The sequence below is a fragment of the Lactuca virosa genome, chromosome 9 (assembly GCF_052849685.1).
Source record: "Lactuca virosa cultivar CGN04683 chromosome 9, Lactuca_virosa_CGN04683_v6, whole genome shotgun sequence".
NCBI classification, from domain to species: domain Eukaryota; kingdom Viridiplantae; phylum Streptophyta; class Magnoliopsida; order Asterales; family Asteraceae; genus Lactuca; species Lactuca virosa.
In genome coordinates, this window is record NC_136434.1 from 236,724,640 (window position 1) to 237,301,355 (window position 576,716).

The window sequence follows — 576,716 nt, forward strand, 5'->3', positions numbered from 1 at the left end:
CGGATAATTTTGACTTTATTATTAAAGTTATATTTTTACAGGCTTAGACTTTAAAGTCCGTGTAAAAATCATAACTCTCTCATACGATATCCGTTCTCGGCTGTCTTTATATTGATAGATAGGTATGGACGAGATCTTCAACTCTCGTTTAGATATTTTTTCCTAATAATCGACCGAATTCAATTTCATTTTCTAAGTTGTATACTGCTACGCTGAAACTTTGAAAAATCATAACTTCCTCTCACAAAGTCAGATTTGGACGTTCTCTATATTCTTGTTCTCGGTTTAATGAATACTATGACTTTCATTTAGATTTCTTAGGCTAATAAGCAACCTATCTCTAATTCATTATTTACGACATACTGATTGGACGCGAAGCTTCGGAAGATCATAACTTCTTCACTCGAAGTCGGATTTTAGAGTTCCTTATATGTATGGAATCCTTGTCATATACAGTATAACTTTGGTTAAGGTTATTTATCCTAAATAACCTTCTATCAAAAAGTCGTTTTTAACACTTAATATGTCTTGATTGACTAGTCCGAATATGCGGGTGTTACATCTACTACGTTTCACACCTACTAATACTTGTCCTAAGAATTGTCTTGTAGTTTCCAAGTCACTTCCAATGCTACACACGATGACCGTTATGTGTCCCAACGAGCACATACAATAGATTTTCATAGGCTCCACTAGGGCTTTGCATCTTTACTGATGCCATACCTTAACATATTTTCGAGTAGTATAGGCCTATACTACCTTTCACACCTACTCATACTTGTCCCAAGAATTGTATTGCAGTTTCCAAGTCACTTCCAATACTACACACAATGACCGCTATGTGTCCCAATGAGCACATACAACAGATTTTCCTAGACTCCACTAGGGCTTTGCATCTTTACCGATGCCCTACCTTATGAATATATTTCCTATCAAGCGTATATTAAACTTTATAGACTCCCCTTCTTAGATTCCTTTCCACTTTACCCTACTATTAGTTGAGGAAGAACTTCTACCAATATTAACTAATGATCAGACGAATACAATTGCATGCCGCTAAAATCAAACAACTTGTCGACTAAAAGATCTAACACTACCACAATTAGACTCAAACGAGAGTTGCGTAATAGCGCAAGTCAGGCAATATAAAAGTATTTAATTCTAGGAGCACGCAACCTAACATACTTGTCAAGTAATTAATTAATATCAATATAGGTTCTAAGCAGCAAATAACAAGTAATTCCCTAGGCTATAAAATATCTGAAGTATCTGGAAATACTAACTGGCAATATTTGAAAAGATCCCTAGCCTATGTACTAGCATGCATTTCTAACACTTCACATATCAACAATCATAACAAATATGGATATTTTGGGAATCACTTTCCTTTATGAGCTTTGGTTGACTGTACGCATCACATTCTTTCCTTTTTGTATTATTCTTTTTATGAAAAGATTCACTAATTACTCAGATCCTTAGTTTGAGTTTGTAATCACACGAGTGTTCATCAAGTTCTCTCAACTTAGGGCTTTGATACCAACTTGTAACGTCCTAATTTTCAACATAAATTTTTCATTTTTATTTATTAAAATATATCATAGTATGATTACATTATGCAGAAACATGTTGGAAATGCGCGCGTGTACAGTCAGACCTTTCATTTTCTCACGAATCAATGAAGTACCTGAAACACATTTAAAATCAACTGGGTAAGCACGAAGCTTAGCGAGTTCCCTAAAATCCCATATACCACAACACATATACAATGCATACATAATATTAATGGGTATATTTCAACCTCGCAGGTCTATTTCAACCGATAGGCCTATTTTAGCCGAAAGGAGTATGTTTCAACCCAATAGGTCTATTTCAACCGACATGCCTAACATAACAAGCAACTAACTAAACCTAGTTCATCTACCTAGTATCATTCTACATAGTAACTACATCCTAACATATAGAGCATACATACTATAATACATAGTATAGTGAGATAACTCACCTGGGCATTTACTCAGACAGTTGACAGCTATTTGGATGATCCTACTGGCGATCCAACTGGCGGGTAACGCGCCTAACAAGTATTAAATTTTAATACTATAACTTATTAAATCTGGTATTGAAAGCTAGATCTTTCACTAATCCCAATGAATATCGAGAGTTCTATCAAATAAGGATCAACCAGGCAGGACAATTGGGAGGCAGGACCATTTCGACATGTAGCCTTTCTAAAATCCAACAACCAAGCTAATGTGACCATTCTAGACACCTCTCATGTAAGTAGATCAATTAGTATTATGCCTAGAATTACTGATAAATCTTAGTTTTACATTCATAACAACAACTATGAATATAATTTCAAGTTACACTTAAAGCGTAGTAAGCGCAACTTTAACTTACATGAGTTTTTAGCGAAAACCAAGAAATTATGGGGACAGAACTCCGACCTGAGAGCTTCTATTTGTCGGATCCTTCGACGAATTTGGGCTCCTCTAACCATTTCAAAAACCTAGGGGACAATCGAACTCGAGAGGAGAATCGATTTAGAGAGAGTTTAGAGAATTATGTGAGGAAGAATGAGGCATGTGCTGCTATTTATGGGCGGATTTTGGGACGCGCTCCGCGCCTTTCAAGGAGCACATTGCGTACTCATGCTATGTCGTTTCTCCAGAATTGTGCCACGTGTCAAGCTTCCCGTGGTCCACGCTCCCTGCTTCTAGAAGCGCGCCACGCCTACCTGCGTGTGGTGCTTTTCGAAAAACTTTATAAAATCATATATTTATCATATGAGCTCCATTTTTTACGTTCTTTATATCCACGCGTAGCTATCGAAGAGTACTACAACTTTCACTTAGACTCCGTAGGCTAATTCTCAATTTATTTTTAAAGTTATATTTTTAACAGAGTTAGAATGTTAAGTCTGTATAAAAATCATAACTCTTTCACACGACTTCCGTTCTCGAAAGTCTTTATATCGACAGACTCCTACTTACGAGATCTTCAACTCTTGTTTAGATTGTTTTACCTAACAATCAACCGATTTTAATTTCGATTTATGTGTCGCACGCTGCTGTGCTACATTTCATATGACATCTGTTCTCAACTGTCTTTATATCGACATAATCCTACTTAGGAGATCTTCAACTCTCGTTTACACGATAAATAAAAAAATAAGATAAATAGAATGATACTTTTGTTTAGATTTTCAGTCACCTAATGGTTATGATGTTCATCATGAAGTGAAATAGATAATATCAGATGTTCTACGAATCCTAAATTAATTAATTCAATGGTCATATCCTTAACCATATGTTTCTACATTATCTACTAGAAGGGATAACTTTCCTAGATACATTCTATTAGTTCGTATTATGAAACACTTAATTGGTATAATCGATCCCATTGGTTGTGGAAACCTTTAAAAAAATTTAAGTCAATAGTACAATCACAAAAATTAAATCAATATTCATGTGTCTAACCTAGGGATATAACCTTCCATTAGTTGCCACTGCCAGTACACTTGAATCAATTTTCCAGCTTTGACAAGTTATTAAACAATGTGATTCAAGAAACATAATCCTTACTCAATCATAAAAATATGCAACTCAGTAACATAGACATAATAATATCAATATTAACACCTATTGATATTTAACTAAACAACCATAATATATTAAAGCACTTCAAATATTCATTTAATGATGCTTAGCTTAGTTGAAGAAATGATGCTTTCCACGAAACCACCTCACCAAAAGCTTCATTCTCCTTCTAAAATCACCAAAATGCACTAAGAATGAGCTCACAACTTCAATGGAGGCTAGAGTTAGGGTTTATGAGGTTAGAAGGAAGATGGAGGCTGAAACCCTAGCCTTTATGTTCATTAAATAGGGTCCAAGATCCGAAAATTAGGGTTTTCACTAAAAAGCACCTGCCATGTCGTGGTGATGCTCCACCACGTCGTGTCCACTCCTTTTAAAATAGATACAAGAAAGATGATTCATACCTGGACAGGATGTTGCAAATCTTCACCACTTGAATTAGACTTCGTCCTTGAAGTCCCCATCTACAAATAACTCATGGTAGTATTCTCGCATTTCTGCCTCAGGCTCCCAAGTCCATTCGGAACCTTTCGGATGTTGCCATTAGGACCTTGACTAAAGATTCCACCTTGTTGCGCAAGGCCTTCGTCTTCCTATCCAAGATTGTAACTGGTCTCTCCACATAGTTCATGTGATTATCTACCTGAATGTCATCCAAGGGAACAATCACGGACTCGTCGGCCACACACTTCCGAAGCTGAGAAACACGGAAGGTGTTGTGGATGTGACTGAGCTCGTCAGGCAAATCCAGTCGGTACGCAACCTTCCCCACTCGGACGGAAATCCTGAAGGGACCAATAAACTTGGGGCCCAACTTGTCCCGCTTCCGAAATTAGATGACACCTTTCCAAGGTGACACCTTCAGAAGCACCAAGTCTCATATCTGAAACTCGAGGTCCAAACGGCGCCAGTCTGCATAATTCTTCTGACGGCTTTGTGCGACTCACAACCTGTCCCACACCTGCTGAATCAACTCCGTAGTCTTGAGTACTACCTCAGGTACTCCCCATGAACCGATGGCCGCCCTTGCCCCAGCAAACCAGGGTCCTGAACCTCCTCCCATGCAACATCTCAAATGGTGGTCGATCAATATTAGCATGATAACTTTTATTGTATGAAAACTCGGCCAGTGGGAGATAAGTATCCCAACTTCCTCCAAAATCTAAAACACATGCCCGAAGCATATCTGCGAGTGTCTGAACCATCCACTCATTTTAACCGTCAGTCTGGAGGTGATATGATGTACTAAAATGCAACTGAGTACCCATCTCCTCATGAAACTCCTCCTAAAACCTGGAAGTAAAACGAACATCCCGATCTGAAACCACTGAAACTGGAACTCCATGCCAAACTACCACCCCACGAATATAGATGTCGGCTAGCTTCTCAGCAGATATACTCTCAGCAATCGGTATGACATGAGCACTCTTGGTCAACCTATCCACAATGACCCATACATAATCAACTCCACGTGTCATCCTTTGCAGTTTTGTGATGAAATCCATGGTAATCTCTTCCCATTTTCACATAGGAATGGGTAACGACTGCATCTTGTCGTGGGGTCTCTGATGTTCGGCCTTATCTTTCCTACAAGTCAGGCACCGCTCGACAAACCATGCTATCTCCCTTTTCATACAAGGCCACCAATAACTCAAATTCAGATCTCGATACATCTTTGTGGCCCCCAGATGGATTGAGAACTTTGACTTATGTGTCTCCTCCAAAACTATCTGTCTCACCCCACCAGTAGTCGGAACCCAGACTCTACCACACTGAGTTAACAACCCCCGACTATCTTTGACAAATAAAGGAATCTGACCCATGATTTGCTCGACTTTCCAATTCTCCTTTTTAAATCCCTCCACCCGAGCCTTTCTAATCAAATCCAACAAAGGCGAAGTAATAACCATCGTCAAACAAATATCCTTGATAAGAGCACCCACCGCCTCATGGATCAGAGCATCAGCCACCACATTGTCCTTCTCAGGGTGGTACAGAATCTCACAATCATAGTCCTTAACCACATCCAACCATCTCCGTCGCCGCATATTCAAATTCGGCTGATCCATCAAGTATCTCAAACTCTTGTGGTCAGTGTAAATAGTACACTTAACCCCATACAGATAGTGCCTCCAAATCTTGAGGAAAAGACCACAACTCCCAACTCCAAATCATGTGTAAGATAATTCACCTCATGAGGCTTCAACTGCCTCGAAGCGTAAGCAATCACATGACCCCTCTACATAAGGACAACTCCCAAACCTGAATTAGAGGCATAACCACAAAATCATCCAATATTTTGGGAAGCGTGAGAATTGGGGCCTCGCACAATCTCTGCCTCAGAGTCTCAAAAGCCAACTGCTGATTAGGCCCCCACTGAAAAGTCTCATTCTTCTTCGTCAAGTGGGTCAAAGGCACTTCAATCTTGTAGAAATCCTGGATAAATCCCTGATAATACCACATAAGACCTAGGAAACTCCGAATCTCAGATGGGGTCATGAGAACCTCCCATCGCATCACGACCTCGATCTTGGACGGGTCGACCAATATACCCTTCTAGTTGACGATGTGCCCCAAGAACTGCACCTCACGCAACCACAACTCACATTTAAAGAATTTGGCGTAAAGCCTCTCCCTCCTCAGGGTCTCCAACACCTCTCGCAAGTGTTCCTCATGTTGTTCCTTGGTCTTGGAGTAGAACAGAATATCATCTATGAATACTATCACTAACCGATCCAACATCAGCGTACAAATCCGGTTCATGAGATCTATGAATGTTGTTGGTGCATTGGTGAGCCCGAAAGGCATCACCACAAACTCGTAATGACCATATCGAGTCCTGAAGGCTGTCTTCTACACATCACCATCCCTGACCCTTATCTGATGGTACCCCGATCACAAATCAATCTTGGAAAACCAAGATGCACCCTGGAGATGGTCAAATAAATCGTCAATCCTCGGGAGTGGGTAAGGTTCTTCACCGTTAGCTTATTTAACTCCTGGTAGTCAATGTACATCCTGTGTGAACTATCCTTCTTTTTCACGAACAGGATCGGTGCTCCCCATGGATAAGTGCTCGGTCGAATAAATCCCTTGTCTAGCAGCTCCTGAAGTTGCGTAGACAACTCATGCATCTCTGGTGGAGCCAAGCAATATGGTTCCTTAACTATTGGAGCCATGCCAGGAATCAGATTAATCCAAAACTCAACCTGCCTCTCGGGAGGCACGCCTGGAAAATCCTCAGAAAATACATCACGAAAATCCCAAAGGATCGAACCCCACTGAACTCTGTCGTTCCCTCAACTCGAGTGTCTGCAACATCAACTAGGAACCCATAATAATCTTGCTGAAGATATCTCCTAAACCTTGCATCTGAACAGAGAGTCGACCCATGCGGAGCTCTCACACCAGGAATAACCTGTTCTTACCTACTTGGGGTTCTAAATCTCACTAGATGATGCTCACAATCAATCATGGCCATGTTGGGGCCCAACCAATCCATCCCGATGATAACCTTCGATCCTCGCAAAGGAATCGACACCAAATCAATAGAGTATCTCTCACTAAACAGATTCAGGACACGCCAACGATGAACCCTCGACGCACTCACAATACGGTCATCCGCAATATCAATATCTAATGGAAATTCCAGAGTCCTGGGAGCATCACAAAACTTCTTGCTAAGTGCAAGAGATACAAAGAATTGGGTAGCACCCGAATCAAACAGAACATGATCAGTCATACCATCGACCAAAAAGGTCCCTATTCAAGATCACATATAATCATCAACATAAATAAAGAAAATAATAAACGATAAGGATAAATCACATACCAGTAACCATAACCGGTGATGTACGAGCCTCATCGGTGGTCAGCTGAAATTCTGTACCCTTCACCACAGGAGCCTCCGCCTTGCCCTGGAGGCCATTATTAATCCTCAAAGTGGCTGCCGCAGGCGCCGCCACTACTCTCTCTGACAATCTCGGATAATCGGCCTTTTATGGCCGGTCTGATTGCAATGAAAACAAATTAGAGCACCCCTGGGGCAGTCCCTACTCGTGTGGCCCGACTGACCACAACCGAAACATACTGAACCCATGAATCAAAATGCCCCACCGTGCGGCTTTCTGTACTTTCCGCAGTGGCTCCGGCCCTGCAAACCTTTGGTGCGCGAATCGGAAGTCTTGGGCCTCTTAGCCTGGCCCACCTCTGTCTGTACCTCCTCCGACTTCCGCTTCGTCTGAAGCTCCAACTCAATCTCCCACTCACGAGCCTTCTCGATCATATCATTTAGGGTCTTTCACCTCGAGAAGCTCATAAACTCCATGATATCCTCTCTCAACATATCATGTTATCTTGTCTTCCTCATCTCCTCATTCTCAGCATACTACGGAACCAACAAAGCCCTCTCCCTGAATTTGGCGGTAATCTCCACCACAGCCTCAGTAGTGCTGTACGAGCCTCATCGGTGGTTAGTTGAAATGCCCTACTCTTCACCACAGGAGCCTCTTCCTTGCCCTGGCGGCCATCAGTAATCCTCGAAGTGGCTGGCGCAGGCGCCGCCACTGCTCCCCGTGATAATCTCGAACAATCAGCCTTTTATGGCCGGTCTGATTGCAATGAAAACAAATCAGAGCACCTCTGGGGCAGTACCTACTCATGTGGCCCGACTGAACACAACCGAAACATACTGAACCCATGAATCGACACACCCCACCGTGTGGCTTTCTGCACTTTCCGCAGTGGCTCCGGCCCTGCGAACCTTTGGTGCGTGAATAAGAAGTCTTGGGCCTCTTAGCCTTGCCCACAGCTGTCTGTACCTCCTCCGACTTACACTTTGTTCGAAGCTCCAAGTCAATCTTCTGCTCACGATCCTTGTCGATCATATCATTTAGGGTCTTTCACCTCGAGAAACTCACAAAATCCATGATATCCTCTCTCAACATATCATGTTATCTCGTCTTCCTCATCTCCTCATTCTCAGCGTACTGCAGAACCAACAAAGCCCTCTCCCTGAATTTGGCGGTAATCTCCGCCACAATCTCAGTAGTGCTGTACGAGCCTCATCGGTGGTTAGTTGAAATGCTCAACTCTTCAACACAGGAGCCTATGCCTTGCCTTGGCGGCCATCAGTAATCCTCAAAGTGGCTGGCACAGGCACCGCCACTGCTCCCCCTAACAATCTCGGACAATCGGCCTTTTATAGACGGTCTGATTGTAATGAAAACAAATCAGAGAACCCCTGGGGCAGTCCCTACTCATGTGGCTTGATTGATCGCAACCGAAACATACTGAGCCCATGAATCAACACGCCCCACTGTGCGACTTTCCGTACTTGCTGCAGTGGCTCCGGCCCTGCGAACCTTTGGTGCGTGAATCGGAAGTCTTGGGCCTCTTAGCCTGGCCCACCGCTGTCTGTACCTCCTCCGACTTCTGCTTCATCCAAAGCTCCAACTCAATCTCCCGCTCACGAGCCTTCTTGATCATATCATTCAGGGTCTTTCACATCGACAAGCTCACAAACTTCATGATATCCTCTCTAAACATATCATGTTATCTCTTCTTCCTTATCTCCTTATTCTCAGCATACTGCAGAACCAACAAAGCCCTCTCCCTGAATTTGGCGGTAATCTCTACCACAGTCTCAGTAGTCTAGAGAAGATCCTGGAACTCCCTCACCAGCTGGTGCAAACTCCCTCTAAAACCTCGAAACAAAATCCTCCCAGGTCATGACTGCCACTGCCGCTGACCCTTCAGCTTGGCTAACCTCTTCCCACCAGTCTCGTGCTCGGTCCCTCAGCAGGCAGGATGTAAATCCTACCTTTTCCCCCTCAGGGAAAAAACTCGTCCACTGAGCGTTTTCCATGTCAGCGATCCAACGTCGTCTAGCAATGGGGTCCTTAGCCCCAAAGAACTCAGGAGCTCCACATGCCTTTAACTCTCGGAATGAGGGAGTTCGAGATCCTATCTGACCCGCATCAATCTCAGGTCGAAAAGACCTGAGCCTTTCATCCATCATCTCCATAATCCCCTCCTTGACGGTACCGAAAATCACAGGAGTAGCATCCAAGATACCACGAGTAACCTCAGCCGCAATGTGTAAGGGTGCAAAGTCACTCGTGCATGTCATGAGGGCTTACTCCTTTGATTGTGCATAATGAGTTGTGTTTCCTTTATAAGGAAGTGAGTGACACTCATTTTATCTAATGAAGATTTTGAGAGATTAGTTTAGAGAGAGTATTTGCAAAACCCATTTGTACTCTTTATATGAAACTAATGAGAGCTTAAAAGAATTATTTAGATCTTGTGTTCGTGTTCTTGAGTTTACATGATAAATCACTAGATCTTTTCTAATTCCGCCAAAGCCATCATAATCAACACCACTACAATTGGTATCAGAGCGGGTGTTATTGATTGGATCAAGAATTGATCCATGGTGGCTTTCTTGATTTGGTGATTCATTTTTTGATCTTTGATCTTCATGATTTAGAGAGTTTTGGAATTCTAGAAATCGAATTCATCTTTGATTCTATTAATAATTCGATTTTCTTCACTAGAATTCAAGTGATTTTTACTTTCTCTATCTACAAAACCCATTCAAAATCACTTTCTCTCTCTAGAAATCTTCAAGTTTTTGTGATCATGATGCGTTTGGAGTATGATTCTTGGGTTGTGATTGTTAAGGATTTGAAATACGAAGTCAACGAATATCAATTCTATGGATTGGTGTTAAGTGGGTTGATTTCGCAAGAAACTTTGATTTCTTATGGAGGTTTGAAGGATGATCATGGAAGATTGATATTTCAACCACTTTTGAAGATTGAATGTTTGTATGATCTTTTCATTATGAAGTTAGTTGCAAGCGATAACCGAAAAAAAGGAGAAGAAAGAGATTTGTATAACAAAAGATACATTTGTCTTGTTGAAAACCCAAGTGATCTTCAAGATCTTATGTTTGTTGAAGATGTTCTTGATGATCATCATGTTCTTGATGTTCTTGATGTTCAAGAAAAAGGAGTTCAAGTTGATTCTCATGATGAAAAGGTTTTTTGCTCGATTGGAGTTCAAACCGATGATATTTTGTGTTCTTGTGATTCGTTTGAAGGAATGATTCCTTATCGGAAGCCGGTGATCCAAGAAATTCACAAGTATCAAACTCCAAAAGATTTGATTCAAACTCAAGAAGTTGTGGAAAGTGGGTTTGTTCATGAAATCAAGTCTTCAAGATGCAAAAAGATGAGAAAGAAAAAGAAGAATAAGATTAAACGAAAGAACAAGCGTTTATTCACAAAAATCGTCGAATGTTGTTGTGAATCCTAAATCCGTGAAGCAAATTTGGGTTCCAAAGAAACAATCTCCAAAGGTTGCATTGAATTTGAAGTGAAAACCCAAAAGTGTTGGTGGCTCTTTTGAAGATGTTCTTGGATCGTTGAAGAACACGAAGAACACGAAGAACGAGTTTTACATCAAGCATAATGGGTGGTACAATGTTCAAATTGGAGATTTTCTCGTTCCAACAAAAGAACCAAGATCTTCTAAATTTGATTCGTTCGTTGAAAATGGATCTCGATTCGTCAAGAAGGTAACTCAAATTCTCAAATGGATTCCAAAACGTCCATGATTTCGATTCATATTTTGCGTTTTTCAATTTTGATCGATTTATCTCATTGGATCAAATCCGTTTCAAACCTCATCGATTGATCCAATTATTTTTGTTAAGATCAAAATTCCAAAAATCAAAATCCCATTTCTAATTTTTTTTTCTCGAAATTACTGTTCATCCAATGTGTTCATCATGCTTGATTCAGCCCAAATGTCTTTTTACGATCTATATTTCAAAATCAACTATTCACAAATCAGTTTAAGACCATATCATTGATTTGTTTTTAATCCAATATCTTTGATGGAGTCCAATTCAATAAAATTGATCCATTATTATTCATCGGTCCATATTCACCGACAGACAGATCTCGATTTAGTGTTCATCGTGATCAACGAAAACATAAAAGTCAAAATTTCTACGGGACTGATGAATCGAAATCAAAAAGGAAAGCGAACTTCGAGTCAAACTCGATTTCAAAGGCGATTATTGATTTTGAGTTCAATTTCGATTGGAATTTGTGCTTAATTGGAGTTGAATTCGATTTTGACTGGTCTTACTTGGTGTTGATTGAAACGAATGAGTGTGTTTGATTGGAGTCATCTGATAATCGAATGCACGTTTGCTCAATCGAAATTGATAGTCGAAATCCATTTCGACTGGTGTTGATTGTTTGGAGTCAAAGTCTATGGGGTTGAACAATCGAATGTGAAAGTTCGATTAGTGTTGAATCGTTCGTTTCAAGCATTAAGAGTTGAAAGCGATTTGAGTTGTTAGTCGATTTGAGTTGTTTCAAGTTCGACCGATGTTCTTCTTTTGATTGGTTTGATTGAGTACTGTGAATGGATTCCGAATCGATATTGGAAATCAAGTTGGTGTTCATCGATTACAGTTTATCAGGGTCAAACTAAGGAAAGTCAAAATTGGGATTTTGATGAACTGGAAACGAATTGGAGTTTGTGGTTACAGTCGAAATCAAAGAGTTCATCGGTGGTGTAGTTGGAGTCGAATTCATAGTCAACTGATGTATCGTTTTGAGGGTATCGATTTTGACTATTATGGTATTTGACTGTGGATGGACAGAAAACGAAGGGGTATTTGAGACTGATTTTCGCTAATGAAGAGCTGGAATTGAAAGATGTTGGAGTCTATATATCAAAGTCGATTTTGGTTGATTTCGAAGGCATGGAATCGATTGTATTTGGAATCGATGGTTTTTAAAGTCGATGTGGGTTTGTTGAATGAAATCGAGGGTTCTTGATAATGAAGAACTGAAATCGAAAAGTGATGTGGATTTTGGAGTTATGATGTTTTCGAAAGTTTTGGATTATGATATCAAGGCTTGAATCAAAAATGAAGATTTTGATGCTTCGTTAAATCGACGAGGATTTTGGTTTCAATCAAACAGACGAAGCCTTGAAGTTTTTGATGACTGAGTTGTTTGTATTTGGAAAGTCGACAATTGAACGAAATGTTGATATAGATGATTTTGGAAGAACTCAACTAACGAAGAGTTTGGAGTCAGAGTATTAAGGTTCGAATGGTTGATTTGCCTCACTGAACTAACGAAGTGAAGAAGATGCAAAAATTTCGTTAATCAGTGTGAAAAATTTTTCGTTAGATCGGTGCTCTAATTGAATCTAACGAAGAGGAGAGAGAAAATTTTGGTGCTGTGAATTCGTACGAAGGGTGATCTGATTGAACGAAGAGGAGAGAGAAAATGGGCTGTGGATTTGGGATTAAAACTAACGAAGGGGAAGGAAAAATCTTTCGTTAATATGGTATCTGTATTTTCGTTAGATTTAGGTAAGAAGAAAACATGAAGTTTCGAAAATGGTCCCTGGTGTTTCGATAGTTTTGCATATGGTCAAAGTTTCGTTAGTTTTGAAGAAAAATGAAGAATTTTCGAAAACAACCCCTGAAATTTCGACAGTTTAGCAACAAGTACCCAACTTCGAAATTGGGCTAACTTTTTGTGAAAATGAAGATTTTACAGTTCTGGTCCCTGCAGTTTGTGCGAATTAACATTTTCTACCCAGTTTCGCAAATGGGGGAGAATTTTGCATATTAGGCTGGTTTTGGTGCAATGGGTCCCTGCAAGTTTCAGGAAGTGACAATTTCTACCCGGTTTTTTGAAAAATCTTGCAACTTTCACTCAAAAAGTCAAAAATTTTCATAAATTGGAAATTTTTTGTGGCTTTTTCGTGATTGTTTTTCCGTGCAAGATTTTTGGTGTTTCATTTTTGGCACACATCAAGGGGGAGTTTTGTAAAGTTCATTCCTTGAGCGCTTCTCACCCTTAATGGGTTTTATAATCATTTTTTTATTATAAAAGGGGGAGATTGATAGGTATTTGAAGCGGATCTTTCATTTGCGGATTTGAAGACCGGTGTTTACTTCGAGGGGGAGTTTGGTCTTGATCGCGCATGCTCGTTGGAGATTGAAGCCGGACATCCAATCCTAACTTTGAGGGGGAGAATGTAAGGGTGCAAAGTCACTCTTGGATGTAATGAGGGCTTACTCCTTTGATTGTGCATAATGAGTTGTCTTTCCTTTATAAGGAAGTGAGTGACACTCATTTTATCTAATGAACATTTTGAGAGATTAGTTTAGAGAGAGTATTTGCAAAACCTATTTTGTACTCTTTCTATGAAACTAATGAGAGCTTAAAAGAATTATTTAGATCTTGTGTTCATGTTCTTGATTTTACTTGATGATTCACTAAATCATTCTTAATTCCGCACATGCCATCATAATCAACACCACTACATAATGAACTTGCGTAGCCTTTCATCATTCAGTTCTTTTCCTGAGTCAGAACCTCCTCGAGTAATCATCACCATGCTCGAACATAAACATATAAACAATCATCATAAGATTCGAGGGGGAATCTCCCTACAGAGGTCTCCTTAGAGTCTACAGGTCTGCTTTCGTATCAGGTATAGATCTTGTGCTTCCAATAACATGGGCCCAATACTACCTTTCACACCTATCTGTACCCTCCTCAAGAGTCATCCTGATTACTCAAAGTCACCACACTAGAACTATACACCATTCCTATGCTAAAATTCATACATATCCTAGACTTTCCTAGGAATCCACAACTCCCACCGCTTGCAGTACCGAGAACTTCAATCAACACCATTAGTTGCCTTATGCATGCAAGTTATACAGAAATGGAATCACATAGACTGTCAAATGATGATTCCGACTTAAGTCCACAACCAAACAAGGAACAGGAAATGAGGCCAAATCAATCATTCTAGGGCTACATGATCCTAGTCGTATACAACTTTAGAAGCATACACTTACCAATTAACTGAGCCGACATCAATTCAAGGTAATACATAGCATCAAATTCCCCTAGGCTATAAGGCATCACACAAATCAGACAATTCTATCATATGATTCCTGAAAGTATCCCTAACCCTACTCTAGCATGCATTTCACATATCAAGCATACTGATCATAACACATAAGTATGGGTAATTTGGGAACCACTTACTTGAGCTCGGCTGATTGCACACATCGCACCCATCTTTACTTAGTAAAAATCTTTTTAGAAATTCAATTTCATTTTTCTTTTGAAAAAGATTATCATTTCCTCAGTTTGAGTTCTGACACACCTGAAAGTGTGCCCGAATCCCTCAAACCAAGGCTCTGATACCAACTTATAACAGCCCAAAAATAGTGATAACGTTTTTCATTCAAAGAATGTCAATTTCATTCATTAATTGCTCTAAAAACTACCATCAATGTAATATTAAAAACATCAGAGTACAATTATTCAAAATGCGGAAATCATGAGGGGAGGATGTTGTGCCATTACGCCGGGCCCTTCTCTCTCGAACCAGGAGTACCTGAAACCATAAACATAAACTATAAGCACAAAGCTTAGTGAGTTCCCCAAAGTACCACATACCAAAACATACAGCTGGGATTAACCCTAGGGTATAAACCAACCCGATATACACATATGGGCCCCGCCCTGGGGTGTATTTCAACTCGATCAACAAACATGGGCCACGCCCTGAGGCCTCGCCCTGAGGTATCTTTCAAACATACAATAGTGGGCCCCACCCTGGGGTTTATCACAATCCATCATACAAACTCATATAAGCCACATAACAACTATCACCCTAGATAACACAATAATGTGCCGACATTGGTTCCTTCGACCCATGGATACAGTGAGCAGACTCACCTTACAGACATATGAGAAACTGAAACAACATGCTGCTCCGGAATCGACTCAACCGGTCACCTTTATAAATACAGTGACCAAAACTAAGAATATAAATCAAAATACCCAAAATACCCCTAGGTCAAACTTTGGTCAAAATCCAGGTCAAAATCAAAAATCAAAAGTTAACCCAACTTGTAACACCCCAATTTTCAAAGCCAAAAATTTCATTTTAAATAAGTAACTCATAAATTAGTTTACCAAAAACATTGCCAATATCATATCAATTTATAAAACTATAACATTGTGTCTCAAAACCATATCATCAATAGTAATAAAAATCAGAGTATAATCCCAGAAAACTCAATGCGGAACTCATGTGTCTGTGATGCGCTGCTATACCGCCGGTTCCTTCCCCTTGGATGAAGAGGTACCTGAAACCAAAACTAAAACTGTAAGCACAAAGCTTAGTGAGTTCCCCCATCATACCACATACCATACAACACAGGACATACATACCGCCAGGCATATCTGGGTGCCGACCTACCCCTTCGGTCCTCTCGACCGGTGACCTTGCCTAGCATATCTGGGTGCTGGCCTACCCCTTCGGTCCTCTCGACTGGTGAACTTGCCTAGCATATATGGGTGCTGGCCTACCCCTTCGGTCCCCTCGACTGGTCTATCACATACTATCACATAATCATAATCTGTCTAGCATAGCTGGGTACTAAACTACCCCTTCGGCCCTATCAGCCGGTAACTTACGGACTATCTCCCCTTACTACTACCACTATCACATAACATCATATCAGGCTAGCACATAAACATAACAGGTAGCAGCAAACCTAGATGAATATCACAAAGACAATCACCTAACATACATCTCCTACTAGTGGGCCGGCATTGTGGCCGTAGACCCACCGCTACTGGAAGGTAACTCACCTCACTGTCGCGTAGTGTCTGCACTGATCTAGGTGTAGAAATCGACTCTCCCTGACTCCTCAATCCCTACACGACAACTCTTCTAAGTTATCAACTCGTACTCGTAACCCTTACAAGGGTCACTCAACCCCAGTCAATGTCAAAGTCAAATCCATGGTCATAGTCAACTTTTGGTCCAAGTCACCATCTAGTTGACTCGACTCGCCGAGTTGGCCTGCCAACTCGTCGAGTCCCCATAACCACAACATGCCATAATCCCGTCCCTACTCGTCGAGTCTAGCAAGAGCTCGACGAGTTCGCCTTCAACACTACATCGGACAATCTTCAACCGACTCGCCGAGTTTGTTCTTGAACTCGCCGAGGTCATCTTCATCCATAAGAATATGTTCAGTCTATGACTCGCCGAGTTCCCATTGAACTCGCCGAGTCCGTCTTCATAAGTTGGGAGATTGCCTTGGACTCGTCGAGTCTGTTCATACACCCGCCGAGTCCTATAACTTCCAGGTCCATAGTCACGTCCATCTTTGTTGCGTCTTGTCTAAACTCAACCAGGTTCCTCAATGACAGCAAAGGTCGGGGAACCATTACCCGACTCGCCGAGTCCCAAGAACAACTCGCCCAGTCCACTATGTCCATGTTCCATAAACTCGATTTCTGTTGAGCTCATTTCATCCAAATGGTAGATCTGACCTCTTATGGTCGATATAACATGTAAAGTCACGAACTTTACGTCCATGCATGGGCCTTTAAGCTCAAAAGGACCAAAAATGAGATCTACAAGATGCATGGGGGTCTCATGGCCATAAAGTTGGCACCTTTACGCCATGAGAACCCTCCAAAGTCCAATATATGAAGCCATAACCCCACATTACACCCCTCAACCCGAAAATGGCTTAGAAATGCCCTAAATATACCAAAATCCAAGCCCTAAGTTGATTAAGCACAAGGAAAGTCAAGATTGAAGCTTTTTACCTTAAATAAGCTGGAAATGGAACACAATCTCTGGATCTTCTAGCTTCAACTTAAACTCCCAAGCTCCTTTCTTCTTCTCAAGCTTGACCACCACCAAAAATGCACAAAAATGGCTTAAGAGCACTCAAACAAGGGTTTAGGGTTTCAATATTGGGTTTCTGGAAATGAGAGGGACGATGGAGGATGGTTTGGGACGAGTTAAGTTGTTTAAATAGGGTGCAAACCCTAAATATTAGGGTTTTGTCCAAACAGCTCCTACTCGTCGAGTCGGTCTTCCTACTCGTCGAGTAGGTCACTTAAACCCCCGATCAAAAGTCGAGTCTACTCGACGAGTTGGGCCTCTAACTCGCTGAGTCCCAGAGTAATTTGCAACATTTCTTGAATTTAAATACGTACCAGGAATCGGGTGCTACAAATCTCCCCCACTTATTTTAGACTTCGTCCTCGAAGTCTGCTGCCGAATCTGGAAAAAGCTTGGGGTAGTGCTCCCTCATCTCTTCCTCCGGCTCACAAGTCCATTCCGACTCCTTGCGGTGCTACCATTGCACCTTCACCAGCTCCACCCTCTTCTTCCTCAGGTCCTTCGACTTCCTGTCGAGGATCGCCACTGGCCGCTCGATGTAATTCAGGCTGTCATCCACCTGAATATCCTCGAAGGGCACCACTGTCGAGTCGTCCGCCAGGCACTTCCGTAACTGGGAGACGTGAAACGTACTGTGAATTTGACTGCGTTCGGCTGGCAGGTCCAACCTATACGCCACCTTGCCCACCCGGGCGACAACCCTGAAAGGTCCAATATACCTGGGGCCCAACTTTCCCCGCTTCCTGAATCAAATGACGCCTTTCCATGGCGACACCTTTAGGAGGACCATATCCCCGACCTGGAACTCCAGGTCCGATCGGCGCTTGTCGGCGTAACGTTTCTGCCGACTCTGCGCAGTCTGAAGCCTACTCCTAACCTGCTGAATCCTTTCTGTCATCTTAAGCACCACTTAGGTGCTCCCCATAACCCTCTGTCCGACTTCACCCCAACATATCGGGGTCCTGCACTTCCTCCCGTACAACATCTCGAAGGGAGGACGATCGATACTCGCGTGATAGTTGTTGTTGTAGGAGAACTCAGCTAATGGAAGATAGGTATCCCAGCTACCACCGAAGTCTAGAACGCATGCCCGCATCATATACTCCAAAGTTTGGATGGTCCTCTCGCTCTGACCATCCGTCTACGGGTGAAAAGAGGTGCTAAAGTGCAGACGAGTACCCAACTCATCATGAAATTTCTTCCAAAATCTGGAAGTGAACCTTACATCTCTGTCTGAAATCACGGAGACTGGCACTCCGTGTCGAGCTACTGCCTCCCGGATGTAGATATCGGCAACTTCTCGGCCGAGATGCTCTCCTGGATCGGTATGAAGTGGGCACTCTTGGTCAACCGATCCACGATGACCCAAATCGAATCCACTCCCCGTGCAGTCCTGGGAAGCTTGGTGATGAAATCCATAGTAATATATTCCCATTTCCAGATGGGGATGTCTAGCGGCTGCATCTTTCCGTGTGGCCTCTGGTGCTCGGCCTTGACCTTCCTGCAGGTCAACCACCGATCTACGTACCAGGCGACGTCCCGCTTCATGCAGGGCCACAAGTAATCGGGTTGAAGATCCCTGTACATCTTCGTCACCCCGGGATGAATCGAGAATCGTGATTTGTGCGCCTCCTCCATCAGAACCTGGCGCACACCCCCATGATAGGGAACCCATACCCTACGATGTAGTGTCAATAACCCTCGGTTTTCGTAATCGAAGGAGGAAACCTGACCCACAATACACTCGCTCTTCCGATGTTCCTCCTTCATGGCCTCCAGCTGGGCTTCTCGGATCTGCTCCAAAAGTGGAGTCACCACGGTCATCCTCATGCAGATGTCCCTGATCGGCGCCGCCTTGCGGCTAAGCGCTTCGGCCACGACATTGGCTTTCCCCGGGTGGTAAAGGATCTCACAATCGTAATCCTTCATCACATCTAACCACCGACGCTGCCTCATGTTCAGATTCAGATGATCCATGAGGTACCTAAAACTCTTGTGGTCCGTGTAGATGGTGTTGGATTAGTGTCTAAGCCCATAACTATTTTGGTATGTACTTGACCCGATTGCGAGCATGTTCCTTTTGGGTTGCCTTCACCAAATCAACTTGATAGGATGATTTGTGGAGAAAGAGATTAATTATGATTTATTAATATATTATATGAATTATATATTAAAAGAGAAATCATATTGTTTAATTAATATTAGTCAAGAATTAATAATAATTAATTTTGTGGCTAAAAGACATTAATTAAACTTAGGGGACTGGAATTGTAATTATAAGATAATTGCATTTGGGCTATGGATCACCTTGGAACATAGGTTGGACGAATTATATGGGTAGCCCATAAGGAATTCGTCCAAGGGGTGTTCTAAAGGGAGTCCATGGGCTACTTAGGGCCTAAGCAGTCAGATTAGGGTTTCCTAGTTTAAAACCCTAATAGCCTCACATATATAATGACCCCTAGAGCACCAAAAACGTGTGGAACTGATTCCTTAGGGTTTCTAGACGTTTTTGGTGTCCTCTCTCTCTCCTCCTTCTTCATCCTTATTGCTCATGGTGTTTGTGACTCCATTAGAGGTGTGACACTTGTGACATTAAGCTTTCAGAATTCAATTACAAGAAGGAATTGAGATTGTTATTGCTACATAACAATCAAGGTAAGATCTAAACCCTAATTCATATGTTATTTGATTATTACATGCTAGATCTAGGGTTTATGGTTTTGGATGATTATTGCATGTTCATTAGATAAACTAGATCCAAAGCTTTAGGGTTTGCATGTACACCATAAGAATGTTGTAGTGCTCAAAACCCATCAGTGGTATCAGAGACTAGCGTTGTTTGTTGATGAATTGATGCATATTTGATCGTTTATTGCTTGAAAATCGAATTTTTTTGGGTTCTGACTGGCAAACTCGCCGAGTCATATGGTGAACTCGCCGAGTCGACTGAACTCGACGAGTCCAGGCCAAACTCGACGAGTCAAATGGTCTGGTAGCATATTTTCGCGATTTTCTTGCTGTTTTGGCTTGGAATACTTACCATAAACGTTTTTAATTAGTAAAATCCGATTTTTATTGATTTTGGGTGAATATCCTTGCCAAAATAGTTGATAATTGTCATTTAATCAAATAATTGTTGCCTTATAAGATAATGTTTAATTATTTAAGTTATTTGGTGAATTATATTGCAAATAATTGGACTAGGTCAAAATTAGATAACCACAAATTAATTGTTAATTGCCTTATTTGAATTGTTGATCTAGAATGTTCTTGATAAAGTTTGGAAAAGTTTCAATTTTCACCCCTTAGGTTTTATAGTTTAAATTTGAACTTTAAAAGTTTTGATTTTGAAATTTAAATTGTTAAACCCTAATATTTTTGAAAGGTTTCAAAATTTGACCTCAAGTTTTGGAATTTAAATTTTGATTAAAAGGTTAATTTGGAAATATTTAAATTCTAAAACCCTAGTTTTGAAAAGTTCAAATTACACCCTTATGGTTTTATTAATTTAATTAAAAGATAGTTAATAAATTCATAATGACATGATTTATGTTTAATTAAATTAAAAGGTATAATTTATTAAATTAACCCATATAGTATTTTAAAAGTGTAAAATACACCCTATACTATATATAACATTAAAAGTCTAATATTATATATGTATAACTTAAACTGCTAGTCTTACCGTTAGTAGGCCTCATTCACGAAGTCGATCTATAAGGGGGGTATAAGGTTATGTCCTATAAAATGGCCGTTTAGGAAAAAGTGAAATCGATGCAATTCCATGGAATTACACTTTGTACCCTTGTCGAGACAATTAGTGGAGCGTGTGTGGTTAACCGGCATACTAAGTTGGGTTTGGCATTGGTAGCGAAGGGTGACTCGATGTTTGTCATAGATCGATGGAGCGTGTGTGGTTAACCGGCACGTCGATTAGGTGACTGTAACATTGAGGGCACCACGTACATTCGCATGGTTATTCACACCTTATTTGTGATCCTCGGCATCCCAGTCACAAATGAAGGGCATAATCAAGATTAAACATGACATTGAAAAGTTCAATGAATCTCAAAGGATCTAGGAGTTTCAATTCATTTAAAACTTAACCTTCTTTTCGTTTTCATGGTGGAAATTGGTAAATCGTCATTTACCTACCTTCAAATGTTCTGCGAGTTGGATTACGGCATCCCTCTTCCAATTTGTAGGATATTGTGTTGGGTCATAGCCTTAATATCTCACGTGGGTGTTTTATTAAGGACTCAATCAACTAACTTTAATTTTCTCCCGTTTTATAGATGTCAAAGTCTGACAACTATGGTCTTCCTAAATCCGTTGGAAAAAGTTTTCCACGTGAAGATGATGTTCCACGATTGTATTGTGGAAATGGAAATCATGCTTCATTTCCTCCACCTCCTCCAATAATTCTCCCTGACCCACGTGTTCGAAGACTTGAAAAGTTCAAGGTCACTCAAGCCCTATTGGCAATAAGACACATAGATGGAAAGTCTGTGTGTGCACACGTCTTAAAGATGAAGTCACACATGGACAAGTTAAGGATTGTTAGGTGTCGATGTTTTAAAGGAAGTTGGCTGTTGACTTGGTTCTTCAGTCACTTCCCGAATCATATGGTAAGTTCGTCAGAGAGTACTATATGATGGACCACGACATGACCCTTATTGATTTGACTTATTTGCTTATTGCTGCTGAATCATAAATGATTTGGCGCACTGGTCAGCAAATTTGTCTGGTAAATCAATATCCCAACCTTCTATGGGCAATGGCAACATTGGAAGTCCAGAAAAGTTTTCTCTACGCAAGAGAAAGGCTGAGTCTGAGATAGTCCCGTGTACCATTCCATAAGAATCCATGTGTTTCTACTGCCAAAAGAAGGGGCATTGGTTACGAAGTTGCCCTGACTACCTGAGAGATCTAAGAGATGGGAGAGTCAAGATGTATGACTCTGCTTCAGGTAAAATCCACTATCTAACTCTATTAAGTTCCTATTTGGAGATTCTTAATACATGATGTGATAAGATTACATTTCGATGTTTTGAAGGATCGAAGAAAGGAAAGAAAGCTTAAAGGAAGGAGCAAGCTGAGTCTGATCGCGAAGAAATGGATTTCGATCGCATGATTCAAGGATCAGATATTTAAGCTACTACTTTAGAGTTAGGATAGATTGCTAAGTAATATTTACATAGTTTTCATTTGTAATCGCATTGTAAGGACAATATTTTTCCGCAATAAAATAAATTTTGATTTATCTTATTAATGTTTCCTTGCGATGGATTTTATGAAAATTGGTGTTTGAATGGTTCTATTATTAGCAAATTTGTGAATGGATTTGATTCTTAGTTATGTTATTTATGGTAATGACAGAAATTTACCAAATGAGGAAAGATTCTCATCACCCAAGTTCAATTGGACAGAAACTTGGAATCATGCAACTGGTATTGTGTGACGAATGAGAACCTTCGTATTTGGAAAATTGAGACTAATTCCTTATTCACATAAGAATGTGAGTCAAGTGAAGGATAATGAGATCTGGTACACAATGTTGTGCACTAGTCAAGTCCACCACAAAGAACGATAAAATGTTCGTCATGATTTGCTAAAAGATTAGTAAACATGATTATACATAAAAGATTAAGTATGATTCTGAATCATTGAAAGATTTCAATAAATTGCAGATGGAATAAGAAAAATAAATTAGGCAAGAAAGATAAAATTTTTCTCTAATATAAGAAGAAGGGAGAGTACTTTTGTATCATGTTTTATGACCGTCTTAAGAACCATATTACAATTCATCCTCTAATGACATCTTACTGCACCAGTATGGCTAAGAAGAAGAGTCGGGAATTGTCAAAATGGGTTAAGTAAATACGATGAATCGTACTTCGTTCCAAAATCAAGTTTTAGAGTCATACTCCAAAATTGTGATTTGAGTGACATCATCTTAAGAAATTTAACACACTCATCAAATGTGAAGTATGAAAATGTTTTCTTGCTCTTGCACATTTGAAATTGGTAAGTTGTGATGTCTTGGATAAGACAAAGAACAAATAATACAAAATTGTGTGTAGGTTTGTCTTGATAAAGACACTCACTAACTCTTGAGTATTTGTTTGTCAAGAAATGTTTCTTGACAAGAGAATCTTATATGTTAAGAGGTCAGTAGGATTCTAAAGATCTTGAAAAGTTTCAAGAACAAATCAAGAAGTAAACCTATTAAACACTAGCACACGACTTGAGGATTGTAACCTAACGTGTTGACAAAATTTTATTTTTGTGCCAATCCAATTGAGTGATTATGCATATGAGTTCTACGAGTTCTCAATTGAATACATAAGGGCAAACACCTTAATCAATGAAAGTACATTGACTGGCATAGGTGAGTTGCTAAATAACTTGGAAGCAATGGTGGGACCCTTGATGGCAAGAAATTAAGAATGAACAAGTTCTGTCCATAAGAGGTTGAATTTGTCACAAACATTATCTTACGATTATGCTTATGACAAATTTGCATGGATAAGAACACATGCACCATAAAATCTAAGTGTCATAAGGTTTCTCTCCTTCATGAAAATGATTGTGAGGAAACGCTTTCACTAAGAGAGATTTTAAGAAGATGGGGATTATGTAAATTGCATTCTCAAATTCGATTATGATTACGACATCCCTCTTCATAGTTCGAATTGTGAGATTTGGCAGTTAGTCTGAACATTTAGGACTTAGTAATATAAGTTATGAAATAGTTTAGACACACATGTGAGATATCTAAAGGAAAGGTGTTTGAATTTGAGAAGCTTAGATAAAGGCTTATCGAAGCATATCGTATTAGAAATATGAACTTTGGAAGTCAACAAGTATTGATTTCTAGAAAGTCCAACTGTTTTCTAAATATGTGTCAAAGCTAGTGGGAGCATAAATGTTATGCTGGTATGGCTATAATCATCATGTTAGTGGGAGCATGATTATTATTGCAAGTTAGCAATATTAATTATAGAAAACAAAAGTTTCACTTTGCAAAGTTGCATAGGTTGAAAAGTTGTTTTGCTATAATTAAGGGAGAGAATATTATACTTCGTTTCAAATCTAAAGGTTTAGATCGAGAAATTTTAATCAAATTTAGTCAAAAAGATATATGAATGTTATGTTGAAAGGATTCAACGTAAGAGAATTCTATATATGGAAATATTTGTTGCGTTCTCACACTCGAATATGATTACGACATCCCTCTTCATAGTTCGAATTGTGAGAAAATGGCAAATAGAAATAGAAATATTATAGCAAAAGACTGGTAAAGTATCATGTCGTTGTAATATTCAGACACTTGTGGACTAGAATCAGATTTGACTGAATTAGTTAAACAACTGTCAAGGATAATCTAAGGTTCGCCAAAGATCAGTCACTTGTGGACAGTTAGAAGTATAGTCATAAATGGACCATATTGACATTATTATGAATAGATAAGATTCTATTTAAAATGAGTTGTCATATGGAAAATATGGAAATTTTTCCATATTGGGAGTTGGACGTTAAGAGTTTATGTCTAGATTAGAAACTTTTATGCAAGAAGGTTGTTCAAAGGAATGTACTTTGAATGTGAGACTTCACATCTATGGAATTTTCTTGTAACAATCTCCAATAGAGCATTTTGTAATCTCATTGGCCGAGTCTTGGTGACTTTTGTGCCGTGACATTACAAAAAGGACCGTTGCATAAAGTGTTAGAACTAACATATTCTATAAGTGGCAAGAATTTGGTATTCTTACACTTGTGGTAAGGATTGGGAATTGTGAAATGAGTGTGATTGAAAATGTTATTCAATTATATTATTTCACAAAGTAAGGACCATAAGTAAACATAGTGTGCATGCTAAGAGCATGAGACAATTGTCGTTATAATTCAAGTAAGAAGTTGATCACCCGAAACAACAAATAATGAGTAATCAATATGGTGATTAAATAAAAGTGTTTTATTTATACTCAAAAGTTTGGGGCCATATAAGATTAGTATTATTCTTGTGTTTCAATTTGCATGTTTTGACTTCCTGAATAATAAGATTATTCGAACGTTCCATAGTCGCTCATACTTTGGAAGTAGGTATGAAAGAAGATTGTCATGAATTGGTTTGTAGATTGTCTAAAGTGTATTAGACATAGCAAAGGTTTGCTACAATGTTCATGAGTGCTTATGAATATGATTTGAGCATTGGATTAAACCCACGCTCACTTGGATTGCTTCATGGATTTTATCACGAGTGATTGGTGAGACGATAATATCTTATATTTTTGAAACCGAGATGTGTGAGTTGTATCTTGCGAGTCGGTTATACATTGATAATATGTAAACGCACCAGTAACTTGGTGTTACAAAACGTATTGTTGTGTGTAATTCGGTGAGTGAGTACAAGGGAGCATTGAGTCAAATTTTATCTGTTCCTTTTACCCAATGTGGGATAAAAGCGATATCTGTGGGCCCCTCGATGATTTAGTGATGACAAACATAAAGTGCTCGGACGGGCCAGGACTGATTTGATTTGTTCAATTAGTCAGTCGGCATAAATCGGAAATCGGGAAACAACACATAGACTGGGAGAATGATTTCAATCCATGTCTCACGTCTATACGATATCTAGAATGGAGGAATATATGATCCCTTATCTAAAGGACGCGTATCTGATAAGATCAGAGTTGACAGCGGCCTTTGAAAGCTACGATTGCTGATCAGGATCTGAAGTCATACGCAGAATAGTTATTAGACTTATCCAAGTGGGAGACTGTTGGATTAGTGTCTAAGCCCATAACTATTTTGTTATGTACTTGACCCGATTGCGAGCATGGTCCTTTTGGGTTGCCTTCACCAAAGCAACTTGATAGGATGATTTGTGGAGAAAGAGATTAATTATGAATTATTAATATATTATATGAAATATATATTAAAAGAGAAATCATATTATTTAATTAATATTAGTCAAGAATTAATAATAATTAATTTTGTGGCTAAAAGACATTAATTAAACTTAGGGGACTGGAATTGTAATTATAAGATAATTGCATTTGGGCTATGGATCACCTTGGAACATAGGTTGGACGAATTATATGGGTAGCCCATAAGGAATTCGTCCAAAGGGTGTTCTAAAGGGAGTCCATGGGCTGCTTAGGGCCTAAGCAGTCAGATTAGGGTTTCCTAGTTCAAAACCCTAATAGCCTCACATATAATGACCCCTAGAGCACCAAAAACGTGTGGAACTGATTCCTTAGGGTTTCTAGACGTTTTTGGTGTCCTCTCTCTCCTCATTCTTCATCCTTATTGCTCATGGTGTTTGTGACTCCATTAGAGGTGTGACACTTGTGACAATAAGCTTTCAGAATCCAACTACAAGAAGGAATTGAGATTGTTATTGCTACATAACAATCAAGGTAAGATCTAAAACCTAATTCATATGTTATTTGATTATTACATGCTAGATCGAGGGTTTATGGCTTTGGATGATTATTGCATGTTCATTAGATAAATTGGATCCAAAGCTTTAGGCTTTGCATGTACACCATAAGAATGTTGTAGTGCTCAAAACCCATCAGATGGTACAACGGACCCCATAGAGGTATTGTCGCCAAATCTTGAGGGCAAAGACGACCGCCCCCAACTCCAAATCATGTGTCGAGTAGTTCGCCTCGTGAGGCTTCAGCTGCCTCGAGGCGTAGGCAATGACATGCCCTCGCTGCATCAGTACCGCGCCCAAACCTGAAATTGACGCATCACAGTATACTACAAAATCCTCCACGCCCTCTGGCAGGGCGAGGATCGGCACCTCGCATAGTCTCCGTCTCAATGTCTCAAACGTTGCCTGCTTCTCAGGCCCCCAACGAAAAAACAACGACTTTCTTCGTCAGTCGGGTCAGAGGTACGACTATCTTGGAGAAGTCCTGAATGAATCTCCGGTAATAACCCGCCAATCCGAGGAAACTCCGAATCCCAGATGGAGACTTCGGAACCTCCCATCTCATCACAGCCTCCACTTTGGCCAGGTCAACCAATATCCCGTTCTGGTTGACAAGGTGCCCTAGAAACTGCACCTCGCGCAACCAGAACTCACACTTGGAGAACTTGGCATACAAGCTCTCCCTCCTCAGGGTGTCCAAAACCTCTCGCAGGTGCTCCTCATGCTGCTCCTGCGTCTTGGAGTAAACCAAGATGTCATCAATGAAAACTATCACAGACCGATCCAGTATCGGTCTGCACACGCGGTTCATGAGGTCCATGAATGCGGCAGGAGCATTGGTGAGCCCGAAGGGCATCACCACGAACTCGTAGTGGCCATAGCGAGTCCGGAAAGCAGTCTTCTGTATATCCTCGTCCCTGACCCTCATCTGATGGTAGCCTGACCGCAAGTCTATCTTGGAAAACCAAGATGCTGCCTGAAGCTGGTCGAACAAGTCATCTATCCTCGGGAGTGGGTAACGGTTCTTCACCGTTACCCTGTTCAGCTCTCGGTAATCTATGCACATGCGATGTGACCTGTCCTTCTTCTTGACAAACAGGATCGGGGCTCCCCAAGGCGAACTGCTCGGCCTGATAAATCCCTTGTCTAACAGCTCCTGCAACTGCATAGACAACTCCTGCATTTCGGGATGAGCCAACCGATATGGTGCCTTGGCTATCGGAGCCGCACCAGGGACTAGGTCGATCCTGAACTCCACCTGTCGCTCCGGAGGTATCCCAGGCAGCTCCTCCCGGAATACATCAGCATAATCTCGCACCACGGGTACATCACCCACCGATGCCTTGCCCGCCTCCTGGGTATCCATAACATAGGCGACATACCCAACGCAGCCCTATTGAAGGTAGCGCCTAGCCCTTGCTGCCGAACATAGCGCTGGTCCACGCTGCGGCCTCTCGCCCTGAATCACCAACTCTCCCCCACTCGGGGTCCTGATCTGAACCAACTGTTGCGCGCAGTCGATCACTGCTCCATTGGGGCTCAACCAATCCATGCCTATAATCACCTTGTTCCCACGCAACGGAATGGGAACCAAGTCTAACAGGTAGTGCTCCTCGAATAGCCTCAGAACACAATCTCTAAAAACCGCTGACGCTCGCACTGATCGGTCATCGGCAATCTCAACCTCTAGAGGGAAATCCAACATGCCCGAAGACTTAGGGAACCTCTTGCTAAGCGCAAGAGAGAGAAATGATCGGGTAGCACCCGAATCAAACAACACCTGAACTGGGATACCGTTCACATGGAACGATCCTAAACAAGACATATCACATGGCACATCAATATCATAAGCAATATAAAATAAAAGCTAGGGAGAAGAAATCATACCCGTCACCACATCGGATGCGGCGCGTGCCTCCTCGGTAGTCAACCAGAAGGCCCAACTCCTGACCACTGGAGCCTCTGTCTTGCCCTGCCGACCATCAGTGATCCGCAGGGTCGCTGGAGCTGGCGCCTTCACCGGCGCTGCTGCTGTCAACTGAGGGCAATTGGCCTTTTTATGGCCTCGCTGGTTGCAGTGGAAACACAGCAACTCTGATGTCTAGAAAGTGGGCGCAGGGGCGCTACAATCCCTGCTGAAGTGTCCCGACTTGCCGCACTTGTAGCAGCTCGATGATCCCAACCGACAAACCCCCTCATGAGTCTTGCCGCACTTTCCGCAGCGGCCCCGGCCCTGCTGGTCCTTCGAACTAGAGTCGGATCCCTTGGGCTTCTTCCCCGAAGCCCCAGTCACATGCCCTTCCTCCGTCTTCCTCTTCCTGATGTGCTCTAAGTCAATTTCCCTCTCCCTCACCCTGGCAATCATGGAATCCAGGGTCGGGATGCCAAGTAGCTGACGTGCTCTCGGATGTCTGCCCTCAACATATCATGATAGCGGGTTTTCCGCATCTCTTCGTCTCCCGCATACTGGGGCACCAACAATGCCCTCTCCCGGAACTTGGCGGTAATCTCCGCCACTGACTCCGTCATCTGCCTCATATCAAGAAACTCCCTGGCCAGCTGCTGAAGCTCTATAGCTGGCGCAAACTCAGACCTGGACCTGGTCACAAAGTCTGACCAAGTCATCACCTCAATCTCCGAGGCTCCCAACGATTCACCAATCGACTCCCACCAAACCCTGGCCCGGTCTCTCAAACAACCTACGGTATACCGCACCTTCGACCCCTCAGGGCAGAAGCTCATCAACTGTGCAGACTCAATGTCTGCAATCCATCTCCGGGCTGCGATGGGGTCCTTAGCCCCATGGAAATCTGGCGCACCACTGCCCCTGAAGTCCTTGAAGGACAATGTGCGTGATCCTGACTGACTGAATGCCATATCGCTCCTGAATGCCCTGAGGCGATCCTCCATCAGCTCAATAATCCCTTCCTTGATCGACCCGAAAATCATTGGGGTCGACTCAAGGATGCCTCTAGTGATCTCAGAAGCAATGAAATCTCGTAGTCCCTCATCAACTGGCTCGACACCTGATCCCGAACCGGATCCTGATCCTGAACCTCCCCCTCCATGACGTGTGATCATCACCATTCTGAAACATAACACATAATCGTCAGAATCATACATAAACCTCGGGAGGTCTCATACACTCTACAAGTTTCTTGGTTCTATCTCGGCCCTCCCTGATTCAAGTACGGATCCTCTTCTTTCAGTAGTACGGGCCCATACTACCTTCCACATCTATCCGTACTTTCCTCAAGGATTGCTTCGACTTCACCAAGTCCCTTCTACTAGTGTTGCACTCTTTGCTAATCTCATCCTAGGCTTACCCTAGGGTAACTCTCCGGTCTACTCTCCGCCATCAGCTGCATAAGGAACCCCTGCTACCTTTACCTAAATAGCTTGCGAATACCATTACATATTACTAAGACCAGATAATTCTTCGAATGAAAGGTCCTACCCTACAACGGTTGGACTCAAACAAGAGCTGCGCAGTAGGGATAGACCTAACCTTATTAAATTATTTCGTCCTTGCAATATGTAACTTAACGTATTCGTTTACTAGTTAGCTAAAGATAACTAGGACTCCCGAAGCACAAAGCAACAACATTCAGGCATTGAGTAACCCAATCCAATCATACTCTATCCAAGTTATCATATAACTGACTAATCAGTATTAGCTCAATAAACACATATAGCAGGCATATCAGGCATCTTCCTAGATCCTTATCCCTAATCTAGCATGCAGTTCTCATAATCATATCATATCATAACATAACATGTATGGGTATCTTGGGGAAAACTTACTTGAGCTCGGCCGGTTGCGCGCATCACACATCTTGTGCTTTTTCAAAGTTCTTTTCTCTTTTCAAACTTCTTTTCATAAAAATGATTTTCCTTTTTGAAAATTTTCATACCAAGTCCTCAGTTTGAGTTCAGACACACCCGAGAGTGTACCCGAATCCCTCAAACTAAGGCTCTGATACCAACTTGTAACACCCCAATTTTCAAAGCCAAAAATTTCATTTTGATTAAGTAACTCATAAATTAGTTTACCAAAAACATTGCCAATATCATATCAATTTATAAAACTGTAACATCGTGTCTGAAAACCATATCATCAATAGTAATAAAAATCAGAGTACAATCCCAGAAAACTCAATGCGGAACTCATGTGTGTGTGATGCGCTGCTACTACGCCGACTCCTTCCCCTTGGATTAAGAGGTACCTGAAACCAAAACTAAAAGTGTAAGCACAAAGCTTAGTGAGTTCCCCCATCATACCACATACCATACAACACAGGACATACATACCGCCAGGCATATCTGGGTGCCCGACCTACCCCTTCATTCCTCTCAACCGGTGAGCTTGCCTAGCATATCTGGGTGCTGGCCTACCCATTCGGTCCTCTCGACCGGTGACCTTGCCTAGCATATCTGGGTGCTGGCCTACCCATTCGGTCCTCTCGACCGGTCTATCACATACTATCACATAATCATAATCTGTCTAGCATAGCTGGGTACTAAACTACCCCTTCGGCCCTATCGGCCGGTAACTTGGGGACTATCTCCCCTTACTACTACCACTATCATATAACATCATATCATGCTAGCACATAAACATAACAGGTAGCAGCAAGCCTAGATGAATATCACAAAGACAATTACCTAGCATACATCTCCTACTAGTGGGCCGACATTGTGGCCTTAGACCCACCGCTACTGGAAGGTAACTCACCTCACTGTCGCGTAGTGTATGCACTGATCTCGGTGTGGAATTCAACTCTCCCCGACTCCTCAATCCCTACACGACAACTCTTCTAAGTTATCAACTCGTACTCGTAACCCTTACAAGGGTCACTCAATCCCAGTCAATGTCAAAGTCAAATCCATGGTCAAAGCCAACTTTTGGTCCAAGTCACCATCTGGTTGACTCGACTCGCCGAGTTCATCTTCATCCATAAGAAGATGTTCAGTCTATGACTCGCCGAGTTCCCATTGAACTCGCCGAGTCCGTCTTCATAAGTTGGGAGATTGCCTTGGACTCGCCGAGTCTGTTCATACACCCGCTGAGTCCTATGACTTCCATGTCCATAATTGTCACACCCCCAAACCAGAATGGCGGAAACATTCGGGGGCGGATGACTTCACGTAGTATCATAACAGTTGAATATTTGTAAAGAAAGTAAACCCAACCATCATAAAGATAATAAAAAGTTACATTGTTGCATGTAATACATGTTTCAAAAGGATATTACAAATATGATGATTTAAAATGTTTTGGTAACAGACGCCTTAGCGTTCCTTCTCCAAAAGCTGACGGTTACCTGTATTACTGATTCCCTGAGAAGTACAAGTAGTTTTGAAAAAGTGTCAACAATTAAGTTGGTGAGTTCATAAGCGTTTTTGTACTGAAATTTGTATGTCTTTCGGTAAAAATAACTGAACGTGTTTTCCAGAAAATCCAATATTTTCTATGTATGTGTGGTAGTTGAAAAAGTTCCAAAGGCTGGAATGCAATAGTATCTTTCATGCTAAAATGGTGAAAGTGGATTTATACATATATAATGTGATTACTGAATGCATTTAAGAGTCTCGTAAATCAAAAATATTTCGATACTCCATGTGAGTTTTATAACCATGCTATTGACCCAGACTGCCTGTAACAACGTTCTTCAGGCGTTGCAGTGTTATGACGTTTGTCACCCCAGACCTGCCGGTCTAACTGTAGCTAACAGTTTAGGTGCGAGATTGTCAATCCCGTATAGATCTATACACAAGTATCACGCTCTCCCTACAAGAGATTATGGTTTATAATACAGGACTTGAAATGCGTACTTGAGAGTACGGTGAAGCCGAATGTCTCACAAAACTTTGTATCAATAGATTTACGAAATGAAAAGTCCACATTTCTTGTAAACGAAGGTGTTTCCTTTTTTCAGTGTTTATGTAAAGATGTTATGAATAACTCGTAAACTATACCCATTATAGTTTTTCAAAAGCGTGTTCCATTTGGTGATAAAAACTCGATGTAATACCAACTTTGCATGTAAAGTGTAACGTTGGTATTAATGTTGTTTAACATTTATAGACAAAATGTAGGTAAAGTATTTGAAACCACATATAACGATGCACATTTTAACATAAGTTTTTCTCGTGCTTCACTTGTATTTTCCCCCTTAAAACATGAAAAAGACGTGAAAATGTAGGGGTATGAACTCACCTGGGAAGTGTGGTGATTTGAAGAAAACAAGATTTTCTCGGGCGGCACTTCGACCGGAAAGTGGTGAATTTTTCAGGAATCTCGGAGCTTCGGACCTTCGTCGGGACTTGGATACGGAACCGGGGCATCGGGGTAGTCTCGGGATAGTAGAAGTATGAAATTAAGGAGAGAAATTAAGGAATGAGCAAGTAAAAGTCGGAAGTCTCGCATGCTATTTATAGGAGGACTGCCAGGCTTCGTACGCTGGGCGTACTCCGAAGTACGCGGGGCGTACCTCGTACGCTGGGCGTACCCTCGTACGCAGGGCGTACGTCAGCGATGACGTCTCCGGTCGCCGGTCTTCAGATGGGACGATAGTAGAGGCATAGGGGCGACGTGGCCGATCCGAGGCCTTGCATTGGGTACGCTGGGCATACTCCGAAGTACGTTGGGCGTAACCCTTCGGATAAGCCTCGAAGTGTGTGCCCAAAATTTCAAAAATGCATAAGTTTCGCATACGATCTTCGTTTTTGACGTTCTTTATATCCACGCGTAGGTGAGAATATACTCTAGAACTTTCGTTTAGACTCTGTCGGCTAATTTTGACTTAAATTTTTAATATTATATATTTAATAGGCCGGGACAGGATAAATCCGTTAAAAATTCATAACTTCTTCATCCACTGTCCGTTTTCGTCTGTGTTTTTACCGTTGTACTACTATTGTTGAGATCTTCCATTCTCGTTTAGGTTGCATCGACTAAAAATCGCTCGGTCTCTATTTCGAGTTTTTAGCTGTCTACTACTATATCCGAAACTTAGAAAAATCATAACTTCCTCATACGAAGTCAGATTTGGGCGTTCTTTTTATGTACGCTCACGGTTTGTTATTATCTACGACTTTCTTTTAGATACTTAAGGCTAAAAAGTATTTTATTAAAATTTACTTTTTACGCTTAACAGTGTTTTACTGGTTGCGTCGCGGATTTTCAATTGGTCATAACTTCTTCGTTATAACTCGGATTTGAGTGTTCTTTATATTTCTGAAAACCTTGACACAATATCTAACATTTTAGTATCCCAATTGAGACTTTAGAACACTTCATTATTGACGCTATTTTATTACATCAACAATAGGTTACAATGCTTGACTTTTAGAACATTACATTGACTTGGAATATCGGGTTGTCACAATAATCACGTCCATCTTTGTTGAGTCCTGTCTAAACTCAACCAGGTTCCTCAAAGACAGCAAAGGTCGGGGAACCATTACCCGACTCGCCGAGTTCCAAGAACAACTCGCCGAGTCCACTAAGTCCATGTTCCATAAACTCAATTTCTGTTGAGCTCATTTCATCCAAATGGTATATCTGACCTCTTAGGGTCGATATAACACGTAAAGTCACGAACTTTACGTCCATGCATGGGCCTTTAAACTCAAAAGGACCAAAAATGAGATCTACAAGATGCATGGGGCCCTCATGGCCATAAAGTTGGCACCTTTATGCCATGAGAACCCTCCAAAGTCCAAGATCTGAAGCCATAACCCCACATTACACCCTCAACCTGAAAATGGCTTAGAAATGCCCTAAAGATACCAAAATCCAAGCCCTAAGTTGATTAAACACATGGAAAGTCAAGATTGAAGCTTTTTACCTTAAATAAGCTGGAAATGGAACACAATCTCTGGATCTTCTAGCTTCAACTTGAACTCCTAAGCTCCTTTCTTCTTCTCAAGCTTCACCACCACCAAAAATGCACAAAAATGGCTTAAGAGCACTCAAACAAGGGTTTAGGGTTTCAATCTAGGGTTTCTGGAAATGAGAGGGACGATGGAGGCTGGTTTAGGACGAGTTAAGTTTTTTAAATAGGGTGCAAACCTTAAATATTAGGGTTTTGTCCAAACAGCTCCTACTCGTCGAGTCGGTCTTCCGACTCGTCGAGTAGGTCACTTAAACCTCCGATCAAAAGTCGAGTCTACTCGACGAGTTGGGCCTCCAACTCGCCGAGTCCCAGAGTAAATTGCAACATTTCATGAATTTAAATACGTACCAGGAATCAGGTGCTACACAACTAGCCACCACGTTGTGGTCGCAAACCGCCAAAAAAGACGGGTCTGGACCAAGTCACCATGGTGTGGCGACCTTAACCACGTCGTGGTGATGCGTCTGGATAAATTAAACCATTAAGTCCTTTTTCCTTCTACTACAAAAACTCTAAGGCTCAGATCTGTTCCTTCCCATGGTCTTGATGGGTAAAGTTTCCAACTTTATCCCTCAAACTCTTCCTTAAGCCAAACTCCCAAACCCAACCACTAATGGTGAATTAATGCATCAAGATTCTCATTAAGCACCAATTCCTTAGAGTTGCACCTTTAAAGTTCCTAGAATGGTTTCAGACTCCAAAGTGACCTTAAAAATCGTGGCTGTAACGCCCGTGTTTCTAGGCTAGGCATTAATATTTATGTAATAGTCTAGGTTAACCTTTGTAACTCGTTTTGAAATAATAAGAAGGTATTATTTGAGTATTATGTGTTTTATTCTTAATTGTGTGGCTTAATTGAATTAAGAATAAAAATAAGTGTAAAAATGAAATATTAGATAGAACCGATATCGATACATGAAGACGAAGTGGTCGTGACAAGGTTTCCGAATATATAAAGAATGCCGAAATCCGAGTTATAGCGAAGAAGTTATGACCTGTCGAAGTTTCGCGACAGAGCCGGCACGATGCTGAATGACGTAAAATATGAATTTAAGATAGAGTGATATTTAGCCTTAGTGATCTAAACGAAAGACATAGAATACGTTAAACCAAGAGCGTGCATAAAAAGAACGTCTAAATCTGACTTCGTATGAGGAAGTTATGATTTTTCTAAGTTTCAACTTAGTAGTGTGCAGCCCGAAGTTTGAATATGAGATCGAGTGATTTCTAGCCGAAACAATCTAAACGAGAATCGAAGATCTCATCAATAGTAGTGCAATGGTAAAAAGACAGACGAAAACGGACGTCGGATGAAGAAGTTATGGATTTATAACGGAGTTTTCCTGTCCCGGCCTACTAAAAATAATATAATAAATATAAAGTCAAAATTAGCCAACGGACTCTAAATGAAAGTTGTAGAGCATAATCTCACCTACGCGTGGATATAAATAACATCAAAAACGGAGATCGTATGCGAAAGTTATGAATTTTTGAAGTTCGAGGCACGCATCCCAAAGTGGGAACGCACCGCTTTCAATTGAGGAACGCACCGCGTTCAGTGCTTGGCTCCGGATTGGCCACGTCGATGCTGACTCAATGGATAAGGGATAGGATCGGAACCCCGCTCCTACGCACCACGTTCGAAGGGAACGACCTGCGTTCGGGGAACGCCCTGCATTCGCGGCTGACTCCAACCCTATAAATAGAATGCAAGGCCTCTGGGATTTGTTGCTCATTTCTTCTCTCTCACTCCGTATTGCCTCGATTTGCATGCAAATTATACCCCTGAAACCCCGGTATCATCCCGAGACCCGAAGCGAGTCCCGAAGCCCCGAAAATCCCGAGAAGTAAAGTTTTCGAGCCGAAACTCTACCCGCGAGAAGCCCGGTGTGTGAAGATCTCCCGGTTTCACCGAAGAATACTACTTTTAGAGCCGTAGTGCTGACCGATCATCTTCTGATCAAGTGAGTGTACATTCGTCTTCTTCTAACACATAGATATGAAGTATTCTTTATAAAATATGTGCTAGGTGTTTATATATTATTTGTATATTTGAACTAGTTGTTGAACGGATGTTTTGTACAGGTTGTAAGCTGTATGTAAATGTATATACTTTATCTACTAATATGTTGGGTAGAACATGGGTAGACAGTTGTTGTGTGATGAAATAAAATGATGAGAGGCCTCGTTGTTGTTGCTGATTCAGTCATCTAGCGGAGTTTAGATGACGACCACAGACCTTTCTAGACAGTCCAGTGGAACGCTAGCAGGCTCATTACCTGTAGGTGTTAATGAACTTGGTTGTTCATTTGTTGTACTCCATTCCCCTCATGGTTGCCTTTAGGACATCTATTGTTAAGGAAACCCATTTGCAGTAATGTCCGTCCCGATGAAAATCCTAGATTAGGTCCCTTGTAATAGTTGTTGTTTTAGGGACATAAAGTGAGGATAACGGGAATGGGTAATCGGGTCATTGTTGGTTGATGAACTAAATATATTTATTTATTGTGGGTTGAAAACCCTATATGCTCACCAGGCTCCCAAGCCTGACCCACTCAGTTTCTTTGTATTACAGGTAGTGGCGCGAGAGCATAAGTTGGATGACATTGTCAAGATATTTTTGGATTATAGACCAGTAGTTATATGTAACCGTTGTAAGGTCTATATTGTATTGTTTATGCTTTTGGTATGTATCGGAACATGACATCCCGAGTTTTGATATATAATGAAAATACATTTCTTTAAGAAATGCTTTGATAAACTTTATTTTATCATGTTTTGTTTTGGGGACAAATTTCCGCAACTCTTTTAAATCAATGGATTTACTCTGAAATTATTTTAAAAGCATAAATGAAACCGGTCTTTTCTGGCCGTGATTTTGGGGATGTCACAGTTGGTATCAGAGCATTAGTTTAAGCGAACTAGGAATTTGTAGGATTTCTAGACTTAAACTTAGAATGCTAAGTGAAGATTTTGAGATAGTGTCTGTTATACTTTAGACACGAGCACTAGTTTATTTTAGGAAAGTTGCCTAAAATGTTTTTATGTGCTAAATGTTATATATTTTCCATATATAATATTATTTGTTCGGATCTATGGTTTGTTGCCAACCAGATCTGGAAACCTTATGTGTTTAGGATTCTAAGCGTATGATTACGGTATTAGAACTAGCATGTAATCGTTTCGGAGTGATAAGGATGATTTGATTTCTATCGTAATTGAGGATCTAAATTCACCTTATTCGGTGTATAGATCAAGAATGGCAAGAACAAGAAGCGGAGTTGGAAACGCGAACGAAAACAGGAATTAACCACCTGTAATCGAGCAAATACATGTTGTAGCTGCTGCACCTGAGCCGGTGACAATGGCTGGTGTACAATTGATGATTCAGATGATGTTGGATCGTCAGATGGAAGAAACTAGACGTCTGCTTCAACAAAATCGTGAAGAACTTTCAATTCAAGTTGAAGAGCCCGAAGTGAATGGAGGGCCGTGGGAAGGAGGTAACTTCAGTGGGACTATTGGTCAAGCCAACCCACCAATTGTTAGGCAGAATAACCACGATGGAGGGAATGATGGCATTGAATGCAAGTAAAAAGATTTTCTGACTTGCAAACCATCGACCTTCACTGGAAAGGAGGATCCGATCGGAGTCATGGATTGGATCTCAGAAATGGAGCTAGCCTTCATGACGTGTGGTTGCAGAGGCAAGTTGCAGACCACTTTCGCAGTACGTCAGTTCAGGGGTGGAGCTGTTTGATGGTGGAACACTCTGGGGAAGACCCTAAGCCCTAATGAGCCACTGCAACTGACTTGGACAGAGTTCTTGGTGCAGTTCAAGCGCAAGTTCTGCTCGGCCCAAAATCTACTGGAGTTGGAGAACAAGTTTCTGACATTGACAAAAGGCAGCATGTCAGTTGATGAATACACTAACGCCTTTACAGACAAAATGGAGTTTGATTTGCGCATCGTTCCAGATGAGCTGACAAAAGTTGACCGGTACGCAAAGGAACTTCCGTGGGAGTACGCAGTGCCAATACGTCAGGCACCTACTCTAGAGGCAGCCATCTGGGCTGCCAAGTCTGTTGAGGACATGATCAAGGGAAGAACCGCCAGCAAAGTTGAAGTTGGTGATAAGAGAAAGTTTGAGGGAACTTCAGGTTCCAGCAAGAAGAACAAATCTTCGAAGCCTAATTCGAAGAAGTTTGGAGGCGAATCGAAATGGTGTGAAAAGTGCAAGAAAAAGCATTCTGGGAAATGTAGCGAGGATGTGACCTGCTACAAGTGTGGAAAGACGGGGCATTATGCCAATGAGTGTCCGTCCAACAAAAGAGTGTGCTTTGGATGTAACGAAGAGGGGCACATTTTGAAAGACTGTCCTAAAAAGAGGGAGGCAGCAAAGCCCAACATTCCACCAAAGCCGAAGGCGAGAGCCTTCCAGATGACACTCGAAGCTGCTAAAGAAGAAGCTTATGTCGCTTCAGGTACCTTTCTCGTAAACGAATTGCCTTCCAAAATTTTATTTGATTCAGGAGCCAACTACTCCTTTATATCGCATGAATTTGGTAGAAAACTAGCTTTGCCTGTTGATAGATTAGATAATGCTTTATTAGTCGAAGTTGCTAGTGGCAAGTTTATACCTGTTAGCCATCGTATAAAAAACATCTTAATCGACCTGAATGGGAATAAGTTCCACGAGGAATTATTGCCTATCAAACTTTACGGTTTCGACATCGTGTTGGGAATGGATTGGCTTAGCGCCAATGATGCCGAAATACTGTGCAAGAAGAAGATTGTAAAAGTAAACCCGCCAGGGAAAGAGTCATTTATGGTGTATGGGGACAAACGCAGAGTAAATTCTGGAATCATTTCTCTAATGAAAGCCAGAAGGTGTTTGGCCAAAGGATGTACATCATATTTGGCATTCGTGATCGATGCTAAGAAGGAGAAAAAGGAAATGCAGAGCATTCCTGTCGTGTGTGATTATCCGGAAGTATTTCCAGAAGATCTTCCCGGATTACCGCCTGATCGACAAGTACAATTCCGTATTGACTTGTTACCAGGAACCACGCCAATAGCAAAAGCACCTTACCAACTAGCACCGACGGAGATGAAGGAGCTAATGATGCAACTTCAGGAGTTATTAGACAAAGGTTTCATTAGACCTAGTTCATCACCCTGGGGAGCTCCGGTGTTATTCGTGAAAAAGAAAGACGGGAGTATGAGAATGTGCATTGACTACAGAGAGCTGAATAAGGCAACGATAAAGAATAGATATCCATTGCCGAGGATTGATGACCTGTTCGATCAACTACAAGGTTCAAGTTATTTTTCAAAGATCGACCTAAGGTCAGGATATCATCAGCTGAAAGTAAGAGAGCATGATATCGAGAAGACTGCATTCAGAACACGATATGGACACTACGAGTTTTTGGTTATGTCGTTTGGACTAACCAATGCTCCCGCAACATTCATGGATTTAATGAACAGGGTTTGTAATCCGTTCCTTGATAAATCAGTGATAGTGTTCATAGACGACAGTTTCTGGTTTACTCGAAAAGCCAAGAGGAGCATGACAGACACTTGCGAGAAGTGTTAGAAGTCTTGAAGAAGGAGAAGTTGTATGCGAAGTTCTCCAAATGTGATTTTTCGATTCGAGAAGTCCGATTCTTGGGTCACGTGGTCAACCAAGAAGGAATAATGGTTGATCCAGCAAAGATTGAAGCTGTGATGAAGTGGGAACAACCAAAAAGTCCCACGGAGATCCAAAGCTTTTTAGGATTAGCCGGATATTACCGAAGGTTTATCCAAGGCTTTTCTTCGATCGCTACTCCATTAACAGCTTTGACTCATAAAGGAGATATTTATGCTTGGAGTGATAAGCACAAAGAAGCATTCGAGTTGCTAAAGAAGAAGCTATATGAAGCACCAATTCTTTCTCTACCTGATGGAGTTGAAGACTTCGCTGTCTATAGCGATGCGTCTGGTGTTGGGTTGGGTTGTGTTTTGACCCAAAGAGAAAAGGTGATAGCATATGCTTCTCGGCAGCTGAAAGAACATGAAAAGAACTACCCCACTCATGATTTGGAGCTGGCAGCGGTAGTTTTCGCTCTAAAGATATGGATGCATTACCTCTATGGCTCGAACTGCAAACTTTTCACTGATCATAAGAGTCTCCAATATCTCTTTAATCAGAAAGAATTGAATATGAGGAAACGACGCTGGCTAGAATTACTTAAGGACTACGACTGTGAGATACTTTACCATCCCGGTAAAGCAAATGTTGTCGCTGATGCTCTCAGTCGGAAAGTCAATCTTGAGAGAAAAAGGCCAAGAGCGTTGAGAATAGAAGTTGTTTCGACCATTGTGGAAAGTATAAAGAAAGCTCAAGAGGAAGCTTCTAAAAAGAATGACCGGAAGGAGGAACGTTCGGGCAAACCGTTGGTGTTCGGTACAAACGGTCATGGACTGAAGGTATTCCAAGATCGTATTTGGGTACTTAAGTCAGGAGGAATAAGAGATCTTCTGATGGAAGAAGCTCACAAAACCATGTACTCGATTCATCCTGGTAGCACTAAAATGTATAGGGACCTAAAACCCTATTACTGGTGGCCGACGATGAAGCTCGATATTGCAAAGTATGTGGCTGAGTGTGTGACATGTGCAAGAGTGAAGGCACAACATCAGAAACCATACGGGAGTTTAGAACCTTTACCTGTGCCGATGGGTAAATGGGAAGACATTGCTATGGATTTTGTCACTAAACTGCCCAGAACAAAGAATGGTCACGACATGATTTGGGTGGTCGTTGATCGATTCACTAAGAGTGCGCATTTCATAGCAGCCAATGAGAAATGGTCTAAGGATAAGCTTGCGAATTCTTACATGAAGGAAATTGTGAGGCTTCACGATGTTCCGTTAACGATTGTGTCAGATCGTGACAGTCGTTTCACCTCGCGATTTTGGAGAAGTCTACAAGAGGAATTGGGTACCAAGTTGTGTTTAAGTACAGCTTACCATCCACAGACTGATGGTCAGAGCGGAAGGACGATACAAACGCTTGAAGATATGCTGAGAGCATGTGCCCTGGAATTCCAAGGTAACTGGGATGAGCATTTACCTTTGGCAGAATTTTCCTACAATAATAGTTTCCATTCGAGCATCAAGATGGCACCTTATCAAGCTTTGTACGGACAGAAGTGTCGTACGCCGTCTTGTTGGCTTGAGGCTGGAGAGAAGCAGTTTATGGGACCGGAGATAGTCCATCAGACTGCTGAAAAATTGAAAATAATCAGGGAGATAATGTTAGCAGCTCAGGATCGTCAAAAGAGCTATGCTGACAAAAAGCAAAGACCGATGACTTTTGAAGTTGGAGATTCGGTTTTACTTAAAGTCTCGCCATGGAAGGGACTTATAAGGTTTGGCAAAAGGGGAAAGTTAAGTCCCAGGTTTATTGGACCGTTTAAAGTTCTTCAGAGGATTGGGAACCAAGCTTACAAGCTGGAATTACCCAAAGAACTGAATGGAATTCATAACACTTTCCATGTGTGTTATTTGAGGAAGTTCACGGGAGAATTTCCCGATATAATTCCAATTTCTGAGTTAAGAATTGATGAGAACAAAAGGTTAATTGAAGAACCAGAGGCAATCGTTGACCGAAAGACTAAGAAGTTGCGACGCAAGATGGTCGAATTAGTGCTTGTCCGATGGAAACATACGAATGGGCCAAATCTCACCTGGGAGACGGAGTGTGACATGATGAGTCGCTATCCGCATTTGTTTGTTGATGTGTGATTCCGGGGACGGAATCATCCTAAGGTGGAGAGAATTGTAACGCGCTCGTTTCTAGGCTAGGCATTAATATTGATGTAATAGTCTAGGTTAACCTTTGTAACTCGTTTTGAAATAATAAGAAGGTATTATTTGAGTATTATGTGTTTTATGCTTAATTGCGTGGCTTAATTGAATTAAGAATAAAAATAAGCGTAAAAATGAAATATTAGATAGAACCGATATCGATACATGAAGACGAAGTAGTCGTGACAAGGTTTCCGAATATATAAAGAATGCCGAAATCCGAGTTATAACGAAGAAGTTATGACCTGTCGAAGTTTCGCGACAGAACCGGCACGACGCTGAATGACGTAAAATATGAATTTAAGATAGAGCGATATTTAGCCTTAGTGATCTAAACGAAAGACGTAGAATACGTTAAACCAAGAGCGTGCTTAAAAAGAACATCTAAATCTGACTTCGTATGAGGAAGTTATGATTTTTCTAAGTTTCAGCTTAGCAGTATGCAACCCGAAGTTCGAATATGAGATCGAGTAATTTCTAGCCGAAACAATCTAAATGAGAATCGAAGATCTCGTTAATAGTAGTGCAACGGTAAAAAGACAGACGAAAACGGACGTCGGATGAAGAAGTTATAGATTTATAACGGAGTTTCCTGTCCCGGCCTACTAAAAATAATATAATAAAAATAAATTCAAAATTAGCCGACGGACTCTAAACGAAAGTTGTAGAGCATAATCTCACCTACGTGTGGATATAAAGAACGTCAAAAACGGAGATCGTATGCGAAAGTTATGAATTTCTGAAATTCAAGGCACGCATCCTAAAGTGGGAACGCCCCGCGTTAAATTGGGGAACGCACCGCGTTCAGTGCTTGGCTCCGGATTGGCCACGTCGATGCTGACTCAACGGATAAGGGATAGGATCGGAACCCCGCTCCTACGCACCGCGTTCGAAGGGAACGACCTGCGTTCGGGGAACGCCCTGCGTTCCTTTGGGGAACGCCCTGCGTTCGTGGCTGACTCCAACCCTATAAATAGAATGCAAGGCCTCCGAGATTTGTTGCTCATTTCTTCTCTCTCACTCCTTATTGCCTCGATGTACGTGCAAATTATACCCCCGAAGCCCCGGTATCATCCCGAGACCCGAAGCGAGTCCCGAAGTCCCGAAAATCCCGAGAAGTAAAGTTTTCGAGCCGAAACTCTACCCGCGAGAAGCCCGGTGTGTGAAGATCTCCCGGTTTCACCGAAGAATACTACTTTTAGAGCCGTAGTGATGTCCGATCATCTTCTGATCAAGTGAGTGTATATTCGTTTTCTTCTAACACATAGATTTGAAGTATTCTTTATAAAATATGTGCTAGGTGTTTATATATTATTTGTATATTTGAACCAGTTGTTGAACAGATGTTTTGTACAGGTTTTAAGCTGTATGTAAATGTATATACTTTATCTACTAATATGTTGGGTAGAACATGGGTAGACAGTTGTTGTCTGATGAAATAAAATGATGAGAGGCCTCGTTGTTGTTGCTGATTCAGTCATCTAGTGGAGTTTAGATGACGACCACGGACTTTTCTAGACAGTCCAGTGGAACGCTAGCAGGCTTATTACCTGTAGGTGTTAATGAACTTGGGTGTTCATTTGTTGTACTCCATCCCCCTCATGGTTGCCTTTAGGACATCTATTGTTAAGGAAACCCATTTGCAGTAATGTCCGTCCCGATGAAAATCCTAGATTAGGTCCCTTGTAATAGTTGTTGTTTTAGGGACATAAAGTGAGGATAACGGGAATGGGTAATCGGGTCATTGTTGGTTGATGAACTAAATATATTTATTTATTGTGGGTTGAAAACCCTATATGCTCACCAGGCTCCCAAGCCTGACCCACTCAGTTTCTTTGTATTACAGGTAGTGGCGCGAGAGCATAAGTTGGATGACATTGTCAATATATTTTTGGATTATAGACCAGTAGTTATATGTAACCGTTGTAAGGTCTATATTGTATTGTTTATGCTTTTGGTCTGTATCGGAACATGACATCCCGAGTTTTGATATATAATGAAAATACATTTCTTTAAGAAATGCTTTGATAAACTTTATTTTATCATGTTTTGTTTTGGGGACAAATTTCCGCAACTCTTTTAAATCAATGGATTTACTCTGAAATTATTTTAAAATCATAAATGAAACCGGTCTTTTCTGGCCGTGATTTTGGGGATGTCACAGTGGCTTTATGGTCTTGCATGTCCAAAACATCCATTTTCCACTTTAGGGCAAAAATAGGGTTTAACGACTAAAGTCCCATGCATGACATCAAAACTTGATTATAATCCAGATCCAAGAAATTACTTGCTCACTTTGACTTTGAGATTCATAAAGTTGCAAACTTTATGAGATCCCATCACATAAGTCCATCAAAATTATGGAAAATGGGGACAAAAACTAGAGATCTAGCAACATGGCAAGAAAAGGTTGAGTCTTGGGCACTCACCAAGGTCCAAGAGATGAGCTTAGCTGAAGAAATGATGCTTTCCATGAAACCACCTCACCAAAAGCCTCATTCTCCTTCTAAAATCACCAAAATGCACCAAGAATGAGCTCACAACTTCAATGGAGGCTAGGGTTAGGGTTTCTGAGGCTGGAAGGAAAATGGAGGCTGAAACCCTAGCCTTAATGTTCCTTAAATAGGGTCCAAGACCCGAAAATTAGGGTTTTTACTAAAAGCACCTGCCATGTTGTGGTGCCTCAAGCCCACGCCGTGGTGGGTCATTAAAATCCCATGATCCAAACTGATACGCCATGTCGTGGTGATGCTCCACCACGTTGTGGCTACTCCTTTTAAAATAAATACAAGAAAGATGATTCTACTTGGACCAGATTTTACACTTGGATAGGCATTTTTCTTCTTAAAGAACAGATTGAGTTGTATTCGACACTTGGAATCGATAATTTGTTCTTGAAAGTCATGTGTTCCATCAACAGTAGTGAATCACAACTTAATTCTGTCAGACGCGATGCAATTTTGCGTCAAAGTACTTCCATTGTCGTTATGACTGAATTTCTCGGCGAGATTAAGGTGATCTTGGCCCGACTTTTATACAATGCCTACTATTTTCTTCAAAATAAATCTTCTTTGGATAGTCTGGTGCTGATCAAGCACTTGACTGTCATTGTCTTTAACTTTAATTCTTCTTCTTTTAATGAGGTGACCCATCTCTTAATCTTTTTGCCTTTTCCTTATTGCATTTAACCAAATTGACTTCTTTTCCCTCTCATAGATGTTTGATTTAACATATAAAGTTCATCCTATAATCATAAAAAAAAAAAAAAAAAAAAAACTAGAGGAAAGCGGTACAAGGAAAGTTGGTTCTCATTTAAACTTCAAAATTAAACACGCTAAAATAACTTAGAAAGAAAAGATAAATAAAAACTCCTAAACATTATCCATGCCTCCTAATTTTCTAGTGCTCATCATCAATTATCTCATAAATTTCCATTGGGTCTTCTACAAGACATTCTGATGGTTCCCCATCAGATATCTCCTCTTCGAATTTCTCCGAACTCCAATGGTCATATTTGTCTTTTACGTCGTCACTCTCATACTCTTCTAGCTCATAGTCACTAGCCATTTTTTTACTTTCTTCCTCCTCATTATCACTTTTTTTCCTTATCATTAGTGTCATCCTCACTATCCGACCTAGGTAGAGATCTTTCATCTCTATATTTTAATTTCAAATTTCTTCTACTTCCTAATTCATCATCTTTCCTATTTCATCTTATTTTATCAGTCATGGTCTCCATTTCTTTCATTATCCTTTTGATAATCTCTTCATTACTTTTAGGTGTAATATTTGTTTTTTTCCCTATCCTCTTCTATCTTTGCTTCTTTTATCTCAGTCTCACTTTAATGTACTTCTTTTCTCTTCATCTTTTGTTTGCTAGCATCCTTTTCATTTTTACTTTCCATCTTAATATTTTTCAACTTCAATATGCCTTCTATTTCTTCAAATGCACCAATGGTTTTTAGAAAATCCATACCCATAATTGTTGGCATTATTCCTTTCATTCCTTTAATGAATTTGATGGACAAGATTTCATAAGAAATTGCAAGCCTAGTAATAAATGTCCTCCGATAATCACTTCACTATGTGGTGGTCCTCCAACATCAATTCCAAGATAGTAGGCTAAAATGTATCGTAGATTTACATCTCCTTTATAATCGATCAAGTGATGTGTGATACCTGTTTTCATGACATGTACTATTATGAGACATGTAATGACCCACAAATCTCATGTTGTGTGTTTCAGTATGTATTTGGTATAAATATGATTAACGGTGAACTCAAGTAGTGAAATGATGATACTTGATGACGTAATACATATGTTCTTATACTTGTTGCATTTTATCGGAAAATAAGTAATGTTTAGCCAAGGATTTGTGAAAGAAAATGGTAGTTTAGTCTGAGATGATTTCATAGATATAAAGTTCATCAAAATCAAAGTTCGTATGAAAAAGTTATTGTCTTTCAAAGTTGAGATAAAAGTACATTGCTATTTCGAGAAAGTCAACGAAGTCAAAAACGACGGTAGTGGCTCTTCGCGCGCGGCTTAGTCCCTAACGAGATGCAGAGATTAAGTGAGTCACGAGGACACATGTCAGTTAGAGAGCGAAACGTGGTGAGCGGTGGACACATGTCACGACATGAACACTCCCTTGTCACCACAACGTGACATCACTCTTGCGGCAGCGCGCCGACCAGATTTATAAATAGATTTCATTTGTGTCATTTTGAGAGTTTTGGAACACGCAATCGGGAGAAAGTCTCGAGAGGTGTTCCTAGAGGTTTTTAACCGAAGAGTTATACTGGTGTACGAGAATACGAGGGTAGAGTTATGGGATAAGCCGATGTATCTTCTATCCCGTTATTAAATAATTACATTTATGTGATATTTCGTAGAGGGTTGTTAGACCCGAGTATGTGTTACGAGATTTGTGATATGGTGCTATTATGAACCCGATGATTTTTTAAATGTTAATCTCGTCATCATGGGTTAAATACCCTAATTTACCGAGATTTGTCGATTGTGTTAACGACTTAATATTGAGGTTTATCAAGTTATCATTTCAGCTTTGATGCTAAAGTTTGTACTGATTTTGATCTTGAGGTTTATGAATGTATGATTTCATAATATACCTACAATGTATGATTTTAATTTTCTAGTTTGATTCTGAGAATGGTTTTGATCTTAAGGTTTATCAATGTATGATTTTGTTTTCTAGGTTTAATTACGAGAATGATTTTGATTTTTTTAGTGGTTGTTGGCAGAAGTGAGCGGGGATGCCAGGGAGGTTGCTGTAAGTGAACTGGAATGCTGGTGGCGGCGGTTGCCGGTTCTTTGACCAAGAAACATGGGGGAGGGTGGGGTAGGGATTGGTGGGACCTGATTTTTAAATAAACAATAAAAGCATTTATTTTAAATAAAAAAAAAATATAAGGGTAAAATGGTATTTTTATCTGTCAGGGACAAAACACAGAACAAAATAAAGTTTAATGTACCTTCCGAATTTAAAGAAATATTATAGATCAAGTACGCAAATTATCACCACAACGACCAGGGATGCCAGGGAGGTTGCCAGAGGTGAACCGGAGTACTGGGGGTAATCGGCGGTTGCCAATTCTTTGACCAAGAAACATGGGGGAGGATGGGGTAGGGATTGTTGGGACCTGACTTTTTAAACAAACAATAAAAACATTTATTTTAAATCAAACAAATCATAAAAAAAATAAGATAAGGGTAAAATGATATATGTATATCTGGAATGAAACTCACAACAAAATAAAGTTTAATGTACCTTCTGAATTCATGTTATTTTCTAAAAAAAAAAAGAAAGAAAGCTAGTGAGTAGGCCATGAAGTAAGATGTTGACGTCAGGTCGGGAGAGTCAGAACTGACCCACGTAAAATTTATAAAGGAAAGGTACTAAAAGAACTTCAAAGTTAAATCCATTTGATATTATACACAAGGGTGCTATTATATATATATATATATATATATATATATATATATATATATATATATATAGGCTTAGGTTATTCTATTTACACTAATTATTGTGTTATTGTATGCATAAATGTGGGTCAATCATTTTACTTAATTTAAGAAAGTGATTAATATATATTATTAAATTAAAGATAATTGAAAAATACCATCTAATTTCATTCTAAGGGTATTTTAGACAATTGAGATAAATTTAAAAAAGGAAAATTCCATATTTTTAGGGATAATTAACTCTCTTAATTTTAAAATTCTAATTTTTATAATTACTTTAATTTTAATTATAATGTAATTTTTATAATTAAACCCGATTTTATTCTGTTAGAATCAGATTCTCTACAAATTTCAAGATACATGTTTCTATTAGAATGATATTCTATGCGAATGCCAACACCGACTAATAAACACATTTTTGGATACAACTTCAAATTTTTCATTACATTCTTAAAAAAGTAAAAACTTTATATAATAGTCTATGACAATGAAATACTCACTAATAACAAATAAAATTATGTATATTATTCGACCTTAATATTCTAGCAGAATATATTATTACATATACTCATATCATTCTATTGTAGATTATTCTATCAGAAGAATAGCTCTTTCCTTGATCATCCATGAAATTATACATTTAACGAAAATAACTGTCATGAATCAAATCATGTAAGAATAATATTCTCTGAGAATGCTTAGAATCACTTTCAAATTTGCGGTCCGTTCTTCAAGCATCAACTTCTGTCAAAACAAAACCAAATTGTGGTTTAGATTCCAACAGAATTGGAATTCATGATTCCATTCCAACAGAATTGGAATTCATGATTCCATTTCAGAAACATTGACCAGCTCTTGAGAAAACAAAGCAAAAATCTTTGCAACTCTTTTCATTTGTAGAAGAAAAATTGACACAACATTAACATACAACTTACAAAAAAATTATGAGTTTATTACCATCCATACTTGGCTTGTGTTTCTGCTTTTGTGAGAAAGCCTTTTGAGCGCCTTTCTGCCAATTCCATCTCTTTAGATATCATATCAAAGTATAAAGATCCAATCTGATGTTTCCTCTTGTGCAGCTTCGTTGGCTTCCCCTTCGCTGGCTAACCTCAATTATCTCATGCGGAATCTCATTCCTACCTCTCTTGCCAGGAACCCTCGTCATATTTTGTATAGCGGCTGCTTCTGAAATTTCTGGCTTCATATTTCTGTCAATCCAAATTTCTGAAAACCCTAATTCCCAAAATTCAATTGAATCCCCACCTGTCGTCGGACCCTCTTCTGGTCTCACCCCTCGCTGTTAGAATCAGCAGAGCGTAAGCGGAGATTTGCTAATCAACCCTTGCTGCCCTCGCTTCACCCTCCTCTCCATCCGATTCAGTCGATTAAACCACCTAAAACACCCCCTTGGAGATCAGCGATCTTCTTTGCCTTCCCCATTCGTGTGGCTGCTGATCGGGCCAGAAAGAAAAGAAAGAAAACGCCGGTGATAGTCGGTTTTGTAGTCCATGATTTAAATTGGAGAGATTAGGTCAATACCATGATTATAGGGATTAATTTTGGAAGTAACTAAACAAATTACTAAATTACCCTTATTTATTTATTTAATTATTTAATTTTGATTGGCCCACATTAATGCATACGATAACACAATACTTAGTTTAAACAAATTAACCTAGCTATATATATATATATATATATATATATATATATATATATATATATATATATATATTCCCTCACTTATATAAATCGTCATATCATGAGGATAACACAAACATTATTACACTCACATAGGGGTATACAAAACAATTGGAGAGTACGTATAGAATATTGATATACACAAACCACAAACACATTAAAATATTAAATCCTTGGCATTTGGCCTTGTAAAATTTTTATTTCAGAAATACTACATGCCTATAATAAACCTTAATAAAGTTACTGTTCATTATAACTTGTAAGGATTTACAATGACACTTGTGTAAACCAACTATTGAAAATAATCAAAATATTACTCAAAAGTCAAAATGTTATCGATATTCACTGCTTTCAATTGAAAATATAAGACGTCTTAAATACGATAGAGATTATTATTTATAAATAAAATAATATAAAAATAATCAATATCATCACATTATCATATGCGATCTTCCTATATATCGCTGTAATCATTTAAAAATAAAAAATCTTGCACTTGTAAAGAGGAAATGGACAAGACAAAAAAGAAATAGAATCCTTTCCATTTAAGATCCTCGAAACTATTGAGTTGGCATTAGACTCGATGATACCTCAACCATTAGGCGACAAAATATTAAGCTCAACAAGTTATCTAATTATATTATTTGATTTTTTTTTATACAAGTTTGTTACGGGTGCTTTTAAGTTGTGTTTTTGTTGCTTAAAATCATAGAAAAAATAGTAAAATTGATGCTTGGATGCTTGATCGATTTTAATATTTATAAAAGAGCTGAAATACTCGAAAATATATTCTTGTAGGAGAAAAGAAAGAATTCTTGTAAAATCTTAGTAAAGGTCTCGTAAATCATCTCACGATAAAATTACATAAATTATATCTTCTAATTAATTTTGTTATAGTATGAAATTAATTAAAGTATTTCTACATCACAAAATAATTAGAAACAGAACTAGTGTATATAAATATTAAAACATTAGTTATGATATTAACACATAATTATTACATTACGAGTGGTATGACCCTGTGTATTGCTTCGTATTAATTATTTTTATATTTCCAATTTAATAAATTAATACAAAAAGGTCGGTATATAATACTATTTGCATAATTTAGATATTAAGATAAATACATATAAAGACATATAAAGACATTCAAAATAATTAAAACAAAGACAAAGACATGACTTATTTATTAAGACAAATCATATATATATATATATATATATATATATATATATATATATATATATATATATATATATATATAGGGTGAGGTTCAATAGAGAACCATAATTAACCAAGGAACCAATCTTTTTTTTAGTTTTTAGAACTTATTTTTTATCAAAAAAAAAACTAAAAATACAGAAATTCATAACTTTTTATCATTTTTCCAATGATATCAAATTCGAAATTTTTTTTTACGTCAAATTTACAATGTGAATCTTTGAAAATTCACAATGTGAATCCGGATTCACACGGTGAATCCGAAAAATATTTTTCACATTCACAATGTTAATATATGAATTTAGATATTTTTAGATTTTTTTTTCAATAAATAATAAGTTCTACAAATTGAAAAAAAAAATTTTGTTTCTTGAAGAACCAATAATTATGGTTCTCTATTGAACTTTTATATATATATATATATATATATATATATATATATATATATATATATATATATATATATATATATATATACACACACACGGAATACTATGTCCTAAAAAGCTTAATTAATGAATAAAAATTATAACGAATTTTGACAAGTTGTTCAAATCATTTCAAATTTTGATGCAATTCTTTTTTTTTTAATTAAACCCTTTTACCTATGTTTGACTTGCATTGTGCTTTACTATCGTTGAGAATCAATAAACCTAAATAAATTAAAAAGAAAAACATCGTAGTTCCTCTTATGACTTTGAGACCCCATCTTCATTATGAGTTTGTTTTATGTACTAGAATCGCTCGTTATGACTTTGAGACCCTATCCGGCTATCCCCATTCTTTTAAACAAGTGACGTCAAGTATGCTATTTTTAATCAATGTATCACATATTTATTACAATATTATTTTGGATGAATTATAAATTTTTTGATCTATGATTTTTAATAACGTTAGACATGGCTGGACGACAATATCAACCATCAAGTTTTTACGAGCCTTGGCAACTCATATCGTTTGTAGGACGTGAGTTAAGGCAGCTATTTTGTATATAATTAATAATTTTATATATTTTCTACAATTATTCATTTTTATATACATATATGATTTAAGGTGACATTTTTTAAAGCGTGACGTCCGGTACAAGCTTTGAAGTCATGACGTGCTATAACAAAGTCATGACGACCTTTTTAGAAACTTGCTTTTGATATATATATATATATATATATATATATATATATATATATATATATATATATATATATATATATATATATATATATATATATATATATATATATATATATATATATATATATACTAGCCGTTACCCGTGCCAAGCGATGAGTGCAAATATTTTTTTTAGAAATTAATTTCTAGAGGCTTCACTATTACCTTTGTATTGGCAGATGATATCCTTCTGGATAAGTGGATAATGCCACATAAAGTTGGTATTTTGAATAATTAGTTTCGAAAATTATTTTCATTTGGAAACATGTTATATTTTAAGATACACAAGTTACTTTTCGACGAATCGTTTTCTTTATGTGTTTATTTCTCATTCAGAAATGTCCATTTATATTTGTTGTTTTGGATTAAAGTAAAAAGTATGTTGATTTTTTTTTGTTTTAAAAAAAATAAATAAATGTACATTGTTATTTTTATATAAACATACATTTTTTCTTACAAACCGATTAAATCTTTATTTTTTCAGTATATTTATGATTTATGTTGTTTTGTTATCACAACAGACCGGTAACGAATAAATCGACACCTAGGTGGAGACCCTTAATTGGTCTAGGCGGTGGACCGAGGTCAAGTGACTAATCGATGCCTAGACGGAGACCATTAATTTTATTAGAATTATTTTTTATTAAATTAAATATTACCTATCTGCTAACAAAATTGATAAATATGACAGTTTTTATTGTTATTTACTTATTTTGTTAGAATATAGGTAACTTATTAAAAAAATTACTCAAATATTTATATATCCTAAGAAATAAATATTTTGAAAATTTAAAAATAAAATTTGAAAATTTTGGCGAAATATTTGAAATTTTGAAATTTAAAAAAAATTAAAAATATAGACCACCTAGACCTATGTGAACGTCTCTCATGCTTGTTTAAAATTTAAATTTATGTTTATTTGGAAATTTATGTAGAATGATTACTTATTATATATATTTATTTAAAAAGGGATAATTTAATAAATTTCTACCAAAAAAATACTTATTTTTGAACATCCATTTTCTATTAATAATCTAAATCATATGCTAAAAATACAACCTTTAAACAATAAAACAAAAAAAAATCATTTTTTTCATAAAAACATATCAAGCCCCGATCAAAATGCCATATCTACAGAACTGTATCAGATTTTTACATAGACACCAACACATAGAGGCGCATCATATAGCGTCAGTGTCTTCTTTTTTGTCCTTTTAAAATGGCTAAATGCAAGAAATAGAAATATACTTTGACTTATTTGTTTATAATAGCATCTTACTCTCATCTTCTTTCTGTTACGTCATTGTACTCTAAAACCTATATAAACACTTTGTACTTTGGAAAATATACACAATTATAGCATTATACTTCCATTTTTACAGTAAAAATAAGATGTTGAATTGCATAAAGCACCATTCACTTCCTCTTTGCACCTCTTTGTACTTGCGACAACCTGCCATCTCAGATTAACACACTTATCATCCCATTAGTCTAATAATAGCAACAACCTTAAAAGTAAACTATCATTAAGCATCAGATATTAAAAAAAAGTACATTGTAATTTAACTACCATTAAGCATCAAATTGATTTTCTTCTATAGAGCATTAGGAAACTTGATTGTACAATGCAACCGAAAAACCTCAAATTATACAAAGAAAGAAGCAAATGAGGCTTAAAGAAGAAAAGAACGTATGGACTTGAAGACTTCCATTTACCTGAAAAAAGAGTGAAATTTCCTGAACTTAATCGTATGAACAAAACCCATGTCTGGAAGCCACCAACACGTATTCTTACCCATTTGGTCAAAACATCTAAAAATAGACAAGTGATCTTTATGATTTTTTAACATGGGTATTAGGGTAGAAATTGATATAGAAACTGGAGAAATCTTTTTGTCAACTATCCACAATTTTGAAACATGGAATCAAATCACAAACAGAAACACAAAAGACTGTATTTTTATGACTATTTTATGCATATAACATTTCAAGGAATTGATATGCCCGTATTAGTTTTGCTTCAATTGGTCATTTCAAATTTTAAGTTCGACAAATGTTAATGCTTTAAATTCTGATTAGTTTTGAATATAATCTCAAGTGTGTATTAGCTCTTAAAATATGGCATTTTATCGAAAGATTGGCAAGCAAAAATATTTTTAAAGCTAAAAGTATACAATGACTTCTAATTTGAATATTATTTTAATAAGTTTTCCTAACTAATATGATGGTCCTTATACTAAAGTAACAAATTATAAAACTGATATTTAATTATTGTTTTTATGGTACATGATGGAAGTGACTTTTTGCACCATGGTTGTACTTAAAGAAAATAAATTCACTAAACTGAAACTAACTATTCAAATCATAAATAGACATATCTTTCTATTGAAACCCCAAGGTAATGAAGGTGAGAAAGTTACCTTCACAAGGAAAAAACATGCTCTTGCATCCCATAAAATCTGCAGAACCTCTATTTACTTCACTAAAGACAAAAGAACTTCATATTAGCTATTTATATCTATCATATTTGTTCAATAAAAAGAATTTTAACAACAATGGTCAGGTCAGCTACTTTAGTAATAATAACTAAGATGTAAAAATCGGGTGCTCAAGTAGCTAAACAAATGAAAGGAACATTAAGTTCAACAAACACAGCTTCTTGGTCCGTTATAGTCATTGTTTTTAAGGTTTTTCATAGTTGAGCCCAAATATAAACATAAACAAAAGCTTTCCAGTAACAAATGGTCTAAATGCAGCTTCCTATACTTGGCACAATAAACACCAGAAACCACAACCTGGAAAGTAGTAACTATAGTTCAAATTAAATATCCACGGTAGAAGAAAGCTACACACACAAAAAGAAACATCATATTATGTAATTATCTTGATTAAGAAAGGAAACTAATCATAAACGATAACCAACACCATCAGTTAGCTACCATAGAAATGCCGAAAAATAATATAGGAATTTTTGGAGTATTGTCTGCAACATCATAGAAAATTAGAAATATGAATTGTTGTGAGTAGATATGGTCCAGTGTTCAAGTGAAACAAATTCACAATAGGTGACATAGATGAAAGAATGGTGGAAAACAGATACGTAAATCATGAAAGCTTTTTTGTTCTTTCTTTTTCATGAGCTCCCAAGTACACACATATAATACACACATCCGATAAACACACACACAATAGGAGGCGAAAATATCATTTTGCGATGCCATATACATCCAAGTTTTCATTTGGGCAAATCATCGAACAATTGACATGCATTATCAAATAATTGTAACTTATAAACAAGATAGATGCTCTTACCCTGAAAATCGCACTTAGATGAAAAACCAGATCAAATATGAAATCAGAAAGTCGATGGTGGGCGGGGGGGGGGGGTGTTCACGGAGGTGTTGGTGTGAGGATTGTCGGAAGTTGGAGAGGGGTGTTTGGTGGTTGTGTTCGTCGATGGAAGCTGAAGGTCGATGGTGGCGGTGGTTGTTTTTGGCTGATGGTGTTGTTTGACGTGGAATTAATGGTGGTAGATAAAGAAAGAAGAGTCGGAGAAGAGACACATGCCTTGGACCTTTTGCTGCTCCTTCGTTGTTAGCTGCAACAAAAAAAAATTAATAGCAATACACATCAAGCTTCAAAAAGAATGAAATCGATTTTATTTTTAGGGATTTCAGGTTTTAATCTAAAGAATAAGACATGGGGAGAGAAAGAAAGCTTTTCATTAGCATGTAGGTGTGCACTAATTCTATATAAATAAAGTGTATCTCCTCATTGACCGATTCTATTGGCCAAAGAACATGAGGAATTCGGGTTTAACCGATTCATGGAGCAGAAATAAAGGGATAAGATATAGGAATTTTGAATTTCAAAATAAGATATATGTTGACCTTTGTCGTTCTTATATTTGACTTTTCAGATGTTGATCAAACTAAGATTCATGATTTGGTAATGCATAAAATGATTGTAAATAGCACAATAACGTTTGTACAACTTAAAATTCAGCATTTGACCAAATATGTTTTATAACGTATAATATATATATATATATATCTATATATATATATATATATATATATATATATATATATATATATATATATATATATATACACACATGACGCGAAGAGAGGGTTATAATAATGAAATATTATGAAGCGCAGTCGTTCCCTTTTCCTACGCCACCTTCCCTACCACCACCACCACCACTACCTCTGCAACCAACCGACCCCACCACTGCCACCTCCGTCACCTGTACACCACCGCCTTTGCCACCACTATCACTTCTGTCACCAACCATCATAATCACATATGATTAATCACTTTGTGCAGAAACATATGTGTAATCATTTATAATTAGGCATATATGTATGAACATGCATAATCATATATGCTTATACCTTTCCGCCGTATAATCATCTATGGTTAGGCATTAGCCCGTCGTGCCGATATCCTAGAGTGTTTGAGCGGTAATGAGAAATTTATGAGTGAGGTTGAATCTCAAGATCTATATTTTTTTTTTCAGAATCTCAATGGAATATATATATATATATATATATATATATATATATATATATATATATATATATATATATATATATATATATATATATATATATATATATATGCAAGATCCATAGAAAACGAAATTGTGGGAGTGAACCAACAAACTTTTTATCCAAAATGAATTTATGTATCAAATTTCACATTAGCATGTGTATTAGTATATCTAAGAGAATTGTAAAAAGAAAAATTAAAAAAAATTTGAAAAAAAGTAAAAATAATAATAATATACATGTATATATGGAAATGCTTTTTAAAAATATTATACACAAAAAATATTAATATGCGTCAAAAGTATATTTTCTTGAAAAATTATTTTTTAAAATATTAATTTTGAAATATAAGGAATATATTCTCTGATTTGAATGTATATATATATATATATATATATATATATATATATATATATATATATATATATATATATATATATATATATATATATATATATATATATATATATATATATATATATAATATTTAAAGTAATAAATTAAAACATTTTTTTTAAATCACCGAATTATTCTTTGTATTTCGAAATTAATATTTAAAAAAATTTTAAAAAAAAGTACACTTTTAATGCATATTCATATTTTTTTTTTGTATATGAACATTTTTTAAAAAACATGTACATACGTAGATGCATATTTAAAAAAAAAAGATTTTTAATGCCTCTATATAAATAAAAATAAGCATAAGCATATGCATATGAATAAATATATGCATATGTATATGAATAAACATATGCATATGCATATGCATACAAATAAATATATACAGAAGGAAATTTAATACATATGATTATACTTATGTATATGTATATGCATGTGCACAAAAATAAGTATATGACGTAAGCATATGAATAATACGACAAACATATAAGAATAAGTAGATGCATATTCATAAGTATAGGCGTATCCATATGAAAAAGTATATGCATATGCATAAGAATAAGTATATGCATTTCCATATGAATGCGTATATGCATATGAATAAGAATAAGTATATGCATAAGGCAAATAAACGCATATGATTATGAAAAAAAACCTTCGTCCCAGGTCATATGAGGAAGTTATGTATGTTCAAAGTTGAGTAAGAAAATATAAAATGCTGAAACAAAAACCAAAAAACCCAACAGTCCATGTTTAGAGTTGTATAAGTCGGTAAATTCTTAAAAGATTAAGATCTTTTTTGAGCTTAAAATAAAGCCCACACAAAGTACTACAATCTAGAAAAAATTACTTTGTTTTGAGGTCATATGAGGAAATTACGTATGTTCAAAGTTGAGTAAAAAAGTTTGTAAATACGGAAACAAAAACGAAAAACCCAAAAACCCCTTGTTTAGAGATGTATAAGTATGTGAATTCTTACCAGATAAAAATGTTTTTTGAGCTTAAAACGAAGCCAATACAGAGTACTAAAATCTAGAAAAAAAGACCTTGTTCCGAGGTCATATAAGGAAGTTATGTATGTTTAAATTTGAGTAAAAAAATTATAAAATGCTGAAATAATAACCAAGAAACTCAACAACCCATGTTTATAGGAATATAAGTTGGTGAATTCTTAACAGATTAAGATGTTTTCCAAGCTTAAAATGAAGCCCATACAGAACACTACAATCTAGAAAAAAATGACTTTGTTCCGAGATCATATGAGGAAGTTATGTATGCTCAAATTTGAGTAAAAAATTTATAAAATACTGAAACAAAAATCAAAAAACCCAACAACCCATTTTTAGAGTTGTATAAGTCGATGAATTCTTAACAAATTAAGATGTTTTTGAAAGATCTTTATGGCCAAGATTCATTATAGGATGATATCTGCTAATGATATATAATCCTATATGGTCACATCTTATAGCAAGTTACTATTAATTGATTATTTATTAGAGTAATTTTGATTATTCATAAATATCAACACTTGTATATATTTAGAATAACATTATTTTATGGAAATAATATTTTACTAACATATCTGGGAGTTCTTGATTCTAGGAAATAATAAGAAAGAGAACAAAAACCAGTGAATATCATATGGTATGAATATTAATGTTGTGTACAAACTTATTGGGCACTTTGAGTAATCACTTAGTTTGATTCCAACTATCTAATTATAAGATTGTGGAAGTGTCACTCCATGTTCTTGACTTCGTAGTCAAGAACCGTAGGTACAGTAGTGACCCGATTATGATGAAGAATGTGAAAACGTAATGATAAAGTGAATCAAAACAATATTCAAGAACACACAATGTAAATAATGTCGGTTTTTGCTCTCATTAGTCTAGAAAGTAATTACAAAGAGGTACATGCAATCTTTCTCTCACTAAACTAATCTCTCACATGGGTTCTTACATAAATGTGAGCTACTCACTTCCTATTTATAGGAAAAGCTCAGACCGTTACACAATCTAAGAGGGTAAGCCTACATCACATCCAATGAGAACTTTTCACCCTAACATTCTCCCCCTCAAAGTTAGGGTTCGATGTCCCGGCTTAAATATCCAAACGAGCACCAAGCGATCAAGACCATCCCCCTCTAAGTAACATCGGTCTTTAAATCCGCTTTGAAAAAGAATATCCAAAAAGCTTCGAATACCCATTTCAATTTTCTCCCCCTTTTTATAATCAACAAATGATTATAAAACGCCAAAACGGTATGAGAAACACTCGAGGAATAAACCATACGAAACTCCCCCTCGATGTGTGACAAAAATGAAACATTTCAATCCGAGAAAATCCAAAAAATACGCCGATGTCTTGAAATCTTTGACTTCCCGGACTTGAAAATGAACACACATTGTTCAAAAACCGAGAAAAATATTGAACCAAAAACAATCACGAAAAGCCGAGAGAAAAATCGTCATATGTTGTGAAGATTTCGAATTTTGGGTGAGAGTAGCAAGAATTTAGAAAATTGGGTACAAACAGCCATTTTTGCAAGTACTTTAGGGACCAATTACGAAAAATCAGCTTCAAATTCATTCCAGATGCGAAACTTTACCCCATTTGCGAAAGTGGGTATTAATGCATTTTTGCATACACTTCAGGGACCAATAACGAAAAAACTTCTCACTTCACAGAAATATACCCCTGATTCGAAACTGGGTATAAACTATCAAAACACTGAAAGTTGAGGTACCATATGCAAAAAAGGTTCATATTCTTCCTTATTCGTTCCAAACGTAAAAGAATGAGCAGCATAGTCTAAAGTACCAACAATACTCTCGATTCGAAACCAATCTTTCGACTCCAATCCATTCACTTTCGACTCCAAGCAAAGTGGCTTTCGACTATTGACCTCAAAACACTTTCGAATACAAGCCAACACTTTCGACTGTTTATCATCCACTTTCGATTCCCAACTTGGTTTGACTATAACACAATCACTTTCGACACCAAGCTCTTTGCAAACATCAATGGAAAGATAAATTTCGACTATCACAACGGATTTTCGACCTTGGTTCGACTATCAAACTAAACTCTCATTATCGATTATACTCTCGATTGTTTATCATCTATATTCGATTCCCTGGTGAAATCCCAACTTTCGATCCTTGAACTCCAAATCAATTTTTTCGATCTGTAAACCCAATTAACCATTCGTTAATCAATCATAAATCAAATCGATTGAAAATTCCAGATGCGAAAACCCACTTGATACGAACATAGTAAACTTCACTTTCGATCCCTTCCTTCTCAATCGAAATTCTAGAATCGATAATCAATCCTAAAAACAATATCGACCCCATTCATTACAAACAAAATCAATTACTTCAACCAATTTTGAGTCGAATTTACTGAAACAAAATCAAAAATCTGATTTTGACTTTTTTCTGTTGACTCTTCGTTATCATCAAGAGAAATTATCAACTTCTGTATCGACTTTCACTTCAATTAGATAAGTGGAACATCGATTTCTACTTTCAAGTCGATTCTCATATTATTATGTATCTAAGCAAATCACCGATTTTTTCATCTTCGAATCAGATGAAGTGAACTACGATGCAAGAACGAATTGAAATGAAACTTGTATTGTAGTGAACAATTCGATGATTGGGCTCAAATATCTGATTACCCGATTTATTAGAATGAATAGTAGTAGATCGAGATTTTGGGCTAATTTTTCGTCATCATCTTCATTACATCATCAGTTCTTCAATAAACGAGGTATCGATATCAACAATAATTTTTCGGAATCCTTTTGAGAATTTGAGAAGCCTCCTTGAAAATTCTTTTTCCATTTGCAATACGCGAATTGATCATGGAAGATCCAACATCAAATCCTTGAGAATCATATGAACATCTAGGTTCTTTGGTTGGAACTAAGAAATTTCCAAATTGCACACTGTACCACCCATGAAGCTTCTTCTCTTTTCTCCAAGATCTAACTTCATCATCATGTTGAATTTGAGAATCTTCAACAATTTTGGCTTTGGAATTCGATACCATAGCAACATTTGATGATTTTTGCTTAGGAACCCAAATTTTCTTCATAGATTTCGACATCAAACCAACATTTGATGAATTTTTCTTGGGTAACCAAATTTTCTTGGTTTTACTTTTCTTCTTCTTCCTCTTCTTTTTCCACTTCTTAGATCTAGTATTTTTGAATCCAAAAACAACATTATTCCTGACAACTTCAACTTTGAAATTTTGAATTATATCCTTTAGAGTTTGATACATTTGAACATCTTGGATTGAAGGCTTTCTATAAGGCACCATTTCTCCAAATGAATCACAAGAACACAAACGATCCTCAGTTTGAACTCCAATTGAACAAAAAACTTTCACAACTTCTTGAATCTTCTTGTCATGAACCTTAAGAACATCATGAACATGATGAACTTCTTCAAGAACATCTTTATGAACTTTTGGAACATCTTTAACAAATTCAAGAGCATGAAGATCACTTGGATCTTCAATCAGAGAAACATATTGCTTTCTGAACAATTCTTTTTCTCTTCCATCTTTTTTTATTTCGATCCCAAACTAACATATTCATCGTTATTTCAATCGGAATTTTGATTTTACAAAGAGGTTGGAAGATCAATTTTCCATAATCATCTTTCTTGTTCCCATAAGAAATTAAAGTGTTCCATGTAATCAATCCACCTTTCAACAATAATCCATAATATTGTTCTTCATTGACTTTGTACTTGACATCTTCAATCATCACGATCCAAGAATCATAATCCAAAGACACCATATTTGATCAATTAACAAAAAGATCACAAGAAGTTTGATATTTCTAGAGAAAGTGAATTTGAAAGAAATCTCTAGAGAAAGAAAGTGAATTTGAATGAACTTCGAGAGAGAGAAAGAAAAATTGATCAAAATTCTAGAGAGAGAAAGATAAAATTGACATGAATTCTAGAGAGGGAAAATTGAATTTGAATCAAGATCAAAGAATTAAATCGATTTCTAGAAACAAAAACTCTCTCAAAGAAAGAAAACTTACAACATGAAGTTTGATTAATGATTCACCAAATCAAAAATGTCATCATGGATCAATTTCTTGAAATAGTTGTGAAACCTTCAAGAACCTTTTTGCAGTATTACAATAAATGTTTCGTTGTTTTACAAGCATAATATTGTCCATTCGAATAGTATCTCTATCTATCAAAAGATTATTAATCCTTAAGTCTAGAGATTCTACTAAACCCTTCTTTTCTTCTAGTTTATTCTTAGCTTCATAATAGAGGGTTTTGTACTTTTCTGCTTCACTACTCATACATATTAACATGTCATTAAGATAAGAACACGTATTATCAAAGTCAGATAAACAATCATTAAAAGAAGATAAAGAAATTTAAATTAGGTTAGAAGATTACATACCTATGCAACCATTGGTGATTTGATCTCGTCCTTTGACACAAAGCATCTCGCTACAATTCTTTCTTCATCATCATCCTCACTCTTATCTTCAATCTCCTTTAGTTTCGCATACAATGAACCATGTGTGGGATGGCACATTTCCTCATCATCTGATCTAGAAGATCATATTTGATATGTGCCCTCTTCTTCATCATCTCCTCTAGAAATCAGTGAAACATTATTTGTTCGAGAGCGAATTTCCTCAAGCTTCTCAACGTACTAAGCCCCGTCCTTAACTCTCTCCTTCTTCTCTTCTTTCTTTCTTAGCATACAATCTTTCGCTAAGTGATTGTAACCATTGAAGTAGTTACAATTATAGCCAAAATCACCCTTCGACTTAAATTTCTTCTTATTCTCATTCGAACTCTCCACCTCTTTCTTTTCTACCTTTATTGCTTCCTTCACAGATTTCCCAGTCGATGATACACCATTTCCCTCATAATTATTCTTGAACTTTCCATTGAATGGCTTCTTAATGAATTTATTGACCTTATTGTTTGAGAAATATGTAACTGTTTCATCATCGGAGTCGAATAAGAATCCTTCTTCTCTATCCTTATCTTCTTCTTCGGATTCAGATTCCTTTGTAACAACTTTTGACACCAATTCCAATGGTCCACCCAGACTTGATTTACTTTCTTCAGCAATATCATTAATCTCACGTTCATGTGCTTTCAAGATATTGTATACATTTGCAAGAGAGTAACCATCAAAACTTTCTTGTGTCTTGATCATCAAACTTATATTTCTCCATTCCTTTCTTAAACCCATGATAAAGGTGAGACTGAACTCTAGTGATGAACATGTCACTCCATAGAGAGAACACTTGAAGATCAATTCATTCAATCGATCATAGTATAATTCGATTGATTTTGTTTCCTTCTACTTAAATTCTCCCAACTCTAGCAAGCATTGTTTGACTGAACTCTTCTTTTCTTCTCATTACCTTGATATTTCTTCTTCAGAGTATCCCAAATTTGCGTTGCAGTTTCACACCATCGAACATAATTGCAAACTACTGGTGGAAGATCACCACGTAATTCACGCATACATTTCTTATCGTTTCCCTTCATCCTGTTTCCTCTTGTGATCATGTCCTCAGAAGTTGCAGATGTACCAACAATGACTAACATCTCCTGATTAAACTGTCCACTTTTTATGGATCTCACCAGATCTTCATCAATACCATTTAGACAATTCTCCATCCTGCCAGCCCATTGCTCATAATACTCTGGAATCAACATCGGAATCATTGTTGATGATCCGTGCAAGTGAGAGAAATTAGTCATCGTGTTCACACTGAAATTCGCCATTGTTGTATGGATTTTGAAGAAAGAGATTTTTGAATCAAATAGAAATCTAAGAAAGAAATCAATAAGAGATTAATTAGAAATCAATTGATCTAACACAAAACATGCAAAATCAATTCAGTCAAATCGATTGACACCAATTTCCTAATTCAATTTTCGGAAAATTTTGAATCGAAAAGAGCGATTAAAAAAATGAAAAATACAAGAAAACTTCAATTGATTGAGTGAATCCTGCTATGATACCAATTGTAGTGACCCGATTATTATGACGAATGCAGAAATGTAATGATAAAGTGAATCAAAAAAATATTCAAGAACACACAATGTCAATAATGTCGGTTTTAGCTCTCATTAGTCTAGCAAGTAATTACAAAGAGGTACATGCAATCTTTCTCTCACTAGATTAATCTCTCATATGGGTTCTTACATAAATGGGAGCTAATCACTTCCTATTTATAGGAAAAGCTCAACCCATTATACAATCTAAGAGGGTAAGCCTACATCACATGCAAGGAGAACTTTACACCCTAACATGTACCCTATGGGGGGTTACCTTTGCTTGTGGTGTTAGTTTCTTACATCCCTTTCTTATCAAATGAAGACCATACTTTTTCACTTACTTGCCTTGACTTCTGTACACAACTGGTGGTGTATAAAGAAGGGTTTGCTAATGAATTATGTTGATCTTTTCTTTACTCATTCCTCTCTATGGAGGCTGCCAAAACAAAGAGCGCATAATTCCTCCCCTCTCCTCTTTGTCTTGCAATTTGGTGCAAGATTTAAGCCTTCATATGTTGCTTCTCTTTAAGTTTCATTTCGTATGAATTCTTACAGCTTAAGAACAACATATATACAAGTGAATATTAGCATCTAGTTGTGGTATATCCTTTCTTGGTGGACACTTGTACATAACTTCTCTTAATGAATCACTTCTTCAGCTTTCAACTCCCATGAGAATAGAAGACCACAAAGGTTTCAATATTTTCCTTTCTATGTTCGTTTTAATCATTACTTGATTGCAAAATGATCCTTGGTGGGTTAAAATGGGTCTTAAGATTATTTAATTTTAAAGCTTCCGTTGCCATTTTTACCGTTTTAGAAACTAATTTATGAATAAAACCCAATAGTTTTTTGAGCTTAAAATGAAGCCCGCTCATAGTACTACAATCAAGAAAAAAATGACTTTGTTCTGAGGTCATATGAGGAAGTTATGTATGTTCAAAGTTGAGTAAAAAAATTATAAAATGTTGACACAAAACCAAAAAACCGAACAACCCCTATTTCGAGCTGTATAAGTCGGCAAATTCTTAACAAATTAAGATTTTTTTAGCCTAAAATGAAGCACTGTAACGACCAAAAATTTCAACCAATTTAAAACATTTTATTTCATTCAAAAACCATTAAGTTCATACATCTTGTTTTCAAAATAGTTTAGACATCAGAGTATCCCCCAAAACCATATCACATAAATCATAAAACATGAGGAGCGGTACGATCACGCCTTCGCCTTGCCACGATCTCCTGAAGTACCTGAAACAATAAACCACAACTGTAAGCCCGAAAGCTTAGTGAGTTCCCCCCCAAAGTACCCATACACACATAAACATACGCATACAACAAAGAACAACATACTATGGGTCCAATCAACCTTCCGGTTGGAATACCCCTGGCCCTCAACCATCGGGTTGGAATGCCTACATACTACGAGCCCAATGATCCTGCCGGGATGGAATACTCTCGGCCCACAACCATCGGGTTGGAATGCCCATACACCTATACGTACAACAATAACTACTATGGGTCCAATCATCTCGCAAGATGGAATACCCCAGGCCCCTCAACCATCGGGTTGGAATGCCAACATACTATGAGTCCAATCATCCTACCGGGATGGAATACTCCTGGCCCACAACCATCGGGTTGGAATGCCCCACTTCCTATACATACAATAACTACTACTATGGGTCCAATCATCCCTCGGGATGGAATACCCCATGCCCTCAACCATCGGGTTGGAATGCCAACCTACTACGAGTCCAATCATCCCACCTGGATGGAATACTCCTGGCCCACAACCATCGGGTTGGAATGCCCCTACACTAGCAAACATGCACACATAACATGCAACCACATAACACTCTACAGAACCAACATACTAGGTCAAAGTCAAAGTCCAGGCCAAAGTCAAACTTCATGACTGACTTTACTCGCCGAGTCAACCCGTTGACTCGTCGAGTCCTTATACTCTGAAAACTCTTAGAACACGACTCAACTCGCCGAGTCACCCCAAGACTCGTCGAGTCCAACGATCTCCGAGTCCCATCCCGCTCAACTCACCGAGTCACCTCCCGACTCACTGCTTCGAGGTTTAACCAGAAGAGATTGGGGTTCTGCGACCAGACTCGCCGAGTCCAAGAACAGACTCGCCGAGTCCAAGGTAATCTTCAACAGACTCGCCGAGTTGTTCTTCCAACTCGCCGAGTCCATGCACATGTTCATACAGTGGCTTTTCGAACCATGCAGGGGCTCTAATCGATAGATCCACTCTTCTACAGTCTAACCCTCACATAAAGTGGCAAACTTTACGTGAAACCAAGGAGATATAAGCCCAAAACACTCTAGGGCTAGGGTTAAGGACTAGGGGGCTTCACCAACAACTCTTAGACAGGAGCTTTATGACATTTTGGACCATCACAAGCCTAGATCTGAGGTAGCAACCTCAGATCAAAGCCTCTAACTCGAAATAGCTCTCAATCATACCAAAAATGCCCCAAATCTTAAATGATAAAAGATCTAGATGCAAAAGAGCCCAAGCAACAAATTATTACCTCCAATATAAGCTCCAACTGAAGTAGATCCCGGATCTACACCACTCCTTTGTAGCAAGCCTCTTGATCTTCAAGCCCCTTTCCAAGATTTCCTCCTCCAAAGCTCTATTCTCTCTATTAATGGAGGCTCACTCGATTTTAGGGTTTCTGGATCTCAAAAGGGTAGTAAAGAGGCTAAGGGTGGGTTATAATGTTCTTTATATAGGGCACAACCCCCGGGATTAGGGTTTTCTCTCTACAGCGTCAACTCGTCGAGTCCAAGCCACCGACTCGGCGAGTTGGCCACTTAAAACGCGACAAAATCCCGCTCCGACTCGGCGAGTAAGCAGACCTACTCGTCGAGTCCCTTTTTTTATTTACACTTTTGGCCCTTCATTGAACTTCTGAAATTTCGGGATGTTACAACTCTCCCCCACTTAAATTAGGCTTCGTCCTCGAAGCCTACTGCAGCATACGCTTCAGAACAAACCCCTTGCACTGCAGACTCCGATTTCTCAATCAACTGAGGTTCTTACAAACCCTACTTCTGCATCTCTCTTAAAATGGCTTATTCTTGCGTGGCATCCTTGCCACTACTCCAAGCCGACCATTCACCTTTCAACTCAAAAGCACCACCTATCAATCGCGAATCACCCGATAATACTAACCCTTCATATCAGGGGCACACTTCCGCGCCCTGCAAACGCTAGATTCTACAAACACCCACTGAGCTCTGCTAAGACACTAATCCATCTTCCTTCGCCCAATATTGGCGGTAACCCTGATAACTTGCAACCTGGAACGAACCCTGTTCCCCTTTCTGATTCTATCCCTTACGCGCTGACAGGATACTGTATCCTTCAACTCCCATAACCCATCAACCAACCATATCGCGTAACCACTCGTACCTGGCCTAATCAGCCTCGGGCTGGAATACCAGGCACGCCTATAACGGGTCCAGTCATCGCCAGGATGGTATACCCACGCATCCTCATGTATGTTTGGCCCAATCAACCCTCGGGTTGGAATACCAAACACACCAGGTCCAATCAATTATAGGGTCCGGTCATCCTCATGATGGAATACCCTAGATTGGAATACCTCCACATACATGACCCAAACCTACAACTATGCTCGGGACCCAAGGACCTTGTCCTTGCGTCACCCTCGAACCCTTCGGTTCAACACAACTGAGTGTAACCCACTCACACCTCCTTATCACGATCTCTAGGTCCTCGCCCTCCGACTGCAATATCCTTATACAATCCTCATCACCGGTCCAGACTACTCCCGAGTCTGTCAACCTGCCATCTCACTTTCCTCTGTCCAAATCTCCAATATGGAATTACTATCCTTCTCCTCTTCCAAGCAGACTGAAATCATGTCTACATATCATCCAATCATTGTCACAACGACAGCACCTCACTATACATCACCCCTTAGCGGCGCACACCGCTATCTCATAACATGCATACATACCTAGAGACTGATCGCATAACCAGCAATCTATACATAGCCTGCCGCATTTCCTCAGCATTTCCACCATTCGGGGACAACCCCACCACCCGCTATCACATAGCAGCATCCTCCCTACTTGCTCAAAGATCCATGATACATGCCAAGCCCTTACTACAACTGAACCGCCTCATTGCACCACTCCAATGATCAACATTCAAACCGCGACAGGTAACACTCTACACCCAACAACTCATCCGAGAATTTCCAATTCTCCCCCACTTAGAGCACTAGCTATTATACACAGGCGGCGAGGCTGACATGCTGCTCAATCGAACCCCACTAATACACCGAACTTCAAGGAACCTAAGTTCCTGCTGAAAGTTTCCAATTCCCCGAATCATGACCTTCCTTTCTCACGAATTCCACACCGGATACTATCTCTCTAAAAACTCTCAATACTAACTCTTCTCTAACACATACAACACTTTATATCTCATGCAAGAAGCAACAACACATAATCATAACATAAACGAGATAAAGCAGAAAAACATACCGGCTGATACCTCTGGCGCTGACCTGATCTCCTCGGTCACAAGCTGATAAGCACGCCCTGGAGCCTTCGGAGGCTCTGCTCGACCCTGACTCCCGTCAGTGAGTCTCAAAGTGGCTGGCGCTGGGGCCTGCACTGACCTGGCAGCCAGTAGAGGACACTGGGCCTTCATATGGCCCACCTGATCACAATAATAACAAAGTCGGACTCCTGCAGCTGGAGTCGACTGCCTGCAATCTCTGGCTATGTGGCCCTCCTTGCCATGCTTGTGGCACCCCGAAGAAGAACGACAACTTCCCTCGTGCACCTTGCCGCACTTCCCGCAAGTGCGACTCCTCTGATCTCCCTGTCGATAATCAGCGGGCCTCATCCGCTTTGGTGCAGGCTGCGACTGCACCGGGGCCTGCCTCTGCTCTCTTAACTAGAGATCAATCTCTAACTCGCGCCGCCTAGCGGCCTCCTGCAACTCCAACAAGGTACTACACCTCTGCGTGGATACGAACTGCCTGATGTTCGTCTTGAGCATGCTCAGATATCGGGTCATCTGAGCCTGCTCCGAAGCAAACTTAGGGCAAAACATCGCCCTCTCCGTGAACATCTTGGTGATCTCCGTCACCGACTCAGAATCCTGCTTCAGCTCCAAAAACTCTTGAGCTAATCTCTCCCGCTCCACCCGCGGAACATAACGAGTACTGAACATGTCTCGGAACTGGTCCCAAGTGACCGCAGCTCTCTGCGCATCAGAATACGATCCCGTGGTCAACCTCCACCACTCCTTCGCCCCAAGCCTCAACAGGTTCATAGCACACCTCACCTTCTGATCAGCAGGGCATGCACATGTGAAGAAACATCCCTCCACATCTGACAACCATCTCATAGCTACAATCGGATCCTGAACTCCATCAAAAGTAAGGGGCTTCGTATTATCGAAATCCTGATACTGAAAGCCCCGACTGGTTCCTCCCCCTGCCGCTGCCACAGCCGTTGCGGCTGCCGCGGCCGCTGTCTCTGCCAGAGCTGCATAGCGCTCATCAAAATACTCAATCACGGCGGTCTTGATCGACCCAAACAGTTCCGGTAACTCGGCCCGGAACATAGCAACAACCTCCTCATGCAGGATCTCCCGAATCCTAGCATCCAACTCATCCGTCCTCATCTGACCAATAACCTCGGGTGGTGCTGATCCATCCTGACCACCCTCTCCCGATCCCGAACCGGATCCTGACTCGAAACGTCTCGCATCCGCCATACTGCAATAAACCACAAGAACCTCGGATACCTCGCACAACCGCCGCGAACTAACCTCTAACCAACAACCTAGGGGTTGTGACTTCCTTGACACGCGTATGGGTCCTGTGCTTTCAGTAGTACGGGCCCATACTACCTTCCACACCTACCCATATTTGTCTCAAGTATCACCACAATGCCCTAAGCACAAACATACATAGCAAGCACTCAATCCTCACCCCTAGAGGAATACCGAATATCTCATATCAAGAAAACCCTAGGCTAGCAGGCATCACAAATCAGGCAATTCTATCATGCAATTCCTGAAGATCCCTAGCCTAGTACTAACATGCTGTTCTAACATATCACATAAACAAATAACTTGTATGGTATTTTGGGGTAACTTACTGGCTCCGGCTGATCGTACCCTCTCCGTCCTCCCTTACTTATTTTGAAAACCATTTGAAAACTATTTTTGAAAATCTCTCCTTGATTTGAGACTGGATTCACACGAATGTTCCTCCAATTCACTCAAACCTGGCTCTGATACCAACTTGTAACGACCAAAAATTTCAACCAATTTAAAACATTTTATTTCATTCAAAAACCATTAAGTTCATACATCTTGTTTTCAAAATAGTTTACACATCAGAGTATCCCCCAGAACCATATCACATAAATCATTAAACATGAGGAGCGGTACGATCACGCCTTCGCCTTGCCACGATCTCCTGAAGTACCTGAAACAATAAACCACAACTATAAGCACGAAAGCTTAGTGAGTTCCCCCCAAAGTACCCATACACACATAAACATACTCATACAACAAAGAACAACATACTATGGGTCCAATCAACCTTCCGGTTGGAATACCCCTGGCCCTCAACCATCGGGTTGGAATGCCTACATACTACGAGCCCAATCATCCTGTCGGGATGGAATACTTTCGGCCCACAACCATCGGGTTGGAATGCCCATACACCTATACGTACAACAATAACTACTATGGGTCCAATAATCTCGCAAGATGGAATACCCCAGGCCCCTCAACCATCAGGTTGGAATGCCAACATACTATGAGTCCAATCATCCTACCGGGATGGAATACTCCTGGCCCACAACCATTGGGTTGGAATGCCCCACTTCCTATACATACAATAACTAATACTATGGGTCCAATCATCCCTCAGGATGGAATACCCCAGGCCCTCAACCATCGGGTTGGAATGCCAACCTACTACGAGTCCAATCATCCCACCTGGATGGAATACTTATGGCCCACAACCATCGGGTTGGAATGCCCCTACACTAGCAAACATGCACACATAACAGGCAACCACATAACACTCTACAGAACCAACATACAAGGGACCTATCATCCTACCGGGATGGAATACCTTCTGCTACTGCTCAACATACATATCCCACAGGTAACCTCCTACCAGCGTACATAAGGCAAGACCAACTACTGGTCTATAAATATAACCACTACCCAACTACCAGGGTGCTGATTCAACAAAACTTACCATCACTTAACTACCTTATCCTCCAGGATACTAAGCTAACAGAGCATAACATCATATCATTATCCTATCTACCAGGATACTAGCAAGCATATCATCACATAAGCATAACAAGCTCTAAACAACAATTCAAAGGGCCGGCCTTGGTGCCTTAGACCCTTGAGTACAGTGAGGATAACTCACCTGAAGAACCGAACCACGAAAGCACACTCCCGAAGCACTGCTCCAAACCCCAACACCTATTACCATCAATGGACCATTGACATAAATAACCAATTACCATAACACCCATGAAGGTCAAAGTCAAAGTCCATGCCAAAGTCAAACTTCATGACTGACTCTACTTGCTGAGTCAACCCGTTGACTCGTCGAGTCCTTATACTCTGAAAACTCTTAGAACACGACTCAACTCGCCGAGTCACCCCAAGACTCGTCGAGTCCAACGATCTCCGAGTCCCATCCCGCTCAACTCACCGAGTCACCTCCCGACTCACTGCTTCGAGGTTTAACCAGAAGAGATTGGGGTTCTGCGACCAGACTCGCCGAGTCCAAGAACAGACTCGCCGAGTCCAAGGTAATCTTCAACAGACTCGCCGAGTTGTTCTTCCAACTCGCCGAGTCCATGCACATGTTCATACAACTCGTGGAGTACACCCATGTGACTCGCCGAGTCTCTCTAGTTCTCAATCCATACAGTGGCTTTTCGAACCATGCAGGGGCTCTAATCCATAGATCCACTCTTCTACAGTCTAACCCTCACATAAAGTGGCAAACTTTACGTGAAACCAAGGAGATATAAGCCCAAAACACTCTAGGGCTAGGGTTAAGGACTAGGGGGCTTCACCAACAACTCTTAGACAGGAGCTTTATGACATTTTGGACCATCACAAGCCTAGATCTGAGGTAGCAACCTCAGATCAAATCCTCTAACTCGAAATAGCTCTCAATCATACCAAAAATGCCCCAAATCTCAAATGATAAAATATCTAGATGCAAAAGAGCCCAAGCAACAGATTATTACCTCCAATATAAGCTCCAACTGAAGTAGATCCCGGATCTACACCACTCCTTTGCAGCAAGCCTCTTGATCTTCAAGCCCCTTTCCAAGATTTCCTCCTCCAAAGCTCTATTCTCTCTATTAATGGAGGCTCACTCGATTTTAGGGTTTATGGATCTCAAAAGGGTAGTAAAGAGGCTAAGGTTGGGTTATAATGTTCTTTATATAGGGCACAACCCCCGGGATTAGGGTTTTCTCTCTACAGCACCAACTCGTCGAGTCCAAGCCGCCGACTCGGCGAGTTGGCCACTTAAAACGCGACAGAATCTCGCTCCGACTCGGCGAGTAAGCAGACCTACTCGTCGAGTCCCTTCTTTTATTTACACTTTTGGCCCTTCATTGAACTTCTGAAATTTCGGGATGTTACAAGCACACACATATCACTACAATATAGAAAAAAATTTACCTTGTTCCGAGGTTATATGAGGAAGTTATGTATGTTCAAAGTTGAGTAAAAAAATTTATAAAATGTTGAAACAAAAACCAAAAAACCTAACAACCCTTGTTTAGGGCTGTATATGCAACGCCTTCCAATTCGGGTTAGACGTTTAAGGTATAATAATAATAATTATATATTTTATCGAACAATTAAAATTATTGAATCGAGTAATTGTTCTTTATACGTGTTACGAGCTAATAAAAACTTACCGTATACACGTTATCTGGACAAATATTAGGAGTATATAATATTTGTAGAAAATGTTAATATAAAAATTATCGTGAAGCGCTAAAATAAAATTAAAATAAAAGATTATTTAGGAAAAATAATCTTAACGAAATTTGTGGTAATCGTGATCACGAGCCCGTGGATATAAAGAACACTTAAATTTGAATTCGTATGAGCATATTATGATTTCTCTAAGTTTCGCGTTCAACCCGATACGACAATGTGTGTTATAAAAAGTAAAACGGGGATAGGTTGCTTTTTAGCCAAAGTAATGTAAAGGAGATTCGAATCCAAGTAAAAATGAGATCGTGCATAAAAAGAATGCCTACATCTGACTTCATATGAGGATGTTATAATTTTTCGTAACGACACAGTACAATAGTATGTGTCTCACAGAGTACAAAATAAAGACCGATCACTCATTTGACAAAACTGTCTAAATGAAAGTTGATGTCTATGAAAATAGGAATCCCTCGATATAGAGAACGTCAAGAACGGATCTTGTACGCGAAAGATAGGAGTAAAATTTGATCCCTAAGCCTGAGGCGCGATGAAATTTGTACATAATTGTAGATTTAAAATAGAATGTGAATTAGTCGACCGAGTCTAAATAAAAGTTGTACTACTCGTCAACAAGAAAGTGGGGATATAAAGAATGTTGAAAACGAAGCTTGAATGCAAAAGATACGAGAGAAACTTGGCGCCTACTCTTGGGGGGCGGTACGCTCTATAGAAGGCGCGACACGCCCTGTGTTCATCAGCCTATAATTACCTTGTTCGAATTTGGTTCATTCTTGCTCAACGTTTCTCTAAATTCTCTCTAGAATTTTCCCTTCTTTCATGTTTGATTTTTCTTAGTTACTAGAGTAATGTAACGAGGTTTTGCGAAGTTAGAGAGATCCCGATGAAAAGAAGTTTTCAGAGTCGAAGTTTTGCTAGCGATTTTCCGAGTTTTTCGGTAAACAACATGTAAGTTGAGTTATGCTTACCATACTTTAAGTACAACTTATATTTATGTTCGTAAATGTTATTATGAACTTATAAATAAGAGTTACCACTAATACTAGTAGTTATACTAATCGATCTACTTACGGAAGTGATATCTAGGCTAGATCTGTGATGTGTTTAAAGTGGATTTTCCAAACAGTGTATCTCTATATACCAAACAAATCCTACATTCGATACGATTTTACCTGGTTGTTCCTTATTAACTATATGTCAGTATTCTTTCGGGATTATTGATAAATCTAATAACAACATTATGACATTCTTGCGAGCCTTCCACTTAAATCATGTGAGTGCATAGTTACTTTCATGAACATGATTTAATAAAAGTTGTTAATAAAAATTATTAAATATTTTTTGAAAGTTTATATGTGAATTGAATGTTTATTATCTGGAATTTTTGTTAAATGTATATTTGACAATATATATTGTGTGAACTAGATATGGTTATTTATGTGCTAAGGTGTTTATATGATACTATTACATGATAATATTAAAAATAAGTATTATAACTTAAGAGATTATTGTATATTAAAATACCTGATAATCTGTGTTAAATATATACACTAAATTATGATAATGTTGTCTAAACAAAGTTAGTATTAAAAGTTGATTTCATGGATTTTAATCTTGTCTAAGTTTAAACTAAGACGTATAAAGGATGATTAGTTACAGTTAAGTTGGATAAAAGTATAGTTGTATACAGTATTACGATAATATGGTATAAACAGGAAAAGTGTTTGGAAATTGATTATAAGTATTATAGTCCTACCTAGTAATGAAATAAGACTTATAAATGATGTTTAGTTCGAGTTAAACCGAAAGAATGCTTAGTTATACCCTATAACGTAAAAATATTACATAGACTGGAAATTGTGTTGATTATAAACATTATAATCTTGTTTAGTTATACACTAGGACTTAAAAGAGATGCTTAATTCAATTAAGTTTGGATATTGGGCAGTACTATATTAAAGGTGCGTATGATAGGACCGGAGAGTAGAACTCGATTCAGTGACACTATCAGGTGTCGATCAACGTATTAAGTACCCAATTACAATATCGTATTCCTTTGGATAGCCAAATATGATGGGTCCAAGCATCCAAATGAAACGGTATGTCTGGTCATCTTCCTGAGTAAGATGACAACACTTGGTTATTCTAGATGGTCTTCTGAATTACATAGCTAGTATGGACTTATAACCCATAAGCATAGATGAAATAGGATACCATATTCATCAAATACTATGATGGATTAAATTGCCTTTATGACTTACACTGGACAAGGAAGCCCCTGGTTGTGTAGTTAAAAAATTGCTCTAAACGATTCATCGGGTGAGTTGAATCTTCCTGATAATTGTGAACTAGGATGTGTGAGAATAAGTTGGGATGGGTATGTAGGTGTAATGTTTTTTTTAGATATCTAGATTATGGTATATATCTATATTTTTTGGAAACAATTGGTTTTTGTAGGTTTGATAAGTATAAATTATTATCATAATGATATTGTGGGATTGAAAACCCTATGTGTCTCACCAGGTTTCACAACCTTACCCACTCCAATTATATGCATCATATGTAATAGATTTAAAGCCGCTGGAACATGATTAAGATGTCGAGTGATTAAGAGACAAACTATAGTAGTGTTCAGGACCATTAGGTCTTTACAATATAACATATGTTGTGTATTGATTATGACATCTATATGGTTTTTGTATTTTGAAATGTCTTTAATAGAGATATTTAATAAAGCATGATAGTTTCCGCAAAATGTTTTATTGTACTGAGATTTTTGGTAAACAAAGATATCATGATTTTTATAGCGTAAAGATAAGTTTTTTTGGTTCTAAAAAATACATGATGTTACAGTTTCTGTTAAAGCATTAGTTTAAGCGAACTAGGAATAGTGATTATTTCTAGACTTAAACTTAGTGATTAAGTGATGATAGTTTGAGGTGTGTCTAGTATATTTAGGTTGTATACTAAATTAATATTATATAGACACAATCGCTAGAATATTTTAGGTTATATGCCTTAATTAATATTAGGTGCTAATAAAGTTATTTTATAGCATGCCTTAGGTTGTAAACCTTACTTGCTATTAAGTGCACTATCATACTTTAGGAAATATTCCTTATATGTTAATATGTGCTAAGTGATATGTATTGTAGCATATCTTAGGTTGCCTACATAGATTGCTATCATTTGAATAGATTAAAGGTCTAATGCCAACCTTGGTTTGGAGGATAAATTTCTATGTGTACATAATTCTAAACGTTTAATTACTATATTAGAACTCGCAAGTAACTTTTTGAGGATATAAGGAGAATTACATTAGTTAACAGCGTTAACTTCGTAAATAGTGTATTAATACCTATAGAATGGTATCATACCTTTAGAGTATGTTTAGTAAAATAATAGTAACTTTGGAGGAGTACTGTACAAGTAAACTACATTTTTAATTGGCGGGATGATAGAACTTTGGCGTGATCCATGAAGTCGTCCTACCACCTGGCGATTCCGCCGCCGACCAGATTGAAGCAATGATTGCTTTTTTATTTATAAGTACCGAAGATGTTGACAAAAATAAACTTCAACATTATCGAAGTTGAAGCTATAAAAGTTGCTAAGCAGAATTCATAGAATTCGAAAAGATGAAAGGAAAGGCCGACAAAGTTTTCAGACTCATTAGGCCAAGACATTGTCTCTCTTTTTGATGTAGTATGTAGTTTGAGTGGTATGTTAAGAGATGATTTGTATCATATACAAGATGCTTAGACTTAGTATTTAATAATATTGATTAATAATTGACTTCTATCACATACTTACAAGAATTCCATAGTGTTAAGCCAATTTGAACATACAAGACTAGGATGGCGAAATTAGTCAATGGTTTGTGCAGTGCTAATGAATATAATTGTTGAAGAAAAGTTAAAACATTTAGCTAACGTGGTGATACATCTATAAGTATTACACAAGAAGATATTACTTATATCAAGAATGAGAGAGAACCAAGTTGGAGCTAGTGGAACATGCTCAGGTGCAGTTGCAATGCAAACTTCCGATGATTAATTCCTATGAAGTAGACGTGACAAATATGCAACTAAGAGGCAGAATTTTAGGATTGACTCCTTTAAAGTAGAAGATGATGAAGTGAAGAGATACAATTATATGAATGGTAATTTTCATGTTTTAAAAGGTGGTACAAATAGTTGAAGAGTGTTTGTATCCATACCACCAGTGTAAATTTGATGTATTATGCCCTACAGAGTGGGCACTATACTAGAAGGTATTTATATGAAGAGTTCAGAAGTAGAGTTCTTAGTGACCTAGGAAAAGTGCTAGGATATGCTAGATCCAGCATATACACGAAAAGAATGCTTGAAGAGGATTCTAGGTAATTTTAGTACGTGTTTGGTAAAACACATGGTTGTTGTTAGAGTGCTTAAAAGAGAGGCGAAAATCATAGTGGAGTCTACGTAAAATTGTTGTAAGTTCCCATTTGGACACGAACTTATATATTAAATTGCTTTGTGGTTATCATGTGTAGTGACTTGGGAACCGCGAGGCCATTCTTAGGCCGAGTGTGAATATGTGTGAAAGGTAGTATAGGCTTGTACTACCAGAAGCACAAGATTCGTACTTGGATCAGGAAGAGTCGCTAGGTTACTAAGGCACTAGTAATTGAGTTTGTTTAGTATGTTTTCATTATTATCCATTTTATATGGTAATTACTAGGAAAGTAGTTTTGGTTCAGAACCAAGTGGCCATAAAGGATCGAGTCCAACTAATATAAATCTGCGAAGTGAGGTAATTGGTTTAGAGAACCATGTCCTGTGTAGTGACCAAATTTAGTCGGGAGATTGAAGAAGGAGATGATCAAAGCGATCGACAGAAGTATTGCAACCTTCGTTAGAGCTAAGAAACCGGTAGCTAGAGATTCTACCTACTAAGATGTAGTTGTACGTCGTCCTCCCATGTTCAAAGGAGGAAATATTCGATTGTTAACACAATATGGAAGGTGTATTCCATGTTAATGTCTGTCTCGGAGAGGTAAGAGTGTAGTTTGCTTTGTATTCGTTTCCTTGTGCAATGGAAGGTCATTAGAGTATGACCATTCTGTATATAGTTGTAGCTGAAGTAAAGACCATATATTGGGACGAATTTACAACCCAATTTAGAAAGGAACAGTAGTCTCTAATGAAAGTCAAGTTTGTTTTAAGAGTTAGGACTGAAGGCCCATCGGTGGACGCAAGAACAAGTGTAGGTTCAAGCACCACCATCAGCAGAAAGTTTCAAACCTATTAATTTTCGTTCAGGAAGCCACGAGAGCTGTAGTCATTATAGCTAGTACATGAGGCGCATGAAAGTGTCTTCTGTGCATTTTACCCAAATGCTTTAGAGATGATCGAAATGATGATTACAAAAGGATAAATTAGGACGCAAAAAGAATAATGGTCTCATAGAAGAGGTAGGAATGATATTGAGTTTAGAAACCATCGTTGATACTAGTAAATTTCCATAACATTAGTAAATTCCTCTTAGGCCATTTTGCATACGTGTGCATTAGTTGATGACTTTGTGCATGTGGTGATCTTGATCAGACTGTGGTCGTGTTATGCGAGAATAATCACTAATTATAGACACAAGCAGTGATACTATAGTCATTAATATGACAATCATGAGTTTCTTCCAAGAAGGAAGAAGGCCACAATTCACAAAGACAGAGCCAACTTGAACTTTTGTTCGGTTATGAGTAGCAACATATAAGAGTTCGGACCCAAGTGGGAGAGAACCAACCCTTAAGGAAAAAGTATGAAAAGCAACTCGAGTTTGGATTCGAAATCAAGATCTAGGAGAGTTGTAGCACAAAAACCTAGGAGAAGAATTATTAGCTTCATTTGTTGTTATGTAGATAATAGAATGGATGTTTTGGTTAGAAAGTGAGAAAACGACATCAAATATCATGAGGGAAATTGAGACCTTTACATATGCCTATGGGTAAATGGAACGATCTTACCTTAGATCTTATCATCAAGTTTCCCGAGATTGTGTAGAATCAAGATATGTTATGGGTCTAATTTGACTAAACGATAAACGTATACCTTCCTAGGCATCACATATGTAATGAATTGGTCTATAAAGAATGTTTTCATATACTCGTTATTAGGAATAAGTAAAGATTTTGATATGAGAACATTCTATGATCTTCTTAAAAATAATTATGTTGGTGATAATGTGAAAACTGTTGTAGTCCGACAAAGTCGAAAACCAAAAGGGGCACGAAACAGTTAAGTTTGTGAACTTTGTCATTTTTAGATAAGGAAAAATGATTGTGTGAGAAATTCGACCTAACAAGGTCGCTTAAATGAGACTTTAAATCAATAAAGTTAATGTTACGGAATTAGGTCGACATGCTGTTAAGTTGTCATAAAGGAACCTAATAACATTATTTCGTATATAACACGATGGGATCAGTTAAGATAGTATTGTGTGAAAACAAGTACTGAGGAAACTCTTTACTTAGGGATCAAAAGGAGATTTAGAAATCGCTATTCAGAGTTGTTTTCTGCTACATGATTCTGGGACATAATCATCCTAAATGGAAGGTAATTGTAACGCCCAAAAATTCGGGCAAGACGTTTAAATAATAATAATAATAATAATAATAATAATAATAATAATAATAATAATAATACAGTTTATCAAAAAGTTAAAATCGTTGAATAGAGTAATTGTTCTTCATATGTCACACTTGCGGATAGAGTAATTGTTCTTCACCTGTTAACATATTAAGATGTTTTTTCAGCTTAAAATGAATCCTACATGGAGTACCACAATCTTGAAAAAAAACAACCTAGTTTCAAGGTCATATGAGGAATTTATGTATGTTTAATCATTGATTAAAAATTCTTCAAAATGTTGTATTATTAAAAATTACTTATATACTTTGTAACAAATCAACGCAGCCTTTTACCTTATGTTAAAAACCCATGACAACGCAACAAATACCAACAATTCTTTTGACAATTGACCAACAAAAAAATAATTATATAATTCAAATAACAAGAATCACATATGCATTCAAAAAACAAGAATCACTAACAATTGTCTGTGATTCAAAAAATTGATTGCATCATTCAAACAAAAAAGAATCATAACAAGAACCATGTGAAAAAACATATGCATCAATCCAATGCATATGTAGAGTGAAACAACGACATCGACGATAAGCTTAGCGTTCCAACTGAACTATGGTGCTATATTAATCTCGTATTATAACTATAAATACATATAACAAATTCTGATTAAGAATCCATCCCAACAAGAATTACATATAACAAGCTCTATTATTTGTTTTTTTTTCAAGTAAACTATTTAAAAAAATCTTATGCATTTGATTGATGCACTGTTTTTTTTCGTATTTGTTTTACAGAAACGTGATTGAACCTTTGAAACTCTACTGTTTCATTAGTTGATGTTGAGTACTCGGATTATCTATCAATTGATTGAGAGAGGTGACTTACGAAGAATGCGAGAAGAGACAGAACGAGAGAAGGAACTGTTAATCGGAGCAACGAGGTGGGAGATGGTGCTAACAGCTACAAATTTGGAGGATGAAGCTACAAATTTCCAAATCAATCGAGAGGTGGTAGTCGGATCGTCGATTTTGGCACTAATGTAAGAAATAGGGGACCTTGTTGAATCAATCCAATGTAATCGGAAGATAAATTCAATTTTAGGGTTGTTATCGAGTTTGTTAGTTCGTTCTCATAATTTGAGTTCGCTGTTGAAATTGATTATATATATATATATATATATATATATATATATATATATATATATATATATATATATATATATATATATATAGAGAGAGAGAGAGAGAGAGAGAGAGTTAGGTTCAAATGTGGATTGATATCTATTGTGCGGACGTGTGGACAATGTTATTCTGTTATAATAAGAAAATATGTTGTTTGATAATATGAATACATTCAATTTTACATAACTATTGTGATTATCACGCATTCTCACCAATTAAATCGTCTATAATGTTATTATAGATTTTTTTTAATGATTATTCACATTCTGTCAGAATGTTGTTAGGATGTTTATTTAGTCATATTCTGTAGGAATAAAAATGAATGAAAAACAATGCGCGAGAACAAAAATGAATAAGAATTAGTGAGAAGGAATGGAAATGACAATAATTGTGTGAGGTTGAACGTATTCATATTACTAAACAACTTATTCTTTAGTAATTCTCATAAAATAGCACTGTCCACACGTCCGCACAATAGTTGTTCATCCACATTATAACTTAGCCATATATATATATATATATATATATATATATATATATATATATATGATCGATTCTCGGTTAAATCGGTTCGACTTTCGGTTCAACCAATTAAATTTTTTGGTCTATATTTGGTGGTGGTGTGCATCGCCCTTCGAATTGTGTATATTTCATATAACCTGATCGATCGAGCTATTCAATTTTCTTTGAAGGTTGTCTGTTTTTTTTAATGGGCTAATATATATATATATATATATATATATATATATATATATATATATATATATATATATATATATATATATATATATAATGGTGTTATGATGAAATGACAATCTAATGGACTAATGGTGGTTTGAACATTAATCTAGTCTTAATGTCGGACCATACCAAGTAGTGAATGTGGTCTGGATAATATAAGGTCATGTTTTTTTTTGCCCAACCATGTATTTCTCTCAATGTTATAGAGATTGGGTTTTTAGTTGAAACGGTTAAATGATCGATTCTCGGTTAAATCGGTTCGACTTTCGATTCAACCAATTAAATTTTTTGGTCTATATTTGGTGGTGGTGTGCATCGCCCTTCGAATTGTATATATTTCATATAACCTGATCGATCGAGCTATTCAATTTTCTTTGAAGGTTGTCTGTTTTTTTTAATGGGCTAAGTGAAATCCAACTATTCAAATCCATCATACCGATTCAAATGGTTTTTTTACAGGTTCTATCACACCGTTTCAGCCTAGTTTTTGAAGAATTTGTCCAGCTCAATCTGGTCTAGAACTTAGCATAAAATCGATCGTTGTTGAACAACATTTGTCCCCGATTTCCGGCCCAAGTGGCAGGTTCAAATGGTTTTTAAAGCACTGATTTCTACCTCTATCTCTTTCTTAATATTTAATTAATTAAAAAATGTTTATTATTAAATAATTAAAATTTAATAAGTATATAAGTATGTAGAATAATGAGTATTTTATAGTTATGTGAAAAAATATTGGTATTGTGAGTATACGGATAGCTTAGCAGATAACAACATAATTTAATTTTATTTATAGATAAATAATTTTTTATAAATTTACTAATAATAATAATATAGTTATATTTTATACAACTAGACAATACACTCATAACTTATTTAATAATAAGAATATGTAATATATATATATATATATATATATATATATATATATATATATATATATATATTAATTCTTGACTAACCTTTTGACCAGTAATAGTTTTGATTAGGCAGAATCAGTCCAACAGTTTGTTGAGGTTGCTGCTTTTGGTCCCTGCCTGATTCCACCGCTGTATAGGCCAATAAGAATGGGTTTAATAGGTTTTATAGGTTACAAGAACTATGTGCTTGCGGAATTTCACTTAACAATTAAGGGCACTTGCAAACTAAAGGATCTATGTCATACACTTTGAATGTAACATAGTATGAACAAAGGTTCTAAAAGGCGTGAGGTGTGACATGGCGGCAAGGCCAAGCCTCAAGCTTAACGAGCCATGATGTTTTTAAAGGCGTGATGTAAGGCGGCGATTTTGTATATATTATAATTATATTGCCGCATAAATATTGATTTATATCAAATATAACTAGTTTTTAGAAGTGCTATATCAACAACTAATACCAAAAAGTTAACAAAAAACACAATACTTGTATGTGCGATTAGAAAATGCATATAAAGCGAAAAAAACATGTCTCAAACGAAAAAACACGTGCCATGGCACACCATATCACGCCTTGCCACGCGCCACGCCTAACAGCAACGTTATGAGGCTTTTCGTAACGGTGAAGTCGTGCCTCATGCCATGGCGCGCCTTTTAGAACACTGGTATGAACAAAAACTAACATGAACCCTAACTGAAAAACTAGTATAGTAAAAAACACAAGAATTGGGGTTACATACCTTTGATTTGTTGTAGTAAACAAATCACTTCAATCCTTCCTTTGAAGAGCTTGGAAAGCTAGCACCAAAAGTATGATGCCTGTAATGGCTCACACCCAAACCCTAGAACTAGAAGACAATTGAGTAGAGAGGAGGAGAGGAAAAATGTGTTCCTACGACTTATGGGAAGTGCATCAACGAAATTAAGGTCATAAGGGGTCCTATTTATAGTTTAGGTGACTCATAGACCAAGCATGTAACATCCCAAGATTTGTCATTTATAGTCCTTAGGGTTGGAAGTGTAGAGCCAAGATAAGTATAAGGGCCAAGGTTGCAAACTTGGGTCAAGAAGGAGTACGCTGAGCGTACATAAGAGTATGCTAAGCGTACTATGGTCCGCCTTAGTACGCTGGGCGTACACTTGTGTACGCTGGGCGTACTTATATCAGGATGAAACCCTAATATTTAGGGTTTGGGGACTATATAAGCAACATTATGAGCACCAAACCCTCCCTTACCTCAGCCTCTACTGCTTAGAGTCATTTTCCCCAAACCATAGCCATTTTCTTGAGTGTGTGAGCTTATTGAGTGTTTCTTGAGTGTTTTAAGAAGAAGGTGTTGCATCAAGGAGTTGGAGAAGAAGATCAAGCTTGTAGATCTGAAGTTGGTTTGTGCCCTAGAAGCTCCAGAAGGTAAAAAGCTTCAAACTTTATGCATATATGTATAAATCTTACCATTTTGCTTTGAAGAACCATTTCTTGTCCCAAAAAGTCCCAAGATGGTGCATGATGTGATTTGGACGAAATGAGCTGTCCTTCTAGACTCTTGAAGGAGTTTTGAGTGATAAAAATGAGGTCCCAATGGCTTAACATGTCCCATGCATGGAGTAGGAAGCTCTTAATGGATTAAGACCAAGTATTAAGAGCTTTCTGGACGTCCAAAGTGATAAAGTTCGTGACTTTATGAGACCTAGACACATTTGGTCTCTGGATCTGAAGTTTGGGTTTAAGTGCTTAAGCCATTAAGCACTTATTAGGATTTTGGCAAAACGCTACGTACGCCCATCGTATTGGGTCAACCACCCCGATGGTGGTCAACATCAGAACGAGTACGCCCAGCGTACCAGAGGAGTACGACCCGCGTACCAGAGGAGTACGACCCGCGTACGTCCTCTGTTGGGCTTTTGACATTTGGGCTTCGGGTTTTGGGCTGTTTATAGACTAGTTGGATTTGGGCCTTTGCTGGACTTGATAAATGTGATGTTTTGGGCCAAGCTTTGGATAATGGATCTTGGACTTAGGCCCAATTAGGGAGTTGGGCCTAATTTGGCAAAAAGGGCCAATAATGGGCTTTGCATAAGCACTTTCAAAGTTATGGACTTGGCATTGGGCTTTGGCCCAATAAAGAGAATGGACATGATGGATTGTATGGACCTTAGTGAAGACTGTTATGTGGTGTATTGACGTGGTATTTATTATGTAATAGTTCGGGATTTCCGGTGAGACAACAATTAGAGATTTTCGGTACTTCAGAACTACTTGCGAGGTGAGTTACCTCACTATACTAAGGGGTCTAAGGCACCAAGGCCGACGCATTGGATATGATATCCTAACAGTTAATAGTTTGTTGAGTATGAGTTAGTGTTGCATGCTAGTTGCTATGCCAGTTAGGTAGATCTGTAGGACTACCTGTATTATTATGTGATTACTTGTATGCGCATTAGTTGTGTTATATGTCGACATATTATGTGGGGTGGGTTGAGGTGATGGTGCTCCATGTAGTAACCAACAAACCCGGAAGCATTCCAGATACGAGTTGAGGGCCAGGTGGGGCATGCCAGACTCGTACTGTGGGCTCGGGAGCATTGCAGATACGAGCTAAGGGCCAAGTGGGGCATACCAGACTTGTATTGTGGGCTCGATGGCAATCCAGATGTGAGCTGTGGGTCCGGAAGGCAATCTAGACTCACACTGTGGGCCCAGGGGTAATCCAGTATGTAAAGCTGTGGACCCAGTACATGTGTTATTTGTATATTTGTTATGTGCAGTGTATCGGTATTTTGGGGAACTCACAAAGCCTCAGACTTACAGTTTCAGTTTATTGTTTCAGGTACATCAGGTGATCGCGGGAAGGCAAAGGCGTGATCATACAACTCCTCATATTTATGTTTATGTTTCTGGGATACTCGGATATTATACATTTTGAAAACAAGTTTTGTAATGACTAATGGTTTGAAATGTTTTTAAAAGTTTAAATTTGGCTTGTTTTTATGGGTGTTACAAAGCAAGATTTGAATAGATTTAATCCTAGTCGAAATCATTTCCTTATATGCATCCAAGAGGCTTTTGGAAACCCCAAGGAGGCTCCAAACCCATCCACCCCTTGGATGGTTCTATAGTTGCTTCTTTTGTTCAACTATTGAACAATTGCCATTCACCCCTTGCACCTTTAATTAATTTTAATTAATCTCAAATTAATTCAAGATTAATTATGATTAATAATTAATTCATTCTTATTGATTTCTTATTAATTTATTAACCTTATAAAATAACAAATCAATTGTTTAACTATTTATCTCATATTAATTTATTAATTATATAATAAATTAATAAATCAATTATCTATTTCCAATTAATACATTAATCATATAATATACTAACAAATCATTTCCTCATAATTTCCAATTATATTATTAACCATATAATAATCTAATAATCATCCTCTATTTATAAATGTCATTCTAATCAAGTTCTAGTTATGAGGGCAACACAAAATTTTTTTTGCTTCTAATTACAAGAATATACCAATTTAGTTACTGGCTTAGACACCTTAATCCAACAGTCTCCCGCTTGGATAAGTTTATAACTACAATTGCAAGTATACATCTTGAAGTAAACATCAAAGAGTGCTTTCCAAAGCCACTGTCAGACTCTGATTTAAATCAAATTGTTGCCCTAATATAAGTGATCAGCTATTCCTTCGTTCTACAAGATATCATAGTAATTGAGTCATGGATTAAATGATCAGCCTCATGTTTATTTATTTGTTTCCCGATTTCCCCATTTGTGTTCAATTTAGACTACAAATTCGAACGCATCAATTTAGTCCGGACCAGGCGCCTGGTTTTCATAGATCTACTCAAATCACCGAGGGACCCACATATATCGCTTTTCCTTATTCGGGAAAATGGAACGGATTACATTGACTATATAGTCATACAATTTACATATCAAATCACATATGGAATAATCCTTTATAACATCCAGTTACGAGATGTGTTTGAACAAACCAATGGACAACTGATTTGTAAACTATGAACTATACATCTCTGGTTTAATAATAGAAGATATTATCGTCTTAGAATTACTTGTGATTAAAATTAATGAAGTAATTTCTAAGCGTAGGTTTATACAATACTTAAATTCTCTATTTTCAAAGTACTCATGAATATTGTAGCAATTCCAATTGCAATGTATTAATCTCAATCGACAATCTGTAATCAATTCATGTCAGTTTTAATTTATTACTTACTTCCAAAAGTATGAATGATTGTGGAATTTTGAATAATATTAAAATTACTCAAGAAAGTAATACATGCAAATTGAAACACAATAATAACTTAATTGACTATGGTACCATACCAATTGATCATAAATAAGTTCCTATTATTTAATCACTATAACAATTACAAATTTATTCTTCGTATAATGTTTCGGGTAATCAACTAACCACTTGAATTAGATAAAATCAATCATGCCATGTTATAAAATGATGAGTTTTGGGCATAACAAACAATTCCTATGTGTGCATGCAACCCTAAATTCTTGGATCTATGTTTTCTCTAATTGAACATTCAACTATTAAACATAAAATGGAAAACCCTACGAGATCTATAATATTTTTGAAAATCATATAACTAGGGTTAGAATAGATACCTCAATTGTTATGTAGCAATAACAATGAAACTCCAAGTCTTCTTAAACCTTGAGAGCAAGCGTCACAAGTGTCACGCCTCTAGTGGTTCACACCCAACACTAGCAAGAGGATGAGAGAAGAGAGAGGAGGTGGATGCTTGAGATTTTCTGCTATTCCTCTGAGGAATCAACTGGTCGAAAATGTGAAGGGGTAATGCCCTTTATATAGTGAGGTAGCTTAGAGCCAAAGTTAGGATTTTAGGAGGAAACCCTAATTCCCTTAACTTAGGGACTAAACAGCCCAAGAATCCCCATCCAAGAGCCCTTGGACGAAAATTCTAGGGCCTTCCTAGATATTTTCGTCCAACCTCTTCTAAGGAGGTTCTAGAGCCCAATTCCCCAACTATCAATAAATTTCCAAACAACCCCTGTACTTTTAATTAATATAATTAATCCCAATATTAATTCCAATTAACTTCTGATTAACTATTAATTAAATAATATGATTTCTAATTAATATATTATTTTCATAATACATTAGTAAATCAATTATCTTAATTTATTATTCAAATAATAAATTCAACCCCTCTCTTCAAAAGTCATCCTGTCTAGTTGCTAGTTTTGAGGGCAAACCAAAAGGACTGTGCTATTATCAATTCAAGTATAGAACAATTATAGTTATGGGCTTAGACACCTAATCCAGTAGTCTCCCACTTGGATAAGTCTAATAACTATAGTTGCCAGTATAACTTCAAAATTGATTAGCAAATTGTAGCTCTCAAAGCCGCTGTCGAACTCTGACACAGTCAGTTACTTGTCCTAAGATAAGTGATCAAATACTCATCCGTTCTACAAGATATCGTATGGACATGAGACATGGATTATAATCAATCTCATTGTCCACGTTTTATTTCCCGATTTCCGACTTATGACGAATGAAATCAGACTACCAATTGAACAAATCAATTCAGTCCAGGCTTGGCCAAGCGCTTTAGATGTCGACATCAAATCATCGAGGAGCCCACAAATATCGCTTTTCCCGTTAGGGGAAAAGGAACAAATTAACTTCGACTCATATGCTTGCACTATTCACTCATCAAATCACACACAACAATACGTTTTATATCATCAAGTTACTGATGCGTTTATGTATTATCAATGGACAACTGACTTATAAACAACAACTCATATATCTCCGTTTTAAGAATATAAGATATTATCGTCTCAAAATTACTCATGATAAAATCCATGAAGTAATTCTCTGAGTGTGGTTTTATCCAATACTCAAAATCCCCATTTCCAAGTACTCATGAATATTGTAGCAAAACCATTGCTATGTCTAAAACTCTCCAGACAATCTACAATCCAGTTGACGACAGTCTTAATTCGCTACTTACTTCCAAAAGTACGAACGACTATGGATGTTTGAATAATCCAATTATTCGGGAAGTAAAACATGCGAAGTGAAACACAATAATAACCTAACTACATATGGTCTCAAACAAATGAATATAAATAAAACTCTTATTATTTAATCACCATATTAATTAGAATTTATTCATTGTATAATGTTTTGAGTAATCAACTAAACACTTGAATTTAAAATCAATCATGACATGTTATAAACATCCATATTATGTCTCTCTATGGTTCTTCCTGTGTGAACAGATCAATTGGGCACTATTCCAGTGATGCTAATTTCACAATTTCAACTTCTTGTTACTACTAAATATATTAGAGTTCTACCTTTCATGCAATTATCTTTTGCAATGTTAAGGCTTCAAATTCACAAAGAATTTGCCTACTATATTAAAAAAAATTCCATTGAAACTTTATTACTCAAAACAATTCCATGGTAACGAAGTCTCAAATTCAAGATACACTCCTTAAACATCTTCCTTGCATTAAAGTTCCTAACTCACAAGTAGATTCTAATAATCAACTCCCATTATGGAAACATTTCCATATTCCCATATGATTATCAGTTCCGAATAAGAGTCACCTCCATTCAGAATTATGTACATATGGTCCGTCCAAATTAATACTATACTTCTAACTGTCCAAAAGCAACCAATCTTCAGTAAACCTTAGAGTGTCCTTTACAGTTGTTTGAAAACTTTAGTCACACGATGTTCTAGTCCTTTTTCCTTCTTAATACGCAAGGTATTTGGAAAAATCAGAACAAGTGAATATCATAGCATATGTAATTGTTGGGTCTAGTAGTGTTGCGTCCTTGGGCTCGGTTCTTAGCCCAGTTTTGTTATCCAGTTTGGGCCTGTCCAACCGTGTTTATTAGGGTTTAGTATTTAAGGTGCATTCATGTATCCTTTGTTGTTAGTGCTTTTATTATTCTTATGATTGTACTACAAACCTTAACTCGCCTCTAAAGTGGAAGTTCTTCATCGAGCTCTACTGAGGCGTGACTACATTTGAATCATTAAGCATTACTTGATTCTATATCGTGTTTACTGTGTTTGTTTACTTTTATTGTTTAGCCTGTTGAAGATCTAATCGATCTAAGAGTTTTTCAACTCATCAATTGGTATCAGAGCAGGAGACTGTGTAATTCATACACATCTCTTATGTTGAAGAAGATCTTAGGGTTTTCCGCTTTGATTGATATTGTTAGAGCCGTCATTTGCTATTGACGTAGCTCTTTAAATATTCGATCTTACCCTAACGTTATTTACAAGTCTGATCTTAAGCAGGTTTTTGAACAAACATCGTCATGTCCATGGATGATTCTCAGTCAAATCCAATCAATATCTCCAACAGCATAGGATCGACGACAAGGATTCCTATATTGTACACTCAGGATTATGAGGTCTGGACGCATCAATTTGAAGACTACGTGATTGGCTCAGAAGACAATGGATACTTGATCTGGGAGGCGATTACTGTAGGTCCATTCGCTCACTCAAGCACTTCAAGAATTGTTAAAACTCAAAAGGAGTACAATCAACTTGTTGGTGATGTGAAAGACATTCCCCAAGATGAGAAGGAAAAGTTTCAGTGCAACATCAAAGCTTTAAGAATGATTAGGTTTGCTTTACAATCGGACACATTTTGGTTAGTAAGCTCATGCACAACGGCAAAAGAAATATGGAACAGATTGAAGGAATTGTATTCTACGGATGAAGATCTTGAGCATTCAATCCAAACATTGTTGCTCTCAGAATTTGGTGACTTCAAGCAGATGCCCGAAGAGAAGCTTATTCAAGCGTTCGATCGCTTCAATCATCTCCTTAGTAAGATGATAAAGCATGGGATTGAAAGGAAAGTCATTGAATAGAAGGTGACATTCATGAATGGCCTTAGATCCGAATGGATGGCTGTGGTGTCTACTGTGAAGGCACATGAACAATTCAAGGCTTATTCTCTAGCAAAACTGGTTGGAATATTAAAGTCACATGAGAGTGCCGTGACTAAAGAAACGAATGTGGTTTCAGGCATGGGTTCCTTGGCCCTAATCTCCAAAGGAAAGAATGCTGCTGAAGAAGAAGAAGATTTGGATCTTTCTAAATATGATCTCACAAATGAAGAGTATGCTTTGATGGTGTCAAATCCCAAGAAGTTCATCAAAAGAAGGTTCCCAACAAATAAGAACCGAAACTGTCAAGGTAGCTACAGTGCCGAGAAAGCAAAGGAGGAACCGAAGAGTGTTTCTCAGACCGAAGAACCATAGAAGTGATGGGTTTTGAGCATTCTAACACTCCTATGGTGTACATGCAACCCTAGAAACCTTGGATCTATGTTTGACTATGATACATGCAAATAATTATTTTTCCAAGGTTCTTATCCTATCTAGCATGGCATGGGGAACTTGAATCAAATAAAGCTAGTAGAATTACTTACCTTGTAGTTGTAGTTGATTGCTTGGAGTTTTAAAGCCTAGCACCAATAGTGTGGATGCCTCAAATGGAAATCACAAATCACCACAAACTTGGAACTTTGAGAGAATAGTAATCACCTTCTTGAAATCGGCCCTCTTACTTTACTCACCACAACTCGTGTGATTTCAAGAACCAAAGCCTCCTTTATATAGTGTGGTGGATTAGGGTTACATCCATGTAAACCCTAATACCCATGTCTTTTCATTTCCATGAGATCCATGGGTTAAAGCTCCATGGAGTATCCATGGACTTTCCATGCAAGTTTAGCCCATTCCAAATAAGTATTAGCCCATACTATATAAATACAAGAGCCCATATTTAATTAGTCATACTTTTGATCTCTAAATTAATTCTTGATTAATTATAGATCAATACTAATTAAATAATATGATTTTATATTAATATATTAGGACTTATAATATATTAATAAATCATAACTTATACTATTCTCAAACGATTATCCACAAATTGTTCGGGTGAAGTGCAACCCAAATGGACCATGCCGGGTCGGGTCAAGTACATACCAAATATAGTTATGGACTTAGACACTATATCCAACAAGAAGGAAGTCAAACTTGGAGGTGACTCGGGCATTAATTGTCACTACTGCGGAGGCAAAAATCACTTCGCCAAAGATTGTACGTTGAGAAAGATGTCAGAAAAGAATGAAGATGAGGACGAGGAAGCGAACCACACACGACGATTGGAAGAAATCAAGAAGAAGAAAGTTGGATCTAATAACACTATGAATGCTCTTATTGTACAGGTAAATATTGTTGGCAATGATTTTGGAGGTGTTGAAGTTTGGTCCACTGATTCAGAAGATGAAGAAGTGAGGAAGCCCACTCATAGCAGGGCTTTGTTGGTGAAAGAAGAGGACGTTGCATGAAAGTGTCTAATGGTGACTTCTGGGGTGTCACAAATGAGAGGCTATATCACTGATGGGGGATTGGATGAAGCAAAGGAGCAAGAAGACAAGTGTTTTGCAGCGAAACCTGTCAATGAGCAGATCAACGAATGCGATGAGTTGATCAAGAAGGTACAATCTATTCTTGTTTCCTGACAAATTCCCATCACAAACTATGAAAAAGAACTAAATGGATTAAAATCTAAATTTTCTAGTATAAGTGGTAGTTTAACTCAAACTCGCGTCACAAACTCTAACCTAACTGATCAAATCAGTAGGGTATCATCGAAGAGTGAGGAGAGGCGTATGTGGATCGAGCAGAAGGAGAAGGAGTTGATTAGGTCTAGGGATGAAACAATTTATTTGCAAAGAGATAATTTAAAGCTTTTAAAATAACGAAATGTTTTTTGTTTAATTGTTAAATGATTATATTCCAACATTACTCAATTGCATCTTGATTGTGAAATAGGGAAGAAGATACATCGTATGATTTTACCCTTCCTTGAGTTAAAGGAGGATGAAATCGATGCCGATGCATATAAGTGTGAAAACGTTGTTTCTTCTAATGATATTTCTCCCGCTTACAAAATTGGTCTTGACAAAATAGTGTCCTTCATAAAGTCAAAAGACCATAAGGACATGCTCAAAAATTTGTTGGATGAAAATGACAAATTAAAAATCAAAACCGAAGCCGTACAGAAATTTGACTCTTTGAATGCCAAGTTGAGTTCAGAAAATAAAATTGATATTGAAAACACTTCTGAATTCAATGAGGATGATGATATGAGTGAAATATCTGTCGAAGATGTGGTAGATTGTTCCGAATTTGTCAAGAGCGAACCCGAAACCAACAAAAATATTATTTCTGAAAATTCTGTTGAGTTCGCTCGTTTGTCCAAAGACAAGACTAAAGTCCTCAAGGAAAAGGCCGTTGTATATCAAAAGGTCCAAACAACTCCAAATCAAGTTTATAAAGTTCATGGAGTTACGCAGCAACAGACAGTCGAAATGACAGCATTAGTAGCAGACGATAATGCTGATGGCTGTGATGAGTTTTTCTGGTCAACACCGATTGATAACGCTGATGAAACAGAAGGTCTATCTTAGAAAACATCATGGAAAGTAAAAGGTAGGTATGTGGCAGAACCACTTAATGATCATACACGCTTTGATGTGCCCAGTACAAGTGGTACCAAAATTCCTTCAGGTGAACCGGTCATGGTGTCTAGCGAAACCTCTTCGCTAAAGAACGAGCCTCATGCTCAAAGACCAATAAAAAAGGCCAACATCCACAAAAATCCAAAACAGGTGTTAGACCGAAAACATCAACGAAATTTGAGATACAAGAAGAATCTCACTGAAAGGAAACAGTTTTGGCGATCTCAAAACCCTAATTACGTTCACTATGAAAAGCCTTCTAAGTCAAAGGAGGAAGGAAAAGCAAACTCCACTTCTCGTGCTCAACATGATGAAAACAACCGAAAGAAGAGTTTCGGTCCTCAGAATCCAAACAACCGAAAACAAAGTTTCAATCCACAAAGGCACAACAACCAAAATAGAAGTTTCGGTCCTCAGACGGACAACAACCGAAAAAGAAGTTTCGGTCCTCAAGATGAGAGAAATCAAAAGGGTAGTTTCGGTCCTAGACCAACCAATGAGAGGAACCAAAGGGAAAGTAGTTTCGGCTCTCAACCAAGTGAGAACAATGACCGAAAGCTTAACTCTGCTCCCAAGTCTCATTTTTCTCATTCTCACTCTCACTCACAGAATGATCGAAAGGGAAAAGGAAAGCTCTTTCCGGAAAACGAAAAGAAGACGTCGTTTAAACCCGATTTCGAGAACCGAAAGTCTGCCAATGTCAAATTCTCAAATTCAAAAGCTGAACCTAAAGCACTCAAGTCTGATAAAATCAAAGTTTTCACCATAAAAAGAAAAGATGAAACAACCTTAATAAAAAGAACCTTTTTAGTTGATGTTTCTCTTACAATTCCCTGTTCTGTAAAAGGCTCACGAGGACCCAAGAAACTTTGGGTTCCTAAATCTGCTTAATTTTTGCAGGTTATGCGTGACGAGCAGTTCGACGATGAATGGTACATAGACAGTGGTTGCTCGCGTCACATGACAGGGAGAAAGGAAGAGCTCAGGGAATTTCGGTCCCTTCAAGATGGTGGAAGTGTCAAGTATGGTAATAATTCTTTTGGCACGATCAAAGGTTATGGTATGATCACCAATGGTAATTTCTCGATACGAAAAGTGGCGTACGTTGAAGGTTTACAACACAACCTTATCAGTGTTTCTCAACTGGTGGTTGGTACCGGGTTAAAAGTTTCGTTCGATGACGATGGCTCAGAGATTATTGAAAAGAAGACGAACAACATTCTGCTGAAATCGAAGAGAAAATGAGAGATGTACCCTCTGAATCTCAATCCCATACGAGGGAAATCAGCAGTTTGCTTGCTAACAAAAGCTCACTCAAACGAAAGCTGGCTTTGGCACCGAAGACTCTCCCACCTCAATTTCAAAGACATAAACAAACTGGTGCTTGGGGATCATGTTCGAGGTCTTCCTATTCTGAAGTTCGACAAAGAACATTTATGTGCTGCGTGTGAAATGGGAAAGCAAAGTCGACAAAGTCATCCTTCTCGAGTCAATACGAAAATTATTGAACCACTCGAATTACTTCATATTGATTTATGTGGTCCGTCTTCAATCGAGAGCATTGGTGGTAACATGTATATACTTGTAATAGTGGATGACTTCTCTCGGTTTACTTGGGTGTTCTTTTTGAAGCAGAAATCAGATGCCACTCCCAAGCTTAAACTCTTTATCAAGCAGATAGAAGTTCAACTACGGAAGATAGTTCGAAACATAAGAAGCGACAACAGGTTGGAGTTCAAGAACAAAGACTTTGAAGATTTTCTTTCAGAGAAGGGAACAACTCACAACTTTTCGGCTCCATATACTCCACAACAGAATGGAATTGTCGAAAGGCGAAACCGTTCTTTATGTGAAGCAGCCCGAACCATGCTGAGCTTTGCTTCTCTACCTCTATATTTTTGGGCTGATGCCATTGCTGCTGCGTGTTTTACATAGAACAGATCTTATCTCAACAAACATTTCTCCATTACTCCCTATGAGATCTTGAACAACCGAAAGCCGTAAAGTTTTCCCACGTGTTCGGTTCAAGATGCTTTATCTTCAATTCAAAGGAGCATCGAAACAAGTTTCATGTCAAAGCAGACGAAGGGATCTTTCTGGGTTATTCCTTAACCTCCAAAGCATACAAGGTTCTCAACAAGAGTTCAAAGAAAATAAAGGAGACCTATTATGTTACCTTCGATGACAACTACGTCAAGAAACTGAAGACGACCGAAGGTTCTGTGGAGGAAATATTTCCAAAAACTGGTCAAGTTACGATACCAATTTCAAACCTCTTTGAGCAGTACATGCTGCTATTTGATGAACCAGAAAAGGCTATTCTCTCTGAATCTGGAGCTGCAGACAACAAGGTGGATAACTTGAAGAAGATAATCGACGATGCTGCGAAGAAAATGGCAGAAGAACAACCGGTTCAACCGAACAGCCAGACACAAGTGAACCTCCAAAAGATAGTTCTCATATTCAGGGGGAGGGTTCGTCTTTTTCACATAACCAAGATTCAACATTCCAGGGGGAGAGCTCATCATCATTCATTCCAACCGAAAGTCGAGTCCAGGGGAGAATTCTGAACCTAAAGCTGAGGAAGTATCATCATTCGAGGGGGAGAATGCGAATACAAACGAAGATGATATTCAATCAGAATTTGAAGAAGAAGTGAATGATGATATTCAGTCAAAATTTGAAGAAGAAGTGAATGCTGAACTGGATCCCACATGTGATCCTAATTATCCTCCTCTCACCAAATGGACCAAAGATCATCCACAAACACAAATTATTGGAGATTCGACAGAAAAGGTTCTCACACGATCACAACTGAAAGCGAAACAAACTGCACTTTTCTCTAAAGTGGAATTATGCATGTTTAATTCGTTCGTTTCCAAAGTCGAACCAAAGATGATCAAGACTGCACTCGATCATTCTGATTGGGTACAGGCGATGCAGGACGAACTCAATGAGTTCGAGCGAAATAAAGTGTGGAGACTGATTCCAACACCAAAGGATGCTTCTATGTTTGGATTAAAGTGGGTTTTCAGGAACAAGATGGATAAGGAAGGAAATGTGATACGCAACAAGGAAAGATTGGTTGTAAAAGGTTACTGTCATGAAGAAGGCATAGATTACGAAGAGACCTTCGCTCCAGTAGCAAGGCTAGAATCCGTTCGTATTTTTCTCGCCTATGCTGCACACAAGAACTTTGAAGTATTCCAAATGGATGTGAAGTGTGCCTTTCTAAACGGAGAACTGGAAGAGACGATGTATGTAGAGCAACCACCGGGTTTCGTGAATGAGAAGTATCCAGATCACTGCTACATTCTGGACAAGGCAGTCTATGGTCTCAAACAAGCACCAAGGGCATGGTATGAAACTCTAACTAGATTTCTCAAAATGTCTAAGTTTAAACAAGGTTCGGTTAACCCAACCTTCTTTGGTAAGAAAGAGGGTGACCACCTTATGATCGTCCAGATTTACGTTGATGATATCATCTTCGGTTCAGATTTACGTTGATGATCGTTCAGATTTACGTTGAAATGAGCTCAATGGGTCCTATTAACTTTTTCCTTGGCTTGAATATAAGATAGGGACCCGAAGGCATTTTCATTAATCAAGAGGCTTACACGAAGACCTTGCTCTCCAAGTTTGGAATGATGGAGATTCGAAAGTAAAGGTTCCTATGGCGTTTGGCATAAAGCTAACACCTTCACTGGACAAAACGGCTGCTGACATGACTCTTTATCGTCAGATGATAGGGTCTCTAATGTATCTAATAACTAGTCGACCAGATATAATGTTCTCTGTTTGTTATTGTGCCAGGTTTCAAGCTAATCCACGTGAACCTCACCTGCTAGATGTGAAGAACATCTTTCGGTACCTGAAGCGAACCTCTTCTCTCGGTTTGTGGTACCCAGCCAAATCAGGGTTCTTTGTCCAAGCATTCTCAGATGCTGATCTTGGGGGATGTGGACTGGACCGAAAGAGTACCACTGGAGGATGCCAGTTTTTGGACGGCAAACTTGTTAGCTGGCAATCCAAGAAACAAACTTGTGTGTCTCTCTCCACTGCCGAAGCAGAATATATAGCCGCTGCATCATGCACATCTCAGGTCATTTGGATACAAATTCAACTTCGAGACTATGGCCTGAACATGAAGAAAATCCCACTATATTGTGACTCAGAGAGTGTGTGACAACCCGAAACTTCTCTCTTGTACATTTAGTCAAACCAATCAATATTCAACTTGTTTTGTTGATTTCTTGTATTGTTTAAGGGTTCATTTAAGTGTTCTAAGCTTGAGTATGACCAAGGTCGAGGTTAGGAATGAGTCAGCAAGTTGTATAGTGAGAAAACCGGGCCATACACACCTCTAGGAGGAGTGTACGGCTGTACACATGGGTGTGCGGCCGCACACCCACTCCTTAGCCACACACTCACTTTTTGGCAGCACTCTCTCTCCTATATAAAGGGTAGCCCCTTTCCTTTCATTCCTTTGACACCTTGGCAGCACACAACACTTTTCCTCTCAAGTTTCTTCAACCACAAACCCTCCAAAGCTTCAAGAACGTGAGTAAGTCATCCTCTAACTTGATAACCATGAAAGACCACTCTATCTAAGCCTTAAGTGTGCAATAATCGACATGTTCTTCGTGTTTGGAAGTGAGTGCGGCCGCGCACCCCCCTTAAGGTGGCTACACACCCTTAAAACACCCTCCAAAGTGAGAGTTTGACTTCCATATTCGAGATAGACATGCCCCTAGCCTTGTTGCACCTTGGAATGAGCATTTTGGACATCATCTTTTGGGGTGTACGACCGCACACACCTGTGTACGGTCGCACACACGCTTGTGCGACCACACACTCATCCTAGGGCCGCAAAACCACTTCTAGAACCCTTAACTTGCACTACGATCGAGTATAGACCTAGAACACTTCGTGGATGCAAGCATGGACCTTGAGAACACTTCGAAGGCACCCTCTTTGATGAGTGTATGGCTGTACACCCATTGGGCCGCACACCCATGGCCGCACACACACTCAAGGTGGCCATACACTCCCTTCACTCAATCCTACAAGGTTCTATCACTTGATGCAAGTAGTTCCAAGTCCCTAGAGTGATTCTCTATCGTATCTAGTGGTGAAATACCTTCATTTGACTCCTATGCGTGTCATTACATGTTATTAGGGTCAAGTTGAGTTCGAGGTTTCACTTGACAATCAACATCCCGTACCGGTCTTTCGTTCAAACCACTCGCTCAAGGTGAGTTCATACCCCTACATTTTCCGTGTTTTCAATGTTTTCAGGGGGGGATACAAGCCAAATCATAAGTGCTTCGTAAATTAATACAAAGAGCTTTTCACAACTATAAAACTCATGCAATTCTCATACTCTAACCCTTTTGTTCTATGTTAAGCATAAGGGAAGTTTTACAACTTATCACTAAATTGCATAGTTTTCCGGACTCGATATTCACTACACTATACATGCAAACTATAATCGGTATAGTTTGGGATTTTCGAAACGTAACAAGTACAAAAACCTTCACTACTAAACATATACACTATGACAGATATAGTTTACCGATTACATCACTACATGAACATGGCATTCATAACTATAATTTTCTCTACATACGGATTTTCACTACGGTATAATGTTATCACACTACATGTAAACTAGATTGTACGATACTGTGAGGCACTACTTCAACACTGTACCCTTAGGTGTACAGGGATAAATCCTATCATAGTATAACCAGAGTCTCCTGGAGGGAGAGCGTGAGATTTATGAATAGATCTATTCGGGACTGACAGTCCCACAGCTGAACTGCTAGCTACAGTTAGGCAGGCATGCCTGGGTTGAACAAATGTCATTTAACTCAACGTCTGAAGAACGTTGGAAAGGTCTCTAGGTCATATCAAGTATGGTTATACGACTCACAATATGTATAAATCACCGTTGGTTTACAAGTTGGCACTCTTTAACAGTTTTATTTATACTAAGTAAAACTAATACGCACTACAACCGGAGACTTTCCAGGGATTTCGCTACATGGTTTTATTTTAAGTAATAAAACACACTACATATACTGGCTATAACCAGGGTTTTCAAACAGAACCGATTATACAATGGTTTCACGTATGAAATATTTATACATCATGATTAGCATTAGCTGGTCACATGAAGTAGTATTTTCGCATATCACTATAGTTTTCAGTAACGAACATTCATGGTTTTATACAGAACTGATAAGGCTACATTCTCACTAAAGAAAATATCGGATTTTCTTGAAACCATACGAACAATTTTACAAATTCATCAGCAAGTTTTCATTTTAAAATACCGCTTATGAACTCACCAGCTTTATGCTGATATTTTCAAACTGCTTGTATTCTCAGGAAATCAGCAGACAGGTACCTGCTGGATTTTTGAGAAGCTGGAGCAATAAGAGTCTTATGATTATATTTTTACGTACTATTTGATGTAATTCAAACAAGTTTCAGACAAAGTTCCAAACTGATGTAATTATTTTCATTTAAGTATTCACTGTAACGGTTGTGTTGCTATGATTGCTATTATTCATTGGTTGTGATGCTATACATGACGTCCTTCACCCCAGAACGTTTCTGCCATTCTGGTTTTGGGGTGTGACAGATTGGTATCAGAGCCCTTGTTTATAGCGAACTAGTATACTGAACCTTACGTGGTATACAACTATAAACACTAAGGGGCCTAAGTGCTCTACACTAAAAGTATACTTTGAAAAATATAAGTATTTTTATAAAAAGTATACGGGCATGCATACATAACAGAATCCATGTCATGAGTAGGACAAAACAAAAAGTATTTGGATGTCGGGGCACTGCGGTCAAACCTGAGCAGTTATGTAATCATGTCTAGGGTGAATATAGCCTGATCAACTATATTCAGTCGAGACCTGACCAACATGTGCTTGGGAATGACAGTGGCGTTACAGCAGGCCTAAAACTTACCAAAAACATTCATTATAAAATACTATAGGAGTATTTTGCTAGAGCCAAATTCAGTATAGGGATTCATTCCTAGTGTTGCTACCCATTCATTTCTCAACGATAACTTACTTGCATTAGTAACTTTCCTTTGCTTATCGCTTGGTAGAACACTTTTATTATCAGATTGAGATATATCTTGTTTCATATATCTTGAGGACTTACCATACTCTTCTTCCTAATTGTTTCTAGAACAAGATGCCTCCCCGAAGAAGACCCATCAGAAGGAACAACGACATCCCGCCACCGCCACCTCCACAATTCGATCCTGCCATGTTTCAGGCAGCAGTTACCGCAGCCGTGACTGCAGCAATGGCACAAGTGAACTCTGGTGGGGCTGGAGGTGGAACCGACCCCCAATGACAAGACGGGAGTCAGGGACATCAAAAGGAGTGTTCCTACAAGGACTTCATGACCGCAAAACCTAAGCCCTTCGACGGAAATGGAGGTGTTATCACTCTGACTCGATGGTTCGAGAAGATCGAATCCATCTTCGAAATTTGCGCCTGTTCCGAAGCAAACAAGGTGAAGTTTTCCGCCTGCACCTTCACCGACAGAGCTTTGACCTGGTGGAATGGTCAAGTAAAAACCCTAACCCTGCCAGCGACTAATGCCATGGGTTGGGAAAGACTGAAGGAACTCATGCTTGCAGAATACTGGCCGAGGGGCGAAGTGCAAAAGTTGGAGCATGAACTCTGGAATTTGAAGATGAAGGGTTCCGACATCGCTGCCTACACCGTTAGATTCTGTGATCTGGCTCTCCTCTGTCCGGGAATGGTCACCCCGGAAAGTAAGAAAATCGAGAGGTACATTTGGGGACTAACTCAACCAATCAAAGGAAATGTCTTGGCTGCTAGACCGGCTACATTTGAAAGCGCCAAGGACCTAGCGCGGACTCTGATCGATCATGGAGTCGATCTGGATGAGGCATCAACGGTCGTTGAGCCACAGAAGGAGAGTGGTGGGAAGAAGAAGAAATTTCGGAACAAGCGGAAGGACCAGTCTTCATAGGAGCCTTCCATGAAGCAACAAACAGTGGCAGTTCATGCTGCTACTGCTCCTGCTGCTGCTCCAGCTGCCGTTCCAACCACCCAAGCTCCTACCGGTGCTTATGCTGGTAAGCTACCTCTGTGCAACAAGTGTAACTTTCATCATCACGGACCCTACCGTGAGTTGATTTGCAACAGATGTGGAAGGAAAGGACACACAGCTCGATACTGCAAGACACCAGCCCAACCAACGAAACAAGCTCCGGGAGCGGGCGCTGGTGAAGCTTGTTATGGATGTGGAGAGGCTGGACACTTCAGGAGAAACTGCCCCAAGGCAACAGCTGGTGGCAATACATGGAGAGTTATGGCGATGGGCCAGGAGGAAGCAGTTGCTAATCCTACCGTTGTTACGGGTACGTTCCTCCTTGATAACTCTTATGCATGCATTCTTTTCGATTCTGGTGCGGAGAGGAGTTTTGTTAGTCATGCGTTCAAACATCTAATCAATCGTAAACCCCAACCTTTAACCGAGACATTCACCGTCGAGATGGCTAACGGAAAGAAAGAGATCGCTAACGACATATTCATAGGCTGTACTCTTACCCTAGACAATTACTCCTTTCCCATCGACCTTATGCCCGTGTCCATCAAGAGTTTCGATGTCATTATCGGTATGGACCGGTTGAGCTCCAATTGTACTGATATTCTTTGCTTCGAGAAAGCTATCCGTCTCAATCTTCCCTCTGGTGAAACCCTCATGATTTATAGAGATAAGCTTAGCTCAAACCATCGTATCATTTCATGCATTAAGGCGCAGAAGTATCTGCGGAAGGAATGCCATACATTCCTAGCTCATGTCGTTGATGAGACGCAAAAAGTTAAGAACCTCGAGAGTCTCCCCGAAGTCTGCAATTTTCCTGATAATTCCTCCCGAGCGTCAAGTCGAGTTTCGTATCGACTTAATCCCCGGAGCTACCCCTGTAGCTAAATCTCCTTATCGTTTAGCGCCGACAGAAATGCAAGAATTGTCCAGCCAGCTCAATGAGCTGATCAGCAAAGGATTCATAAGGCCGAGTTCCTCACCCTGGGGAGCCCCGATTTTATTCGTAAAGAAGAAAGATGGATCCTTCCGGATGTGCATCGACTACCGAGAGCCGAACAAGCTGACCATCAAGAACCGTTATCCCCTACCCAGAATCGACGACCTCTTCGATCAAATGCAGGGAGTCAGTTATTTCTCCAAGATAGACCTTAGTTCAGGGTATTATCAGTTGCGGGTTCACGAGAATGATGTGCCCAAGACAGCATTCCGAACTCGCTATGGACACTACGAGTTTGTAGTAATGCCCTTTGGTCTAACCAACGCACCGACAGTATTCATGGACCTGATGAATCGGGTGTGCCGCCCTTTCCTAGACAAGTTCGTGATCGTGTTCATTGACGACATGTGACAACTTGAAATTTCTATTTGGTACAACCATTCACCTCATTAGAAGTCAGATTTGTTTTTGCTAACTTTTAAGCTGTTTGGAGTCAGTTTGGGTGTTCTAAAGCCTAATACAGAACTGATAAGGCTACATTCTCACTAAAGAAAATATCGGATTTTCTTGAAACCATACGAACGATTTTACAAATTCATCAACAAGTTTTCATTTTAAAATACCGCTTATGAACCCACCAGCTTTATGCTGATATTTTCAAACTACTTGTATTCTCAGGAAATCAGTAGACAAGTACCTGCTGGATTTTTGAGAAGCTGGAGCAATAAGAGTCTTATGATTATATTTTTACGTACTATTTGATGTAATTCAAACAAGTTTCAGACAAAGTTCCAAACTGATGTAATTATTTTCATTTAAGTATTCACTGTAACGGTTGTGTTGCTATGATTGCTATTATTCATTGGTTGTGATGCTATACATGAAGTCCTCCACCCCAGAACATTTCTGCCATTCTGGTTTTGGGGTGTGACAGAGTGCAATTAGGATTTGTCATAACCCAGTGCAACACTCAAAGACGACACACATAGCACTGAGGTATCACTTTATCAAAGATCACGTGGAAGATGGTAACGTTGAAATTCATTTCGTAAGGACCACTGATCAATTGGCTGACATCTTCACTAAGGCCTTTCCTGAAGCAAGTTTTAATAAAATCCTACAAGGTTTAGGAATGATGGAAGCTGAATCTGTACCGAAATCTCTTTTGTCTCAATAAAAGTTGGAAGCAAAATAGAGCGAACGCTCGGTCCTTTCGGGTTCGGTTCTTCCGGGAACCGAAATGAACCAAACGCTCGGCCTATTTCGGGTTCGGTCTCACCGGGCTCGGTTCGCCTCTCATCTCCAAATGACGATTTCAGTTGTACAGTATGTATACTATTTTCTCGCATTTTATTTTTCTTTCCGTTTTAATTCTTTTTCAGAAAATCTTATAAAATCCAAAAAAAAAATATTTTTCTTTCTGTTTTAATTCTTTTTCAGAAAATCTTATAAAATCCAAAAACATTTTTTTTTGTTTTATTTTTTTTCAGAAACTTCAAAACTCAAAATTTTTTTCTTTTATTTTATTGCAATTTGCTTCATATAATTTGTGTATAAGGACTATTCTCAATGATGGAGCTGGGTCAGGTATAATTCTTTATCTATGTACTAGCTAAGTGTCCCTAGAACCATGCTGCTGCATGTTGACCCAAGCCTCAAAAGATTTTGAGTGAAGCCTTAATGACTTGATATATACAAATCATGTCTTCCCAATCAGGCTGTCAAATTCACTCTAATCATGAGCTACCTTACTCTTCTCAAATTGAGATAAGAGTTTTTCTGCTTAGTCTATCTTTTATAGCAGAGGTACATTCGGTTCTTAACCACCTCCTATTTATTCTCCATCATACTTCATCTCATAAATGTAACCCTTGAGACTCTCAACATTACCACTGAGGTTTACGGTTACACAACTTCTGTGTTAATGATCTTAGTTTCGTGCCACTACGTGCTGAGTGAAACCTAAAATTCAAAACCTTTAAAGCATTGACGGTGAACAATTAAATGTTCTAGATTTCACCCTTTGAATTAACGAAACCATTTTTATGAAAGTACCCTGAAATCTCCTTTTATTTTTGAGAGATCCTTATGAAAATGTCTTTCACCAAGACTTTTCTTCCCAAAGGATCCAAGTTATTTTTTTTTTGAGATTTCTAATTAACAACTATCAACAAGTCACTGAATATGTTCCAAACCTACTTGTTTAACAGGCCACATCGGTCTCACAAGTACTTCGTTCTATTTCGGTCTTATTTCAAGTATCGGAAACCAGAATTGAAGCGAAAGCCACCCTCAATAGCCTTATATATAAAAGATGCCTTTCGATGCTTCTCAACAAGTAATTGATCGTAATTCAACGGGAATCCAAACAAGCACTTTGAAGTCTCTTTTGACTTTGAAGGAAGAGATTCGTGCCCAGGATCCACTGCTTTATGTCTTAAATGACATCACAATTTCCCACAAATAGTTTGATTTATTTCATTATCTTTGTCACTATCTTGCACGAAAATCTTGCATTTTCCAAAAGTCTTGTTTAAGCTATTCATAAATATATAGCTTCAGTTCCTAACGATGTAATGCAGTTCTTTCAAACGAAGGGATGCGTTGGTATAAAGCCTTTGGTACTTATGGAAATAAAGATTCGATTGAAGGTTCAAGCGGTGACACGGCAGGAAGTCTAATCGATTGGTGATTTGGAAAGAGGATAAGTATGGAAAAGCGTGTGAATTTGAATCGTTACCTAATCATGCGTCATCAGCCGTTTTATCGGGGTTGCCAGTTGTCTAATCACGCTTTTTAGGCGTCGTTTCCCAAATTAATGGAATCATTGCTCGCGATTTTTCTCTCTCTTCAAAATCGTATGTAAGGGATTGATTTCTGTGGGACTCTTCTCTACAACACTTCATCTCTCTCAAGCAAAAGAAGGCGATTTGGTATTCACTGTTCATCTTCTTCTTCATCAAGCTTCAACAATGGAAGAATCTTCCTCTGTTCAAGAAACCTCTGCACGCTCCACTCTTCTCGCAATCAAGGCCAACCAGAACTTGTTGATCGATCTTACACTATTCCTCTATGATACTTACATGTATCAAGTGGTGGAATGTCTAAAGTATTCCCCACTCATCAAAGCTCTATCGACGGTGGAAGTCGTACCAATGTCATGCCTCTCTCAAATCTATTCCACTGCTACATACGACAAAGGGGCAGAGAAGATTTACTTCGACATTCTCAACCAGAAGGCTTCAATCTCCAAGATCCAATTTTGCTCGTTGCTAGGGCTCCCTTATGACGAATCCATGATGAATCCTGATTCCATCTCCATAGGTCAGCTTTTCTCTATGTTCTACAATATGGGGTACATTGAAACCCTAACTACTGTGACTAAGTTCAAAAAATCATGCCTTCCTCCTCAATGGAATGGCCTCTTCACCCTTCTTTTCAAAGGACTTTCTGAATGAAGTGCAGGATCTGATGGTGCTAGCAAGTCTTTCATGACTCTGCTTTATGGGTTGCACCATGGTGTCAACCTTGATTATGGTTTGGTTTTGTGGCTTCAACTTTTTCAAAGTTTGTCCTCTGCTTCTCGCCACACAGAAATTTCATGTGCCTGGTTTTGGACCATTATCACTCAATGGATTATGGAGCGTTATCATGTTCCTATCATGGCAGACTCACTGCTCTCCTCCATTGCTACATTTCATACCACTAACATCATTGTCACTCATTCGTCAAGGTTTCACTTCATTGGCTTAATTCCTGAGTCGATGTATGCTTGTGTGTCCCCTGCGAGCAGGATTATTCAGGAGTACAAGAAGCTCCCCTCTTCTGGTCCAAGGGAACTTACTCCTGAAATGAGTAAATCTATTGAGGAAGCAGACAAACCTGCTAAGCGGGGCAAGAAGCAAGAAGCGAAAAAGGGGGATAAAGGAGGTCGAGTATCAAAGGTTCAGACTCCAAAGAAGCGAAAGTCTGAGAAGGCAGCACCTTCCCAGCCCAAACAGAAGAAGTTCAAGCAACCGGATCGAAATCTTATTCTTCAATCATCAAGCGACTCCGACTCCGAGTACGTGCCTACTGGTCATCATCCCACCATTCCTAGCAAATCTGAGAGCGAAAGCTCAGATGATGAAGGTTCGGCTCGTGGAGGTACCCCACCTCGTTCTCCAACACCAGAGGTACCTGTTCGCTCCCAAGTACCTTCTCCTCCACCTGCTTCCATTCCTATTTCCTTACCTCCCACTTTCCCAATAATCACATCTCAACCTTCCTCTACCATTCCCATTTCTCCAACTATTTTCTCTGAAGCTACAACAACAACCACCACTGGAGTTCAGACCAACGTATCTGATACGGGGGTTCGTACTTCAGCACCCGACACCCCTGTTACTACCAAACCTCCATCACCTACCCAATCGACTGAGACCACTACTGTTCTTGGTGGTGAAAATGTTGATTATGACACCTTCTACTACAGTCCCTATAGGGTGCTAAGCGACGATGATGATGATGCACCTGTCACCAAGCGCCATCTCAAGGAGCTAAATGAGAAACTTGATAAGCTGATGTCCTCCTCCTCTACTCAGGATTCCTCTTCTGAGTCTGCTTTAAAAAGCTTGATGGCCATCTGGGTCAAGGAACACGAAGCTTCCATCACCAAAGCCACTTCAGCTATTGATGCTTCAACAAAATTTTGCACTGAGGCAACCGAAAAAGTCGATAAACTAATTTCTAACGCAAACATTTTCCTTGAATCTTTACAGGGTGCCGCAGAGCAGGATGCTAGCAAGGTCAATGCCTCAGTTCAAACCCTCACTCAATCTCTTCAACAAGAGAAAGAGCTATTTGAGGTGCTTCGCAAGGACCTCACCTCTGATCACATCAAACATCAAGCTTCTGTCTCTGAACGTTTGGATAAACTTCAGGCAGATCTTGCCTTGGAAAACAAAGTGATGGATGCACTTGCTCTGAGGACCACTCAACTCAAAACCCAGACTCGCAAGCTCAATCAAGCGAACAAGGATCTTGAAGCACTATGTACCGAGCGGTCTGTGGTTAAAAGCTCTGTTGGGGATGTTCACTCTATTCTCCTTCATCTTCTTGAAGCCTACGATTCCGTTCTTACCATCACGGTTCGACGTCATTTGACTGAGAAGTTACGGCCTGCTCTAGATATTCTAAGCCGGATAGAGGGTGTTCCAGAGTCCGTTGTCTCTCCGCAATAAGGGGGAGAAGAGCCGAAGTCTTCATCTCAACAACCGAACCCTCAACAACCGAAACCGAAACCACAACAACCAAAAATGGTTACTGAACTGAAGGGAAAAGAAGCTTCGGGTTCGGGCATGCAGGATAAGGGAAAAGGAATTGCTGATGATTCTGATGATGAGGATGATGTTGTTATTGAAGAAACGGTTCCTAAACCAAGTCCTCTCAAAGCCAAGCCCACTGCTCAGGAGATTAAGGAAAAAGTCACTGCTGCTCTTAATAAAGAGAATGAGAAGAGAGAAGCGAATCTGTTTAACCGAGGAAATTGATGTTTCCTCTGTGGACGTTGGAAAGGCTACGAAAGGAGGTTATTGAAACTCCAAGTTCACATTGGCTGGAGCCCATTCTTTCATTTAATGTTGAGAATTCTAAAGATTCTCAATTTGACATGCCAATCACTCGTAGAGCCTTCATCTTTCACTGCTTCGAGTCTAAAGTGGTGATTCCTTCTCCTAACCCGAAGGTTGATCAAGACTTGCTTGAATATTATCATGAATTCTCTCAACCTCAGTACCTCACCTGGAGTAACAAGAAGATCACAACAATTAAGGTGCTGAAACCTATTGCAGCAGGGAAGTTCATTAACATCAAGTTCAATGTGACCCGAGGTTCATATGGTTTGGTCCATATGATTTCCCTTGCTGATCTGCCAAATCTGAATCCACATGATTGGATTCTTATGAACAACATCATGCTCTCCAATCAGAAAGAATATGAGCCCATCATTGATCACATAAAGCGTATGCTAGTGTGTTACATTCATGAAGTGGCGAAGATGGATCAGGAGATTGCCACTGCTATACGCAAGAGGCCCTGAATCAAGCCTGTTGGGAAGGCTGGTGACACTAAGCTGATGGTGAAGGGAAAAATTGATCCACAGTCTCACACTGTCATGTTTCTTAGAGGCGAAGGTCAACGATGCTTATTTGCTCTGGCTGACAAACATCTATTCTCCAATTCCTGTTTGGAGCACATTCTTGAGCTTATCCATGGGTGTGATCAAAATAGTGAAGCAGACAAGAAGCTGTTCTGAGATATGCTTCGGTGGTATATGGCTTTCAGACAAACTCTTCTTGCCATAATTCCAAAATTGTTCATGGTTGTGAAGCGAATTCTCAACCTCCACCGAAGTGAAGACCGAAGCGAAGTCTTGCCCCATTTGACGCAAAGGGGGAGATTGTTGGGTCTAGTAGTGTTGCGTCCTTGGGCTCGGTTCTTAGCCCAGTTTTGTTATCCGGTTTGGGCCTGTCCAACCGTGTTTATTAGGGTTTAGTATTTAAGGCGCATGCACGCATCCTTTATTGTTAGCGCTTTTATTATTCTTATGATTGTACTACAAACCCTAGCTCGCCTCTACAGTGGAAGTTCTTCATCGAGCTCTGCTGAGGCGTGACTACATTTGAATCATTAAGCATTACTTGATTCTATATCGTGTTTACTGTGTTTGTTTACTTTTATTGTTTAGCCTGTTGAAGATCTAATCGATCTAAGAGTTTTTCAACTCATCAGTAATCAATCCTATATCCGAAGCATATGGGACTTGATTCATAATGTCTTACATAAGGACTGATATCGGATCAGTCTCTTACTATAATATTTCCATATACTGAATTTCCTATGTTGAATCATTTCATCACGATATTCATATATGTCCAAGACTAAGTTCCATTAAAACTTCAATCTAAACTTTTAGATTTGAAATGAAGTATGAGTGTCCTCTCCCCTAAATTTTTCTATAGCGAAATAATTGCCAAAATTTTCAATTTGAAAATTTTAAATCTTTGTTTCCTACAATTTGTATTCCTAACTTGCAGCACTTAGTATAACAATTATGCTCCCACTAGCATAACAATTATGCTTCTATCTGCATAACAATTATGCTCCCACTAGCTTTGACATGTACCCAAAAATCACTTGGACTTCTAGAAATTAATACTATTGACATTTTTACTAAAGTACAGATTTCTGGTACGTGACACTTCGATCTATCTTCATCTAGACTTCTCAAGCTTATACACATTTCATTAGATAGCATATGTGTGTGTGTTTAAACCCTTTCAGAAGTTATATCTATAAGTCCTGAACGTTCAAACTATTTCTTGCCATTTCTCACAATTCGAACTATGAAAAGGGATGTTGTAATCATATTGCAAATTTGAGAATGCAATTACCACAACCACTAACCATAATGATATTCATCAAATCTTTAAAATCTACCAACTAAAGTGTTGCCTCATAATCATTTTCATGAATTAGAGCGAAACCTTTTGCCACCTAGCTTTTTACGGTGTATGTGTTCCCATTCATGTGAATCTATCATTACCAACCTATAATCATAAGATACGGTTGAGGACAAAACCAAAATAAATCTAGTTTTCCTTTCATGGAATGAACTTTGCTTATTCTTAATTTCTTGCCTTCTGGTAGCACAAGGGCCTACCAATGCTTCCAAGTTGTTAAGCAGTTCACCCATATTGATCAATGTACTTTCACTGACCAACGTGCTCTACCTTATGCAGTCAAGAATGTGTCAACTTAACACGATAGGTTATCAACCTCAGGTCGTGTGCTAGTGATAACTAAAAGGTTTATTCTTGATTGACTCCTGAAACTCTTCAAGATCAATAAGACTCCCAATGACTTCTTGACATACGAGTTTTCATTTTAAGGAACATTCCTCGACAAGCTAAAAACAAATATTCAGAAGTCAGAGTGCATTCTCAACAAGAAAACACTTCACGTAATTGGTCTTAGCTTATCCTTTGTTTTAACCAAAACATCACAACTTCCAATTCCGATGTGCTAGAGGAAGAAAACATTATTACTCCACATTTCATGAGGTGTTATAAACCTAATTAGTACGAAACAAGCTTTAAGATACGATTTATAGTTACTAGAGTATGACTCTAAAATTTAACTGGAAATCAAAGTGTGACTCATATGGTGATTTGAACCATTTCAACAATATCCGATTCCTCTTCTTATTCAAACAATTGTACTAAGATATTCTTTGAGGATCAATTGAGATATAGTTCCACAATCATTAAGATGATCAAAAAACACGATACTAAAGTACTCTCCTTTCCTTTCATATTGGAGAAACCTTTATCTTTCTACCTAACAGATTCTTCTTACTCGTTCTGCCACGCTTGGAAATTTTTCAAAGTATCATAATTGTGCTTAATCTTATAAACACAACCATATTTACTGAAGGCATCAGTAAATCATGAAGAATAAAGTTATCATCCTTTGTGGTGGATCTAAATAGTCCACATCAATGTGTACTAGATTCTTTAGGCCTTCACCTGACTCATATAAACATGTGATCAACGAATTAGTCATAATCTTCCAACGATCAAGATTCTCATACATCACACTATTTACACTGCATGATTCCAAGTTTTTATCCAATCAAAACTTGGGCGATGAGAATTCCTTTTTCACTTGGTTAATTATGACAATACCACAAGCGATATAACAAGAATCAAATCCACGATTAATATTGCTAGTAATAGAAATGTAACCAACACTTTCATAAATGTCATTGCAAGGAAATATAAAGTAAACCAGATAAAACAAAATTTACTTTTATTGATAATAAGCGGAAAAATTTTTGTCCTTACAATGCAAAAATATGAAAACAATGTTTCTAGACATTTCCTAAGCAATATATTAAGTTATCATAAATCCTAAAAGTAGCTTCCAAAATCTGATCATCGAACCATGCGATCGGAATCCATCTCTCACGATCAGATTCAGCTCACTCTTCTTAAGCTTCCTTCTTTCTCTTAGATCCTACAAAACATCCAAATGTGATCATCACATCATGTATTAAGAATCTACGAATATGAACTTATTCAATTACTGAAGTTAGATAATGGATGTACCTGAAGTAGAGTCACACAATTTGACTTTACCATCTCTAAGATCTTTCAGGTAGTCTGGGCAGCTTCGCAACCAATGTACCTCCAATTGGCAATAGAAACATATGGACCTTTTAGGATTAGCACATGGAACTATCTCAGAACTAGCCTTTCTCTTTACCATATGGTCAAACAGTTTGACCTTGGCCGATCCCTTTCCAATGGGAAGAGAAACCTTTTCTGGACTACCATTGTCAATGTCAATGGAAATTTGGGAGACAGATCCTTCAAACACTTTTTCTTGACTTATGCTCTTAAGCATTTCTGATTCAGCAACAATCAACATATGTGTTAAATCAATTAGGGTCACGTCGTGGTCAGTCATATAGTAGTCTTTAATGAACTAACTATATGACTCAGAAAGTGAAAGTAGAACCAAGTCAATGGCCAGCTCCCTTCGGAAAACGACACCCAACATTCCCAATCTGTCAATGTACGATTTCATATTCAGAACATGCACACACGCAAACTTTCCATCTTGATGTTTACATTCCAATAGGGATTGAGTGACTTCGTATTTTTAAGCTTGAAGGAGAACCTCTTCCCAGAGAACGAGGAAAACCATTGTTGTCTGAGCTTGACATCTTAATTAGAGAAAAGAGAATTCAGGTTAGTTGATTTTAATCCTTAATTATTAACCAGTAAATTTAAATTAAGGCTAGGATCCATATTTTCGATTCGAACTTTGAAGAGGGATGTCGTAATCAAATTCGAATCTATTTTAGGTAGGTAAAGAATTTACCAATTTTAATCTCATGAAACTCCAAGATCATTTGAGATTCATCTAATCTAATCAATGGCATGTTTAATCTTGCTTATGCTCTCACTTTGTGACTGGGATGCCGAGGATCACAAACGAGATGTGAATAACCATGAAAATTAGCTTGGTACTCTCGATGTCATTTACCATCTAATTACCAATGACTTCCAGCCTAGCTGGGAAGAGGTACCGGGTTTAATACCCACGTGGGGTCAGAGGTCGGGAGTTCAATCCCTGCAAAACCCAATTTGGGTGCCTCTTAAACTTGCACCACATGTGGGGAAATTTTCCCTGGAAACCCCTATGGGGGCTGGGTTTGCCCTGTAAAGGAGCTCGAACCCGGGGTGCTCGTTGAAATATGCGAGTAGGCTTCCGTTTAATCATTTGCCGTTTCCAAAAAAATTACCATCTAATTAATGTGTCGGTTAGCCACACACGCTCTATCAATCAATGATAATTTACAAGACACCCATTGCCACCCTTTATTAGTTCATATTAGTGTGTCGGTTAATCACACACACTCCACTAACGACTTATAAAGTGTAATGTGAAATTTCATGGATTAGCATCAAATTCACATTTTTCCTAAAGTAACTAAGAGTGGGATTTTAGAAAATACTTTAGTTACTTTTTTATCATTATACTTTTAATGATGTTATGTCCTATCAAACCCGTTTGGCTAACGACCCTCCACCAATCAAGGGAGCGGTGGGTAAGAGTGGATACCCAATGGTGGTCATTTTATAGGGCACTTCCTTAAACTCCCCTTATAGATCGACTTCGTGAATGAGGTGTACTAGCGGTTCGACTGACTTAGTGTTATACATATAGTAAATATTAAGCATTTAATTTTACATATAGTATAAGGTGTATTCTAAAACATTTAAAATTTTCAAGGTTTTAATCTTTTAATAAATTAAACTTTTAATTTAATTAAATTTGAACCATCTTATGGATTTATTGATTATTTTTTAATTAATCATTTAATTAAATTAATAATAAGATCCTTAAGGATGTATTTTAAACTTTTCAAAATACTAGGTTTAATTATTAAATTTAAAAAAAAAAAACAAAATTAAAACAATATAATTTAAATTTAAATTTAAACCAAATGATTTATCAATTAATTAAACATTTAATTTATTTATTTAAATCAATTTTAGGATTATCCATTAAATTAATCAATATAATTTAACCTAATCCTCTCCCCTCTAAATTTCGAAAATCATGGGAGGGATACACCAAATCTTATAATTATCTAGTTAATCAAATATGGAGATAATTACCAAAAATAGGAAAATCCCTATCATATCTAGTAATTTTCGAAAGTGAGGCTTGGGGAGGAAGGTAAGGATTTCAATCTTTACCTAGATTTCGAAATCTTGGAAGGCAGGAAACCTTCCAAGATCGAAACTTGTAGCGCAAGGCAAAGGGTTACAACCCTTTCCTAAAGTTCGAAAATTAGGGCCTAAGCAACCCTGATTTCGAAAACAATAGTCCATTAGGGTTTCATTGTCATAAACCCTAATTGATCAGATTCAATCAATCACAATCAAATTCAATAGAAAACAAGCCCAGACTCTGATACCACTGATGGGTTTTGGGCATAACAAACAATTCCTATGTGTGCATGCAACCCTAAATTCTTGGATCTATGGTTTCTCTAATTGAACATACAACTATTGAACATCAAATGGAAAACCCTAGCAGATCTATAATATTTTCAAGAATCATATAACTAGGGTTAGAATACATACCATAATTGTTATGTAGTAATAACAATGAAAATTCAAGTCTTCTTGAACCTTGAGAGCAAGCGTCACAAGTGTCACGCCTTTAATGGTTCACACCCAACACTAGCAAGACAATGAGAGAGGAGAGAGGAGGCGAAGGCTTGAGATTTTCGGCTATTACTCTAAGGAATCAAGTGGCCGAAAATGTGAAGGGGGTAAGGCCCTTTATATAGTGAGGTAGCTTAGAGCCAAAGCTAGGGTTTTATGAGGAAACCCTAATTCCCTTAGCTTAGGGACAAAGCAGCCCAATAATCCCCATCCAAGAGCCCTTGGACGAAAATTCCAGGGCCTTCCTAGAGATTTTCGTCCAACCACTTCTACGGAGGTTCTAGAGCCCAATTCCTCAACTATCAATAAATTGTCAAACAGCCCCTGCACTTTTATTTAATACAATTAATCCCAAAATTACTTCTAATTATTTTCTGATTAACTATTAATTAAATAATATGATTTCTAATTAATATATTATTTTCATAATACATTAATAAATCAATTATCTCAATTTATTATTCAAATAATAAAGTCAACCTCTCTCTTCAAAAGTCATCATGTCTAGTTGCTAGTTTTGAGGGAAACCCAAAACGACTGTGCTACTATCAATTGAAGTATAGACCAAATATAGTTATGGGCTTAGACACCTAATCCGAAAATAAACATGCATATTATGCCTCTCAATGGCCCTTTCTTTTTGAGCAAATCGTCTAGATATTACTCCAATAATGCTCATTTCACAATTCCAAATTGTCCTTATTTAAGATGTAGTGGAATTTTCATCTTTACATGCATTGTCTTTTTGTGATGTCAAGGTTCTAAATTCATAGAGACTGAGCCTTTGATATTATAGAATATTCCACTACAACTTGTTACTTGAAAGAATTCCATGATTAGGAAGTTTCAAATTCAAGGTACACTCCTTGAACACTTCTTTGCATTAAAGTTTCTAACTCACATTTAGATTTTGCAAACATCTTCCATTATGGAAAAATTCCATATTCCCATATGATCAACATTTTGACCAAGAATTATCTCAATCCAGAATGTGTCACTATGGTCCATCTGAACACTAACATACTTCTAACTGTCCACAATCAACCAATTCTTCGGTAAAACCTCAATCACATGCAATTCTAATCCTTTTCACACAATGATAAAAGCATTAGAACAACCGAATATTATAGCATATATAATCGATCCTATATCGGAAGCATATGAGACTCGACTCATTATTACAAGTATCAAATATTTGTTCAATTCCTTCCTATAATATTTCCATATATAGAATCTCCAACATTGAAACATTTCAACATGCTATTCATATATGCCTTTGGATAAGATGTCTAAGTCCATAACTTATTTGGTATATACTTGACCCGACCCGGCATGGTCCATTTGGGTTGCACTTCACCCAAACTAGTTATGGATAATTTTATGAGAGTTGTATACTTACGATTTATTAATATATTATAAGTTATAATATATTAATATAAAGTCATGTTACTTAATTAGTTTTAATCTTGAATTAATTATGAATTAATTTAGTGATTAAAAGGAAGACTAATTAAATCATGGGCTATTATATTTATATGGTGTGGGCTAACACTCATTTGGGAATGGGCTAAGCTTATATGGAAGTCCATGGATGATCCATGGAGCTTTTACCCATGGATCCTTGGAAGAGGAAAAGACATGGGTTATTAGGGTTTCACCCTAACCATGAACACTATATAAACAAGCTTATGTTGCATGAAAAAGACACTAATGTGTGTGTAAGTGTGGTGGCCAATATCAAGAGTTAGTATACTCTCTCATATATTTTCCAAGTTTGTGGTGATTTGTGATTTCCATTTGAGGCATTCACATTATTGGTGCTTGGCTCTCAAACTCCAAGGAATCAACAATCAACAAAAGGTATGTAATTCATCTAGTTCTTTTATGGTTAAAAGTACCCCATGCCATGCTAGATAGGTTATAAACCTTGGAAAATAATATTTTGCATGTATCTTAGACAAACATAGATCCAAGGTTTAATAGGGTTGCATGTACACTTAGGAAGTGTTAGAATGCTCAAAACCCAACAACTAGAGCACAACTCTAAAACCATATTTGGAATGAAGCATGACTGATCTATGATCGAACCATTTCTAAGTTCTAACAATGTACGATCCCTCTTCTTAGTCATACAATTGCACTAAGATATTCTTGGATGAATAATTGTGATACATTTCCACAATTACTAAGATGATCATAAAATATGATACTAAAGCACTCTCCTTTTTTTAGATTGGAGAATCTTTTATCTTTGTGCTTAATTGATTCTTCTATTTGTTATGGTACTTTTTGAGTCTTTTCAAAGTATCAGAATTGTGGTTGATCTTATAAACAAAACCATATTTACTGAAACAATAGAAAATCATGATGAATAGAGTTATTGTCCCTTATGGTGGATCTGAACAGTGCATATCAATATGTACTAGATCCATTAGTTCCTCACTTGCGTCACATAAGCATGTGAACAATGAATAAATTCATATTTTCCAATGAACAAGATTCAATTATATTATACAATCTGACTTGTACAACACCAAGTATCTGTCTAGTTGGTGATGAGATTTCTTTTTATTTGGTCAATTATGATAGTACCACAAGTGATATCACAAGAATCAAATTCACAATTAATATTTCTATTATTAGAAACATAACCAATGCTTTCGTTAATGTGATTGCAAGGAAATAAGATAAGGTAAGTAAGTAAACCAAAACTTCGCTTTTATTGAAATAAATTGGAACTTGTCCTTACAATGCATGAAATGAAAAACTATGTTTGTAAACATCTTCGAAGAGTAATAACAATCTATTAAGTTATCCTAACTCCCTAGTAGTAGCTCCAAATTCTGACCATCAAACCATGTGACCAAAGTCCATTTTGCACGATCATATGTAGCTCACTTCACTTAATCTTCCTTCTTTCTTTTAGATCATGCAATACCATCAAAATATGATCATCACATTATGTATAGAGAGTCTAAGGAATAAGAACTTATGGAATTAGATAACAGATGTACCCCAAGTAGATTCATACGAATTGACTTTACCATCTTCAAGATCTTTCAGGTACTTTGGGAAGTTTCGCTTCCAATGCCTTTCCAATTTGCAGTAGAAACAAATGGACTCATTGGGATCAACATTGGGAATAATCTCAAAAAGATCCTTTCTCTTTACACGATCAAATGGTTTGATATTGGCAGATCCCTTTCGATTGGGAAGAGAAATCTTTCTTTGATTACCATTGTCAGCATCCAATAAACTTATGGAATTAGACCCTTTAACCATTTTTGCTTCAGTTGTACTCTTAAGCATCTCTACTTCTACAATTAATAACATCTCATCCAAATCAATTAGGGTCACATCGAGATTCCTCATATGAAATTTCTTAATGAAGTGACCATATGACTCAGGAAGAGAAAGAAGAACCAAATCAATGGCTTGCTCCTTTGGGAATATGATACCCATCCTTTCCAACTTGTAATATGGTCAGTTCATTTTCAGAAACTGCGCACACACAAAATTTTCATTTTCATGTTTACATGCCAATAGAGCTTGAGTAGTTTCATATCATTCAACTCGAGGAAAACGTGACGTTGGGAGAGTCACAGGAGGAGGAGGTGGAAGATTTGAATAGAGACGATGTCCAGTTCCACCATTTTCTAAGGAAGAGAAGACATTTTCACCTTGTCTTGAAAGTGGAAGAACATCTCCATAAGATTGAGGAAAACCATTTCCATAAGAACGAGGAAGACAATATCTATCTTCAAAAGACATGTAAAATTGGGAGAAGAGATAATTCAAGTTAGTTGATTTTAATCCTTAATTATTCACCCAAAATTTAAATTAAGGGTAGGATCCATATTTTTGATTCGAACCTTGAAGAGGGATACTGTAATCAAATTTGAACCTATTTTGGGTTGGTAGAGTCATCTCCCAATTTCAATCACATGAAACTCGTGGATCTTTTGAGGTTCATCGAATCTTATCAATGGCATGTTTAATCTCAATTATGCTCTTACTAATTGTGATTGGGATGCCGAGGATCACAATTAAGATGTGAATAACCATGCAAACTCGCTCAAACATCCTCGATTGATTTATAATCTCACATTTATGCACCGGTTAACCACAAACGCTACATCAACAATTATAAACACGAGTTGTTTTTACCATTTCATATTTATAGTCCCAAATTAGTGTGTCGGTTAACCAACCACGCTCCACTAATGACTTGTAAAGAAAAGATGTGTGTTTCCATGGATTAGCATACACTTTACATTTTTTCTAAAGTAACTATAGTTGGGATTTATATAAAAGGTTCTAGTACTTTAATAGCATTATACTTTTAAGAGGTTATGTCATATCAAATCTATTCGGCTAACGACCCTCTACCAAAAAAGGGAGCGGTAGGTGAGAGTGGACACCCATTCAATGATCATTTTATAGGTCGTTTCCTTATCCCCCCCCCCCCCCCCCTCTCACTTATAGTATGGCTTCGTGAATGATATGTACTAGCAATTTGACTGACTTCTCTTATACATATAATATATTAAACTTTTAATCATATATAGTATAAGGTGTATATTAAAACTTTTCAAAATACTAGGTTTAAAATTAATTATCTAATTATTTAATTAATCATTTAGACATTTAAAATTAATTATGTTAATAAATTAATTAACTAATCATTTAAACCTATCATGGATTTTTAGTTATTTTTTAATTAATCTTATAATTAAATTTGTTATTAAATCCGTAAGGATAATTCATTTAATTAATCTTATAATTAAATATTATCTTTCCAAGATTATCTCATAATATTTTGGGTTTTATTTTAATTATCTAAGGCATTGACGGATTTAAAACTAGATAATTACCAAAATTAACCATACAAATAAGATTAGGCAGCAAAATCCTAAATTTCGGTTTTAGACTAATCTTACGTTGTGAGACACTGCGTGTCACGTCATGAAATGCATTTTTCGAAATTTTTTGTTTTGTTCAATTCATCTCATGTACAACCAATGTACCACTGATGGGTTTTATAGGTTACAAGAACTATGTGCTTGCGGAATTTCACTTAACAATTAAGGGAACATGCAACCTAAAGGATCTATGTCATACACTTTGAATGCAACATACTATGAACAACAAAAACTAACATGAAGCGTAATTGAAAACCTACTATAATAAAAAAAAACACAAGAATTGGGGTTACACACCTTTGATTTGTTGTAGTAAACAAATCACTTCAATATTTCCTTTGTAGAGTTTGGAAAGCTAGCACCAAAAGTATGATGCCTCTAATGGCTCACACCCAAACCCTATAACTAGAAGACAATTGAGGGAGAGGAGGAGAGGAAAATTTTGTTCCTAATTAACAAAATTAAGGTCATAAGGGGTCCTATTTGTAGTTTAGGTAACTTAGGGACCAAGCAAAATTTGACTGGATTTAATTCCAATCCAAATTCTTTCCTTATATGCATCCAAGAGGCTTTTGGAAACCCCAAAGAGGCTCCCAAAACCGTCCACCCCTTGGATGGTTCTAGAATTTTTTTTTCTTTTGTTCAACTATTAAACAATTACAATTCACCCCTTGTACCTTTAACTAATTCCAATTAATCCCAAATTAATTCCAGAGTAATTCTGATTAATAATTAATTAATTCTAATTGATTTTTTATTAATTTATTAACCTTATAAATTAACAAATCATCTGTTTAACTATTGATTTCATATTAATTTATTAATCACATAATAAATAAATAAATCAGCTATCCATTTCCAATTAATACATTAGTCATATAATATATTAACAAATCCTTCCTCATAATTTCCAATTAGATTATTAACCATATAATAATCTAATAATCATCCACTCTCTATAAATGTCATTCAAATCACGTTCTAGTTATGAGGGAAACCCAAATATATACCAATTTAGTTATTAACTTAGACACCTTAATCCAACAGGGTTTTGTGTGCCTGATTCCATCGCCGGTCTAAACAAATAGAAATAAGATTGGTGTTGACGAGGCTTATCGTTTTATTGATCAATGTACTCTCCTAACAAAATCCCTAATCCTCCGAAATCATGAATGATTGATTCTTCAACGGTGAACCTTCATCCATCTTCAGACACAAACCTCGATTGTCCGTCGTTTCCGGTGAAGTCGACATCTCCATCACCACCTTCTGCTCTAATTCTCTCCCTCGAGGTAAGGTTTCACATAAGATTTTGTTTAAATTTTGGTGTCTTTCTGTCGTTGTCTTCTCCGGGTTTCTTTCTGAACCTACAACGATTGTCTTCTATTTTCTTTTACCGCTTTCTATGGGTCCCATTCCTTGTGCTCTTGTAGGAGTTTTCTGCTGATGAATTTTTTGGTCAGTTCTTGATGAATTTCTTCCTTTGAGCCCTAATTTATTTAATGTTTTCAATTTTGGTTCCCAATGACAGACATTATTCTCCTATGCGTCAAAGGTGTTTTATTTTTTTATTCAACCAAAAAGGTGTGTGTTTTACTAATTATTATGGAGCATCAGTTTGTAACGTGCTCAGTGAATTTTATGAACTATCATATTCTTGGACGAATTCATCGTTTCTACCGCTTTACAAGTCATCAAATCCAGGATTTTTATTACGATTATTATAATTCTTTTTAAGATTAAATAGTCATTTGCATATGTCCTAATCAACATGATTTAGTATTGCGAATTTGAAGTTTATGTCGCCGAAGTCAAGACATAATTAATGTCATCGTCTCAACAACAAAATTTTGATCTAGTAATCTCTTTTTGTTAATCATCATTCCGCGTCTCAGTAATCACAACATTTGAGGCATGGAAGTTTTGATTAAGATTTCCACTTTTCCAAAAGAAAAATGAACTCTCACGATTTAGAACTAATACTTGAAGTTCAACATGGAAATTGATATGGAGTTTGTTCTTACTTTACTTAAAGCATCAAAGACTTTCGTTGGAGGATTAATATGAATATATGAGTTGATTATTATTTGTTTTTGATGTTTTATTAGTTAGAAAGTGGGGTTTTGAGCTTTAATTTTTTGTTTGAATTTGGTTGTAGCAAAGAAAATGTATATTTGCTCTACAAGAAACTATGTGCAGATAAATTAGTTGATGTATCAGATCTCTTTGTTGTCTTTATTTCCAACGAGAATAAAGATGTATGTGAAAATGCTCCTTGGTTTATGATAAATAATACACAACTTTTGACCTTATTACATGTACATGCTCACTATCTGGATTTAATACTAAAAATAGATCAATTTTGATTAATTAGTATAATGCAGGTTCCATGTGGCATCAGAAAGCTAGCCATAGAGCTGATGGGGTAATTCTATAGGATTACCATGTAATTTGCATTTAGGTAATGCCTTTGAACTTACACTAAACACCGCATTTATTTAATCAAAATAGTAAAGAAATATTTAACCATATATTACTGAATTTTGAAACTGGTAATGCTTTAACAAAGAAGAAAATAAGGAGAGTCCATGGATTTAGTATGTGATTTGGATTCATCACTTCCATTTCTATCAACTGTATCATCATATATATGAGAGAGTGTAAGGCCATCTTTCGAGCTACTCTCTGAATTTCAGGGGTAAAAAACTTAGATATTAAATTGGTGTTGCATTTTTTTATAAATTGGTAATAATGATAAATTAATCCATGATCACATGGTTTTCCCTATAGTCCATGCTCCTATCTTTCTCTGTTATTTTGTCTGTGATAGATGGCACATGAAGGATTATCAAGGAAACTGGATGGCTGGTCCACCTGAATATCAAGTCATAGTAGCTGAAGGTATAAATATAAGTTATTTTTCACTAATATCAAACTCATGATTGTGTATTATCATCATATTTCAGCTATTTTCTTTTTGGTTGTTTGTTGTTGCAGATGGAAATGTGCACAACCTAAAAGAGTACATTGAAATGTCAACAAAAGATGTGTTAAAAGATTTAGGAGAAGACAACATTAATGCGGTTTTTACCAAGCAATTTAGGATATTAGTAACTATAGATCTCAAAGATGTGTTACAACTCTCATGTCAAAATCGGTTGGATCGATTGTTGAAGATACACTAAAAAGAGATACAAATAAGCTTGAGTTCATACAGTCTGTGGAAGAAGTTATTCACGCTCTTCAAAGAGTTATTTCAAAAAATTCCAGGTGACTTTTCTCATTTGATTTTTACAAAATTAGAGGTACCATTTTTGACACATGTAACTAAAATGGGTCGATTTTGGGGCTGCACTTTGAATTATTTACTAATGCAATTGCTACAACTAAACATCATTCAACATGATTTTAGTAAAGGCTCAATGCAAGAAATAGCAACCTACTTTCATTTATTTATTTTCTTATAGGAACCATTTTTTTCATTAAGGCGTAGTATCTTGAAAAAACAAATCTACCCATCTTTGGCATTACACTTTTGAGTTATTTCCTATTAGGATATTGTAGCTTGATAATACATGAAAGTACGTTGCTGTTTATTGCATTTAAAATCCTTCTAATAATTTTGTTCTATTTGTTGGATAAGGTGTCTAAGCCCATAACTATAATTGGTATATACTTCAATTGATAGTAGCACAGTCCTTTTGGGTTGTCCTCATAACTAGAAACTAGACATAATGACTTTTGGATAAAGGTTGCATTTATTATTTGATTAATAATTTAAAATAAATAATTTGTTAATATATTATGAGAATAATATATTAATTAGAAATAGTAATATTTAATTAATATTTAACCAGAAATTAATTGGAATTAATTTCGGGATTAAAGGAATTAATTAAAAGTATAGGGGCTAAAGTGCAATTATTCAGTAGTTGTCACACCCCGCTAAAGCGGAAACACAGGGCGTGGCAGTACAAAGGGTTTCATCGCAAAAGTTAAAAGACAACACCAACCATAGTATTAAAAATCATTACAAATTCACAATGGGTTTGAACAACTTTTAAAAGAAATTACAATGTAAATTGAAATACAACACATGCGAATGCTCCTAAAAGTGAAGTGTCCCTAAGTGCCACTTACTCGATGATTCCTGAAAAAGCATGTAAAACGAGCGTCAACTATAAAAATAGTTGTTGAGTACTCACAGATAAACAAATAATACTGGTTCCATGAATTGAAATCAAAGTTTTGATAAAAGTTTCCAATAATAAAAGTATATTGTTAAGATGAGTAAATAAGTTTGTAAAAACAAAGTTCTTTGTCATCACGAGAGATAAGGTATGTTGCCCAAATAAGATGCAACATTCATATTCTCATGGAAGATAAAGTTCGTTACTCAAACGAGTAAACAAGTTTCATTGCTAAAATGAGCAATCAATTTCGTTGCTACAAGGAGCAAACAATTTCATTGCTAAAACATGTATATAAGTTTTCAGTAATAACAGTTTGTTGTTGTAATGAGAAACAAAGTTCATTGCTATAATTAATAAACAAGTTTATTGCTATAACAAGTAACGAGTTTGTATGTGTATGAGCAAACAATGAGTCTCAACCAAACCTATGACTGAAGCCCTATCAAGATCTATGCTTATCGTTCCATAGATGAATATGGTATCATGCACTCCAGCAATAGGGCGAGTGAGGAGTTGTCAATTCCTAATAGCGCTATCCATAATGACCATTGGCTCAAAGAGTTAATGGTTAGAGATAAGGGAAGGGCCTTAGTACGATAAGTTCTCATGTTCCGTGTTGCATAGATATACATAGAGAGACATAACAATAAAATAGCAATCATGTTTGATACAAATCAATTTAAATACAACATTCAAATAATAGTTTTTCGGGACATGCTTTTCCACCCCAAAACATAAAAACCAAGTTTATACGAGTTAAATAAATACAACGAACATAAATAGTTTAGGACATGCTTTTCCACCCCAAAACGTAAAAACCGAAAATAGGGGAGTGGTGAATACTCACAATATGCAAAATATAGTAATCAAGTTTATACGAGTCAACTAAATATAACGAACATAAATAGTTTAAGACATGCTTTTCCACCCCAAAATATAAAAACCAAAAATAGGGGAGTGCGTGAATACTCACAATACATTTAGATGATGCAAATGGTGCCATGAACTACGTTCCACGTGTACCACTACCGATTCCTACAATAATGGTATTCGCTAGTGAGTCTCTAATCGAAATCTAACACTAGTATACTTACTACTACAATCGAATTATGCCAATAATGTGTCAAAATTTAATATTGATAAGTTACAAACATTTTTCTGTGGAAATTAAGTTTCAAAAAATCAATTGTTATATAACAATTTAAGTGGAAAATTTCCATTATTGAAATGTTAATATTTAACATTTTAGAGGTGTTCCAATGATTAAATATTCAAAACTAAATCAATTTAGTTCTAAACTTTCCCAAACTTTGCATTTAAGTTTTAATTGAAGTCAAAGACCTTAAGATAAATTTTCTTGAATTTTTGATTTGTCTGACTATTTTTCACGATTTTAGTTTCTTGAATAACCATAAAATCATGAAAAATACTAAGCAGTTAATAAAAATTACCAAACTTCAGATTTTGGTTCTAAATGTACTAAAAGACTTCTAGATAAATTTTCATGGATTATGAATATGCATAACCATTTTTCATATATTTAATTCTCTAAATATATAAAAATTCATGAAAAATAGAAATCGGTTAAGAAAATGCCCCAAACTTTTTATAGTATTGTTATTACACATACTTAACCTGGGAAAAATAGAAAAATAGATTTCTAAACTATTTATCCCAATTTTATGATTTTTGTGTATTTATTTTAATAAAAATTGAAATAAATAGAAAATAGTTTCCAAAATTGCCCAAAATTTTTGTAACACTTTTATTATACATGTAGAAGCTGTGAAAAATATAAAAGATATTTTTCAATTAGTCTTTCTATTTTTCTTTGTTTTATCCTCTTAAATAATCATTAATTGGAGAATAATTATTAAACAGTTAAAGTAAATTACCAAAATTTTTGTACACTTCATTTACAGAGTAAATAATCTGGGAAAAATACCAAATGTGGTTTTTATATACTGAAATCCAATTTTGTATATTTAAGTGTATTTAATATTAGAAAATAGGAGCAAAATAGTATACAGAAGAGAAAAATCATCAAAATTTTTATGTAGCCTCCTAATGTACTACAAAGTGTTCTGGTAAATTTTCATGAATTTTGGGTGAGCAGAACTATTTTTTTATTTTTAGGCCATTATAAATACAAAAATCAGGGAAAAATAGGAATGCATTATGAAAAATTCTGAAAATATGTTTCTGAGTCTTATACCTCTGGTAGTAACTGGGAAAATTTTTATATATCATTTTAAAATTTTATAAAGTGCTTTTATGATTTATTGGAGCCAAACAAAAAGAAAATTCAAAACCATATTAAACAGTTGCAAAAATCGATACAACTTAATGAGGGATTATTATTTAGCATAGGGGTCATCCACGAATTTAACTAGGATTTATAGACCCCAGAAAGTATTTTATATGATTTATTGCCCTATTTTCTTGCATTAATTATAGTAATTCAAGATAAATGAATTATCTTCTGGAAATTTACAGAGCATCTTATTTTGTTGATGGGAATCTGGGAAAAATCGGATTTGGTCAGAAAAGGAGTTTTAGATATTTATTTGGAAATAAATCCTTCATGAACATATTTGAAAGCTTTTAACAACATACTTTGATGATCTAGCTTCTAAGATTGAAGATCATCACATGCATGTTTGTTTGAAGTTCATTCATGAGTTTGAAATGTTTAAAATTCGTTTTTGAAAGAAAACTTTGGATGCATGTGGTGATTTTCCATCAAAACGTGTAGAAAAGTGCATTTCCATGGTTTTGACTTAGGTTTAGGTCATGGATCTTCACCATTTTGTAACATGCAAGATGTTTTTGGTGAAAATCTACCACCATCATCATCAAAACTGAAGTGAATGAACATTCACACAAATTTTCTAAGAGAATGGTGTAGAAGAACAAGGAAATGCAAGAAAAACCTTTAAAACTAGAAAGAAAAGTGAAGGAGATTGAAGGATTTTCGTGATTACCATGAAGAACAACCCTAGAAGATGAAGATTTGAAGGTTAAGAGATGTTCTTGGCTGGAGAATTTCGTGGTTTTAGAGAGGGAAAGAGAGAGTTTGAGTGTGGTAAATGGTGGAGTGTGAGAGAGAGTGTAGAGAGAGAGAAGTGAAGGAGATGGAGTGTGAGAGAGGAGTGATTATGTGTTTTGGGAAGAGGGGAAGCATCTTGGGAAGAGGGTGGACGGTTTTGAGTGCAAAATTCCCTCCCTCTGTTTTAATTTTATAAAAAAAATTCAATTCTTTTATAAAAATATCAAACTTTTTATAAAATATACACCCTAACCAAGTTTTTGCTCATGAAACCTTGATTTTTGAGTTATAAATTTAGGGCAATTGTTAATGACTTAAATTTTATTTTCCTTAAATGCCTTTTCATAATTTTAATTATTATAAGATCATATTATAAGTTTCATAATTATTTTTATAGAATTTTTAAGGTTAAAGTTTATAAATGTGAGTTTTTAGGGCATTTAGGGTTTTTGAGAGTATGTAAGTCTTTGGATATCAAAATTAATTAAATTTTTGAGACTTCAAATTATTTTTGGGTTTTCTAACTCTTATTCAAGTTAGAAATAATGCTTCTAATTTATTTTTACCGGTTTATTGGCACTCTATGTAGTGATTCCGAGATTCAAGCGAAATTGAGGAATCAAGTATACTAGTCCTAGTCTTTGACTTTGACTTAAGTTTCTATGAGACTTTGACCTAATTTCTACTACTAGGTCAAGTGCATGATGTGTGTATATGATTCATGAAAATGTGTTCGAGTCAAAGAGTGACCCAAATATAGATAGTCACTACAGTTAAGTAGTAGTAGAATTCACATATCAATGTGAAATCTAAGCACATTATCCATTGTTTGTAATTGTTTCCAAGTTTCTAATAGGTTATATCTTAACTTCTAGTTACTAAGTCTAGTATGTGTCGTGCCTATACGTGCAACTAAGTTTATTCAAATCTAGAACCGACTCGAATTTTGACGGTTGTCACATTCTCCCCCGGTTGAAAGAATTTCGCCCCGAAATTCAATTCGTGACGTATTCTATTAGAACTCAGTCGAATACAATTATATAGCTAGAGAGGTGGTGACTTGAAGTGTTCTTTGATTATTTTGTGTTTATTTCCTCAAAGGAGAACCCAATTCATTAGCTATAGTCAAATTAATGTTTCCTTAATTCGTGTTCTTTCTTCTAGATTATGGAAAATTTGATTCATGGAATCATGATCCAACCACGGCGACGTAGTCGAAAAAAAGATCATCTAGTTATATATTATCTGAATTAAGAGAGCGGTACAAGTTATGCAGAAGCACGAACTACACTGAGCGTTAAATCCGCATTGATCCTTAAGTTGCATTCTAAATTAGCACTAAGTGTAAATTCGCCGCCTAATAAAGAAGAGATTATGAACAATTTGTTCACTTCCGGGTTGGCTACTAAATCTGAAAAAGATATATTCCAAAATAAGAAGGGGTAGCACAAATAAAAGAGAAGCGATCGAGGGTAAGTTCCTAAATATACGTACTAAGGGTAGGCAACGAAGTTTTGGTACATCTCAAATGTGAATGCTATTTAAGTGTCGTCTACAAAATAAATTACGAAATTATTGAGGATCTCCGAGGCTATAATTACTACTACAGTTACTCTTACAATAATAAAACCTTATTCGAAGAATAAATATATTTAGAGAGTCATTGTTGCAAATGGAAGCGATGAAAGTTTATGATATTTTAAATTACATTGTGTAGATAGCATTTTAAGTGTTTAGAAGTGAATAAAAAAAATCTCACTGTTATTAAAATGTGTGTTTAGAAATGATAATTAATCTCACTATTATCAAAATATGTAATAATTCCAAGATAACGAAAATACATGTGTGGCGATCAAACGAAGTAGTAAAATAATATAAAGATTAATTAAGGTTACAGGTTTAAGTCATCAATAAGGGAATTTATACGAAAATATTTTGATTACTCTTTTGAAAAATTGTCTAATTCTCTAAGTCAGGACAAATTCAAGCTTATGAGTCAGAATATTTATAAAAACAAAGTTGAGAGTTTAGGAACTCAATGAAAATTACAAAGTAGAATGCTATTTTAAGAAACGTGTAAAAATATCGATAATTGAAAATAGTGGATTCTTAATTTAGTGTTTCTACAAAAACAATCATTTAGAGAATATGTAATAGTAAAATTCAAGACTTTTGATGTATTTAAAGAAAAGAAGAAGCATAAGAATACATATCCTCCACATATATTTTTCGGATATAGAAAAAATGATAAGCATAAGAATATTCATCTTGTGTATTAATTATAAGGAAAAATACAATGAAAATTGCATTTTATATCAAGTTTCCGAACTTAGAACGAAAGAGCAAATGTAAATAAAGATCACTTGTTTATAGTAGATTTCAAAATAAAAACAAGATATATATGATAAAAGGCGTAATTGAATATATCAAAGTTGACTAAATCAAAGGTATGCCTCATGACTATACACATATTAATCGCTCAAAACGAAAGGGTAGACTTCTAGTCTTTATGTATACGAACATGATACCAGGAGAAGCAAAATAGACAGAAACAAAGTTAGACGATGTATTATGTTAATATTATGGCGTGCGAGATCTAAAATCAGAAGGAGAGCGAGAAATCAAGTTCGGGGGGAAAGAAAAAGGAAGATAGCGGCGGCAATGATTGCTATTGTTAAAATTATAAGAACAATACCTATAGGTAGATTTAAAACCAGGTTGAGATATATTTCAAACTTAAATATTTGATGTATGTTGATGATTAAATAGACATGTGGGAGTTTTAAAGTGTTTGCTAAGGATTGCTAAAAATTCACGAGTTATCTATTAAGTTAAACTTCAATTGTGGAAAAAAAAAAAAGCACTACAACTGGTAATTGAAAATCTGACAGTCTTGACCCTTTTAGGCTTGAGTCCATCAATGGTTAAAACGGATAAGGTAAAGACTTAACATATTTAAATGAATAATTGTGCATTGTCGAAAGTGCGTCACTGGAATTTTAAAAGTGAACACTAAGTTTTTCAATTCTTTAAATTTTAGAAACTTTACAAATTATAAAACTAATTTGAAAAAAAATAAAGAAAATGAGGTATGTTGAAAATGTAGGAATTAGAGATTTCCTATAAACATGTTTAAATTAGAAAGTTGTAAAAATACCGTGTTGGGTTTCAAGAAAACACATTTAAGTAAAGTACAATGCCTAAATGAGAAGGTAGTCAAGAGTCTTAAAACAAAAGTGGTTTGAAGATCCGATGAAGCTTTTACATATAATAGGACTTCAATGTTATATGTTTAAGTTTTATAGCATAAAGTTTAAACACTTTTATAAAAGAAAATGTTTCTAAGTTTTTCGAAAACGTGTCAAAATGGTAAGCAAGGTTTAAAGTGGTTTATATGCCCTTAAAAACACATCTATCCATTGAAATGGATTTGAAATGGATTTGAAATAAAATTGAAATAGCAAGGTTAAAACCAATAATGGTTAAATTGAGTTTTGAAGAAAAGTGTTAAGTTAAAGCAAGTTGTCAGAAGGTTTTTAGCGAGAATATGGCTTACATTGTTAAGAAATGTCTACTAAGTTGATTGAAGTGGTTATGAAATATTTTATTGATGATAAATAAAACCGATGAAGCGAAATAATTTTTCGATGGAAGGTTAAGAAGTAAGGAATAAGTATGTTAGTATAGCTGATCGTACCTAAATACTAAGGCGAGTCTATGGCGAGTGCCGATGTCTTTTCCCCAAAGATAAAGGACAAGAAAAATTATTTGAAAAACGTTTTATGGTCTCAATACAGTTTACGACTTTTTATAGAGGTCAAAGGGACATCCTATGTTAAGTTTTAAGCTCAAGGTGGAAACAACGTAGAGCTAAATCGTAGCGTAGTAATAAGGTCTCACGTATGGGTTAAACTTTCGTGTCTCCTCGTGAGTCGAATCCGGAATGCCCACCAATGGTATACAAGTGATTACTTAGTGCCGACTCATCTACCTCCTTACGCGATGCTCCAATTATCATTCGTGTCGATATCGAAACACTTTTTCATTGTTGTAACTCTAGTACGAAGACGATGAAGAGGTATTGAGGGATAATTGGTATTGGTTTCGACTTAAGATTATTACTAGTGTATATCTAACTACTAACCTTATATCTAAAGTCAATAGCTACCGAGGAATACCCATTATTAGTACTATGTGCATTGCTCTTAGAGTGGCTAGTGATATAACCTAAGTGGTTAACCTAGCACTTGATAAGGGATAAGAATATTTCTAAATAAGGGCATTGATATAACAGTGAACTTAGTTTCTAAGTGTATCTAGATGAAAGCCTATAATATGCAATGCCCGTAGGCACACCAAAAATTTTGTTTTTCAAAAGTTTAAGTTGAAAATTGTTTTGAACATAATTCTACTATAACCGTTTCAAGCCTCACATTAAGTTTCCTTAATTAAGCATAGTTGGCCAGGCTATATTTAATTAAAGTCCAATAATGCATACTCGAATCAGTTATACCAGTAGTATGTTCAGTATTTTAAAAACATTTTGAAATTTTTTGGCTATAGTTGTGGTTCTCCAAAGGAAAACCGGTATTCTCTATAACCTTCGGCTCTGATACCATTTTCTGTCACACCCCGCTAAAGCGGAAACACAGGGCGTGGCAGTACAAAGGGTTTCATCGCAAAAGTTAAAAGACAACACCAACCATAGTATTAAAAATCATTACAAATTCACAATGGGTTTGAACAACTTTTAAAAGAAATTACAATGTAAATTGAAATACAACACATGCGAATGCTCCTAAAAGTGAAGTGTCCCTAAGTGCCACTTACTCGATGATTCCTGAAAAAGCATGTAAAACGAGCGTCAACTATAAAAATAGTTGGTGAGTACTCACAGATAAACAAATAATACTGGTTCCATGAATTGAAATCAAAGTTTTGATAAAAGTTTCCAATAATAAAAGTATATTGTTAAGATGAGTAAATAAGTTTGTAAAAACAAAGTTCTTTGTCATCACGAGAGATAAGGTATGTTGCCCAAATAAGATGCAACATTCATATTCTCATGGAAGATAAAGTTCGTTACTCAAACGAGTAAACAAGTTTTATTGCTAAAATGAGCAATCAATTTCGTTGCTACAAGGAGCAAACAATTTCATTGCTAAAACATGTATATAAGTTTTCAGTAATAACAGTTCGTTGTTGTAATGAGAAACAAAGTTCATTGCTATAATTAATAAACAAATTTATTTCTATAACAAGTAACGAGTTTGTATGTGTATGAGCAAACAATGACTCTCAACCAAACCTATGACTGAAGCCCTATCAAGATCTATGCTTATCGTTCCATAGATGAATATGGTATCATGCACTCCAGCAATAGGGCGAGTGAGGAGTTGTCAATTCCTAATAGCGCTATCCATAATGACCATTGGCTCAAAGAGTTAATGGTTAGAGATAAGGGAAGGGCCTTAGTACGATAAGTTCTCATGTTCCGTGTTGCATAGACATACATAGAGAGACATAGCAATAAAATAGCAATCATGTTTGATACAAATCAATTTAAATACAACATTCAAATAATAGTTTTTCGGGACATGCTTTTCCACCCCAAAACATAAAAACAAGTTTATACGAGTCAAATAAATACAACGAACATAAATAGTTTAGGACATGCTTTTCCACCCCAAAACGTAAAAACCGAAAATAAGGGAGTGGTGAATACTCACAATATGCAAAATATAGTAATCAAGTTTATACGAGTCAACTAAATATAACGAACATAAATAGTTTAGGACATGCTTTTCCACCCCAAAACATAAAAACCAAAAATAGGGGAGTGCGTGAATACTCACAATACATTTAGATGATGCAAATGGTGCCTTGAACTACGTTCCACGTGTACCACTACCGATTCCTACAATAATGGTATTCGCTAGTGAGTCTCTAATCGAAATCTAAAACTAGTATACTTACTACTACAATAGAATTATGCCAATAATGTGTCAAAATTTTATATTGATAAGTTACAAACATTTTTCTGTGGAAATTAAGTTTCAAAGAATCAATTGTTATATAACAATTTAAGTGGAAAATTTCCATTATTGAAATGTTAATATTTAACATTTTAGAGGTGTTCCAATGATTAAATATTCAAAACTAAATCAATTTAGTTCTAAACTTTCCCAAACTTTGCATTTAAGTTTTAATTGAAGTCAAAGACCTTAAGATAAATTTTCTTGAATTTTTGATTTGTCTGACTATTTTTCACGATTTTAGTTTCTTGAATAACCATAAAATCATGAAAAATACTAAACAGTTAATAAAAATTACCAAACTTCAGATTTTGGTTCTAAATGTACTAAAGGACTTCTAGATAAATTTTCATGGATTATGAATATGCATAACCATTTTTCATATATTTAATTCTCTAAATATATAAAAATTCATGAAAAATAGAAATCGGTTAAGAAAATGCCCCAAACTTTTTATAGTATTGTTATTACACATACTTAACCTGGGAAAAATAGAAAAATAGATTTCTAAACTATTTATCCCAATTTTATGATTTTTGTGTATTTATTCTAATAAAAATTGAAATAAATAGAAAATAGTTTCCAAAATTGCCCAAAATTTTTGTAACACTTTTATTATACATGTAGAAGCTGTGAAAAATATAAAAGATATTTTTCAATTAGTCTTTCTATTTTTCTTTGTTTTATCCTCTTAAATAATCATTAATTGGAGAATAATTATTAAACAGTTAAAGTAATTACCAAAATTTTTGTACACTTCATTTACAGAGTAAATAATCTGGGAAAAATACCAAATGTGGTTTTTATATACTGAAATCTGATTTTGTGTATTTAAGTGTATTTAATATTAGAATATAGGAGCAAAATAGTATACAGAAGAGAAAAATCATCAAAATTTTTATGTAGCCTCCTAATGTACTACAAAGTGTTCTGGTAAATTTTCATGAATTTTGGGTGAGCAGAACTATTTGTTCTATTTTTAGGCCATTATAAATACAAAAATCGGGGAAAAATAGGAATGCATTATGAAAAATTCTGAAAATATTTTTCTGAGTCTTATACCTCTGGTAGTAACTGCGAAAATTGTTATATATCATTTTCAGATTTTATAAAGTGCTTTTATGATTTATTGGAGCCAAACAAAAAGAAAATTCAAAACCATATTAAACAGTTGCAAAAATCGATGAAACTTAATGAGGGATCATTATTTAGCATAGGGGTCATCCACGAATTTAACTAGGATTTATAGACCCCAGAAAGTATTTTATATGATTTATTGCCCTATTTTCTTGCATTAATTATAGTAATTCGAGATAAATGAATTATCTTCTGGAAATTTACAGAGCATCGTATTTTGTTGATGGGAATCTGGGAAAAATCGGATTTGGTCAGAAAATGAGTTTTAGATATTTATTTGGAAATAAATCCTTCATGAACATATTTGAAAGCTTTTAACAACATACTTTGATGATCTAGCTTCTAAGATTGAAGATCATCACATGCATGTTTGTTTGAAGTTCATTCATGAGTTTGAAATGTTTAAAATTCGTTTTTGAAAGAAAACTTTGGATGCATGTGGTGATTTTCCACCAAAACGTGTAGAAAAGTGCATTTCCATGGTTTTGACTTAGGTTTAGGTCATGGATCTTCACCATTTTGTAACATGCAAGATGTTTTTGGTGAAAATCTACCACCATCATCATCAAAACTGAAGTGAATGAACATTCACACAAATTTTCTAAGAGAATGGTGTAGAAGAACAAGGAAATGCAAGAAAAACCTTTAAAACTAGAAAGAAAAGTGAAGGAGATTGAAGGATTTTCGTGATTACCATGAAGAACAACCCTAGAAGATAAAGATTTGAAGGTTAAGAGATGTTATTGGCTGGAGAATTTCGTGGTTTTAGAGAGGGAAAGAGAGAGTTTGAGTGTGGTAAATGGTGGAGTGTGAGAGAGAGTGTAGAGAGAGAGAGAGAAGTGAAGGAGATGGAGTGTGAGAGAGGAGTGATTATGTGTTTTGGGAAGAGGGGAAGCATCTTGTGAAGAGGGTGGACGGTTTTGAGTGTAAAATGCCCTCCCTCTCTTTTAATTTTATAAAAAAAATTCAATTCTTTTATAAAAATATCAAACTTTTTATAAAATATACACCCTAACCAAGTTTTTGCTCATGAAACCTTGATTTTTGAGTTATAAATTTAGGGCAATTGTTAATGACTTAAATTTTATTTTCCTTAAATGCCTTTTCATAATTTTAATTATTATAAGATCATATTATAAGTTTCATAATTATTTTTATAGAATTTTTAAGGTTAAAGTTTATAAATGTGAGTTTTTAGGGCATTTAGGGTTTTTGAGAGTATGTAAGTCTTTGGATATCAAAATTAATTAAATTTTTGAGACTTCAAATTATTTTTGGGTTTTCTAACTCTTATTCAAGTTAGAAATAATGCTTCTAATTTATTTTTACCGGTTTATTGGCACTCTATGTAGTGATTCCGAGATTCAAGCGAAATTGAGGAATCAAGTATACTAGTCCTAGTCTTTGACTTTGACTTAAGTTTCTATGAGACTTTGACCTAATTTCTACTACTAGGTCAAGTGCATGATGTGTGTATATGATTCATGAAAAGGTGTTCGAGTCAAAGAGTGACCCAAATATAGATAGTCACTACAGTTAAGTAGTAGTAGAATTCACATATCAATGTGAAATCTAAGCACATTATCCATTGTTTGTAATTGTTTCCAAGTTTCTAATAGGTTATATCTTAACTTCTAGTTACTAAGTCTAGTATGTGTCGTGCCTATACGTGCAACTAAGTTTATTCAAATCTAGAACCGACTCGAATTTTGACGGTTGTCACAGTAGTTGAGCAAGAGGTTCCACAACCTTCCTCGGGAAGGGTGGACGATATTTCTAAGGATAATTAATGGTTTCGAGATTATCTCATCTGTATAGTTAAGGAGGTGGATAATTACGAGATTTGAATTAATAATATTATATTCAAATTAGGGTTATCCAGAACATCCTATCTACACTATAAATAGACCCTTAAGCCTTAGGAATTTCGGCCAACTGAAACCCTAGAAGGATAGCCAAAATTCTGAAGCTCCTCCTCCTCTCTCCTCTCTCATCCTCTTGCTTGTTTTGGGTGTGAACCACCAGAGGTGTGACACTTGTGACGCTTGCTCTCAATGTTCAAAGAAGACTAGTATTTCATTGTTATTTTTATATAACAATCAAGGTATATTTTCTTAACCCTAATTTAGTGATTTCGAAAATATACTAGTAGTCTTAGGGTTTTCCATTTGATGTTCAAAAGTTGTATATTCAATTAGAGAAAACATAGATCAAGTATTAGGGTTGCATGCACGCATAGCTTTTGGTTTGTTATGCTCAAAACCCATCAGTGGTATCAGAGCCTTGGCTTATTTTCTATTGAATTGGTTTCAATTGTTTAAATCAGATCAATTAGGGTTTATGGAAATTAAACCCTTTTGGACTTAGGGATTTTCGAAATTAGGGTTTCTGAAACCCTAGGTTTCGAAAATTTGGAAATGGTTTTAAGCCTTTCCCTTGCCCTACAAATTTCGAAATTAGGGTTTCCTTAACCCTCTAGAATTTCGAAAATGGCAAGGATTGAAATCCTTGCCTTCCTCCCCAAGATAAGCCAATTTTCAAAAATTAGGGTTTCTGGCAGTGTTATCTTATTTTTGGTAATTATCTCCTTATTTGATTAATTAGATAATTATAAATTTTGATTTATCCCTCCCATGATTTCGAAATTTAGGGGGAAAGGATTAGTTTAAATTATCTTGTTTAATTTAATTGGATAATCCTCAAATTGATTTAATAAATTCATTAATTGTTTGATTAATGGATAATTATTAAATCATATGGTTTAATTTTAATTTTAAATAAAATGTTTTAATTTTCGAAATTTAATAATTAAACCTAGTATTTTGAAATGTTTAAAATACACCCCATACTATATGTAAAATTAAATGTTTAATATTTACTATATTTATAAGAATAAGTCAGTCGAACCGCTAGTACGCCTCATTCACGAAGCCGATCTATAAGGGGAGTTTAAAGAAGCGGCCTATAAAATGACCACCATTGGGTATCCACTCTTACCCACCGCTCCCTTGATTAGTAGAGGTTCGTTAACCGAACGGGTTTGATAGGACAAATAATTCTCATTAATAAGTACAATGAATTATAAAGTAACTAAATTCTTTTATTAAATTTCCAATCTTAGTTACTTTAGGAAAAATGTGAATTTGATGCTAATCCATAAAATTGCACATTGCACCTTATAAGTCGTTAGTGGAACGTGTGTGGTTAATCGACACACTAATATGGACTAATAAAGATTGCCAATGGGTGTCTTGTAAATTATCATTGATTAATGGAGCACGTGTGGCTAATCGGGACATTAAAATGAGATGGTAAATGACATCGAGAGTACCAAGCTAATTTGCATGGTTATTCACATCTTGTTTTTGATCTTTGGTATCCCAATCACAAATGGAAGAGCATAATCGAGATTAAACATGCCATTGGATAGTTCAACGAATCTCAAAAGATCTAGGAATTTCAATAAAAACATAATTCATTCAAAATTTCGTTTTCGTGGTGAAATTGGTAAATCGTCATTTACCTACCTTTATTTAATTTACAATTAGATTACGGCATCCCTTTTCTAAGTTGTGAATTATCTAGTTGGATCGTAGCCTTAATATTTCATTTGGGTGTTATATTAAGGATTACTCATATCTAACCTAAAACTTATCTTTCTTCTCTTTCAGATGTCTACTCCCAACGATGCTTCCGGTTCCGTCTCCAACAACAACTTCTTACTCTTGAAAATCTACTCGAGGGTTACTTTTGATGGCACAAATTATAATGATTGGATGCGAAACACAAAATGGCTCTACGTTTTAAGGATAAAGAGTATGTGCTCGAAAAGGAACTTCTCGAGATTGATGAAACCAAAGCTACTGCCACAGAACTAGCCGAGTATAGGAAACACTACAATGATGAAACCAAAGTGGAATGCATCATGGTGGCGACTATGACTCCTGAGCTACAAAGGCTTTACGAGGATTACTGGTTATACGGGATAAACAAGGACTTGATGGAAAAGTACCATCAACGAGCTCGTCAAGAAAAGTATGAGGTAGTAAAGTCTCGGATCACTAACAAGATGAAATATGAAGAGTCCGTCAATAGCCACGTGCAAAGAATGCAACGATACGTGAAGCGCTTGCTCAAGATAAATGTGAACTTTGATTAGGAATTGGCTATTGATATAGTCTTACACTCATTGCCCAGTTGTTATCATCTGTTTATCTTAACTTATCATCTGAACAACCAAGAGACCACATTGGCTCAACTTCAGAACCTCCTGTGAACTGCTGAAGCATGAATGAAGGGAAAAGGTGTTGCCTCCACCCCTGCTTCTGCTCCTGTCTTGGCCATTGGGCAAGGAAAGGGGAAGAAGAGGAAAGGTCGTCCTAAACAGAATTGGAAGGGAAAGTCCCAAGCTCGGTCCTCAAGTAATGGACCCAAAGGAAAAGCCAGTTCTGACGCTCCTGCTTTCTCCGATCCCAAAGAGCCTACTTGATTTTACTACCACGAGAAATGGCATTGGAAACGAAGTTGCCCGAAATACTTGCAAGATATAACATATGGCAAGGTGAAGCCAACCTCGGCAGGTATTTACACTCTCCTATCCAATAACTCATCATATCCTCATTTTAGCTCCTTGATACAGGATGTGGTTTCCACATTTGTTCTGATTTACAGGGGCTAAGAAAAAGTGAGGATGTGGAGCATGGGAGAAAGAACATGATCATGGGCAATAGACAGTCTTCGCCTGTTACCAAGATTGGAGTTTATAGCTTAGTGCTTAGTAGTGGGTTAGGATTGCATTTTTTTAATTGTTGCTACTCGTCATAGATGACACGAAACATCATTTAATTTCATGATTTATATGAACAAGGTTTTAGATATTCTTTCAATGATGAGAATGGATCTATTTCTGCTTTCAAAAATGGTGTATTTTATTTTGAAGCTTTACCTTGTGATGGTGTGTATAAAACTGTGATGGTTGTAGACAATTTAGTTATAGTGTTTTACAAATTGATTCGTCTAATGGTTTAGACAAAGCATGCTTGTGGCATTGTCGTCTTGGACATGTCAACAAGAAACGCATCGCTCAACTCCAAAAGGATGGATTGTTGGAGTTTGACTTAAGGTCAGATGATACGTGCGAGTCTTGTTTACTTGGAAAGATGACAAAATCACCTTTCACCGGCTCTTATGAAAGTGGTGAAGGATTGTTGGATCTCATACACACAGATGTGTGTGGACCCTTCAGATCCACTACAAATGATGCAAATAGACTATATGTGACTTTTACTGAATTAGCAGATATGGATGTATCTACTTAATCAAGCATAAGTCAGAAACCTTTGAAAAGTTCAAAGAGTTCAAACAAGAATTCGAGAATCAATTGGGCAGGAATATCAAGATGCTCAGATCCGATAGAGGCGGTGAGTATCTTAGTATCGAATTCCAAGACTACCTCAAGGAATGTGGAATAGTTTCACAATTGACATCCCCTAGGACACCACAACTTAATGGTATGGATGAGAGGCGTAATCGAACCTTGTTAGACATGGTTTGTTCCATGATGAGTCGAGCTTCACTTCCAATCTCATTCTAGGGGTATGCCTTAGAGACTACCGCCCACATTCTTAATCTTGTCCCAATAAAGAAGGTTGCCAAAACACCTCACGAGATGTGGACAGGGAAGGTTCCCTCGTTACCACATATCAAGGTTTGGGTTGTGAAGCTTTCGTTAAAAGAGAGACTCACGACAAGCTTGAACCTCGAATTGAGATATCCATTTTCATCGGCTACCCACATAAGTCCTTTGGATATTTTTTCTACAGACCTAGTGACAACGTGGTCTTCGTAGCATGAAGGATAGTCTTTCGCGCGTAAGAGAGAGAGAGAGAGAGAGAGAGAGAGAGAGAGAGAGAGAGAGAGAGAAAGAGAGAGAGAGAGAGAGAGAGAGAGAGAGAGAGAGAGAGATCAAATGCAAAGAGGACAGTGGGAGTATAATTGATCTTGAAGAAATTCAAGAATCAAACGATGAAGGAACCTCTAAAAATGCTAGGGCGCAACCTGAGGAAGAAATTCCAGTTGAACCAATTGACAAGTCGTTACCTCTTAGGCATTCTAGTAGAGTTAGCATTCCGTCTGTGTTGTATGGTTTCCATAATATAACAACAGAAGGCAATACGTTTATCAGTGATAGTACACTGATAAATTTGGATGAACCCGATAACTACAAGGAAGAAATGGAGGGCCCTGAGTCTACCAAGTGGAAAGAGGCAATGGACAACGAGATCAAGTCCATGTCTGACAACCAAGTTTGGAATTTGGTTTACAATGTACCAGGTTGTATGACGGTTTGGTGCAAATGGATCTTTAAGAAGAAAACCTACATGGATGGAAAGGTACACACTTTCAAAGCTCGACTGGTTACAAAGGGATTTACTCAAACCCCAAGGTTTGACTATGATGAGACCTTCTCACCAGTAGCTAAGATTAAATCTATTAGTGTTATGCTAGCCATAGCTGCGTTTCATAACTATGAAATTTGGCAGATGGATGTCAAAACTGCTTTCCTTAATGGGAAGTTGGTTAAGGATGTTTACATGAGTCATCCAGAGGGTTTTGTGGATGCTAAGTACCCCAATAGAGTGTGTCAGCTTGAGAAATCAATCTATGTGTTGAAACAAGCTTCTCATAGATGGAATCTTTGCTTTAACGAGAAAGTTAAAGAGTTTGGATTCTCTAGAAGTGAAGATGAATATTGTGTATATGTCAAATCTAGTGGGAGTATGTTAACCTTCCTGGTATTGTATGTTTATGACATACTTTTCATAGGAAACGACATTCCAACCTTGCAAGAAGTTAGGGTTTCCGCTTTTATTGAATATATAGAAGCCGTCTTCATCTTGTTGACGGTGTATCTGTTGTTCGATAAAACCCTAGTTTCAACTTTACAAGTCTGATTCAAGAAGATTAAAATAAGAAGTTTATCATCATGTCTCACGACGATTCTCAAGTCAATCCAATCAACATCTCCAACAGTATAGGATCCACTACGAGGGTTCTCATTCTCTACACTCAAGATTATGAAGTATGGGCGCATCACTTCGAAGATTATGTAGTTGGATCTGAAGACAATGGCTACTTGATCTGGGAAGCAATAACATTGGGTCCGTTTGTTCACTCTGGAACAAACCGAATGGTCAAGACTCAAAAGGAGTATAACCAACTCTTGGCGGACGTGGATAAGATCCCTCAAGACGAAAAAGACAAAGTGATGTGCAACGTTAAAGCCATGAGAATGATAAGATTCGCTTTGCAATCTGACACTTTTCGTATGGTAAGCTCATGCACAACAGCTAAAGAAATATGGGATAGGTTGAACGAATTATATTCAACCGATGAAGATCTAGAGCACTCGATCCAAACCCTTCTACTCTCTGAGTTTGGTGCTTTCGAACAAAAACCTAAAGAGAAGCTTGTTCAGACATTCGAGCGCTTCAATCATCTGCTCAGTAAGATGATGAAGCATGGCATTGAAAGGAAGGTAATTGAACAAAAGGTTACCTTCATGAATGGATTAAGGCCCGAATGGATGGCGGTAGTTTCGACTGTGAAGGCTCATGAGCAATTTAAATCATATTCACTGGCGAAACTGATGGGAATTCTAAAATCTCATGAAAGCATGGTGACAAAGGAAGCGAAGGTAGTTTCGGGTGTGGGTTCGCTGGCCCTCGTCTCCAAAAGCAAGAGTGTAGCAAATGAAGAGGACGAATCTGATCTGTCAGAATGTGATCTATCCAATGAAGAATATGCTATGATGGTCACAAACCCAAAGAAGTTTGCTCGCAGAAAGTTCCCGATCAACAAGAACCGAAACTGGAAGGGAAGCTATAGTTCTGAAAAGGTGAAAGAAGAACCGAAGATCACCTCTCAAAAGGAAGATGAAAAGAAGGAGAATAAGCTTATGGGAGACTCAGGGTACGATTGCAACTACTGTCATGGCAAGAACCACTTTGCCAAGGATTGCATGCTAAGGAAGATAGATTAGAAGAAGGATGGTGAAGATGACGAGACTTACTACATGAGAAAGCTGGAGGAGATAAAGAAGAAGAAAGCTACTAACGTTTCTATAAATGCTTTGATTGTGCAGGAAAACGTTATTGATGATGAGTTCGGTGGAGTGGAATTCTGGTCCACAGATTTTGAGGATGAAGAGGTACGAAGACCCTCGCATGGAAGAGCATTTGTGACGAGAGAAGGAGTTGCTGAGTCGGCTGGGAGATGCTTAATGGTTACAACCAAAAGTAAGCATGAGGAAACGAAGGTCATGGAAGACAGATGTTTCGCTGCCAAGCCCATGAGTGAAAAGATCAGCGATTGCGATCAATTGATCAAGATGGTACAAACTATCCTAGAATCTCATAAAGTGCCAATAACAAAGTATGAAAAATATTTAAATGAATTAAAATTCAAGTTTTCGAATTTAAGTGGAAGTCTTATGCAAACTCGCCTAGCTAATTCTAACCTAACTGACTAACTCAGCAGGGAGTCTTCCAAGAGTGAGGAGAGAAGGATGTGAATTCAGCAGAAGGAGTTAGAGTTAAGTAGGGCTAGGGATAAACTTATTTATTTGCAAAGAGACAATTTAAAATTTTTGAAACAAAAAAATGTTTTCTGTTTGATCGCTAAACGCTTATATACTAACATCACTCAGTTACATTTAGATTGTGAGATAGGAAAACAGATTGATAAAATGATTTTGCCTTTCCTTGAATTTAAGGAGGATGAAGTCATTGCTGAATTTGAATCTATAATATCCTCGGATGAAGTTTCTGTCACTTACAAATATGGACTGGACAAAATTAAATCTTTCATTGAGTCTAAAGAACATAAATGCATGCTTAAAAATTTACTGGACGAAAACGATAAATTAAAAATAAAGACCGAAACTATACAGAAGTTTGACTCATCCAACGCCAAATTGAGTTCAGAAAATAAAATAAATTTGGAAACCACTTCTGAATTTGATGAGGAAAGTGAGATGAGTGAAATCTCTATAGAAGATGAGGTCGACTGTTCAGAATTTCTTAAGAGCGCACCCGAAGCAGCAAAACCACTTAAAGCGGAAAATTCGGGTTGAATACGCTCGAGTGTCAAAGGACAAATCCAAGAAACTCAAAGAAAAGGTTGTTGTTTATCAGAAAGTGCAAACGACACCAAACCAAGTGTATGCAATCACTGGAGTGACTAAGAAACAAACAGCTGAGTTGACCTCCATGGTTGACAAGGATAATGCTAAAGGGTGTGATAATTTCTTCTGGTCAGCTCCCATCGATAATGCAGACGAAACAGTTGGTCTGTCAGAGCAAACCTCATGGAGAGTTAAGGGACAATACATACCCGAACCCCTCAACAAGCCCTCAAGCTTTGATAAACCTAGCACAAGTGGTACAAAAGATATACCAGAGGAACCATTGAAAGCTACCAGCGATTCATCAACAACAACTGGTGCTTATGAGAAGAAAGAGAAACCTAAGGCCAACATTCACATGACTCAAGAGCAACTGGATGAACAGAAACGCCAGAGGAACAAAAGATACATGAATAACCTCAATGAGAGAAAGCAGTTTTGGCACTCACAAAACCCCTCTTATGTTCGCTCTGAAAAAGCTTCTACTCTCAAAAAGGAAGTACAGGCCAAGTCTCTTTCTGGCAATCAACATCAATCGCACCGTCAGGCGAACCGAACGACCTGTTTTGGCCCTAATACTTGTGGTCACGAGAACCAAAAGACAAGTTTTGGTCCCAGCCCCTACTACGCCAACAACCGAAGATCCAATTTCGGTCCCAACACAAGAGCTCAGAACCGAAAGTCTAGTTTCGGTCCCAACACAAGAGCTCAGAACCGACAGTCAAGTTTCGGTCCTAAATCCCATCCTCCTCACTCACATCCTAAATCCAACTCTGTGAAGGATGTCAAAGGAAAGGGAAAGTTGTACTCAGATTCTGAAGTCCAAAATACCAGAAAGGCAGCTAACTCTAGGACTCCAAAGAAAACCTCAGATGAGAAACCATCTAACGATAACACACCCCAGTTAAAACAAGATAAAAATAAAATCAAAGTTTACACCATCAAACGAAAAGATGAAACCACTTTAATAAAAAGAACATATATGGTTGATCTTTCGGTTGTAATTCCCTATTCTGTAAAAGACTCACCAGGGCCCAAGAGACTTTGGGTTCCTAAATCTGCTTAATTTTACAGGTTATCAGTGACGAGCAGTTTGACGAAGAATGGTATATTGACAGTGGCTGCTCTCGTCACATGACTGGAAGGAAGGAAGAGCTTAGGGAGTTTCGGTCCATTAAGGATGGTGGATGTGTTAAATATGGAAACAACTCATACGGCACGATCAAAGGGTATGGGATGATTACCAACGGAGAGTTCTCAATACGAAAAGTAGCCTACGTGGAAGGATTGCAGCACAACCTCATCAGTGTTTCTCAACTAGTTGTAGGAACCGGTTTAAAAATCTCGTTTGACAATGAGAGCTCAGAGATAATTGAAAAGCAAACGAAGAAAGTTCTGTTGAAATCTGAGCGAAAAGGGGAGATGTATCCTCTAAATCTCAACCCAATAAAAGGAAAGCCGGCAATATGCTTACTGTCGAAGGCGAACTCAGATGAAAGTTGGTTGTGGCATAGAAGACTATCACATCTGAACTTCAAAGATATTAATAAACTGGTGCTTGGGGATCACGTGCGTGGACTCCCTGTTCTAAAATTTGACAAAGAACACCTGTGTACAGCATGCGAAATGGGCAAGCAAAGCAGAAAGAGTCACCCTTCTCGAATCAATACAAAGATCATCGAGCCTCTTGAACTACTGCACATCGACCTATGTGGTCCTTCGGCTATCGAAAGCATCGATGGTAGTAAGTTTATACTTGTGATTGTCGATGATTTTTCACGCTTCACCTGGGTTTTCTTTCTTAAACAGAAATCTGAGGCGACTCCCAAGCTGAAGATTTTTATCAAGCAGGTGGAATTACAGCTACGAAAGGTGGTTCGAAACATTAGAAGCGATAATGGTCTTGAGTTCAAGAATAAAGACTTTGAAGATTTTCTGGCTGAAAAGGGAGTAACTCACAACTTCTCTGCTCCCTATACTCCACAACAGAATGGGATCGTTGAAAGGCGAAACCGTTCACTGTGTGAAGCAGCCCGAACCATGCTGAGTTTTGCCTCCCTTCCACTATACTACTGGGCAGATGCTATAGCTGTTGCATGCTACACTCAGAATCGGTCCTTCCTTAACAAGCGATTTTCCATCACTCCATACGAGATTGTGAACAATCGCAAGCCCAATGTAAAGTTTTTCCACGGGTTCGGTTCAAGATGCTTTATATTCAACTCCAAAGAGAACCGAAACAAATTTGATGTTAAGGCAGACGAAGGGATCTTTCTTGGATATTCACTTACCTCAAAAACATATAGGGTTCTTAATAAACGCTCAAGGAAAATTGAAGAAACTTACTATGTAACTTTTGATGATAATTATATGAAGAAGATTCAAGCAAGCGAAAGTTCAACGGAGGAAATCTTTCCAAAATCTGGTCAAGTCTCGGTTCCTATTGCTAACCTGTTTGATGAGTACATGCTACTTTTTGATGAACCAGAAAAGGCGATCCACTCAGAAGAGAAAGCAGTAGATAACAAAATCGATTCCTTGAAGAAAATCATCGATGAAGCTGCTAAAGACATGGAAAGCGAACCTCACCAACCAACCGAGAAGCAGACACAAAGCGAACCTACTGCAGTAAGTGAACATCCAGCTACTAATCACCCTCCAAGAGAAAGCTCAATAATCCAGGGGGAGGGTTCGTCTACTCCAAAACCACACGACATGCCTTTCCAGGGAGAGAATCCTTCACAGACCCCAACCCATGCAAATCCATATGAGGGGGAGAGCATTGAATCTGACACAGGATTCGGTTCGCCATTTGAGGAGGAGAACGAAAATGTAAATGAAAAAGGCAATGTACGTGACGAAGGAAATCAGTCAGAACTGGAAGAAGAAGTCAATGCAGAGCTGGATCCTGCCTATGATCCAAATTACCCTCCTCTCATTAAATGGACAAAGAATCATCCTAAAACTCAGATCATTGGTGAATCATATGAGGGTGTTCTCACACGCTCTCAAATGAAAGCGAAGCAAACTGCTTTATTCTCTCAAGTAGAATTTTGTATGTTTAATTCGTTTGTCTCTAAAGTCGAACCGAAGACGGTAAATGCTGCTCTTGATCACTCTGATTGGGTGCAAGCTATGCAAGACGAACTCCATGAGTTTGAACGAAATTGTGTTTGGAGACTGATTCCCACACCAAAGGATGCATCTGTAGTCGGCTTAAAGTGGGTATTTAGAAATAAGTTAGATAAAGAGGGTAATGTCATTCGCAACAAAGCGAGGCTGGTGGTGAAAGGGTATTTCCAGGAAGAAGGAATAGACTATGAAGAGACCTTCGCTCCAGTAGCAAGGTTGGAATCAGTGAGGATCTTTTTGGCATATGCGGCACATAAAAACTTTGAAGTTTTCCAAATGGACGTAAAATGCGCTTTCTTGAATGGAGAACTCGAAGAAACGGTATATGTTGAGCAACCACCCGGATTTGTGAACGAGAAGCATCCTGATCATTGCTACATACTGGATAAAGCAGTCTATGGATTGAAGCAATCCCCGAGAGCCTGGTATGAAACTCTAACTCGGTTTCTCAAAATGTCAAAGTTCAAGCAAGGTGCGGTTGACCCAACCTTCTTTCGCAAGAAAGAGGGCGAACACTTAATGATCGTTCAAATTTACGTCGATGACATCATCTTCGGCTCCATGAATCCTAGCTTAACAGCTGAATTCAGGAAGTTGATGGAGACTAAATATGAAATGAGCGCAATGGGTCCGATTAACTTTTTCCTTGGATTGAATATAAGACAGGGACCAGAAGGCATCTTCATCAATCAGGAAGCATACACAAAGACGTTGTTAACGAAGTTCGGCATGACGGGAGATTCGAAAGTAAAGGTTCCAATGGCATTTGGCACGAAGCTAACTCCATCTCTTGAGAAATCGGCTGTTCATGTGACTCTTTACCGTCAAATGATAGGGTCACTAATGTATCTAACGGCAAGTAGGCCAGACATAATCTTTTCTGTCTGTTATTGTTCCAGGTTTCATGCTAATCCAAAAGAACCTCACATGACTGCAGTGAAAAATATCTTCCGGTATTTAAAGCGAACCTCGTCTCTCGGTCTTTGGTATCGTACAAAGTATGGCTTCTTTGTTCAAGCTTTCTCTGATGCTGATCTTGGTGGATGTCGATTGGATCGAAAAAGCACAACCGGCGGGTGCCAGTTCCTTGATGGCAAACTTGTCAGCTGGCAATCAAAGAAACAAACTTGTGTGTCCCTCTCCACAGCCGAAGCTGAGTACATTGCTGTAGCATCCTGTACATCACAGGTCATATGGATACAAAGCCAACTTAGAGATTATGGCTTTATCATGAAAAAAATCCCTCTCTACTGTGACTCTGAAAGTGCAATACGAATATGTCACAATCCAGTGCAACACTCCAAGACAAAACATATCGCACTGAGATATCACTTCATCAAGGACCACGTTGAAGATGGAAATGTTGAAATTCACTTCGTTCGGTCCTCTGATCAACTGGCTGACATCTTCACTAAGGCCTTACCAGAAGCTAACTTTAACAAGATACTCTAAGGCTTGGGAATGATGGAAGCTGAGTCAGCACTGAAACCTCCTTCTACTCACTAAAATTGAATAAGCGAAATAGAGCGCATGCTCGGTCTATTTCGGCTCCGGAATTTTTGGGAACCGAAATGAACCGAACGTTCGGTCTATTTCGGCTCCTGAATTTTCGGGAACCAAAATGAACCGAACGCTCGGTCTATTTCGGCTCTTAAATTTTTGGGAACCGAAATGAACCGAACGCTCGGTCTATTTCGGCTCTTAAATTTTTGGGAACCGAAATGAACCGAACGCTCGGTCTATTTTGGCTCTTAAATTTTTTGGGAACCGAAATGAACCGAACGCTCGGTCTATTTCGGCTCTTAAGTTTTTTGGGAACTGAAATGAACCGAACGCTCGGTCTATTTCGCTTCATCTTTTCTAAGGAATGGTTTCAGTTGTATAATTTTGTAAAGCTTTCTTATCCTTTCGAGTGTTTATATTCAGTATCTTTTCTGTTTTTATTATTTTTCAGAAAATCAAAAAATCCAAAAATATTTTCTTTTCTGTTTTTATTACTTTTTCAGAAAATCCAAAAGCTTCAAAAATATTTCTAAGTTTCCTTTTTTTTATCTAATATCTCTATTCTAATCATCAATTCAAGTTCACAGATGCGAAACACGATGATGATGGGGCATGTATAATCTTCCTCTCTTTGTACTAGTTAAGTGTCCCTAGAAGCATGCTGCTGCATGTAGACCGAAGCCTCCATGACTCTGAGTGAAGCCTTAATGATTCGATAAACACCAATCGTTTCTTCCCAATCAGGCTGATTAAATCCCTCAAGTCATGAGCTACCTAACTCTTCTCATAGTGAGTTAAGAGTTTTCTACTTTGTCCTTCTAATATAGCAGAGGTACTTTCGGTTCCTTAACCACCTCACATTTCTCCATTCAAGTTTCGCTTCATAAATGTAACCCTTGAGACTCTCAGCAATTACCACTGAGGTTTATGGTTACACAATCTCTGTGTTGATGATCTCAGTTTCATTACCACGTGCTAAGTGAAACCCAAAATCCAACACCTTGAATGCATTGACGGTGAACACTCTAATGTTCAATCTATTACTTGTTACCTCACAGAATCTCTTTTTCTTTTTGTGTGATCTTTATGAAACCGTCTAACACCAGGACGTTTCTTCCCATAAGATCCAGTTTGTTTTTTGGAGATTTCTTACTAATTTCTACTCACATAATATATTTCAAACCTACTTGTTCAACAAACCACATCGGTTTCACAAGTACTTCAACCTACTTTTGGTCTTATTTTAATTATCAAGGTTCGGTTGAAGGTAAGCTACCCTATAAAGCCTATAATTGAAAAGATGCCTTTCAATGTTTCTTTACAAACATTTGATCGTATTTCACGGGAAACCACACAGACACTTCTCACTCTCTCTTGACTTTGAAGGAAGAGATTCGTGCCCGGGATCATCAGTTTCATGTCTAAATAGACATCACTTAAATCCCTCAAAAATTTTGCTTTATTTCTTTATCATTGGCATACTCTTGCACGAAGGTCTTTATGATTTTCCAAATTCTTGTTCATGGTACTAATGGCAATTTTCAGAGTTATGCTTTCGATTTTAACAGATATGGTGGTGTTGATTTTTTTTTAATAAAAATCAAATTAGGGTGAGTCAGCATGAAGTTGAAACGGTTCAAAATTTGAACGGGAGATAAGGTCAAAAAGGCGCGTGAATTGGAAACGGCACCTGATATCACGCCTGCTGACGATACCAGGCTGTCAAATCTCGCTTTTTATGGCGACGTTTTAGAGATAAAATCATCATCACAACGAATTTTTCTCTCTCCTAGAGATGGTATAAAAGATTTTCTCGCACCTCTTGGACTCCTTTACCAGTTCTTCTTTTTCTCTCACAAACACATCGGCAAGATTCCACTGTTCATCTTCTTCTTCCCACCTGCAATAATGGCTGACTTTCATCGGTTTTTGATCAATCCGCTCAGTCCACTCTTCTGACCATCAAACCTAATCAGAATCTGGTCATCGAACTCAACCCCTTTGTCTACGACTCGTATATGCTTCATGTGGTCGAATGTCTCAAGTATTCACCACTGGTAGTGGCTCTCACACAGGTGGAAAGTGTTCCAATGTCGATGCTCTCTGCGGTCTACTCCTCTGCCGTTTATGATAAAGCCAATGAGCGTATTTTTTTCGAAATCGTCACTCAAAAGTCCTCAATTTCAAAGGCTAGGTTTTCTTCATTACTAAGCCTTCCTGCTGCTGAATCGATGGTTAACCCGGATTCCATCTCTACCACTCAACTGTACTCGATGCTCTATGATATGGGGTACACGGAGCTTCTCACAACAATCACCAAGTTCAAGAAGTCTTCTCTTCCTCCTCAGTGGAACGGACTCTTAACGCTCCTCTCCAAGGGCTTATCGGAGAGGAGTGTTGGTTCCGACGGTACGAGCAGGGCTTTTATGACCATTCTATATGGTCTGTATCATGGGATTAGTTTGGACTATGGCTCGATTCTATGGGCTCAACTTGTTCAGAGTATAAGCTCTTCTTCTAGGTACACTGAAATTTCTTGTGCACGATTTTGGACTATCGTCACTCATTGGGCGATGGAAAAGTATACTATTCCAACTATGGCAGATTCCCTCATGTCTTCGATTGCTGCATTTCATAGGACAAGGATCCTTGTTCCAAATAACTCCAAGTTTCTCTTTATCGGGTCAATTCCATAATCTATGTACCGCTGTGTATCCAGTACGAGTAATGTCATGGCAGATTACAGGAAGCTTTCTCCTTCGGGTCCACGACCGCTTACTCCAGAGATGTAAAGCTCGTTGGACGTTGCAGACAAGCCTGCAAAGCGAGGGAAGAAGTCTGATAACAAAGGGGAAAAGGCTGGTCAATCATCCAAAGCATCTACTCCTAAGAAACGCAAGTTAGAGCTAGCCGAGTCTACTGCTCCAAAGAAACGCAAGACCAAAAAGCAGGCTCGTAGACCGAAGTCTCCTTCCCCATCCTCTAGTGACTCTGAGTATGTTCCTTCTGATGGCCAGCGTGATCCTGAGTCAAACGACGACGAAGCTACTGAAACCGACAGTCCACCTAGAGGTAATTCGCCTCCACCCTCACCTCACCATGATAGTAACCGAAACTCGCCTCCACGTTCTATTCCACTTTCGGTTCCTATTACTATCGCTCCCTGTCCTCCACCTGTCTCCTCTACAGCTGTAACCTCTATCCCAATTCCAACCCCACTTTTCACTATAGTCACTACCACCACCACTCATCCAACCGAACTGACTGTTCGTGTCAACGTATCTGATACGGGGGCAAGTCCATTTGGTTCTAATCCTCCTGTTACATCAGCACCTTTATCCCCACCTGGATCACATGATTCTGACCCTATTCTTGGCGGTGAAGACTTGGAGTTTGATTCCACTTATTTCAGTCCTTATCGCGTACAGAGTGATGAAGATGATGAAGCCCCAATTACCAAAAAGGATCTCAAGACTGTCACCAACAAACTTGAGCGCTTGCTCTCCTCATCTTCTGCCAATGCATATTCAGAGGCAACTCTCAAAGCCCTGTTCTCATCAGTTGTGAAAGAACATGAAACCTCCATCTCCAACGCTGCTAAAGCGATCGAAGCCTCCACCTCAACTTGCCAAAAAGCTTCACTTTCAGTTGAAGCTTCTACCAAAGATTGCAAACATGCGACCGCGAATGTCGAAAAACTAATTTCAGAGGCACAGATTTTTCTTGATTCTCTCCAAGCCGCTGCAAAGAAGAATGCTGAAACAGTGAATGCTTCGGTTGATCATCTTACGCATTCACTGGCAGCAGAAAAGACACATCTCGAGGACGCTCGCAAATCCATTCAGGCTGCTAACCAAGAGCTTCATACTAAGATTGATGATCGGCTGACTCAACTTGAAGCCGAGCTTGCTGTTGAAAATAAGATTATGGATGAGTTGGATAAGCGAACTTCCCAGCTTAAAATTCAGAATCTCAAGCTCAAGTCTGCAACCAAATAAATTGAAGAATTGAAATCCGAGCGAGAAATAATTAAGAGTTCGGTCGGTGATGTGCATTCCATCCTTCTGCATCTCCTGGAAGCCCATGACTCCATCCTTACTATCTCTATCAAACGCCACTTGGCTGAAAAGCTAAGACCTGCTTTGGATGTGTTGAGCAGGATTGAAGGTGTTCCGGAGTCTAGTGTACCTCCAAAACAAGGGGGAGATAAGGTTACTCAGGGCGAAGGCGAATCTCATCCACCTCCCAAACCGAAAGTCACTACTGAGCCGAAGGTTAATGAAGCTTCGGGCAGTATGAAGGAAAAGAAAAAGAAGAAAATTGGAGACGATGATGTGGATGAAAGTGACGATGACATTGATACACGAGGAAATGCTTCGAAAAAGGAAAGTTTGAAATTCAAGCCCACTGATCAAGAGATTCGGGAAAGACTTCAGAAAGAGAAGGAACTTCTTGACAAGGAGTTGAAAGCGAACGAATTGCTGGAACAGAAGAAGTCCATGTTTCCTGAATGGACTATGGAATCGCTTCTAAGAGAGCTTATTGAAGCGCCGAGTACTCATTGGCTCGAACCGGTTTCATCGTTCGGGCTTGAGAACTCTAAGGACTCACAGTTTGACATGCACATCTCCCGAAAGGCATTCATCTTCCACTGCTTTGAGTCGACGGCTGGCATTCCTTCTCCAGACCCGAAGGTCGATCGGGATTTGCTCGAGTATTATTTGGAGTTTGCTCAGCCACAATACCTGAGCTGGAGTAATCAGAAAATTACAACGGTCAAGGTGTTGAAGCCCACTTCGGCAGGGAAATTCATTAACGTGAAATTCAAAGTGACCCGAGGCTCTGATAGCTCGGTTCATATGATTTCCCTGGCTGACCTACCAAACTTGAATCCTCACGACTGGATACTTCTCAATAATATTTTGCTAACCAATCCACAGGAGTATCAGCCTATTATCGATCACATCAAGCGAATGCTTGTATGTTATATTCATGAAGTCGTGAAGATGGATCAGGAGATTGCTGCTGCTATTCATAAGCGAACCACTGTGAAAGCGATTGGAAGGGCAGGCAATGTGAATGTGATGGTTAAAGGGAAGATCGATCCCAAGTTTCACACTGTTATGTTCATGAGGGCCGGAGGTCATAAATGCCTGTTCGCTCAGATTGACAAACACCTATTCTCCACCGCTTGTTTGGAACACATTTTGGAGATTATTCATAGGTGTAATCAGAACAGTGAAGCCGATAAGAAGCTGTTTACTGATATGCTTCGATGGTATATTCTGTTTCGACAAACTCTTCTTGCTATTATTCCTCGGCTGTTCAAAGTTGTAAATAAGATCAAAGTAACTCAGCCGAAGTAGTCTCTCGTCTCATTGACGCAAAGGGGGAGATTGTTGGGTCTAAGTGTTGCGTCATGGGCTCGGTTGTTTAGTCCATTTAGTTTACCCGGTTTGGGCCTGTCCAACCATGGATAATCATTAGGGTTAGCTTTTATATATTGCATGCATGTATTGTTTTAAGAGGGAGTGATTATTAATTACTTTGCATTGTAACCCTAGCACACCTCTACAGTCGAAGTTCTTCATCGAGCTCTTCTAAGGTGTGAGTTATCAATCATTCGACACTATTTGATCCATTCTTGTGTTATTTGATTACTTCATTCTTGTTTTTCTGTTTACAATCTATCAATCTATAACTCAATATTCCCATCATAAACTATTGGATTGTTTCTTTAACAGTGACTCAATTAAATAATTAAAAGTACTTTGCTATTTCTTGCATTTGGTAAAAAAACACATATTTGGATTTTTAGAAGATTGTAGTATAACCATACTTAGTAACTTGAAAATAAAGTATTAACATTATGAAAGTCTATTCCAACATTTCACTTACAATTTATATGCAAGGGGTTTACTTTCTTGGTTGTGTATCGTAATATCCATCACAGTTATTATGTTTTGCATGTAAATTACAAATTTGGCCTTTTCATGAGAGTAGACCTTTCAAAGTACAATATCCTAATTGGAAAAAAAAATTAAAGAAAAAAAAACAGACCTGGGGAGAAGCCCTTGCTTTTTTACTGGTTAAGGATTATAAAAAGTAATTTTTTCTTACCTACATTAAGGCTTATATGGATATAATATATTTTATTCATGTAACCATTATTTATTACAATATTTAATCTAAAGAGGAGAGTATTAGGTAGTTTTAACGACGTTTTGGGCAAATTGTATAAAACACATAAAATTTATATAAAATTCCAATTTTAAATTTATGTTATATTTTTTCTTATCTAAATCGTTAATTTTATAATCTTTTTTCAAATTTAACCATTGACCGGTTTTCTTCAAGTATTCCATGTATTTCACTTGCTGATTAGGAAAGAAACTAATGTGGCTTCACATATGATCCTAGTCGACAAACATTTTGATTAAATTTAGAACCTTTCTTAGATCTGCATTCACTTTCCCTTATTTCTTCTTCTTTTATTCTCTTAGAGTATCACAACTTTTTGCAATAGATTTCCAAGATCGTTCGAGTGGTTCATCATCTCAGAGTGGTGTAAGAACCGCAAGGAAAGTTGTCCATTGTAAAACCTTTTTTTGCCTTCTTTATACCACTTTGTGATGATGAACCATTTGATCGACCTCGAGAAGCCATTACAAAAAATTGGCATGCTTTGAGAGAAGAAAACTAAAAGAAATAAGAAAAAGTGAGTACCGATCTACATAAGGGTTCAATTTAACCCAAATATTTGCCAACTGTGATTATATGTGGAAGCAACATCAACTTTTTGCCTAGTTAACAAATGAGAAACCAAAGGGCTTCTAGCCTAGTAGTATCAGGTGTTGCCCTCCCTCTTTGAGGTCGAGGGTTCAAGTCCCATTAGGAACATATATGGATTTAGGAGTACTTTAGGAGTAGAGTAGATTTTTCATTCCAAAAAAATGAGAAACATAAATCACTTAAAGCAAACTGTTAGATTGTTTAATTTGCAACAAAATTGTAAACTTAGTGACTTAATTGAGAAAAAAGCATAATAACAAAATCAAAACTTGATGTAAACTTAATTTTTATTATGCAATTTTACATTCATAATAGCAACAAACTTTGTAATTTTATTTATAACATAAATATCTGTAAACCAGTTATAACATCTATCTATCGAATAAAAGAGTACATTTTATGTCTCGCGGCATTGCCTCAACTCTCAGTTTTGCAAAGTGAAGTAGCTAATATGCCACTCGAGCCTTTAAACCCAACACTTTACATGATTGAATATTTCAGCCTACACGAATAATCAGCAATCAAAAAATCAAATTCCAAATAATTAGAAATAAAATCTCAACAAATCAAGGTAATCCTAATAAATCAGGAAGCAAATTTCTCTTTTTTTTCAAATTTAATCGACGAATCTGTAACTATAAATTAGGGTTCCCTTGGCGCATGGCAAAATGACTTCTTTGAAGCATGGTATTATTTTTTGGTTCTTGAACATATGTTGTACTTTATGATTGTGTTTACGTTTTTTTACTTGATTTGTCAAAATTTCGAATTTAAGGTTTTGGAAATATATTTTTTCACTCTATTGTGATTTGATATTCAATTGGATTTGGATGAGGGTTATTACATCATGGTATCTACCTCCTAAGCTTTTTATTTAGAGCTACTATTTATAGAGTTTTATTTCTCTTCCGAGGGTTGAGAATTCTTCATCTATATCTCTACTTCAACCTACCAGGTAAATAAAATATTTAAAGTTTTCTTAAATATACTCATTCATAGGCTCCTACTCATCAAAATTCTTTGTATTCCGCATCCCGATATTGCTTGTCGATAAAATATTGAGTTGGTCCTCATCACCAAAAGATAACTTTCATCTCTCTTCCTCATGTATTGCAATTTTTTATTTATTGCAGTTCATTTCTCTCTAAAATAATGTTAGGTGCAAATATGCTCTTATTTCGGGGGGGGGGGGGGGGGAATGGTTGTTTTTGTGATAAATGCATATGGAATTGTATCAGTTCATGAGGATGAAACTTGGGATTTCACGGGTTGATCCAAGCAGAAAATAGAGTGCCGTGGATCTAACAAAATTTTTTATTTTTATGCATCTAAGCAGTTAATATCGGCGATTTCCAGGTGGGATATCGGTTATTGGTACCTTTCAAAGTAGCGGTGTCAAATATCGGTCCAAAATATCAAAACCACGAAAATCGGTGATATTTACCGATATTTAACTGATATTTCCAGGTGATTTCCAGGTGGGATATCGGTTAAGTAATTTTACTTGCTTCTGTTAGTGTTAAGTCATGGTCTTAAGTCTTATGGTCTTAACTTAACTAAACCAACAGTTATGTTAATTACATAATTGTTAGTTTTAAGTCGTAGACTCATGGTTTTAAGTCGTAAGTAATCCTATTGTTGTGTTAATTGTTAAATGCTTAAGTGTTAACTTGCTAGTTTTTATAGGTTTGATCATGTTGTTGTGTTACATACTTAATTATTAAATGATGATGATGATGATGATGATGATGATGATGATATTAGAGTTGATGTGAAAGATCTTGATAAAATAATTGGATGCCTTGGTTGATGTGGACTTGGAGGAAGATTCCATAGCTTACGTAAGATTATGTTTCAAACATTGACACTTTTGAGTTTTGACTTTTTATATTACTATTATGTTTTACGTTTATATATATTAATTATGCATGATAAAAAAATACCGATATCCCACCGTGATAACCTATATCTCAAATATCGTCCCTTGACTGATATTTGATTTTGGACCGCTATAACTACCTATCTTAGCATATATCATCAAAACATTTTGGATCTATTTCTTATTTTTTTGTTTTCTGATAGATTATGGAGGTGAAATACAAGTTGTAGTTCTTAAGTCTTATTTTCTAACAAAGAGAGCGTTAGTGATTTGTATCACCAATATGTATTTAAGTGTAATGGATTAATTTGTTGACCAGATATAATCTTGATAAACATTAAGTAAGTAAGGAAGGTGGGGAGTGCACACTTGTTTGAGTTTGTTATTGCGCAGCTCTCTTCTGAGTCCAACCGTTGTACAGCATGATCTTCCAGTTAAAGGATTATTTAATCATTTTTGCATGTAATTGTATTCGTAAGATAGTTAGTTGGCATTGGTATAAGTTTCTTTCACGGCTGATAGCATGGTGGGGGTGAGTATTCCTAGTGACTTTGTAGGAGTACTATAGTGTGCTTGTGTGGGCACTTGCGTATAAGGAAGTCAAATGTGGGAATCTAGGCAGTTTGTTGTGGCTTTTCTAAGTATATAGATGTGTTGGTACACCTAGTAGTGGTGGAGTTCCTACAAGAGTGATCTAGTGCATGCTCAAGTGTGAGAAAAATCCTAGAGGGAGAGCCTACGAAGAGCAATAGTGTGTGCATGTGTTGGAACGGGTACCTACGGTTGATAGTGGTCATGTGTAGTGTCTTAGGAGCTTTGAGACAATTCTTAAGACGCGTAGGAGTATGTGTGGAAGGTAGTATTTTCCCTTACTAATGAAAGCACAGGATCCGTACGGTGATCAAGAAGAATTGAAAAGGTTCTAAGGAATCGAGGGAGGATAGATAGTGTGGTATATCACTAGTGTTAGTTGCAGTCGTCTCTATTGTTGTCGGCCATGATTATTTAGAATGAGGCTGGTAATTTATTTGGGCTTTAGTGTCCATGGTTGTTTCGGACTTAATGGTGCAGACCTGTGTGAGTTACCTTTTTCAGAGGTCTCGAGGACCTTGCTTGAAGTAGTGACAGTTTTGAGTCACGGGACTAAAGAAAGAAGTTGTTGTGATGATGGAATCAAGGATTGCAGCCTGAGGTTGAGTGGTCAGCCGATGGAAAAGGATGTTATTTTCTGCATCGGGGTTGTATTTTTCCTGCCTCCCGTGCTCGAGGGAGGAGAGACCATATGTGAGTCATTCGAGGGTTAAGATAGGAGATGGTGATCTCCTCATCGTTTTTGTTATAAGAAGGCGAAGTTGGTTCGTAGTAAATCGTCTTTGTGTCACATCGAAGGGATGTTTGAGACTCGACGGTTCTTAAGGTTCGATGGCCAATGAAGTCCATGTCGCAGGTGGAATATGCATCGCAGATTCTAGAAGGTCAGCTGTATCCAATGGGGGTATCGAGCAGTTCCTGTTTTAGGACATGAGAGAGTTCTGTAGTTATGCTAGGTTTTTTGGAGTTAGGTTTTGAGCATCTGTAAGAGATCCTTGAAGTTTCAAAAGGGGAATGAGGTTGTGGATCAACTCTCTAAGTGTAAGGTGTTCTGTGCGGAAGGTGCTTAGTTTATCCAGTGGTGTTCTTGTTGGATTAGGTGTTTAAGCCCATAACTATTATTGGTATGTACTTGACCCGAGAGTAGCATGGTCCATTTGGGTTGCATGGCATCAGAACAATTTGGATAGACTTTTGTGAGAAGAGGATATTTATGATTTATTAATATATTATAAGTTCTAATATATTAATATGAAATCATATTATTTAATTAGTATTGATCAAGAGTTAGTTTGGAATTAATTTTGTGATCAAAAGAGACTAATTAAATAAATGGGGATTGATTTGGTAAATCATTCGTTCTTATAAAGTGGGCTTATGATCCATAGCTCTTCATGTTGGGCTAAACCCATGTGGTGACCCATGGATACTCCATGGAGGTTAAAACCCATGGATCATGAGGAATGTGGAAAGTCATGATTTACATGGTGTAACCCTAATGTGCACACTATATAAGAAGCGTCATAGTTCATGAAATGGCACTAGTGGAAACACAAGAGGGCAATCCGATTTTATGAGTGCATATATTCTTCTCTTAAGTTATTCCAATTGTTAGTGGTGTTGTGTAATTCTATTTGAGGTGCAACACTTGAGGCACTAAGGTCTTAAAGGTCCAAGGTTTCCAATCTACAAGAAAAGGTATGTCATCTAACTTGTTTTATTACCCAAGTATCAATGTTTTGTATGCTAGTTAGGGTAATACCTTGGAAAGATCAAGTTTGCATGTATAATAGAGAAAACATATATCCAAGGTATTTAGGGTTGCATGTACACCTTAGGAGTGTTAGAATGCTCAAAACCCAACAGTGGTATCAGAGCCTAGGGTTGTTTTCAATTATACTTGATGCTACTTGCTTGGAAATGCTTTAAAAATCAATTTTCTGTTGCTCTGGACAGTGGACTCGCCGAGTCCACTGGGGGACTTGCCGAGTCCACTGGGGGACTTGCCGAGTCCAAGCACAAATTCATCCAACTCGCCGAGTTGGTTCATACACTCGACGAGTTGGAGCCCCTGAGTGCAGATTTTTGAGTTTTTAAGCTGGAATTGGACTAGGATCATTACCCTAAACTGTTTTTGAACTTATAAACCTGTTTTTGGTGTGGTAATGATCAAGCTTATCCAATTTAAAAGATAATTATCAAAGTTTCATATTTTGTATTAGTTTATATGGTTAGGCTAGTTACATGAAATTTGTTTGATATGAATTGTCTTGTTCTTATGAGTTTAATTTAAATTATAGACAAATTGTGTGATTTTCTTGTTAGAATTTTTGATCTAAATGATTTTGATGAATTCCATAACTTGTCCTCAAGTTATCGAAAATGAAAAGTTTTCTTTTAAAGAAATCATTAAACTTATAGGTTATGAACTTGAAGAGTCTTTTTCCATAAATGTTTTTATGAACTCCATAACTTGTCCTCAAGTTATGGATTTTCAAGGGTCTTTTCATTAAAACCTATATTAAACTCATAAGTTATGGATTCCAAAAGTTTTTTGAATAGTTGAAAACTTTCCCTCAAGTTTTAGAATTTGTAAATGTAAAAGTCTAACTTTTGAAACATTTAATTCCAAACCCTAGAATTTTAAAGTTTAAAATTCTACCCTTATACTACTAAACTATTATGGGTTTAATATTTATATATATATGTATAAGAACAAAGTCAGTCTTACCGTTAGTAGTCCTCATTCACAAAGCCGGTCTATAAGGGGGGGGTATGAGGTTACTGCCTATAAAATGACAGTTTAATGGGTGTCCACTCTCACCCACCGCTTCCTTGACTGGTGGAGGGTTGTTAGCCGAATGGGTAGGATAGGACTCTAATTCTCCCTTCATTAAAAGTATAATGATAAATATAAAGCAACTAAAAACTTATAAATTCCCAATCTTAGTTACTTAGGAAAATGTGAATATGGTGCTAACCCATGAAATTCCACTTTACACCTTGTTAAGTTGCTAGTGGAGCCTGTGTGGTTAACCGGCACACTAATCTGGGACTGACAGTGCGTGGCAAAGGGTAGCTTGATGTTAATCATAGATCAATGGCGCGTGTGTGGTTAACCGGCACATTGATTAGGTGGTTGTAACATTGGGTGTACCAAGCTAATTTGCATGGTTATTGACACCTTGTTTGTGATCCTCGGCATCCCAGTCACAAACTTGAAGGGCACAATCGAGATTTAAACATGCCATTGAATTGTTCAATGAATCTCAAAGGATCTAGGAGTTTCAATTCACTTAAAACCTAAAACTCTTTTTCGTTTTTCATGGTGGAAATTGGTAAATCGTCATTTACCTACCTTCAAATATTTTGCGGTTTGGATTACGGCAACCCTCTTCCAAATTGTAAAATATTGTGTTGGGTCCTAGCCTTAATATTTCATTTGGGTGTTATATTAAGGACTTAAATCAACTAACTTGAAATTCTCCCATTGTAGATGTCTAGTTCACACAACTATGGTCTTCCTAAATCCTTTGGAACAAGCTTTCCCCCTGAAGATGATGTCCCGTGGTTGGATCGTGGAAGTCATACTTCACTTCCTCCACCTCCTCCAATAATTCTCCCTAACCCACAAATTCAAAGACTTGAAAAATTCAAGGTCATTCAAGCTCTACTTGCAATGAAACATGAAGATGGAAGGCCTGTGTGTACTTACGTCTTGGAGATGAAGTCACATATTGACAGGCTGAGAGTATTGGGTGTCGAAGTCTCAAGGGAGTTGGCTGTTAACTGGGTTCTTCACTCACTTCCTGAGTCATATAGTAGTTCATTAAGGACTACTATGTGACAGACCACGACATGACCCTTATTAATCTTAACTATTTGCTTGTTGCTGCTGACTCAGCAATGATGTGGCGCACTGGAAAAGAAAATTTAATGGGAAGACCTGCTCCCCAAACTTCCATGGACATTGACAATGGTAACATTGGAAGTCCAGAAAAGATTTCTCTTTCCAAGGGAAAGAGAAAGGCTAAGTCTGAGATTGTCCTGTGTACCATTCCCAAAGAGTCCATATGTTTATGTTGCCAAGAGAAGGGGCATTGGTTGCGAAGCTGACCTGACTACCTGAAAAATCTGAGAAAACGTACAATCGATAAGTTTGACTCTGCTTCAGGTAAGTCTACTATCTAACTCTATTAAGTTCCTAATTGTTGATTCTTAACACATGATGTGACTAGGTTGCATTTTGATGTTTTGTAGGATCATGCAAAAGGAAGGAAGCTTAAAAGAAGAGTATGTTGAATCTGGTTGCGAATATGGATTTCAATCGCATGGTTCGATGATCGGATTTTTGAGCTGCTGCTTAGGAGTTATGATAGATTTCTAGGAAATATGTAAAAACATAGTTTTCATTTGTAATTGCATTGTAAGGAAAAGTTTTTTTCCGTATTTTATAAATAAATATAAGTTTGTTTTATTTTTATTATATCTCCTTGCAATGGCATTTGTGAAAATTGATGTTTGTATGTTTCTATGTTAGCAATATGAATTTGATTCTTTCGTTTGTGGTAGTATTGAGTATTTGCCAAATATGGAAAGATTCTCATCACTCAAGTTTCAATTGGACAGAAACTTGGAATCATGCAAGTTGTATTGTATGATGAATGAGAACTTTCATCTTTGGTAAATTAAGACTAATTCATTGTTCACATGTATATGTGAGTCAAGTGAAGGACTAGGGGATCGGGTACACTGGGTATGCGCTGGTCAAAATCCACCACAAAGACCGATAAGACTATTCGTCATGATTTACTAAAGTTTAGTAAACATGGTTATGCTTACAAGTTTAAGTATAATTTTGTAACATTAGAAAAGGTTCAATGTATGGCAGAACGAATGATAAGAATCAAATTAGGCAGAAAGATAAAAGTTTCTCCAATCTTAAAAGATGGGAGAGTACTTTAGTATCGTGTTTTATGATCATCTTAATGTTTATGGAAAAACCATATCACAATTGATCCTCTAAAGACATCTTAGTGCATTTGTATGGCTAAGAACAGGAATCGTGAATTGTTGAAATAGTTTAAATCAAGAAGATGGGTCATACTTCGTTCCTAAAACAAGTCTTAAAGTCATACTCCAAGATTGTAACCTTGAGTGAAATGATCTTAAGAAAGGTTTAAAACACTTATCAAATGTAGAGTAAATGTTTTCTACTCTTGTACATTTGAAATTGGTAAGTTGTGGTGTTTTGGATAAAACAAAGACCAACTAAGGCCAATTGTGTGAAGTGTTTGTCTTGATAAGAATCCGCACTAACTTTTGAATGTTTGTTTTGTCAAGGAATGATTCATGACAAGAGAATCTTATATGTCAAGAGGTCAGTGGGAGCCTTAAAGATCTTGACAAGTTTCAAGAACTAATCAAGAATAAACCTATTGTTAAACACTAGCACATGACTTGAGGTATGTGACCTATCATGTTGACATATTCTTATTTCTGTGCCCATTCCATTTAAATTTGATTATGCATGTGAGTTCTGAGAGTTCTCAATTGGTTGCATAGCAAACTGGAAGCAATGGTAGGCCCTTGTGCTGCCAGTTGGCAAGAAATTAAGATTGAACAAGTTCAGTCCATATGAGTTTGGATTTGTCACTAACCATGTCTTGTGATTATGGTTATGACAAATTCACATGGATAGGAACACATACACCATAAAATCTAAGTGTCATAACGTTTCTCTCAGATTCATGAAAATGATGGTGAGGAAACGCTTTCACTGAGTAGATTTTAAGGAGATATAATTGTGATATTTGCATTCTCAAATTCAATTATGATTACGGCATCCCTCTTCATAATTCGAATTGCGAGAAATGGAAAAGGTCTAAACATTTCAGACTTATGGCTGTAAGTTCTAAAATTGTTAAGACACACATGTGAGCTATCTAAGGATAGGTGTATGATTTTGAGAAGCCTAGATAAAGTCTTATCGAAGCATCTCGTCTCAGAAATCTGAACTTTGGTAATGAAAGTCAATCAGTATTGATTTCTAGAAGTCCAGCTGATTTCTGAATACATGTCAAAGCTAGTGGGAGCATAAGTGATATGCTAATAATAATTGTTATGCTAGTGGGAGCATAATTATTATGGAAAGTGTTGCAAGTTAGCAATGTTAATTATAGAAAACAAAAGTTTCAATTTGCGAGTTGCAGGGTTTGAAAACTTGTTTTGCTATAATTAAGGGAGAGGAATTTATAATTCATTTCAAATTCTAAAAGCTTAGATTGAGTTTTAATGAAATTTAGTCATATATATATATATATATATATATATATATATATATATATATATATATATATATATATATATATAAATGTTATTTTGGAATGGTTCAACTTAAGGAAATTCTATATATGGAAATGTTAATTGCGTTCTCAAAATTTGGTTATGATTACAGCATCCCTCTTCATAATCTAAATTTTGAGAACATGACAAATAGAAATATTATAGCAAAAGACTGATTAAGTATCATGTCTTTATGTTAGACATTATGAATCGTATCCCATATGCCTAGGGAGTGTAGAGGAAAAAAGGAATAGAACCGGATATGACTAAAGTGGTTAAACAACTGTTAAGGACAATCTAAGGTTCGCCAAGGATTGGTCGCTTAAGGACAGTTGGAAGTATAATAATGGAAGGACCATATTGACATTATTATGAATAGACTGGAGTCTATTTATAATGAGTTGTCGTATGGAAAATATGGAATGTTTCCATATTGGGTGTTGAAGAATAGATGAAAAAGTTAGAAACTTTTATGCAAAAAGGATGTTCAAAGGAATGTACTTTGAATTTTAGACTTCATTTCCATGGAATTTTCTTGTAACAATCTCCATAGGAATATTTTGTAATATCATTGGTCAAGTCTCTATGACTTTTGGTACCTAGACATTAGAAAAGAATCATTGCATGATAGTTTAGAATCTAACACTTTCTGGCAGTGACAAGAATTTGGAATTCCTATACTTGCAATAAGGATTTGGAATTTTGAAATGAGCATCATTGAAATGTTTTTCAATTGATCTATTTCACAAAGAAAGGACCATAGACAAACATATTGTGCATGCTTGGTGCATGTCATAACTATTGTTTAGACAAACATAGTGTGCATGCTTGGCGCATGGCATAACTATTGTTTTAAATCATGTATTTAGTTGATTATTTGAAACATTATACAATGAATAATGAGTAATCAATATGACTCAAAAGTTTTTGGGCCATATAGGATTAGTATAATTCTTGTGTTTCACTTTGCATGTTTTGACTTCCCGAATAACTAGGTTATTCAAACCATCCACATTCTATCATACTTTGGAAGTAGGTATTGAGGCAAGACTGTCATGAATGGGTCTGTAGTTTATCTTGGACAAGATGGATGCAGTGTTCATGAGTGCTCATGGAATAAGATTCGAGTATTGGAGTCAACCCACGCTCATTTGAATCACTTCATGGATTTTATCACGAGTAATCTTGAGACGATAATATCTTTTATTCTGGAAACGGAGACATGTGAGTTGTAGTTGCGAGTCGGTTGCACATTGACATATGTAAACACACCAGTAACTTGGATGTTATAAAACATATCGTTGTGTGTGATTTGATGAGTAAGTATAAACGATAATTTGGGTCAAAGTTTATCTGTTCATTTTACCCCATGTGGATAAAAGCGATATCTGTGGGCCCCTCCATGGTTTAGTGATGACATCAGGCCTGGATTGATTTGATTTGTTCAATTAGGCGGTCGTCATAAATCGGAAATCAGGAAACAATAGATGGACAGAGATAATGATTATAATTCATGTCTCGGACCATAAAATATCAAGAATGGAGGAATATATGATCCCTTATCTAATGGACACGTCATTGACTAGGTCAGAGTTCGACAGCGGCTTTTAAGAGCTACGATTGCTAGTCGGGTTGGAGTCATGCTTGCGATAGTAGTTATTAGACTTATCCAAGTGGGAGACAGTTGGATTAGGTGTCTAAGCCCATAACTATTATTGGTATGTACTTGACCCGAGAGTAGCATGATCCATTTGGGTTGCATGACATCGTAACAATTTGGATAGACTTTTGTGAGAAGAGGATATTTATGATTTATTAATATATTATAAGTTCTAATGTATTAATATGAAATCATATTATTTAATTGGTATTTATCAAGAGTTAGTTTGGAATTAATTTTGTGATCAAAAGAGACTAATTAAATAAATGGGGATTCATTTGGTAAATCATTCATTCTTATAAAGTGGACTTGTGATCCATAGTTCTTCATGTTGGGATAAACCCATCTGGTGACCCATGGATACTCCATGGAGGTTAAAACCCATGGATCATGAGGAATGTGGCCGGAAAGTCATGAGTTACATGGTGTAACCCTAATGTGCACACTATATAAGAAGCCTCATAGTTCATGAAATGGCACTAGCGGAAACACAAGAGGGCAAGCCAATTTTATGAGTGCATATATTCTTCTCTCATGTTATTCCAATTGTTGGTGGGGTTGTGTGATTCCATTTGAGGTGCAACACTTGGGGCACTAAGTTCTTAAAGGTCCAAGGTTTCCAAGCTACAAGAAAAGGTATGTCATCTAACTTGTTTTATTACCCAAGTATCAAAGTTTTGTATGCTAGTTAGCGTAATACCGTGGAAAGATCAAGTTTGCATGTATAATAGAGAAAACATGGATACAAGGTATTTAGGGTTGCATGTACACCTTAGGAGTGTTAGAATGCTCAAAACCCAACAGTGGTATAAGAGCCTACGGTTGTTTTCAATTATACTTGATGCTACTTGCTTGGAAATGCTTTAAAAATTGATTTTTTGTTGTTCTGGATAGAGGACCCGCCGAGTCCATTGGGGGACTCGCCGAGTCCAAGCACAAATTCATCCAACTCGCCGAGTTGGTTCATACACTCGACGATTTGGAGCCCCTGAGTACAGATTTTCGAGTTTTTAAGCTGGAATTGGACTAGGATCATTACCCTAAACTGTTTTTGAACTTATAAACCTGTTTTTGATGTGGTAATGATCATGTTTATCCAATTTAAAAGATAATTGTCAAAGTTTCATGTTTTGTATTAGTTTATATGGTTAGGCTAATTACATGAAATTTGTTTGATATGAATTGTCTTGTTCTTATGAGTTTAATTTAGATCATAGACAAACTGTGTGGTTTTCTTGTTATAGTTTTTGATCTAAATGATTTTGATGAATTCCATAACTTGTCCTCAAGTTATGGAAAATGAAAAGTTTTCTTTTAAAGAAATCATTAAACTTATAGGTTATGAACTTGAAGAATCTTTTTCCATAAATGTTTTTATGAACTCCATAACTTGTCCTCAAGTTATGGATTTTCAAGAGTCTTTTCATTAACACCTATATTAAACTCATAAGTTATGGATTCCAAAAGTTTTTGAATAGTTCAAAAGTTTCCCTCAAGTTTTGGAATTTGTAAATGTAAAAGTCTAACTTTTGAAACATTTAATTCCAAACCCTAGAATTTTAAAGTTAAAAATTCTACCGTTATACTATTATAATATTATAGGTTTAATATTTATATATATGTATAAGAACAAAGTCAGTCTTACCGTTAGTAGGCCTCATTCACTAACCCGGTCTATAGGGGGGTATAAGATTACTGCCTATAAAATGGAAGTTTAATGGGTGACCACTCTCACCCACCGCTTCCTTGACTGGTGGAGGGTCGTTAGCCGAACGGGTAGGATAGGAATCTAATTCTCCCTTCATTAAAAGTATAATGATAAATATAAAGTAACTAAACACTTATAAATTCCCAATCTTAGTTACTTAGGAAAACGTGAATATGGTGCTAACCCTTGAAATTGCACTTTGCACCTTATTAAGTCGTTAGTGGAGCGTGTGTGGTTAACCGACACACTAATCTGGGACTGACAGTGCGTGGAAAAGGGTAGCTTGATGTTAATCATAGATCAATGGAGCGTGTGTGGTTAACCGACACATTGATTAGGTGGTTGTAACATTGGGTGTACCAAGCTAATTTTCATGGTTATTCACACCTTGTTTGTGATCATCGGCATCCCAGTCACAAACTTGAAAGGAACAATCAAGATTTAAACATGCCATTGAATTGTTCAATAAATCTCAAAGGATCTAGGAGTTTCAATTCACTTAAAACCTAAAACTGTTTTCGTTTTTCGTGGTGGAAATTGGTAAATCATAATTTACCTACCTTCAAATATTTTGCGGTTTAGATTACGTCATCCCTATTCCAAATTGTAAAACATTGTGTTGGGTCCTAGCCTTAATATTTCATTTGGGTGTTATATTAAGGACTTAAATCAACTAACTTGAATTTCTCCCATTGTAGATGTCTAGTTCAGACAACTATGGTCTTCCCAAATCCTTTGGAACAAGCTTTCCTCTTGAAGATGATGTCCTGCGGTTGGATCGTGGAAGTCATACTTCACTTCCTCCACTTCCTCCAATAATTCTCCCTAACCCACAAATTCAAAGACTTGAAAAATTCAAGGACACTCAAGCTCTACTTGCAATGAAACATGAAGATGGAAGCCGGTGTGTACTCACGTCTTGGAGATCAAGTCACATATTAATAAGCTGAGAGTATTAGGTGTCGAAGTCTCAAGGGAGTTGGATGTTGACTGGGTTCTTCAATCACTTCCTGAGTCATATAGTGAGTTCATTAAGGACTACTATGTGACAAACCATGACATGACCCTTATTGATCTTAACTATTTGCTTGTTGCTGTTGAATCAGCAATGATGTGGCGCACTGGAAAAGCAAATTTGATGGGAAGATCTACTCCCCAAACTTCCATGGACATTGACAATGGTAACATTGGAAGTCCAGAAAATATTTCTCTTTCCAATGGAAAGAGAAATACTAAGTTTGAGATTGTCCCGTGTACCATTCCCAAAGAGTCCATATGTTTTTGTTTCCAAGAGAAGGGGCATTGGTTGCGAAGCTGCCCTGATTAGCTGAAAGATCTGAGAAAATGTAGAATCGATAAGTTTGACTCTGCTTCAGGTAAGTCTACTATCTAACTCTATTAAGTTCCTAATTGTTGATTCTTAACACATGATGTGACTAGGTTGCATTTTGATGTTTTGTAGGATCATGCAAAAGGAAGGAAGCTTAAAAGAAGAGTATGCTGAATCTGGTCGCGAAGATGGATTTCAATCGCATGGTTCGATGATCGGATTTTTGAGCTGCTGCTTAGGAGTTATGATAGATTGCTAGGAAATATGTAATAACATAGTTTTCATTTGTAATTGCATTGTAAGGAAAAGTTTTTTCCGCATTTTATAAATAAATAAAAGTTTGTTTTATTTTTATTATATCTCCTTGCAATGGAATTTGTGAAAATTGATGTTTGTATGTTTCTCTGTTAGCAATATGAATTTGATTCTTTCGTTTGTGGTAGTGTCGAGTATTTGCCAAATATGGAAAGATTCTCATCACCCAAGTTTCAATTGGACAGAAACTTGGAATCATGCAAGTTGTATTGTATGATGAATGAGAACTTTCATCTTTGGTAAATTAAGACTAATTCCTTGTTCACATGTATATGTGAGTCAAGTGAAGGACTAGGGGATCGGGTACTCTGGGTGTGCGCTGGTCAAGATCCACCACAAAGATCGATAAGACTATTCGTCATGATTTACTAAAGTTTAGTAAACATGGTTATGCTTACAAGTTTAAGTATAATTCTGTAACATTAGAAAAGGTTCAATGTATGGCAGAACGAATGAGAAGAATCAAATTAGGCAGAAAGATAAAAGTTTCTCCAATCTGAAAAGATGGGAGAGTTTTTTAGTATCGTGTTTTATGATCATCTTAATGTTTATGGAAAAACCATATCACGATTGATCCTCTAAAGACATCTTAGTGCATTTGTATGGCTAAGAAGAGGAATCGTGAATTGTTGAAATAGTTTAAATCAAGAAGATGAGTCATACTTCGTTCCCAAAACAAGTCTTAAAGTCATACTCCAAGATTGTAACCTTGAGTGACATGATCTTAAGAATGGTTTAAAGCACTTATCAAATGTTGAGTAAACGTTTTCTACTCTTGTACATTTGAAATTGGTAAGTTGTGGTGTTTTGGATAAAACAAAGACCAACTAAGGCCAATTGTGTGAAGTGTTTGTCTTGATAAGAATCCGCACTAACTCTTGAATATTTGTTTTGTCAAGGAATGATTCATGACAAGAGAATCTTATTTGTCAAGAGGTCAGTGGGAGTCTTAAAGATCTTGACAAGTTTCAAGAACTAATCAATAATAAACCTATTGTTAAACACTATCACACGACTTGAGGTTTGTGACCTATCGTGTTGACATATTCTTATTTCTATGCCCATTCCATTTAAAGTTGATTATGCATGTGAGTTCTGAGAGTTCTCAATTGGTTGCATAACAACCTGGAAGCAATGGTAGGCCCTTGTGCTGCCAGGTGGCAAGAAATTAAGATTGAACAAGTTCAGTCCATATGAGTTTAGATTTGTCACTAACCATGTCTTGTGATTATGGTTATGACAAATTCACATGGATAGGAACACATACACCATAAAATCTAAGTGTCATAAGGTTTCTCTCGGATTCATGAAAATGATGGTGAGGAAACGCTTTCACTGAGTAGATTTTGAGGAGATAGAATTGTGATATTTGCATTCTCAAATTCAATTATGATTACGACATCCCTCTTCATAATTCGAATTATGAGAAATGGCAAAGGTTTTAACATTCCAGACTTATGGCTGTAAGTTCTAAAATTGTTAAGACACACATGTGACCTATCTAAGGAAAGGTGTATGATTTTGAGACGTCTAGATAAAGTCTTATCGAAGCATCTCATATCAGAAATCTGAACTTTGGTAATGAAAGTCAATAAGTGTTGATTTCTAGAAGTCCAGCTGATTTCTGAATACATGTCAAAGCTAGTGGGAGCATAAGTGTTATCCTAATAATAATTTTATGCTAGTGGGAGCATAATTATTATGGAAAGTGTTGCAAGTTAGCAATGTTAATTATAGAAAACAAAAGTTTCAATTTGCGAGTTGCAGGGTTTGAAAAGTTGTTTTGCTATAATTAAGGGAGAGGAATTTATACTTCATTTTAAATTCTAAAAATTAGATTCAGTTTTAATCAAATTTATTCATATATATATATATATATATATATATATATATATATATATATATATATATATATATATATATATATATATATATATATATATATATATATATATATATATATATAAATGTTATGTTGGAATGGTTCAACTTAAGGAAATTCTATATATGGAAATGTTAAGTGCGTTCTCAAAATTTGGTTATGATTACAACATCCCTCTTCATAATCTAAATTTTGAGAACATGACAAATAGAAATATTATAGCAAAAGACTGATTAAGTATCATGTCTTTATGTTAGACATTATGAATCGCATCCCATATGCTTCGGGTATAGGATCGATTGCATATGCTATAATATTCTCGTGTTCTAATTTTCTAAATGCCTAGGGAGTTTAGAGGGAAAAGGGAATAGAACCGGATATATAACTAAAGTGGTTAAACAACTGTTAAGGACAATCTAAGGTTCGTCAAGGATTGGTCGCTTAAGGACAGTTGGAAGTATAATAATGGAAGGACCATATTGACATTATTATGAATAGACAGGAGTCTATTAATAATGAGTTGTCGTATGGAAAATATGGAATGTTTCCATATTGGGTGTTGAAGAATAGATGAAAAAGTTAGAAACTTTTATGCAAGAAGGATGTTTAAAGGAATGAACTTTGAATTTGAGACTTCATTTTCATGGAATTGTCTTGTGACAATCTCCATAGGAATATTTTGTAATATCATTGGTCAAGTCTCTGTGACTTTTGGTACCTAGACATTAGAAAAGAATCATTGCATGATAGTTTAGAATCTAACACTTTCTAGCAGTGACAAGAATTTGGAATTCTTATACTTGCAATAAGGATTTGGAATTTTGAAATGAGCATCATTGAAATGTTTTTCAATTGATCTATTTCACAAGGAAAGGACCACAGACAAACATATTGTGCATGCTTGGTGCATGGCATAACTATTGTTTAGACAAACATAGTGTGCATGCTTGGAGCATGGCATAACTATTGTTTTAAATCATGTATTTAGTTGATTATTCGAAACAATATACAATGAATAATGAGTAATCAATATGACTCAAAAGTTTTTGGGCCATATAGGATTAGTATCATTCTGGTGTTTCACTTTGCATGTTTTGACTTCCCGAATAACTAGGTTATTCAAACCATCCACAATCGATCATACTTTGGAAGTAGGTATTGAGGCAAGATTGTCTAGGACAAGGTGGCTGCAGTGTTCATGAGTGCTCCTGGAATAAGAATCGAGTATTGGAGTTAGCCCACGCTCATTTGAATCACTTCATGGATTTTATCACGAGTGATCATGAAATGATAATATCTTATATTCTTGAAATGGAGACATGTGAGTTGTAGTTGCGAGTCAGTTGCACATTAACATATGTAAACGCACCAGTAACTTGGATGTTATAAAACATATCGTTGTGTGTAATTTGATGAGTAAGTACAAGCGAGCATTTGGGTCGAAGTTTATCCGTTCCTTTTACCCCATGTGGATAAAAGCGATATTTGTGGGCCCTTCGATGATTTAGTGATGACATTAGACCTGTACTGATTTGATTTGTTCAATTAGTCGGTCGTCATAAATCGGAAATCGGGAAACAACAGATGGACAGAGAGGATGTGACAACCCGAAACTTCGACCGTTTACGTTACGCGATTGCCGTTAATAACAATTCGAATTCATTAACTTTTCCGTCAAACTTCTTGGTTTAGAAAATAATCTACTTATATATAATTAAATTATTTATGAGTCGGAAACAAAAATCGCGCGGGAACCCGAATATCTCGAAAAACCAAACATTTCCGGTCTAAGTGAGGTTACGACCGTAAACTAGTTTACGACCGTAAACCCGTTTACGGCCGTAAACCCGTTTACGGCCAGTAAAGAGTGGACACCACCACCGACCACAAAACCCCTATAAATACGAGACCTCCACCTTCATTTGAACACGTCTGGCCAAAAACTCTCTCCTTCTCCCTCTAAGAACCTTGACCGTAAACACCTAAAAACACCTTCAAACTTCGGGAAACATCGAGAAACACCGTTTGGAGTCACTTCGGAACGTCTTGAAATAGTTATCTCTTTGAAATCAGCACCAGTGTTCTTGAGTTTACGGTCCATCTTCAAAGACCGTAAACCCTGTTCTTGAGTTTACGGTCCAAGCCTTCAAAGACCGTAAACTCTGTTCTTGAGTTTACGGCCGTAAACTCATCAAGCCTTCAGAAACCGTAAACTACCAGTCGACCGTAAACTCTTGTTCACGGCCGTAAACACCTTTTAAGTGGTGCTTTTGACTGAAAACCCACTTTCATCGATTCGATCAAGTCCCGGTAACATTCCTCAACCGAATATAAGTGTTCCTCTGACACTTTATCTAACGAAATCGCTAATTTAGATACATATATGTATTGATTTGATAATAGGATTTCGTTAAGTGTCACGTGCAACAACTCGAGGATCTTCATTTCAGTCAACGTTTTCACGCAACAACTGTGAGTTCATACCCCTACATTTTCCGTATTTTTTTAATGTTTTCAGGGGGGAGTACAAGCTAAACATAAATGTTTTCAAAACTTATGCAAATCTCATACTTTAACCCTTTTGTACTATTTTGAGCATAAGGGACATTTTCACTAAAATTGCATAGGTTTCCGGACACGCTATTCACTATACATGCAAACTATAATCGGTATAGTTTGGGATTCTTCTAAACATAACAAGTACAGAAAACTTTCACTACTAAACATATGCACTAAGACAGAAATAGTTTACAGTTACATCACTACTTTATCATGGTTTCCATAACTGTAATTATCACTATATACGGTATACATACGGATTTTCACTACGGTAGAACGCTACTACACTACATGTAAACTAGATTGTACGATACTGTGAGGCGCTACTTCACTACTGTACCCTTAGGTGTACAGGGATAAATCCTACCATAGTATAACCAGAGTCTCCTGGAGGGAGAGCGTGAGATTTGTGAATTGATCTATTCGGGACTGACAATCCCACATCTGGACTGCTAGCTACAGTTAGGCGGGCACGCCTGAGATGTACAAATGTCATTTAACTCGACGCCTGAAGAACATTGGAAAGGTCTCTAGTCATATCAAGCATGGTTATACGACTCACATTATGTATAAATCACCTTTAGTTTACAACCTGGCACTCTTCAACAGTTTTATTTTTACTAAATAGGACTGATACACACTACGTATACTGGCTAAAGCCAGGGTTTTCAAACAGAACCGATTATGCAATGGTTTCACATACAAAATACTTATACTTCATGATTAGTTTTAGCTAGTCACATGAGGTAGTATTTTCGCATATCACTACAGTTTTCAGTAACGAACATTCATGGTTTTATACGAAATCGATAACGCTACCTTTTCACTAAAGAAAATATCAGATTTTCTTGGAAACATACAGATATTCATGGTTTATTACAGAACTGATAACACTACATTTTCACTAAGGAAAATATCGGATTTTCTTGAAACTATACAAATATTTTCCGAACTCATCAACGATTTTCACTACAAACCACCGCTTATGAACTCACCAGCTTTATGCTGATACTCTTTCAAACTGCTTGTATTCTCAGGAAATCAGTAGATAGGTACTTGCTGGATTTTCGAGGAACTGGAGCAATAAGAGTTTTATGTTTATACTATACAAAGCTATTGGATGTAATTCAAACAAAGTTTTAGACAAAGTTTCAACTGATGTAAACATTTTTATTTTAGTATTCAATGTACTGGTTGTGTTGCTATGATTGCTATTATTCATTGGTTGTGATGCTACACATGACGTCCTCCGCCCCAGAACGTTTCCGCCATCAGTTCGGGGTGTGATAGAGAATGATTATAATCCATGTCTCAGTCCATATGATATCAAGAATGGAGGAATATATGATCCCTTATCTAATGGACACGTCATTGACTAGGTCAGAGTTCGACAACGGCTTTTAAGAGCTACGATATCTAGTCGGGTTGGAGTCATGCTTGAAATAGTAGTTATTAGACTTATCCAAGTGGGAGACTGTTGGATTAGGTGTCTAAGCCTATAACTATTATTGGTATGTACTTGACCCGAGAGTAGCATGGTCCATTTGGGTTGCATGGCATCGGAACAATTTGGATAGACTTTTGTGAGAAGAGAATATTTATGATTTATTAATATATTATAAGTTCTAATATATTAATATGAAATCATATTATTTAATTAGCATTGATCAAGAGTTAGTTTGGAATTAATTTTGTGATTAAAAGAGACTAATTAAATAAATGGGGATTGATTTGGTAAATCATTCATTCTTATAAAGTGGGCTTATGATCCATAGTTCTTCATGTTGGGCTAAACCCATGTGGTGACCCATGGATACTCCATGGAGGTTAAAACCCATGGATTAAGAGGAATGTGGAAAGTCATGAGTTACATGGTGTAACCCTAATGTGCACACTATATAAGAAGCCTCATAGTTCATGAAATGGCACTAGTGGAAACACAAGAGGGCAAACCGATTTTATGAGTGCATATATTCTTCTCTCAAGTTATTCCAATTGTTGGTGGTGTTGTGTGATTCCATTTGAGGTGCAACACTTGGGGTACTAAGTTCTTAAAGGTCCAAGGTTTCCAAGCTACAATAAAAGTTATGTCATCTAACTTGTTTTATTACCCAAGTATCAAAGTTTTGTATGCTAGTTAGGGCAATACCTTAGAAAGATCAAGTTTGCATGTATAATAGAGAAAACATAGATCCAAGGTATTTAGGGTTGCATATACACCTTAGGAGTGTTAGAATGCTTAAAACCAAAAGTTCTGATCGTTTTCATTAAGTTTAGTTGGTGATGTTAGGGGAAAGGTCTCTGAAGTCACCATCTGAGATTCAGAGTTGTCTTGTTTGAGGATCATCTTGTGTTGTTTCATGCATTCTGAGAGTCAAGTTGAGTATGTTCATGATTAAGCCAGTCTGACGCTTGGGTGTTTTAAATGTCAGTCGATGATGGTTCGAACCCTAAGTGGGGGAGAACTGGGCATTCTGCTTGGGGGAATCATTGTTTGGTTCGGTTTTTATAGTTTCATCACAATTAATCAGATATATCTGCAGTTAAGGAGAGTTAAATTTTGGTTCAGGGTTTATGGCTTTCTAGGGGAAAGAGAATGGGGTTATCATCAAAGTGCTCGTGGTTAGGAAGTTTCTCGTTGTGTTCCTCAGGTTTCCACCAGAGTCCTCCATGGGCAAGGAGAATTTAAGGTTTGGTCAAATCGTGGGTGCAGAGAAAATTTTCGTCAGGTGTATGTCTTCAAGGGCACATGTATTGTTCTCACCAAAAGAAGCTAATGAGTAAGGAAATTGTTGTTGTCAGTAGGTCCCTTTTTGGTAGCTTCAAGTATTTGGGTGGAGGGTGTTGAACCACCCCTTTATGCATCAGTTTTAGGAAGCATGGTTATCCCGCGATATGGGTTTGTTAGATTTGATTGAGTTGGAAAATGGTTGATTGGTCTCAGATTCCGTTGAGGTTATTCGAAGATTTCATGCGGTATCAACTGAGGGTGTGTTTGATGCGTCAACCCTTATTCAAATTCTGTAAAGTTTTTATCTTGGTCTCTGTGTAGGTGTTCTCTCGATTTATTGGTTATGTAATTGTTGTTCCTAGTGTGTTTGAGATGACATATGGCCTTAGTTATTAAAAGTTTGAATATCGGAGCAACGTTGTTCAGTTTTTTGGGTATCATCGTGGTTACACAAAGTTAGGTTTTGGCAGGTCGTGTCGGTTGGGTTGGTATTTGGTTGATTTGACCAGGATATTAACAACATTTCTGGATAATTTTGGAGGTCTTTTATGAGATTGGAAGTTTTATTGGTCTTCTACTCATTGATGGGATATGTTCAGCTTCTTCAAGGTGTGATATCTTATTATGGTTGTTAGAAGTATGTGATCAGTAACGATTGAGGTTCGTTGTTTCGTTCGATTCGCTGGTACGCCGACTTTTGGGTAAGATCACTACTAAGAAGGAACATTGTCGGTTGGGGAGCATTGTGCTTCCTCTTGGGTAGTGTGTCAGGATAAGTTTCAATTTGGAGCAGGCGCTTGGCTATTTATTTTGTTTCCTAAATTTTATGTGGTTATGTTTCATCCGACAATGTGGCAGTGGCAGTTGGACTGTGCAAGAGTGTGTATTTTAGAATGGTATGGATCATGTAGTTTGGCAAGTGTGGAGTAGGATGTTTACTGGGTTCCTACCAGTCAGTGGGACGATGACAGTGAATCTTTAGACCCGCTGAATGTTGGTTAGGAGTCTTCATGTTGTGGTTAGGTGATGGCAAGAAAGGTGAGGACCCGTGAACTTCTCACCCTAATGGCTAGATGGTGTCACGACGTGTCGTGAGCCATCGTGGATTTCAGTTTTGTAAGTGGGGATGGAAGTTATGTAGCGGAGACCGGTGTGTTGATTTGTTAATTGTGTGGCAGTGGCAAATGTTTGAGAAGTATAGTGTTGTCAATAGTGTCTTGGTGACCGGCAGGTTGAGGTAGGCAGTTGCAGAGTGTTGACTTGCTGGGAAAGTCATGGCGGTACGTTGGCAGCTCATTACTGGGATTCTTTCTAATCGACTCGTGTTCATTTTATGGTGAGGTGTCATGTAAGATCGCTCCCTATATTACCTATGTCATAGTGGTGTGCATGCTCGACTAGTCGAGTCTTAGTAGCTGATGGCTATTATGAGTAGTTTTTGAGTTGCTGATAACTACACGACTGCGGATAGTCCTCAGTACTGCTAATAGTCTCAAGGTTGCTGATAACCCAAAGCTTTTTAGTTTGACATAGTTGTTGTGGTATGCTAGTTGGGAATACTAGGAGGCCGGTGGTGCGGGTGTTATAAGACCCTTGGGAATTTTGGCAGATGACTGTGCACCTATGCTATTTTGGGAACCTGAGTGTCGCACAATATTTGATATTACCCGTGGTTGCGATTGTGGGAGTAGTTGTTTAGTTGCGACTTGTCAATAAGTCAGGTTTGTAGTTAACGACCCCAGTCATGATGTCTAATTTTGGGTCGGGATGAACTGAACCACTACTATTCCATTTGATTATATCCATGGCTTGATGTAGGGTTTTTGAACCAAGGAGGATGCGTAGACTAGTTTAGCTCTCGCTTGTTCTTTCTAATTCTAATGTAAGTAAGCGAGGTTGTCCGTTTCTACAGTTAGTAGTGGTTTCATGTCTACTGCTGTCAGTGGCACGACGTAAGGTTGGACAGGTTTTGTTTGGGGTCAGACCTTTGAGTTTTGGTCAGCATGGTTGACGTTAAGGGAGGCCTTGTCTCCTGGGGAGACAGATATGTTCAAGGAGTTTTAAGTTATGGGCAAAGGAGTCATCTCTTCTCGATTCGGTTAGTAGTGATGTGTTGATCTTCATTCTCTTTCAGTGGGCATGATTTTGACCTTGGGGGAGTCTCCTCTCAAATTCTACGTACGTGTTGGGTTTGGAAATCTATGGGGTTTGGTCGCAATTTTGGGCATCCATTGTGGTGATGGCTCGATCAAGAAGTGATTGATCTTGGAAGATCCCTTGAAGGGATTGGGAGGAGGGGCTGTCGCAGGAAGATTAGTAAGGGAAGATTTCAAGGACAAAATCTAATTTAAGTGGGGGAAAGTTGTAACACCCGTTTCCTGGATTGGGTCGGTTTAGGGCTTTAAGGAGTCAAAAACTTGGTTTTGTGGAAAACCTAGTGTCACGAAGTGACCATAGAGTGGTCACGAAATGACAATTCGAGTTAAAGAACATGTGCATTGGAGGAGTGGTCACGGCGTGATACATAACTGACCACAAACGTGAAAAGGGTTGCAACCCAAGCCCTTGATCTTTTAGGGTTTTCTTTGTATTTAAGGCACCCTAAACTCGAACTTAGGGTTCATTTCTCAGCCTCCATCATTCTTAAACCGAAAAAACCCTAACCCTAGTTCATCTTGGTGGTTTTGGTGCTCCTTGTTGAAAAAGATGGCCCCTTTGGTGCATTGTTTCAGCAATCCACCTTCTTCCTCACCACCTTGTATTGTTTTTGGACCTTTGTAAGTCCTAAAGATCTTTCCTTTCTTTATTAAGCATGCTAGATCAAAGTTTTTTGCATTTTTCTTCATGTTTGGGTTGGGTAGCATGCATGGGATCCATAAAGTTAGCAACTTTATGGATCATTGAGTCCTTTTGTAACGTCCCAAAAATCCAAGGTAAAATTTTCATTTTTAAAACAATAAAACATACAACGATTTGTTCCAAACCGATCAAGGTATTATTTAAACATCAGAGTAATATCATTAATTACCAATGCGGAAAACTTTGGGGGATGTTGTACAGTCATGTCGGTCCCTTCCCTTTCGAACTGAAAGTACCTGAAACCATAAATATGAAACCGTAAGCACAAAGCTTAGTGAGTTCCCCAAAATACCACATACCATAATATACAAGTGCCATGGGCTACCCCCATGTTCTTTCCTTGCAATGTCGAGGGCCCAATCCTGGTCTTACATACAAGTGCCATGGGCTACCCCCATGGTCTTTCCTTACAATGTCGAGGGCCAAATCCCGGTCTCACATACAAGTTCCAGGGGCCAGATCCTGGTCTTTCATACAATTTCTAGGGGCCAGATCCTGGTCTTTCATGCAAGTATCATAGAGACAACTAGCATTCTACATAACAAATTATTGGGGCGACATTGGTGCCTTCGACCCATGAATATAGTGAGAAAACTCACCTCAAACTGCTGAAAATAAGATAAACACTCGGACTGCTGATCTGAAAAATCCTCCTGCTAATCAATTAAATAAAACCCCAATTAATAATTAGGCCATAAACCATAACTAAAAATATGATTCATTTGTCCACCTCCCAGGGTAAAAGACCATTTTACCATTTCCTCACTTGGCCCAATAACCGAGGCCCAAACCAATGGCACCAAACGCCCAATATGGCCCAAATTCCTAAATGATAATTAAAGCCCATCATGGGCCCAAATCCAAGAAGGCTCAAAGCCTAACAATGGCCCAAAGTTAGAAAGACTAGTGGCCCAAGAAGGCCCAAAACCCTAATAGTCCAAATATGGCCCAAATCTCAAAAGTCAACAAAAGTCAATGGTTGTTGAGTACGCCCGACTTACTCAGGCTTACGCCCTGCGTATGCCCTCTTTGGCTAGTATGCGCTGCGTACGAGCTGGGTACGCCCAACGTACTCCACAGTCAACCCAACTCACCATTAAGTGCTTAATCAGTTAAGCCACTATGTCCAATTCTCAGATTTGATCCTAAATGATGTCTTAACACGTAAAGTTGGCAACTTTACGCTTTTTCATGTCTTAATGGGACCCAAACTCAATAAAAACCCACAATAAGAACCCTTACTCATGCATGGTCCAAAATAACACATCAAGATTGCATTTTTATGAACAAGGGACCTCAAAAGTGCTAAAATCTACCATCCCTAGCTTCTGGATTAGCTCATACTCTCATGCATGACTTAAAAGACCATAAATAGCACAAAATCAAGCCCTAACTAGATCTATCAAAATGAACCATCAAGTTAATAGCTTTATACTTCCAAAAGCTTTCCAAGTTGGTGATGATTCTGGATCCGCAAGCTTCAACCACACCATAGCAACATCCAAGATATTTTCTTCCTTAAAGATTACCAAAAACCCTTTCAAAGATCACTTCCAAGCTCAAAACACTCAAAAAGAAATTAGGGTTTCATTCTCAGGGTTTGGAGAGGTAGAGGCTGAAGATAATAAGCGTTCCCAATACGTTAAGGTGTTTAAATAGGTTCCAAGACCCAAAACTAGGGTTTTGGTCTGTTTGGCGTACACCCAACGTACGTGGGTGGTCCAACGGGATCATCTGAGCCTCGTACGCTCAACGTACTCCCTTGTACGCCCAACGTACTTGGCTTAACCTAAATCCTTGTGACTTCAAATGCTCATAACTTCTTCGTTCCAACTCCAATTTTGACATCGTGGTTTGGACTCCAAGCATGAGTTTTGGCTTCATTTTCCTTTATTTTGACCTAGTTAGTGTTCAAGTCATGCATTGGACATGCATGACTAAAAAACTACGATTTTTATGGTCCTTTGGGTTGGGGAAAGCCTTGTGGAAGGTTGGAAGGTTTGGCTTAAAAGATTAAGGACTCAAACCATTAGGATTTTGTTTTAGACAACGGTCACGTCGTGACCAGGAGATTGTCATGATGTAACGATGTGAAGTCCCTCGACTAATTTGTCTAGATGTGTTCACGATGTGACCATGGAAGGCTCACATCGTGGCATCAGCTGTTGGGGTTGTCCGTGACTAAGTTAGTTGAGTTGGAGCGAGGTCGAGTTACAATCGGGTTGTGTGCATTATCACAACGTGGCCAAGGGATGGTCATGACGTGAGAGCCAACTGTTAGTATTGTTGGCTGGTGACTTTGACTTTGACTATTGACTTTCGAAATGGGTTGACTTTTTGTCAGATTAAGGGTTTTGGATTGTAGATTGAGAGGGTACTCTTTATTGTTGTTATGTGCCATGTAGGATCAGCCTTTGTTGGGTGAGAGTTGTGGTGTTTAATTAGCTGCTACTTGCGAGGTGAGTCTTCTCAGTATACTATAGGACACTTCGTGTCGATTATGCATGTTGTCTTTGTGACTCTTGTTGATGTGCTTGTATGTTGTATGCATGGCGCCGATCTGGGCTTAGAGTCATTACAGACTCGGGGTTAATACGGACCTGATGGAGCCGATCTAGGCTCAGATCATTACGGAATCGGGGTTAATACGGACCTGATGGGGCCGATCTGGGCTCAGAGTCACTATGGACTCGAGGTTGATACGGACTCGGGGTTGCTACAGACCCGATGCAACTACGTGTTGTTATATATATTGTATGTGACATTTTGGGGAACTCATTAAACTTTGTGCTTATAGTTGGATTAAAAATTTTGCAGGTATTTATCAAATTGCGAAGGCGGGATGTACACACATCAACAGTTTATGGTTCGAGATTCCACAATATCTTCATTATAAATCTGATTCCTGAATAATGGTTTATGAACAAATGGGTTGCCTTAAATTGAATTTTTGTAAAAATGGATGTTATTTACTACTTCAAAAATGAAAATTTTATCCTGAATTTTTGGGATTTTACATTATGATTTTAAAAAAACCGTCACTTACTAACATTAACATCTAATTAAATATCTCTAATGGTTAATATCTTTTAATTAACTATTATATCCTTATCTACTAAAATTTGTACTTATAAAAATAAAAAAATGATTGAAAATGTTACATAATCAATATAAATATTATTTCATAAATAAACTGTCATTAATTATTTAATATAAATAATTTATTAATAAAGAAATAAAAAATATTTAAAATTAAAACACAATTAAAGGAATAAAATGAAATCTAATTAAAAAACGATGCACTAATTGCATGAAGTATAAAAACATAATAATTATTTAATAGTATATATTAAATAATCAATAAAAATACAAGTATGTTATATGTTCAATAATTTAAAATTGTGTAAAAAAGTAGATAGTAATTTTGAATGAAGTTATGAAATTTATAAGATTTGTCCTATTATCTTTCTCATTTTGTAATCTGCTATACGATTTTCTGTGATGAAGAAGGATCGTTTTCCTTCCTCTACACACAACATGTTACCAATTGCACGATCTTCTTCCAGATTATTATAATTATTTACTTCACCACCTATGACTTCCCTACATTTTTCTATATTTGTTTCTTCTATCAAAACTTACTTTAATGTTTATATTAAAAAGTACTCATATTTACAAAATCAGAATCACTCCCCTGTTGAAAAAATTAGAAAGAAAAGCGAGAGAGATGCGATTGAAATCATGAACCATTTCCTTAATCCTTACTACGACGAAATTCCAAGTTAATTAACACAAATATATGATCATCACAATAAATTAAACAACAACACAAACAAACAAACTTAACATTATCCTATAATTCCTACCAGAAACAAAGTGAAGAAGAAGGGTTGTTGTGATGATTTAAACGAATGAACCTTTTCCTCCTAAACCCATTGGAGAAGAAGAATCCATGGCGTATCTTCATCCAAATCATTCTGTGGATCTTCTTCGCAGCACGAAGCTTTACCCATATGAGTTTCTTCACACGAAACAGAGATCTCTTCACCCTCTGACCACCGCTTTGCTTCCTGCTAAACTGATAGCTTCTCAAGAATAACTGCCGCTTCTCCACCTCTGTAATGGCGGAATATGGATACGGGTAAAGACTACCCGAACCAGTCAAGGATTCGCTTCTGAATATCGGATTCATACGAGAGAGAGAGAGAGAGAGAGAGAGAGAGGAGCAGTTTTTATGAGGAAATGTGAAAGGAGTTGTTTCTTCTATTCTATCATTCTCTCTCTATTCTGTTACTATAAAGTATTATTATTAGAAACCATGCTTTCCGCCTTCTTCTTTTGCTGTCTCCTTTTTATTTCTTTTTGTATTTAGCTTTTTAAATATTATATTGATTTTCTCGTACTACTAAACTTATTTATAGTCAAAGTATTGGTACATACTTTTAGTTAAAAATGATGATGACGATAAAAAATAAGGTCTTTTCATTTTAATAATAATTTTAATCGATATAAATATTAAGATTTATATGAGGAACTTTTTTGGAAAAACTGTTAGGTGAGAATAGCATAAGTTTATCGTGACACATTTTGTATCTTCACTAGTTTAAGTTATTTGACTAAGTGTAGAGTTTAGGATTTGTTTGGATAAGTTATATTGACTAAAATAAAGGACTTATGAAGAAATGTTGTTTATAGAGGTAGCATCTCATACGATTCGGTTTGATTCTCTGGAAATTTTGTATACAAAAAACATAATTATAAAGGAAGTATAAGTTTAAGAAAATACATAAAAATTAAAGTTGAAAAAAAAATAGGAATAATATTAAAAAAAATTGGACAAAAAATTCTTAAAATAAGTACCAAAACTTTATAAAATAAAAGCAGGGAAATCTTCAAAAAAAAATTCAAATATTTTAGGTCAGTTTACGAAATAGTTCAAAATTAATTTTTTTTATAAAAAAATACTAAAAATCGGTAAAATGTTGCATTCTGATCTTTTTTTTTCTCAATAACAAATTAATTTGGGACTATTTCGTAATCTGACCCAAAATCAAAAGACTTTTCATTTAAACATATTTATACGTATTATTAAATACATGTATAAAAATATTTAAATAAAAAAGAATTTTAAAAACATTTTTTATACATATAAAGATAAGTTTTTTTATATATTTTTAAACGTTTTTATACATGTAAAGATAAGTGTTTGATTATACGAAGATTGTGTGGGCTTATGTGAAGATAATGATGAAAATTGATACGAAGACACTCCTGACGTTAAGTGTTTTCAAGATTGATCTCCGTCTGTCTACCATACTTAAGCGTGTCGTTGTCTGTTCGGTGTAGCTTTCTAGTGTATAAACAGATGGATTAGGATTTATTCAAAAGTGAGTCTTGTATCCGCATATGTTCTATCTAGGGGTGACAATTCTCGACCCAACCTATAACCCGACACGAAAATAAGCGAGTTTGGGTTTAGATTTCTGACCCACCAACCTACCAACACGTAAATTTGATGGATTGGGTTGGGTTACTTATTTGGGTTTGCGGGTCAAGCTATCAACCCGCTATATTTATTATATTTAAAAAACTAAAATTTCATTTATGAATCAATGGATATACGATACAATTGCACTTTGCATGAATGTTTTCAATTTCATTTAAATGTTCATGAATTTATAACTTTATGGCTTTGAATGAATGTTTTCATATAATATATGGGTTGATGGTTGGAAATTCAAAAACTCATCAACATTTCTTATAAAGTAGTAAACTCATAAACATTCAAATGAAATTGAAAACATTCATACAAAGTGCAATTATGTCAACGGTTCTAAAAAACGCGACATGACGCGCCTCAAAGCGTGGTGTAGCCGTTACGAAAACGTTCAAGGCGGGTTTGTTAAGCGTGACGCCCAAATAACGTGTCAAGGTGTGCCTTATTGCGATATGGTTCGAACTTTTTTTCAAGGCGCGAGTTTTTTTTTTTTGATTTTTTTATCGGGCCTAAAATAATTGAGTTTTTGTTAACTTTTTATATTAAATACTAATATAACACTTCTAAAAACTTGACATACTTGATAAAAATCAATAATTATATTATTTATCTCTTTATATATATATATATATATATATATATATATATATATATATATATATATATATATATAATAGTCACGCCTTGAAAAACGTCATGGCTCGCCAAGGCTTGTCATGCCTTAACTTTTACTTTGCCGCCAAGCCACGCCTCACGTTATTTAGAACATTGATTATGCCATATATTAAATTGATCCATAGATAAAATTTTATTATATATATATATATATATATATATATATATATATATATATATATATATATATATATATATATATATATATATAGCTAGGTTATCATGTGGATAAACAACTATTGTGCGGACGTGTGGACAGTACTATTCTATGAAAATTACTAACATAATAGGTTGTTTAGTAATGTGAATATGTTCAACCTCACACAACTATCGTCATTTTCATGCATTCCCACTCATTCTTATTTATTTTTGTCCTCACGGATCGTTTTTCACTGATTATCATTCTTACATAATACGACTTAATAAACATTCTGACAACATTCAGATAGAATAAGAATAATAATAAAAAGTCTATAATAACCTTATAAGTGATTGAATTACAGAATACGACTTAATAAATATTCTAACAACAGTCTATAATAACATATTCATATTATCAAACAACATATTTTCTTTGTTATTCTCACAGAATAGCACTGTCCACACATCCGCACAATAGATGTCAATCCACATTTGAACCCAGCTCACACACACACACACACACACACTCTTTCTCTCTCTCTCTCTCTCTCTCTCTCTCTCTATATATATATATATATATATATATATATATATATATATATATATATATATATATATATATATATATATATATATATATATATATATAGTCGGGTTAGTAGGTTGATCCACGAACCCAAATAGCTAACCCAACCTAACCCATAAAAAAAACCGGTTGGTGGGTTAGCGGGTAAAAAATCTCAACCCAAACCCACTTATTTTTATGTCGGGTTCGTATCGGGCTACATATTGGGTCTAGAATTGTCACCCCTAGGTAGACCATATGCAGGTATAAGACAAACTTTTGGACAATTCCTAACCCTTTTGTTTATAGACTAGAAAGTTATAACGAATAGACCATGTCATGCTTAAGTATAGCGGACAGACGTAGAACAATCTTTAAAACGGTTAACGGCATGAGTGTCTTCGCATCAATCTTCATCACAATCTTCAAATAAGTTCACATAATCTTTGTATCATAAAACACTTATTTTTACATGTAAAAAAACATTTTAAAATGTATAAAAAACCAATCTTTAGATGTATAAATTTTATTTTTAAAGTATAAAAATATATAAAAAAAGTTTTTCTTATATATTTTGAGACAATTTACGAAATAGTCTCAATATTTATATTTTTTGCAGAAAAGTTTCAATATTTGGGGTCAGTTTATGAAATAGTCCCAAATTAATTTGTTACCGGCTAAACAATGAAAAAAATGGTTAGAATGCAACATTTTGCCAGTTTTTAGGACTTTTTTGCTAAAAAAAGTAATTTGGGACTATCTCATAAAGTGACCTAAAATATTGAGATTTTTTTGGGTATTTCGTAATAAAGCTGAATGGATAGATTGATTAAAAAAACATTGAACTAAAACTGTAAAATATCAAAGTTAAATCTAGACAAGTTGTGGGAGCTTATTTAATCGTAAATTTGCCCAAATTATTTATGAAGTCTACTTTAAACAATTAGAAAACAAATAAAGAAGTTTTTAACAGTTTGTATCTTGTTAAATGGCAGATAGTTATATATTTTCGAAATAAAGGACGTGTCTGACATGGAGCGTCTGAGAGCGTTTGAGAACTTCTAACTTCTAGTGTTTGACAATGCTCCATTTTGAACAGAAAGTCTCGTTCGACACTACAAACGTCTAGCGTTTAGTTTAAACAAAACGCTCTAAATCCAAATGTTACTTCACGTAGCGTTTAACAAAACGCTAACAACTAGAAGTTACCCGCTACCTGCTACAAGTTCCCGACTACCAGCTATTTTTTTCGAACACGCCCAAAATATATTTGACTTAGCCAATGATAAATATTAGCGTTTAGGGTATATATAGTTTCTCGAAATATATTAGAAATAAAAACTAATAATATATATTCTTGATTATTTAAAATAAAAGTTTTAACTAATAATATATATTCTTAATTATTTAAAATAAATGTTTTTATATTTATGAATTAGAGACTTAATTCAACCATTAACGAGGCTGAAAATGTATCAATTTTGTATTTCTTGGAATCCAATTCATTTTTATATATATCACCCCGAGTACCATCATCTATGTTGATGAAGTTCATATTTCAAATGCGTTCTAGCTCCATCCCCATCTTCCTTTCAACGCTCCATCTTCATCTATCACCGCTCCATCTTCATCTTCGTTTCAACCAGAGAGTTCTTTTATGTTGTGTTTGGATCTTGGCATCGGTGGGTCCGTTTTCATATCTAATTACGAAATATGAAGGAATCCCTGAATAGAAAATCATGAAACAAAGAAGAGGGTATCAAAGAGATTTTCATTGTACCAGAGATAATGTGTCAAGGTGAGTCGTTGAATTTGTAATGACCCAAATTTCCTTAGGTTAATGTGGTTAGTCTCCCGTTAAGTTACTTCCTTTTGTTGGAATCTTTCATGACCATTAGATGTTATTATTATATTAATATTTTTTTTTTTTGGGGGGGGGGGGGGAGGGGGCAGAAGTGTGAAAATATAAACCTTGAACCTATATATGGGGAAGGCGGATTTTGCAAAAGTTTGAGGGTCTAAAATGAAAGTTTGGCCTATTTAAGAAACCCTAACCCTAAGTGACGAATTTCATATCATTTTCCATCCTCCTTAATCATATAAACTCTTTGTAAGGTAGAGCTTCCTTTCTTAAAAGTCTTGGATTAATCAAGGAATTTTGGTGATGATTTCTTGAAGATTGGTGGCTTAAAGTGCGTCCCCTACACCCTCTATCTTTGATCTTTGTGGATTCTACAATTCCAAAAGATTAAAACCCTTTTCCTAAACTAATTCCTCTATTTTAATTCAGTGTAATCACATAGGTAGTACATTCTTGAAAACCAAGCTTGATTTAATGTTAGATTATTCAAGATATTCTAGTTAGCCAAAAGTTTCTAATCTTCCAACAATCTGACATGATCTTCCGAGCGATCTAGAGGAAAACTGATCCCAAATTAGGAAATTTCACCAGATATAAAAGTTTTAGGAAATAAAGCCTAGTTTTCAGGGACTCTAAGATCATGACATTTATAGTTATACATCTTGATATATCTCTAAAACAATAAACAAAGGTGGGGCTAGGAAAGCTTAAAATACAATAATTTAACATGTATTAAAGCTATGATTATGAACTTGGAATTCACTTAACAATTTAGTGATATATGTGCTAATAGGAGAGGCATTGACAACTTTAAGTGGGCACAAGGCTTAACGTGGAAGGAGAGATTCATCGAGGCTAAGGTGAGTCCATAGTTTTCTTAAAGCCAGTACATGACCAAAAACTACACCTTATGAGTGGATTCTTGAGGCAAATTAGGATATTTCTTAGATAGCTAATGCTTGTGGTAATTGTGTCGAATCGTGTTTTTTGCATTATGTGAATTGATATGCCATGGAGATTGATTGTTGTAATAATATGGTTGCTATATACTAGTTGTATTTGCATGGGGTGATGATGCTTAATGAATAAGTAGTTATGTATTATGATAGATTGATGACATGCTAAATTTTGATACATGTTATATTTCTCGTTTTGGTTGTTTGAGTAGCATGTATATGTTGATTTTATATTTACTTTTGTAGGGTAAAATAGTGTACATAGGTAGTAGCTAGCGAGTCTAATTGATTGAAAGAACTTAAGCCATATCGGTTGTGAGTTACACGGTCTTTCTAAATGGTTATGTAATATGTGCTTTTTGGACACTCTGATGTTCATGGAATGAAGTGATGTTGGCTTTATGGTTCTGGCTAGATCAAGCATCATGTGGGAGTCAGGATGTGTATTTGTTGAATTGACACTATTTTGAACCGATCCTAAATGACATCATAAGCTCCCCTGCCTTGCATGTCAAAGTAATGAAAGTGAGAGTCTTAGGGTTGGTGTTTTGGGTGGAAATCATGACCCACTTAAATCATTTGACTGACTCAGCACACAAGTAGTGAACGGGGTAAAATATTGGGTTAGGTATGACTAAGAAACCCCTTAGTAGATAATCAGTCGAATTGAAATTATACATAATAATCAAATGAATTGAAATTATATATTGAGATTATATATAGTAATCTATTGAATTCAAAGTATATATAGTAATCGGTTAAAATTGAGTTTATATAATAATCGGTTGAACTGAAATTATATATGATGATCAGTTAGATGATATATATATATATATATATATATATATATATATTACGATTGAAATGAATTATGATATGTGGTAGTATGATATATGTTATACAATTTAAATGAGTTGTATTATGTAGTAGTATGATATATGCTATGCGGTTGAAATGAATTATGATATATGGTTATATGATATATGTTGATCATAATTTGTAAGGCAGTTGTATGTTTTTTCCTTGGTTGTGCACAACTTTTACCAGCTCACGAAGTATGTGCTAACACTTGTTTCTTTGCGAGGTGCTTTACGGTCGGTCCAAGTAGATTAGGAGTTTAACTTGGTGAGGTTAGGACACTTTTTGGGTAGTTTGAATAGAATAAAGGTTGTCACTTGAACTCATTTTATTTACTTATCTATTTTTCTTCCGCTACACTTAAATGATTTTCGTTGGCTGGTTTTTTTTACGAACGTAACATTGTGGTTTGGTTTAAAATGTTTCAAATGAACAAATAAAGTCTTATGCTGTATTTTCAATTAAAAGGCTTTAAAACATAAATGAAAATTTTGAGGAAAATCATGGCGTCACAAAATTCATCATGGACTTACATTTTGTGGTTTGTGAAGTCAGTTGATGAGAGATTCTAAATCAAAACTTTAACTTCTAGTGAAGCCTCTCAATTGAAGATTTCATGATGGTCTTTATAATCTCAATATTTCTTTGTATTAGTGTAAAAGAAATCTCATAAGAAACAATTAAATTTTTTTATTTTTCTTATTGTTTCTAGATATTTGGAAGTAAGGTTTTATCAAGAACTGAAGAACAAATGTAATGTTTAAATCTTTAACAATAGAGATATAAGGTTTGTTACATGGGGTTTCTACCAGTGATGTGGAAGGGGGATGAACTGGTGAGGGGGAGTAGGGATGGAATGGGGCGGGGATAACCATCCGTGTCCCCAATCCCAAGTGCCTAAGAATATCGATCGCCAACCCCTGACATATGCAAGGAATCATATCCCCCACTTTAGATTTTGGGCTTAAATTTGTTACAAAGAACATAGAACAAGCAAGTTGTTACTGCGTCTCATTGGTAATATAGTAAAACTATTAGTGATTAGGGAGCTCAAGTCTCCAACTAAAAATTAACTACCAATCTCGTATGGAAAACACCTCTAGAATGATGATTCAACAATTTTGAAATCTTTTTTCGATACATCATGATGGCAACCGCCAAAATTAAAGCAAATAAAGCAATCAATCTCCAATCAAAAATTGTAACTACTACTTGGATAATAGTCGACGGTCCGATTTGACCTCATGCAACATCAACTAATGAAGAAGAAATTGTTCATACTTGATACGAGGTACGTCCACCCACCATTCGAACATTGTGTTGCGGAATAACTCCAACATTCTACCGATTAAATGGCCTCTCGTAGCTTTTGCCTTACCGGCGTTGGCCTTAATGTACATTATCCAATAATAAGATCACAACTCAGGCTACATTAGCTAATAATTGTTACTCATTAGCAACCAAATCATAATATTAAAAATATATATGGTAAATAACTAGATATTTAAATAAATATATAAATTTTCGGATGTGAAGATCTGCTAAAACGTACATTTTCATAGATAAACATTTGCAAAAATCTATATTTTAGCAGATGTGCACTTGTTAAAATGTAAACTGGCCTGTGAAAATATCCTACCAAATGCTACATGTTTTAATTTTTCGGGCTAAAAACATTAAAAACGTAGATAGAGATATAGTTGCATAAATATATTAACTAATGATATGCGGTTAACTATATACAAAAAAAGATGTATCAATTTTTTAAATTTATAAAGCTAATTTTATCATAACTAAATTGTAACACACACTAGGCAATATACATAATAGTGTAGTAGTGTAGTAGAGGTAAGACCAGGTGTCGAACACAAGGAAAGTGGGAATGATTCAAATCAGTTAATTCAGTTACTAATTAAACTATGAACAATAAAGTAGAATGGGGGGTTTTAGTAAATTTAACTAAATGCATTTAAAACTCAAAACGAAACAAAACTAGAGATTAGATGTAGAGAAAAAAAGATGAAGATGCTTTCACATAGATTCGATTACACCTTTCAGTTATTGTGGATTCTTATAGAGTGCAATGGATATTAGTAATATTCATTGATTCCTATACTTGTTAGTTTTCTTGGTACGATTAACTAACATTATAATTATTCAGACAAATAACATTGTGGTCATACAATTAACCATCTAAACAATTATTATTAAGTTTGTATCATGAGAGACTTGATTGGGTCACATGACCTCAATGGTCATGCTAATCTGTTTGGTGTATAGATTTGGTTGTCTAATACATTCATACACATTAAGGTTAACAACTATAATAACCTAAGCCTAGGACTTCAATAATCTTTAGTAATAATTGCTACGGGTTATTAACAACTATGTTTCAAGTCAACAAGGTAAGATTGGTACTGTAAACTCTATTAAGTCAACTATAGGAAATAAAGAAATCAACAAAATGTTGGGTTTTCAGCATAACATCATTCCTATGGTGTACATGCAACCCTAATTGCTTTGGATCTAGGTTTTTCTAATTTAAACATACAACTATGAATACCAAAGCAATAACCCTATGACTAGCATACATATCCGAAAACCATATATGATTAGGGTTAGAAACTTTACCTCTCTTGTTATGTAGCAATAACAACTTTAATCCTTCTTGATCTTGACTTTTGAAAGCCTAGTGCCCCAAGTGTTGCACCTCTAATGGAGTCAAAAAAACTCTATGCAAAGGATGAAGTAGGAGAGAAGGATTTTCGCCACTCTTAGGGTTTCATAAAGCCTTGGACGAAAATCCTCTATAATGGGGTTTGTTTATACTTGTGGCTGCTAGGGTTTTAGATGGAAAACCTAATATGACTGCTTAGGCCTTAAGCAATCCATAGAACTCTTCTAGAAGGCCCCTTGGCCGAATTCCTTATGGGCTTCCCATAGAATTCGTCCATCCCATCTAAAAAAAAGTTCACAGCCCAAATTACAATTATCAGATAATTACAATATCAGTCCCCTTAATTTAATCAGTCTCTTTTGATCACCAAATTAATTCCAAATTAATTTCTGATCAATACTAGTTAAATAATATGATTTCCAAATAATATATTAATCTTGTAATATATTAATAAAATCATTTTGAGTACCAATTTATTATTCACCTAATAAATTCTACTCTCTCTCCTCTTGGCATCCTATCAAGTTGCATGAGTGAAGGCAGCCCCAAAGGACCATGCTCATAATCAAATCAAGTACATACCAAAAATAGTTATGGGCTTAGACACCTAATCCAACACTCTCCCACTTGGATAAGTCTAATAACTATTATTGCAAGTACCACTTCAGAATCTGATTAGCAATCATAGCTTTCAAAAGCCGCTGTCGAACTCTGATATTATCAACAATGCGTCCTTTAGTTAAGGGATCATATATTCATCCATTCTAGATATCGTATAGACATGAGACATGGATTATAATCATTCTCTCTGTCTATGTGTTGTTTCCCGATTTCCGATTTATGACGAATGACAACAGACTACAATTGAACACATCAACTTAGTCCAGACTTGGCCAAGCGCTCAGGTGACATCACTAAATCATCGAGGGGCCCACATATATCGTTTTTATCCCTCTGAGGGTAAAAGGAACGGATAAACTTCGAATCATATGTTTGTACTATTTACTCATCAAATCACACACAACAATACGTTTTATAACATCAAGTTACTCATGTGTTTACATATTATCAATGCGCAACCGACTTGTAAACAACAAATCATATGTCTTTGTTTCAAGAATATAAGATATTATCGTCTCACAAGCACTCATGATAAAATCCATGAAGTGATTCACGTGACTGTGGGTTTAATCCAATACTCAAATCTTATTTCAGGAGCACTCATGAACACTGCAGCAGACTTTTGCTATGTCTAAACACTTTAGACAATCTACAGTCGGATTCACGACAATCTTACCTCATTACCTACTTCCAAAGTATGATTGACTTTGGATGTTTGAATAACCTACTTATTTGGGAAGTCAAAATATGCGAAGTGAGACATAAGAATAATCGAATCCGATATGGTCTCAAAACTTTTGAGTATAAATAAAACACTTATTATTTAATCACCATATTGATTACACATTATTCATTGTATATTGTTTCGGATAATCAACTTAATACTTGAATTATAACAATAGTTGTCCCATGCTCCAAGCATGCACACCATGTTTACCTATGGTCCTTACTTTGTGAAATAGATCAATTTTACACATTTCCAATGATGCTCATTTCACAATTTTTAATCCTTATTACAAGTGTAAGAATACCAAATTCTTGCCACTATTAGAATATGTTAGATTCTAATATTTTATGCATTGATCATTTTTTAATGTCATAGCACGGAAGTCACAAAGACTTTGCCAATGATATTACAAAACGCTCTATTGGAGATTGTTGCAAGACAACTCCACAGATATGAAGTCTCACATTCAAAGTACATTCCTTTGAACATCCTTCTTGCATTAAAGTTTCTAATCTACATAGATTCTTAATATCCAACTCCCATTATGGAAACATTTCCATATTTTCCATATGACAACTCATTCTTAATAGAATCCTATCTATTCATAATAATGTCAATATGTTCCATTCAATACTTTACTTCCAACTGCCCACAAGCGACCAATCCTTAGCGAACCTTAGATCGTCCGTGACAGTTGTTTAATTATTTTAGTCATAACCGGTTCTGGTCCTTTTCCCCTCTTAATGACCTAAGACATTTGGAACAGACAGAACGGTCCAATATTACAACATATGTAATCAATCCTATACCCAAAGCGTATGGGATACGATACATAATGTTTTACATAAAGACATGATACTTTACCAGTCTCCTGCTATATAATATTGCCATATATAGAATTTCATTTTGGTAAATCTTTTCAACATAATATTCATATATGTCATTTGACTAACTTTGATTAAAATTTCTCGATCTAAGCTTTTAGATTTGAAATGAAGTATAAGTTCCTCTCCCTTAATTATAGCAAAACAACTTTTCAACCTCTGCAACTTTGCGAATTGAAACTTTTGTTTTTTATAATTAATATTGCTAACTCGCAATACTTAACATAATAATCATGCTCCCACTAACATGATAATTATTTCCTTACCAGCATAACACTTATGCCCCCACTTAGCCCTGTCGAAAATACCCGTTACCCAAATTACCCGCCCGATTTTTTCGGGTAATTGGGTAACCCGATTTTTTTCGGGTCGGGTAAAGGGTATATTTATTGGGTTTCGGGTATACCCGATTACCCGAAATATATTTAACAAAGAATGGCCCACCAATATCCTTAATAGTTTATCTGTCCCATTCTCCATTCTATTTTCTCTATGTCAAAAAAGAAAACCCTCGTCCGCTCTATTTCGTTCGTCAGTCATCACCGAACAATCAACTTCATCTAGTCGTCGTCGCCTCTTCGCCGGATCAAGTTGAAATGAGACAATTGAAGTTGACAACCCAACCAATGATCAAGTTCCACAACAAAAAGAGAAAAAAACTAAAGAATTCAACCCAAGATCGAAAGTTTGGAAAGAATTTGAAAGGTATAAGGACGAAAATGGTGTTAAAAGATGCAAATGTAAGCATTGTGGTGGCGGGAATTACAAGTGCGAATCAGGTGGTTATGGGATCAAAAATCTAGGTTATCATTTAACTAAATGTAAAGTTTACTTTGCTAAACTTAGTGGTGGGCAAAAACAACTAGCTTTCCAATATAGTGATGAAAACAAATTATCAACTTGGAAATTTGATCAAAATGAGAGTCAGAAGGCTCTAGCCCACATGTTGGTTGTTGACGAACTTCCTTTTAGCTTTGTAGAAGGTGCGGATTTTAGATTAAATTGTTAAGTCTTGATATCTCAAGTATTATTGACTAAAAAATCTCAATATTCAAATTTTGAACACGACATATTTATTTCATTAAATTTTTTTAGGTGACATTTAAAAAAAAATCGGGTAATATCCGAATTACCCAAACCCGACCCGTTACCCGAATTACCCGAATTTAATTTGGGTCGGGTAATGGGCAATTTTCTTAAAATGAAAAACCCGAATTACCCGACCCGAATTACCCGAAACCCGAAAAATTTACCCGATCGACACCCCTACCCCCACTAGCTTTGACATGTACTTTAGAAATAAACTAGACTTCTAGAAATCAATACTTATTGACTTTCATTACCAAAGTTCGTAAGGCTTCGATAAGACTTTATCTAAGCTCATACACGTTTTATTAGAAAGCTCATATGTGTGTCTAAACTATTTCATAACTTATATTAATAAGTCCCAAATGTTCAGACTAATTTCCAAATCTCACAATTCGAACTATGAAGAGGGATGTCGTAATCATAATCGAATTTGAGAATGTAATTTACACAATCGCTATCCCCTTAAAATCTTCCTAGCGAAAGTGTTTCCTCACAATCATTTTCATGAAATGGAGAGAAACCTTGTCACTTTGATTTTATGGTGTATGTGTTCCTATCCATGTGAATTTGTCATAACCATTATCACAAGACAATTGTTTGTGACAAATACAAACTCATATGGAGTGAACTTGTTCAATCTTAATTTCTTGCCACATGGTAGCACAAGGGCCTACCATTGATTCCAATTTGATCAGCAGCTCACCCATACCGATCAATGTACTTTCATTGATCAAGGTGCATTGCCTTTATGCATTCAAATGAGAACTAGTAGAACTCACATGCATAGTTAACTTGAATGGAACGACACAGAAACAAGAATATGTCAACACGATATGTTAGAAACCTCAAGTCGCGTGCTAGTGATAAGTTTATTCTTGATTAGTTCTTGAAGCTATTCAATATCATTAAGACTCCCACTGACCTCTTAACATATAAGATTCTCTTGTCAAGAGACATTTCTCGACAAACAAATATTCAAGAGTTAGTGCGGATTCTTATCAAGACAATACACAACACACAATTGGTCTAAGTTGGTCTTTGTCTTATCCAAGACATCACAACTTACCAATTTCAAAATATGTTACTTACTTAAGACATTCACTCAATACACAATCTCGGAGTATGACTCTAAGACTTGACCTTTTGGAATGAAGCATGATTCATCTTCTTGACTTAACCATTTCAACAATTCCTGATTCCTCTACTTAGCCATACAAGTGTACTAAGGTGTCTTTAGAGGATCAATTGTGATATGGTTTCATAATCACTAAGATGATCATAAAACACGATACTCAAGTACTCTCCCTTCTTTTCAGATTGGAGAAACTTTTATCTTTCTGCCTAATTGATTCTTCTTATTTGTTCTGCCATTCATTGAAACTTTTCCAATGATTCAGAATCACACTTAATATTTTAAGCATAACCACATTTACTAAACTTTTAGTAAATCATGACGAATAGTCTTATCGTTCTTTGTGGTGGACTTGACTAGTGCACAACAATGTGTACCAGATCCCCTAGTCCTTCACTTGACTCACAACTACATGCGAACAAGGAATTAGTCTTAATTTCCCAAATACGAAGGTTCTCATTCATCATACAATGCAAGTTGCATGATTCCAAGTTTCTGTCCAATCGAAACTTGGGTAAAGAGAATCATTCCTTATTTGGTAAATTTTCGACACTACCACAAATAACATAATTAAGAATCACATCCATTTTTTTCAATAGAAACATATAAACATAAATTTTCACAACTATCATTGCAAGGATAATATAAAACAAGATGAAATCAAAATTTTCTTTATTTATAAAATATGGAAAAAACTTGTCCTTACAACGCAAGTACAAATGAAAACTATGTTACTAAATATTTCTAAGCAATCTATCATAACTCTCTAAGCAGCAGCTCAAAAATCCAATCATCGAACCATGCGATCGAAATCCATCTCTTCCCGATCAGACTCAGCATACCTTTCCATTAAGCTTCCTTTCTTTTCTTCGATCCTACAAAACATCAAAATGAAATTTTATCACATCATGTATTAAGAATCTACAAACAAAAACTTAATAGAGTTAGATAGTGGATTTACCTGAAGTAGAACCATACAATTTGATTTTACCCTCTCTTAGATCTCTCAGGTAGTCAGGACAGCTTCGTTTCCAATGTCCCTTCAAATGGCAATAGAAACAAGTAGAATCTTTGGCATTTGCACATGGAACTATTTCAGAACTGGCTTTTCTCTTATGATCAAAACTCTTGCCATGCCTAATTCTTTTGCTTTAGGAGAAGAAATCATTTCTGGGATATCCATGTCAATGCCTATGTCCATGGCGGCTTGGGAAGTTGATCTACCAGTCAAATTTGCTTTACCAGTGCGCCAAATCATTGTTGATTCAACAACAATTAGTAAATAAGTCAAATCAATGAGGGTCACGTCGTGGTCCATCATATAGTAATCATTAATGAACTCATTATATGAGTCAGGAAGTGATTTAAGAACTAAGTCAACAACCAACTTCCTTGAGACAACGACACCCAACATTCCCAACTTGTCAATATGCAACTTCATCTCCAAGACGTGAGCAGATATCGACTTTCCATCTTCGTGTTTACTTGCTAATAGGGCTTGAGTGACCTTAAACTTTTCAAGTCTTCGAACATGTGGGTCATGGAGAACAATTTTAGGAGGTGGAGGAAGTGAATCATGATTTATATTTCCATGATCCAATCGTGGAACATCATCTTCATGTGGAAAGCTTTTTCCAAATGATTGAGGAAGACCATAGTTAGAATTTGACATGTACAAAAAGGAGAAATTCAAGTTAGTTGATAAGAGTCCTTAATATAACACCCAAAATGAAATATCAAGGCTAGGATCCAACACAATATTCTACAACTCGGAAGAGGGATGCCTTAATCCAGTTGCAAAATATTTGAAGGTAGGTAAATGACGATTTACCAATTTCACCACGAAAAACGAAAAAGAAATTGAAGTTTTAAATGAATTGAAACTCCTAGATCTTTTGAGATTCATTGAACTTTTCAATGGCATGTTTAATCTCGATTATGCCCTTCAAGTTTGTGACTGGGATACCGAGGATCACAAACAAGGTGTGAATAACCATGCAAATTAGCTTGGTACTCTCGAAGACGTCTATCACCTAATCAATGTGTCGGTTAACCACACACGCTTCATTGATTTATGATAATCTACGAGCTACCCATTGCCATCCTTTATTAGTCCCATATTAGTGTGCCGGTTAACCACACACACTCTACTAATGACCAACAAGGTGCAATGTGCAATTTCATGGATTAGCACCAACTCCACATTTTTGCTAAAGTAACTAAGATTTGGGAATTTACAAAGGTGTTTAGTTACTTCATATTTAATTATACTTATAATGGAAGGTTGTGTCCTATCCTACCCGTTCGGCTAACGACCATCCACTAGTCAAGAGTGCGGTGGGTAAGAGTGGATACCCAATGACGGTCATTTTACAGGCCGCTTCCTTAAAAACCCCTTAGAGACCAGTTTCGTGAATGAGGACTACTAATGGTAAGACTGACTTTTAACTTATACATATATAATATATTATACTTTTAATTTTATATAGTATAAGGTGTATTTTACACTTTTAAAATACTAGGTGGTTTAAATTATAAATAAATTATACTTTTAATTTGATTAAACTTAAACCATATTATTATGGATTAATTAATTCTCTTTTTTAATTAAACACTTAATTAATTTAATAAAATCCATAAGGGAGTAATTTGAACTTTTCAAAACACTAGGGTTCTAGAATTTAATATTTCAAAATAAATACCTTTTAATTAAATTATAAATTCAAAAACTTGAGGACAAATTTTGAAACCTTTCAAAATATTAGGGTTTAACTATTTAAATTTCAAAAACTAAAACTTTTAATTCCAAATTTAAACTATAAAACCTAAAGGGTGTAATTTAAAACTTTTTCAAAATTACTAGGTTAAATATTTGAATCATAATAATCCTATATTATCCAAATTTAACCAAATCCATTAATTTTGTTAAGGATATCTCATGCCAAACAGAAAAATCGATTTGAGGCAAGAAAAACGAGTTTTGGTAATTATCCTAATCAAAATCTGGCCAGAAAATCGAAAATCCCGGCACCAGAACACCCAATTCGTAGAGTCCACTATGGAACTCGTCGAGTTCATGCAACTCGTCGAGTCCATACATGGACTCGGCGAGTCAGCCAGTCAGACAACAAGTTTTTCGATTCCTGATATTTGGCAGTTCACTTTTGCATCTATTCAATAGAAAAACGACCTAGGCTCTGATACCACTGTTGGGTTTTGAGCATAACATCATTCCTATGGTTTACATGCAACCCTAATTGCTTTGGATCTAGTTTTTTTTTAATTTGAACATACAACTATGAATACCAAAGCAATAACCCTATGACTAGCATACATATCCGAAAATCACATATGATTAGGGTTAGAAACTTTACCTCTCTTGTTATGTAGCAATAACAAGTTTAATCCTTCTTGATCTTGACTTCTGAAAGCCTAGTGCCCCAAGTGTTTCACCTCTAATGGAGTCACAAATACTCTATGAAAAGGATGAAGTAGGAGAGAAGGATTTTCGCCACTCTTAGGGTTTCATAAAGCCTTGGACGAAAATCCTCTATATTGGGGTCTATTTATACTTGTGGCTGCTAGGGTTTTAGATGGAAACCCTAATATGACTGCTTAGGCCTTAAGCAATCCATAAAACTCTTCTAGAAGGCCCCTTGGATGAATTCCTTATGGGTTTCCCATAGAATTCGTCCATCCCATCTAAAAAAGAGTCCACAGCCCAAACTACAATTATCAGATAATTGCAATATCAATCCCCTTAATTTAATCAATCTCTTTTGATCACCAAATTAATTTCTGATCAATACTAATTAAATAATATGATTTCCAAATAATATATTAATCTTGTAATATATTAATAAAACCATTTTGAGTAACAATTTATTATTCACATAATAAATTCTACTCTCTCTCCTCTTGTCATCCTATCAAGTTGCATGAGTGAAGGCAACCCAAAAGGACCATGCTCATAATCAAATCAAGTACATACCAAAAATAGTTATGGGCTTAGACACCTAATCCAACACAAAACACATATGGATTTTAACCAAACAAACATGATAAATTAAATAATCCTAATAGTTTGATTAAAGGAAATCACACCAAAACTTTAAGGTTACATCTACTTTAGTGAAAGCAAAAAGGTTTTACCCCATAACCAGTTGATGAAAATATCCAAACGAATAGCTAAACACAATCATAAAGGGTTTTTCGATAAATATATTTCTAATTTTTGGGTGTTGCAGATTAGATGGTGTTGTGTTTGAGTTCTTATGCGAAAAGGATTTCATGGTTTGTATGTTTTAGACTTCATTTTGTATATATATACAAAATGTTGTGTTAGGTTTCATATGTTTGTGTTCGTATTTTTTGTACTTAGGCTTCACAGTTCATGTTAGTTTGCTTTGAAAACTGTATTAGATTAGCGGTCCTGACCTCATTGGTCACAGTCTAACCGACTTCCTTGTATTCACTATATAAGGAAAGTTAGTTAGAGAGAGTGAGAGAGAGAGAGAGAGAGAAAGAGAGAGAGAGAGAGAGAGAGAGAGAGAGAGAGAGAGAGAGAGAGTATCTTTTGGAGATTATTCTTAGCGTCATTGTAACTAAACATCTTTTACTCTCTAATGCAAATCAAATCTTATTTAATTTGATGTGTTCTTATAGTTATGTCTTCGCAATTATGATTTCATTCTTATAGAATCTATCGATCCTACAAGTGATATCAGAGCAGAAATTTCTCTGAGTTCATTTTCAAATCTAAAATATGTTTGTTTTCAACGAGTCTTTTGTTTTTCGACTTTGAATTTCCTAGATCTATTCCACATTTTTCAATTCATTTGCAATCTGATTTGAAATTTTCTTTTTCAGATTACTTGTTTCTATTTGGAATCTATTTTAGCTCATTGATTTGATTCTTACTCAATTTTTCTAAAATCATGTCTAAAGACGATTCTCACTCCATTTTTTTCAATCTATCTAGTAGCATTAGATCTACTACAAGAATTCCAATTTTGTTTCTAGAAGATTATGAGGTTTGGGTTATGCACTTCAAAGAATATATTACTGGAACTAAAACTTGAAACATCCCAAGAATATAGTCTAAAAATTGCGTTTAATTTCATTAGTAAAAACCATAAATATCATTCATCATATAAAGATCATAAACCATGTTTCTCAAAAATAACATAATATCTGTCAATGTATCAAAATCATATGTCAATCATCAGAGTAAATCCTCCCAGGCTAAAATTGCGGTGTGTGCCATGCAGTCATCCCGAGCTCTTCCCCTTACTAGCGGAAGTTCCTGAAACCAAAACTGAAAACTGTAAGCACGAAACTTAGTGACTCTCCCCAACTACCACATACCATACACATATCACATAAACATATTTTGGGCCCCGCCCCTGCTACATCGAGTCATTGCCCGACATCGGCTTTCCCGGCATCGGGCCCCACCCGTAATCGATCATTATCCGGAAAAACATATAAACTTACATCGGGCCCCGCCCGACATCGGACCGAAGTCCGGAACTACTACTATCTAAACGGACCGGCCTTGGTGCCTTAGACCCGTTCCTACTGGAGGAAAACTCACCTCTCAAACTGGCTGCTGAAATCTCGTGTGAGGAATCTCCAGTGGCTGATCCAACGACTCCCTGGATATCATTATCACAATAATCACTTTGTCAAAAACTGATAATTCTCCTTAAGGTAAAACGACCATTTTAATCCTGGTCAAACTCAACCTTCTGGTTGGCCCAACGCGTCGAGTTGCTCCATCAACTTGTCTAGTCCTAGAACCTGAAATCGCGATCTAAATCGTCGATTCTACCTCCGACTCGCCGAGTTCCCAGGCTACTAATAGTCACGATTTATCGAATCAACTCGTCGAGTTCTTCTTTAAGCTAAATCGGGACACCACAATCCAACTCGTCGAGTTCCTCTATGGACTCGACGAGTCCCTGTGTCTGTTTGACCTTCTTAACAGATTAAGCCTCTACTCTCCAAATCCAAGGTCCATACTTCTTCTACACAATGTAAAAGCCCCTTTAAGGGTAAAGTTTCCAACTTTACCTGCTAATAATCCTCCTTAATGGGTTTAGCTAAAACCCTAGTTCATTAAGACATAGATCTTTCTCCACAAGCCTTACTACTCCAACCCAAAGCATGAAAATCGAGATCTAGGCCCTAGACACCCAATGAACACGTAAAGTCTTGGACTTTACTTCCATGCATGGCCTTGTGGGGCTTAAAAGGCCATAATAACATCCTTAAGGCTTGCATGGGGCTCCAATGGCATAAAGTTTGCACCTTTATGCCTTAACAACCCTTAATGATTCTAGATCTGGAAGGTAAGCCACTTGGGACGTCTATGTCCCAAAGATCTAGATTCTTGAACCAAAACCCAAATAAAATGGAACTAAAGAGATCTAATGAACTAATAGTCAAGCTAGAGACTTGATTACCTGAAAGTGATGAGGATGGAAGGAAATCTTTGGATCTACTATCTTCTCCTTGAACCTTCTAGCTCATTCTTCTTCTTCTAGCTTCAATAACACACACAATCACTCAACAATGGCTCACACACTCACAAAATGCTCTAGGGTTTCGAGGATTAGGGTTTGAGACTTGGAGGCTGGAAATGAGGCCAAAAGGTGGGGATTAAGATGCTTAAATAGGGTGCAAAACCCCGAAATTAGGGTTTCACTCTGGCATACGTACTCGCCGAGTCGAGGGCTCTCGATTCGTCGAGTAGATAGCTGAAAACCCGCGTCCAAGACTCGTTTCTACTCGACGAGTCTGGGGCTTCCAACTCGTCGAGTAGCTCTATAAAATGAATAATTTATAAATAAAAGCGTACCAGAAACTAGGCGTTACAAAACTCATGGTTCTAACATACGACAATCTATCATCAATGGTCTGCATCAACGTTCAAAGGCGAAAGATGAAATCACAACTCAGGCTGATTTGGATGATTTAACTGTTAATAACAAAGATTTAACCACAGATGAGAAACAGGGACTTCAAAACAAATTAAGTGCTAAAAGACATCTATGTTTTACTCTTCCACCAGATACGTTTAGACTTGTAAGTTCCTTAAAAACTGCACATGAAATTTGGAAAAGATTGAAGGAACTGTACTCAGGAGATGCAGATGAAACACATTCAGTTTAAACACTTTTCTTTCAGAATTCAGATCATTCAAACAGAAGTCAGATGAAACTATTGATCAAGTTAATAACAAATTCAATCATTTGTTGAGTAGGATGTTAAAATATCAGTTGGAAAGATCAGATATTTTAGCAGAAAGTGACTTTCATGAATGCTATTAAATCAGAATGGAAAATGATTGTATACACTGTGAAGGCACATGAGCAATTCAAAAATTACAGTCTAGCTCGAGTAGTTGGTATCCTAAAGTCGCATGAATATGAAGTCATGGATGACGCTAAGGTGTTGTTTGTTTTTTCAGAGCTAAAATGTACACAGTCTGCGGACCACATATGCAGAACTTCGCGGTAGAAGAGGGCGCCAAACGTCTGGAATCTGCAAGAAGAAGACTGTTTGTTTTTTAAAATCTATAGGCCGCAAAATAAACTGAAACCTAAATAAACTAATTTTTATAATCCAAAATACATTTCAACAATTCTAATACAGCAACACTGAAATTTAATCATACAACCACCTTATCTCAATATTTATCACAAATTAATTGTCCATTTTATGAAAAAAAAAGTAAGTTAGTAAAATACTTTCGTACGTTTTATAATACATTTGATTTTTTAGTTAACGTTGTAAAATGTTATTAGATAAAAATTCTTAGATAAATATTGGTAAAGCTTTTAAAAATATGAACCAAAAAATTATGTGAACAAATAACAAGTTTATTAAGCTAAAATCATCAAATTAACACAATTACACATAGATTTAGAAAATACAAATCAAATTATTTTATTTGTAACCTTATTGCAAAGTTTCCACCACAAAAGAATTAAAAAAAGAAATTGTAGCATATAGTGGTTTGATGGTTTTCTTTAATTTATTTTTTCTTTTTGTCCAAAGATGGGAAACCTACAAAATGCGTGTGACTTTTTTTTTGCTATTAGAACTAGTGGAAGGACTAAGAAGAGGCTAGAAAACATTGGTCCATATTTGCATCAAGAAGAGAGCGCACAAACCTTTTTAGGTCCGCGGTCTTCTAAAAAACAAACAGTCTGCGAGACCAAATGTCTGCGCATTGTCTGCACGACGCATACATAAGAGGTCTGGAAGAGCTTTTGTAAAAAAACAAACACCACCTAAGTTAATTCCCAATGCAGGTCCTCTAGCAATTGTTGCAAAAGAAGAGAATGGAAAAGGAAAGAAATCTAAAGTGATTGCTTACAATTTAGACTCGGATGATGTAGATGATGAATTAACAAGTGAGGAGAAAGCATTAATGGTTAGTAACCCAATGAAGTTTGCAAGAAAAATTTCTCAAGATTTAGAAGTAACAACCCTTCAAGAACCGATAATGGAGGAAATGGATCCAAGGGAAGTAATCCATGTTCTAAGAAAATCAAGAGTGAAGGATACAAGGGTTATAAAAAAGAAGATTAAAAGAAAGAAAATAACGTATTTGGAGGCTCTAGTTTTGATTGCAATGATTGTAACGGAAAAAATCATTTTGCGAAAGAGTGCATGCTGAGAAAACAGAATGAGAAGAAAGAGAAAGAGAAGGATGAGTCATATTATGTTCAATAGATAGAAGATCTTCCCAAGATGAAACTGAATGGGAAGGCGTTGACCGTAGGTGATGCGGATAGCGATAGTGGGAATATTGAGGTTTGGTCTACATATTCGGAAGATGAAGAAGTTCGAAAGCCAACACATGAAGCTTACTTTGTTGTGAACAAGACTGAAGATGCAAAAGGTGGCAAGAGTCTCATGGTCAAAAGCTCAAGTTCAGAAAGCTAGGAGTACTTTTTTGATGAAGGAAGGAGTTTAGATATTTGTTGTCAACAAAGTTAGTGAAAGAAACTGTAGCTTTGAGCGAGAAGGTAATCGATAAGGTACATTTTATTGTCAAGTCTTTAAATATTCCTATTTCTCGTTATGATGTACTAACTAACTTAAGAAATATAATTTCTGAATTTAGTGAAATTTTAAAATGGAATCACATAAGAGTTTCTAATATTGATGATGATCTCAATAGGAGTACCTTTAGATGTGAGGAAAGGAGAATAAAAGTAGAGGAACTTCAAGTGGATCTCTCTAGAGTTAGATATGATGTTGTAGTGTTGAAAATGACAATCGATTGGTTTTGAAACAGAGGAATATATTTTGTCAAATAGCTACGTGTGTATATAACAACATTTCTCAACTCTATTTGAATTGTGATTTAGCTAAAGATATGCATAAGAAGATGTTGCCTTTCTTAGAATTTAATGAGGAAAAGATTGATGCTAAATGTTATAGATGTGAATCTATGATGTTTTCTGATGAATCCTTGAGTGATTCTTATAGGTTTGGATTGGAAAAAGATAAAGGATTTATAAATTCAAAAGAAACCAAATCCATGATGAAAAATGTGTTAACAGAGGAAGATGAGCAATGAATTAAAAAGAATTCAATTGATAAATATAACTCTTTGTGTCAGAAATTCAAAGTAGAAGAAATTAGTAATTGTGCGATTGATTCTGATTTCAATGAAAGTGAAATTTCAATTGAAGATGAAGTTAATTGTTCTTCTTTTGTGACACCTGATGTTGAAACAAAAAGGAATTTGATTTTTGAAGACTCAATCAAATTTGAACAATTTGTTGAAAACGAAGGACTTAAAAATATGAAAGAAAAGGGTATTGTTTTTCCAAAAGTTAAAAGTACATGAAATCAAGTGTTTGTTATAAAAATAAATTGACAAATCTAACAGTAATGACTTGACATTTATAGTCAAAACTGATAATGATGCTTCTTGCGAGAATCATTTTGGTCTGAACCTATCGATAATGGTGATGATACAATAGGACTTTTTGATAGGGGTGTTATTCGGTTTGGTTTTCAGGTTTTCGGTTAAAACGGTTCGGTTTTATCGGTTTTTTTACATTTTAAATCTAACCATAACCAAACCAAATAAGGTTCGGTTTAATCGGTTTCGGTTTATTCGGTTATGGATTATTCGGTTCGGTTTAACGGGTAAACCGAATAAAATTCAAAACGTAAAAGTAAATATTAAACTAAAAGAAAAAAAACTTACTAGACTATTACCAAACAAAGAAACTACATTAATATATAAAATATTATATTCAAGTTGTAGAGATAGGTTAATATAATTTTAATCGTATATGAAAATGAAAGAAACGACTAAATGTTATTTGGTTAATTTGTCTTTGCTTTTTAATACAAAATATAAAACAATTATAACTTAATAATGGCTAATACCTAAAAAAGTCATGAAAATCTTAATAACTAATCAGTAAATTTATATATAAAATGTTGATATATATATATATATATATATATATATATATATATATATATATATATATATATATATATATATATATATATATATATAGCTTATTCGGTTTTTTCGGTTTAACCAAAACAATGAAAATTTAACCAAATACCAAACCGAATAAGATATCCTTATTCGTTTAACCAAACCAAATTAACCGAAAACCAAATAACCCGAACCAAATAAACCAAATGTCATTTGGTTCGGTTTGGTTATTCGGTTTTGGTTTTTTATGACACCTTTTTGAGAAAACATCATGGAGAGTAAAGATTATATACATTTTGGAACCTTTGAATTTAATTTCTACATAACAAGTTGATGTAAAATTTTTGATACTCAAGATGTGAAATCTATTTTAAAGAAAAATTGTGAGACACAGGATTTGAAAGGAAAGTAAAAAATATATACTCAATCTAATCACAATATCGAGGAAAGGAAGGAAAAGAACAAAGAGTGAAAAGAATTAATCAAAAGGATCTTGAAAGAAAGAAAGTTTTTTTTGGAAAAAAAAAGAATAAAACAATGAATTATGTTTAATCTCAGGATGTTACTTGTTCTTATTCTTGTTCATCATCTCATGTTCAAAATCAAAAGTCTAACAATCCATTAAGGTCCTTAATCATAAAAAAATAATCACAAAAAGATGAGAAAGCAAAATCTAATATTGGTCCAAATTCTTTTTATTCAAAAAGTGAAAAACCAAATAAAATTGTTGAAAAAACATGTTCTTCTTATAAGAAAATTGGATTAAAGCAATCATTTGTTCAAAAACAAGTTGTTTCAAATCTAGATGTTGTGTTAAAGAACAATTTGTCAAAGCAAAAGAAAGAAGAAAATAATTTTTTGAGAAGCTTAATTCCAAAAGCGAAAGCTTTCATTCAAAGAAAAACACCAATTGTTGAAATACATATTTTGTTGGGTTTTTATTCTAAAATCCGGTTTCACAACCGGTAAAATTGACAATGGAAGCTTTAAAAATGTTGAATAAAACTAAAACTGTTTTACCCACCAAGGATCATTTTGCAAGAGTTAGAAAGATTAAAACAACCACAGAAGGGAAATAATAACAACCTTTGAAGACTTTGATTCTCATGGGAGGTTGGAAGTTGATGAAGTGTGGCATGAAAGTCTAAAACAAGAGTTCTCTACAAGTATCCACCAAGCAAGAGTAGAACCATCAAAACATGCTAGTATTCACTTGTAATTTGTTGTTCATAAGCCTTTGAAATATATACCAAATATACGTTCAAAGATGAAGCAACAAATGGACATTATTTAAACATCAAATGCAAGATAATGAGGAGAAGGGAGATCATGAAGCTCGAAATTTTGGCATCCCTATAGAGCACTTGTTGCGCTCGGTTTTATGGCCAAAAGAAGAAGAAGAAGCTTGCTTCAAGTGTGTTAAAAAACCCCTCCATGCTCCTTCTTTTATAGTGGTCAAAAAGTAAAGGAAGGAGCCATAAAAGTGAAAGGATGGGCAACACTCTTCCAAAGCATGGGACATATATTAAAAAATGAAAAAGAAATCTAACCCCCATGCCATTTGATTTTCGACCATAATGATTAAGGAGACAAGGCATGGTGAGTTGATTTCTTTATTCATGATTAGATGCTACATATGTTTATATATCAACTTTATATAAAAGTCTATCATTTATATAAAGTGATTCTAACATATATATAACATATAACTAGTCTAATATATTTATAAATATCTCTTTTATATAAAACTATATTTTATATAAACAAACTCTAACTAGTTTATTAAGATATAAATATAACTTATAAATAATCATACTTTATGATATATTTCATAAGTTGTTATTTCTCCAATAAATATTATTTCCACAAATAATAAATTCCCAATTAGTAAAATATTATTTCCATGAAATAATAATTTTCCAATTAAATACAAGTGTTGATATATTTATTAATAATCAAATTATACTAATAAATAATCAATTAACGGTAACTTGCTATATGGTGTGACCCTATAGGATCATATATTATTAGCAATATAATTCTGTAATGACTATTGGGCATACTAGATCTTTCATCTTTGTGATAAAAAGACTCAAGTTCACAATAATGTGAAAAATGTGAATAATGTTTCGGTTGTGAAATAATTTTGGGTTGATAAGACCAATATTTTTCTAGTGGTTAATTTCATAGCAAAATCTCACAAGGGCCTAAGATGGGTTGGATTCCTAAATTGACTTAATTGTTCAGGTGATTTGTGACGAATAGTACGATTCATAATGGTACATTGATAATGGTTCTTCTCATCATATGACTGGGAGGAAATCACAACTGTGAGAGCATAGAAGTTTAAAGGATGCTGGAAGAGGCAAGTGTGGAAATAATGCTACTCAAGAAATTAAAGGATTTGACATGATAGCAAATGGAGAACTCACAATTCTCAAGGTAGCTTATGTTGAAGGGTTACAACATAATTTAATAAGCGTTTCTCAAATTGTTGTAGTTATTGGATTAAAATTTTCATTTGATGAAAAGGATCGGTAATTGAACACAAACAATCTAAGAATATTATTTTTAAGTCAAAAAGAAAAAAGAGAGATGTATCAGCTTTATATGAAGCCCATTGAAGGATATCCATCTGTTTCTTTGCTTGCGAAACTAAATTCAGATGAGAGTTGGTTTTGGCATATGCGGATCTCGCATCTTAATTTCAAGGATATCAACAAACTTGTTTTGGGGGATCTTGTGAGAGGACTTCCAGTGCTCAAATATGACAAGGATTATTTATATGCCGCATGCGAAATGGGAAAGCAAAGTCACAAAATTCATTCATCTGTAATGAATACCAAGATTGCTGAGCCACTCAAATTACTTCACATTGATTTGTGTGGATCATCTTCAATTGAGAGCATTGGTGGTAATAAGTATATACTTGTTATTCTTGATAAATTTTCTCGATTTATGTGGGTTTTCTTTCTTAAACAGAAATCCGAGACCTCACAGAAGATGATAGATTTTGTGAAGAATGTTGAGTTACAACTATGAAAGCCGGTTAATAAGATTCGTAGTGACAACGAAACTGAATTCAATAATAAAATATTTGAGAAATTGATTACAAATAAGGGCATTAGTCATAATTTTTCATATCCTTACACACCACAACAAAATGGTGTTGTTGAAAGGCGAAATCATTCATTATGCGAAGCTGCGAGAACAATGCTTTCATTCGTAAATCTTCCACTTTATTTATGGATAGATGCTATTGAAACATCATGCTTTACACAAAACAAATCTTACATTAATATTCGATTTTTGATTACTCCTTTTGAGATATTAAATAATCACAAACATAATGTGAAAATTTTCCATGTGTTTGGTTCCAGGTGCTTTCTTTACAACTTAAAAGAGAACCAGAATAAGTATGATGCGAAAGTAGATGAGGCTATTTTCTTAGGATATTATCTTACTTCAAAATCTTACCGAGTTCTCAACAAGAAATCTAGAAAAATTTAAGAAAGTTACTATGTCACGTTTGATGACAAATACATCAAATCATTTAAGAAAGATTTTAAACAATACAACTAAAATTTTCCTCCATCATGTTCTAAAACTATTCCTCTTATGACATTTGACGATGATTTTGATGGGTTTTGAGCACTATAACATTCCTATGGTGCACATACAACCCTAGATGCTTTGGATCTAAGTTTTCTCAAGTTATACATGCAATTTCATTTTTCCAAAGCATGAAGCCTAACAAGCATACAACTTTGATAATTGAAACATAAAAACAAGTAAGATGATTACCTCTTTGTTGTAGCTTGTAGAAATTGGCCTTATAAGAGCTTAGCACCTCAAATGTGATGCCTCAAATAAGTCACAAACACCAAGAATAATGGAGGACAATGAGAGAGAGCTTGGAGGCACCAAAATCGGCTAGCTTCTTCTTAGAATACCCTTGTATCCGATTTTAGGGCTCAGGGGTTACATTTATAGTGTAGAATTATAATCTAATAACTCATTTGTACTAACACTTCATGAACTCTCACATAATCTTAGTCCATTACTAATCAATCATGGATCATTAGCCCAAACTATATGTATCATTGATTTACATAATCAGTCCCCGTTAATTTAATTAGTCTCTTTTGATCACTAAATTAATTGTTGATCAATACCAATTAAATAATACGATTTCTCAATTAATATATTATTCTTATAATATATTAATAAATCACAAATAACCTCTTTCTCAAATATCCATCCTATCAAATTGCTCTGGTGTAGGCAACCCAAATGGACCATGCTACTATCGGGTCAAGTACGTACCAATTATTGTTATGGGGTTAGACACCTAATCCAACAGTCTCCCACTTGGATAAGTCTAATAACTATAATTACAAGTACGACTTCAAAATCCGATTAGCAATCGCAGCTCTCAAAATCCGCTGTCGAACTTTGACGCGTCCTTTAGATAAGATATCATATAATCTTCTGTTCTTCAAGACACCGTGTGGACAAATACATGGAATAAAGTCATACTTATTGTCTAGCAGTTTGTTTCCCGATTTCTGATTTGTTTGACATAGAACTTAATTGAACACATCAATTTATTCCTGACCGGGCCCGACACATAAGTCAAAACAAAATCATCGAGGGGCCCAAGATATCGCTTTTAATCCTCTTAGGATAAAAGGAACAGATAAAGTTTGACTTATATGCTTGTACTAATTACTTGTTAAATTATACACAACAATACGTTTTATAACACCAAGTTACTGATGCGTTTTCGTACTATCAATGCACAACCAACTCATAATCAACAACTCATATATCTTGGTTTGAAGACTATACGATATTATCATCTCACAATCACTCGTGATAAATTCCATGAAGTGATTCATGTGAGCGTGGGTTTAATCCAATACTCAAATCTTATTTTAGGAGAATTCATGAATGTTGTAGCAAACTTTTGCTATGTCTAAACACTTTAGACAATCTACAAACCAATTTATGACAGTGTAACTTCATAACCTACTTACAAAGTATGATCGACTGTGGATAGTTTGAATAATCATATTATTCTTGTAGTCAAAACATGCAGAATAAAACAATAGTAAACAATTGACACAAGATAGCAACTTTACTCATAAGTAAAACTCTTTTATATAATCATCAAATGTCAATTACATTTTATCTATTACAAGTTTCTAAACAGCTATCTAATCACTAAAACTAATATCGTCCTTCAGCCCAATACTCCTAGCATGCTGCAAGTTCTTAACCCTGCTCAGTCCCTTCGTAAGGGGATCTGCTGGGTTATCCTCTGACGATACCCTCTTCACTATGAGGAGTACTTCTTCTAATCGATGTCTTATGAAGTGATATTTTTTGTCGATGTGCCTGGATCTACCATGATCCCTTGGTTCCTTGGTTAAGGCGACCGCACCCTCGTTGTCACAAAAAATCTCCATAGGCTCCTTTACAGCTGGTACAACTCCAAGGTCTCCGATGAAGTCTTTTAGCCATATTGCCTCCTTCGACGCTTCGCTTGCTACTATGTACTCTGATTTGCACGTTGAATCAGCTACAGTCTCCTGTTTGGAACTTTTCCATGTTATTGCTCCTCTATTTAGGGTAAATACCCAGCCTGACTGAGAGCATAAATTATCTCTGTCGGTCTGAAAGCTGGCGTCACTATACCCTGTCACTCTCAAGTTATCACTCCCACCGAGGGTAAGGACCCAGTCCTTAGTCCTCTGCAGGTAGTTAAGAATGTTCTTTACCGCAGTCCAGTGAGCTCTACCAGGATTCCCCTGATATCTACTGACCATGATCAAAGCAAAGGCCACGTCATGGCGAGTACATGTCATAACATGCATGATCGAGCCCACTGCGGAAGCATATGGTACTCGGCTCATCTCTGCTATCTTGGCATCGGTACTCGGAATCTGAGTCTTACTCAATTTGGTATTGCTCTGGATAGGAAATTCTCCTTTCTTGGAATTCTCCATGCTGAAAAGTTTCAACACCTTGTCCAAGTAGGTAATTTCACTAAGTCCTATTAGTCTTTTACTCCTATTTCTCAATATCCTTATCCTTAGAATGTAAGCATCTTCCCCGAGGTCCTTCATAGCGAAACACTTCCCAAGCCAGGACTTAACCTCCTGCAAGGTTGGGACGTCATTTCCTATGAGTAGTATGTCATCCACATACAATACCAGAAAGCTAATTATACTCCCAATAGCCTTGACATACACACAGGATTCATCATCACTTCTCAAAAATCCAAACTCCTTGACTTTCTCATCGAAGCAAAGAATCCATCTGCGAGATGCTTGCTTTAATCCATAAATAGATTTCTCAAGCTTACACACTCTATTAGGGTACTTCGCATCAATAAAACCCTGTGGCTGACTTATCTAAACATCCTCAGCCAACTTTCCATTAAGGAAAGCTGTTTTGACATCTATCTTCCATATTTCATAATCATGAAACGTAGCTATGGCTAGCATAACCCTTATAGATTTAATCTTCGCTACTTGTGAGAAGGTCTCGTCATACTCAAATCTAGGAGTTTGAGTAAAGCCCTTTGTAACCAATCATGCCTTATATGTGTGTTTTGCCATCCATGTCGGTCTTCTTCTTGAAGATCCACTTGCACCCGACCGTTTTACGACCTGGTACATTGACAACCAAGTTCCAAACTTGATTGTTATACATCGACTGAATCTCGCTGTCCATCGCCTCTTTCCACTTCGCAGACTCTTGGCCCGCCATGGCTTCCTTGTAGTTGTTAGGTTCATCCAAATTTACCAGTGTGCTATCACTGATAAACGTATCACCTTCACTTGTTATATGAAAACCACATAACACAGGCGGAACACTAACTCTACTGGAACGTGTCAGAGGTAAGGACTCGTCAACTGGTTCAACAGGAGTTTCCTCCTCGGGCTGAGCGCTAGTGTTTGAGGTTCCTTCATCACTTAACTCTTGAAGCTCTTCAAGGTCAATTTGCCTCCCACAGCCCTCTTGGCATATGAGCTCTCTTTCGCGGAAAACCCCTCTCTTCGCAACGAAGACAACATTGTCACTCGGTCTATAGAAGAGATTGTTGGATTAGATGTCTAAGCCCATAACTATAATTGGTATGTACTTGACCCGAAAATAGCATGGTCCATTTGGGTTGCAACTCTATGGAACAATTTGATAGGATGGATATTTGAAAAAGAGGTTATTATGATTTATTAATATATTATAAGTATAATATATTAATAGAGAAATCATATTATTTAATTAGTATTGATCAAGAATTAATTTGAAATTTATTTAGTGATCATAAGAGACTAAAAAAAATTGCTCCGGTGTAAAAGTCCATGAAGAGTTAGTCCATATGAGTTATGGATCATAAGCCTAAGTGTAAGACTTAGGGTTTTCATCACAAATAACCTCTTTCTCAAATATTCATCCTATAAAATTGCTCCGGTGTAGGCAACCCAAATGGACCATGCTACTATCCGGTCAAGTACATACCAATTATAGTTATGGGCTTAGACACCTAATCCAACAGATTTCTGTAATTTCTTTGATGAACATGTTAGGCCTATTTCTTCTGAAGTATAACCGCACGATGATCAAGAAGATGAGTTGTCAGAGCATGTTGATGATGCAGTAAATAATGTTGAAGTTAGAGAAGAGGGGGAGCCATCTATCATAACTAATGGTTCAAATGCTCCAGTTGAGGGGGAGAGCATGTAAACTTTGATTTCACACACATGCGAAGAAGAGATTACTTCTTGTGAAAATCCAAATGATGATACTATACTGCATGGGGATACTTCAACAAATCAAGATGTTCAAATCCATGGAGAGGATCCTTTACCTAATGATAGTGTTCAGGGGGAGAATTCAAATGATCATTATCATGGGGAGATTCGACAAACTGGAGATAATGGTGATTATTCATAAACTAAAGAAGTTTATTCAGAAGTTATTCTTGAATATGATTCAAATTATCCTCCATTAATCAAATGGACAAAAGATCATCCGAGATCGCAAGCGATTGGTGAAACATCAACTAATGTTCTTACTCGATCTCAACAAAGGGAGAAATAGACATTCTTGAATGTGAGTCAATAATTTTGTATGTTAAATTCTTTCATCTCCAAAATTTAACCAAAAACCATGAAGGCTTCACTTGATTAGTCCAGTTAGGTTGAAGCAATGCAAGAGAACTAAGTGAATTTGAAAGAAACAAGGTTTGTAGATTAATTTCAAGACCTCCAAACACTTTAGTTGTCGGCCTGAAATGGGTTTTTCACAACAAGTTAGACAAAGAAGGTAATGTTGTGTGAAACAAGGCACATCTTGTAGTAAAAGGATATTGACAGGAGGAAGGAATTGATTACGAAGATACATTTTCTCTAGTTGGGAGACTGGAATCTGTTTGCATTTTCTTGGTATATGTTGCTCACAATAACTTTGTAAGGTCCTAGAAACAGGATCTTAAATAGTGATCAAGCAATCTAACAATCAAACAAGAAGAGAATTGAGTAGAAGAAGAATGAATCAAAGCTTGCACACGTTTGTATTAAGGAAACGTCTGGTACAACTCTGACTGGCCGTAAACACTATGAATCAACAACCAATAACTGACACAGACTGGACCTATTTATAGTAAAGAATACTTGACCGTAAACTAGACAAAGTCCGTAAACAGGTTTACGGCCATAAACCTGTTTACGGTCGTAAACATGCCAAGGACCGTAAACAAACCAAAAACCACTTCCATCACAATACTAAAAGACCTATACATCTAAAGCCTAGCCCAAACCATAATATGGACCCTTCAATCTCCCCCTTGGTTTGGGGCTAGCTGTAACTCAGTCCCTATCAATGACAAGAACATCAAACCCACCCATTGCTCCTTGCCACATTCCCTTAGCAATAATCTCGGCAACCATTGCTGTGTACTCTTTCGCAGTAGGCTCAAGAATATCTTCAGCAACCTTGATCTGATGTAGGGCCAGATGATGAATATCCCACTTCCCAAATTGAAGTAGGTCATGTTTATCGAACAAGCGAAAGCAACCATCTTCGAACTTGATGACAGCAGACACCGTAGTTTCATCATAGACCCAGTACTGCATGTTTTTGAGACATCCATCACTGAAGGTCTGCAGCACTGGAACTTGTCTGACTTGATTTGTTGGCAGCCAAATGACAGTCTGAAAGGGCTTATTGGTCTTGGGATCTAGCACTTTAGGGAAACTTTTGATGAAAGAGTCAGCAGTCTTCATGCCAGGAAATCCCTTCTTTACTTGATCGTCCAAGAATAGCTTGAAATGTGAAGCCTTTGGATCACCTGATGGATTGACGAAAGGAGCACTTGATAATTCTGAGAGATCAACTCTTGTCCATGAATGGAAATCATGGAAGTCTTTGTAGAACTCCACATTTTTGCTTTTGCGCTTTACGATCCACATGTTCAGCCCGTCATGGAAACCCCACGAGACAATTCCCGATCTATCGCCGTACATGTGACCAAATTTCTTCTGTTCAAGATCAGTGACGGTGATAGTGGGTTTATTTCCAGGAGCATTCTGATCAGAAGATTTCTTGAAGAGAAGTTGCTTTTTCTTGTCAGAAGCTGCTAACTTGGCACGTTTAAGTGCAACAACGTTTGGTGCATGAGCTGGTTCCTTATCAAATCGATCGACAATTTTTGTTCTTCTTTGAGTGGGCTGGACAATAGGGGTGGTCTTCAATTTGTTGAGCAGAAGACTGGCCAGCAATTAGATGTCGAACAAATGAATTAAACTTGTCGCCAAGTTCCTCTGTTAGCTTCTCCTTCAAATCAAAGTAACATGCAGTCAACTTTCCCATGTGACTTTGCAGATCAGAAATTTGTTGAGTTTTTAAAGTTTTATCCGCCTCAAGATCTGCAACCTGAATTTTGAGTTGGGCCTTTTCAGCTTCAAGATCAGCCACCCAGATATCAAGCTCAATATTTTTCTGATTGAGCACGCTGATTTTCTTTTGAAGTCCAGGTATGGTGGGATCATCCTCTTTTGAGTGACCTTCCTCAATAAATATTCCCTTAGCTCGGGAGGAAGGCACTGAGCTTTGTTCACGGGCCAAATAGCGAGTCTCTCAGAGACAATGTCGTGATAAGGCCTAAGAGGAGAGGATCCTGAAGGAACAAATGAACCAACAGCTTCATAAAATGTGCTCGATCCTTCATTAGATGGAATTGGTGAAGTAGCAACGGAAGTAGTAATTGGTGGAGTTGACATGCACTGAGATAGTCCAGGCACAAATACACCTGGTCTAGGATCAAGTCTTTTCCTCTTCAATGAAGGCGATGAGGTCTGAGTAGTCAGAGGTTCACTTACTACTGGCTCAATGGTAGGAATGACATTCTCAGAGGGAGGAATCTCCGAAGATGTCTCCATAGGAGTTGAGGTTTCAACCAGTTGAGTTGGAGATGGAGGTGTAGCTTCAAAAACGTCTTCTTACTCCCTTATCTGCGTTGCTGTATGAGCAACATCATGGATAGTGTAAAAGAAAGAGTCAAGATCCTCATTTGACAAAAGGTTTGCATGTACTCCGAGATTCAAAGGAATATCATCTTTGTCATAGTCCGAAAGATCCAAATCTTCAAATGAATCATTTTCATCATTCTCTGTTGCATCCTCAGAAGTTCCCTTGTTAAAATCACTCTCGACATTCACAGAGTGTAGATCATGTTCTTCAGCTACCATAGCAGCAGGAGTAGCATCATCATCTGCGTGATCAGAAATAGGAATGACGTCGTCTTCAGAAAAAATGTCATATTCAGAGGTCAATCGATCAGAGGAAACATGAGACTCAGATGCCTCATTTGAGTCGGAAAATAAGCCAAACTTCATCAAGGGGAACTGTGACATCCCCAAAATCACGGCCAGATAAGACCGATTTGTTTATTCTTTGTTTTATAAAATCAGAGTAATCATTTGATTAAAAGAGTTGCGGAATTTGTTCCCAAAACAAAATGTGATAAGAATTTATCAAAGCATTTCTTTAAAGAAATGTATTTTCATTAAATAACAAAATCTCGGGATGTCATGTTCCGATACAAACCAAAAGCATAAACAATACAATACAGACCTTACAACAATTATTTATAACTACTGATCTATAATCCAAAATCTCTCGTCAAGTCCACCAACTTATACCCTTGTGCCATTACCTGTAATGCAAGGAAAACTGAGTGGGTCAGGCTTGGGAGCCTGGTGAGCATATAGGGTTTTCAACCTACAGTAAGATATTATATTATATTTAATCATCAGACAATCAACCCAAACTACCCATCCCCATTATCTCCTTCTGTTTCTTAAAGATTTACCCTAAGAGTCAATTATCCTTCATTCATTCATTCCTAAGGATTGACCTAAGGGATTGGCACAAAATCCATTTGCTACCATGGTTTATACAACAGGCACTACGTCACATAGTCGTCAGGGTTTATACAATAGGCACTACATCACATAGTCACCAGGGTTTACACAATAGGCACTACGTCTCATAGTCACCAGGGTTTACACAATAGGCACTACGTCTCATAGTCACCAGGGTTTACACAATAGGCACCACGTCTCATAGTCACCAGGATTTACACAATAGGCACTACGTCTCATAGTCACCAGGGTTTACACAATAGGCACTACGTCTCATAGTCACCAGATATTTCATCTACCCATGTTCTACCCAACATATTTGTAGATATAAAATACATATACGGTTTAAATAATTAAAAACCTGTATAAAACATCCATTCCACACCCATCTCAAATAAACAGACAATGCATAACACATAGCACGTATTTCATAGCAAATACTTCATATTTATGTGTTAGAAGAAAGTAACTACACACTCACACAAAACATATACTTAATACATTCAAACAATACATGTATTAAAATCGTGTTTGTGAAAGGGACTATACACTCACTTGCTAAGACGATTGTCGGACAGCACTACGGCTCTCCAAGTAGAAATTCTCCGATGAAACCGGGATATCTTCACACACCGGGCTTCTCGCGGGCAGAGCTTCGGCTCGGAAACTCTTTTCTTCTCGGGATCTTCGGAGCTTCGGGACTCGCTTCGGGTCTCGGGATGATACCGGGGCTTCGGGGGTACTTCATTGCACGTAAATTGATGTAATACGGGTGAGAGAGAAGAGATTTGGCAAACACAAACGGCTGCCCCTTCAAATCTATTTATAGGGCTGTTTTCTCGATTTTCACGTCGTAAACAGTGCTCCCACATCGTGGGCATAAACGTCATTGCATGTGTCATCAGTCCACTTGCTCTGTCAGGCTCCAGAAGGCGTCAGAAGTCAGTTCACGTCGTGAACACTGTTTTCACGTCGTGGTCCCTGACACAGCTTTGGGGTTCGCGCCCCGAACTTCAGAAATTCATAACTTTCGCATACGAGCTCCGTTTCTGATGTTCTTTATATCCACGTGTAGGTGAGATTATGCTCTACAACTCTCGTTTAGACTTGGTCGGCTAATTGTGACTCTATTTTTAATATATTATTTTTAGTAGGCCGGGACATGAAAACTCCCTTAGAAATTCACAACTCCTTCATCTGACGTCTGTTTTCCTCTGTCTTTTCACCGTTTTACTACTATCAACGAGATCTTCAATTCTCGTTTAGATTCTTTCGGCTAAATATCGCTCGATCTCATATTCGAACTTCGGGCTGTACACTGCTAAGCCGAAACTTCGAAAAATCATAACTTCCTCATACGAAGTCAGATTTGGGCGTTCTTTTCATGCATGCTCTCGGTTTAACGTATTCTACGACTTTCGTTTAGATCGCTAAATCCAAATATCGCTCTATCGTAAATTCACTATTTACGTCGCGCTGTGTCGTGCCGGTTGTGTCGCAAAACTTCGACAGGTCATAACTTCTTCGTTATAACTCGGATTTCGGTGTTCTTTATATTTTAGGAAACCTTGAGACATATACTACAACTTGGTTAAGATTAATCCTTCTATATAATCTTCCATCAAAAAGTCATTTTTGATGCTTATCGTCTCTAAATTGACTAGTCCGGATCTACGGGCGTTACAATTATCTCCCCCTTAGGATGATTACGTCTCGGAATCATCAACGAAAATAGGACTTGTATAATGATTCCATACGTTATATTTCCATCCTAAGTAATAACCTTGATGCTCAATCTTGCACCTGCTCTTCGTACTAGGTTGGACTTTCAATCGTGACCTACAAGTTAGAAAATAAATCCTTATTGAGGACTCCTTCTTCTTCTTAGGATAAGTACTTCCCCTTATCTATTGTAACAGATCGACGGGTCATGTTCTAATGACCTTCATCGGATGATGCAACGTCTAGACTCAAGTCTCTTAGAGTCAAATTCCAAAATGGAATATACCTTCCTTTATATTCTAATGTGATATAGTCACATTTTAACATGTAGCATCTCTAGTTACTAATGAGCGCGATGCTATTGGTCGCATTGATTTCAATCTTTGGACGTAAGTTAGATGCTACCTCGAACTTGGTTCTCCGAACCACGTAACGAACTCATTGTAGTCGAACTCAATTCGATATGACCACTAGGGTCGGAATAACAACCATCTTACTAGTCATTACCGAAACAATGGTAATGACATACTTGAATAAAACGGAATCAATTACTAGCTTCTCGGTAACCTTGTGACTTTCCCTGATCCAAGCGTGAGTCATGTACTTCCAGTAGTATAGATCTCTACTACTATTCACACATACTCATACTCGTCCCAAGTATTGTCTTGCAGTCTAACCAAGTCACCATACAAAAATCACACAATCATTTAACACATCAGATACTAAAACCATAAATATCACATAGATATCAAAACCAGGGTTTATATTATTTCTTGAAACGATTACACAAAGGTTCAAGTTCACCCTATACTATGTCTCTAATAGGCTAAACCACAAGTTACTATCTGCCTTGCTACTTCATAATTTGGTCTTTGGATATAAAATCCTCATCCTTGATTCCTCGCGTGATTGTCTGCTTCGTCGAGGATCATGTGGAATGCCCTTGGTTGTGGCGGTGTGTTTTTCTTTGGGCAGTCTCTAGAAATATGCCGTTCTTCGTTACACCCGTAGCACACTTTTTTGTTGGATGCGCACTTGTTGGCGTAATGCCCTGTCTTCCCACATTTGTAGCAAGTCATCTCCTCGCTACACTTCCCAAAGTGTTTCTTTTTACACTTCTCGCACCACTTAGCTTCATCTCTTCCCCCAGATTTCGAGAAATTGCTTTCTTTGTTGATCATTGAAGATCCCTCATGCTTCCTTTTCTCTCCAACTTCAGCTCTCTCCAGACCTTTCTCTCTTATCTGAGTCTCGACATTCCTAGCAGCCCAAATGGCGGCTTTCAGAGTGGTCGCTTGCTTGACCATCGGACCAAAGTCCGCTGGTAATCCGAGGGCAAACTTGTTGACCTTGGAAAGTTCCGTTGGAAGTAGGAAGGGAACAAGCTTCATTTTCTCCGTAAAACTAGTAGCGTACTCGGTGACGCTCAACCTTCCCTTTTTCAGATTCTGGAACTCATTATTGATTTCTAGAAGATCCTGCTCAGAGCAGTATTGCATCTTTATGTGCACCCCAAAATCTTCCCACGACATCTTGCTAGCTTCCCCCCTTGGGCATAGAACCAGCCAGTAGCTTCCACCAGCTCAACACTCTACATTTTAACAGAGGAATCGCAAGAGCGGTCTTCTGTCTGTTGCTACACTCACAACTTTTAAACATCGTCTCCATCTCGGAGATCCAGTCCATAACTCCCACTGGTGTCGGGCTTCCAGCTAGACACGGTGGTTTGGATGCCATGAAATCCTTGTACTTGCATCCACGTCCGTCATTTCCTCCATCCAGATTGTTCTGTCGAACTAACGGTGGGTCGGCTTGACCGACAGTCCCATTGAAGTTTCCTCCATACGACGGCCCTCCATTCACTTTGGGCTCTTCAACTTGAATTGAAGGTTCTTCACGATTTTGTTGAAGCAGACGTCTAGCTTCTTCCATCTGATGATCCAACATCATCTGAATCATCAATTGTACACTAGCCATTGTCACCGGCTCAGGTGCAGCAGCTACAACAGGTATTTTCTCGATTACAGGTGGTTGATTCTTGTTTTCGTTCGCGTTTCCAACTCCGCTTCTTGTTCTTTCCATTCTTGATCTATACACCGAATAAGGCGAATTTAGATCCTCAATCACGATAGATAATCAAATCATCCTTATCACTCCGAAACGTTTACATGCTAGTTCTAATATCATAGTTGTACGCTTAGAATCCTAAACACATAAGGTTTCTAGATCCGGTCGACAACAGACCATAGATCCGAACAAACAACTTCATATATGGAAAACATATAACATTTATCACATAAAAGCATTTTAGGCATCTTTCCTAAAATATACTAGTGCTCGTGTCAAAAATATGGTAGACACTCATCTCACAATCATCGCTTAGCATTCTAAGTTTAAGTCTAGAAATCCTACAAATTCCTAGTTCGCTTAAACTAATGCTCTGATACCAACTGTGACATCCCCAAAATCACAGCCAGAAAAGACTGATTGGTTTATGCTTTGTTTTATAAAATCAGAGTAATCCTTTGATTAAAAGTGTTGCAGAATTTGTTCCCAAAACAAAATGTGATAAGAATTTATCAAAGCATTTCTTTAAAGAAATGTTATTTCATTACATAACAAAATCTCGGGATGTCATGTTCCGATACACACCAAAAGCATAAACAGTACAATACAGACCTTACAACAGTTATTTATAACTACTGATCTATAATCCAAAATCTCTCGTCAACTCCACCAACTTATACCCTTCTGCCATTACCTGTAACGCAAGGAAAACTGAGTGGGTCAGGCTTGGGAGCCTGGTGAGCATATAGGGTTTTCAACCCACAGTAAGATATTATATTATATTTAATCATCAGACAATCAACCCAAATTACCCATCCCCATTATCTCCTTCTGTTTCTTAAAGATTTACCCTAAGAGTCAATTATCCTTCATTCATTCATTGCTAAGGATTGACCTAAGGGATTGGCACAAAATCCATTTGCTACCATGGTTTATACAAGAGGCACTACGTCACATAGTCGCCAGGGTTTATACAATAGGCACTACGTCACATAGTCACCAGGGTTTACACAATAGGCACTACGTCTTATAGTCACCAGGGTTTACACAATAGGCACTACGTCTCATAGTCATCAGGGTTTACACAATAGGCACTACGTCTCATAGTCACCAGGGTATACACAATAGGCACTATGTCTCATAGTCACCAGATATTTCATCTACCCATGTTCTACCCAACATATTTGTAGATATAAAATACATATACGGTTTAAATAATTAAAAACCTGTATAAAACATCCATTCCACACCCATCTCAAATAAACAGACAATGCATAACACATAGCACATATTTCATAGCAAATTCTTCATATTTATGTGTTAGAAGAAAGTAACTACACACTCACACAAAACATATACTTAATACATTCAAACAATACTTGTACTAAAATCGTGTTTGTGAAAGGGACTATACACTCACTTGCTAAGAGGATTGTCGGACAACACTACGGCTCTCCAAGTAGAAATTCTCCGATGAAACTGGGATATCTTCACACACCGGGCTTCTCGCGGGAAGAGCTTCGGCTCGGAAACTCTTTTCTTCTCGGGATCTTCGGAGCTTCGGGACTCGCTTCGGGTCTCGGGATGATACCGGGGCTTCGGGGGTACGTCTTTGCACGTAAATCGATGTAATACGGGTGAGAGAGAAGAGATTTGGCAACCACAAACGGCTGCCCCTTCAAATCTATTTATAGGGCTGTTTTCTCGATTTTCACGTCGTGAACAGTGCTCCCACGTCGTGGGCATAAACGTCATTGCATGCATCATCGGTCCACTTGCTCTGTCAGGCTCCAGAAGGCGTCAGAAGTCAGTTCACGTCGTGAACACTGTTTTCACGTCGTGGTCCCTGACACAGCTTAGGGGTTCGCGCCCCGAACTTCAGAAATTCATAACTTTCGCATACGAGCTCCGTTTCTGACGTTCTTTATATCCACGTGTAGGTGAGATTATTCTCTACAACTCTCGTTTAGACTTGGTCGGCTAATTTTGACTCTATTTTTAATATATTATTAATATATTATTTTTAGGAGGCCGGGACAGGAAAACTCCCTTAGAAATTCACAACTCCTTCATCTGACGTCTGTTTTCCTCTGTCTTTTCACTGTTGGACTACTATCGACGAGATCTTCAATTCTCGTTTAGATTCTTTCAGCTAAATATCGCTCGATCTCATATTCGAACTTCGGGTTGTACACTGCTAAGCCGAAACTTCGAAAAATCATAACTTCCTCATACGAAGTCAGATTTGGGCGTTCTTTTCATGCATGCTCTCGGTTTAACGTATTCTACGACTTTCGTTTATATCGTTAAATCCAAATATCGCTCTATCGTAAATTCACTATTTACGTCGCGCTGTGTCGTGCCGGTTCTGTCGCGAAACTTCGACAGGTCATAACTTCTTCGTTATAACTCGGATTTCGGCGTTCTTTATATTTTTGGAAACCTTGAGACATATACTACAACTTGGTTAAGATTAATCCTTCTATATAATCTTCCATCAATAAGTCATTTTTGATGCTTATCGTCTCTAAATTGACTAGCCCGGATCTACGGGTGTTACAGGAACTTTCCTTGAAAATTTCTTTTTCCCTTTCGGTTTTGCTTTATCAATCCGATGGTGTGTGGCCCTAAAGACTTCATGTCAAGAATTTCTCCATCTTTAGCAATTTTTGGAAATTGTTCATCAATGAAGACTTTAATGAACCTAGGGTACAACAAGAATCTGTCCCTAGTCTTCCCTTTGATGTTTGCAATTAATTCTTCGAGAATGAACTTGGAGATGTTGAAGTCCAATCCCGCAGCCAGAGAAATAATAGCACCGATGTTTCTTAGGGAGATCTCATCTGCACCAGACTTTCTTCCAGAAATGCAGCTCACGAAGACATGAGCTAGAAATCTCGAAAATGGTGGCAACAGCTTCTTCATGGTTGGAGGGAAAACACCTTCATATCCCATCTTGACAAGATATTATTCAATATGGGAAAAATCGAGCTCAGGAGAGAAGGTTGATTGATCGTTAATTCTGAGAGTGCTTCTGATGAACTGCTCAGTGATGATAATTTTGTAGTTTTTGACCGTTGCTTCAACAGAAACAGCTTCATCACTTCCTTTCTTCACCGATGCAGACTTCCAGAAACCCTTAATCAATCCTTGATAAATATCTGGATTGACAGTCAAAGCCGTAGACAAGCAACACTCTCGCAATCCATGCATCATGGACTTGAATTCTCCGTGAGCAGTCGGAGGATCAGCCAAGATGATAGCTAGATTGTGACTGTCAGCAAACTTGAGTTCTGCCATTTGAATCTGCAATCAAACAAGCCAAATGAGAAAATGATATATTCAAACATTTAAAATTGGTCGTAAACAGCCTTGGCCGTAAATAGCCTTGGCCGTAAACGCCTTGGCCGTAAACGCCGTCAGATTGTTTTTCAATGATTAATGCTTGAAATCATGTCGGTTTGATGCGAGATTAGCATATCCATGGTCGGAATTGGCATACCTGTGAAGTTATCAGATCAATTTCAGAAAAAACTCACGAAATTTTTTTAGAGAAAGAGAGAGAGAGAAACTAGAGAGTTTGCGGCTCGGAATAGAAAAATGAGTGGTAAAATAGTTTCCGGCTGTACACTTTTCTTTATATACCCGGACCAAAAATTTCATGGGCCGCAATCCACAATGATAAAGGTCCAATACCCGAAAGTCTTTATAAAAGTAAAACATTTTGAGGACAGAAAAATAGAATAAAATAAAAATAGAATAAAAGTAAAAATGAAATGAAAATAAAATGAAAATAAAAAATAAAAATAAAAAATAAAAAATAAAAATAAAAATAAAAATAAAAGGAAAATAAAAATTGAAATGAAATTAAAATTTAACAAGAATTTAAAAACTAATTTCACCTCTTTCTAATACTAAAAATAATTTTGTGATATTGGGATCAACGTTGTTAGACAACCATATTCCATTTATCGATACTTCTGTCTTCATGTTCACGTCTGGTCGATCGCCGGTATTGTGGTCCACTTAAACACAAAAGATCTTTGATAAATTTTTGTACTTACTATAAGTGACAGGTCATTAGATCTTATGAACTTAGATAATATTCCTAAAAGACCATTCAGCTGACGACGACCAAAGGTATTGTTGTCCACCTAAATTGAGCAGTGAGATCTACAGACAATCTATAAAGTGTTCAGCAACACCATTTTGTTGAGGCGTGTGAACTGAACTGTATTGACACATAATTCCCTTTTCTGCGCAAAAGTGATCAAGAACTACATTCTTGAATTCTGTTCCATTATTAGTTCTAAGCGCCTTCACCCGGTTATTTGTTTGGTTCTCAATCATCATGATGGATTTCTTGATCAGATCAGATACCCCAGCTTTGTTGTTTAAGAAGAAAACCCACGCAAAACGCAAGAAGTCATCAATCACAACTAGACATTATGAGTTTCTATTGATGCTTAGGACATTGACCGGACCAAATAAGTCCATGTGCAACAATTGGAGCACCTGACTGATTGAGTTGATTTGCTTTGGCAGGTGTGGTTTCCTATGATGCTTTCCTTGTACACATGACACACACTTTTCAAATGTTATAAAGTCTCTGACAGGCAGGCCACACACCATTTCATTTTTAGCAAGACGATTCAGATTCTTAGCGTTAGCATGGCCGAGTCGTCGGTGCCACAACATAGCGTTTTGTTCTGAGATTTTTGAAAAGAGGCAGGTGACTTGCTCATGTATGTTGGTATTCATGTCTATAATGTAAGCATTTCCATCCCGCTTATATTTGACAAGAATCCACTCATCCGGGATGACAATGCCTGGCTTTAAGATCAGACACTCTTTATCAGTAAAATGCGTTGAATAACCCTTGTCGCAAATATGATAGACGCTTAACAAGCTGTGCTTTAACTCGGGAGCATAGTTTACGTTCTCGAAACTCAGCACTCCGTTTGTTAAAGTTCCTCTCTGTGTGATTTTTCCGCCTTCACCACCCGCAAAGGAAACAAATCCCCCGTTAAACGTCTGAATGTCGTTCAATTGAGAAATGTCTCCTGTCATATGTCGGGAGCAGCCGCTGTCGACATACCATGGTCTGACGACATTCCTCCGCAACTGTCCCTGCAAAATGAGTGGGATCATTTAGATTTGGGGACCCAGGTCATTTCTTTCCTGGGTGGACCCTTTACGATCACAGATTTATCTTTTAATCCTTTTGATTTTGTGTTATCATGTAAAACTTTTTCAGAGGATGATGATGATTGGTTGGAAGATAGTTTGGGCACCCACTGGCATTTAGGTTTCTTAGCATTCACAGGTGATTTTGAAACACATTTCTTTTTAGTTTGCTTTGAGCATTTGGATTTTCTACCAGAAGTGGTTGAGAATCCAGATTCACTCTTTGACGAAACTGACCTTGGCTTAGTCGAGTTCGATTTTGGCAAACTGTTTGTGACTTTGTTATTGAAAACCTGTTTGTTCTTTTGAAAAACTGCCCTTTTCTGGTTTTGATTAACCTTCCAATCATCATTTCGAGGACGAGATCTCGAGGAATTTCTAGTTAAAGACCTTCCTCGAGACTCATTCTTTCCTCGTTTAGACGAAAAATGCACAAATGCCCTATTAGGACAATTCCTAGCGATGTGACCGGCAGTACCACAGTTAAAACAAATTTGCTTATTATTATTGTAACCGGTACTGCCTTTGTCTGATTTGCTCTCTTTATTGACACTCTTACTTGTACTACAAGAACATGTGCAAGTATCAGATTGTGTGATAGGTGGGGGTGAATCCGGTTGTGTGATTTGTGAAGTAGATGTGGTTGAAATAGGAACATCAAATTCAGGAACATCAGAATTATCAAACAAATCAGCAAATATGTCAAAGAAATTTAAATCAACATGATTCGATGCAGAAGTATCACAAGATGTATCATGGACATTATCATCAGAAACAAAAACGTCATTTTTTGAAACAAAAACATCAGGTTCAGAAACATATTTATTTTCAGAAACAGATCCTGCAGCTTCTTGCTTTGAGTGACTTAAAAATTGATCTTCATGGGAAGTAGAAACGTTAGTAGTTTCGACATTAATACTACCTCCCAACACAAATCCATATTTAAGAAATGGCTCTCTATCCATCTCCTCTTTTGACAAAGGGACATTAGTATATGTATGATTAAAAGGAGGAGGCACTTTGTCATAACCTAAGCCTTTGGACTGATTCTGTTTAAATTTCAAATTGGTTTCAATCATTGATGCAACTACTTCACTTGACACATCAAATTTTCTAAAGGTAAAATCTGCATTTTCAAATTTGTTCTTTAATGTGTCAAGCTCAGCATTTGCCTCAGCGAGTTGTTCAGTTATATATCTATAATGAGTACTTTTAATACTATATTCTTCCTGAAGCTTTCTAAAATCCTTGATTTTTGTTTCTAATTGAGCCTTGAGGGGTTTTTGTCCTTTTCTAAGCTGATACCCTTCATATCTTAAGTCCTCGTTCTCACTCCGTAATAATTCTATATGTTCAAGAAGATTGTTAACTTTATCAATGCAAGTTTGAGAACAACAGGACTGACTTACCTCATTCTTTTCAGGTTCTGAAGTGGAGGATTCCATGAAAGCAAACTGCAACTCCATCATTTCTTCTTCAGGATCAACTTCAGCTTCTTCCACAGGAGTATCATTGATTTGAGCCAAGTGAGCATTTTCAGGTCTTGAAATATTCAGTGCCTGAATCTGGTCCTCCCAGTCAAAATACTGAGCAACCACTGATAAGTTAGCAGTGTCACTGTTGACGACAACATTTCCACGACCATTTCCCACTGTAACCATTGTTCGATCACTGTTTACTCTTCTATCTGGTTTGGGACACTCACGAGCAAAATGACACGGGTCGTGACAGTTGTAGCAGTGCAACTTTCCCTTGTTAAACCCTAGTTTTTTATCCGCATTCATTCCCCAGTTATTCTTTCCTGTTTTCTTAGCAAATTGCTTAGCCCTGAATACAGCCATAGCAATTTGCCAAGTGATGTCCATTTCCTCCACATCCTCTGGATGAATTTGATCAAAGTCAGCAAATGAGAGTTGAGGTGGGAGCTCTCCAGCTACAAAGGCATTGTAACAATTTACGAGTCCAGTAGCAAGAGCTAAGTTCTCATCAGTTTCTTTGGAATGGGGAGCTGGAGCCATAACTGATGCACTTGAGAAAGAAATAGCTTGAGGAACAACAGAAGATTGACTTTGTTGATGAGAAACAGATGCTGAAGCAACATGTGGATGGGAGACAGATGCTGAAGTGACATATGGTGTAACTGATGGAGTGATAAATGTTTGATTTTGAGGCTGTTGAACAGCAAAAGCTTGACTTGATGAAGAAATATAGGATGAAAAAGCATTATTTGAGGAAACTCCAAGATTCGTAGTTGAGTAAGAATTGACATGGTTCATTTCTCGCTGCTTGTCATCAAGATCACATGCTTTGATGATAGCCATTGTTTCAGCAAGACTAATAGGATTTAAATCTTTTGTCTTTTTGATAACAACCACATTCATGTCCCACGATTTTGGAAGTGAATTCAGCAATTTCTTGTTTATCTCTGACCTTGTCAAGTAAATCCCAGTTGTACTCATCTCAGTAGTAAGCGCAGTAAATCGCTGCAACTAAGCTTCCAGTGACTCTCCAATGACATAATTGAACATGTTGAACTTTTGCCTTACCATATCCTGACGAATTTCCTTCATATCTTCATTTCCCTCGTAAACCTCTATCAAAGCTTCCCACAGTGCTTTGGCTGAAGTGTATTTTCTGAAACCTTGCGCAATATCAGGAGATAGAGCCATAGTCAAAGTAGCCAGTGCTCTTTCTTGTTCTTCAATCTTTTCGAAATCATCATCGGTGTAATCAGCGTATGGTTTGTCAATTACTTGTCCAGCTGGAAGATTTGTAGTTATTCTGATTGGTCCTTTTAGGATGCTTCTCCAAACCTTGAAGTCTTTCATTTTGATGTATTTTTCGATTCTGTACTTCCATTCTGGGAACCCTTCTGCAGATAACAGTCGGGGAATACGAGTAGTTGTTCCCATAATAGAATCCAGCTCATGATGAAGTACTTGACTTTGAGAATCCATTTTAATGACTTGAAAAATTAACTAAAATGCCAAAAAAAATAGTTTGAGATCAAATGGTTACGGCCATAAACACGAGTTTACTGTCAACTTTAAAAGCTTGGAGTTTACGGTTGGAGGAGATTTTACGGTCTAAGAGGGATTTACGGTTGAAGGTTCACGGTTGAGTTTACGGTTGAAGGAGATTGACTATTTACGGTCAATGAAGATTAACTGTATACGGTCGTAAACTGTTGATCGTAAACACCCAAAATTTGTTGAAAACTTGAATTGCAAGCAGATCTAATCCCCTTATGTCACTAAAACACCAAATGCAGTCTTGAAAAACGATGAAACTGAACTCCTCTGACCGAAAACGTGATTGAAAGATGTTTTGACACTAGACTTGCTCTGATACCAATTGTAAGGTCCTAGAAACAGGATCTTAACTAGTGATCAAGCAATCTAACAATCAAACAAGAAGAGAATTGAGTAGAAGAAGAATAAATCAAAGCTTGCACACGTTTGTATTAAGGAAACGTCTGGTACAACTCTGACTGGCCATAAACACTATGAATCAACAACCAATAACTGACACAGACTGGACCTATTTGTAGTAAGGAAGACTTGACCGTAAAGTAGACAAAGGTCGTAAACAGGTTTACGGCCGTAAACCTGTTTACGGTCGTAAACATGCCAATGACCATAAACAAACCAAAAACCACTTCCATCACAATACTAAAAGACCTATACATCCAAAGCCTAGCCCAAACCATAATATGGACCCTTCAAACTTTGAAGTTTTTCCAATGGATATAAAGTGTGCATTTCTTAATGGAGAACTTGAAGAGATGCTTTATGTTGAACAACCACCATGTTGCGTTAACGATAAGTATCCAGATCATTTCTTTATACTTGACAAAGATGTGTATGGTCATAAGCAAGATCCTCATGCATCGTATGAAACTCTTACTCGTTTTCTTAAGCAATCTAAGTTTAAACAAGGCTATGCGGAACCCACGTTCTTTCGTAAAAAAGTTGGTGATCATTTTTTGATTCTCTAAATATTTGTTAATGATATTATTTTTGGTTCAACTGATCCAAAATTAAGTGTTGAATTTCGAAAATTAATGGAAACTAAATTTAAGATGAGCTCAATGGAATCGATTAAATTTTTCCTTGGATTAAACATTAGACAGAGAAAAGAGGGAATTTTCATAATTTATGATGCTTTAAAAAAGACATTGCTTTTAAATATTTTCATGAATGGAGATACAAAAGTGAAAGAACCTATGGCGTCTAGAATAAAGCTAACACCTTCATTAAACAAACCAAAAGTTAATCTTACTTTATATCGACATATGATTGGGTCATTGCTTTATTTAACATCTAGTATACCTAACATAATGTTTGTTGTTTGTTATTATGCAAGATATCAAGCAAATCCACAAGATACTCACATGATGGCAATGAAGAATATTTTTAAATATCTTCGCATAACCACTTCTTTAGAATTGTGGTATCCTTCTAATACATAGTTCTTTGTGCAGGCTTATGCTGATGCAGATCTTGGTAGGTATGGAATTGATAGGAAAAACACAACAAGAGGTTGTCAATTTTTGTACAGAAAGCTTCTTAACATGCAATCAAAGAAACAAACATGTATTTCATTGTCTATTGCTGAATCTGAATATATTGTTGTTGCTTCTTGCATGTCGCAGATTATTTGGATTCAAAGTCAACTGCGAGAGTATCGTTTAAGCATGAAGACGATCCCATTGTAATATGATTCAGAAAGTGGAATTCATATATGGCATAATCCAATAAAACATTCAAAATACAAAGCATATCACATTACGGTATCACTTTATCAAGGATCATACTGAATATGGGAATGTAGAAGTTCATTTTGTTCGATCAGCAAATCAGTTAGAAGACATATTTAAAAATGCATTACTAGACACAACTTTTAATCATATTCTTCATGGTCTAGGAATGATGGAAGCAGAATCTGGTTCTAATTCAAACTCAAAATAAAATTGCCAAAATTTATTGTTCATATACGAAGGGATGCGAGCATTCGCAGGCCGTCACAATAGGTAATAGTTGTTTGCTTTATTTTTCGTAGTTTTCTCATTTCTTGTAGTTATTTTTCATCTATGATTGGCTACGAGACGTCGCAACCCATCATAGTCTATATATTTTCTTATATTTTTTTAGTTATTACTCATATGCGATGACCCGTGAGCCCTCGTAGTCCATCGTAGTATTATTTGTGTTTTCTCATGGTTTTCTACAAATTTTTAAAAATCCAAAAATATTTTGTTTTTCTAAAACAAAATTAACTTTGAACAAATTTGTGGTGAACACATGTTGTTCAAGTATGAAACTAAGGAATTTAAAGGAAACATTTTCTGTTTCACAATACCATGGACATTCAATGTCCTAGAAGCATTTTGTAGCATGTTGTCTAAAGCCTCGCAAGTCATATGTTTGTGAAGACTTTCTGAAATTTCTTGTTTCTAAGAAATTCTTCCCAACAGGCTATTTCATAGAGACTATAGAGCTACCCATCTCTACTCATGTTTGGACTTATGAGATTTTTGATTGGTCCATATATTTTCAAGGGTACAATGATCATCTTTCTTTAGCCAATCTATGAAACCCATGACATCTCAGGTTTAAACCAACTTGGTGTAATGCCCCGATTTTCATAGGAAAATTGTTCATTTTTATTTTTCCAAATTATTATTTTTACACACGTTATATTACATATTTAATTATAAAAGTGATTCTTAGCGGAAGTCTTAAATATTATTTATTGCATTCGATGCAAGTACAGTCATGTGGGAGCCTTTCCTCGATCCGAAGAACAACCTGAAAAGCTGTTATTCAACAGCTGTAATTCGAGGCTTAGTGAATTCCCTAAGAACACCACATATCACAACATATATACTATGCATACATGTATTGGCCTTCAGTTCATAGCCGGTCTGCACCTTGGACTACATCATATAACTGGTTCGCCCCATATAGCCTTCAACATGTGTTTGGTCTGGTTTTCCTTGGCCTTTAACATAAGGCTAGTCCGCTCGAGTCTATTGGCCTTCAACACAAGGCTGGTCCGCCCTCAACTCCATATATATACATATCAACATATAACAACAGTCCACATAGCAGGCAACTAACTATCCTAGGTTAATTTCCTAAGTGTATAATACATGGTAACTATATTCTAACATATAGAGGATACTTACTGGATTATACGATATAGTGAAGAGAACTCACCTGGACAGAGTAGGTGACTCAAATTTAGGGCAGCGCTTCGCCTTCACACATTACAAAGACCTAAATGCATAACATTAAGTCTTAACCTAGATTCATAATCTTGGTGACTATAATTTATAGTCTAGATTCCTCAATAATCCTGACGTCTACATCAAGATCTATCAATTAAGGAATAACCAGGTAGGATCATATCGGAGGTAGGATCCGTTTTTTTATATAGAGTATACTATTTGGAAATCTCACTTTAAGCACCTTACTAAATCCAACCTAGACATCCCCCCATAAGTAGATCAATCACTATAATGACTCGGAATCACTAATAAATCTTAATTATAGGTTCATAATAATGACTATGAATATAGTTAAAAGTTCCACTTCAAACATACTAAGTATAGCCTAACTTATAGAGACTTTCTAGCAAAAGCTGTATAATTATGCGGACAAAACTCTGAGCCGATAGCTTCTAATCGTCGTTAATTTAATGTCGAAAGGCCCCACTAAGGTGGCCGGGAACGTGGGAGTAAAAGGCTAAAAGCCAGGAAAGAATTCCAAAGAGTTCTGGAGAAAGGTATGGCAGAATGAGCAGCAAAATTGAAGTATTTATAGGCTGGTGTCACACCCCCAAACTGGAACGGCGGAAACGTTCGGGGGTGGATGACTTCATGTACAGTATCGCAACAATTGCATAATAGTAATCAAAGTACAACAACCATGCATTGATAAAGTATAATTTGTTACATATATGTTTAAATCATTGTATATTGACACCAAAATGTATAACAAAATTTAAAAGACATGAGTCTATAATTCTCCGTCTTCTCAAAAACTCGTGGATGTACCTGTTTACCGATTTCTTGAGAATACAAGTAGTTTTGAAAAGAGTGTCAACAATTAAGTTGGTGAGTTTATAAGCATGTTTGTAACTGAAATCTGATATTTGTTCCTTGTAAATGTAAGTATGTTTTTCCCAGAAAATCCTATATTTTCTGTTGTAATATGTTGTACTCAAATCATATAAATGTTTTTGTACTCTGAGATACTAAAATGTAGTTTTACTTCACATAAAACCATGAAAAGTATGTTTTCTCTATACTGGAATACTATTCTGTACTTGTGTTTGTATGAAAACGGTGTAATTGTAAATATCTGATTTTACCAGCTGTACTTGTAAAATACTGTATTATAGTTTTATTATTAAATAAAACTATATGAAATTGTTTACTTATTCATACACTAATCGTATTGTTCAATAGCAAATTGTGAGTTATCATAACCATGCTTGATGACCTAAAATGGCCTGAACACGACGTTCTTCACGCGTCGCAATCGGTACGACATTTGTCACCTCAGGCCTGCCGGCCTAGCTGTTGCAAGCAGCTCAGGTGCGGGATTGTCAGTTCCGTATAGATCTGTACACAAGTGTCACGCTCTCCTCCAGGAGACTCTAGTCATAATTTCAAGACTTGGTTGGTACTTAGATAAGTACATGAAGTGTGTCTCACAAATGCTATATCGATGATTATGTGTAAAATAATGAAAAGTTACTCTGTAATAGATAAACTGTAAGTATATCTCATAAACTACATTTAATATAGTTTATATGTTTGTTATTCATAAGTTATTCTGAATATGTAAAGTAGTATATATGATCCATAAACTATACCTATTATAGTTTATATGTTTGTTTTCGGTATTGTAATCTGACTTTGAATAGTAACATGTAAGTTCCATTAACTATACCTATTATAGTTTATATGTTTGTGTTTTATTGAAAAGTAAACCTTTGTATTGTTAATAATTCGATAAGTTTAAACTGATTTTAAACTTATATAAATATAATATTGAAAATATTTGGATATTAACATAAACTTTCTTGTGTTATACTTGTAGTTTCCCCCCTTAAAATATTGGAAAGACATGTAAAAATATAAGGGTATGAACTCACTTGATAAAGGTGCTGATTTGGACAGCACTTCGCTTCTAGAAATGATTTTCCTTGACGAAACAGGGAGTTTTTGTTGAAAACCGGGCTTTGCGAGGTCCGAGTTTCAAACCGAAAAGTCTCTTTTCTCGGGGACTTCGTGTGCTTTGGGGATTTCTTAGGGTGTTAGGGAGTTTCCCGAGGCTTTGGGGGTTGTAGAATGGATTAAGAAGGTGTAAAATGTGAAAAAGTGCGTAAAGTAGCAACCAAAACCGGGAAGATTCGCACCCCTTATATAGTGGTTCGAGGTCTCGCAGCCAGGGACAAGCGTCGGACCCTCGCAGGTGATACGTGGCTCGCTTCGGGCGTGCCACGGCTTGGAACACGCGTCAGATCTCGGAGGCGACTCGCTCCGGACGTGTCACAGCTAGTGACACACGTCGTTCATGCGAAGGTGTAGGGCGACGTGGCTTATTCCGGACCTAGCATATGCGAAGGACTTCAGATTTTGTGGCCCGAACTTCCAAAATTCAGAACTTTCGCATATGAGCTCCGTTTTCGACGTTCTTTATATCCATGCATAGGTGAGACCGTAATCTACGACTTTCGTTTAGACTTTGTTGGCTAATTTTGAGGTTATTGTTAATATTATATTTTTAATAGGTCGTGACAGGAAAAGTCCGTTAAAAATTCATAACACCTTCATCCGACATCCGTTTTCGTCTGTCTTTTTACCGTTGAGCTACTATTGACGAGATCTTCGATTCTCGTTTAGGTTGTACACTGCTGTGCCGATTCTTAGAAAAATCATAACTTCCTCATACGAAGTCAGATTTGAATGTTCTTTTTATGCACGCTCTTGGTTTAATGTATGCTACAACTTTTATTTAGATTCTTAAGGCTAAAATGTATTTTATCGTAAATTCACTTTTTACGTCACACAACGTCGTGTCGGTTCTGTCCCAAAACTTCAATAGGTCATAACTTCTTCGTTATAACTTGGATTTCATCGTTCTTTATATCTCCGGAATCCTTGTCACGACCAGTACAAGTTTCTTCATAGATATCGAGTTTATCAAGCATTTTATTTTTGATGATCATTTTTATCTTATTTTATTACATCTTTATAAATAATTAAATGCACATAATATTCAAATAATTTCTCTTTATTAGTTTAAAACTAGTTACAATGGTTGACCTAGACTATTACATTGACTTGAAATATCGGGTTGTTACATTTTCCCCCCGTTAGAGAGAATTTCGTCTCGAAATTGTTTCTACAGTGGTACTAATGAACTAGGGAAAAGATGTGGATACTTTTGTTTCATTTGATCTTCCCGTTCCCAAGGCAATTCAGGTCCCCGCTTGGCATTCCAGCGAACCTTCACTATTGGTATACAACTTTGTTTTGTTCTTTTTATTTCCCTATCCATGATTTCCACTGGTTCTTCTACGAAGTGTAAACACTCGTTTAACTCGATTTCATCAAGTGGAATTACAAGAGTCTCGTCAGACAGACACTTCTTGAGATTAGAGACGTGAAAAGTGGGATGAATGTTACTGAGTTCATGCGGTAGTTTAAGTTTGTAAGCAATCGTACCAATTCTATCAAGAATCTCGAATGGTCTGATGTACATTGGATTTAGTTTTCCACTTTTTCCGAAACGTATCATTCCTTTCCAAGGTGAGACCTTTAATAAGACGCGGTCACCAACCTGGAATTTCAAGGGTTTTTGTCGTTTGTCCGCATAACTCTTCTGTCTGTCTCTAGAAGCTTTCAATCGTTCCCGAATTTGTACGATCTTTTCTGTGGTTTCTCGAATGATCTCGGTACCGGTTAGAGTGCTATCAGGTATTTGGTTCTTGGCTAGTTGTGTATCACCCACTTCAGCCCAACACAAAGGAGATCTGCACTTGCGGCCATAGAGGGCTTCAAATGGAGCAACTTTGATGCTAGTGTGATAGCTGTTGTTGTACGAGAATTCGACGAGCGGTAAATGGGTATCCCAAGCTTTACCAAAATCAATCACACAAGCTCTCAACATGTCTTCCAGCGTTTGTATGGTTCTTTCGCTTTGCCCATCCATCTGAGGATGGTACGCTGTACTCATGTCAAGATTGGCTCCTAAGGACTTTTGTAGTGATTGCCAAAACCACGAGGTAAATCTACTATCTCGGTTAGAGATAATAGATATTGGCACACCATGCAATCGTACTATGTCTTTAATGTTCGTCCTTGTTAACTTCTCCATTTTATCAGTTTCTTTTATTGGCAGGAAGTGTGCGGATTTAGTTAGTCTGTTGACGATTACCCAAATTGTGTCATCACCACCCGTTGTTCTTGGTAACTTGGTTATGAAATCCATTGTAATCCGCTCCCACTTCCACTTAGGTATTTCTGGTTGTTGTAGTAGACCTGATGGCTTTTGATATTCTACCTTGACATTGGCGCGAGTCAGACACTTGCCCACATAGGTAGCAATCTCAGCTTTCATGTTCGGCCACCAATTGAGTTTCTTGAGGTCCAGATACATCTTGTCTGAACCTGGAAGAACGGAGTATCGAGTTTTATAGGCTTCATTCATGAAAATATCTCTGTAGCCACCATACTTTGGTGTCCAGATTCGATTCATGAGATAACGAACTCCGTCACCTTTGATTTCCAAGTTCTTTTCCATTCCTATTAGGGCTTCACATGTCACGTTTTCAGGTTTCAAGGCTTCCAGCTGAGCCTCCTTGATCTGTGTGGATAGGTGGGAATGGATAGTCATAGTTAGAGACTTTAATCGGTGGCCCGAGTACTCTTTTCGACTAAGGGCATCTGCTACTACATTGGCCTTACCGGGATGATAGCGAATTTCGCATTCGTAATCATTGAGTAGCTCTACCCACCGTTGCTGTCTCATGTTAAGTTCCTTCTGATTGAATATGTGTTGGAGGCTTTTGTGGTCTGTAAAGACTGTGCATTTCGTACCATAAAGGTAATGTCTCCATATTTTCATGGCAAAAACCACGGCTCCTAGTTCGAGGTCGTGTGTAGTATAGTTGACCTCGTGGTTCTTAAGCTGTCTTGAGGCGTAGGATATGACCTTTACTCGTTGCATAAGAACGCAGCCTAGCCCTTGCTTGGATGCATCACAATAAACTACAAAATCTTTCGTCCCTTCCGGGAGGGACAAGATCGGTGCGCTGCAGAGGGCTTGCTTTAGTGTCTGGAATGCAGTTTCTTGTTTCTCCTCCCAGTTGAAGGTTATACCCTTCTGAGTCAGGGTGGTGAGTGGCTTTGCGATTTTTGAGAAGTGTTGGATGAACCTTCTGTAATAGCCAGCAAGACCTAGAAACTGACGAATCTCTGTTGGGGTTCGTGGGGTCGCCCAATTTTCAATAGCTTTGATCTTGGAGGGATCAACATGTATCCCTTCCTTGCTGACTACATGGCCCAATAAATCTACCTTCCGGATCCAAAATTCACACTTTGAGAACTTCGCGTACAATTTCTCTGCCCTTAAGGTTTCCAAGACTTGTCGTAAGTGTTGGCTGTGTTCTTCCTTACTTAGGGAATAGACTAGTATATCGTCAATGAAAACAATAACGAATTTGTCTAAGTAAGGTCGACACACACGGTTCATCAGGTCCATGAACAATGCAGGTGCGTTTGTTAAACCAAAGGGCATCACTACAAATTCATAGTGACCGTAGCGAGTTCTAAAAGCGGTCTTTGGAATATTGGTCTCCTGGACTCGTAGTTGATGGTATCCTAATCTCAGGTCAATCTTTGAGATGATACTTTCCCCTTGAAGCTGGTCAAAAAGGTCGTCGATTCGAGGCAAAGGGTATCGGTTTTTGATAGTGAGTTTATTTAATTCCCGGTCGTCTATACACATGCGAAACGATCCATCCTTCTTCTTCACGAACAAAACCGGTGCTCCCTAGGGTGAGAAGCTTGGTCTTATGAATCCTTTACTTAGAAGCTCATTCAATTGGATGGATAGTTCCTACATCTTTGATGGTGCAAGATGATACGGGGATTTGGCTACGGGGGTAGCTTCGGGAATCAAGTCGATTCGGAATTCGACTTGGCGTTCAGGAGGAACTCCTGAGAGATCTTCAGGGAATACATCAGGTAAATCACAGACTTCCGGAATATCCTTGATGTTTTTCACTTCTTGTGTTTTATCAACCACGTCAGCTAAGAAGACAGAGTAATCTTTGCGAAGATACTTCTTGGCCTTGACGCAAGAAATGATTTGAAGATTTGCACCGGATTTGTCACCATAGATAACAAGAGATTCTTTACTTGGCAGTTTAAGACGAATGGTTCTTTCAAACCATAGGATATCAGCACGATGAAGACTTAACCAATCCATGCCGATTATAATTTCAAAGCTTTTGATTGAGACCGGCATAAGGTCAATTTGAAATGAATGGTTGTTTAGAGTAACTGTGCATCCTATGTATATGTCATTTTTGCTCTCGGTCTTTCCGTTTGCCATCTCTACTATGAATATGTCTTTTAATGTTTGGGGATTTTGTTTTAGTAGATGTTTCAATTTATGGCTCACGAAGCTTTTCTCCGCACCACTATCGAAAAGAATGCATGCGTAAGAATTGTTGAGAAGAAACGTATCGGTAACCACATTAGGATCTATCATCGCTTCTTCATGACCGATTGCCAAAATTCTCCCCGCACTGCCAACATTCTTTGTCTTTATGCAGTCCCTCTTGAAATGCCCGATTTCCCCACACTCATAACAAGCTTGACTTACTCTCGTGGCGGGGACTTGAGAGATGGGTTGTTCTGGCGCTTTGTAGAAATGGGCAGTATGCCCATTCTTGTTGCAGTTTTTGCAGTGCATTTCCCTGCAAACTCCCGTGTGATGGAAGTTGCACTTGTTGCACTTTGGCAAAGTTCTAGCATAACGACTAGGGGTTGTTGGAGTAGCAGAAATAGTGGTAGGTGTAGGATTAGGAACAACAGTAGGAACGATAGCAATGTGTATTGCCATAGTTTGTTGTTTCTTAGAAGACTCTTGTGATGATTGCCCCTTTCGTTTATTCCAGAATTTCTTTTTGCTGCCTCCTTCTTTGGGCTTTTCAGGAACGGCTAACATGGAGCCTTGACGAACTCCATGATCTACAAGTGTCTGAGCCAGACGCTTGGCATTGTCGAATGTAAGTGGTTTGGCAGCAATAACGTTTCCTTGAGTCAGGGGAGTTAATCCCCATATATACCTCTCCACCTTTTTACTCTCCGGGGTGACCATCCTGGGACACATAGAGCCAGGTCACTAATTCTGGCAGTATATACATCAATATCGGAGTCCTTCATCTTCAGACTCCAGAGCTCCTACTCTAGTTTTTGTATCTCGCATCTGGGACAATATTCTGCCAGCATCAGAAGCTTTAAGTCATCCCAGTTCATTGCATTGGTGACTGGGAGAGATAACGACTTAATGTAGGCGTTCCACCAAGAAAGGGTTCAGTCCAAGAAGGTTCATGTTGCAAACTTTACTTTGCTTGATTCAGGGAAAGCATTGATTTCAAACACTGATTCGGTTTTCTCAAACCAGCGTGTCAGGGTAATGACACCTCCGGTGCCATCGAAAGTTTTGGGTTTAGCATTTGAGAAATCTTTATACGAACACTCCCTTGGGTGTCCCAGACTTTCCCCGTGATTTGAATTATGAGCACCACTGCCGGCTCCACTAGTACCTCTGGCGTTTATTTGCGTCATGGCAGCAGCCACGACGACGGTTACTGCTGCTTGGAAGACAACAGGATCATACTGTGGAGGCGGTGGCGGTGGTGGAATTGGTGGATTGTTGTTGAAATGCCTATTTGATTTACGTGGCGGCATCTTTTTCTGCACGTTTTAAAGAGGAAATGATGATAAGTTATTTATGGTAGTTATGAGTCAGGTGATATTGAACAAGATATATCTTAGTTTTAAATGCATCATATTCTGACTGTTATTGTGTTCTATTAAGCGAATTACAATAAAAGTCTACTAATATAAGTAAACAATCGACAATTTTGTTTATAGAAACATTTGTAATGAATTTGTATAGTGTATTCCATATCATGTCCTTCTAAATTAGGTTGGTGTATACAAGTTGTATGTAATTAAGACTGAATAGACTGTTGAACATAATGGATCTGCCTTAAGTCCACAACCAAACAAGGAACAGGGCGTAAAGCAGACCTACCATTTCTAAGTCAATAGAATCTTAATTACATAAAACTTTAACATATAATTATAAATTTACCATATGTAAACAAAATGTTATGAAAATTGTGGTAATTCCCAATGAAATAAAATGCTTGTCATTTTCATTGATATATAGTTTTGTACATATAGTTGGGAAATTTTGACCTTGATATAGGTCTATATTATATCAACGTAAGGGAAAATTTGACAGCATTACGACCTACGAGTAGTATATTTACTTAATTGTAGGGTGGAGTTTTACATATAGATAAAAGTAGTATACATATCCGAGGTCGTAGTCTAAATCAAAAGTGGGAGTATTGTAAACACTACTTGCTGCGGGTACGGCTCTGAGCAATGGACTCTGCCACATGGTGCTCTTTTCTCATCAAACGCCTCTATAATATAGTTTGATGCTCCTGAAGTGCTCTAATTTCGGCTTGACCAACAACCATCGCTTCTTGAAGCGTTTCAGTGTGGTGTCTGGTTTGATCATGATCTCCGTCCAGACGACGAAGATTAACGATGTTAACTTGGGAGGTAGCTTTAACTTCCAGAATTCGGTTGATCGATATTCGTGATTGATCAGTCTGGCGAGAAATGCGGCGTATTATAACAGGGAGGGCCCTGTCGGCTGAACTTCCTCCTTCGAGGTTGTAGAAATTTTTGTCCATACCGAAAGGAGGGCATTGGCCATGTTCTCGACTCCATATCCTCAATTCTTCGGCCCCTTAGGGTGTCGGGTCATGAATGTATCGTTCAGGAACATGGACAGAAGGTGGATTGTAGACCTCAGGCTCTTCGTCGGAATCCTCACCCATCTCCTCTTCATCCTCGTCCTCCTCAGGATCCTCTTCGAGACCGTCTTCAACCCAACCACCAACCCTTTGATTAGGGAAGTAGGGGTCTCAATGCAGGTGATACCCTGCCATAATGTCTATACGAGAAATTAGAGGTAAGATGCATAGAAATAATTTAAGCATATTGTTTTATAGTATTACAAAATACTCCTATAGTATTTTAAATTTGTATGATAAAGGTTCTCTGTATGGTTTATTGGTATGTTTTAGAGTTGTTGTAACACTATAATCACTCCCAAACACATGTTGGTCATATCTCAAATAAATATAGTTGATCAGGCTCTATTTATCCAAGATATGATCACATAAATGTCTAGGTTTGATTGTAGTGTTCAATATCTAAATACTTATGTTTTGTCCTTCTTGTGATTCTTTTCCTAGTATGTAAACACGTATGTATACTTTTATAAAAATATTGTTATATTTTAAAAGTATAACTCTTGGTCAGAGTGCTTTAGCCCCATTGTATTTATAGTTGTATATCTTTTATGGTTTGATATACTTAGTTCACTATAAACAATGCTTTGATACCAATCTGTCACACCCCCAAACTGGAACGGCGGAAACGTTTGGGGGCGGATGATTTCATGTACAGTATCACAACAATTGCATAATAGTAATCAAAGTACAACAACCATGTATTGATAAAGTATAAGTTTTTACATATATGTTCAAATCATTATATATTGATACCAAAATGTATAACAAAAGTTAAAAGACATGAGTCTATAATGCTCCGTCTTCTCAAAAACTCGTGGATGTACCTGTTTACCGATCTCTTGAGAATATAAGTAGTTTTGAAAAGAGTGTCAACAATTAAGTTGGGGAGTTCATAAGCATGTTTGTAACCGAAATATGATATTTGTTCCTTGTAAATGTAAGTATGTTTTTCCAAGAAAATTCTATATTTTCTGTTGTAATATGTTGTACTCAAATCATATAAATGTTTTTGTACTCTGAGATAGTAAATGTAGTTTTAGTTCACATAAAACCATGAAAGGTATGTTTTCTCTATACTGCAATAGTGTTATGTACTTGTGTTTGTATGAAAACGGTGTAATTGTAATTATCCGATTTTACCAGCTGTACTTGTAAAATACATTATTATAGTTTTTTATTAAATAAAACTATATGAAATTGTTTACTTATTCATACACTAATCGTATTGTTCATTAGCAAATTGTGAGTTATCATAACCATGATTGATGACCTAAGATGGCATGAACACGACGTTCTTCACGCGTCGCAATCGGTACGACATTTGTCACCTCAGGCCTGTAGGCCTAGCTATTGCAAGCAGCTCAGGTGCGGGATTGTCAGTCCCGTATAGATCTGTACACAAGTGTCACGCTCTCCTTCCAGGAGACTAGTCATAATTTCAGGACTTGGTTGGTACTTAGATAAGTACGTGAAGTGTGTCTCACAAATGCTATATCGATGATTATATGTAAAATAATGAAAAGTTACTTTGTAATAGATAAACTGTAAGTATATCTCATAAACTACATTCAATATAGTTTATATGTTTGTTATCCATAAATTATTCTGAATATGTAAAGTAGTATATATGATCCATAAACTATACCTATTATAGTTTATATGTTTGTTTTCGGTATTATAATCTGACTTTGAATAGTAACATGTAAGTTCCATAAACTATACCTATTATAGTTTATATGTTTGTGTTTTATTGAAAAGTAAACCTTTGTATTGTTAATAATTCGATAAGTTTAAAGTGATTTTAAACTTATATAAATATAATATTGAAAATATTTGGATATTAACATAAACTTTCTTGTGTTATACTTGTAGTTTCCCCCCCCCCCCCCCTTAAAATATTGAAAAGACTTGTAAAAATATAGGGGTATGAACTCACTTGATAAAGGTAGTGATTTGGACAGCAGTTCGCTTCTAGAAATGATTTTCCTTGACGAAACCGGGAGTATTTGTTGAAAACTGGGCTTTGCGAGGGCCGAGTTTCAAACCGAAAAAACTTTTTTCTCGGGGACTTCGGGTGCTTCGGTGCTTTCTTCGGGTGTTAGGGAGGTTCCCGGGGCTTCGGTGGTTGTAGAATGGCTTAAGAAGGTCTAAAGTGTGAAAAAGTGTGTAAAGTAACAACCAAAACCTGGAAGATTCGCACCCCTTATATAGTGGTTCGAGGTCTCGCAACCAGGGACACGCGTCGGACCCTCGCATGTGATACGTGGCTCGCTTCGGACGTGCCACGGATTGGAACACGAGTTGGATCTGGGAGGCGGCTTGCTTCGGACGTGTCACAGCTAATGATACGCGTCGGTCATGTGAAGGTGTAGGGCGACGTGGCTGATTCCGGACCTAGCATATGCGAAGGACTTCAGATTTTGTGCCCCGAACTTCAAAAATTCATAACTTTTGCATACGATCTCTGTTTTTGACGTTCTTTATATCCACATATAGGTGAGACCGTACTCTACGACTTTCATTTAGACTCCGTCGGATAATTTTGAATTTCTTTTTAATATTATATTTTTAACAGGCCGGGACAGGAAAAATCCGTTAAAAATTCATAACTTGTTCATCCGACATCCGTTTTCGTCTGTCTTTTTACCGTTGAGCTAATATTGACGAGATCTTCGATTCTCGTTTAGGTTGTGTCGGCTAAAAATCACTCGATCTATAATTCGAATTTCGGGTTGTACACTATTGTGACGATTCTTAGAAAAATTATAACTTCCTCATACGAAGTTAGATTTGGATGCTCTTTTTATGCACGCTTTCGGTTTAACCTATGCTACAACTTTTATTTAGATTGTTAAGGCTAAAATGTATCTTATCGTAAATTCACTTTTTACGTCACACAGCGTCGTGCCGGTTCTGTCGCGAAACTTCGACAGGTCATAACTTCTTCGTTATAACTCAGATTTCAGCGTTCTTTATATCTCCGGAATCCTTGTCACGACCACTACAAGTTTCTTCATAGATATCGAGTTTATCTAACATTTTATTTTTTACTATCATTTTATCTTAATTTATTACATCTTTATAAATAATTAAATGCACATAATATTTAAATAATTTCTCTTTATTACTTTAAAACTAGTTACAATGGTTTACCTAGACTATTACATTGACTTGAAATATCGGGTTGTTACAGCTGGGAAGGGGGCGATTGATCGGTTGCGATGATGTGGCAGGCGATGGGTGTTGACATGTGGCAGAATCTTATGGGGGTCATAGGCGTGTTGTGCCTTATATCTAGGAGTGTGGCTGCGTGCGGGAAATTATGTTTTCTTATAAATTATGTATCATTGTCATACGAGCTCCATTTTCAACGTAATTTATATCCACGTGTAGCTATCGACGAGATCTACAACTTTCATTTAGACTCTGAAATCTAATTTTAATTTTATTTTTTAAAGTTATATTTTTAACAGGCTTAGACTGTTAAACTTTGTTAAAATTTCACAACTCTATCGTTCGACATCCATTCTCGACTGTCTTTATATTGACGGACTCTTATTAGCGAGATATTTGATTCTCGTTTAGATTTTTTCCTAGCAATCTACCGATATCAAATTCAGTTTCTGTGTTGCACATTGCTACGCTGAGACTGCTAAAAATCATAACTTTCCCTCACGAAGTCAGATTTGGACGTTCTTTATATGTATGCTCTCGGTTTTGCGACTACTATGACTTTTGTTTAGATTGTTTAGGCTAATAAGTAACCTATCTAAAATTTACCTTTTTACAGTACGCGGAGCCGTGTTGGATTAACCGCAAAACTTTGAGGAATCATAACTTCTTCATACGAAGTCGGATTTACGCGTTCTATATATCTACATAAACCGTATTGATATTTTCTACATATTTACAATGATTATTTCAGCTCAATAGTAATCTATTTATACTTTGTATTTCTTAATAACTGCTTACTATTACAATCTATTGGAGTAGTAAAAATGGGGTGTTACAACTCTCCCCCATTTATAAGGATTTCGTCCCCGAAATCTCACTAAGTAACTCTGGATGGTTGCTTCTCATCTTTTCTTCTGACTCCCAAGTCCACTCCGCCCCTTTTCGGTGAATGTCTTTCAAAGGCACAATTGCAGATTCATCTGTAATATACTTCCTCAATTACGGGACATGAAAAGTGTTGTGGATCTGACTAAGCTCTACTTGCAGATCCAGACCGTAGGCAACTTTTCCCACCCGAGTGATAACTAAAAAGGGCCCTATATACCTAGCGCCTAACTTGCCCCATTTTCAGAAACAAATGACACCTTTGCATGGCGAAACCTTAAGTAGTACGAGACCTCCGACTAGGAACTCAAGATCTGACCTTCGTCGATCTGTATAACTCTTCTGTCGACTCTGAGCTGTTTGTAATCTTTCTCTTACTTGTTGGATAAGTTCTATAGTATTGATCCCCACATCAGTACATTCCATGACTCGCTGGCCAACTTCTCCCCATCATACCGGTGTCCGAAACGTTGTCCCATAAAGCATCTCGAAATGAGGTCTACCAATACTGGAATGGTTGTTGTTGTTGTATGATAACTCGGCTAATGGTAGGTATGCATCTTACCTTCCACAAAAATCTATCAAAAACTCTCACAACATGTCTTCAAGGGTTTGTATTGTTCTTTCACTCTGTCCATCGGTTTGAGGGTGATAAGTTGTGCTGATATGAAATCGCATCCCCAGCTACTCATGGAACTTTCTCCAAAACCAAGAAGTCAAATGGACATATCTATTAGAGATTATCGATACTGGTACTCCGTGCCGAGAGACTACTTCCTTAACTTACACTTTTGTAAGTTTCTCTACTGAGGAGCTTTCTTGAATAGGCACGAAGTGGGAACTTTTAGTTAATCTATCCACTATTACCCATATACTGTCAACACCACGAGAAGTCCTTGGTAATTTTGTTGGATTAATGTCTAAGTCCATAACTATAATTGGTAAGACTTGACCCGACCCGGCATGGTCCATTTGGGTTGCATGGCATCATGCAATTGGATAGACTATAATGAGAGAAATAACACTTAAGGTTGGTTAATATATTATAAGTTCTAATATATTAATAAGGTTATTTAATTAGTATTGATCAAGAATTAATTTGGAATTAATTACGTGATCAAAAGGAGACTAATTAAATATATGGGTTGATTGTGTAAATCATTCATTCTTATATATGTGGGCTTGTGATCCAAGATTCCTTATATTGGACTAAGTCCATGGGGTGACCCATGGATACTCCATGGAGGTTAAAATCCATGGAGCATAAGGAATGGGTAAAGTTATGAGTTACATGGTGTAACCCTAATAGCCACCATATAAAAGAATCCCATGGCTCAAGAAATCGTGCACTAATATGTGAGTGTGAGGGCTAGACGATTTCAAGGAGTGTTCAAGTTTCTCTCAAGTTATTCCAAGTGTATTTGGTGTTGTGTGAACCATTTGAGGTGTCACACTTGGGGCACTAGGCACTCAAGCTTCATGAAGACATTCTACATCAAAGAGGTATGTATTCTATCTTGTTATATTTATTATTTTGTATGCTAGATTAGGATAATACCTTGGATGTTCATAATTGTATGTATAATAGAGAAAACATAGATCCAATGTATTTAGGGTTGCATGTACACTTAGGAGTGTTAGAATGCTCATAACCCAACAGTGGTATCAGAGCCAGGTTTGTTTTCTTGTTATACTTGCAAAAGTAGCTGAAAAATCGAGTTGGATGCATATATTCAATTGTTTTGGCTGGAATTGGACTAGGAACATTACTCTAAGATGTTTTTGGACTTATAAACTTGTTTTTGATGTGGTAATGTTCATGCTAATCCAATTTCTAAGATAATTGTCATAATTTCAAGATTTGTATTAGTTTGTATGTTTATGCTAATTTCTTGAAGATTGATGATTTGAATTATCTTGTTCTTATGAGGTTCTTAGATTAATAGAAAAGTTGTGTGAAATAGTTGTTTTCAATCCATTTTAATCTAAGAGTTGATTCCAAAGTGTGTTTTTGTAACTTGTCCTCAAGTTATATGAAAAGTCACATTTAAGAATCATAAAACTCATAAAAGTTGGCAAAGGTTACAAAATGAAGAGTCTAGTTCTAATTAAATGGTTTTATGACTCCATAACTTGTCCTCAAGTTATGGAGGTTCAAGAGTCTCTTCATTAAATTAAAAAAAAAGTGTAACCTTAATTAGTTCCATAAGTTACAATAAAAAAAAGTTATTTTTTTTATTAATTAGTTTAAAGTCTTCCATAACTTGTCCTCAAGTTATGGAATTTAAAGAGTTTTTTTTATTTTTTTTTTTATTTTTTTTTATTTTTAATTAAAACTACTTTAAACTCATAAGTTATGGAATTAATTAGTTTTGAATAGTTTCAAAACTTGCCCTCAAGTTTTGGAATTTGAAAAGTTTTCACTTATGAATACTTTAATTCCAAGTTAGCCCTTAGAATTTTAAAAGTTAAAATTCAACCGTTATACTTTATAATATTATAAGTTAATAATATTTATATATATATGTATAAGAGTAAAGTCAGTCTTACCGTTAGTAGGCCTCATTCACGAAGCCGGTCTATAAGGGGGGTATAAGGTTACTGCCTATAAAATGGCAGTTTAATGGGTGTCCACTCTCACCCACCGCTTCCTTGACTAGTGGAGGGTCGTTAGCCGAACGGGTAGGACAAGGACTATAATTCTCCTTTCATTAAAAGTATTAATGATAAATACTAAGTAACTAAACTCTTATTAATACCCAATCTTAGTTACTTAGGAAAATGTGAATTTGGTGCTAACCCATGAAATTACACTTTGCACTTTGCTTAAGTCGTTAGTAGAGCGTGTGTGGTTAACCGACACACTAACCTGGACTTAACAAGGTAGGCAAAGGGTAACTTAATATTTATCATAGTATCGGTGGAGCGTGTGTGGTTAACCGACACACTGATTAAGGGGTAAATATTAAGGGTACCAAGTATATTTGCATGGTTATTCACACCTTGTTTTGTGATCCTCGGCATCCCAGTCACAAAACCTGAAGGGCACACTCGAGATTGAAACATGCCTTTGAACAGTTCAATGAATCTCAAAGATCTAGGACTTTCAAATCCAATTAAAACCTAATAAATTATTTCCTTTTTCATGGTGGAAATTGGTGAATCGTCATTCACCTACCTTCAAATATTTTATAGCTTGGATTACGGCATCTCTCTTCTAAGTTATAAAATAGTTTGTTGGGTCATAGCCTTAATATTTCATATTGGGTGTCATATTAAGGACTTTAAATCAACTATCTTGAATATCTCCCAAAAAGATGTCTGGTCTAGACATTTATGATCTTCCCAAATCTCTTGAAACAAGCTTTCCTAAATGAAGATGATGTCCCATGGATATCATACTTCTTTCACCTCCTCCAATTATTCTCCCTAACCTACAAGTTCCTAAAAAGTTTAAGGTCACTCAAGCCCTATTGGCAAGGCAAGGTCTAGGTGTGATCACATCTTGAAGATGTAGTCACATATTGACAAGCCGGGAGAGTTGGGTGTCAAAGTCTTGAGAAAGTTGGTGGCTCAACTACTTTCTAAGTCACATAGTGAGTTCTTTTGGGAATCCTATGAAACAGACTAAGACAAGACCCTTAATGATCTTATCTATTTGCTAAGATCAACTTCCTAAAACGCTATGGACATTGACAATGATGCCATTGGATATCCAGTAAAGCTCTCTCTTCCCAATGGAAAGGGATCGGCCATAGTCAACTCTGTTGACCCAATGGTAAAGAGGGAGGCGAAGTCTGAGATAGTCCCATTATCAAGGATCCATAGGTAACTATTGCCAAAGGAAGGGGCATTGGTTACGAAGCTGCCAAATTTACCTAAGGATGTTAAAGTCAATAAGTTTGGCTCTACTTCAGGTAAAGTCCATTGTCTAACTCTATTAAGTACATGCTGATTCTGATCGCGAAGATGGATTTCAATCGCATGGTTCGGTGATCAGAATTTTGGGCTATTACTTAAGAGTTATGATATTTATATTGCTTAGGAATAGATAACAACAAGGTTTTCATATGGATTGTAAGGATAAGTTTTTCCGCAAAGTTTTAAAATAAAAGAAAAAGGTTTTGATTTTATTTATTTTAAGTATCCTTACAATGGCATTTGTGAAAAGTTGTTGCTTATAAGATTCCATTGATAGCAATATTGGAAAAATGGATTTGATTCTTTCGGTTGTGGTAGTGTCTAATATTACCAAATAAGGAAAGATTTTCATCACCCAAGGTTCAATTGGACCGAAACTTGGAATCATGCAAGTTGTATAGTATGATGAATGAGAACTTTCAGCTTGGAAAATTAAGACTAATTCCTTATGTGAATAAGGAAAGGACTAAGGGATCGAGTACACATTCTTGTGTATTGGTCAAGTCCACCACAAAAGATCAAGAAGACTATTCGTCGTGATTTACTTAAGTTCAGTAAATATGGTTATACTTATAAGTTTAAGTATAAGTATGTAGCATTGGAGAAGTTTCAATGTGAGACAAAACGAATAAGAAGAATCAAAGTATGGCAGAAAGATAAAAGTTTCTCAAATCTGAAAAGATGGGAGAGTACTTTAGTATCATGTTTATGATTATCTTAATGATTAAGATACCATATCACAATTGGTCCTCTAAAGTCATCTTAGTGCATTCTTATGACTAAGAAGAGGAGTCATGAATTGTTGAAATGGTTAAATCAAAAAGATGAGTCATACTTCGTTCCAAAAAAATTCTTAGAGTCATACTCCAAGATTGTAACTTGAGTGACATATCTTAAAGAGGGTTTGTTAACACTAGTCAAATGTAAGAGTAAAAGGTTATCTACTCTTGTACATTTGAAATTGGTAAGTTGTGATGTTTTGGATAAAACAGAGACCAACTTAGGCCAATTGTGTAAAGTGTTAGTCTTGATAAAGAATCCGCACTATCTCTTGAATATTTGACAAGGGAGTCTTATATGTCAAGAGGACAGTGGGAGTCTTAAAGCTCTTGAAAGTTTCAAGACTTAATCAAGAATAAAACCTAAAGTCCTTCACTAGCACACGACTTGAGGTTTATAACCTATCGTGTTGAAATTTTTGTGCCTATTCAAGTTGGCTTTGCATAGGAGTTCTGAGAGTTGTCAATTGGTTGCACAACTACTTGGAAGCAATGGCAGGCACCTAAGCTGCCAAATGGCAAGAATTTAAGATTGCACAAGTTTAATCAATATGAGTTTGGATTTGTCACTAACCTTGTCTTGTGATTATGGTTTTGACAAATTCACATGGACAAGAACACATACACTATTAAATCTAAGTGTCATAAGGTTTCTCTCCGATTCATGAAAATGATGGTGAGGAAACACTTTCACTAAGTAGATTTTAGCTAGATAGCAATTGTGATATTTGCATTCTCAAAGTCGTTAGTGGAGCGTGTGTGGTTTACCGACACACTAACATGGACTTGTGAGAAGTGGCAAAGGTCTAAACAATTGAGACTATGATTACGGCATCCCTTTTCATAGTTCTAAAATTGTTTAGACACACATGTGAGCTATCTAAGAGAGGTGTATGATTTTGATAAAGTTTTATCAAAACAATCTAGTATCAGAAATCTGAACTTTGGTAAGAAAGTCAGCTGATTTCTGAGTACATGTCAAAGCTAGTGGGAGCATAAGTGTTATGATAATAATCATCATGTTAGTGGGAGCATGATAATTATGACAAAGGTTGCAAGTTAGCAATGTTAATTATAGAAAACAAAAGTTTCAATTCGTGAGGTTGCAGGGGTTGAAAAAGTTGTTTTGCTATAATTAAGGGAGAGGAAATTATACTTCATTTCAATTCTAAAAGCTTAGATTGAGATTTTAATCGTATTTAATCAAGGATATATATATGAATTTCATGTTGGAATGGCTCAACATAAGGAAATTCTATATATGGGTCCATTATTTGCGTTCTAAAATTCGATTATGATTACGGCATCCCTTTTCATAATCTGAATTTTGAGAACTTGGCAAATTGAAATGGAAATATTATAGCAAAAGACTGGTTTAGTCTTTATGTGAGACATCATGAATCGTGTCCCATATGCTTCGGATATAGGATCGATTACATGTGCTATATTCATCCTTTCTAAAATTTTCCAAATGTCTGGGGCATTATGAAGGGAAAAGGTCTAGAATTGGATATGACTAAAATGATTAAGCAATTGTCGAGGAAAATCTAAGGTTTACCAAAGATTGGTTTCTCAAGGACAGTTGGAAGTATAATGTTAATTCTGGAAGGACCATATTGACATAATCTGTAAGGAGGCAACTCTTGTTCAGAAGTGATAGTCAAAATGGAATATGGAAATGTTTCAAAGTTAGAAATTATTCAATCTGTGTAAGCTTAGGAAACTTAATGAAAGAAGGATGTTTCCAAGGAGATGATCTCCTTTGGAATGCTCTGTAATGATTAAGAGGATCAATTCATATAAGTTTAGAATCTAACAGATTTCAGTAAATGGCATGAATTTGGAATTCTTGCATTTGCAGTAAGGATTTGGGACTATGAAAAGAGGATCATTGGAGTGATGTTCAATTGATCTATTTTACAAAGTAAAGATCATAGACAAACATAGTATGCATACTTGGTGTATGGCATGACTAGTGTTTAGAAAACATAGTGTACATGCTTGGAGCATGGGACAACTATTGTTTTAAATTCAAGTATAAAGTTGATAAAACCGAAACAATGAATAATGAGTAATCAGTATGGTGATAAATAAAAGTGTTTATTTATATTCATAGGGTTTGATAGCATATTTGATTCATTTATTCTTGTGTTTCACTTTTCATGTTTTGACTTCCAGAATAACTAAGTCGCTCTTGATTAAGTTATTCAAACCATCCACAGTCGGTCATATGTTGGAAGTAGATATGAATCAAGACTGTCATGGGTTGGTTTGTAGAGGTCCAAGTTGGTGGACAAAGTGGTGCTACAACACTCATGAGTGCTCATAAGTTCTGAGTATTGGATTCAACCCGCGCTCATTTGAATCACTTCATGGATTTTATCACGAGTGATCATGAGAAGATAATATCTTATATTCTTCAAACCTAGAGATATGAGTTGTTACTATGAGTTGGTTATACATTGATTGCACGAAAACGCATTGGTAACTCGATGTTATAAAACGTGCCTTTGTGTATGATTCAACAAGTAGTAGAACAAGCCATATGAGTCGAAGTTTATCCATTCCTTTTACCTTCGGGATAAAAGCGATATCTGTGGGCCCCTCGATGATTTAAAGATGATACATGTGAGTGCTTGGCCAAGCCAGAACTGATTTGATTTGTTCAATCAGTCAGTCATCATGAATCGGAAATCGGGAAACAACAAATGGACAGAGAGAATGATTGATAATCCATGTCTCAGTCCATATGATATCTAGAATGGAGGAATATATGATCCCTTATCTAATGGACAAGTCATTGACAAAGGTCAGAGTTCATCGACAAGGTCAGAGTTCGATAGAAGCTTTTGAGAGCTACGATTGCTGATCGGTTCCTGAAGTCATACGCAATAATAGTTTTAGACTTATCCAAGTGGGAGACTGTTGGATTAATGTCTAAGTCCATAACTATAATTGGTAAGACTTGACCCGACCCGGCATGGTCCATTTGGGTTGCATGGCATCATGCATTTGGATAGACTATAATGAGAGAAATAACACTTAAGGTTGGTTAATATATTATAAGTTCTAATATATTAATAAGGTTATTTAATTAGTATTGATCAAGAATTAATTTGGAATTAATTAAGTGATCAAAAGGAGAGTAATTAAATATATGGGTTGATTGTGTAAATCATTCATTCTTATATATGTGGGCTTAAGGAATGGGTAAAGTTATGAGTTACATGGTGTAACCCTAATATCCACCATATAAAAGAATCACATGGCTCAAGAAATCGTGCACTGATATGTGAGTGTGAGGGCTAGACGATTTCAAGGAGTGTTCAAGTTTCTCTCAAGTTATTCCAAGTGTATTTGGTGTTGTGTGAACCATTTGAGGTGTCACACTTGGGGCACTAGGCACTCAAGCTTCATGAAGACATTCTACATCAAAGAGGTATGTATTCTATCTTGTTATATTTATTATTTTGTATGCTAGATTAGGATAATACCTTGGATGTTCATAATTGTATGTATAATAGAGAAAACATAGATCCAAGGTATTTAGGGTTGCATGTACACTTAGGAGTGTTAGAATGCTCATAACCCAACAAATTTAGTGATGAAGTCCATCGTTATTTGTTCCCACTTCCACACCGGGATATCCAAAGGTTGTAAGTTTCCATCGGGAATTTGGTGTTTGGCCTTGACCTTCCGATAAGTCGTACACCTTTTGACGTACCATGCTAGATCTCTTTTCATACAAGGCCACCAGTAACTGTGTCTGAGGTCCCTGTACATCTTCGTAGCCCCTAGAGGCATTGAGAACTTGGACTTATGGCCCTCTTCCATTAGTATCTGCTGAGTTCCTCTTGGGTATGGAACCCAAATTCTGTCATGTAGGGTTAATAATCCAAGACTATCTATGTCAACGGTCGAGATTTTCCCAACGATTCTATCGCTCTTTTCATTTTCTTCTTTGAATTCTTCACTCTTAGCTTGCTTGATTATTTCCAACACTAGGAGATCACGTTCATCCTTAAGTAGACGTCCTTCATTTGTGTACGGGTTGTTTTCCGACTTAATGCATCAACTACTACGTTGGTCTTATGCGGATGGTAAAGCATTTTGCACTCGTAGTCTTTCACTACATCCAACCATCGACATTGTCTCATGTTCAAGTTAGGCTGATCCATTAGGTATCTTAAGCTTTTTTGGTCTGTGTAGATGGTGCATCATAATCCATATAGGTAATGCCTCCAGATCTTGAGGGCAAAGACCACTACTCGTAACTCCAAATCGTGTATCAGATAACTAGCTTTGCGAGGCTTCAACTCTGTTGAGGCATATGCAATTACTCAACCTCGCTGCATGAGGACGGATCTGAAACCCATGATTGATGCATTTCAGTAAACTACCATGTCATCAACACCTTCTGGGAGGGTTAACACTGGAGCTTCGCATATCTTTTGCCTCAACGTTTCAAATGCTAATTGTTGATTAGGACCCCCAATGAAATGTAACTTCCTTTTTCGTCAATTGGGTCATTGGTACTGCAATCGTGGAAAAGTCTTGAATAAATCTTCTATAATACCTTGTTAATCCCAGAAAGCTGAAAATTTCTAAGGGGGTATTTGGGACCGACAATCACATTACTGCCTCAATCTTGGCTGGGTCTACTAAAATACCATCTTGGTGGACAAGATGCCCATGGAACTGGACCTCTCTTAACAAAAACTGGTATTTAGAGAACTTCGCATACAACTTCTCATTTCTTAGAACCTCGAGTACTTCTCTTAGAGGTTCCTTATGCTACTGTTGAGTCTTTGAAAAGACTAAGATATCGTCAATAAACACGATTACCGACCGATCAAGCATAGGTCTACATACTCAGTTCATTAAGGCCATGAATGCGGCTGGTGCATTAGTGAGCCCGAAGGCATCAATAAAAACTCGTAGTAGCCATACCAAGTTCTAAAGGTTGTCTTTGGTATATCTTCTTCTCTTACTCTCATCTGGTGGTATCTGGAACGTATGTTTATCTTGGAAAACCACGATGCTCCCTAGAGCTGATCGAACAAGTTGTCAATCGTAGGAAATGGGTAACGATTCTTCACCTTGAGTTTGTTAAGTTCTCTGTAGTTGGTGAACATTATGTGCAATCCATCCTTCTTTTTAACAAACAAAATCGGTGCTCCCCACGTGAAACTACTAGGTCGAATGAATCCCTTGTCCATCAACTCTTGAAGTTGATTAGATAATTCTTGCATCTCTGGGGGTGTGACACGATAAGGTGCCTTGGCTATATGTGTCACATCGGGAACTAAGTCGATCCTAAATTCTACTTGACGTTCTGTAGGTACACCAGGTACATCTTCAAGAAACACATCAGGGAATTCACAAACTATCGGTACTTCCGAAATTGTTTCCTTCTTCTCCTCTTGAGTGTCAATCACATATGCCAAAAATCCCCCACAACCATGTTGTAGGTATTTATTGGCCTTTGCGGTGGAACAAAATGTTGATCCACTCTTCGAGCCCTCGTCTCGAATGGTTAGTTCCCCACCCCCCCCCCCACTTGGAGTCTGAACCCTTACCACTTTCCTCCTAAAGTCGATCTGGTCTTTGAACTGATCCAACCAATCTATGCCTACCATTACATTCATTTCTCACATAGGGATGGGAAAAATATTTATTAGGAAACTATTTATGTAGATTATTAAGGTGCAACTATGGTAAATCTTAGATGCCTTAATGGTTTAGTCATCAACAATTTCTAAATTTATAGGATGATTTAAATATCCTATGGTATTATTAAAGCTTTTGCTAAACTTAAGTGATACGAAAGAATGACTTGCTCCTGAATCAAATAATACTAAAGTGGACATGGATTTTACTGGAAACGTACCAACTATGACGTCGGGTGCCTCCTTCGCTTCTTCTTCTGTGAGCCTAAAGGCTCACTATTAGACCGATAGTCACACCCGATTTAAACAAATAAAATAATCATTTTTGGTTGTACTAAAAATATAGCACAAGGAAGCAGGATCGAATCCTCATGGACACAGCCTAACGATCAATGCCTTTTTGCATCAGGCACGTTCTAGTCAATAAACAGAAAATATAAAATGGGTTTTTTTTAATTAACTAATAAATTAAATTTTGCAGTGATATTAAACTAAATGAAACTCGATAATTAAAATGTTTTTAGTTCTGCTTCGACTTTTTTAATCATGCAATCAGTTCAGATTTGGCTATTTGAGATGCGTTCTGCCTAAGCTAGTACTGAGAAAAACTAACAAGCTCTAGTATAATCTATTTTACCAAAATTAGTTAATCAAAACAAGCTCTTTGAATTAGCCCTAACTTTTTTACTGTTTGATTAAACAAGCTCTTAATTAAATCAAAAAAATTGCATTAAGTTATGTGTAAAATTCCAAGCAATACCCAATACTTCTCACAAGCTCGGGAGCGTAAAGATATGATTTTTCAGTTTATACCAGACTTAAATCCTAAAAACGGAACCAATTTGATACTTACTACTTTTACCAGTTGACAAGAAGAATTACGGATTCTATTAACTGATTAACTAGAATGATAAAACCCTAGCTAGGTGATCAGACTAACAAGAATTAAAAATCAAACATTCATTAAGCTCAAAACGGGAAAATCTAGATAGAAACACAAAACATTAAGCAGATCTGATAACTGATCACATGAAAAGTACTAGTCTATACAGAACTGAAAACTAAGGTTTAGCCAGACATGGCTAAAAATGAAACTAAAATAGTAAAAAGAAACATTAATCGAATAATCAAGACAAACTAGATGAATGAGATGATTCGCAACCTTCAGATCCCCAAAAGTCGCTGAAAAGTGTCAAAACTCGTCTTCAGAAGGGTATTCTGCCGTCTGGAATCGGCAAACCCCTGAATATGATAACGAGGGTTGTATTTATATGTGATACAGAAACTTCCAGAGAAAGAAACCGAAAAATGCAATCGCAGGTTGGTTATATGCGATCACAGGTTTTTGAATTTTTTCCAGATTTGCTCCTAAATGATGCATGATGCTAGTTTCTACGTTTCTAGAAATTAGGGGCATTTATACGATCGCATATATGCTATATGCGATCACAGGTTTTGGGTTTTTTTCTTCAGATGACTTCCAAATGACTTATTTTGACCATGGGAAACTTTGTAGCAAACATGCGATCGCAGAAAAAACATGAAATCATACCTGCGATCGCATTATTGGCCTATGTAATCACATATTTTACCTTTTCCACAAATATGAACGTAGTCCGAAATTGTGTGCAGTTTTCAGAAAATTTTGAATTTTATCAATTGGAGTTACGGTTCATGAGATTTGGTCAAAATACTGATAGGGGGTCAAAGCTGCCAGCAACATCCTTGAACTTCAGATTGTAGCAATCTATCTTCGTATGATCAATTCGATCGAATGTTTCTTGACTAAAACATCTTCCAGACATTCATCAAGTTCCTTCTTCACTTCCAACTCCATTTAGGCTCCAAATATGCATCCAACTACTCCCAAAGTACTGCTCCACTCGAACTATCTGAAACTGACACAAAAAATGCTAGTAGTACGGGAATTCTAATAAAATACATGAGTTGAACATTATTTAAACAAATGACATGCAAATGTATAAAATATGATACTAGATGATAATAAAAACTACCCTAAAACATGCATAATATGGCATCTATCACTCACCCCTTAGCCCTTGGGGCATCAAATATGTCGTGGCGTCCATCGGTTATCCTCAGGGTTGCAGGTGCTGGAGCTTTCAATGCACCTGTGTGCTTCAGAAGGCAGTACTCGTCCTTGAAGTAACGTAACTGGTTGCAATTGAAACAGATGAACATGTTACGTTTGTAGTCTCGGGCATAATGGATGTAACATCCAAAAAAATCACAATAAATTAAAACTTATAAAATCAATCCAAAATCATAAAATATGTTTACAAATCATAATTTTCAAAAAAATTTCCAAACATCAGAGTCTCCCAAAATAATAAGTCATAAACAAGAGGATGTATACGATCATGCCTTCACCTTCCCGCGATCATCCGAAGTACCTGAAAACATAACCCCAAACTGTAAGCCAATGCTTAGTTAGTTCCCCCAAAGTACCACCTCATAAACAAAATAACAAACCACATACATACAGATCCTTCAGTCTGACTGGAATGCCACACTGTCCTACAGACTATTTGGAACGCTCACAGAACCTTCAACATGACTGGAACGCCTTATCGGGCCTTCAGCCTATCTGGACCGTTCTCTGCGCCTTCGGCCTGATTGGTACGCCTCTCAGACCTGTAGTCTATCCGGGATGTCATGAGCCTCTTGGCCTTTAGTCTACACTGTTCTGCCTCAACCCAACTACACACAACATGTTGACATATACATAACAGATAAACATACATATAACTAGTCAATAGACAATCAGACAGATCTTACAGATCACTAAGCATAGCATCATCCTATATACCATGATACCGATCTAACAGATCACTACATCGCGATAACATACTATTACATAACATAATATCTAATCCAATGGGCCAGCCTTGGTGCCTTCGACCCGCAAGTACAGTGAGGAAAACTCACCTCACACACTGGACAAAAGCTGACGAGGTCTCACCTCCGAATCTCAGCTCTAATAGTCACCTAACCAACCAAATGGCCAAAGTCAAAGTCAAAGTCAAACTGGTCAAACCAACTGAGTCAACTAACTCAACCCAGCCGAGTCACCACATACTGCGTACATGGGGCGTACTCTAAAGGTACGTTGGGCGTACTCGCATGTTGACCACCATCGGGGTGGTTGACCTCGTACAGAAGGCGTACTCCGGGTACGTGGGTCGTACTCCCAGAAGCCCAAAAATCTCATTAAATGCTTAATGGCTTAAGCACTCACGTCCATTTTTTAGATCCTATGCTAAAATACGCTCAAGAATCATAAAGTTTCCAACTTTATGAATTTGCATGTCCATTAAGTACTTAACACAACTTCTTAATCCATTAAGACCTTCTAAATGATGCATGGAGCAAAACCAACCATTTGGAACCCATTTTTATGACTCAAGACCCTTCCAAGGGTCTAAAAGGACAGCTTAATGGGTTAAGAACATGTTATGTTCATAAATCATCATTTTGGGACCAAAAGGTGACTTAAAGAGTAAAATCCTAGATCTACAAGATGGAGTGGTAAAGATGCAAGCCTTATACCTTCAAGATGTTGCAAACCAAGTAGAAATCCCAGATCCAAAGTGCACCCAACTCCAAGATCTTCTCACCACCTTCTTCTTTCTTCAAAACAACTTCAACACTTACTTAAAGGCTCAAAATTTGCTCTCTCTTGCTCTAGGGTTGCTTGAGGGTCGAAATCATATACGGAGGCTAGATAAGAAGAGGATATGAGTCAATAAGGATGCTTAAATATGAGCCAAAACCCTAAAATTAGGGTTTGCATGCTTTCCATGTACGCCCTGCGTACGAAGTGTACGCCCAACGTACTCCTCAATCCCAATTTTACCAAAATGCCACTATGGGCCGTTTTGCACTCTTTCTTACACTTAGGGACCAAAATGAAATATAAGTCAATTATAGGGTCAAATTTAGAAGTACCTCATCATCGGGCTGTTAAAATTCTCCCCCACTTGAACTAGACTTTGTCCTTGAAATCGGTTGCGAAGAATAACTCTGGATAATGCTCCCGCATCTCAGCCTCTAGCTCCCAGGTCCACTCGGAGCCTCTCCGATGCTACTAATGTACCTTTACCAAAGGTATATCCTTGTTGCACAGGACGTTCATCTTCCTTTCCAGGATAGCCATCGGTCTCTTAACATAGTTCAGTCGCTCATCGACCTAAATATCATCCAACGGAACCACTACCTCGCTGTCCAACACACAATTTTACAACTAAGAGACATGGAAAGTGTTGTGGATCTGACTTTCCTCACTCAGCAAATCCAACCAATAAGCCACCTTGCCACCCCTGGAAATCACCCGTAAAGGTCCAATAAATCGAGGACCCAATTTCCCCCTCTTCCTGAAGCGTATCACACCCTTCGAGGGTGAGACCTTCAGAAGCACCATATCGCCACGCTTAAACTCCAACCCTGATTGTCGTCAGTCAACATAGCTCTTCTGCCGACTCTGAGTGGTCTGTGGTCTCTGCCTGATCTGTTGAATAAGCTGCATGGTCTGAAGGACTACCTCGGTCCTTCCCATAACCCTGTGACCAACCTCTCCCCAACAAACCGGGGTGCGACATCTCCGACCATACAAGAGCCCAAATGGCGGAGCACCAATGCCAGAGTGATAATTGTTGTTATAGGAGAACTCCACAAGAGGTAGGTAGGAATCCAAACTCCCATCAAAATCAATAATGCAGGCCCACAATATTTCCTCAAGGATCTATATGGTCCGATCACTCTGGCCATCAGTCCGCGGATGATATGCAGTGCTGAAATGTAACCTCGTGCCCAGTTCCTCGTGGAACTTCTACTAAAATCGGGAAGTGAACCAAATTTATCGATCGGAAACAGTAGAGACCGAAACCCCATGACGAGCAACAATCTCCTGGACATACACATCGGCCAACGTTTCGGCCGAAGAGCACTCCCGGATGGCCAAAAAGAGGGAACTCTTGGTTAACCGATCCACGATGACCCATATAGCATAAAAATCTGTGGCCGTCTTTTGACAACTTGGTGATAAAATCCATGGTGATCTTTTCCCACTTCCACATGGGAACCTCCATAGGCTGCAGCTTTCCATGCGGCCTCTAATGATCGTGCTTGACCATCATGCAAGTCAAGCACCTCTCGACATACCAGGCTATCTCCCTCTTCATACACGGCCACCAGTAACTAAATCTCAAATCCCGATACATCTTAGTGGCTCCTGGGTGTATAGAAAAGTGAGACTTTTGAGCCTCCTCCAACACCGTCTGCCTGATCCCACCAGAAACTGGAACCCAAACCCGACTACACCGGGTCAATAACCCTCGACTATCAGTGACGAACCTATTAATCTCACCTCTGATCCTTTCTTGTTTCCATATCTCCTTCCGAACTCCCTCTGCATGTGCCTCTCTGATCAATCCCAAAAGCAGAGAATCAACAGGTATCCTCACACACACCTCCCCGACCGAAGACCCAAAAGACTTGCGGCTCAAAGAATCCGCTACCATATTCGCTTTACCTGGATGGTAAAGGATCTCGCAGTCATAATCCTTGACCACGTCCAGCCACCTGCGCTGCCTCATGTTCAAGTTTGGCTGATCCATAAGATATCTTAAACTCTTGTGATCTATGTAGACTTTACAACGGACCACCCCATAAAGATAATGTCTCCAAATCTTGAGGGAAAACACAATTGCCCCAACTCCAGTTCATGCATGGGATATCTAGTCTCATGTGGCTTCAGCTGTCGTAAAGCATAAGCAATCACTCGTCCTCTCTGTATAAGTACCGCCCCTAAACTGGTGATGGATGCATCACAGAATACCACAAAATCCTCATCTCCCTCTAGAAGAGTCAATACTGGGGCCTCACATAACCTCTACCGAAGAGTCTCAAATGATGACTGCTGCTCAGGGCCCCATCGGAAATCCACTCCATTCCTCGTCCTCTCTGTATAAATACCGCCCCTAAACTGGTGATGACTGCTGCAAAACCCAAGAAAATCCTGATCTCTCAGAGAGATTTCGGAACCTCCCACTACATCACCGCCTCTATCTTGGCCGGATCGACCAAACTTCCATCCTGGTTAATGAGGTGACCAAGGAACTGGACCTCTCATAACCAAAACTCACACTTCGAGAACTTGGCATAAAGCCTTTCTCAACTCAAAACCCATAGAAGCTCTCGAAGGTGCACCTCATGCTACGCTATGGTCACGGAATACACCAAGATATCATCAATAAACACAATGACAGATCGGTCAAGCATCGACATGCATACCTGATTAATCAAATCCATGAAGATAGCAGGTGCATTGGTGAGCCCAAATGGCATCATCACGAACTCATAATATCCATAACGAGTCCGGAACGCGGTCTTCTCCATGTCCTCCTCTCTCACTCTCACCTGATCATACCCATGCCTCAGATCTATCTTGGAGAACCAAGATGCACCCTACAACTGATCAAAGATGTCATCAATCTGCAAAAAGGGGTAACGGTTCTTCACTCTTAACTTGTTCAACTCCCTGTAATCGATTCACATCCGGTGTGAACCATCCTTCTTCTTTATGAACAGTATCGACGCTCCCCATGAAGAACTTCTCGGTCTGATGAAATGCTTGGCTAGCAGCTCCTGAAGCTGATATCACAACTTCTGCATCTCAGACGGTGCCAAGAGATATGATGTTTTGGCAATCGGGGCCGCACCTGGCATAAGATCAATCCTGAACTCAGCCTGCCTCTTAGGAGGCACACCGGGTAACTCCTCCGGGAAAACATTAGCAAACTCCCTGACAAATGGTACCTCTGAAACTAAAGTCTACTCCCAACCCGAGTATCAACCACATAAGCCAAATAACCCGCACACCCATTCTGAATATACTGTCGAGCCCTGGATGCCGAACAAAATCCTAAACCAACACTGGTGCCCTCTCCATACACAACTAGTTCTCCCTCACTTGGGGTTCGAACTACCACTCGCTGGCTCTCGCAATCAATCATGGCACCAAACCAGCTTAGCCAGTCCATATCCACTATCACACATACTGATGGGTTTTGAGCATTCTAACACTCCTATGGTGTACATGCAACCCTATAAACCTTGGATCTATGTTTTCTCTATTATACATGCAAATATTCAATATTCCAAGGTTTCATCCTAACTAGCATAATATGAAGTAACTATACTACAAAAGCCTAGTTAGATAACATACCTTTTGGTGTAGCTTGAAGTCTTGAACTTTAAGAGCTTATCCCCAATAGTGTGGAAGCCTCAAGTGGAATCACAAATCACCAAAAACACCTTGGAAAACTTGAGAGAATAGCAAGCACTTCTAGAAATCGGCCTACCCTTTGTCCTCACAAACTAGTGTCATTTCTTGTGCCAAAGACCCCTTTATATAGTATGTAGGATTAGGGTTTCATCCATGTAAAACCTAATACCCATGCCCTTTCATTTCCATAGGATCCATGGGTTAAAAACTCCATGGACTATCCATGCAAGCTTAGCCCAACCTAAATGAACTTGGCCCATACTATATATATAAGAGTCCATATTTAATTACTTCCTTTTGATCACTAAATTAATTCTAAATTAATTCTTGACCACTACTAATTAAATAATATGATTCCATATTAATCTATTAGAACTTATAATATATTAATATAAATCATAAACATACTATTCTGAAAAGACTATCCATATAAATTTGTCCGGTGAAGTGCAACCCAAATGGACCATGCCAAATCGGTTCAAGTACATACCAATTATAGTTATGGGCTGAGACACTAATCCAACAGTCTCCCACTTGGATAAGTCTAAAACTATTATTGCGTATGACTTCAAAACCTGACTAGCAATCGTAGCCCTTAAAGCCGTTGTCGAACTCTGACCTTAGTCAATGACTTGTCCATTAGATAAGGGATCATATATTCCTCAATTCTAGATATCATATGGACTGAGACATGGATTATAATCATTCTCTCTGTCCATTTGTTGTTTCCCGATTTTCGATTTATGACGACCGACTAATTGAACAAATCAAATCAGTCCTGGCGTGGCCAAGCACTTCGGGGTGTAATCACTAAATTATCGAGGGGCCCACATATATCGCTTTTATCCCTTTAAGGGTAAAAGGAATGGATAAACTTCGACTCACATGCTTGTTCTATTACTTGTTGAATAATATACAAAGGCACGTTTTATAACATCGAGTTACCAATGCGTTTTCGTACAATCAATGTATAACCAACTCATAGGCAACAACTCATATCTCTAGGTTTGAAGAATATAAGATATTATCGTCTCATGATCACTCGTGATAAAATCCATGAAGTGAGTCAAATGAGCGTGGGTTTAATCCAATACTCATAACTTATGAGCACTCATGAATGTTGTAGCAACTCTTGCTATGTCCACTACCTTGGACATCTACAACCCAACTTCATGACAGTCTTGCCTTAATACCTACTTCCAACGTATTTTCGACTGTGGATGGTTTGAATAACTTAGTCATTCAGGAAGAACGGCCTAGTTATTCTAGACGTCAAAACATGCAAAGTGAAACACAAGAATAATCGAATCCAATATGGTCTCAGAACTTATGAATATAAATAGAACACCTTTTATATATCACCATATTGATTACACATTATTCATTGTATACTGTTTCAAATTATCAACTTTATATTTGAATTAAAACAATAGTTGTCCCATGCTCCAAGCATGTGCACTATGTTTTCTAAGCACTAGTTATGCCATACACCAGGGATGCACACTATGTTTATCCAACCATTAGTTATGCCATACACCAAGTATGCACACTAAGTTTGTCTATGATCATTACTTTGTGAAATAGATCGATTGAACATAATTCCAATGATTCTCATTTCACAATCCCAAATCCTTACAGCAAATGCAAGAATTCCAAATTCCTGCCATTTACCAAAATCTTGTTAGATTTTAAACTTATATGCACTTATCCTCTTGTAATGTTTATGCACAAAGTCACAAAGACTTGTCAACGGTCATTACAGAGTATTCCAATGGAGATCATTCCATGGAAACGAAGTCTCAATTTCAAAGTACATTGCTTTGAACATCCCTCTTGCATTAAGTTTCCTAATCTTACACAGATTTAATGAATAACTTCCACCTATGGGAATATTTCCATATTCTCATTTTGACTATCACTTCTGAACAAGAGTTGCCTCTTTTCAGAATATGACAATATGGTCCTCTCCAAAAATTTACACCATACTTCCAACTGTCCCTGATCAACCAATCTTTGGTAAACCTTAGATTGTTCTCGACAATTGCTTAATCAAATTAGTCATATCCAATTCTAGTACTTTTTCCTTCTTAATGCTCTATGAATTTGGAAAAATTTAGAACAGATGAATATTATAGCACATGCAATCGATCCTATATCTGAAGCATATGGGACACGATTCATGATGTCTCACATAAAGACATGATACTTGACCAGTCTTTTTGATATAATATTTCTATTTCTATTTGCCAAGTTCTCATAATTCAGATTATGAAAAGGGATTCCGTAATCATAATCGAATTTTAGAACGCAAATAATGTTCCCATATATAGAATTTCCTTATGTTGAACCATTCCAACATAACATTCATATATATACTTGACTAAATTTGATTAAAATCTCAATCTAAGCTTTTAGAATTGAAATGAAGTATAATTTCCTCTCCCTTAATTATAGCAAAACAACTTTTCCCAATTGAAACTTTTGTTTTCTATAATTAATATTGCCAACTTGCAACACTTATCATAATTATCATGCTCCCACTAACATGACAATTATTCGCATAACACTTATGCTCCCACTAGATTTGACATGTACTCAGAAATCAGTTGGACTTCTAGAAATCAATACTTTATTGACTTTCTTACCAAATTTCAGATTTCTAATACGAGATGCTTTGATAAAACTTTATCAAAATCATACACCTTTCCTTAGATAGCACACATGTGTGTCTAAACAATTTCAGAACTATGAAAAGGGATGCCGTAATCATAGTCTCAATTGTTTAGACCTTTGCCACTTCTCACAAGTCCATGTTAGTGTGTCGGTTAACCACACACGCTCCACTAACGACTTTGAGAATGCAAATATCACAATTGCTATCTACTTAAAACCTCTTAGTGAAAGCGTTTCCTCACCATCATTTTCATGAATCGGAGAGAAACCTTATGACACTTAGATTTTATGGTGTATGTGTTTCTATCAATATGAATTTGTCAAAACCATAATCACAAGACATGGTTAGTGACAAATCCAAACTCATATGGACCAAACTTGTGCAGTCTTTACTTCTTGCCACATGGCAGCACAAGGGCCTACCATTGCTTCCAAGTTGTTATGCAACCAATTGAGAACTCTCAGAACTCATATGCCAAGCCAACTTTAACTGGAATGGGCACAGAAATAGGAATATGTCAACATGATAGGTTATAAACCTCACGTCGTGTGCTAGTGGTAAACTACATGTTTTATTCTTGATTAGGTCTTGAAACTCTTTCAGGATCTTTTAGACTCCCACTGTCCTCTTGACATATAAGACTCTCTTGCCAAGACCCATTGCTTGACAAACAATATTCAAGAGATGGTGTGGATTCTTATCAAGACAAACACTTCACACACTTGGCCTTAGTTGGTCTCTGTTTTATCCAAAACATCACAACTTACCAATTTCAAATGTACAAGAGTAGGACACATTTTACTGTTACATTTGACAAGTGTTAATAAACCTTCTTTAAGATGTGTCACTCAAATTACAATCTTGGAGTATAACTCTAAGACTTGTTTTGGAACGAAGTATGATTCATCTTTTGATTTAACCAATTCAACAATTCACGATTCCTCTTCTTAGTCAAACAAATGCACTAAGATGTCCTTAGAGAATCAATTGTGATATGGTTTCATAATCATTAAGATGATCATAAAACATGATACTAAAGTACTCTCCCATATTTTCAGATTTGAGAAACTTTTATCTTTCTGCAAAATTTGATTCTTCTCATTCGTTCTGCCATACATCGAAAATTTTCCAATGTTTCAGAATTATATTTAAACTTGTAAGTATAACCATATTTACTGAACTTTAGTAAATCATGACGAATAATCTCATCGATCTTTTGTGGTAGACTTTGACCAGTGCACAAGAATGTGTACTCGATCCCTTAGTCCTTCACTTGACTCACATATACATGTGAACAAGGAATTAGTCTTAATTTTCCAAAGATGAAAATTCTCATTCATCATACAACTTGCATGATTCCAAGTTTCTATCCAACTGAAACTTGTTGATGGGAATCTTCCTTATTTGGTAAATTATGACACTACCACAAACGAAAGAATCAAATCCATTTTCCAATGTTGCTATCAAGGAATCATATAAACAACAATTTTTCCACAAATGCCATTGTAAGGATACTTAAAATAAATAAAAACGAAACTTTTCTTTTATTTAAAACTTGCGGAAAAAACTTATCCTTACAATGCAAATGCATATGAAAACAATGTTGTTATCTATTCCTAAGCAATCTATCACAACTCTTAAACAGCAGCTCAAAAATTCTGATCACAGAACCATGCGATCGAAATCTATCTTCGCGATCAGAATCAACTTACTCTTCTTTAAGCTTCCTCTATTTTCTTTGATTCTTAAAACTTCAACATGTGACCTAGTCACATCATGTAATAAGAATCTCCAAATAGGAACTTAATAGAGTTAGATAGTGGACTTACCTGATGTAGAGTCAAACTTTTTGACTTGACCAACCATATGATCTTTCAGGTAAATAGGGCAGCTTCGCAACCAATGCCCCTTACTTTGGCAATATAAGAATATGGACTCTTTGGGAATGGTACATGAGACTATCTCAGACTTAGCCTTTCTCTTTACCATTTGGTCAACAGAGTTGACTATGGCCGATCCCTTTCCATTGGGAAGAGAAAGCTTTCTGGATTTCCAATGTCACCATTGTCAATGTCCATGGAAGTTTGGGAAGTTGATCTTCTAATCAAATTTTCTTTACCAGTGCTCCAAATCATTGCTGATTCAGTAGCACCTACCAAATAGATAAGATCATTATGGGTCATGTCATAGTCTGTTTCATAGTAGTCCCGAAGGAAACTCACTATGTGACTTAGAAATTGATTGAATAACCAATTTTCTCAAGACTTTGACACCCAACTCTCCCGGCTTGTCAATATGTGACTTCATCTCCAAGATGTGAGCACACATAGACCTTGCTTGCCAATAGGGCTTGAGTGACTTTGAACTATTCAAGAACTTGTGGGTTAGGGAGAATAATTGGAGGAGGTGGAGGAAGTGAAGTATGATTTCCATGAACCAACCATGGGACATCATCTTCATTAGGAAATCTTGTTCCATGAGATTTGGGAAGATCATAGTTGTCTGTACTAGACATTTACAATGGGAGAAATTCAAGTTAGTTGATTTAAAGTCCTTAATATAACACCCAATATGAAATATTAAGGCTAGGACCCAACACAATATTTTATAACTTGGAAGAGGGATGCCGTAATCCAAGCTATAGAATATTTGAAGGTAGGCGAATGACGATTCACCAATTTCCACCATGACGAACGAAATAATGTATTAGGTTTTAATTGGATTTGAAACTCGTAGATCTTTCGAGATTCATTGAACTTTTAAATGGCATGTTTCAATCTCGTTTGTGCCCTCTCAAATTTTGTGACTGGGATGCCGAGGATCACAAAACAAGGTGTGAATAACCATGCAAATGTACTTGGTACCCTTAATATTTACCACTCAATCGATGTGCCGGTTAACCACACGCGCTCCACCGATACTATGATAAACATTAAGTTACCCTTTGCCTACCTTGTTAAATCCAGGTTAGTGTGTCGGTTAACCACATGTGCTACACTAACGACTTAAGCAAGGTGCAAATGTAATTTGATGGGTTAGCACCAAATTCATATTTTCCTAAGTAACTAAGATTGGGAATTTATAAAAGGTTTAGTTACTTAGTATTTATCATTAATACTTTTAATGAAGGGAGAATTATAGTCCTTGTCCTACCCGTTCGGCTAACGACCCTCCACCAGTCAAGGAAGCGGTGGGTGAGAGTGGACACCCATTAAACTTCCATTTGATAGGCAGTAACCTTATACCCCCCTTATAGACCGGCTTCGTGAATGAGGGCTACTAACGGTAATACTGACTTGATCTTATACATATATATATATATATATATATATATATATATATATATATATATATATATATATATATATATATATATATATAATTAACTTATAATACTATAAAGTATAAGGGTTGAATTTTAACTTTTAAAACTCTAGGGTTTGTAATTAAAGTGTGTGTGAAACTTTAAAAATTCCAAAACTTGAGGTCAAGTTTTGAACTATTCAAAAACTTTTCAATTCCATAACTTATGTGTTTAAAGTAGTTTTAATGAAAAGCTCTTCAAGTTCCATAACTTGAGGACAAGTTATGGAAGACTTTAAAACATTTAAAAATGAGACTCTCCATTTTTCATAACTTATGGAAATCTTATGAGTTTTAATAATCATAAATGTGACTTTTCATATAACTTGTGGACAAGTTACAAAAACACATATTATGAACAACTTTTAGATTAATTTGGATTGAAAACATATTATCACATAACTTTTCTATTAATCTAAATCAACTCATAAGAACAAGATAATTCAAATCAAACAATTTTCATGTAATTAGCCTATACATTAAACTAATACAAAACATGAATCGATTGACAATTATCTATGAAATTGGATTAGCATGAACATTACCACATCAAAAACAGGTTTACAAGTTCAAAAACAGCATAGGGTAATGTTCCTAGTCCAATTCCAGCCAAAAAAACCTCGAATATATGCTGTCAGGGGGTCAACTCGTCGAGTGCATGAACCAACTCGACGAGTTGGATGATTTGATACATGGAATCGTCGAGTCCCTCAATGGACTCGTCGAATCCCCTGTCCAGACATCAAAAAATTCAATTTTTTCAGCTTCTTTCAGCAAATTGCATCAAGTATAAAAGAAAACAAGCCTAGGCTCTGATACCACTGATGGGTTTTGAGCATTATAACACTCCTATGGTGGACATGCAACCCTATAAACCTTGGATCTATGTTTTCTCTATTATACATGCAAATATTCAATATTCCAAGCTTTCATCCTAACTAGCATAATATTAAGTAACTATACTACAAAAGTGTAGTTAGATAACATACCTTTTGGTGTAGCTTGAAGTCTTGAACTTTAAGAGCTTAGCCCCAATAGTGTGGAAGCCTCAAGTGGAATCAAAAATCACTAAAAACACCTTGGAAAACTTGAGAGAATAGCAAGCACTTCTAGAAATCGGCCCACCCTTTGTCCTCACACACTAGTGCCATTTCTTGTGCCAAAGACCTCTTTATATAGTATGTAGGATTAGGGTTTCATCCATGTAAACCCTAATACCCATGCCCTTTCATTTCCATAGGATCCATGGGTTCAAAACTCCATGGACTATCCATGCAAGCTTAGCCCAACCTAAATGAACTTGGCCCATACTATATATATAAGAGTCCATATTTAATTACTTCTTTTTGATCACTAAATTAATTCTTGATCACTACTAATTAAATAATATGATTCCATATTAATATATTAGAGCTTATGATATATTAATATAAATCATAAACATACTATTCTCAAAAGACTATCCATATAAATTGTTCCCGTGAAGTGCAACCCAAATGGACCATGCCAAATCGGGTCAAGTACATACCATTTATAGTTATGGGCTTAGACACTAATCCAACACATACATCCCCCATGGGGATGGGGATCAGATCAATCGGATAAGGCACCCCGAAGATCTCCAATACACAACCCTGATACACTGCGGATGTAGAAACCCTGTGTTCGTTGGCGATATAAACCCGCAATGGACACTCTAACTCCCCAATAGGCATATGAAACTCCCTTTTGAAAGATCGAGATACAAAGGACTGACTCGTGCCTTAGTCAAATAACACAAGAGTAGGAAAAGAGTTCACTAAGAATGTACCTATTAGGATCATATACATGAGCATAACATAAAACATAATTAACAGAAAAATAAATAGAAACATACCAGTCACGACATCTAGAGATGCTCTGGCCTCCTCGATAGTGAGCAAAAAAGCAAGGCCCCGAGCCCTTGGGGGCCCTGCCCTCCCCTAGCGCCCATTAGTGATCCTCAAAGTAGTTGGTGTCGGGGCCTGCACTAGCTTGGCGGTGAGCAATGTACAGTTGACCTTCATATGGCCAACCTGATCACGGTGATAGCAATTCTTGGTACTTAAAACTGGGGCCGGCTAGCGACAATCCCTCGCATAGAGCCCCTCCTTGCCACATTTGTGGCATACACCGGCAGATCGGCAAGCCCCCTCATGAACCTTGCCATACTTCCCACAAGTGCGGCCCTTATGACTCCCAGATCTAGCATCAACGGCCTTGAACCCCTTCGACACAGGCTGTGACTGTGCCAGGGCCAGTCTCTGCTCCCTTGTCTAGAGCTCAATCTCAACCGCCCGCTTCCTGGCGGCCTCTTGCAACTCCAACAATGAACCATAACGATGCATGGACACAAACTGTCGGATGTCCGCCTTGAGCATGCTCAAGTAACGGTCATATGATCTTGCTTAAAAGCATCAAACTCAAGACAAAACATGGCCATCTACATGAACATCTTGGTGATCTTTGTCATCGACTCAGTCCCCTGTCTCAAATCCAAGTACTCTTGGGCCAACCTCTCACGCTCCACCAATGAGACATATCTAGAACTGAACATCTCCGAGAACTGCTCCCAATTCACAACATCCCTCTGCTTAGAAGAATACATAGTAGCAAGTTTCCACCAATCTTTCGCTCCGGACTGCAAAAGGTTCAGAGCGCACTTGACTTTCTGGTCAGTTGGGCAAGAGCAAGTGAAGAAACATCCCTCGATGTCAGATATCCACCTCATGGCTATGATCAGATCCTGAACTCCATCAAATGCCGGAGGATTCGTATCGTCGAAGTCCCAATACTGGAAGGCTATCCCAACGCCAATCCCGACAGAAGCAACGGATGCAGTGGTTGCAGCAGCAACAGCCTCAGAAAGTGCAGCATAACTCTCATCAAAATTTTCCACCATGGTGGTCTTAATAGATCCAAACATCTCTGGTAACTACGCCCGGAAGAGGGAAACAACGTCCTACTGCATGATCTCCCTAACTTGCTCCTCAGTCAAAGCTGGCCTATCCTGGCCACCAGCTCTCGATCCTGATCCGGACCCTTCCTCAAATCGTCTAGTCATCACCATACTGAAAATAAACTAGGGAGATATCAAATAAAACACATATCATACCAGGGGAACCAACTCCCAAGAAATCCCTAGGGGTTGTGACTTCCCTGCTATGCATACACGTCCTGTGCTTCCATTAGTACGGACCCATACTACCTTCCACACCTACTCGTATTTGTCTCGGAGGATCATCATAACAACCATAACAATACACACTAGCATACATATACACTCTATCCTCACTTCCTAGAGGAAGGCTAAACATTACGCGACTGGTCGGCAGACCCCACACAACTCATCCAATAAACTTCTGTTAGGTCATAAACTGTGGTTTATACTTTGCTTTTCATAAGCTATTAGAGTTCTCGGTCTAGGACCGAAAACACCATGTTTTGGTGTTGTTTGGACCGAAATCACATGTGATTTCGGTTAGGCTTGTGTTGTTTTGTTTGGGTTTTGGGCTGGGCCTTTTGTTATTAGGTCTAGGTATATATAGTGTTATTTTAGCCTTGTAAAGAGTGAGAGACGTTTTTGTGTGACTCCATAAGCCCAGAACATGATTTATAGAGAGAAGCAAAGAAAACAAAGTGTAATCTGAATCTTATGTACAAAACTATCATTGAATATAGTGTGCATTGAAGATTCACCTTGTGTTCTTTATTCCATATCATGTTTTGCGTCATTCACTTGATTGGGATTCCGTACCATCATAGTGAATCCGATTGATACGTAGAGATTTGGGGTTTTACAATTGGTATCAGAGCTAAGGATTGGTATCAATCGAGTTATTGCAAAATATTAAGAGTTTCTTGAAGTTTTTCTTGGATTTTCAGGTGTATTTTATTTATTTTTGACGAAATATTTGCTGTTTGTTCTTCGTGTTCTTCATATTTTTAAGTTTTTGTCGAGTTTAGCTTTAAAATTAGCAAATTTCGTGTTTTTTGGCAAGTTTTGGGGGTCTTAGGTCAAAGTTTGTGAGATCTCGGCGGCAGACCTCGGTCCTCGGTCAAACACTAGGAGATCTCGGGGCCAGCAGCGTATTCGGTTAGGGTTTGCGAAGTTCTCGGTGACGGCTATAGTTCTCGGTGCGAAGGTTCTCGTTTCGGACTTCTCGGCCTTAGATCTCGGTCAAACTTCTCGGTATTCACGCTTCTCGGTCAAGTAGATTTCGGTCTCGTATTCTCAGTCAACCTCGCCTTCTCGGTGAAGCGTCTTCGGTCCGAGACTTCAGCCTCGCACCTTCGGTGGTTTTTTCAAAATTTCAAGATTTTGGCTAAGGACTTAATCTAGAAGCCTAATTTTCGATCTAATAACCTCATTTTCGATCCAATAACCTCGTTTTCGATCCAATAACTTCGTTTTCGATCCAATAACCTCATTTTCGATCCAAAAGCCACGTTTTCGATCAAATAACCTCGTTTTCGGTCCTAAAGCTTCGTATTTGGTCAAAAAGCCACGTATTCGGTCAAATACCCTCGTTTTTTGTCTTGAAGCTTCATTCTCGGTCTAGAAACTTTTTTTCTCGATCAAGGTTATTCTTGGGACAAAAAGTTTGACCTTCAAGTTTGACTTTCAAGTCTAACCTTCAAGTTTGACTTTCAAGGTTTCAAGTCAAAGGGTATTTTTTTGGCTACACAATTAAATCTATTATTTGGTCAAATTATTCTTTTTGGTGAATAATGAGTTCTTCAATCACCAAGGTAAGTGAAACCTCATGTTCTCAGTCCGGTGAAGCTAAATTTAAGCATTATCGCGACCAACATGAGTTATTAATTAGGGAAATTGAGGACCTTAAATATGAAGGATACACTCTCAGAAAGGCCCAAAAACCTTTAAAGGAAAAATTAGAGGCCCAAACCAAAGACCTAAAGAGAATTAAAGAGGAATATAACATTAAATGTGAACACTATGATTATGCTAAAGAGAAAATTATCAAATTAACTTTCGAACTTGATGCATTAAAATCTAAATATAAAGATGTTGAATTTAACTTTAAGAAGTTTGACATGCCAAGTGAGGTAGTTGTGTCCATGATAGAAAAATAGTTAAAATTTAAGGATAATCAAAATAAAGGTCTAGGGTATCACAGTATTCCACCTCCCTTTAATGATAACTATACCCCGCCCCTTGAAACCAATGAGGTAGAGACACCTGCTCAGTATGGACAGCCCCTTGTACCAGCTTCAGTTAAGACTGAACAATCCAGGCCAACTGAGAGTATTGAGGTGAGCGATACTAATGCTTCTACTTCATGTGAAGGTAAAATAGTGGAAGATGAGAACATGGAAAACATAAATAATTCTAGTTCTGTTAATTCTGATTGTCTAACCAATGTCTCCTCCTGTGACTATCCCAACGTCATGTTTTCCTTGAGTTGAAAGATATGAAACTACTCAAGCCCTATTGGCATGTAAACATGAAAATGGAAATTCTATATGTGCGTACGTTCTGAAAATGAAGTCGTACATTGATAAGTTGGAAAGGATGGGTTTCGTATTCCCAAAGGAGCAAGCCATTTATTTGGTTCTTCTTTCTCTTCATGAGTCATATGTTCAGTTCGTTAAGAACTTTCATATAAGGAATCTTGATGTGAGCATAATTGATCTGACCCAAATGTTGATGGTTGGTGAACGAGAAATGCTTAAGAACACAACTGAAACAGAAATGCTTATAGGGTATAATCCTAAGAAATTCATGGACATTGACAGAGAAAATGTTGATGATCATGAAAAGGTTTATCTTCCTAATCGAAAAGGATCAGCCGATATAAAACTATTTGATCGTATGGTAAAGAGAAAGGCTTGTTCTGATATTGTTCTCAATATTGACCCCAAAGATTCCAGTTGTTTCTACTGCCAATTGAATGAACATTGGAAGCGAAGTTGCCCAAGATTCCTGAAAGATATTAAAGATGGTAAAGTCAAGCCGTGTGACTCTACTTCAGGTACATCCATTATCTTATTCCATAAGTTCTTATTCTCAGATTCTTAATACATAATGTGATGATCACATTTTGATGGTGTTGCAGGATCTAAAAGAAAGAAGGAAGCTTAAGCAAAACTACCTAAATCTGATCGTGAGAGATGGAATTTTCTCACATGTATCAATGATCAGAATTTGGAGCTACTACTAGGGAGTCATGATAATTTAATAGATTATTATTACTCTTCGGAGATGTCTAGGAATATAGTTTTTTTATTTCATACATTGTAAGGACAAGTTCCAATTTTCATTTTATTTCAATAAAAGCAAATTTTTGGTTTACTAAGTTGTCTTATCTTATTTCTTTGCAACGACATTAATGAAAGTGTTAGTTATGTTTCTAATAATAATAATAATAACAGTGGATTTGATTCTTATGGTATTGCTTGTGGTATTGTCATAATTGACCAATTGAAAATAAATCCCATCACCAATTGGACATATACTTGGTGTCATACAATTAGAATTGTATAATATATGAGAATCTTGTATAGTGGAAAATTATGACTTAATTCATTATTCACACACTTATATGAAGTGAAGGAGTAATGGATCTAATACATGTTGATATAGACTTTTCAGATCCACCAGAAGGGATGATAACTCTATTTTTCATGATTTACTAATGTTTCAACAAATATAATTGTGTTTATAAGATTAAGCATAATTCTAATACTTTTAAAAGATTCAAAGAGTATCAGAATGAATAGAAGAATCTATTAGTCAGAGAGATAAAAGATTCTCGAATCTAAAAAGAAAGGATATTGCTTTAGTATCATGCTTTATGATCAACTTAGTAATTGTGGACTTGTATCACAATTGACTCCTCCAAGAACATCTTAGTGCAATTGTATGACTAAGAAGAGGAATCGAACATTATTGGAAATGGTTCGATCATTGATGAGTCATACTTTGTTCTAATCAAGTTTTAGAGTCATGCTCTAGTAACTATAAATCGTATCTTGAAACTCATTTCAAAACTAAGAAGGATGATAATACGTAATATTATGTGGAGTAATAATGTTTTCTTACTCTAGCACATTTAGAATTGGAGTTGTGATGTTTCTCATTGATCGAGAAACAAAAGATAAACTGAGTCCTATTCTACAACGTGTTTTATTGTCGGGAATCTGCATAAAATTTTGAATATTTGTTTTAGCTCGTCAAGGAATTTTCCGTGAGAGAAAACTCATATGTCAAGAATTCAATGGGAGTCATCTTGATCTTGATCTTGCAAGAGTCAACTTACAATGATCCTTTTAGTTATCACTGGCATGCGACCTAAGGTTGATAACATGTTGTGTTTTAATTGACATATTTATGTGCATTTCCAGTTGAGTTGGCAATGCTTATGACTTATATGTTCTTCATTTAACTACAAAAGCAAAGCATGTTGGTCAGTGAAAGTACACTAATCAATATGGGTGACCTGCTAACAACATGGAAGAACTGATGGGCCTTTAAGCTACCAGAAGGCAAGAAATTTAGATTAGTGGAGTTCAGTCCATGAAGGAGACCTACTGTGATTTTGGTTTGACCTAAACCTAGTCTTATTACTGTAGGTTGAAAATGAAAGTTCTACATGGATGAGAACGTATGCACATTCGAATCTAGGTGACAAAAGGTTTCGCTCTAATTCATGAAAATGGTTATGAGGAAACACTTTCACTATTAGATTTTAAGGATCTGATAAAGATCAATACGTATATTGGTTGTATTAATTACATTATCAAATTCACAATAGGATTATGGCATCCCTCTTCATATTTCGAATTGTGAGGTATGGCAATGAACTATTTAAACTTTTAGGAGATATGTTGATCATATCTTGAAAGGGTTTGAACTCATACACTATCTGGATAAAGTGCATAAGCTTAAGAAGCCTAATTAGAGGCTTGACAAAGCATCACAAAATTAGAATCTACACTTCCATGAGAAAGTCAAAGGGTATTGATTTCTAAAATTCCAGTTGATTTTTTAGTACATGTCAAAGCTACTAGGAGCATAATTGTTATGATGGTATTGCATTCATAGTGAACAATGTCTCTAGTTTGGAAATTGCAAAAGCTTGGATCTGTTTCGCTATAGTGGACATAAGGGAGAGAGCACTCATACTTCGTCAAGAATCTAACGGTTGAGATTGTATAGTTTAATAGAACTTATTTAAAGGCATATATGAATAGCATGTTAAAATGTTTCAAGATTGGAGATTCTATATATGGAAATATTATAGCAAGGAATTGAATAGATATTGGACCCTTGTAATAATGACTCGAGTCTCATATGCTTCAGATATAGGATCGATTACATATGCTATAATATTCGATTATTTTAATTTTTCAAATGCTCTGAGTATTGTGAAAAAAAGGAATAGAACTTTAAGTGACTAAAGTTATCAAACAACTGTCAAGAACAATATAAGGTTTACCAAAGACTGGTTGCTTGTGGACAGTTAAAAGTATGGAATTATTTGGAAAGGAATTAGTGACACATTTTGGATTGAGATGATTCTTGGTCAGAATTGATGATCATATGGAAATATGGAAAATTTTCCATAATAGGAGATGCTTATAAAATCTACATGTGAGTTGGAAACTTTAATGCAAGAGAAATGTTCAAGAAATGTACCTTGAATTTGAAGCTTCATAACCATGGAATTCTTTCTGGTAACAAGCTTCAGTGGAATATACTATAATATCGAAGGCTCAGTCTCTGTGACTTTAGAACCTCGACATCACATAAAGACAATTCATGTAAATATGAAATTCCACTACATCTTAGATAAGGACAAGAATTTGGAATTGTGAAATGAGCATCATTGGAGTAATGTCCAATCGATCTGTGCACAAAGTAAGGACCATCGAGAGGCATAATATGCATTTTTATGACATGGCATGACTGTTGTTATTTAATTCAAGTGGTTAGTTGATTACTCAAAACATTATACACAATTCGTAATTGTTATGATGATTAAATAATAGAGATTTATTTATAATCAATGGATATGATATCATAGTCAATCAATTTATTTTTGTGTTTCACTCTGCATGTTTTACTTCCCTGGGTGATTTAAATATTATTCAAAATTTCACAGTAGCTCATATATTTGGAAGTAAGTAGTGATTTAAGACTGTCATGAATTGATTTGTAGATTGTCCATATGGATTGGACATTGCATACAGAGTGTTATAATGTTCATGAGTACATGGAAATATGGATTTAAGTATTGGATAAACCCACACTTAGAGATTACTTCATGGATTTAATCACAAGTAATTCTAAGACGATAATATCTTCTATTCTTCAAACGGAGATACATAAGTTGTAATTTATAAGTCGGTTGTGCATTAGTATTGTGTAAACACATCAGTAACATGATGTTATAAGACGTTTTAAGCGATATATCTGGTCCCCTCGATGATTTGAGTTGATCTATGAAAAACTAGGCGCCTGGTCCAGACTAAATTGATGCATTCGATTTTGTAGTCTAAATTGATCACAAATCGGGAAATCAGGAAACATAATAAATGAACATGAGCTTGATCATTTAATCCATGACTCTGTTCATACGATATCTTGTAGAATGAAGGAATAACTTATCACTTACCTTAGGGCCAACGTTTGATTCGAATCAGAGTTCGACAGTGGCTTTGGAAAGCACTCTTTGCTGTTTAGTTCAAGGTCTATATCTATAATTGTAGTTACAGACTAATCCAAGTGGGAGACTATTGGATTAAGGTGTCTAAGTCAGTAACTAAATTGGTGTATTCTTGTAATTAGAAACAAAGTAGTTTTTGGGTTACCCTCATAACTAGAACTTGACTAAAATGACACTAATAGAGAGAGGATGATTTATTAGATTATTATATGATTAATAAACTAATTGGAAATTATGAGGAAATGATTTGTAAATATATTATATGATTAATATATTAATTAGAGATAGATAGTTAATTTGCTAACTTATTATGTGATTAATAAATTAATATGAGATCAATTGTATATAATTGATTTGTTAATTTATATGGTTAATAAATTAATGAGAAATCAATTAGAACTGATTAATTATTAATCAAAATTAATCTAGAATTAAATTGGGATTAATTGGAATTAATCAAAGGTACAAGGGGTGAATTTTAATTATTCAATAGTTGAACAAAAGAGACAATTCTAGAAACATCCAACAGTCAACGGTTTTGGAAGCCTTTCTAGGGTTTCTATAAGCCTCAAGGATGTTAATAAGGAAATGATTTGAATTGGAATTAAATCCATTATTTAATTATGCAAATCTTGCTTTGTCCCTAAGTTACCTAAACTATAAATAAGACCACTTGTGCATCAATTTTCATGGATACTCTTTCTTAGAAGCTTATGAACGAAAATTATACCTCTCCTCCCCCTCCTCAAGTGTCTTCTTTTTCTAGGGTTTGGGTGTGAATCATGAGAGGCATCATCATTTTGGTGCTAGCTTTCCAAGCTATTCAAAGGAAGGATTGAAATAACTTGTTTGCTATAACAAGTTTGAGGTATGTATCCTTAGTTTTTGATTTTCAAAATTACCAGGATGTATATTAAATTTTGTTATTAAAAGTATGTTGCCTTAATGTGAAGACATAGATCTTTTTAGGTTGCATGTGTCATTATTGTTAGAAATCCGGGGTAATAAAAGGCTTGAAAATTCTGAGAATCATGTGTACACTTTCAGAATAAAGTATTTGTGTAACAACCCAAAATTTAGAAAGATTTGACTATTAGTCAATATTGACCAAAAGGGAAATTTGGTCATTTATGAGAAAAAGGTGAGAATATGAAGTTTTAACTTCATGAAGATTGATAATACAATATTAATTCACTATAAGTGGTTATATGAGTGAGTTCTAGAGAAAGAATGCATGAAAAATGCAACTTTGGCCGTATGGGTAAAATTGGTATTTTTATGCTTTTAGGCTAACTTCTTGACCTAATAGATTAAGATATGAATTATGTCAGTAAGATATGACTTAAAAAACATATAGAGCATGTTTCCAACTACACGTGGATTAAACGATCATCAAAAATGGATAAGAAACGAAGAAGATATGAGCGTTTGAAAATGGGATAAAAATGCCTAAAGCTGGAATGATATCAACAACGTATTTTGTTGATTGCCAGAACTCACGGCGTGAAAAAGATAGGGTCACGACGTGAGCATCATCAGAACATAAAAAAATAAGATTTGTGAAGGTTCTATTTCGAACCCAAACACCCAAACACACCCCTAGGTGCGAAAAACACATACTTAAGCCCTAAGGGTCGATTTTTGAAGGGATAAAAAGATTTAAGCTTCAATTTGCTAAATCAAGGTAAGATTAATCACTTATAACACTCTTATTTCGAATTTTGTCCAAGACTTGAAGGTTTTTATTGAAACCCTAGATGAGGGGTTTGAGTTTAATTAATGAAATTATGATGTTATATGATATATTATGGCTTGATTTCAATTTAATACAATGATATTGAACCTTGTATGTTAAACTTAATATATGAGGATTAGGGTTCATGAGTGAAGAAATATGACTTAATGAATTAAGTCCTTGAATGTTGAAATATTATGTATATGATGATATAACAGATAAATTAAAGTGGTTATGAGTATTTATTGATTGATATACTAATAGATTTCATTCATGATTAAATTATTATATGGTTTCACATTTGAGAATTGATGTTTGTGAGTTGATATGTATAATTGATCTTGTTAATGATGTTGATGAGACAATTGTGATTAGGTAATTGAGAGAAAGGGGTTGATCAAGGAAATCCCGAGTTGGAATATCATCCAAACAAGCCCTAAAGAATAAGATGAGTTATTTCTCTCACTTTTCGTTATTATTATTATATGTTTAAATTTTATATTTATTCATGTGTAAAATTATATTTATATATATATATATATATATATATATATATATATATATATATATATATATGAATTTGAGGCACTAAGTGAATGCCATCAAATGGTGAGTTAATAATAGAGCATTAATATACATCTATATCATGTATTTGAGCATGTATGTATATGATTGCCATATATGTATGAGATATACATATAAACATGTAACGGAGCATATGATGAGCATACTTCCTTCAGATTTGATGATTATATATGAGTATCTTTCCTTCGGGATTGATGATGAGATATGAGTATCTTTCCTTCAGGATTGATAATGAGATATTAGTATCTTTCCTTCGGGATTGATGATGATATAGGAGTATCTTTCCTTCAGGATTGATGATGAGATATGAGTATCTTTCCTTTGGGATTGATGATGAGATATGAGTATCTTTCATTCGGGATAGATGATGAGATACGAGTATGCTTCCTTCACGAACAATATTGAAATATAAATATACTCCCTTCGTGGATAAAATTAAGAAATGAGTATAATATCAAAGTTATTAGTGAAATCTTTGATTATATAATAAATTATATATTAAAGATTGATAAAAATGTCAAAATAAATTATTAGACCAATGAGGGTATTTTGGTCAATTTGGGAAATGGTCAAATCGATGAGAGTTTTTGATATTGATAAAAGATTGATGTAATCTTAGAGTATAATAAGTTTTTAATGGGAAGGACTTGATAAAGTAAGAGTGGGATAAGATGTGTGAGGGTAAATTAGGAAAATTAAGGAAGTTGCTGAAATTGCAGTATTCACGACGTGACATAAATGAGTCGCGACAGGAGAAAGTGCAATACCATTTTCTTATAACAGAGTACATTAGAGTAAATATAAATGAGACTTAACGGAAAATATGATATCAAGTAAAGGCGAGATGTATTATGGTGGAAGAATTAAGATATATGCATAGAGTGAGAAAGATTAGAGAAGTAACTATAAGGAAGAGTATAATCAAAGAGAAAGAACGTTAATAAAAGATAGGAGAATAACTCACCAGACCTAGTGTCCGATGTAGTAGGGATTTATATGTTTTTGCAGGTAAAAGTGTTAGCAGCCGTCATACTGGAAGAGAAGACAGGAGTACAAAATCAAGATTTCGATTGAAGGATGCTATTGATGTATTCTCCATTTTCTATAAATATATAAAATTTATATTGTGTTTATTTGATCTAACTTGGAATATAAAAGTTTTAAAGTTTGAGTATATTTTCCGCATTAATAAATAAAATTTTCAATAATTCTTATAGATTAGATGTTTTAGATCGAGGGTGTCACAAGTTGGTATCAGAGCTATAGTTTAAGTGAATTAGGTTTGGTGTATCCATTCCTAGTCTTAAACTATGGAGAATAGATGAGGAGCAAAGATTATGAGTTGGTATTTGATAAACCATACTAATAGATCACGGTACACGGTTGAAGAAAATGTGAAGATAAAGATCGTCAAGAGTATGAGTATAAGATAATAACAAACCTTAAGGGATTAAGTAATATATATATATATATATATATATATATATATATATATATATATATATATATATATATATATATATATATATATAAGATGTAAACTAATATAAATTTAAACTTGATAATGATGATTTTGTTTGAGAAGACGAGATCTATATAATAGATCTATGAGTGATGATTGAGTTTATGGATGTAGATGATGATTGTGGTTTGAGCTCCAAGAGATGACGAGACCTAAGCACATGAGATTCTATCTATTGTGATTGTTATGAGTCATGTGGATTGGCTATCGAGTGATAACGAAGCCTAATACCAATATGAGATTTAATATGATTAAGTTGAATAACATATCTAAGTGATTGATCTGGTTAATTGGAGAAATTTAAATCAAGTGAGTGAAATTAGTTTGGGCAATTGATCTAATTGACCTAAATAATTGATCTGAGTCACTAATTTAAGAAATTAATATGAGAAATTAGCATGAATGATTTGAATTATTGATTGAGGAATTAATATTAATTTAAGTGACTGATCTGAGAGAGTTTTTTGAGTGATTAATATTAATTAGAGTGATCGATCTGAGGGACGGGGAACTAATTCGAGTGACTGATTATAGTAAGTGATTCGGTTGATTTTGTACGTTGAGTGTTTAAAATACAAAAGGAGTTCTAATGAAGAATGTATAAGTCTAAAAAGTTTAAAAAAAATATTGAAAGCTGATTTGGAGATTTGACAACTGCAAGGTGTCAATTTTGAAGCTAAGTCGATATTTATAGCTGATCAGAAATAACTTTATAAAGTAAAGTTATAGTCTATAAAAGAAAGAATGCATAGGAAAAAGAATCGGATAAAACGGATGTGTAGTGAATGAGATATGGTTGCTTAAAGTTGGTTCTTCAAATATGTGAAATTGGTGAAATGTTCAAGACCTTCATGTTCACAGCTGAATAATTCCTGTTTTAGACGTATTCAGATGGAGCGGATTATATGAAATTTGCAGTACTCCTAACATGCTTTCCAATAATATAAATTTTGTCCAAATTGTAGTTCGTATGATTGAGTTACAAGGCTAGAAGGATTGAGAAAACCTTAAATTTTGCTAGGAGATTATCCCGAGTCGAGTGTAGTAAGGTTCATTGATGTGGGGAGTCATTCCAATTGATTTGAGCAATCTGAGCGATTAAATTGAGTGGTTGATATTGATCAGAGAGATTGACCTATGCCATTGAGATTGAGTCAAGTGATTGATTTAATTATAGTGATCATTTAGAGCAATCTGAATAATTGATATGAGAAATTGATGTTAATATAAGTGATTGATTTAATTGATCTGATTGATGTAAGTAAATGATCCGATTAATCTAAGTAATCGATTGCGTTGAGTAATTGATCAAAATTGGTATAAGTAAAGGATTGATTGACCTATTGATCTGAATAAATTATATTGATCCGAATAATATTGATATGAGTGATTGATCTGATTAATTTGATTGATTGATTTGATTGATCTAAGTAACTGATTTGAGTAATCGATTTGAATGATTTATTGATACGGGAAAATTAAGTCATTGAACTGAGTCATTGATTCGAGTGATTGATTTCGATCTAAGTAATTTATGATCATTTGAGTAGATTAACAATGATAGGATTTTATAGCCTGATAATATTTGATTTAGCCTTATTTCTTGTTCCTTGTTTGTTTGTGTGCTTAGGGTGGCATCAATTATTCGACTGTCTATTGGATCCAACGTTATGTATGATTATGATTAGCAATTGCATCAATTGATCAAAGTAACTGATCCGAGTGAATGATCTGAGTAATTGATTTTGATCAGAGTGATTGACATTGAGTAGAGTAGTAGACATGATTAAATAATATTGATCCGAGCAATTTTAGTAATTGATTTGAATGAGTAATATTTATCTAAGTGATTGGCTCGATGGATCTGAGTAAATTGACTAATTAATCAATAATCTGAGTAATTCGAGAGATTTATTTGAGAAATTGATATGAGTAATTTGAGTGATTGATCTAAGTGGTTGTAAATATTTGAGTAAATTAATCATATTAGAGACTAAGGAGATTAAAATTTTATTTGAATGATTCGTGAATGAGTGATAATATTCAAAATATAATTTATAATAAGATCGACTTGCGGAGTGTCTAATTGATATTTAATGATGATAATTGCTATGCGTAATTACACTCGTGACTTGAGGATGAGTCATAAGTCGAGTGCCAAATAATTATTGAGGATGCTAAGAGAAATGGCTAACTTGAGTTATGATAATGATTTGAGATAAAATATAAGATACGAGAAGATTAATAGAGAAATATTCTGAAAATTAGGAAGAATATTGATTAATTCTAATATCTGAAAAGATGTTAATGATTAAGAGAAGTAATGATTTGTAATTGTGGGGACCATTTTCCCTGACGATTAAAATTGATTACTACCAAAGAGTTAGATGAAATTGAAATAAGAAAAAAATAAGAAAAGAGTTGAAAATAGTAGAGAAATGAGATGAGATTGAGAAGAGATGAGAGGACATAAGATGAGAATTAGAGGAAATATAAAAAAAATGATATTGACCATGCCACAAGATTGCATAAGAGTAGATAAATAAATTGATGTCCCATTGCAGCCATTTAGAGTGAAGAAATTGAGAAATTTTGGTCATGCATTGATAATGCAAAGAATTTGAAAATATATTGTTATTATGGGTTATGAGGTTAAATAAGGGAATAATATGAGATTGGATATCTTTAATTGATAATTTAACCGAGAGAGGAAGAATGGATTTCGAGGACGAAATCCCTTAAAGGGGGGGAAGACTTGTAACAACCCAAAATTTAGAAAGATTTGACTATTAGTCAATATTGACCAAAAGGGAAATTTGGTCATTTATGAGAAAAAGGTGAGAATATGAAGTAGTTTTAACTTCATGAAGATTGATAATACAAGATTAATTCACTATAAGTGGTTATATGAGTGAGTTCTAGAGAAAGAATGCATGAAAAATGCAACTTTGGCCATATGGGTAAAATTCGTATTTTTATGCTTTTAGGCTAACTTCTTGACCTAATAGATTAAGATATGAATTATGTAAGTAAGATATGACTTAAAAAACATGTAGATCATGTTTCCACCTTCGCGTGGATATAAATATCATAAAAAACGGATAAGAAACGAAGAAGATATGAGCGTTTGAAGATATGATAAAAATGCCTAAAGTTGAATGATATCAACAACGTATTTTGTTGATTGCCAGAACTCACGACGTGAAAAAGATAGGGTCATGACATGAGCATGATCAGAAGATAAAAAAACAAGATCTGTGAAGGTTCTATTCCGAACCCAAACACCCAAACACACCCCCAGGTGCGAAAAACACATACTTAAGCCCTAGGGGTCGATTTTTTAAGGGATAAAAAGATTTAAGCTTCAATTTGCTGAATCAAGGTAAGATTAATCACTTATAACACTCTTATTTCGAATTTTGTCCAAGACTTGAAGGTTTTTATTGAAACCCTAGATGAGGGGTTTGAGTTTAATTAATGAAATTAGGATGTTATATGATATATTATGGCTTGATTTCAGTTTAATACAATGCTATTGAACCTTGTATGTTAAATTTAATATACGATGATTAGGGTTCATGAGTGAAGAAATATGACTTAATGAATTAAGTCCTTGAATGTTGAAATATTATGTATATGATGATATAACAAATAAATTAAATTAGTTATGAGTATTTATTGATTGATATTAGATTTCATTCATGATGAAATTATGATATGATGTTTGTGAGTTAAAATGTATAATTGATCTTGTTAATGATGTTGATGAGATAATTGTGATTAGGTAATTGAGAGAAAGGGGTCGATCAAGGAAATCCCAAGTTGGAATATCATCCACACAAGCCCTAAAGAACAAGGTAAGTTATTTCTCTCACTTTTCCTTATGATTATTATATGTTCAAATTTTATATTTATGCATGTGTAAATTTATATATATATATATATATATATATATATATATATATATATATATATATATATATATATATATATATGTGTGTGTGTGTGTGTGTGTGTGTGTGTGAATTTGAGGCACTAAGTGAATGACATCAAGTGATGAGTTAATAATAAAGCATTAATATACATAGATATCATGTATTTGAGCATGTATGTATATTATTGGCATATATGTATAAGATATACATATAAACATGTAGCAGAGCATGTGATGAGCATACTTCCTTCGGGATTGATGATAATATATGAGTATCTTTCCTTCGGGATTGATGATGAGATATGAGTATCTTTCCTTCAGGATTGATGATAAGTAATGAGTATCTTTCTTTAGGGATAGATGATGATATATGAATATCTTTCCTTTGGGATTTATGATGAGATATGAGTATCTTTCCTTCGGGATTGATGATGAGATATGAGTATCTTTCCTTCGGGATAGATGATGAGATATGAGTATGCTTCCTTCACGAACAATATTGAAATATGAATATACTCCCTTCGGGGATAAAATTGAGAAATGAGTATAATATCAAAGTTATTAGTGAAATATTTGATTATATAATAAATTATGTATTAAAGATAGATAAAAATGTCAAAATAAATTATTAGACTAATGAGGGTATTTTGGTCAATTTGGGAAATGGTCAAATCGATGAGAGTTTTTGATATTGATAAAAGATTGATGTAATCTTAGAGTATAAATAAGTTTTTAATGGGAAGGACTTAATAAAGTGAGAGTGGGATAAGGTGAGTGAGGGTAAATCAGGAAAATTAAGGAAGTTGTTGAAATTGCAGTATTCACGACGTGACACAAATGAGTCGCGACGTGAGAAAGTGCAATACCATTTTCTTATAAAAGAGTACATTACATTGAATATAAATGGGACTTAACGGAAAATATGATATCGAGTAAAGGCGAGATGTATTATGGTCATTTTCTTATAAAAGAGTACATTACATTGAATATAAATGGGACTTAACGGAAAATATGATATCGATATCTTCAGCCATGTACTTGGATTCAAGAGAATCCCACAATTCTTTTGCAGATTCGAAATTTTGATAGATATCAAACAGAGAGTCAGACATACCATTGAGAATATGACCACGACATATGTAATCATCATTTTCCCACTTTGATCTCCTTCTTGTTGCCTCCAAAGGTTCATCTTCAAAAGATTCTGGTAAGATTGGAATGGGTGTACTCAGAACATACACCACTTTCAGAGTGGTAAGGAGAAACTTCATCTTCTTCTTCCATCTACGAAAATATTGCCCTTCAAACTTGTTCAGTTTATCAAACATACTTGTCATTTCCTTCACAAAATCGCCACTTTCCATGATCACAGAAATACTTTAATCTTTGTTAGAAATTTGGGGTAATAAAAGGTTTGGAAATTCTGAGAATCGTGTGTACACTTTCAGATTAAAGTATTTATGTAGTACTCCCAACCTTTAATCGGATATGACTCAGACGAGTTTCAAGAACAGAGAATATGAAGTTATGATTTTCGTGATTGTTATATATTGTACCAGGAAAATTATGACCAAAATGATTAAATACTTCCTTTGTCTGAAAACTGTCAATGCAGTTTTCTCTGCCGCTTGGACCCCGCCAGGACCCCGCTTCCAGGGGCGCTGCCCCCGGACCCCCGTTCGTTTAGGGGCTTCGCCCTTAAATGACAGTTTACTTTGAATCTTGAATAAACTTAAACAAGTATGCACTTCGCACCTTCCTTAATTGTTTAATATTCATCAAGACTGATTTTGGTCAAGAAGCTAATCAATTACACTTAAATACACATTGATGATACAAAATCACCAACAATTCTTAATTGTTAAGTGTTTTTCCGTATTATACATATTGTTGTAACCTAATAAACTCATCGTTAACATATACTCGCTCCAAAGGATAAATCCACTTCTCTATTCTTACAAAATGGGGGAAAATGGGGAGCCCCAATGGCCATAAATCTTTTTTTTTTTTACAAAATGGGGAAAATGGTATCTGGTATTAGGTCTAAAATGGATTAGCTTGTTAACAGTGTAGAGGGGGCAGAGTCGTCAAGTATCGATAGTGTAAGTTAGGAGATTAGAGGTCACGTGAGGTGACGTGTCAGAGTTTATGTGGTTGTATTGACTTTTGATTTGAGAAATTGAACACATCGTATTCCAGCTTGCCGTTTATGTTTTCTTAATTGAATCTGAAGCAATGAAGTATGATATATGCAAACAAACGCCTCTAGTTCACCCAACTTTGCAAACAAACCCTTTCCATTATAGTAATATATTTATAAATTTTGACCCTTAACGATAGTATATTTTACATTTGTATGTTATATTTTACATTTCTATGTCAATGATAGGGAAGGATAAGTTCAACATAGAAAGCAGATATACATATACACGGAAACATAAAAGCATACGAAAATTATCAATGTTTATAATCGGACATATATGTTTATATCGGAACATATATAAACATATAAAATGTTCAAAAAAATAAACATAGTTATTTTCGTATAGCTATATGGTTATCTCGCTAATATTTGGTTTACGTTGAGAATGACTCAATAAACATATGAAACAAACAAAATATATCATCTATATATTTTGGTGACGAAATATAAAGTTCTTATTATTACCAAGGGAATTCTATTGAAACTTTTTTTATTTTTAGGCCTCATTATCAATTTGAGTCTTATCTTTTTTTAGTCAATTAAGTACTTAAAACCGTCAGTTGTATTCTTTATGACTATTTTATTCGGTAAACCGGACAGAATATAAGGATTTTTTTCGCAAATAAATAAAAAAAATAAAGGTTTTTTTTTTAAATATATATTTTATAATTTTTTTTTATATTTTCTTATTATCTTAATATTTTTTTTGTCTAACGGATTGCATTATCTTATATTAATCTAATGGTATTTTTTTTGTCTTGAAATAGGATATTTGTTATGAAAATATATATTTTTTCTTCTAAAAATAATCGTTTTTATAATATTTTAGTCAGATGTGTTGTATTATTATTGATTTTGTGATATTTTTTTTATCTGACAAAAAGATATCTATTATAAATATTTTTTTCTAAAATAATCATTTTTATTATATTAATGTTTAACGAATTGTATTATCTTACATAAATATAATCTTATGGTGTGTGTGTATATATATATATATATATATATATATATATATATATATATATATATGTTATGAATTAAGCGTAATTAATGTAACTATAAATCAAACCAAACTAGTAAACTTTGACAAGAACTTTAATTGAGAAGAAAGAATATTTAGAGAGAATATGAAAGTTATATCTCTTATAACTTTTGGTGTGTTTCATTCTTTACAATGGAGGGGTATTTATACTACAAATTTTACTAACATATAATTGTAACTAGTTAGAAATGTTGACAAATTTACCATGCACCAATTATTATGTCATCCACCAATTATTTACAACACCACCAATTATTTACAACACTCCCCCTTGGATGACATCATTTTAGCATTCAACTTTGACGTACTGCCTCATTAAAAACCTTGCTAAAGAAAACCCAGTGGGAAAAATACTTTAGCGAAGGGAAAAAGAGTGCAGTGTATAGTTGACTCCCCCTTATTTAGACATCCGTCACATTATATTCTATGCACATGTCGCATTCTGATGCCATGGACATGTTTCCTGAAGATTGCAGTAGGAAGTGCTTTCGTAAAAAGGTCTGCTGCATTGTTACTGGATTGAACATATTTGATTTCAACTTGATGGTTCTTTATAAGCTCTTGAGTGTACTCAAGAAACTTTGGAGGTATATGTTTTGTCCTGTCACTCTTGATATATCCCTCTTTCATTTGAGTGACACATGCTGAGTTATCTTCATAAATTAAAGTTGGACATATATCCTTTTCAAGTCCACATGAAGTTAAAACTAGTTGTGTCATCGATCTTAACCATGTACATTCTCTAGTAGCTTCATTTAGTGCAATTACTTCAGCATGATTTGAGGATGTGGCAACAAGTGTTTGCTTTTGAGAACGCCAGGAAATTGCAGTACCTCCATTCATGAATACATATCCAGTTTGAGATCTAGCTTTATGAGGATCAGACAAATAACCTGCATCTGCATAACCAATCAAGCCTTGTTTTGAATTGTTAGGGTAAAATAACCCTAAATCACTAGTTCCTCGAAGGTATCGAAAAATATGTTTGATTCCATTCCAATGTCTTTTTGTTGGGGCTGAACTAAATCGTGCTAGCAAGTTTACGGCGAAAGAAATGTCAGGTCTAGTACAATTGGTAAGATACATAAGAGCTCCAATTGCATTTAGATATGGTACTTCTGAACCAAGGACTTCTTCATTTTCTTCGCATGGACGAAATGGATCCTTGTCAATATTTAATGATCTAACAACCATTAGAGTGCTTAAAGGATTTGCATTTTCCATATTGAAACGTTTCAAGACTCTTTCTGTGTAATTTGATTGATGCACAAGTATTCCGTTAGGCATATGCTCAATCTGTAAACCAAGACAATATTTGGTTTTTCCAAGATCTTTCATTTCAATTTCTTTCTTTAAAAGTTCAATCACTTCAAGGATTTCTTTATTCGTTCCAATGATGTTTAGATCATTAACATAGACTGCTATGATCACATATCCAGATGTTGTTTTCTTAATAAATACACATGGACAAATAGTGTTATTTTTATAACCTTTACTTGTCAAATAATCGCTTAAACGATTGTACCAGATGCGCCCAGATTGCTTTAACCCATACAAAGATCTTTGTAATTTTATAGAATACATTTCTTTGGGTTTTGCACTTAACGCTTCAGGCATTTTAAATCCTTCAGGGATTTTCATATAGATATCACTATCAAGTGATCCATACAAGTAAGCTGTAACAACATCCATAAGACGCATCTCTAAATTTTTAGATACTGCCAAGCTGATTAAATATCTGAAAGTGGTTGCATCCATTACCAGTGAATAAGTTTCTTCATAATCAATTTCAGGTCTTTGAGAGAAACCTTGAGCAACAAGCCTGGCCTTGTATCTTACAATTTCGTCTTTCTCATTTCTTTTTCGTACGAAGATCCATCTATATCCTAATGGTTTCACAACTTCAGGTGTGAGGATAATGTTCCCAAAAACATTTCTCTTGTTAAGAGAATTTAATTCAACTTGCATAGCTTCCTTCCATTTAGCCCAATCATTTCTTTTTTGACATTCAATGACAGATTGTGGTTCGGGATCATCATTCATAATATCACATGCAACTGAATAAGAAAATATTGCACCTATATTGTCAGTTTCATTTTGGTCACATATTCTATTTGTCTGACCATAATTTAATGCATCATCCTTCTTTCCTGGGGGAATTTGAATAATTCGTGTTTCTCCAGGAACACTTTCATCGTGATCTAGTGCATTTTCTACTCCTCTTCTTTTTCGTGGGTTCTTATCCTTAGAACCAAATGGCCTTCCACGCTTTAGGCGTGTTTTAGACTCTTGAGTGACTTTATCATCAGATTGTCCATGTGGAATGTCAATTCGAGCTGGAACATTGACAGCTGGTATATATGATTTAGTCACCCTTTTTGTGTCAGTAAATGCATCAGGTAATTGATTTGCCATTTCTTGGAAATGCATTATCTTTTGAACTTCCATGTCACATTGCTTTGTGCGAGGGTCAAGATATGATAAAGTAGGCTCATGCCATGACACATCCTTTTCCAGAATCTTCTTTTCTCCACCTAATGATGGGAAATTTGCCTCATCAAATTGACAATCTGCTAGGCGTGCTGTGAAAACATCACCTGTTAATGGTTCAAGATATCTTATAATAGAGACTGACTCATAACCAACATATATTCCCAACCTTCTTTGAGGACCCATTTTTGTCTGTTGAGGTGGTGCAATAGGGACATATATTGCACACCCAAAAATTCTCAAATGGGATATATTTGGCTCTTGACCGAAAGCAAGTTGTAGTGGAGAATATACATGATATGAACTTGGTCTCATGCATATCAATGATCCAGCATGTAAGATTGCATGGCCCCAAACAGAAACAGGAAGTTTGGTCCTCATTATCAATGGTCTAGCTTAGCTGGAGACGTTTAATCAGTGATTCAGCTAAACCATTTTGTGTGTGTACATGAGCAAATGGATGCTCAACAACAATTCCTACAGACATACAATAGTCATTAAATGCTTGTGAAGTAAATTCACCAGCATTATCAAGTCTCACTCTTTTGATAGTATAATCAGGGAAATGTGCCCTTAATTTAATAATTTGGGCAAGAAACTTTGCAAATGCCATATTACGAGTTGATAATAGGCAAACATGAGACCATTTGCTGGATGCATCTATTAAGACCATAAAGTATCTAAATGGTCTAGATGGTGAGCGAATCGGTCCACATATATCACCTTGAATTCTTTCTAGAAATCTAGGTGACTCCCTTTCAACTTTCATTGCAGAATGCTTTATAATTAACTTTCCAAGGGAACAAGATGTACATGGTTTTATGCTATTGGATTGAGGGAACTTTTGGTCCTTCAATGGATGCCCGTGTGTATTCTCAATTATCCTTCGCATCATTGTTAATCCTGGGTGGCCCAACCTATCATGCCATAAACTGAATGTCCCAGGATCACAATGTTTTCCTTCTACTACCATATTTGATTCAATCATATGTATATATGTATAATGCAGACCAGAATCAAGTGTTGGTAGTTTTTCAAGCACATGGTTTTTGTCTATAATATACATATATTTCTTATTTTCAATGGTCACAATTTTTGTGTCATAACCTTTGAAATATATGTCATTGAAACTTAATAGGTTTCTATTAGACTTTGGAGAAAATAAGGCATTTTCTATACAAAAGCTTGTACCATTTGGTAATATAAAATGGGCTTTCCCGGTTCCCTCTATCAAGTCTGCAGGACCTGATATTATATGTATGACTGTTTTTGTTGATACTAATTCTGAAAAATATTTCTTTGATTTCAGAATAGTATGTGTACTACCACTATCTGCTATACAAAGATCTTCAATCTTTTCTTGGTGTTGTGCTCCAGTTGGACTCATATTAAACTTCACATATAAAAGGAATAATAAGTGAATAAACATAATCATAATTATTATTAAAAAGAAATCTCATTTATTGTAGGAAAGAAATTACATAAAAAACAAACGAAGGAAAAACAGTTTTACTAGAACAATAATAGATTTTTTTTTAAGTTTATGTCTTCCATGTCATTACAGAAATCAGCAACATTTAGCGGAGTGAATTCAACATTATCAATGAGGTTTGCTTCTTTTCCTTTTCCTTTAATGGACTCTTGATAAAGTTGACAAAGATGTGCAGGTGTGCGACAGGTCCTTGACCAATGGCCTGTGCTACCACATCTATAACATGAACCATCAGATTTTTGTGATGTCCCAGTGTCATGCCTTGCCACTTTGGCCTTATCTTGTGCGTGGACATTGTTTCTTTGTGAATATTGGTAATTATTTCTTTTCTGGCCACGACCACGATTATTACCTTGTCCACGACCAGAATTATGGTTCTGATTATGGCTTTGGTTTCGATTAAAATAGCCACGGCCTCGCCCTCGACCACGACCTCGCCCTCGTCCACGTGTATTGTTTCGATGACCATCACTATTTGTAGCATTTGCTTCAGGAAGTGCTACGGATCCCGTTGGACGAGATTCATGGTTTTTCATTAAGAGTTCATTGTTTTGCTCTGCAACGAGCAGACATGCATTCAGTTCAGAATAACTTGTGAACTTTTGCATCTGATATTGTTGCATCAAAGTAATGTTTGTTGCATGAAATGTTGAGTAAGTTTTCTCCAACATATCTTCATCAGTAACCTCTTGTCCACAATACTTTAGTTGTGAACATATTCTGAACAAAGCTGAGTTGTATTCATTTACTTTCTTGAAGTCTTGAAACCTTAGTGTTCTCCATTCATCTCTAGCATTTGGAAGTATAACTTCCTTTTGATGATCAAATCTTTCTTTCAAAAGATTCCAGAGAATACTTGGATCAGTAACATCAAGATATTCAAATCTCAACATTTCATCAATATGCTTACGAAGGAAAACTTGTGCTTTTGCTTTGTCTTGTGCCAAGCAATTATTAAATTCATATATAGTATTTGAGATACCCATGGATTCAAGATGCATTTTTACATCTATCATCCATGGCACATAGTTTTTCCCACTAACTTCAAGTGCTGCAAACTCGAGCTTTGCAATGTTGGACATAATGTAACTATAAATTTTAAACAAAATAAAAATTAAAATTAAAATCCATTTATTTCAATAAATATTACACAAAAAAGAAGCGGTAAAGATAACATTGCATACAAGCCTAAAAGTAGATGAAATTTCATATTATCTTCGATGTTAAGGATTGGGATGAAAAGTAACATGACTATTATAGTCATGATTATCACAAAAGGATGAATCATCTTGAAGCTTGATTTCTTGAAATTGATTTATTTGATAGAAGAGAGAAATATTTGTTGTGGGTAAAATAAGCAAGGTAAAGATGTTTATTTATGGTAAAAAAATATAGCTGTTGTTTTTGCTGTTTATAACTGTTGCATATATATTCCCGTTGTGTATATATGTATATGTATTTTATAAATCATATAATAAGACTTATAACTAATACATAACTTTACTAATTAAAAACATAAATAAATATTAGTAAATGTTTAAATAAAATTATGAAGAGTATCTAAAATATAAATAAACATTGACATGTATAAATAAATATAATTTAAATGTTAGTATGCACAAATAAAAGTTAGTAGCATAATATAAATGTTAGTATGCATAAATAAAAGTTAGTTGCATAATGTAAATGTTAGTTTGCATAAATAAAAATTAGTTGCATAATGTAAATGTTAGTATAAAAATTAGAATACATAAAGAAATGTTAGTGTAAGAAATAAAAATTGTTAGTAGTCCATAATGTCCATAATGTATAAGTTTCATTAATTCATTAGTATTATTATTATTTTAATATGATTGAAGTTTTTATAATTAATAGTGTTTTTAATAAGTAATACATACCTTGATTAAGATAGATGTGATTTTTCACTTGTTTAATAACCTTGATTAGAGCTTTCGTGCTGATAACGTGTTATGAATTAAGCGTAATTAATGTAACTATAAATCAAACCAAACTAGTAAACTTTGATAAGAACTTTAATTGAGAAGAAAGAATATTTAGAGAGAATATGAAAGTTATATCTCTTATAACTTTTGGTATGTTTCATTCTTTACAATAGAAGGATATTTATACTACAAATTTTACTTCATATAATTGTAACTAGTTAAAAATGTTGACAAATTTATCATGCACCAATTATTATGTCATCCACCAATTATTTACAACACCACCAATTATTTACAACTATATATATATATATATATATATATATATATATATATATATATATATATTCTTTATCTGACAGATAATATATATTATCAAATACTTTTTTTTCTAAAAATAACCGTTTTGATAATATTTATGTCTAATAGATTGTTATCTTACATTAATCCTATAAAAAAAGTTACATTTAGAAGAAAAAAATTATTTTCAGAACAAATATTTTCTTTTAGAAAAAAATTACTATAAGATTAATATAAGATATCGATTTATTAGACACAAATAATATAAAAATTGTTATTTTTAGAAGAAAAAAAAAGACTTCATAATAGATATTATTTATCGGTAAAAGAAAACAACATAAGATTAATATAAAATAATACAATCGGTTGGACAAAAAAATTATAAAAACAATTATGTTTAGAAGAAAATAGATATTTTCATAATAAATATTTTAGACAAATAAAATACCATATGATTAATATAAGCTATAGGTTAGACAGATATATTATAAAAAATCGTTATTTTAGAAGAAAAATTATTTCATAATAGATATTATTTTGTAACCTAAAAAAACATCAAAAGATTAATGTAAACCAATAAAATTCTTTAGACAAAAATATTATAAAAACTGTTATTATTAGAAGAAAAAAATCTATTTTCATTATCATAAGATTAATAAAAAAAATATCAATCTGTTATATAAAAATATTATAAAAAATGATTATTTTAGAAGAAAAAAATTATTTCATAATAGATATTATCTGTCAGACAAAGAAAATAATATAAAATTAATATAAGATAATACAATGCGTTTGATAGAAATATTATAAAATTGGTTAGTTTTATAACAAAAAAAAGTTGTTTTCATAATATATATTATCTGTTCAAAAAATATCATAAGATTAATATACGATAATTATGTTAGACAAAAAATATACTAAGATAATAAAATAATATTAAAAAGTTAAATATAATATATTTTTTTTAAAAAATCCTTACATTTTTGGAATTTTTTTGTGAAAAAAATATTAATTTTACGTTGGTGACCGAATCATGTAAAAGGGTCAATAACAGTTACTTTTTGTGATTTAACTAATTAAAAATATATAAAAGCGGATCATGTAAAAGTGTCAATAACAGTTAGTAGGGCTGTTAACTATTTGGATAAAACCGAATTGCCCAATTGAACAATTTGGATTGGATTATTTGGTTCGGATATTCGGATCTTTGGATTGGTTTCCAACAAAACCGAATTATTATTTTGGATTCCGGATTGGTTTTGGTTTATAAAATAAGAACCGAATAGTCCAAAAAAACCGAATAAACATTTATTATTTATTTATTTATAATATATATCTATTGTTATTTATTAATTTTGTAATTTATTTTTTCAAATAGGTTCAAAACGTTTCACCCGATAAAAAAAACATTAATATGCATTTTCTTTCAAAAGTTTTTCTATCTATAAAATATTTAACTATAATATATTTTCTTAGTAGTTGTTTATAAAATTCAAATCACAACTAAATAATTTGTTTTCTCTTCTTGTGTAATGTTGGGTAATATCATAATTATATGTCGTTTTAAAATGTTTAAGTTTTTGAAAACCGAATTATAAAACCGATCCAACCGAATTGTAATTGGATCGGATCAAATCAGATTTGAATTTAGTTTGGACTATTTGGATTCATGTTTTGAAAACCGAAATCAATTTGGATTCAATTGATTGGATCGGATCAAACCGATCCATCCAAACGAACAATCCTAACAGTTAGTTTTTGTGATTTAACTAATTAAAAATATATATAAAAACTAAGTTGATTATGAAGTTTAAACATAAAGCTTTTATTAGATTTTTTTTTTTATTACCAAATACTATTATTAATAAAGAAATATATATTACAGTAAATAACAAATATTAATACATATAAATATGTATGTCGATAAGAAAAGACAAGTTGAGATTTGTTTTCAGTGACCGTTATCTGGCAATAAATGAAGAAGCAAATCATTAATGCATGTTGAATAAACTAACCTACCACCATTTTGCTTCTTCATGCAATATTATGATATTCTCTGGAATCCTTGACAGCTTTTCCTTTTCTAGAAAATGTTCCACAAAGTTCACTCCCTAAAACCCAATTTTTATATGTCAGATATGGTTTTACTAGTATAAATATTAAAGATAATTAGTATACATTCATTTATTAAAAAATTTATCATGCGAAATAAAAGTTATGATCAAGTCACGGATGTCGACCTCCTTGTACATACTCATTTTACATCACTAATACTCAGAGTAATGTATATTATTTAGTTGGATTAATAATACATAATAACAAAAAAAATTACAATATAATGTCTAGAATTCGAGAAGTAATTGGTCTACATGGTTTTCAAACTAAATTTCTATCCAATGCCGTACATATACTATTATTCTAATTCTCTCTCTCTCTCTCTCTCTCTCTCTCTCTCTCTCTCTCTCTCTAGGGGGTCACCCATCTGTGGATTGTTTTCACCCAGACACGCTTAACTGCAAAGTTCTTATGAATACCTGGATTGTTCTCGCCCGTGCACGCTTAACGATAAGTTCTTATGAGATATGCTGCCCTAACGGCTTTAAAACGCATTGTGACTAGGAAGGTATCCACACCCCCCTTATAAGGAGATGTTTTGTTCTACTTCCAAACCGAACTGTAGAGTTCTTATGGGATCTGCTGCCCTCACGACTTTAAAACGCGTTGTGACAAGGAAGGTATCCACACCTCATACAAGAAGATGTTTTGTTCTCCTTCCAAGTTGATGTGGGATCAGGTGCAACCCACCTTCACCCCCCCCCCCCATTATAGGGTTCGACGTCCCCGTTGAACACATCGACTTGTGCCCTAGCTCTGATACCATTTATTACATCCCCCTCAGGCACGTATCACAATATTGTCCGCTTTGGGCTCCCGACACGAAAACTTCCCAGGGGGTCACCCATCCCTTGATTGCTCTCGCTCGGGCACGCTTAACTGCAAAGTTCTTATGTGATCTGTTGCCCTCACAACTTTAAAACGCGTTATGATAAGGAAGGTATCCACACCCCTTATAAGAAGATGTTTTGTTCTCCTTCCAAGTCGATATGGGATCAGGTGCAAACCACTTTGGTATCTCCCCTAACATTCCACCATGCAAAAAACTGAGCAAATCCTTAGCCCTAACTAGCATGCGATTCATAGATTCATAAATCAAATCATATCAGATAACACGTAAGGGTATTTTGGGAAAACTTACTTGAGCTCGACTGATTGAATGCACCACACCCTTTTCTTATCTTAGAAAATTTATTTTCTTAAAAATATTTTTCTTTTGAAGACTTTACCAAACCCTCAGTTTGAGTTCAGACACACCCGAGAGTATGTCCGAATCCCCAAACCAAGGCTCTAATACCAACTTGTAACGACCCAAAAATCATGATATATATATATATATATATATATATATATATATATATATATATATATATATTAGATTAATAAATCGTTAATACATATATTTCCCATAAAACCAAGGTAAACAAGTTCTAACAAAACATCATTAGACCAGAGTAATTCACAAAATGCGGAAACATGTGGTGTGTGCACTGCAATTATCCCGAGCCCTTCCATTTGAAAAACGGAGTACCTGAAACATAAACTGAAAACCGTAAGAACAAAGCTTAGTGAGTTCCACAAAATATCATACAACATACAAACACAGATTATCATGCAACATACATACATATAGTCGCCATGGGCTCCCCTGTGGTCTTTATCTAGAATGCCATGGGCTCCCCCCATGGTATTTATATGGAATGTCATGGGCTCCCTCCATGGTCTGACATCCAAGTGTCATGGTCTACCCCCGAGGTCTTCCATGCAAGTATCGCAAAGACAACTAGCATACCATATAACTCGTAATGGGTCGGCATTAGTGCCTTCGACCCACAAATATAGTAAGAAGACTCACCTCAACCGCTACATGAATAATCCTACACTGTCGCTGCTGTTGCGAACCGGCTCCCGAACTAAGCCAAGCAACCCAACACCATAATCAATAACTAACAAGGCTAAACCCCAGCACTAGGCCCAAAGATGTTCCAACTAACCAGGCCCACTAACGGCTCGACACATTGGGCCCACCAAGGCCCAAAACCAAAAGATCCACAAAGGCCCACTAATGGCCAAATTTTCCAAATTGGGCCCAACCCCCATATGTGCCTTATCCTAAATGCCAATAATTTCCTTAGTCCCAAAAAGTTGATCTCAGATGGCCCAAAAGGCCCAAAGCAACAAGGTAGCCCAAAGATGCGAAGCCCAAAGCATAACAAGCCCAAGCCCAGCTGAACGTCGTACTCTGGGTGTACGTTCAACTACGTTGGGCGTACACAGTGAATCCAGATCGCGACCAAAACATGGTACGATGGGCATACCATCAGTTACGCGGGGCGTCACTCGACTCATTCAAAAACTGATTTTTTTGACTTAACCACTTAAGCGCTTTGCACCCAAACTTCAGGGAACCTTAAAATAAAGCTCTTAATGCATAAAGTCGGCACCTTTATGCATTTGCATAATTTATTGGGATCCAAAACCATCTTAATCCATTAAGACCCATTATAATCCAACTAGAACATGCATAGACCATTCTTAAACATCAAGCAAGCATTTTTATGAACTAACAACATGAGAAGAGACAAGATCTATCACTCCAAGCTCCTAGAGTGACTCAAACTCACAAGGAGAACTTAATACACCATAAATGCCCCTTAATCTTGCCCTAAACTCAAAATAGCATAAGAAGAAGTCAAGATAATAACTTTTTACCTCCTGAAGCTTCCCAAGAGTGTGAGGATTTTGGATCTATAACCTCAACGCTACACCAAGCTTGATCACCAAAATCCACTTCCTTTAAATAACAATGAGAACCCATCAAAATCACCTCTAAGCTCAAGAATTCACCACCAAGGGGATTAGGGTTCGAAATGAGGCTCTAAGATCAGTGGAGGCTGAGAAATGAGAGAACATTGACCTTATAAGGGTGTTTAAATAGTGCCCAAACCCTAAAAATTAGGGTTTGGCACTCTGCTCATTACGCTGGACATATCCCCAGCTTACGTTGGGCGTACTCACCCATGCATGTGCCAATCAACATGCACGCATGGGACCGCTTCGCCAATCTTTCCCATTAGGAGCTATTTCTGCTAAAAACTTCAAATTGCCATAACTTCCTAATCGTAGATCTGTTTCCAACGAACTTTATATCCACGGAAAGGTGGAGAGAATCCCTACGCTTCTAATAACACATTATAGCCTTAAAACTTCCCGAACCAAAACCCAAAATTCCAAAAAGGACCGAGTTATCAAATTATGACTATACCATTGGACTTTGAAAACACCATCGAACACTTGGATCACTTAAACCATAACACTCACATCCGAAAGGGGCCAAATCCTTCCTTCCCCAAGGCCTTAAGTGTAACACCGTAAACTTTCAAACAAATTTTTCGTTTTAAAATCACATAATTCTCATTAACACATTTCACAAAAATCCACAAGTATCAAATTATCAAAAACACATATCCATTCTAAAAATCCAGGATCCTCATGCATAACTCCATCTCGTGTGTACAATCAAGCCAGCGCCTTCCCGCGATCCTGAGAGGTACCTAAAGCACATATCACATAACACGGTAAGCACAAAGCTTAGTGAGTTCCCCAAAATACCACACATATCTCATTAGCCTCGCATCCAGTTTGATATCTCAGTGAAGATCCTCCGGTCTCACAACTCGGTTTGGACCCTCCGATCCTAACTCGATAAGGAACAGAAATAATACACAACATAAATCACAAAGAAATAATGCAGGATATCACAATAATCAATATAAGCACATAAGACCCTCCGGTCACACAAAGGTTACCACTCTAGGTAAGTATAGTGAGAAGACTCACCTCGGATGATGAACAATTCCTAAAGATGCTGTTGCTGCACACCGACCTCTAACACTGAACCAAAACTCACAATTACCCAATTAAGATCTAAGACCAAACCTCACTCATTAGGTCTAAAGATAGTTCACTACCCGACCCACAATTAACTCAAGCTCATTGGGCGCACCAAGGCCCAATACTAAATGGGCTCTCTCAAGGCTCAACTCTAAAACTTAAGTCCAAGTGACAAGTCTAACACAAAGTCCCAAGACATATACATATATTTCTCTGATCAAAATCTCCAGCACAACAAGCCCAAAATCCAGGCCCAACACTAAAGGCCCAATATGAGATTTAGCCCAAAAAGCCCACAGCTAGATTACGCGGGGCGTACCTCCCTTGGTACGCTCAACGTACACACGCGTACATGCGAATCCTGATCGGGGACACTAGATCAGTACGCGGGGCGTACTGGAATTACGCTGGGTGTACGCCCAGTTTTGCTTAATCCACTCTCTTGGTCTTAACCCGTTAAGACCATAGCTATACTCTCAGGTCTGGACTCCCTAAAGGCTCATACTCCATAAAAGTTCATGACTTTAACCCTTTGCATGGTTCAGGAAGTCCCAAACACAAAAACTCTCACTCTTTATTCCCAAAAATGCTCATATCTCATGCATGGGGTGGTTTTGACGTCCAAGACTCCATTTTTATGAATCCACTCCATTAAAAACAACTCAAGGGACAGATATTAGGCTCTGGAGTTCAACAACTCATAAAGCTTCAAGCTTTGGGACCAAAAACCCTAAAACGGACGATATTATGCACAAATCAAAAAGGATGAGAAAAGCTCTGAGCTTTATACCTTCAAATGATGCTCCAACCATAGAAAAACTCAGATCCAAAGCCTGGACTCCAACTCCATTCTGTTCAATACTCCTTCTTCATTCAAAGAATCCCACAAGAACACATAGAAGCTTACAAATGGTTACTCAAGCTCAAGGGAAGGAAATTAGGGTTTTGAGAGGGTTGAGGTCTGGAAATGGTGGCTAGATATGAAGACATAATGTTCCTTAGATAGGGACACTCCAAAATATTAGGGTTTCTTTCTCGACCTAGTACGCCTAGTGGCCCAACGTACCCTCTGGTACGCCCAGCATACTAGGTGGCCTTCGCGTTCCTTCCACGCACATGAGTATGCCGAGCGCACACATAATTACTCCCCGCGTAATCAATTGCCACACATTTCACAATGAGGACTAAACTTGCCAAAACTTCAAACTATCGTAGCTTCTTCGTTACAAGTCCATTTCCAACGAATCTTATATCCCTAGAAAGGTGGCGAGAAGCCCTACGCTTCTAGCAACTCGTTGCAGCCCCGAGGCTTCCTCATGCCCGGGTTGCAGCCCACGAACCCTAAATCACGGACGATCTGAAACAGGATGTTACATTAAGCCTTATGACAACTGAAGATTGGGCCGCAACCCCGAATAATGAAGCAAATCCAAAACCGAGTGTTACAACTTGGATGGTGAGGACGTATGCGAAACTCAATCCCCTCCATATTGCAAAGGAAAAAGAAGCGGTGGAAAATAAAACAAAAGACAATCCTAAAGGTTGGACTCAGACAGAAGAGATTAGTATTGAAACAATTTTGGGTCGATATTTTGAAGGATTCACAGCAAGGAAATGCACAATCGATTGAACAATTTTTACTGTGTATTATTAAAATTCAAAGTGATGAGAAATCACGAGGTGTGTTTCGAAGATAAATGGGTTCTACGAAAATCTTAAAAACCCAAAGGCGAAGCGGTCAAAGTGATGAAGAAATTATTCAAGGATCATATATTTTGTATCGGGAGGACACCGGAAAGGCATTCAAGTATAACGACCCTAGGAAAATGTTATCTACTAGTCCAAATCGAAAGAATTTGAAGCAACCATCATAGTAGAAGCAAGAAAAAGAACAAAAACGAGCTCAAGTGGATATGTAACTTCTTCTGATGCTCATGTTGGGTAAGATTTGAAGGATGATGATGAGATCAAGGTAGAAGAAATTGTCCAACCGATGTGTATGGACAAAGCAAAAGGAAGGTGAACGAGTCTTCTTCAAATGCTTTAGATTTCAGCAACGAAGGCGAAGAAATGATGTAAATGACAGAGATATTTGATCGATATAGTTTCAAATATGCCGTACATTTTGCATTTGAAAAAAGAAAACTTTGTGAAAAAGGCATGCAAGGAAGAAAATGAAATAGAAAATATGCAATTTTTGATTCAAAATACCGGCCATCTTTTGTTACAGGCCATCGAGCTTGTTTTGAGAATGAGGGAGAAGATCACGGAAAAATATTTTCCCTAGATTATGTTTGTTTTTTTAAATCTTGGTTTTTTATTATGTAATTTTTAATTATTTTTCTAGGTTTTATAATGTAATTTTTATTTTTAAGTAATGAAATATTTCTCTTTTTATTAACTTTTGTGTTTTTTTATTCATTTTTAATTAATTATATTTATTTTTAAAATTATAGTTTTTATAATTTAATTAATTTTATTCTGAAAAATAAAAGTGAAAGGAAATAAAATGTAATCATTTTCTAGGTTTTGAAGAGTGAAAGAAGAGTAATGAGAAATACGTCCTACAGAAAAATGAAAAGTAAAATGTATATATATAACAATGTAAAAAGTTACAATAATACCTATCGATTATTTTAAATACTAAGGTTGTCTTTGCCACATTGAAATTAGCTTATTTTTCGAATATTTTTAAATTGTCATGTATGACAAGCCAATAAGCAGCTTATAAACTAGTTTCTTGAAAAACTATTTAGAATAGCTGTCTGGGACCTTTTTAAAACTTAACGATTATACCTTTAATTAATTATAAATAACATAATCTTCTAATTGTCCTTTTATGTCCTTTTGTATATTTCAGTTTAATTATTAGCTAATTTTTACCAAACGTCATTTTTTTACAACTAGTTTATAAACTTGCAGCTAGTTTTTCAGCTACCAACTAGTTTTTCAACTATCAGCTGGTTTTTCAGCTACCATCTAACCTTTCAGCTAGTTTGTCAAACATAATAGCCAAAGCTCATTAACTAATTGGTAAAATTTTTAATAATAATAGGGTCATTTTAGGTTTCCCTCATAACCCAATCAAACAATAAGGAATTTGGAGAAAATAAGTTATTAATTTACTATGAATTAATAAATTATATGAAAATTATTTTGGGACGAATTAAATAGTTTAATTAATTAAATATGTTGAATATTAATTAATTTGTTATTAATTAATTGAAATATTCCAGAACCTCCGAGGATAAAAAATGGGATCAACTTTAACTAAGGATAAAAAAAATATGGACTAATTCAAATAAGGATAAGGATTATCCTTGGATATTTGAATTAAAATATTAACTATAAATAGACTGCTAGGGGTCAAACCCTGAAACTTCCTTGCTCCCCATAACTTATCCACCTCCCCCCTCTCATACTTACAATATCAATAACCCTTCAGGGTTATTGTTATTTTCGAAATATACCCTCTCTCCTAAAGTTCCCTTTTGCTATTTGGTGTTTTGGGTTTAATTCCAATAAAGAGATTCCTAGTTTGGGTTATTTCCGTCCTTGCAATTGTGGTTGTCATGAGATCTCAATCAACAAACCAAGAAGAACAAGAGGTTACTAACTTTCTTATATAAGTAGATGGATATTTTAGTAAAACCTAGATCCTTAGGATGCATGTACATATAGAGTTTAAATGTAAAAATCCGTTGCGCAAAAATAGTATGTATAGACTGTATCGATTTCTAACATTGCTATTAGAGCCAATAGGTTTTAGTAATATGCATTAAAAATAAGAAAAACAAAAAAAAAATTGTTCGTCAGACATGGTGCGTCTTGTTTGACGCGACGCACCTCGTCAAGATACCTATTGGCTTCTACGATTTGGATTAACACTTAATTAGAAATATTACTTAAAAAGGATTTAAACATGAATATATAGATTAAATCTAATCTTAAATATTATTTAATAGTTAATTAAATTTGAATATTTAAGATAAATCTAAATTAATAAGTCTCTTAATTTTAAATATTATTTTAATTAGATTTAAAATTTGAGTATTTAAATTAAATTTAAATTGGAGTATTTAATTTGAAATTATAAATATTATTTAATAGAAAATTAAATTGAATATTTAATAAGACATAAATTTAAAAAACTCATAGCTTACCACCCTCGTCGTCTCTTTACATTTTGAGAGTGAAGTTACTGAAATGGTTTGATAGTATACATGTTCAACGTTAAAATTATTAACTAAAGTAATAACACAAATTTCACATTTTATATAATTAAAAACCATGAATCGTGTGTCACCCATGAATCTCAAAAGATCTAGGAGTTTCATAGAGAATGAAATTGCAAAGATCCTTTCCTGCCTAAATAACATGGTGGTGTGTTTACGACATCCCTTTACACATACAAGGCCAAATATGGATCAAAGCCTTAGTGAATAGTTCGTAAGGGTAAATTATTTTAAGGATAAAATCAAACTAACTAAACTCTCTGTTTTTTAGATGTCGATCCCAACAATAGCAATAACAATAACCTTCCTCCTCCTCCTCTCCCATTTCCCTCGAAATTCTCTCCCTTATCAACTCTTTCTAGGGATAAGCTTAATGGTCCAAACTACTTAGATTGGATCTTAACCTTAATGATCACATTAAGGTACGAGACCAAAGAGTATGTTCTCGATCAAAAAGCTCCCTGAAATTACTGAAAAAAAATCCTCAAATGAAGACATTGATGCTTATAACAAATAATATGATGAATCGACTAAGGTTGCTTTCCTTATGCTGGAAACCATGTCTTCTAAGCTCCAAAAGGGCTTTGAGAACTAGGATGCATACGACATAAACTATCAGCTCAAGGAAATGTTCCAAGAGCAAGATAGGAAAGAACAATGAGAGATCGTTAAAACCTTTTTGACATGCAAACATCAAGATGGGACTTTTGTATGTACGCATGTTTAGAAAATGAAGTCGTACATGGACAAATTGGAAAATCTAGGTGTCCAGTTTCCTAAGGAGTTGGCTATTGTCATGGTTCTCAACTCGCCTTCGATTTCATTCCACCAGTTCATTATTAACTATAATAAGAACAATATGGAAAAGACATTGATGGATCTTCATGGAATTTTGAAAAATACCGAAGCAAGTATGCTTAATACTAAAAGCTCTACCTCTTTTGCTCTCGTATTGGCCACTAGCCATGGTTATCTTGCTAAGAAGAAGAACGTTTCTCATCCTTAGGGAAAAGGGAAAGTCCAAGGAATGAATGTCCAACCAAGGTCTTAAGAGAAAGGTCGATTCTGAAATAGCTCTGACTATTGACCCTAAACAGGACATATGTTTCTACTTCCAAGAGAAAGGAAATTGGAAATGTGGCTTCCCAAAATACCTGTAAGAATTGAAGAAGAACAAGGAAAAAGGGTGTGGCACTTCAGGTATTTTTATGATTGAACTCCATAGTATATCAACTTCTAATTATCGGGTTCTTGATAGTGGATGTGGTACTCACATTTGCTCGGATATGCATGACCTAAAGGAAACTAGGAAGCTAAAGCATGGAAAACTTGACTTGATCAAGGGAAACATACACACTACACCTGTTACAAGGATCGAAGATTATGAGCTCATGCTAATTAGTGATGTTTCAGTTAGTTTATTAAAATTTTGCTATTCACATGATATGGATCGAAACATTATTTTATTTTATGCATTGTGTTGAAACATTAAAAGTGACCCTCTTAAACTTAAAAGAAATCCGAAGTTGCTTATGGAACCGCAGTCAATCTCTCCCCGCAGTCAGATCAGCAACCATAGTCATCGTCATCAGTTTCTTAGATTCAGTCTTTTATCTGTTCTTTGTATAAGTACTTTCTTTTATCCATAGTACTTTCTTTTATCCATGGTGAAATCTGGAATCTCCAAGAAACAATCGAAAGCATCAGCCTCTGCTCAACCCACCGGTTCCGATTCTGCTACTCAGAACCAATCGCCTACCATTGCATCTAGCAATTTTAGGGAAATCTTCAATGATCACTCTTCATACAATGATTCGATTCTTCTCATGATCAAGTTCATCTCCAATCATCCTCTGTTTGGACCTTTCGATGCTTTCACTGACGTAGTACCCATCTCGACATTGTTCAAGTGCGCCTTTTCTGCATATCGTCCTCTCAACAACTTTCAAGAAGTTCATCTGAACTTGGTAGATGATTCATTGGTCATCCTGACCAAAGACAAGTTTCTTACTTCAATCAACTTACTGGTTCATCCCTCGACGAAGTTCTTCTCACCTAGTGTCACATACATCACCTCCACCCTGTATCAAATGGGATATCAGAAGCAAATCAAGGGCATAGGAGAATTCAAAAAGAACCAACTGCCTGCGGTATGACAGTTTGTGTGCCACTACGTCATCCGCAGCCTTTCAGGACGAACCGGAGGCATCGACAACATGGGCCTCAAGCTTCTTGAGCTCGTATGGAGCATCTTCTCAGGCCACGATGTTAACTATGGTCAAATTCTTTGGGATGATTTTCTTCAGTACATACCTAAGGAGAACCCAAAGGAAAACCTAACCGAGCTTACCTTTGCAAGATTTTGGGCTCTCTGCATCTCAGACCTTCATTTAGACGCCAAGATCAGTATGGCAACGACATCAACTTTTTCATCACCCGCGATCTCAAAAGGTACACTCTTTCTGAAGATCAATCTATTTTTGGACCAATCAGACGTTTACCCATCCACACTCTGACTATGGTGGGACTTAAGACCCAAATTATCACGGATCACATCGAGGCTACGGAAGGTATTGACCCATACCTTTCTACCCCGCCTCTCCCCAGTCAAAACATTTTAGTCTCAATCGCACCCAATCAACCAGAGCGATCCGCAGTCCCATCTTCTACTACTCTATCCAATGCCTCAAGGCTCAAGCAGCTAGTTTCTCCAAAGAAAGGCCCCCGCAGCAAAGGAAGAACACTTTCTATGGATAAAACACGCAGGAAACACAAAGAGTCCAAGAAAGCCAAAGCTCCCAAGGAAACAGAACCCTCAAAGAAACGAAAAATCCAACAACTTGTATCATCAGAAAGTAACTCTCAATCCAATCACTCTTCTGACGATTCTGATCCTGACTCTGCTCCTATTGCCATTCTCAAGAAAAGGAAAACCAAATCCACTAGCCAAATGCGTGACCGGACCGATACCAAAGTCTCTCAAAAGACTCCGGTAGTCCTTGGGGTCCCCGCAGACCCATTTGCTACTACCCTCTCTAGCAACTCTAACACAAAAAGTGTGCTAGTTTCATCTCAACGTGGAGACTCACCCCAACTAGATCCCAAGAGGATCTAATTGGTTCTTCTCGTCCTAAGGTCTCCAGGGCTTCCAGACTACATTTCTTTCAAGAATCGGAGTTGCGCTCCATTTTAGACTCTGTAATCCAGACACTCCAAACACCTACCCAACCGCAGGGCGATTCTTCAGCCCATGCCAGAACGGAGCCGAGGATAACTTCACCACGGGTCAAGGAGACCGAGGAAGCTCTGGAAATCCTACTTTACTTACATCAAATCCAAGTGGTTTAGGCACAATGAGCACAAATGTGCAAGGATCTGTGAACCCGAGGGACACCTCATTGCGTTTTCAAGGATTTGACGGTGATGAATCAAATGATTCTTGGAGGCATTACACTCCAGTCTCAGAATCCGACATTCAAAAGTATGCCGCTTTCCATAGGGCATTTCAGGCAAGAAAGGATCAACAAACCAAGCAACTTCAACAGAAGCAGCAGGAGATTGAAACCGTAGCCAAATACTGGGCCAACGCCATCAGCAATGCCAATACAGTTGCCACAATCCTCAAAGTCCAGGACTGGATGGAAGAAATGGCTGAGACGATCCGTAAAGCTCAGGCCAATCCAGTTGGTGCAAGTACTTCCAAGCCCCCTCCAACTACTGCTGAAAACAACTCTGAAGAGGATGGAACTGCCATCGAAGTCAGTTCAGCTCCAACTTTTGGCTTCGATGACATAGACTTAAATGAGGTCAATCAACCGGACCCATCTGATGATGTCATGATGTTTTTTGATGAAGAGGAAGAGTCCAGTGGATCTTAACATTCAACTTCTAAGCCCAAGAGCAAAAAGAAGAAAAAGAAGCAAGATGTCTCAAGAAAGGAATTTCTGTCTCTACAAAACAAAGTAGATCAGATTCTGGCTGCAATTAAATCATCCCAACCGCAATCTGAGGACTCGCCTGACCTGCAGTCTCTCATCGACCGCATCGAACGACTGGAAGCCAGAGAGCGTCTTGCTGCAGAACGCATCTCCCTCGAAGTGGAAATGGGGATCCGGCCTCTAGACACCAACCGCAAGGCTGATCATCAACACTTCATTTCCACTACTGAAAAACTCATTTCTGAAGTATCCTCCATCAAATCGGATCTTCAGACCATCATTAAGGACCAGTCTGCTCAGTCTCAGAAAATTGTTGAAGAAACGCACAATGCGTATGAATCCGCAATCTCTGTTCTGCAGTCAACAATCAACAATCTCCGCAGGTCTCTATCCTCCAACTTTCACGGTCCCAAAATCCTGCAACTCACCAAGGAGATCCATCGATTGCTCTTCAACTCCGCAATCCCAAACAACCAACAACTGGATGATGCTATCAAAGCTCAGTTTGATATAGTTTGTGGAAAAATCGACGGTCTTCATCAATGGCTTGAGGAAGTACCAGTGGCTCCTCCCTCAAGAGGGGGAAGTGAAGACTCAGAACAAATCTCTCATCAGCATTCCCATCCGCACCAACATAGAAGATCTCCCGTCGTTAATGAAAAAGTTCCTACTCCTCAACCTTCACCGCAACCTGTTAGATTAATGTCTAAGTCCATAACTATAATTGGTAAGACTTGACCCGACCCGGCATGGTCCATTTGGGTTGCATGGCATCATGCATTTGGATAGACTATAATGAGAGAAATAACACTTAAGGTTGGTTAATATATTATAAGTTCTAATATATTAATAAGGTTATTTAATTAGTATTGATCAAGAATTAATTTGGAATTAATTAAGTGATCAAAAGGAGACTAATTAAATATATGGGTTGATTGTGTAAATCATTCATTCTTATATATGTGGGCTTAAGGAATGGGTAAAGTTATGAGTTACATGGTGTAACCCTAATAGCCACCATATAAAAGAATCCCATGGCTCAAGAAATCGTGCACTAATATGTGAGTGTGAGGGCTAGACGATTTCAAGGAGTGTTCAAGTTTCTCTCAAGTTATTCCAAGTGTATTTGGTGTTGTGTGAACCATTTGAGGTGTCACACTTGGGGCACTAGGCACTCAAGCTTCATGAAGACATTCTACATCAAAGAGGTATGTATTCTATCTTGTTATATTTATTATTTTGTATGCTAGATTAGGATAATACCTTGGATGTTCATAATTGTATGTATAATAGAGAAAACATAGATCCAATGTATTTAGGGTTGCATGTACACTTAGGAGTGTTAGAATGCTCATAACCCAACAAATTTAGTGATGAAGTCCATCGTTATTTGTTCCCACTTCCACACCGGGATATCCAAAGGTTGTAAGTTTCCATCGGGAATTTGGTGTTTGGCCTTGACCTTCCGATAAGTCGTACACCTTTTGACGTACCATGCTAGATCTCTTTTCATACAAGGCCACCAGTAACTGTGTCTGAGGTCCCTGTACATCTTCGTAGCCCCTAGAGGCATTGAGAACTTGGACTTATGGCCCTCTTCCATTAGTATCTGCTGAGTTCCTCTTGGGTATGGAACCCAAATTCTGTCATGTAGGGTTAATAATCCAAGACTATCTATGTCAACGGTCGAGATTTTCCCAACGATTCTATCGCTCTTTTCATTTTCTTCTTTGAATTCTTCACTCTTAGCTTGCTTGATTATTTCCAACACTAGGAGATCACGTTCATCCTTAAGTAGACGTCCTTCATTTGTGTACGGGTTGTTTTCCGAATTAATGCATCAACTACTACGTTGGTCTTATGCGGATGGTAAAGCATTTTGCACTCGTAGTCTTTCACTACATCCAACCATCGACATTGTCTCATGTTCAAGTTAGGCTGATCCATTAGGTATCTTAAGCTTTTTTGGTCTGTGTAGATGGTGCATCATAATCCATATAGGTAATGCCTCCAGATCTTGAGGGCAAAGACCACTACTCGTAACTCCAAATCGTGTATCAGATAACTAGCTTTGCGAGGCTTCAACTCTGTTGAGGCATATGCAATTACTCAACCTCGCTGCATGAGGACGGATCTGAAACCCATGATTGATGCATTTCAGTAAACTACCATGTCATCAACACCTTCTGGGAGGGTTAACACTGGAGCTTCGCATATCTTTTTCCTCAACGTTTCAAATGCTAATTGTTGATTAGGACCCCCAATGAAATGTAACTTCCTTTTTCGTCAATTGGGTCATTGGTACTGCAATCGTGGAAAAGTCTTGAATAAATCTTCTATAATACCTTGTTAATCCCAGAAAGCTGAAAATTTCTAAGGGGGTATTTGGGACCGACAATCACATTACTGCCTCAATCTTGGCTGGGTCTACTAAAATACCATCTTGGTGGACAAGATGCCCATGGAACTGGACCTCTCTTAACAAAAACTGGTATTTAGAGAACTTCGCATACAACTTCTCATTTCTTAGAACCTCGAGTACTTCTCTTAGAGGTTCCTTATGCTACTGTTGAGTCTTTGAAAAGACTAAGATATCGTCAATAAACACGATTACCGACCGATCAAGCATAGGTCTACATACTCAGTTCATGAAGGCCATGAATGCGGCTGGTGCATTAGTGAGCCCGAAGGCATCAATAAAAACTCGTAGTAGCCATACCAAGTTCTAAAGGTTGTCTTTGGTATATCTTCTTCTCTTACTCTCATCTGGTGGTATCTGGAACGTATGTTTATCTTGGAAAACCACGATGCTCCCTAGAGCTGATCGAACAAGTTGTCAATCGTAGGAAATGGGTAACGATTCTTCACCTTGAGTTTGTTAAGTTCTCTGTAGTTGGTGAACATTATGTGCAATCCATCCTTCTTTTTAACAAACAAAATCGGTGCTCCCCACGTGAAACTACTAGGTCGAATGAATCCCTTGTCCATCAACTCTTGAAGTTGATTAGATAATTCTTGCATCTCTGGGGGTGTGACACGATAAGGTGCCTTGGCTATATGTGTCACATCGGGAACTAAGTCGATCCTAAATTCTACTTGACGTTCTGTAGGTACACCAGGTACATCTTCAAGAAACACATCAGGGAATTCACAAACTATCGGTACTTCCGAAATTGTTTCCTTCTTCTCCTCTTGAGTGTCAATCACATATGCCAAAAATCCCCCACAACCATGTTGTAGGTATTTATTGGCCTTTGCGGTGGAACAAAATGTTGATCCACTCTTCGAGCCCTCGTCTCGAATGGTTAGTTCCCCACCCCCCCCCCCCCCCCCACTTGGAGTCTGAACCCTTACCACTTTCCTCCTAAAGTCGATCTGGTCTTTGAACTGATCCAACCAATCTATGCCTACCATTACATTCATTTCTCACATAGGGATGGGAAAAATATTTATTAGGAAACTATTTATGTAGATTATTAAGGTGCAACTATGGTAAATCTTAGATGCCTTAATGGTTTAGTCATCAACAATTTCTAAATTTATAGGATGATTTAAATATCCTATGGTATTATTAAAGCTTTTGCTAAACTTAAGTGATACGAAAGAATGACTTGCTCCTGAATCAAATAATACTAAAGTGGACATGGATTTTACTGGAAACGTACCAACTATGACGTCGGGTGCCTCCTTCGCTTCTTCTTCTGTGAGCCTAAAGGCTCACTATTAGACCGATAGTCACACCCGATTTAAACAAATAAAATAATCATTTTTGGTTGTACTAAAAATATAGCACAAGGAAGCAGGATCGAATCCTCATGGACACAGCCTAACGATCAATGCCTTTTTGCATCAGGCACGTTCTAGTCAATAAACAGAAAATATAAAATGGGTTTTTTTTAATTAACTAATAAATTAAATTTTGCAGTGATATTAAACTAAATGAAACTCGATAATTAAAATGTTTTTAGTTCTGCTTCGACTTTTTTAATCATGCAATCAGTTCAGATTTGGCTATTTGAGATGCGTTCTGTCTAAGCTAGTACTGAGAAAAACTAACAAGCTCTAGTATAATCTATTTTACCAAAATTAGTTAATCAAAACAAGCTCTTTGAATTAGCCCTAACTTTTTTACTGTTTGATTAAACAAGCTCTTAATTAAATCAAAAAAATTGCATTAAGTTATGTGTAAAATTCCAAGCAATACCCAATACTTCTCACAAGCTCGGGAGCGTAAAGATATGATTTTTCAGTTTATACCAGACTTAAATCCTAAAAACGGAACCAATTTGATACTTACTACTTTTACCAGTTGACAAGAAGAATTACGGATTCTATTAACTGATTAACTAGAATGATAAAACCCTAGCTAGGTGATCAGACTAACAAGAATTAAAAATCAAACATTCATTAAGCTCAAAACGGGAAAATCTAGATAGAAACACAAAACATTAAGCAGATCTGATAACTGATCACATGAAAAGTACTAGTCTATACAGAACTGAAAACTAAGGTTTAGCCAGACATGGCTAAAAATGAAACTAAAATAGTAAAAAGAAACATTAATCGAATAATCAAGACAAACTAGATGAATGAGATGATTCGCAACCTTCAGATCCCCAAAAGTCGCTGAAAAGTGTCAAAACTCGTCTTCAGAAGGGTATTCTGCCGTCTGGAATCGGCAAACCCCTGAATATGATAACGAGGGTTGTATTTATATGTGATACAGAAACTTCCAGAGAAAGAAACCGAAAAATGCAATCGCAGGTTGGTTATATGCGATCACAGGTTTTTGAATTTTTTCCAGATTTGCTCCTAAATGATGCATGATGCTAGTTTCTACGTTTCTAGAAATTAGGGGCATTAAATTAAAAAAAAAGTGTAACCTTAATTAGTTCCATAAGTTACAATAAAAAAAAAGTTATTTTTTTTATTAATTAGTTTAAAGTCTTCCATAACTTGTCCTCAAGTTATGGAACTAGAAGAGTTTTTTTTTTTTTTTTTTTTTTTTTTTTTTTTTTTTTAATTAAAACTACTTTAAACTCATAAGTTATGGAATTAATTAGTTTTGAATAGTTTCCAAATTTGCCCTCAAGTTTTGGAATTTGAAAAGTTTTCACTTATGAATACTTTAATTCCAAGTTAGCCCTTAGAATTTTAAAAGTTAAAATTCAACCCTTATACTTTATAATTTTATAAGTTAATAATATTTATATATATGTATAAGAGTAAAGTCAGTCTTACCGTTAGTAGGCCTCATTCACGAAGCCGGTCTATAAGGGGGGTATAAGGTTACTGCCTATAAAATGGCTGTTTAATGGGTGTCCACTCTCACCCACCGCTTCCTTGACTGGTGGAGGGTCGTTAGCCGAACGGGTAGGACAAGGACTATAATTCTCCTTTCATTAAAAGTATTAATGATAAATACTAATTAACTAAACTCTTATTAATACCCAATCTTAGTTACTTAGGAAAATGTGAATTTGGTGCTAACCCATGAAATTACACTTTGCACTTTGCTTAAGTCGTTAGTGGAGCGTGTGTGGTTAACCGGCACACTAACCTGGACTTGACAAGGTAGGCAAAGGGTAACTTAATATTTATCATAGTATCGGTGGAGCGTGTGTGGTTAACCGGCACACTGATTAAGGGGTAAATATTAAGGGTACCAAGTATATTTGCATGGTTATTCACACCTTGTTTTGTGATCCTCGGCATCCCATTCACAAAACCTGAAGGGCACACTCGAGATTGAAACATGCCTTTGAACAGTTCAATGAATCTCAAAGATCTAGGACTTTCAAATCCAATTAAACCCTAATAAATTATTTCGTTTTTCATGGTGGAAATTGGTGAATCGTCATTCACCTACCTTCAAATATTTTATAGCTTGGATTACGGCATCCCTCTTCTAAGTTATAAAATAGTTTGTTGGGTCCTAGCCTTAATATTTCATATTGGGTGTCATATTAAGGACTTTAAATCAACTATCTTGAATATCTCCCAAAAAGATGTCTGGTCTAGACATTTATGATCTTCCCAAATCTCTTGAAACAAGCTTTCCTAAATGAAGATGATGTCCCATGGATATCATACTTCTTTCACCTCCTCCAATTATTCTCCCTAACCCACAAGTTCCTAAAAAGTTTAAGGTCACTCAAGCCCTATTGGCAAGGCAAGGTCTAGGTGTGATCACATCTTGGAGATGTAGTCACATATTGACAAGCCGGGAGAGTTGGGTGTCAAAGTCTTGAGAAAGTTGGTGGCTCAACTACTTTCTAAGTCACATAGTGAGTTCTTTTGGGAATCCTATGAAACAGACTAAGACAAGACCCTTAATGATCTTATCTATTTGCTAAGATCAACTTCCTAAAACGCTATGGACATTGACAATGATGCCATTGGATATCCAGTAAAGCTCTCTCTTCCCAATGGAAAGGGATCGGCCATAGTCAACTCTGTTGACCCAATGGTAAAGAAGGAGGCGAAGTCTGAGATAGTCCCATTATCAAGGATCCATAGGTAACTATTGCCAAAGGAAGGGGCATTGGTTACGAAGCTGCCAAATTTACCTAAGGATGTTAAAGTCAATAAGTTTGGCTCTACTTCAGGTAAAGTCCATTGTCTAACTCTATTAAGTACATGCTGATTCTGATCGCGAAGATGGATTTCAATCGCATGGTTCGGTGATCAGAATTTTGGGCTATTACTTAAGAGTTATGATATTTATATTGCTTAGGAATAGATAACAACAAGGTTTTCATATGGATTGTAAGGATAAGTTTTTCCGCAAAGTTTTAAAATAAAAGAAAAAGGTTTTGATTTTATTTATTTTAAGTATCCTTACAATGGCATTTGTGAAAAGTTGTTGCTTATAAGATTCCATTGATAGCAATATTGGAAAAATGGATTTGATTCTTTCGGTTGTGGTAGTGTCTAATATTACCAAATAAGGAAAGATTTTCATCACCCAAGGTTCAATTGGACCGAAACTTGGAATCATGCAAGTTGTATAGTATGATGAATGAGAACTTTCAGCTTGGAAAATTAAGACTAATTCCTTATGTGAATAAGGAAAGGACTAAGGGATCGAGTACACATTCTTGTGCACTGGTCAAGTCCACCACAAAAGATCAAGAAGACTATTCGTCGTGATTTACTTAAGTTCAGTAAATATGGTTATACTTATAAGTTTAAGTATAAGTCTGTAGCATTGGAGAAGTTTCAATGTGAGACAGAACGAATAAGAAGAATCAAAGTATGGCAGAAAGATAAAAGTTTCTCAAATCTGAAAAGATGGGAGAGTACTTTAGTATCATGTTTATGATCATCTTAATGATTAAGATACCATATCACAATTGGTCCTCTAAAGTCAAGAAGAGGAGTCATGAATTGTTGAAATGGTTAAATCAAAAAGATGAGTCATACATCGTTCCAAAACAATTCTTAGAGTCATACTCCAAGATTGTAACTTGAGTGACATATCTTAAAGAGGGTTTGTTAACACTAGTCAAATGTAAGAGTAAAAGGTTATCTACTCTTGTACATTTGAAATTGGTAAGTTGTGATGTTTTGGATAAAACAGAGACCAACTTAGGCCAATTGTGTAAAGTGTTAGTCTTGATAAAGAATCCACACTATCTCTTGAATATTTGACAAGGGAGTCTTATATGTCAAGAGGACAGTGGGAGTCTTAAAGCTCTTGAAAGTTTCAAGACTTAATCAAGAATAAAACCTAAAGTCCTTCACTAGCACACGACTTGAGGTTTATAACCTATCGTGTTGAAATTTTTGTGCCTATTCAAGTTGGCTTTGCATAGGAGTTCTGAGAGTTCTCAATTGGTTGCACAACTACTTGGAAGCAATGGCAGGCACCTGAGCTGCCAAATGGCAAGAATTTAAGATTGCACAAGTTTAATCAATATGAGTTTGGATTTGTCACTAACCTTGTCTTGTGATTATGGTTTTGACAAATTCACATGGATAAGAACACATACACTATTAAATCTAAGTGTCATAAGGTTTCTCTCCGATACATGAAAATGATGGTGAGGAAACACTTTCACTAAGTAGATTTTAGCTAGATAGCAATTGTGATATTTGCATTCTCAAAGTCGTTAGTGGAGCGTGTGTGGTTTACCGGCACACTAACATGGACTTGTGAGAAGTGGCAAAGGTCTAAACAATTGAGACTATGATTACGGCATCCCTTTTCATAGTTCTAAAATTGTTTAGACACACATGTGAGCTATCTAAGAGAGGTGTATGATTTTGATAAAGTTTTATCAAAACAATCTAGTATCAGAAATCTGAACTTTGGTAAGAAAGTCAGCTGATTTCTGAGTACATGTCAAAGCTAGTGGGAGCATAAGTGTTATGCTAATAATCATCATGTTAGTGGGAGCATGATAATTATGACAAAGGTTGCAAGTTAGCAATGTTAATTATAGAAAACAAAAGTTTCAATTCGTGAGGTTGTAGGGGTTGGAAAAGTTGTTTTGCTATAATTAAGGGAGAGGAAATTATACTTCATTTCAATTCTAAAAAAGCTTAGATTGAGATTTTAATCGTATTTAATCAAGGATATATATATGAATTTCATGTTGGAATGGCTCAACATAAGGAAATTCTATATATGGGTCCATTATTTGCGTTCTAAAATTCGATTATGATTACGGCATCCCTTTTCATAATCTGAATTTTGAGAACTTGGCAAATTGAAATGGAAATATTATAGCAAAAGACTGGTTTAGTCTTTGTGTGAGACATCATGAATCGTGTCCCATATGCTTCGGATATAGGATCGATTACATGTGCTATATTCATCCTTTCTAAAATTTTCCAAATGCATGGGGCATTATGAAGGGAAAAGGTCTAGAATTGGATATGACTAAAATGATTAAGCAATTGTCGAGGACAATCTAAGGTTTACCAAAGATTGGTTGCTCAAGGACAGTTGGAAGTATAATGTTGATTCTGGAAGGACCATATTGACATAATCTGTAAGGAGGCAACTCTTGTTCAGAAGTGATACTCAAAATGGAATATGGAAATGTTTCAAAGTTAGAAATTATTCAATCTGTGTAAGATTAGGAAACTTAATGAAAGAAGGATGTTTCCAAGGAGCTGATCCCCTTTGGAATGCTCTGTAATGATTGTTGTTATGTCTTTCTGACTTTGTGCATAATCATTAAGAGGATCAATGCATATAAGTTTAGAATCTAACAGATTTCAGTAAATGGCATGAATTTGGAATTCTTGCATTTGCAGTAAGGATTTGGGACTGTGAAAAGAGGATCATTGGAGTGATGTTCAATTGATCTATTTTACAAAATAAAGATCATAGACAAACATAGTATGCATACTTGGTGTATGGCATGACTAGTGTTTAGAAAACATAGTGTACATGCTTGGAGCATGGGACAACTATTGTTTTAAATTCAAGTATAAAGTTGATAAAACCGAAACAATGAATAATGAGTAATCAGTATGGTGATAAATAAAAGTGTTTATTTATATTCATAGGGTTTGATACCATATTTGATTCATTTATTCTTGTGTTTCACTTTGCATGTTTTGACTTCCAGAATAACTAAGTCGCTCTTCCTGAATGATTAAGTTATTCAAACCATCCACAGTCGGTCATATGTTGGAAGTAGATATGAATCAAGACTGTCATGGGTTGGTTTGTAGAGGTCCAAGTTGGTGGACAAAGTGGTGCTACAACACTCATGAGTGCTCATAAGTTCTGAGTATTGGATTCAACCCGCGCTCATTTGAATCACTTCATGGATTTTATCACGAGTGATCATGAGACGATAATATCTTATATTCTTCAAACCTAGAGATATGAGTTGTTACTATGAGTTGGTTATACATTGATTGCACGAAAACACATTGGTAACTCGATGTTATAAAACGTGCCTTTGTGTATGATTCAACAAGTAGTAGAACAAGCCATATGAGTCGAAGTTTATCCATTCCTTTTACCTTCGGGATAAAAGCGATATCTGTGGGCCCCTCGATGATTTAAAGATGATACATGTGAGTGCTTGGCCAAGCCAGGACTGATTTGATTTGTTCAATCAGTCAGTCATCATGAATCGGAAATCGGGAAACAACAAATGGACAGAGAGAATGATTGATAATCCATGTCTCAGTCCATATGATATCTAGAATGGAGGAATATATGATCCCTTATCTAATGGACAAGTCATTGACAAAGGTCAGAGTTCATCGACAAGGTCAGAGTTCGACAGAAGCTTTTGAGAGCTACGATTGCTGATCGGTTCCTGAAGTCATACGCAATAATAGTTTTAGACTTATCCAAGTGGGAGACTGTTGGATTAATGTCTAAGTCCATAACTATAATTGGTAAGACTTGACCCGACCCGGCATGGTCCATTTGGGTTGCATGGCATCATGCATTTGGATAGACTATAATGAGAGAAATAACACTTAAGGTTGGTTAATATATTATAAGTTCTAATATATCAATAAGGTTATTTAATTAGTATTGATCAAGAATTAATTTGGAATTAATTAAGTGATCAAAAGGAGACTAATTAAATATACGGGTTGATTGTGTAAATCATTCATTCTTATATATGTGGGCTTGTGATCCAAGATTCCTTATGTTGGACTAAGTCCATGGGGTGACCCATGGATACTCCATGGAGGTTAAAATCCATGGAGCATAAGGAATGGGTAAAGTTATGAGTTACATGGTGTAACCCTAATAGCCACCATATAAAGAATCCCCTGGCTCAAGAAATCGTGCACTAATGTGTGAGTGTGAGGGCTAGACGATTTCAAGGAGTGTTCAAGTTTCTCTCAAGTTATTCCAAGTGTATTTGGTGTTGTGTGAACCATTTGAGGTGTCACACTTGGGGCACTAGGCACTCAAGCTTCATGAAGACATTCTACATCAAAGGTAGATTAGGATAATACCTTGGATGTTCATAATTGTATGTATAATAGAGAAAACATAGATCCAAGGTATTTAGGGTTGCATGTACACTTAGGAGTGTTAGAATGCTCATAACCAACACAACCTTCTCCTCAAAAGAGTCCAAGTAATCAATCTCCACCGCAACAACCACCAGTTCAAACTCCACTGCAAGCCCCACCATATCCTCCTAAAAGACCTGAGACTCCCCCTCATTTCAAAAACTTAGCTTCCTACATGTCATCAGATCACTCAAACGACTCCCCCGCAAGCAAACAAAAGAAAGCGGACTGGAGATCAGCTAAATTCCCTGAGATAATCTGGAGGGAAAATGGAGTTGATATTACAATGGATGAATCCCTCATCAACTCATGGGTCAATCCGCACAATAGATTACAGGATGACGATTACAAGCCCTACCTCACATACGCAGAACCCCCTACTGACGGTTATTGGGACATTCCTATCTCTCCCAACGCAAAATACTTTATTGTGTTTGAACCCTTTTACCGCAGTATCCCTGATGATAAGACGTTACCCTTAGAATTTGAGAGGCTCAACAGATTTCATGCCAAACATGGGTCTTCTATAGAGAAAATCTGGTCAAATGACAGACCCTCCGCAGTCAAGAATTTTACAAGCCTCGAAGGTTCATGAAGGCAGAATTCATCCAGTACACTCTCACCAGAAAAAGCTCAGACTATGTCCGAACCCAAGCTGACTTCCCTTGCATGAACCCGGAAGAAATCTTCCTGATTGCAAAGGTATTTCAGAATAAGTCTGAAAAGCACCCAAGGATGAAGACTGCTTATGAAAGGGCCTGTACCTTTCTCAAAGAGACTGTGTATGACTTTGCAAGGATCGATGCTCATATCCACCCTGCTCTTGCTCAGAAATTCAACCTTCCTCCTCTTGAACCAGCTCCGGTCCTAACTGAAGGCTTTCAAGAAAGATCACTTGGAGCAACCAACTTCCCGGATCTTGGAGTCATATTCAAACGATTAAATTATGAAACTAAATACTTCATCCCGATGACTGCCATGAATCGTATGACCCGGAAGCAGTTGGAGGTTATTCAGGATGCAGTCAACAAATCCAAACATACGACTACTGAAGTGAAGTTTGAGATATCAAGGAGGATCGCATGGCTCAGGGAAGTCAGGAAGTTCTGGTGGATTCTTATCAAGTTCCTCAAGCTCAACACTTGAAAGAAAAGTTGAAGAGGTCACTTAGGGGGAAATTGTTGAAACAATAAAAGTGACCATCTTAAAATTAAAAGAAATCCGAAGTTGCTTATGGAACCGCAGTCAATCTCTCCCCGCAGTCAGATCAGCAACCGCAGTCGTCGTCATCAGTTTCTTAGATTCAGTCTTTTATCTGTTCTTTGTATAAGTACTTTCTTTTATCCATAGTGCCCTGCGTGGAAACTCAAACAGATTAGGCAGTATGTAATCTTCGAGACTCTATAAATAGAGTTCTCCATTCTCAATGAAACTACCTCTACCTCTCTTACGCATCTTGAATCTTATCACTTATCTTTCTCTTTACTATCTTATCACCTAAATATAATCGTAACTCCTTGTAATCTCTCTTCGGAGCAAGTCTTTCTAGACTTAATCACTAAGTTTGATTTCACTCCCTAACTTGGTCTGATTGCAGTCCTTGTTAAGAATTAACTTAAGTGTATACTTGATATATTACTTGTTGTTTTTTATATTTCCTTATATTTCCGCAACTAATCATCTAACTATCTAACTCTAACTTATATTATTGTTGAGCTTTATGATCCTTTGAGATTAACTTTAATTTCGTCAATATAAACTTGTTCTAACGTTTGTTCAAATGTGTTTCTCAAGTTTTTCTCTCAACACATTGTACAAGGATGGATTTCTTTTTTTCGTTTGATAATAATAATGGTGACATTTTAGTTTATAAGTGATTGTTTTATTTTCAAAGTTAGTCCATGCAATGGTATATGTAAAAGTGTTGTTTGTGTTGGAAAATATAATAATCTAACATTAAATGTTGATTTTTCCAAAGGAGTATTGGATAAATCAGGCTTGTGGCATTGTCGCCTTGATAATATAAACAAGAAACGCATCATCAAACTCCAAGGGGATGGGATCTTGGAATCATTTGAATTAGGGTCGGATGATATATGTAAATCTTGCTTACTTGGCAAGATGAAAAAGGCATCATTCACAGGTATTCGTGAAAGAGACAAAGATCTGTTGGACCTTACAAACACAGATGTGTATGGACCGTTCCGATCCGCCACAAGGCATGGTGAACTATACTTTATGACTTTCACCAATGATTTTAGTAGATATGGATATATCTGTTTAATTATGCATAAGCCAAAATCATTTGAAGTGTTCAAAGAATTTGAAAACAAAGTAAGGAATCAACTGGGCAAAAAAACCAAGATGATTCACACCAATAGGGGTGGAGAACATTTAAGTCTTGAGTTCACCGATCATTTAAAGGATTGTGGAATAGTTTCACAAGTTTCTCCTCCCAAAAGACCACAACTTAATGGTGTTATCGAGAGAAGAAATCGAACACTATTACATATGGTTCGATCTATGATGACTTAAGCTACACTTCTGATACGTTTCTAGGGTTATGCCCTAGAAACAACAACTTGTATATTAAAACTCGTTCCAAATAAGAAGGTTGTTAATACACCCTCTAAAATGTGGAGTGGGAAACCTCCCTATCTTGTATATTCAATTATTCTTGTGTTTCACTTTGCATGTTTTACTTCCCGAATAACTAGGTTATTCAAACATCCACAGTCAATCATACTTTGGAAGTAAGTAATGAGGTAAGACTGTCATGAATCCGACTGTATATTGTCTAAGTGTTTAGACATAGCACAAGGTTGATGCAATGTTCATGAGTACTCCTGAAATAGGATTTGAGTATTGGATTAAAACCATGCTCATCTGAATCACTTCATAGATTTTATCACGAGTGATTGTGAGATGATAATATCTTATATTCTTGAAGCAGAGACATATGAGTTGTAGTTTACGAGTCGGTTGCACATTGATGATATGTAAACACACCAGTAACTTGGTGTTATAAAACGTATTGTTGTGTGTGATTTGATGAGTAAATTGAGCAAGCATATGAGTCGAAGTTTATCCGTTCCTTTTACCCTAAGAGGGATAAAAGCGATATCTGTGGGCCCCTCGATGATTTAGTGATGAAACCCTAAGCGCTTGGCCAAGGCTGGACTGATTTGATTTGTTCAATTAGTCAGTCATCATAAATTAGAAATTGGGAAACAACACATAAACAGAGAGAATGATAATAATCCATGTCTCAGTTCATACGATATCTTATATAATGGAGGAATATATGATCCCTTATCTAAAGGACGCATTACTGATAAGATCAGAGTTCAACAACGGCTTTTGAGAGCTACGATTGCAAATCGGATTCTGAAGTCGTACTTGCAGTTATAGTTATTAGACTTATCCAAGTGGGAGACTGTTGGATTAGGTGTCTAATCCCATAACTATAATTGGTATGTACTTGCACCGATAGTAGCATGGTCCTTTTGGGTTGCCTTCACCGGAGCAATTTGATAGGATGAATATTTGAGAAAGAGGTTATTTGTGATTTATTAATATATTAATTGAGAAATCATATTATTTAATTGGTATTGGTCAAGAATTAATTTGGAATTAATTTAGTGATCAAAATAAACTGATTAAATTAACGGGGACTGATTAAGTAAATTAGTAATGTAGGGTCGAAATATTTTGTAATCAGTCGAAGTCTGTTTTATTGTTCACTTCGTATGTTTTGTTATGTATTTACTAAGGTGTCTAATGTTCGAAGCTTAACGTCTAAGCCTTAGTATTCTTTATACTTCCTGTTTCCTATAAATAGGGACTGAGCATTGAGTAGATAGTAAGAGTTTGAGAGTGATTGTAAAAGTTTACCCTTTTTACTATCATTTTTGTACTCGTGTTCATCGGAAGTAATAGAGCTGAAACTAGATTATATTTACTTATCGTGTTCAAATTACATTTGATTTAATCTGATTTGTTTCATACTCGATTATCACTTTTACAATTGGTATCAGAGCAGGAATCATCACTGTGATCTGATTTTCAGTTGAATCTCTAGTTTTTGAGTCGCAAGTTTGTCTCAAAAGTTTCCGCACTGTTTGATTCAGAAAATCATCTCTAATCTACAGTTCTGATTTGATTCTGCATTTGATTTGCATAATCGAGCAATCGATTTTGAATTTCTGATCGATTTGTTCATTCAAATTCAAATTTCTTCAAGTTTTTCTGAAAAATCTCATCCGTACATTCATGGAAAATTTCAACAAGAACACGATGACTTCATTCTCTCATCTGTTAGGATCCTCTACGAAGATTCCTATGTTGATTCCGGAGTACTATGATCAGTGGGCTGATCGAATGGAGGATTATTTGAATGGTTTGGACGAGGAGCTCTGGAGCTGCATTACTGCAAATGTTCAACGTCCACCAAATGTTCAACAAATTGGATCATCTGGAACAGCATCTGCAGTCGGCGATCAATCCACCAGGCTGAAGAACAACGAAAAGCGTTGTTTGAGAGAATTGCGAGGTGCCTTGCCACCTATTGTTTACAATTACATCCGTGGTTGTAAAATTGCAAAAGATATCTGGAATACTCTTAAGGAAAAGTATCAGGGAAGCGAGAAAACGAAGATAAACTCTGTTAAGCAATGTCTTGTGGAGATGAAAGAATTCAGACAAAAGGAGAGTGAAACGATTGAAGTTTACTATGATCGTTTTAATGAACTAATCTATCGATGCAATCATTATGGAATCACAAGGTCTGCTATGGAGTTCAATCTCACCTTCGTGATGGGACTTCGTAAGGAATGGAGGAGTGTAAGCATGATGGTGAAGAATCAACAAAGTTTCGATACATCATCTCTAAATAATTTGTATAATCAGCTGAAAACTCACAAAAGTGAAGTAAAGAAGATGGCAGAAGAGTCGAAGCTTAGTATGGGATGTCTGTTAGCTCTTGTTTCAAAAGTATCTGAAAAAGAAGTTGTTGAAAAAGGTGATTCTGATGGTGAAGAGGGGCTTTTAATGAATTCGGATGATGAGGCAATAGCTTTTTACTCGAACAACCGAGTTAAAAAGTTTTTCAAGAAACCATTTAATCCGAAGATGAAGCAGAATAAGGGAAAAGGAAGTTTTGTGAACAAGTCTGCAGGAGAAGAGAAGAAGAAGTTTGAAAAGAATGATGAGAAGGTTACTGAGGTCAAGAACGAGAAGAAACTAAGAGGAGATTCGGGTGTTGACTGGCATTACTGTAACGGAGCAAATCATTTGGCAAGTGATTACATGCTTCGTAAGAAAGAGGAGAAAAAGAATAGGGTCAAGGACGAAGCGTATTATGTGGAGAGATTGGAAGAGGTGCGTACGAAGGCGAAAAATATGTCATTGGAGGCTAGAGGTGAACAGGAGGAAGATGGAACGTATCAGATCTGATCATCCGGATCTGACGATGAAGAGATGTGTAATCCTACGCATGGTGTTATGTTCGCAAAGCTGGAGGAAGATTCTGACGAAGAGGTTACTGGTCATTGCTTCATGACCAAAAGTGTTGAAAAATCTCCAATGACAACCATGGCACGTGCTATTCTTCAGTCTTTTAATATTCCTTTACAAGCTTATGATTCTGAAATAATTGCATTTGATGATATTGTTGCTTACTTTGATTCAATTGTGGTGTCCGCTAGTAACGAAGCTAAGAAACTAAACATCCAATTGCAAGAGACACAAAAATTGTTAGATTCGAAACGCAGCAGGGTAGAGTATCTGGAATTCCAGATCACAAATATCATGTGTAATAGGGATTCGTTAAGCAATGATGTTAAAATGTTGTTAGCACAAAGAAACATTTACTGTAACTCTGCAAAACGTTTATATGCTAAATTGACTGCTTTGCATCATTCGTCTGATATTAGCAAAGAACAACATAGGAAGTTATTACCTTTTCTTGCTTTCGAAAGAGAGAAAATTGATAGCTTGTCTTATGATTGTGAGAAAACCATAGCAAACTTCGATAAAGTGCCTGATAATCGATTTGCTTATGGAATTGTTAAGATAAATGAGTATTTGAGTGCTGATGAACTTGTTGACATTGTGAATGATACCTTAACAAAAAATGAACAAATCAAAATTTTGAAAAGAACTGAGAATTCGAAACTTGACTCTCAATCTAATTTTGCTGATGTCGATGATAATTCTGATAATTTTAGCGAAATCAGTGAAATTGAGGAAGAGGAAAGTGTCGATTGTTCACAGTTGTCTGTCATTAATGTCACATCTAAGTCTAAAGGAAAAGAAAAATGTAATGATTCGTTGGTTAAGGATGCCACTGACAAACCCTCAACTTCGAAAGGTTTTGATTTTGATAATGTGAGTGTCAGAGATAGTCAAACGGATAGTAGTGATGATGAGGATGAAGAACAAGTTTCGAACAACTCTAAGCCTGAAAAGCCTGTTTCAAACGAAACAACCATTCCACAAGTTCTTGTTGATCAAGTTTATGAAGACACTGAAAATTTCGACAAAGTTATGTCTGAAAAAGGAGCTCATTATTTGGAAACAAATCAAGTGGTGTATCCAAATTTCAAGTGTAGAGATGATGTTGTATTTCCAAATCAAGTGTTTGTCACTAATGGAAATGTTGAAAACATCAAACCAGAGTTCACCAAAATGGTCGAAGATGATAACAAGAAAACATCAGACGAAGGATTCTTTTCAAATCAAAGCACTGTCGAAAATAATCTAACAAAGAATTCATATGTTTTTTAAAGACAAAAACCACAACGAAAATGGATTGAAAAACAAGCAAATGCAAAAGAATGTTTGAAACAAGAAACTAAAGAAACAAATGAGAATGTGAAACTTAATTCAAATGAATTTAAGGATCGTGTTGAAAAATTTTCGAAGGAAAACGGAATTTCGAAAAGACAGGCAAGAAAGAAAATTTTCTGGCAAGTTGTGTCAAATGAAAATGAATCAAAAATACCTACCAAGAAAGTGTTTGAAAAGAGTTGTCCAAACCTGTACAAACAACGTTTTCAAAAATAACAGATAACAAGAAAAATCCTACTCAAACGATTTCGTCTTTAAAGACTTTTCAACCAAAAGTTCAACAAAAGAATTTTCAAACTCAAAATCAACAAAAGTTTTCAACTTCAAATTCATCATTTCCAAAACAACCAAATAAACAAAACCAATTTTCTTCAAATAGCACAAATCAAACTTTTGAAAATGCTCGTCATTTTGACAATGGTTGAAAATTTGTTAATGTTCGAAAATTCGACAATGTTCAAAAATTTGAGAATAATAGTCATTTTGACTATGTTTGAAAATTTGAGAATGTTCGAAAATTTGACAATAATCAAAAATTTGAAAATGGTCGAAAAGTTGAAAATGTTCGAAAGTCTGCACACCATCAAACAATTGTGTATGATAAATCCTCAAAAACTGCAAAGTTTATACCTCAAGAACCAAATTTTCCAAATCCTTCTGGGATGAAGCCTTCGAAAGTGTCATACACAAAGGGTTCGTTAAATGTGACTAACATCGATCATTGGCTTGAAGGACAAGGGAAGATGTTTCAATCTCGTAAGTATTCCCAACAACAAAGTCACGAAGCATATAATAAATATTTGAATGGTTCTTCCAATGACAGCTCCTCTTCCAAAGAATCCAATATTCCTGTGAAAACATGGAAACCTGTTTCGAATGCTAAAACTATTGCAAATCAACCTGAGAACCAAAAGGCGAATGTTAGTGACAAATCTAAACCTTCGAAAACTTATGCTTATGCTCCTTTACCTAATGATGTCGACTTAATTGACACTTTCAAATCAAAATTTTGTAATTGGGTTTTAGGTTCTTCTTTTCACTCGGTTTTCAAAGCTAATAACCAAGGAACCAAACAGCCTTGGATACCTAAATTCTTTCATTCATTGCAGGTTCTATGTAACGAGCAATATGATGATAAATGGTACATTGATAGTGGTTGCTCTCGTCACATGACTGGAAAGAAGGAGAATTTACGTGGTTATCAAAGCTTGGAGAATGCAGGAGTAGTCAAGTTCGGAAACAATCACAAGTGTCAGGTGAAAGGATATGGTAAAGTCACAAATGGGAAGTTCACTGTTAAGAGAGTTGCATATGTCGAAGTTCTTCAACATAACTTGATAAGTGTTTCACAACTTGTTGTGGGCACTGGCAATCAAGTGGTGTTTAACGAAGCAGGCATCATCATTACAAATGTTGAAACTAACGAAGTTTTGCTCAAATCCAAACGATATGGTGACATGTTTACTCTTGATATCAAACCAATCATCGGCAAACCCTCAGTGTGTTTACTTTCGAAAGCTACATCAGATGTCAGTTGGCTATGGCATCGACGTTTATCACATTTAAATTTTCGAAATTTGAATAAGTTGGTGATTGATGATCTTGTTCGAGGTTTACCTGTACTAAAATTTGATAATGATACTTTGTGTGCAGCTTGTGAACAAGGAAAACATCATCACAAAGGACATCCAATTGTCATAGATTTGGAAATTGTTGAACCACTGGAACTTCTTCATACTGACCGTTGTGGACCATCAACTGTTGAAACTCTCAACAAGAAACGATACATTTTGGTTATAGTTGATGATTTTTCACGATTCACTTGGGTGTATTTTCTCAGGTTAAAATCTAAAGTCGCTCAAACAATGATCGAATTTATCAAGAAAATTGAGTTGAGTCTAAAGAAGAACGTTCGAAAAATCAAAAGTGATAATGGCTCTGAGTTTAAGAACAATGTGCTGGATTCGTACTTAACGGAAAAAGGAATTTCACATAACTTTTCTTCGCCCTATACACCTCAGCAAAATGGTGTGGTTGAACGGAGGAATAGGTCACTTTGCGAAGTAGCAAGAACTATGTTGACATATGCGAATCTTCCTCAATATCTATGGGCAGAAGCAGTTTCGACAGCATGTTTCACTCCGAATCGATCTTTCATTCATCGTCGTTTCAATATAACTCTATATGGAATCATCAATAACCGAAAACCTAATGTTAAATTCTTTCATGTTTTTGGTTGCAGGTGTTTTATAATGAATCTCAAAGACAATCTTTCGAAATTTCAAGCTAAAGATGATGAAGGAATATTTTTGGGATATTCGACAAATTCGGTTGCATACAGAGTGTTAAATAAATGAACTTGTAAAATAGAAGAAACGTTTAATCTCACCTTTGATGATTACTTCGTGAAACAAGTTGACAAACAATTTGAACAAAAACCAATTCTTAATGAATCAACTGATGAACCTGAAGAATCTAATTCATCCGACTTTGATTATGATTTAATTTTTGGTGTTCCAGATAGAGCAATCGATGCTGAAGTACATGCTGCTGATAATCGGTCTCCTGAATCTTCGAAACATTCTGATGATTCGACAATCACATCAGAGACATCTGCTAATGGCGAAAGAATGCTAGATGCTCAAGTGGAGGGGGAGCACTTGACTAATCCTTCGAATGTTGAGGGGGAGCATCCTTTCGAGGGGGGAATAGCAAAGGGAATGAAAGTTTCGAGGGGGAGCAGCAAAATGAGAATTATGTTTAGGGGGAGCATGATAATACAGAAACCATAAATCTAAATCAAAATGATGAATTTCATAACCTAAATGATGACCTAAACGATGATATTTCTATTGCAGGATCCGGAAATGGGGAGATGTACGAAGATGCACCTTTAGACTTTGATCCAGCATATCCACTATTGGAAAAGTGGACAAGAAATCATCCGAAAGAGCAAGTCATTGGAAATCCACAAGACGGAGTTTTGACAAGGGCTCAAATTCTTGCAAAGAATGAGGTACTGAATACTCATCAAGAATTTTGCATGTTTAATGTTTTTATCTCGGATTAAAATGGATTTTCAAAAATAAAACCAACAAGGATGGAAATATCGTTCGAAATAAAGCACGATTAGTTGTTAAAGGATATTCGCAACAAGAAGGTATAGATTATGAAGAAAATTTTGCCCCTGTCGCAAGACTCGAGGCTGTTCGAATATTCTTGGCTTATGCAGCTCACAAAGACTTTGATGTCTATCAAATGGTTGTGAAGTGTGTATTTTTGAATGGAGAGATGGAAGAAACTGTGTATGTGGAACAACCTCTAGGTTTCGTGAATAAAAAATATCCTAATCATATGTATATTTTAGATAAAGCAGTATATGGGTTAAAACAAGCACCACGAGCATGGTATGCAACTCTTACCAGTTTCTTAAAACAATCGAAATTTAAACAAGGATCAGTTGACCCCACATTATTTCGAAAGAAAGTTGGGAATCATCTAATGCTTGTTCAAATTTATGTCGATGATTTTATTTTTGGCTCGACTGACCCTGCTTTGTCTAGTGAATTTGAAAATTTGATGAAAAGCCAATTCGAAATGAGCATGATGGGTAAAATCAATAATTTTCTGGCTTTAAACATTCATCAAAGCAGAGAAGGAATTTTCATCAATCAGGAAAAATATACAAAGAATTTGCTCGAAAAGTTTGGAATGACAAACAGCACGAAGTTAAGAGTACCAATGGCGGTTGGAACGAGGCTAAATCCTTCGTTAGAAACACTTGCGGTTGATCTTACTTTATACAGGAGTATGATAGGTTCATTGCTTTATCTTACTGCAAGTAGACCTGATATCATGTTTTCTGTATGTAATTGTGCTAGGTATCAAGCAAATCCAAGATAACCACACATGACTGCAGTGAAAAACATTTTTCGTTATCTCAAGGGAACAACTTCGTTAGGATTATGGTATCCTGCGAAATCAGGATTTTTTATTCAGGCGTTCTGAGATACAGATCTGGGAGGATGTACACTGGATTGAAAGAGTACAAGTGGTGGATGTCAATTCTTGGATGGAAAATTAGTCAGTTAGCAGTCGAAAAAGCAAACGTGTGTTTCGATTTCTACTGCTGAAGCTGAATATGTTGCAGCTGCTGCTTGCACTTCGTAAATCATTTGGATCCAGAGTCAATTGTGTTATTATGCCATTAATATGAAAAAGATTCCACTGTATTGTGATTGACAAAGTGCTATACGCATTTGTCATAATCCAGTACAACATTCGAAAACCAAACATATTGCACTTCGTTATCATTTTATTAAAGATCATGTGGAAGATGGCAACATTGAAGTTCATTTTGTAAAAACAACTGATCAGCTTGCTGATATTTTTACAAAAGCTTTGGACGGAAAATCATTTGTTCGAATTTTGACAGGTTTGGGAATGATCGAGGCAAATTCTGTTCCAGGACTAAATTCGAAAGAATAACAATGAAGTGTTGTGCAAAAGTGTCGATTCAGAGGCTAAACTGGTTCATTCAAAGGCTGACAGTATTAATCATTAAGAGGTTACTGTTCATGTTCAGCGCTTCGACACACTTCGTTTTCGACAATTGGGAAAGCCAAGTTTCGTCAGTTTGATTATGCTTTCGTAACTTTTCGTTAATTTTGATAGTTTTGTTAGTTTGATTATGCTTTCTTAACTTTTCGTTAATTTTGATAGTTTCGTTAGTTTGGTCATTTTTCTTAAATTTTCGTTTATTTTGAAAAATTGGAAAAACCAAAAATATTTTCGTTTGTTTGTATCTTTTTTTCGAAAAATCAAAAATTCCAAAAAGATTTTCTTTTGTTATTTGTTTTAATTTTTTTTAAAACTTAAAAACACAAAAATATTTTCATTCTTTTCAAAAACACAAAATACCAAAAAGATTTTTGTTCTTTGTTATTTCTTTCTATGTGCAGATTTTACGAAAGTTTTCAAGGGTCAAGCTTGCATTTCTAGGGGAAGGTAAAATTTCAACAACTTTGTACTAGTTAGAATGTCCCTAGAAGCATGCTGCTGCATTTCAACCCAAGCCTCCAATGACTCAATGTGTGTTTTCGAAAGCATTAATGAAATTTTTCATTACGAAAATTCTTCCCAATCAGGCTTGCATTCACATTAGTCTCCTGAGCTACCTTACTCTTCTCAAATTAGTTAAGAGTAGTCTGTTTGGTCCAATCATAACAGAGGTACAACTGATTTCGTGAACCAACCTTTTTCATCAAGAAATTGCTAACACATTTCACACACAATGACATATGTCCAAGAGGTCATTGATCAAACAAATCATGACTTAGGCATATCAAACTTCTGTGTTAATGATCTAACATCATGAGACCGTGATGAAAGTGAAACCCAAATATACGAACTCATATAAGGAATTGACGGGGAACTATGTTTTAGTGTTAACGAAACAGTTGTTTCAGTACCAATCTTCGATGATTCAAATCATATTCAATTCTTTTGAGTGGTCTTGATCAAATGGTCGAAACCCACGAAATTTGTTTCCCAACAGGATCCGGCTGAATCTAATTTTTCTTTGAATATGATTTTCGTTGGAGTATCAACTATTTCACTTGTCACATTCAAAATAATTCAAAGCATACTTGTCACTGACTACACTGGTCAAACAGGTAATTTCGGTTACAATTACTCACCTTATGTTTAGGTTGATATGTAACGAAATTTTTAAGCCACCCACGAAGCCTTGAAAAAGAAGCCCTTCGATACTTCTCTACAATTATTCGATTGTAATTCATGGGAACATACAAAAGCAGTTGATTATCTCTCTTGATAATTAACGAAGTAATCTTTGCCCGGGGTTTATCTGCTTTTGTGTTGAAAATTTATTTTTCGACATCACAGTTCCAAATTTTTTCGTTAAGTTTGCTTCTTATCTCATTTTCTTTGGCAGACTGCAGACACGAAATCCTTGAGGTTCTGAGTACTACCAACTCATGCTGATGATTTTGAAAGTCTGGCAAATGACTTCGTCTCTAAACCTAAAGACGAAAGAGCCTTACCTCAATATCGAAGGTTTATGACGGTTACACTTCTATTGGGATAAACGAACAGGCTGTTTGACAAGACGTTTTGTATTCAGTCCGGTTTTCAAGGCGATGTGACAGTTACTTTTTCAGACGTGGCTACTTTATCGGAATGGTGATGCGATTTTCAAGGTGCCACGTCGGATCTCATTTAATGCAGCTCCCGCTTCACATTCAAATTTTAGGGTTACATATAAAAGGGGATTCAAGGGTTCTTTATCGGTTTACGCTTTCAAAATAAAAATCCCTAATTTGTCTCATAGTTCTTTTCTTGAAATACTAAGGTTCGAAACCCTATTCATGGTGACTCCTGCTGCTGTTGTTGCTCCATCCCAGTCTACTGAAGAAGTTGGTTCTCAACCAATTATGAAGATTCAAAGCACTAACTATCAAGTCGAGGGGAATGTGCCATTGTATCCAGAAGAGTTGAAGATGTTGGTTGTCGCTTTGCAAAGTTCTGTTCTTTCTACTGCCATGTTCAATTCATTCGTTGTTCCTCTATCCTGGCTTTCCATAGCAGGATCCACTGCTTCATACAACAAAGCTCTGGATGTTATCACGTTTAATCTGGTAAATGATAAGAAGATTCGTCTCTCCAAGAAGTTGTTCTGTCAAATTCTTGAAATTCCTAACTCTCCACCGTATACTGATCTTTCGTTTGCTCAAATCATCTATATGTTCAATGAGATTGGTCATCAACCCCCACTCACCAAGATCAGTGATTTCAAGAAGTCTGGACTTCCAAGTATTTGGAATTTCTTATTTGGTATTTTTCTACGCTGCTTGACTGGTCGCAGTGTTGGATTGGATAAAGGAAGAATGGAGCTATATGTCATGGTTGTTGGCCTTTACTATGATATTCCAGTTGACTATTCTACTCAGATGTGGAAGGAATTTCAGAAGAGTGTGGAGAACACTCATGTGGTTCAAGAAATATCATGTGCAAGATACTGGAGTTTGATTCTTCATCATGTTTATGACAAAGAAGGAATTGAAGTACCAACTGATGAAGAAAAAGTTGAATTCTTGAAGTATCACTTTACAAAGGAGGTTACAGTTAATGTTGAGGTGTTTTCAAACATTGCTAGAATCCCAGATGCAATGTTAAAACATGTTGATCCAACCAATTCGATATTAGTTGAGTATTTGAAGTTTGTCAATCCTGATGATGATGCTGGTCCTTCTAAGAAATCAAGACGGTCGAAGAAGGATGCAAAGGCCACTCCTGAGAAGCCTGTGTAAGAACCCAAGTCAAAGAAGTCTCCAAAGAAACAGTCTACGACAGAGGAACAAGTTTCAACTGTTGTGACAATGCCTGTTGAGCCTGTTGTTGATGAACAAGATAAGGAAACAATTCCATCAAAGTCTGGTGTTTTTAGAAGACTGAAACAAAAAGCTCGTAGTTTACTAAAGTCTACAGACGGATCTTCTAGGTTTTCTCCAACCATGGTTCGTAAACCACATCTTAATCATCAAGGGATTCTTATTCGTGAGGTTCCAGCTCCAGTTTCTCCTTTGTCAAAGAAACGAAGAGCTGAAGATGTGGCAAAGCATATTTCCAAGAAGAAGATTAAGAAACAAAAGTTAGTTATTCAAGAGGAATCGTCCGAAGGTAAGAAAGCTCTTGAAACACCTGAAGCTACTATCTCCAAACTACCATCGACTCCTGAGCAGACTACGGTCATACCACCCGAAGTTTCGTTAACCAAGTCAGTTCCTGAGGAAGTTCGAACTTCAGACATCACTACAAACGTATCTGATACGGTTGTAAATGTCATCATGAGTGAAGGAGATTCGCATACAGAGCTTCCATTATCAACCCAAGGTATTCCTACTTTATCTCACATGGATACTTCAGTTTCTTTACCACCTTATATCATCCCTGTTTCAAACACCACAAATTCACCTACTTTTGAGCATGCTATTCAAAATCCATTTACCACACTTTTCTCATCCCAATCCACTGATCCACCCAAATCTATCGATGAACTTGGAACTTATACTGACGAAGGAGGTTTTGGACGTACTTTCGATGATATGGAATTTGATGATGAGGAAGAAAATTTTCCAGATCATATGTTAATGTCTATGAAGCAGTTCAAGATTCTTAACAAGAAGTTGAATTCGATTATTCAATCTCAAGCTGATATGGGGGGAAGTCATTCGGTGTCAAGTATGGAGATTGATGGTATGCTCAAAGCTGTCGAAGCCAGAATGCTTACCAGATGTTCTGGAATGATTAAAGAATATGAATTACACATCATGGAGAAGTTGGACCAGAATGATAAGTGTAATGAGTTACGTGTGAAGTCTCAATCTTCGAATATTCTGGGAGAAGTTAAAGAGTTTAGACGGTTGGCTAAGGAACGACATGTATTGTTTGTTCAAGATGTGAAGAAGGTAATGGAGGATGTTAATTTGCAAATTCAAGAACTTCGTGAAGACATGGCGAAAGAGATTGCTAGTGTTCAGAAAGACTATGCGTCTCTCAATCAGAAGATGGATATTATTTGTGATGTAGTCACAAAGTATGTTAAATTGTACGAAAGTTTGAGTCCTCTAATTACTCAACTTTCTACGAATGATAGTCAAAGCTTCGTGGAAGTTATCAGTTTTGTAAAGGAGTTGAAAGCACTCGTTGCCAAGCCTGATACATCTTCACTTATTACTCATGAGTTCTTGTCCCAAAAGTTTATTCAGTTTGAAGCTGTTCTGCATAAACAATTAGCTCCGTTGTCTAGGATTTCGAATTTATTACCAACAAATGCCCCGTCTGTTGTCACAGGGGTGCCAGGGGGAGAAAGGAAGGTTGGTGATTGAGTTTCGCATGAAGAAGTGAAGGTTGTTGGAAAAGTTTTCCCAACGAAAATTCCAACAACAAAGCCAATTCTTTCAACAGTTGGGCCAGTGAGTTCGACAGTGATAACTACAAAGCCAATTGGCAAAGGCATTGTGATTGGTTCTTCATCTGAAGTTAGTAGCAGTTCAAAAACAAAGAAAGTTGTTGATGATTCTTCGAAACAAGACAAAGGGAAAACGATTGTTGTAGAGAAATCAAAAGAAGAGAAGAAAGCCGAAGTTGAAGCTGAAATGGAGAAACAAAGGGTGATTCAGAGTATTATGAGACTTCGTGCGAGTGATCCACTTGGAATGAATAAGGGTGATCCAAGCAAGCATTAGAATTATGAAACTATCGAAGCTAAAGTTGCATATAATCATATTTATGCTTTTCTGAAGAAGCCGAAACAAAGCTATGTTGTTGCTAACTTAGATATGAACCAACTTGATTTCCCTGTGAATGAGATGATGTTCATCATGGTTCAATACAGAACTGCTGAAAAGTTTGATAATGATGATGACTATACTTATATGAAACTTAGGTTTCATGCTGTTCTTGGGAATGTTCCAGAGGAGATATGGTCTTTGGTGAAGATAAAGAAGGTGATCAGGATTACGAAGGATGTTCTGTTCGAAGATATGATGCATAATTTTCGTTTTCATGTGGCAAGGGCAAATGGTCAAATCTGTGATTTCTCTGTTGCTGATTTTCCTTTAATGAACTTGTATGATCTTATACAAGTTGCATTGCTTTTGAAAGACAAGAATGCTTCGCATATTCAAGAAACAGATCCAGAAGTGTTTAGACTTGGTCTTGTCCACATCAAAATATTCATAGATAATTACTATGAGTGTTTGGCCCTTACCGATGTGGAGTTGGCTACTGCGAAAGGGTTGGAAGTGAAAGTTCCTATGGAAGTCACGAAGACTCAACCTGAGTTGAAGAAATTTGTTGATGGGGAAATTTGTTTGAAACCATTTGGATTGGTCTTCGCAGGAAAGGATAAGAATGGAAAGGCTAAGAGATTCTTGTTCCAGGCACGTGAAGTTGAAAGATATACCACATCCCAGTATACGAACTTTATTGTTCGTATTAATAACTGTTCGAAAAACAACCAAGGGGATAAGAAGGAGTTGAAGAAGATTATTTCATGGTATACGGAGATACGAAGAGTGATGTTGTTTGCTGCATAGATTCTCTCACCTTGAGAAGTTCGACTTGATTACAAAGGGGGAGATTGTAGGGTCGAAATATGTTGTAATCAGTCGAAGTCTGTTTTATTGTTCACTTCGTATGTTTTGTTATGTATTTACTAAGGTGTCTAATGTTCGAAGCTTAATGTCTAAGCCTTAGTATTTTTTGTACTTCCTGTTTCCTATAAATAGGGACTGAGCATTGAGTTGATAGTAAGAGTTTGAGAGTGATTGTAAAAGTTCACCCTTTTTACTATCATTTTTGTACTCGTGTTCATCGGAAGTAATAGAGCTAAAACCATATTATATTTACTTCTCGTGTTCAAATTACATTTGATTTACTTTGATTTGTTTCATACTTGATTATCACTTCTACAAGTAATACATATAGTTTCGGCTAATGATCCATGTTGATTATGATGGAATAATTTTATGTGGGAGTACATGAAGAGTTAGTCCAAAGGGCTTATCATATGGATTATTGCACTAAAGGCCCAAGGAAGTGAATTAGGCTTTACAAGTGAAACCCTAGGAATTCAACACTATAAATGTAACCCCTAGCATCACCAAAAAGGCCCCTAAGAGTTTCAAGAAGAACCCTAGCCGGGTTTTTGTGCCTCCTAGCCTCTCTCTCTCATTATCCTCCATTTGCTTATGGTGTTTGTGACTTATTAGAGGAATCACATTTGAGGTGCTAAGGTCTTGAAAGGTCAAGTTCTACAAGCTACAACAAAGAGGTATTCATCTAACTAGTTTTAATGTTTCAAATATCAAAGTTGTATGCTAGTTGTAGGTTTCATGCTTTGGATAATTTTATTGCATGTATAACTTGAGAAAAACCTATATCTAAAGCATTAGGGTTGTATCTGCACCATAGGGATGTTATAGTGCTCAAAACCCATCAGGGGTATCAGAGCCAGGTTGTTTTCTGTTATATTGATACATTGGTTAATTGTTCAAAGTTGAAAAAATATGAATTCTGTTGTCTGACTGGTGGACTCGACGAGTCCTATAAAGGGATTTGACGAGTCAGGCATCATTCAAGCCAACTCGACGAGTCCAGCATCCAACTCGACGAGTTGGATCATCAAATTGCAGTTTTTCAGGTTTTTTTGGCCAGTTTTGGAATAGGACCATTACCACAAACTGTTTTGACTGTTAAAATTCGATTTTTGTTATAAGGTAATGATTTTCCTCATCCAAATTAAAAAGTCAATTGTCAAAATTTTGAGATAATTATTTGATTACATGATAAGTTGATTATTTGCATTATTTGATTTGAATTGTCTTGCTATAGAAGTTGAGTTAGGTCAAATTAGTAAAAGATAAAATTATATGATTATTTTACTTGTTTAAAATTTGATCTAAATGACCTTGAATAGTTACAAAACTTGCCAACAAGTTTTGGAATTCAGAAGTCTTGAAGAGTTACAAAACTTGCCATTAAGTTTTCGAATCCAAAAGGTTTTGAAGAGTTTCAAAACTTTCCCTCAAGTTTTGGAACTTGAAAAGTCTTAATTATGAAATATTAAATACCAAAACCCTAGTATTTTAAATGTTTTAAATACAACCTTTTGGTTTCATAACTTAAATTTAGAATTAAAGGTTTTAATTATGGATTTGTTGATAATTAATTAAAAGATTAATCAAAAGAGTATTAATAAATACGTAATTGAAAGGTTTAATGTTTAATTGAATTAATAGTCTAATTTATTTAAAAGATGTATTAATCCTCCTAGTATTTTAAAGGTTTAAAACACACCCTTATACTATATTAAGTTAAAAGTCTAATATATTATATATGTATAAGTTAAACGTCAGTCTTACCGTTAGTAGGCCTCATTCACGAAGCTGGTCTATAAGGGGTGTATAAGGAAGTAGCCTATAAAATGACCGCCATTGGGTATATACTCTTACCCACCGCACTCTTGACCAGTGGAGGGTCATTAGTCGAACGGGTTTGATAGGACATTTAAATCCTCATTAAAAGTATAATGAAATATAAAGTAACTAAATGTTTTATAAATTCCCAATCTTAGTTACTTTAGGAAAAATGTGACTTTGATGCTAACCCATGAAATTGCACATTGCACCTTATTGGTCGTTAGTGGAGCCTGTGTGGTTAACCGGCACACTAATATGGGACTAATGAAGGATGGAAATGGGTAGCTCATGAATTATCATTGATCAATGGAGTGTGCATGATTAACCGGCACACCTTGTTTCTGATCCTTGGTATCCTGGTCACAAACTTGAAGGGCATAATCGAGATTAAACATGCCATTGAAAAGTTCAATGAGTCTCAAAGAATCTTGGAATTTCAATTTGTTAGGGTCAAAGTCACTCTTGGATGTAGTGTTTTAGACTTTCCCCTTTGTATGTCTAAATGGGTTAAGTCTTTCCTATAAATAGGAAGTGAGTGACTCCCATTATGTAAGGAACCATTTGGAGTGTTAGACTAGAGAGAGAAATTGTGTACAAACCCATTTGTATATCCTTTATAGATCTAATATGAGCTTACACATATTTATTTACTCCTTGTGTTCTTGATTTTACATGATGATTCACTAGATCTTTCTAATTCCGCACATGCCATCTTAATCAACACCACTACAATTGGTATCAGAGCGGGTGTTCTTGATTGGATCAAGAATTGATCCTTGATGGCTTTCTAGAGTTGGTGATTCTTTGTTTTTGATTTTTGATCATCATGTTTTAGAGAGTTTGGATTCTAGAAATCGAATTCATCATTGTTTCTATTCATAATTCGATTTTCTTCACTAGAATTCAAGTGATTTTTACTTTCTCTCTCTAGAAAACCCATTCAAAATCACTTTCTCTCTCTAGAAATCTTCAAGTTTTTGTGATCATGGTGAATTTGCCGTATAATTCTTGGATTGTGATTGTTGAAGATGTCAAATACAAAGTCAATAAAAATCAATATTATGGGTTGGTGTTAAACAAGTTGATTTCATGGGGAACTATGGTTTCTTATGGAGGATTGAAGGATGACCATGGAAGCTTGATATTTCAACCACTTTGTGAGATCAAATGGTTGGCTGATATTACATGGTCCATATCATCACGTAGTAGTGATAAGATTGGAGAAGAAAAATATTTGTTCAGAAAGAAATATATTTCTCTTATTGAAGACCCAAATGATCTTCGTGCTCTTAAGGTTGTTGAAGTTGTTGACAATGGAATTCAATGTGATGTTCTTGATGTTCTTGAAGTTCATGATAAGAAGATTCAAGTTGATTCTCAAGATGAAACAACTTTTTGCTCGATTGGAGTTCAAACCGATGATATTTTGTGTTCTTGTGATTCGTTTGAAGGAATGATTCCTTATCAGAAGCCGGTGATCCAAGAAATTCACAAGTATCAAACTCCAAAAGATTTTATTCAAACTCAAAATGTTCATGTTGTGGAAAGTGGGTTTGTTCATGAAATCAAGTCTTCAAGATGCAAAAAGATGAGAAAGAAAAAGAAGAAGAAGATTAATCGGAAGAACAAGCGGGTTTACTCACAAAAATTGTCAAATGTTGTGAAGCCGAAATCCGTGAATCAAATTTGGGTTCCAAAGCAACAATCTCCAAATGTTGCATTGAATTTGAAGTCAAAACCCAAAAGTGTTGGTGGTTCTTTTGAAGATGTTCTTGGATCGTTGAAGAACACGAAGAACAAGTTGTACATCTCGCATAATGGGTGGTACAATGTTCAAATTGGAGATTTTCTCGTTTCAACAAAAGAACCAAGATCTTCCAAATTTGATTCGTTCGTTGCAGATGGATCTCGATTTGTTAAAAAGGTATCACAAACTCTCAAATGGATTCCAAAACGTCCATGATTTCGATTCGTGTTTTACGTTTTTCGTTTTTGATCAATTTGTCTCATTGGATCGAATCCGTTTCAACCCCATTGATTGATCCAATTATTTTTTGTTTAGATCTCACAAAAATCAAAATCATATTCTATCATTTTTTATAAAATTCATTGTTCATTCAATTAAAAATTCGAGCCCATACTAAACCAATTAATCTTTTCATTTGTTCCAAAGCATTGAGCCCAAATAATTCGATACTGTTCATCTATATTCTCTTTTAGCCCAATTTGCAATTCAATAATGTTTCTAATCAGATCACCTCAACCCCAGTTTTCGATTCAATGACTTAAATAATGAGTCGAAATATAATTGCATCTGATATTCAATCGATCGTATGTGTGGTTCGTCAGGCGACTTGTACACCAGCTTTCTATGGTTGTACAATTGTATCAGTTCTTCATCGTTTCTTCATCCAAACATCTGATTATAATCAAATTCTTGTCATGTTCTAATTGTTGTTAGATCGTTTGAAAAGAATAATCAATTTCTTGATTATGAATCAAAATCAGATGTTAATTGATTTTGATTTGAATGTTGTTGAAATCTTGGAAGAGTCAAAGTCGAAAGTCAAAATCGGGTTATACGTGCACCTGGAATCAATTTGAAATTTGAGTTGAAGTCAAAATCGATTTGGTTTGATTTTGAGGCGAAGTAGGAATTGAATATTGCTGAGATTATTCATTCGCATCTGTAATTGTGATTTTTTGATGTTGAAGTCGATGTGTGGTTTATGTTCTTGGAATCAAATGGGTTTGAATGTCGAAGGGTCTTATCTTTTGATTAACTGATTTAGAAATCGAACTATGTTTTGCTATGGGAAATCGATTTCGGAGTTTTTGAAAGCATGAGTTGAAGAACCGATTGAGAAATCGATGTTTGGAGTTTTGATTTTGGTTGTCAACTAGCCAAGTGGTCGAACTCGGTTTACAGATGGTCACAGTTTGAAAGTTGATCGAATATTGAGTTGTGTTTGGAGTCTAAGTCAACATTGATTTGGGGCTAATGGTCGAATCGTTTGGAGGTGTGATAGACTCAAATGAAAATCGACTGGGGAATGAATTGGTCGACTGATTTTGTTGAGAATTGTCGAAGAGTGTGTAATCAACTGTATTGGGAACGATTGGTAACGAAGCGATGTTAATTGATTTGGTTTGAAATCTAAAAACGAAGCCTTGATTTTGAGGATTCGATTTTGGAGTCACCATGTAGATTTTGGAAGTTACTCACTTGGGGTCGATTGATGAACAGATGGTTTTGAAAGAGAATGAGTTTGACAGTCGAAGGCTTTGGATGCCTAATTGATACTTGATGTCTTTTGCAAAGGTGATTTGGAAAAATCGAAGGGTCCATGTGCTTGGAATTGAACTCGATTTGGTTTTTGGTGATCGGATGAAACTAACGAAAATAGGGAAGAAAATTAATGAAGGGATGCGGACAAATATAAAATCGACTCCAAATCATAACATCTAATTTCGACTCTAAGCAATAGACATCAATCAAAGACACCAATCAATTCGATTCTATTCCAATCGATTGGATTAACCGAATTGTTTATTCGAAATCATATTTGATATTCAAAGTCCCAAAATCAGATGAACATTCTTCTCAAAATAAAAAGATCAAATGAAGTATTACAAATCATGAGATCAAGTTTTGAAGTGGAATCGATAGAAACAAAGATCGATTCAACATGTTTTGAAGTAATTAGACACAATAGCAAGGCAATATTGAAATATGGTAACTTCCGTCAAGAATAATTCAAGAAATTGGATTGAAAAGTCAATGATTTATAGATGGTTGAATGATATCTCCTTCCAGATGTATCGAATGAATATTAATTGAATCAAATACATTGGATTGGGCTCAATTCAATTGATAAATGAACAGTAATATCATAATTTGGGCACAAAAGGTCTTCATGAACAGTAACAGATTCGTGATTTGGGCTCAAACATTCGAATAATGATAGTGATCGGATCAAAACTTTGTGCTAAATCAAAAGTAATTGAATCACTATGAATTTGGGATTAAAACTAACGAACAATTTCAATTTGAGAATTAAATCGAACAAATGAATATGAGATTGGATCGAGCTTTGATCAACGAAAAATTTATTAGATCATAACAAATGAGTTTTTCAAAAAAAAAAATTGATCCAATGAATCAAAGTGATCAAAAATTCAAGAACGCAACACATGAATCAACGAGATTTAGAGAGATCGCAGAGAGACTCACCATAAATGCTCCAATTGTGATAAATTTAGCCAAACCGAGAATCGTTTCTTCAAAAAATCATGTGGATCTTCGAAGACCCGCTCTGATATCAATTGATGTGAATTATGAGCATTGATTTGGCATGAAGAATTAAAGAACACACAAAGAACATGGTGATTTGGGTGCTAAAAGGTGTATTCGATCATAGTAAATGAGTACAAAAAATGTACTAGATCTAGAACTCCATAAACACCTCACTCACTAATCACTATGAACTACATCTCTCAAGCACACCTCTATAAGTGGTATGAACCCACCTTATATAAAGGTGTTTACATTTCTCTCTCTCTCTCTCTCTCTATATATATATATATATATATATATATATATATATATATATATATATATATATATATATCATGTCACAAGGCTAATTTACCACATGTAAGTGGGTCTACAATAGTCAAACCATTTACAAAGTCATACATGGATAACTTTGTACCCAACACAATTCATTTAAAACCTAACGTTCATTTTTGTTTTTCATGGTGGAAATTGGTAAATCGTCATTTACCTACCTTCAAATATTTTGCAATTGGATTACGGCATCCCTCTTCCGAATTGTAAAATATTGTGTTGGGTCCTAGCTTTAATATTCCATTTTGGGTGTTATAATAAGGACTAAATCAAGTAACTTGAATTTCTCCCTTTTAGATGTCTAGTTCTGACAAGTATGGTCTTGCTTATCCTTTGGGAAAAGGCTTTCAATTCGAAGATGAAAGATCAATCCCTTTTTCGTCCTTTGGTGGAACTTCACTTCCTTCACCACCTCCAATTATTCTCCCTGACCCACGTGTTCGTCAACTTGAAAAGTACAAGGTCACTCAAGCCCTATTGGCAAGCAAACACCAAGATGGGAGGTTTGTATGTGCTCATGTCTTAGAGATGAAGTTGCATATTGACAGGCTGGGAATGTTGGGTGTCATATTCCCGACGAAGTTGGCCGTTGAATTGGTTCTTCAGTCACTCCCCGAGTACTATGGTCAGTTTGTTAAAAAAATACTATATGACAGATCACGACGTGCCCCTTATTGATCTAACATATTTGCTAATTGCTGCTGAATCAACAATGATTTTGTGCACTGGTAAAGCAAATTTGATTAGAAGATCTGCATCCCAAATTTCCATGGAACCTAACAATGGAAAAGGTGATAGTCCAGAAATGGTTTCTTCTCCTAAGGGAGAGAAATCGGCCATGGTCAAAAAGTTTGATCATAAGAGAAAGGCCGAGTCTGAGATAATCCCATGTGCCATTCCGAAAGAGTCTGTTTGTTTCTATTGCCAAGAGAAGGGGCATTAGATGCGAAGCTGCCATATCTACCTGAAGGATCGCAAGGATGGTAAAGTCAAAATGTGTGACTCTGCTTCAGGTAAGTCCATTATCTAACTCTATTAAGTTCCCATTTAGTGATTCTTATTACATGATGTAAAGTTACATTTTGATGCTTTGCAGAATCAAAGAGAAAGAAAGGAACCTTAAAGGAAATAGCATGCTGAGTCTGATCATGAAGAAGTGGATTCCGATCGCATGGTTCAATGATCAGATTTTTGAGCGGCTACTTAGGAGTTATGATAGATTGATTAGGAATATTTAGAAACATAGTTTTCATATGTATTTGCATTGTAAGGACAAGTTTTCCGCATTTTTATAAATAACGAAAAATCTTGATTTTGTCTTATTTTATATTCTCCTTGCAATAACATTGGTGAAAATTGGTGTTTATATATTATTAGCAATATTGGAAATGAATTTGATTATTGTGGAAATGTCATAATTTACCAAATAAGGAAGGATTCTCATCACTCAAGTTTCAATTGGACAGACTCTTGGAATCATGCGACGTGTATTGTGTGAATGAGAATCTTCATCTTTGGTAAATTAAGACTAATTCCTTGTTTACATATGTATGTAAGTCAAGTGAATCAGATCCACCACAAAAGACGATAAAGTCTATTCATCATGATTTACTGGAAGTCCATTAAATATGGTTATGCTTACAAGATTAAGTGTAATTTTGAATCATTGAAAAGTTTCAATGTATAGCAGAACGAATAAGAAGAATCAATTAGGCAGAAAGATAAAAGTTTTCTCCAATATGGAAGGAAAGGAGAGTACTTATGTATCATGTTTTATGATCATCTTAGTGATTAGGGAACCATGTCACAATTGATCCTCTAAGGACACCTTGGTGTACTTGTATGGCTAAGAAGAGGAATCGAGAATTGTTGAAATGGTTAAATCAAAAAGGTGAATCATACTTTGTTCCAAAATTGAGTCTTAGATTCATACTCCAAGATTATTCCATGAGTGACATATCTTCAGTAAGGTTTACAACACATCATGAAATGTGGAGTGGAAATGGTTCTTACTCTTGCACATTTGAAATTGGTAGTTGTGATGTTTTGGATAAAATAAAGATCAAGTAAGACCAATTACATGAAGTGCTTAACTTGATAAGAACCCGCACTAACTCTTGAGTATTTAGGTGTCAAGGAATGTTACTTGATAAAGAATCATACATGTCAAGAGGTCAGTGGGAGTCATAAAGATCTTGAAAAGGTTCATGAACTAATCAAGAATAAACATATTGTTTATCACTAGCACACGACTTAAGGTTTATAACCTATCGTGTTGACATATTCTTGTTTCTGTGCCTATTCCAGTTAGTTTGACTATGCATGTGAGTTCTATGAGTTCTCATTTGAATGCATAAGACAAAACACCTTGATCAATGGAAAGTACATTGATTTGTATAGGTGAGCTGCTCAACAACATGGAAGCAATGGTAGGACCCTTGTGCTACTAGATGACAGGAAATTAAGATTGAACTAATTCAGTCCATATGAGTTTAGATTTGTCACAAACCTTGTCTTGTGATTATGGATTTGACAAATTCACATGGATAGGAACACATATACCATTAAATCTAAGTGGTACAGGTTTCTCTCTGCTTCATGAAAATGATTGTGAGGAAATGCCTTCACTAAGCAGATTTTAAAGAGATTGTAGTGTTGTTAATTGCATTCTCAAATTCGAGTATGATTACTGCATCCCTCTTCATAGTTCGAATTTTAAGATATGGCAACATAGTCTGAACATTCGGGACTTACTGTTGTAAGTTCTGAAATTGTTTAGACACACATATGAGATTTCTAATGAAAGGTGTATGAGCTCGTGAAGTCTAGATAAAGATTTTTCGAACCACCACATATCAGGAACCTGAACTTTGGTAAGAAAGTCAACAAGTATTGATTTCTAGAAGTCCAGTCAATTTCTGCATACATGTCAAAGCTAGTGGGAGCATAAGTGTTATGCTAGTATGAATGTAATTATTATGCTAGTGGGGACAGAATTATTACGTTAACTGTTGCAAGTTAGCAATGCTAATTATAAAAAAACAAAAGTTTCAAATTTCAAAGTTGCAGAGTTGTAGAGTTTGAAAAGTTGTTTTGCTATAATTAAGGGAGAAGAACTCATACTTCATTTCAAATCTAAAAGCTTAGATTGCATTTTAATCAAATTTAGTCAAGGACATATATGAATGTTATGTTGAAATGGTTCAGCATAAGGAAATTCTATATAGGGAAATATTGAGAGACTGGTAAAAAATCATGTCCTTATGTAAGACCTCATCAATCGTGTCCCATATGCTTCGGGTATAGGATCGATTGCATATTCTATAATATTTACGTGTTCCAAATTTTCCAAAATGCCTAGGGCATTAAGATGGAAATGGGAACAGAACCAGATATGACTAAAGTTGTTAAACAATTTCTAAGAACAATCTGAGGTTCACCAAAGATTGGTCGCTTGTGGGCAATGGGAAGTATAGTAATGAATGGACCATATTGACATTATTATGAATAGATAGGACTCTATTAAGAATGGATTGTCATATGGAAAATATGGAAATGATTCCATAATGGGAGTTGGATATTAAGAATCTATGTGTAAGTTAGAAACTTTCATGCAAGAAGGATGTTCAAAGGAATGTACTTTGAATATGAGACTTCGTATCTGTGGAATTGTCTTGTAACAATCTCCAGTGGAGTACTTTGTGTTGGATCTATATGCCAGAGAATCATTATGGGGTGATATTGTTAATAATATATGATCCTATAGGGTCACACCTTTATCAAGTTGGCACATTTTATATATTTATTATTAATATGATTAATAATAAATACTATCGATTCTTGTATTTTAATTAGGGAATAATTATTTTTTTGTGAAAATAATAACTATAAGAGAGTATTACTAGTTATTATATCATATGGCATGATTTAATAAGTCATGTACAAAGTTTTGAACACTTTGGTTAACCATGGTTAAGTTAAAGACTTACTCTACCATGGTTGATAAAGTTGGAAACAATTTTTGTCTCTTTCCAAGACACATGGCCGAAAGTTACAAAGGGTGGAAGAGGTTGTCTCATAACCTCTCTCCCTTAACCACCATGCCTCTAAAGTAAGTCCATTACTTTAGAATATTATATGGGGTTGCTTTTTCTTTTTCATGTATATATAAAGAGGTGTCTTGGATGAGTTAGGGGCAAGTTTTTCATGTGAAATCTCTCCTTTTCTCTCCATGGCCGAATCCTCTCTCTCCCCCTCTTCTTGTTGTCTTTTGAAGATTGTTGCAAGATTAGAAGTTCTCTTGAGTTGTTCCCTTTAGTGCTTAATTGAGTTAAGCACTTAAAGGCTTTAGACACTCAAGAATACAAGAAGGAACTATCATTCCAAGTGCGTTACTCTTGATGATGGATACTTGTAGAGAAGATCATACACTTTGATCTTTTATTAAATTCATCAATACCCCAAAACCAAGTGGGTTCAAAGGCTTCAAATGTTATCTCCAAAACATCCTATGGTTGGTTTTATTTCATTCTAACCTCTATAAATCGATCCATGATGGTTCGGTTTTGTTATGAACAAAAAATAAACTTGTTATTTTTAAAGTCTCCCGTTACCGGTTTTTATGAAAAACAAACTTTTATTTCGTATCAAAACCCTAACAGTGGTATGAGAGCCATCTTTTATATGTTAGAATGATTTTTTATGTTGGATAATCTTTGGTTTTTGGAAAACAAGCATCGATTTCTTTTGGTTAAGAAAAATCCATGTTTGTCTTCTTTGGCAACTTCTTGGTTAAAATTGTTTATTTTATATATAACCATTTTTCATGCATTTTGGTTATATAAAAGTTGCCTTAGAAAAAACAAAGAGTTGTTTGTTATAATATTTGATATGTTGTTGTGTATAAACAATCCATTTGGACCTTCAGTTGATATTTATTTATTCATAAGATGTAAAATGTAAATAGATATTTTCATTTGTTGATTTGATGTAATAAATTAGTTAGACTAGTTGTATTTACTTTAAATGTAACAAGATGAAGAAATTACCACCTTGAAGACCTTTTGAAGTGTCCCTTAATTCATTTACGAAAGACTTAATAATTCTTGTGATGGCTCACAAAAATTATTACTAGACATGGTTTAGTTTATACACATTATAATGCATGCTTGCGATGTTTATTTTATGTTAAATATATGTTATGTTTTATGTATGAAAATAGTTTTTACATGTCAATTAACATTTTTTTCATAAGATAATATCACTTGGAGTTTGAGTAAAAAATATTTAAAATATAACATAAGATGTTTATAAATGAATATTTTATAAAAACGTTTTACCGGTTACCGGTTACCGGTTACCGGTTTACCGCTTAAAACTCAATTTTGTTGAAAATAGTTTTATTGTAAAACTTATAAATACCCAACTTTAAAATATTTGAAATGGTTTAAAAGATGTTTAAACATTGAATAAACTCCATGTCTTTATAATAAATAAGGAGTTTTAATTAAAAAAACTAAAATCGGTTTATAGCGTTATAACGACAAATAATAAAACTAGTGATTATTTTTTCTTCGAAACTTAATATATGATATTGATGTTTTAAACATAACGCAACATGTTGATATTATGTTTTATGCATCCTAAATGATATTTAAAACATAAATATCATCACCCAAGTTTTGGTTTATCAGAATATGACTTTTATCATAAGATGCATAAAATTGAGTTTATAAAATAAAATGAGTTTATTCTATAAATTCATGGATTCATAAGTTTTTGATTGTTAAAAGGAGATTTAAAATAGTGATTTTATAACTCATCCAAAACTCCAAGTCTTAAGTATAAAATATAGTTTTATTAAGATTGTTACCGGTTCTTAAAACCGATCTACGCCTAAAACTTTAAAATACCGGATTTTAGTTTATAATTGATCGCGGTTATGGCAAATAAAATGAAGTTTTATTTGGCACCAAAAGAACCTCATAACAAGTGATATGAATTTTACAAAAAGGTACATGAATTGTTGGATGCATGCAGTATTCATGAGACCATGTTTTTATAAACTATAATTGTAAAACATATATAAACCCTTATTTACAAAACTTAAAATCTATGCAATCCATTTAAAATTCACTTGGGATTTTTGTGCAATTCATGTGGATTTTTGGGTGACCATATTCATATGAGTTGTCAAAAATAGTCAATGTGTTTTTGTATTTGCTTATGGGAAAAAGGTTACCTAACCATTTGTAGAATAGAACTCGCATGTTTTTTAAATGGATGATTTGATCAATTTCTTATGTGATAAAGGTCGCCTAAGCATAAGAGTTTTGAGGCATAGATGGGATAAACATGCCAAGCTAAACAATAGGTGTTTAGGATCTCATAATCTTGTAGTTACATATCATATGCAATTGGTAATCGCTACCTACCGGGTTTGATTAAGTTTATGGGATAAAGGTCGCCTAACCATTTACTTGTTTCTTTACTTGGATCCTAGAATTTAATAAATTAATGTTTTAAGAAACAATATAAGGTATTAATTTTTAAAGACTAAATATTGAAAATACTAAATAAAACTTTGTTAAATTCTGTTGATAACTGTTAATAATTTTACGCCCTACAAAACCTCTCTCTTGTTGAGTTTCAAGAGACAGTAACATTTGATGGTTATAATTTCTATAACTGGTATATTATCTTGAGGTTCTACCTTTAAGATAAATAGAAATTATATATACCGAAAGATCTCATATCTGAATAACCTCTACAACCAGTTAGTCTGATCATGATATTTTGATGGAAGTATTATTGTGATGATATTGATGTGTCTCACATCATACTGAAGAAATTAACCATGACTTGCAGAAAGTCTTGGATAATTATGAAACATATCAGATGTCTCATCAAGTAAAGGAGATATTCAATCAGAACACTAGAAATAGTTTCAAGTCTGTTCAAGCATTGAATAAAAGGAAGTCTAAGAGATTGTGCACTCATGTAGACTTATAGTTCAGTTAAGGGAAATACAACATAAACCCAGAAATAGAAAGGACCGAATGATTAGTGTTGTTTCTATTGTGGAAGAAACTAGACATTAAATGAGGAATTGCTCCTCTCATCTATTCAAGCTGAGAAAGTCTGACTTGGACAAGACTTCAGATGTCTGTATGATAGAACTATTTATTTTTCCATCATTCACTTGAGTATGTAATACTTCATGTTACACTAATAATTTATATTATGTGTTGATGGTTGGAAGAAATAATCAACTGATTACAAACAAATGGTATTTTGTGTTGAAGATATAACAAGTGTTGTTATAGTACTTTTTTTAAACAATAGATGTAGTGTACCTATCCTTATAGGGACATGTAACAGCTGTAATCTATGAATAAATCTGGATTTACTTATCGTTTAACTGATGTCCACATTCATGTTTTGGAACGATGTATTCTATGTTAAAGAATATTTTCTCATAATGTAATTTATGAAGTAAATCTATAATATTTCATTAAATTAATAGTTCTAATCATAATACCTATATAATCAAATGATATTTTATTGGAACTTATCTATGTCATAATCATCATGACAATATAAATAAGAAATACATATACCAACTTCAAAATGATGGATTTTTTGAAGTCAAATGAGCTTGATTGATTTGATATATGTGAATCTTATTTATATGGGAAGATGATTCACATGTGTCTTTGTCTATTAGTAGTTAAAGAACAAAAGGCTTGACAAAGAGTTATACATAAGTGATGTATGTAATCTTTTTCAATCCATGAACAGATTTGGTGATAGATACTTATTTAATTTCACTGACGACTTTTATTCGTTGAAACCTTTGATTTGATCAATTTTTCATAGTGAAGATTGAAATACACATTAATGAGATCATCATTAACCTTTCGTCGTGATAAAGAAAATGAGTTTTGCAAACCAAGTCTTCTTGAAACATCTTAGGAATTGTGGAATCGATTCACAACTCATTCTGACAAAAACACTCACTTCTCATTAGTATGTTTCTTGTGGCACAGGATCACCTGGTCACTTGAATCTATCTTTTGATATTCGAGGTAGCCTTCGAATTCTCTATTGGGATAGGGTCACCTGGCCACTGGTTGAATGTCGATAGTACAAGTTTTTGAAGAGGATAAGGATAGACCTTTCAGTCTATTATATGATGTTTTAAGAGAACTAATTACTTTATAAATTTTTGGAGTTATGCTCACTGCAACAAATATATATTGAATATATATTTCCAACCAAACAAATGGATTAGATAATTATATTAAGCTAGTGATGAAATGGTTTATCCTCATCTAAGAGGTATAAAGTTATTAAGCTTATGTTAGACAATAAGGTTAACCACTCTAGCATCTACTGACTGCATTTATGTAGAATATCCTAAATGATTGTTTAGGATGAAGTTTCTACTAATCCCACTAATTTTCATTCCATAAGACAAGTGATTAGAAAGTGCTAAGTGGGAGCAATTTAGAGATTTAAGAGCTAAAGATACATAAGCTAAATGCATTATAGTTTGGAACTAGCAAGTTTTCAACTATTGTTGAATCTGCTCAATGGTTGACCAGAAACTAATAAAACACATAGAGATGCATTCATGTATGGTTATCAAGTATGGGCTTGATTAATCTTCCTCGATATAGTTTGACTATAAAGAGTAAGTGAGTTTTCAAGGGAGAAAACATACATGATTGAAAATCTTCTCAAATTAAGCTAACATCTCAAAGTACGAATCTTCTTTCTTATAAGATAATTACATAGTGTGATTTAATTATAAATCAAGATGACTCTTCTGTTTTTCTACAAATCTAGTGGGAGCGCAGTAACATTCCTAATGTTATATGTAGTCGACATATTAATTCATGGAATAAGGATCTATATAGATAGATCATGGCAACTTAAAGGATTAAGTAAAATTGCATCGATTGTCAAGGATCTTAAAGAGCTTAAGATAAAGGACTCTGAGAGAGTTATCTTGTCAAAAACCACATGACATGATTTTGAGCAAAATCCTAGTGCAAATGTTTTTGAACTAGATAATATGATTGTATTACGTATGCTAATGCAATTGGAGAAATCATATATGTCATGACTATGCATAAAAGCCAAATAAGTCATATGCTTAGAGCATATCGAATGATACCAGTAAAATCCAAGAACAAGTCATTGTGTGACTTATAGGAACATTCCAAAGTACTTGCGAGAAATAGAGAAATATTCCTAGTCTACAAAGTATTTGAAAGAAAGCTATGTTTAAAGTTGTTACACATGTGCTAAAATTTAAAATAGATTGAGATGAATCTCATTCACAATCGGGCGTGTCCTCATTATGAATGAAGAGATAGTTACAAGGATAGTGGTTCCATGTAGATTTTAATTACTGTTACACATCAGAGTTAGAGTACCTCGTGGTTTGGAGAACCACGTACAAAGATGCTTAATGTATAGTTCATTATGACTATGAGTAATCCCATTACGCAAGTGTTGGTATCTAAGTCATATTCAAGCATCTAATTCATTCTCAATAGTTTTTCTTTATATATGAGTTATATATAAAACTAAAAATGATTGTATTCGCAAAGTTTACACAAATCAAGTTTCTCAAATCTACTTAACAAAGCTGCTTCATTAGCTAAAGCATGAAAGTCAAGCTAGTGCTATAGAGCATTGTTGACACAAGTAGATGTATTTGTTTGAAATTTAGTATTTGGATATTGGAACAATAAAGCAACATATATTGTAATGAATGATATATTGGATATGAGTCTTTCATTAAATAATTGTTGTGTTCTATATTAGCATGTTTAAATCCTTGAAAAACTAGGTTATTCTAAATGTCCATAGTCGTTCATAGTTGTGGGAGCATCTATAAGGTAAGACTAATATGATTGGATTGGTGGATTCTCATGGAGATGAGAATGGGAAAGAGCTGCTACCAACTTCATAGGTACTTGATTGGGAGAATATGTATTGGACCTGACCCGCATCAAAACCAATTTATGGATCGTAGTCAAGAGTGATGTTTTGTTCAAGGTTGTATCTTTTAATCTTAGACCTGAGATACATATTTGGGACATGAGGTGTAGGTATTGTTGTGCTTAGACATGGTTCAACACTGTTTCGTAAAGGGGGCAGTCGAAAAGGCCATCGTTGGGTATGACATGAACTGCATTGATAGGTGTAAGGATCGAATTATTGTAATAAGTCGAATTGTATTCTGTACTCTTCGAATGTCTTGTAATGTATTTTACTAAGGCGCTTTTATTCGAAGCGTTAGTGTCTATGCCTTAGTATATTTTTTGTACACTTTCGGTTCCCTATAAATAGGGATATTTACTAGAGTTAGATAACAGTTTTTACTGACATGTCTTTATTCTCTGTAAACATTCGAAAGCGTAATAGAGCTGAAACAAGATCATATTTACATCTGGTGTTCAATCTCGCATTCTTAATTGATTTCATACTCTGATTTGTTTTATACTTGATTCATTGATTCTTCAATTGGTATCAGAGCAGGAATCACATCTTTGATCTGATTTTCATCCATTCAAAAAGTTTTTGAATCAAATTTTTGGTTTGAAAGTTTCCGCACTTTTTGATCGTGAAAAATTTGTCTAGATCTTAGTCTGTGATTTGATTCTGCATTTGAATTGTTGAATCGAGTATTCTTCTAGCAATTTCGGTTTGATTCAACAAGTTTGTTTTCAAATTTCCAAATCTTCTTAAGAATTTTCAAAATCAACTTCCGTACAAGAATGGCGAGTTTCAATCTTAATTCGATGAACTCGTTTTCTCATTTGTTAGGATCATCAACCAAAATTCCAATGCTAATCCCTGAATACTATGATCAGTGGGCTGATCGTATGTAGGATTATCTGAATGGTCTTGATGAAGAATTATGGTCATGTATCACTGGAAATGTTAATGTTCCAGTGACTGTACAAGCAATTGGTTCATCTACTACAAGTTTTGTTGTTGATAATCAAACTGATCGTCTGAAGAAACTGGAGAAGAGGTGTATAAGAGAATTGCGAGGAGCTTTACCTCCAGTTGTGTACAATTATGTAAGGAGTTGTACAACTGCAAAGGAGATCTGGAACAATCTAAAAGATAAGTTTCAAGGAAGTGAGAAGACTAAAATCAATTCAGTCAAACTATGTTTGGTTGAGCAGAAAGATTTCAGACAAAAAGAAGGTGAAGCAATTGAAGTCTACTATGATCGACTAAACGAGTTAATCTATCGTTGTAATCGCTATGGAATTACCAGGACTTCAATGGAATTCAATCTCATTTTTGTGATGGGTCTTCGAAAAGAATGGAGAAGCGTAAGTATGATGGTGAAGAATCAGCAAAGTTTTGATACATCAACTCTCAATGATTTGTACAATCAGTTGAAGACACACGAAACTGAGGTAAATGAAATTGTTGAGGAGACGAAGCTGAATTTGGGAGGTCCATTGGCACTTGTGTCAAAGATATCTGAGAAAGAAGCTGAAAATGGTGATTCTGAGGAAGAAGAAGGATTCATCATGAATTCGGATGATGAGGCGATAGCTTTTTACTCGAATAATCGTGTTAAGAAGTTTTTCAAAAAGCCGTTCAATCCGAAGACTAAGCTTGCTGAGGTAAAAGGAAATGCTGTGAGTAAAACTGCTGTTGAGGAGAAAAAGAAAATTGAGAAGAAAGATTCGAAAATGTCTGAAGGAAAAATCGAGAAAAAGCTGAAAGGTGATGCTGGTGTAGATTGTCATTATTGCAACGGAGCTAATCATCTTGCGAATGATTGTATGCTTCGAAAGAAGGATGAGAGGAAAAATAAAGTTAAAGATGAGGCGTATTATGCAGAGAAGCTTGAGGAGGTTCGTGCAAAAGCCAACAACTTGTCATTGGTTGCAAAAGGTGAAGATGAGGATGAAGATGGAACGTATCAAATCTGGTCATCCGGATCAGATGATGAAGAAATGAAGAATCCAACACATGGAGCAATGTATGCGAAAATGGAGGAGGAATCAGATGACGAGGAATTCGAAGTGAAAGGATGATGCTTCGTATCCAAGACATCAGACAAATCACCAATGACAACAAAGGTACGTAAACTTCTCGAATCTTTCAATATTCCTACACATGCTTATGATTCTGAACTAATATCTTTTGATGAGACGGTTACTGATTTTGATTCAATTGTTGTGTCTGCTAGCAATGAGGCCAACAATTTGTCAATGGAGTTGTTAGAGAACAAAAAGCGATTAGAAATGAAAATAAGTAAAATTGATTGTTTGGAATTACAAATAACAAATATTATGTGTGATAGGGATACTTTATCAAGTGATGTCAAAACTTTGCTAGCACAAAGAAACATTTATTGTAATGCTGCTAAAAGACTTTATGGAAAATTAACTGATTTACATCATTCATGTGAAATAAGTAAAGAACAACAAAGAAAGTTACTACCTTTTCTAGCATACGAAAGAGCTAAGGTAGATAATATTTCGTATGATTGTCAGCAAATTATAGCTGATTTTGACAAAGTTCCTGATGATAGATATAAATATGAAATTGTCAAAATTGATGAATGTCTTGATGCGAATGAATTAGTTAACAAAGTGAATGATACTTTGACTAAATCTGAACAAATTCAAATTTTGAAAAAGACTGAGAATTCAACATCTGATTCTCAATCTAATTTTGCTGATATTGAAGATAATTCTGACAATATTAGTGAAATTAGTGAACTTGAGGATGTTGATTGTTCCCAGTTGTCTGTTGTTAATGTTGCATCTACATTTAAAGGAAAAGAAATAGTTATGGATTTGATGGTTGAGAAAGAAATTGATATACATTCAACTTCGAAAGTTGGTGATATGAACTTCGTGGATATCAAAGACAGTCAAACTGCTGATATCGATGATGAAAATGAAGAGAAAATTTTGAAGGAAAAGAAATCTTCAAAGGAAGTAGAAACTCCACGAATAGTGGTTGATCAGGTGTATGGTGATACACAAAAGTTCGAACAAGTAAAGACTGAAAAAGGTGAACATTACCTTGAAACAAATACTGTGGTTTATCCAAATTTCAAGTGTACAGATGATGTCATTTTTCCAAATCAAGTTTTCGTAACAACTGGAAATGTTGAGAATATCAAACCAGAATTAAAGAAATTAGTTGAGGAGGATAATTCAAAAACAACTGATGAAGGTTTTTTCGCAAATCAAAGCACAGTTGAAAACAACTTAACAAAGAATTTGTACGTGTTTCAACGTCAAAAACCACAAAGAAAATGGGTTGAAAAATCAAAAATTGAAAAAGAGAATTCAAAACAAGTTATAAAGGAAAATGAAAAACTTGTCAAACTAAACTCCAAGGAATTCAAAGATCAAATTGACAGATTTTCGAAAGAAAACAACATTTCAAAAAGACAAGCAAGAAAGAAAATATTTTGGCAAAATGTTGAGTCTCAAAAGATGTCTGAATCACAATCACCCAAAAATGTTTTTAAAGCTAAAATTTCCTCTTTTTCAACAAAACCTTAACATTCATCTCAATCAAATCATTCAAAGTCTGAAGTGAATAAACAACCAAGGTTTTCGAAAGTTTCAGAAACTAATATTCCAAGAAAAATTTCAAATAACTCAAATCCAAATAAAAAATTTCTTCAAAGTCAACATTTTAAATCAACAGTTGATACATCATATGCTCAATCTTTTATAACAAAGACAAAAGTTGATTTTGTTCCTCAAAAGCCAAATTTTCCAAATCAAACGAAGAAAGAAACTATGAAAATTTCACGAGAAAAAGGAATAACTTCAAGGAAGAACATTGATCATTAGCTTGAAGGCAAAGGAAACATGTATCAGTCGAATAAATTTTCAAAGGAGCAAATTCACGAAGCATATGAGAAGTATGTGAATACTTCATCAAACGGCAGTTCATCTTCTAAGGATTCGAACATATCAGTCAAAGCTTGGAAACCAGTAATAAAAGCAAAGGATGTTCATTCACAAACTCAGAATTCGAAGGGTAATGTCAGTGAACATTCAAAACCATCAAAAACTTATGTTTCGGTTCCTTTAAAGGAAGATGTAAACTTAATTGATAGTCTCAAAACCAAAGTTTGTGATTGGGTTAAAAGTTCTTCATTTCATTCGAAATTGAAATCTAATTTCAAAGGACCCAAAAAGCCTTGGGTACCTAAATTTTTCCATTGACTGTAGGTACTATGTGACGAGCAATATGATAATAAATGGTACATCGATAGTGGTTGCTCTCGTCACATGACTGGGAAGAAGGAGAATTTACGTGATTTTCGAAGTCTAAAAAATGTTGGAGTTGTGAAGTTTGGGAACAATAAAAAATGTCAAGTCAAAGGATATGGGAAGATCACGAACGGACAATTCACAGTGAATCGTGTGGCGTATGTTGAAGGTCTTCAACATAACTTGATAAGTGTTTCACAACTTGTTGTGGGAACTGGCAATCAAGTTCTTTTTAACGAATAAGGAAGTGTTATTTCGAATGTCAACACAAAAGAAGTGTTACTGAAATCCAAAAGGAAAGGTGACATGTTCACTTTGGACATCAATCCGATAGTAGGGAAACCTGCTATATGTATTATTTCAAAAGCAACATCAGACTTAAGTTGGCTTTGGCATCGAAGACTCTCTCATCTAAATTTTCGAAACATCAATAAACTAGTGGTACAAGATTTGGTCAGAGGTTTACCTGTACTTAAATTTGACAATAATTCTTTATGTGCAGCTTGTGAAGTTGGAAAGCAACATAAACAAGGTCATCCAATTACGATTGATTCGAAAATTGTTGCACCTTTGGAGCTCTTACATATTGATTTGTGTGGTCCTTCAACCGTTTCAACTCTCAACAAGAAAAGGTACATTTTAGTTATTGTTGATGACTTTTCCAGATTTACGTGGGTTTATTTTCTCAGGCTTAAATCCGAAGTTGCACAAATCATGATTGACTTTATCAAAAAAATGGAAACAACATTGAAGAAGATTGTTCGAAAAATTAAGAGTGATCATGGAACTGAATTTAAGAACAAGGTCCTTGATTCATTTTTGGTGGACAAAGGAATTTCGCATAACTTTTCATCTCCATACACACCACAACAAAATGGTGTTGTTGAACGAAGAAATAGATCTCTATGCGAAGCGGCAAGGACTATGTTGGCATATGCGAATCTTCCACAATACCTTTGGGCTGAAGCAGTATCCACCGCATGTTTCACTCAAAACAGATCTTTCATTCATCGTCGTTTTAACATTACTCCATATGAAATTCTCAACAATCGAAAAACTAACGTCATATTTTTTCATGTTTTCGGATGCAGGTGCTTCATTATGAATCTCAAGGATAATCTTACGAAATTTCAAGCTAAAGCAGATGAAGGGATTTTCTTGGGATATTCGCATAATTCGGTCGCATATCGTGTGTTGAACAAAAGAACACGAAAAGTTGAAGAAACTTTTAATCTTACATTTGATGATTATTACATTAAACAAACTACATTGCAGTTTGAAAATCATCCTATTCTGAAAAACATAGAAGATGAATCTGAATCCTCACAAAAATTAGATGTTGATTATGATTTAATTTTTGGACTTTCAGATCATGCTGTTGATGCTGAAATAAATGCAAATGATAATCATTTCTCTGAACTAACGAAGCTTACTGACGATTCAACATCAACTTCTCCAGAGAAAGGCGAAAGTATGCAAAATAATCCAGTGGAGGGGGAGCAATTGGATTTGAATACTCTAGTTGAGGAAGAACATTCTTTCGAGGGGGAGAATGGAAGAGTGAATGCTAATGTTGAGGGGGAGCATGATGTTGAGAGGGAGCATGATGTTGAGAGGGAGCATAATGTTGAGGGGGAGCATTTAGAAAACATTGAGAATAATAATGATTTTGATGATGTTTGTTCGATTGCAGGTTCAGAGAATGAAGATATATACGAAGATGCACCTTTGGAATTTGATCCAGCATATCCGCCAATGGAAAAATGGACAAGAGATCATGCGAAGAATCAAGTGATTGGGAATCCACAAGAGGGTGTTTTAACAAGAGCTCAAGTTCGTGCAAAGAATGAGGTATTGAATACTCATCAAGAATTTTGCATGTTCAATGTTTTCATCTCTAAAATTGAACCAAAAACAGTTAAGGTTGCAATGGAACACTCAGATTGGGTTGTTGCAATGCAATCTGAATTGTCTGAATTTGAACGAAACAAGGTTTGGAGATTAATTGCTAAACCTGAAAATGTTTCGATTGTCGGGTTAAAATGGATTTTTAAAAATAAAACTGACAAAGATGGAAATATTGTTCGATACAAAGCCAGACTTGTTGTTAAAGGATATTCACAACAAGAAGGAATCGACTATGAAGAAACTTTTGCCCCTGTCGCAAGACTCGAGGCGGTTTGTATATTTCTGGCTTATGCAGCTCACAAAGACTTTGATGTTTATCAAATGGACGTAAAGTGTGCATTTTTAAATGGAGAGCTTGAAGAAACAGTTTACGTGGAACAACCCCCAGGTTTTATTAATGAGGAATTTCCAAATCATGTTTATATTTTAGATAAGGCAGTTTATGGTTTGAAACAAGCACCACGAGCATGGTATGCAACTCTTACTTCATTTTTGAAACAATCTAAATTTAAACAAGGATCTGTTGATCCCACATTATTTCGAAAGAAAGTTGGGGATCATCTAATGCTTGTTCAAATTTATGTTGATGATATTATTTTTGGCTCAACTGACCCTGCTTTATCTAGAGAATTCGAAGATTTGATGGAAAGTAAGTTCGAAATGAGCATGATGGGAAAAATCAATAATTTTCTTGGTTTGAATATTCGTCAAAGCAGAGAAGGAATTTTTATTAATCAAGAAAAATATACGAAGAATCTGCTAGAAAAGTTTGGATTGAGGAATAGCACAAAGTTACGAGTTCCAATGGCAACTGGCATAAAGTTGACACCTTCGTTAGATAAACCTGCAGTTGACATAACTCTTTATAGGAGCATGATTGGTTCATTACTATATCTTACAGCAAGTAGACCTGATATCATGTTTTCTGTGTGTAATTGTGCAAGGTATCAGTCTAATCCACGAGAACCACATCTCACTGCTGTGAAGAATATATTTCGTTATCTTAAAGGAACAATTTCATTAGGATTGTGGTATCCTTCGAAAACTGGGTTCTTTGTACAAGCATATTCGGATGCAGACTTGGGTGGGTGTAATCTTGATCGAAAAAGCACAAGTGGTGGATGTCAATTTTTAGATGGAAAATTGGTGAGCTGGCAATCGAAAAAGCAAACATGTGTATCCATTTCAACAACTGAAGCAGAATATGTGGCTGCTGCTGCTTGCACTTCACAAATTATATGGATTCAAAGTCAATTGCGTGATTATGCAATCAATATGAAAAAGATTCCATTATATTGTGATTCTCAAAGTGCAATAAGAATTTGTCATAATCCTGTGCAGCATTTGAAGACTAAACATATAGCGCTTCGTTATCATTTCATCAAGGATCACGTGGAGGATGGGAATATTGAAGTATATTTCGTGAAAACAACTGATCAGTTAGCTGAAATTTTCACGAAACCTTTAGATGAAAAATCCCTTGTGAAAATTATAGAAGGACTTGGAATGATCGATGGAAATTCTGTTCCATGTGAAAAAGGCGAATGATGAATGACCATGAATGATTCAGAGGCGCTGAATGAAAGACAAAGCAATATCCGTCAGCATTCAGAGGTTACTGTTCATAGTCAACGCTTCGACCCCTTCGAATTCGTAAATTTGTCACTTATTTTAAGGGTTGATTCAGAGGTTACTGTCCATAGTCAACGCTTCGACCCCTTCGAATTCGTACATTTGTCACTTATAAGGGGATGATAAAATTTCGTATATTTGCAACAATTACAGTTTATTTTTAATTTTCGAAAAATCAAAAATCCAAAAAGATTTTCTTTTGTTCTGTCATTCAATTTTAGAAAAATCAAAAATTCAAAAAGATTTTCTTTTGTTTTGTCATTTAATTTTCGAAAACTTAAAAATCCAAAAAGATTTTTGTTTGTTCTGTCTCTACTTTCGAAAAATTCAAAACAACAAAAATATTTTGAATCTTATTTCTTTTTAGTATTTTGTTGCAGAACATCATGAAGATATAAAGTGGATTATGCTTGCAGTTCTAGGGTCAGGTACATTTTTTTCGTATGAATTAATACATTTTTCATCACTTGAACTAGCTAAGTTGTCCCTAGAAGCATGCTGCTGCATGTTGTCCAAAAGCCTCCAATGACTCAATGTGTGTGTACGAAAGCCTTAATGAAATTATTCATACGAAAATTTCTTCCCAATCAGGCTTATATTCACATTAGTCTCTGAGCTACCTGACTCTTCTCAAAATGAGTTCAGAGTTTACTGTTTGGTCCAAAAATAACAGAGGTACTTTTCGTGTCTTAAATTAATCTTTTTCACCTATAAAGTTCTTACACGATCACACACAAAGACATCTGTCCGAGAGGTCTCTGATCAAACCCATCGAGACTTAGACATATCAAAAATATGTGTTTATGATCTGACATCATGAGACCGTGATGAAAGTGAAACCCAATTTTCAATATACTTTTAAGGAATTGACGGGGAACAATGTTCCAGATTTTCACGAAACATTTGTTTCAGTACCAAAATTCGAAACTCCAAATCATATTCATTTCAAATGAGTGGTCTAGATCAAACATTCGAAAACCATGATGTTTGTTACCCAACAAGATCCAGCACAAATTTTTTTTCTTGAATATGATTTCCGTGTGAGTTTCATTCGAAAGTCCATGTCACTTAAAATTTTTGAAAACACACTTGTCACTGACTACACTGGTTAAACAAGTAATTTCTGTTACAATTTCTCACCTTATGTTTAGGATGATATGTAACAAAAATTTTTCCTACCCACGAAGCATTATAAAAGAAGCCCTTCGATACTTATCAACAAGTACTCGATTGTAATTCACGGGAACCTACACAAGCTGTTGATCATTTTTTTTAATGATTAACAAAACAATCTTTTCCCGGGATTTCATCTGCTTTTGTGTCAAATTGAAATTTTGACATCACAATATCCCAAATTTTTCTTATCTTTGTTTCTTGTCTACATTCTTTGGAACACTACACTCACGAAATCCTTGAGGTTCTGAGTAATACCAACTCATGTTGATGATTTCAAACATCTGACATATGACTTCGCTTTTCATCCCAAAAGTGAAAGAGCCTTGCTTCCATACGAAGGGTTCTGACGGTTACAATCATCTTGGGGATAACAATAAAGGCTGTCTATAAATGACGTATGGTATTCTGTCCGATTTTCAAGGAGATGTGACAGCTACTTTTTGACGCATGGCTACTTTTACGCAGTAATGGTCCGATTTTCAAGGTGCCACGTCGGATATCATTAAATACGTATCCCGCTTCAAATTCAAACTTCAGGGTTACATATAAAAAGGGATTCAAGGGGTTCATTATCAGTTTACGCGATCAAAAAGAACAATTCCCAAATTCTCTAATCTTCAAAATCTTCAAACCCTAACAATGGCGACTTCTGTTCATGTTGATTCTCATACCACTGAAGACGCCTCTTCATTACCAATAATGAAGATTCAAGCAACAAACTATCACTTGGAGGGTGATGTTTCTTAATACCCGGAAGAATTGAAGATGTTAATCGTTGTCTTGAAGAACTCTGTTTTGTCTAAGGCGATGTTCAGTTCATTCTCTGTTCCAATGTCCTGGCTTTCTCAAGCAGGATCAACTGCTACTTACAACAAAGCTTCTGATATGATTACTTTTCATCGGGTGAATGACAAAAAGGTCAGGCTATCCGAGAAACTATTTCGTCAAATTCTTGAAATTCCGAATTCACCTCCATATGTTGCTTTCACATTTCCTTAAATTGTCAATATGTTTAATGAGATGGGATATCAGCCTCCACTATCAAAGATCAGTGATTTTAAGAAATCTGGTCTTCCACGATTATGGAATTTCTTATTTGGAATTTTTCTAAGATGTTTAACTGGGAGAACAGTTGGTCTTGATAAAGGAAGAATGGAGGTTTATGCAATGGTTGTTGGAATCTATTATGATCTTCAAGTGGATTATTCTACATAATTATGGAAGGAATTCCAAAAGGGTGTAGAACACACGAATGCTATTCATGGTATTTCGTGTGCAAGATACTGGAGCTTGATTTTGCAATACTTTTACAACAAGGAAGGGATTTTGGTACCCAATGATGAAGAAAAAGCCGTTTTTCAATCGTACCACTATCTGAAGGATGTCACAGATAGTGCTGAAGTTTTTCCATCAGTTGCTCGTATTCCCGATGCAATGCTTAAAAGAGTTGATTCTTCGAATTCTGTCTTGGTGGCATATTTGAAGACCATTGATTCTACAATCGAAACTGGCATACTATTGGGAAGATATGATAAGAAATCCAAGAAGACGAAGAAGACTGAAATAGAGCTAAAATCTTCGAAATCTCCAAAGAAGAAGCCTGAAACAGTTGAAGTGTCTGTTGCTGAGACTCAAGTGATTGAGCCTATTATTGAAGAAACACAAGAGCATGTAGTCATTCCTTCGAAGACTGGTATGTTTCGAAGAATCAAAATGAAGTTAACCCATAAAAGCAAGTCTCCTACAAATAAAGTGGTTCGAAAACCTCAAATCCACTGACACACCCCAACCGAATTCGAATATTCAAGAAACCATTTTTATGGAGACAGAAACTGATACTGAGGGGTTTGGAGGTACGTTTGAAGAATTAGAATTTCATGAAGAGGAAGAGGCGTTTCCAGATCATATGCTGCTGACCATGAAGCAATTTAAAATTCTGAATCAGAAGTTGAATTCTATAATTCAATCTCAAGCTGATCTGGGGGGTGGTTCGTCTGTTTCAAGTTTGGAGGTTGATTCATTGTTGAAAATGTTTGAAGCCAGAATTGTCAGTAAACTATCAGGGATGATTCAAGACTCTGAATGTCACAAAAGAACGACATGTTCTTTTTGTTCAAGAAGTGAAGAAAGTAAGGGAGGATGTCAATTTGCAAATTCGTAAACTCCGCGAAGACATGCAAAAAGAAATTGGAAATTTTCAACAAGATTATGCTTCTCTGAATCAAAAGGTTGATATCATTTGTGATGCAGTCACAAGATTTGTTAAATTGTATGAAAATTTGAGTCCACAACTAACTCAACTGTCAGCATCCGAAAGTGACAACTTTTTGGAAGTGATCACTTTGTTAAAAGAGTTAAAAGATCTATCAGACAAGCCGGTTTCTTCTTCCCTAATTACTCCTGAATTTTTATCACAAAAATTCATACAATTCGAAGCACTTCTCAACAAGCAACTCGCTCCTATATTTCACATTACAAGCCTTCTTCCAACAACATATGCCCCACCTGTGAATCGAAGGCGAGTGATGAAGATGCGAAAGTTGTAGGAAAGGTATTTTCTTCAAAGATCCCAACAACAAAGCCAATTATAGTTTCTGTTGGGATGGTTTCTTCAACAGTCGTTACAACGTTACCTATTACAAGACCTATTTCGAAAGGAATTGTAATTGGTAAATCTACAGAGACTGGTGAGAGTGGTTCGAAACCAAAAGAAGTAATTGATACTTCAGCCTTGAAAGATAAAGGGAAATCGATTGTTGTGGAAAAGTCGAAAGAAGAAAAGAAGGCTGAAGCAGAAGCTGAAATTGAAAAACTAAGGTTGATTCAAAGCATTATGGCTCATCGTGCTGGTGATCCGAAGGGAATGGACAAAGGTGATCCATCCAAACACTACAATTACGAAACAATTGAGGCCAAGGTAGCGTATAATCACATGTATTCGTTTGATAAGAAACCAAAACAAAGTTATTTGGTCATGAATACTGATGCAAGCCAGCTGGATTTTCCAATAAACGAAATGATGTTCATCATGCCTCAGTTCAAAGCAGAAGGAAATTTTAAAGAAAAGGATGAAGGTACACACATGAAAATTCGTTTTCATGCTGTTCTTGCAAAAGCCCCTGAGGAAGTGTGGTCATTGATTAAAATCAAGAAAGTGATCAGTATGAAAAAGGATGTGGTATTCGAAAACACAGTCCAAAATTTCAAGTATGTGGTTGGCAGGGAAAATGGAAATATTTGTGAGTGTACTGTTGCAGATTTTCCATTAATGAACTTGTATGATCTTATACAAGTTGCATTAATTTTAAAAGACAAATCATTTTCATACGTGATGTGAAAGAATTGAAGAATGTCACAAAAGAACGGCATGTTCTTTTTGTTCAAGAAGTGAAGAAAGTAAGGGAGGATGTCAATTTGCAAATTCGTGAACTCTGCGAAGACATGCAAAATGAAATTGGAAATTTTCAACAAGATTATGCTTCTCTGAATCAAAAGGTTGATATCATTTGTGATGCAGTCACAAGATTTGTTAAATTGTATGAAAATTTGAGTCCACAACTAACTCAACTGTCAGCATCCGAAAGTGACAACTTTTTGGAAGTGATCACTTTGTTAAAAGAGTTAAAAGATCTATCAGACAAGCCGATTTCTTCTTCCCTAATTACTCCTGAATTTTTATCACAAAAATTCATACAATTCGAAGCACTTCTCAACAAGCAACTCGCTCCTATATTTCGCATTACAAGCCTTCTTCCAACAACATATGCCCCACCTGTTTTCAGAGGGGTGCAAGGGGGAGAAAGAAAAACTGGTGAATCGAAGGCGAGTGATGAAGATGCGAAAGTTGTAGGAAAGGTATTTTCTTCAAAGATCCCAACAACAAAGCCAATTATAGTTTCTGTTGGGATGGTTTCTTCAACAGTCGTTACAACGTTACCTATTACAAGACCTATTTCGAAAGGAATTGTAATTGGTAAATCTACAGAGACTGGTGAGAGTGGTTCGAAACCAAAAGAAGTAATTGATACTTCAGCCTTGAAAGATAAAGGGAAATCGATTGTTGTGGAAAAGTCGAAAGAAGAAAAGAAGGCTGAAGCAGAAGCTGAAATTGAAAAACTAAGGTTGATTCAAAGCATTATGGCTCAGCGTGCTGGTGATCCGAAGGGAATGGACAAAGGTGATCCATCCAAACACTACAATTACGAAACAATTGAGGCCAAGGTAGCGTATAATCACATGTATTCGTTTGATAAGAAACCAAAACAAAGTTATTTGGTCATGAATACTGATGCAAGCCAGCTGGATTTTCCAATAAACGAAATGATGTTCATCATGCCTCAGTTCAAAGCAGAAGGAAATTTTAAAGAAAAGGATGAAGGTACACACATGAAAATTCGTTTTCATGCTGTTCTTGCAAAAGCCCCTGAGGAAGTGTGGTCATTGATTAAAATCAAGAAAGTGATCAGTATGAAAAAGGATGTGGTATTCGAAAACACAGTCCAAAATTTCAAGTATGTGGTTGGCAGGGAAAATGGAAATATTTGTGAGTGTACTGTTGCAGATTTTCCATTAATGAACTTGTATGATCTTATACAAGTTGCATTAATTTTAAAAGACAAATCATTTTCATACGTGATGTGAAAGAATTGAAGAATGTCACAAAAGAACGGCATGTTCTTTTTGTTCAAGAAGTGAAGAAAGTAAGGGAGGATGTCAATTTGCAAATTCGTGAACTCTGCGAAGACATGCAAAATGAAATTGGAAATTTTCAACAAGATTATGCTTCTCTGAATCAAAAGGTTGATATCATTTGTGATGCAGTCACAAGATTTGTTAAATTGTATGAAAATTTGAGTCCACAACTAACTCAACTGTCAGCATCCGAAAGTGACAACTTTTTGGAAGTGATCACTTTGTTAAAAGAGTTAAAAGATCTATCAGACAAGCCGATTTCTTCTTCCCTAATTACTCCTGAATTTTTATCACAAAAATTCATACAATTCGAAGCACTTCTCAACAAGCAACTCGCTCCTATATTTCGCATTACAAGCCTTCTTCCAACAACATATGCCCCACCTGTTTTCAGAGGGGTGCAAGGGGGAGAAAGAAAAACTGGTGAATCGAAGGCGAGTGATGAAGATGCGAAAGTTGTAGGAAAGGTATTTTCTTCAAAGATCCCAACAACAAAGCCAATTATAGTTTCTGTTGGGATGGTTTCTTCAACAGTCGTTACAACGTTACCTATTACAAGACCTATTTCGAAAGGAATTGTAATTGGTAAATCTACAGAGACTGGTGAGAGTGGTTCGAAACCAAAAGAAGTAATTGATACTTCAGCCTTGAAAGATAAAGGGAAATCGATTGTTGTGGAAAAGTCGAAAGAAGAAAAGAAGGCTGAAGCAGAAGCTGAAATTGAAAAACTAAGGTTGATTCAAAGCATTATGGCTCAGCGTGCTGGTGATCCGAAGGGAATGGACAAAGGTGATCCATCCAAACACTACAATTACGAAACAATTGAGGCCAATGTAGCGTATAATCACATGTATTCGTTTGATAAGAAACCAAAACAAAGTTATTTGGTCACGAATACTGATGCAAGCCAGCTGGATTTTCCAATAAACGAAATGATGTTCATCATGCCTCAGTTCAAAGCAGAAGGAAATTTTAAAGAAAAGGATGAAGGTACACACATGAAAATTCGTTTTCATGCTGTTCTTGCAAAAGCCCCTGAGGAAGTGTGGTCATTGATTAAAATCAAGAAAGTGATCAGTATGAAAAAGGATGTGGTATTCGAAAACACAGTCCAAAATTTCAAGTATGTGGTTGCCAGGGCAAATGGAAATATTTGTGAGTTTACAATTGCAGATTTTCCATTATTGAACTTGTATGATCTTATACAAGTTGCATTAATTTTAAAAGACAAATCATTTTCATACCAATGATGTGAAAGAATTGAAGAATGTCACAAAAGAACGGCAAGTTCTTTTTGTTCAAGAAGTGAAGAGAGTAAGGGAGGATGTCAATTTGCAAATTCGTGAACTCCGCGAAGACATGCAAAAAGAAATTGGAAATTTTCAACAAGATTATGCTTCTCTGAATCAAAAGGTTGATATCATTTGTGATGCAGTCACAAGATTTGTTAAATTGTATGAAAATTTGAGTCCACAACTAACTCAACTGTCAGCATCCGAAAGTGACAACTTTTTGGAAGTGATCACTTTGTTAAAAGAGTTAAAAGATCTATCAGACAAGCCGGTCTCTTCTTCCCTAATTACTCCTGAATTTTTATCACAAAAATTCATACAATTCGAAGCACTTCTCAACAAGCAACTCGCTCCTATATTTCGCATTACAAGCCTTCTTCCAACAACATATGCCCCACCTGTTTTCACAAGGGTGCAAGGGGGAGAAAGAAAAACTGGTGAATCGAAGGCGAGTGATGAAGATGCGAAAGTTGTAGGAAAGTTATTTTCTTCAAATATCCCAACAACAAAGCCAATTATAGTTTCTGTTGGGATGGTTTCTTCAACAGTCGTTACAACGTTACCTATTACAAGACCTATTTCGAAAGGAATTGTAATTGGTAAATCTACAGAGACTGGTGAGAGTGGTTCGAAACCAAAAGAAGTAATTGATACTTCAGCCTTGAAAGATAAAGGGAAATCGATTGTTGTGGAAAAGTCGAAAGAAGAAAAGAAGGCTGAAGCAGAAGCTGAAATTGAAAAACTAAGGTTGATTCAAAGCATTATGGCTCATCGTGCTGGTGATCCGAAGGGAATGGACAAAGGTGATCCATCCAAACACTACAATTACAAAACAATTGAGGCCAAGGTAGCGTATAATCACATGTATTCGTTTGATAAGAAACCAAAACAAAGTTATTTGGTCATGAATACTGATGCAAGCCAGCTGGATTTTCCAATAAACGAAATGATGTTCATCATGCCTCAGTTCAAAGCAGAAGGAAATTTTAAAGAAAAGGATGAAGGTACACACATGAAAATTCGTTTTCATGCTGTTCTTGCAAAAGCCCCTGAGGAAGTGTGGTCATTGATTAAAATCAAGAAAGTGATCAGTATGAAAAAGGATGTGGTATTCGAAAACACAGTCCAAAATTTCAAGTATGTGGTTGCCAGGGAAAATGGAAATATTTGTGAGTGTACTGTTGCAGATTTTCCATTAATGAACTTGTATGATCTTATACAAGTTGCATTAATTTTAAAAGACAAATCATTTTCATACGTGATGTGAAAGAATTGAAGAATGTCACAAAAGAACGGCATGTTCTTTTTGTTCAAGAAGTGAAGAAAGTAAGGGAGGATGTCAATTTGCAAATTCGTGAACTCTGCGAAGACATGCAAAATGAAATTGGAAATTTTCAACAAGATTATGCTTCTCTGAATCAAAAGGTTGATATCATGTGTGATGCAGTCACAAGATTTGTTAAATTGTATGAAAATTTGAGTCCACAACTAACTCAACTGTCAGCATCCGAAAGTGACAACTTTTTGGAAGTGATCACTTTGTTAAAAGAGTTAAAAGATCTATCAGACAAGCCGGTTTCTTCTTCCCTAATTACTCCTGAATTTTTATCACAAAAATTCATACAATTCGAAGCACTTCTCAACAAGCAACTCGCTCCTATATTTCGCATTACAAGCCTTCTTCCAACAACATATGCCCCACCTGTTTTCAGAGGGGTGCAAGGGGGAGAAAGAAAAACTGGTGAATCGAAGGCGAGTGATGAAGATGCGAAAGTTGTAGGAAAGGTATTTTCTTCAAAGATCCCAACAACAAAGCCAATTATAGTTTCTGTTGGGATGGTTTCTTCAACAGTCGTTACAACGTTACCTATTACAAGACCTATTTCGAAAGGAATTGTAATTGGTAAATCTACAGAGACTGGTGAGAGTGGTTCGAAACCAAAAGAAGTAATTGATACTTCAGCCTTGAAAGATAAAGGGAAATCGATTGTTGTGGAAAAGTCGAAAGAAGAAAAGAAGGCTGAAGCAGAAGCTGAAATTGAAAAACTAAGGTTGATTCAAAGCATTATGGCTCAGCGTGCTGGTGATCCGAAGGGAATGGACAAAGGTGATCCATCCAAACACTACAATTACGAAACAATTGAGGCCAAGGTAGCGTATAATCACATGTATTCGTTTGATAAGAAACCAAAACAAAGTTATTTGGTCACGAATACTGATGCAAGCCAGCTGGATTTTCCAATAAACGAAATGATGTTCATCATGCCTCAGTTCAAAGCAGAAGGAAATTTTAAAGAAAAGGATGAAGGTACACACATGAAAATTCGTTTTCATGCTGTTCTTGCAAAAGCCCCTGAGGAAGTGTGGTCATTGATTAAAATCAAGAAAGTGATCAGTATGAAAAAGGATGTGGTATTCGAAAACACAGTCCAAAATTTCAAGTATGTGGTTGCCAGGGCAAATGGAAATATTTGTGAGTTTACAATTGCAGATTTTCCATTAATGAACTTGTATGATCTTATACAAGTTGCATTAATTTTAAAAGACAAATCATTTTCATACCAATGATGTGAAAGAATTGAAGAATGTCACAAAAGAACGGCATGTTCTTTTTGTTCAAGAAGTGAAGAGAGTAAGGGAGGATGTCAATTTGCAAATTCGTGAACTCCGCGAAGACATGCAAAAAGAAATTGGAAATTTTCAACAAGATTATGCTTCTCTGAATCAAAAGGTTGATATCATTTGTGATGCAGTCACAAGATTTGTTAAATTGTATGAAAATTTGAGTCCACAACTAACTCAACTATCAGCATCCGAAAGTGACAACTTTTTGGAAGTGATCACTTTGTTAAAAGAGTTAAAAGATCTATCAGACAAGCCGGTTTCTTCTTCCCTAATTACTCCTGAATTTTTATCACAAAAATTCATACAATTCGAAGCACTTCTCAACAAGCAACTCGCTCCTATATTGCGCATTACAAGCCTTCTTCCAACAACATATACCCCACCTGTTTTCACAGGGGTGCAAGGGGGAGAAAGAAAAACTGGTGAATCGAAGGCGAGTGATGAAGATGCGAAAGTTGTAGGAAAGGTATTTTCTTCAAAGATCCCAACAACAAAGCCAATTATAGTTTCTGTTGGGATGGTTTCTTCAACAGTCGTTACAACGTTACCTATTACAAGACCTATTTCGAAAGGAATTGTAATTGGTAAATCTACAGAGACTGGTGAGAGTGGTTCGAAACCAAAAGAAGTAATTGATACTTCAGCCTTGAAAGATAAAGGGAAATCGATTGTTGTGGAAAAGTCGAAAGAAGAAAAGAAGGCTGAAGCAGAAGCTGAAATTGAAAAACTAAGGTTGATTCAAAGCATTATGGCTCAACGTGCTGGTGATCCGAAGGGAATGGACAAAGGTGATCCATCCAAACACTACAATTACGAAACAATTGAGGCCAAGGTAGCGTATAATCACATGTATTCGTTTGATAAGAAACCAAAACAAAGTTATTTGGTCACGAATATTGATGCAAGCCAACTGGATTTTCCAATAAACGAAATGATGTTCATCATGCCTCAGTTCAAAGCAGAAGGAAATTTTAAAGAAAAGGATGAAGGTACACACATGAAAATTCATTTTCATGCTGTTCTTGCAAAAGCCCCTGAGGAAGTGTGGTCATTGATTAAAATAAAGAAAGTGATCAGTATGAAAAAGGATGTAGTATTCGAAAACACAGTCCAAAATTTCAAGTATGTGGTTGCCAGGGCAAATGGAAATATTTGTGAGTTTACTGTTGCAGAGTTTCCATTAATGAACTTGTATGATCTTATACAAGTTGCATTAATTTTAAAAGACAAATCATTTTCATACCTTCAAAACACAGAACCTGATGAATTCAAGCTTGGGGTTGCTCACATCAAGATTTTCATCGAAAATTACTATGAGTGCTTGGATCTTACAGATGTGGAGTTAGCTACGGCTAAAGGTATGGAAATTAAAGCTCCGATAGCTCCTACGAAGACTCAGGCAGAATTGAAGAAGTATGTTGATGGTGAAATTTGCCTGAAGCGTTTTGGAATGGTCTTCGCAGGAAAAGACAAGGTTGGTAAAGCAAAATGTTTCTTGTTCCAGGCATGCGAAGTGGAAAGGTATTGAACGTCTCAATATACGAATGTAATTGTTCGTATGAATCACTGTAAGAAGAACAATGAAGGAGATAAGAAAGAGTTGAAGAAGATAATCTCCTGGTACACGGAGATTCGAAGAGTAATGCTGTATTCCATCCAGCTTCTTACAAATTAAGTAGTTCGACTTTGATTACAAAGGAGGAGATTGTAAGGGTCGAATTATTGTAATAAGTCGAATTGTATTCTGTACTCTTCGAATGTCTTGTAATTTATTTTACTAAGGCGCTTTTATTCGAAGCGTTAGTGTCTATGCCTTAGTATATTTTTTGTACGCTTTCGGTTCCCTATAAATAGGGATATTTACTAGAGTTAGATAAGAGTTTTTACAGACCTGTCTTTATTCTCTGTAAACATTCGAAAGCGTAATAGAGCTGAAACAAGATCATATTTACATCTGGTGTTCAATCTCGCATTCTTAATTGATTTTATACTCTGATTTGTTTTATACTTGATTCATTGATTCTTCAATAGGCGTATGTAGTCAAGGTGATCTTTGTATTCTTAGACCTGAGATGCATATTTGGGACTTGAAATGTAGGGATTGTTGTGCTTAGACATGGTTCAACGTTGTTTCGTAAAAGGCAGTCATAAAGGCCATCGTTGGGTATGACATGAACTGCATTGATAGGCGTATGTAGTCAAGATGGGATTTGTCCCTCTTATTCGTTGAGAGCATGACATGTAAGGCCTTAGTTAAAGTTGAACACTAAATGAGATTGATCGCGATCCATATCTCATGTTCGACATGATGTCTGAGACAAAGGAATAATAGATACCACACCTTTAGTAACAATTGTAGCTTAGAGCTCCTTGAATTGGTTGTTGATGAGATAGCACCCTTCATATGTTGTTAGGGGTAGTAGCCCGTTGCTAGATGTCAGCTACTGTCTATGTCAGTCTATAATGAATCTTGTGCAAGTGGGAGATTGTTGGATCTATATGCCCAAGAATCATTATGGAGTGATATTGCTAATAATATATGATCCTATAGGGTCACACCTTTATCAAGTTGGCACATTTTGTATATTTATTATTAATATGATTAATAATAAATAATATCGATTCTTGTATTTTAATTAGGGAATAATTATTGTTTTGTGAAAATAATAATTATAAGAGAGTATTACTAGTTATTATATCATATGTTATGATTTAATAAGTCATGTAAAAAGTTTTGGACACTTTGGTTAACCATGATTAAGTTAAAGACTTACTCTACCATGGTTGATAAATTTGGAGACAATTTTTGTCTCTTTCCAAGACACATGGCCGAAAGTTACAAAGGGTGGAAGAGGTTGTCTCCTAACCTCTCTCCTTTGTCCCCCATGCCTCTAAAGTAAGTCCATTACTTTAGAATATTATATGGGGTTGCTTTTGCTTTTTCATGTATATATAAAGAGGTGTCTTGGATGAGTTAGGGGCAAGTTTTTCATGTGAAATCTCTCCCTTTCTCTCCATGGCTGAATCCTCTCTCTCTCCCTCTTCTTGTTGTCTTTTGAAGATTGTTGCAAGATTAGAAGTCCTCTTGAGTTGTTCCCTTTAGTGCTTAATTTAGTTAAGCACTTAAAGGCTTTAGACACTCAAGAATACAACAAGGAACTAGCATTCCAAGTGCATTACTCTTGATGGTGGATACTTGTAGAGAAGATCATACACTTTGATCTTTTGTTATCTTCATCAACACCCCAAAATCAAGTGGGTTCAAAGGCTTCAAAGGTTATCCCTAAAACATCCTATGGTTGGTTTATTTCATTCTAACCTCTATAAATGGATCCATGATGGTTCGGTTTTGGTATGAACTAAAGATAAACTTGTTATTTTTAAAGTCTTCCGTTGCCGATTTTATGAAAAACAAACTTTTATTTCGTATAAAAACCTAACACATTGTAATATCACTGTCCAAGTCTCTGTGACTTTGTTGCATTGACATTATAAAAGGATCATTGCATGATAGTTTAAAATCTGATATATTCTAATAGTGGCAAGAATTTTATATTCTTACACTTACGATAAGGATTTGGAATTGTGAAATAAGCGTCACTAGAAATGTTTTCAATTAATCTATTTCACAAAGAAAGGACCATGGGTAAACATAGTGTGCATGCTTGGAGCATGGGATAACTATTTTTTTAATTTAAAGTATTAAGTTGATTTGTCGAAACATTATACAATGAATAATGTGTAATCAATATGGTGATTAAATAATAAATTGTTGGGTCTAGAGTGTTGCGTCATATGGGCTGAATGTTGATATTTTGATTACCCGGTTTGGGCCTGTCCAACCGTGGTTTAAGCATTAGGGTTAGCTTATATATTTTGCATGCATGTATAGCTTTAGGTCATACGTTCTCATTAATAGATTTTGCTTTGTAACCCTAAACACACCTCTACAGTCGAAGTTCTTCATCGAGCTCTTCTGCGGTGTGAGATATTAATCATTCGACATCTTTTGATCCATCCTTGTGTTCTTTGATTGCTTCATTCTTGTTTATCTGTTTTGAATCTATCGATCTAATAGCGCAATAATCTCATCAATTGGTATCAGAGCAGGAGACTGTGTAATATATACGCATCTCTTCTGTTCGAAGAATCCATTAGGGTTTCCGCTTTTGTCGAATATATAGAAGCCCTATTCTTTTTGTCGACGGTGTATTTGGTGTTCGATAAAACCCTAGTTTCAACTATACAAGTCTGATTCAAGCAGATTAAAAGAAGAAGTTTTTCATCATGTCTCACGACGATTCTCAAGTCAATCCAATCAACATCTCTAATAGTATAGGATCCACTACGAGGGTTCCCATTCTCTATACTCAAGATTATGAAGTATGGGCGCATCACTTTGAAGACTACGTCGTTGGATCTGAAGACAATAGCTATCTTATCTGGGAAGCAATTGTTGGGTTTTGAGCATTCTACAACATCTTATGGTGCACATGCAACCCTAAATACCTTAGATCTATGTTTTCTCTATTATACATGCAAATATGAAGTTTCCAAGATATTACCCTATACTAGCATACAAATATCATATACTTGGGTAATAAAATAGATAGAATACATACCTTTTGATGTAGCTTGATGTCTTCAAGCTTTAAGAGCTTAGCCCCAATAGTGTGGAAGCCTCAAATGGAATCACAAATCACCAAAACATCTTGGAAGAACTTGAGAGAATATGTATGCTCACTAAAATCGGCCCACACTTTTTTTCACACACTTGTGCCAATTTTGTGAGCCAAGGACCCCTTTATATATTATGGAGGATTAGGGTTACATCCATGTAAACCCTAATACCCATGACCTTTCATTTACATAGGATCCATGGGTTAAAAGCTCCATGGACCATCCATTAAATCTTAGCCCAACCTAAATGAACTTAGCCCATTCCATATATATAAGAGTCCATATTTAATTAGTTCTTTTTGATCACTTAATTAATTCTTAATTAATTTTTGATCAATACTAATTAAATAATATGATTCCATATTAATATATTAGAACTTATAATATATTAATATAAATCGTAAATACACTATTCTCAAAAGACTATCCATATAAATTGTGCCGGTGAAGTGCAACCCAAATGGACCATGCCGGGTCGGGTCAAGTACATACCAAATATAGTTATGGACTTAGACATTAATCCAACAGTCTCCCACTTGGATAAGTCTAAAACTATTATTGAGTATGACTTCAAAACCTAACTGGCAATCGTAGCTCTTAAAGCCGCTGTCGAACTCTAACCTTGTCAATGACTTGTCCATTAGATAAGGGATCATATATTCCTCCATTCTAGATATCATATGGACTGAGACATGGATTATAATCATTCTCTCTGTCCATTTGTTGTTTCCCGATTTTCAATTTATGATGACTGACTGATTGAACAAATCAAATCAGTCCTGGCTTGGCCAAACACTCACATGTGTCATCGCTAAATCATCGAGGGGCCCACAGATATCGCTTTTATCCCGAAGGTAAAAGGAATGGATAAACTTCGACTCATATGGCTTGTTCTACTACTTGTTGAATCATACACAAAGGCACGTTTTATAACATCGAGTTACCAATGCGTTTTCATGCAATCAATGTATAACCAACTCATAGTAACAACTCATATCTCTAGGTTTGAAGAATATAAGATATTATCGTCTCATGATCACTCGTGATAAAATCCATGAAGTGATTCAAATGAGCGCGGGTTGAATCCAATACTCAGAAGTTATGAGCACTCATGAGTGTTGTAGCACCGCTTTGTCCAACATCTTAGACCTCTACAATCCAACTCATGACAATCTTGATTCATATCTACTTCCAACATATGACTGACTGTGGATAGTTTGAATAACTTAATCATTCAGGAAGAGCGACTTAGTTATTCTGGAAGTCAAAACATGCAAAGTGAAACACAAGAATAAATGAATCAAATATGGTATCAAACCCTATGAATATAAATAAACACTTTTATTTATCACCATACTGATTACTCATTATTCATTGTTTCGGTTTTATCAACTTTATACTTGAATTAAAAACACTAGTTGTCCCATGCTCCAAGCATGTACACTATGTTTTTCTTAAACAATAGCTTTGCCATACACCAAGTATGCACTCTATGTTTGTCTATGATCCTTACTTTGTGAAATAAACCAATTGAACATAATTTCAATGATTCTAATTTCACACTCCCAAATCCTTATCGAAAAATGTGAGAAATTCAAATTCCTATCATTTATCGAAATCTGTTTAGATTTTAAACTTATATGCACTGACCCTCCTGTAATGAATATGTACAAAGTCACATAGACTTGTCAACAGTCATAAGGTATTCCAATGGAGATCAACTCCATGGAAACTAAGTCTCATATTCAAAGTACATTGCTTTGGACATGCTTCTTGCATTAAGTTTTCTAATCTTACACAGATAACTTCCACCTATGGAGACAACTCCATATTCTCATTTTGACTATCACTTCTGAATAAGAGATGCCTCTTTTTAGAATATGTCAATATGGTCCTTCCAAAATTAGCACTATACTTCCAACTGTCCCTGAGCAACCAATCTTTGGTAAACCTCAGATTGTCCTCGACAATTGCTTAATCATTTTAGTCATATCCAATTCTAGACCTTTTCCCTTCTTAATGCCTCTGGGCATTTGGAAAAATGTAGAAATGAAAAATATTATAGCACATGCAATCGATCCTGTACCCAAAGCAAATGGTACACGATTCATGATGTCTCACATAAAGACATGATTCTAGACCAGTCTTTTGCTACAATATTTTTATTTGCCATGTTTTCAAAATTTGACTATGAAGAGGGATGCCGTAATCATAATCAAATTTTGAGAACGCTATATATATAATTTCCTTAAGTTGAACCAATACAACATGAAATTCATATATATATTCTTGACTAAAGATGATTAAGGTCTCAATCTAAGCCTTTAGAACTGAAATGAAGTATATCCTCTCCCTTAATTATAGCAAAACAACTTTTTTAATCCCTGCAGCCTCACGAATTGAAACTTTTGTTTTCTATAATTAACATTGCTAACTTGCAACACTAACAATAATTATCATGCTCCCACTAACATGATGATTATTAGCATAACACTTATGCTCCCACTAGCTTTGACATGTACTCAGAAATCAGCTGGACTTCTAGAAATCAATACTTTATTGACTTTCTTACCAAAGTTCAGATTTCTGATACGAGATGCTTTGATAAAACTTTATCAAAATCATACACCTTTCCTTAGATAGCATGCATGTGTGTCTAAACAATTTCAGAACTATGAAAAGGGATGCCGTAATCATAGTCTCAATTGTTCAGACCTTTTGCCATCTACTTCAATTCTACTTGGTGGAAGTGTTTCCTCACCATCATTTTCATGAATCGGAGAGAAACCTTATGACCCTTAGATTTTATGGTGTATGTGTTCTTATCCATGTGAATCGTCAAAACCATAGTCACAAGACAAGGATAATGACAAATCCAAACTCATATGGACTGAACTTATGCAATCTTAACTTCTTGCCACCTGGCAGTACAGGGCCTGCCATTGCTTCCAAGTTGTTATGCAACCAATTGAGAACTTTCAGAACTCCTATGCAAAGCCAACTTTAACTGGAATGGGCACATAATATGTCAACACGAGAGGTTATAAACCTCAAGTCGTGTGCTAGTGAAGAACCTCAGGTTTTATTCTTGATTAGTTCTTGAAATTCTTTTTAGGATCTTTAAGACTCCCACTATCCTCTTGACATATAAGACTATCTTGCCAAATATTCAAGAGATAGTGCGGATTCTTTATCAAGACAAACACTTCACACAATTGGCCTTAGTTGGTCTTTGTTTTATCCAAAACATCACAAATTACCAATTTCAAATGTACAAGAGTAGGACACTTTTACTCTTACATTTGACAAGTGTTTTAAACCTTTCTTTAAGATATGTCACTCAAGTTACAATCTTGGAGTATGACTCTAAGACTTGTTTTGGAACGAAGTATGACTCATCTTCCTGATCTAACCATTTCAACAATTCATGACTCCTCTTCTTAGTCATAAGAATGCACTAAGATGACCTTTAGAGGACTAATTGTGATATGATTTCTAAATCATTAAGATGATCACAAACATGATACTAAAGTACTCTCCCATCTTTTCAGATTTGAGAAACTTTTATCTTTCTGCCTAATTTGATTCTTCCCATTCGTTCTGCCATACATTGAGACTTTTCCAATGTTTCAAAATTATACTTAAACTTGTAAGTATAACCATATTTACTAAACTTTAGTAAATCAAATAGTCTTAACGAGCTTTGTGGTGGACATGACCAGTGCGCAAGAATGTGTACTCGATCCCTTTAGTCCTTCACTTGACTCACACATCCATGTGAACAAGTAATTAGTCTTGATTTTCAAATGCTTGAAAGTTCTCATTCATCATACTATTCAACTTGCATGATTCCAAGTTTCGGTCCAATTGAAACTTGGGTGATGAGGAACTTTCCTGATTTGGTAAATTTAGACACTACCACAAATGAAAGAATCAAATCCATTTTCCAATATTGCTGTCAGTGGAATCATATAAGCAACAATTTTCCACAAATGCCATTGTAAGGATACTTCAAATAAATAAAATTAAACAATTTTCTTTTATTTTAAAACTTTGCGGAAAAACTTATCCTTACAATCCACATGGAAAATTGTTGTTATCTATTCCTTAGCAATATATCATAACTTCTTAAGCAACTGCTCAAAATTCTGATGCGATCGAAATCTACCTTCGCGATCAGAATCAGCATATACTTCCTTTAAGATTTCTCTCTATTCTTTGATTCTTAAAACATCAACATGTGACCCAGTCACATCATGTAATGAGGATCTCAGAATAGAACTTAACAGAGTTAGATAATGGGCTCTACCTGATGTAGAGTCAAACTTATTGACTTTAACATCCTTAGGTAAATTTGGCAGCTTTGCAATCAACGCCCCTTCCTTTGGCAAAATAAACATATGGACCCTTTGGTAATGGGACTATCTCAGACTTAGCCTTTCTCTTTACCATTTGGTCAACCGGGTTGACTATGGCCAATCCCTTTCCATTGGGAAGAGAATGCTTTTTCTGGATTTCCAGTGTCACCATTGTCACTGTCCATAAAGTTTTTGGGAAGTTGATCTTCTAATCAAATTTGCTTTACTATCGTTCCAAATCATTGCTGATTCAGCAGCACCAAGCAAATAGATATGATCATTAAGGTTCATGTCATAGTCTGTTTCATAGTAGTCCCAAAGGAACTCACTATGTGACTTAAAAAGTGATTGAACATCCAACTTTCTCAAGACTTTGGCACCCAACTCTCCCGGCTTGTCAATATGTGACTTCATCTCTAAGATGTGATCACACATAGACCTTGCTTGCCATTAGGGCTTGAGTGACCTTGAACTTGTGGGTTAGGGAGAATAATTGGAGGAGGTGGAGGAAGAGAAGTATGACTTCCATGAGCCAAACTCGGGAAGTCATACATATTAGGAAAGCTTCGTTTGGGAAGATCATTGTTGTCTAAACCAGACATCAACAATGGGAGAAATTCACGTAAAGTTGATTTAAGTCCTTAATATAACACCCAATATGATATATTAAGGCTAGGACCCAACAAACTATTTTATAACTTGGAAGAGGGATGCCGTAATCCAAGCTATAAAATATTTGAAGGTAGGTGAATGACGATTCACCAATTTCCACCAAGATAAACGAAATATATTATTAGGTTTTAATTGGTTTTGAAACTCCTAGATTCTTTTGAGATTCATTGAACTTTTCAATGGCATGTTTCAATCTCGAGTGTGCCCTTCAGGTTTTGTGACTGGGATGCCGAGGATCACAAAACAAGGTGTGAAGTAACCATGCAAATATACTTGGTACCCTTAATATTTACCCCTCAATCGATGTGCCGGTTAACCACACACGCTCCAACGATACTATGATAAACATTAAGTTACCCTTTGCCTACCTTGTTAAGTCAAGGTTAGTGTGTCGGTTAACCACACAGGCTCCACTAACAGCTTAAACAAAGTGCAAAGTGTAATTTCATGGATTAGCACCTTATTCACATTTTCCTAAGTAACTAAGATTGGGAATTTATAAGTGTTTAGTTACTTAGTATTTATCATTATACTTATAATGAAGGGAGAATTATAGTCCTTGTCCTACCTGTTCGGCTAACGACCCTCCACCGGTCAAGGAAGCGGTGAGTGAGAGTGGACACCCATTAAACTGCCATTTTATAGGCAGTAACCTTATACCCCCCTTATAGACCGGCTTCGTGAATGAGGCCTACTAATGGTAAGACGACTTGCTCTTATACATATAATATATTAAACTTTTAATATTATAATAGTATAAGGGTGTATTTTAGACATTTAAAATACTTGGTGGTTTAATCTATTAATTAAACTATACTCTTAATTTAATTAAATTTAAACCATCTCATTATGGAATTATTAATTCTCTTTAATTAAACACTTTAATTATCTATTAATAAAGTCCATAAGAGTTAATTGAATTATTCAATAAAAACATCATAATTCCAATTATTAAATTCAAAATTAAAACCATTTAATTAATTGTTTAAGTTATGAACCCAAGAGTTTTAGAATTCAATTCTTTTTTTTTTATCATAAAAAAAACTTTTTCCAAATTCCAAAACTTGAGGGCAAGTTTTGTAACTCTTGAAAAATTTTGGATTCCATAACTTATGGAGTTAAATACTTGTTTTATGATGAAACTTTTCATGTTCCATAACTTAAGAACAAGTTATGTAATTCTTTAAAACATTAAGACCAAGTTTTGTAACTCCATAAAAAACTTTGAATCAATTTTTTTTTAAAAAAACTTTTCATATCCATAACTTATGGAGGTTTCAAAAAACTCTTTAGATCAAACTTTTAAAACTAATAAAATAATCATATCATTTTATCTTTTACTAAATTTGACCTAATTCAACTCATATAGCAAATGATTCAAATTTTACAAATAATTAGTTTTTCACAAAAACAAGTAATTATCTTAAAATTTGACAAACGTCATGTTTTTTTTCTTTTTTTTTTCCAACTTTGAAAATAAAACATTTGCTTCAATATAACAGAAAAAAACCTAGCTCTGATACCATTGTTGGGTTTTGAGCATTCTACAACATCTTATGGTGCACATACAACCCTAAATACCTTGGATCTATGTTTTCTCTATTATACATGCAAATATGAAGTTTCCAAGATATTACCCTATACTAGCATACAAATATCATATACTTGGGTAATAAAATAGATAGAATACATACCTTTTGATGTAGCTTGATGTCTTCAAGCTTTAAGAGCTTAGCGCCAATAGTGTGGAAGCCTCAAATGGAATCACAAATCACCAAAACACCTTGGAAGAACTTGAGAGAATATGTATGCTCACTAAAATCGGCCCACACTTTTTTTCACACACTTGTGCCAATTTTGTGAGCCAAGGACCCCTTTATATATTATGGAGGATTAGGGTTACATCCATGTAAACCCTAATACCCACGACCTTTCATTTACATAGGATCCATGGGTTAAAAGCTCCATGGACCATCCATGAAAGCTTAGCCCAACCTAAATGAACTTGGCCCATTCCATATATATAAGAGTCCATATTTAATTAGTTCTTTTTGATCACTTAATTAATTCTAAATTAATTCTTGATCAATACTAATTAAATAATATGATTCCATATTAATATATTAGAACTTATAATATATTAATATAAATCGTAAATACACTATTCTCAAAAGACTATCCATATAAATTGTGCCGGTGAAGTGCAACCCAAATGGACCATGCCGGGTCGGGTCAAGTACATACCAAATATAGTTATGGACTTAGACATTAATCCAACAGCAATAACATTGGGTTCGTTTGTTCACTCTGGAACGAACAGAACGATCAAGACTCAAAAAGAGTATAACCAACTCTTGGTGGACGTAGATAAGACCCCTCAAGACGAAAAAGACAAGGTGTTATGCAATGTTAAAGCCATGAGAATGATCAGATTCGCTTTGCAAGCCGATACTTTCCGTTTAGTACGTTCATGAACTACAGCTAAAGAAATATGGGATAGGTTGAAAGAATTATATTCGACTGATGAGGATCTAGAGCACTCGATCCAAACCCTATTGCTCTATGAGTTCGGTGCTTTCGAACAAAAACTTGAAGAGAAACTCATTCAGACATTCGATCGTTTCAACCATCTGCTTAGCAAAATGATGAAGTATGGTATTGAAAGGAAGGTGATCGAACAAAAGGTCACGTTCATGAATGGCTTATGACCCGAATGGATGGCAGTGGTCTCGACTGTGAAGGCACATGAGGAATTTAAGTCCTACTCGCTGGCGAAAATAATGGGTATACTTAAATCTCATGAAAGCGTGGTGTCTAAGGAAGCGAAAGTGGTTTCGGGTGTGGGTTCTCTGGCCCTTGTTTCTAAGAGCAAGAGTGTAGCAGACGAAGAGGAAGAATCTGATATGTCAGATTGCGATCTGACTAATGAAGAATATGGAATGATGGTAACGAACCCAAAGAAGTTTGCTCGTAAAAAGTTCCCTGTCAGCAAGAACCGAAACTGGCAGGGAAGCTATAGCTCTGAAAAGACGAAAGAGGAGAGCAAGAACACTACTCAGAAGGACGATGAGAAGAAGGAGAGCAAGCTTGTGGGAGATTCAGGATATGACTGCAACTACTGTCACGACAAGAACCACTTTGCTAAGGATTGCATGCTGAGAAAGATGTCTGAGAAAAAGGATGATGAAGATGACGAAGCTTACCACATGCGAAAGTTGGATGAGATAAAGAAGAAGAAAGCAACTAACGTTTCTATGAATGCTTTAATTGTGTAGGAACATGTTATTGATGATGAGTTTGGTGGAGTAGAAGTCTGGTCTACAGACTCTGAAGATGAAGAGGTACGCAGACCCTCGCATGGAAGAGCTTATGTGGCAAGAGAAGGAGTTACTGAGTCGGCTGGGAGATGCTTAATGGTAACAACCGAAAGTAAGCATGAGAAAGCGAGGCTTAAGGAAGACAAATGTTTCGCTGCCAAGCCTGTGAGTGAAAAGATCAGCGATTGCGATCAGTTGATCAGGAAGGTACAATCTATCCTAGAATCACTTAAAATACCAGTAACAAACTACGAAAAAGAATTAAATGAATTAAAATTCAAGTTTTCTAATTTAAGTGGCAGTCTTATGCAAATTCGCTTAGCAAATTCTAACCTAACTGACCAACTCAGCACAGAGTCTTCCAAGAGTAAGGAGAGAAGGATGTAGATTCAGCAGAAGGAGTCAGAGTTAGTTAGGGCTAGGGATGAACTTATATATGTGTAACGAGACAATTTGAAGTTTTTAAAACAAAGAAATGTTTTCTGTTTGATTGCTAAACGCTTATATACTAACATCACCCAGTTACATCTAGATTGTTAGATAGGTAAAAAGATTCATAAAATGATTTTGCCTTTCCTTGAATTTAAAGAGGATGAAGTCATTGCTGAATGTGAATCTATAATGTCCTCAGATGAGATTTCAGTGACATACAAATATGGACCGGACAAAACTAAGGTTTTTATTGAGTTCAAAGAACAAAAATGTATGTTAAAGAATTTGCTGGACGAAAATGATAAATTAAAAATCAAAACCGAGACCTTACAGAAGTCTGACTCACCCAATGTCAAATTAAGTTCAGAAAATAAAATAAATTTAGAAACCACTTCTGAATTCGATGAAGAAAGTAAAATGAGAGAAATTTCTGTAGAGGACGAGATTGACTGTTCAGAATTTCTCAAGAGCGAATCCGAAACCGCAAAATCGCTTGTATCTGAAAATTTCGTTGAGTTCGCTCGCATTTCCAAGGTCCTCAAAGAAACAAACGGCAGAGTTGACCTCCTTGGTTGATAAAGATAACGCTGAAGGTTGTGACAACTACTTCTAGTCTGCACCCATAGACAATGCAGACGAAACGGTTGGCCTATCGGAGCGAACCTCATGGAGAGTCAAGGGTAGATACGTGGCTGAACCCATCAACAAACCTTCAAGTTTTGATAAGCCAAGTTCAAGCGGCACGAAAGAGATACCAAACGAACCAATGAAAGCATCAAGCATATCTTCAACAACAACCGAAAAACATGAGGAGAAACCGAAACCAAGAGCGAATATTCATAAATCTCAAGAGCAACTTGCTGAATAGAAACGCCAGAGGAATAAAAGATACATGAAGAACCTCAATGAGAGAAAAATTTTTTGGCAATCCCAAAACCCTAATTATGTTCACTCTAAAAGGGCGTCCAATCCCAAAGCAAATGACAAATCAAGGGACAAATATCCTTCAAGCAATCATTGCCACACAAGTAGTCAGACAAACCGTAAAGGAAGTTTCGGTCCCAACTCTTACTACGCCGAGAACCGAAAGTCAAGTTTCGGTCCTAAATCCCATTCTCCTCACTCGCAACCAAAACCAAACTCGGTGGAGGATATCAAAGGAAAGGGAAAGCTCGTCTCTAATAATGAAGCGCAAGTTAAGAAAAAGTCAGCTAACCTTAGGACTCCAAAGAAAAACTCAACTGAAAAATCAACTAACAATAACACACCCCAATTGATGCAAGATAAAAATAAAATCAAAGTTTACACCATCAAACGAAAAGATGAAACAACATTAATAAAAAGAACATATTTGGTTGATCTTTCTGTTGCAATTCCCTATTATGTAAAAGACTCACCAGGGCCCAAGAGACTTTGGGTTCCTAAATCTGCTTAATTTTGCAGGTTATCAGTGACGAACAGTTTGACGACGAATGGTATATTGACAGTGGCTGCTCTCGTCACATGACAGGAAGGAGGGAAGAGCTTAGGGAGTTTCGGTCCCTTAAGGATGGTGGATGTGTAAAATATGGAAACAACTCATATGGCACGATCAAAGGATATGGGATGATTACAAATGGAGAATTTTCGATTCGTAAAGTAGCTTACGTGGAAGGATTGCAGCATAATCTAATCAACGTCTCTCAACTGGTTCGGAGATCATCGAGAAGAAAACTAAGAAAGTCCTGTTGAAATCCATGCGCAAAGGCGACATGTATCCTCTGAATTTCAAAATTATACTTAAACTTGTAAGTATAACCATATTTACTAAACTTTAGTAAATCAAATAGTCTTAACGAGCTTTGTGGTGGACATGACCAGTGCACAAGAATGTGTACTCGATCCCTTTAGTCCTTCACTTGACTCACACATCCATGTGAACAAGTAATTAGTCTTGATTTTCAAATGCTTGAAAGTTCTCATTCATCATACTATTCAACTTGCATGATTCCAAGTTTCGGTCCAATTGAAACTTGGGTGATGAGGAACTTTCCTGATTTGGTAAATTTAGACACTACCACAAATGAAAGAATCAAATCCATTTTCCAATATTGCTGTCAGTGGAATCATATAAGCAACAATTTTCCACAAATGCCATTGTAAGGATACTTCAAATAAATAAAATTAAACAATTTTCTTTTATTTTAAAACTTTGCGGAAAAACTTATCCTTACAATCCACATGGAAAATTGTTGTTATCTATTCCTTAGCAATATATCATAACTTCTTAAGCAACTGCTCAAAATTCTGATGCGATCGAAATCTACCTTCGCGATCAGAATCAGCATATACTTCCTTTAAGATTTCTCTCTATTCTTTGATTCTTAAAACATCAACATGTGACCCAGTCACATCATGTAATGAGGATCTCAGAATAGAACTTAACAGAGTTAGATAATGGGCTCTACCTGATGTAGAGTCAAACTTATTGACTTTAACATCCGAAGGTAAATTTGGCAGCTTTGCAATCAACGCCCCTTCCTTTGGCAAAATAAACATATGGACCCTTTGGTAATGGGACTATCTCAGACTTAGCCTTTCTCTTTACCATTTGGTCAACCGGGTTGACTATGGCCAATCCCTTTCCATTGGGAAGAGAATGCTTTTTCTGGATTTCCAGTGTCACCATTGTCACTGTCCATAAAGTTTTTGGGAAGTTGATCTTCTAATCAAATTTGCTTTACTATCGTTCCAAATCATTGCTGATTCAGCAGCACCAAGCAAATAGATATGATCATTAAGGTTCATGTCATAGTCTGTTTCATAGTAGTCCCAAAGGAACTCACTATGTGACTTAAAAAGTGATTGAACATCCAACTTTCTCAAGACTTTGGCACCCAACTCTCCCGGCTTGTCAATATGTGACTTCATCTCTAAGATGTGATCACACATAGACCTTGCTTGCCATTAGGGCTTGAGTGACCTTGAACTTGTGGGTTAGGGAGAATAATTGGAGGAGGTGGAGGAAGAGAAGTATGACTTCCATGAGCCAAACTCGGGAAGTCATACATATTAGGAAAGCTTCGTTTGGGAAGATCATTGTTGTCTAAACCAGACATCAACAATGGGAGAAATTCACGTAAAGTTGATTTAAGTCCTTAATATAACACCCAATATGATATATTAAGGCTAGGACCCAACAAACTATTTTATAACTTGGAAGAGGGATGCCGTAATCCAAGCTATAAAATATTTGAAGGTAGGTGAATGACGATTCACCAATTTCCACCAAGATAAACGAAATATATTATTAGGTTTTAATTGGTTTTGAAACTCCTAGATTCTTTTGAGATTCATTGAACTTTTCAATGGCATGTTTCAATCTCGAGTGTGCCCTTCAGGTTTTGTGACTGGGATGCCGAGGATCACAAAACAAGGTGTGAAGTAACCATGCAAATATACTTGGTACGCTTAATATTTACCTCTCAATCGATGTGCCGGTTAACCACACACGCTCCAACGATACTATGATAAACATTAAGTTACACTTTGCCTACCTTGTTAAGTCCAGGTTAGTGTGTCGGTTAACCACACAGGCTCCACTAACAGCTTAAACAAAGTGCAAAGTGTAATTTCATGGATTAGCACCTTATTCACATTTTCCTAAGTAACTAAGATTGGGAATTTATAAGTGTTTAGTTACTTAGTATTTATCATTATACTTATAATGAAGGGAGAATTATAGTCCTTGTCCTACCTGTTCGGCTAACGACCCTCCACCGGTCAAGGAAGCGGTGAGTGAGAGTGGACACCCATTAAACTGCCATTTTATAGGCAGTAACCTTATACCCCCCTTATAGACCGGCTTCGTGAATGAGGCCTACTAATGGTAAGACGACTTGCTCTTATACATATAATATATTAAACTTTTAATATTATAATAGTATAAGGGTGTATTTTAGACATTTAAAATACTTGGTGGTTTAATCTATTAATTAAACTATACTCTTAATTTAATTAAATTTAAACCATCTCATTATGGAATTATTAATTCTCTTTAATTAAACACTTTAATTATCTATTAATAAAGTCCATAAGAGTTAATTGAATTATTCAATAAAAACATCATAATTCCAATTATTAAATTCAAAATTAAAACCATTTAATTAATTGTTTAAGTTATGAACCCAAGAGTTTTAGAATTCAATTCTTTTTTTTTATCATAAAAAAAACTTTTTCCAAATTCCAAAACTTGAGGGCAAGTTTTGTAACTCTTGAAAAATTTTGGATTCCATAACTTATGGAGTTAAATACTTGTTTTATGATGAAACTTTTCATGTTCCATAACTTAAGAACAAGTTATGTAATTCTTTAAAACATTAAGACCAAGTTTTGTAACTCCATAAAAAACTTTGAATCAATTTTTTTTTAAAAAAACTTTTCATATCCATAACTTATGGAGGTTTCAAAAAACTCTTTAGATCAAACTTTTAAAACTAATAAAATAATCATATCATTTTATCTTTTACTAAATTTGACCTAATTCAACTCATATAGCAAATGATTCAAATTTTACAAATAATTAGTTTTTCACAAAAACAAGTAATTATCTTAAAATTTGACAAACGTCATGTTTTTTTTCTTTTTTTTTTTCCAACTTTGAAAATAAAACATTTGCATCAATATAACAGAAAAAAACCTAGCTCTGATACCATTGTTGGGTTTTGAGCATTCTACAACATCTTATGGTGCACATACAACCCTAAATACCTTGGATCTATGTTTTCTCTATTATACATGCAAATATGAAGTTTCCAAGATATTACCCTATACTAGCATACAAATATCATATACTTGGGTAATAAAATAGATAGAATACATACCTTTTGATGTAGCTTGATGTCTTCAAGCTTTAAGAGCTTAGCGCCAATAGTGTGGAAGCCTCAAATGGAATCACAAATCACCAAAACACCTTGGAAGAACTTGAGAGAATATGTATGCTCACTAAAATCGGCCCACACTTTTTTTCACACACTTGTGCCAATTTTGTGAGCCAAGGACCCCTTTATATATTATGGAGGATTAGGGTTACATCCATGTAAACCCTAATACCCACGACCTTTCATTTACATAGGATCCATAGGTTAAAAGCTCCATGGACCATCCATGAAAGCTTAGCCCAACCTAAATGAACTTGGCCCATTCCATATATATAAGAGTCCATATTTAATTAGTTCTTTTTGATCACTTAATTAATTCTAAATTAATTCTTGATCAATACTAATTAAATAATATGATTCCATATTAATATATTAGAACTTATAATATATTAATATAAATCGTAAATACACTATTCTCAAAAGACTATCCATATAAATTGTGCCGGTGAAGTGCAACCCAAATGGACCATGCCGGGTCGGGTCAAGTACATACCAAATATAGTTATGGACTTAGACATTAATCCAACAGCAATAACATTGGGTTCGTTTGTTCACTCTGGAACGAACAGAACGATCAAGACTCAAAAAGAGTATAACCAACTCTTGGTGGACGTAGATAAGACCCCTCAAGACGAAAAAGACAAGGTGTTATGCAATGTTAAAGCCATGAGAATGATCAGATTCGCTTTGCAAGCCGATACTTTCCGTTTAGTACGTTCATGAACTACAGCTAAAGAAATATGGGATAGGTTGAAAGAATTATATTCGACTGATGAGGATCTAGAGCACTCGATCCAAACCCTATTGCTCTATGAGTTCGGTGCTTTCGAACAAAAACTTGAAGAGAAACTCATTCAGACATTCGATCGTTTCAACCATCTGCTTAGCAAAATGATGAAGTATGGTATTGAAAGGAAGGTGATCGAACAAAAGGTCACGTTCATGAATGGCTTATGACCCGAATGGATGGCAGTGGTCTCGACTGTGAAGGCACATGAGGAATTTAAGTCCTACTCGCTGGCGAAAATAATGGGTATACTTAAATCTCATGAAAGCGTGGTGTCTAAGGAAGCGAAAGTGGTTTCGGGTGTGGGTTCTCTGGCCCTTGTTTCTAAGAGCAAGAGTGTAGCAGACGAAGAGGAAGAATCTGATATGTCAGATTGCGATCTGACTAATGAAGAATATGGAATGATGGTAACGAACCCAAAGAAGTTTGCTCGTAAAAAGTTCCCTGTCAGCAAGAACCGAAACTGGCAGGGAAGCTATAGCTCTGAAAAGACGAAAGAGGAGAGCAAGAACACTACTCAGAAGGACGATGAGAAGAAGGAGAGCAAGCTTGTGGGAGATTCAGGATATGACTGCAACTACTGTCACGACAAGAACCACTTTGCTAAGGATTGCATGCTGAGAAAGATGTCTGAGAAAAAGGATGATGAAGATGACGAAGCTTACCACATGCGAAAGTTGGATGAGATAAAGAAGAAGAAAGCAACTAACGTTTCTATGAATGCTTTAATTGTGTAGGAACATGTTATTGATGATGAGTTTGGTGGAGTAGAAGTCTGGTCTACAGACTCTGAAGATGAAGAGGTACGCAGACCCTCGCATGGAAGAGCTTATGTGGCAAGAGAAGGAGTTACTGAGTCGGCTGGGAGATGCTTAATGGTAACAACCGAAAGTAAGCATGAGAAAGCGAGGCTTAAGGAGGACAAATGTTTCGCTGCCAAGCCTGTGAGTGAAAAGATCAGCGATTGCGATCAGTTGATCAGGAAGGTACAATCTATCCTAGAATCACTTAAAATACCAGTAACAAACTACGAAAAAGAATTAAATGAATTAAAATTTAAGTTTTCTAATTTAAGTGGCAGTCTTATGCAAATTCGCTTAGCAAATTCTAACCTAACTGACCAACTCAGCACAGAGTCTTCCAAGAGTAAGGAGAGAAGGATGTAGATTCAGCAGAAGGAGTCATAGTTAGTTAGGGCTAGGGATGAACTTATATATGTGCAACGAGACAATTTGAAGTTTTTAAAACAAAGAAATGTTTTCTGTTTGATTGCTAAACGCTTATATACTAACATCACCCAGTTACATCTAGATTGTTAGATAGGTAAAAAGATTCATAAAATGATTTTGCCTTTCCTTGAATTTAAAGAGGATGAAGTCATTGCTGAATGTGAATCTATAATGTCCTCAGATGAGATTTCAATGACATACAAATATGGACCGGACAAAACTAAGGTTTTTATTGAGTCCAAAGAACATAAATGTATGTTAAAGAATTTGTTGGACGAAAATGATAAATTAAAAATCAAAACCGAGACCATACAGAAGTCTGACTCATCTAATGTCAAATTAAGTTCAGAAAATAAAATGAATTTAGAAACCACTTCTGAATTCGATGAAGAAAGTAAAATGAGAGAAATTTCTGTAGAGGACGAGATTGACTGTTCATAATTTCTCAAGAGCGAATCCGAAACAGCAAAATCGCTTGTATCTGAAAATTTCGTTGAGTTCGCTCGCATTTCCAAGGTCCTCAAAGAAACAAACGGCAGAGTTGACCTCCTTGGTTGATAAAGATAACGCTGAAGGTTGTGACAACTACTTCTAGTCTGCACCCATAGACAATGCAGACGAAACGGTTGGCCTATCGGAGCGAACCTCATGGAGAGTCAAGGGTAGATACATGGCTGAACCCATCAACAAACCTTCAAGTTTTGATAAGCCAAGTTCAAGCGGCACGAAAGAGATACCAAACGAACCAATGAAAGCATCAAGCATATCTTCAACAACAACCGAAAAACATGAGGAGAAACCGAAACCAAGAGCGAATATTCATAAATCTCAAGAGCAACTTGCTGAATAGAAACGCCAGAGGAATAAAAGATACATGAAGAACCTCAATGAGAGAAAAATTTTTTGGCAATCCCAAAACCCTAATTATGTTCACTCTAAAAGGGCGTCCAATCCCAAAGCAAATGACAAATCAAGGGACAAATATCCTTCAAGCAATCATTGCCACACAAGTAGTCAGACAAACCGTAAAGGAAGTTTCGGTCCCAACTCTTACTACGCCGAGAACCGAAAGTCAAGTTTCGGTCCTAAATCCCATTCTCCTCACTCGCAACCAAAACCAAACTCGGTGGAGGATATCAAAGGAAAGGGAAAGCTCGTCTCTAATAATGAAGCGCAAGTTAAGAAAAAGTCAGCTAACCTTAGGACTCCAAAGAAAAACTCAACTGAAAAATCAACTAACAATAACACACCCCAATTGATGCAAGATAAAAATAAAATCAAAGTTTACACCATCAAACGAAAAGATGAAACAACATTAATAAAAAGAACATATTTGGTTGATCTTTCTGTTGCAATTCCCTATTATGTAAAAGACTCACCAGGGCCCAAGAGACTTTGGGTTCCTAAATCTGCTTAATTTTGCAGGTTATCAGTGACGAACAGTTTGACGACGAATGGTATATTGACAGTGGCTGCTCTCGTCACATGACAGGAAGGAGGGAAGAGCTTAGGGAGTTTCGGTCCCTTAAGGATGGTGGATGTGTAAAATATGGAAACAACTCATATGGCACGATCAAAGGATATGGGATGATTACAAATGGCGAATTTTCGATTCGTAAAGTAGCTTACGTGGAAGGATTGCAGCATAATCTAATCAACGTCTCTCAACTGGTTCGGAGATCATCGAGAAGAAAACTAAGAAAGTCCTGTTGAAATCCATGCGCAAAGGCGAGATGTATCCTCTGAATCCTAACCCAATAAGAGGAAAGCCAGCTGTATGCCTGCTAACAAAGGCGAACTCAGATGAAAGTTGGTTGTGGCACCGAAGACTGTCGCACCTGAACTTCAAACATATTAATAAGCTGGTGCTTGGGGATCACGTGCGTGGACTTCCTGTTCTCAAATTTGACAAGGAACATCTGTGTGCAGCATGCGAGATGGGAAAGCAAAGCCGAAAGAGTCACCCTTCTCGTATCAATACAAAGATCATCGAACCTCTTGAACTAATGCACATCGACCTATGTGGCCCTTCGACTATCATCGGTGGTAGTAAGTTTATACTTGTAATTGTAGATGATTTTTCACGCTTCACCTAGGTTTTCTTTCTTGAACAGAAATCAGAGGCGACTCCCAAGCTGAAGGTTTTTATCAAGCAAGTGGAATTGCAGCTGCGAAAGGTGGTAAGAAACATAAGAAGCGATAATGGTCTAGAGTTCAAAAATAAAGACTTTGAAGAGTTTCTGGCTGAAAAGGGAGTAACTCACAACTTCTCTGCTCCCTATACTCCACAACAGAATGGGATCGTTGAAAGGCGAAACCGTTCATTGTGTGAAGCCTCTCGAACCATGCTGTGTTTCGCTTCTCTTCCATTTTACTTCTGGGCAGATGCTATAGCTGCTGCTTGTTACACACGGAACCGGTCCTTCCTCCACAAACGATTCTCCATCACTTCATACGAGATTTTGAATAATCGCAAGCCCAATGTAAAGTTTTTCCATGTGTTCGGTTCAAGATGCTTTATTTTTAACTCCAAAGAGAAATGAAACAAGTTTGATGTAAAGACAGATGAAGGAATCTTTCTTGGCTATTCGCTTACTTCAAAAGCATATAGGGTTCTGAATAAACGCTCAAGGAAAATTGAATAAACCTACTATGTAACTTTTGATGATAATTACATGAAGAAGACTCTAGCAAGCGAAGGTTCAACGGAGGAAATCTTTCCGGAATCAGGTAAAGTTTCAATTCCTATTTCCAATCTGTTTGAAGAGTACATGCTGCTCTTTGATGAACCAGAGAAGGCGATCCACTCGGGAGCGAAAGCAGCAGATAACAATATCGATACCTTGAAGAAAATCATCGATGAAGCTAATAAAGTCATGGAAAGCGAAACTCAACAACCAAACGAGAAGCAGACTCAAAGCGAACCTACTGCAACAGGTGATCATCCAGCTACCAATGAGCCTCCAAGAGAAAGCTCTATACTCCAAGGGGAGGGTTCGTCTACACCAAAAACAACCGAATTGCCTTATCAGGGGGTGAATCCATCACAAGGCCCGACCCATGAAGGTCCATTCGAGGGGGAGAATCCAGATTCTGACATGGGATACGCTTCGCCATTTGAGGGGGAGAATGAAGATGAATCAGAACTTGAAGTAGATGTAAATGCTGAGTTGGATCCTGCCTATGATCCAAATTACCCTCCTCTTATAAAATGGACAAACGATCATCCTAAAACTCAAATCATTGTTGAATCATCTGAGGGAATTCTCACACGCTCTCAACTGAAGGCGAAGCAAGCTGCTTTATTCTATCAAGTAGAATTTTGCATGTTTAATTCGTTTGTCTCCAAAATTGAACCGAAAACGGTAAATGCTGCTCTTGATCAATCTGATTGGGTGCAAGCTATGCAAGACGAACTCCATGAGTTTGAACGAAATCGTGTTTGGAGGCCGATTCCCACACCAAAGGATGTATCTGTAGTCAGTTTAAAATGGGTTTTTAGAAATAAGTTAGATAAAGAAGGCAACGTAATTCGCAACAAAGCGAGGCTCGTGGTGAAAGGATATTGTCAGGAAGAAGGAATAGATTATGAAGAGACCTTCGCTCCTGTAGCAAGGTTGGAATCAGTGAGAATCTTTCTAGCATATGCTTCACATAAAAACTTCGAAGTTTTCTAAATGGATGTAAAATGTGCTTTCTTGAATGGAGAACTAGAAGAAACGGTATATGTTGAACAACCACCCGGATTTGTGAACGAGAAGTATCCTGATTACTACTACATTCTGGATAAAGCAGTCTATGGTTTGAAGCAAGCCCCGAGAGCCTGGTATGAAACTCTAACACGTTTTCTCAAAATGTCAAAATTCAAACAAGGTTCGGTTGACCCAACCTTCTTTCGCAAGAAAGAGGGCGAACACTTAATGATAGTTCAGATTTATGTCGATGACATCATCTTCGGCTCCACGAATCCTAGCTTAACAGCTGAATTCAGGAAGTTGATGGAGACTAAATTTGAGATGAGCGCAATGGGTTCGATTAACTTTTTCCTTGGATTGAATATAAGACAGGGACCAGAAGGCATCTTCATTAATCAGGAAGCATACACGAAGACTCTGCTGGCGAAGTTCGGCATGACGGGAGATTCCAAATGAAAGGTTCCAATGGCATTTGGCATGAAACTGACTCCATCTCTTGAGAAACCGGCTGTTGATGTGACTCTCTATCGTCAAATGATAGGGTCCCTTATGTATCTAACGGCTAGTAGACCGTACATAATGTTTTCAGTCTGTTATTGTGCAAGGTTTCAAGCAAATCCAAGAGAACCTCATATGGTTGCAGTGAAAAACATCTTCCGGTATCTGAAGCGAACCTCGTATCTCGGTCTTTGGTATCCTGCAAAATTTGGCTTCTTTGTTCAAGCCTTCTTGGACGCTGATCTTGGTGGGTGTGGACTGGACCGAAAGAGCACAACTGGTGGGTGCCAGTTTCTCGATGGTAAACTAGTCAGCTGGAAATCAAAGAAACAAACTTGTGTGTCTCTTTCCACAGCCGAAGCTGAGTACATCGCTGCAGCATCGTGTACATCACAAGTCATATGGATACAAAGCAAACTTAGAGACTATGGCTTATGCATGAAGAAGATTCCTCTCTACTGTGACTCAGAAAGTGCGATTCGAATATGTCACAATCCAGTGCAACACTCGAAGACTAGACATAATGCACTAAGATACCACTTCATAAAGGACCATGTGGAAGATGGTAACGTTGAAGTTCACTTCGTTCGGTCCTCAGATCAGCTGGCTGACATCTTCACTAAGGCCCTACCAGAAGCAAGCTTTAATAAGATTCTACAAGGCTTGGGAATTATGGAAGCTGAGTCGATACTGAAACCTCTTCAGTTTCACAAAAAAATTGGAGAAGCGAAATAGAGCGAACGCTCGGTCTATTTCGGTTCCAGAATTTTCGGGAACCGAAATGAACCGAACGCTCGGTCCATTTCGCTTCATCTTTATGAAGTTTGATTTCGGTTGTATGTTTTGTATATCTTGTCTATCTTTTCGCTTACTTTTTATTTCTCTTTTATTTTCATTCCAAAAACTCCAAAAATATTTTTATTTTCTGTTTTTATTTTTTCAAAAATATTCAAAACTCCAAAAATATTTTATGTTTTTATTCTTTTTCAGAAATATTCAAAACTTCAAAAAAAAAAATTGTTTGTTACGTTTCGTTTTTTTTGTTTGACGATCACAGATGCAATCTCAATTACAGTTGAAGCTGGGGCAGGTATAACACTCTTATCTTTGTACTAGTTAAGTGTCCCTAGAAGCATGCTGCTGCATGTAGACCGAAGCCTCCTAGAATTTGAGTGAAGCCTTCATGATTCGATTGACACCTATCGTTTCTTCCCAATTAGGCTGCTAAATTCACTCCAGTCACGAGCTACCTTACTCTTCTCACAGTGAGTTAAGAGTTTTCTGCTTTGTCATTCTTAATTCGCAGAGGTACTTTCGGCTCCTTAACCACCTCATTTTTCTCCATCACATTTCACTCCACAATCGTAACCCTTGAGACTCTCAGCAATTACCACTGAGGTTTATGGTTACACAACATCTGTGTTGATGATCTTAGACACGTTCACCACGTGTTGAGTGAGACCCAAAATCCAACACCTTGAATGAATTGATGGTGAACGCTAAAATGTTCAAGCTATAACTTGTACCTCAATAAATCTCCTTTTTAATTTTTGTGTGATCTTTATGATATTGTCTATCTCCAAGATGTTTCTACCCATAAGATCCAGTTTCATATTTGTTTTTGAGATTTCTTATTATTATCCAGTCACAAAATAAATTCTCCAACCTACTTGTTCAACAGACCACATCGGTCTCACAAGTACTTCATCCTTCTTTCGGTCTTATTTTAAGTATCGAAGTTCGGTTGAAGCTAAACCACCCACTAACGCCTATACTTGAAAATATTCCTTTCAATGTTTCTTAACAAACATTTGATCGTATTTCACGGGAAACCACACATACACTTCTCAGTCTCTCTTGAATTTGAAGGAAGAGATTCGTGCCCGGGATCATTCGTTTCATGTCTTCAAAGACATAACTTATATCCCATACACATCTTGCATTATTTCTTTTTCTTTGGCACACTCTTGCACAAAGATCTTTATGATTTTCCAAACTCTTGTTTGTGGTACTAATGGCACTTTTCAGATTTGTGCTTTCGGTTCTAACAGATATGGTGGTTCCCTTTCTTATGGAGGAGCGAAGGTTACTTAACATGAAGCGAACGAATGAGTCTCGTTTGTAGCTGCTTGTACTTAACTTTGACGCATTTTCAAAATTGAAGAGCCGGTAATTGGATAAGAATTCCACATGATTCATACGATAAGAATTTGGATTGGGCGCGTGAATTTGAACGGTTCCTACACCCACGCCTACTGATCTATATCTAGGGAAACCAAGATGTCAAATCGCGCTTTTTCTGGCGACGTTTCAGAGATCATATCATCATCACAGCGGATATTTTCTCTCTCCTGGTAACGGTATAAAAGGGGGTTCTCACACCTACTGTACCTCCTTAACTTCTTCAACCTCTCTCTTGAAAACAACAGGCGATATACAATTGTTCATCTTCTTCTTCACTACAACAATGGCAGAATCATCCTCTCTTCAAGATCAAACAGCTTCATCATCTTTGCTTACGATAAAACCCAATCAGAATCTCATCATTTAACTGGACCCTTTCCTTTATGATTCGTACATGCTTCAAGTTGTAGAGTGTCTCAAGTATTCTCCATTGGTGATTTCTCTCACACAAGTCGAATCAGTTCCCATGTCCCTTCTATCACAGGTCTATTTCACTACTTCCTACGACAAACGCAAGGAACAGATCTTCTTCGATATCTCTGATCACAAGATATCTGTATCCAAATCACGCTTTTGTTCACTGCAGATGCTTCTGTCATCTCACCGGATTTTTCATAACAACAACTCAGTTGTTTTCGATGTTCTATGACATGGGATACACGGACGTTCTAACTACGGAGACAAAATTCAAGAAGTCATGGTTACCACCTCAATGGAATGGTCTGCTTACACTTATCTACAAGGGGTTAGCCGAAAGGGTTGCAGGGTCAGATGGGGCGAGTAAAGGTTTCATGACCATTCTTTATGGTCTCTACAATGGAATCAATTTGGATTATGGTTCACTAATCTGGTCACAACTGGTGCAGAGTCTCAACTCCTCCTCCAAACATTCTGAGATTTCATGCGGTCGTTTCTGGACAATAGTCACTCGCAGAGCCATTGAGACTTTTTAGATTCCTGTCATGGCGGATGCTCTGCTGTCTTCTATTGCTACTTTTCACATGATCAAAATTATTGTAACTGACCCTACAAAGTTCATATACATCGGTTCTATTCCTGAATCAATGAGCCGATGTGTCTCTAGTGAAAGTAGAGTCATGGCTGATTACAGGAAATTGCCTCCTTCGGGTCCACGCCAACTCACTCCTGAAATGCAGAGTGCTTTGGAGGTAGCTGACAAACCTGCCAAAAGGGGGAAGAAGCCGGAGTCAAAGAAAGCCGAGACTGAAGGTCCCTCATCTCCTAAAAAGCGTAAGGCTGATAAAGCTGCACCTTCGGCTTCCAAAAAGAAAAAGGTCAAGAAGATGGCTAACCGACCGAAGGCACCGACGCCTTTTGCTTCCAATGCAGAGGACCAACCAGCCAATGAAGAAGAAGAAGTTCTACACGAAGGCTCACCAAGGGGAAATACTCCTCCCCGATCTCCAACTCCTAAGGTACAGGTTTACGTTCCTACTCCTCCTCCTTTTCCAAAACAAACCACAATACCAATCTCGGTTGCTCCCGTTCCACCACCCGTCACTTCTCAACCTCCTACTACTGCTCCACTACCACCACCAATATTTTCTCAAGCTATAACAACCACAACAACTGGACCTTCGGTGAGTGTCAACGTATCTGATACGGCGGCACATACTGTTGGCATTGACACCCCTGTTACCACCAAACCTCTCTCACCATCACCTTCAACAGACTCTGAGCCTACTCTGGGAGGTGAAAACTTTGATTTGGACTGCACTTATTATAGTCCTTATCGACTTCCAAGTGATGATGATGGTGCTCCGGTGACAAAGCTCCATTTAAAAGATCTTCATGATAAGCTTGACAAATTGCTTGGTACCTCAACAACTTATTCAGATGTGGTTTTAAAAGCTTTTCTTGACGCTGCTCTTCAGCAATATACAGACTCAATTGACAAATCTACAAAGGATGTGGATGCCTCCACATCTACCTGTAAGAAAGCAACAACAGAAGTAACAGATCTCGTTCACGAGTCAAAGATCTTTTTGGAATCACTCAAAGGCCATGCTGATTCCAATGCTGCAAAGGTTAATGCTTCTGTTGATTCTGTCACACCCCGAAACCGATGACGGAAACGTTACGGGGCGGAGGACGTCATGTGTAGTATCACAACAGTTGTATCATAGTAAGCGAGTAAACACAACCATTACATTATAATATGAGTATTTACATTGTTCAAAAACATGGTTTATACATATCAGTAAATATAGCAAAAGTAAAAGACGTGACTTCAGAATGTTCCGTCTTCTCCAAAAGTCGGCAGGAGTACCTGTCTATTGATGCCCTGAGAATACAAGTAGTTTTAAAATATCAGCATAAAGCTGGTGAGTTCATAAGCGTTTAGTTCTGGTGAAAGAAGTGTTTCTTTGATCCTTTGAAAAATGTTTCCCAAGAAAATCCTATATTTTCTTATGAAAGAGGTTTGATTATCCATTAGTTATATGTTAAACACCATGATTACGAAAGGTTAAGTTATCCCAGGAAAATCCTATATTTTCCTTAAAAGTTAATAGTTGGTTATCGATTCTGAAAAAGAGGTGTACAAGTATCTATCATACTTGTATCGTTAGATGTAGTTTCCTTGAAAAACCCTGTTTACTCTCTGTGAGACGTATTAGCCTTATTACATAAATAAAACTAATAAAGAAGTAGGTAGTGAACTAGATCCTAAGGGTATTATCAATACCCTCTAGTAATCAAATCGGTTATTACTTTGAGGTTAGTTCACTTGATTCATTATTACCAAAGTAAATCTCTGTTATCTAGGTTGCGAGTTTTATAACCATACATTAAACTGGATATGGCACGTAACGGGGCCAGTATCTTATATGACTTTGTCACCCGTAGACCTGACGGTCCCACTGTAGCTAGCAGCGAGGTGCGGGATAGTCAGTCCCGTATAGATCTATACACAATAGTCACGCTCTCCCTACAAGAGATTCTGGTTATAAGAGTTAGTCCTACACTCACGAAATCCGATGGAGTGTTACCAAGGACGTGTCTCCAATCCTAAGATGACAAACTTACAAGTAATAGTATCTAAAATCCTGTTTATGGTTTGTATAAATCCTTTATAAGATATCACATTTTATGATAAGATTTACAAGTTCCTTGCTTTAGTTTTGAAAACTGTTTCTACGAGTTGATTTCTTAATCGATTGGTAAAACGGTGTTCTGAGTTAAAAGCATACTGAACCTATAATTATTTTAAACAAAATAATATACTTGAGCACAAGTTTCCTTGTAGTTTTGCTTGTATTCCCCCCCCCTGAAAACATGAAAAAACTCGGAAAAAGCGTAGGGGTATGAACTCACAGTTTGACGTAGGATCTGGGTGTATGATCGGTTACGAATGCTGAGTGTCAACCGATGTTTCGTACGCAAGTAGATCCTATTAACATGTGATAACACATATGTGTGTTAGATTTAGGGTGTTTCATGACGAAACGTGACGGGAAACCACCCTAAAGACTTGGAAATGCTTGTCGGGACCCTTATAGTCTAGGAAACACTTATATGGAAGTGTTACAATCACAAATGATTGCATAAAAGGAGTGCATGGTTACCAAATGGAGCTTTCGGTCCAAGTGTTTCTCGGTCCAAATGGTTCTAGATCCGAAGAGGTTCTCGGTCCGAGGAGGTTCTCGGTCCGAGGAGGTTCTCGGTCCGAAGGGGTTCTCGGTCCGAAGAGGTTCTCGGTCCGAAGGGTTCTCGGTCCGAAGGGTTCTCGGTCCAAAAACCGAAAACTCAATATCTTTGATGCATGTGGTGTTTTTCAAGGGCTTTCAACATGCATAGGGGTTCTAAGTGTTATCCAAAGCCTTAAGTGAGTTTTAAGGTCTTAAAGGCACCTTTCTTTAGGATTTTCGGTTTAAGGAGATGCACTATACCGAAAACTCCTCAAATCTTGTAAAAATGATGTTTTTCAAGGGTCATGCTCAAAGGGGGTCGGTTTCGAGGGTTCATGCTTAGTCGTAGGAAGGTTTAAGGCTATAAGAACCCCGTAAGGAGGGTTTTCGGTCTAAGAAGATGCATAGACCGAAAACACTTTTTGTTCTTGGATAAATGATGATTTCCAGGCCTTAAACAAGAGTTTCGACTAGATAATAAGTGCAGAAAGTAATACTTACGATATGGAAGCAAGGAAGGGTGTTTTCGGCCAAACACACACTAGTGTGTGTTCTTGGTGTTCTTGAAGATTAAACCCAGAAAATGAAGTTAATGGATGAACTCGAAGGGTGTTACTAGTTAGGAAGATCTAATAAAAAATCAAGGGGAAAGAAACACTTACATTTTTCGAGAATTTGAAGATCAAAGTGAAGAACTTGATGATACTTGAGAGAGATTTCGAGTTCTAGACTTGTAAAAAGGGAAAGAATGATCCAAATGATCTTGAAAAATATATATAAGGTGGGGTTTTCGGTCACCTTGACCGAAAACTCTAAGGTCTTGATCGAAAACTCCTTTTTGAGGAGGTTTCCGGTTTGCTTCATGACTAGAACTTCAACAAGTTTATCCTAATATTGATTCCTTTGATGTACGAAGTTTAGAATACTCCGTTAGTTCAAAAATAATACTAACGTGAATGGAAATAAATCTGAATTGATTTATTTAAACGCAAAGTCCTTCCCAAACTATCAAATTTGACGGAATTAAATAAAACAAAACTCAAATTTGATTAACGGAAATTGAGTAAGGATAACGAAAAAAGTTTCGGGTTGTCACATCATCCCCCCATTATAGGGAATTTCGTCCCGAAATTCGAACATAGAATACAAATCATGGATTAGAAAAGAGATGCGAATACTTCTGTTCATCTGATCTTTGCGCTCCCAAGTGAATTCAGGACCCCGCTTGGCATTCCAGCGAACCTTCACTATCGGGATGCGACTTTGTTTTGTTCGTTTGATCTCTCTAAACATGATTTCGACTTGTTCTTCTACGAAGTTCAGATTCTCGTTGATTTCAATCTCGTCGAGAGGAATCGTAAAGGTTTCGTCGGATACGCATTTCTTAAGATTCGAAACGTGGAATACAGGATGAATGTTGCTAAGTTCTTGCGGTAAACGAAGTTTGTAGGCTACGGGACCGATCTTAGCGAGGATCTCGAAGGGTCCTATGTATCTTGGATTTAGCTTTCCACGCTTTCCGAAGCGTATCATGCCTTTCCAGGGCGAGACCTTCAGCAGAACACGGTCTCCAACCTGGAACTCCAAGGGTTTTCGTCGTTTATCGGCGTAGCTCTTTTGTCTATCACGTGAGGCCTTAAGTCGTTCTCGGATTTGTACGATCTTTTCAATGGTTTCGCGGATGATTTCTGGACCAGTGAGAGTGCTGTCAGGGACTTGTCCCTTGGCTAGCTGCGTGTCGCCCACCTCAGTCCAGCACATAGGGGATCTGCACTTGCGACCATAGAGGGCTTCGAAAGGCGCAGCCTTGATGCTGGTATGGTAACTGTTGTTGTAGGAAAATTCAAGCAAAGGAAGATGAGTGTCCCATGACGCGCCGAAATCGATGACGCAGGCTCTCAACATATCTTCCAATGTCTGAATTGTTCTCTCGCTCTGTCCATCAGTCTGAGGATGGTAAGCTATGCTCATATCCAACTTAGTTCCAAGAGCTTTCTGTAGTGACTGCCAGAATCTCGAAGTGAACCTGCTATCTCGATCGGAGATAATGGACATAGGCACACCGTGCAGTTGGACTATCTCTTGGATGTAGATTCGCGTGAGTCTCTCCATTTTGAAAGTTTCTTTGATTGGCAGGAAATGGGCGGATCTCGTCAACCGATCGACAATTACCCAGATGGCGTCGTGCCCACTCGGAGACTTGGGTAGTTTGGTGATAAAATCCATAGAAATTCTCTCCCACTTCCACTCAGGTATCTCCGGCTGGTGGAGTAGACCTGAGGGTTTCTGATATTCGACCTTCACCTTGGTGCAAGTCAGGCACTTGCCCACGAAGGTAGCGATCTCCGCTTTCATGTTCGGCCACCAATATAGTTTCTTGAGATGGAGGTACATCTTGTCCGAACCTGGGTGAATGGAGTATTTAGTCTTGTGATCTTCGTTCATTACAACCTCTCTGTAACCACCGAACTTTGGGGTCTAGATCCGGTCCATGAAATAATAGACTCCGTCTCCCTTGATCTCTAGGTTCTTTTCCATTCCTCTCAAGGCTTCACCCGGCATGTTCTCTGATTTTAAGGCTTCCAACTGAGCCTCCTTGATTTACGCGGATAAGTGGGAGTGGATGGTCATGGTCAGTGCCTTCACTCTACGACCTGAGTACTCCTTCCGGCTGAGGGCATCTGCTACCACATTGGCCTTGCCGGGATGGTAGCAGATTTCGCACTCGTAATCGCTGAGTAGCTCAACCCATCGCCGTTTTCTCATGTTCAACTCCTTCTGGTCGAAGATATGCTGCAGACTTTTATGGTCAGTGAAGATAGTGCACTTAGTTCCGTAGAGATAATGTCTCCATATATTTAGTGCGAAGACTACTGCTCCCAATTCCAGATCGTGTGTTGTGTAGTTGACTTCATGTGCTTTCAGCTGTCTTGAGGCATAAGCAATGACTTTTCCCCGTTGACTGAGCACACAGCCTAGGCCCTGATTAGATGCATCGCAGTAGACAAGGAAGTCCTCCGTCCCTTCGGGTAGGGACAAGATAGGTGCGCTGCACAAGGCCTACTTCAAAGTTTGGAACGTAGTGTCTTGCTTTTCACTCCAACAAAAGGGTACACCTTTCTGAGTCAGAGTGGTTAAGGGTTTGGCAATTCTGGAGAAATTCTGGATAAATCTGCGATAGTAGCCAGCGAGACCCAAGAATTGACGGATTTCTGTGGGCGTCTTCGGTGCTGACCAGTTCTCTATCGCTTTGATTTTGGAGGGGTCCACGTGTATGCCTTCCTCGCTTACCACGTGACCTAGGAAGGTTACTTTTCAAATCCAGAATTCGCACTTAGAGAATTTCGCGTACAGCTTCTCCGTCCTTAGGGTTTCCAGCACCGATCTCAAGTGCTGTCGATGATCTTCCTCACTTCTAGAATAGACAAGTACATCGTCGATGAACACGATTACGAACTTGTCCAGGAAAGAACGGCACACCCGATTCATCAGGTCCATGAATACTGCCGGTGCGTTGGTTAGACCGAAGGGCATCACTACAAATTCGTAGTGACCATACCGAGTCCGAAAGGCTGTTTTAGGAACATCACTCTCATAAACTCGCAGCTGATGGTACCCTGATCTTAGGTCTATTTTGGAAAAGTAGCTGGCTCCTTGAAGTTGATCGAAGAGGTCGTCGATTCGAGGAAGAGGGTAACGGTTTTTTACTGTGAGCTTGTTCAGCTCTCGGTAGTCAATGCACATCCGAAAGGATCCATCCTTCTTTTTCACAAATAAGATCGGGGCTCCCCAGGGTGAGGAACTCGGTTTGATGAATCCTTTGCCGAGCAGCTCATTGAGCTGACTGGATAACTCCTGCATTTCTGCCGGCGCTAATCGGTATGGGGATTTAGCTACGGGGGTAGCTCCGGGGACTAAGTCGATACGAAACTCGACTTGGCGTTCGGGAGGGATTCCCGGGAGGTCTTCGGGAAAAACATCGGGAAAGTTGCAGACTTTGGGGATGCTCTCGAGGTATTTAACTTCCTGCTTCTCGTTAATAACGTGAGCTAGGAATGCATAACACTCCTTTCGCAGGAGTTTCTGGGCTTGGATGCATGAAATGATACGAAGGTTCGAACTGAGTTTATCGCCGTAAATCATGAGAGTTTCATCAGAGGAGAGATTGAGGCGGATAGCTTTTTCGTAACAAAGGATATCAGCATGATTGGGGCTCAACCAATCCATGCCGATGATGACATCGAAGCTTTTTATGGAGACTGGCATAAGGTCGATAGGAAAAGAATGATCGTTTAGGGTAAGAGTACAGCCTACATATATATCATTAGTGCTCTCTTTCTCACCGTTAGCCATCTCGACGGTCAATGTTTCAGTTAATGGTTGAGGTTTATGCCTAAGAAGATGTTTGAATGCGTGGCTAACAAAACTTCTCTCCGCACAAGAATTGAAAAGAATGGATGCATAAGAGTTGTCGAGGAGGAACGTACCAGAAACAACGGTGGGATCAGCGTCTGCCTCTTCTTGACCCATCGTTAGCACTCTCCCTATGCCACCTGCTGTTGTTGCCTTGGGGCAGTTTCTCTTGAAATGCCCGACTTTCCCACAGCCATAATAGGCTTGACCGACACCTGCTCCAGATGCCAGATTGGCTGGTGGTACTGGTGTTTTGCAAACTCGAGTTGTGTGTCCCTTTTTGCCACAGCTGGTGCATGACATTTCTCGGCATGGGTCGGGGATGCGATGATGATAGTTGCATTTGCTGCATCAAGGGAGGGTACTAGTATATCTACTGGTAGGTGCTTGAGTGGCAGGAGCAGCGGCAGGAGTAGTAGCAGCGTGGACTGCCACCGTTTGCTGTTTCTTTGAGGACTCCTGTGAAGACTGTCCCTTCCGCTGCTTCCAAAACTTTCTTTTCTGACCACTCCCTTTAGCTGGCTCAGGAGCGGTTGCCAATTTATCAAGATCAACTCCGTGATCTATGAGAGTTTGCGCCAGACATTTAGCGCTGTCAAAGGTGTTTGGCCTAGCAGCTAAGACATTTCCTTTGGTGGGTTGTGTCAGTCCCCAAATGTATCTCTCTATCTTCTTGCTTTCCAGGGTGACCATTCCCGGGCAAAGTAGTGCTAGGTCTTCAAACCTAGAAGTGTAGGCAGCAATGTCGGATTCTTTCATCCTCAGGTTCCAGAGTTCGTGCTCTAGTTTCTGCATTTCGCCTCGTGGGCAGTACTCAGCTATCATGAGTTCCTTTAAACTTTCCCAACCCATAGCATTTGCCACTGGCAGGGTTAGGGATTTGAACCGACCATTCCACCAGGTCAGTGCCCTGTTGGCGAAAGTGCAAGCGGCGAATTTTACTTTGTTGGCTTCAGAACAGGAACAAATTTCGAAAATAGACTCGATTTTCTCGATCCATTGAGTTAGGGCAATAACTCCTCCTTTGCCGTCGAAAGATGTGGGTTTCGCGCCCATGAATTCCTTATAAGAACACTCCTTCTGGTGTCCCTGACCACCTTCATGATTTTGGGGATGTGTACCACCTCCCTGACCACCAGATCCGCCTGGATTCATCTGTGACATTGCGGCAGCCACAACAGCAGTAACAGCTGCTTGGAACATAACGGGATCGAACTGAGGGGGCGGTGGTGGTGGTGGAGCGTCGTCATTCCTTCTGATAGGTCTTTATCGAGGAGGCATCTTGTTTTAGAAACAATCAGGAAGAAGAGGATGGTAAGTCCTCAAGATATATGAAACAAAATATATCGCATCTTGATAATAAAGTGTTCTACCAAGCGATAAGCAAAGGAAAGTTACTAATTCAAGTAAGTTATCGCTAAGAAACGAATAGGTAGCAACACTAGGAATGAATTTCTACAATGTATTCGGCTCTGATTAAAATACTCCTATAGTATTTTAAGCTGTATTGATACTGGGTAAGTTTTAGGCCTGTTGCAACAACAAAGTCACTCCCAAGCACATGTTGGTCATGTCTCGAATGAATATAGTTGATCAGGCTATATTGACCCTAATCATGATTACATAACTGCCCAGGTTTAACCGCAGTGTTCAACATCCAAAATACTTTTGTTTTGTTCTACTTATGATACTGATTCTGGTACGTAGGTATACTTGTATACTTTTTGAGAAAATACTTGTATTTTAAAAGTACACTTTTAGTTCAGAGCACTTCAGCCCCTTAGTGTTTATAGTTGTATACCATGTAAGGTTCAGTATACTTAGTTCACTATAAACAATAGCTCTGATACCAATCTGTCACACCCCGAAACCGATGGCGGAAACGTTACGGGACGGAGGACGTCATGTGTAGTATCACAACAGTTGTATCATAGTAAGCCAAGTAAACACAACCATTACATTGTAATATGAGTATTTACATTGTTCAAAAACATGGTTTATACATATCAGTAAATATAGCAAAAGTAAAAGACGTGACTTCAGAATGTTCCGTCTTCTCCAAAAGTCGGCAGGAGTACCTGTCTATTGATGCCCTGAGAATACAAGCAGTTTTAAAATATCAGCATAAAGCTGGTGAGTTCATAAGCGTTTAGTTCTAGTGAAAGAAGTGTTTCTTTGATCCTTTGAAAAATGTTTCCCAAGAAAATCCTATATTTTCTTATGAAAGAGGTTTGATTATCCATTAGTTATGTGTTAAACAGCATGATTACGAAAGGTTAAGTTATCCCAGGAAAATCCTATATTTTCCTTAAAAGTTAATGGTTGGTTATCGATTCGGAAAAAGAGGTGTACAAGTATCTATCATACTTGTATCGTTAGATGTAGTTTCCTTGAAAAACCTTGTTTACTCTCTGTGAGATGTATTAGCCTTATTACATAAATAAAACTAATAAAGAAGTAGGTAGTGAACTAGATCCTAAGGGTATTATCAATACCCTCTAGTAATCAAATCGGTTATTACTTTGAGGTTAGTTCACTTGATTCATTATTACCAAAGTAAATCTCTGTTATCTAGGTTGCGAGTTTTATAACCATACATTAAACTGGATATGGCACGTAACGGGGCCAGTATCTTATATGACTTTGTCACCCGTAGACCTGACGGTCCCACTGTAGCTAGCAGCGAGGTGCGGGATAGTCAGTCCCGTATAGATCTATACACAATAGTCACACTCTCCCTACAAGAGATTCTGGTTATAAGAGTTAGTCCTACACTCACGAAATCCGATGGAGTGTTACCAAGGACGTGTCTCCAATCCTAAGATGACAAACTTACAAGTAATAGTATCTAAAATCCTGTTTATGGTTTGTATAAATCCTTTATAAGATATCACATTTTATGATAAGATTTACAAGTTCCTTGCTTTAGTTTTGAAAACTGTTTCTACGAGTTGATTTCTTAATCGATTGGTAAAACGGTGTTCTGAGTTAAAAGCATACTGAACCTATAATTATTTTAAACAAAATAATATACTTAAGCACAAGTTTCCTTGTAGTTTTGCTTGTATTCCCCCCCCTGAAAACATGAAAAAACTCGGAAAAAGCGTAGGGGTATGAACTCACAGTTTGACGTAGGATCTGGGTGTATGATCGGTTACGAATGCTGAGTGTCAACCGATGTTTCGTACGCAAGTGGATGCTATTAACATGTGATAACACATATGTGTGTTAGATTTAGGGTGTTTCATGACTAAACATGACGGGAAACCACCCTAAAGACTTGGAAATGTTTGTCGGGACCCTTATAGTCTAGGAAACACTTATATGGAAGTGTTACAATCACAAATGATTGCATAAAAGGAGTGCATGGTTACCAAATGGAGCTTTCGGTCCAAGTGGTTCTCGGTCCAAATGGTTCTCATTTCGAAGAGGTTCTCGGTCCGAGGAGGTTCTCGGTCCGAAGGGGTTCTCGGTCTGAAGAGGTTCTCGGTCCGAAGGGTTCTCGGTCCAAAAAGCAAAAACTCAAGATCTTTGATGCATGTGGTGTTTTTCAAGGGCTTTCAACATGCATAGGGGTTCTAAGTGTTATCCAAAGCCTTAAGTGAGTTTTAAGGTCTTAAAGGCACCTTTCTTTAGGGTTTTCGGTTTAAGGAGATGCACTATACCGAAAACTCCTCAAATCTTGTAAAAATGATGTTTTTCAAGGGTCATGCTCAAAGGGGGTCGGTTTCGAGGGTTCATGCTTAGTCTTAGGAAGGTTTAAGGCTATAAGAACCCCTTAAGGAGGGTTTTCGGTCTAAGGAGATGCATAGACCGAAAACACCTTTTGTTCTTGGATAAATGACGATTTCCAGGCCTTAAACAAGAGTTTCGACTAGATAATAAGTGCAGAAAGTAATACTTACGATATGGAAGCAAGGAAGGGTGTTTTCGGCCAAACACACACTAGTGTGTGTTCTTGGTGTTCTTGAAGATTAAACCCAGAAAATGAAGTTAATGGATGAACTCGAAGGGTGTTACTAGTTAGGAAGATCTAATAACAAATCAAGGGGAAAGAAACACTTACATTTTTTGAGAATTTGAAGATCAAAGTGAAGAACTTGATGATACTTGAGAGAGTTTTCGAGTTCTAGACTTGTAAAAAGGGAAAGAATGATCCAAATGATCTTGAAATATATATATAAGGTGGGGTTTTCGGTCACCTTGACCGAAAACTCTAAGGTCTTGACCGAAAACTCCTTTTTGAGGAGGTTTTCGGTTTGCTTCATGACTAGAACTTCAACAAGTTCATCCTAATATCGATTCCTTTGATGTACGAAGTTTAGAATACTCCGTTAGTTCAAAAATAATACTAACGTGAATGGAAATAAATCCGAATTGATTTATTTAAACGCAAAGTCCTTCCTAAACTATCAAATTTGACGGAATTAAATAAAACAAAACTCAAATTTGATTAACGGAAGTTGAGTAAGGATAACGGAAAAAGTTTCGGGTTATCACAGATTCTCTCTCCAAGTCCCTTCAAGAAGAGAAAGAAAAATTTGATTCTGTTCGAACTGAGTTCCAAGCTGATCACACTTCTCTTCTCACTTCGGTCAACTCTCGCCTTGATAAGCTTCAAGCTGACCTGGCCATGGAAAACAAGATTATGGACGAACTTGCTCGAAAGACTACACAAATTGAAGTCCAGTCAGCTCATCTTGCTCACGCCCAGAAGGAAATTGCATCACTCAAGACTGAGCGGGCAGTTCTTAAAAGTAGTGATGGGGATGTTCTCTCGATTCTCAGTAATCTTGTCAATGCTCATGATCATGTTCTCACCCTTACTATCAGGAATCACTTGACACCTAAAATTCATCCTGCTATTCAGATATTGAGTCAGATTCAGGGTGTTACGGAGCCCGTGGTCACTCCGCAACAAGGAGGAGAAGCTGATCAAAATCCTCCAATTCCACCCAAAGTTATTATCGAAACCGCACCGAAGGTTAATGTAGATTCGGGTTCTGGTGGACAGGAAAAATCGAAGGGTGTTGTGGAAGATAGTGATGATGAAGAAGAAGAAACGATTGCTGAGGTTTTAAAGAGGAAGAAAAGGGATAAAGAGATTGATGAAAAATTGAGATTAGTCAGAGAGGTAGAAGAGAAAGAGCGAAAGCAGAAAGCAGATCAAGATGCTCTGGTTTGCAAGCAGGCTCTCTTTCCCACTTGACCCGGTAAAGATTAATCAAAGAAGCGATTGAGTCTCCCAGCACTCACTGGCTGGAACCTGTTGCCTCGTTTGAATGTGAAAACACGAGGGATTGTCAATTTGACATGCCCATCACCTGTAGGGCATTCGTGTTCCATTGTTTTGATTCAACGGTTGAAGTCCCTTCTCCTCACCCACAGGTTGATCGAGATCTAATCGATTATTATCTTGAATTTTCCCAACCCCAATACTTGACATGGAGTGCTCAGAAAATAACCTCGGTCAAGGTATTGAAACCAAATGCTGCTGGGAAATTTATTAAAGTGAAGTTCAGGGTGACCCGAGGTTCTGATAACTCAGTTCATATGATTTCGTTAGCTGATCTTCCAAACCTGAACCCACACGATTGGATTCTGATGTTCAATATTCTGCTTACTAATCAAGAGCAGTATGGGCCGATCCTCGATCACATTAAGAGAATGTTGGCTTCCTACATCCATGAAGTTGCTAAGATGGATCAGGAGATTGCGAACGTTTTGAGAAAGAAGCCGATTGTGAAGAGTATCGGGAAGCCGAGTGATCTAAATAAGATGAAATTGGGCAAGATAGATCCAGTTAATCGCACTGTTATGTTCACTAGAAGCGAAGGTGAAAATCTCCTTTTCGCTCTTGTTGACAAACACATGCTCTCCACTTCCTGCTTGGAGCATGTACTTGATATAACTCACAGGTGTAAACAGAACATTGATTCGGATAAGAAGAACTTCTCTGATATGCTCTGGTGGTATATAACTTTTCATCACACTCTTTTGGCCATTATACCGAAGGTGTTCAAGACAGTGAAGAAGTCTGCTCTTTCTCAACCGAACTAATCTCTCGCCTCTATTGACGCAAAGGGGGAGATTGTTGGGTCTAGAGTGTTGCGTCATATGGGCTTAATGTTGATATTTTGATTACCCGGTTTGGGCCTGTCCAACCGTGGTTTAAGCATTAGGGTTAGCTTATATATTTTGCATGCATGTATAGCTTTAGGTCACACGTTCTCATTAATAGCTTTTGCTTTGTAACCCTAAACACACCTCTATAGTCGAAGTTCTTGATCGAGCTCTTATGAGGTGTGAGATATTAATCATTCAACATCTTTTGATCCATCCTTGTGTTCTTTGATTGCTTCATTCTTGTTTATATGTTTTTAATCTATCGATCTAATAGCGCAATAATCTCATCATAAATGTTTTATTTATATTCAAAAGTTTTGAGACCATATTGGATTCAATTATTCTTATGTTTCACTTTGCATGTTTTACTTCCCGAATAACTAGGTTACTCAAACATCCACAGTCAATCGTACTTTGGAAGTAAGTACTGAGGTAAAATTGTCATGAATTTAACTGTAGATTTTCTAAGTTTTTAGACGTAGCACAAGGTTGTTGCAGTGTTCATGAGTATTCCTGAAATAGGATTTGAGTATTGGATTAAACCTACGCTCATCTAAATCACTTCATGGATTTTATCCTGAGTGATTGTGAGACGATAATATCTTATATTCTTGAAGCAGAGATATATGAGTTGTAGTTTACGAGTCGGTTGTACATTGATGATATGTAAACGCACCAGTAACTTGGTGTTATAAAACATATTGTTGTGTGTGATTTGATGAGTAAATTAAGCAAGCATATGAGTCGAAGTTTATCCGTTCCTTTTACCCTAAGATGGATAAAAGCGATATTTGTGGGCCCCTCGATGATTTAGTGATGACACCCTAAGCGCTTGGCCAAGCCTGGACTGATTTGATTTGTTCAATTAGTCAGTCATCATAAATTGGAAATTGGGAAACAACACATGAACAAAGAGAATGATTATAATCCATGTCTCAGTTCATACGATATCTTGTAGAATGGAGGAATATATGATCCCTTATCTAAAGGACGCACTACTGATAAGATTAGAGTTCAACAGCGGCTTTTGAGAGCTATGATTGATAATCGGATTCTAAAGTCGTACTTGCAGTTATAGTTATTAGACTTATCCAAGTGGGAGACTGTTGGATTAAGTGTCTAAGCCCATAACTATAATTGGTATGTACTTGACCCGATAGTAGCATGGTCTTTTTAGGTTGCCTTCACCGGAGCAATTTTATAGGATGGATATTTGAGAAAGAGGTTATTTGTGATTTATTAATATATTAATTGAGAAACATATTATTTTATTTGTATTAGTCAAGAATTAATTTGGAATTAATTTAGTGATCAAAAGAAATTGATTAAATTAACGGGGACTAATTAAGTAAATTAGCAATACATATAGTTTAGGCTAATGATCCATGTTGATTCTGATGGACTAATTTTATGTCGGAGTCCATGAAGAGTTAGTCCAAAGCGCTTATCATATGGATTATTTCACTAAAGGCCCAAGGAAGTGAATTAGGGTTTACAAGTTAAACCCTAGGAAATCCACACTATAAATGTAAACCCTAGCATTACCAAAAAGGCCCCTAAGAGTTCCAAGAAGAACCCTAGTCAGTTTTGTGTGCCTCCTCGCCCCTCTTTCATTATCCTCCATTTGCTTATGGTGTTTGTGACTTATTAGGGGCATCACATTTGAGGTGCTAAGCTTTTGAAAGGTCAAGTTCTACAAGCTACAACAAAGAGGTATTCATCTAACTAGTTTTTATGTTTCAAATATCAAAGTTGTATGATAGTTATAGGTTTCATGCTTTGGATAATTTTATTGCATGTATAACTTGAGAAAACTTAGATCCAAAGCATTAGGGTTGTATGTGCACCATAGGGATGTTATAGTGCTCAAAACCCATCATCTTACACATTTAAAGACAAACGATAAACTTGTAACACTAAGAAATCACAATAATTTAAAATTTTAAAAAATCAACCATTCATCATCATTGTTTACAAAAATAGTTATTTTTTCAAAAGTAATATTTCAAATCAGAGTTTTCTCCAAGATCCAATAACAAAACAAGAAGTTGTGTATGATCATGCATTCGCCTTTCCATGATCCTCTAAAGTACCTGAAACCAAAAACTAAAAAATGTAAGCCAAAGCTTAGTCAGTTCCCCCAAAGTACCACCACACAGATATATAATCAAACTGATAACGGGTCTACAGCGTCGTGGGTGGATTACCCCTGGCCCACAACCTTTCGGTTGGAATGCCCCGACCCACAATCTCCTGGTTGGATTAACCCTGGCCCACAACCTTTCGGTTGAAATGCCCCGACCCACAACCTTTTGGTTGGAAGGCCTAATACATAACTGGTCCACAACCTCCTGGTTGGATTACTCCCAGCCCAAAACCTTCCGCTTGGAATGTCGTGGCCCACAACCTTTCGTTTGGAATGCCCCGGTATGTTGACTTACATCCCAACGCAGTACAGTCTCAACCCCACCATACCATGTCGACATGTACATAACAAATAATATATATCCAACAACAGTTAATGTCACAACTAGCACTTTTGGCTAGTAAATTTCGTCCTCAGGTAAGTAAGGACTATTGTGAGATTTGTGCTAACACTCCTAAGTGTTCAATATGAGTTCCTAAGGAGCCATAAAGTGTTAGAATGCAAATCTCTCCAAGTATAGTGAATCTCTCCCAAATCTCTCCAAGTATAGTGAATCTCTCCCAAATCTCTCCAAGTATGTGAAATCTCTCCCAAATCTCCTTAAGTATGCGAAATCTCTCCAAGAATAGTGAATCTCTCCCAAATTTCCTTAAGTATGCAAAATATCTCCAAGAATAGTGAATCTCTCCCAAATCTCTCCAAGCATGTGAAATCTCTCCCAAATATCTCCAAGTATGTGAAATCTCTCCTAAATCTCTCCACGTATCACAAATCTCTCTAAAATCTCCCTAAGTACCTTCCTTAGTCGAAAACAGCTCAAAACCGGAAGAGGAAACCCCAGAAGGACCCTTTTGGTCCGGAATCTCTTGGTCCGGAACCTCTTGGTCCGAAACCCTCTTGGTCCGGACTCCTCTTGGTCCTGAACCTCTTGGCCGGAACCCTCTTGGTCCCGACTCCTCTTGGTCCGGAACCCTCTTGGCCGGAACCCTTTTGGTCCGGAACCTCTTAGTCCGGAATGTGTTGTAAGGAGCCAAGAGGAATTTCATCTCGGAACCTTCTCATCTTCGGACCTCCTCGCATGCGCCGGAAGGCTAGCCTGACTTCGGAATCCGAGAAGGCACTCCGGAATGCGACCATTGACTCCGGAACTTGAGAACCTCCTTCGGAACTCGTTCAACGCCTCCGGAACCTCCCTGCCAACTACTTCGGAACCTCGCAGACCCTCCTCTCTCCTCCGAAATTTAACTTAGAGCTTCAGAATTTACCCTAGAGCTCCGGAATTTAGCATACAGCTTTGGAAATTGCCCTAGAGTTCTGGAATTCACTATTTAGCCCCGGATTTTGAACTATTCCGGACCTTTTTATCATTTTAAGATATTTTGAGGTCGGGAATCCCACCAAACTCGTGTTTTTCTTAACTTAGACCCCTAAAACCATTATTTTATGCTAAAATTAATTATTTTAAGCATATTTTTCATAAAAATAAATGTTGGGATTTAGGAAAACCTTATCCTAAATCAAGAAAAGGACAATAGGATTGACTTTTTGATTTGATGAAATTCCTCATTTCCCATGTAAATCACAGTATTCCATGCTTTACCCACCAAATATCCATGCATGGACCACCAGGTCCCCATGCATCAAAGATTCCTTTCCTTATACTCCAAAGCAACGACAGTGAGGGAGTTTAGACTCCACTTTTCTCTCACTTTTCTCATTTCCTTTCAAAACTCATCTCCAAGCAAGAACAAGAACTTGCTGAAAACAAATTCTAAATTTCTCCCTGGAGTTGTAAGGTAAATTCCTCCACTCATCTAATATTTTATAATATTTCAAGATGAATCCATATTATTTTATTCATAATAATATGTGAAAAATCACCTTTAGGATAACTTTCTCCCAAGGAAGTTCCTCATCTCAGCAAGAGTTTAAGCTTGAGATCTTCACTCCATAACTTCAAACAACCCCTCAACCAAACTCAAAGTGAGCTTCATACCCCACCTTTTCAATATTTTAATGTTTTTGGGGGAGAGTACAAGTCAAATCTTGCATAAATACTTGAATAATTGCTTATATGCGTATGATTGTATGTGTGTTTGAAATATTATTAAATTAATATTTTAGTAATATACTCACGAAAAAAGAATTCCCAACTATTGGATGTGTCCAACTTAAGCCCTTTATCTATGCTTTCATGTCTAGAATTAAAACTTATAAAAAGGAACCTTGATAAGTTGACACTTATTCTAGTGATTTTCGAAAATGGGAACTTTGTGACTATTTTTGCAAACTGTCAGGAGGTATTTTATAAATATTCAATATAAAAGTGTGTGTCAAGAAAATACACAAATAGAGCCTTTATGACAGAAATATCCGCATGTCATGAACTGCTATCATAAAACCTCCAAGAACATAAGTAATGTTCTATATGTCGTAAAACAGAAAATGCGTGTCATAACCGGCAGTTATAAATTTATACAAATTATAACTTGACACTTTTCTCGCTTGACTAAAATGACTTATTTTTCAATAAACGAAAAGAACGAACACGAGCACCTAGTTAACGAGCACAATCAACGATATGGAACGAGAATGTAACTTCTATTCAATGAGTACGAATTTCATTATTTATATAACAAATTATGGATCTCTAACGATTGCTCAAAAGGTTGTTAATATTCTAGTCAGACAAATCTCAAAAGTACCTAAATATAAAAATATTAGTGTACATCTAAGTCCTGTAAGGAGTTATAGCCAGAGTCTCCTGGAGGGAGAGCGGGAATTTGTGTATAGATCTATACGGGGTTGACACCCCGCACCTTCGCTGTTCGCTACAGCTAGACAGGCAGTCTAGGGTGACAAATGTCTTTATCCAAACCGAGGGCGCCTGAGAAACGCCAAAACAGGCACTTCGTCAGATTAGTATGGTTATAACGACTCACTAGAATATGTTATATTAACAAGAAATTTATGTTAGGAAAACCTCATAAATAAATTTTGGCACATTGTGTTGACTGTCCTACACGTGATAGGTGATGGTCTGCATTTGTTGTGTTGACTGTCCTTCTTCATTGCGTAGAATGTCCACAATAGCCATGTTGATTTTTCTCCTACAAGTATAGAGTCGTAATACTGCTATTTTTACAAATTAAAAAGCGTAGGACTCTATAGAAAACGTTTGTAAACGATTTTGATAACGATAAACTAACCCACACATATACATAGTTGGAAACTAGAACTTACGATTATTTTATAGCAGAAAATATAGGATTTTCTGGGGAAAACGATTTTTCTACGATTTCGATAACGATAAACTAGAACGCACGCACTCAATTTTACTCGATAAGAGAAACAAGATTTTCAACCATATTTTCCTTTTTGAAAATAAGGGATTTTTCTTGAAACGGTTGATTGCTACTATTTAAAAGAACTATTCTTAGACACAACACGCTTTTACAAATCACACTACTTTTCAAAATCACTCCTTATAAGGATGAACAAAAGTAATGTCATACACACATATCCATGATTTTCAAGGCAAGACTTCAAACGATTTCATAGAAAATATCGGATTTTCTGAATGTACGATAAGAACGATTCTAAACAAGTGTAAACGATTTTATAAAAAAATGCTTATGAACTCACCAACTTTTTAGTTGACGCTTTTCAAGACGACTTGTATTCTCAGGTATCTAGTAAGCAGGTAACAAGGGACGCAGATGCAGGGCTATTTAGCTGTAGTTTGAAATTTCTACTTATGTCTCTTTTATGTAACTCGAAAAACAAATACAATATGTAAACAATGTAAGTTTGTTATCTCAATGTATGATGTTTGGATTGCTCTGTTTCATTTATATTCAATTGTTATGATACTTCACAATGAAGTCACCCGCCTCCGGACGTTTCCGCCGTTTGGTCCGGGGGTCTGACAGATTGGTATCAGAGCATTGTTTATAGTGAACTGGTATATCTAGCCATACAAGATATACAACTATAAATACAATGGGACTAAAACACACTCTGCTTAAAAGTATACTTTAAAAAGATAAGTATTTTATAAAAGTATACATATCTACTAACACAGTATCATAACGAGAAGAAACCGAAAGTAACTAAAGGTTGAACACTACAGTCAAACCTGGGCAGCTATGTCATCATATCTGGGATCAATATAGCCTGATCAACTATATTTATTTGAGATATGACCAACATGTGCTTCGGAGTGATGGTGGTGTTGCAACAAACCTAAAACCTACCAACTATGAGTACAAGAGGATACTAGAATCGAACATCAAGTTTAAAATACTATAGGAGTATTTAGGACACTATAAACTCCTCCCACACCTAAACTTTCCCCCGTATATCTCGTACCTCGATTCTCGCACAAACTAGTAGTTGAAATTCCTCGCCAAGACTTCTACTACCATGTCACGGTAAATTAGGGATGGGGCAAGGTGAGACCAGAGGAAGTCCATGAGGAAAAATCCAGAAGTGGATCCTAAGGAACACCAAGGGATGAATCGTGAAAGGGAGAATTCCGATTAAGAACCCAGCAAGGATAAAAGTGCCAAGGAAACCCTTGATAAGCTTTGCCCAACTGAGAGTAGACCCGAGACCCTTTCACCTTTCTTTTCCCAGATACATAAACACCCGATATAGGTACTCATGGAATAGATATACCTAGAAACAAAATGATACCCATACAAACACAAGTTGAGAAATTGGCTCCTATCCCATTTAGGGCGTATCTCCACAAAAGACAACCCGATCCACAATCAACGTGCACCAAACTCCGATATCCAACGCCCTCACGAATCAGAGATCCGTTTAAACCACAAGTAACCCAAAGTGACTCCCGGTTTCCAACCCTCTGTCATGGAGTAATGGAGACCATAAACAAAGCCCGATATATGGGAATGTAAATCCGATCCCCCAACAAGTAACAAGAACACAATTCCAAATGCCTTGCGAAACCCACAAGTAGGACCAGAAAACTAGGCAGACCATGTGCATTCCTTAAAAGAGGAAATGGTCATTTGGAGACCACAACTCATAGCAACCAAGGCTAGGATAGCCTTAGCAGCGTAAGGAGCACAAAAAGGGTTCCCTTAATATAAGAGAAATGGCCAAGCACTTTGTGCGCCAAAAGAGGATCACCACACTACTCGCCATAGGTTCATAATGCCCTAAATCGCAGCCAGTAGTAGTAAACCAAGAGGAGTACATCCTCCAAGAATCCATACAACCGAATCCGTTAACTATAGTGTTAGCTATGTGCTATTTTGACGGACTTTACGTCAGACAATACCTGTTCCCACTCAATACCATAACTGCATCATGGGGATATAGGTTGACACGATTAGCACCAGTACGTTAAGATTATAGGAGTAAACCCACTTGAAACTAGCTACAAGTACTTACGAGCTCACTATTCGTGTGCAGCTGGGTCATATCTTCCCATGGAGACAACCAGTACCCTGACGATGCACCAGTCTTGCGAATAGACTCCGCCACTTCCCAAGTCACTGTAACAACGGCTGTGGCAGCCGTCATGGCATACTTTAATGCCAACGACACAAACGAAGTTGGAAGCAGTGTTGGTAACTCCAACCGTAACAACAACCAAGGAAACCAACGAAGAACAACTCACCCATGCACTCAAGGACCTAAACCTAAGAACAAGAAACAAAAGTTCGGAGACGAAAAAGGAGGTAGTTCGACTCAGAGGCTTACTAAAAGGCAACAAGCGGGACCAGTCTCTACCCCTGTTAACCCTACTCCTCCCACACGAAGACAATCATACCTTGGGAACAATCCACCCTGCAACAAGTGCAAATACCATCAATGGAGAGTCTGCCAGACATTTCGTTGCAAAAGGTGCAATAAGATGGGGCGCACCTCCAGCTACTGTAGGGCCCCGGCCCCATGCGTCACTCCACCCCTCAACCCAGAAGTAAGTCCAGTTGTCATAAGTGCGGTGCAACAGGACATTTCATGAGAGATTGTCCAACAAAGATGACTAACGAAGGAGTCGACAACTAGACAGGAGTCGACGACAAGGAACCCTACCGCAGTTTTTGGTACGCTCCACGATAAACTTAAGCATCGAATTATCACTAAAAAGTTTTTGGTTAATTGAAAACATAATCCAAAAACTATTGTCTCGCTAGAGCAAATCCTGTAAATTACGGGAAGCTAGGGATCCTTACGAATGGACCATGATGGTCCCATATAAACGTTAGTATCACACATGGTTAGGATTCCACGAACTAAGAACGTGCGATTCCGCCTTACTTTCTGTCCATGGGCTGAATAGCGATTAGGACAAAACCACAGTCAACCATCTCTAAAGATCCTAAGATCTTAAGTGTGTACGGTTAGGTCACAGCTATCTATAGCGGAAGGACCTGGCAGAATCCGGATTACGGATTCCCTTGCCTTATAGCAGCACCCTCGTGTCGCCAGAACGCCTAACAAGCAGAAACGAGATAGACCCAAAGGTAGCAACGAAAACAAAACTAGCAACGACAAGAACACAACACTAGAACACCTAACAAGAAAAAACGAGATAGACCCAATGGTAAGAACGAAAATGAAACTAGCAACGATAAGAACACAAATACTAGAACTCCTAACAAGCAGAAAAGAGATAGACCCAAAGGTAGCAACGAAAACGAAACTAGCAACGATAAAGAACACAACACTAGAACACCTAACAAGCAAAAACGAGATAGAACCAATGGTAACAACAAAAATGAAACTAGCAACGATAAGAACACAAACACTAGAACTCCTAACAAGCAGAAAAGAGATAGATCCAAAGGTAGCAACGAAAACGAAAGTAGCAACGATAAAGAACACAACACTAGAACACCTAACAAGCAAAAACGAGATAGACCCAATGGTAACAACGAAAATGAAACTAGCAACGATAAGAACACAAACACTAGAACTCCTAACAAGCAGAAACGAGATAGACCCAAAGGTAGCAACGAAAACAAAACTAGCAACGATAAGAACACAACATTAGAACACCTAACAAGCAAAAACGAGATAGACCCAATGGTAGCAATGAAAACGAAACTAGCAACGATAAGAGCATGAACATAGAACACCCTGTCATTACTAGCAACCAATACTCCTCAATCGACGTAACAACAAGAAGTCCAATGCCACCAATTGGCACGGACAGGCTTGATCCTCACCATACAAACCCCGAGCACTACCAATAGACTTTCTTCCTACTCCACCGACTAACAAAACTCTTTCAACCGGTAACGGCAAATCCCTAGCAACCAGACACCTAAGTCCTGGTGTAAGAATTGCCACACGCTCTTCCTTAGCCCCGATAAAGATTTAAAAATCAAGGAGCAAAAGGAATTAAGGGAATTCGAAAGGCTTCCAACCTTCCTCCAAAGGTTCCCAAAACCTCTTGGAAATCTCAACCATGTGCTAAGCGGAGATAGAATCACCCCGACTCCTAGAACCACCCCAATAACCAAACACCCGATACCACTTAGCACAATCACAAGAACAGATAGTGTCTGATCGCAAGATCGACAGAATAAATAAGGGAAACATCAGACCCAGTCCCTAACCACAGGAAGCACCTGTTTAACTCATAAGAGGGAAAGACGAAACTACCATAGGCACCATTGACTACGAGAAAGCCAAACAAACCCATCATCAAGGATCGATACTCCCTACCCCGAATTGGAAGTTCGCTCAACCACCAGCGAAGGAGCTGGCAAAGGCCGACCTACCATTAGCTTGGAAAAACCCTAGGGAGAAAACACCCAAGATAATCTAAGGCTCATAAGGTCAACTGTATCACGCGAACTCAACCTTGGTGACCATAGTACCAACTCCTAAGACCTAGAAAACTCTACTTCTAGGACACCAGGATTTTGATCCTTAGAAGCCCATTCAAAAGGTCTCGCCAAGAAAGGGCCTGATAACTCATAGTCTCCGATTAACCAAAGGAACCAAGCTAGGACATTTCCCCTTTCATGGGCTCAGTACTCATAAGTGTAAGACCACCGAAACTCTAGAAATTCCACCTGTCGAGGTCAAGGTAAACACGAACCCACATCCCGAAAAGAAGCATGTGTAGTGGACATTGACAAAGTTTGGATGCCCACTTGCTTCTAATCGAGTATTCCTATGACAACAACTACCACTCGAACATAAGAGTTGCACCCCTCGAGGCCCTGTGTGGCCAGAGGTGCAGATCATCCTCTGTTAGGCTGAGATGGGAGATACCCAGCCAACAAGATGACAAACGCCCAATAGCACACTCACTAGACCCGAGATTATTCGATAAACCACAATAAGGATAGTTAAAACCCAAACACGACCCCAAACATCGTAACACCGACAAAGGAACTATGTAGATGACATCTTAAATCCTTGAAATCCTAAGTAGGGATTAGGGTATTATTTAAGAGCTCCCCTCGAGGAAGAGTGACTCGATTTGAAAGGCAGGGTAAACTAACTCCTGATGCACCAGACCATTCGAGATCCTCGCACGAATCGGTCCAGGTAACCTACGAACTCCAACTACCCTCCAAGCTTAGTAACATACACCCGTATATTCCATGTATCGAACCTAGAAAGTGTCTATCGGACAACCCTTCCAGTCCCACTAGACAAGGTTTTAGTTGACTAGAACCTTCGAATAGCTGATCAGTCTATCGAAACTATGGATAGAAAAGTTAGGCACACCAAAACAAAACCGCATCCCGATTATGAAGGTTCCAGAGAACGCTAGGCATGAGCCGGAATTCACGTGGGAGCGCGAAAACCAAATGAATCGAAAGTACCTTCATCTATTCCCATATTCATGACTCTATCTTTCGAAAGAATTTCGGGACGAAATTCCCTCTAACGGGGGGATGATGTCACAACTAGCACTTTTGGCTAGGAAATTCCGTCCTCAGGTAAGTAAGGACTATTGTGAGATTTGTGCTAACACTCCTAAGTGTTCAATATGAGTTCCTAAGGAGCCATAAAGTGTTAGAATGCAAATCTCTCCAAGTATAGTGAATCTCTCCCAAATCTCTCCAAGTATAGTGAATCTCTCCCAAATCTCTCCAAGTATGTGAAATCTCTCCCAAATCTCCCTAAGTATGCGAAATCTCTCCAAGAATAGTGAATCTCTCCCAAATCTCTCCAAGAATAGTGAATCTCTCCCAAATCTCCCTAAGTATGCGAAATCTCTCCAAGAATAGTGAATCTCTCCCAAATCTCTCCAAGCATGTGAAATCTCTCCCAAATCTCTCCAAGTATGTGAAATCTCTCCCAAATATCTCCATATATCCCAAATCTCTCTCAAATCTTCCTAAGTACCTTCCTTAGTCGAAAACAGCTCAAAACCGGAAGAGGAAACCCCAAAAGGACCCTTTTGGTCCGGAACCTCTTGGTCAGGAACCTCTTGGTCCGGAACCCTCTTGGTCCGGAACCCTCTTGGTCCTGAACATCTTGGCCAAAACCCTCTTGGTCCGGACTCCTCTTGGTCCGGAACCCTCTTGCCCGGAACCCTCTTGGTCCGGAACCCTCCTGGTCCGAAACCACTTAGTCCGGAATGTCTTCTAAGGAGCCAAGAGGAATTTCATCTCGGAACCTTCTCATCTTCGGACCTCCTCGCATGCGCCGGAAGGCTAGCCTGACTTCGGAATCCGAGAAGGCACTCCGGAATGCGACCATTGACTCCGGAACTTGAGAACCTCCTTCGGAACTCGTTCAACGCCTCCGGAACCTCCCTGCCAACTACTTCGAAACCTCGCAGACCCTCCTCTCTCCTCCGGAATTTAACTTAGAGCTTCGAAATTTACCCTAGAGCTCCGGAATTTAGCATACAGCTTTGGAAATTGCCCTAGAGTTCCGGAATTCACTATTTAGCCCCGGATTTTGGACTATTCCGGACCTTTTTATCATTTTAAGATATTTTGAGGTCGGGAATCCCACCAAACTCGTGTTTTTCTTAACTGAGACCCCTAAAACCATTATTTTATGCTAAAATTAATTATTTTAAGCATATTTTTCATAAAAATAAATGTTGGGATTTAGGAAAACCTTATCCTAAATCAAGAAAAGGACAATAGGATTGACTTTGTGATTTGATGAAATTCCTTATTTCCTATGCAAATCACAGTATTCCATGCTTTACCCACCAAATATCCATGCATGGACCACCAGGTCCCCATGCATCAAAGATTCCTTTCCTTATACTCCAAAGCAACGACAGTGAGGAGTTTAGACTCCACTTTTCTCTCACTTTTCTCATTTCCTCTCAAAACTCATCTCCAAGCAAGAACAAGAACTTGCTGAATACAAATTCTAAATTTCTCCCTGGAGTTGTAAGGTAAATTCCTCCACTCATCTAATATTTTATAATATTTCAAGATGAATCTATATTATTTTATTCATAATAATATGTGAAAAATCACCTTTAGGATAACTTTCTCCCAAGGAAGTTCCTCATCTCAGCAAGAGTTTAAGCTTGAGATCTTCACTCCATAACTTCAAACAACTCCTCAACCAAACTCAAGGTGAGCTTCATACCCCACCTTTTCAATATTTTAATGTTTTTGGGGGAGAGTACAAGTCAAATCTTGCCAAAATACTTGAATAATTGCTTATATACATATGATTGTATGTGTGTGTGAAATATTATTAAATTAATATTTTAGTAATATACTCACGAACGTAAGAATTCCCAATTTCATAAAGGACAGAGGATACTTTGGTATAAAAGAGCCTCCCAACTATTGGATGTGTCCAACTTAAGCCCTTTATCTATGTTTTCATGTCTAGAATTAAAACTTATAAAAAGGAACCTTGATAAGTTGACACTTATTCTAGTGATTTTCGAAAATGGGAACTTTGTGACTATTTTTGCAAACTATCAGGGGGTATTTTATAAATATTCAATATAAAAGTTTGCGTCAAGAAAATACACAAATAGAGCCTTTATGACAGAAATATTTGCATGTCATGAACTGCTGTCATAAAACCTCCAAGAACATAAGTAATGTTCTATATGTCATAAAACAGAAAATGCCTGTCATAACCGGCAGTTATAAATTTATACAAATTATAACTTGACACTTTTCTCGCTTGACTAAAATGACTTATTTTTCAATAAACGAAAAGAACGAACACGAGCACCTAGTTAACGAGCACAATCAACGATATGGAACGAGAACGTAACTTCTATTTAATGAGTACGAATTTCATTATTTATCTAACAAATAATAGATCTTTAACGATTGCTCAAAAGGTTGTTAATATTCTAGTCAGACAAATCTCAAAAGTACCTAAATATAAAAATATTAGTGTACTTCTAAATCCTGTAAGGAGTTATAGCCAGAGTCTCCTGGAGGGAGAGCGGGAATTTGTGTATAGATCTATACGGGGTTGACACCCCGCACCTTCGTTGTTCGCTACAGCTAGACAGGCCAGTCTAGGGTGACAAATGTCTTTATCCAAACCGAGGGCGCCTGAGAAACGCCAAAACAGGCACTTCGTCAGATTAGTATGGTTATAACGACTCACTAGAATATGTTATATTAACTAGAGCTTTATGTAAGGAAAACCTTATAAATAAATTTTGGCACATTGTGTTGACTGTCCTACACGTGATAGGTGATGGTCCACATTTGTTGTGTTGACTGTCCTTCTTCATTGCGTAGAATGTCCACAATAGCCATGTTGATTTTTCTCCTACAAGTATAGAGTCGTAATACTGCTATTTTTACAAATTAAAAAGCGTAGGACTCTATAGAAAACGTTTGTAAACGATTTTGATAACGATAAACTAACCCACACCTATACATAGTTGGAAACTAGAACTTACGATTATTTTATAGTAGAAAATATAGGATTTTCTGGGGAAAACGATTTTTCTACGATTTCGATAACGATAAACTAGAACGCACGCACTCAATTTTACTCGATAAGAGAAACAAGATTTTCAACCATATTTTCCTTTTTGAAAATAAGGGATTTTTCTTGAAACGGTTGATTGCTACTATTCAAAAGAACTTTCTCAGACACAACACACTTTTACAAATCACACTACTTTTCAAAATCACTCCTTATAAGGATGAACAAAAGTAATGTCATACACACACATATCCATGATTTTCAAGGCAAGACTTCAAACGATTTCATAGAAAATATCGGATTTTCTGAATGTACGATAAGAACGATTCTAAACAAGTGTAAATGATTTTATACAAAAATACTTATGAACTCACCAACTTTTTAGTTGACGCTTTTCAAAACGACTTGTATTCTCAGGTATCTAGTAAGCAGGTAACAAGCGACGCAGATGCAGGGCTATTTAGCTGTAGTTTGAAATTTCTACTTATGTCTCTTTTATGTAACTCGAAGAACAAATACAATATGTAAACAATGTAAGTTTGTTATCTCAATGTATGATGTTTGGATTGCTCTGTTTCATTTATATTCAATTGTTATGATACTGCACAATGAAGTCACCCGCCTCCGGACGTTTCCGCCGTCTGGTCCGGGGGTGTGACAGTTAATCATATAACCAGTTAACACACTAGCAGACAGATCTATAGATCCCTACCACATAGCAACATCCAATATACCAGGATATAGATCTAGTGGGTTGGCATTGGTGCCTTCGACCCACGAGTACAGTAAGGAAAACTCATCTCATAGTCTGACGAATAGTTGACTAATACATCGCTCCTAATACCGGCTCTACAGGTCACATATTCGACAGATAGAGACCAAGGCTTAACTATAGCTCAAAATGCCCAAAATACCTTTAAGTCAAACTTGGTCAACCGTGGTCAAAGTCAAAGTCAATGTGAACGGGTCAAGGAGTCAACTTAGTCCACTCAGCTGAGTACGTGGGGCGTACTATGCTCCTACGCTGGGAGGATTCTTGGTTTGACCGGAGTCGTAAGGTTGACCACATACGCGTGATGTACGCTAGGTTACGCACGACGTACTCTCAGAATATCCTTTCCTCAATAAGAGCTTAATGCATTAAGCTCTCACGTCCAAATTTTAGATCCAAGGCCAAAATAACACTAAGAGTCATAAAGTTTCTAACTTTATGACTTTGCATGCCCATTAAGTGCTTAATACACAAAATCCCAACTTCTTAACACCTTAAGACCTTCTAGAGCATGCATGGGAAAAAATTAAGCATCAAGACCACATTTTTATGACTCAAGACCCCTCATTAGGTCTGAAAGGACGACTTATTCGACTAGGAGCATGCCATGATCAAGAATCATCATAGTTGGGTCCAAAATGCCCTAAATGAAGAAATTTATTGATCTACGAGATAAGATGATCAAGTTATGAGATTTTTACCTCCTGGAGGTTGCTAGCAAGGAGATAATCTCAGATCCAAGTTGCTTCCAAGCTCCAAGGTCTTCCTACCACCTTCTTCTTCTTCCAGAATACCACAAAACACAATGATAATCTCATGATGCAATCTTCTCACTTAGGGTTAGCTAGAGGGACGTTTTCTCAGATGGAGGCTGATGAGGGAGTGAGAAATGAGGTGATAATGATGCTTATATATGGACCAAGCCCTAAAAATTAAGGTTTGAGGTTTCTTTACATACGCCTTATGTATGCATTGTACGCTTAGCATACTAAGGTCCGTCCTAGTACGCTTAACGTACATAACGTGCACCCAGTGTACTAGGCCTTTGGCTAAAATCACCAAAATGCCACTATGGGCCATTCTCGCAAACTTTCTCAAGCCCAAGGTTCAAAATACAATATTCTTTCATACATAGGGTTAAAATTGAAAATACCTCATCATCGGGATGTTACATTTCTCCCCACTTAAACTAGACTTCTTCCTCGTAGTCCAATGCTACAAATAGCTCAGGATAATGCTCTTGCATCTCCACCTCCGGCTCCCAGGTCCACTCGGAGCCTTTCCGATGCTGCCACTGAACCTTTACCAAAGGTATCTCTTTGTTGCGCAGAACCTTCATCTTTCTCTCCATTATCGTTACTAGTCTCTAAATATAATGTAAGCGCTCATCATCCTGAATATCTGAGCTCACTTGGCAAATCCAACCAGTAGACCACCCCGCCTACCCTGGCGATCACACGGAACAATCCAATATACTGAGGACCTAACTTTCACCTCTTTCTGAAGCGTATCATACCCTTCTAGGGTGAGACCTTCAGTAGAACCATATCGCCGACCAGAAACTCCAACTTTAATCGGCGCCGGTCGGCATAACTCTTATGCCGACTCTGAGTTGTTTGCAGTCTTTGCTTGATCTGTTGAATAAGCTCCATGGTCTAGAGCACTACTTCAATCCTCCCCATGACTCTGTGACCAACCTCCCCCAAAAAAATTAGGGTACGACATCTCCGACCATATCGGAGCTCAAAAGGCAGGGCACCAATGCTGGAGTGATAACTGTTGTTGTAGGAAAACCCCACAAGAGGTTGGTTAGAATCCCAACTCCCACCAAAATCTATGACACAAGCCCGCATCATATCCTCAATTTTCTGGATAGTCGGCTTACTCTGTTCGTCGGTATGTGGATGATAAGTAGTACTAAAATGTAGCCTCGTACGCACTTCCTCTTGAAACTTCTCCCAGAATCGAGAAGTGAACCGAACATCTTGGTTTGATACAATGGAATCTGGAACCCCATGACGAGCAACAATCTCACAAACATACACATCGGCCAATTTCTCGGCCGAGGATCTCTCTCGGATGGCCAAAAAGTGGGCACTCTTGGTCAATCGATCCACGATGACCCAGATAGCATCAAAACTCTTGGTAGTCTTCGATAGCTCGGTGATAAAATCCATGGTGATTTGTTCCCACTTTGACATGGGAACCTCCAAAGGCTGCAGCTTGCCATGCGGCCTCTGATGCTCGGCCTTGACCATGCAACTGGTCAAGCACCTCTCAACGTACCATGCTATCTCCCTCTTCATACACGGCCACCGGTAACTTAGTCTCAAATCCCGATACATCTTTGTGGCTCGTAGGTGTATCAAAAAGCGAGACTTATGAGCCTCCTCCAAAACTATCTGTCTGATACCACCAGAAATTGGAACCCAAACCCGACCACACCGGGTCAATAATCCCCGACTATCGGTGACAAAAAATATGTCGATCTCGCCCCTGATACATCGGAAATCCACTCTCTTCCTCGTCAGACGAGTGAGGGGTACAAAAATCTTGGAGAAATCCTAGATACCTCTCTGATAATATCCCGCCAAACCTAAGAAACTCCTGATCTCGGAAGGAGACTTCGGAACCTCCCACTGTATCATGGCCTCAATCTTGGCCGGATTAACCAAAATCCTGTTTTGGTTAACAAGATGCCCCAAGAACTGGACCTATCATTACCAAAACTCACACTTTGAGAACTTGCAATATAGTCGTTCTCGCCTCAACACTCCCAAAAGCTCTCAAAGATGCTCCTCATGTTGTTCTCTGGTCTTGAAATACACCAAAATATCATCAATGAAAACAATAACTGATCGATCGAGCATCGTCCTGCATACCCGATTCATCAAGTCCGTAAACACCGCATGCATATTGGTGAACCCAAATGGCATCACCACGAACTCGTAATGGCCAAAACGAGTCTGAAATGTTGTCTTCTCCACGTCCTCCTCTCTAACCCTCACTTGATGATACCCAGACCTCAGATCGATCTTGGAGAACCAAGATGCACCTTGCAACTGATCAAACAGGTCTTGGATCTGCAGAAGGGGATAACGGTTCTTCACCGTCAACTTGTTCAACTCCCGGTAATAAATGCATATCCGGTGTGAACCATCCTTCTTCTGGACGAACAATATCGGTGCTCCCCACGGTGAACTGCTCGGTCTGATGAACTGCTTGCCTAACAACTCCTGAAGCTGACATATTAACTCTTGCATATTGGGTGGTGCCAAACGGTACGAAGCCTTGGCAATCGGAGCCGCACCTGGCACTAGGTCAATCCTGAACTCAACATGCCTCTCGGGAGGCACACTGGATAACAACTCCGGAAACACATCAGCAAACTATCTAACAATTGGCACATCTTAAACTGAGACTTGCTCCCCAACCCGAGTATCAACCACATAGGCAAGATAACCCATATACCTATGCTGAATATAATTTCGCGCCCTGGTCGCCGAACAAAACCCTGATCCAACCCTGGTACCTTCTCCGTAGATGACCAGTTCTCCCCCACTTGGGGTTCGAACTATCACTTTCTGACCCTCGCAGTCTATCTTAGAACCAAATCTACTCAGACAATCTATTCCCACTATCACGCATACATCCCCCATTAGAATACGAATCAAATCAATCGAATAAGGCACCCCGAAAATCTCCAAGACACAACCCTGATACACTATGGATGCAGAAATCGTATGTTCATTGGCAATAGAAACCTGCAACGGACACTCCAACTCGCTAAGGGTCATATCAAAATCCCTACTAAAAGATCGTGACACAAAGGAATGACTCACGCCCGAGTCGAATAACACGAGTAGGCAAAGAATTCAATAAGAAGGTACATATTAGAAGCATAAACATAAGCATTCCATAAAATAATAGACAAAATGATAAATAGAAACATACCAATAACGACGTATGGTGCCACCCTGGCCTCCTCTACCATGAGCTGAAAAGTGCGACCTCGAGACCTCGGGGGGGTCCGTCCTGTGCTGGCACCCGTCAGTGATCCTCAGAGTAGTCGGCATTGGAGCCTACGCATGTCTAGCAGTAAGCAATGGACACTGGGCCTTCACATGGCCCACCTGGTCATTGTGATAGCAAATCCTGGTGCTCGGTACTAGAGCCTGCTGATGGCAATCCTTGGCGTAATGCCCCTCCTTTTCATATTTATGGCAACCAGATGAAGATCCATAAATACCCTCATGAACCTTGTCGCACTTACCACAAGTGTGACCCCTCTTCCCTCTATACCTCGAATCAGCGGGCTTTAACCACTTTGCCACAGGTTGTGTCTGAACCTGAGCCTGCCTCCGCTCTCTCACCTGGAGCTCCATCTTAATCTCCCTCTTCCTCGTGGCCTCCTGTAGCTTCGCAAGTGTACCATAGCGCTGAGTAGACACAAACTGGAAAATATCCGTCTTGAGCATGCTCATGTACCGGGTCATCTGAGTGTGCTCAGAAGTAGCAAACTCAGGATAACATATAGCTCTCTCCGTAATCATCTTGGTGATCTCCGTCACCGACTCAGTCCCCTGTATCAGATCTAATTACTCCTGAGCCAGCCTCTCCCGCTCCACCAATGGAACATATCTCAAGCGGAACATCACAGAGAACTGCTCCCAACACATGGCAGCCCTCTTCTCCGGAGTGTACGAGCTAGTCACCAATCTCCTTCAATCCTTCGCTCCAGACCGAAGAAGGTTCAGAGCGCACTTGAACTTCTGGTCAGCTGGGCAGGATCAAGTAAAGAAACAGCCCTCAACATCCGGCAGCCACCTCATAGCAAGAATCGGATCCTAAACCCCATCAAACATCGGGGACTTCATATTGTTGAAGTACCAGTACTGGAAGGCTCTCCTCGTACCAATCCCCACAGTAGTGACGGTTGCGATAGCTGCAGCAGCAGCAGCCTCAGAAAGTGCATCATGTTGGTCATTAAAGAACTCCATCATGGCAGTCTTGATAGACCCAAACAACTCTTGTATCTGCCCATGGACAATAGAAACAACCTCAGCATGAATCATCTCCCTAACCTGGTCCTCATTCAACCCTGGTCTATCTTGGCCACTTGATCCAGCTCTTGACTCGAATCTCCTCGTAACCACCATACTGAAAATAAACCAGAAAATATCAGATGAGGCGCATATAATACCATATGATCTATTCCAAACAACAAAACCCTAGGGGTTGTGACTTCCCTGTTACGCGTACAAGTCTTGTGATTCCAGTAGTACAGGCCCATACTACCTTCTGCACCTACCCGTATTTGTCTCATAAGATTATTACAACAACCGTAATAGCACACACTAGAATACGCATATATCCTATTCTCACTTCCTAGAGAAAGGCTAGACATTCCTCAACTGGTCGGCTGACTCCATATAACTCATGCATGAAACTTCTACTAACCCTGCAGCACTTGTGTATGCTAATCATACACAACAATGAATCTTATAGACAGTCAAATACATGATTCTACCCTAATCCCTTCATAAAAAAAGAACAGGAAATAAGGCTAAACCAAACATTTTGAGGCTATAGAATCTTAGTTATGTATAACAATGATGCATACACTAAGCAACTATAGTAATGATGTCAATTCCATACAAGAAAGAAACCTTACGCTATCATGCATCAATTATCAGACAATTCTATCATGCAATTCTGGAAGATCCCTAGTCTATCACTAGCATGTTGTTCTATTATAAACGTAATAGAAAATAACAGTGTGGGTAATTTGGGGTATACTTTCTTGATCTGGCTAATCGTACACATCGCATCCTTCCTTGTTTACTTTTGAAAATAAGTTTAATAACTTTTGCAGTTCCATAGTTTGAGTCTGGATTCACACGAATGTTCATCCAATTCTCTCAAACCAAGGCTCTGATACCAACTTGTAACACTCAAAAATCACAATAATTTAAAATTTTCAAAAATCAACCATTCATCATCATTGTTTACAAAAATAGTCATTGTTTCAAAAGTATGATTTCAAATCAGAGTTTTCCCCAAGATCCAGTGACAAAACAGGAAGTTGTGTACGATCACGCCTTCGCCTTTCCACAATCCTCTGAAGTACCTGAACCCATAAACTAAAAACTCTAAGCCAAAGCTTAGTGAGTTCCCCCAAAGTACCACTACACAAAAATATCATCAAGCAGATAATGGGTCCACAACCTCCTGGTTGGATTACCTCTAGCCCACAACCTTTCGGTTCGAATGCCCCGACCCACAACCTTTCGGTTCGAATGCCCCGGCCCACAACCTTTCGGTTGGAATGCCCAATACATAACAGGTCCACAACCTCCTATTTGAATTACCCCCGGCCCACAACCTTTCGGTTGTAATGCCCAAGGCCACAACCTTTCAGTTGGAATGCCCCGGTCTGTTGACTTATAGCACAAAGAAGTACAATCTCAACCCCACCATACCATATCGACGTGTACATAACAAATAACATATATCCAATAACAAATAATCATATAACCAGTTAACAGACTAGCATGCAGATCTATAAATCCCTACCACATAGAAGCATCATATATGCCAGGATATAGATCTAATGGGCTGGTAATCGTGCTTTCGACCGATGAGTACAGTGAGGAAAACTCACCTCACAGTCTGACGAATAGCTAAACCATACACTGCTCTGAATACCGGCTCTATAGGTCACCAATTCAATAGATATAGACCAAGGCTAAACTATAGCTCAAAATACCCAAATACCCTTAAGTCAAACTTGGTCAACCCTAGTAAAAGTCAAACTCAAAGTCAATGAGTCAAGGAGTCAACTTGGTCTACTCAGTTGAGTACGCGGGGCGTACTCAGCTCCTACACTGGGCGTACTTCTTCTTTGACCGGAATCGGGAGGTTGACCACGTGCGCACAACGTACGCTGGGGTACGTACAACATATACTAAGAATCTCCTTTCCTCAAAAAGAGCTGAATGCATTAAGCTCTCACATCCAAATTTTAAATCCAAGGCCAAAATACCACTATGAGTCATAAAATTTCCAACTTTATGACTTTGCATGCCCATTAAGTGCTTAATACAAAAAATCCCAACTTCCTAACACCTTAAGACCTTCTAGAGCATGCATGGGGAAAAACTAAGCATTAAGACCACATTTTTATGACTCAGGACCCCTCATTAGGTCTGAAAGGACGACTTATTCGACTAGGAGCATGCCATGCTCAAGAATCATCATAGTTGGGACCAAAAATGCCCTAAATGAAGAAATGGCTATATCTACAAGATAAGATGATCAAGTCATGAGCTTTTTACCTCCTACAGGTTGCTAGCAAGGAGATAATATCATATCCAAGTCGCTTCCAAGCTCCAAGGTCTTCCCACCACCTTCTTCTTCTTCAAGAATACCACAAAACACAAAGATAAGCTCAAGATACACTCTTCTCACTTAGGGTTAGCTACAAGATCCGCGTACACAACGTACGCTCAACATACTAGGACTTTGGCTAAAATTACCAAAATGCCACTATGGAACATTCTAGCAAACTTTCTCAAGCCCAAGGGTCAAAATGCATTATTATTTCATACATAGGGTTAAATTTGAAAATACCTCATTATCGATGATGTTACAAAACTAGAACCTAAATCAGAGAAATGTAACTTTTGTGATATGTCAGAGATGGTTGGGTTGAGATCAAGGGTGAGAGTCGAGCTGGTTCCTTCTCCTGATATCACAATACAAAGAAAAGAGATGATCGTTAGACAATATTCGGGAGAGTCTCCCAGGATGAAGCTCTGACGATCAAGTTAGAATTGATTCTAATCGAGAGAATATAAGGAATGTCTTAGAGAAAAAGTGTCTAGTCCCCTTCTCCGTGAGGAAGAAGGGTTCCTTTATACCTGATCGAGGGGAAAGTGTCTCATAACTGATTCTGTTGAGCCTTTCCTCGTGAGACGTGACATGGTGGATCCGTATTGAAGGATCCTCCATCACGTCTTTCTCTCTCATCCCCCTATTGGCTAGAGGGGAATCTTTGATATAATGATGATCATGGATGTCGTCAAATAGGCAAGTGGAGCTCTCTTATTGGCTCCACTCTTGCCGGGATATCTTTTCTAGGGAGAAAAGGGTAAGGCGTAGTTCTGCCCCTTATCTGCCATACCAGTGAGTCCATGCAGGCGGAGGCCCGACCTTGGCCTCAGACTGGATATGACAAGACTCTAACTAGGCCAAGCTTGGCGCTAGTTTGAATCTTCTTCTTTAATGTTTTTCCTAAGGGATATGTTAACAAGTCCCTTAGGCTTGTAGGCGTATGCGTTGGCTTGGTAGCGTTGCCGGTCGATCCTATATTACAACACGTGTATGTCTGAGATTATCTCTGGCATTTGACAGACTTTAGACAGCACCATCGATGTGTGTCAGTTCCATCATGAGACGGTTTGTGACGCCAGTTTTACCTTTAAAACCACCCCTTTACTCATACCTTTCACCTTTTCCTTCTTTCCTTGCTTTCGTTGTAATGACTTAGGCATTTTGTGTTATTTCCTTTTTCATCACTCGTCCATTCTAAACGAGGGATCGTTACGACAGAGTCCCTACCATAGAGGAATTTCGACTACTGCAAGAACAAGTTTGTTTCTTGCCGAAACATGGCGTGATGATTCCGGCGAAGGGATCATCGATCTATGACTGCCCTCGAGGGAAAGTGGGTTCATGTTCCTCTGTTCGAAGCGGGGTTACGCCTGCCAACGTCTGACTTCTTTGATATGACCATGCACCACTATGGCTTTTCTGTTGACGAACTAACCCCAAGTGTCGTCAATAAGATTGTGGGCTTCGAACTGATCTGTCGGTTTGTGGGTTGTATACCCATATCTTGGGTTTTCAATTACTTCTTTTGTGCGTCTAAGAATTCTGGCGTCCGCACGCTGGCGAAAAGGAGGGGCATTCGTCAGTTGATCTCTAAGCAAGATAATCCGAAGAAAAATTCGCAGAGACAATGGCTCTGGGTCAACCGAAACCTTGTGGGGGCACGGGTTTCGTAAGACCCGAGACTTTCCTGACCGTCTTCCCAAGCTATTCGGGGATAACCTAGTTCTTGGAAAACAGTTGGGAAACATTACCGTCATGAGGGAGAACTGGAAAGATTTCATCCTTGCCGCAGCCGACATGAGTGCTACTTGGAGGGCACATGGGAAGATGGCTCAATTATTCATCATAAGATGTGATATTCGCTCATCTCCTTCGCCGCCTTTTTTTTCTACAAAAATAAGAACATAGTATTTTATTGGTCTGTCAGTTCTCATGCGTGGTGTTTGTGTTTGCAGGTGCCGAAGCCGAGATTTCCTTAGATATGGATCTGCGTGACCATTATCGGGGTAGGCATTGTTACTGGGAGGTTGACCTTGTGGAGACTCTTCCCTCTCCCGTATCTGAAAAACATATGTGGGAGCTTGCTGGATTGCTGTCGGCAAAAGGGGGAAATGTTGGTTCTAGCGGACCTGCCTCGTCTTCTCAACCGGTTGTTGGAGCTATTTTCCCAGCCCGTTCTCCAGCCTATGCTTCTGCCAATATTCCTGTGTTGGGTCAAGCAGGAAAAGGTACTACTCCTATTTGGAGAAAACGAAGTGTGCGCGTGATGCTGTCGTCGGACGAAGACACCGAATTTGATGATGTGGGCCTCCAACCTCGTAAGATGCGAAACACAGTATTCGTACCCAAGCGTCTTGGCGATATTAGGGATGTTCTTAGCGATGGGTTTTCTGCGCCCGGGCTGAAAGAGATAGTAGTGGTGCCCAGTTCTTCAAAGACATTGCCTTCTCCGTTTATTGACCCGCTCATGGTTGACCCTGGTGCCTGTTCTGTGCTTGGAGATGCATTGGGCATGTCAGGAGATTTTTCCCCATCGAACATACCTTATATGGTTGACACAATGAGGACTGCGTCCCATCCCCAGGCTTCTGAGGCTTACGTCCCAGGCTGGGCGGTTACTAAAGACTCATTACTTTCGGAAAACATCGCTGCTCAGGAGTGGAGTAACTGCGCCCATCCTCCAGTCATAATGAATTTGCTAGCTTAACAGGGGGAACTCCGTGATTCAGAGGCAGAACGTCGAATGCTATATGAGCAAAATTGGAAGATCATGTGGCCACTCTGGAAGACCAAGCGGAGCGACTTGAAAATCAAGTGAGTTCTATATCTTGAGAGAAGGGTGTTATGGCGAGTGAGTTGGCCAGGTGCCAACGTCAACTGGCTCGTGCCCGGGTGACGGTGATGTTGCTCGTGGCAACTTGCAGTGGTTGTTGGAAAAGGGCGTGGTCCGGGTGATCGATATAAGGTTATCAAAAGTGAGGAATTTGCCAGCGGGATCCAAGGCATACAAAAGTCGTGTGAGGCCCTTGGACTGGAAAAAGGAATCAGTTAGCTCGTCGTCCTGCGACTTCTTGTGAGTCTAACGCCCCGGACCCTGACCGTGTCTCTAGAAAAGTCGAAGAGGTGGATATTGCCCTTTCGTCCCTTGTTGAGATGGATTTTGCAGGCCACTTTCGTCTGGGGGAGCTGGACTATGACAGCTTCCGCCAATTCTGTTGTAGGCCGGGTCCAGGAAGCTCTTCCTCGGACTCTAGGGACTGGTTTTTTTGTCTGTCCCCTTTTGTTCATTTTGTAATGTATATGCACTCCCTTGTATTGTATGTGCAATGAAAGATATTGGTTGTCAACAACCAAGAACTGTGTACTTTGTGCTTTGTACTTGGTATATGAATTCTTTTTCTGTATTTTGAATTGACCAGTGATATCTTTAGACTAGGCTTATTTGACATTTCTGCTATAATTCTTTTCTACACATTCCCTTGTTCCAGGGTTCGCGTTAATTAGCTAATGTGCGTTTCAGACGTCGTATAACTGCTACTATTGGCTTATATGCTTTCGACAATCATTGACTTGTATGTTTGGTCGAGTTTTTTACGCTAATTCACGAAATGCTAGCCTATGTTCTTGGATATATAATTTGAGGTTTAGCTACCTACGTTTTGGACGAGGTCGTCACCTCAAGAACTTTTATTATCTGATTTTCAGGGGAAAGGTTATAAATCTTTTTAGGACCCCTTTTTTGCCATTAACTAGAGTTTGCACATTCTCAGCTCTGAGATGTTATTGGCATGTTTTAGGTAAAGATTATGATTCTTTGAGACCTATGGTTGCATCCTTGTATAGATTTTGCTCAAGCAGCGTAGGTGATCAGCCGTTGTTGCTAATTGGAAAATATACACAACCCCTTTACTTTGTGTTTTTTGCAATTGGTTAAAAAGAATTCTGGAAAGCTCTTTTAAAGCAAAAATTATATTGACTACAAAAAGGAAAAACACGAAACATTAGACTCTAAATCTCTAAGTGTCAGGGCGTGGACCAGGTCTCCGCGCTGGCACTTGGAGTATGGTTATTATATGCGGAGTTTAACCATACTCCTTTTTTTCTCAGCCTTTGCTTTATTTTCATTCGGGCGCTCTGTTGTGGCTGGCCCGTCGTAGCCACGTGTCCTTTTCTTATTTCCTCCAAATGTTCCTTGTCAGCTTGGGGTTTCTTTCTTGTTCCACTATCGGGTCTTGGTGTGAATTTCTCCCATCACCGCCTGTCAAACTATCTGAGGCATCTAGGGTGCGGCCTGTCCTGTTGAATGTTTTATTTTTGAAACCGGTGTGATATTTCGCCTATTGCTTTTCTTTAACATAGGCGTCGTCTACCTTTCCGATTTTCAACTGGTGTGAAAGAGCCAAATTTCATTCTCCATGCTCTGTTGGCGCTCGCACTTCCCCTTCTCCTTGGCCCGATATGTGGTGTGGCCTTGGGGAGTGTCTTCCCTTGACTGGGCGAGAATGTCACTTGCCCTTTTTTGCGCGTTCCAATTATTCTCGCATTTTACACGGTTATTCGGGGTTTTGTTGTTATCATTAGAGGTCCTTCTTGGTTCCCCTCTATAGTGGAGCATGTGTGCTAGAGTGATTGATGCTCCGTTACTATTTGTGTTATTACCAGTGCCTGGCTTTTTCATCCTAAAGGGGTTTTGTTCATCTCCAAGACTGGTAAAGGGTTGATTCGAGTCTCGAATCATTTTTTGCCTAGGCGTGGCTTGGCCACTGATTGCGGGTTGGACTGGTACTCTTGCCCGCGAGTAGGCATTCCCCTATTTTGCGATTTTTTCTTCAGGTTTTGGTTGAACCATCTTCGGATCAGTGTTTGCTTCTTTCCATGAAAGGGATGTTGTGAGTTGTCTGAATGCATCTCTGTGCCTTTTCCTTGACTCGCTGACCAGCATTTGTGTCGTCGCTGATTTCCTCTGTCGGTTCTCCATTTTCTGAAAACTTTCACTTTACACGATATGATTTCCTGCTTTGTTCCTTGTTGGGTACTGCATTCATTATCTGTCCTTGTTGCTACAACCGTCGCCGACCCGTCATTTGTGCTGAACTTGAGAACGCCGTGGAGGGTGGACGGAATCGCTTGTATTTGAAAAAGTGCAGTTCGGCCCAGTAGGATATTGTGTTCTGCTGAGCAGTCAACAACCCAAAACTCGAGTACTCTCGTTATCTGTTCTATCCCATCATGACTAACTAGTTTAAATGAGAGCATGATTGTGCCTGCTAGCCAGATGTCGTGACTAGTAAACCCAACTAGCGGGCCCTGCTATGGTGGTTGGAGGTACTTTTTCCACTCGATTGGCAACCGCCGAAGGCAGTGCTCATAGGTTACCATGACCCTGCTTCCATTATCAATGTACGCATGCTTAACACGTTTTTGAATAATGAACCCTATGATGTATAAGGGGTCGTTCGGATCCCAATGTTCTGGTATGGGATCACTCGTTGAAAAGGCTATGTTAAGCATGTTTTGCTTGTATACCGTTGCGCTAGCTTGTTGGCTTTGGCAATTGCTGCATGGGCGAGGCCCGGTGATGGTTAGTATCTCTGACCTCTTATCATGGTCCTTTCCCTCGTATTTTTTATTTCTAAGTTGGTGTTTGTCCTCATCAAATTTTGTTCTAAGCTCTTTTGCGATGTCAATTATGATTCCAACAAGCTGCTTCTCATCTATCTCCATTTTCAAAATTTTGCACTCGGTGGTATCATGAGTTTTGCTCTTGTGATATTCCCAGAACTTGGTCTTGTCCTTGCTCTCCTTTGATGGAGTTTTGTTGATTGCATGGACATCTGCATGACCATTCCTGTTGTCATCTTTGTTGAACGGCCTGTACCTCCTCGAAATGTGTCTAGAGTGGTGATTGTGTTTCTGTTGGTTACCCTCTTGTCTCTCCTGCTGATTTGAACTCGGTCGGGACGCCGCCGCCTCCTGTTTGATGTACGCGTTGGCCACAGCTTTGAGATTGGCCTCCTTTTTCTCTTCTCCTTCAATTTGTCTCAGGTACATTTCCACCCGAAACTTGAGCTCGTCCCTGGATCTGGGGACTGTCCCTTGCATCTTCTTAGATAGGGGCCCTGGAAGCAGACATTAGGCGAAGGCGCTCGTCACCAGGAACTCTTCACGTCCCGGGATGTTTAAGGTAGCTAACATGAATCGATCGTTGTAGTCACGAATCGACTCTCCTTTTTTTTCTTACACGCCATCACAGAGTTGGCGTCCCCCTTTCCTTTCCTCAACCGCATGAAGTTGTTGAGGAAAAGGTACTTCAGTTGCTCAAAATTCGAAATACTACCTGGTCTCACAGACTTGAACCACTTTCCTGCGTTTCCTATTAGGGTGCATGGAAAATAGGTGCAGGTGAAGCGACGATCCATCTTAAGAGACGGCATCGTCCACTCGTAGTTGTCGATGTGGTCATCTGGGTCATAAGTGTCGTCGTATTTTGGCATGTTCGGTATCATCGCAGTGAATGGGATCTCGTATCGTAGCAGTTTGTGGCTGAAATTAGAGCTTGCACTTCTCATGGGGTTGTCCACATACGAGTACGGCATACCGCCATATGCCATATGTTGTTGTGCCTGGTAGGGGTTTTCGTACATCTGTTTGTACATGGAGGCCAACGAGATGTACAGTTGATATTGTTGCAAGTTTGGTTGTGACCCAAATTGCTGAAATGTGTATTGGCCTGTTGGGTGAACTATCTATGGGTTTGCTCCCGTGTATTGTTGTGTGGACGGGTTGAATGGTTGAGAAGTTGCCATGAAGGGGGTAAACTCTGGTGCTGCTGAGAAATGGATGCCAGGTCCGTAGGAGCTGGATCCCTGGTTGATCGAGGTCTGCACGCTTGTTACTTGCGGTTATGTGACATCCCCATTTTCACGGCCAGAAAAAACCGATTTGTTTATGCTTTATTTTGAAAATCAGAGTAACCTTTTAAAGAAAAGAGTTGCGGAATTTGTTCCCAGAAAAACATGATAAATACGTTATCAAAGCATTTCCGAAGAAATGTATTTTTATCCATTTTAAAACATTTGAGATGTCATCGTCAATACATAAACATAAGCATAAACATAACTTACATTCATTTACACTAGTGATCTACATCTCTTTTTAATCCCTCAATGTAAAGTAGCTTCATATCGACACCTGTGATACAAATAAGCGTAAGTGGGTCAGGTTGGGAAACCTGGTGAGTACATAGGGTTTTCAACCCACAATAATATAATTATTATGTTAAACATCAAACAATCAACCCAATTACCCATCCCCATTATCTTCTTTACTCTTAAGGATCTACCCTAAGATTCATCTATTCCTCGTTCATTCATTCCTAAGGAGTATCCTAAGGAATCGGCACTAAGTCTGCATAGTCACCGGGGTTTATCTCGCTTATTGACAATATTGTTTTCGAGATTCCACTCGTAATACCTGTCAATGGGTTTTTAGAGTACACCGGGTGAACACATCGTTCACAACACCTACAGGTTGCGAGCCTGCTAGTGTTCCACTAGACTGTCTAGAATTGTCTGTGGTTGTCATCCATACTCTGCTAGATGACAGGGCCATCGCTTGGGTCATCGTTTGGCTCATCGTTTGGCTCATCGTTTTGGTTCATAGCTTTGGCTCATCATTTTGGCTCATCGCTTTGGCTCATCGTTTTGGCTCATCGTTTTGGCTCATCGCTTAGGTCATCGCTTCGCACCATATTTTATCACTCATACATTATCGCTCATCATTTATCTCATCTTTCATTGCTCATCATTTATCTCATCTTTCATCGCTCATCATTTATATCACCTCTAATCTACCCATGTTTTACCCAACACATTTTGTAGATATAAAATACATATACAGTTTAGATCATTTAAAAAATGTATAAAACGTTTCATCCAGCATAGACAGCAAGTATTCAGATAGTATACACACATACCACATAATTTATATAAAATACTTCATATTTATGTGTAAGATGAAAGTAACTATGCACTCACTTGTTAAAGTGATGACTCCAAACTCGGGCAGCGCTTCGCTTTTAACGATTCTATTTTCCTTCGACGAAACCAAGCATTATTATCGCTAAGTTTTAGTCTAATCTTTATTGCGGACTAATTATTAGTCTAGATTCATCATTAACTCAAAGTCTACTTTCATGATCTATCAAGTAAGGAACAACCAGGTAGGATCATATCGGAGGTAGGGTCCGTTTGGTATACGAAGTATACTGTTTAGAAATCCCACGTTAAACACCTCACTAAATCACAGCCTAGAGATCATTCTCGTAAGTAGATCAATCAGTATAACGACTTTGAATCACTGATAAATATTATTTCTAGGTTCATAATAACGATATTATATTTAAATATAAGCTATATTTAAAGTATGGTAGGCTTATTTCACTTACAACGGAACCGGGCTCCGCTGGAGCAGAGCTTCTGAGCCGAAAAGCTTTTTTTCTCGGAGCCTTGGTGCACTCCGGGGCATTCTTCTAGCGCTAGGGAATTATCCTAGGATTTAGGGGGGTTTAGGGAGTCTAGAGAGAAGTTAGAGAGAGAAAGAAAGGCTTATGGTGTGAAGAGTAGGCCCTAAGTTTCGTCCGTATCTTCCACGTACGAGCTCTGTTTCTACGTTCTTTATATCCACACGTTGGTATATAAGAGTACTACAACTTTCATTTAGACCTCGTCGGCTAATTCTCATTCTATCTCCGATTTGCAAAACTGTATCGAATTTATCGCGCTCGAAGAGTAGGGACTAAGTTTCGTCCATATCTTTCGCATACGAGCTCTATTATTGACATTCTTTATATCCACACTTTGGTATTTACGAGTACTACAACTTTCATTTAGATCCCGTCGGCTAATTCTCACTCTATCTCAAATTTACAAAACTGTATCGAATTCGTCGCGCTCGAAGAGTAGGGACTAAGTTTCATCCATATCTTTCGCATACGAGCTCGGTGTTCGACTGTCTTTTTATCGTTGAGCTCCTATTAACGACACCTTCAATTCTCTTTTAGACTATTTGGTTAAAAATCGACCGATCTAAAATTCGAATTTCGGGCTGTGCACTTCTATGCTAAATCTTAGAAAAATCATAGCTTCCTCATACAAAGTCAGATTTGGACGTTCTTTTTATGCACACTCTCGTTTTAACATATACTACGACTTTTGTTTAGATCGATAAGGATAGAAAATATTTTATCGTAAATTCACTTTTTACGATTCCCGGTGTCATGCCTATTTTGCCGTAAAACTTCGACGGGTCATAACTTCTTCGTTATAACTCGGATTTCGGCGTTATTTATATGTACGGAACCCTTGTGACATATACTATAACTTGGTTAAGATTACTCCTTCTAAATAATCTTCCATCAAAAAGTCATTTTTTCACACTCAATGTCTCTAAATTGACTAGTCCGAATCTGCGGGCGTTACAGGTTGAAACGCTTCTGGGATCGGACTTTGAGCCTGTTGTACGAACGGGTTGAACACTGGTGGTTGTTGTTGTTGGATTAGTGTCTAAGCCCATAACTATTATTGGTATGTACTTGACCCGATTAGGCATGGTCCATTTGGGTTGCACTTCACCGGAACAATTTATATGGATAGTCTTTTGAGAATAGTATATTTATGATTTATATTAATATATTATAAGTTCTAATATATTAATATGAAATCATATTATTTAATTAGTATTGATCAAGAATTAATTTAGTGATCAAAAAGAACTAGTTAAATATGGACTCTTATATATATATATATATATATATATATATATATATATATATATATATATATATATATATATATATATATATATATATATTTATAAGTTCTAATATATTAATATGAAATCATATTATTTAATTAGTATTGATCAAGAATTAATTTAGTGATCAAAAGGAACTAGTTAAATATGGACTCTTATATATATATATATATATATATATATATATATATATATATATATATATATATATATATATATATATATATATATATATATAGTATGGGTCAAGTTTATTTAGGTTGGGCTAAGCTTGCATGGATAGTCCATGGAGTTTTTAACCCATGGATCCTATGGAAATGAAAGGGCATGGGTATTAGGGTTTACATGGATGAAACCCTAATCCTACATACTATATAAAGAGGTCCTTGGCACATGAAATGGCACTAGTGTGTGAGGATACAAGAGTGGGCCGATTTCTAGAAGTGCTTACTATTCCCTCAAGTTTTCCAAGGTGTTTTTGGTGATTTGTGATTCAACTTGAGGCTTCCACACTATTGGGCCTAAGCTCTTAAAGATCAAGACTTCAAGCTTCATCAAAAGGTATGTCTTATAACTTGTTCATATTACCTAAGAATAAAAGATTGTATGCTAGTTAGGGTAATACCTTGGAAACTTCAAGTTTGCATGTATAATTGAGAAAACATAGATCCAAGGTATTTAGGGTTGCATGTACACCATAGGAGTGTTAGAATGCTCAAAACCCATCAGCGGTATCAGAGCCTAGGCTTGTTTTCTTTTATACTTGATGCAATTTGCTGAAAAAAGCTGAAAAAATCGAATTTTTTGTTGTCTGGACAGGGGACTCGACGAGTCCATGTGTAAAATCATCCAACTCGTCGAGTTGGTTCATGCACTCGACGAGTTGAACCCCCTGACAGCATATATTCGAGGTTTTTTTGCTGGAATTGGACTAGGAACATTACCCTAAGCTGTTTTTGAACTTGTAAACCTGTTTTTGATGTGGTAATGTTTATGCTAATCCAATTTCATAGATAACTGTCAATAGATTCATGTTTTGTATTAGTTTAATGGTTAGGCTAATTACATGAAAATTGTTTGATTTGAATTATCTTGTTCTTATGAGTTGATTTAGATTAATAGAAAAGTTATGTGATAATATGTTTTCAGTCCAAATTAATCTAAAAGTTGTTCATAATATATGTTTTTGTAACTTGTCCTCAAGTTATATGAAAAGTCACATTTATGATTATTAAAACTCATAAGATTTCCATAAGTTATGGAAAATGGAGAGTCTCATTTTTAAATGTTTTAAAGTCTTCCATAACTTGTCCTCAAGTTATGGAACTTGAAGAGTTTTTCATTAAAACTACTTTAAACACATAATTTATGGAATTGAAAATTTTTGGAATAGTTCAAAACTTTCCCTCAAGTTTTGGAATTTGTAAAGTTTCGCACACACTTTAGTTCTAAACCCTAGAGTTTTAAAAGTTAAAATTCAACCGTTATACTTTATAGTATTATAAGTTAATAATATATATATATATATATATATATATATATATATATATATATATATATATATATATATATATATATGTATGTATAAGATCAAGTCAGTCTTACCGTTAGTAGGCCTCATTCACGAAGCCGGTCTAAAAGCGGCGTATAAGGTTGCTGCCTATAAAATGGCAGTTTAATGGGTGTCCACTCTCACCCACCGCTTCCTTGACTAGTGGAGGGTCGTTAGTCGAATGGGTAGGACAAGGACTATAATTCTCCCTTCATTAAAACTATTAATGATAAATACTAAGTAACTGAACCTTTTATAAATTCCCAATCTTAGTTACTTAGGAAAATGTGAATTTGGTGCTAACCCATGAAATTACACTTTGCACCTTGCTTAAGTCGTTAGTGGAGCGTGTGTGGTTAACCGGCACACTAACCTGGATTTAACAAGGTACGTAAAGGGGAAATTAATGTTTATCATAGTATCGGTGGAGCGCGTGTGGTTAACCGGCACATCGATTGAGTGGTAAATATTAAGGGTACCAAGTATATTTGCATGGTTATTCACACCTTGTTTTGTGATCCTCGGTATCCCAGTCACAAAATTTTAGAGGGCACAATCGAGATTGAAACATGTTCAATGAATCTCAAAAGATCTACGTGTTTTAAATCCAACCTAATAAATTATTTCGTTTTTCGTGGTGGAAATTGGTGAATCTTCATTCGCCTACCTTCAAATATTCTATAGCTTGGATTACGACATCCCTCTTCCAAGTTATAAAATATTGTGTTGGGTCCTAGCCTTAATATTTCATATTGGGTGTTATATTAAGGACTTTAAATCAACTATCTTGAATATCTCCCAAAAGGTGTCTGGTTTAGACAACTATGATCTTCCCAAATCTCATGGAAATCATACTTATCTACCTCCACCTCCTCCAATTATTCTCCCAAACCAACAAGTTCTTGAATAGTTCAAGGTCACTCAAGCCTTATTGGCAAGCAAGGTCTATGTGTGCTCACATCTTGGAGATGAAGTCACATATTGACGAGCCGGGAGAGTTGGGTGTCAAAGTCTTGAGAAAGTTCGTTGTTCAATCACTTTCTAAGTGACATAGTGAGTTTCCTTTGGGACTACTATTAAACAGACTATGACATGACCCTTAATGATCTTATCTATTTGCTAGGTGCTGCTGAATCAGCAATGATTTGGAGCACTGGTAAAGAAAATTTGGTTGGAAGATCGACTTCCCAAACTTCCATGGACATTGACAATGGTAACATTGGAAATCCAGAAGAGCTTTCTCTTCCCAATGGAAAGGGACCGGCCATAGTCAACCCGGTTGACCAAATGGTAAAGAGAAAGGCTAAGCATGAGATAGTCCGGTGTACCATTACTAAAAAGTCTATATGTTACTATTTCCAAAGGAAGGGAAATTGGTTGCAAACCTGCCCTATTTACCTGAAAGATCATAAGGTTGGTCAAGTCAAAACGTTTGACTCTACTTCAGGTACGTCCACTATCTAACTCTATTAAGTTCCTATTTGGAGATTCTTATTACATGATGTGACTGGGTCACATGTTGAAGTTTTAAGAATCAAAGAAAAAAAAGGAGCAAGCTTAAAGAAGAGTAAGTTGATTCTGATCGCGAAGATGGATTTCGATCGCATGGTTCGGTGATCAGAATTTTTGAGTTGCTGCTTAAAGAGTTGTGATAGATTGTTTAGGAATTCATAACAACATAGTTTTTCATATGCATTTGCATTGTAAGGATAAGTTTTCCGCAAGTTTTAAATAAAATAAAAGTTTCGTTTTTATTTATTTTAAATATCCTTACAATGACATTTGTGAAAAATTGTTGTTTATATGATTCCATTGATAGCAATAATGGAAATATGAATTTCATTCTTTCATTTGTGGTAGTGTCTAAGTTTACTAAATAAGGAAAGATTCTCATCACCCAAGTTTCAATTGGACCGAAACTCAGAATCATGCAAGTTGTATAGTATGATGAATGAAAATCTTCATCTTTGGACTAATTCCTTGTTCACATGTATATGTGAGTCAAGTGAAGGACTAAGGGATCGAGTACACATTCTTGTGCACTGGTCAAGTCCACCATATAAGAACGATAAGACTATTCGTCATGATTTACTAAAGTTTAGTAAATATGGTTATACTTACAAGCGTAAGTATAATTCTGAAGCATTGGAAAAGTTTCGATGTATGGTAGAACGAATGAAAAGAATCAAATTTGGCAGAAAGATAAAAGTTTCTCAAATCTGAAAAGATAGGAGAGTACTTTAGTATCATGTTTTATGATCATCTTAATGATTGTGAGACCATATCACAATTCATCCTCTAGGGACATCTTAGTGCATTCTTATGGCTAAAAAGAGGAGTCATGAATTGTTAAAGTGGTTAAATCAAGAACATGAGTCATACTTCGTTCCAAAACAAGTCTTAGAGTCATACTCCAAGATTGTAACTTGAGTGACACATCTTAAAGAAGGTTTATTAACACTTGTCAAATGTAAGAGTAAAATGTGTTCTACTCTTGTACATTTGAAATTGGTAAGTTGTGATGTTTTGGATAAAATAAAGACCAACTAAGGCCAATTGTGTGAAGTGTTTGTCTTGATAAGAATCTGCACTATCTCTTGAATATTTTTTTTGTCAAGGAATGGTTCTTGACAAGAGAGTCTTATATGTCAAGAGGACAGTGGGAGTCTAAAGATCTTGAAAAAACTTCAAGATCTAATCAAGAATAAAAACTTGTAGTCTATCACTAGCACACGACTTCAGGTTTATAACCTATCGTGTTGACATATTCCATTTCTGTGCCCATTCTAGTTAAAGTTGGCTTTGCATATGAGTTCTGAAAGTTCTCAATTGGTTTCATAACAAGTTGGAAGCAATGGCAGGCCCTTGTGCTGTCAGGTGGCAAGAAGTTAAGATTGCACAAGTTCGGTCCATATGAGTTTGGATTTGTCACTAACCTCCCCTTGTGGTTATGACGAATTCACATGGATAGGAACACATACACCATAAAATCTAAGTGTCATAAGGTTTCTCTCTGATTCATGAAAATGATGGTGAAGAAACGCTTTCACTAAGTAGATTTTAAATAGATAGCAATTGTGATATTTGCATTCTCAAAGTCGTTAGTGGAGCGTGTGTGGTTTAGCGGCACATTAACATGAACTTGTGAGGAATGGAAAAGGTCTAAACAATTGAGACTATGATTATGACATCCCTTTTCAAAGTTCTGAAATTGTTTAGACACACATGTGTGCTATCTAAGGAAAGGTGTATGACTTTGATAAAGTTTTATCAAAGCATCTCGTATCAGAAATCTGAATTGTGATAAGAAAGTCAATAAAGTATTGATTTCTAGAAGTCCAACTGATTTCTGAGTACATGTGAAAGCTAGTGGGAGCATAAGTGCTAAGCTAACAATTATCATGTTAGTGGGAGCATGATAATTATGATAAGTGTTGAAAGTTAGCAATGTTAATTATAGAAAACAAAAGTTTCAATTGGGAAAAGTTGTTTTGTAATAATTAAGGGAGAGGAAATTATAATTCATTTCAATTCTAAAAGCTTAGATTGTGAGATTTTAATCAAATTTAGTCAAGTATATATATGAATGTTATGTTGGAATGGTTCAACATAAGGAAATTCTATATATGGGAACATTATTTGTGTTCTAAAATTCAATTATGATTACGGCATCCCTTTTCATAATCTGAATTATGAGAACATGACAAATAGAAATAGAAGTATTATAGCAAAAGACTGGTCTAGTATCATGTCTTTATGTGAGACATCATGCATCGTGTCCCATATGCTTCGGATATAGGATCGATTGCATGTGCTATAATATTCATCTGTTCTAAATTTTTCCAAATACCTAGAGAATTAAGAGGGAAAAAGTACTAGAACTAGATATGACTAATTTGATTAAGCAATTGTCGAGGACAATCTAAGGTTTACCAAAGATTGGTTGCTCAGGGACAGTTGGAAGTATAGTGTTAATTTTTGGAGAGGACCATATTGACATATTCTGAAAAGAGGCAACTCTTGGTCAGAAGTGATAGTCAAAATGAGAATATGGAAACATTCCCATTGGTGGAAGTTATTCATTAAATCTGTGTAAGATTAGGAAACTTAATACAAGAAGGATGTTCAAAGGAATGTACTTTGAATTTGAGACTTTGTTTCCATGGAATGATCTCCATTAGAATACTCTATAATGTCTGTTGCCAAGTCTTTGTGACTGTGTGCATAGTCATTACGAGAGGGTCAATGCATATTAGTTTAGAATCTAACAGATTTAGGTAAATGGCAGGAATTTGGAATTCTTGCATTTGTGGTAAGGATTTGGAACTGTGAAATGAGAATCATTGGAATTATGTTCAATCGATCTATTTCACAAAGTAAAGATCATAGACAAACTTAGTGTGCATACTTGGTGTATGGCCTAACTAATGTTTGGATAAATAGTGTGCATACTTGGTGTATGGCATGACTAGTGTTTAGAAAACATAGTGTACATGCTCGGAGCATGTGACAACTATTGTTTTAATTCAAGTATAAAGTTGATAGTTTGAAACAGTATGCAATGAATGATGTGTAATCAATATGGTGATAAATAAAAGGTGTTCTATTTATATTCATAAGTTCTGAGACCATATTGGATTCGATTATTCTTGTGTTTCACTTTGCATGTTTTGACTTCCAGAATAACTAGGTCGTTCTTCCTGAATGACTAAGTTATTCAAACCATCCACAGTTGGTCATATGTTGGAAGTAGATATGAATCAAGACTGTCATGAAGCTGGTTTGTAGATGTCCAAGGTAGTGGACAAAGCAAGAGTTGCTGCAACATTCATGAGTGCTCATAAGTTCTGATTATTAGATTAAACGCACGCTCATTTGACTCACTTCATGGATTTTATCACGAGTGATCATGAGACGATAATATCTTATATTCTTCAAACCTAGAGATATGAGTTGTTGCCTATGAGTTGGTTATGCATTGATTGTACGAAAACGCATTGGTAACTCGATGTTATAAAACGTGCCTTTGTGTATGATTCAACAAGTAGTAGAACAAGCATATGATTCGAATTTTATCCATTCCTTTTACCCTTAAAGGGATAAAAGTGATATTTGTGGGCCCCTCGATGATTTAGTGATGACACCCCAAAGTGCTTGGCCTAGCCTGGACTGATTTGATTTGTTCAGTTAGTTGGTCGTCATAAATCGGAAATCGGGAAACAACAAATGGACAGAGATAATGATTACAATCCATGTCTCAGTCCATATGATATCTAGAATGGAGGAATATATGATCCCTTATCTAATGGACAAGTCATTGACTAAGGTCAGAGTTCGACAGCGGCTTTAAGAGCTACGATTGCTAGTTAGGTTTTGAAGTCATACGCAATAATAGTTTTAGACTTATCCAAGTGGGAGACTGTTGGATTAGTGTCTAAGCCCATAACTATTATTGGTATGTACTTGACCCGATTTGGCATGGTCCATTTGGGTTGCACTTCACCGAAACAATTTATACGGATAGTCTTTTGAGAATAGTATATTTATGACTTATATTAATATATTATAAGTTCTAATATATTAATATGAAATCATATTATTTAATTAGTATTGACCCGATTTGGCATGGTCCATTTGGGTTGCACTTCACCGGAACAATTTATACGGATAGTCTTTTGAGAATAGTATATTTATGACTTATATTAATATATTATAAGTTCTAATATATTAATATGAAATCATATTATTTAATTAGTATTGATCAAGAATTAATTTAGTGATCAAAAGGAACTAATTAAATATGGACTCTTATATATATAGTATGGGCCAAATTCATTTAGGTTGGGCTAAGCTTGCATGGATAGTCCATGGAGTTTTTAACCCATGGATCCTATGGAAATGAAAGGGCATGGGTGTTAGGGTTTACATGGATGAAACCCTAATCCTCCATACTATATAAAGAGGTCCTTGGCACATGAAATGGCACTAGTGTGTGAGGATACAAGAGTGGGCCGCTTTCTAGAAGTGCTTACTATTCCCTCAAGTTTTCCAAGGTGTTTTTGGTGATTTGTGATTCCACTTGAGGCTTCCACACTATTGGGGCTATGCTATTAAAGATCAAGACTTCAAGCTTCATCAAAAGGTATGTCTTATAACTTGTTCATATTACCCAAGAATAAAAGATTGTATGCTAGTTAGGGTAATAACTTGGAAAGTTCAAGTTTGCATGTATAAAAGAGAAAACATAGATCCAAGGTATTTAGCGTTGCATGTACACCATAGGATTGTTAGAATGCTCAAAACCCATCAGTTGTATGAACAACGGCACGTGGGGCATGCATGCCATGGTGGCGTGTGGGTAGATCTTAAATGAATATTGTGATTGCGGTTGAATATTATGAGGGATCCAGGTTCCAGTACCCAAACTGTGTGGAAACGATTGTTGCTGAGAAACAAGTATATTTGTTTGTTGTGTTGCAACAATCTGTGGAGTTGTGGTTACGATTGCTTCTTGTTGAGGTGGGTTAATTGTTGGACGCCATAGATTGGCTATGTATGTTGCCGCTGTTTCAGCTACGGAGCTGGATGGTGTCTGTGAGACTGGCGTGCGATTTGAAGCGTGTTCTTCCTGTATGGGAACTTGTCCTCCATCTAACAGCTGCATTGGACGCACCGGGATTGTTTCTGCTGCCCCCGACGTCGCCGAAATGTTTCCTGCCATTGTTGCTTTTTGGTTTTGCTTCGTGGATGTATCGTTCTGGAGATACGTCTGGATGGCGCCAAATGTTGTGATATGTTGGAGATGGTTGGGTTGAGATCAAGGGTGAGAGTCGAGCGGGTTCCTTTTCCTGATATCACAATACAAAGAAAAGAGATGAGCATTAGACAACGTCTAAGAGAGGCTCCCATGACGAAGCTCCGACGATCAAGTTAGAATTGATTCTGATCGAGAGAATATAAGGAATGTCTAAGAGAAAAAGTGTATAGTCCCCTTCTCCATGAGGAAGAAGGGTTCCTTTATACCTGATCGAGGGGCACGTGCCTCCTAAATTATTCTGTTGAGTCTTTCCTCGTGAGACGTGACGTGGCAGATCCGTATTGAAGGATCCTCCATCACGTCTTTCTATCTCGTCCCCCCATTGGCTAGAGGGGAATCTTCGGAATAATGATGATCGTGGTTGTCGTCAGATAGGCAAGTGGAACTCTCTGATTGCCTCCACGCTTGATGGGGTATCTCTTCTGGGGAGAAGAGGGTAAGGTGTAGTTTTGCCCCTTATTCGCAATAAAAGTGAGTCTATGCAGGAGGAGGCCCATCCTTGGCCTCAGACTGGATATGACCAGACTCTAACTAGGACAAGCTTGGTACTAGTTTGACTTTTCTTCTTTAACGTTTTTCCTGAGGGATACATTAAAAGTAACTTTTTGGGTTATCCAAAAAAGTCTTTTGGATACTTGTACTACAATCCTTCCAAGAATAAAGTGTTTGTGGCTTGAAGGGGATTCTTCCTTCAGAGGTAGCAAATATCCAAAGAAGCTAGTGGGATCCCAATAGAAATTGAAGAGTCAAACGAAGAAGAGCTTCTAGTTGACACTAGCACTCAAGTTGAGGAAGAATAATAAATCATAACAATTTTGATTTTTAAGCCATAAATCATAACAATTTCGGTGTACATTCATATCATAAATCAGTATAAGTAGTTATCAAGAGGATCTTACAATAACGTCGTGTAAGAATGTCGGGGGCTACTAACACCACTTCATACTACTAAGTTTACCTGGAACTAAGTATAAGTGAGTAACCATATCAACAAGATATATTTTAGTTATATAACTAAATATATCATTAGCGCTTTTCAATCAACCAACATACACTCGAAATTTGTGTTAGTATATAATTCTCCAATAATCAGATTCACAGCTTTCTAAGCTATTGTTCCAACCATTAACTATCTATAGTACAATTACAACCATGCAAGATATAATCAAATATCCACGTAACTTCTCCTCAATACTATCAATACTACACAAACTACCAATTCATTCAATCAACATTTCTCTTACAGGCATCAGAACCATACAAACTTTCACTACAATATATATATATATATATATATATATATATATATATATATATATATATATATATATATATATATATATATATATATATATATTCCTTCGATAAGTATAGTATTCCGGCTTCCAAGGCTACTATTAACATGCATTTATCCGATAACAATATACAATATATTATTATGGCCACCAAAGTAACTATTGATCATTAAGGTCTTGACCCTTGGTATTACTGCCACCTAGTTTTTAGGGTTTAAATCATTATCCAAAGATATACCTAAGTGCACATGCATAATAGTATATATTGTTTACTAGTTATAGCAACCTTCTCTGAAAAATAAAAATTAAAAATTAAAGGATTACCAACCTTAGTTACACTAGCTTGTGATCTTGTACGTTCCAACTTTTTGCAAAGATGAAGGATCCAAAGGAGCAACCCTTTAATGGAATCAGACCCACCACACCAAAATGCAAAAGGATTTAACCCAAGTTAGGGTTTATTCGAAAATCACCAAACCCTAGGAAAGAGGGTGTGATTTTTGCCAAATGAGAGAGAGAGAGAGAGAGAGAGAGAGAGAGAGAGGTTGGGCGACTTTCCCAGAAGGAATAAATGGTTCTAGGGTTTACCCTAGCAGTTTATTTTTAGTTGAACAAGGAGTATTCCAGAAGGATACAAACTCTAAGGTTTATCCTTATGTGAATCAAACCTGCCATATCCTTATACAAGGGATATGAAAACCGTCCCTAATTCATTTTAATTAATTCCTTAGATTAATTAATATTCAACCTCCTTAATTCATTAAATGCTTTTAATTAACTTATCAGCATAATTTCTAATTAATTTACTAACTCCTTAATAAATTAACATATTATTAATCTCTTTTTCCTTATGCTATTTGGGTCATGACGCCAACCCAAAATGAGTCTTCTATTATTAGAAATATTACCAAAAAAGTAAATGATCTTGGATACCATTTCCAACAGTCTCCCACTTGTACAAGTCGTCAACTTTTTAGGATCAAATATTTCACTAACAATCAACAAAGAGTAGCCATATATTTGAACTGCCAAACTCTGATTATAATTCGTTCCTTAGAAAAGTGATCAATTTTTTTTCTTTGTTCTAGATATCTCTATGAACATGAGTCATGGATATGAGTCAATCTCAATGTTCAACATTTTGTTTACCGATTAATGATTTTCCAAAATTACATCTGACTATTAAATCGAACACATCAATTTAGTCAAGGATCGGCCAAGCACTTCAGATGTCAGCACCAAATCATCGAGGGGGCCATAGACATCTCTTCCTGATTACGGGAAGGAGCAAATAAACTTTGAATAAATAGTTTTTGCCTACTCATTTAATCATACATAGAAATACCCTTTATGAGCACCAGTTACAGATAGCGTTGACGCACACCAATGCACAACATATTTTATAAACAAAAGCACATATGTATCTTGGTTAAAAGAATAAAAGATATTTTTCGTTTAAGAATTACATGTGACTGGATCCATGACGTAAACTCTAAGTACGAGTTGTTCTAATACTTAAAATCTCTATTTCCAAGTACGCATGCAATATTAGTGTAATTTCCATAGTAATGCCCAAAACACTTTGGTCAATCAACGAATATTCATGACAATCTTCAATTCCAACATTCACTCCCGAGAATGCGACCAATTGTGGAGTTTTGAACATAATTAAATATTCTACAATTTGGTTCAAAACATGAAAAAGTGATACACAATATTTTGAATTAATAAGATTTTGATAGCAAACCAATATTCCTTATTAAGACTCTTTAAAATAAACATCAAAATTATTACATTTCATACTATAAAAAATTTCATAATAACTCAAACCAATAACTAAAATACTACATCAAATCATTATCTAATCTCATGCCAATGGTCCTAATATGAAAATCATGTTTCTCTCTTGATAGTGGCTTTGTGAATGGATCATCAGGATTCTCCTCAGATGATACCCGACTCACTATGATGTCACCATATTCTACACGATATCGAACATAATGATACTTCCTCTGAATGTATCTTACATTACCATGGTCCTTGGGTTCTTTTGTTAAGGCGACTGCACCCTCGTTATCATAAATGATCTTCATAGGCTCTTTGATGATTGGCACAATTCCAAGATCATCGATGAAGTTCTTTAACCATGTAGCCTCCTTTGCTGCTTCATTATCAGCAATATACTTAGACTCGCATGTTGAATTTTCCACCATCTTTTGTTTGAATTGCATCAGTGTAACATTTAACTCTCAATTCTTCTTTTTCACCATATACCAAAAAACATATCCTTAGTTCTTTTCAAATACTTGAGGATATTCTTTACGATCGTTCAATGACTATCACCAGGATTCTCTTGATATTGAATCACCATGGTAAGAACATATGAGATATCATGTCTAGTACATGTCATGGCATACATGATCGATCCTACAATAGAAGCATATGGGGCTTGACTCATTCTTTCCCGTTCTTGTTCAGTTCTGGGTGATTGATCTCTACTCAATATTATGCCATGTTGCATAGGTAGATACTCTTTCTTAGAATATTGCATTTTGAACATTTTCAAAATCTTATGTAATTATTTGCCTTGGTTTAGTATGATTAAATGTTTATGTAGGAACCCATTTTAACGATCGGCTTGTGCTGAATAATATAATCTTGACGATTTAACGATAATAAACATAGGAAGAACATAAGAAGATGAGTAATCCAACGATTTACTAGAAAGAAAGAGTTTTAATATGAAAATGAAGAACATTTGGTGGGAGATATCCCACCATACTCTCTCTAGCAAGAGGACTACATTTTTGGTGCATAGTTACAAATGACCAGTCCCTCTCTATTTATAGAGTGAGGTAACTTACAAACAATAAAGGGAATATAATAACCTAACTATCACTCATAATTTGTAGAGCATTTCCATGTTCCAAAAATCTCTCCCTAAATGTCGCAAATAATGAGGGATACAAATACAGTGATAAAAGGCTAAAATACATAATAACCAACTAGCAAATGCGGTAATAAAAATGATACATAATGAGAACCAAATGTTGAAATGTCTCTGAAACTCTAAAGTGTCTATGATGTCTGAAATTGGGCAATAAAATCTCTGTAGTCAAAGTCTTCTAAGCACCGAGGATCAAGCAATTGCGGTGGTGAAGAGTGAGATTCCAGTCTATAGATGTGATCAGTGAACCAAGTTGATTAATTTAAAAAGTGTACCAATAACTCTTGAACTGAACGACTCGTAATCAAGTCACACTTCGGCTTCAAAAGTCTGAAACATCTCCATTTCTCGAATCATAATACACCCAAACTTCTTCAAAATAATAACCTGCTAAAAACATGAAAACATCATATGGTAGAGTTGGAATAATAAACAAGTCAGGATCGAGGAATCGAAGCTGCAGTGATCCGCAATCAAGGATCGGACTTCAAACTTCAATCATAACTATCATCATGCTGTTGGTTTGACTAAACAAGTAGATGATAATCCAAGATCAATTAGCATCCCAAATACTAAATAATCTCCGTTTCACATATATCTTCAAAATCCACACTCTGAAAAACATAACCAATAATCCAGATGCTCATAATATTATCTCCTTATCAAAAATAAATAAATAAATCTGGATGGAGAGTTTCAGATACCAAGAGCTTCGCATGCTCTCCCTAGGTATATGAGGGGTCTCAATAGAACACGAGAGCGAGAGTAAATCAATACTCTCCGGTCATTTGTAGCTGGTTGATTCTATCGCAAAAACTGCCTGAACAAGTACCGAAGTAATAAATAAGAGCTCTGAGTGAAAAATCTCTGCTCTGCTGAAAAATGATGATGTACCCAAACTGCGGTGCTCGAACTCCTGAAGTCATCTTCAATAAATAAATTTCACTTGCTCGAGACACTTGGTTCATCAATCGAAGATCAAGAACGACAAGTCATAAAAAACTTGTAGAGCGAAGGTTGCGAAATAACTTCATTGATCAGACGCAACTGCGGTGCAAGTCGTGCAAAGAAAAATATGATTTCCGGCTGCGGTATGGAGGATAATTGGTCCTAAGACACTGATCCAACGAGCGCTAGTCGATGGACGTTACATAAATGGCAATCCTCATGCGCAGAATTATAAAATTCTTTCAATATAATCAGCAAGAAGTAATCCATCGTAACGATCGAAGCTTATTTAAATCTCCACTAATAATCTCGTTCGTGAAGACAATAAATCGAATCTTGTAAAAATTATTCTTCACAAAAGTGTTTCAGATCATGGTTGCAGTGGTATAATTTGGTGTTAATAAAAATAATTGTTTTTTAAAAAAAAATATTGGTGTTAAAATTAAAAAATTGGTGTAAAAAAAGGTATCGATTGTCGTTTAGTTTTTAGCGAAAGAAAAAAGGCTAACAAAAAATATATAAAAAAGACTTGGTGATAAATAAATGATAAATGAGTGTTAAATAAAAAAAACATAAAAAATAAGGGTTAAAAAAATAGGATGTGGTATAAGAATAGGAGGTAAGGGTGAGGTTTAGAAGGATGAAGGGATGGTGCGAGGAGGGATGAGAAGGCGAGGAGGGAAGAGAGGTGAGGAGTTGCTGGCTATCGAGGATCAGGGGTTCCAGTGGAAGTCTGCAGTGATGGTTTGCAAAGAAGGAGTCGATCACCAAAGACTTGATGATTACCGATGATAGAGGTCTTTAGTGAGGTCTGCGGTGACAGCTAGGGCGGGTAGATTGCGAAGACGGGGGTAGCGAAGAACAGGAGGTTGCGAAGAGATAGGTCTATGGGGCATGCTTTAGCTCTACAGTATGTAAGTATTGAACACGGAAGAAGTAGTCTGCGATAGCAGGTCTTTGGTCCAACAGAGGATGCATAGGTGGGAACCTCTATTCCGAGGACAACAGCCTTTCTTCGGTACAACAAAGGACTCCTCGGTATGGCATATAACTCTTTGGTCAGGTCAGGAACTTCGTCTGATTTTAAGTTGCGGTGCTGAGCACAGAGGATGAGAGGGCTAATGATGAAAAATGTTGTTTTTCATGAATTTTTGAAACCAAAAAGGCTATAACTTTTATCAATGGAAATGTTTTCTAAAGCATATAGGGATAAGATGGGTGGTTGGGAAAGGAAAAAAGTGGCAGAAAGTAGGAAAGAGAAAGGAAAAAAAGTAAGGGACAAGGAATGGTTTAAAGGTAAAAAGGTTGAGTGTATAGGTCAAAGCATGGGGAACAAATGGGTAAAGTCACATGGATGTGTCAGGAAGCATGGGAATGCATTAATGGTGGAGTAAAGGACATATGTTTTCCCAAAACAACTTCATAACGTCTAAGACACTTTATCAAAGTTAATCAACATCAAATGAAGAACAAAGAGCTTCATACCTTATTATGATTTCTCATGTGCAAATTATGAATTAAAAAATAATATGTTGATAAAGTCTTCAAAAAGAGGTATTCTCCATTCTTTTGGCAAGATAAAAATCTCCAAGTTGTATGAACTCGAAAATTTGTTTAATATCTTAATCAAGAACCATCTTTTCCATAAAAACCCAAGATATTGTGTCTTCATTCGATAGCATAAAAATACCTGGAGCAAATTTTTCAAGTGGTTTAGACAACAAATATCTTATTCCTTCTTCTTTTTCTTGAACAGCAAGATAAAAACTTTGTAAACCCGAACTTTTTAGCAAAAAATTGAACAAGACAGCAGTAACATTTATTCTTGAAAGCTTGAAAAAGCTTGAATCAACACTCAAAATCAGAAAACTCATCATAAAAATTTCTAGTTGCGAACCTACAAATTCTTATATGAAAATCGAATAATCACAAAATGAAAGTAGTCGATCGGGAGTCATTCCCTTGAAATAATCGCTTAAATCTACATGATACGACTTTTATACCAATTGCAGGAACCCATTTTAACGATTGAGTTGTGCGGAATAATATGATCTTGACGATTTACTAGAAAGAAAGAGTTTTAATATGAAAATGAAGAACACTTTGTGGGAGAGATGCCACCATACTCTCTCTAGCTAGAGGACTACATGTATGGTGCACACTTACAAATGACCACTCCATCTCTATTTATAGAGAGAGGTAACTTACAAATAATATAGGGAGTATAATAACCTAACTATCACTCATAATTTGTAGAGCATTTCCATGCTCCAACAGTTTAGATCGATCTCTATAAATCCTAATGCCCAATATGTAAGTTGCTTCTTATAGATCCTTCATAGCGAAACATTTTCCAAGCCAAGTTTTGACACTCTGCAAGGTTGGAATATCTTTTAATATAAGGAGTATGTCATCAACTTACAATACTAGGAAGACCATATTACTCCCGCTAGCTTTGACATATATGCTAGACTCATCCTCACTTCTAAAAAATCCAAACTCTTTGACCTTTTCATGAAAGAAAAGATTTCAACTATGTGACACTTGTTTTAGTCCATAAATGGACCTTTTAAGCTTGCATAATCTATTAGGTTATTTTGGATCAATGAATCGTTCATGTTGTGCCATGTACACATCCTCTACCAATTTCCCAATAAGGAAAGCAATTTTCACATCCATTTGCCATATTTCTTGATGTTAGGCTTCGTAATTTGATGTATTGTGTCTGAGTGTAATGCGAAAGTTTTTGTTATTATTATACTTAACTCTTCAAAGTAAATTAAAAAATTAATGTTGGTTTTGGAGTTTGTTTGGATACTTAGGTTTCACAGTGTGATCTTAAATGTTGTATAGCTGTAATTGTCTAGGTGTCATATTTTTAGTGGTTTTATCTCTAACCAAATCCCTGGGTGTGTACCTATATAAAGTGATGTTAGTTAGATAGAGAGGATACCATTTACCAAGTTATTATTGTAATTCGTAAGTGAGCTTCGTATTCTCCAATCAAAAACCAGATCTTATTTACCTTCTTGTGTTTAATCATTTCATTGTTCTTAACAGGATTTCTATATTTTAGAATCTATTAGTCCTACAAGTAGTATCAGAGCAAGGATTTAGTTGAGTAAATTTCAAATCTTTGAATAGTTTTTGTGTTAGTCGAGTTTCTCATTTGTTATGTTTATTTTATAGATCTATTCCGCATTTGCAATTGATTTCCAATTTGATCTGAAATTTCTTGTTTTGAAATTTGTATTGTTTGGAATATTTTTTATATCTCATCGATTTGATTCTTTGTTCAGTTTGTTTCTAAAATCATGTCTAACGAAGATTCACACATTGTTTTATTCAATCTGTCAAGTAGTATCATATCAAAACTAGAATTTCGATTTTGTTTCCTGATGACTACGAGGTTTGGGTATTGCAGTTTGAGCATTGCATCACAGGAATTGAAAATTGAAGAAGCACTCATTGATGTTTAAGTATCAGCTGAGGATGAGAGTGGATCCTCTCAAAATATGCATGATCTAGTTGAGATGGAGAGTATTATAAATAAAGAACAAATTGTTACAAAACATGTTTCCTCCGAAACACCAAATAATGAAGCACAAATTCAGGGGGAGAGTCCAATAAATGATGAGACTAATGTTCAGGGAAAGAGTCCAATAAATGATGATGCTAACGTTTAAGGTGAGAGTCCCATGCATGAAGATATTGGTAATTATTCTGAAGATGAAAGAAAGACAAGGAAAGACAAGTAGTGTTGATGTAACGTCCCGATTTTCAATTCAAAATTTTCATTTTTAGTTATTCAATATATCATAGTATAAATATATTATGCGAAAACATGTTGCGAATGTGCGTGTGTATAGTTGAGCCTTACCCTTTCTCATGAATCAATGAAGCACCTGAAAAACATTTATCCTCAACTGGGTAAGCACGGAGCTTAGTGAGTTCCCCAAAATACCATATACCACAATACATAATCATGCATACAAACAATGGCTCACGACCTTTCGTCGATCCACCAATTAGCTCACGACCCTTTTCCGATCCACCAATAATATGTGTATCTAGACTTGCGGCCTACTTTCCATTTCGTTGTCAACACTCACGTCTATAGGCTCCTGACCTGTCGCCATTCTGTCATCAACCCCTACTATAACCGTAAAGAATACAATAATAGTTGCGCACATAGATACTACACATTCGACTCTATTCATATAGGCACCTTAGAGATTATACTCTTTTCTATACTAACATTAGGCATATAGAGACTATCATACTAGCTCTTATATCCTAACATACATGAATATATATTGTAATACATAGTTTAATGAGATAACTCGCCTGGACAATTTCTCAGATTATAAATAGCTATCTGGATAATCCTACTGGCGATCCAAATGGCAGGTAACACGCCTAACAAGTATTAACCTATAATACTATAACATATTAATACATGTGACAATATGATAATGAAAGCTAGATCTTTCACGAATCCTAATGAATATCGAGAATTCTATCAAATAAGGATCATCCAGGTGGGACAGTTGTGAAGCAAGACCATTTCGAAATATAACCTTTCTGAAATCCAACAACCAAGCCAACGTGACCATTGTAGATACCTCTCCTGTAAGTAGACCAATTAATATTATTACTGGAATCACTTATAAATCTTATTTATACATTCGTAACTACGACTATGAATATAAATATAAGTTACACTTAAAGCGTAGTAAGTGCAACTTAACTTACATGATTTTTAGTTAAAACAGGGATTTGTGTAGACAGGACTTCGATACCGAGAATTTCTATTTTCTTATCCCTCTGCCTCAGAGCTTCCCTAAAGTGGAGTTCTTTAGAATCCCGAAAATCCTCAGAAATCGGGAAAGAGAAAGAATTGAGAGAGTAAATTGGGTGTGAGGAATAAAGGGAGCTGAGATTCTATTAATTGAAGAAATTTGGGGAGGGGTACCGCACACACCTATGAGGCGCGCCATGCCCTAGGGTGACGTCAAACCATACGCCTACCTGCATGGGGCGCTTTTCTAGAAATTTTATAAAATCGTATATTTCTCATATGAGCTTTGTTTTCGGCATTTTTTATATCCACGTGTTGCTATTGATGAGTACTACGAATTTCATTTAGACTATGTCGGCTAGTTCTTAATTTATTTTTAATTTATTATTTTTAGAAGGCTTAAACTGCTAAACTCCGTTTAAAAATCATATTTCTTTCATACGACATCCATTCTCAATTGTTTTTATATTGACAGATAGGTATTGAAGTGATATCCGACTCTCGTTTCGATTGTTTTGTCCAACAATCAACCAATCTTAATTTTGGTTTCTGTGTCGCACACTGCTACGCTGAAACTTTGAAAAATCATAACTTCCTTATATGAAGTCGGATTTGAATGTTTTCTATATGCACACTCTCTCATTTATGATTACTATGAATTTTGTCAAGACTATGTATCCTAAATAGTCCTCTATCAAAAACATCTATTTATGTAACTGGTCGTTTATACTGTAAGACGAAAATAGGGTGTTACAGTTGCACATAAATCAATAATTTTGCATGTTTAATTCTTTAATTTCAAAATTTGAACCGAAGACTATGAATATGGAACATGAGCATTCTGATTGGGTGGATGCAATGAGAGTAGAGCTAAATAATTCGACAAGAACAAAAGTATGGTGTTTATTTCCAACACCTCCAAACGCATCGATTGTAGGTCTCAAATGGGTCTTTCACAACAAGATTGACAAAGAAAGAAATATAGTGTGAAACAAGGCAAGACTCGTTGTGAAAGGATATTCCAAAAGAGGGTATTGATTATGAAGAGACATTTGCACAAGCTGAGAGACTTAAAGTCATTCGTATTTTCTTAGCGTATGCAGCACACAAAAACTTTAAAGTTTTTCAAATGGATGTTAAATGTAATTTCATAAATGGAAAACTAGAAGAAACAGTGTATGTGGAATAACCTCTAGTTTTCATAAACAAAATGTGTCCAGACCATTGTTACATTCTTGACAAAGTTGTTTATAGTCTTAAACAAGCTTCACGGGCATGGTATAAAACTTTGCTTGTTTTCTTAAATAGTCCCAATTTAAACAAGGTTCAGTTGACCCTACCTTCTTTCATAAAAATGTTGGTGATCACTTGATGGTTGTTCAAATTTATGTTGATGACATTATTTTTGGTTCAACAGATCCTAACTCTTTTGCTGAATTTCAAAATTTAATGAAAACTAAGTTTGAGATGTGCTCAATGGGTCCAATTAATTTCTGTTGGGTTTTATGTACTCTAACATCCCTATGGTGCACATACAACCCTAATGATTTAGATCTAAGTTTTCTCTAATTATACATGCAATTTCATTTTATTCAAAGCATGAAGCCTAACTAGCATACAATTTGGAGATATACAACATAAAAACTAGTTGGAAGATTACCTATTTGTTGTAGCTTGTAGAACTTGACCTTTAATAGCTTAGCACCCCAAGTGTGATGCCTCAAACAAGTCACAAACACCATGAACAAGTGGAAGATGATGAGAGAGAGGTTAGAAAGCTCAAAATCGGCTAGGGGTGTGGGAAGTAGATCTTCCAATCAAATTTGATTTACCAGTGCGCCAAATCATTGCTGATTCAGCAGCAATTAGCAAATATGTAAGATCAACAAGGGTCACGTCGTGATCTGTGATATAATAGTCTTTAACAAAATCAGTATATGACTTAGGAAGTGAATGAAGAACCAAGTCAACGGCCAGCTTCCTAGGGTACACGACACCCAATATTCCTAGCCTGTCAATATGCAGCTTCATGTCCAAGACGTGAGCACATACCGAGTTTCCATCTTCATGTTTGCTTGCCAATAGAGCCTAAGTGACCTTGAAATTTTAAAGTCGACGAACATGTGGGTCATGGAGAATAATTGGAGGAGGTGGAGGAAGAGAAGTTCCACTACAGCATGAAGAAAAATTAATCTTTCACCTCGATCGTCTTGTGGAATATCATCTTTATAAGGAAAGCTTTTTCCAAAAGGATAAGTTAGACCATAGTTTAAAGAACTATACATCCACATGTTGGAACCTGAAAGTGAACCTCTAGCAATCCTAAGTCCCAGTTATTATTTCGAAGTCAGCATGAGTTCCGGAGTGAAGAGTAGTTCGGAATCTGTTCGGAATTGGAGAGAAGAAGATGAGAAGTTCAGGAGTGAAGACATTCCAGAATGGACATTATGTCCGGAATGTTTGTTGATCCAAAGAAGCTGTTTCTGTCTCTTTATGTATTAATTAATTTTGTCACTTTGCATGATTAGACATTTCATAGGACTTGGTATGTTTGTCAAATTAGACAATCAGAATGTCAGGAACTTCTCTATTGTCCGGTTCTATGTTAGTCTCTCAGTTTATTCATTGTATCCTACACTCCTATTTAAAGGAGCTTTCAATGAAAAGTCATTAACGGATCATTCACTCACTTTTGGCATTTACTAAGTTATTTCAACTCTCTTTCAAACATTCTTCTTGTTCTTCATTTATTAACCTTACTTTGATCTTTATTCTCATTCTTCATTTATGGCTTGATTATTTGTTGAATACATTATCTTAGACTTGACTGGTCTATCCAGGCTTGACTAGAACATTTATTAGCAAGCAAACATTGATCTTAAGCATTCATTCGAGGTTTGAGTTTTCAAACCTTGTCCCTACGCATCAGATTTATTTTGTTCTCACAATTGGTATCAGATCTTGAGTGGTTGTCCTTTGAGTCCATAAGATCAGATTATAGTTGGTTTGAAATTACCTTGGTACTTCAACCATTTCTGTGTTAAGGATAAAAGTTCTTCTATATACCACTTTTGCTTGAAGATATCTTAACTTCAATGGCTGCTTCTAATCCTCAACAAATGATTTCAATGCAAATCGCAAATAGTGTGGGTGGCCCTACACGTGCCCCATTTCTAGTTGTGGAAGAATATGATCACTGGAAAGTTAGAATGGAAAGATTTTTACTAGATAAAGAGAAAAGTGAAGAGATTTGGAGATCCATCAAAGAAGGTCCTCATATTCCTGTAAGAACAGTTTGAGAGATGCTGCTGCTCAGCTTATGCGTGAAGAAGAAACTCGTCCAGCTCCTCTAACTGCAGATGATATTAGAAGCTGCATGCTAATCAAGTTGCTTTCTCAGAAATGGTATTTGGTGTTCCTCCTTCACTCTTTGAGCACATTAAATTGTGCAAATCAGTAAAAGAGATTTGGGACACTCTTCAGGACCTGATTGAAGGTTCGGAAAATATGAAAGACAAGTGTCTCACCTTAGTTGTCAATGACTTTGATACCCGCACTACCACTCATGGTGAATCAGTGGCCTCAGCATCCAACCGTTACCGAATCGTGGTCAACAACATGACTGCTCATCGGATTGTCCGAACTCCTTTGGAGTACAATCTCAAATTCATAAACAGTCTCGGCAAAGGATGGGGAAATGTCAAATCGTGTCTCCAAAGTAATGGTTCGTTGAAAAATTTAAAGCTCTATCAACTTTTTGATGAACTGCAAGGACACGAGTCTAATGTTGCTCAAACCATAAGGGAACTCTCCGGAGGCCCTCTTGCTCTGGTCAGTTCTTTCGAACCAACCATTCCGAACTTGTCTACTTCGGACCCTTTCAAATCCATTGTTCCATCTGCTCAACCTTCCACACCCATCTTACACACACAAAACTATCATGTTGATGATTCCGAAGCCGTGGACTCCGAACTCCGCTTCCAACAGGAATTTGCTCTACTCTCAATGAAATACAAACGTCCTTTCAATCCCTCTTACAAACCATACCAAAACTGATTCCATGCTCCTCACCAAAACAATCCTCAAACATACTCAGCTCCGGAATCACAACTAACTCCGGAAAATCCTCTTGCATACAAAGCAAACATCACTAAGCCAAACTCTACTCTGGAACCTTCTCAGAATCCTAAATCTGACAAACAGAATATTGTGTGTCACAAGTGTAGACATGCAAATCACTTTGCAAAAAATTTCTTGGCTGAAGCTCCACAAAAACCAAAGATCAAGGACTCTGCATACTACGCCCGAAGAGCTCAAGAAATGGCTGAAATTGAAAAAGCTTTCGTAACAACTGTATCAAGATATGTTGAAGGATATTGGTCATCCGGAGATGATGATAACGTGGCAACTGGAAGAAACATGTGCTTGGTGGCAAGGCAATATGTTGAATGTGAAGAAGGCTATAGGTCCTCCGGTTCTGAACATGAAGATGATGTTGTTGAACCACACTACTGCTATATGGCCACCAATGATCCACCCAGTCGAAGCATCGTTCAGCAGGTAAAATCCATGATTACTGATAATAATTTTGATCTATCTCTTTGTGAACCTTATCTGACCCAAATCCAAATAGATATGAGCACCATTTATAAATCCTATGAGTCTGCCATAGAAGCAAGTGAGAAGAAGGACTATGAACTAAATCATCTTAGGTTGCGTTTTGAGGATAAAAAATTGAAAATCGAGTCTTTAGAGCATGAGATTATAATGTCTAAAGATGAATGTATCATTTTGAAAGACAAATGTGAAATTACCTATTCTGAAAGAAATATCTTGATCACTGATAACAAACGTCTCAATGCTAAGATAGATGCTTTGCATAATTCAATTGACATACTTGAATCGAATCTTCAGATGACTCATAATTTTCGTCATCCATGATCTAAAGCACCTGGTCTCGGAAGCGAGTATCCGAAACCAATTGCTCGTCCCTTGAAAGAATTGCAAAATTTGACATTCATTTGAGAGGTTCCGAACATCAAACATTCACACACCCCCGTTTCTCCCTTGTCACCTCTTCATGAGACCACATACCACTTTGCATCCTTAATTCCTGAGTTTCAACCAATTGTTATCAAATGTCCCGATTACACGCCTCTTCAGCCTCTGATAAACCTAGACCTGAATCGGACCACGGAATTTCATCACAGTGTTTTAAATTGCGTAGATTACGTCCCTAAGAGTAATCCTCCTAACAACTGTGTTGTTGAAGAAATCCTTCCGGTGACAACTGAAACTGATGCCTCTGAGTTTGTATGGGCATCCTTAAATGATAAAGTTGAAATCTCAAGTTTTGTCTCCTCTGATTCTTGTGAATCGGACTCCTTAGTTACTTCAAAAACAAGTTTGGTTCCCATTGATCCCGAGTTTAGCAATCCGTCTGTAGGGCAAACTTCGAAATCCTCATCTCAACCCAAGAGAAAACCAACGTTAAATAGGAAGGATATAGTAGATCCCAAAGTGGAAGCTCGAAATGCTCATAAAAAGGAAGTTAAGACTAGACAAAATTCCAGGTTCCTTGAGAACCCCAAAATGAGTGTATCTCAGAATCCTCGTTCATCAACCCATAGTCAAAACTCCTTCACACCCACTAAGATCCTCAATATACCTTCTGATTCTCTTAGCCCTGTAGAACCCAAGAAAGTAGTCAATACCATTCAACCTAAATCTCGTGTGAATACCATGACTGTCCTAAACACCTCTCCTCAGACTGCTTCATTTGTTTTCATTGCTAAATCTTATGGCACAATTTTAAAACCCAATCTTTCGAAAACAAATGTGTCATCAAGTAAATCAAAAATTGCTGAGAAAACAAATTTTTCAAAATCTTCAAAAAGGAATCTTGTATGGAAAGTCAAATCTCACATTGATGAATCAACTATTCCGGGTGTTACATCTGTTTCCAACGCTGCGGAAGTAAATGGTCCGAAGAAGCCTGTTCGCAAACCCCAAGTCATTGAATACGACTACTGGATAGATGAGAAGACATTAGCCTTTTGTCTGTTTCCTAAGAACTCAAAGAGTACTTCTAAGAAACACAAAGTTGTTCCTAAGCCACAATCCAAGTCCAAAGCCTGTGCCTATGTCCCTAGATCTAACTCGGAAATTTTGCAAGAAGCACAGCTATGTAATGACTGAAGACCGAAAAGAATGTTTAATCAAGTCCAACCGCAACAAGAACATGTACCCACTCGACATCAACATGATTATTGGCAAACCACAAATATGCTCTCTCCAAAGCCGTTCCTGATGTCAGTTGGTTATGGTACCGAAGGCTTGCTCACTTGAACTTTCGGTACAGGAATGATCTCGTATCTGGTGAAATGGTGAGAGTTTTACCTCTTCTCAAATTCAAAAATGATCATTTATGTGCTACATGTGAGTGTGGAAAGCAATCAAAGAAGTGTCATCCTGTTATCATCAAAAAATTAATCTCGGAACCATTGGAACTCCTGCACATTGAACTATGTGGACCATCCACTGTAGAAAGTCTTAATCATAAGAAATACATTCTTGTGATTGTTGACAACTTTACAAGGTTCACTTGGGTTTTCTTCCTCAGATTAAATTCCGAAATAGCCTCTGATCTCATCAACTTCATCAAAGTAATTGAAGTCCTCATCAAACTTTATTGTTAGGCGTATCCGAAGTGATAATGGTTCGGAATTCACTAATGGAACCATTCAAAAATTCCTCACCGAGAAAGGAATTGACCACAACTTCTCAGCACCGTACACTCCACAACAGAACGGTATGGTTGAAAGATGCAATAGAACTCTTGTTGAAGCTGCTCGTTCCATGCTTAACTTCGCAAATCTACCACTCTATTTCTGGGTTGAATCCGTATCAACTGCGTGCTTCACTCAAAATCAGATTATCATCAATCGACGCCTCAACATGACGCCATACAAAGCAATGAATGGTCGGAAGCCAACAATCTCGTTTCTTCATGTTTTCGGATGTAGATGCTTCATAAAGAACAACCGTGATCAGCTTACCAAGTTCCAACCTAAAGCTGAAGAAGCCATCTTCCTTGGGTACTCCTCAAAATCAAAGGCTTACAGAGTTCTTAATCGAAGAACTCGTGTGTTAGAAGAAATCTTTGATGTTACATTCGATGATAATTTCGTTCAGAATTCTGGCCCAACTCATGTTACAACTCACATTATGGAGTCCGATACTCCAGTGCCAGGATGTCCGAACCAGCAAACCATCCTTGAAGTCGACTTTGAAACTCTCTTTGGACCTTTCGAAACTGCCATTGATTCAGAATCTTGATCAAGGCAAATTCCATCTTCGGAAGCCCCTGTTTCTCAACCAGTTTCCGATCCTCTTCCTTCTCTCTCTCTCCATTTGATTATGAACTGTTTCAACCTTCTCAGGTTGAGGGGGAGATTGGTCAACCCTCTCTTGAATCAAATGTGGATGGTTTCCAAGATGCGGCTGCTAATTTCGACGACTCCAATCCTGTCAACATTGATGATAATGAAAATTTCTTTGAGTTCCCTTCTGATGATGATGTTAATCTCTCCGGTTCATAAGTTCAGGGGGAGCATCATCCTCATATTCAAACCATTCAGGGGGGGAACTCAATCCTATTGTTGATATCGGATCAACTGTTGCACAAGAACTTCCAAGGTTACACGTCTGGACAAAGGATCATCCTCCAAACCAAGTTATCGAAAACCCTAATGCTGGTGTATAAACTCGTTCTGCTACAAGTATCCAAAATGAATTCCATTTCTCGGCATTTATATCCATGGTTGAACCCAAATCCATCAAGGAAGCATTAGAGCATGCTGAATGGATTATATCCATGCAAGAAGAATTGGGAGAATTTGATAGAAATGAAGTGTGGACTCTCGTGCCTCCCCCTCAAAATCATCCCATTGTCGATACGAGATGGGTATTTCGGAACAAGCTTGATGACGCAGGAGTTATTATTCGAAATAAAGCTAGATTGGTGGCAAAAGGATTTACACAGATTGAAGGGCTCGACTACGATGAGACCTTTGATCCCGTTGCTCATCTTGAAGCCATTCGAATCTTTCTAGCTTATGCTACTCACAAAGGCTTCAAAGTTAACAAATGGATGTTAAGAGTGCTTTTCTTAACGGTGAACTTGACTCTGAAGTATATCTTCAACAGCCCCCCAGTTTTGTTAACCTCTCTTTTCCGAACTACTGTTACAAACTCTGGAAGGCAGTCTATGGCTTCAAGCAAGCTCCTCACGCATGGTACGAGACCCTCGCTGACTTTCTCAAGCGCTCCGGTTTCCAAAGAGGTATTCAAGATCCCACTCTATTCCGAAGATCGAATTGAAAGCATCTCATGTTGGTTCAAATTTATGTGGATGACATCATTTTTGGATTAACGGATTCATCTATGGTTGCTGACTTTGCTAAACTAATGGTCAATCGATTCCAAATGAGCATGAATCGGGAGTTAAGCTTCTTTCTTGGCCTCCAAGTTAAACAGACTAACAGAGGAATCTTCATTCGCCAAGAGAAGTACATTTCAGAACTCCTCAAGAAATACTCAATGGACACTTGTGCCTCAGCCAAGGTACCAATCGGCTTCGGACACAAGATCTTTGCCGACCCTTCAGGTGTATCAGTTGATGAAAAGAAGTACCGAGGAATGATTGGATCTCTGCTCTATCTCACAGCAAGTCGCCCGGATATAATGTTTTCCACATGTTTGTGTGTCGATATCTCAAAAGTACTAAGAGTCTCGGAATCTGGTACCCAGCAAACGAGAGCTTCTTGCTTCAAGCATATTCAGATTCAAACTATGGTGGTCTTCAACTTGATAGAAAAAGCACATCAGGTGGCTATCAGTTCTTAGGAGGTCGTTTGGTCAGTTGGTCATCCAAGAAACAGAACTGCAGTGCACTCTTTATAGCCGAAGCCGACTACATTGTTGCTGCCAGCTGTACATCTCAGGTTCTGTGGATGAAATCTCAACTCTTGGATTATGGTTACCGTTTTCAACGCCTTCCTATCTATTGTGATTCTCAAAGTACTATTGCGATTTCTCCCAATCCAATTCAGCACTCAATGATTAAGCACATTGATATAAGGTACCATTTTATAAAAGATCATGTTCTAAATGGTGACATTGAACTCATTTTTGATCCATCTGACAATGGGATTGCTGATGTCTTTACTAAGGCATTAGACGAAACCAAATTCAATGGTTTTCTGAACAAGATGGGTATGATGATGTCAGATCCTCAGTTCTTTCAAGAGACTTGTTCTCTTTGATAGAAGTATTCGAAATAAAATTAGTTCCGATCTTAAAAAGCTTTTTTCATCTCGGAACTATTTTCTCTCGAAATACATAGGATCATTTTTACTTATCTTTATTTCTAACCATCACTTGATTTTTAAGTTGTACAGTTCATCCTGATTATTTGTTGTTCAAAGCCCACATAGTCATAGTAATCAAATTTTCATCTCGGAATACACTTCAAAATGGCATCCCGGAATTCCACTACGCAAAGTTATTGCATTCTGAACTTCTGAAATTTCAAAATTCACTCCGGAAGTTTTCTCAAATCTTATTCTGGAATGCTTTACAAATCATGTTCCGGAAACTTTTTCAAATCTCTTCCGGAAATTTTTAAAATCATTGTTTCGGAATTTTGCTCCAGAATCATAAACTCTTCTTCAGGAATTGCAATCAATTTTTGACTCCGAAATTGAACTACTTGTTAAACTGAAACTCTCTCCGGATTATTTCCCATTCCGGACCATTTTCCAAAACGACCATATTCCGGAGCACAACCCTTTATCCTCCGGATCTTACTCTGTCCGGAATCGATCATCCGGAATAACAAAGGTTTTTAAGGCGAAACGTCATACAACGGTTACTTTGTGAGGATCCTTATCCAATCTTCCTTGATTTTCGTGCCACAACTGCAAAAGCAACCATCTAATCGTTGTTTGGGTTTTCTATTTCAAGCTACAAAAGAACCCTACCTTACCCTTTCCATGTCAACTCAACCCCCAAACGTGATTATTCATTTAATGTAACCCGGTTGAAATTCGGACCCTCATCATTACCATTCTTAACTCGACCCGTTTCCCTTACCTATATATACCCATCAAAACCCCCTTTTACCTCTTTACGCGCCCAAACCTTCCAAAACCTCGAATTCTCTCTGTGTTCATCTTGTTCTTCAAACACTCATCCGTCTACAACAATGGCTTCCCAATTTTCTCCACAGAAAAATACACCAACTGCCTCCACTCCCAAGAAGTCGATTGCAAAGAAGAAACCCTCGAAGGGATCATCGTCGTCTACATCGCCTGAACCCTTTCTCAGGGATACAACTCAGTTATTTTCACTAAACCCTATGGATTACGATGAATCCATTAGAGTTATGATCAAGTTCATAGCCAACCATCCAATCTCCATCCCTCTCACTAAAGTCCCTGAACCACCTCTTTCACTTTATCATCTCCTCAGGGCTTTCACAAGGATCAAAGAAGAAGACGGTGTACTGGAAACAAAAATCATTGGCGATAGAATTGTTCCGATCTACAAGTCTACTTTATTAAAGGCGATTGGTGTTAAACGAAACCTCAAGGGCTTCAAAGTTCAAGAACCAACTGCCGAAGAATTTCAACTGTTCTTAAATCACATTGGGTATAACCAGGACTACAAAGCGAAAGACTTCAAGAAATCATCCGTTTCCGGACTCTGGACCGTGATGATTCATCTGATCATTCGAGGACTATCTGGAAAGCACGGAGGTACGGATACTCTTAGCAAGGACTGGTTGTATGTGGTATACAGCATCTATTTCGGACGTGATAATGCGGTTGACCTTCCGGAAGTACTATGGCAAGACTTCTGCAAATTCGCCATCAAGAGGAAGGAGAATGGGATTTCAAGCCCTAGGTTCTGGGCTCTGACGATTCAGCAACTTTTCAACGAACTTTCCGAACCTATTCCTGTTGCTACGATTCCTCCAGAGGTATGCGTTTCTTTCAAGATTGTTAAATCATATAGAATTCCAGACCAATCTTCTTTTCGTCCTGTCCTGAGATTACCTCAACATATGTTGGACCTCATCCCTTCCAATTCTGTTCATTTACAAAAAAATTTGGAGACTTCGACTGTGTTCGACCCAACGTAGTCTGCCCAAGTCCCCATTGAGCCCATTTCGGAAGTGGCCAAGCCAACATCTTCCGGACCAAGGAAATTGAAGAAGTCCGCCAAGCGGAAAACTTCCCCTACTAAGTCAAAGCCTCAAAAGAGAACCAAGGTCAGCTCTTCCTCTCCACACGAAGATGCTCATGACCTTCAGGCTGACTCTGGACGTCTGAACACCCCTCATGCCCACTCATCTGAGGTAGCCCTCAATGTTTCAATATCACAAGCACACACTCACGGGGAGTCTCCACATAATCCACCCTCACCTTCTAAAAAAGGTGATGTCGGTGTTGACCATAGTTCCTTGCACCCCCTGGAACACACCCACGTGTCACTTTTGATATCCCACTTGTTTATACATGCACACACTCCGGAACCCCTGTTCCAGACCCTAAGCATTCTGAGGCAGGAGTTGTCCCTCCAACCTCTGGTGCCACAACTGGTCTGATACCCGGAAAGGGTACTGGACGACCACGAGTTAACGATCCTTTGTGGGAAGATGTTGTAAACAAGGTACACTCCAGGCATCCGGAACTTACAAGAGCCCAAGTTGAAGCCACTCTCATCTCCATGCGGAACCGAGCCATTCAAAGCAACCTTCCCTATATTGCTCCTTCTGATGAGCTTGCTGATCTCGAATTTACATCCGCAGAAACTCCAAAGTCTCCTCCTCAAGCTTCAACTCCTCTAGCTTCGGACGATGAGATTTCAGAAGAAGTGATGCTGACCACCGATGCTGCTAATGTTGTTGATGCCACCATTGTTTCCTCAGTCCAACTTCACTTGAATCCATCTTCTTCAAAGTCAGCATTTGATTTTGGATCTTCCTCGTCTACTCAGCATGAATCCGAATCAACTCACAAGCTTCATGATGATGCTGCCACTCATCCCGATCCTTCTATGAATCCCAAGCCTCACAAGGAAAAGCCTCTATATTCAAATTCCGACACCGGATCCTCAGTCGGTTATTATATCGGTCCATTTTCTCTCCTTGAGATTCAAACAAATGTGTCTGATACCATGAAGAAAGAGTCCTCAATCGAATCTTTCGTAAAAGATCTCAACACTAAATTGGATCAAAAGGTTTCCGGACTAGATTCCAAGCTCGATGCTATCACTCAGTCATTATCCAATCAGTCTGGACCTTCCATTGCGGAAAGAGAAGCTCAGTTAGATTAACTCATCTCTCTCCGGCTCAAGCACTCCATAGAAGAAGTTAAGGCTAATTATGATGCTTCAGTTGAGCATTATCTAGACATGATCACCACCATGTTAAAGGTCCATGGTGACTTGGTGTCTACTACCAACGATCTTATTAAGCAGACCCATGTTCGTCATGAGAAGCAAATTCAACGATTGGAGAAGGAAATCAAGCAGAAGGATGAGATGAATCTCATAATTAAACAAGTCCTCATCAAGCTACTTCGATCCACTTGGAACATTGTTGATGTTCTGAATCGAAAGTTTGATGAGATGTTAGCCGTTCTTAGCCATCTGTTCGATCATCTCGCTGCTCAAGCTCCCATTTACGAAGCATATGATGCGCTCACTCGTCAACTCAATACCGAACTTCAAAAAGTACTCTCCAAATTTGACGATCTGAAGGACTCCTTACTCCTTGCACCGGTTCCGAATGCCACCGATGCAAGAGGGGGAGAAGGTCCCAGCCAACCATGGAATTTTTCCTCGGTTTTTCAGCTCCGAGATGAAGATCTGGATTCCGATGATGAAGTCCATGTTGTTTCTGGACTTCTAGGAAACAACTCTGATGATGAAGAAGACAGTAATGAAGAGAAGTATGTTACAAAAGGAGTTCTTGGTCTCGAGGCTCCAAAGAAGCTTACTCCAAAGGTTATGACAGATGAAGAAAAGAGAATTTGGTCCGCTGCTTCCTGGCCATCTTCTCTACCTGATGCTCTTCGGATGGGAATTCAAATGGCTAAGGCAAAGTCCCTACTTATAGCTCAAGCCTTCCGAGCCACTCCTTCAATGCTTCCTCCTATTCCGGCTCCAAAAAGTGTTGCTATAGACCAGGGTTCTCCACTCCGGACCCCTGATGACATTCTGGAAGATCCTCTTCCGAACCCTACTCGGGAATTTGTTGTGGATGAGAATATGCAGTTCATCATGGCTGCATTAAAGAGAGACAAAGGCAAATTTCCAATGACAGCCGAACAACAAGCCTTCCACTCCGGACATCCTCTAAAGCAAAAACAAGGATTGTCTCAGGAGGAAATCAACAAGGCACTAGAGGATAGCATCCGGATCCAAGCCCTCAAGGACAATCCTGATCCGATGCGTGGAATATCTCCTCTATGCCATGAAGGCATTCTCCGTGATAATGAAATCATTCCCTTCATGTATTACGATGTTCCCACGAATGACTCCGAACAGCTCGATCTTCCTCTCTCTCCATACAGCAAATACTACATCAAGTTCGCTCTTTTCACCCCAATGACGATCCGGAAGTGATCCTCCGGACTGAACGAGAAAGGCTTGAAACATTCTAATCCAAGAATGCACAACCTCTGAAGGAAGTATGGACGAGGAAAAGAATCACCAAACTCCATGGATTTGCAAGGAAAATCCTAGTGAAGTTCGAACTCAACTGCCCATTATTTCGATTTCACGTCTTCTGGAACAAACCAACTTATCGGACCATCACTGACGCTGATTTCCCTTCGATGAATCCAAATGACATTCTGACTTTGGCTGCTCACTTCTGAGGAATGCAAAACAATGATATCAGCATGGGTGCTTACCATGCTACTCTGAGCTTCCTCAAGGACTATGTCGCGGAGTTTTGCAGATGCGACTATGAGCTGGCCCACCTATACGGAACTGAAGACTTTGTTGCGAAAATCAACTTTGTTCTTCCGGAAGCTGAATTTCTTGAAGATGGTCCAATCGATGACCCGGTTCTAGGGTTTGTCTACACAACCAGGAAGACAAACAAGAAGGACTTTTTCCGAGTCCTTGGCAAACACCTAGTTCCTACCAAAGCCCTTCAGAAGTTCATTTATCGTGCGTCCAAGTCTAAAGCTCTGGAACAGGTCAAAGTAAAGTTTGTAAGTCAACTGACCTGGTACATTGAAGTCAGAGAATGATTGTTCAGAGCCTACACCTTCATCAAGGAAGAAACCAACTAAGCTGACCGGATTGCTAAGTTCACGTCGGGGGGAGATTGTTGGAACCTAAAAGTGAAGGTCTAACAATCCTAAGTCCCGGTTATTATTTCGAAATCAGCATGAGTTCCGAAGTGAAGAGTAGTCCAGAATCTGTCCGGACTTGAAGAGAAGAAGATGAGAAGTTCAGGAGTGAAGACATTCCAGAATGGACATTATGTCCGGAATGTGTGTTGATCCGAAGAAGTTGTTTTTGTCTCTTTATGTATTAATTACTTTTGTCACTTTGCATGATTAGACATTTCATAGGACTTGGTATGTTTTTCAAATTAGACAATCAGAATGTCAGGAACTTCTCTATTGTCCAGTTCTATGTTAGTCTCTCAGTTTATTCATTGTATCCTACACTCCTATTTAAAGGAGCTTTCAATGCAAAGTCAATAACGGATCTTTCACTCACATTTGGCATTTACTAAGTTATTTCAACTTTATTTTAAACATTCTTCTTGTTCTTCATTATTTAACCTTACTTTGATCTTTATTCTCATTCTTCATTTATGGCTTGATTATTTGTTGAATACATTATCTTAGACTTGATTGGTCTATCCAGGCTTGACTAGAACATTTATTAGCAAGCAGACATTGATCTTAAGCATTCATTCAAGGTTTGAGTTTTCAAACCTTGTCCCTACGCATCAGATCTATTTTTTTCTCACACTACAAAGGGAGAAATTCAAGTTAGTTGATTTAACTCCTTAATATAACATCCAAATGAAATATTAAGGCTAGGACCCAACACAATATTCTACAATTCGGAAGAGGGATGTCGTAATCCAATTGTAAAATATTTGAAGGTAGGTAAATGATGATTTACCAATTTCCACCATGAAAAACGAAAATGAACGTTAGGTTTTAAATGAATGAAATTCCTAGATTCTTTTGAGATTCATTGAACTTTTAAATGGCCTGTTTAATCTCGATTATGCCCTTCAAGTTTTTGACTGGGATACCGAGGATCATAAACAACGTGTGGATAACCATGCAAATTAGCTTGGTACTCTCGATGTTATTAATCACCTAATCAATGTGTCGGTTAACCACACACGCTCCACTGATCAATGATAATTTACGATAAACCCATTGTCGTCCTTCATTAGTCCACATTAGTGTGCCAACTAACCACACACTCTCCACTAACTGACCAATAAGGTGCAATGTGCAATTTCATGGATTAGCACCAAATTCACATTTTTCCTAAAGTAACTAAGATTGGGAATTTATAAAATGTTTAGTTACTTTATATTTCATTATACTTTTAATGAGGATTTAAATGTCCTGTCAAACCCGTTCGGCTAACGACCCTCCACTGGTCAAGGGTGCAGTGGGTAAGAATGGATACCCAATGGTGGTCATTTTACAGGTCGCTTCCTTAAACACCCCTTATAGACCAGTTTCGTGAATGAGGCCTACTAACGGTAATACTGACTTTTTTAACTTATACATATATAATATATTAGACTTTTAATGTTATATAGTATAAGGGTTAATTTTATACATTTAAAATACTAGGTGGTTTAATCTATTAATTAAACTATACTTTTTATTTAATTAAACTCAAACCATATAATTATGGATTTATTAATACTCTTTTAGTTAATCTTTTAATTAATTATCAACAAAACCATAATTAAACTTTTAAGTCTAAATTTAAGTTATGAAGCCAAAAGGTTTAGAATTTAATATTTCACAATTAAAATTTGTAATCAAATTTTAAATTCCAAAATTTGAGGGAAAGTTTTGAAACTCTTCAAAACCTTTTAGATTCCTAAACTTGATGGCAAGTTTTGTAACCTTTCAAGACTCTTGAATTCCATAACTTAAGGAGTTAATTTGTTTCATGAATGAGACTTTTTAAATTCCATAACTTCAGGACAAGTTATGAAACTCTTCAAGAAACATTTAGATCAAACTTTAAACTAATAAAATAATCATATCATTTTATCTTTTACTAAATTGATCTAAATCAACTTTTGTAGCAAAATGATTCAAATTTTACAAATAAATAGTTTTTCACAAAATCAAGTAATTGTCTTAAAATTTGGCAATCATCATGTTTTGTATGGGGATAATCATTACCATATAAAAAAATCAAATTTTATGAACCAAAACAGTTTGTGGTAATGATCATAATCCAAAACAGCCCAAAACTCGAAAATTTTTGCCAACATACTACCCACCTCGTCGAGTCAGGGCATGGACTCGACGAGTTCATCCCCAGATGATCCAACTCGGCGAGTCCACTCATGGGACTCGTCGAGTCCAGCAGTCAGACAGCAAAAATTGAAATTTTTCAGCTTTGAAAATTAACACAATTGCATCAATATAATAGAAAACACTCATGGCTCTGATACCACTGTTGGGTTTTATGTAGTCTAACATCCCTATGGTGTACATACAACCCTAATGCTTTGGATCTAAGTTTTCTCTAATTATACATGCAATTTCATTTTATTCAAAGCATGAAGCCTAAATAGCATACAATTTGGAGATATGCAACATAAAAACTAGTTGGAAGATTACCTCTTTGTTGTAGCTTGTAGAACTTGGCCTTTAAGAGCTTACCACCCCAAGTGTGATGCCTCAAACAAGTCACAAACACCATGAACAAGTGGAAGATGATGAGAGAGAGGTTAGAAAGCTCAAAATCGGCTAGGGTTTAACCTTAGGAGTCTTGGGGCCGATTTTAGCAAGCTAGGGGCTTTATTTATAGTTTGGAATTCCTAGGGTTTCAACTTGTAAACCCTAATTCACTTGGGCTTTTAATCCAATAACTTATTAGCCTTATGGACTAACTCTTCATGGACTGTCATAAAGATTTAGTCTATTCCTAATCAACATGGATCATTAGCCCAAACTATAAATATCACTAATTTACATAATCAATCCCTGCAAATTTAATTAGTCTCTCTTGATCACTAAATTAATTTCAAATTAATTCTTGATCAATACCAATTAAATAATATGATTTCTCAATTAATATATTATTCTTATAATATATTAATAAATCAGAAATAACCTCTTTCTCAAATATCCATCCTATCAAATTGTTCTAATGAAGGCAACCCGAAATGGACCATGCTGCTCTCGGGTCAAGTACATACCAATTATAGTTATGGGCTTAGACACATAATCCAACAATTTATTCCTTGGTTTGAATATAAGACATAGAAAAGAGGGAATATTTATCAATCAGGAGGCTTTTATGAAGACAGTACTTAAAAAGTTCGGAATGAATGGTGATACAAAGGTGAAGACATAGATGACATTTCGAACGAAGCTAGCACCTTCACTTGACAAACCAACATCTGACATCATGTTTTATCGTAGTATGATTGGGTCATTATTATATCTAAAATCTAGTCTACCTAATATCATTTTTTCTCTTTGTTACTATGCTAGTTATAAATCAAATCCAAGGGAACTTCACATGATTACTGTGAAGAATATCTTCTGATACCGTCGCAAAACTACTTCTTTAAGGTTGTGGTATCCGACTAATACGGGTTCCATTATGCAGGCTAATTCAGATGCTAATTTAGGAGGATGTGGTATGGATTGCAAAAGTACTTTTGCGGGGGTGGGGGTGTCAGTTATTATACGGGAAGCTAGTCAGCTGGCAATCAAAGAAACAACCATGTGTTTCACTTTCATTTGCCGAAGCTCAATATATAGCTTTTGTTGCTTGCACATCGGAAATAATTTGGATAAAAAGTCAATTGTGAGATTATGCCATAAAAATGAAGAAATTTTGGTTATATTGAGAATTAGAAAGTGCTATAAGAATATGTCACAATCCAGTGCAACACTTAAAGACAAAGCATATTGCATTGCAATATCACTTTATAAAAAACCATGTGGAAGATGAAAACGTAGAAATATATTTTGTCAAATCATCATATCAATTAGCTGATATTCTCATGAAGGCATTTCCTGAATCATCAGCAATGAGAATACTACAAGGGCTTGGAATGATGGAAGTTGAATCAGTTCCCGTATCAATTTGAAAAACATTATTGTTCAATTGCGAAGGGCCGCGAAGCATCACAACAACTAAAATTCCTTGCACTTAGTCTATGCTTAAGTTTCGTTGTATCTAGTTATTGTTCATCTATGACGGACTATGATCCATCTGAACGTGTCGTAGTCAGTTTCTTTTCTTTCGTTCTTTACATTTAATGTTCATTTGCAATGGATTGCGAGCCATCGTAGTCCATCGTAGTCTTACATTTTTGTTTATTAAAAAATTCAAAAATCTAAAGATATTTTTTTCTTTCTTAAAAAATTTTGAAAATCCAAAAAGATTTTGTTTTCTTAAAGTTTTTGAAAAACCCCAAAAAATTTCTTTTGTTTCAATTTTTTAATCAAATTAGGAAAAAACCAAGAATTTGACGATAAGGAAAGATTACATGGCTCTAAACCAAAAGCTAAATATGCTTGTACGTCATGGTAAGGCTTTCTCAATTTCAAACTTTCAACATATGATGATTGTTCATGAAGCCACAATGAAAACTATGCTCTCAGAGAGTAAGAGGCTATCTGAGGAACATGAGAAGCTGGTGAATGCAACAACTGCGAAGATAGATGCAAATCAAAATGAATTTAAGGAACATAAATATTTTATCTTATCTGACAACACTGTTCATAGTTCCAAATTCACATTGCCCATTAATACTCTTGTGAAGCATTATGACGGTGAAGCAAAGATGGTTGATGAGCTTGCAAGAAAAGATGTGAAGATAACATCTATGAAGCAGGAATTGATGTTTGCAAAGACTGAGTTAGTTAAGAGGGATGATGAAATATTATTACTGAAGGGAGAAAATTTTGAAATAAATCAAAGGTTAGTCAAAAATATAGAAGAGAATGATGCACCACATGCTGACTACATGTTTCCTCTATTAGATGCGAAACTTCAACCCCTGTTAGCAAAACTTCTTTTAGTTGAAGATGTTATAAATAGTGCTTTTAATTTGAAACAAGGGGGGGATAGGGGTAACATCAACATTGTGAACCTTATATGGTTCCTAACATGCAAAAGAAGCTTAAGGTTCCAAAGAAGATTCCTATTGGTAATCAACCATTAGGAAAGAAACTGGAAAGTCTTACTATTTTTGTTCGAACGAAAGCTTTTGGATTTGATGTTTTGAAGATTGTTAATCCACCTGAAGTTGATCATAATGATGATGAACCTAAACAGGAAGAATGATGAGCATATGGAGAGGTTGAAATAGTTACAAATAGAAATGGATCAACAAGAAGCAGAGAAAAGGGAAAAATGAAGCTTTTGAATTGAGGATGAAAGTATTATGGCTAGAATGGAATGTTGGTATGATGATGAGTTAAGCTATCAAGAACGTTGAAAATGTTGGCTCAGTCCTACTAGGTCATTTGCTTTGGAAAATAAAAGTGATTGTTAATTAGATTTTCCTATCACCGCGAAAGCATTTTTGTTCAGGTGCTTTCCGAATACTGTTGGTGTTCCCTTGAACAGAATACTGATAAGATATTGAAGATGATTCCAGATATTCAAGGATGTGAAGTAGAATAAGTGAAAGATGAATTTGTGAATTACAAATTTTAAGCATTGCGAGGAAGCATCAATGAAGAAGTTATATTCTCTTTTGCTGATTTACCATTGAAGAATGCACATGAATAGCTTGTGTTGTTGAATATCTTATCAGAAGACAAGACAAAGTATGCAAATCAGATCTTACATTTAAAGAAGATGAGAAGATTCTATTGCTTGGGACTTTGTAAAATGGATATTAAGATGCCTGATTTCTTAAATAAAAAGACTATTGTTGGGCCTTATGAACAACCAGAAGGTATTGAAAGCATGAGAGGTGATTAAATCCAAAAGGAGCCTTGGGGAGTGATTTACAAGTCAGCGATCAATAGAGTATTGAAAACCAGATCATGTACATACAAGACAAAAATTGCTACAAATTTGGAACATTGCATGGTATTCTTGCAAAAGTTGAACTTTACAAGATAAATTAAAAAGCAGAAATCAAATATGTGTCCGACATGCTTAGATGGTGGATGACATTTCAGGCTATGGTTCTTAATGTTGCTCCTTATATTTTTAATAAGGTCAAGTGAAGACTTTTTTGCAACTCGAAACAAAGGGGGAGATTGTTAGGCTTCGTAATTTTATTGTATTATGTCTGAGTTTAATGCGAAATAGTTCATTATTTTTATACTTAATCCTTTAATATAAATTGTGAACGTATTGTTGGTTTCATAGTTTGTATGGATACCAAGGTTTCGTAGTGTGAGCTGAAATGTTGTATAGTTGTTATTGTCTTGGTTTCATGTTTTTAGTGGTTGTATCTTTAAATGAGTCCTTGGGTGTGTACCTATATAACGGGATGTTATTTAGATAGAGAGAATACCTTATGCCAAGTTCTTACTAAAATCTGTAATTGAGCTTCATATTCTCTAATCAAAAATCAGATCTTATTTACCTTCTTGTGTTTAATCATTTCATTTTTCTTAACATGATTTCTATCTTTTAGAATCTATCGGTCCTACACATAATCATAGAAAGCAGCAAATGCAAGAAATATTCTAATAGGCTTAATCTTGGCTACTGTTGAGAAGCTTTCCTTATAAACAATTCCTTGAGTTTGAGTATAACCCTTTGCAACTAGCCTAGCTTTATAAATGTGTACATTCCCATCCATGCCATTCTTCTTCTTGAGGATCCACTTGCATCCAACACTTTTGTGCAAGGAGTAGGATCAACCAAATGTCAGACTTGGTTATCATACATGTATTGAATTTCACTTTCCATGCTCTCCTTCCATTTAGCATCTCTAGTTCCTGCCATCGCTTCCTTATAGATAGACGGTTCATCCATACTTACTAGTGTGCGGTCCCTGATTATTACGTTTCCTTAAATTTCAATATGTAAACCATAAAACTTAGGATGGAATTAAACTCTATCAGATCTAAAAAGTGGAGGATTGGAACTATGTTGTTTTTATCAACAGGTTGATCAACCTCTGTTTAAGTGCTATTTTCAACTGCTAGTTCTTTTTTGTTTGACTCTTGAATTTCTTCATGATCAATTGGTCTCCTACTAGCTTCTTTGGACATGAGCTCCCCATCGAGGAAGAATCCCCTTCGAGCAACAAACACTTTGTTCTCAAAAGCATTGTAGAAAAATATACAAAAGACTTTTAAGGATACTCAACAAAGTAATACTTTTCTGATCTTGATTCTAGTTTATCGCTCGCCTTACGACGCACGTAAACTTCACAAACCCATATTTTTAAGTGTGAAAGACTGCGAGGTTTCTCGTTCCACATTTTGTATGGTGTTGTAGTGACCTCTTTAGTTGGTAGGAGGTTTAAGACATTAGTGACTGTCTCAATAGCATAACCCCATAAAGTTATTAGAAGCGTATCTCGATTCATTGTAGATTGAACCATATCAAGTAGCATTTGATTTCTTCTCTCAGCAACACCATTCAATTTTGGTGTTCTAGGTGCAGAAAGTTATGAAACAATTACATAATCCTTTAGATGATTGATGAATTCATGACTCAAGTATTCTCCACCCCTATCAGATCGAAGCATATTTGATTTTCAACTTCCTTTTGTAACTCTTTGAACGCTTCAAAAGTTTTTCACTTTTGTTTCACTAGGTAAATATAGCCATATCTACTAAAATCATCAGTACAAGTAAAAAATTAATGTTCACCGTGTCTAGTGGCAGATCTGAACAGTCTACATACTATAGTGTGGATTAATTAGCTCCAATAGATACTTGCCTCGTTTACAGTTTCCTGTGAAAGGAACTTTCGTCATCTTGCCAAGTAAGCAAGACTCTCATACATCATTCGAATCTAAATCAAATGATTCCAAGATCCTATCCTTTTGGAGCTTGGTGACATGTTTCTTGTTTATATGCCTAAGTCGAAAATTCCATAAACATGATTTTTTCAACATACTAGAATTGGAAGAGCCAAAATTCAACCTTAGATTATTAGTGTTGCCAACACAAACAACACTTTCATAAAATCGTTACAAGGACTAGCTTTAAAAATTAAAAGAATCATTTTTGTAAACTATAATGTCACCATTATTATTATTATCAAAACCATAATGAAAATCAACCTAGAATAATGTGTGAAATGAAATTATGTTTCTTTTCATATTTGGAGAGAGGCAACAATTAACAAAACCAATGGAACTTTCATTATTCAAAATAAGCGTTTATTCCCCACTCTTCATAACAGGCGCAGTCCCTCGGCTACACATGATCAGGTTCAACTCCGCATGCTTCATTGTTCTATTTTCCTTTAGTCCTTGAAAATCTAAGAAAATACGAGTACCACATCGCGTATCAAGAACCCAAGAATTCGAAGTTGACACACTATGAAGTTCAATCATAAAAATACTTGATGTGCCAGCTCCTTTGGATTTGTTCTTCTTCATGTCTTCGAGGTATTTTGAGCAACTACGTCTCCAGCGACCTTTCTCTTGGAAGTAAAAACGGATTCCTTTGGGTCAGTATTAGGCTCAATCTCATAATTGGCTTTTCTCTTAAGACCTTGATTGGAAGCTCCAACCTTAACCTTACCTTTACTATGATAAAACTTTTTGTACATGTTTGCACCACCATACCCAACGGCCAAGACATGAGTAGTAGGGTTGGAGATTTTTTTCTTGATCGTTCTTTCTTCATCTATTTTCCCATGAAGCTCCATGAGGGTCTTGTTGAGATTTGTCATATTATAGTTCATGAAGAACTGATAATACGAACTATAAAGCGAGTTCAAGACCATGTCAATGGCAAACGCCTTTGAAATTTCCACACCCAATGTCAATGTACCACTTTATCTTTTGAACGTGCGCACACACATAAATCTCATCTTGATGTTTGCATGCCATCAAGGATTTAACGAAGTCGAATCTTTCTTGTCAAGCTTTTTCTTGTAATATTTCCTTGATATTCTAGTTTATTTCAAACGGCCCATAGTTCTCAAAGCTCTTTTGAAGCTCAGGTGAAATGGTTGCCAACATAATGCAAGAAAATTTAGTAGATTCTTTTCCATGTTTGTTGTAAGCAACTAAATCTTCTTGTGAAGCATTATCATCCACATATGGGAGATCCTCATCGAGCACATACTCTTTGCCCTCATACCATAAGGCAATCATTTGGCTACAAATCCAATACAAATAGTTTGACTAGTGAGTTTCTCCGTATGGAAGATCGAGATAAGCGAGAAGTTTGAGTTAGTTATGGGGGGAGGAGGAGAAGGATAGTTGTTCTCGTTCGACATCTACAAGATGAAAATAAATTTACTTAATTTGAATTTGTTCTTAAAATAATTTTTAACCCTAAATGAATTATTAACAAGTGTAGGATCCATATATCATTTTGCGATGTGTGTAAGGATGTTGTAAATACACAACAATGTTATTTAGGTAGGAAAAGAAACTTTCCAGTTTCAAACTTTTGAAACTCCTAGATCATTTGAGATTCATTGACATTCAATGGCATGTTAATCTCGACTATGCTTATCTCAAATTTAATGATGGGGATATCTCAGGCCATTAAATATATGGTGAATCAACCATGCAAAACTGCTTGATCCTCGATATAAAATTATTCTTATTATGATGTTCCAGTTAGCTACACACGCTCCATCAACATAATAATTTCACAAGAGACTCATCATTTTAAATCTATATTCTCGCAAATGACGTTTCGGTTAACCACATATACTCCATCACCAGAATATAACTAAAATGTGTGTTTTCATAGGTAGCACAAGACTCACATTTTTAGATTTATGTAAAACGATATTTTTTCTTTTATTACTTGATTAATACTTTCAACCTTGAAAGACAAAATCCGATCGAACTCATTTGGTAACTACACTCTCAGAACACAAAAGGCGATGAGGGGGTAAGCGTGAAGCATATTAAAAACTGGTCTCATTATGAATCAAAGAGACATCCTTAAACCAATATTAGAGTGGGTACACCTAATCTTTTTTCGACGACAATGTTCTTTATCAATATGTTAGGACATATATGGCATTAATGTTTTACGTATACTAAATAATACCATATAATAAATTTAATACTTTTAAATTCATAATTTTGTGTTTTTAATTTAAATATATTATTAAATAAAGTTCAAGTTAAATATTCAAATTTAATTAATTTAACATTCAAGTTTAATTTTAATTAAATAATATTCAAAAATAATTACCAAATTCGAATAATCATATTTAAACAATTAAGATAAAATTTTAAAACAAAGGCTTATCCCTAGATTTTCGAAATCATTCTTAATCCCAAAACCTGAAAATCTACAAGGTGCACCATGCCAAACAGAAAGCGCATCGTGTCGGTCGATTAGCAGGTTTCTTTTTTTTCCTTTTTTCACAAAGTTTTGTGCTCATAACTAAAACAACTATGCTCTGATCCCACTATTGGGGATTTAAATCATCAAGTACACAACTAATAGGTCGCAAAATTTTCAAAAGATATACCTAAGTACACATGTATCCTAGGATCTATGTTTTAATAGCTATAGCAACCTACTTTAAAATTTAACCAAAGTAATGGATTACCAACCTCAGTTACACTTGCTTGTGATCTTGTGTGTGCCATCTTGTTGAAAGGATGAAGGATCTAAAGCAACACCCCTATAATGGAATCAGATCCACAACACCAAAAAGAAAAAGGATTTAAACCGAGTTACGGTTATACGAAAATCACCAAACCTTAAGAGAGAGGGTGTGATTTTTGTCCAATGAGAGAGAGGAGAGAGAAAGAGGTTGATCATTTTGGAAGAGGAATAACTAGCTCTAGGGTTTACCCTAGTTGGCTATTTATAGTTGATAAAGGAGTATTCCATAAGGATACAAACTATAGAGTTTATCCTTATCTGAATTAAACATGTCATATCCTTATCCAAGGGATATGAAAACCATCCCTATCATCTCTCTAGGTGGTTCTGGAATATTCCAATTAATTCCCCAGGGTAATTAATATTCAACATCCTTAATTAATTAAATCGTTTTAATTTATTTATCATAATAATTGCTAATTAGTATTAATTCCTTAATAAATTAACATATTATTAATCTCCTTTTCCTTATGCTATTTGGGTTATGAGACCAACCCAAAAGGATCCTGTTATTATTAGAAATATTAACAAAACTGTTAATGACAATGGACACTATTTCCAACACAAGGCTACCATAATTATTAGTTTACACCTATGATATTTCAGCCATCAAGGCTATTGAATAATCCAATGTTAACATAGATGCATTTATACATCCTCATAACCCTATGGTGTAACAATCACCAAGTCCACCACCAATAAATAATTCCAATACAGTGGTTTTACCGTCACTAAGACCACCACTAATAAGCAATTTCTTATAGTGGTGTTATAGTCACTAAGACCACCACTAATAACTAAACTCAATTTTATGGTTTTATCGTCACCAAGACCACCACTAAATTAGTCCATGATATTACAGTCACGGAGTCTACAGTCACGAAGACTATCATGACTAACATTTCCATTAAAATGATATTTCTAGCGTAAAGCATACCACTGTAACCAATACTTGCATTGAAGATAATACAGTGGTATTCAAAGCACTAAGCATACAACTAATAACCAATTCCAAGACAGTGGTAATTATAGCACAAAGCATACCACACATTTCTTAACAATATACAAGTATAACATTATAGACACTAATTCCGCCATTGACTTACATTCCTCAAATGATGGTATTACAATCACCCAGACTACCACCTCTCATTATTAGCAATGTACAAGCATAGCGTTACACACACTAGTCTGCCATTAACTTGTATTATTCAAATAATGGTATTATAGTCACACATACTACAACTAATTTTAAATCTATAAACTTACAGTATAATATCGTTCTTTCGATGATTCCATCAAAGGTATACAACTTCATTACACTGCCTTACAACTAACAATACCACATTAGTCTAACACATATTTATAAAATCGCGGTACAACAATATCGTACTATACAATAGATATAAAATGTTATTAACTAAACCATATGTATACATTTCACTATAATATTCCACTATATAAATTCTTTGATACTCATAGCTATATATAGCCTTACCAATATTCTACTACTCAAAATAAATAGCAACTAGATTAATTATTTAATATATATTACTTATTTATAATGCAACTCATCCAACACATTATTTCACATAGACTTAACCTCCTATAAGTTCAATCATCTCAATTCACCATGACTCTCAATCATTCGCAACTTTACAGGTAATAATCCAAATAAATCATAATATTGTATTTATCATGATTTTAATGAAACACAATAATAAACATACATCTTGATAACATATTTATAGAAAAGAAATGTAGTTACCTACCTGATTAGTTAGTGAAGACTAACTATTATTCTGGCCTCCATCTCTATGTTGCTTTCCAATTCATCACTTGTCCAGACCTATTTGTACAATATATCAAGTTCATTAGAACTTGTATCGATGCACCACTTTATCAACCACAATGATCAATTACCTGATCAGTAACTAGACTCGGTAACTAGTCAATTTTCTATATACAATCACCTAAGGACTTAATCTTATAAGCCGTGAGTATAATCGAAAAATCTCGGTAAACTAGGGTGTATAACCCTTACCAGTAATATTAACATTTAACTCTTCATAGGTTTCATAATAACTCTATAGTATGAAATCTTGTGACATACTCAGGGTCTAACAGCCCACTACAAAATACTACATAAACATAATTACATAATAACGAAAAAATATACATTGACGTATCTCGTAGCCTCACCCTCGTACCCCCGTACATTAGTACTAAAATATGGTAATAAGCTTCCAGTAACACCTTCAGAGCCTCTCTCCCGATCGTGCCTGCCAAAACTCTACAAATGACACAAACATGAAATATATATATATATATATATATATATATATATATATATATATATATATATATATATATATATATATATATATATACATATATATATATACCGTACAAAAACAATGTCGCGTCCAACTTCCCTTCTGATAATTTGCCACATTTGATACCAGATCGCCACAAGTCTCTCTCTAACCGACATGTATCATCATACTTCATTGCCTCGTTGTGTAAATAAATCTATGTGTCGCATTGTACCCGAGAGTTGATTGTTTAACTTTGAGTTTCATTGACTTTATCGAAATAGAAACGTAGTTTTATCTCAACTTCAAACGGTGATAACATTCTCATACGAACTCCGATTTTCGTGATATTTATATCAATGAAATCGTCTCATATCAAACTATATGATGAGACATTAAATCCAGATTTTACATGCGGAAATGACAACTAAACTATCAACATGATATGATATAGGGAAGGAAATTCCAAAAAGGAAATATATCTCTATCCAAACTACCTATCGAACTTAAACTCACAAAAGGAATACATCATGTCACACACTCATACAATGAGTACTCACAAGCTTCATCAAATATCACCATTTTGATAACTCTTAATCCACTTTTGAATAACCATATCAAATTCTCCCCCTTTTTATAATCAAAATATTATTATAAAACCTTCAAATGGGCATGAGAATGTGGTCGAATCGGATATAAATGTTATACTCCCCCCGAAAAATGGAATAAACAAGATGCTTCAAATCCAAAAAAGTCGAAAAATATGACACTTTTTGAAATTTTGACTTTCTAGGCCGCCTTGACTTAAACCAAAATCAAATATGATCATCAGCTCTTGAATTTTGTAAACCTTTTTTTATTACGGATCAAAACTGTCACCTTCACAATATGTCACCTTCACACTTTCAATTGTGAAGCAACCTTTAACCAATTGTGAAACCATCATCTATTATGACATACCTGATACGAAATGCGTAGTCATATTGCGAGACCATAACAACTGCGAAAGGTTTCAATTGCGCAACAATGATTTCAAATTGCAAAACCTTCTAATCTCGAAGCACTAAACTGCGAGACCAATAATTTAAATTATGAGTTCCTCGCATAAACAACCTTCTTTCCGATAGTCTTCATGAAAATTCCTTGGTTTTGTGAGTCTCACAGTGCAATTTGCATATGTCATAATCTCGTTTAATATTTAAAGACAAAACATGTTGCTCTTCGATACCATTTCATCAAAGATCATGTCGAAGATGGAAATATTGAAGTTAATTTTTTCAATACAACACATCAACTTGCTGATATTTTTCCAAACCTGTTGATGGACAATCTTTCTTAAGAATTTTAAATGGGTTGGGAATTATGGAAGCATGTTATGTACCAAAATCAAACTAATGTTTATGGCTTTGATATCAAAGACATTTCTCCTTTATCCAGACATTGATACATATGCAACTTTGCATTGACACTAGATTGTTTAATGGTTATTGTTCATGTTCAGCGCTTCGTAGACTTTCACATTCGACGTTTGTGTTGAATCAGTCATAGGAGTTGGCTTACTATCGAAGTTTTGGTACAATTCTTATTTGTCTATATAATTTTTATTTTGAAAAATCAAAATATCCAAAAATATTTTGTTTATTTTTGGTTTTTTCTTTCAAAAATCCAAAATCCAAAACATTTTTTATTTTTCGTTTTTGTTCAAAAATCAAAAAAACCAAAAGGATTTTCATTATTTTTGTCCTTTTATATCAAAAATATCTTGGTTTGGGGAATATTTTATTTGAGTCTGAAACTATTGAACTGACGGATATCATAACCATGATTTTTGTTTAACCCTTGACATTATGAGTTTAAACCGACTTGGGAATTATAGTTATTCGAAAATTGTTTCAATGATCAAATTTGTTGTCACCATGGGTTTGTGAGACTCGTTATCCATATTCTTACCTCAGTTTTCTAACACTATACACACACTTAGACGTATTACCCATTACATCTCTAGTTAAAACCAACAAGAATCACGGTATGCCAAAACTCTGTGTTTATGATCTTGAGGTCATTATCACCATGATGTCTATGAAACCCACAAAACAATGCCTTTAAAGTAATTAACAATGAACAATTTATTGGTTTAGAGTTTACAAAGGATTTGAGGGAAGAAACTTTTATTGTTTCGCTATGCCTTAACTGGATGTTCAAAATCTCATTTTCGTTCTTTTGTGTGATCTTAATGAAATTGACCCTTACCATGTCATTTCTTCCCAATGAGGTCCAGCTCTTCTTTCATGAATTGAGATTTCAATCTGAACATTTTATATATCTTTTTCAACTTAAAACCATCACCAATATTATATAAAGTTTATTACACTAATCAATCAAGTATTTTCTTAGATTGTTTTGCTCTTCTGTTAAGTTTCAAACATGTTTGAAAATTTAGCCTACCTTTAATACTTGTGAAAAGAGGCCCTTCGATACTTCTCTATAAGTACTCGATTTAAATTCACGGGAAACCACACAACACTTCAATATCTCTCTTGATGTCGAAGGAAGAGAATCTTTGTCCAGGATCTTACTACCTTTATATCAAAATACCATTGATATCATGACTTATCCAAAAAAAATTATATTTGATTCTACAGTTTTCTTTTGTACACATTTTCACTATAATCCTCAAGGTTTCGAGTACTACCAAGTTATACCAAGAATCTGTAAAGTCTGGTTTATGATTCCATTTACTTTACCCATAAGTGGATGAGACCCATCATAAGTAGTGCTTACTATTTAAGTTTTTTACATGTTTGATACTCAAGCAATTGATGTTTGATGTTTACAGAGAAAGTGATGTGACCATTGTGTAGTAAGTGACAGACTACTATTGATTTATCTTTGTTCAAGGGCAAACACTCCTGATTTTTATGTGTGGCATATAGAGATGATGTATCTTCAATTTCTTTCTTTACATGTGGTAGTTTCCTGTTGCTGATCAATTCAAATTCAAAATTCACACCATTTTAAAAGGGATCTTGACGATTCGTATTCAGTTTTTCTGATCTCCTGAATGTCTCTCAAAGAGCCCTAACCCTAATTCTTCACGTTCTCTGCAAAAAATTCTTTTGCTCAATTCATCATCATGTCACAAGTCGATCAGTTCAATACTACTGACGAAGAAACCTCAGTTCCTCGGATGAAGATCCAATCCAACAACGTCTTGTTTAATCCAGATATTAATACTTATCCAGAAGAACTTCAAATGCTCGTTGAGTGTTTAAATGTTTTTGTTCTTCATCATGCATTGATTTCTTCTTTTTCCATACTGATGTAGTGGTTATCATTGGCATGTCCGACTGCTGTTTACTACAAAGATCATGAACTTGTTACATTTCAGATGGAAACGAAAAGGAAGAAGAATTTGACAAAGAAGAAATTCAATCAGATTTTGAAGTTGGAATCAGACGGTTTATTTGAAACTCTGACACTTGAACAAATCATTGATATGATAAATGAAATGGGGTATTATCCACCTCTTACTCTTATCAGTGATTTCTAGAAATCCAAATTACATTCTATATGGTGTTTTTTCTTTAGAGTAATCATCTGTTGCCTAACTGGGAGGAATTTTGGCCTTGATAGGGCAAAGCTTCAACTATATTTTGTTTTAGTGGGCTTATATTACAATATGAAGGTGGATTGTGCTTCATTGCTATGGTACGAGTTTACCATATATGCTAATCATTCAAACAAAGCTATTGAGATTGCAAGTGCTCGGTTTTGGAGCTTAGTGCTTATTGAAGCATGTCAACCAGCAAGAATTCAAGTTCCAGAAGGATTTGAAGTTGTTGTGTTTTCTCATTTACAAATTCCTAAACGCTTGCTTGATGAACCTGAGGATTTTCCTATTATTAGAAGGATACCTGATGCTATTCTTGAGTTAGTTCCATTATCTAATCATGTCTTGATTCGATATCATGAACTGATAGGTGATGTTCCCTGGGGGCCTATACCTAAGAAGGCAAGGACTGATTCAAAGGGTGTTATGATTCAAGAACCATCGGGTGAGGAGAAACAACCTAAGAAGCATAAAGCTACTGGTGTCTTGAAGACGATGGCTAGTAAGAAGCAAGTAACTGTTGTGTTTTATGTACTCTAACATCCCTATGGTGCACATACAACCCTAATGCTTTGGATCGAAGTTTTCTCTAGTTATACATGCAATAAAATTATCCAAAGCATGAAACCTACAACTAGCATACAATTTGATATTTGAAACATAAAACTAGTTGGAAGATTACCTCGTACTTGTAGCATGTATAATTTTGGCCTTTCAAGAGCTTAGCACCTCAAGTGTGATGCCTCAAACGGTTCACAAGACACCATGAACAAAAGATGAATATGATAAAAAAATTATGAAGCTCAAATCGGCTAGGCTTGCACCTTAGGAGTCTTAGAGCCGATTTTGCAAGCTTAGGGGTTCAATATATAGTTTGGAATTCCTAGGGTTTCAACTTGTAAACCCTAATTCCCTTGGGCTTTTAATCCAATAACTCACTAGCCTTATGGACAAACACTTCATGGACTTTCACATAAACTTAGTCCATCACTAATCAATCATGGATCATTGGCCCAAACTATATGTATCACTGATTTACATAATCAGTCCCCATTAAATTAATTAGTCTCTTTTGATCATTAAATTAATTCCAAATTAATTCTTGATCAATACTAATTAAATAACATGCTTCCTCAATTAATATATTATACTTATAATATATTAATAAATCACAAAGAATCACTATCTCAAATATTCATCATATCAAATTGTTCTAGTGAATGCAACCTGAAATGGACCATGCTACTCTCGGGTTAAGTACATACCAACTATAGTTATGGGCTTAGACACCTAATCCAACAGTCTCCCACTTGGATAAGTCTAATAACTATAACCGCAAGTACGACTTAAACACCGACTAGAAATCGTAGCTCTCAAAAAGCCGTTGTCGAACTCTGACGCGTCCATTAGATAAGGGATCATATATTCCTCCATTCTAGACATCGTATGAACTGAGACATGGATTATAATCATTCTCTCTGTTCATGTGTTGTTTCCCTATTTCCGATTTATGACGACCGATTAATTGAACAAATCAAATCAGTCCAGGCTTGGCCAAGCGCTTAGGGTATAATCACTAAATCATCGAGGGGCCCACAGATATCGCTTTTATCCCACATTGGGTAAAAGGAATGGATAAAATTTGACCCATATACTTGCTCTATTTACTCATCAAATCACACACAATGATACATTTTGTAACACCGAGTTACCGGTGCGTTTACATATCATCAATGGGCAACCGACTTGTAAAATACAACTCACATGTCTTGGTTTCAAGAATATAAGATATTATCGTCTCATGATCATTCGTGATAAAATCCATGAAGTGGTTCAAATGAGCATGGGTTGAATCCAATACTCAAATCTTATTACAGTGGTACTCATGAATACTGCATCAAACTTGTGCTATGTCTAAACACCTATAGACAATCTACAGACCCATTCATGACAGTCTAGCTTCAATACCTACTTCCAAAGTATGATCGACTGTGGATAGTTTGAATAATCTAGTTATTCGGGAAGTCAAAACATGCAAAGTGAAACACAAGAATAATCGAATCCAATATGGTCTTAAAACTTTTGAATATAAATAAAACACCTTTTATTTAATCACCATATTGATCACACATTATTCATTGTATAATGTTTCAATTTATCAACTTTATAGTTGAATTTAAACAATAGTTATCCCATGCTCCAAGCATGCACACTATGTTTACCTATGGTCCTTTCTTTGTGAAATAGGTCAATTGAATACATCTTCAATGAAACTCATTTCACAACTCCAAATCCTTATCACAAGTGTAAGAATGCCAAATTCTTGCCACTATTAGAATGTGTTAGGTTCTAACCTTTATGAAATGATCCTTTTGTAATGTCAAAGCCACAGAGACTTGGACAATGAAATTACAAAGTATTCCACTGGAGATTGACAACAAAACAATTCCATGGAAGCGAAGTCTCAAATTCAAAGTACATTCCTTCGAACATCCTTCTTGCATAAAAGTTTCTAACCTACACATAGATTCTTAATATCCAACTCCCATCATGGAAACATTTTCCATATTTTCCATATGACAACTCATTATTAATAGAACCTTGTCTATTCATAATAATGTCAATATGGTCCATCCATTACTATACTTCCAACTGTTCCAAGCAACCAATCCTCGGTGAGCCTTAGATTATCCTTCACAGTTGTTTAATCAATTTAGTCATATCCGGTTCTAATCCTTTTTCCCTCTTAATGCCCTAGGCATTTGGAAAATTAGAACACATGAATATTATAGCATATGCAATCGATCCTATATCTGAAGCATATGGGACACGATTCATAATGTCTTACATAAAGACATGATACTTGACCAGTCTTTTGCTATAATATTTCCATATATAGAATTTCCTTATGTTGAACTATTCCAACATAACATTCATATATATCCTTGACTAAATTTGATTAAAATCTCATAATCTAAGCTTTTAGATTTGAAATGAAGTATGAGTTCCTCTCCCTTAATTATAGTAAAACAACTTTTCAAACTCTGCAACTTTACGAATTGAAACTTTTGTTTTCTATAATTAACATTGCTAACTTGCAACACTTACCAAAATGATTTTTCTCCCACTAGCATAACAATTATTTCTTTAATAGCATAACACTTATGCTCCCACTAGCTTTGACATGTACTCAGAAATAAGATGGACTTCTACAAACCAATACTTGTTGATTTTCTTACCAAATTTCTGATTTCTGATACAAGATACTTCGATAAGACTTTATCTAGGCTTCTCAAACTCATACACCTTTCCTTAGATAGCTCACATGTGCGTCTAACCAATTTCATAACTTACAGTAATAAGTCTCAAATGTTTAAGACATTTTTCCATTTCTCACAATTCGAACTATGAAGAGGGATGTCGTAATCATAAACGAATTTGATAATGCAAATATCACAAATGTTATCTCCTTAAAATCTACTTAGTGAAAATCTTTCCTCGCAATCATTTTCATGAAGCGGAGAGAAACCTTTGTCACTTAGATTAATGGTGTATGTATTCCTATCCTTGTCAATTTGTCATAACCATAATCACAAGACAAGGTTAGTGAGAAATCCAAACTCATATGGACTAAACTTGTTCAATCTTAAATTCTTGCCACCTGGCAGCACAAGGTCCTACCATTGCTTCCAGGTTGTTATGCAAAAAATTGAGAACTCATAGAAATCACATGTGTAGTTATCTTTAACTGGAATAGGCACAGAAACAAGAATATGTCAACACGATAGGTTACAAACCTCAAATCGTGTACTAGTGATAAATAATAGGTTTACTCTTTATTAGTTCATGAAGCTTTTCAAGATCTTTAAGACTCCCACTGACCTCTTGACATATAAGATTCTCTTTGTCAAGAAACATTACTTGACAAACGAATATTCAAGAGTTAGTGCGGATTCTTATCAAGAAAAACACTTCATACAATTGGCCTTAGATGGTCTTTGTCTTAAAGACATCACAACTACCAATTCTAAATGTGTTATAAACCTACTTAAGATATATCACTCAAGGAACAATCTTGGAGTATGACTCTAAGACTTGATTTTGGAACGGATTATGATTCACCTTAATTGATTTAACCATTTCAACCATTCCCGATTCCTCTTCTTAGCCATACAAGTGCACTAAGGTGTCCTTAGAGGATCAATTGTGATATGGTTTTCATAATCATTAAGATGATCATAAAACACGATACTAAAGTACTCTCCTTTCCTTTCAGATTGGAGAAACTTTTATCTTTCTGCCTAATTTGATTCTTCTCATTCGTTCTGCTATATATTGAAACTTTTTCAAAGATTCGGATTTACACTTAATCTTGTAATTATAACCATGTTTACTAAATTTAGTAAATCATGATGAATAGTCTTATTGATCTTTGTGGTGGACCTGACCAGTGCACAGCTATGTGCACCCGATCCCCTAATCCTTCACTTGACTCACATATACACGTGAACAATGAATTAGTCTTAATTTCCCAAAGATGAAGGTTCTCATTCATCACACAATACATGTTGCATGATTCCAAGATTCTATCCAATTGAAACTTGGTTGATGAGAATCTTTCCTTATTTGGTAAATTATGACACTACCACAAACGAAAGAATCAAATTCATTTTCCAATATTGCTAACAATAGAAATATACAAACATCAATTTTCACAAATGCCATTACAAGGATATATAAAATAAGACAAAATCAAAATTTTATTTATTTGTAAAATGCGGAAAACTTTTCCTTACAATGCAATTACAAATGAAAACTATGTTGCTACACATTTCTAAGCAATCTATCATAACTCCTAAGCAGTAGCTCAAAACTCTGATCATCGAATCATGCGATCGAAATCCATCTCTTCGCGATCAGATTCAGCTTACTCTTCCTTTAAGCTTCCTTTCTTTTCTTCGATCCTTTAAACACATCAAAATGCAATCTTGTCGCATCATATATTATGAATCTACAAATAAGAACTTAATAGAGTTAGATAGTGGACCTACCTGAAGCAGAGTCAAACATTTTGACTTTACCATCCTTGTGGTCCTTCAGGTACTACGGTAGCTTCTCTTGGAAGTAGAAACAAACAGACTCTTTTGGAATGGCACACGGGACAATCTCAGACTTAGTCTTTCCTGAATTTTCTGGACTTCCAATATTTCCATTGTCAATGTCCATGGAAATTTGGGAAGTAGATCTTCCAATCAAATTTGCTTGACCAATGCACCAAATCATTTCTGATTCAGCAGCAATTAGCAAATAGGTAAGATCAATAAGGGTCACGTTGCAGTCTGTCATATAGTAGTCTTTAACAAACCGACTATACGACTTGGGAAGTGACTGAAGAACCAAGTCAACAGCCAACTTCCTCGACACAACGACTCCTAACATTTCCAGCCTGTCAATGTGTGACTTCATCTCCAAGACATGTGCACACACAAACCTTCAATTTTGGTGTTTGCTTGCCAATAGGGTTTGAGTGACCTTGAACTTTTCAAGTCGACGAACATGTGGGTTAGGGAGAATTATTGGAGGAGGTGGAGGAAGAGAACTATGATTTCTGGGAACATCATCTTCATGAGGAAGGCTTTTTCCAAAAGATTCAGGAAGATCATAATTGTCTGAACTAGACATCTACAAGGGAGAAATTCAAGTTTAGTTGATTTAAGTCCTTAATATAACACCCAAATGAAATATTAAGGCTAGGACCCAACACAATAATTTACAATTCGGAAGAGGGATGTCGTAATCCAATTGCAAATTATTTGAAGGTGGGTAAATGACGATTTACCAATTTCCACCATGAAAAACGAAAATGAACTTTAGGTTTTAAATGAATTGAAATTCCTAGATCCTTTGAGATTCATTGAACTTTTCAATGGCATGTTTAATCTCGATTATTCCCTCTCAAGATTTTGACTTGGATGTCGAGGATCACAAACAAGGTGTGAATAACCATGCAAATTAGCTTGGTACATTTAATGTTACAAATCATCCAATCAAAGTGCTGGTTAACCACACACACTCCATTGATCCATGATTAACATCAAGCTACCCTTTTCCACACATTGTCAGTACCAAATTAGTGTGTCGTTTAACCACACACGCTCCACTAACGACTTAACAAGGTGCAAAGTGCAGTTTCATGGGTTAGCACCAAATTCACATTTTTCCTAAGTAACTAAGATTTGGAATTTATAAGTGTTTAGTTACTTGTTATTTTCATTATACTTTTAATGAGAATTAATGTCCTATCCTACCCGTTAGGCTAACGACCCTCCACCAGTCAAGGAAGCGGTGGGTGAGAGTGGACACCCATTAAACTACCATTTTATAGGCAGTAACCTTATACCCCCCTTATACACCGGCTTCGTGAATGAGGCCTACTAACGGTAAGACTGACTTTTAACTTATATATATATATATATATATATATATATATATATATATATATATATATATATATATATATATATATATATTCGGCTTTTAATTTTATATAGTATAAGGGTGTATTTTAAACTTTTAAAATACTTGATGGTTTAATCTATTAATAAATTATACTCTTAATTTAATTAAACTTAAACCATATGATTATGGATTTAATAATACTCTTTTAGTTAGTCATTTAGTTAACTATTAATAAACTCCATAAGAATTAATTGAACTATTCAAAACGCATCAAGATGATAAATCAAATTAAAACTATTTAATTAATTCTAAGTTATGAACTCATGAATTATATTTTTGAAAACTTTGCAAACTACTAGGGTTTCTATGAATTCAATGTTTCTTAATTGAGACTTTTCAACTTTCAAAACTTGAGGGAAAGTTTTGTAATTCTTGAAAAACTTTTGAACTCCATAACTTAAGGAGTTAATTTGTTTTATTAAGATGAGACTTTTCAAGTTCCATAACTTATGGAACTCTTCAAAAACATTAAGATCAGTTTAACTAATATTAATTTGTAACTCCTTAAAAACTTTTTGAGTTCCAAATTTGATGACAAAATTTGTAACTCCTTAAAAAAAACTTTTGACTTCCAATTTTGATGACAAAATTTGTAACTCCTTAAAAAACATTTAGATCAAATTATAAACTTGTAAAATAACCATTTTTATCTTTTACCAATTTGATCATAGTACACTTCTTGTAGTAAGATAATTTCAAATCAAAAAATTACAAATAATTAGCTTTATCATATAAAGTAGTAATTATCTTAAAATTTGACAATTTATCTTTTAATTAGATGAGAATAATCACTACCATATCAGAAAAAACAGATTTTATGATACAAAATAGTTTATGGTAATGATTCTAATCCAATTGAGGCGAAAAAACCCGAAAAACTGCCAACCAGACTGCCCACCTCGTCGATTCAAGGCATGGACTCGTCGAGTTCATGATGAACTCGTCGCGTTCATATGTGAGCTCGGCGAGTTCACCCTGGCAGAGTGCAAAAACACAGTTTTTTCAACTTTGAACAATAAACAAATGCATTTATAACAGAAAACTACCCATGTCTCTAATACCACTGTTGCGTTTTATGTACTCGAACATCCCTATGGTGCACATACAACCCTAATGCTTTGGATCTAAGTTTTCTCTAGTTATACATGCAATAAAATTATCCAAAGCATGAAACCTACAACTAGCACACAATTTGATATTTGAAACATAAAACTAGTTGGAAGATTACCTCTTACTTGTAGCATGTAGAATTTTGGCATTTCAAGAGCTTAGCACCTCAATTTTGATGCCTCAAACGGTTCACAAGACACCATGAACAAAAGATGAATATGAGAGAAAATTTATGAAGCTCAAATCGGCTAGGCTTGCACCTTAGGAGTCTTAGAGCCGATTTTGCAAGCTTAGGGGTTCAATATATAGTTTGGAATTCCTAGGGTTTCAACTTGTAAACCCTAATTCCCTTGGGCTTTTAATCCAATAACTCACTAGCCTTATGGACTAACACTTCATGGACTTTCACATAAACTTAGTCCATCACTAATAAATCATGGATCATTGGCCCAAACTATATGTATCACTGATTTACATAATCAGTCCCCATTAATTTAATTAGTCTCTTTTGATCACTAAATTAATTCCAAATTAATTCTTGATCAATACTAATTAAATAACATGATTCCTCAATTAATATATTATACTTATAATATATTAATAATTCACAAATAACCACTATCTCAAATATCCATCATATCAAATTATTCTAGTGAATGCAACCTGAAATGGACCATGCTACTCTCGGGTTAAGTACATACCAACTATAGTTATGGGCTTAGACACCTAATCCAACAGTAACTAATCCAGTTAAGAAGAAGAAGAAATTTGTAGAAATAATTGTTCTTGGACTTACAAAGGATGAGGAAACTGATACGGAAGATATAGATATGTCGAAGTGAAAATCTTTAAATTATACTCGTGATACAAATGTATATGATGTAGATCATTCAATAAATGATGCATTTTACCATCATACTCCACCTATTTCACAACGAAAGGTTGCCACTATCGAATCTAATACAGAGGAGATAAGCAATTCGGATGTCACTATGAACACATCTAATGTGGACACAGACATCATAAATGATGAAACACCTTCGACAATCTTCCACAATCAACAACAACTGTCAATCCACTCAAATTTCCTACTACCAAGTCCACTATGGATGATGTTAGGACTTTATATATCCCTGAGCACACATCTCATGTGGACCCAAATGTCAATATGGGTGAGAAATTTGCAATGATAACTTCGACAGTTCCTCCACTACGACCTACTTCGCCATTGATTACATCTGTTGTTCAAATTGGTATGGTTCCACCTCATTCACCTACATTTGATGGCATTCTTTCACAACCAATTGTTACGTTATTCTCTTCTCAATCTACCAATCCACAACTTGGTCTAATTCAAGATGATACTTTGCATATGCAAGATAAGGAAGATGAAGGATTTGGTTTTGAAGAGTTAACATTTGATTTGGAGGAGGAAGACATTGAAGATAAAGCTTTGATGTCTAGAAAACAATACAAAATTCTAAACTCGAAGATAAACATGATTATACAATTTATCAATGATTTCACTGGTAATACTTCTTCATATGTCAGCAAGGAGGAACTAGTTTCTTTATTGAATTCACATGAATCTAAAGTTAAGGGTGTGGTGAAAGGAGCGGTTATTGATCTTCATGATAAGCTTGATCATAACTTGAAGTCTGTTCAATTTGATCTAACAAAAGTTCACGGTTTCGATACGGAGAGGCATGAGATAATTGAGAAGAATGTGTCTGATTTCAATAAATATATTAAACTAAAGGTTAAAGAGGTTCATGATCTTATTACTACCAAAGTCAAGACGATAGATGGCTTATTCCTTGGAATGTAGAAGAATATTGATGTTTTGCTATCTGTAACAAGAACTCTTATTAAAGATATTTGAGCTTTCAATGTCGAATATAAGGAAGAGTTGGAGAAGAAGAATGAAACTGATGGAAAATTGTTTAAGGGTATTGAAACTTCGATTAATACCTTTCAATAACACATCTCTAAGGTTGCAACTACCTCGACATCTTTGATGTCTACTGAGCACGTTACTAAAGTTGTGTCTTCGATTAAAGCATGTTTTAAGTATCAACTTGTGCTAATATTGGATTTGGTACTTCGCCTACCCACGAATTCTCCACGTGCTATGCAAGTCTCACAATGGGGAGAAAAGGGTGGATCCTAGAAGGTTGGAGTTGAAGACAAAGGTAAAGTTGTTAGGAAGATTTTTTTCAAATCAAGTTCCAATTCCAGTTCCACTCAAACTAGCATAGACTATAGCAACAACTACAATTTTGAGTGCAGTTGTTACTCTACATGTAGAAGTTGATGTTTCCAAGCTCCAGTCAAAGAAAAGTTTAACAATCAATGAAGGAGGAGGATCTTTTATAGTCAAGCCAGTTGATACTTCGAGTAAAGACTAAAGGGAAGGTCTTGAGCCAACAGATGAAGAAAAGAAAAAGATGAAAGACCTAGAAATTAAGAAGGTTAAGTAGATTAATAGCTTTTTAAGACAGGGGGAGAATGATCCTCCTGGGATGAACAAAGGAGATGTAAACAAAACAAGGAACTACGAGACTATTAAGTCTGTAGCTTTTGGAGAAGCGAATGGCTTTGAGACGTTGCCAAGAAAATTTTTGCAATAAAAAACTCACCAATTCAACAACTAGATTTTTCTTTCAATCCAACCATGTTTACATTTTCTCAGTTCAAGCTTGCAAATAACTTCCATGAAGACGAAAATTTCAAGTTTGTAAGGATGAGGTTTCATGTTGTACTTGGCAAGAAATAGGAGGAGATCTGGTCATTGAAAATAATAAGAATTGTGGTGATATCAAAGGATTGTGTGTTTGAAAATATCCTTCAAAACTATTGATACAAAGTGATCCAAGCAGATCAGAGTGTTTGTGAGTTTACTCTAGGTGATTTCCCTCTGATGAATCTAAATGATCTCATCACCTTGGCTTATCTTATCAAATCCGTGGAAGATAAACCAGTGATTGATAAAAATAAACTTTTTGTTGGGATGTCCATATGTCAAGAACTTCATCGATTGCTATTTAGTACATCTTGGTTTATCAGACTTCGAGATAGCCAAGAAATACAACAAGACAGGGAAGAATCCAAAGACTACAATTGATAATGTGGATTTGGAACAGTTTGAAGATGTGAAGATAATCTTGAAACGATTGGGAGTAGTGTTTTAAGGAAAGAAGATTAAGGGGAAGCAAAGGAAGCATTTCTTTTATATAGATGTGAAGGACATGTATTCAACAGCAAACTTGACCAACCTTCTTTTCAGAATTGCTAAATGCAAGAAAAATTTTGATGCTGATAGGCAGGAGATTAGAAAGAATGTTTGTTGGTATATGGAAATCAGGAAGATGGTACTGGAAGCAGTGAAGACACTACCATCTGTTTTAATACTTTATACATAATAATACTTAATACATAAAATTTATTCTCAATGTATCAAATCAAAACTTACGTATTGTGAATAGTGTTTATTCGTTAATGTTCTATATCCATAGAAGACTTGAGTGGTATTATGCATGCATTTCCAAGTATAAAAACTTCAATTGCATTAAAGAGAGTGAAATATATTATATTAGGTCTATTACATTGAGTTTTTGTGGTGGTTTAACTGACAAACATTGACCTAATTTTCCCGGTTGTCACAAATGTGAAGAGCCTAAAGGGAAGTAAGTGACTAAAACATGGAGAAGAGAATTTCATGAGGTGATTCTGACTTACTTAAATAAAATATGTTCTATATGTTTTCTGTATAAAGTGAATCATGAAATCTATGATACTAATATAATAACAATAGTTCAATGTAGATTCAAATACATCAAAATGTTTGGGTGAAATTTTTTTTGGAATCATCTTCTTGAACATATGAATGAGAAAAACATTGCCAAATATCTCATTGGATAGGATTTTGGAACTCATTTGACCACAAGTCTTACAATAAATTCAAGTCTATTTTGTCAAGATAGATGATAAAAACACCATTTAATAGGGTGAATGTATGTTGGAGTTAGTTCACACTAATAGACCGCTCAGTTTAACCACATTACATGGTAAGACTAATATGATACTTGATTTCTAGTGTGTGGTTTATCTCTTGATCTTCTTTAAGTTGATTGCGATTTGGGGTTTTGGAGGATTGTAAATTGGCTAATTATTGGTCGTGGCATGTGTCACATCATTAAGTAGTGACGCGAACTTATGTTGGGCGCAACGTAAAGTCGTCACAGCCCAAAACCCTATGTTTCAGGCCATTAGCCTTATTTAACTGTGCTAACTTCTAGGATTTCATCTTATTCTCCAGCCTCCACCTCTCAAAGTCACATTTAATAGGGTGAATGTATATTGGAGTTATTTCACACTAATAGACCGCTCAGTTTAACCACATTACATGGTAAGACTAATGTGACACCTAATTTCTAGTGTGTGGTTTATCTCTTGATCTTCTTTAAGTTAATTGCGATTTGGGGTTTTGGAGGATTGTAAAGTGGCTAATTATTGGTCGTGTCATGTGTCACATCATTAAGTAGTGACGCGAACTTATGTTGAGCGCGACGTAAAGTTGTAACAGCCCAAAACCCTATGTTTCAGGCCATTAGCCTTATTTAATGGTGCTAACTTCTAGGATTTCATCTTATTCTCTAGCCTCCACCTCTAAAAGTCACATTATGAAACCCTAGCCTCCTTGAAAATTCTTGAGTGTTCGTTACCTTGGAAGTGTGTATTGAAAAAGGAGATCAAGGTCCTCGGTGCAATACAATCCTCCCAAGTGTGGATTCAACTTCCTTGTCCTTTTTGGACTCATTGTGAGTATAACGATCCTTGATTAAGGTGTTTTATGCTAATATGTAGGTTTTAGAGGGGATTTTTGCCCATTTTTATCCATTTATACTTCATGTTTTTAGGGTTTGAGCCACCCTAAAACCTTAGAACGGATTGGAATGATCTTTTGGCCATCTTGGAGAAAAAGTATGTTCATGGGTTCCCTTTTGCAATACCTGTTTTTCATAATAGGTATTATTATGCAAAATGGACAGGAGTTAGTAGAAGAAGTGATAGATTACTCTGAGACGATTCTGTGGATATAAAGATCGTCGAAAATGGAGTTTGTGTGAAGAAGTTATGACCGTTTAAAGTTAAAATGAATGTATGTTGCTATTTTGATAAAGTCAACCAAAGTCAAAGTCAAACAGTCAAATTATGGGTCAGCATGATGTGGTAGTGTACATTCCACAGTGTGGTAGTAAGCAGAGTCATTTGTCACGTGTCGATTGAACGAGAAACATAGCGAAATCAGCATAACCCATGTCACCATGGCGTGACGCGCCTCTTGCCATGGCATGGCGTGTCTGGAGTATAAATAATCCACATTTGTGTCGTTTTGAGGGCTTTTGTGCATTCAGTCGGGGCAGAGGATCGGGAGGTATTTCTGAAGACCTATTACCATGAAGTCGTATATGTGTACGAGGATACAAGTGTTGAATTATAGGATTTACGGAGGTATCTTTTATCTCATTTTTGCATAAACTTGATAAATTCGGTAATCATGTAATTGATCACTGTGGTTGATATAGTGGTGAGTTGAGACAAGTTCTAATGAACTTGATATATTGTCCAAACACGTCTGGACAAGAAATGGATTGGGAAGCGGTAAAGAGCTTGAGGTCGGAATCATAGTTTGTCTTCACTAACTAATCGGGCAAGTAACCTCACTTCTTTTCTATATATGTATTGTCTAGATGTATGTTAATATTGTATTTAGTTGATTACAAGTTAAATATAATAGTATGATTATTGTGGATTGTTATGTTTAGTATTGGAACCCATAAGGTTATACTGGTAGTTTCGTATCATAGAATTACAGGTCAATGGAAGACTTAGTGTCTGAACGCTATACTTATGGATTAATTTTGGTTAATACAAGATAATGGTGGACTTAGTGTTTGAACGTTATACTTGTATATCGTTAGGAAATATGAATTGGTAATGGGTAATGGAAGTTCTAGAGTAGCATAATTATAGAAATGAGTGGGATTATTAGTTTATGGTGGTAGCTTTGGTAGCTGTAATATCATCAATGGAGAAATACAAATCAATGACAGACTCATTGTATGCACGCTATGTTTGAAGGATGGTTACACAAGAGTAACGGTAGTCTTGGTGACTGTAATACTATTACTGGATAAATTAGTGATTTATGTAATATTAATTATTACCAAAAGATATTAAAGAAATTAATAGTAGCTGATGTAACTGTAAGTCTACTATACCTTCTGAGTAAGTGGAATGTTGATAGCATGGTTAGTGACATTGTATGTCTATTGGGTAGCAGGATCTTGGTGTATCGTTAGTGTACATATATGTGCGAGACTAAATTAGTTTTGTTATATGTAAGGTAATATGATAAAGTTATATATCATTAATGGAATTATAGCAGAACAACATTGTATTTTAAGTCTATAATACTGAATTTATGGTAGTTTGGGTGATTGTAATACTATTATTCGAGGAATGCAAGTCAATGGTGGATTTAGTGTTTTTAACGTTATGCTTGTAGATTATTTAGAATGAATTAGTGGTATGTTTGGTGCTGTAATTACCACTGTGTGGGAATGAATTGTAAGTGGTATGCTTCGTGTTGTAATTACCATTGTATAGGAATTAATTGTTAGTGGTATGCTTGGTGTCGGTAATACCACTGTAATGGAATAATGTTAGTCATTATAATCTTAGTGACTATAATATCATGGACTACTGTGCATGGTGGTCTTGGTGACTGTAACACCACATTATTGAGAATGAGTTATTAGTGATGGTATTGGTGACTATAACACCACTGTATTGGGATCGGTTATTCGTAGTGGTTTTAGTGACTATAACACCATTGTATTGGTAATTTTTATTAGTGGTGGTCTTGGTGACTGTAACACCACAGTCTTATAAGAATGTAAAAAAAATTATATGTTAGTATTATATTATGGTAACAGACTTGGTGGTTGTAATATTATCATTTGAAGAATTCTAAATTATAGTAACTTTGGTGGTTGAAATACTATACTTGCGAAAGAATATATTGTTGTGAAAGTTTAAATGCCTTAAACGCCAGGAAAAGAAATAATGGTTGGAGGAGTTGTAATATAAGTAGTATTGATTACTACGGAGGAGAGGTTGGGTGGAATTGATAGTGGCTTGCTTGATTGTAAGTCTAGTATGACTGATAAATGATAGACTTGGTGTCAGTAATTTCATATCGTGTATTGATTGATTGGAAGACATGTTAGAATTATATGCTTGAGAAGGTGATGATATATTTAGTTGTAAAATTAATTTACATCATGTTGATTTGGTTACTCACTAAGCTCATTGTAGCTTACCGTTTTATTATGTGTGTCTTTCAGGTTCAGGAAAACTTAGTAGCACAATGTGGAATTAGTAACACCAGACTTGGATACTTACACAAGGTTATTGTAAGATCCTTTTGATACTTGTACAGATTTGTGATACGAATGTGTGACAACCGTCAATTTTTGGCCAAGTCAAAGTCAACTAAAGTCAACAAGTCAAACCGGTCAACTCATCTAACCCTTGTATATTAGGGTTTCCATCATGACTCTTATTGTACCTACTCGCAATCTTAATATAAAGTATCACTTAGAGTTTTCACGTGTTCGGAAATTCTAAACCCTAATCAGGGTAAGTGATGAATCTACTCGATAAAACATTATTCCTTAACCCTCGGGGGCATATAACATTCATAACAAGGCTTAACGAGGTTTACAAACCTTGAATTACGGAGCCAAACACTCAAAAGGGTCACAAAAGAAGTCTCTCCCAATCTCTTCCACTCTAACTCTCCCAAAACTCTCTAAGTAGGAGAAATCGCTACAAGTGTGTGTAATCTCTCCCAAATCTCTCCAAGTATGTGAAATCTCTCCCAAATCTCTCTCTGTATGAGAAATCTCTCCAAGAGTGTGAAATCTCTCCCAAATCTCTCTCTATATGAGAAATAACTCCAAGAATGTCAAATCTCTTCCAAATCTCTCTAAGTATGTGAAATCTCTCCCAAATCTCTCCAAGTATGCCAAATCTCTCCAAGTATGTCAAATCTCTCCCAAATCTCTCTCAACTTTTTATAATCACTCGGGGCATCCCGACCCTCGAATTTGACGAAAACAGCTCGAAAACGGAAGTCTACGCGAAAAACAGCCTTACGGAGCCGAAACTCCTCTTAGGAACCGAAACTCCTCTTAGGAGTCGAACCTCTTAGGAGCCGAACCTCTTAGAGCCGAACCTCCTGAGAACCGAAACCCTATCAACCGAAATGGACCGAGCGGTCGGTCTATTTCGGTCCCCTGACTAATCAGAACTGAGACCTGACTTTCGGCTCTTCCCTTCCAACCTTCGGCCCGAGGACCTGACCTTCGGTCTGAGGACTTGACCTTCGATCCGAGATCCTGACCCTCGGTCCCTTCTGATGAGCATGCCTACGAGACCTCTCTGTTTTCATGCACAACCGAGCCTCACCTTCGGTCCGAGAGGCTACCCGCGCAGCCGAACCCTTCTCTCTCGGTTTCTTCTCCTACTTTCGGTTCTAAGGACTAGGACCGAACCTCCGGCCCCAAATTTCAGAATTTGGCAGTTTTTGCCCGGTTTTCAATATTTTTAGCGTTTGGAGCCCGTTTTTCGAGATTTTAAAGCGGGATTTTCACCCAAACTCGTATTTTAACATAATAAACCCCAAATATTCATATTTTAATTATATTTTGGGGAAAAATCCTTGCCTAAGAATAAAATATAGTAGGTGAGATTTATGGGTGGAGTGTTGACTTTACCTTAGTGTATGACACAAGCAACCTCCCCATATCTCCATAGTACAACCCCTTGTCCCTCCCACCATACCTGGTCATTCAAGAGTACTTTCCCCACCATTTGACCAGCCACACTCTTGGTCAAAGGCTGAAAACTCCTATCTCTCCTCACTTTCCTCTCATTTCTCTCATTTTTCCTCCAAAAGACAAACATCATTCTCTCACTTCCTCTCTCTGATTTCAGGATTCAAGGCTTCTCTTCAAGCTTTCCCTCTACATTTGGTAAGTATTTCCCTCCTACATTTAGATATTCTACTATCTTTCATCCAAATAATAGATTGCTTACACAAATATCGTCATATTTGTGTTAGAACTTCAAATCTTCAAGCATCTCCCAAGTGTTCTTGAGTTGAACCACTTCTTTCCTCCATCATCCATCTACTGAAATCACTCAAGGTGAGTTCATACCCCTATCTTTTCATGTTTTTCTTAAGTTTTAAGGGGGAGAATACAAGTTAAAACACCAAGAACACAACTAAACTCATTTAACAGCCTTCATCAGACAAGTTCAACTCTATTCACGGACTGTTTTGGTCAACTTAAACATTTTAGTTTTCAAAACTGTATTAGGTGCATATAGTTCAGGTTCATACCTTTAAAATGACTACTTGCACATCACCAAACGATGTTTCTACGATTTATGGTGATTTTTACAAAATTGTCTATCATTTCAGAAACAAATTCGGACCAGTCTGTGAATATGAACATTTTAACACAAGTTAAAGACTTCTAAAAATCATAATAAAAATTATGAATAAACTAGACACATTTTTTGAACTCTCGGAATTTACGGAATCAGTTTTTGACTTCGTATGATTTTTCTAGGATTTTTATAAAACAATGTAGAAAAGTAAAAATCTAGATAACAGCTTATAACTTTCATCACACTTTGTAACGTGTTGAGCAAAGTGTTAATATTCGAAGATTTCATATTTTACATGTGTTTCTTGTTGTGGTATAATTATATAACAGAAAATACTCACTGAATTGTAAGAATCCTCTATTATTACCATTAGTACAAAAATAAGGCATGATAACACATAGTTATATTTTGCTATACATTCGACTTACATAGAAAAGGGTCCTTATACATCACAAACAAACACGCTAGAACTATAATAGGTATAGTTTAGGTTCACTACCACTACCACTATTTGATAAACTATAATATGCATAATTCAGGTTCACTATCACTACCACTATTTGGTGAATTATGATATGTATAGTTTATGTTCACTACCACTACCACTATTTGATAAACTATAATATGCATAATTCAGGTTCACTATCACTACCACTATTTGGTGAATTATGATATGTATAGTTTATGTTCACTACCACTACCACTATTTGATAAACTATAATATGCATAATTCATGATCACTATCACTACCACTATTTGGTGAATTATGATATGTATAGTTTATGTCCACTACCACTACTTGACGAATTATGATAAGCATAGTCTCGGTCTTTGGTTTTTAAGACTACATTCTATCTAGCATTGTTAGTTTTCAGCCATAATTACTAAGTGTATATGCTAAAGTTATATAGAACTTAGTTATGATCGACTTAGAATTGGTGGGTCCGCTTTATTTCCTGTTCCTTGTTTGGTTGTGGGCCTAGGGCAGACCCATTACATTCGACGGTCTATTTAACTTAAATTTTATATAACTTATATACACTTAGAGATTATAAAAGGAAACTATAGGAAATTCTAGGATGCACTATTTATTAATATAGAAACTTACGATTCACTCTTTAAGGAAAATATCGGATTTTCTTTGGAAATATATCTCTATTAAGACTACATTACGTCTAGAATTGTTAGGCTTCAGCTATAATTGCTAAGTGTATATGCTAGAGTTATATAAGAATCTAGTCACAATCGACTTAGAATTGGTGGGCCCGCCTCATATCCTGTTCCTTGTTTTGTTGTGGACCTAGGGCAGACCCATTATATTCAACGGTTTATTTAACTTAAATTTTATATAACTTATATACACTGGGCGATTGTAGAAGGAATCTATGTTTCCCTCTAGGGTTCATTATCGCATAACATGGAAGCATTCATTTCACTAAATAAAGAAAATATTGGATTTTCTGGAAACATACTTTGTCGCTTTTACAAGGAAAACGGTTTCTTTCTCAAACAAAACTCTTATGAACTCACCAACTTAATTGTTGACACTTTTTCAAAACTACTTGTATTCTCAGGAAATCAGTGAAACAGGAAAACCAACAGCATTTTGAGGATGGGACGATAAATCGTCAAATAGTTCATTTTGTCATCATAATGTAATTGATTTTGAAACATGTAAACTTATTCTATGGTGTAAACTTTTCAATTATATTTATGATGGTTGTATTTACTTTGAGCACTATTATACTCGTTGTTGTGATACTATACATGAAGTCCTCCACCCCCAGACGTTTCCGCCATCCTTGGTTTGGGGGTGTGACAGATTGGTATCAGAGAATTGTTTATAGTGAACTAAGTATATCGAACCACATAAGATATACAAACTATAAATGCATTGGGACTAAGGTCTCTGATGTAACATTTTCAAATAACTATACTTTTAGAAATAAATAGTTTCTTGTTAAAAGTATACATGCATGCATACATATTAAGGTCAGCATCATACTAGGACAAAACAAAAGTTGTGATTGTTGAATGGCACGAGTAGGCTTGGGGATGTATGGTCAGGTCTGGGAATGACATAGCCTGATCAACTATGTCTAACCCAGAAGTGATTAGCATATTCCCGGGAATGGTTGTGTTGTTGCAACAAGTCTAAAAACTTACCGACTCTATCTACAAACAAACATTGAAAAACATAAGTCAAACATTAAAATACTATAGGAGTATTTGGTGATACTATAACCAACTTATGTGAAAACTAAAGACCCATATTAGTAGGACTATGATAACTGAGTACATACGCCAAGGTTATACATAATTAAAGATATTATAGACCCAGAATCTATGACTATTGCTCTACTTCCTGTTCCTTGTTTGGTTGTGGACTTAGAGTAGAGTCATTTATTCGAAGGTCTATTCTATCTCAGATTATGTATAACTGGTATGCACTATGTGATTATAGACGTGACTAATAAGGATCACCCCCTATAAGTAATTATAGGATTAGGCGTCTATTAATTATCACTTCTACCCTTATTCTCGCGCGAGCAACATGATGGGTAGATCTTAACGCCCGTACAAAACCTACTTCTACCCACCACCATAACTCCGTCTCAGGGACGTTATTACGAATGATTTGCTTATGGTAACTCTAAGATTACTTAACGTATACCTCAAGGTTATGTGTAATTAAGAGACGATCGGCTTAGAAATGGTAAGTTTGTCTTAGGTCTTGTTCCTTGTTTGGTTGTGGGCTTAAGGAGGGGTCACCCATCCGAATGCCCTTGCAATCTTAATGATATACGGCTAGTTCACACCAAGCGATTATAAAAGAACTGGTAGGACTTATATTGCAAATTTCATCCCAATTTGTTGAAACATTCGTAATACTGGAACTCGCTAACTACGTTATAAAATATTCATAGTGGTAATACCAAGGATAAAACAGGGAGCATAAAAGCACACATAGAATACTCTATCATTCCAAAACAATAAACTCCTTTTAAATCAACACAGCACAAGTTACAATAAGAAATTCCAAGGACGTCATTTAACATCGGGCGGGTTGTTACCCCACCATATCAATTTCTTATACTACGAAAAGTTCCCCCATCTTTCCCCCAAATTCTTGAAGTCCCAGTCGAAACACTAATTTCGGGACGAAATTCTTTCTTACGGGGGAATGATGTGACAACCGTCAATTTTTGGCCAAGTCAAAGTCAACTAAAGTCAACAAGTCAAACCGGTCAACTCATCTAACCCTTGTATATTAGGGTTTCCATCATGACTCTTATTGTACCTACTCGCAATCTTAATATAAAGTATCACTTAGAGTTTTCACGTGTTCGGAAATTCTAAACCCTAATCAGGGTAAGTGATGAATCTACTCGATAAAACATTATTCCTTAACCCTCGGGGGCATATAACAATCATAACAAGGCTTAACGAGGTTTATAAACCTTGAATTACGGAGCCAAACACTCAAAAGGGTCACAAAAGAAGTCTCTCCCAATCTCTTCCACTCTAACTCTCCCAAAACTCTCTAAGTAGGAGAAATCGCTACAAGTGTGTGTAATCTCTCCAAAATCTCTCCAAGTATGTGAAATCTCTCCCAAATCTCTCTCTGTATGAGAAATCTCTCCAAGAATGTGAAATCTCTCCCAAATCTCTCTCTGTATGAGAAATCTCTCCAAGAATGTCAAATCTCTTCCAAATCTCTCTAAGTATGTGAAATCTCTCCCAAATCTCTCCAAGTATGCCAAATCTCTCCAAGTATGTCAAATCTCTCCCAAATCTCTCTCAACTTTTTATAATCACTCGGGGCATCCCGACCCTCGAATTTGACGAAAACAGCTCGAAAACGGAAGTCTACGCGAAAAACAGCCTTAAGGAGCCGAAACTCCTCTTAGGAACCGAAACTCCTCTTAGGAGCCGAACCTCTTAGAGACGAACCTCCTGAGAACCGAAACCCTATCAACCGAAATGGACCGAGCGGTCGGTCTATTTCGGTCCCCTGACTAATCAGAACCGAGACCTGACTTTCGGCTCTTCCCTTCCAACCTTCGGTCCGAGGACCTGACCTTCGGTCCGAGGACTTGACCTTCGATCCGAGATCTTGACCCTCGGTCCCTTCTGATGAGCATGCCTGCGAGACCTCTCGGTTCCCATGCACAACCGAGCCTCACCTTCGGTCCGAGAGGCTACCCGCGCAGCCGAACCCTTCTTTCTCGGTTTCTTCTCCTACTTTCGGTTCTAAGGACTAGGACCGAACCTCCGGCCCCAAATTTCGGAATTTGGCAGTTTTTGCCCGGTTTTCAATATTTTTAGCGTTTGGAGCCCGTTTTTCGAGATTTTAACGCGGGATTTTCACCCAAACTCGTATTTTAACATAATAAACCCCAAATATTCATATTTTAATTATATTTTGGGGAAAATCCTTGCCTAAGAATAAAATATAGTAGGTGAGTTTTATGGGTGGAGTGTTGACTTTGCCTTAGTGTATGACACAAGCAACCTCCCCATACCTCCATAGTACAACCCCTTGTCCCTCCCACCATACCTGGTCATTCAAGAGTACTTTCCCCACCATTTGACCAGCCACACTCTTGGTCAAAGGCTGAAAACTCCTATCTCTCCTCACTTTCCTCTCATTTCTCTCATTTTTCCTCCAAAAGACAAACATCATTCTCTCACTTCCTCTCTCTGATTTCAAGATTCAAGGCTTCTCTTCAAGCTTTCCCTCTACATTTGGTAAGTATTTCCCTCCTACACTTAGATATTCTACTATCTTTCATCCAAATAATAGAATGCTTACACAAATATCGTCATATTTGTGTTAGAACTTCAAATCTTCAAGCATCTCCCAAGTGTTCTTGAGTTGAACCACTTCTTTCCTCCATCATCCATCTACTGAAATCACTCAAGGTGAGTTCATACCCCTATCTTTTCATGTTTTTCTTAAGTTTTAAGGGGGGGGGGGGGGAATACAAGTTAAAACACCAAGAACACAACTAAACTCATTTAACAGCCTTCATCAGACAAGTTCAACTCCATTCACGGACTGTTTTGGTCAACTTAAACATTTTAGTTTTCAAAACTGTATTAGGTGCATATAGTTCAGGTTCATACCTTTAAAATGACTACTTGCACATCACCAAACGATGTTTCTACGATTTATGGTGATTTTTACAAAATTGTCTATCATTTCAGAAACAAATTCGGACCAGTCTGTGAATATGAACATTTTAACACAAGTTAAAGACTTCTAAAAATCATAATAAAAATTATGAATAAACTAGACACATTTTTTGAACTCTCGGAATTTACGGAATCAGTTTTTGACTTAGTATGATTTTTCTAGGATTTTTATAAAACAATGTAGAAAAGTAAAAATCTAGATAACAGCTTATAACTTTCATCACACTTTGTAACGTGTTGAGCAAAGTGTTAATATTCGAAGATTTCATATTTTACATGTGTTTCTTGTTGTGGTATAATTATATAACAGAAAATACTCACTGAATTGTAAGAATCCTCCATTATTACCATTAGTACAAAAATAAGGCATGATAACACATAGTTATATTTTGCTATACATTCGACTTACATAGAAAAGGGTCCTTATACATCACAAACAAACACGCTAGAACTATAATAGGTATAGTTTAGGTTCACTACCACTACCACTATTTGATAAACTATAATATGCATAATTCAGGTTCACTATCACTACCACTATTTGGTGAATTATGATATGTATAGTTTATGTTCACTACCACTACCACTATTTGATAAACTATAATATGCATAATTCAGGTTCACTATCACTACCACTATTTGGTGAATTATGATATGTATAGTTTATGTTCACTACCACTACCACTATTTGATAAACTATGATATGCATAATTCATGATCACTATCACTACCACTATTTGGTGAATTATGATATGTATAGTTTATGTCCACTACCACTACTTGACGAATTATGATAAGCATAGTCTCGGTCTTTGGTTTTTAAGACTACATTCTATCTAGCATTGTTAGTTTTCAGCCATAATTACTAAGTGTATATGCTAAAGTTATATAGAACTTAGTTATGATCGACTTAGAATTGGTGGGTCCGCTTTATTTCCTGTTCCTTGTTTGGTTGTGGGCCTAGGGCAGACCCATTACATTCGACGGTCTATTTAACTTAAATTTTATATAACTTATATACACTTAGAGATTATAAAAGGAAACTATAGGAAATTCTAGGATGCACTATTTATTAATATAGAAACTTACGATTCACTCTTTAAGGAAAATATCGGATTTTCTTTGGAAATATATCTCTATTAAGACTACATTACGTCTAGAATTGTTAGGCTTCAGCTATAATTGCTAAGTGTATATGCTAGAGTTATATAAGAATCTAGTCACAATCGACTTAGAATTGGTGGGCCCGCCTCATATCCTGTTCCTTGTTTTGTTGTGGACCTAGGGCAGACCCATTATATTCAACGGTTTATTTAACTTAAATTTTATATAACTTATATACACTGGGCGATTGTAGAAGGAATCTATGTTTCCCTCTAGGGTTCATTATCGCATAACATGGAAGCATTCATTTCACTAAATAAAGAAAATATTGGATTTTCTGGAAACATACTTTGTCGCTTTTACAAGGAAAACGGTTTCTTTCTCAAACAAAACTCTTATGAACTCACCAACTTAATTGTTGACACTTTTTCAAAACTACTTGTATTCTCAGGAAATCAGTGAAACAGGAAAACCAACAGCATTTTGAGGATGGGACGATAAATCGTCAAATAGTTCATTTTGTCATCATAATGTAATTGATTTTGAAACATGTAAACTTATTCTATGGTGTAAACTTTTCAATTATATTTATGATGGTTGTATTTACTTTGAGCACTATTATACTCGTTGTTGTGATACTATACATGAAGTCCTCCACCCCCAGACGTTTCCGCCATCCTTGGTTTGGGGGTGTGACAGATTGGTATCAGAGAATTGTTTATAGTGAACTAAGTATATCGAACCACATAAGATATACAAACTATAAATGCATGGGGACTAAGGTCTCTGATGTAACATTTTCAAATAACTATACTTTTAGAAATAAATAGTTTCTTGTTAAAAGTATACATGCATGCATACATATTAAGGTCAGCATCATACTAGGACAAAACAAAAGTTGTGATTGTTGAATGGCACGAGTAGGCTTGGGGATGTATGGTCAGGTCTGGGAATGACATAGCCTGATCAACTATGTCTAACCCAGAAGTGATTAGCATATTCCCGGGAATGGTTGTGTTGTTGCAACAAGTCTAAAAACTTACCGACTCTATCTACAAACAAACATTGAAAAACATAAGTCAAACATTAAAATACTATAGGAGTATTTGGTGATACTATAACCAACTTATGTGAAAACTAAAGACCCATATTAGTAGGACTATGATAACTGAGTACATACGCCAAGGTTATACATAATTAAAGATATTATAGACCCAGAATCTATGACTATTGCTCTACTTCCTGTTCCTTGTTTGGTTGTGGACTTAGAGTAGAGTCATTTATTCGAAGGTCTATTCTATCTCAGATTATGTATAACTGGTATGCACTATGTGATTATAGACGTGACTAATAAGGATCACCCCCTATAAGTAATTATAGGATTAGGCGTCTATTAATTATCACTTCTACCCCTATTCTCGCGCGAGCAACATGATGGGTAGATCTTAACGCCCGTACAAAACCTACTTCTACCCACCACCATAACTCCGTCTCAGGGACGTTATTACGAATGATTTGCTTATGGTAACTCTAAGATTACTTAACGTATACCTCAAGGTTATGTGTAATTAAGAGACGATCGGCTTAGAAATGGTAAGTTTGTCTTAGGTCTTGTTCCTTGTTTGGTTGTGGGCTTAAGGAGGGGTCACCCATCCGAATGCCCTTGCAATCTTAATGATATACGGCTAGTTCACACCAAGCGATTATAAAAGAACTGGTAGGACTTATATTGCAAATTTCATCCCAATTTGTTGAAACATTCGTAATACTGGAACTCGCTAACTACGTTATAAAATATTCATAGTGGTAATACCAAGGATAAAACAGGGAGCATAAAAGCACACATAGAATACTCTATCATTCCAAAACAATAAACTCCTTTTAAATCAACACAGCACAAGTTACAATAAGAAATTCCAAGGACGTCATTTAACATCGGGCGGGTTGTTACCCCACCATATCAATTTCTTATACTACGAAAAGTTCCCCCATCTTTCCCCCAAATTCTTGAAGTCCCAGTCGAAACACTAATTTCGGGACGAAATTCTTTCTTACGGGGGAATGATGTGACAACCGTCAATTTTTGGCCAAGTCAAAGTCAACTAAAGTCAACAAGTCAAACCGGTCAACTCATCTAACCCTTGTATATTAGGGTTTCCATCATGACTCTTATTGTACCTACTCGCAATCTTAATATAAAGTATCACTTAGAGTTTTCACGTGTTCGGAAATTCTAAACCCTAATCAGGGTAAGTGATGAATCTACTCGATAAAACATTATTCCTTAACCCTCGGGGGCATATAACAATCATAACAAGGCTTAACGAGGTTTACAAACCTTGAATTACGGAGCCAAACACTCAAAAGGGTCACAAAAGAAGTCTCTCCCAATCTCTTCCACTCTAACTCTCCCAAAACTCTCTAAGTAGGAGAAATCGCTACAAGTGTGTGTAATCTCTCCAAAATCTCTCCAAGTATGTGAAATCTCTCCCAAATCTCTCTCTGTATGAGAAATCTCTCCAAGAATGTGAAATCTCTCCCAAATCTCTCTCTGTATGAGAAATCTCTCCAAGAATGTCAAATCTCTTCCAAATCTCTCTAAGTATGTGAAATCTCTCCCAAATCTCTCCAAGTATGCCAAATCTCTCCAAGTATGTCAAATCTCTCCCAAATCTCTCTCAACTTTTTATAATCACTCGGGGCATCCCGACCCTCGAATTTGACGAAAACAGCTCGAAAACGGAAGTCTACGCGAAAAACAGCCTTAAGGAGCCGAAACTCCTCTTAGGAACCGAAACTCCTCTTAGGAGCCGAACCTCTTAGAGACGAACCTCCTGAGAACCGAAACCCTATCAACCGAAATGGACCGAGCGGTCGGTCTATTTCGGTCCCCTGACTAATCAGAACCGAGACCTGACTTTCGGCTCTTCCCTTCCAACCTTCGGTCCGAGGACCTGACCTTCGGTCCGAGGACTTGACCTTCGATCCGAGATCTTGACCCTCGGTCCCTTCTAATGAGCATGCCTGCGAGACCTCTCGGTTCCCATGCACAACCGAGCCTCACCTTCGGTCCGAGAGGCTACCCGCGCAGCCGAACCCTTCTTTCTCGGTTTCTTCTCCTACTTTCGGTTCTAAGGACTAGGACCGAACCTCCGGCCCCAAATTTCGGAATTTGGCAGTTTTTGCCCGGTTTTCAATATTTTTAGCGTTTGGAGCCCGTTTTTCGAGATTTTAACGCGGGATTTTCACCCAAACTCGTATTTTAACATAATAAACCCCAAATATTCATATTTTAATTATATTTTGGGGAAAATCCTTGCCTAAGAATAAAATATAGTAGGTGAGTTTTATGGGTGGAGTGTTGACTTTGCCTTAGTGTATGACACAAGCAACCTCCCCATACCTCCATAGTACAACCCCTTGTCCCTCCCACCATACCTGGTCATTCAAGAGTACTTTCCCCACCATTTGACCAGCCACACTCTTGGTCAAAGGCTGAAAACTCCTATCTCTCCTCACTTTCCTCTCATTTCTCTCATTTCTCTCATTTTTCCTCCAAAAGACAAACATCATTCTCTCACTTCCTCTCTCTGATTTCAAGATTCAAGGCTTCTCTTCAAGCTTTCCCTCTACATTTGGTAAGTATTTCCCTCCTACACTTAGATATTCTACTATCTTTCATCCAAATAATAGAGTGCTTACACAAATATCGTCATATTTGTGTTAGAACTTCAAATCTTCAAGCATCTCCCAAGTGTTCTTGAGTTGAACCACTTCTTTCCTCCATCATCCATCTACTGAAATCACTCAAGGTGAGTTCATACCCCTATCTTTTCATGTTTTTCTTAAGTTTTAAGGGGGGGGGGGGGGAATACAAGTTAAAACACCAAGAACACAACTAAACTCATTTAACAGCCTTCATCAGACAAGTTCAACTCCATTCACGGACTGTTTTGGTCAACTTAAACATTTTAGTTTTCAAAACTGTATTAGGTGCATATAGTTCAGGTTCATACCTTTAAAATGACTACTTGCACATCACCAAACGATGTTTCTACGATTTATGGTGATTTTTACAAAATTGTCTATCATTTCAGAAACAAATTCGGACCAGTCTGTGAATATGAACATTTTAACACAAGTTAAAGACTTCTAAAAATCATAATAAAAATTATGAATAAACTAGACACATTTTTTGAACTCTCGGAATTTACGGAATCAGTTTTTGACTTACTATGATTTTTCTAGGATTTTTATAAAACAATGTAGAAAAGTAAAAATCTAGATAACAGCTTATAACTTTCATCACACTTTGTAACGTGTTGAGCAAAGTGTTAATATTCGAAGATTTCATATTTTACATGTGTTTCTTGTTGTGGTATAAATATATAACAGAAAATACTCACTGAATTGTAAGAATCGTCCATTATTACCATTAGTACAAAAATAAGGCATGATAACACATAGTTATATTTTGCTATACATTCGACTTACATAGAAAATGGTCCTTATACATCACAAACAAACACGCTAGAACTATAATAGGTATAGTTTAGGTTCACTACCACTACCACTATTTGATAAACTATAATATGCATAATTCAGGTTCACTATCACTACCACTATTTGGTGAATTATGATATGTATAGTTTATGTTCACTACCACTACCACTATTTGATAAACTATAATATGCATAATTCAGGTTCACTATCACTACCACTATTTGGTGAATTATGATATGTATAGTTTATGTTCACTACCACTACCACTATTTGATAAACTATAATATGCATAATTCATGATCACTATCACTACCACTATTTGGTGAATTATGATATGTATAGTTTATGTCCACTACCACTACTTGACGAATTATGATAAGCATAGTCTCGGTCTTTGGTTTTTAAGACTACATTCTATCTAGCATTGTTAGTTTTCAGCCATAATTACTAAGTGTATATGCTAAAGTTATATAGAACTTAGTTATGATCGACTTAGAATTGGTGGGTCCGCTTTATTTCATGTTCCTTGTTTGGTTGTGGGCCTAGGGCAGACCCATTACATTCGACGGTCTATTTAACTTAAATTTTATATAACTTATATACACTTAGAGATTATAAAAGGAAACTATAGGAAATTCTAGGATGCACTATTTATTAATATAGAAACTTACGATTCACTCTTTAAGGAAAATATCGGATTTTCTTTGGAAATATATCTCTATTAAGACTACATTACGTCTAGAATTGTTAGGCTTCAGCTATAATTGCTAAGTGTATATGCTAGAGTTATATAAGAATCTAGTCACAATCGACTTAGAATTGGTGGGCCCGCCTCATATCCTGTTCCTTGTTTTGTTGTGGACCTAGGGCAGACCCATTATATTCAACGGTTTATTTAACTTAAATTTTATATAACTTATATACACTGGGCGATTGTAGAAGGAATCTATGTTTCCCTCTAGGGTTCATTATCGCATAACATGGAAGCATTCATTTCATTAAATAAAGAAAAAATTAGATTTTCTGGAAACATACTTTGTCGCTTTTACAAGGAAAACGGTTTCTTTCTCAAACAAAACTCTTACGAACTCACCAACTTAATTGTTGACACTTTTTCAAAACTACTTGTATTCTCAGGAAATCAGTGAAACAGGAAAACCAACAGCATTTTGAGGATGGGACGATAAATCGTCAAATAGTTCATTTTGTCATCATAATGTAATTGATTTTGAAACATGTAAACTTATTCTATGGTGTAAACTTTTCAATTATATTTATGATGGTTGTATTTACTTTGAGCACTATTATACTCGTTGTTGTGATACTATACATGAAGTCCTCCACCCCCAGACGTTTCCGCCATCCTTGGTTTGGGGGTGTGACAGAATGTACAACAAAATTGTAATGATTGATGTTTTATAAATGAAAATATTTGGGTGTAATTTGTGTCAAAAATATGGGTGTTACACCTTTGGTCCATGCACAAGCTCTTGACCATTTTGAGCTTATCTTGACTTAGGGCTTGAGGTTGTGAGTGTTTAAGCCTTGGATCTAGATAAAGTTGGAAAATTTATCCATTAAAACCTTTGGAAACTTTTCATTTAATGTTTTGGGCTCTAGACTTAAAGGATTAAGAGCTTGGTGAAAGTTGGTTGAATAACCGATAAGTGTGACAAGATCATAGAGGTTTCGCGACGCGGTTCACGATGGCCAGTCACAACTATTTTGTCATTTAGTGTTCGCAATGCGACCAAGGATATGGTCGCGACGCATTGATCGTTGACCATTTACTTTGACCAAGTTGACTGATGACTTTCTGAACAGTTAGACTTTGAAGAATGAACTGCAGACTGAGATTTGGTCTCTAATTTCTATCTAGGTTGTTTGTGAGACCGTTTTCCATGTGAGTTTGCATTTGTAGTAGTGATTCCTTCAAATCTCTTATTAAGTGGGTTATCTTACTATGCTATGTGTTATAGTATATATCCTTTGTATGATAGGATGTAGATGTGCTATAGTATGCTGATTAGAATTGTATTTTGCCTATTGATTGATTGTATGATATGTCAACATATTATGTTTGAGGAGTTGATGGTGGATCATCACTAGAGCCGAAATCCTAGAATACTCGTGTCTAAGTTCGGATGTGCACTAGAGCCATTAATCGTCGTTGATGACTAGACATGCACTAGAGTTGTTAGTCATCACTGATCAGTTGGATCAACACTAGAGCTGATAGCCTTTGTTTGTATGTATTGTATGTATATTTTGATATGTAGTATTTTTAGGAATTCACTAAGTGTTATGTTTACAGTTGTTGATTTAATGTTTTTCAGGTAGTTCCTTTGATCGGGGAAAGAATTAAAAAATCAAAATCAAGAACATTCTTTAGTATCCTAAGAGGACATAGGAGATTCCCTTGTTAGTTCCAGGCTAATAGAGACAATTTTGTTCGCAGTCAAAGTCTGTGCTCTTACTGAAAGATGAAGTAGTAGCTTGGAAGAGTACCACGTAATACATCATAGTGGATTTAACAAAGAGTATAGCTAGTTAGACTGCAAGGAAAATCTATGTGACTAAAAGAGATCCATTAGTGGCCTCAGTGTTGAATTCAATCTTTGATTGTCCTTTTAAAGTTTCTTATGTCTACAAGGGTGAATGTACCTTAAGTGGGGATCCCAAGTCACACAATCTCACATGGTGTATACTTGGTAATTACCATCACATTTGATATTTAATCGAATGCGAAGACATCATATTCAATAAAGTCCGATTTGGAAGAAAAACTTGCAAATCCATTCCCTAAGCCAATGTCACTGACCAAGTTTGATAGTCATACAAAGTCAAAAGGAATTAGATTTGCAAATGAATTGGTTTGAGCACATTTAATTTAGTTTTTTTTTATTTGGGAACATAAGCAGTATAAGTCTTAATCTGATTTGGCAATTACTAATTAGAGATCTTAATATATGATGGAGATCAGTCATTTCATTAGTTTATCATTATGTTCCTGTTTTGCATGTTTTGAAGCACTTCCAGAATATTAATTTATTCAAACTTCAAAGATGGTTTACTTTTAGAAGTAAGTAGTGATTTAAGATTGTCATGGAGCATTGGTAGATTTTCCAAGGAGATGGACACAACATAAGATCATGACCAATACTCATGAGTACTTAAATGGAGATTTTAGGTATTGGAGTAACCCGCACTTAGAAATTAGTTCATGGATTATGTCACAAGTAATTATAAGATGATAATATCATATATTCTTCAACCAGAGATGCATGAGGTTTTTTCCTACAATCTTGTCATGTCTTGGTTTATCTCCAATGTTGTCATAACTGGCAGCCATACAGGGATTGAACAGATATGACATGAGGAATAGGCGAAATCTATGTAGTTGAAGTTGATTTCTTCCTTTTACCTTAACTAGAGAAGTTGATATCTCCGGGGACATCGATGATTTGGTATTGACATCAAAATGTGTGGCCGTGCTCGGACTGAATTGATGATGGATCAATTATGGAGTTTGTTATTGTTGATACAAATCTATATTGGGAAACACAATCTTGAACGTTCGAGAATAACATATCTCCATGTTTCACGTTCATATAAATATCATAAAGACAAAATGAATATTTGATCACTTATCTAAGGGTCGTATCACAACTTTAAGTTGGGAGTATGTTAGGTGCATTGGATGGCACACTCTATACCTATTACTAATTAATATTGGACCATATAGAGTTGGTGACATATGCAAGTGGGAGATGTTGTAAGATAGTTTGCATAGTCACAATAGTTGGTAATATTACTTTTAATAGTCGGTTCATTTTGGGTTACACGCAAAAAAGATTTAAGCAATAATTGACAAGAGAAAAATAAAGAGGATTGAGTTTGTTAATTTATTAGCGATTAAAAAATTAATAGAAACTAGTAAATCTTTAAGGGTATAAAGAGAAATATAGTTGTTTTGTGACCAAGTAACCACTATATGGAAATCCTAATTTCACCCTTATAAATAGAGTTGTTTGATTGACTTTGAAAAAGTTAGAAAACAGTCAGAAGTCGACAAAACCTTGATTCTCTCGAAACCCTTCGCCACCAGCCAATGTGCGGTGTGCCCCTTGCTATGTGTGACGCATACCAATGCAGATTGGTTTTTGTGCTTCATGTTCATTGTGTTCGGGATCTAGGAGTGGTGTCAAGTATTGTTGAATCTTATCTTGGGTGTGACTACGAAAGAGGATGTCTATGTTGGGCTCTTAGCAATCTCTCTCTATCAAGATCAAAAGAAGATTATAAGGGACTATAAGGGTATGTGTTTCTAAATTCTTCTTGGGTATTTTAGAGACAATAGATCTGGTTGAACATGGATCCGGTTTTGGCTTATGAGGTTATTGTTTTTATTGCTTCTGTTGTACGACTTTGTGACTTTTATATCCCTCATAACCCAACAACATACTCTATTAAAATTTTTCCATCATACATTATCTATAAATCACACCAAGTTGTGGTTATGGTAAAATTGTACCACTAGGATAACTTACGATATTTTCAAGGCTTGTATCTTGTTCTCCTATTATTAACTAGTTCACATTGAAAGTCTTGACATGCTCCATATTGACTCTATAACATCCTTTAATTTAATCATTCATCTTTAATTGCATGATCCCGTTTATTTGACCATGTAGTTTTGATTTATCAAACTTGCAACCATAATGACTCATTAGAACCTTTAAATAAGAATGATGCAAATAAGAAATATCAGCATCTGTAAACTTTGATTATGATCCATCTATTCTTCTAATTTAGTTCTCAAACAAATTATATTATCCCTTGAATTTTCTTCTTCTTGTGCTCAAATATAGTGTCAATTGTCACATCGTAGTAGAGTTTTTCTTTGGTTGATGTCTGAAGTTCAATTCTTTCTTAGGCATAGTTGTTCATGAAGCATGGCATGAGACATCTATTTGTTACGGGTGAATTCTAAGAAAGAGGTCAATCAATCTAATTCGAAGTGGTCTAATCCAAAAGAATCTTGTTGAATGAATTAATCTCTTATTCTATGACATACTTCTTAGTTCATTTTTCATACTCAGATTCAGGCCTGACCCAATACCTGAGCGAGTTGGATGAAGTCCCGACCCAATTCTAATTTATATCGACATTGGTGTCTGTAGGCAAGTTTGATTAGTTTCAAGGATTAGTACTTCAAATGTCAAAAAAATTCTTGCACATGTCAAGTTTAATACCATTGATATCATATAATTGTGGTGAGATCTTATGCTTCTACCTATAGTTTTAATGTTTGGAAGTTTAGTTTGTATGGTTATGATTCTTTTTTAAATGTGTTGTGTTATTGTTTATATAAATTTATATATTATATGGATTGGTACAACTATAAGGACATTCTATGGAACGGATCCTATCTGTGCAAAGTAACATTACTGCAAAATTTTAAAAGCTAGCTCAAAGCATAAATTGATGGTCCTTTTATGCCACTCTCAGAATTAATGAATTAATGGTAATCCACAACGCTTAATGTGTGTACCTTACCCCTTACAAATTAAATGTGATGTCCAACAATATGGGTCTAGTCGATTCGACTAGTCGTTTTGGTCAATTTCGCAAAGACAATCCGGATTTTTTTGTCTTCTGATGGAACACATTGTTAAGTATTTCTTTTAGGGTTTCTCGTTCCTTTTTAGTTGTTTTGTTATTGCATTAGACATCACATGGTTATAATTAGGGTGCTTATGGTTTATTATTCTAATATATGGAGTTTGGTTTAAGCATTTTTAAGAAATTAGTAAATAATAAATTTCTTATAAGATTCAATTTATTTTCCGATTGTTTCTATTCCATGTATTTTTTCCACCAATATTCCTTGCAATAATTTTTTAACTTAGGAAATTTCTAAGTTTGATTTAATATTTATATAAAATACTTAAGATTTTATATCAATGTATACTAAATATTTTGTTATTTATATATTATTTATAAGAGAAAATTAAAAATATAGCCTAATCCCTTAATTACTTTGTGGAAAATAGTCAACAAAACCCAAATTACAAATATAGCCATGAAAATCGCAGATGGATTAAGCCCGTCTGCGATTTTAGCATTCCATTTGTGAACGTACAAGTCGCTAAAGCACAGTTGTGCTTTAGCGACTTGTACGTTTGCAAGTGGTTTTTTTTTTGTTTTTTTTATTTTTTCCGTATAAATACCCCATCTCTGACTAAAATTGCAGATGAACTAAGTTCATCTGCGATTTCCTCTCATCCCACCTGCGATTTTGCGTTTTTATTTATTTTGACTACGAAATTGATAGAGTTTGACTACGAAACAACCTTATTATATATAAAGTTTTGTAAAAAATATCATTTTAGTTGTTATTTCTTAGGAAAATTTATTTAAAACCTCTCTAACAGAATGAATTATCCAACAAAAAGTTTGAAAAATATTTGAAAAATGAAATCGTTCATAGTGCTTCCAAAGAGAGAAAGTTCACCAACAAAAAGTTTGAAAAATATAAAAAAATTACGTTTTTATACCCCTGAAAAAAAGGAAATCGCAGATGGATTGCGTCCATCTGCGAACGTACAAGTCGCTAAAGCACGGATGTGCTTTAACAACTTGTACGTACGCAGATGGACAAGTAAAATCGCAAATGGACTGAGTCCATCTGCGATTTTGGTGGCTATTTTTGTAGTTTGAGTTTTTTTCGGCTTTTTTCCACAAAGTAGCTAAAGGATTACGCTATTTTTGTAATTTTCTCTATTTATAATTTTTATCGATCGAATGGCTTGTACCCCAAAGCCCAACAGTATTAAGCGTACTGAAAAGGTGTATCACCCCTAAGTGGTTGAGGATTCAAATAAAAAATGTATAATTAGGAGTAAGAATAGTGTGTTTGTAAGTGTATTTAGTGAAGTATTATATATATATATATATATATATATATATATATATATATATATATATATATATATATATATATATATATAGGTGCTGCTATTAAGACACCCTTTAGACACCTCATAAACATATTTATCAAAAATCAACTTATAGTTAACTACTTATAATCACCTTTTTAAAAAAAAAACAATATAATTTCAATCAACTCATATATGGTTGCCGTGTTGAGTCAGGGTAGTGGTATGACACCAAACTCAATACATTTTTTTGGCACTTCATTATATATATATATATATATATATATATATATATATATATATATATATATATATATATATATATATATATATATATATATTGAGGTTTAATAGAAAAACCATTATTAACAAAGAACCAAAGAACAAATCGTGATCATCGGAAATTATAATGATCAACGGCAAAATGAATGGATGTACACTTGCGCATTGGACGCACATACACCGTACTATACCATAAATCTCATCTTTTTTTTCGTTTAATTTTTTTTAAGCCACGTTTTTTATCGGAAAAAAAACGATATATCGTTGTTCATGATTTTTCGTCCTTTTTCTATAGAGATCCATATTTATATATATAAAAAATTCGAAAAAAAACCTACTTCGTTTTGTTGTTTTTTTTCTTCAATAATTAAGTTAATTTTTATCCAAAAAAACTAATTATACCAAAAATCTCAATTTTTTGTCCTTTATTAATAAAAATCAACATCGACTAAAAAAACTCGATCAATTCAGGTTTACACTGTCAATTTAAAACTGTAAATATTTCATTTTTTACATTCACAATGTGAATTTGATTTATTATTTCAACTATTTTATAATTTACAAATTAAGTGAAATTTACATATAAATCGAAATATATATAATTTTATAATATTTTAACGTTTTGATTACTAGTAAATTAATTTTGTAAAATCAACAAATTGATTTATTCTTATTGTGAATCTGAAATGTATATAATTTAGTTTTCAGAGTTCATAATGTGAATTCACATTGTGAATCTGAACTGAAATTTCGATTTTTTTTAAACATCAATATGAATATATGTTTAAATTATACCAAAAAATATGAATTTTAATATATTTATTAATTTTTTTAGATAAGAAATAGATCTTAACTTTTCAAAAAAATAAAAAAATGAAGCGGGTTTCATTTTTTATATATCAATATGAATCTCTACAGAAAGAGGTCGGAAAATCATCAACAACGGCATATTCAGCTTTTTTTCGATAAAAATGATGGTTTAAAAAAATTAAACTAAAAAACATGTGTTTTGTTATAATCTGGTGCATGTACGTATGTGTAAAATTTTACAACCCTCCATTTTGCCGTTGATCGCTTTAAATTTTGATGTTTTGGATTGGTTATTTGGTTCCCTGATTAATAATAGTTATCTATTGAACTTATATATATATATATATATATATATATATATATATATATATATATATATATATATATATATATATATATAAGGTTCATGTGAGACAACTATATTTTGTGAGACAGTGAGACGCAATCCTAGTCATTCATTTTATAGATAAAAAAAACATTTTTAAAATGCAAAATAATTGAAAATTTTCGAAAAAAAAATTTTAGTATTATTTTCGTCACTTTTTTATCGAAAATAAAAACTGAGAAAAAAATTTTAAAAAAAATAAAAAAAATTACCGTTTTTTTGAAATATCTGTGAAATATTCTAATAGAGTGAAATATTCTAATAGAATATTATAATATTTCACATATTTGACAAATCTACTAGAATAACTACAATATTCTAATATTCTAAAAATCACATTAGAATATTTACAATATAATATTCTATTAGAATATTTCACATATTTTTCGACAAAAAAACGGTAATTTTTTTTTATTTTTTTTATTTTTTAGAAAATGACGAAAATAATAATTAAAAAAAGAATTTTCAGATTTTTTCTTTTATTTCACATTTTAAAATTATTTTTAGATTGCGTTTCACGGTCTCACAAAATTAACATGATCTCAAATGAACCTAAACCTATATATATATATATATATATATATATATATATATATATATATATATATATATATATATATATATACAGAGAGAGAGAGAAAGAGAGAGAGAGTCAGGTTCTTTTGAAAACCAAAAGATTTGTGAGAATTTGCGAACTCATAATCAACTCATCATTTTTCAACCCCAAAAACACAAATCATCCCCAAATGGTGTGTCTAAGCCAAAGAGTTGTGTTGGCCAGTGCAATTGAAGTGCAACTAGATTCCAAGGGCAAAACCTAATTTAAGTTGGGGAGAAAACACTCATTTCCAGAATAGATCAGTTGAGGACCTAAAGGGATCAAGGTAAGGTTTTTAGGAAAAACTTGGTGTCACGACGTGGAGTAAGGAGGACGACGACGTGGCAAGTCCATTATAAGAACGTGTGTTTTGATATTTTTTTCATTTTTTATCTTAAAGAATAAAATTATTTGCAAAAATGGTCCTAACGCGATGCATACCTTTTAGGGTGTGTGGGTGTGTGTATATATATATATATATATTGGAGTGCCAAAAAATGTATTGAGTTTGTTGTCATACCAACACCCTCACTCAACACGACAACAAGATAACTGGAAGGGTCCTAATGAAATGTGGAATACTGAACAAATTAAAAAAAAATATGATACTCGTTTTAAAAAAATAATAATATATTCTCAAAACTAAAAACGATGAATAATATAGTGATTTTTGTGTGCACTACATTAGGTATAGAGAAAATGTCACCACAAACCGGTTTATATTTTAATTTTAACTGTCCAACCATAACGGTATTATTCGACATATTATCAAAATAAAAAATTTAAAAAACTATGTTTTGTAATTTAAAATTGGTTATTATGTAAACTGAAATTCAAAATAAATTTCGTATGGAATGTGGATCTAAACGGTTCAAGTACGTTTCATCATTTGTCATTTTCAGCCAAACAGTCGTAACGCAAATGTATAAATCCGGTGAACCTTGTGGAGTCACCCAAACATCACATGTTAAATTTATTCCAAATTATAATTTCTCAAAACCTTGAATCATTTCTATTTTAGCAAAATTTCGCATATTATTTGCATCTCGTGTTTGGGTCGAACAACATACATGACAATAGCATGGTCGTAGTCTCTTATATGAGCTTCGCCAATCGTGGGTTGTCGAGTCAAAAGGCAAACTTCTTTCGAATCATGAACTTTGTTATCATTTCTTCAACCTAACTTTGAACATTGGTCCAAATGGTGCCTTGATTGGACATTGTTGTTTGACCCCGATCTAGAAAAAATTTCACTGCCTTGCCGTATAACTTTGAATTGTTTCTCAATGTGGTATTTTCGTCTTCCTTAAAGGCTTAAAGAAGATATCGCATTTCTTGCATCTAGTTAATGTTGTTTAATCCACATGTTTTTTGTTTTCTAGCACAAACTTTGACAACCATTAAGTAGGTTGACAAAGCTCTAACCCAACAGAAGATTGCAAAGAGAAGTAAAGAAAGTTAGTCGATATGAGCAAGAATGCGTTTTGAGATATTAGAGAACTTTTTGAATGACGTGTTGTAACTAATTCAATATAATACCTATTTATTCTAACAAGTAACGGACAAAATGGTTAATTTGACCATCAAAACAGTCACTAATAGGCTAATAGCTAAACTCATCAAACCAAAAAATCCAAATGAAAACAAATTTCAATGACGATGTTTGAAAACTAGATTACAACCCGATTTCACCCCAGCACAATCAGCAATCATATGGATTGATGATTGCTCATCAGCAGTCAATATGGTTGGTGTATTGTGCATATCCGCAGTCCATATGACTGTTGATTGTGCTCATCAGCAGTCCGTATAACTGATGATTGTGCATACATGCAAATTTCGAAAATAAATAAAAAACAAAAATTATCATGTCTTTTTTTTATCCTAGATATGGCTTAGACGCACCATTTGGAAAATACTAGTGTTTTGGTGTTGAAAAATAATGAGTTGATTATGAGTTCACAAGTTCACACGCTTTTTTTAGTTCCCACAATAACTCAGCCCTCAGGGGCGGACCTAGGGGTCCATGGTGGCACCGGCAACCCCTGACTTTTCCGGCCGCAATGGAAAAGTTTTCGAAAACTCTCGAAATTTTTATTTTTTCTACTACCGTGCAACCCATGACTTTCCCGTCCAACCCCTACTGTGGAATTTTACGTCCGCCCCTTTCAGCCCTATATATATATATATATATATATATATATATATATATATATATATATATATATATATATATATATATATATATATATATTGGGTTAGGTTCATGTGAGAGCACTATATTTTGTGAGACGGGAAGACGCAATCCTAGCCATTCATTTTGTACATAAAAAAAATTTTAAAATGCAAAATAATTGAAAATTTTCGGGAAAAAAAATTTTAATATTATTTTTGTCATTTATATTTTCCAAAAAACATAAAATTACCATTTTTTTGAATTATCTATGAAATATTCTAGTAGAATATTAGAATATTTTACATATTTGACAAATCTAGTAGAATATTAGAATATTCTAACATTCTAAAAATCACATTAAAATATTTACAGTGTAATATTCTGTTAGAATATTTCACGTAATTTTTTTAAAAAAGTGGTAATTTTTATTTATTTTTTTATGTAAATAAAATGACGAAAATAATAACTAAATTTTTTTTTTTGGATTTTTCTTTTTATTTTGAATTTTAAAATTATTTTTAGATTGTGTCTTGCGGTCTTACAAAATTAACATGATCTCAAATGAACCTAAACGTATATATATATATATATATATATATATATATATATATATATATATATATATATATATATATATATATATATATATATATATATATAGCTAGGTTCAAATGTGGATTGACATCTATTGTGTGGACGTGTGGACAGTGATATTCTGTGAGAATGACAAAGAAAATATGTTGTTTAATAATATGAATACGTTAAATCTTACATAACTATTGTCATTATCACTAATTAAATCGTCTATAATGTTATTATAGACTTTTTATTATTATTCTTATTCTGTCAGAATGTTTATTGAGTCGTATTCTGTAAGAATGCAAATGGGTGAAAACCGATGTGTGAGAACAAAAATGAATAACAATTGATGAGAATGCACGAAAATGACGATAGTTGTGTAAGGTTGAACGCATTCAAATTACTAAAAACCCTATTCTCTTAGTAATTCTCATAGAATACCACTGTCTACACGTCTGCACAATAGTTGTCCATCCACATTATAACCTAGTTATATATATATATATATATATATATATATATATATATATATATATATATATATATATATATATATATATAAGGTGAGGTTCAATAGAGAACCATAATTAACCCAGGAAAAGTTCAATAGATAACCATAATTATTGGTTTTTCAAGGAACCAAATCTTTTTTTCAATTTCTAGAGCTTATTCTTTATCGAAAAAAAAATCTAAAAATATCTAAATTCATATATTAACATTGTGAATGTGAAAAATATTTTTCGGATTCACCGTGTGAATCCGGATTCACGTTGTGAATTTTCAAAGATTCACATTGTGAATTTGATGTAAAAAAAAATAAAAAAAAAAATCGAATTTGATATCATTGGAAAAATGATAAAAAGTTATGAATTTCTGTATTTTTAGTTTTTTTATTTTTTGATAAAAAATAAGTTGTAAAAGTTGAAAAAAAGATTGGTTCCTTGGTTAATTATGGTTCTATATTGAACCTCACCATATATATATATATATATATATATATATATATATATATATATATATATATATATATATATATATATATATATATATACACTTCATTTACGATTTATATTCAAAACACAATATTTTATTCAATAATAATCTAGATACGAGGGTAAGAAGTTCATTTACTTTGTTTTTAACAGCATTTACAGATTTACTGCTATATTCAAATTGTTCATTTACTTCAACAATATTCTAGATACGAGAGTACGATAATTTAGCCTAAAAAAGAAAAATACCATGTTCTCATACAATATTTCTTTTCAAACAAACATTATTTATTTATACGAAAATTTTCCTTGAGAATAGTTAATAAAATAATGATCTAAGACAGCATTAGATGCTACACGTGACATCCAACAAAAATCACTAAATTTTCTATTCTCATAAAAGGAGATATTACTATGAATAAAGTTCTATACGATGCAATCCGATTCTTATCGTAAACGATTGCCAATCCTTCGTTGAAAATTATGCTACTTTAAGTATACGAAACTATAAAGTCAGATATGATAAAAACATGATCACAAAAATAGAGACAGGTGAGATGGATTGACGTGAGTTGTGAAAAATAACAACAGTATCACATGGAGTTGGTGAATGAGAAAAAAGATATGTTGCTTGTTAAGGAAATAATACACAACTACATCAGTTACGCATTAATTTATTCCCGTTTTTGTTCAACTATTTTAAATTTATACCATCTTGATTAAACTTATAATACACAACTACTGGCTACATGTTAATATTTTTAACAGCTATATTTGACTTTGGCAATTGGCATCGTTCTTTGTGTTGATCTTAATCCTTGATCTTCATTAATTCATTATTGGATTTAATTTATAAATAGTTAGTCATAATCTAAGATAGTGTTTGATAGGATGAAATTAGATAATGAAACAAATGAATTATTTTATGGACAAATTGTACAAAAGTTACTGTATTATCATTTTTTTTTTATTTTAACACTATTATTTTTGTTCCAAATCAAGGCATTGCGTTTTTATTTTCAATCTTTACCATTGATCACATGGACTCTTCTAGTTACCATGTTGTCATGTTAAAATGGTGCTGGCATGGCACCATTGATCAGTTGGACTCTTTTCGCTATGGAAGACCGTTTTGGGGACGGAATATAGGTTATATTTATTGTATTTTCTTTCCTTATTTCTCGAGAAAAAAGCACACATGGTTCTTAATTTACCTTCAAAAACATCAACTAATCAATGATGATGTTCGTGGAGGATTTCACAAACGTTGCAAATGGATTTTCACCACCCTAACTGAGGTTAGTCCTTGGGAGAATTCAAAGTTGTGTAGGATGGCTATAATTCTTTGAGGATAGTGATCATTACATCCTAAATTTACTTTTGTATTTATGTTCTATTCAATGCACATAATTATAAAATTTAACAAATGATTCACCATCAAGCATCATTCAAACGGTCCGATGCGTCTTATTAATGTCGACCATATACCACACACTTTCTCCAAGTTATGGCATCGATTATGAGGGGTCTTATTCGGCAAAAATGGCCATTCCATGTGTGGGTTCACCATTTTTATCGATATGTGTCCTTTTCTATCCTAAAACCATGATCTTAATGTAGTATTAAATTTTCTCTTATACTAAACATGTGTTAGCCTTTTCAAAGACGTCATTCTTCATCTTAGCGTGCAAAATGGCGTTAATTAAATGGTGTCTATGTTGGGGTTTGGAGGACATGGATTTTTCAAAAATTGATATGAAGCTTGGATCTGCTTGAAGAATCTTGTGATTGGTTTCCAAATATGATACTTTGGCCTTATGCATGGGTTACACGAAATCCAAATTATGGAGAAAATCCTTCAAGGAACAGTCTACTAAGGTCATATAGACATCAGATACTTAAAACTACTAAAAAGAAGATGAATCAGCATTAAATGCTAATCTTATACCTATTGGGGGTACTGCCCCTTAAACTCTGCTAAGGCGCAACCCCTTTAACCCCCGTCATTTGGTTAACCGAGATCAAACTTGTTTTATACAAGCATCCACTTGCACCTCCTAACTTGTCTAAAATCCAAACTTAAACTCCATTAGTAATCTGTAAATTTTATTACACTAGAATGACCAAGTGACACAAATCACCAAAAAAAAATCCTCCCCTATTTTAGTTTAACCATGAATCTCCACAAACAAGAATTAGAATTGACTAAACTTATGCATACATGAAAATATCAAAACGTTTTAATTTTCATATTAGTATATTATGCATTCCATATACTCGGAGAATCAGAGTATTATAAGAATTAAACCTTTCAACCCATTTGAATACCTAAAGATAACATACACATAAGTTCAAATAAAACTCTAGTTACAAAAAACATGACACTATTATTAAGTTGAGTGTTCCAATCCATTTCTCGTAGTCTAAAAGCCAACTCTCAACTTCCTGAACCGCAACTACACTTCATGATCATATAGGTAATTGTAACATCCATAAAAATCATGCCAAATTTAAACTTTTAAAATATCCCAAAACCATTGATTATTACAAAAGTTGTTTTCAAAATGGTTTAGTGTCAAAATATTCCAGAATCAAATCATAAACAACAGGAGATGTACGATCATGCCTTCGTCTTCCCGCGATCATCAGAAGTACCTGAAACAAAATCAACAACTGTAAGCCCGAAGCTTAGTGAGTTTCCCTCAAAATACCCATACACACATCAACATACATATAACACAAATAGCATACTATGGGTCCAATCAACCATCGGGTTGGAATACCCCAGGCCCTCAACCATCGGGTTGGAATGCCATCATACTATAGGTCCATTCATCCTCGGGATGGAATACCCCAGGCCCACAACCATCGGGTTGGAATACCCCAATCTGTCACACCCCCAAACCGGAACGGCACAACCAACCAAACCGACAAGGGACATTTTACTTACATATGATCCACTGTATTGGTTGTGTTGCTATGTTTCCTATTATTCATTGGTTGTGATGCTAATCCTCCGCCCCCGAACGTTTCCGCCGTTCCGGTTTGGGGGTGCATCGGGTTGGTTCCGGTTTATTTTGAATCTCCCTATCGTTTAGCGCCGGCAGAAATGCAAGAATTATCCAGCCAACTCAAATGTTTGGACCTATTCAAACTCCCGACCCACATATAATGGCATATATTGACATAAATATAGTGTCTAGAAGCAACCAAATGCAAGGAAACACCTTCCGAGACTAGGAAACACTTTGACCAAGTGTTGGAATCACATGTGATTCATCAAAAGGGTGTTTAAGACCATGGTTTGGTGTTTACGGCCATGTGTTTACGGCCAAGGGAGTTTACGGCCGTAAACTCATGGTCAAACATGCATAAGTGGGTGTTTGAAGGCTAGGGAATCTTGAGGGACCATTGCTCTACACAAGGATGAGAAAGACCAACTTAATGAAAGGTGTTGAGGTGTTTACGGCCACACCATAAACCCTATGGCCGTAAACTCACCAAATGGTGTCTTATTGGGTCTTAAAGGCAAGGAGTTTCAAAGGCTCAAGTGTTCCAATGGTTAGTAAAGGTCTAGATGTGTTTAAGGTCCAAATCATGACAACTACAAGGGTTTACGGCCAAGGTGTAAACTCTTGGCCCTAAACTCTCTTTGATGATGAGTTTGGTGATGATTCAAGGTCTTAAAAACACAAGGGAGTGTTCTAGCCTCAAATCCAAGCCTTAGGAATAGTTTAAGGCTCAAATGGCACCTTTATAGGGTTTACGGCCAAGGGAGATGCTCTTGGCCGTAAACTCCTTTTGTTCTTGAGAATTGGATGATTTCAAAGTGTAGATCAAGTGTTTCTAGCATACAACTTAGTTAGGGGAAGAGTACTCACACTTTGGAGGCCCTTTGATGAAGATCGGGAGTGAAGTCTCGATGATACTTGAGAGAGAATGGGGAGATTTCATCCAAGGAAGGAAAAGAATGAGAAGAATGAAGTGCTCTCATATATATATAGGAGGGGTTTACGGCCATGGTTGAATTTACGGCCGTAAACTCCATGTTTACGGCCGTAAACTCCACATGATGGAGTTTATGGCTTTGTTTGATGGTTTGAACTTCAGCAGCTATATTCTAACACTCCTTCCTGGAATGAACTAGGCTTAAAACACCCAAACAGACTCTAAACAGTGTTGAATGATAACTAGCAGTTCTGGTGTGGGATAGTCAGTCCCGAATAGATCTATTCACAAATCTCACGCTCTCCCTCCAGGAGACTCTGGTTATACTATGATAGGATTTAGTTCCGTACACTAAAGGGTACAGTATTGAAGTAGAGCCTCACAATTCTGTATAATCTAGTTTACTAGCGGGAAACAGTATAAAACAATAATTAACCATGAATAATAGTACTTTATACTCCTGAGAAAATATATAACATAAACTAAATCTTCCATAGTTTATACATATTTATTCATGAAATCTGATTTGGTGAAAACTGCCTAGAGGGTTATCCCAAACTATACCCATTATAGTTTAATAGAATTGATATGAAAATGCTTTGTAAAATCCTTTCTGAAAGCTATGAAATTAGATTTCCAATATAACAATTTCCCTTATGCTCAACATATTACAAAAGGGATAAAATATCGGAATATTTTATTAAACATGGAAATCGTTGAACTGTATTAATAAGTTTAAAACTTAATAAAATACTTTGAGTTTGGCTTGTATTCCCCCCCTGAAAACATTAAAAACACAGAAAATGTAGGGGTATGAACTCACCTGATGTGGGTGATTCAACGAATATGCGCGTAAGGATGAGAAGTTCCACGAATGAAGTCCCGAGACTTAACGAGTCCTAAATGACATATAATGGCATATATTGACATAAATATAGTGTCTAGAAGCAACCAAATGCAAGGAAACACCTTCCGGGACTAGGAAACACTTTGACCAAGTGTTGGAATCACATGTGATTCATCTAAAGGGTGTTTAAGGCCATGGTTTGGTGTTTACGGCCAAGGGAGTTTACGGCCGTAAACTCATGGTCAAACATGCATAAGTGGGTGTTTGAAGGCTAGGGAATCTTGAGGGACCATTGCTCTATACAAGGATGAGAAAGACCAACTTAATGGAGGGTGTTGAGGTGTTTACGGCCACACCATAAACCCTATGGTCGTAAACTCACCAAATGGTGTCGTATTGGGTCTTAAAGGCAAGGAGTTTCAAAGGCTCAAGTGTTCCAATAGTTAGTAAAGGTCTAGATGTGTTTAAGGTCCAAATCATGACAACTACAAGGGTTTACGGCCAAGGTGTAAACTCTTGGCCGTAAACTCTCTTTGATGATGAGTTTGGTGATGATTCAAGGTCTTACAAAACACAAGGGAGTGTTCTAGCCTCAAATCCAAGCCTTAGGAAGAGTTTAAGGCTCAAATGGCACCTTTATAGGGGTTTACGGCCAAGGGAGATGCTCTTGGCCGTAAACTCCTTTTGTTCTTGAGAATTGGATGATTTCAAAGTGTAGATCAAGTGTTTCTAGCATACAACTTAGTTAGGGGAAGAGTACTCACACTTTGGAGGCCCTTTGATGAAGATCGGGAGTGAAGTCTCGATGATACTTGAGAGAGAATGGGGAGATTTCAGCCAAGGAAGGAAAAGAATGAGAAGAATGAAGTGCTTTCATATATATAGGAGGGGTTTACGGCCATGGTTGAATTTACGGCCGTAAACTCCATGTTTACGGCTGTAAACTCCACATGATGGAGTTTATGGCTTTGTTTGATGGTTTGAACTTCAGCAGCTATATCCTAACACTCCTTCCTGGAATGAACTAGGCTTAAAACAACCAAACAAACTCTAAACAGTGCTAAATGATAGCAGGAGTGAGTCTGACTTAAGGTTGATTGTACTGGCGTTACAAGGCAAAAAATTTCGGGTTGTCATATCATCCCCCCGTTAGATGGAATTTCGTCCCGAAATTCAAGAATAATGATACGACTCGTGGAGCTAAAAGAGATGGGGGTACTTCTGTTTCCTTGGATTCTCATGCTCTCAAGTGAATTCAAGTTCTCGTTTGGTATCCCAGTGAACCTTCACTATGCGGATACGACGTTCGTTTCGTGCGCTTGAACTTTCTGGTCCATGAGTTCAAATGATTCCTACACGAAGTGTAGACTCTCGTTTAAATCAATATTGTCGAGGGGAATTGCAAGTGTCTCATCGGACAGACACTTATCTAGGTTCGACACGTGAAAGACGGGATGCATGTTGCTAAGTTCTCCAAGTAAACTAGCTAACCCGGTCGGAGGTAATGATTACAGGTATACCATGAAAACGGATTACTTCTCGAAGGTAGACACAGGTGAGTCTCTCCTTCTTGTATTCAGGCTCTCGCTAGATGTTTCAGCGGATCTTCACTATTGTACCCGCTGGTTCTGATTCATACTCTTCGCATGGATACCTTCGGTTTTCGAAGAGAGATGAATTTTCGAAGTTCGCATCTAGTTTGCTGTTACCAGCGACGAGAGTTTTGCGATCAAACGATTTAAGACAACAGGGTTTGGCATAACATAGACTCAGTCGGCTAAACAGGATGATGTCGTAGAATCGCGTGTTAAGTTGGTTTGGAAGGATCGCTTTGTTAGAACATTGATGCCCCTGGGTGAATGTCTCTGGTGTTTTCTGTGTTTGACTCGAAGTTAACAGGTACTACTAACACGAGGGTTCTGATGTTTCGAAGCTATGAACTTTCATGAAATGGTTCTTACTAGATCTCTCTATGATTGTTTGGTGTACACAAGCCAGGTATAACTACAACTGAACCTAACGTATTCACTAAGCTATCATAATTTACTCATTAGGGCTTTAAATCTTATAAGAACATCGTGATTCAATTTGGACGAGGAAGTAATCACGATTATGAGCAATTATTAGGGTTTGCGAAAACATACCAAAACATAGCAGGGTTCTTTGATGCTTCCTCATTCCCTGAGGTCAAACCCCTCCCGTTTCCTCATTGTTCTTCTCTGTTGGGCAGTCCCTTTTGAAATGTCCCATTTCTCCACATGTACCGCACACTTGAACTAAGCTGGCATCGGTAGTGGAAGTGATGTGTTGGGTCGGGGTCTTTGCGAAACGAGTTTCTTGGCCATCCTTAACCCTTGGACAATTTCTTTCGAAGTATCCGGGTTCGCCACAATTGTAGCAAACTTGATCCATCTTTACGCCAGTAATCGAGGTGTTTGGCTGTGTAGATGCCCTGCAGTATCGTGTGGTGTGTCCTTGCCTGTTGCAGTTCTTACATCGAAGTTTACGGCACTTTCCTACGTGGTGGAAGTTGCATTTCTCGCAACTTGGAAGTTTTCCAGCATATTGCCGTACTGGCATTGGCACTGGTTGGGCGGATGTGGTGGTTGTAGGAGTTATTTCGGGTTGTCGTCTCTTGGCAATTTTCTGAGACGACTTGTTCTTCATCTTGATCTAGAATTTTCGTTTGGCGCTCTTAGGTTTGGGAGTTGGAGTGTCCTCCAGAATAAGCCCTTGTTGGTCTCCTAGTGTGTTGCTACAGTTCGAGGTGTGGAAACTGTTCCCATTCCCATTTGGGTTGTTAGCGTTAAGAACAGCTAGGGCGGCTGTTACGGCTGCCGTGACAGTAGCTTGGAACGTAGCTGAGTCCATCTGGAGGACTGGTGTCTTACTAGTGGGTTGGTTATGTTCCTTCGGAGGCATGATCTGCTATATGTCAAGAAAAGAAGCTTGTGAGCAACAACAGTTGCCTTTGGATGTATCCTAAATATTTATCTATGCATTGGGATTTCCCGTTTTGCTATCTGACTCTCATCGATTCGACCCACATCCCCATGACGTGGTCCTAGCAAGAATAGAAAAAGATTTGAACGCAATAAAGTTCACATACAATAAACTTACGGACTCCTTGTTGTTCGGCTCATTGCGCTGGCTGGATAACTCTCACATTCTCGCCGGCTCTGGACGATATGGAGATTTAGCTATAAGGGTAGTTCCGGGGATCAAGTCGATACGGGATTTAACTTGACACTCGGAATAAATCCCTGGAATGTCCTTGGGGAAGACATCAGGAAGGTTGCAGACTTCGGAGATGCTCTCGAGGTCTTTAACTTTTTGCGTCTCATCAACCACATGAGCCATGAATGCATGGCATCCCTTTCGCAGATACTTTTGGGCCTTGGCGTAGGAAATGATACGAAGGTTTGAACAAATTTTTATCACTATAACCAGGGAGGACCTCGTCAGAGGGAAAGATTGAGACGAATTGCTTTCTCGAAGCAAATGATATCAGCACGATTTGGGGCTTAACCATCCCGTGCCGACTAGGACATCGAAGTTTTCATGAGGACTGATATGAAATTGATGGGGAAAAGGAATGATCGTCTAAGTACATCCTATGATACGTGTTTTGAAGATAAAACAGTGATAGGACCTTGATAATGTTGTTTAATTTGCATGCTAACGATCTAAGGTATACTTTTGACAAAGATCATCTTTAACTGAAATATGGTTGTTGCCATCATAGCTGAAACTGAGATTACACATATTTCGGAAGCCTTGACCTAAAAGTAGGTCTAAGTCATACTAATAAGGAGAAAATCTTGGCAACAAGAAAGACAGAGATGTTTACAGAAAAGATCTACTTAGAATATAAATATGAAAGTCATTCCTTCGGCCAAAAGGAAGGGTGAGTAGAGCATTCCCCTATCGGCGACGGGTACTCCTCAGGTGAAACCTTAATTCGGCCAGCAGGAGTTCCACACCAAGCAGGCGCCTCTAGTACTCTGACTGACGTGCTCGGATCTCTATGACTTCGGCTCGGGTTGTAGCTAACTCTCGTTGCAGAGCTTCATCGTTCCTTACAGCTCTTGCATGAGAAATCTCGAGGCGACGAATGCGGTCTGTGTTGGCGTTCGAATCCGCTTCGAGCTCCATAGTTCGCTGAAGGGTTGCCATGCCCAGTTCCTCATTGCGAGTCACTCGGCGTATCAAGATTGGAAGGGCCCTGTCCGCCGAGCCTCCTTCGTTCAAATTGTAGAAGTTGCGGTTTTCGTCGTATGGGAGGGGTTGGTCTTGCTCGTGACTCCACCTATTCAAACTCCCGACCCACATAGGCGTTGGACCTTGGAATCAAGGTCTTACAAAACACAAGGGAGTGTTCTAGCCTCAAATCCAAGCCTTAGGAAGAGTTTAAGGCTCAAATGGCACCTTTATAGGGGTTTACGGCCAAGGGAGATGCTCTTGGCCGTAAACTCCTTTTGTTCTTGAGAATTGGATGATTTTAAAGTGTAGATCAAGTGTTTCTAGCATACAACTTAGTTAGGGGAAGAGTACTCCACTTTGGAGGCCCTTTGATGAAGATCGGGAGTGAAGTCTCGATGATACTTGAGAGAGAATGGGGAGATTTCAGCCAAGGAAGGAAAAGAATGAGAAGAATAAAGTGATCTCATATATATAGGAGGGGTTTACGGCCATGGTTGAGTTTACGGCCGTAAACTCCCTTGGCCGTAAACACATGGTCGTAAACACCAAACCATGGCCTTAAACACCCTTTAGGTGAATCACATGTGATTCCAACACTTGGTCAAAGTGTTTCCTAGTCCCGGAAGGTGTTTCCTTGCATTTGGTTGCTTCTAGACACTATATTTATGTCAATATATGCCATTATATGTCATTTAGGACTCGTTAAGTCTCGGGACTTCATTCGTGGAACTTCTCATCCTTACGCGCATATTCGTTGAATCACCCACATCAGGTGAGTTCATACCCCTACACTTTTACTGGTTTTAAAATGTTTTCAGAGGGGGAATACAAGCCAAACTCAACGTATTTTATTAAGTTTTAAACTTATTAATACAACTCAATGATTTCCATGTTTAATAACTTACTCGGATATTTTATCCCTTTTGTAATATGTTGAACATAAGGGAAATTGTTATATTGGAAATCTAATTTCATAGCTTTCAGAAAGGAATTTACAAAGCATTTTCATATCAATTTTATTAAACTATAATGGGTATAGTTTGGGATAACCCTCTAGGCAGTTTTCACCAAATCAGATTTCATGAATAAATATGTATAAACTATGGCAGATTTAGTTTATGTTATATATTTTCTCAGGAGTATAAAGTACTATTATTCAAGGTTAATTATTGTTTTATACTGTTTCTCGCTAGTAAACTAGATTATACAGAATTGTGAGGCTCTACTTCAATATTGTACCCTTTAGTGTACGGAACTAAATCCTATCATAGTATAACCAGAGTCTCCTAGAGGGAGAGCGTGAGATTTGTGAATAGATCTATTCGGGACTGACAATCCCACACCAGAACTGCTAGCTACAGTTAGGCAGGCATGCATGTGGTGGACAAATGTCATTTAGCTTAAACGCCTGAAGAACGTTATAAAGGTCTCTAGGTCATATCAAGTATGGTTATACGACTCGTAAATAAGTATAAACTAACTTTGGTTTTACGTATTCTATTCTTCATTTGTTTTATTTTGAGTAATAAAACTACTTTGATATATACTGATAGTAATCATGGATTTCTAAACTTACATCTCTACCTCTAGGACGGATAGCATGTTTTTAGGGAAAATATAGGATTTTCCCAGGATAAGACCGGCATTCTAAAAACTGATGATTTATTATTCCACTAACGGATATTCATATTCATTCCATGACTCCTTGGATTGTGCATATCTAGTATGAACCGAGAAGTCATGGAAGGAATGGGTTTTTCAAACACGGTTTTTATAAGAAAATATAGGATTTTCTTGAGGAACACTTTTCAAAAGGATTCAAAGAACATTTTCCACCAAAACCAAATGCTTATGAACTCACCAGCTTTATGCTGATATACTTTCAAAACTGCTTGTATTCTCAGGGAATTAGTAGGCAGGTACTTCCAGGATTTTGGAGAAGTCGGCGCATTAGAGTCACGTCTTTCCATTTTACTCTTGATAAGAATAAAACTATGTATTAAGATAATGTAAACCTTTTTCATATATGTATTCAATGTTTGGTTGTGTTTACTATGCTTGCTATGATACAACTGTTGTGATACTACGCATGATGTCAACCACCCCTGAACGTTTCCGCCGTTCCGGTTTGGGGGTGTGACAGATTGGTATCAGAGATGAATAATTGAATACATTAAATACTCCATTCACCCAGGTTTAGATAAGATGTATCTGGATCTCAAACAACTTTATTGGTGGCCAAACATGAAAGCAGAAATTGCTACCTTCGTGGGTAAGTGCTTGACTTGCGCCAAGGTGAAGGTAGAGTATCAAAAGCCCTCGGATTTACTTCAGTAGCCGGAAATACCTGAGTGGAAGTGGGAAAGGATAACCATGGATTTTATCACCAAGTTACCCAGATCTCCGAGTGGGCACGACGCCATTTGGGTAATTGTCGATCGGTTAACAAAATCCGCCCACTTCCTGCCAATCAAGGAAAAATTCAAAATGGAGAGACTCATGCATATCTACATCCGAGAGATAGTTCGCCTTCATGGGGTACCTGTATCCATTATCTCTGACCGAGATAGCAGGTTCACCTCAATATATTGGCAATCGCTACAGAAGTCTCTTGGAACTAAGTTGGATATGAGCATGGCTTATCATCCACAGACAGATGGACAGAGTGAGAGAACAATCCAGACATTGGAAGATATGTTGAGAGTCTGTGTCATTGATGTGTGTGAAACGTACTAGTTTTAATCCTACTAACTTAAACAAAAAAAACAAACACACAAAAGGCAGTGTACCTATCCATTAGTAGTTTAGTTCAGGTAAGTAGGGTATCGAACACAGGGAACGGTAAACAATTAAAATAAATGCTAATATTATCTAAATAAAACAATATAAAAGGGGGTTTCTCTAGTTTTGCAAGACTAGAAACTTAAACAATCAATTAACACTCAAACAAAATACAGTTAACAATTAAGAAGAACAAGAAAGGACAACTAGATTCAATGATAAAGAGACTTCTGTTTAGATTTGATTCACTTATTCCTATGGTTGATTTCGTGGCAAGTGCAATGGATCAATATGTCAATGGTTACCGATTCCTAATATGATTGGGTTCATGTTCACTATTACCAATTAATTCAAACAGTGGCCAGTTGATTAAATTAACAAGTTTCCTAGTGTTCAGTTCGTATCAAGTAAGACTTGTAATAATAGCTAATCAAATTTGTTCAATTCAATCAACTCATATGTGGTTGTTCATCACACATGCTCACACATTGATTTACATATTTTCTAGTTAAACCTAGTTTCATGTTCACTATTCCTAGGCATACAATCTTGTATTCTCAAAATTATATGAATCAAGTAATCAAGAAGATGTTCATACAACTTAATAACTCACTTATTAACAGAAAATATTTATCATCAATACATGAGGATCTTTAACAAGCTTAACAAGATAAATAACAAAATTAATATTAATCCAACCACTCAATCAAACCATGTTCATAAGATTATCTCATCCAAACATAAGTAAAAAGCTTTTAGCTCATATATACAGCAAGTAATAAACTAAAATCAAAACTTTCCATCCAATCAAAGACGACGAAGCGCCTCTAATCTAAAGGCCAAACTAATGATTCAAACATGGTTCAAAACAAAGATTAAGAAAAGAAGAATGATTATTTGCCTTTGATTCTCTTCTAAATTGTCTCTTATGTTGCAATCTCGAAAACTGAAGCTCCAAGAACCCTTCTGATCTTCAATAATCGCAGCTAGCCTCCAGAAAGTGTTAGGGTTCGAATGAGAAGTGTTTCTATATATAAATTCTGAAAACAGGGCCAACTCGACGAGTTTTCACCACAAACTCGTCGAGTTTTTTTCGATAATCCGCGTATACAGCGTGTACGGCAAGGCATCTTCGAATCGGGAACATTCTGACCAACTCGACGAGTTTAGGCCTAACTCGTCGAGTTCTCTTGGAATCAACATTTTCTCAAAACACTAAAGTCGTCCGAAATTGTGTCTAGTTTTCAGAACATTTTGAATCTCGTCAATCGGAGTTACGGTTCATGAGATATGGCCAAAACACTGACGAGGGGTCAAGCTGTCCATCAACATCCTTCTTTCTTCAAAATCCAAGATCCAAACTTCCAATCACTCAATCCTCTTCCTTTTTCACTCGAGCATGTCTTTTAATTCTGGAATTGAAATATTAAGCTAATTAAGTACCTTTTGTCCATAAAATGATATAAAATCAACAATAATTAATAAGATAATGAATGATTTTTATGACTAAATAAGCCCATATCAAAATACCCCACACTTGACTTTTGCTTGCCCCCAAGCAAAACTGAATTTTATCACACCAATATCATATAAGACAATCCAAATCGAACCCAGCCATTATGCCAAGACCGCAACGCATGCATATGTGTCTAAAATTTTTCCTAAGGACCCCCCTCAATTCTAAATACCTACAATCCTCATAAACACTCGCCCACTTCTTTTGAACATTTCTCATTTTATGCATCCCTCCGAATCCATCCTCAGAAAACTTTCTTAACCTCAAGTCATTTTTGGTTAAATCCCCAAGCATACATATGATAAAATAACCTAGAAAAGAAAATTACAATAAAAATAAATACTACTTTTGATTGAATCTTTTATACTTTGTACCTTTTCTTCATGATATTCTTCTTTGTCTTCATAGCTTTGTAGATTCTTTATTCAAACATTTCATCACTCTTTTTTTTCAACTTTTTTTTCTTTTTTTTCTCTTTTTTTTCTCTTTTCAACGCACTTTTTCCACTCAAAACTAAAAACTTAGAAAAACATATGCTTAAGCAAGGGAATTTAACTTCATCCTTTATTGGTTAAAGGCATTAGTCTAGTGTGCAATGACTACTTTAGTTTTCCTGGATACATTTCAAGTACACGATGCTAAACATGTTGCGATCCTCAAACTAAGCGAGGTTGTGTTTTTGTCTCATGATTTCACTAGAATAAAGGGGCCACAAATGCATTATAACGTATATTGGCTCAACTAAACATTTGGGTCTTCATAGAATCATCAAACACAATAAATAGCATGGAACCCTAATTGCTCTACCAAATTGGTCTGAATTAACCCTAGCAAAAATTTTATGCAATTTTTTTTTTCAAACCAAGGATTCAAAAGATTCTAATCTTTTCACTAAATGTAATCAACCCCCTACCCCACACTTAAATTATGCAATGTCCCCATTGCATGTTATGCATGAAAAAGAACATAAAAGTAAAGAAAGAATTAGAACAAACTCCCCTGGGATAGTAGTTGTGAGGTTGATATTCTTCTTGTTAAGTTCCATCTTCAGCTGACTTTAGACATGGGAACAGCTCATCCACGCCTTAGGTGTCAAATCTCGTGTGGTTAGGCTCCCAAAATATAGAGGAAAAAGGGTTTTGGAAATGCTCGGAAAATAAACGTTGATAGTACATCCAATTGCCTCCATAGAATGCAATCAAAACACCAACTCAAAGGTAAGCGAAAGAGTAACTCTTCAAGTTAAATCGATAAAAGTCGGGTTTTTCCAAATGGACTCGTCGAGTATCTGAATGGAACTCGACGACTTTTCTTCACTGAGTGAAAAAATTAGCTCCTGCTTCAGGTTCGTTTCTGGGGTTTGAGGAGATTATTATAGCAATATCCCCCCTCATTTTTCTTTAGTAAAAGCACATCCCTTCAGCTGTTTAATTATCGGACTCGTAATTAGACTCAATTCTCCCATTCTTCTCGTTTTAGACTCGATCTCACGTTTTATTCCTCGCGCTTTATTCGTTCATTCTATCCCTCACCCTATATTCTGAAAATATCAAAAACAAATACCAAGTAATAAAAAAACATCAAAATAAAAATCCTAAATTATCCTTAAATACTAGAAGTTTAGAAAGAAAAAGAAAAGCAAACTCTAATGACGGGTTGCCTCCCGCAAGCGCTTCTTTTTGTGCGAGTCTTTAGCTGGACTCTCAACTTAATAAACTTCCAATAAACTCAATGCCAATCCATCCGTTGCATTGAATATCTTCTTTGGTGGACCAATTTGTAAAATTTGGCTATTTGCTTCTAAAATTGGCCAAACGAGCTTGAATATATAAAACCCAAGAATCTTGATAAGGGTTGGGACCGGTTGGATACTAATCAGAAATGGATCGCGCTTCAGAACTTTCTCCAAAGTTGGAGTTGCCACCCCATGCTTAGAAACACAATCTGGGAAAATAGGGGGCCACGTCGTGGTAATGGTCAAACCACGGCTTGGTTCCTGCAACTCAGCTTGTTCTTGTTCTTCATCTGACCCTTCTGCTAGCAATCTTTCCAACTCCTCCAAATCTCTTTCTGGATTAAATTCTTCATCTTTTAACTCTAGCTCTTGTAACTCAAATTGCTCTTGTTTATTAGGCAAGATGTTATCTAACCATCTTCCAAATTCCTTCAAATCATCATCTGAGTCATATTCCTCATCTTCTTGCTCAATTTCCTGTACTACTTCCTCAAGAAAAGCATCAAAAGCATCGAGATTTGGAAAATACATAACACAAAAAAAAAACTCGTAACTTTATATGAGATAAATCTCACACAAAGGATCGATAATACTAGCAATTAAAATAAATTTTAGAACCGTTCCCCGGCAACGGCGCCAAAAACTTCATGTGTGTGAAACGTACTAGTTTTAATCCTACTAACTTAAACAAAAAAACAAACACACAAAAGGCAGTGTACCTATCGATTAGCAGTTTAGTTCAGGTAAGTAGGGTATCGAACACAGGGAACGGTAAACAATTAAAATAAATGCTAATATTATCTAAATAAAACAATATTAAAGGGGGTTTCTCTAGTTTTGCAAGACTAGAAACTTAAACAATCAATTAACACTCAAACAAAATACAGTTAACAATTATGAAGAACAAGAAAGGACAACTAGATTCAATGATAAAAGAGACTTCTGTTTAGATTTGATTCACTTATTCCTATGGTTGATTTCGTGGCAAGTGCAATGGATCAATATGTCAATGGTTACCGATTCCTAATATGATTGGGTTCATGTTCACTATTACCAATCCTTTAGTAGACAAGTTAATTCAAACAGTGGCCAGTTGATTAAACTAACAAGTTTCCTAGTGTTCAGTTCGTATCAAGTAAGACTTGTAATAATAGCTAATCAAATTTGTTCAATTCAATCAACTCATATGTGGTTGTTCATCACACATGCTCACACATTGATTTATATATTTTCTAGTTAACCCTAGTTTCATGTTCACTATTCCTAGGCATACAATCTTGTATTCTCAAAATTATATGAATCAAGTAATCAAGAAGATGTTCATACAACTTAATAACTCACTTATTAACAGAAAATATTTATCATCAATACATGAGGATCTTTAACAAGCTTAACAAGATAAATAACCAAATTAATATTAATCCAACCACTCAATCAAACCATGTTCATAAGATTATCTCATCCAAACAGAAGTAAAAAGCTTTTAGCTCATATCTACAGCAAGTAATAACCTAAAATCAAAATCTAATGATTCAAACATGGTTCAAAACAAAGATTAAGAAAAGAAGAATGATTATTTGCCTTTGATTCTCTTCTAAATTGTTTCTTATGTTGCAATCTCGAAAACTGAAGCTCCAAGAACCCTTCTGATCTTCAATAATCGCAACTAGCCTCCAGAAAGTGTTAGGGTTCGAATGAGAAGTGTTTCTATATATAAATTCAGAAAACAGGGCCAACTCGACGAGTTTTCACCAAAACTCGTCGAGTTTTTTTCGATAATCCGCGTATACAGCGTGTACGGCAAGGCATCTTCGAATCGGGAATATTCTGACCAACTCGTCGAGTTTAGGCCCAACTCGTCGAGTTCGCTTGGAATCAACAATTTCTCAAAACACGAAAGTCGTCCGAAATTGTGTCTAGTTTTCAGAACATTTTGAATCTCGTCAATCGGAGTTACGGTTCATGAGATATGGCCAAAACACTGACGAGGGGTCAAGCTGTCCATCAACATCCTTCTTTCTTCAAAATCCAAGATCCAAACTTCCAATCACTCAATCCTCTTCCTTTTTCACCCGAGCATGTCTTTTATTGCTGAAATTGAAATATTAAGCTAATTAAGTACCTTTTGTCCATAAAATGATATAAAATCAACAATAATTAATAAGATAATGAATGATTTCTATGACTAAATAAGCCCATATCAGTCATTGACTTTGGCATGTTATGGGACGCTCACCTTCCTCTAGTCGAGTTTTCCTACAACAAAAGCTACCATACCAGCATCAAGGTTGCGCCGTTTGAAGCCCTCTACGGCCGTAAGTGCAGATCCCCTATGTGCTGGGCTGAAGTGGGTGACACGCAGCTAGCCAGGGGTCAAGTCCCCGACAGTACTCTCACTGGTCCTGAGATCATCCGAGAGACAACTGAAAAGATTATACAAATCCGGGAACGACTGAAAGCCTCGCGAGATAGACAAATGGGCTACGCCGATAAGAGACGAAAACCCTTGGAATTCCAGGTTGGTGACCGCGTCCTTTTGAAGGTCTCACCCTAGAAAGGCATGATACGTTTCGGAAAACGTGGAAAGCTAAGAGCATCTCCCTTGGCCGTAAACCCTTATTAGAGGTGCAAATGGGGTCGTAACTCTTCCTAAGGCTTGGACTTAAGGCTAGAACACTTCCTTGTGGACTGTAAGACCTTAAAAACATCCTTTTGATCACAAATCATCATGAGTTTACGGCCATAAACTCTTGTGGCCGTGAACTCATGGTCGTAAACCCTAGTGGTCGTGAACACCTGGCCGCAAACCCTGGTGGCCGTGAACACCTGGCCGTAAACACAATAGTGTGGCCTTAAACTCCTTAGATGCAATCCTTTGTGGTTATAACACTTCTATATGAGTGTTTCCTAGCCCCTAAGGTGTTTCACTCACATGATTAGTTGTATAGACACTAATTATATTCAATTGTGTCCTTGTATGCTTATTAGGATCTGTGTGAGTGCTCAAGTTTCCACTTGGCATCTAGCATCCTATACCACTCTTTCATCCAAACTACTCACCGCAGGTGAGTTCATACCCCTATATTTTCCGTGTTTTGAATGTTTTCAGGGGGGAATACAAGCCAAACTCAAAGTATTTTAGTAAGTTTTAAACTTATTAATACAGTTCAACGATTTCCATGTTTAATAAAATATTCCGATATTTTATCCCTTTTGTATTATGTCGAGCATAAGGGAAGCTTCTATTTTGGCAATCGAATTCATGGTTTTCAGAAAGGTTTTTTTTACAAAACATTTTCCATATCAACTCTAATAAACTATAATGGGTATAGTTTGGGATAACCCTCTAGGCAACTCTTAACAATTCAGATTTCATAAATAAATATATGTAAACTATGACAGATTTAGTTTATGTTATATATTTTCTAAGGAGTATGAAATACAATTATTTAAAGATGATTATTGTTTTATACTGTTTTTAGCACGTAAACTAGATTATACAGAATTGTGAGGCTCTACTTCAATACTGTACTCTTAGGTGTACAGTGATAAATCCTTTTAGTATAACCAGAGTCTCCTGGAGGGAGAGCGTGAGATTTGTGAATAGATCTATTCGGTACTGACAATCCCACACCTGAACTACTAGCTACAGTTAGGCGGGCACGCCTGGGGTGAACAAATGTCATTTAGCTTAACGCCTGAAGAACGTTATTAAGGTCTCTCGGTCATATCAAGTATGGTTATACGACTCGCAAATAAGTATAAACTAACTTTGGTTTACGGACTCTAATCTTCATTTGTTTTATTTTGAGTAAAAAAACTACTTTTATATATGCTAATAGTAATCAGGGATTTCTAAACTGGCATCTCTACCTCTAGGACATATAACCTGCTTTTGGGGAAAATATGGGATTTTTCCCAGGATAACACTGGCATTTCTAAAACTGATGATTTATCTTCTACTAATAGATACTCTTACAACACTACTTTTCATAAGAAAATATTCGATTTTCTTGAGGAACACTTTTCAACCAGGATCAAAGAAACATTTTCCATAAAAACTAAATGCTTATGAACTCACCAGCTTTATGCTGATACTCTTTCAAAACTGCTTGTATTCTCTGGAAAACAGTAGACAGGTACCTACTGGATCTTGAGAAGCTGGAGCAATAAGAGTTATATGTTATTATTTTACATACTTTTGATGTACCTAAAACAAGATTTCAAACTGATGTAAACATTTTACTTACATATGTATCCACTGTATTGGTTGTGTTGCTATGTTTCCTATTATTCATTGGTTGTGATGCTAAACATGACGTCCTCCGCCCCCAAACGTTTCCGCCGTTCCGGTTTGGGGGTGTGACAGATTGGTATCAGAGCCCTTGTTTATAGCGAACTAGTATACCGAACCTTACGTGGTATACAACTATAAACACTAAGGGGCCTAAGTGCTCTACACTAGAAGTATACTTTCAAAAATATAAGTATTTTTTTATAAAAAGTATACGAGCATTCATACATAACAGAATCAGAGTCATAAGAAGAACAAAACAAAAAGTATTTGGATGTTGGGACACTGCGGTTAAACCTGGGCAGTTATGTAATTATGTTTAGGGTAAATATAGCCTGATCAACTATATTCAGTCAAGACATGACCAACATGTGCTTGGGAATGACGGTGGTGTCGCAGCAGGCCTAAAACTTACCAAAAACATTCATCATAAAATACTATAGGGGTATTTTGCTAGAGCCAGATTCAGTGAGGAGATTCATTCCTAGTGTTGCTACATATTTGTTTCATAGCGATAACTTACTTGCATTAGTGACCTTTCTTTACTTATCGCTTGGTAGAACACTTTATTATCAGGATGAGATATTTTGTTTCATATATCTTGAGGACTTACCATCCTCTTCTTCCTGGTTGTTTCTAGAACAAGATGCCTCCCCGCCGAAGGAGAAACGACGACGCACCACCACCACCCCCTCAGTTCGACCCCGTCATGTTCCAGGCAGCAGTTACAGCCACCGTGACTGCAGCAATGGCACAAGTGAACTCTGGTGGGGTTGGAGGTGGAACCGACCCTCAAAGACAAGACGGAAGTCAGGGACAACAAACGGAGTGTTCCTACAAGGACTTCATGACTGCAAAGCCCAAGTCCTTCGACGGAAACGGATGAGTCATCGCTCTGCCTCGATGGTTCGAGAAGATCGAATCCATCTTCGAAATTTGCGCCTGTTCAGAAGCCAACAAAGTGAAGTTTGCCGCCTGCACCTTCACCGACTGAGCCTTGACTTGGTGGAATGGTCAAGTCAAATCCCTAACCCTGCCAGTGGCTAATGCCATGGGTTGGGAAAGGCTGAAGGAACTCATGTTTGCTGAATACTGCCCGAGGGGCGAGGTGCAAAAGTTGGAACACGAACTTTGGAACCTGAAAATGAAGGGATCTGACATCGCTTCCTACACTACTAGATTCTGTGATCTGGCTCTCCTCTGTCCGGGAATGGTCACCCCGGAAAGCAAGAAAATCGAGAGGTACATTTGGGGACTGACACAACCAACCAAAGGAAATGTATTGGCTGTTAGACCGGCCACGTTTGAGAGCGCCAAGGATCTGGCACAGACTCTGATCGATCATGGGATCGATCTGAATGAGGCATCAGCGGTCGCCGAGCCACAAAAGGAGAGTGGCGAGAAGAAGAAGAAATTTTGGAACAAACGCAAGGGCCAGTCTCCTCAGGAACCCTCCAAGAAGCAACAAACAGTGGCAGTCCACGCTGCTACTACTCCTACTGCTGCTCCCACTGCTGTTCCAACCATCCAAGCCCCTACCGGTCGTTATTTAGGGAAATTACCTCTATGCAACAAGTGTACCTTTCATCATCATGGACCTTGCCGTGATTTGAATTGCAACAACTGTGGAAGGAAGGGCCACACGACCCGATACTGCAGAGCACCAGCCCAACCAACTAATCCGACTCCTGGAGTGGGTGCCGGCCAAGCCTGCTATGGATGTGGAGAAGTTGGGCATTTCAAAAGAAACTGCCCCAAAGCGACAACGGGCGGCAATACAGGAAGAGCGTTGGCGATGGGCCAGGAGGAATCAGACGCTGATCCTACTGTTGTTACGGGTACATTCCTCCTTGACAACTCTTATGCATGCATTCTCTTCGATTCTGGTGCAGAGAGGAGTTTTGTTAGTCATGCATTCAAACATCTAATCAAATGTAACTCCCAAACTCTAACCGAAACATTTACCGTCGAGATGGCTAACGGAAAGAAGGAGAGCACTAACGACATATTCATAGGCTGGACTCTTACTCTAGACGGTCATTCTTTTTCCATCAACCTTATACATGTGTCCATTAAGAGTTTCGATGTCATTATCGGCATGGATTGGTTAAGCCCCAATCGTGTTGATATCCTTTGCTACGAGAAGGCTATCCCTCTTAATATTCCCTCTGGCGAAGCCTTCACTATTTTCGGTGATAAACTCAGTTCGAGCCTTCGTATCATTTCATGCATCAAGGCCCAGAAGTATCTGCGGAAGGAGTGCCATGCATTTCTAGCTCATGTTGTCGACGAGACGCAAAAAGTTAAAAACCTCGAGAGCATCCCCGAAGTCTGTAACTTTCCTAACGTCTTCCCCGAAGATCTTCCAGGAATTCCTCCCGAGCATCAAGTCGAGTTTCGCATCGACTTAATCCCAGGAGCTACTCCTGTAGCTAAACCTCCCTATCGTTTAGCACCGGCAGAAATACAAGAATTATCCAGCCAACTCAATGATACCAATCCAACCAACCAAACCGGGTTGGATTTTCTGTCACACCCCCAAACCGGAACGACGGAAACGTTCGGGGGCGGAGGACGTCATGTTTAGCATCACAACCAATGAATAATAGGAAACATAGCAACACAACCAATACAGTGGATACATATGTAAGTAAAATGTTTACATCAGTTTGAAATCTTGTTTTAGGTACATCAAAAGTATGTAAAATAATAACATATAACTCTTATTGCTCCAGCTTCTCAAGATCCAGTAGGTACCTGTCTACTGTTTTCCAGAGAATACAAGCAGTTTTGAAAGAGTATCAGCATAAAGCTGGTGAGTTCATAAGCATTTAGTTTTTATGGAAAATGTTTCTTTGATCCTGGTTGAAAAGTGTTCCTCAAGAAAATCCAATATTTTCTTATGAAAAGTAGTGTTGTAAGAGTATCTATTAGTAGAAGATAAATCATCAGTTTTAGAAATGCCAGTGTTATCCTGGGAAAAATCCCATATTTTCCCCAAAAGCAGGTTATCTGTCCTAGAGGTAGAGATTCCAGTTTAGAAATCCCTGATTACTATTAGCATATATAAAAGTAGTTTTTTTACTCAAAATAAAACAAATGAAGATTAGAGTCCGTAAACCAAAGTTAGTTTATACTTATTTGCGAGTCGTATAACCATACTTGATATGACCGAGAGACCTTAATAAAGTTCTTCAGGCGTTAAGCTAAATGACATTTGTTCACCCCAGGTTTGCCCGCCTAACTGTAGCTAGCAGTTCAGGTGTGGGATTGTCAGTACCGAATAGATCTATTCACAAATCTCACGCTCTCCCTCCAGGAGACTCTGGTTATACTAAAAGGATTTATCACTGTACACCTAAGAGTACAGTATTGAAGTAGAGCCTCACAATTCTGTATAATCTAGTTTACGTGCTAAAAACAGTATAAAACAATAATCATCTTTAAATAATTGTATTTCATACTCCTTAGAAAATATATAACATAAACTAAATCTGTCATAGTTTACATATATTCATTTATGAAATCTGAATTGTTAAGAGCTGCCTAGAGGGTTATCCCAAACTATACCCATTATAGTTTATTAGAGTTGATATGGAAAATGTTTTGTAAAAAACACCTTTCTGAAAACCATAAAGTAGATTGCCAAAATAAAAGCTTTCCTTATGCTCGATATAATACAAAAGGGATAAAGTATCGGAATATTTTATTAAACATGGAAATCGTTGAACTGTATTAATAAGTTTAAAACTTACTAAAATACTTTGAGTTTGGCTTGTATTCCCCCCCTAAAAACATTAAAAACACGGAAAATGTAGGGGTATGAACTCACCTGCGGTGAGTAGTTTGGATGAAAGAGTGGTATAGGATGCTAGATGCCAAGTGGAAACTTGAGCACTCACACAGATCCTAATAAGCATACAAGGACACAATTGAATATAATTAGTGTCTATACAACTAATCATGTGAGTGAAACACCTTAGGGGCTAGGAAACACTCATATAGAAGTGTTATAACCACAAAGAATTGCATCTAAGAAGTTTAAGGCCACACTATTGTGTTTACGGCCAGGTGTTCACGGCCACCAGGGTTTACCGCCAGGTGTTCACGGCCACTAGGGTTTACGGCCATGAGTTCACGGCCACAAGAGTTTACGGCCGTAAACTCATGATGATTTGTGCTCAAAAGGGTGTTTTTAAGGTCCTACAGTCCACAAGGAAGTGTTCTAGCCTTAAGTCCAAGCCTTAGGAAGAGTTACGACCCCATTTGCACCTCTAATAAGGGTTTACGGCCAAGGGAGATGCTCTTGGCCGTAAACTCACTTTGATCAGTGTTATTGGATGAATTCAAGGTGCTAATCATGGTTTCATACTAGATATCAAGTATAAGGAAGTCATACTTACAATTTGAAGGCAAAGAAGGGTGTTTTCAGCCCAAAACACCTAAGTGTTCTTGATGTTCTTGAGAATCTTTGAAGATCTAGACTCAAAGATGAAATCCATGGATGAAATTAATGATGATTCATGGAGAAGAGAAGTATTAACACTTAGATGGAAGGGTTTACTTACATTATGAGAGTTTTTGAAGCAAAATCCTATGATTTCTTGAGAGAGTTTTCGAGTTCCAAACCTTAGAAAGGAAAGAGTGCAGAAAATGGACCGAACATCCTACTTATAGGTGGAGTTTACGGCCATCAGAGTTTACGGACAGCATGGGTTTACGGCTACCATGAGTTTACGGCCGTAAACTCATGGGTCCTGGCCGTAAACTCCTCACTTGAGGGTTTATGGCTTGATTGATGGTTTGGAACTTTAGTTAACCCATTCTAACACTTGGTCCCTTGATGTACTGAGCTTAGAATGCTCAAACAGACTCTAAACAGTGCAAGAAGTCAATAAAACAAGCTTAGCATTGATAAAGTTGACTAAATGTACAAGGTAGAAGTTCCGGGTTGTCACATCATCCCCCGTTAGAGGGAATTTCGTCCCGAAATTCAAGGATAGAGTACAATCATGAATTTGGAAAAAGGTGAGGGTACTTCTGCCTCATTGAATCCTCGTGCTCCCAAGTGAATTCAGGACCTCGCTTGGCATTCCAGCGAACCTTCACTATCGGGATGCGGCTCTGCTTCGTACACTTGACTTCCCGATCCATGATTTCAACAGGTTCTTCCACAAAGTGTAGACTCTCGTCCAATTCGATCTCATCGAGAGGAATCACAAGTGTCTCATCGGACAGACATTTCTTGAGGTTCGACACGTGGAAGACGGGATGGATGTTGCTGAGCTCTCGGGGTAACTGGAGTTTGTATGCTACGGGACCGATCCTAGCAATGATCTCAAACGGTCCAATGTACCTTGGGTTTAGCTTTCCACGTTTTCTGAAACGTATCATGCCTTTCCAGGGTGAGACCTTCAAAAGGACGCGGTCACCAACCTGGAATTCCAAGGGTTTTCGTCTCTTATCGGCGTAGCTCTTTTGTCTATCTCTCGAGGCTTTCAGTCGTTCCCGGATTTGTATAATCTTTTCAGTTGTCTCTCGGATGATCTCAGGACCAGTGAGAGTACTGTCAGGGACTTGACCCCTGGCTAGCTGCGTGTCACCCACTTCAGCCCAGCACAGAGGGGATCTGCACTTACGGCCGTAGAGGGCTTCAAACGGCGCAGCCTTGATGCTGGTATGGTAGTTGTTGTTGTAGGAAAACTCGACTAGAGGAAGGTGAGCGTCCCATGACGTGCCAAAGTCAATGACACAGGCTCTCAACATATCTTCCAATGTCTGGATTGTTCTCTCACTCTGTCCATCTGTCTGTGGATGATAAGCCGTGCTCATATCCAACTTAGTTCCAAGAGCCTTCTGTAGCGATTGCCAAAATCTTGAGGTGAACCTGCTATCTTGGTTAGAGATAATGGATACAGGTACCCCATGAAGGCGAACTATCTCTCGGATGTAGATATGCGTGAGTCTCTCCATTTTGAATTTTTCCTTGATTGGCAGGAAGTGGGCGGATTTTGTCAACCGATCGACAATTACCCAAATGGCGTCGTGCCCACTCGGAGATCTGGGTAACTTGGTGATAAAATCCATGGTTATCCTTTCCCACTTCCACTCAGGTATTTCCGGCTGCTGAAGTAAACGTGAGCGCTTTTGATACTCTACCTTCACCTTGGCGCAAGTCAAGCACTTACACACGAAGGTAGCAATTTCTGCTTTCATGTTTGGCCACCAATAAAGTTGTTTGAGATCCAGATACATCTTATTTGAACCTGGGTGAACGGAGTATTTAGTCTTGTGAGCTTCATGCATGACAACCTCTCTGTACCCGCCGAACTTTGGGGTCCAGATCCGGTTCATAAAATAGTACACTCCGTCTCCCTTGATTTCCAAGTTCTTGTCCATTCCCCGCAAGGCTTCGTCCGCCACTTTCTCTGGTTTCAAGGCTTCCAGCTGAGCCTCTCTGATTTGCGCGGATAAATGGGAATGAATAGTCATCGTTAATGCTTTCACCTTTCGCCCTGAATGCTCCTTCCGACTGAGGACATCTGCTACCACATTGGCCTTGTCGGGATGCTAGCGAATTTTGCACTTATAGTCACTGAGTAACTCTACCCATCGCCATTGCCTCATGTTTAGCTCCTTCTGATAGAAGATGTGCTGCAAGCTCTTATGGTCGGTGAAAATAGTGCACTTGGTTCCATAGAGATAGTGTCTCCAGATCTTTAATGCAAAGACCACTGCTCCCAACTCTAGATCATGAGTTGTGTAATTGACCTCGTGCGTTTTCATTTGCCTCGAGGCGTAGGCGATAACCTTTCCTCGTTGCATGAGCACACAGCCTAGGCCCTGATTGGATGCATCACAGTAGACAACGAAGTCCTCCGTCCCTTCGGGCAAGGACAAGATAGGTGCGCTGCACAGGTGCTGCTTCAATGTTTGAATGCAGTGTCTTGCTTGGCTCTTCAACTAAAGGTTACACCTTTCTGTGTCAGGGTAGTTAAAGGCTTAGCGATTCTGGAGAAGTTCTGGATGAACCTGCGATAATAGCCCGCGAGACCCAAGAATTGTCGGATTTCTGTGGGTGTCTTTGGTGCAGAGCAATTCTCAGTCGCTTTGATCTTGGAAGGGTCCACGTGTATTCCTTCCTTGCTAATCACGTGTCCAAGGAAATTTACCTTCCTGATCCAGAACTCACACTTCGAAATTTTCACGTATAGCTTTTCTGCCCTTAATGTTTCCAACACCTGCCTCAAGTGCTGTTTATGATCATCCTCACTCCGCGAATAGACAAGTATATCGGCGATGAACACAATCACGAACTTGTCTAAGAGAGGGCGGCACACCCGATTCATCAGGTCCATGAATATTGCCGGTGTGTTGGTCAGACCAAAGGGCATTACTACAAACTCGTAGTGTCCATAGCGAGTTCGGAATGCTGTCTTGGGCACATCATTCTCATGAACTCGTAACTGATGGTACCCTGATCTTAGGTCTATCTTGGAGAAATAACTGGCTCCCTGAAGTTGATCGAAGAGGTCGTCGATTCTGGGTAGGGGATAACGGTTCTTGATGGTCAGCTTGTTCAGTTCTCGGTAGTCGATGCACATCCGGAATGATCCGTCTTTCTTTTTCACGAATAAGATCGGAGCTCCCCAAGGTGACGAACTCGGTCTTATGAATCCTTTGCTGATCAGCTCAATGAGTTGGCTGGATAATTCTTGCATTTCTGCCGGCGCTAAACGATAGGGAGATTTAGCTACAGGAGTAGCTCCGGGGATTAAGTCGATGCGAAACTCGACTTGACGCTCGGGAGGAATTCCTGGAAGATCTTCGGGGAAGACGTCAGGAAAGTTACAGACTTCGGGGATGCTCTCGAGGTCTTTAACTTTTTGCGTCTCGTCGTGTCACAACCGGCAAAACTAGGTCAAGATGTGAATTCCTAAAACAATATAATCTCCTTGTATAAGCCCAAAACTCGATCCAATAAGCCCTCAACTTAGTTCTTTTGGGCCATAAGACATTCTTATTGGGCCTTTTGGGCCGAAAACATATACTAGGACCTTAGTTGGGCCGATAATTATTATTTTTGGGCCCTTTTAACCAAAAACCCGTTTCTAAGCTTTAATGAGTCGAGAATCCTTCATGGGGCCAAGCCAAATCGAAGCCCATCATTTTGGGCCATCATATGGGCCGAGAAACACCCCTAATAGGTTGGCCCATTTAGAAAAAAAAAGATAAAATGGTGAATAATATGGGCTTGCCACCTCATTTTTGCATGGCATGTATCCATGCATTTGTCCATCATGTATCAAGGAACACATCTTATCAAGTTTTAAGAAGTCAACTTCTCCTCCCTCCCTTCTCTTATTCTCGGCCTATACACACACAATACATACATTTCACAACTCCAAATTCCACACATTACTCTCAAGAACAATCCTTCTTCTCCTCTTCCAAAATTTCGAGTTTTTCATCATCAAGGAGGGATTTCTAAGATCCTAGGTAAGTCTATGATTAACTCCATTGTTTTGTTTCAAGTTTTACAAAGATCCTTCCTCTTACAACTCCATTTTTCGTGATTATGCTCTTAGAACACCCATATTTTCAAGATCTCTCCAAGTTGTTCAAGCTAGACTTAAAGTTTCTTCTTCATCTCCTTCTACACTTAGAAAATCCCCAAGGTGAGTTCATACCCCCTTGTTTTCGGTTTTATAATGTTTTTGGGGGAGAATACAAGTGCTTTTGTGTTAGATCTATGTATATATGCATGTTTATGTGTTTAACTGTTAGATCTTTACTTGAAAATGAAGTTTATCACTTGGATCTTCATATAAAACTTGAGAAAAGTATGTGTCCTCACATATAATACTTGTAAACTTGTAGATCTGGGATTTATCCACTTAAAATAGCAAAAACAAGTGTTGTGAACAAACTTAAATAACTTAAACTCAAAAATCAGCCCTTGACAGAAAAGTTTTAGTCCAATATCGAACTGTTTTGACTTACTTAATGGTAATATTTTTCAAAACTGTTTTACATGCACACAGTTCAGGTTATTACCTTTAAAATGACTACTCTCACGTTTTCATACGATTTCTCTACTATTTTTGGCGAATTTTACAAAACTGCCTATCAGATTTGAAATAATTTCGGACCAACCTATGAAGGTGAGCAATTTCACACTTGTTAGAGGCGAACAAAAATTATGAGAAAAATTGTGAACAAAGTAGACAAAATTTCCAAACTTTCAGAATTTACAGATCCAAATTTCGACTGACGATGACTTTTCTACAAATTTTCCAAAAACTAGGTCGGAAAAGCCCAAAACCAGAAAAATGTGTATTTTCACAAAAATCAAGCCAAAAATGATATTTTTGACAAAAATGAGTTTAAAATGTTATTTTTACCACAAACTAGTCAAAAACACAAGTTTTGAACAAAATGGGGGCTAAAGTGTTATTTTTACTATAATTGGGCCTTAATTGAAAACTTTATGGCTAATTGGGCCAAGAACGTCATTTTTACATAAAGTGGGCTTTTTATATCAATTTTGTAAATAAGCGAGCTAAAATAAACAAAACAATAACAAACAGGTTAAAAACGATTTTCTTATCCTTACTGGGCCTGGAAATGGTATACATGTTTAGTGGGCCTTAGTGTCCTTTTACATGTATATTGGGCTCAGGGTAGACATTCACATTCTTTTTGTGCCTGGAAATAATAGATACGTATAGTGGGCCTTAGTGGTCCACTTACATGTTTATTGGGCCTGAGAATGAGTTTTATATGTGTTCTTCTTTCTTTTCCGTGTAAATTTTTTATTAAGGATCTAGTGAGACCTGTTGGTTGGCACCTTTGAGTGTACAATCGTAGCCTGTAGTTATAACCAGAGTTTCCTGAAGGGAAAGCGGGAGTTTGTGTATAGATCTATACGGGGGTGACACCCCACACCTGAGCTGTTCGCTACAGTTAGACTAGGCCAGTCTAGGGTGACAAAAACCTTATTCTATTCCGGCGGCGTCCCAAAGACGCAAAGACAGGCGAAATTGTCATTATTATGTATGGTTATAGCGACTCACTTAGAGGAATTAACGTTATAAGATTTACGGGAAACCATTCTATTTTCTTTTTGGGATAAAACATGAAACCATTCTATTTTCTTTTTGGGATATACGGGAAACCTTCTTTTTGATAAAACGACAATCTATAAGCACCGGTACTCAACCACCGAGGTTGAGATTCCAGCATCAGCTATCGCAGACAACATCGGGTTGTCTGGAAATCATTCTCTTTCTATTCTCGTAAACATTAACACACATGCATTAATATAAGATCAAACACAAATATTTCAAACCATTTCTTTTTAGAAAATATCAGATATCTGAAAGCGCTATGAAAACTATTCTAAACAAGTACAAAAACCATTTTTATACAAAACTGCTTATGAACTCACCAACTTTTTAGTTGACGCTTTTCAAAACGACTTGTATTCTCAGGAATTCCAGTAGCAGGTAATAAGTTCGACTATAAGATCAAGTGGTGCGACTTCAAGAAATTTTACTTTCTTACTTTTGTGTAACTGATGAACAAGATTCAATATGTAAACTATGTAAGTGTGTATTTCCAATGTATGATGTTTGGTTGCTATGTTTCATTCATATTCAATTGTTATGATACTGTACACGAAGTCATCCGCGCCCGGACGTTTCCGCCGTCCAGGTTCGGAGGTGTGACAGGTTGGTATGAGAGCATTGTTTATAGTGAACAGTATATCTAACCATACAAGATATACAACTATAAATACAATGGGACTAAAAACACTCTGACTAAAAGTATACCTTAAGAATATAAGTATCTTCTAAAAGTATACATACTTGCTAGAACCGTATCATAATAAGAACAAAACAAAAGTATTTAGATGTTGAACACTACAGTCAAACCTAGGCAGTTATGTAATCATATCTGGGATAAATATAGCCTGATCAACTATATTTATTTGAGATACGACCAAAATATGCTTGGGAGTGAGGGTAGTGTTGCAACAAGTCTAAAACTTACAAACCCTACATGCAAAGGAGCATTAGAACCAAACCCAAGGTTTAAAATACTATAGGAGTATTTTATGATACTAAACAATAACAACAAGTCTAAAAACGTATCGATTTCGTACATCAGGAAGTCCTAGGATCAAACATGTAATACTATAGTAGCATTTTAGAATACCATATGACCTCCACACTTAAATCTTCTACATGTATCTCATACCTCCACTCTCGTGAAGACAACATGACTGAGCTTCACCCCGAAGACCCCTATTACCCTATGGTAATAGCCAACGAATGGATCGAGGGAGAACCAGAGGAAGTGCAAAGGGAGAACCCAGAAATGGGTCTTAAAGAATACCAAGAGATGGACCACGAGGGAGAGTATTTTGATGAAGAGTCAGACATGGATGAAGGTGCCGGAGAGATCCTTAGCGAGCCTTACCCCTAGGAAGCAATACCAAACCAACACGCAGAACATGAAGACCTTACCAATCATCTCCACTCCTTAGAAGAGGAGGTGACCACCCTAAGGCAATAGCTCATGGAAGCTGAGGCTAGAGCAGCCTTAGCAGAGCAGAGAGCGGAAAAGGCCACTCGTGAAATGAGCGAAATGGTTGGACACCTTTACGCTATTTAGACATATGAGGGTCATCACACTAAGTCCTAGGTCTACCATGTAATTCGTCACAACTAGTAGAAGTAAATCAAGAGAGGTACGCCCTACGAGAACTCATGTAACTTGAGCCAGCTTAAGGATCTGATATCTATAATCTATTAAGGTAACTTAACATTTGTACAATACCTATTTCTACATACTACCATTAATACATCATAGGGATGTAGGTCGAAACAACGAGAATCGTACAACAAAACATGTGATTCATATGCGTACATGCATAAGTTCATATCTATAATCATAGATGAGATACGAGTAGAAATAACCATAGTTACTCATGAACCTGTTTCTCATCACGCAACAGAACCATGTCTTCCCATGGGAACAACCAGCTAGCCGGCGAAACACTAGTTCTGCAGATGGACCCTGCAACCTTCCAAGCCGCTGTAACAGCCGCCGTGACAGCCGTCATGGCACAACTCAACGCCAACAATCCAAATGGAAATGGAAATGGTGTCGACAACTCCAACTGTAGTAACAACCAAGGAAACCAACGAGGGACAACTTACCCAGACACCCCAAACTCCAAACCTAAGGTCATGAAGCGAAAACAAGGGAAAAAGAAAGGAAGCGGATCGACTCAAGGGCCTCCCAAAAGGCAACAAGTTGTAGCAGCCCCTAACCCCACTAGCCCCCCAGCACCGAGAAAACTGTATAATGGATACCTCCCACTCTGCAGCAAGTGCCGCTACCATCATCATGGAGTCTGCCGGGAATTGCATTGCAATAGGTGCAACAGGAAGGGGTACATCTCTCGCATCTGTAGGGCCCCGACCCCATGCGTCACTCCAACCCTCAACCCAGAAGTAAGTCCAGTATGCCACGCATGCGGTGATACGGGACACTTCAAGAGGAATTGTCCAACAGAGAAGAATGACGAAGGACCAGGAGGATTTTAACAACAGGACATGATGAAGCAACAAGGAACCCTACTAGGATTACCGGTACGTTTCAAAACAACGAAAATTAAGCATAACATTTTCACAAAATTTTTGCCAATTAAAAATCATAATCATAAAGTACTCCCTCATCCGAACTAATCATACCCTTCGTAGGAAAACGAAAGAGCCTTGCAAAAGTTATGATAACTTAGTGTAAACGTAAGGCCGTGTGTAATCAAGATTCTACAAACTTAGAGTACGTGGACCCGCCTTAATTCTTATTCCTTGGTTGACTGTGGATTTAGGTCATAACCACTCAGTCTACAACCTTTTCAATCTTGAATTACGTACGACTAAGCTACATCGAACCACCATGGAGAGGTCTAATAGAAATCAGACTATGAAATCACACCGTTTATACCAAGGCACTTGTATTGCTAGGGCACCCAAAAATTTAGACCGAGACAACCAAAGTAGTAATACTAAGAACGAAATGGGTGACATTACAAACGTATACATAGAACACACTATCATTTCAAACAACTATCCCTTTTCAGATCTATCCAACGTCTATTACAATAAAGAGCCCAACAGTGTCAATTGACATGGGCTAACTTGATCCTCACCATACGAAATTCATGTACCAATGAGACTCTTCACCTTAACCAAATCGATTAACGAGACCCCTACAACTTCTAACGATGATACTCGAATTATCTCGAGCATCTAGACCCTTAGGTACCCGTGCAAGTAATAACACACTCTTTCCTATCCCTTAATAAGGATAAGGAAACAAGGAGCAAAGGACACCAAGGGTAACCTAGAGATTTATAAACCCCCCTAAGATGTTTCCAAAGCCCTTTCGGAAACATCACCTACATGTCAAGTTGAGTTCGGAGATCGACTCAACTCAAGGAGCCATTCTCGTAGCCAGACCACCAAGACCACTTAGCACCAACATAAACACCGAAGGTATCCGGTCGGTGGAACGACCCAGTAAGTATGAGGTTATCAAACCAAGACTTGAGCCTTAGAGAGCGCCTATCCAACTCATAAATAAGAAAGGCTAAGTGTCCATATGACCACTGGCTACTAAGAACCAAACGAAACCACCCTCAAGGATCGATATCCCTTATCCCGAATCGAAGATTTACTCGACCTACTCGTAGAAACAAGCAAAGATCGACCTCCCACTAGTTCAGAACCTCGTAGTAAGGAACTCCCAAGACAACTTAAGAATTATAAGACCAACTACATCACCGACCTTAACTTTAGTGACAATAGTGTTCGCCGTACGGGTTAGAGGCACTACTATTGGGACGTCAAGTACACAAATCCAAAATAGCCATAACTACCCATTCACCTTGCCATATAAGACTCAAAGAGCAATAGAAAAGGTCCGCTAGATCACTAAGAAAGGACTTAAATTCTCCTAGTAACGAAGAGACTAGACAAAACCGAGACACTCACACCTTTTCATAATACTTGGGATGCAGCTTTAGAATGAATTTCGGGACGAAATTCCCTCTAACGGGGGGATGATGTCACAACCGGCAAAACTAGGTCAAGATGTGAATTCCTAAAACAATATAATCTCCTTGTATAAGCCCAAAACTCGATCCAATAAACCCTCAACTTAGTTCTTTTGGGCCATAAGACATTCTTATTGGGCCTTTTGGGCCGAAAACATATACTAGGACCTTAGTTGGGCCGATAATTATTATTTTTGGGCCCTTTTAACCAAAAACCCGTTTCTAAGCTTTAATGAGTCGAGAATCCTTCATGGGGCCAAGCCAAATCGAAGCCCATCATTTTGGGCCATCATATGGGCCGAGAAACACCCCTAATAGGTTGGCCCATTTAGAAAAAAAAAAGATAAAATGGTGAATAATATGGGCTTGCCACCTCATTTTTGCATGGCATGTATCCATGCATTTGTCCATCATGTATCAAGGAACACATCTTATCAAGTTTTAAGAAGTCAACTTCTCCTCCCTCCCTTCTCTTATTCTCGGCCTATACACATACAATACACACATTTCACAACTCCAAATTCCACACATTACTCTCAAGAACAATCCTTCTTCTCCTCTTCCAAAATTTCGAGTTTTTCATCATCAAGGAGGGATTTCTAAGATCCTAGGTAAGTCTATGATTAACTCCATTGTTTTGTTTCAAGTTTTACAAAGATCCTTCCTCTTACAACTCCATTTTTCGTGATTATGCTCTTAGAACACCCATATTTTCAAGATCTCTCCAAGTTGTTCAAGCTAGACTTAAAGTTTCTTCTTCATCTCCTTCTACACTTAGAAAATCCCCAAGGTGAGTTCATACCCCCTTGTTTTCGGTTTTATAATGTTTTTGGGGGAGAATACAAGTGCTTTTGTGTTAGATCTATGTATATATGCATGTTTATGTGTTTAACTTTTAGATCTTTACTTGAAAATGAAGTTTATCACTTGGATCTTCATATAAAACTTGAGAAAAGTATGTTTCCTCACATATAATACTTGTAAACTTGTAGATCTGGGATTTATCCACTTAAAATAGCAAAAACAAGTGTTGTGAACAAACTTAAATAACTTAAACTCAAAAATCAGCCCTTGACAGAAAAGTTTTAGTCCAATATCGAACTGTTTTGACTTCCTTAATGGTAATATTTTTCAAAACTGTTTTACATGCAAACAGTTCAGGTTATTACCTTTAAAATGACTACTCTCACGTTTTCATACGATTTCTCTACTATTTTTGGCGAATTTTACAAAACTGCCTATCAGATTTGAAATCATTTCGGACCAACCTGTGAAGGTGAGCAATTTCACACTTGTTAGAGGCGAATAAAAATTATGAGAAAAATTGTGAACAAAGTAGACAAAATTTCCAAACTTCCAGAATTTACGGATCCAAATTTCGACTTACGATGACTTTTCTACAAATTTTCCAAAAACTAGGTCGGAAAAGCCCAAAACCAGAAAAATGTGTATTTTCACAAAAATCAAGCCAAAAATGATATTTTTGACAAAAATGAGTTTAAAATGTTATTTTTACCACAAACTAGTCAAAAACACAAGTTTTGAACAAAATGGGGGCTAAAGTGTTATTTTTACTATAATTGGGCCTTAATTGAAAACTTTATGGCTAATTGGGCCAAGAACGTCATTTTTACATAAAGTGGGCTTTTTATATCAATTTTGTAAATAAGCGAGCTAAAATAAACAAAACAATAACAAACGGGTTAAAAACGATTTTCTTATCCTTACTGGGCCTGGAAATGGTATACATGTTTAGTGGGCCTTAGTGTCCTTTTACATGTATATTGGGCTCAGGGTAGACATTCACATTCTTTTTGTGCCTGGAAATAATAGATACGTATAGTGGGCCTTAGTGGTCCACTTACATGTTTATTGGGCTGAGAATGAGTTTTATATGTGTTCTTCTTTCTTTTCCGTGTAAATTTTTTATTAAGGATCTAGTGAGACCTGTCGGTTGGCACCTTTAAGTGTACAATCGTAGCCTGTAGTTATAACCAGAGTTTCCTGAAGGGAAAGCGGGAGTTTGTGTATAGATCTATACGGGGGTGACACCCCACACCTGAGCTGTTCGCTACAGTTAGACTAGGCCAGTCTAGGGTGACAAAAACTTTATTCTATTCCGGCGGCGTCCCAAAGACGCAAAGACAGGCGAAATTGTCATTATTATGTATGGTTATAGCGACTCACTTAGAGGAATTAACGTTATAAGATTTACGGGAAACCATTCTATTTTCTTTTTGGGATAAAACATGAAACCATTCTATTTTCTTTTTGGGATATACGGGAAACCTTCTTTTTGATAAAACGACAATCTATAAGCACCGGTACTCAACCACCGGGGTTGAGATTCCAGCATCAGCTATCGCAGACAACATCGGGTTGTCTGGAAATCATTCTCTTTCTATTCTCGTAAACATTAACACACATGCATTAATATAAGATCAAACACAAATATTTCAAACCATTTCTTTTTAGAAAATATCGGATATCTGAAAGCGCTATGAAAACTATTCTAAACAAGTACAAAAACCATTTTTATACAAAACTGCTTATGAACTCACCAACTTTTTAGTTGACGCTTTTCAAAACGACTTGTATTCTCAGGAATTCCAGTAGCAGGTAATAAGTTCGACTATAAGATCAAGTGGTGCGACTTCAAGAAATTTTACTTTCTTACTTTTGTGTAACTGATGAACAAGATTCAATATGTAAACTATGTAAGTGTGTATTTCCAATGTATGATGTTTGGTTGCTATGTTTCATTCATATTCAATTGTTATGATACTGTACACGAAGTCATCCGCCCCCGGACGTTTCCGCCGTCCAGGTTCGGGGGTGTGACACGTCGACAACATGAGCTAGAAATGCATGGCACTCTTCCGCAGATACTTCTGGGCCTTAATGCATGAAATGATACGAAGGCTCGAACTGAGTTTATCACCGAAAATAGTGAGGGCTTCGCCAGAGGGAAGATTGAGACGGTTAGCCTTCTTGTAGCAAAGGATATCAGCATGATTGGCGCTTAACCAATCCATGCCGATAATGACATCGAAACTCTTAATGGACACAGGCATAAGGTTGATGGAAAAAGAATGACCGTCTAGAGTAAGAGTACAGCCTATGAATATGTCGTTAGTGCTCTCCTTCTTTCCGTTAGCCATCTCGACGGTAAATGTTTCGGTTAGAGGTTGGGAGATACATTTGATTAGATGTTTGAATGCATGACTAACAAAACTCCTCTCCGCACCAGAATCGAAGAGAATGCATGCATAAGAGTTGTCAAGGAGGAACGTACCCGTAACAACAGTAGGATCAGCGACTGCTTCCTCCTGGCCCATCGCCAGCACTCTTCCTGTATTGCCGCCCGTTGTCGCTTTGGGGCAGTTTCTTTTGAAATGCCCAACTTCTCCACATCCATAGCAGGCTTGGCCGGCACCCACTCCAGGAGTCGGATTGGTTGGTTGGGCTGGTGCTCTGCAGTATCGGGTCGTGTGGCCCTTCCTTCCACAGTTGTTGCAATTCAAATCACGGCAAGGTCCGTGATGATGAAAGGTACACTTGTTGCATAGAGGTAGTTTCCCTGAATAACGACCGGTAGGGGCTTGGATGGTTGGAACAGCAGTGGGAGCAGCAGTAGGAGTAGTAGCAGCGTGGACTGCCACTGTTTGTTGCTTCTTGGAGGGTTACTGAGGAGACTGGCCCTTGCGTTTGTTCCAAAATTTCTTCTTCTTCTCGCCACTCTCCTTCTGTGGCTCTGCGACCGCTGATGCCTCATTCAGATCGATCCCATGATCGATCAGAGTCTGTGCCAGATCCTTGGCGCTCTCAAACGTGGCCGGTCTAGCAGCCAAGACATTTCCTTTGGTTGGTTGTGTCAGTCCCCAAATGTACCTCTCGATTTTCTTGCTTTCCGGGGTGACCATTCCCTGACAGAGGAGAGCCAGATCACAGAATCTAGCAGTGTAGGCAGCGATGTCAGATCCCTTCATTTTCAGGTTCCAAAGTTCGTGTTCCAACTTTTGCACCTCGCCCCTCGGGTAGTATTCAGCAAGCATGAGTTCCTTCTGCCTTTCCCAACCCATGACATTAGCCACTGACAGGGTTAGGGATTTGACTTGACCATTCCACCAGGTCAAGGCTCGGTCGGTGAAGGTGCAGGTGGCAAACTTCACTTTGTTGGCTTCTGAACAGGCGCAAATTTCAAAGATGGATTCGATCTTCTCGAACCATCGAGTCAGAGCGATGACTCCTCCGTTTCCGTCGAAGGACTTGGGCTTTGCAGTCATGAAGTCCTTGTAGGAACACTCCTTTTGTTGTCCCTAACTTCGTCTTGCCTTTGAGGGTCGGTTCCACCTCCAACCCCACCAGAGTTCACTTGGGCCATTGCTGCAGTTAGGGGTGTTATTCGGTTTGGTTGTCAGGTTTTCGGTTAAAACGGTTCGGTTTTATCGGTTTTTTTACATTTTAAATCTAACCATAACCAAACCAAATAAGGTTCAGTTTAATCGGTTTCGGTTTATTCGGTTATGGATTATTCGGTTCGGTTTAACGGGTAAACCGAATAAAATTCAAAACGTAAAAGTAAATATTAAACTAAAAGAAAAAAAAAAACTTACTAGACTATTACCAAACAAAGATACTACATTATTATATAAAATATTATATTCAAGTTGTAAAGATAGGTTAATATAATTTTAATCGTATATGAAAATGAAAGAAATGACTAAATGTTATTTGGTTAATCTGTCTTTGCTTTTTAATACAAAATATAAAACAATTATAACTTAATAATGGCTAATACCTAAAAAAGTCATGAAAATCTTAGTAACTAATCAATAAATTTATATATAAAATGTTGATATATATATATATATATATATATATATATATATATATATATATATATATATATATATATATATATATATATATATTAAATAGCTTATTCGGTTTTTTCGGTTTAACCAAAACAATGAAAATTTAACCAAATACCAAACCGAATAAGATATCCTTATTCGGTTAACCAAACCAAATTAACCGAAAACCAAATAACCCGAACCAAATAAACCAAATGTCATTTGGTTCGGGTTGGTTATTCGGTTTTGGTTTTTTATGACACCCCTAGCTGCAGTCACGGCGGCTGTAACTGCTGCCTGGAACATAACGGGGTCGAACTGAGGGGGTGGTGGTGGTGCGTCGTCGTTTCTCCTGACCGATCTTCGGCGGGGAGGCATCTTGTTCTAGAAACAACCAGGAAGAAGAGGATGGTAAGTCCTCAAGATATATGAAACAAAATATCTCATCCTGATAATAAAGTGTTCTACCAAGCGATAAGCAAAGAAAGGTCACTAATGCAAGTAAGTTATCGCTATGAAACAAATAGGTAGCAACACTAGGAATGAATCTCCTCACTGAATCTGGCTCTAGCAAAATACCCCTATAGTATTTTATGATGAATGTTTTTGGTAAGTTTTAGGCCTGCTGCGACACCACCGTCATTCCCAAGCACATGTTGGTCATGTCTTGACTGAATATAGTTGATCAGGCTATATTCACCCTAAACATAATTACATAACTGCCCAGGTTTAACCGCAGTGTCCCAACATCCAAATACTTTTTGTTTTGTTCTTCCTATGACTCTGATTCTGTTATGTATGCATGCTCGTATACTTTTTATAAAAAAATACTTATATTTTTGAAAGTATACTTCTAGTGTAGAGCACTTAGGCCCCTTAGTGTTTATAGTTGTATACCACGTAAGGTTCGGTATACTAGTTCGCTATAAACAAGGGCTCTGATACCAATCTGTCACACCCCCAAACCGGAACGGCGGAAACGTTTGGGGGCGGAGGACGTCATGTTTAGCATCACAACCAATGAATAATAGGAAACATAGCAACACAACCAATACAGTGGATACATATGTAAGTAAAATGTTTACATCAGTTTGAAATCTTGTTTTAGGTACATCAAAAGTATGTAAAATAATAACATAAGACTCTTATTGCTCCAGCTTCTCAAGATCCAGCAGGTACCTGTCTACTGTTTTCCAGAGAATACAAGCAGTTTTGAAAGAGTATCAGCATAAAGCTGGTGAGTTCATAAGCATTTAGTTTTTATGGAAAATGTTTCTTTGATCCTGGTTGAAAAGTGTTCCTCAAGAAAATCCAATATTTTCTTATGAAAAGTAGTGTTGTAAGAGTATCTATTAGTAGAAGATAAATCATCAGTAGAAATGCCAGTGTTATCCTGGGAAAAATCCCATATTTTCCCCAAAAGCAGGTTATCTGTCCTAGAGGTAGAGATGCCAATTTAGAAATCCCTGATTACTATTAGCATATATAAAAGTAGTTTTTTTACTCAAAATAAAACAAATGAAGATTAGAGTCCGTAAACCAAAGTTAGTTTATACTTATTTGCGAGTCGTATAACCATACTTGATATGACCGAGAGACCTTAATAACGTTCTTCAGGCGTTAAGCTAAATGACATTTATTCACCCCAGGCATGCCCGCCTAACTGTAGCTAGCAGTTCAGGTGTGGGATTGTCAGTACCGAATAGATCTATTCACAAATCTCACGCTCTCCCTCCAGGAGACTCTGGTTATACTAAAAGGATTTATCACTGTACACCTAAGAGTACAATATTGAAGTAGAGCCTCACAATTCTGTATAATCTAGTTTACGTGCTAAAAACAGTATAAAACAATAATCATCTTTAAATAATTGTATTTCATACTCCTTAGAAAATATATAACATAAACTAAATCTGTCATAGTTTACATATATTCATTTATGAAATCTGAATTGTTAAGAGCTGCCTAGAGGGTTATCCCAAACTATACCCATTATAGTTTATTAGAGTTGATATGGAAAATGTTTTGTAAAAAAAACCTTTCTGAAAACCATGAAGTAGATTGCCAAAATAGAAGCTTCCCTTATGCTCGACATAATACAAAAGGGATAAAATATCGGAATATTTTATTAAACATGGAAATCGTTGAACTGTATTAATAAGTTTAAAACTTAATAAAGTACTTTGAGTTTGGC

The 576,716-nt window shown here is 36.8% G+C and overlaps 1 protein-coding gene and 1 pseudogene across 1 annotated transcript; one reads left to right on the forward strand and one right to left on the reverse strand.

Annotated features, from left to right (window-relative positions):
- The first annotated feature begins 120,712 nt into the window (after positions 1–120,712).
- Positions 120,713–122,725, forward strand: LOC145140405 (protein N-terminal glutamine amidohydrolase-like; annotated as a pseudogene).
- Positions 122,726–182,152: 59,427 nt separating this feature from the next.
- On the reverse strand, positions 182,153–182,737 carry LOC145138514 (uncharacterized). The gene has a single exon (XM_079072595.1). The coding sequence runs from the start codon at positions 182,614–182,616 to the stop codon at positions 182,287–182,289; it is 330 nt and encodes a 109-aa protein (XP_078928721.1). The 5' UTR covers positions 182,617–182,737; the 3' UTR covers positions 182,153–182,286.
- Positions 182,738–576,716: the final 393,979 nt, after the last annotated feature.

Coding starts and splice junctions, on each gene's coding strand:
- LOC145138514 (XM_079072595.1), bottom strand. CDS start 182,616: ATGAATCCGATATTCAGAAGCGAATCCTTGACTGGTTCGGGTAGTCTT.